This window comes from Rhopalosiphum maidis, chromosome 4, assembly GCF_003676215.2.
Source record: "Rhopalosiphum maidis isolate BTI-1 chromosome 4, ASM367621v3, whole genome shotgun sequence".
Classification (NCBI taxonomy): Eukaryota; Metazoa; Arthropoda; class Insecta; order Hemiptera; family Aphididae; genus Rhopalosiphum; species Rhopalosiphum maidis.
This window is the reverse complement of record NC_040880.1, coordinates 18,896,966-19,413,000: the sequence shown is the minus strand read 5'-3', so window position 1 is coordinate 19,413,000 and position 516,035 is coordinate 18,896,966. Positions and strand designations below refer to the sequence as shown.

The window sequence follows — 516,035 nt, the reverse complement described above, 5'->3', positions numbered from 1 at the left end:
TCAAGGTTTCACACATTAAAGACCTTTAAAACAGTTATTTATTGTATACATACAAAACACAAGAATACAACATTACAGCTAGTAAAACATATAAAACTTACTCTAACGTGGCTTAAATTTATTTGGGTGAACACAAATTGTCTTTCAAATCTAGGCAGGATATTTTTTTTCACTCGAATTACCACCCAGTGTTTTTGGAGGTAATTCAATTTGAGAACACTCAAATTGCCTCCTATAATACCTAGATTATATGAATACTAATTACTAATATATCGATAGTACGTGTATTACGTGGTACATCGATTATTGTAATTTTCTAAAATATTGTATATTATTATTTATTGTAATATTAGTCGCTGGCATAAGCACAGTTTATTTACTACTATTTGAATTATCCAGTGTTGAGTGAATAAATAAAACTAAGATGATCAATCCACCTACAAGGTGTGGTTGGTAGTAATGAATACATTTTTTTTAGCAGTAACGAATTGCAATTGAAATAAACGACTGAGGTTATGATTTTAGTATTATATTAATAGCGGGTAAGGTACTTTAAAATAACTAGCTGGTTCAATATATTACAAATCTTCCTTGAATCTTCAAAATCAGTTGTTTCTTTTTAAATTTTATTAGCCTCAGTTATATTATAATCTACTTTTTATATATTATTGCTGTTATCCGTGGTTTCTAATATTCTTATTACGACCCGTCCGCGATCTCAAATGTTGTACTAATCTATTTTAAACTATGATGATATTTTTATATGATTCACAGTCTTATTATTTGTAAATTATGATACTTATATTGAAATATGATTATATTTTAGATTCCAAGACAATAAAGATCATAACAAATTTATGTATTGGTTTAACAATATAATGCGTTTTTTTTGTTTTGTATATGACTTGTACACATTATTCAAAATAGGTAGTCAAAAAAAATATTTCCAACTTTGAGGGAAGTTTTTGGTATTAAATCGGATCTAGAAGTATTTTTTTGGGGTAGGAGAGTTGCAACTATAATTTGCTAATGTGCTTACGTAGACAGCAGTAGAGTCAGAAATTTTAGTAAGGGGGGCACTATTTATATTTTCTGTAAATTAATTGTATATTATATATTAAATTAATATAAGATATATAAATAAAGTTTCAACACCGACTGTCCGACTATATTATATAAGTATTTATTTAGTTTTTAAAATCATACATAAATATAAATAATAAATGACTAGTTCAACATTTTTCTATTTCCATTGACAGGGGCCATGTGCCTCCTGGATCCACTATTGTACGCAGATATTTTTCTTTGGACAGTTTTGTGCTAGGACATTTCTTTCTCTTAGCTAGTGTTTTGGACGTTTTAACTGTGGCCTTATTTATCTTAATATTTATCGTGTATATATTGCATATAAGTTAAGTATGAATATATGATATAACATATTAATATTTATACATTTCAAAACCTACATTTATTTAACCTAATCTAATTTTGTTAAAGTTATAATGGTTTTGAATAATTTATAACCATCTAATACTGCATATAATTGTGAATTATTTTGTATTTTGATAAATCGCATTATCATCCTTATTACTTATAAGTAAATTCTATATTAGTTTAACATATAACTTTATAATTTAAGGCACAAGAGTGTAAGATTATCTGCATCATTTATAATGTTGATATGATGATACAAAAGTCTAAAAGGTGATTGGAAAAATAAAATAAGTGATTTGACTGTTTTTCAGTTATTTTTAAATATTTATATACAATTCATTTTTTTCTTAATAGTTCGAGCTAATATTTTTTTTTATTTTATGACTAAATGTTCATAATTTAAGAACATATTCTTGTTTAATAGGTATACAATATACATAAGTATTTATTTTTATACCTTAATTTATAGAATAATGGTTAAAATAATGAATTACGATTAATATACATATAATGTTAATTATAATATGCATAATAATGTAATATGTATAATTATGTCGCAAACAGTTTTAATTATCCAAAACGGTTTTTTTTTCTATAGATCACTGTGAGCCCTTGTCGATGAATATTGGTCTTTTTTGAAAAAAATCTCTCAGATTAATGTAATTTAAACGGAAGCCAGCAGGAATGAGTGGAGCTGTTTAATAAAGTCAATATAATAGTAGTTTTAACCCGTATGGCTCCCCGTCCCCACTATATAGACGTATTTAGACAGCTTGTTCATTTATTATTATGTTTCAACGCATGTGTTCACTATAGCCTTCATGAGAGTTAGTTACTATTATAGTACTCTCGCTGTATAGTATTCGTACTCTCTTTTCAACGTATTTTTTCTTGTTTGGTTTTTGTTTATTTTTTGTCTACCAATTGAAGTTCTCAAATGCTGGTATTTTATTTTAATTGGCGACTAGTATATAATATATGTGATGTCTGCATACAGCAGTATTGTGAATTTATATAAAAGGGGTGCTATATTGACAATAACAATAGGAATTATCAATTTAGTATATTAATATATTATGCAGTGTTACAAAAATAATTTCTAATAAATTTGTTAGCAGATTCATGTAATATTATTTTAAACGCTACAGTAGATATTATTAATTATTATATAGTAAATACGAATAATAATATATATAAGCTATTAAGAGTAAGATTTTTTTTAGTTTTTAAAAATAAGTAGTACAATAAGAGTAATAAAACCACCAAGCAAATAGTTTTCATAAAAATGTAATGTTTATAATGTATAATATAAATTTATTATCTAATTTAAATTAGACAAAAATATGCTTAATATAAAAAAGTATAGATTGTTATGACGAAAAAAAAGTGATTTAGGATTGTATAATTTGTATATACATTTAAATCTCAATAAACTGATAGTATGATACCGATACGTATATGAAAATAATTAATATATACAACCAAATTTAGTCACTCCACTGTATATACTCTTTTGGAATATTTATAAATATTTATTTTCGTAAAAAACAACCTTAGTATTTGAAGTTGTAACATGGACAGAAAAAAAAACGTAAATCGGTTCATTGTGTTATAAAAATAGTCTTTTATTAGATTTATCATATTATAATAATATATATATATATTATTAAACATTCATGAAATCGTAATATTATTTTCTTTTTATTAATAAGCAAAATAACTAATGAAATTGTCATCATAAAATAAGTAATTTAATTTCTATAAATGTTAATATACTATCTAACAAGTAACAATAAAATATAAATAAGTACCTACCCTAATAGGTTAGTTATTTTTATATTAATTAAAATATAAAATATAAATTTAATTATTAAAATAATATTATTAGTTATAATATAATATTTACAATAGAATCTCAATAATTCGAAGCCCAAGAGATTTCACGTGGAATGATTTTCTCCGAGTTATCGAGAATTTCAACTTATCGAGATTCTACTATATTGTTGGTTTTAGAGACGAATAATATTTTATGAATTTATGTACTTTTTAAAATTATTTTATTATTATAAAAATATAAAATTAATTTAAACTACAGAAGAGCAATAATTATAATAATAATGCAGTAACAATAAATTGTATATATAATAATATGAGTTTTATAAAATATTTTGATTATTTTAAACTCTCTAATTTTTAAAATATGAACAATTATTATAGCTAATTGTAAAACAAAAAACATTATATTATAATTGTGTATTTAATTCAGTAAGTTTATAATTACCTAATGCTATGCTAGTTACTAATGAATCATAACTTTAATATTGGAAACTTAAAAAAGTAAGTTTTTAAAAATTATAATAGATGTTATGCGTGCATTTCATTTTTATTTTATTCATTAATGATTGTACTGTTAATAACGTTACTCTGTTATTCTATTTTTTTTTTTTTTTTGTTCAATTTACCTTGTTATATATATATTTTTTTTTAACGTGTATTGGATTTTAACCATGAGGAGTTAACAATAAATGAATAAAAGTTTTTAAAATAGTTTAAGGAAAAAATTAAAAAAATGAAGTCTAAGCATAATATATATTTATGATTATTTTCATAGTAATTATAACAACTAGCGTTTAAAGGGGATAAAGCGTATGTTTGAAATATTTGAATGTATAACTATGAAGCTAACGAAATTGAATTATGATTACTAATATTATATATTAACGTTATATACGAAATGTATAGATTTATCAATTGCTAATCATTGTTGTAACGGAGGTACAGACTACAATATTCAATTTGTTTTTGTTATATTAATGTTGATTTTTTTTATTCAAATTCAAAATTATAAAATAATTCTGTACCTATAATAGTGATGCACCGATAAGATACCAATACGACATATGTAAAATATTTATTTTATGTTTATTTATAAACACTTCATGTCTGTCATGCTAACGTTTGTATTATAATATTATAATTTATAATATTCTGCTTAGTTTAAGAAGCCATTGACATTTTACTGGTTGGTAGATCAGTTGATAATATTTTCTAAGCTACATTGTTTGTACATTAAAACAACAAACATTATTAATAATGTCAGTAGATTTGTTTTTAATAAAATAATTTTAGTCTAAAAATCGTGTTATATCACATAGTTGTATGTATTTTCATTTATTAAATGCAAGAAACGGTTAAGTAATAATATTATATATATAGTGATATAATTCAATATCACACGTCCATACCTTTAATAGGCACAGGCCAAAATACACGACTATGATACAATTTTAAAGATCAGCTTACACATTTTTTTCGGAAAATATAATATTTAATTTTATCCAAAAATAAATATTAAGCGCATTAAAAATTGCATTAGTGGGTAATTAATTTGGTCAACAAGTCGTATAAACTATTAACAGATTAATATCAGAGTAAAATAATTTACATACTTAACAAAAATATAGTAAACAACGTTTAGAAGATGTCATTGTACATCTGACCTACGCGTAACGCAGATAAAACACATTCACGCAAAATAATTTTGCAAAATGTTTTTTTAGTAATCTCAGGGTAAATTCACACATAACAAAAATGATAGAGAATGATATTTTTGAACGGTATGAAAATTTAATATTCATTTAAATTTACAATTTTTTATTATATCTATTTTTTAAAGTTGAGTATAAAATCAAATAATAATGAAATATAAAACTGATATGTAAAACCCTCAGTTATAATATTATTCACTATAATTTTTTTATGGGTTATTTTATTCTAAGATTACTAAAAATCATAAAAAACAATTTTACATGAATGCATTTTATCTGTGTTGTACGTGGGTCTAAGAGAGAAAATAAATATTGTACCAACAGCCTCTTGATAGTAGTTTAAATACTTTGCTCATTGGTCATTAATTTTATTATTTAAACAAAAACCTATACATTTTACTATGATCTAGCTATAATATTATATAAATATATAGGTATATTACATGGTAGCTATTTATTAATTATTATAATTATTAATTTGTTACATTATGTTTAGTTACTTAGACTTGTCTTGATGACGTGTCAAATTCGTCTGGCCAGGAGGTATTTCGAAGTCATTCATAAATCTTTCGATGACACTAATATCTGGCTTGCACATGTTTCCAACAACCGCCTTTTGATTTTAGCCTACTAAACAAAACATTCCTAAACATAGTTTTGTGTCAGACGTTTCACCAACACTGATGTCTGCATAGTGCATACCATAGGCATTTGAAAAATATTATAAAATATAATACAATAGCATTTTAATACTACAAAAGATATTATTATATATTATAAATAAAATTTTTTTATAAATATGGTACCTAAATAATTTTCATTTACACCTAGCTTATAATAAATTATATGAACAAGACTATGCATTAATATTCTATATTAACAATATGCATTCGTAGTACATACATTTCATAAAATAAATTAGTTTACAATATACAGATTTTCTTTATAAATTACTTCTGTGTTTATTACTGGATTCTGCGTTTTCGATGATGTGTGGGTAACTGAGGACATCATTACCTGACAGTATTAGACATATAAATTGTCACTCTAATCCTGCCCAAGTAAGACGTTAACAGATCCAAAGTAATTACTGCAGGAAATACGTTAACTATGTAAGCATATTAAAATTATATAAAATAAACAATAAAATCATAACTTAACATCTGACTAAAAAACGAATACATTTACAAATTTAAATTATACAAAATGGTTGAAAACTATTACAATGTTAAAGTATAAGGGAATTGCTATTTAAAAAATAAATCATCAAGCAAACAAAAAAAATATCAAGAAATAAGTTTAAATATATTGTTACAATATAGTTTTATACCGTTTATAGTTTATTTAAAATAATTTATGACGCCATTATAAAAACACTTTAAAAGCAATCTGCAGTAAGTAATAAAATTAAAACTGATAATAACTGTGAACAAGGAATTAAAGTTAAACAAACATTTCCCGTTGTTTAAATTAATTTAAAAAAAATAATAATAATAAATACGTAGCTAATGAATATAATAATTAATTTCAATAATTTATACAAGGCTTGGATAAATTATGTACCTACATTGAAAAATAAAAATAAATAATAATAATAATAATAAAATAAAATTAATTGATCACGTGAATAATTATCTATTATACTTTAAATAATATAATTATTTCGTGATGTTTAACAAATCAACTAACCTGTCACAAACTGTAGTTCTAAAATGTGAATCGGGCGATGTCCCGTACAATAGTGGCCGTACTTAAGGATCCGCCGAGGGATGCCTACAAGTAAAAATGTAAAAATATATAATAATAATATCAAGTTATAAACTGTCAAATGATTATGCAGATGTAATTTAAAATAAAAACTGTGCACATGAATAAAAAATACTTTAACAGACAAAATTATAATGGTGAACTCCGGCTGCCCAAGATCGTTCGGCTATCTGTCCGACGGAGAACTGGCGCGTTGAGTACGTCGGCTCTTACATAAATATATCGGTTGCGCGCGCAAAGGTCGGCGAGCGCTAACGGATGACCTAAGCTGTACCGAGATAACGCGCAAACATGATCTTTGGCCTTTTAGTTAGGGCAAACAGCCTTATCTAATATGATAAAAACAGTGTGAGGTTTCATAGACGTTTAAGTCAATATAACGAGAAACACACAAACATAATATGCTTGCATATTATTTTCGATAATAATAATATTTTAAACCATCTCTAATTTATGAGATTAAAAACACACAGCGGTCCAAACATTTGTTACATTTATATTTATAGACTCTCTTTTAACACAGATTATCAGTTTATTTGAATGAACAAAATGTATGAAAAATATTTAAATAAAATATATTATTTTATCAAAAAGTAAATAGTATTAAAGTGCACGTTTATTTTGTCAAAATTCTTTATTTGACTTGTTATTTACAAATCAACAAAATTTATTTTAACGACTAATCATAGCTGTATAATCGTTTTTATTTCTTAAAATATTTGTTGAATTTAATATAAAAATATATCTATTGCAACGAAATTTTTCTGGATACAAATAACTATAAATCATTTTATTTTTACTGATTATTCTATATAAAAAATATCTAAAACGTTTCAATTATGTCATAAATTTAATAAAAACAATTCTGGTGCAAAGATGAATTTAATGCAATATATTAAAAGTTGAGCAATTAAGTTGATATGAGTTTACTGAGAATTTAATAATTAAACATAAATCTTCTGAGAAATATTTATCGAGTGCCTAAAATGTTATGATTGAACAACATATAAAGTACAATATTATAAAATATGATTAAAAGTACTTATATTGATTTCAAAAATGTAACTGAACTTTTTTAGAATAAAATCACTCATTATTATTGTTAATACATTTATTCTAATACACTACCTAATTGTTCAGATTCTGTTAACGGAAAATATTTATTATATTATAAGTATTGTAATATAATTGCAATGTATTTTATTGTAAACTAGGTAAATAAAAAAAAATTAATTTAAAAAATATACGTGGTATATACAGAATATTATAGTGTTGTAACAAATATTTAAAATCGAACTTGGATCCCGGGTAACTCATTAGTAACGTTGCCACTTGATGATATCCTTTGACCTTTAAGTTGAATATTTACACAACAGGAAACACCACGGCGCGGAACCGATACGTACTGCCATACATGAAAACCGTTTCAATTTGTGAACCATTTAAATAACATTATAATTTTTATAAATGAAAACTGTATTATTATTTTTTCGGTTATGAAAAAACAAAATCGGTCGATACAAAAACAGCCAACATGTATATAGGTATAGGTGCAACATTATTAACTATATACAAAATGATTAATTGTAAATAAATTCGGAATGAGTAAACGGTATACGCATATGTATATACGATATGTACGCTAGAAAAAAATTATAACATCATGTAATATATGAGTTTTAATATATATTTATTTTTTTAACAACATTATAATATTGTGCGGTAAACTACTAATAATAACATGCACTTGAAAAAAAAACCGAATAAACGTACGTCGATAATATTTGACACAGAAAACCAAAACCAGAACGTGCGGTTGACAGACGCGAACTGAAAAAGGCGTGGCCCTCGTCAAAAGAGCCTTTGCATCGCGCAAACGATTCAAATATAATACGCATACATACGCATATAGCGTTGCATATCTACAAAAGCTTCACCCGTATAATATATACACCACGCTCCCCGCCACAATATAATATATTATAATTATTAAGTATTTTACTCATCGCATTTTCGTTACACACGTCTGGGAATGTGGTTTCAACGTTATTTATTATTATTATGATTTTTTTTTTAGCGGGCCTTCTAATCTTATCAACTGCGAACCTAGATAAGATGCGAGCTCTATACTATATTACTGTAAACCACTATAGTATATAATATTCTGTTTTATGCGGTTGACATTATTTTATTATTATAACTTATAATATAAGTATATATTATACACAGCCGATTTGCGGAAGTAATTGATAAAATGAGGAGGAATCGTTATTATTATGATAGCCGTTTTGTTTTATTTTTTCGTTTTGAACGACAAACGTACAATATTATGATGCAACCGACTGATTGTTACTTTTGCTACACATGTATGAACAGTTTTAGTATAATGAAATATTAGAAAAAAATTTTCTTGTACGAAAAATTAGTTACTTTAACAAATAAAAAAAAAAAATGTAATTTATTAAACGATTATATTATGTACCAATAGTAATTACAATTCGATTTTTAGTTGAGTATTAAAAAAAATCTAATGTCAGAAACATTTTATTGCTATCAAACCTGCGTCAGTAGTAGCATGGATATTATGGAAAAAAATTATTTGAATATAATCGATGTGTATGTAAGGTCAAAGACCAAAGAAAAAAAACCATCAAATCGCGTGTTAAATAAATTACGTGTGTTCACAGTTTTTGCTTAAGGTTTTGGTGTTATATTATTTAAATAGGATTTAATTTTGTTCACTCACGAGCACTTTAACCTACACAAAAAAGTATTTCATAAGCTTAAAGAATAATCATAAGTTTTTTTAAGTATGATTTTTAAAATAATCCATTAACCGTATACTCTATACAAATAAGAACAATGTTTATTTCATATTCTTTACAAAACTAGCAGTTGATATTTAATTTAGAAACTAATGCTAAATGTTAGAATATTCTAGTGGAAAAAACATACAGTTATTGAATTAGGTACCTGTGTTTAATTGCTTTATAAATATATATGTGTATAATACAATTTATACGTCTTAAACTATGGTTTAATGTATATTTAATACATGTTAATTGGTTTAAAAAATATGTCTTTGAAAATTTACAATAGTGTTTTCGAATTGATCAAACATTTTTAGTTTAATCAAAACAAGGCTTAAGTTTTAATACTACAACTATGATTTTTTTAAAAAAAAAAATATTATTTTCGGGTAAAAACAAGTTATATACAAATAATTCAAGCATATCACTCTGTATATAATGCATACTATGTATAATATTCGTAATAATTATCTAAGACTTAAAGCAATAACATATTATTAGCTCAATTTGATTTGTTATAAGGCGCGTCCTTATCGTTTTGCATATTTCTTTCTAGTGTTATCTACGTCGGTTGTATATTATATAGTGTCTCTTGAAGAGAAATTTTGATTACTACCATTTTTTTCTTTTAATTTTTAAAAATTTTTCATTATTTAATTTAGTTAGTTACTTAAATAAGTTTAAATATTATAAATATATAATGTTTTAATATTTATGTTTATCATCGAAAACATAATACTTATTAAAGAAAATCATTACCTACTATATTATATTCAAACAATTCTTGAAATTCCTGCATAGTACCTACTTACTATATTTGTCACTATACAACTAGTAGTTATATACAATGCTTAATAGGTTTTTGGCCTTTTTGGTCTTGTCAATATTATAATTGTTTTTAAATATGCACACTGCTCAGACACATAGGCTATATACAAGGCGATTTACCTTATACTTAAACATTCTATACAAAACACCAAATGTTAGAATATAATAGGTCTATATTTAAACAAAAATAATTATTAAATATTGATATAGTTAGTTGTTAATTTATAAAGCAGTAAAAACTGAATATAAATGTAAACAAATAGAAATGTATTTATTTGTAAATTCAGTATTTTAATTTAAATGTTGAACAATTCTTAGTTTATATATTAGATATATAAGTACTAACCTATATCGGATATATCTGTAAACGTGTTATAATTTTGAAAGTACAAATTTAATACAAATTAAATTTAATCAGCTTATAGGTATCAGCTGGTATGTTGCATATTATGTATAAATATAATGCAATTTATATTTATTTCGTAATTAATTCCTCCTTGGTTAACTAATCAGGTTAGGTTAAGTTAAAATCCTATATCTATCATTCTTATTTATTATTTGTTATTCGTATAATATTATAAATTTTAAAATTGACATTTTATGAATACCTTTCTATGTACTTTATAGGTATAGTATATAATATTTCGTAATTAAGTAAGAACAATTTTAAACTACCAACATATCTAATATCAATTTTAACATTTTGAACGTACGTTATACATTCATAGATTGTTGCAGTTCAATTAGCGAATATGTGTTTTTGAGAGTACAAATATTCTAGAACGTATGTAACAATTATTTTTAGGTTTTTGGAAATGGTAAATCATTGCTACATAATTAACTGAAATAAAAATAAAATAATTGCATTTTAGTTTTAATAATTATGGATTATTATTATAATTAAAGCATAGATTTGATTGTGAAAACTAAGACTGAAATCAATGTTTTTCGTATGTACTAGAGTTCACGCTTGTGTAAAATGTACCTATATATATTTCTATTGGATCATCGTTTTTTTTTAACTGATAAAATATTTCTCAACTAATGTAAACTCATCCAACTATGACGGCATACGGTAAAGAAAAAAACTGATAAATTGTGCTCCAAATTAATGATTCTTTGTCAGGAAAAAAATTAATTCATATCAAAAATAGTTCACAATCGGTTGAATAGTATTACATAATAATATTATATTATATTATACTTTTGTGTTATAATTATAATAGTATACTAACACAATGTCAATACGACAATACGTATTTATAATATGCATTTATGCTTGATAACAGCTGTGGATAATCTATAGAGCCGATATTTATAATGACTAATAAACGTGATTAACAATCTGAATTAACTAACTTCTGACAGATATATACTTTGATTGATATTCAACCATAAAAAGCAATTGTGCTCTAGCCTACGGTGAACGCTGCCTGATGTTACATTGGCGTGGGTCGTTCAGTCGCCAAGTTACAGAAGACTGTAAAATGAAACTAAGGGCTCACGCTCGTCCTTGCCCGTTGCATATGTCTGAATGTATCTCTGATATTATACAAATATACAAAATGTGTTTTAATAATGTTCACATTGGGTGGGGTTGTATTTGTGATCCGTTATATAATAATTATATCTTCATTCTATGTGCAATGCTACTGCTACATAAATGAATAGGTAACATGTTTATCATATTTTTCGTCCTTATATGTATCTAATTAGCCGTTAGAAATTTAAGTACCACATTATATATTTATATCGTTGGTATAAGAAAAAATTATTTTATTCGTTTATAATCGATTTTAAATGTTCCAATAATAATTGTGTTTAAAAAAAAAATCAAATATTAAAAAAATTCTTATATTATATAGCTATACAATAATAATAATATCAATAACAATAATTACATCAAATACTGAAATACTGAAATACTTATATGGGATGTAATATTATCATATTATTATATTACTAGTTTTATAAATAATAATATATTATAACTTTAAATAAAAAAGTGCACAAAGATTATAAATGTATAGATAATATTGTATATAAATATATTATAATATACCATATTATTAAATACAATACCCAATGGTATTTAATATTTATTATATTATTGTTTTACACTGTGTTCTATGGTTCTAGTGTATATATAATATTTATACATATAAAGGTTGTAGTTACTATTGATATGTTAAGTAAATTAAATATTGTTTTGAATAGTAAAATAGACCCTTACACAATTTACAATTGTCTTAAAGCGTATATCTATATATACACAAAAACCATTGTAAAAAAATATTAGGTACGTTTATAAATTGAGGATAACTAAATTACCTTCAATATTGCAGTAGTGTCTACATGCAGACCCCAACTGTCGTATGTTGTCAACCATTTTAATAGGCCCGTTTATTCCAACTATGAATGCTGATGACCCTGATTTCGACCCCTATAAAAATATATTTGTCGAAACTAATTTGATATTTTTATATGGGCGATCACTGGCTTCCTTTAAACAGACAATTGTTGGAACAGAGCATCCAGAAGAAATTTAAAAATTAAAAACCTTTATCTGAGTTTATTGTGTATCTAAAAATCTTAACGTTGATTAATTAAATCAGTTTAGTCGCACAATATATCAAATACATATAGTTATTAATAATAACTTATTACAAAGTGATATTTCAACAATGTTAAATTAAGTGATATATTATTTTAAACTACTAATTCAGTAACAATATTTATTTGGTAAATCAGTCACTTTCTATATTTCTTATAATTTATTGTGTAGACAAAGTATGGCTAATACCAGTAAACCAATACTTTATAATAAAGTGATGCTCTGCAATGGTTTATAATATATTAATATGAAAAAAATATCGATAGCTATATAAACTATATTATACGAACAACAAATACATATTTTAATAAATTCCTCTTAAGTTTTTTTTTCATTCGATACAGTAATATTATACAAATTTATTCTCGGAAAAAATTGAAATTACCCGTTTATATCCAAATTATATGCGATCAGACACGTTCAAAAATATCTTAAACTGCCACACGCATCGAAAGAAAATATACAGAATACCTTTACGAATTCCAGACGATTGTATTTTCAGATAACGTCGATAACGATATACAAAACGGATTTGTTTCACCCAAATTCATGTCACCGCGACGGTTCTGTTCCTTTTTTTAAGCGAGTCTTTATCGACAAAACTGGACTGAACTATACTTTCAGCGAAGGGCGACGAACAATAATAAAATCATGCGAAATTCGGGAACGTTGAATAATATTTTCGCTATTAATACGATGCCAAGACAAACCTTCGCCCCCGCCTATGTCGCAATAATAGACGACGGCACTCGGTGGCAATTATAGTCTTCTATTAATACGCAACGTTTGAACGGCGTGTGCCCGCTATCTGAATGTTTTTCAAATTGAAATGAAATTTGATGAAAAAAAAAATAATCTAAAAACTAAAACAAATCTCTCGTGTAGTATTATAATAGGTGTTTGTGGCCAAAGCTTCAATCCAACATACGTAGATATAATATTATGTGAGTAACCACCTGCAGCAATTGTGCGTTAAAAAAATAAAATACTTAAATACAATAGGTATCTTATAGAACACTCGTGGTAATGAAATTCCGTTCATGACGGGGAAATGCAAAACCGACAACGATATAATATTATGTTGTTTTTTCCGACAAAAAAGGTCAAAGATCACGAACGGTCGATATTCAATGCGTGAACACCGATGGTTGTAAGGATAAATTACTACCATTTAAATTGTTGTATTACGCATTCACTATGTATATATATATAAGTACATGAAATTGTATATATACAATGTAGTCCAGACGTATACGATAGGAGAATAGAATAAACATTATAAAAATATAACTTGTACAATGTACATATTATACATATTACACGATGAACGACCAGCGACGTGGTGTCATTTCCGTCGTCCCTGCAGGTCATCATGTAATGTTTAAGCGTGTATGAAAAAACATAAATAACGGTTCAAAATTATTCGAGTAATTCTTGTTCACGATTCAACATCGACGTCAAAATCATTTAAGTATATCATAGAATACGCGATTAATACGAATATACACTACAATAATATATTCAGCAACTAGTGTGCGAGAGGCGGGTAACGTTTTCCCAGGGTGGAGTCTGAAGTCGTGGACCCCATCTGGAGGGTTGCGAATGGCGTTCGTTCGAGATTGCGCGTTCGAGAAAAATTGTTTACTGTATAAATGTATAATAATCTACCACCAACGGGATTGTGCACCGGATAACGGGGTCGTACACCGGAAAACAGTGTGAAGTAACGTTTATACGATGATTGCTGCGTATATGTATTGGATTTGCATATAATAGATCCATAGATCAAACTATTGAAGTAATAAACTCGATGCAATCATTATACGCTCATACACATACGCGCGTAGGTACTTATTTAAAAATTAATTATATTCATTCTCCTATTATCTAATAATGTGCATAACCAGTATCTTTTTGTTAAAGTAATTTATTTTCATAATAATAAGAAATTATTATTATACACACATGCATTAAAATATACCTACCTATAATATGACCGTTATTATTGTTATCAATATTATTTAGAAACCATTACTTTGAACGGGCCTAGAATAATATTAACAAACACGTATCAACTACCTGTATGCAAAAAAAAAATAAACAAATTTAATTTGGCCATCTTGGTTACCTAAAATAAACGTTTGTAATTGTTAGGATTGCATACAGTCATCATTGGCATTAATCCAATAATCCAAATGGCAGTTTAATACTATGGTCTTTATTATACCCAAACGTAATAAAGTATACTGATTGTAAGTTTATGTCAATTTATTATGTATACATTGAGTAATATTCAATAAGATATTTAAGAATTTATATTTTCTCAATTATCAAATATGCGAATAAAATAATCTCCATGCAGTAGTATAAACTGTAGTAAATAATAGGTAATTTCAAAAATATATAAATATCGAAATGTTAGGTTTAACGTTTTCATTAAATGGAAGACATAGCATGTGTTTTTTATTTACGGAATTAATTCCTTTTATAATAATGTATTATTTCTATCTTACAACATATATTATACATACTGCAAATACAACATGGAAAATTTGCGTACATAAGAATCATTTTTATGTTGTTAGCTTTAATATTGGAACAAATTGACTTAGTATTGTCGAAGTTGAAGGTAAAAACATTATCTGTATTTTTGCTTCCGGTTTTTTATATTTTAGTTTATAAGCAATTTATGATCATTTTTAAACTACAATATTCTATATATTCATTACATAAGCAAAACAAAAAAGTATTATTGTAAAACCTAACAGATGTACAAACATAATATTTAACTTAAATAATGGATAAATTCACTATTATATTAGAAAACATTTAAAAATATATAATCAAGCGTAAATGTGGATATTACGTACCTACCCTTAATATACGAGTATTATGATCACTAAATTATATAGGAAATTTGACAATAATAGCATATATATATATATATATATTTAAAAAACAAATCTAATTTTTTGATTTGAACAATTTATTTATATAGTTTATTGTTATTACTTTATATTTATTTAATAATTTTGTTTGAGATTTATAAGAACATTATTATTTTTAATTAATATTATTCGTTCATTTGACTGTAATAATGTAAATACAAGACAGTTCTTTAAAACTTAAAGTACAAATAATTTTTAATATTTAAAATCTTAAAATATTTTTCATGTATTAATATTTATCATATAAACATAAAAATTTTAGTTAATTTATTATATATACATACTGTATAGATATTATACACAATATATTATATAATATTATAATACTAGTATTATTATTTAATTTATAGTTTATTTATTTTTCTATATTTTAAATTATGCATATTAATGGGATATAAACTTCATATAATAATATCTAGTATTAAGAATATTTAATTAAAATGCAAGTTCTTATATTCATTGCATTAAAAAATTATACGTAATACATTATACTAATTGAACTTTATTTTAGACAAATGTCCTGGAATTGATAATTACGTATATAAAATGTACCTATTGATTAAATGAGCCAACAAATTTAGGTATTGATAAGGTGTATTTTTAATACATTAATAGCAGACAACAGGCGTTTAGTTTTGTAAAAATAAGATTATAGTCTAATGAAACGAAGAAGATAATTTTAATTATTAATTAATACTAAATTGATAACGGAAATCTGATTATTTTTTATGATTTTAATATGTTTTGTACTTATTATAGTTTTGATGGTACCTATGTATTATTAATCGGCATACTTAATTTTACTAAAATCATATATCTATTAAATATACGAGTATTATTTAAATAAATTAAAAACATGAAATGGCGTATCTTAACACCGTTTGAACTTTGTTACGTTCAATATTTTTATATTGATAAAATGTTCTTTATTCTTATTAAATCTTTATTTTATACATAATACACCAATAATATTTTATATTATCTATTTTTATAAAAATATAATATAAATATTTAAATTTGCTCATACAGAATTTAAAACGAATAAAAAGACTAAATTTATATTATATATTAAAAATTACGAATTACTCCATACGGCAAGTTTAATTATTTAAAATCAGCATACTAATACATATTATAATACCTATGATTCGAATAATACATATATTAATATATTAGGTAACTACAATTTGTGCTTAAATTTTTGTTTATTTTTTAAGTGATCTATTTCTACCTTAACACAAATTTGAATTTTGTTTTGAAATATTGGTACAGTATTCCTTTATATTATGTCACTAAGATAAAGCATCGGCATTAGTCACATATGGTAAAATGATAAATTATTTACAATGGCGTGTTTTACATCTATACACACTAAACATAACAAGAAAAATATCGTTAACTTTGTAAAGATAAATGAAATATGAATACGTCAATGTTTTCAATATGTACCTACTGAATTAATATTTGATTACTCTTATGACTGTTTATGCGTTATGAATTAATTTAGATTCAGTGTAACCGTCAAACTTTTTTTTACACATATTTGCATAAATGTGTACATATAATGTTTTAAAATTTCAAAAACAATATTGTCCATTATGATGGATTAATATTTCTTTAATTCGGATCATTATTATACATGAGCGATGAAATAAAAATTTATATACAGACCACCTGCGTGCAAACTCCGGTGATAACGCTATTGGTTCGGGTCAAAAAAAATCGACCTCAAATGATAAAAATAGTACAAACTCCGAATTTCTCTAAGAATTTTAATCTATATTAAACGTACGATAACTGATAGCCTGTGGAGGGCAAATGTACAAAAAATTAATAGATGTGTAATGTATATAAAAACACATTATGCCATTATGTATCTGTATAGAATATACGCTATACAGTATTCATGTTTCTATATAAATCGTTATGTGTATATTTATAATACCACCACGTTCAATAAAGACGTTTCGGTGAGAATGATTAATAGATTATTTACCATTTATCGAATAATGATTTTATTAAATAGTATTTTTATTGTAAGCTGATGGTAAAAAATATAATATGGATTGAATAAGATTACTTTTTTAGAAATCAACTATTATTAGTAAGTCCTTAATGACAAATATATTTAAATGTGTAATTAAAAATTTTAGTTTTCAGATGTAATTTTAACAGAAGTCAGTAAAAAAATAAATAATTGCTATAAAACATATAACAACTTAAAATCAATACATTTTTATTCATTACTAGTTATAAAACTATAAATTTACAATATAGAACACGATTAAAAAAAATTTAAGAGGTACTTTACACTACATGAAATTTTCAAACTTTTTTTGACCCGGAAGAAATTGATGTCATTAAAAAAAGTTTAAAATTTAAAATGTCTTTATATACCTGCATAGCCTTAAGACTTTAATTAGTATAAATATTTTATTATTTTCACTGTGTTTAGAAAATGATAATTTAAGTAATGGTTTTTAACTACAAAATAATTTGAAAATATTCTTGGCTTTGACGAATTTTGTGAAAATTTTAAATTCAAACAATACTATAAAAATAAAATATTTAGTTTGAATTTTTAAACTACCATAAATCATAAGATCAATTTATGTTAACGAAATTTTAAATTTTAAATGTATATAAATAGTACAAAAAGAGTTTAAATGTTTTAAAAATTATAGTATGTCTAGAAAATGTCATTATAAATGTTTTAAAAATGTCAAGTCTCAAGTGTTATATATATTAAATTATAGTTCATAAGTTACAATAAAACAAAAAAAACACGATTTTTTTTATAAAACTGGTGTTTAAAATCATTCCCGTTGGTCGTTTCCCCATATTATAATTAGTTTTTCTCGATTATTTAACCCATCGAACCAACAAACTAAATCTAATTTTTTTCCAGAAACCACCATCACCAGACACAAACACAAAATAAAAACATACATCATTATTTAAAAATATTATTTTTAGATTCATTCAGAATCAAATAAATATTTATTTTTTTTTTGCAGAATAAATACCAAGTAGTTATAGTATGTAGTATGTATTTATATATTCACAGCACTTCTACCAGGGATATTTATATCCCACCCAAAGCCAAATTTTTTTTCGTGTAACACAAAATCACATCTAAAATTTAATCCTTACACAAACATTTTTTTTAAAATTATTCAAAAATATAATCTAGAATTAAATTATATTATTAAATATGGAACATTTAAGTAAAACAACAGATATTAATATATATTTTTATTTAATCAATTCGTGAACTTTAATAACTTGAAACAATTATTTTTTTGAATAATTTGAAAAATGATTTATGTGAGGATCACCTTTTAGAACTATTATGATTTTGTGTTATATGGACAAAATTTGTGTTGAATGGTATAATTTCACTCAAATATTTCTGTTAAAAGGTGCTGTGAACATAAAAATACATACTACTTACCTAACTACTATTTCAATTACAAAAATAAAAATCAATAGTACCAATGAGTATACCCGTATTATTACACTAACACAATAGTTAAATAAAAATCGTCGTTTTAAAAAAAATTTAACAAGTTTCCCAAAACGAGACTATGAATTAGTTAAGCACTACAGTAAATATTATTTTGAACTTCAAAATTAACTTAAATAAAAAAAATTAATAGAAATATCCTTTATTCTTTACCCATATTTTAATCTATTTCTAAAATATTTAATATGTTATAATTATATAATCATTTATAAAAAATAAACTATACTATATTATTTTATTTTTTGATTGCTGTGTTTAAATTTAAATAATATATTGTTTAATTAGAGTATATACCTATTAACCTATCTGATATTAACTATTAATATTGGATGTCTTATAAAATAAACATTATAATTTTTCAATAAAACTACCTACATTTTTTTATATAAAAATGTTAAGGTGTATTGTTTTTTATTCTATTTTATTATTTGTAATGTAATTTGAAAATTTAAATTTAAACTTTTTATTACGTTTAACTGTATGATAGGTACATGTTTTTTATCCATCAAACGAATAGAAAGAAAGTTGTAAGTATGATGTATGGTGTGCATTTATTTGTGTTAATATTTTTTATTTATACTTAACATATGTGAACTAAGCAAATAGTACAAGTAAATCGGGTACAGGAAAAAACCTCAAAAATAATGTTCATCAGACGTTCAAACCACGCCCAGACGAGGGTGTGACACAGAGTAGCTTGGTCGATACAATTATTATAACAAGTTGACATGCAATACACAACTCTCCGAAATTAATAAAAATCATTATTTCACTACCTATACTATAATAATATTATTATTGTAAATTATTTTGGAATACGCATCTCGAAAATGTGGTTTATATTTTGGAAAAGAAAACGCTTAACTAAATATTAATTTTAATATTCTACTATATATTATATTATATTATAATGTATAGTCATGTAGGTAGTGAATGTTCACAAATACTCGTGTTTTTGTAATACATTTTACATTCATATTAAACGTTCCGGAGAAACATGTTTTAGTTAGATAGGTACGCGGTACGCCAAGTTAATGTGTGTCTATCGTTTTATTTTTAAAGCAGTTAACGTTCTTATATTTTATTAATATAACTATTACTAGAATTGTGACAAAATTTGATATTAACACATAAAATAACGAATAATGATTTTTCCATAAATAATTTTGGTATTTTATAGTAATTAATTACAAAAATATTAATCGAAAACACTTGAAACATTCTAGTGTTACGTGTACAACTTAGAATATTATTTTCTTTTTGAATTTATACATTTTATTCTTTACTATTGTACACACACCATGAACAATATACAGTCTTTATTAACTAGGTATAATATATTTAAAACTGTATTTAATGCATAGAGATTGCACGCCGTAATTGAGCTTAAATATTTGTATGTTAGATTAATTGAAATTGTAAAATTAAAGTTTAAATTCATTATAAATTTACCTACCTATATTTAAAAATGAATTAATATTACATATACACAGAAGAACATATTGAATACCTACTTAATTAAGAACGATTACGTAATCGTCACACAATTCATAATATATCATCGGCCAATGAAGGAAAAACCAATATTATCCAACAAATATTGTTTAGAGATTATATTATTACGTATATACACCTGATGTAAACAGGCACACGCGTGACACGTACCCAATAAAGTTTAAAGAACTATTCATGTTTTCTGTTCTATATGGGTATAATTTTTATTATTTGCTATTATGTAACTACTTTGCCAGAGTGCATAGCTTATTATCAAATGGGTACCAGAATTCAGAAAAATTAGAAAATGACAGTGCAGCTTTACAGTGTAGTAATGTATTATAATATATATATAATATTATCGCAAATATACGTCACGTCGAAAACCAAATCTCCAAAGATTATAATTTATAATAATTCCGTACTTTCGGTGGTAAACACGTGCGTACGCAGACGTTATCTATATAGGTGTTCGTATTATAATATATTTATGGCTAAATTATTGTAATATATTAGTCGAAGTACTCGAAGTACTTTTGTATTTTTTTTATTCTGGACTTGGACCTCGGCGTACAGTTTCACGCGGCACTTATCTATCCTATCACTCCACGTGAGCGTTACCCGCAAACTAGCTGTGGTATATTATATAAATAGTAGGATCAGTAAAAACCAGTACACTTTTATTATATATATTATGCCGGGTCGCATAAAAATTGAATTTAATGATTCGCTAAAATTTAATGGAACAATAACGGTACACTTAAAAGTCTTAAAACTATATTTATGCAACCATTATTGATTCATTAAAATAAATGCTAATTAATCGTTGTTGCAGCTCGGCATTAGTGTAATACGTCGGATATGAAAAAAATAAAAATAAAAATTTGGTAATATGTGAGTAATTTTTGTATTATATTTTTGTTTCCCGTCGGCATTTAAGGTTAGGACGTTGTCTGACACATATTATATAGTTTCACCTATCATCGAGTACACGATTAAACTAATAGTTCTATATAACCTGCCTAAATCGAAAAATTGTTAGTTCGTTACACTCACACGCTATATCGGAATAATAATAATTAATAAAATCGTATGCTTTGACAAAACATTTCTTACCTGCAGCTCTACCGGCGCTGCTGTGTCGTCGAAGCTGCACCTCACCGGCGTCCGCGATTCGAAATAATACGTCGTCTTGGTCTCAGACCGCGCCACGCTGCTGTCTCTGTGCCCGCGTTGGCGCGTTATCTTCGCGGCAGTGTCGAAACATACTTCGCCGCCGTCGTCGTAATAAAATAGGTATATATGTAATAATAACGTTGTATTATTATTATCATTATTTTCGTCGTATTGCATCGTACGATCCGTACGACATATTGTACCGTCGACCGCACGTAAAATATGGTATAGTTATTATAACGCCGTGCTCAATATATAATAATATTATAATATAATATTATGGTTATAATATAGGGGTTATCAAAACGGCGTCGCACGCACGTTGGCCACTTTAGCGCGTGTGTTGCGCGCAAAGCACAGATGTTTGTTCCCCCTCGTCGAGCAGCCGACGCCGCCGCCGATGTAAGGTCGTGTAGGTACGGTACGCCGTGGTTGTCACAGCACATGAATATTAATAATATTATGCATGTGTTTATCGAATGTCGGTTGAAATGGTTTCATGTGGAGGCAAAGACCGCTTCAAGCACACCTATCGTTGAACTATTATATAATGTACATCATACTATATTATACGTTTTATGCATGTTTCAGAAAATCGAATAGCTCGGAGTTGGTGTATGACCGTACGGGCACGAACAGGATTTTTTTTTTATTTCGGCGAGGAGGGGTGGCAAAATTTTACAAATGCCTCAGTCCTTTAATTTTTATTATTTTTATTGACGTCAAACGTTAACATAAATATATACGTTAAAAATACTAATATAATTTTACCAAATTACTAAATTACATAGTCTTAAGAGAGTATATCAGCAAATTATTTTCAGAACATTATTGCAGCCTATATATATATAATAAAATAATTATTCGGCTAATTATTTTTTTCCAAACGATTTTAATTAATTGTTTTAATTTTAAATCCTGTTTAATAAGTAATTGATAATTAAAAACTCGGTCGATAATTCTTCAATCATTTATATAGTCCAAAACATTATAATGTGTCATTATTTGTAAGCTTAATTACATACATTTCCCTTTCCCTTCTAGAATCAGGATCCTCTCCAATCTCCATGTATGGTATACATTATCTTTTTACGTAGTGAAAATTAAATAAAAGAACCTTTACACTTTACACGAGATACCACTGACACCAGAGATACGTTCAAAAGTTCTAACGGATCAAATTGATAGGCATTTATTAAAAAACAGATTTTTTTTCAATCACACTTTTTATTTATACGTTATGAAGATGTACACAATTGTCACAATTAATCATTCAAATATCATTAGACTAACACGTGATAAATCATTTTTGACAATCAGATTTCAATAATGATTATTACAATACATGCGATTCATATTACTTTCGCAATAAGTATATTATATTATAATATAATTATAATATTTATAATTATAATATATTAAATTATATTATAATTTAATATTTTTATAATATACTGTCTTATTAGGTCATATTAAATACACTTTTTAAAATACTAAAAACATAATATAGACATATTTTTTTTTTAATTTGTAATTTAATTAAAGATTCTCTTACTAAATAATAGATATAGGGTTTAGAGTTTAATTTCTTATACTAATTTAAAATAATAAGCTGCCTATAGAGAAGTCATGCTACTATATTGTAACTTTATCGTGTACCATTATTTTAAACTTATTAATTTCAACGAGAAAAACTTTTGAGAAATTTTATCTTAAATTTTCAGTTTTCTTACTAATTTATCAAAATTACCATGTTTAGAAAGTAATAATATAATAAGTATACTTGATGAAAATGTCAAGTATTTATAGTTATTTTTCAAAAGTTTCAAGTCCTTACGAATAATATTTTTTTGAATATAACTATATGTATTAATTACGTAAATCGCTATTTGTTTGATTGAATATTTAATTTCAAAAAAATTAGAGCTTCAAATGTCTTCTAAAAATCGAGAATGTATTTTTTATATTTTGCTAAAAAACCAATTTAAGAATAATCTAACATTCAATTTAATTTTAATCCTATTTTTATTTATTTCACGTACATAACCCAACTTTACGTAAATATGTACATTTCGTAGTTAATTATTATTTTCAATATATAACTTAAAATATAATGCTAGTTGAACTTAACATTAACAAAAATAGGATTTATTACTAAACAGTTAACAAAATTTGAATAACTTAATACGTATATCTAAGTATATTAAAATAAATCATTATGATATATAATCACTATAAAATCAATACGTCCATTGCTGCATTCTGATTCTAAAATAGAAACATCAAAAAAACGATGATTAAGTAACATAATTTAAAATTGTTACAGTATATTTTATATATATTTTTAAATAAAACAGATAGAGTAAATATATCAATTACATTTAAATTATTACTTTAAATAACATTCTATATGTGTGAAAAGAATATAAATTCTATTTAATTTATGTACCAACCTATTATAAAGTATTTTTATCAATTAAATTTATTTAAAAAATATTGTAATTTATAAAGCTAAGATAAAACAATTAATTTAAAACAGGTTGAACACGTTTAGTTAAATCATCATAGTTCATAATCCATCATACAATTCATACATAATATTATAATTTGATCATTTTTGTTATCTAATAGTAAAATGTTTTTATAGTTTTATAATTTTCAATACTAATTGCAAAAACCATTAATTCTAAATGTGATATGATTTGAAATATGTAAAAGTGATCTATTCAATGATAGAGATTTCAATGTGTATTAATTGTTGATTTGTTTTTTTAATTATTTTATAAGATATATTTTGTATGCTAATGTATGTAGGCAAATTGTTTTATTGCAATGTATGTTGTGTTGATCGATATTATACTTATATTCTCATTATAAATATAATTATTATATAACATACGTACATATAAATACCATAATATGATAATAATAAAATTAACAAATTGTACACTATAATTATGTGATACTAATTAATATTTAAATAATAATCGTTTTCTTACAATTATTTTATTCAGATTGTTTTATTTTTAATTGCATTTTTTTAACTAGTTTAGTTAAGAAATTAATTTTAATTGTTCAGTTTAATGAATAGTAATATAATTTAAACGGTTTTCATATTAAAAACGTTAAAAAAAAAATGTATTGCATAAATACTTAACCTATTCAAAGTACTTATTAGTAATGAACGATAAAACTTACCTCAAATATAATATTTTTGTCATACGGGTTTAAAGAAAATCGGAAAAGGAGATTCGACTATAAGTTTAAAATTTAACTTAGCCCCTTCCCTAAAAAATGTACAACGGTTATTTATAGTCTTCTAAACAATTCTATAAACGTATCTATCAAAATCAAGTAATTATGATGCAATGACAATATAATATTGTATACAATATAATTTAGTTTTATATATAGCTTTACCTATATAACCTTACTAAAGCAATTTAATTATATGTTATTATTATTTTAGCATTACAAAGCCTTCCTAAATTAAAATTTTATTAGTTTTCAATTTATCGCAGACTGCAGTTATTGATTGCAATGGGAATAACGATATAACAATATATAACTATTACAGTAGGTATTAATTAATTGATGTTAATTTTTAATTAATTTCAAAACTATAAACTATACAATATAGCGTTATCTAGGCTCAAGCGTTTAACTCATATTGGCCGTTGGCCAATACTAACTCCAGTCTTGTCATTGTTCTCTTCATGTATAAAGATAATTTACATGTTAATATAATGTTCATAATATATTAATATATAATTATATAAATATTATAAACAGGGCGAAAACAAAAGTTTGGTTGGTAATTAAAAACTTTTATTTTACTTATTAGATTGAAAATTGAAATTTACAAATTCGTCGATGATGATGATAACAGACCACATACAAATAAGTTATCAGCTAAGTGTGGTTCAATGAAGTATTAAAACATTTAAACACGGGAAACTGATTGAACCTTCTTATCAAATGAAAATTGTTATAAGACAAATAATTACTGAAATAATATTTATACAAGACAAATTACACTCATAATGCTTGGTTTTTTTTATTTATAAATCATTTAATAGCCGAATGATATAAATAGTTATCTTACTGCAGGTATAAAGATCACATCGTATAATTCGTTTTTCGTTTATCTTATTCGACATATTGCATTTTTTTTAATATCCATGTCAAACAAAAAAAAAAAAAAATAACTAAAAGATATTAAAAAATATAAATTAATTAAAGTATACACTAAAATATTGAGTAATATTTTAATAGCTGCCAAGTTCATTGACATCGGTTATTGGTACCGTACTTGCTGGTTTTTACGATTGTCGCGCAAGTGCCGACAGACAAGTGATCTTTGATGGTGTTGACGAACGCAGCGGTCACTTGTTGCAGGTGCCCTGCAGTGTCGTCTCGATCGTCACGTGGCCACGTTGTCGCCTTGTACACTTGTACAGTGGCCAAGCAAAAGCAATTCGGTCTAAGCACGTCGTACGTAATACTCAAGTTGATCCGATCCATAGAAAAATCAATCAAGCGGACGGGCTGCTGAAGTTCGGTCACACCTGAGACGATGCGCAGATTGAACGTACCACTGAGGTTGTGCAACGTGTGCCCGACGGCGATCATTACGGCGCCCGTACTCGGTTCGGTCCATACAGCGTTTACCTTCTGCAACGCAGTGTCCAGGCCATCGACGAACAGGTCGCTGATTGTGAAGGACCGGCCGTCGTCCAGCCGATCGGTGGTGGCCGGAAAGTGTGGGTCTGACCGGTTCCTATACTGCACGTACGGCTGGACGGCCGCTCTGATAGCCGACGTCACGTTCTTCCGTGTCACTTTCAGAGTGTAGTCCGCAATGTGTCCCAAAACCACGTTTTCCAGGACATACCTGCACGTTGCACACATAGTAGCAATCAATAATCATTTTCATTACTTTTAAAAACTAATAGTGACTTAATTTAGGGAGTCACGAGACTCAATACCCCGGGCTCCACATAATGTGGGCCTCTATGCACAAAAGTATTATTTTCTGGTCATCATATTGTATAGAGTGATGATTCATCAATCATGCTTACCCCTCTTTTCTTCTTTTATGATGTATGTTCAATATATGGTTTTTTAAATATATTTAATATACTTAAATGCCTCATTTTCAAATTCTTGAAATTGTGTGTACTATTTCAAGAGTGTTCTGTGGAAATATAAACTAATATTTTCCAAATTAAAACCTCCATTTTATCTATAAATTGTTTAGCGTATATTTTTTTTGAAATGTTAATTATTTAAATCAAAATTTTAATTTGTCATTTTTGATTAATTGACAGGTAACTGTGTACCACGAGTAATATATTCTTATGCTATGTATGGTATACTCGTATACTAATTAGTAATTACTAAAGATAATATTATAGATTCATTAATTTGAAAATAAATACTAGATCTAGTATTACATATTGTATATATTAGTAAACTATTTTTAAGGACTATATTATCCTTAATATAAACATTTTAATAATAATCGAGAAACTACTTGTTTACATTTTGAATATAGGTACATCGACATTTTTAAAATATATCCACTAAATAATTCACAATAAAAAATGGGGAGTTTCGTTTAAAAAATAAAAGTTCGCATCATTTCACTCCTGAGGTAGTACATAAAATCTTAATGTTGTTCTTATGACTTATTCAAATAATTAAAATTTTAACAAATTTACTATTAAAGAAAAAATGGGTAGTACCATGCTTGGTGAATGATTATTCCGTATATTATATAATTATCGTTTATGGAATATAATAATAATTTATGTGTAATTATTAATGAGATCTTTTGTAAATTTGTATTTATCAAAATGAGCTAATTTTTAAAATTACCGTGCAGCTGAAAATTCATCTGGAATTGAGTAGTGTTCAGTAAAGGTAGTCCTAAATTTTCTATAAGAAATAGCTGAATTTGGCGCAGACGAAGGATACAACTCTGTATTTTTGGATAACGGCGTATTGGTCTGATACACAACGTCTTCAACGAAAATTTGATATTTACCTGTTACATATTTCCATTCATCTACAAATGTATATTTTCCAACAATTTGTAGCTCTTTCCAAGTTATCTTTGTATCTACCTGCAACACATCAAATTATCAACCAAACATGGTAGGTTAGTTATTTTTGGCAATAATAGAGAAGATATTTTAAATTTTTACTTTTTACTAATCATTCTTTTTTTTAGTCATAAACTCATAATTAGAAATAAGATACAAGACCTAAAAAACACCGAAGTTGACCCAAAAAATACTTATATGTCCTAAAAAATATAGAAAATTACCTAAAAAACATTAAAAAAATGTTCGTAAACATTTAAATTTTAAGTTTAATTTAAGTAAAAAAAATATATAAAATTATTAAAAACAAATTAGAAAGTAAAATATAAATTAAAAAAATTAATTTCAGTTTTCATTCAAATAATTAGTAATAAACTAATAACTAATAACATTTGTTATAGTTTGTTATAACACAAACCCACCAATAGGCAATAATAATAATAAAACTATAAATAAAATTTATTTTTTATTGGTTTGTTGTTAGTTGATGAATGAATCTTCACGTTTTTAATATTATAATGGGACTAAAGATGTCAATGATTTGAGAGCTATACAGTTGCGCTACTGTCCATTATTATTAATAATTTAGTTATAATATTATAATATGTATCATGTATCATGTATATTTTATATAATAATATATTAGATAAGTTCCGTTTTAATAATTGAAGCGATAGCTAGCTTACCTGGTCTTGTGACCATTTTATGACGACATTATTACTATTAAAATCTGTTAGACCACTGACAGTATTGTTTTCGAATATGATATTGGAATTTATTGATGACGCTCTAGTCTTAGGTAAAATCAAAACATCGTTGAAATATTCCAATGGTGATTCAACATCGAACACTCGACCATTATATTCAGAAATAACATCGTACTGAAATTTATACGCCCAAAACACAGCTTTATGAATTTCGTCATTGCTATAATAATTATTGCGCATCAAATCGAGTAACGATTCTGGTACTGTGTTATCGTCCACGGTCCAGTTTACAGCAGAATCTAAAAATCATTGTCACATTTAAATAATTAAGTTTTTTTTCCCATCATTTAAAATTACCTATTACCTGCTGATAACAATGCAATACACATCATGATTAAAATCAACGTTGACCTCATCTTGAATGTAATCAAACGACTAAACAAGTATATCAAATATCAATGAATATCTTATTCTATACAACCTTATATATAGGTACATGGTTTCACACCATATTTTAATGTTTGTCCTCGTACATACCCACCCCCATACGCTGCATACTTTATTAGTATATAAATACCCCTGTCCCCTCTAAATATTTTCTACTTAGATGTTACTCATAGATAATTATTTAAATATTAAATTTAATTACTTACTGATTTATATTTTATACAGTTTTTAAAAATAATTATATAAATTGGCATCACTTTAATAATTATTGGCCATCTCGAGATTGTAATTAACTCTAAACGATATATACATATAAACAATTTCTTAGACTTTAAACAGATAACAAGTATTGAGTAATGAGTATTGAGTATAACGTATATTGTTTTACGATGTATTGTGTGTTTTAGATTCTGAATGAAGCGATGAATGTATTAATGTTACAATGTTTTTTTTTTGTGTGTATACTCAATAATCTTTGACCGATAATTCAAAATAAATTTTTTATGTGTTCAACAAAAATTTTTCAAAACCACGAAAATTGTCCAAAATAAAAATGTCTCAAAATAGTCATTTATAGTATTATAGAAATTATTTTATGCCCGCTCAGTCATTAAAAATAAATAAATGCAACAATATATTTTTACTGGGTGACATTTGTGTCGTCTAATTTATTAGGTAATTTAAAAAATGCACTGAAATGTACCTATACTATATTACTATTATAATCATTAAATATTATTAATTTAAAAGAATGCAATTTTTTTAATGAAAATTCTGTTTGTTTTTAAATTATTTTTACTATAATCATTTATAATTTAAATTAAACTCTTTAAAAGAACAAGAACAATCCAACTATATGTATGATGCTGGTTTTGCAATACTACAATTTATTTATGAGATAAATATAATGACAATCACAGGCTAAATACTAATACGATAATATGAGTAATACGTCATTGTAAATTAAATTTAATACCTACATAGTATATAGGAAGCTTGAATAAAAAAAATGCAATACATGCATATGTTTTAAATTATTCAATGACTATAAATGGTTGTTTCTAGTAGGTATATTTAATATGTATCTACATACAAATATTTTCATATGTATTGTATAATTTATATATACTAAATAGTATACAGTCAATGCCAATCTAGCATTGAATGTATTTTGTATCCTAAATAATATGTCTATAATAATTATGCCTACATGGTCAAATGTAGAATTCTACTAGATTTGCAAAAATGCAACCGCTAATGGACTTTATTGAAAATGTAATTATTAAAATACTAAACTGTAGCAGTGGTTTTGGTTCATGGTCACTGTATTAGTATATTATGTGGTAGGTATCTACATTATAACTACCTACTTATTAAAAAATATTATCGATTTTTATAAGAAAAAAAATAAAAAATAATAAATATAATGAATTAGGTAGGTATATTAATATAAGTTTATTTTACGTCATGTAGGTATACTAAATGTAACTATAATATAATATAACAAAATAGAACATTAAAGGTAAAAATAAAAACTTATACGATTATAATGTAGGATAATATATGCATTAGTTAAAAACAATAATAGAACATTTTCAACAACAAAGATCGAAATCGAAAGTTTATAAAATAAATATATTTTATACTTTTATAGATTCTAATTTCTAGGCTGAACGATAAATGTATTGATTTTGTATTATTCTTTTTTTGTGTGACTGACGTCAACAGGGGCGAACTAACGTCAACAATTGGCCTGGGCGATCATAGGTAAAAGCCCAACCGCCCAAGTATTACACAAATATCATTATACATTATTTATACCACTATACCACTTAATATTATAATAGCCTGGACAGATAGAATAAGTGGCTCTCCTCTTTCTCAATTCTTCAATTATCATAATTTGGTTTATTTGGTGTCTACAATTTAAAAAAAAAATTTTTGTGTCCTTAATTATCAAGTAAAGTATACAATTATTGTCGTAGTTCATCCAAAAAAACTTTAAGCTAAAAAGCTACAAGCTACATTAGTAATATAAGATTTTAGAATACATTTTACTTCAAACTCAATAAAAGTACGAAAATGTTGTGCCAATATAATACACAGTATATTGTATTCAATATGCTGAGTTATCTGAATTTTTAGTTATTTATCTATTTTAAATAACGATAAATAAAATATTATTTAAAGATTTAAGATTATTTTAAGAATTAAGCTATAATAGCTATAAAGCTATAGGTAAATAATACAATTGACGTACAAAATGTAACTCTGTAGATACTTATTTATTTTATTATTATTATGATATTTTATTAAACTAAAAAAATTAAGTTTTCTCACACAATTATGTGACTCATAAACTAATATTTTTATGTTATATATACGCATAAAATTATGTTGTACTCATATTCCCCTAAAAACAAATTAAGCAAACTTAGCAAACCTAGTCAGTGTTATAAATTGTATCTACAATGTAGGTACTGATAAATAAATTGCGGCCATTGAGCATCTGTAAGGTCCAAAATCCTAATAGCCTTGGGAGCAATCGCCCACTCGCCCATCGGCACAGTCCGCACCTGGACGTCAGTATGTGACGATGGGGAGCAAGAAGTGAGGCAAAAATTTCAATTTTGAAGGATAGTTCCTGCCAGTTGAAAGAATTATAGCCACAGTTGGTGGTTTGGGGGTTAAAAGTAAATAAAAAGTACTTTAGGTACTTAATACCTACTCGTTTATAAACTTAAATTCGAATAGTCGTACATTATACAAATTCAGAATAAATAATTTTATAGATTTATATATAATTTACTCCGTAGTCTGTTGTTATATTTTGCATAAAATTGCCATGATTAAAGACCTAAGACTATAGACATTATAGAGTCTAGAGACAACAAGATCTTTAATATCTTCTAGATAGATCTTGACCCATTTATGTCTTAAAAATGAATTTTTTTAAAATTGTGGCCAAATAGCCACTGTTAGCAGCCGCAGTGTGGAAAACTGGTAGACGCATAGACGTATAATTGTGTTCAGTGATAAGCACAACTCTTGATCGATCTCCGTTTTTAAGTGATAAGCTAAACCGTTATCATTTATCTCTTATCACAGAGCAGGTCTCTGTGTTGGCATGATATTTACCGGCGGCGCCGCGGCGGTGTAAGTTGGACTACAAAACGATAAACAATGCTAAGTTCAAGGATCGACTTTTAATACTATAAATTATAATATTGAATATGCGTCTTTGTTTTTTTTTTTAATTTAGATCTGTATCCGTGAATCTTTATAGTTTTATTTTCTTTGTATAAATAAATAAAAATGTATTTAATATTTTTTTACGAATGAACGCACTTAGGTATAGTCCATAAGCCCCACGTATCAGCTATCTCGTCTCATTATTTATTAATACTATTATTAATTTTATTGATTTGCTTACAATAAACTGGTTAAAATCCTTCAAAGATTATTCATAAATAAGGTATGAAATAGTTTTCATGCTAACTTGTTATGAGTGATTCCTAATTATTTTTTTAATTAATTTACAGATATTTTAATTGTTATTATATTAAGTTTACACAATGGTGTTTGATAACTTATATCTTAATAAGGACCATCTCGATGGATTTGACAATTACAAAGTAAGTGCTTCTTGACATATTTTTAATTAAAATACTTGCATAATGTATACTAATGTTATGCTCATTTTTGTCATTAGTAGTATTAGTCTTATCATGTTCAATATTTTCATCTGGTATAATATATTGTAGTTTGACATAATTATAATTCATAATCTTGAAGAACTGTTGTTTGTGAATCATAAAGCAATAGTAATAAAAATAATTAGTTAATTAAGATATGATTATTTTAATCACTTAAAATTCTTGTCCTAGTAAAGATTTTTTTTTATAAATTTGTTATACACCATTGTAACAGAATAAAATATATGATAAATCAAAATATTTAACTAATCCTATTATGATGATATACAATAAGTTTTTTCAATCAAAGAACATTTTGTTATGTATTTTGTCACAGAAGTTATTTTTTGATAAATTTAACCTGACTATACTATAGAATTATAGATTAATCCTAAGCTCTTTTTATAAATATTGTATGCCTTAAGTTTTATATTAAGACCAACCTTGGGCTAAATATTATTCTTTGATTTTATGAAATAATTACCTATATTAATTGTATTATTGTAAATAATTGTAATTATATGTATTCTAAAGCTGCAAAATAATTTAAATTTTATAAACTTACCTAAATTTTCTTTTAATTATACATAATATTATTTTATTAGTTATTTCTAGCCTTTTATGGATACTTATCTAACCTAATCTATTAGATTTAATACTTTTAAATACTACTAATACAATTTAATTAAAAAACTTATTCTAAACTTGAAATGTGTATTAGATTGTTTTGAATATGCAAAAAGAAGTAAAAAAAAGAAAATTCATAATTTTGAGATAATTTTAACAAAAAATATCTGATTAATAGCACTGTCATTATTAATAAAATATATTTAATATTAAATTTGTATTTTATTAATTATAACTGGTATAAATTACTTATATGTATCTACCTAAGTAAATTATAATTTAAAATATGAACTTATTAAAAATATTTATTTATTGCTTATGATATTCTATTTTTCTTAACTAACTGTCACTAATATTTTTCAATGAATAACTTAGTATTTTAGTTTTTGTTTTAAAAGATAATAAAACAACTATACAGTTTTTATATTTTTGATATTAATTAACAATTTTTTTTTCAGTATAATGCAATTGATACAAATCCATTGGGTACATATATTATGCATCCATTTTGGAACGCATTAATTAAAGTAGGTGTATTATTGATAAATTAGTTTTTATATAATTTGAACTGTTACACATTTTCAATCAAACAATTTTATGTTAATTTAAAAAAAAAATGTCATCAATTTTTTTTAAACTTTAGATCACTCCAAGATGGATTGCACCTAATTTGCTAACTTTTGTTGGTTTTCTTTTTACTGTTGGAGCTTCACTTCTCCTTGCTTATTATGACTATGGTTTCTATGTATCTGGAATAAATTACAAAGGTGATCCAATACCAAGATGGGTTTTTGGTGTTGTGTCTTTATTTATTTTCATATCATATTCTCTTGGTATTTATAGTTAACTTTTATTTAAATATTATAACCAAAACTATAATAATTATCTTATAAAAAAATTTTTTAGATGGTCTTGATGGTAAACAAGCTAGGCGTACAGGCACAAGTGGCCCACTTGGTGAACTGTTTGATCACGGTCTGGATTCCTGGACAACTGTTTTTATCCCTACTGCACTTTATTCAATATTTGGGCGTGATGATCCGAATACTATTCAACCATTACGAATGTATTATATCTGTATAATGGTTTTCATTAATTTTTATTTGGCTCATTGGGAAAAGTATAACACTGGAGTATTATATTTACCATGGAGTTATGATTTTTCAATGGTTGTGAGTTTAAATTGTATATATATATTACAATTTAAATTTTTATTTTTACATTTATATTATCCTATTAAGTATTATTCTTACATCAATAAGAGTATCATTTTCATTTTATACAATAAAGTAAATTGAATTTCTAAATTAAAACAATTATTTTCTGTATAAATCTATTTCATTTTTAAAATTTTAAATGTATAATTTTCAGGGATTAGTATTCTTCTTTGGTCTTACTGCTATTTTTGGACCTGAAAGATGGAAAATGTCTATAACAGAAAATTATTCCTTTGGACATATCACTGAAATAACATTTTATTTTACCACATTCGTTACTAATATTCCAGTTTCAATTTATAATATTTATGTGTAAGTAGTTAAAACTTATTTTTTTATACATTTGTTGATATTATATTTGTGAAAATTATTTTAATATCCTTATTTTTATTTATTTTACTTTTGTAGAAGTTACAGGGACAAAACAGGTAAAAATTTAAGTATTCTAGAAGGTAGTCGACCATTAATTCCTTTGACTGTCTTTGTGTCTTTATGTTTGATATGGGTAAAAATGTCACCTACTAATATTCTTGAAAGGGATCCAAGAATATTTTTTATGATGAGTGGAGCAATATTTTCAAATATTTGTGTAAGTAAAACATAATCTGCCTTAAATTCATAATTTATTATATCATGTATTAGGTTAATCACATTTTACGGTTTTATTTGTCAGTGAACAATTTTTGGTTAAGTTCAGACTATTTTATTCATACATAAATTCCATTTTTCATCTTTGTTTTACCTATTTCAAATACCAAATACTGGACAAAAATTAAAATACTTAATTTTTCATCCATATTAGTATAACGTGTCAGTGTCTTAAACATCATAAAATATCCAGTATCTATGAACATTGTTCAAACTAAATCAAACTCTGTTTATACATGAATCAAACTGTAATGCCTGACCAAATATATACTTAGTTCTTTGTACATTACAGCTTAATTAATAATTATTTATTTATTATTTCAGTGTCGTTTAATTGTGGCTCAAATGAGCAAGACTCGCTGTGAAGCACACAATAATTTGTTGTCGCTTATGGTTGTAGCTATATTTTTCAGTGTGTTTTTACCTCCCATTGAATTAATTTGTATGTACATTATGGCATTAATAAGCATTGTAACACACATCTATTATGGAGGCTGTGTAGTAAGTTAATTTACATTATTTTTATAAATAATTTATCTCTAATAATTATTCTTATTATTTACTGTATAAATTATGATACATGGTCATAATGTTTTTAACTTACATATTTTAGGTGAAACAAATGGCTGATCATTTTAAAATCATGTGTTTCAAAATACCGTACAAGAAACATTAAGTATAATATACTATAAAAATAATTTTTATTTTATTTTATATTCTTTTTATTAACTACTTAAATCAGCATTAGCATTAATGAAACAGTTGTTTCTAAATGTTATTATTTTTTTTAATCTCATTACAGAGTAGCCATACTTATGAAATATTATTTTCTATATTTGTATAATTGTTTATACATTACTTGTATACAAGTTATTATCATTAATAACATAATTTAAAAATTGATATAGTACATTTTATTTTAATAATTATTGTACTAATTAAATTATTTTTTATTTCTATTTATTGAAAAATATTGTATTCATCAAATTTAAGTTTAAAAAAAACTTAAATATGACTACTTTGAAGAGTTTAAACTAATTTACCTTTGAATGTAATTAATTCAAAAATATTGAACAAATAGTGATACTGAATAAAACATTGGCAGTTATTTAATTATTTATTGTTATATTATTTTAATGTTAACGTTTAATATTAAATAACCTTAATTGGTACTTATTTTTTTTTTAAATGGATTGTATTCTATAATTAGCTATAGTATCTATATAATACTAATTTTAAATTATTAAGGTATCTTATAAAATGTCCAAGTTACTACAATATAACTTACTTTTTAGAAAATTTTTTTTTTATTTTGTAATTAATTAAATCATTTAGACAATAAGTTAATTAATATCATGAATGACTTGACTGCTGTCTGAATTTGTATTTTTATTGTTTTTTTTTTTTGTTTTAAACTTGTGTGTGATAAAAAAGATCAATTAGTAAATTTATGATTACATATATTGTTACAATATTGAATATATTATACACCTACATTCTACTACATATGATTAATTCAATTTTTTATAATGTCATTCTTATGACAGTTAATCTAGTTACTCCATTGATTTGTGAGTATAATATGCACATGCACATATTATATAGATACACATACACGTATAAAAAAATATACCTAGTTGACAATAGATTACACAAATAATTGGAAATATTTTCTCCCAAATTTTTGTTTTTCTGTTCTCTGAGAATTTTAATTTTGACCACTCACTCCCCCATGGCCCCATGGGTTAGGGGAATCATGAACAAAAAATCCATAGACAAAAAGTCCGGTTTCATTTTTTATAGTTGGACAAAAAGTCCAAAAATACAAAATGCTTTATATAAGTATCTAATTAATATTTATTTTAAAAATTTAAAAATGTTGTACACATATTATATTTTCGTATAATTAACAAAAATATAACAGAAATCCACTATACTAGTATAGTACCTATAATAATGAAAAATTTATATTTTTTTATTATAATTATGATATACTATTTTTTTTTTTTAGTTTTGTGTAGATTGACACGTGTTTATAAATAAAATAAAATTCATTGTTTGTTAAAATGTATTTAATTACAAATAAATTTTGATATTGTTGTTCTAATATGTTGTAATAAATTATATAATTATAAATGAAAATAAGAAAATAGAAATAAATATAATAATATAATGTGTATAATATATAATGTCTATATATAAACATTTTTAAATTTTTAAGTTTTTAAAATAATTATTAATTAAATAAAATATTTTGTATTTTCGGACTTTTTGTCCGACTATAAAAAATGAATCTGGACTTTTGACATTTTTATGTCATAATGTCATATTTGCATTTTTTAATGTTTTTAAGGTCATCAAATTCTGAGCCCTAACTCATTGTCTACATTTGTACAATAGTACTTACTATTAAAGTGTATTAATGAGTTATGTGGCAAAAGGTGAAAAACCGAAAAGTAAAAGTGTAAAATTATTTACACTGAGTTTTGCGATTTACGGCAGGTTAATAAAATTTATTTTTATTTGTGATAGCGGTGATTGGTGAATGATATTTCTCGTTTCTAACATCTGGCCAATAGTTAATACTTTAGGTGTTCGGATGCAAAATTTATAAAGAATTCTTTATAAATTCTATTTCTTATTTATTTCATTATTTGATTCTCTTGTAACCTCGGTTTAAATGATTCAAAATTTCATATCTAATATCTATTATTAAGTTTTAATCCTTCAAACTTTCTGCATTCTTAAATGAAGAAATAAGAATCTAGATCATAGAAAAGAGATAACTGATTAGATGATTACAGTGATCGAGATAGCGAATGCAGAATTTAGTATTTTCAGAAATAATGTTTGTCTGCTATTAACGAATAGCGGTGTTGGATACTTTCAATTCTACCAGTAAACGTGAAACTGATTAACATTCAACTTTACATCGTTTTAGTGTGTGGGTAGTCAACATAATGGCTAGCACCACTGTTAAGTTTTCGGCCTCTTTGAGTAAAACCGATCCGATCAGTGTACCTGTACTGATCGTAGGCCAAGAGAAACATTTGTCTAGTTTATCTTATTCTGCAGTCAAATGTAAATTAGAACCACGGGTTAATGAACAGGTGAGAATACAGTTTGATAAATATTTAAAAATATGTTTTGTACTAAAGTTTTTCTATTTTTTAGACTTTTAAATCTGCTTTGTCTGTATTAAATCCTTGTCCAACAGACACTTGTCCACTTTTTCTCAACACTGCCACTTTAGCGGCCATTTCCAACAATCACAGTCGTCATAATTCGTCAGCACAACCCCATATGCTAACAAAACTGATCAATTTGAATTCAGCTGGATACAATGAATGTATTGTGGTTAGTGAGAAATAGTATAATAGCTATTTATTTTATTCAATTTTGTTTATTTTAAAAATTGTTATATTATTGTTAAAGATTGTTTGCGAGCGAAAAGACATGTTTGCCTCTGGTTGTGCTGCAGCTCGGGCGTTCTATGACTATTGCCGTAAAACTAAAATATATGTTGGAAAACTAAAAGAACAGAAGAAAGCTACTGTAACAGTTACAGTAGAGTTTATAATAGTGCCCGACAGCAATGGTGATAACAAAGTGGAAAAAGAAGAAATAGCAACTTTGGAAAGAATAGCTAATGCTATTAAAATGACTGCACGTATTGTTGATACTCCGTGTAATGATATGAATGTCAATCATTTTTTAGATGCAAGTCAAACAAAATGGCTGAATACATTGGATAATTTTAATTTCGGATACAACTTTTAGGAGATAAAACATGTAGGAGCTGACTTGAATATTAATCCTACAATAATTAGCGGCGAAGAGTTGAAGATAAAAGGTCTAGGAGGAATATATGGTGTGGGTAAAGCATCTTCTATAGGTCCAGCTCTAGCTGTATTATCTTACACTCCACATGGAGCCACAGAAACAATTGCTTGGGTTGGCAAAGGCATTGTCTATGATACTGGTGGCCTTAGCATCAAAGGAAAAGTAAATATATTTTTAATGCATTTATAAAAAAAATGCAACTTGTTCATTTAACATTTTCAGTCCGCTATGCCAGGCATGAAACGAGATTGTGCTGGAGCAGCTGCTATTTTAGGAGCGTTCCATGCTATAGTAAAGTCTAATTTTAAGCAAAATCTACATGCTGTTTTTTGTTTGGCGGAAAATTCAATTGGACCAGATTCAACACGTCCTGATGACATACATACACTTTATTCAGGAAGGTTAGCTTTGTATTAGTGTTTCCATTATCCAATAACACTGGAAATTAATTATTTTCAATTTGATTTTAGAACTGTTGAAATCAATAATACTGATGCTGAAGGACGTCTAGTTTTATCAGATGGTGTAGTATATGCATCTCGAGATCTTAATGCTAAAGTGATATTAGATATGGCTACACTAACTGGAGCACAGGTATATTTAAACATTATTTTTAATTAAGTATTGAAGTATTAAATTGTTTGTGTTTAGTCAATTAGCACAGGAAAGTATCATGCTGCAGTTATGTCCAACTCGGAACAATGGGAAAAAAACGTAGTGTCTGCTGGCCTAATATCTGGTGACTTAACATTTCCAATTGTCTACTGTCCAGAATTACATTTTTGTGAATTTTCATCATCTGTAGCTGACATGAAAAACTCTGTCGCTGTAAGATTATATTTATTTTTTATTAAATAAATACTAAATTGATGTTTTTTTAGGATCGATCAAATGCTACTTCGTCATGTGCGGGACTGTTTATAGCTGCTCATCTTGGCTTTGATACAGCTAATCAATGGATTCATGTGGACATTGCTGGGCCTTCTCATTACGTAAATATAACTTTAATTATTATTACAGGTTTAATTGACTCATTTGCCTATAGAACTCAATCAGGTTAGTCTCAATTTACATACATTAAATTGTTGTCTTTTTTACTTATTAAACTGGAATGGAGTTATTTTGTATTTTCAAGGACATATTCACAAATTTGTTAGTACGATTTTCTGAATTTTTATATTAATAGTCAATTTCCGCGTCTCATTAGATAAAAAAAGTATCATTTTAAAAAATGTTTGCTATTTTTTTTGTTATCAATTTTTATGTTCACCTTTATGAATTACAACATAAATATGAATCACTGCCATATTTAATTTTTTTTTGTTTTAAAATTGATATATTTATCTTTTTATTCTTTGACCCTTGTCTTATTGACTTATTCCAATAATGGACTTAATGATTTAGTTCCATAGTGAGTGCAATTAGTAGCCTCTAATACTGTATTAAATATTTTATTGTTTTTAAACAACATAATAGTAATTGAACTGTAGTTATCTTAATATTTAACTATTTAGAAATTGTTACAAAATTGTAACATCTAAATTATTTGCCATAAGTTGGGTTGTTAGAATTGCAAAAAACTTATTTGTTACCTTTTAAATTATATTTCTTCAAAGCAATGGCCTAAATTTGCTATTTTATTTTAATATGTTAGACTTGTGAATGAGTAAATAACCAATTGACTTTCTTAATTTTCTTATGTATAACATTTTTTTTTATAGGGCGAAAGAGCAACTGGGTATGGAGTAGCACTTTTGACTGCACTTTTTGCTAAGTATACAAACGATCTTCTATTGCAAAATGTTTCCAAACATATTGAATATTCTTAAGTCATTACCAACATTTACTTCAAAAAATTCATGTTTAATTAAATATTTTTTGTGAATCTAACTTAAAAATCGATATTTTTATTTTCTTTCTGTATTTTTTACATGTGCCATAACTTTTAAAAAAATGTTTTCTTTAAAATAATAATTGAAAAATAAAATCTGTTTGAAATTTATTTTTGTTTATTTCAATAAAATTGGAACTGTATAAAATATTAAAATGGTAATATATATTATGAAAATTATTAATTCAAGTATATAACAATTATAAAATTATTGATAGCTTAAAAATATCACATTTAGACAGTATTAAAAATAACCAATGTGTCACAAGAAAAAACAGATAAAGTAATCATCTAACTGAAATATTATATTTTACATCATATTTCATTATAAGTTATTCTTTATACTGATCGTCTTATAAGACAAAAAAAACTCCATTAACAATGAAGTTCATTTATATTTTTAAACCAAATACCATGTTTAAAAATTGTTCATAATGAATAGTAATATATCCATCTTGATCAGTATCAAATTGACGGAATGCAGCAGTTAGCGTCTATAAATACAAATGTAAGTTATTAAAAAGTAAAAATGAATACTTATAAAAAAATACACTAAAATAAAGTTAATTGGCAATTAATAATATTTGAAAAAATTAATAATACATACATGTAACACAACACAGCATTGAATGAAATCATCAAAAAGTATAGTGCCACGACCAAAGCGGTCAAATCTCTTAAGCATAACTGAAACAATTTGTTCGCCGAGTCTATAACCAAACGATGACAGAGCATCTTTGAGTTCGGATACATTTATATTGCCAGAACCATCTCGGTCAAATGATCGAAAACACGATTGCCAATCAGTTACATATTTCCACAGGGCACCAAAGTCGTCAAAAGATACAGTACCTCGATTGTGCTTGTCAAACATACCAATCATAAGACGTACAGTTTCTGGATTAAATGGTGTCCAAGTTCCATTGGAGAGTGCCATTTGAAGTTCATCAGACGAGATGAATCCACTTCTATCTTTGTCAACCCTACGACAATATTGTTTTACCCTAAAATATTTTTGAATATTGATATTATTATTTTTACTTACCTTTGAAACACGTCCCATAAGAACTCTCTGGACGGCATTGGCGATGAAAAGTTCGCCATTTTAGACTGAAAAAATACTAGGTATTAGAATAATATATCAATTTTTTAGGTGAAACTTTTACTACTTGTAGCTTAATTATTATATCTTTTCATGCTTTGTGACTCACCGATAACGCCTCAAATCCTAAATATTAATGAGTCAATAATCAATAGTCAATGCCGTAGTGTTTGTATAATAATATTATTGATGACTGATTTAAAATTCTAAACGATACGACTACAAGACTGATTACGAGCACCTCAGAAATAGATAATTTTTATTATCTTTATCTATTCTTTGATGAGTGACATGAATGACGATAACTAACCCATTACTCATTTTACTCTGTACTCATTTTATTATGACTGTTGATGACAATTGATAATATTATCTATAGCCGTGGGTTGACGCTACGATGTAGAGAAAATATTTTCTTTATATCGTGGTTGACGTACAATATTATTATTATCGCTGACGTTTATGAGGGCAGTTCTTCCTTAGTGACAACAGCCAGAATTATATAAAAGAAACTATGTAATCGAAGCAGAGCAAAATTGTAAGTTTACCAAATTCAAAATATATAAAATCCCATATTAATTTTTTCCTGAATGCATTCTCAGATATATTATCGTAAAATTATTGTACTTATAATTGGATAGTAATATGATTGAAATATACTAGCATTTATTGAATTAACCCCATCCCGTATTCAAAATTCAAATGCCCGACTCACGAGTATACGGATATATCTTAAATCGTGGCCCAACTTATCGTCACGACAGGTGACACCACTGTCTATAAAATAATCGATGGGTAAAGTTAATAATTGAAATCTGTGATTGAAATATTTTTTTACTGATACTATTATCATAATATAATGTTTTAAAGGTATTATCATGAATCATTAAATTGTTTCTACGTTCTTGTGATCTCTCTTGATAAGACAGGCAAGTACTTCATAAATTTATAATACTTAATTAATGTATGGTTGAGAAAAATTTAATATTCTGTTTATGAAGACTTGAATTGGGAGTTCGGCCTTTGACGAGTTTACTGTATATCTGTATATACCAAAAAATAGGTAAACACAATACTAGTTCATTGGTTTGTCAAAATATACATTGTTTTTATTTATATATTTCATACATAACCTTGTAGATTAATTACAAATTATAATAATACATTATGTATGGTTCCAGGATGATATATGAACTAAAAATAAGCTGACATTGAAAGGAACACGATATGGCCTTTTTCATGCATTTGAGTCGAGAAGAATATTCAGAATTTGTTTGTGGTTGTGGAGCTGCTATTATTAATGTCGGCATTACCTTCCCAATTAATAAAATCATATTCAGACAGGTATTCATTTAAAAAATTAAATTTTTCAGCTTTTTGTATATTATTTGAATTAGAGCTAAAATTGTAAATTGTAAATTTATAATTGTCAAGTAGATAGTAGGGCGAATTAATAATATTAACATCCACTAACTTATACTATGATTATTTTTTAAATTTATTAATTATTATTTTTAATTTACCTATTTAATAATGTAACCTAACCTAAAACTTTGGAGCTTAATACAAAATAAATTGTGCATTTTAAATGCATATACCTATAGTAAAAAATTATTATTTATATTTATAACAATTTCTAAACTAAGACCTTGAAATACTAAAAAAAAATAAGATTTGCATCTAAATAGCTACTAAAAATGTACATATATTATTATAGTTAAGGATATATTTGATTTTTTAAGAAAAAAATCCAGATTAAGATTCTAATATAAACAGTTTTCTTTAAAAAATAATTATATTTTATATTTATTAAAAATATTTGCTTTATATCTCTCTTAGCTACTATGATAGGTTTGAACACAATAGGTTATATTTTATACAATAAAAAGAACATTTAGTCTAAGAGGCCTTACAATTATTTATAGTTACTTATATCTGCTGCTATAATGCCAATAATATAATTTTATTCACGTATGTAGTGTCTTTTAGCCAATAATTTAATGTTCAAAATTTTTTGCCACGATTTTTCAATAAACTTCATGCATGATATTGTTGATTGGAATCCCCGTACAAAAATCTGACAAAAAAAGTCTGATGGAATAAAAGTCTCAAATTAAATAGTTATTAAGATAAGTTACCTAATAATATTTACTTAAGTTTAAGGACTAACCATTTTATATTATGACATTATGTTATAGATTATCACTTTAATTCGAAAGTCGTAATTTACAAATTTATTACACACATTATCTTTACTTAGCTTTCTTTAATTTTAAAAGTGAATTTCTCTGAATAATAGTTTGGTTATTTTGGCAAATGCTCAGTGTGTGTGTGTGAAATCCTTAGTGTTTTTAATTCCAACAATTTTTTTTTAGTGAAAATGTCATTATAAGTAAATGAAACACAAATTCCAATTTCACATTAAAAATAAGCGTAAAATAAAAACATATTTATTATCTATCTATTTTATTATTATTATTGTATTTTTGGAATATTTAAAAAAAATCCATAAATTGACAAATATCATATTTTATAGTAATTGTACTGTTTTTTTAATATTTTGTTTTATTTAGGTATGTAAAAATGTAAATAACTTTTTAAAAAAAAGGAACTGTAAATACAATAATGCAATACTATAATTTAAGTAATCAAATATTTGTAAATGATTATTCTTATTCCATTAGTTAATAATTATTAATGTAAATTGAATTAGTGTATATTAATATAATTTTTAAAAATAAATTTTTACCAGGCTTTTATTTGTGGACTTTTTTTTGCCAGACTTTTAAGTATAATACCTGTTGATTGCCCAATAATAAGAATTTTCTTGTACATAGTTTTGATATTAGTTTTAATTTAATTATTTTATATTATTATTAAAATTATTATTTATCATGCATGTTATTGTTGATTATTCAATGAAGTATGAACTGTGAAACTTGTCTACTACTAAAATTTTCTTAAAGCTTCAGACATTGCCATACTGGCAGCTACAAGTGAAAAACACACTACACCCGGTGTCATATATCTCTGAAAGCAGTGCCACACATTTAAAAGCAAGCTATTTAACTTGACAAGTTTCATTTTATTTGTTGAGTTTATTTTATTATACCTATATTATTTTTTAACATAATTTTTGATATTTTACCAATGTTTGATCTCCATTAATGTTAATATTAAAATGTATAATAGATATTCAAGTATGGTAATTTTAAAGTTTAGAATAAAATAATGAATTAGTTTTATATGTTTTGTTTGTTTACAGTAAATTTATTTTATTAATTAATGACATTAAATAGATAACATGGGTGAGATATTATGATAATTGTTAATACGAGTATGTTTAATATTCATATTATACTGCTTATCTGTGGAAATAGGAAACACTATAACTTAGTAATTTTGGTATATTATTAAATTTTGATTGTAGAACATGAGCTAAACTTATATGGGATCAGAAATTTTTCTACAATTTTTTTCAAAGTATGCACATAACTTAAATTTTTAAATGAGACCCTTTTTTGTTAAGAGGATGCTATACCAGATTTGTTGTAACATAGTAAATTTACGCTCAGCAGTTTGTATTTTGTAAAAAATCTACTTGTATTCAAAACTCAAATAATTAATTCAGTAAATAGTAATTATTAATATAGTTTAGTTTATTCTTTATTATTATTTTATATTTTTACCCAGAATTAAACTATTAAAATTTGAAAATATATTAATTTAAAGATAGCACAAAATTAAATACATATCATTGGTAAAATATTCAATTTTTTGTAGTGTGAACCAAGATTTTGTAGTGTCTTCATATTATATTAATTATTTTTTATTTTTTTCTCCGTATTTTCATATTTTATTCATATTATAAAAAATGATTATTTTTAGAATTGCACTGTGGCAATGATCAACAACACACTCATCTGCTGAAAACATAAAAGACAAACTAATACATACTTAAATTTACTATAGTTGTTATAGTTATTATATAATACATAATGTGTTTGTTTTATCCCATGCAATGTTATGTCCAAAAGAGCATGTTGTTTAATTATTATTTTTACTTTTAATGTAATTATTTTTTATTTTGCTTACTTAATTTGCACTAATTATTGGAATAAAAACCCATTTTATGTGTACTTAGTTAATTTGTTTTTATAGTATACAGTATAAAGTTAAATAAACCAAATTAAATATTTTCTATGGTCTAATATATTTTGTTTAATCTTATTAGGTATACATTTATGTGCAACTTACATAATATGTAAAATTTAAAAAAAAAAACCATGTAAATACTGTTTCTATTTTAATTTATAAACTAAATTTAGTATTTTTGTTATATGCAGTGTACTACATGTTTACACCCATTAGTCATTACTGTTTAGTGTTTGTTTTATGTCGTTTATTACATACTTCTTATATTAAATTAAAATATGAATAAATACATAAATATAGAAGTATAATATACAATATTCATTAGAGGTTGATATTATTACTGAAAATTTGGATGTAGACAAATTGAGCGATGAAGAGGAACCTGATTTTATTTATGGAAATTATGGTAAAAAATATTAGTTTATTGGTGTTTAGTATTTGTGAAAATAACAAAATGTTTGTTATCAAGGCAAGATACTTTATAGTAGAATAAAGGATAAACAGACATTATATGAAATAATTCAAAATTAAATTGAAATACTCTAACGAATGGCTTGCATATAAGATGTTAGAGATATAGGTTGATTTTATAGGAAAATTAAAAGATCTAGTTTTTGTTGATCTCACTAGTGTACACATTTAACGTACATAGTCTATAGAAAGCTTTTAAAATGTATACAGTTAAAAAATACATGGTACATCATCTTAGCTTTAACTCAGCAGAATAATGGTAAACCATTTGATTGTTATCAATTGTACAGAATAAATATTTTTTAATAATTATTTGTATATAATGAAAATAAAAAAAGGAATAGTTATTTTTAATTTTAATACATATTTTAATTTGTAACTTTTAATACATTTTTTTTATATGGAATTAGATAGTGACGTGATTATACGTCTATAAAATATAAACTATTTAATCATGTTTTACTAGATAATATTTATGTATATTTTCACACACATACTGTGATTCAAAATTTATGTTATAGCTATTTTATTTTATAAATATTCATAAAAGAGAAAAATATTTATAAAATGATTAGTAATTTTTATATTTTTTTAAGATATTAATTTATAATTAGTTACAAGTTAAGATGAACAGAGAGTGAAATATTACGGCGATATCCTGAAAAATGTTGATCTACTACTTTACTCACCTTGGATTGAAATAAATACTTCACATTATGTTTGCAAAAAAAGTTTAGGTTTCCATTTGAATTTCTTTAGTTGACATCCAAAACCTTTCCTAAAATATTGTAAAAAAATATAAAAATTAATAATCATTATACATATTTTTAAATAAAAAACTTTGTATTACATATTTTTTTTTATTATGAATTAATAAAATAAAATGGTTGTTATATTAACTCACCTTGTGTACCTATATATTATTATTATTAAATAATAAATATATTATATTTTTACATTTATTATTTATTCATATTTTAATTAAATACAAAAATATATGGTAGATCACTTAAGACATAGAAATGTTTAAGGTAGACAACATTTATCAAGACTTGTATTTTGTATTTACCTTTGTTAGCACTTAAAAATGTTACATTTTGTGTGACCTAGTATATGATTAACATTATTTTTTTAAATATTTCCAAGACTGACAATTTATTTTTTTATTAAAAGTTATTTGAGTCTTTAAAATTAAAATCTTGTTTTAGAAATCAAAGATTTTATTATTCAGACAAATACGATTACTTACAGCATATAAAATATAAAATATTGTATTTGGACAAAATACTGGATACTGAAAATTTAAAAATCTGTGAAATAATTTCTTTTGATAGATTAGTTTAATATTATTAGTTAAATAATTTTTTTTTGTTTTTTAATAATTTACAAATGCTAGACAATTTTAAATTTGATTATTCCATGTGCTAATGAATTATATTTGTTCAGTAAAAAATGTCAAAGAAGAAACTGTATGAGATTTAAACCTTGTACTATTTTTTTAACTAGTAAATAATCTGTATTTTTAGATGGATATATTTCTTTATAATTTAATTTTAACAAGCTATTGTTATGTTTCGTTTCCTTGTTGATAAGTTTTAATTTTTAAGAGTCTTACAAAATTATATTATTTTGGGGTTGCTTGGCGGTTTTCACTGTTTCTTTTTTACAATTTTAATTCTTATACAGATTGTATACATTTATATTCATGTAAATTATTTACATTTATATGTTTGAATTAAATTTATTTTAGATGCTACATGGAGTAGGCCTAAGGAATGCAGCTTCTCAACTTATGAATGAAGGGTTTTCTACTCTTTATCGAGGGATTTACCCACCGTTATTTCAGAAGACAATCTCTACATCATTAATGTTTGGCACTTATGACGCAATTCAAAAACCACTTTTGGAATCTAATTTAAACTCCAGATTAGCAAAAATCATTGCAGCATTGGTAGCTGGTACAGCAGAAGCCACGTTAACACCATTTGAACGTGTACAAACATTACTTCAGGACAACCACTATAATAAAAATTTTATAAATATGCGCCATGCAATAAAAGTTATTGCTACTGAATATTCAGTGTCTGAATTTTACCGTGGTCTTACACCAATTTTGTTGCGCAATGGGCCTTCTAATATTTCATTTTTCTTATTGCGCGAAGCTGCCAATTCATACATTGTGATACCCTCTACTGCATGGACAGGCTATAAACTATTTAAAGAGTTTCTGACCGGAGCATTTATTGGTGCTTTAAATAGTGCTCTATTTTATCCATGTAATGTACTTAAAGTGCACATGCAAAGCAACTTGGGTGGTCCATTTAAAAGTATTAAAGAAGCAGCAACTGAAATTTATCAAGAACGTGGAAATAGAGTATCATATTTTTATCGAGGAGTGCACATGAACTATACAAGGTCATTTATTAGTTGGGGCGTGGTTAATGTTGCTTATGAAAATTTAAAGCATATTTTGAAAAATAATTAAATGACATGTAATATTAGATCATTATTTTTGCTTCTTCAAAATATTTGATTTACCTAATTTAATTTGTGTTTTTTGTTGTTTAATATTTATTACTCTGAATTGCTTAATAAATACTGTTATTATAGTTACAATCTGAGTAATTATTTTTATTATTATAATAATGGATTATTTGAATAGGTACATTAACTCAAAAATGCTATTTTAATTCAAATTATGTCTATACTGGCTATAAATAGATTCATCAAAAATAGTCTTGCATAGATGACTATAACTCAAGTAAAGGTTGTGCCATGAATATGAGAAATACATTTTTTTAAATTAGTTCTAATCTTCATGGTTGTAAACTTATACATTATAACAACAAAAAGAATTTAGCACAATGTTACTAAAGTAACTAGTATAGTATACACTATAATATATCTTATATTTTCTATAGTTGTTGGATATGTATATACAGTGATTTCTGTTTAATGTGATCACTGGTTTATAGAACCAACCGTTTATTGGAATCAAAATTTAAATTCCGGACCAGATCTTATGTTACTAATGTTAAATTAACCTTTTATTAGAACCACCAAGTACCAGATAATTGAATCATTTTTAAGAAAATTCTTATTGCTTTAATGGTATTTGAAACGTTCACTAAAAAGAAACAAGAATTCTTTTGAAAAAGTAAAAAGGAACTATTCAAAAATATGGCGAAAACAATACTTTTCAGTTATTCTAAGTTATAAGTAAATTCGACTAAATTGTACTTACATTATTATTTATTTAATTAAAAAAAAAACCATGTATATTATATTAATTGAACATGGATTTTAATTTCAGGCTAATATCAAAATGAAATTAATATTTTCTCAAGTAAAATCAAAACTAGATAGTTTCTTTAGTTTATTTTAATTTAATTTTAAACATGATATAAATATTAAACTTATTAATAAAAAAAAATTTTTTTATGGAATCAAAATCATCTGAACCAATGTGATCACATTAAGCGGAACTCACTGTATAATCTATTTAAATTAATTTAAAATCAAGAGTAAATTCAGGTAATTAGATCCAACTAACGATAGACAGAATACGGAAGCTGTGAATATTGTATGTCAATTCATGTATACTGTAGTTGTTTTAAACCTTTTTTACGTGTCAATACCCTAACTTAAATCTAAATAAATGTTGACATATTTAAATAATTAAGACAAAATAGTATTAGAAATAATATTAATAAGAACAAATTTTCGTTAAACTACAGCATGTTTTTTTACTGAACAGAGTTGTATGTAATACTGTTGCTACATACTGGTTGAGAACTAGAAATGTATAGGGAAAATATATATAATTAGTTCTTAGATCATTTAGATTTTTGAATATAGTGTAGTCCAAGACCATAGGCGTAACTAGAAGTTAGTGGTGTTCCAGCCTTAGCGTTTTCAAAATAAGTAAACAAGAGGCTCTGTCACTTCCACTCATGTTAAATAAATTGTTAAAATTAAAATATTGTTTGATTATTATAGTGTGTGATATATTTTGTTGTGTGTATAAAACACATAAGAAAAAAATGGTACAGTAGTAATTAAATGATCAAAATATTATTTTAGATACAAATTCATGTTTAATTTTTTTACAACATAAGTGAAATCTAAAGGATTTCTAAAAGTAACACAATAATACACTAATCATTACAGTTTAAGCCTCCGTTCAATATTGGACAATTTATTTAAAATGTCTTCATTATTTAGAACATTTGATAAATCTCTTTCAATAGTTTTTATAGACGAGACTTAAAGAAACGATTAGGCTTAGTCCTCTAGTTACACCTATGTGCAAGATACTATAATACATAAATAATAATAATCAGTCATCAGGTGATAGGTATACATCATTTTCTTAAAGGAGAAAATTTTATGTTATTGTATTTTAAATTAAAATTTATTTGATCAGCAGCATAACAATTTTTCAAATCTTACAATCAAAACTATTTTTTTGGCTGTAATTACATATTGTACAACTCCATAAAAAAGTTTTAAGTTTCAACAGGTGCTGATGGTATTATATTTCAAATTGGAATTAAAGTCATAAATAACATGAATAAATATTTGTGAAAAAATATTTTAATAATTATTATATTACGCATCAGTGGCGGGGCGACCATGATTTTTTGGGACAAGTGTTCCAGACAAAAATTTGGTGTTAAGTGGTTGGAATATATCAAAGCTGACAGGTTTCATTTTTTCAATGGTTCTGGATTAATTATAGTTCATAGATTTAGTAGTATTATTTCACATTAGTATTAAAACACCGACATGTCCCACAAATTAAGATTGTTTGCGCTGTGACTGATACGCAATATACACAATCTGTTTTTGGCAAAAATTAGTTCAACCTACCATATTATTAACAGATATACTTTAAAAATACTAATACTATACTAAAATTACTATTAGTAATGTAAAATATATACTTATATTAAGCAATAATATATCCTTACAATTATAGACAGATGGTCTGATCTTTACTCAGATAATTAGAATTGTTTTTTCTATGCAATGATTTATCACTGAATTCAAATTTTACAGTGATTTACTCAGTGACGAATACATTGAACACCTAGAGTAACTCCTCCTTCTTTTTTCTTTAAATTTTATAAGAATATTCCAAAGTTAACCTCTTAAATATACATTATTTTTTTTTAAAGTAATAACTTAAGATTTAGGCAGGACAAGTAGGTAATTGTTTATATATTATTTTAAATTAAGTAACACATATCAAATTCTCATAATTAAATTTTTATTACATTATAAAAAAACATTCAATTTTTAAGTTTAACCATACTTACTCCATGCAATTATTTATCAATTATCAGTAATAAAAACACATAAAATTTGAAAGAATACTATTTATACATTTTCAAAACATAAAATAATTAACTGTACTATAAAAAGTAAAAATCAAATCAAATCTATTTAATATTTTTGTACCATGTTATTTATTAATAAATATTATCTAGCATCATTAAATTATAGTTCTAATGTTATATAACATAATTATTATTGGCAGTAAAATTAAAAAAATAAAAAGCTGATAATTTAGACATTTCCTTTAGTTATCTTAGTTGGGTTATTGAACTATGTTGATGTTTTTTTATAAACATAATAGGTAATTACTTTTCAGTAAAAATGTTTGGGTTCACAACCTCTTTTGTATATAATACCGTTTCTAACGATAACATATTCTTGTTTCATCATATCATCAAAATATTTCACTACAGCAGACTTGCAATATTTCCATACTTTGATTGCACCTTTCTTTACAATTTTTAATACCTTCTTATGTTTTGAAACAGCCTTCTTAGCTGGTTTTGCTTCAAATGTTGTAAACATACTTATAATTCACCTGTAATTCAAATTAAACTTAATAGAATTTTTACATAGTACTTGTAGATATAACTTTTTTAATTTTTATATTTTTATTATTCGTCTACCATGAAAATCTTTCAAAAAAGTTAAATTTTGATGGTCAAGTACTTAAATTTAATTTTTTCAGGCGCCTAACTGAGATGTTTTTGACACAATGAAAAACTTTCCCAATCTCAAAATATATATAGCCAAGAGAAAAAAAAATTAAAATGTAACTATTGTTCTATTTTATTTATATTATAAGTTTGAACAATTTGTAAAATAAAAAAAGAGGAAAGTAGGCAATTGCTCTGTTTATTATTCAGTAAGTCACTGTAATACATATGTTATATTTTTACTTATAGCTTCTTAAAAGTACCAAATTTTTCTACTATAAATGTGTTTTCAGACAAAAATACAACGCACCAATCTAAAACCAATACATTCTAAGCTCTGCTTAGAATCAAAAAGAAATAATATTATAGTTTTTATTTAGTGATTAAGTGTATAATAATATATACATTTTAGTAGGTAAGCAAATGTAATACAAATTGTACTTATATGTATGTTAGGAATATAATATTATATTGAATAAAATAAATTATGTATACATATTATCTAATACATGACGTATCGTTTAATAGAGTTATAAATCATCAATAATTTCTTTATAATACTAATATTAATAAATATTTTAAATGGTAATTTTACTGAATGATTTCATGGAATATAATCAATATATTAAACAATGATTTAATATTTAACTATAAATTTCATTTTATCTTTTAAAATAAATAGCAATTTAGATAAACATTATGTAGATTAAGGGCATAGGCCATAGCTGTAGGTCAAAATATATATTTTTGAAGGTTAAATTACTTTAAGGTATATGCTACTTAGTAAAATGAACATAGAATGTTTAGAAAATGTATTAAAATATTACTAACTAAAAAAATATAATAATTAATAAATTTATCATATATTTTTAAATTTAAATATAAAATATCAAAACAAACTACAAGTTTTTTAAGTTCTTATGATTTTATAATTATTTGATATTATGATATTGTTGTTTTGGATATATTTGAATAACAATAGTTAGTATATTTGTTTATAAATATTAATATGCAAGTTGGTTCAAATGATTAATTTAAATTTAATATTGAGTTAAAGTAATTACTTACTATACTTAAAAAGTATATAAATATGATGAATCTTATTTTCTTGGATAATTTTTTTAAACTACTATGGAGTTAATAATATTTAAGTTAGTAAAAAATAATGATTATATAATTAAAATTAAAATTCATATTATTAGAAATGTGTAGTTCTTTTTTTTAAATAATTAATTTTATTATTATTATTAGTCTTCTAAAAAATTAGCAGGTATTTTTTTAATGAAATAAATATAGTTCGTTTAATAATTGCTAAATTAATAGTCGATTATATTTTATATTTGAATCACTAGCTGGTTATTATTGTTATACATTGAGATTATATATATTTATACAGTAAGACAGGAAAAAAATTCAATTAATATTTCGCAACATGCAAAATGAAATTTTTTGTATATTAGGAATTAGAGGAAAATTTTTTCATTACTATTTATTTTGTGTATTTTATGTTATGTTTTAAAAATATATTATGTATAATGTATAAAGCATAAACATTATTTACTACATTTTGTTAAACTTTAGGTATTATCATGTACATTTAAAATTGTTTTCTTACTGTTATAATATTAGAGCCAACACTAGCCTATTAATCAGTTATATATGTATAGATTTCACACCGAGAACTTGAGAAACTTGATCTTAATTATTATAATATATCAAGAGTAGAGTTGATGGATTAGGATGATTATGATCTTAAAGATTTTAAAAAAAGACATGCAACTTTTTTAAACATTTTTTTTATTTATTTAGATTAAGTTTTTAAAATCTAAGATTTAAGAAAGATAATTTACATGCTACAATACAATAGTACAAAAAAATAATTATTTATTCACGAGAGAACGCATACGGCTAGCGCATCCGAATGATCGCATTCCGTTGTTTCGAGGCTACATTTCTAACACCATACCACGAGAGAATGCATACGACAATATAACCGACTATACTCTTTCCAGCGAGAAAACGCGCCGCAAACCGACCAAAATCAGTTTTTCTGCGCATTCCCCAATGATACCCAGCCATAAGCGAACCCGTTTTGATAGCAGAAGGGTTTAGGTTAGAAGAGGTTGCGCAGAATCGGCGCGTTCTCTCGCTGGGCAGACTATACTTCCAATATCGAATGACTCGTTTCGGTTTGAGACTGTTAAGTGAAGGAGGACGCTCGTGCGCGAAAAACGAATTTCGGTCAGCCACTGTATGCGTTCTCTCGTGGTACGGACTATGGAGTATAGTTAAAATTTAAAATAAAATATTATATAACTTAAAATTAAGTTATATAACAATTTCTATGTTATATCAAAGGGGTTTATTGTTTGGCTGGCAATGTGCCCAAGTGCACAACTAAAATAATTAATATTTAAGCAATTAACACAAGTTCCCAACATTTCTAACCCTAATAATGTATCACTAATCACGATTATATTATAAAAAATTTAGGGGCCGGATTTATATGCAATAAAAATTAAAAAATATGCAGATTTATTTTATAAACATGCAAAATAATTTTTCTTACAAATTAATAAACTATGTATATGATTTTGAATAAAAATATTAGTCTGTACCAAGAGCGCACCGTTTTGGCGCATCCAAATGAATCGAGGAGCGACGTTGTTAGTCTACCGTGTTCGCCGTCGCCGACGATGCCACCGTGAATACAGGTTTTCGTGCGTCGCGTGGTGCGCTCTTATTTTGTACTGTCGTACATTGTACAGACTAAGGATAAGTACACTATCTAAATATATGTATAAAAAAGTTTATTAAAAAAAAATGCATAATAATATTTTTTAATTACTTAGTGTAAATATAAATGTGTTATACAATATTTATTATTTATATTAAATTATTATTAAGGTCTATGGGACGAGTAAAAAGTGATAAAAATCGATTTTAAGTTTTCGAATGGAAAATTTCTACGATTATCTCAAACCATAAAAGTCAAATGAAATATTTATCAGTGAATAATGAGATTTTGATAGTTGTCGTTTCTATTATGTTTTGTTTAGATCAAACGAAATTTATTGCTGGTCAAATTTACCACTAGAAAATATTTTTTTTCGTCATTCATCGATAAATTATTGATGTAAATTATAACAGGTTATTTACGATCAACAGTAGATATTTATTTGTACAGACGTAAATACAATTATTTTAACGAATAAAAATAGAATTATAATGATTATTATTATAGTCGTAGAATATACAACTATACCTACAAATATTCAAAAAAAGAAATTAACCATAGAATATACACATCACAAAACGTCGATATTTATAATCAAAAGTATTCTACCTAGGCGAATTGTAGAAGAATATACATTTGCATATAAATCCAGGCTTTAAATTAATAATATAAATTATAATTTAGTAAGTAATTAAAATTTTTAGATGCTTTCAAAAAATATCTAAATAAAAAGCGCTTTAAAAACGGGTAAAATTAGGTACTCGGAACGAAGTATTTTTTGTGCATTACAATCTTCGTCCAATGTATGTATTACATAATATCAAACCGGTTCTTTTATTCTTTGTCATAAAAAAAAAAATGATGCCATCATGAACGCGAGAACGTGGTTGACCGGACTACATTATTGTATAAAAATATATATATAATACTATAAAAACGGAAAAATTCATGCAAGTTCTACGCTCCGCTGATAAATGTAAAAATTACAGCATGCATTTTACTTACTTTTTCCAATATATTTGGTATGAAATTGAATTGTAATTCTCTTTACAGGTAGTAAAAACGGTTAAACACGTTAAGGTCCTACGTTGTTTGGTAGTACTTGTCAGTACTCAGTAGTCATTCATCGACTGATTCAGGCTCAGTGACTTAAGTACCAAAATATAATGACTATTGGATTCGTGAAACTGGTTTGAACCATAACCATTGCACTTTGGAATTTGGTCTTTCAGTGCAAGTCGCTTTCCTCACGAGCCTATTTTTTTTTTTTTAACTGAATGTCAGCATGGGTAACAGTAGCATTTTTCTGAACAGTCATACAAACCTTTCGACACTGTATTTCTCACTTCAAATTTTTTAATCATTTTTTAATTTTTAACGTTATCACCCGTTCGCTCGTAAACTCGTTAAATGAAAGCGAATAAGTGATAACAACGATTGTTAAAGATTTAAAATTTTTCTTCCTTACGATAATATTATTATTCGTTGTATAATGTTTAAAATATATTGTATTACTTAATAATTGTTAATTTACTTTATTCATTATGTTGGAGAATTTATAATGATATTTTTTTAATAATGATTTCTTATTAGCTGCAACCTGAGATTCCTAGGCCAAAATTCGTTGAGTTAATTTACAGATTTCAATTCGTCAGTTTGTTATTATAATTATAGTGTTACACAGATCGTTGTTAGTTTAAATCTCTGAAACTGTGTATTTAGATTTCAGGATTGTTTGTTTTGCGTGTTATCATATTCAACCAATTATGTACATTTTAATTTATTTTAATAGGTAGCGAGATTCCACTTTATTAGTTACCAATAGGTAAACAGAGTACATTGAGTACAACATTATTTCAATAACTTAACTATGGATGATTTTTTGCGAATGGTGACTTCAGATTTTGAACATATAGCATCTAGTACTGGGTTTCGATTCAATCAATATAGTGGATCGGTAGACTGGGAATATTTAGGTAATTTTCATATGATATATATAATATAACATTGTTTTAAACATTTTTTTTGTGAATTGACCTGTGTAGAAGAATTTGTCATTAATGATATAGTTGATAAAGCCGATGTAAAGAGTTTGTCAATGCTTGTAGCCAGTGTTCTTGGTTACAATATTGAGAAAATGAGTGTGTCAAAAAAAATATTTCGTCTTTCACAATTGATAATAGACTTTTTGTTGCATTACAAAAAACATTCGACTTTTAAGTTCAATGACAAAGTATGTATACTATGCAGACTTAATTTTAAAAAGATTGGTATTAATAACTATTATTGAGTTACTTATTAAAATATGATTCTTAATACTTATAAATACTGAATAAAAACTTAATTATTTAGGTAGATTCAATGGCACTTTGTGAGTTGTGTGGAAAGATGTTCATGGATATTTCTTATTTGAAATATCATTGTTTCCGTCGACATAAACTCAACTCATGCACTTTTACAAGTTCGCCCGAAAATGAAGATGTTGATAATTTAAAATTAGAAATCCTTCAACTTCAAACTCAATTGAAAGAAATTACATCAACTTTTGAGAATAAATTAAAAGTAAAGTACATTTTGAAATTGCCCTTATTCATTTTAGGTATATGTTTATTTAAAATTGAAGTAATACATTTTATAATTTCAGAATACTAAAATGTACATTGATGAACATGATCTAAATAACTGTAGTTCTGTTCATAAAAATAAATTATCATATCATGTAAGTTATTTATAAGGTTCATAAAATTGGAATATTGAGTCAATAATATTAAATTTGAATTTTATTTTTAGTTAATACCTCAACCAGGTGATAACCCTATGCAGATACAAGAAATGTATTGGAAACAAAAATATGAAAGTTTAGAAGAAAATTATAATAGTCTTAAAAATGAATATGAAAAATGTCAAAATTCTACTAAATCTAAAATTAGTAATTATTCAATTTGTTTTTCACTAAAGTTTTGTTTGTTTCAATTTAAACTATATTTTAGTGTGTAGGATACTTGAGATACTGTAGCATATGAAAATTAACCTAAATTGATAGATTGCTTTTTTTGTATAATATGTTGATACATATTTTTAGATACAGATAATTAGTATAAAATTAAACCATAGGTTTATAAGTGTATCCTTGTATCCTATAATTAATTAATTAATTTTTAGCGAATTACTAGCATTTTAAAGTTTTAAGATTTTACATAACTATAACTCACTTAAAAATTAAAATATCAATAAAAGCCTATAAGATACCCTGGATAATATTATTACCTTTAAGTTTGATAATATGTAAATTGACTCTAATAGTAAAGCTAACAGTATAAAATTGAATCTGCTGAACGCAAATTTACTATGTCTTACGTTCATAAGACAGAGATAACACATGCGGGTAAGACATCCTCTTAAATATGAAATAGCTAAAGAGAAAGTATAGGGTAAATTATATTTATTGAGCCTATATGTAGTGCGTGATCTTAAATGCGGAGCAGCTGACGAAATATAAAATACAGCTTTAACATTTATCTGATTATAATTACTATTTTATTTACGGTATCCAATGGCCACTCCTATAAATTAAATAATAAGTGTTTTTCATAAGCCAATAAATCACTGTGCTCCTCTTTAAAATGAAAATTTTGAAAAATTATCGATTAGTTGACTTATAAACTACTTACTTGCCAAATTTTAACTTCATAGGTCAAGTAGTTATTGAGATTTCATTTTTAGTTAGTAAATTAATGACCTATCATTTATATATATAAGTGATAGTTTATTAATTATATATAGTAAATTCCTGTTACAACGAATACCAATACAACGAAAAATCCCGTTATAACGATAGTCATAGAAGTCCCCTGCTGAAAAGCTGAGCTTATAAAGAGTTTATTCAAATTTTCGTTAAAACAAAATTTCTGTTATAATGAAAAAAAAAGTTCGGTCCCCTGGAGTTTGTTGTAACGGGATTTTACTGTATATAATATATATAGATTTCAAAACTATATAACCATTCAAAAATATAATTGCAAACCATTTTTGAACCGCGACTTTGGTCTTTGCTTTGAAAGCTTATAATTTATATCCTATGCCTAAATACTAAACTAAATGTACCTATTTATAATTTTTCTTATGTACGAATAATGTAACCCATATTAATATTAGTTATTACCTACATTTGTGTTATAATAGACTTTATTTTAAATAATTGTAGTTTGTTATTAGAACAAATGCTGTTTGAAAACAGATGACTATTACAGTCTGTATAATCTATAATGGCATCAAACATAATGAAAATATCAGTCATTTTAACATAAAATCAGTGTCTAAATTATATATATTGAATTGCATATAATAACTATATAATTGGTTACTAGTGTTCATTAAATATTTTATCGATGTAATTATATATCTTCTTGTATGCTTAAATTAATCATATAAAACATATTATTAAATTTTAAATCTAAACAGTTAAAAATCACCGATTTTTATCACTTTTAGTAAATTGCAATATGTATTGTAATTGTAAACTAATTTTAAGTAAAATAATAAGTATTTTTAAGTTATACTTATTTAATTATTAATAATTTTAATTATGAACATAATATTTATGTTTAAATTAATTAATTAATGATACAATGGCTGTAATTTAAAAATAACTAATTTATTTCATTTAACTGATCATTTTATACATGCATCTTATTTCAACAAATTATACTTACAAGTAATGGTTAAGTACTTAAGTCTAAGTTTTAAATAATTCATATTTTAATTATATTTATATATATTATTTTTATTATTTTAAGTATAATTCAATACTGATCAATATTTAATATTTTCGACGATAGGGAAAGGGGTGACTTCTGGACCCACTCCATGATGGCTATAGTCTTGCCACTACTGCCAAGAAGGCCAGATACGTTTATGAATTATACATTTATAATTATAATGATATGGTATAATCTAATTATCACATCCAAAATCTAAAATTATGTTTCTGTTTTAGATCATAAATATCAACAGTGTGATTTTTATAAGTCTGAAAAATCCTCAAAATATACACAGACAAATATTTTAATTGAAAATTCAACACCAGTGAGTTCTCCAGAACGACCACCTTGGACAATTGACGCTATACCTATGAATGAGTATAAAGGAATCTGTAATATAGATACTCCAGAAATAGATCAAACAAATTCAGATTGTAATCAATGTAATGGTGATTTCAGTTCAGACAAAGATTTTTATGAGTTAAAGAAACTAAGACTGGAAGCGCGTATGAATATTGATGATAACAATATTTGTGAAAATTTATCAGAGCCTTTATTGTCTTCTGACTTTGTTGACAGTATAAAAATTGTATTGGTACTTGGTCAGACTCGAGTAAATGAATTATTTAAAAATGCCTCTTTAATGGATTTAGTAAAATTTGAAATTAAAGATTTAGTTAATAGAAAGTTAGAAGAGTATTATAGGTTTATGGATGGGATAGATGAGAGTGTAGAGCAAGATAATTGTTCACATGAAATGGTATTGATAACTTTTATTACATAATAAAATATTTATGTAATTAATTATTTTTATTTTCATTAAAAGTTTGAAAATCAAGAGTCTTCTGAAGCTTCCATTTGTGAAGACAATAAAAAAGAACACCATAGTTTTCTTGAAGTTGATATTAATACAACTTCAGTTAAAAAGAATAAGACAGTTATGTCAAAATTAAAAAAGAAAGCATTGCGCCTAAGCAGTATATTTTCTCCAAGTAATGTATTTATATTTACTATTTCTATAAATAATTTGTATAATAGTAAAATGTAAACATATATTATATAATATGCATAATATTTTATTAATTTGTGTAGGTACAAAAACTAAAATAATAGAAGTACAACCATCCACTAAACAAGACCCTGAAATTTCTCAGTCAAATGAACAATTTAATAATGATAATGGTAATGCATTACTTACTTAATAATATGTATACATTATTATCATAATTTAAAAAAATAATATAATCATGAATCAATAAAATATTTTAAGAAAGTCAATTATATTATGTATTTATTTTTTTCCAAAAATAAACAATTATATTTTTTGTTATCTAAAGTTTTAGACAACTTTTTTTTAAAATTTTTATTTATTCAATTAATGTAACTGGTTACAATCAGAAAAATTTCTTACTTTCTGCGAGTTTTTGTAATAAAAAAAAAAAAACTATATTGTTTTGAATAATGTTAATATTACAATATAGTATTTTCTTATAATGACAATTTTAAGGTTTCTATTTTTTTAAATTATATTAATCAGAATATTTTATAACAATACTGGTTTAAAAATTGATGTAGATTGTTAGTAATAGTCTTATAAATGAAAAAAAATCTATACAAAAGTTACATTTTTTTTAATTTCTTGAAGTATGAAATGAACTTTGTGCTTGAAAAGCAATGTTTTCGGAAAAAAATGTACTTTGCATTCAAATCTGTTCTGTAATAATGACCAGCACTGGATCTAGTGGGGGGGGGGGAGCCATCCTGGTACCATACCCTCAGGCGCTAATCATAGATAATCAATCCTTGTGGCACTACATAATTAATATAATTTTAACTAATTCATAATCTATTTACTATTGTTATTTCTTAATAATGATTTATTTTTAATTGCGAGTACGGTATGATTATAGTACGCTTAATACGAATTTATTATATATTATATTATAAATGTATACATGTATATGTACAAAGTATAAATTATACATAACATGTAGATAATTAGACATGCAGTTCTGTATTCACTTCCGCTATACACAGAGATTCAAGTGGTTTAAATGTATAGGAGTATAGCCAGTATAGGACGTATTATAGTCATAAATAGTGGGAGAAACTATAAATAATAATTAATTATGTAAAGCTGTATTACAACCATGCAGGTTGCCAAGTACTAAGTAGCCAAGTAGGTAACTGAATATTTTTGAATTGATTGAATAGAGGTCGACTTCACTGTAGCTAGAAGGTGCTAGTAGTTAGTAGAGTACTTGCATATAAATTAAAATATCTATAATAATTATTTTCATTACTTGTTTATACATCGTTACACTCCTACTACATCGCTCCTATCCAGATTACTGAAGTACACAAACATAATAAAAATGTTAATATTATCATGTTGCTAAAAATGTCAAGCTGTAGAAAGTAAAATTCGTCGAATGTGAACTAAATACGTTTTATGTAGGTAAGGGTTATAATTCCTACTAAAATACAGGCATTTATACCTATAAAGATTAGAAATATAATTTATAATAAAATTTACTGTTGGGTGTTTACTACTTTTCTAGTATGAATTCTTCGCATCCGACACTCTGAATCCAACCATTGATTTTAATTGAAACACAGGTTTAAAAAAAACATTCTTCTTCACTTTGCTTTATTTAAAATAACAGAGTGATTCAAATATAAGGACAGAATTTTTGCGTAAAACAGTCATGTTTAGACCATAATATACTGTATAAATTTAAAATATTTGTTTACCTTTTTTTAAATATGTTATATACCAGGTTTACTTATTAGTTATTAAAGTAATATGGTTTTTTTATTATTACACTGTAAGTTACTCCTCATTTTTATTTTTACTGCACATTTGCCATTTGGTATTTGTTGTGGTATATAAATTTGTTTCACGAGAAAAATGATTTTAAACAGAAGTAATTAAAATGTATTTTCTTATGTAGGTTTATTTTTAATTTAACCAAGAACTAAAAAATGATGTAACTTTGTTTAAAAAGCTATCCTAATTTTAAACAGGTATGCAGTTAATTGAGTATGAATTTCATAAATTTTATCCTGTCGCGAACAATGAAAGTTGTACTAAAAAATAAATAGGTAGGTAACTAAAGAAATAATTTTAAAATTCCATTTATAAAGTTGTTAATTTCCACACTGTTTTTCGCGTAAAGTTTTAAATTAGAAACAGTTAATGTGCATTTATTTATAACGTTTTATCATTGATTATAAATGGTTTTATAATATGTTATAAACTACCTTTTATTTTATTCTTGTGCAATTATTCATTGTTTACTTACCTTTAGCACTATACGATATGTTGATACACCAAATGGCCGATGTCCGAATATCTTAAATTACATTCTTAATATTCGTATAACACGGAACATAGCGACAAAAGTTATGGATATAACTATTAACTTAAGACTCAAGTCTTAAAGCAGTTAAAGTTAAGTTATATAAGTGAGGTACTACTTATAATTATAAAATCATCGTTACTTGTATATTATTTGTTTTGAATAAGTTTAAAAGTGCCAACGACTTATTAATTAAATTTTAAATTATTTTGTTTGTAAATTTTCCGATAAATTTCATATTGCATATTGCTGTCTTTGATATTCTGATTGATGTGTGTATAAAATATAAATCTTTAACACCAAATTTCAGTCTTGACTCATATGGCATTGATATGGAAATTTTATCTTCTTTAATGTATGCTATTGAACTATTGTACTGAATTAAAGTAGTTGTACTTAAATAATACTATCTTCTGTTTACATAATAATGTGTAGAGTTATTATTTCAGCATTCATCAATTATGATATGGACTGAACGTAATACATGTTGTAGGAACAAGACTAAACTAAATTCTAAGTAGGTTCTTATTAATGTATTATATAAATTGTGTATGCGATAGAATTTCACAAATTTTAATTTTACAATTGGTATCAAGTAATAAGTACCAAAACCGCAATAAAAATTGTTCCCGAATCCCTGGTGTACTTGTGTAAGAATATCTGAATATTATATAGATTTACGGGTCAATGAAAGACAACACAATTGTTATAAATTAAAAATCCCTATTGTTTATTGTAATTAATATGAATAACTAATTTATTTGACGTTACACACAACTATATTAATACATATTAATATAATATATTATTATATTATTATCTATATAATGGCTAAAATAAACTAATTACACGATAATTATATGTAAAATACAGCTGATTTGTTTCTAAAATCTAGTGAAAACGAATTCCATTTACAGATTAGGGCTCATTTAATCCGTGAACCGGATTCGTTTTTGATAAGCTTTACAATAATCAAACGAAATATTAATCTACAATGGTAAATATTGTCGCAATGATTCTAATAATTATAAATATCACATTGTTTTATTATACCTTATGTCTTATGTTTTATGTTATAAACTTATATAACTTATAATATACGCGAAACAATAGATTTAAGAATAATTAAACATTTTAAAGTACAGTTTTGATGTTACCCTGTTTAAAAACACATAATATTATTATGAATAATATTTATTTACACGAATAAATCTTTAAGTCATTAATAAAAAGGTCTATAAAAATCTAAGCTAAACTGAATGTGTGCTACACATATTTTTATAGTTATTTATTGATTAACGTATAATAAGCTGATAAATTATAGTGGTTTTTTTCTTTTTTTCTTTTTTTTTATCAAGACACTATTAAGAGTATATTTACAACATTTCTGTATATTAATAAATAAAGTTATGATTATTGTAAGAATACATGCCGTGTGCTCCCACGAGGTTTATTGGGTTTCCGAAGACTTAGGAGATGTTCATCGACTGACGAAAGTATCGTTTTGATGTAATTATATTATAATGTACTAGAACTGTTCGGGCTAAAGCGTTGACCGCTTTACCTAACCGACTTTAACAGTCCAGAATATTCCGGCGACCGCGCGTACACAGGAACACCGGTACACATATTATTATAATATTGGCGGGGCGACCGGAAGTGACGGACGCGCGAAACGGAAAACCGAACGGCGGCGCACACGTCGGTCCGGAAACAATCATCGTTTTCAGGAACAGGAACGTCGCGGGAACACGCGCGCGGGCGTGTCTCGGCCGACGTCGCGGCCTATGATATATGGAAGTCGCCCTTCATCAGCCTGGTGAGCGTCTTCTTGAACTGGTGGTTGGCCAGCGCGTAGCAGAACGGGTTTATCGGGCTGTTGGCGTAGCACAAGAAGTACGAGAACAGGAACAGCCGCTCGTTGGTGCACGGCGGGTTGGAGCAGAAGCCCTCGATGAGCGCCAGTATGTGGTACGGTGTCCAGCAGGCCACGAACGCGCCCAGTATGAACGATATGGTGCGGAACGCCTTCCGGGCCCTGTTCTCGGACTTGGACTTTTGGCGGCCCGACACCTTTGGCCGTTTCACCTTCAGACGCTTGCCGATGGTCCGGACGAAGTCGCCGCGAGAACTGCCCTCGCGCTTCTCCCCGCCGCCGCCGCCGCCGCCACCGCCACCGCCGCCACCGCCACCGCCGCCACCGCCGCCGCCGCTCTTGGTCGTCTCGGACGACGACTTTTCGCCGGTACCGGTGCCGGCCGCGTCGCCGTCGTCACCGTAATCGTCGCCGTAGTCGTCGTCGTCGTCGTTACCGGCACCGCGGCCGATGCGCCCGGCCACCACCACGGTCGTGGTGCACGTGGCCGACGCGGAACCGCGTTGGCGGCCGTCAACCACGACCGCCGTGTTCACCTTGGCCACGGCGCCGCCGCCCGACTGGCTCATCTGCTGGGCCGCGGCTGCCCGGATGAGTGCGGCCTGCAGCAGCGACGACGAGGCCGCGGCACCGTGGGCCGGAGAACACTGGGCCGAGGACATGGTCTCGTTCATCGAACTAGTGCTGTTGGTCGGACTCTCGATCGTCGGCGACCCGATGACGATCGAACTGTCGTCCATGAAGTGCAGCTCACTCGTGTCCATGCCGACGAGCGCGTCCACCCGGCTGTCGGGCGGCGAAGGCGTGTCGGGCGGCGTCCGGGGCCGCGCTCCCGTCAGCCCGCCGCCGCAACTGACGACGGCCGTGTTGGAATACGACCGGACGATCGGTTGATTACCGCGGTTGTTGTTGTTGTTGTTGTTGTTGTTGTAGTTGTTGTTGTTGCCGGACGCACCGGAGTACGGTATGAGATTGTCGGACGGCGACAGGTGTATGCCGCTGTTGGACCGCTGCACGAGCGCCGACTGGACGATCAGTTCGGCCACCGATTTTTTGCGCGGCCAGTTGATCTGCTGCTGCTGTTTCTCGCCCGTCGTGCTCTCCTCGTCCGACTCAAACGCCGGGCTGCTCGACCGCTCCTTGTCCACCACCACCACGGCCGTAGAGTTGCGGTCGTCCGGGCCCGCGTTCTTGCAACCCGTCGCCGCGTTGTCGTCGAAACCGGTCGCCGCCGACCTGTTGCCTCCGGCCGCCCGCTGCAGTTGTTGCTGTTGCTGCTGTTGGTTTTGACGATGTTGCTGTTGCTGCTGTTGGTTTTGATGGTGTTGCTGTTGCTGTTGCTGCTTGCTGCTGCTGCTGCTGCTGCTGTTGCTGCTGCTGCTGGTGCTGTTGCTGCTGTTGCTGCGGTTTGTCCTGCACGAGCAGAGTGCTTTGGGTCTTGGACATGCCGATGCCGGCTGCGTGACCGGCCATACCGGACACGGTGCCCGCACTCAGCGCCACCATCGACTGCATCTTGCGCTGTTTGGCTTCGCTCTTCTTTTGCATCTCGTACGCCACCTTGTAGATGCCGCCGTACAGCACGAACAGCACGATGAGCGTTGTCCAGAAGTAGCCGATGATCAGCGCCGTGTTGAACACGGGATCCTTGAGGAACTGCACGGCGCACTGGCCCGGCAACAGGTCCCGGTAACCGACAAAGTGTTCCCAGCCGAATATGCTGGTGAAGAACAACAGCGCCGGTATGATCCACGTGAGCACCACCATCCACATGACCTTGTCCTTGGTCCGCCAGCCCCGGTACCGGGCGGCGATCTTCACGGAACAGAACCGGTCGACCGTGATCAGCAGCACCGTGTACTGCGACACCAGGCACACGGTGTAGTCGACCGACAGCCACAGGTCGCACAGCAACGGCCCTAGGTCCCAGTAGCCCTGCAGTATGTATACGCAGTAAAACGGCATCGACACCGTACCTGTACGCGGTAAACAGACAAAACACCGATTTATAGTCGCGGTTGAATAATAATTTAATACACGTCGTAATCAGCCGTAAACGCATATTATATATTTTTTATTTGTTATCAGACGTTGATTAGATGTTTTTATACAGGAAATGTCGTTTTGGGGAATACCTGTTCACACGATGTTTTGATAGTAACTATTACGATTTACAACACTATTGTTATCTGTGTTTGGTTATTTGTTATTGTTTTATGTAAAATTCAGAAAACGACGGTTCTAAACAAAATCTTAACTGATCATTTAATTAGTTACCCGCCGCGTTAACAACCCATACGGAGAAAAACGTTAATCTAATATTTTCATTTTCCGGTTTTTTTTTTTTTGGATATCTGCTAGCGTTATTTTTCTTTATTCTCAACGAAGACGGAATTAACTATACTCTGCCAAAATGGTGGCAAATAAAATCAATTATAAAGTCCTTGTATTGTGTTTACTAGCGAACAAGGGCGTATCTAGAGTTACGTCCGTTTTTAATTGGAAATTACCGACAAAATTATCTTTCGGTAAGTTTATTATATTTTTCCAAAGAAAGAAGATGTAACTTGAGTTACGTTAAAACTTTAAACTGCTCTTCTGAAAAACGATAAAAATCGAGTTACGTCATTCTTCGTAGGACGAAGTATTGAGTTATAGACTTCTTTTTAAGAATCAATAAATATTATTGTGATGGTTAATAAATAATAAAGTATTATAATAGCTTATGTTGATCGTTTTTGAAAGCTAGTGTTGTATGGCGTATTGTTTAAGATAAAATATAGGTACATTATAAGTATGTCGGATAAAAAGTATTTTAAAATTGGCAGTCTTAGTGTTTTTTTTTTCATCTTTTTAATGAGTTTAATGTCAATGTCTTTGTTTGGGATTTTATAAACTGTCACGTTTAATAATATTATGATCTTTAACAAAAGATCAAGTGATTTAGAATTTGCCGGGACATTCGATTGGCTTACGAAATTGCATGCTCTTGGTAATCCTTTGCAGAACATGCTGTGTTGTTTTTTTATTTTAAATGTTTCACAACAATTATATAATTTAAACACACTGCATCAAACGTTTACACTTTATTATCTACATAATTATGGTATACATGATCTCTTTAATAATATGTGTTATTCATAGTTCATAATAATTAGTAAACAAAGACGGCAGAGCATCAAAGAGTAAATAAAGTGTATAATATACCTTAATAATTTCATGGGTAATAAAACACGAAATTGTGGGTACTTAATCATTATGTTTTAGTCGTTATTCATAAAACACATTTCCGAAGCGTGTATAATACTGTAATCTATTCAAATATTAACCTATTTGTTTAATATTGCTGTTGAAAATAATAACGATATAATATACACTGGATCCACTGATAATCCACTCACTGTTGTAAAAATACAAACATTTCCTATATTGCTCGCAAGATCGCAAAATATTAGTTGCTAGAATTTATGATAATGTATCAGCATTTATATTTTTGAATTGCTAATGTTATTAATAAGTTCACGTTTGTTAAGAAACATTTATTTTTTTCAACCTTGAATTTTATAAAATAAAATATATATAATATTTTAAACACTTTGATACGATTACTTGCAAGGATACATTTCTATATTCCGTGTGAGCCGTGAGGCATGCCAATTTATTGTCATTATACTATAGTTATTTTCACGTTAGCACGTGAAAAAGGTAAATTATTGCGCTGATAACGGGTTTTTAGGAGTTATGTATATATTGCAGTTGTACATTATTTTGTGTTTTTGCATGTGGTTTTTTCAACTCACTATATCAATATTTTCTGATCTGAGTTTCTTGAATTATAAAAGGTACCTACTATAATTATTATACGTACGGCGAAACGGAGTACTTATTAATTATAGTATTAACGAAAAAAAAGCAAATTTAAATTATGGTGAAACAGTCGGTATATACAGTAGGTAGTAAGTTTGTTTGACAAAATACGTACGAAGCTTACTGATAAAATAAAGTCAACTTATTTATTTTGCTAAAACATAGAATACGTAATTTTTTTAATAATACGTATTTTATATCAATTGACGATAATTTATGTAGGTAGGTACGCATGTTATATATGCTAGAATAATTCTAATAATTCTATACTAAGTTAATTATGGTTGATTAGTAGTACAAAAAAAATTGTTTGAACAATATTTTATTCATTTCTCTTCACCAAATTTATTTTTCAACCACCACAAACGAAATAGAATTTCGTAAGGGTTTTTTTTTGTTATTATAATTTCAATTAGATCCTTATATTTTTTTTTATATTTCCTTTTTATTTATGAACAATAATAAACTTCACCAAGGTTGTCCAAAATGTATCACATTTACATTTTAGTGCATGTGATAACACTGATAACAATCATATTTTATGCAAGTGATAAAATGTCATAGTATATACTTTGAACGCAGGTCAAGGTGAACAAGAGTCAAAATAGAAAGAAAAATTAATAGTATTTATTTCAATGGTCCCAAAGGAAAAAAACGACTATTGGGACTACGTATGATAAACATTTTATATAATCTCGTGTTCCGATTCCATGATGCTTTGACACGCGTCGCTTGTACCTGTAATTGTTTCCGAGCCCTCGACGAGTATAAAAGATTTGGATGTATAGCAATATGTATGTCCATTGAAAAATTTTGAACAATATTTTGACACGCGATCAATAGTAATGAAAGTAATTTCATATAACAATCGATCGCAACCGAAAACGTGAAGTCGGAAGCAATTAGTGATTTGTCAGAGTAGGACTTTGGTGAATGTAATTTTTTTTCCAAACACACAAGCTTTAACCGTTTACATTAAGTACGGTTACAATTAACATGTATACGTGTCAGATTTTGTTTTACGCGTTGTTCTTTAATGGCTGTCGAACAAAATAATGTGAGATTGGATCAAATGAAAATAAGCGTTTTACTTTTTCTTGAATAATATATTATTTTGCGGAAATTAAGTCATTCCAGTTAAGTTGTCCAATTAATTTTTCTTCAAATGTAATCTAATAAAAATGAATTATTTTAATGTTAAGTATTCTTCTTTTTAAACGCGAATGGTCACGAATCACAAATTTTGGTTTTCAATAAATTATTAACTTATCACAACCGTTTAAGGTTCAGTAAATTAATTAATGATTTTGACTAAAATAATCGGAATAAAAATATACTTTTTACAATGGTTTAAAAGTTTCAAATTTTTTTTCAGGGTATTTAATTAGATTTTCGATATTAGTTTCAAAACATCGTGAAAGTTTATCATAAGTAAGAAGTCTCGCATACGAACTACCACACGTTTGAAATGTATATTTATTCAAATTATTTTAAATGAAATTAATAAATAGTTTGAAGACAAAAAAAAAATCAAAATCTTAAAAAAATACTGTTCGGCTAGTCGAGAAAATAACACGAAAAGGGGGTCAGTTGAAAATAAAGAAATGCGCGTTTTACTTTATTTTATATCGTTATCATCACGCTGAACGGTTTTCGCTAATTGCTAATAGAACAAATGAACACTAGTGACCAGAGATAAGTCCTATTTCAAATAAAATCTAAAAACAGAAAACCGTATAATATTCGTACTAGGTATTATGTATGTCTACATAGACACACATCTCACTCAATAAAGCCGAGCGATTTTCCCATTGAAACGTGTTTGAGAGAAAGGGAATAGAACCGCCGCACGTATTCATCACTGCAGCTGCAGTATATATAATATGTACACTTATTACACACGCCTCGCCTTTGCGACGCGATAATATAGGTAAGTTTACTCTCTCCAAATGTAATGTAAACCGTTAGATGAAATCACTGCGTCCCGATTGACACAGTGTAATAACGGGCATGTCACAATCGTACACACGGATGTTTGCACTACCTATACCGTGAAGTAAGATTTTCACAGTCCACACTAGCAGCTACGAAATTTCGTGGCTATTGTCATCCTAGTATTCCTAGTATTCCCAGTATTCCTAGTATCATCGTCATACGGCAGAGTTGAGGTTAGGTATATTAGTTCTCAGTGACTGCTGCAAATTTCCCCGTAACCGTGACGGGTGACGGGCGGGGGCGGACGAGGAGGTGCTCGCATCGTTAATCGTTGACGCGTTTTCGATTTTTTCAGAGCTCACGCTTACCGATTAACATGTCCGTGGCGGCCAGCGATGCGATGAAGTAGTTGCTCGGCTGACGGATAGTCCGGTCCACGATAAACGACACCAGGACTAGTATGTTGCCGGTGATGGTGAGGACCATGCACACGCCGATGACCAGCACGATGAGAACCTTCTGCCAGGACTCGAACGGCGACAGGACCGGCGTTAGGTCCGCATGTGCCACCACTGCTGTGGTCCAGTTGGTGCCAGACACCGATCCCGGAGCGCCGCCGGCAGTGCCGTTGCCGACGGCCACCGCGACCGAACTGTTGACGACAGTTTGATCCATCTGCGAACTGACGTATCGCAGAAATACCTTAGTTATTAATTAAGAACAAGTAGTATAAATTATTTATATACGGGTGTATTCCAGATCTAAAAATTGTGATATCCAATCGTGATATTTAGCACTTATATAGTTATACTTGTATTTAATATAAAACAATATACCTATACCTAAGTTTTCAAAATACTAATTGTCATATTATTGACTAGCTCTGCGTGAAGTATAGTATTGTATTTGAATTCCGTGACTTAATAAAAAATAATAATAGAATCGTATTTAAGAATTGAGACGGATAATGAACAATTTCATAAAATTATCGAATAAAAATTGAAAATAAGAATTTATTTAACTTATATATTTGGTTTGGCTGTAAAAGTAAAATACGACAATAGAAAAAATGCGCGGAATCTGTGATCGGTGAATCATACAATTACGAAACGACGATGACATTAATTTCGAGTCAAAAGACAGCTCTGCAGTTCTTTATAAAACTTTAAATATAAGGTAGAATTGTAATATTTTCAGTTATTAAATCAATATGGATATTTTTGAAAACGTCGACAACGTTATTGAAGTATTTTGTTTTAGATTTACTTAAATTTAAAATAATAAAATATTATTTTTCTTTTACTTTTCCTGTTACTTAAAAATTCAGACTAATTTATGTAAATATTTTAAGGATTAAATTATTAATTTATATTAGGTATTCAAATGGCTATGAAGTTTTGCCGTATAGGTAATACATAGTAGGCGGAATAATAAACACGATGAGACAGACACACTGTATAATTATTATTTATATATTATACATATAAGTTGGGCACTGGTTCGTGAGTTTAACGAAAGAGTTTTCTAAATTAAACTAAAATGCGTATTTTATTATTATTAGATGATATTGTTCCGAGCGTCCACGACGAGAAACTTTTCAGTAATACCACCGCGCGAATAGTGGTGTTTCGTTTACCACGACCACCCCTCAAAGTTTTCTGTCGTTTTCGTTATATTTTATGAATAATAATAATAATTACTATAAATATATACGTTAAAGGAATAATTAATTATTATTATATTCATCGAAATTTACAATTTATTTAGAAAAGTGGTCTACAGTATTGCGCATCTATATAGAAACCTAAGTAACAGCAGCAGCGGATACGACAGTTTTCTTTTTTCAAGCCCACCTGACGTTTTGTGTTATTTTGATCATTATTTTTCTTCGGTAACAAAAATAATATAATTGTCATTATATTATTTACAAATTATAGTATAAAAGTATAAAAAAACAAATTCATATTATAATATGTATTAATATGCATATAGTTAAATAACGAGCGTCTATTTAGTAATATATAAGTAAAATAATATCAAATAAATACATTATTATTATATACAAGTATAAAATATTTAAAATATTACTTTACCTAAAATCGTATTCAATCGCATTCAGCTTTAGTATTACATTAAAACTATAGACATGGCAAAATTGCACTGTTCCTTGTATGTTCTTATTTTATTTTTGTACTGCACTCGATCATATCACAATGCACATTTAATAGTGTGAAAATCGTTGACGTTTAAATTTCACATCCTTAACGGCTACGTGTGAGATATCCTGTAAGCAGTAATCAACGTATATATATATGTTTGAATACGAAGAAAGGTTCGTTAAATGAATAATTTTAGAACAAAAGCTCGTACAAGTAAAATTATGGCCTTATGGGTACACTATGATAGGATAACGGCCGTGATGAAATAAGCAAAACATGGATATTGTAAATTGGTCGATTATTTAATTACAGTTTTTTACGTTTGAACGGATATATATATATATATAAATATCATATTAAAACCGACCAAATGGATAATGAATTTATCGAGCAGTACTAAAAAAAAAAAAAAAATGTTGGTTTAGAAATATTTTTTTCACTTCAAACTTTAAAGTGGATTTATAATACTATTTTTATCGCTATAAAAACATGTATGGATTGTTATTGATTTTGTACCTATACGAAATTCGTTCAATCGTATATCTATATGTATTTTATAAGCTCCGGGGACACTTCGGAACTAAATTATTCCGGTTGCCGGACCTGTCATAGCCAATAAAATATGTCCTAAACGGTTTCCGTTATTTGTGACGGTCGCCGCGAACAGATGGATACATGTACGCCAGTCATTTAAAAAAAAAATGTGTGTGCTTCACTACCTACACTACGTCACCACACTCCATACAGAGTTTCCAATTATATATACAACCACCACGTGTTACATATTAGTATTGTTATAGTGTGGTATGTGTGTGCGTGCTTGTGGAATTGTATTATATTATTTATTGTTGGTGATACAGAATTTAAATATTGTTGTAAAATAAAAATGAATTCTGAATGCGCGACAGTGAATATAAAAACGATATTGTTGATCAATGCCCAGGAAAAGTAAACATCTGATGTATAATGGGCCAAATTTTTTTTTTTCCAATTCCCGAAGGCCGCTCACTATCTGTGGTTGAGAGCAGCCGCGTCTGTCGTCTATCATGGCCTTAAATATTTTATTCTTTTGAACAATCCAATTCTAGGGAGCTTCAGTCACAGCTACATAAAAAGGTCAGCGCACGTCAAACTGTTGGCGTAACAATGAAAAAGCTATCGCCCTGGCGCCAATATTCACACACACGCACACACACACATACACATAATACATGCACTGGTAAATCATTAGGGGGAGATCGGCATAAAGAATCGGACCTCGGCGATCTTTATGAATTTTGTATTCGGCCCGATCGCCACACAAAAATCGTGGCCGCAATATAATATAGAAATATCGAGATTGAGAGATTTTCATTCAAACATCAGCCTGGTATGCGTGATGTACAATAATATCCGGTTGAAAATCTTGGCATACCCACGGGGGGGGGGGGTAACTACTCATCTCTGTGTATCGCCGACGATAACAACCCACGTTGAATAATAATAACGATGACAACAGTCAACAGTAATAAATCATATATTATAGTATTCTCATCCCGACGGCCGGTTGTCGGCCGGATATTGTGTTCTTACTTATTAGCCTCGGTTTTCCACGATGGACACAATTCAGGCCTGGTCAGGTTGTATGGCAGCAGTGTTGGTCGCAGCATTTCTCCGAAAACGAATGTCGTCGGTTCCCGCACCGACGTGACGACCAACGCTCCTCATCGGTTTGATTTGATACCCTGTTTATGGAAATAAGACATTTTAATAATTGTATCGGTATATTGCTATTTTTTAAAGAGGTGGCGGCGGCGGCGGCGGGGGGGGGGGTGATTTCGTAGATTCTTTTAAAGTTATATAACTATAGTTCGGTCGGTGGCCGCAATGCAAGCTGTTTCAAAATGAAACGCAAGCGGTTGAAACATCATCTATTCTATCTCAGATGGGAAAATTATTACAGTATATACGTATAATATACGTCAGTGAACTTCCTAAGTATATGTGTATTATTCTGCATGACTGATCGAGAGTCATTGAGTTCTAAAACGAAACCCAACTCAATTTTTACTAAAAACTACATTCGATATTCAGTAAAACGAATATTTGCAACGTATAATCATAAAAATATATAATATGCATGGTTTAATACATTAATATACATGTATAATATTAAATGCAGTATAGTGCCGTTTGAAGTTTTTTGTTGGTATTTATTATTGAGTTTAGTGTAGGTTAATATTGATACGATAGATAGATTATACGTATAACACAAGTATCATCTAAGTATCGTTAATAAGTACGAAATAATATTTAAAGTTTTAATATTTTTAAATCCATTTTAAAATATTTGTTAATACCTAACTCATTTTATTATATTTTTTATACATTATAATTCTATTCTGTAGTGAAATTAGTTATCGTTATTTTTTGTTGGGTTGTTTAGTTTTTAAATTTATTTGTATATTCATTTTTTTAGGTTTGATTTAGTTTTCAATATTCATTTATGTAAATTGTTATAAAATTATTAATTATTACTTTTTTTTTTAGCAAATTTTAATTAGAGACAATTACAACTATGATGATTTTTTTGTTTAAAATTTTTTATGAAAATAATATAAAAATAAATATTAATTATATTATACTTTAATTTATACTTAATAATATTTCACTATTACCATATTGTTAATATCTGTATATTAAGTTTTCAATTATACATTGTAGTATACAATATTATAACACACCAGTAACTATAAGACTCGGGTAATATAAATAATTTTAAAGTTAACTTTTTATAACAAATTAAGTAAGTAATTAAGTAATTTATAAGACTTAAATGTATTTAAATTTACCCACGCTTTAATAAAAAAATCTGATGTTATTGAAACAAATAAACTAGGTTTAGTTCAAAATAACGTGTCTAATGTTTTTGTTGTAAGGGAAAAGTTATAATAGTATTATTCGAATTTGAATGGGAAAAAAGTTTCCAGTACAATGCATTTTTTAGTGATTGGTCCATGCAATTTGTGGTTCATAAGAAATAAATACGTTTTTAAATTGATACTCAAATTAAAATTTCAAATCTTATTATAAAATACTAAGGATCGTTTCGTACATTATGCACAACTTTTCTTGATAGGTACTGATTTAAGGTAATATAAAATAGGTGTCAACTTTATTATAACGCCAATAAATCGGGGCCGAAAACCCAGTTGTCACTTGACTTATTTTATGTTTATAAATTTTATTGTATTCATGTCTGAGTTGTTTAGTTAAATTTTAATTTTATGTTCTAGTTACTATTATACAATGAGGGTTTATGTATATGTTTTTATCAATTATGCTATGGAATTAAAAATAATCAAAATACCTCTGTGTAAATTATTTTGTTTTAAAATATTACAATACCGGGTGTATTTTTTATTATCAAGTAAAACGGATGAATGATTTTTTAGTTACAGTTTATTTTTTTATAATTAGTACGTTACATTAGTTATTTGTTATGTTCAGCGAATGGATTTACCAGAATTTGCATGTTTGAAAAAAACATCACATCATAGTAAGTTAAAAACATTTTTATAATAGAAATAAGTGAAGTTTTGAAAAATGTTATGATTTTTTGGTTGGAATATAAAATTGTTTTATGAATATAGGTAATAATATAATAAAGGTTAATGAATTAAAATAAGTTCATATTCTATATTAAGTAAATTATTTTATTTGTTTGTTTTTTAAAATGTATACGTAAGAAAAATAATTTCATTTTTATTATTTATCACATTTAAACTGAGTCATTTACGTTATTGTTTTTAATAAATTGTTAAAGATTTCTTATGGTAATATTTTGTAGACATATTATTTCTACTTTATTTTTATTATTATTATTTATTTTTAACTTCAATATTTATAACAAATATTTTATACAAAATTGTATGCTTTCTTAATTCATAAAATAATAAATACTTAATATTTTTAATAAAACTCAAACTTAAGTAAACATTTAATAGTCAGTCAATCATGTTTAGCCGTATTTTATTATTTGTATTGTGCATTTCATGATGCATGGTAAGTCTTATACACCGCCTACTTTCATTTTAAATGTATAGATGATTTTTAAGTGTTTTAAAATCTCATACGAGAAATGACAAATGAGTAATTATATACGAGTAGTTGTTATTATATAATTTGAAACTATATTTTTATGTTTGGTAAATCTTTTTTTTTTTTTTGAAACGAAGTCGGAGAAAAAATGTTGAGTGAGAGTCGTGTGGCTTTACTATCATGGTAGATTTATATTATCATTTTCAATGGGCGTTTATTACATTTTAATATATTGTACCTTATTCTTTGCGAGGAATCCAGTACGTAAGATAAATACGAATGTTGCAATTGGGTAACATTGTTAACAAAATTGTTATACCGTACGTTAAACGTGAATACTGCTTTAGAATATGTCATTTAAAAGTTTAAAACGAATTTTTAAATATAGGTGTATACATTTTTTATCTTTAGTTTCGTTTTAATTGTTTAGGCTAATGGCGTGTTACTTTATATTTATTTATGTTTAATATTCTTTTTGTATAGGTACCTATACCTTTATGTATACCGTATATTAATAATGTATACGAGAATGTTTAGTGGTTTGTCATCTACAGTGTGAGCTATACATAACGGTTTTCTTTTCTTCTATTTTTTTCCATCTGAATACGTCTTTCCACGGGGCTCTCAGTTGAGTCGATGGTGTCAATAAAGATAATAAATTCCTAACAGTTTAGAGTATGGGGTTAGAAAGGAAAAAAAACGGTAAATTGAGTCTTGAATTAAATATGAATCCCACTCTCGGTGTTTGTTCGCCGGGCATTGATGTTTAATAGCTTTTGGTTTTGTTTGTACACAGACGTGTCTATGTGCGTAGTAGGTAGGAATTGTTGGTTGACAGGATATGCTAAAAGATAATAATAATAACTAATTATTAATTCATAGTGTTCTAAAACCACATATTCATATTTCTTTAATTTAAGACTATCACTTTTCTGCTTGTTTATAAATATTTTATGCGTTTTTATTAGGTAAATGACGAGAACTGGTAAAACGTATTGAATTTATTATACGATCTACATATTTGTTTTAAATATTTTTTTTTGTATTTGTGTTTGGATACTTACGGCCCAGGGTTTTTACACATTTAAAAACGACATATTTAGACAGCATCTATTTGCATTTATTTAGTTTGCCACATATTAAATAAACTGATCTGCATGCTTAAAAATTATTTTCCGACGAGTTTGATTAAAAATAACAAAATTGCATTTCGTATTTACATATAGGCGGTAGTATATATGAAATTATGTGTATATTTTTAACAAGACATTTTAATAAACCATTAGATAATTATTGTAAGATATTTTTTACTCAATTAACTATATTTAATGGTGTTTAATCTCAAAAATAGTAATTCAGAAGTGAAAATGTTTTATTTTTTTTTTTACTGTGACTTTGTATATAATTTATGTTGCGTGTTTCAGCACTAAACAATACAATACTGTGAAACAAAGTATTAAAAAGTATAATTTTAATTACCTATTATTAAATATGGTAAGAGAATTTATTAAAAAATAAATACATTTTACAAGATTGGGTTAACCAATTTAGTATGTAATAAGTTGATATAAAAAAATGTAAATTAAATTTAAAATTTAGTGAATATTTACAATATATGCCAAAGTACAATATGCAAATTTCAAAGAATAAATAAACTATAATTAAAAAGGTTTATAAAAATATAAACATAATTCATATTTTATGAGAGTAATAATTGGTAGAAATATTAACAAAAAGGGGTGATGTCATTTAACGACATAATCCTACTTTACTAACAGAAATTATTAATTATTTAGGTTAATTTTTAAGAGATCACAGCACGAATTGCCTTTTAGATGCCATACTGGATTTTTTTATAGTTAATATTACTGTTGAGATGCTATTTCACATTAATATGTTTTGGCGAGATCATAATTTTCTATGAAAATGTATAGAAAATAGTATTTATATTTGATATATTTTAGATTCTGAACGGAGTGATGAATGTATTGATTTTACGATGTGTTTTTTTTGTATGCCATCACGTTTTGAAGTAGTAATAGTGCTTTGATTTTTAACTTCAGCCCCTCTTTGAAAAGGAAAATGAATCTAGTTGGTACTTGGGGGGGGGGGTCAAAAGTAAAAATTACCAGTAGTTTTCAAAAGCGTCAGGAAAAATCCCGGAAAATTAACAAAAAAACGGGATCGATTTTTTGATTTTGCTGTAACTCAAAAAAAAAAATCATTTTAAATACTTGAAATTTTCATCAATTGTAGGTGAATAAGTAACTATACATACCATGGAAAAATAGAATTATTAAGAACTTTTTAAAATAAAGTAACTTATTAATACCTTTTAGTTTATATTTAACTTGCTAAAAACCTTATTTAACATTTTGTGTATAAATGACTTAATGATATATATATATATATATATACACATAGAATTAATATTAAAAAATGATTGATGTTTCATGTTATGTTGATTTGTAAGTTGGTGGGTAAATGTTACGAAATTTTAGTGTTCCATACGAATACTCAAAAAAATTCATAAAACATACTTAATGATTTATTGAAGAAATATTCCTTAATTATTCGTCTATTTAAATTAATATTTTTTAATTTTATTTAATGGATTGAATCTTTTTCGATCAATGTATTAACAATTAGTTGAATGTTATTAAAAAGCTTTTGTTTATTAAATAAATAAATGAATTATTTTGGCAATGTTATGATGTTATGAATATATCTATCATCTAGGCGGTAGATTCAAAGTAGTGCGAACAAACAATTATTTTTTGATGACACAAGCACGTATCGGGGTTTTAATACAGGCGGGGTAGAGGGAGGGCACTGATAAAAATAATGAATACTACAAAAGAGACAAAGCTAGATGTGTACTTGAAAATACATTTTTATGTGGCTGAAATGTTTTATGATTATATTGTGAGGACAATACCACCATGTCATAGTAATGTGCTGTCCAAATTGTTCAGTCAATTCAATTAATAACTATAATAATGCCCTCATACTAACATCCACTTAAAACATAGGAAAATTAAAAACACTAAATTATGTGCTAACTCAAAAAATGTAATTGTCATTAGTTAAATTCTTGATTTGAGATTTATTAGATTATAAATTATCTGTTAGTAGGTAAGTACAACATTTATCATTTATGACAAACGATTGAACAGTTTGAGGGAGTTGATCACCGTTGCTACTACGATAGGAATACAAGATACCGTGGACTCAGTATTATCATAAAACCGTGTGACATAATTATTCACTGTTATTTTACTTCACATTTTCCGCATTACGCGGATAAAACATTTTATTTTCATAGTCATATTAATATTATTAATAATAAAAATATATTTAATATTTAATTGTTTTATAAGACACAATAGGTATCAAAGTATATTAGTACATTATTTTTTAAATTGATTTTTTTACACAGCGATAGGAAGTAAAACAATATTTATTATAGTTACCTACTGTATTACACGTTTGATGGTAATACTTATTCTTCAGATTCGTGGGTAATAATATACAGATTTAATTAAAATATGTAATTTCATAAAATATTCAAAAATAATAAGATTTTTTTTATCAGGTATGTCAACGTTATAATGTCTGTTGGACAAAATAAATTGGATACAGTCCTAGAACCTTCAGCTCAATATGCACTCGTTTATACAATGTGTATTATAAGTGTATAAATATGTGTGTATTGTGAACTTTTAAAGTTTTTATTTAAGCATTGTGGGAACTTCACTATATATTTTAATATGCGTATACAGGTACTATTAAATTACTGTGCTGAGGTGAAAAAAACTGTGTGCACAATTTTCATGAAAACTATTTTTCTCTTATACCTACCACGTATATATTTATCATACTATTCGTGAACATTTATTTTTTATAATATCGTTTTCATTAAATATTAATTTTGAACGTTGTTCAATTACCTATGAAAATGATTTTATAAATATTTCACATGTTTCAGTTTGAACAATTTTTACAAAAAAATTGAATTTCAAAATTTATTAATTTAAATTTGATATTATGAACTGGATTAAAAAAATGATTTAATACTTAGTTCAGTGAAGAAAGTGTACATATACATATTTTGGAAGCAATTGGTTTTATGTTTTTTTTTTAAATTATCTATTTATTTATCATTATATTGTTTTAATACAATATTATTATGTTAAATTTTAGTTGTGTTATCGTTGTGAATTAGTGATACAAATCGTATGAATACTTGATCAACATTATCATTATTTTATTATAATTATTTTTTATTGTAAAGGTAAAAAAGTCAATTAAAATACATTTATAATTAATTGTTAAATAAATAATCAATAATACCTACTTATTAATATTTTTTGAATTGCTTAAAACCTAATTTGTTGTTGAAAAATCGTAAATAAGTTAGGTTATAGAAAGTAAATGTCATTTTTAGTTTGAAAATTTAATATATTACGATGGATCGTGTTACTAAATAATAATCGACATTCAAGTATAAAAAGTACGAAATTTACATGACGTATTTGGATTACATTTATAGTTGGATAATGACAACTGATTTTATTTGCATCGTTCTATTATATATTAATTAAGTATTTAATTTGGCAATGTTAGGAATGTTTAAACATGAACATAAACATTTATTTTTGTATTCTTATATTTTTATGCTTTGATATTACTAATTTGTTTAATTGTCGATTAAATTACGTTATAGGTATCATAACACAATGGATATACTTAATTATAGATAGACAGAAACATTTTAAATTTAGTCATGAACCTAAAAAAATAGATACCTAGCTGATTAGAATTTTTGGTATTAATTAATTGGTCTTAATATTTATAGTTGGATATTTTTTTGACATAAATAATATTAATATCGTTTAAGAGTAAAGAAAAATTAATTTTTGGTTAGTATATTTATAGACTTATAGTATATTGTAAATATTTTATAATTAATAAAACAATAAAATATTACGAGAATAAGCTTAATTATTAAATGATATTTATAAATATTATTATTTATCAAAACGTAATAATACTTTTTGGTCCAATATGAAAGGAAAACAAATGAAAATAAATATTTTTTTAAAAGTATTATTGTATGTATGACATCAATATAAAAAAATGGTGCTTACCATTTATTGTATTTTATATTACGCTATAAATATAAACATATTGAAACAATGTATTATTTGAGAATTATTAATACCTAATATTATTGTATTGCTTATAGTATATGATTGGTCTAATTTAAACATATCACTTGCAAACCGTTGTTTCTTTTCAAAGGTTTAATGTGAAAATAGGACGAAACGTTAGAACTGTTGAGTGTAGCCGATAATGTTAATAAATAATTTATATTAATCTTTTGGTATTCTAAAAACGCCCTTTAAACTACCTTAATATGCACGGTTAAAATAATTTAAAGGTACCATTAAATTACAATGCTAAGCATATATAATATAGTCATAGATAAATAATTCATTGATGGATTACACGACTTCCATTATGTAATGGTGACGTTTTCGTATATAAATTACTTAAAAAATAAAAACTAGTGGGCTGATTGAAATTAAAGGATTTATATTTAATGGTCGGCAGGAAATCAATTAAATACTTGTACTTAGTTAAAATTATTTTTGTCATTCGTGCATTCACGATTAAAGTACGAGTAAAATATAATATAATAAGTTTGTATTTTAAATTTTAATTTGACGGTCACGGGGTTTTTTTTATACGTGTTTGTGTGTGTGTGTTTTTTTTTTATCTCAAATAAATGACGTTGTAACAATATTTTATGCACCACGTAACGAGCCGAAAACACTATTGCAGCGATTGATCACTATCTACTGTTTAGTTGGTATTCCTTTACGGAGGTGCCAGAAATAAAAAGATTTTTCATTTTAGAATGGCGCGTAATAGTTTTTTTTGTCGAGTAGTATATGTCTTCTTTTACGGTATGATGTACATATATTATTATTTTACATCATTTTATATGTATATTTTATCTCGAAAAATATTAAAAAATGCAAAGTTTTTTTTTCACACAATATTATACATTTTATTTTTTTATAATGTTTTCGAAAATATTATTTTCATACATCATATTGCAACGATATTATAATTTTAGTCGTTATTGCACGTATATTATGTCGGTGTGCCGTGGTCCATAATACACCTTCGTCACACTGAATTGCAAAGTCTATGTTTGTGTGAAGGTGTGAATGCGTATGCTTATTTTTGATTTGTAAAATAGCATATTGTTTTTTGGCGATGACCTAAAGTTTATGGAAAACGAACAGTGCTCAAGGATCCAGTTACGTTTACAAAAAATGTGTTTCTCTATCTCAGGCGACTACATTCTCTTCAAATGTTGTCTGTATTGCATAAAGATAACATGTACCCTAATAAATTTAATATTTTTTACTCGTCGCTTGTATTGAACTTTGGATGGAAAAATGGAAATATATTGGTGATAAATTCGACGAATAAAAATGATATAATCAAAACAGAAATATTTGACCCGTCCTTGTTTGTCATAATATTTTACCAAAGGGTACGAGAAAACCACAAACAGTTGGATTTCACGACGCAGTATATCGCATTTTTATTCTATAAAATATACGAAATAGACGAGGGTGTTGGTTCACGTGGTATTATCGACAAAAAACCAGAATTGTTGTGCTTATGATTTAGTAACAGTTTGTCGTATACGTCCGCTGTTGGCAGGCGGTGGCCAATAAACACGGGCACCTCCAATATATTATGAGTTTCTTGAAAGATATTATAAGTTAACTTAACCCTAATGGGCTAACCCTATGGGGTGCTTCATTGTTTTTTTTATGCTGAAAACGTCCGCACACTTTTATACGGACGATCACTTGGATTCGTGTCGGATAATATAAATATTATGCACTAGTCGGATCGGAGAAAAAATGACGCGCAAATTATAGACATGTCGCCTATAAATGTCTATAGGGATACCTGCAAAAATATATATCGATAGTGTTTGCTTTGCTTTCCCTACTCTTATCATTATAATTTCTTGTTCAACATAAGATCTCGTCAACTAATATTGTCGATCGGACAGCTGAGTGCGCATCATTATACATATGCGCCGTACGTGTATATTACGTAAAATGCTTATTATTTCACACCATTATTATATTGTATTTAATAAGTTTATTATGTATTTTTTGAGTATGTCATCGAGTCGCGGCTGCGTCGAACGATTTTTCAATCACGTCATAATATAATAAATGCGGATCATCATTTTCTATTTTGGTGTATGTAGATAATCGGTATTTACTACCAATGATTTATCTGTTTAATTTTTATTGTTTTTATAGCACTTTTGTATCGCTAAAATTTATTAATATTTTGCAACGACCTTAATTTGTTGGAACCTGAATCCATTTATTAAAACAAGGCTAAGCCTGTAAAAATTATAAATACATAAAATATATAATATGAGCTTTCTTACCACGTACAGCTGCAGCCATACAGACAGAAGTTTACAGTACGACTCTAACACATTATGCACGTGCCGTTAAATCATTAAATTCTAATTTATAAAAAGAAGATTTTTTCTAGAACTCTCTAATTAATATTACCGTTTTCCTCTGGCGCGTGTGCTGCCGCAAAACACTACAAGTTACAACTATATTTAATTATTATACTCAGTTCACATAGTCACTCTATACTAATACGAAATAGTTTGTCACAAAAGTCGTCACATATTGTGAATTGTGATATATATATTATGTACGAATAAGCGTGTACTTGCGATTTTCTCACATGTGCACTCTCACGGTCGTATTTGCATTCTCTGCGTTTCGACAAAACAACGATTTTACAAATATCTCACGAGACACGAATTATATCATATCATTTGAATAATATAATGATTAGAGAATAAACTTGTACACGTTTAAAAAAAATATTTTATTTAATGGTACATTATATACTGTAAATTTTATCTATTGCCTAATTATTATTTACGGCGTGATATTGGAAATATATTTTGACATTTTCAATTAAATTGGCTCGAATGAAACAGAACAATATTATATTGTTATGCGTTAAGTGTTATATATTGTTATTATTTTTTTTTCATAACGACCTGTGAATTATTCAGTCTTCAAAGAAGAAAAGCCATTAAGCTATACTTTTACCATAAATGATAAGCAAAAAAAAAAGCCAAGAAAAAGTCCACTGAAAAAAGTTTGAACTAATGGGGAAAAAAATCTAGTTTCAAATAATAATCGATTTATTACCATTACTTACTATATAAATCAATTAAAATACGTATACAGTAGTAATTAACTTATTTGGTTGCAATTAAAAATAAATTGAAATTAAGTTTAAACAAAAACTTTATCATTTTCGTATAGTAATTTATTTATAATTTAATATTGTGCTACTATATATTTTTTACCTTAGTTTCCCTTTCAGATGTTTATACGAGTAGCGTATATGGCGTATATATTATAAAGAAAAATTGGTTTTTTTAGTTTTATTGTGTACCTAATATACTAATATTCAATAAAGACACTAAATGTTCGTAGAGTGTATTACATAATAATGAAAAGGTCAAAAGGTAAAATTAATTTTTTTTGCATATTATCTTTTCCACGAAATGATATTGATTAAATTAAAATATACAGAGGAACACGTGCACAGAATGAATGTGAAGTTAAATGTTGTTTTCGCAAACTTCTGGTAGCTGTAGACTAAGTGACTTTACTTCTTTTAAAAACAATTATGGCATATTGTTCCTATATTAATATTTAAATTAAGGATAATATATACACTAATATAATACTCAGCAAAGGGTTTGATGTTTTAACTGAATTAAATCATATACAAATAAGTTTTATTATTATTTACTAAATTATTTTTTTAAATTTCATAAAATCCGCACGCCACCCGCCCATTTTGTGAATACTGAATAATAATAAATAATAATAATACACGATTATTTCGTTGTAAGCGATTTTATGAAAACGCGGTCCTTATTTTATCGTTGTATCATAATACTAATGGAGACGTCGATTATTCTATTGTACGCGCTCAAGTAAATACAATATTGCTCTTGCAATATAATATGTTATCAATTATCATTCGCGGTGGTGTTGAGTTGTGATGTAACGGGCATCATATCATTTTGTACCCATTGTGCTAAGAAAATATCTGCAATTGATATAATACCGGAAGAGGTGTTCGACGAAAATAAAAGAAAAGTTTCAGAAATGATATCAAAAGAATATAATTTGAATAGACTTTATTTATTTATTTTTTATCTTATTGCGGATTTGCCGCACATTTACAGAATGCAATATAATGTTTGACAAGAATATTTGTAACACAATTATAATTCAACCTCGTACAGTTGTACATAATACTTATATATTTCAATCGAAATAGAAAAATATCTTGCTGGGAATGGATTCTTCATTTATGTAAAATATACAAACGATAGAATGTATGTATTTTAAACTTTCAGGAAATTTGTAAATTAATATAATGAATTAATAACGAATAATAATAATAAATGATGTATTAATGACGAATGCACAGAGCATTTAAAAAAATATTTTAGGTTTCATAATAATATTATAGTACAGTTTATGAAACAAAAAAATTAAATTAAATTAATTTTAATTGAGCGATAATACAGTGTAATATAACAATATTTATTATTTTTCATAGAAATGCCACTGCGTTAATTCTGATAGAAATAAATAATAATTTTATGTGTTTGAGTTAAAATTCAATAACCATCAATAGCTGGTATAAAAATTAATGTGAAACGACTTGTGTGCTGCACTCAAAGGATATGCCGCTAAGTAAACACGCACGTCGAACTTATTTGTTTTTGAACAATTATAGATGAGCTGTATATATATATATAGTGTGTAGTATACTATTTATTTATGTGTGGTACCATTTAAGTGTACAATATTAGTATCACAATGGCTGTATTATATACTGGTTGAGTTTAAGTCATAAGAGTAGGATGTGATGGGTGAATCGTCTGCCTTCCCTCTGAAGTTTAGTCTTACATTTTGTATGTATTTACAATCTTATCTATAGTAGTACTAACATGATTCAATTTAACTAACTAAAAAAAAAAATGAATATTACTATAGGTTGGGTTAAGTTGGGTTTAGTGGAAGTCCTCCTTACATACTATCAGACATTTTAGATTTTAAGCGAAGTTTAGAATGTATTGGTTATTTTACAGCGATTGAACGTTGTGCTTTTATGTATATAACTCTATCGTGAGCCATTTACCAAAGCCAATTATAAAAAATAATTTAAATACTCAGAATTCTATTTATCCATCAATACTATACTATTTTACCGAATTTTGATATTAATTACTAATACAAATTTATTTATATGTTGCATCAGAATAACAAAAAAGAAAAAAAAAAAACAATATTTCGTTTAGCTATTTCGTTCTTGGAGTGATAGTGAGGTCAAAAATCTTAGTCAGAAGGTTTCAAACTTTCATTTCTAGTAACGCCACTGATTATGAGGAAGAATTGCCTAACGTACCGCAATTTACATGGGACGTATACATTATGAGCAATGGTATAAATATCAGACACCAGTGTACCGTCTTCTTGGTCCATAGAGAAATATAATTACTTTGATATACCAACTGATAAACGCTTTAGTGTGTGTGTATGTAGGCATGTATTTGAATCAAGTCGACTCATCGTAACTTATAAAATAAGTACAGCTAACGATCCAAAACGAGCAAAACGTTTGATTCTTAATTGAGCACACATTACTCGTAATGAATCCAACATAGAAATTTCATTCACTCAAGCTGATTTTTACCGGCGAAGTAAGTAATTATTTACGTCATTAATTATGACAAATTATTCGCTTAACGTTAGAATTTCAAATTATTTCAATCCTAAATTTTTTGTACGGGTGCCGTGTAGAAAGCTTAATTACTTCGGATTTTAATTCATCGTTGTTCCTTGGCGAGTATCTAATAGGCAAGATTAGACGTGCGAATTAATAAATCGTTGACGTTTTCACATAAAAGTTGTGTTTTCAGTATTAGTACACGTTTTTAATAAAATGTATTATGTTTGATCAATATGTTTATAAAGTAGTCAATAAAATTGAGTTAAATAGTTATTTTATATAATGTATAATATAATATAATATAATGTTGCTTATTACATTTTTTAACAGTCAACTATGTATATATTTATTATGAAATCAAATTATTCTGTACTGTATTTTAAGCTAAAATGTCTATTATTACTTTTATTTGTAAGCAAAGTTTCAGTAATCTACCCCTTCATACAACTTTTTAAAATGGTAAAAAGGTTTTTTTTTTAAACGTTCAAACTTAGTAACATACTTAATACAAGAAGTGTCTGATGTAAAACGAATAGAATACCATTTTAAACTACCGGTAGTTCGTAAATGTATTTTACTTCAAATGTATTTCCATGTTCATATAATAATAGCATTTAATAATTTTCTATGCAGTTTTATTGTATTGCAACTCGTTAGTTTTTCAGTAAAAACAATTGGAATACGATTCCTAAATACCAATCTATACTGTATAATTAATTTTTTAAACTGCATACATAGAAAACCTTATAAATACATATCGAACCAAAATAACATACACGTCGAGAACTCAAGGTATCAATGTGTTAGTAATAATTTTAGTATTATAACATTTGTGTAGCTATCATTATAAAAATGTAAATCAATATTTTTTCTTAATACAGAATGATAATAATATGTTTTTAAATTGTAATCAAATAATATGTTTATAAAGTATATAATATATATTTTTATGTAAATATTATGTGGGCTTGATATTCAAAGAAATTTTATGTAATGTAAACCATTACGAAATTCTTTATATTTATGACACCATGTCAACGGTATATAATTAATATTATTCTAACCTTATTGTTGGGTTATTTTTATTTTTGGGTAATTTAACTAAATATTGAATACATAGAAATTGTATCCTATTTTTAAACTTATTATATATTTATATGACTATTAAATATTATGTTAATAATATAATGTCATTCAAATTTCAATAAAATTCCTAAGTATTGACGTTAACAGTTTTAATTTGATAATATTTGTTTTCAGACCCAATATCTTGCTAGTATTATTTCAAAAGATTAACCTAATTTTCAATATTATAAAATTATGATCAATGTTTATTTAGGTTTTGTTTATAATGTACATTATACGAATTATTGTGTAATATATTCAACTATATTATCCTAAAGATTTGCAAACTTTAATTCATTTAAAAGTGGTGTTTTTTTTATGGAATACGTATTGTATACGAAAAAATAATTCAATTTTTAATACCAAAAGCTTTTGTTCATATAAAATTATATTTTTATAATGTATTTTTCATATTGATTTATTTTTAATTAGTACAATTGATGATTCTACGTTGAATGTGTAATAATAATACATTTATTCGAGTGAATTATTTATTAGCTCTAATTAGATAATTTATCGTCTACATTCCATACTGAAAAAATTTTTTATAATTCTTAAGATTTTCTGTATAAATGTTAAGGCCTATCGTATAAAAAGTACATATGATGTAAAAATTGATCGAGTACATAAAAAATAGAGTTTAATATGCTTGAATAGGTACACAACACAATGTAATATGTATTTATTATTCTAATTTTTAACGGGATTTAGCAGTTGATGCAGAAAATTAAATAATAAACCTAACCAAATAATGGTTAATAAATTTTACATTTAACGAATTTCTATTATAATTTCCAAAAATTATTTTTTCTCTAGTTATAATTATATTTTTGTTAAACTTTTTTTTCATAGTACAAAATAATTTATTATTTTAAACTAGTTAATATTTTAAAATAGAATAACTGACATGTCCATGTTTTTTTAAAAAAAGTCATTGATTTATGCCTTTATCAATTTATGAGTTTTATTTTATTATTATCTGAAGTTACCTCCCTAAAAATAAACACTTGTAAATAGCTTACAGGTACTAACTGTTAAGGAAAAAAACATGACGTTTTTATTGCTTAACTTAACACTTCCTTTGACGTTGAAAAAGGTTAAGCTAATTTATAAATATAAAACAATAAAATTAATATTAAATCATTAGTTATTAATGAACGATAATATAAAGCGTTCTATGAAATTTGTTCACAAGTTACATTGTTTGTAGAAACGTAAAATATATATTTGTCGGTTTGTAATATTTACAATATGCTGAAAATCAGTTTTATAGAAATGTTTGAATTTGTTTTTGTTATAGTAAAATGTTGAAATTATTACTATTGGTTAAAATATTTTTTAATTGATCAATTTGTAATTTATCTTTAGCTAATTACTTCATAACTTATCGTAAATTTGTTTATAGAAAGATCTAATAAAAATAAAATATATATTTTTACTAGCCATACTACGAAGAATTCATTCGTTGATACAAATCGACTGGATCTGTTATTACTGTTATCCATAACATGACAATTCTTCCATTTCTGAAAAAATAAAATAATAATAATATTATTACATATTTATATACCTTGATATATTTAACGTATATTAACGCATTTTAAATTATTTATTTGTTGTATTGGACTAATATTTTGATTATATTAAATCAGTTTCAAGCTGTATGTATTTATTATTGAATAATACTATCACTGAGTTTATTTTAATTGTACTTATTCTAGAATAGTATAAATGCTTCAAAAACTCAATTTCATGGTCATAAATATAAAGAACTTTAGGTATATAATGTACAATTTAGTATTACTGCAAAAACTATTAAGCTGTACAATTTTCCTAATATTTAGTGTGGATTAATTTTTAAAATTCGATGAAAATATTGTGGTTTGATGTTATAAAGTAAAACTAAATGGCATAGTAAATAAATCATACCCGTTATTATGGATTTCAAACGTTAAGGGTCATTTAATGTTTATTAAGTGAACACTTTATTTTATTTTTCATTATCATTTTATTGAGCGTATGAGTCCACAGCCATTTATCAATGTACATCATTGTGCGTTCACTAAATGACCAGGAAGTGCTTTTACATACATGTTTAAAATAATATTACCCGCGCCAGTTCCATTAAACTACCGACGAAAGTTTACTAAATTCCAAACTTTCATTCAAAGGATTTCTCGATTAGGTACCTGTATATTTATAGGTTGGCCTTGAATTAATTTACGATTCATTTATAAACAATACATTATACAAACATACATAAATATATATATATATATTATATAAACATAATATAGTTGTTAATATAATTATTATACTAAAATCTATATTATAAAGCGTTATTGAAACGTTGTTTTATACCATCGTACCAAATGTAGTCACATGAGAACCGCACGTGTGTAGATATTGTAAGTATATATTCGAGACGTGAACCAAACAATGTTATTGGCAATTTTCCAGGACAGACTTATGATATAGGAGTGGCTTACATCCGGCACCACATGGAGGATGTATTGTAGTTTATACAGTTATGGTTTTTGTGTTACCTGTATGCCCTATATGCTCTATATGCCCTATAAAGGCTTAGTGTTTTAAATTTTGGCAATTGTAGAAGTCCACACAAATAAAATATACTATTAAGTATTTTTTTACCATTGGTATTACGTATACGGCTATGCTATTTGAACGTAAAATTGTAAAGGTATAAAAAAACGCATAAAGAATATTGATTAACTGATCTATTAAATAATCTTTATTTTCTATTGGTGAATAGATCTCGCACACAATTTTTTAATTAATTAAATTAAAATTAAATAATTTGTCGATTTTTATTTAAGATGTATACATACAATTATATAGAACGTATATAATAACGTATAATATATGTATAATAATATACTGACGATTAAAAATAGCTTTTAGATCAACTTTCTTAACAGCCTGAAGTGCAATTGCTTTTACAACGTTGATAATTTGTATTTTTTTTTTTTAATAATAATAAAGACTAAAACAATTGTTTACAATATTTCTATAGTTTCGAAATGTCACATAATATTATGCTGAATTCGAAAGACATTTTTTATATTTCTTAGATTCAAAAATATGTTGTACTCCACATGTTATTTATTTCGTTAAGTTCAAATATAAGTTACAATTATAAGTTTATATTGTTTATTTGGTTACCTTTAATAGTTATATTTGGTACTATCTAATATAGTTGGTAGTTATGCAGTTTTATAAAAATTATTATTATATTTTACATAACTATGATTGTATTATCACATTACAAATAAAATCATTTTTCAGATAATTAATTGATTTATAGTGTTGACATTTATTAAAATATAAATGATAAGAAATGTGAAATAGAATTACAAAATTAACGTAAATAAAAAATAAATCTTGAGTATAAGTCGACAATAAATCTGATAATTAAGACCAAATATAAGAGGTCTTAGAATGTATAATTAGTGGTTCATTTGATTTATTAAGTTAAAAGTTCAATTTTTTTTCTTGTGAATAAGCTTGTGTTAATTATAAATAAAGCTTATAAGTATGTGAAACTGTATTATTTAGTTACTTCTCGAATTTAATATTATTTTTTAAATTTGTATAGTAGAAACTAATTTACTCGTATAAATACTCGATGTCTAATATTACTATTAAATGGTGTTAGCAAATTATTTTAGGAAGATCCTTTAATATATTATTTTAACTTAAATTTAAAATCATACCAAGATTTATTAATATGATAAGTTATAATTAGAGTATTGAAGTTATTGAATAGGCATGTTAATTTTAGATGCTAATATTCATAGCTAATTGAGCTTAAAATATATTTTATTTAACTTTAACGGCTTATTTAAGTATAATATTGTTTTAATTTCATTAAATTTATAATTTATAATTATATTATATAATTTCGGGAATTTACCCATTTTAGTAAAATTGTAGCTGTTTTTAATAACTTTCAAATTTTATGAGTATAAATATATATATTCTATTTAAAATATTTATAATAAATATTTCTATAGCGAGACAATCGCGTTTATGTCGTTAAAATCAAAACTTGTTCTGTAATAAACAATATTATCAATTATCGTTAATTGCAAAACAGTTATGTTAATAAAGTTATGTATCAATAGCGTTGTAATTTGTAATCTATGTAATGTAGTTCGTTATATTTTTATACCTCTATTTGGTTTGTTAAATTGCCAACAGTCAAGCAGTTCAAATCAGTTTAAAAAAATACGTCTTAATGTAGCGATGTGTCGATAAAAGTTTGTGTTTTGACTGATTGATACAGTTTATCTTGCCTTAACTATTGGTACAAATAATAACGGTGTATAATCTGCAACGTGACCGTTGACGATAGGTACTATAACACTCAATGTGCGTAGTGTCCTATGGATGATGATATAGATGAGACTAAATTTAAAGTTAGAAAATTTCAATAAGCTTAAATATAAATTTATTTATTTTTTTGTGTCTCGCGATTTTTGTCTTGTCATTTATATCTTACATTATACTCTCCATATAAAAATTTCAATAATTTCTCATTTTTTTATCAAGAAGTTAATTATTTCACACACACGTGTTACTTAAAAAAAAAAAAAAATAACATTAGATTGTTGTGTAGGTTTACAGTGCTGCGCAGTTACAGATTATTCACGCAGCATAATATATCTTTCGTTAAGTATCGTTTCGCTCGCTGCACTACTATTATAGTATACGAACGGACTGAGCACACAACTGTGTGTGATTACACTGAGTCTTCATCGCCATCGTTATAGTCTCTATCTTTCTCTCTTTATTTCCCGCGGACGGCCTGGGGAAAAAGTGTTTTGGTCACAGTCGTTGCTATGACTACTACACATTGTTGTATGTACACCGTCGGTTGTTGTACCACCCGGCACGGCATATACCCCCGCCACGACATAGGATCCTCGATAAAAATCCGCTCCTCCGGGAGCCTCTTTCACCTCCCCATCGAAACGGCCTTGGCAGAAATTTAACCTTGACTTTGTTCATCGTGTGTTTGCACAGCTAAGTTTGTTTTTATTTGTTTATTCGTTTTTTTTATTTTACGTTAAGTATTTCTAACCCCGACTCACACACGTCGACCCCTGCTAGTTCTATTGTCCAAACGGCCGTTCGTTTTGAAACACGAGAATTAATACGTTGATGTTAACGTGAACCACGTCGAAATACTTAATATACCGTTAACCTTGCGTTATTCGATTAAATTAAGTAGTAATTATAATATTATTATTTAGGTGACGACGTTTATGATGCTGATAACCTAACAATTTCGCTTCGTTCAGTATAAACACAAACTTGAAACTTTATATTGAAAATAACTTCGTCATTATATTTTATTTTTAACAGCCGAATTTCGTTTGGGATACTGAAAATAATTTTAGCGTGCTGTTGATAAATAAAAGTGAAATGTATTAATATATTGTATCTCGGGGATACGATATTTTTATAGATACTGCATAAAATAAATCCGCATAAATGGGCAATAATTTTGATGATGAAAATAAGTAATAGCTTGTTATAATGTAAGTTACATACGGAAATTTATAAACCTTATAGCTTATGGGTCGGTAAATACAAACTTTTCAGACACTTAATTTACATAGCATAGGTGTGGACATTTTGCCGGCAGTGTGTTTAAATATAATTATGCACTACAAGCATTGAGTAATTTATGACTATAAATTAGCATCTACATATTATTAGTATCTACATATTCTATGTAAATTGCAACTGAACATTTTTCTACCGTTCAACGAAAATTTCAATACGGGTAATATAATTTTAGGAGTAGTGATAATACTAGGTAATAAATATAACTTATATGTTAGACGTTAGTTTAAAATAAGCATTATGATTTTTATATAATTTTTAAATACATAAAATGTAAAATAAATGTTGGATTATACTTAATTGGATATCTAAGACTTCACAAACAAGTGCTCAGCTTACAATATTGTCAAACAATATAGTTCATTCGTTAAGTTATATTTATTTTATTTTGGAACTAAATTTATATTGTGAGTGAAACAATTTAAAAATATAAATTAAACTTACAAGTTATGTGAACAAAAACTCAAATATCTGAGTCCACTGTAATTAGAAAATATAAAAGAAAACCACCTTTTGGAGAAGAGATGTTCCTATCTTTAATTAAATTAGACTATTATAAAGTACACACTTCTTGGACAGTTTGACCAGGTTCAAGGTTTCAGTAACATAGTTATTTATATGCAAACATTAGTACCAGCCACAGTTGTAGTCAATAACTTTTCGTCGTATATTATTTGGAATGAGAACCCCTATAAACCCCTATAAATCCAAATTATTTAATTATATTGCTTCTATATGGCTATTATAATTTTGAAGTGATATATATTATACTGTATAAAAAATTATTTTTAGGATATAGGAAAAAAATATTAAGCTTTACATATTATAATCATTATATTTTTTTATTACTAAAAAGATGCATTTTGAGAGTAATATATTATAGTACTTTAATAATAAAACTATGTTTATTCATGTGTATAATCTTGTTTGCTGTGTTTGCTTCCAATATAAACAATGAGAAATTATACTTGATGGATTAACGTAATTCAAAATATTACCAATCGCTATATAAAAAACAATTTATAAAAAGCTCATTGTAAAACCAATTATTCTTTTATTATCCTTTTCAAAATCTTAAGTTTATACATGTAGGCAAACGCATACATTGTACGGAAAATAGTAATAATGTTTTTGAACGATATTTGATTAGTGTTGGCAATCTTAGTGTACATTATTATTATTATTTATCATACTTAAAATGTATTCTTATCATTATCACACACTCATTGTATTCAAGATAATAATATTAACTTATATAATATTCACATTTAAAATGAATTATTTTTAAACGTTAAAACTACGTCTTGTTTATTCATATTATACTCGTACATAAAATAAATTGTATCCTTTGACACGATGACGCACCCATAGGTATACATCGCGTATAGGGGTTACTACACAGTACATAATGCTATTACATATCTAATATGTTCGTGGTGTATTAGTCCATTAGTTTTTGTTCTACTCTTATGCGTGCGTTCTCATATTCATACAGTCGGACACTCTTTTCTATGGAATCCAGGTTTTCTTTTGTTGTGTTATTTTGGGGTAATACGTAAGAATCGTACCTACTATTTTTTTTTTTTTTGATTTCACATTACAATAGAACATAGTAATTAAAAAATAGCAACCATTGTTCCGCAAGAACATAGTTATTATGCGTCGTATAAAGTAATACGTTGTTTTTCACCGACAGTGGTTGGAATAAATATAAAAAAAAATAATAGCGGGGAAGAGGCACCTGTGAATTCAGTTTTAGGAGATAATAAAACGTACCACCGACATTTGCGCCCATTAAACTTTAGTTGACAGATTTAACAAGCTATTCCACCAATCGAAGAACAAAAAATAAAAACATATTTTCTGTATTATTGTTATAAAATCATGGGGTTTTTACAACTTTTATTTCTGTTTTAGAACAGTTTAGACTCAAACTTTATATTATTGTATTCATTTAAGTGTGTAAAATATAATAATAGAAAAATGCTATGTTAACTTTAATTGCACAAAGTAGCAATTATATCACTATATAAAAAAAAAAAAATGTTCTCCGATTTCCGAGTTTTCTGATTTACCAGCAAAGACACTGGCAATAATTTTCAAAGAACTTCGAGGAAAATTTAATTCAATCGAGATTTACATTCTAATTTATTATTAAAATACCAAGTGTCTACAAAATATATGACTTCATGCATAAAGTTTCATTGAATAAAATTAGTTTTTCGGTACAATTTTTCCAACATTTTAAACGACCAACAGAACATTTTTCACTAGTTCACCAATTCACCGGAAGTGTCATAATTTTTATTGTAACTAGGTTTCAAAAGCACAAAATCAATTTAAACGATACTATTTAGGTTTAATACAAATATTGGATTATTTTTATTTAAATGTTAAATACATATAATATATTTTTACTAAGAAAACTTTAAACATTTATTAAGAAAATGTCTCTGTATTTTAGATATTTTTATTTTCTGTTATAATAACTTAGAAGAAATTGTATATACAATTAACACTAACAAAAAAATATGTATCAATAAAGTTAAAAGTAAACACTAGCAAGCTAAAATAAAACGAATAATTTGAAAGGTGAACATTTCAAATGTCAATCAATAGCTCAGAAGAATCCAAAATATTTTGTAAATTATATCATATTATTATAAGTATCTAAAAAATGTTAGAGTTAATATTTGATAAATTTCTTATCCCCAATGTTGTTTGTTATTTTTAAGATGTACAAAAATAAAAGCAAAGTTTATAACCGTTCTTTTATATATTTTAATTATTATTATTTTATATGATCGTTGTTATTGTCTAACTATTATTGCGTAGTAATTTTTTTTTACTAATAAATAAATTTCGCACAATTTTCAGGTATAAGCTCCTTGACACCATAAGTTTCGTTTAATATTTCTAAAACTCATATTGTGATAGCTAACCTAAAATAAGTGAGCTAAATTTCAGTAAAAATTTTCAAGCGAATAAAATGTATTTAACTGTATATTTATGGTTATGAAATGTGAACGAAATATCTTTAAATTTTGATCATAAGTTAAAATGTAAGCGTAATATAGATTTTAAAATAGTACGAAATAGTTTTAAAATATAATCTCTTTTACTATTACTGTAAGTCTTAATAGACGTTGGTTATAATTTCTGCTTCACGGATTACGAAGTGCTAGTATATACACCGTGGTGACATGTTTAAAATATACTCAATGGACGCTCTGACAGTGAAAAAAAATCAAATCTTTACAGTTATTAAATTTCTTCTCACAACAACAACAACAACAACAACAACAACAACAACAGCAACACAACAGCAATAACAAAATTATCATTTCCGATTATTGTCAAACATATCGGGCCCATTTCTACTTTTGACTCCACGGTGTACCAGTAAACAGACTATATTCGATTCTATACTAGCAGAAACGACATTCAAAGTGTGAGTTCGAAGCGTTTTCCTGTTCCGAAACAACGAGGGAAGCCTGAGACAGAAAAAAATAAAAAAATTATAGAGTGTATTATAGAAGTCGTGTAGGAGTGTATGATGTTCCGTACGACGGGGTCGAGCTACAACGGCGGACGAGATTCTCGTACTTCGCTGTTTTCGTGTGCCGCGGTCACTATTATAACGCAAGGCACTTTACGTAGGTACACACCATATTATCATACATAGAAAACACAATGTATTTTCCCGCGCGGTCGGTGAAATTAATCGGACGGACAACAATAACGATATCGCCGCCGAGGATAACGAACGGCACGTCGAGGCCGTCTAATATTTAAATTGACGTCGGAGCGGGAATTCGCGTGATTTTCGACGGCCGTCGCGGTAACGATGCGCCATCCGCCGCCGCGGCATTTGCCGGTCGAGGAGTCGACGGAGGCGGTGGCGGCCGACCCGCGGGTGCAGTGGGCGCACGATTTTCGGGCCCATAGTAATGTTATTTTTATTATTATTGCCATTGTACGGGCAAAACGATTTACGGAAAGCCTACTCGGGGTTTGTGCGAGTGAATAATTTACACGTTTTCGCCGCGCATCCGTCTCGGCCGGTCGAGGGATGATGTGTGTGTGTGCGTGTGCGTGTGGGGGGGGGGTGGTTTTGGGGACGGGTCGGTCAGGAGGACGCGTGCGGGCGAGCCGAAGGCGGTGGCGGTGGTGGCTCGCAGGTCGCGTACCGGGTGCGGAGCGGTGTCGGCGTGAGGGTCGAGCTTCGGTTGCGTACGCGAATCGCGCCATAAAAAGCGGGCGGACGACCGCGTTGAAATATTCACAACGTCGCGGTCGGCGAATGCAACCCCTCACTCGCACCGCTCGCTCACCCTGTATTTTCCAGGGCGCTCGTCGTCGCCGAATGGCGTAATTAATTCGATTACACCGGTGCCGCGTGTCTTCAGCATATTTCCGTACCGTCTATACAATGATAATATTAATAATAATAATAATAATAATGTTATTGTGCCGACCGCTGCGCACCGTAATTGTTATGCGATTTGATATTATTATATACACGGTATATCAATTGGTAGGTAATATAATACATAATATATAGGAGGGGTTGGCGTTGTAATAATGTAGATGCGCGTATTACGTTTTACTTGCGGTGCAAAAATTATTTTAGTAAGAATTATTGCTATCGACGTTTGTTGCATTTTCAGATTTACATATTTTTTATGTATTTACTAAACTGTTTAATTTGAACTATTATGATATTACTATAATAACCGGTTTTCGACCGGATAGGTTTTCTTATTTTCTTGTGATTCAAAAACGAATAACCGTAGATACTTGAAATAATCGTCACCAAATGTTTGTATTATCATTTTATATACATCATGGTTCGATTTTGAAAAATATTTGGGTTTCGATCTAATTAGATATTTAAACGAAACATAATAATTTTAATTATTTAATATTTTGTTCAGAAATATTATTCTTGGTGACTTGAAACTTTTACGTATTTTATGATGTTTAATATGATTATAAATAATAATTAATTCAATTTTTTTTTGAGAAAAATTTAATCATATTCCTAATTGTTAAATAAATCACTTTAATAGCAATATCGTTAAATACACTTTGAAATATAAGCTGACAAACCGTCTTTGCTTTCAATCGTTTTACGTATGATTTATCATTGAATTTAAATTTAACACATACATAACAAGTGACTTACTCAATGACGAAGTACACTTGACAGTCGATACTTACTGTATAGTGTAGTTGCCTACTTTAACTTTTTTTTCGTTGTTTTTCACTAGCGAAAAGACTTGGTGATACTTAAGATACTTTCATATACCATATCATTAAACCTAGTCCATATCTGTGAGATGGGGTGGGTGAATGGTGGTAATGGTGTTATATCCATCGTTTTCAAGCGTTTGCACAGTGTCACGGTTGGTTAGATGGTCTCGGGTTTCCACTACCATCAACATATATAAAATGTGTGTGTTCATGTACACATATATTATTGAAATCAACCGCGCAGTTACAATTGCTTATACTTCTATCTGAACCGTTGTAACAACAGCGATAAGCTCTCGCGCAGGCCGATGTAATCAATCGGATTAACTAGCGAATCGTATCAATTTCGTAGTCTTATTAATGTTTTTCCATAGGATTGAAAACTCTAAATTATCTGTTACGGGGGATTTAGCCTCTTATAATAACAACAAAATATAAGACGGAACAATAATGTCGAATTTAGAAATCAAATAAGGTAAGGTAACCTATATTTAAGAAAGATTTTTGTAAGGGGCATTAAGTCTTTCTATGCCACCACTATGCATCTAAATTTCACACATCGTCGTGATCTATAATTGAGTGACTTATTTTTGCAAGCGACGACGTCTGGGAACGTCATACTATGTATAAATTATTATGTTGTACGTACGCGCATTTATACGATGAAGTCCGCGATAAAGACGTGTTGTTATTGTATAATATCCAATAATAACAAGTTGTACTATCATTGTTGTTACTATTATTGTATAATTATGATACGTGAATTTGCCTTTTGTTTACAGTAGTGGAATTATGCAAGTATGATATATATCTAGTGTTTTAAAGATGCATTTATAGACATGGTTCCGTTCAGTAGTGCAACCAGGAGGAGTTGAGCGGTTATAACCCCTCCCAAAATTTCTCCGAGGTCTAGTATAATAACCTATATATTTTTCTTATGTATATTGTATATATATTGTAATAATGTTGTAACCTCTCTCAAAATTGTTTCCTAGTTGTTGTGCCACTGGCTGCCTTTATATAATATTAACTGATTTTAGAATACGAACACTTATATATATGTATAGTTTATATATTTAGTAAAAATACAAATATACCGGTAACATATCTAAGTAAACTCTAGGGAAATATACAATTTAATTCGACTAAACTTCGAATGGTTATTATATTTTAGGATTTTAGAAACAAGAAATGGTATTTACATTTTAGGAATAAGGATAAATTATCTATTAGCGCTAAAACGTATAAAGGATATAAATACGTGAAAAAAGCAAAATGTCCAAATCAAGTGCGATGAAAGTGAGATTAGTATTTTATATATTTTGTTATAATTTTATTTTATAAACAAATGTAAATATATTTTATTATATATTATATATAATTATCGCTCCGAACAGAATCTAATATAGGTTTATTTAATATTATTATTTAAATGAAAACCATATTAAATATAAAATTATAGTATTGTTTAATATTAAATACATATATTTAATTACATAATATTATGTACAACTTAATTTTTTAATTTTTGTCTATGTTTAAAATTTGTTATAAGACTTACTTTAAATTGAAAACTTTACTATGAAAATGATTAGAAACATAATATTAAATAAAAATAGAAAAGTAACATCGATATTTGTATAAGATTAAATTAAAAAATATATACAATTATAAAACACAGCAAAGTCATTTTGTTACATAGTGTTAATACATCGTCATTACGCAGGCCACTGTAAATAATGCATTTAATATGAATTCAGTGATAAATTAAAGTATTCTAAAAACGATTTTGAATAAAAATGGTGTGTTAGCTTCTACTTTGAAGAATATTTTACAATAAATTTATAATGCTATTAGCAATTTAATTATCTATTATTAATAGGGCAGGTTGAATTAATTTAACTTTTATTAACTTAGAAGTCACTATTGACTTATTGTACAAATAGGTCTAATAATTAAACAATTTCAAATGTCTTTAAACATCATGAAAATAAATGCCAAAATACAAATAATATAGTGTCTTTAAAATGTTAATATACTAGGTTTATACGTTTAATAATATTTGGGGTTTTTCATTATTCGTATTTTCACCTTAACATATATCATATATGTATAATACTCCTCTATATATTAAGTCTTATTAACTATTTGAATAATCTATAAATTAATAAATTAACTTTTATACATACAATTTCATAAATATGTAAAATCCCTAAGGGGCTATTTTTGTTTTTTAAGTAACGTAAAAAAAACCAATTACTTTGTTTCATTCGAGTTTAGACAATTACAAAAACTGAAAATTATTTAAAATTGTATTAAATGTGGGATTTTCACTAAAATATAATAATAATATTCTTAAAACTTGCAATTCGAAAATATTTGTAATAAAAATGTTAATAATGAAGACAAAAACGGTGAGTTGGCCTGAATAAGAATTTAAATTTTTGTGATGTAAAAATTACAGCTGTAATAGAAAAAAAACAAATAAAATTCGTATGGTCATAATATTTTATGATCGTTAGAATTAGAAATGCGTGGTATTTCATTTAAAGTAAATGTTAAAAATGCATTCCTTCCACACCACTTTTATGAATTGTTTATATGCTAACAATAATAATAAATAATAATAATACACAGAAAGTTTTAATATAATTTAACTATTTAAGACTAGATAATGATTTATAATAAAAAATTTTGAAACACTCGATGGTTGAAAAAAAAAATAATGATACAAATTATAGTCGATCGTAGAGTGTTATTATTATTAATAATAATATAATAACACATTTTAATTAATTTTGTTAGATAATAACAGTTTACTGTATTACGTTAACATAATTTGAAAGGATTAATTTATAAAATGTGTGAAAAAAATATGTTCCAACCTTTTCTCATAGTTTTGGGCCAACTTAACATGTAAATTAAGGCTTATAATAATTAGATAGGGTCAGTATAATATTTTTCTTTCTTTATTTTTCAAACACCGAGCTCGTTAATATTTTTTGACATAATAAGGAATCATTGCTGTGATGATGCTTTAATTATGAAAATATGCTTATTGAACAGTGAACGCTTTTATGGGACCCAGTATGTTTTAACACCTATTATATGGTTATTTAATATTTAAATGTTATATTAATATAAGTATTTATCATTCTTTATTTTCTGTAATAAATTGATTTTAAAAGATTTTTACATAATTGTATTTATATATTTTTTTAATTCTGTAAATATGATTCTGTTATGTTCATTATTGTCTTTAAACTATACAATGCTATTATATAATGTTTTATCAATTAAAATCATATCAAATTTCAATCAACTTATTGCTCAAAAATGTTTATATTTCCTCTTAATCTAATCTATGAATACAATATAGATAAATGTATGAACAGTCAATGCAATAGTTGTCCTTAAATAAAAGTATTATTTACAGTTAAAGTAACATATTTATTTCACCAAGTACCTAAGGTTGGTCAATAGCCGCGAATAGCAGAAAGGAAAATTTGGTACATTTTAGAAGGGGATCATTTGAAGTAGGGTGAATTGTCTTACGGAGTACTATTTTGAAAAGCCTATTAGAGGTTTTAGGAATTAATTTTCTATCTAATGAAGAAATAATTATTTAGTAGGATTAGAGAAATTAGATCTAGGCCGTAGAAGTTTAAAGCGTAGTATTTTATGATAAACTTAATTTACTTTAAAATGATCATCATTCTTATCTAAATAACTGAAAATTATTTATTTTTTAAGTTCAAAGTTTTTTAGGTCGATGAAATCTACGATAAATATACCTATACTAAGTTAATAGTTGTAATACATTTTTTTTGAAAAACATAATAGTTTTTGTACATCATAAATCTCTAAATTATTAGTTTTTTAGAAATTTTGTTAAATTAATTCAAGTACACGATTAATAGTTTTTTTTGTGACGTCATAATATGTTACTATATTATTCCAATCCACGTATTAGATAAATCTTATCATGGTTATCAATTTTCATTAGCTTTATTGTGAATATAGATCATTTTTTCAACAACATCTGAAGAGTAATTTGACTTACAACAAAAGGCGTACATTTTCTTGATACTTTTAGAGTAAAAAAAAATATAATTGGTATGTTAACATAAATACATTTAGAACATTATTACATATTTTATTAGGAGTTTCTCTTTAAATCGATAAAAAACGAAGACCTATCTAGCTGTTATATGTATATTGCATAATGCGCACCACATTTATAAATTTAAAATTGTAAATTTAGTATTTACCGCACAGCAATGTACCCATTGATTTTTAAATGTAATGGACTACTAATTGCTGAGTGTTTAGAAGTCAATCATTGGAGTCAAATTTTTAATAAATAAATAAGTGGCAAAAGTTATCCTTAGCACATGTCTTGTTTGTTACAATTTGTATCGTAATCATGATTTTGTTATTGAAAATTGAAATATATTACAAATATAATAATTAATAATTATGACTATTGAGAAACGGGAAAACTGATGCACGACATTCTTGTAGCTAAATTGCCTATTTAGATCGCCGTGTTAGCATAAATGTATTCGAGAACTGGAACTGTTTTGATTTAAAACAATTTGTTCTCAGGGTTAGATAATACCAATTTAACCAGTAGGTACTATTAGACATTTTATAATTTTTTAATCAGATATTGAGTTCATTAATAAATCTTTCAGAAGTTAGAAAAATATAATTATACAGATTAATTTTTTTTTAAGTTTATTTCGTAATTTTTTCAATTTTAAGCACTGTAAGATTTTTAGAAATGTACGAAAGAGTCAGATTTATGTTGTATTATAATTATTATAGTAACGGTTTTGACACGGGTATATAGTGCACATAATATAAATGATATTTTTATTAATGATTCACTTTACCAAATTATCTGATCTACTATATAATATTTATCATTTATTTATTTTAAATAGAATTAGAAATAGGAAGTTCAATTAAATTTGAAACAGAAAAAGACTATAGAAATTTGTATAAAATATACCTATTTAAGTTTCGGTTTCTGAGTATAAATTATAAACAACCAGGTCCGTTTTTACTTCACATATTTTCAAAAAGTTTTGGTCCAATGCTCGAAATTCGCGATTAAATGATTGATAGTTCTGCTTTCAACTACACATATTACATTCTATAAATTAAATGAGATTTTAAACGACGATAGACGTATTTTTTTAAAAATTAAATGTACGAGTTATATTAGGGGACAAAACTTTACCTGGTGTGTGATAACTATTAAATATGTTTTTATTATTCAAACAATGTTCAGAATTTCCACTTATTATACTTTTATTTTTTCTTGCAACTATTTATTTTGGGTTAAATTCATGAAGTTTAAAACGTTTGTTGTTGTATTTGTTTAAATTTCATATCATACCACTAGGACTTTTAAATCACAAGATTAATGATTTGTATATTTAAAAATTGTTGGATGTTTCATAGTATACTATTTAAATTAAGATATCAGTCTTTGTTATATTGAAAAAGTTCTATAATAGTGTGGAATGATGGATATTAGATTTATTATCATATATTTTTTATTCGTTTGTAATTTTAGTTTCCTGAAACACGATCAGATTTTTAAAAGAGTTGAATAATTACATTTTTTAGTTTATTTGATATATAAAATAATATACTATTAAATGTTATTTCTTAGATGTTTTAAAATAATGTATGAAGCTGCAATTTCAAGTTATATACAATTTAAGATACAAAAAAAAAAAAAAGATAAAAATGTACCCATATCAAGTTGAAATGGAAAAAAGCTGAATTATTACTTTTTTTTATTAGATAGAATAAATCTTTATTTCCTTTTTTAATAATTTTTTTAATGATTATATTTGATTATATTGTTAGTTACTTTACTAGGTAATTATGAAAAAAAAATATGTGTGATAATTATACGGCAATATTTACGTGAATATGTATAAACAAATAAGACAAAAGTGGTAAAAGCGTTTTTTGTTCAATTATAGCGTAACCTTATCTGATATTTCGTACTAAATACAATTCATTTATAAAGTAGGTATATAAAAATCGACCTAATAGTACAAATGTTTTGTTTTTTTACAAAATGTGTAATGTGTTTATTATGATACATTGATACACAATATTATTATATATTGTATTAATATTAAAAATATTCATTGTATAAAACTTATTAGTAATATTCTTTAAACATTATATTTCCCGCGGGGGTAGGATTCGCTTATTCAGAATACTTATTTTACTGATCCTTTAAAAAAAAATGCGATAAATCGAATTATGATGACAGCAAAAAAATAGTTGTGTTTAAAACAAAAATTGTTGCTTATGACCGAAATACGGGTCAAAAGTTCAACGAATGTGTTTATTTTTCTTATTCAGGTGTATGTCAGTCAAATTTATCTAAACATGAACATGATAATAAACACACTCATGCATTTTAACGGTATATATAAAACTTCCGGAAAGTAATATGTATGAAAAATGTCCTATAATTTTGTTATCCAATTTTCAGTATCATTAAACTGTACTTCAGCTAGCATACTATTTTGGATAAGTATAATCAAACATTTGAGTACATTTCTTTCAGTTTCAGGTTTATTTTCCCTACAACTTAATAAATTGTATCAAAAGAGTAGACAATGTATATGAAATATGACGTGTCCTCGTATCGGGAGTCTGAGGTTTAATATTATTTTAATTTATTAATTTTATTAGTTTCTGTTAAGATATCTATTAGTTTTCTATTTATTAAATATAATTTAATATAATATATCTTATATTTATTTTAAATATGCCATTTATTAAAAAAGTAAATTTTTACTTATAAAAATATAGTTATGTTGGTATTTTATACACATTTTTAACTTTTTAACTTTTTTTATTTATTACAACAGTTAATAATTTATACTTATGCATTTATTTTAAAATACTAAATAATCTATTTATTTAAATGTTTAATTTTAGAAGAATATATTTTTTTAATCTATAGACTAATCTAGTTATAATAATTTGTGTTTTAATTCATTAGTTTTTGTTGGAAATTAGCTTTAAAAGACAATATTCTACAGCTTTATCCAGTATTTATATTTATTCTTAAGTCTAGACTAAAAATATAAATTTATTTAAATTGTCTGGCTAGGTGAGTGTAGTATTTAATATTTTTTGTTCATAATTCAGTACAACTTTTTTTTTACTGTAATTAACCAAATTGATTTATACCGTTATTACGTTTTATTATTGACTTTACCAGCTGATAAAATATAAACTTGCTTCAATAAAGTCATTTGGGATTTAAGCGCTGCGATAGATAAAGAAGTTTTATTTTTTATCTCTTAAAATATTAACAATGATATGTTTTGAATTTCGTTTAAATGAATAACGTTTTACACGTAAATTTCGGTACATTTTGTCAATGTTATTAGGATAGTTTTATATCAAAATTATAAATCACTTGCATTAGTCTACATTTTCGTATAAAAATTAATTTGATTGTTAATTTTGTTATTTTTTAAAACAATAATTACACTATGTGAATTATAGTTTTCCGTACTGATATTCTTTTGTATCTGTTAAAAATTTTAATTTTATTTTACAAATAAAACATCACATTTTTTAGATTACCTATTTATAAAAAAAAGTTAATTAAAATTGTTATCTGTCATAAAATCATACACGGGATGTACAAGTATTTTGATATGTTTGTATAACAAACATTACATTTTATTTGGAGGGGGTGTCATCTGGGAATTGTAAAACAAATCCAAAATGGTTATAGCTAGCAATAAAATACAATGAGTTTACTTAAATGATATTTACACTTGATATTTTTGTGCTTGATTACGGAAAAGAAGATTTAAAAATACATTCAAAGGTTATCTCGTTAGTACGAACACTAAAACAAATTCGATTTAATATCGGAAACGAGAAACGATAGGTAATAAATGTATAGTATAGTTTATACGGGGTTAGTGTATATTTATTACCATATAGTATATTTATTTTTATCAGGCACTTACAATAATATAAGATATGTATTTCATAAACATTTTAAATTATATTAAATACATATTTTTATGTAGGCACATTTTAAATAAATATAAATAAAATTAACTATAATTTATTGGAAAAAATTACATTTTCATATTTCAAAAACAATCTAATATTGAATTCATGCAGCATGTTCATAATATTTGTCATTTGAGCGAGAAATTCTTCGTTTAATTTAAACCAATAAGGGCTATTCGTTTTCATACGAAATTATTTGAAGTTAAAAATATATGAATGATTATCAAAAAATTAATGAGCTATTGAAAAAGACTTAACCATCATTAGGAAACTCAACTTCAATATATTAAAAATGAAAGTTTCATTGGATTCTAATTGTAATATTACATAATATTATAGTTTTGATTATAATAAAACTAAAATTATTTAAAGTATTACTGGAATATTAAAATATATGATATTTGTTAACCAGTGACTTTTATCATTTGATCACCATAAGAAATAATTCGTTTCCATTCAAATAAACATAAAAAAATCTTAAATATATAAATGCACTGTAAATAAAATTTACGAAACGCTAGCGGTATGGAATTAGTATGAAGATGAATGCCGAAGAATTTCGATTTTTTCCACCTGACTTAAAAGTTAAAAGTGTAGTATTGTCATCATTAATAAAAATCATTACGTCCGATTCAAGAAGTCAGTACTGATTTGTACACCATGGTTACACAAGAACATAACGACTCAACCATGAAATATGTCTTCCTGGAAGAAATATCCGTTAGTGGAAAAAAAATTTATAGATTTTTAAATATCTCACGGTTCATTACGTGTTTCGACTACTATTGCGATTTATTTTATCTGCACATATACGGTTTTACCTCAAACTAACATCGCATAGATATATTTATGTAATGTCAATGCGTATTTTGACGTGGATTCTAATTCAATTTTTATTATTATATTTATTTGATTCTGTATTTAAAATACAATTTTTATACTTTTTTTTCAAAAAAATTTGTTGGTATTAATATTTTGATAACTATAACCTATTATATTTTGTTACAACTAAATACATCTGTATAGTATCCAGAAATTCATCAAAAATAATATTTAAGTATATTAATCTCAATCTAACCTATCGTATGTTTTTTTGTGGAAGAGCTGACAATCCTGTTAGAAATGTTAGATTTAGCTGATAAATCGGAGAAGCATGTCTTACTGAGGTCCTTAAATAGATGTGAGTCAAATTACAAAACTTTTGTTAATCATATAGATAAAAAAACTGGGTAACACGATTTCGTTTAGTACACAATAGCATTTTTGTTCTCACAAAGTTTGTTAAGTATAGTATCTTACAACGAGCTATAAAGGAAAACATTAAAAAACAGCACACACAAGTTATAATATTATAAATATATAAACAGTATTTGAAAAAATAACTTATTCAAATTTTGTGTTATTTTTTGGTATTACGTACTACAGCCCAAACAGTAATTGGTAGCTCTGAAGTAAAACGTTCAAAGTGGCTAATATCGCTAAAATAATAAAATCCACGAATACGGAAATTTTAAATCGTTACTAATAAATTGTTTTTAAGAATTTCACAGAGTATACCTATTGGATTATTATAATAATATAATACCTACAATAATAACATTATTGATTGTGGTCGTTTGCATAAACGTAGACGTATATGACTAAACATACGACCATGGGCCAAAACAACTCGCGAATTTAGGTGCTGCGTTTATGATCATTATTCGTTATTATTTACTAACGTGCTCATTTCATTGCGAAACGCTTGCTACTATAATTTATTATATTTAAATGCGAAAATTCACGCAGAGAGAATTGTCGAATCGCGATGGGGTTTTTCTTCAAATTTCGTTTACGCGATACAGAATCATCCTGTGGCATCTGCCCGACCGCTTTTAGCTTTTCCGAGTAAAGTTCCTCGTGGTTTCCATCACCCGCGATGGTTGCACAATATTATAACGACGACGTTTCTGATGCGATTCAATATGAGTTTCCTGAGAATGTTCTAATGACCAGTGTGGTAATTTAATAACTGGTATTTATATTGAATTTAAATGCTATTGCATATTATTGCATATAATTTTAACGGTAAGTCAAAGAAACAGCTAGTTCATATCAAAATGTATTCCTTAACTTTCATTAATATGTAAAATTGTGCTCGGCATAATGTCATATGGTATTTTGGGTTTTCGGAGCAAAATATAATTTAGGATTTCATTTGTTTTTAATGCATATTTGATATTTTTTTAATTATGACATAATTACTAATAACTGAAACAATTAAGTAGTTAAAGGATATCATGGTTTGTTTGATTTTTGGTTAAAAAAACGTAAAATTTTCCGCTATCCGAAGAAATTACATTTTTAATGATCTATCATTATTGTTTATCGATATACATTTATCAGTTTTGTTTTCAATGTTGAAGTGGATATTGTATTTAATACGGAGAAAGCCATTGGGCGGGTTTAGGACTATATTATTATGATATAGCCAGCACCGTCGACAGCGAGCCGGTAGTCCGTCGTTGATAAACCGTCGCCTGTCCAAAATCCGTTTTTCACCCGTTTATAAGGCACGCCGCGTAGTCATATAACAATAATAATATGTGGTATATTACACAACCGAATTTTGTTTTTTTTTTTTTTTGTTGTTGTTGTAGCCTTACTCATTTTTTTCCCCACTACATTTCCAACAGTGGCACATGTGGTCTAAACGCTGGCCCGGGTTATAGAGGGGTAACTACTATAATTCTAGTGAGTGAGTGTGTGTTGTGTGTGTGTGTGTGTGTGTGTGTGTGTGTGTGTGTGTGTGTGTGTGTATGCGTGTGAGTGTAGTTTGCAGTCACGTCACTACGATAAAACCTTCCACACGCGTGTGAACGAGCTGTGTGTGTGCGCGCGTACAAAAATAAAAGTATGATTCGGGTCACGGTAGAAGTGGCCGAGTGATATTTTGAATTCGAAACGAGATTTTTTATTTATATCTACGACGTAGGTGTATATATATGGATATGTTTTGGCAAATATTTACGAAACTGTAGGAAAACGTTCGAACGTCCAAACGTTTATAGGTAGGTACGTGTCGAACATTACGTCGAACCTGCCTACCGCCGTAATATAAATGCCGTTGTTAAGTTTATTTTTTTCACCTCTCCGTGGACCTTGTCGGATTCGTGTAACAACACGCGTCGTATTATCAGTATCGCAGCAGCCAATTAGAACTTGATTTGACGAGTTGTCTACTGTAATAACCTCCGAATCCGATTATAACGATGTACCCTACTATCTACTGCGATTTCGAGTGATTTTCTTGAAGAGCGTTATAGAAATTCAATTGTTTATCATTGAAATACTGCGTCTATAACCAAATGGTTAATATGATGATATAAATATGGACCTGATATTTCAACAAACCGAAGAAAATAAAATATTCTATCTACTTAATAAATTGTTAATTGGATAGTTTAAATGAAATTGAATAATATTAGTAGTAGTATAATATTTTTGTAAATGTTTTTAGAACGCAATATTCATAAAAGAAATGTGTATGTTTTTTTACATTTTCCGATTTATTTTTAAATTTTATTTTTTGATTTGTATAGTTTGATAAAGTTTTATAATTTACAAAAATTCATAGCTTATTGGTCTTAAGGTTTTGGTTTATTATTATTACCGATGGAAAATAAATATGAAAATTTAGTTAAATATTTATTTTTGTAATTAAAAAATATATGTTATAGATTATTAGAGGATTTATTTTTTTTATCTGCGGTAAGAAAAAGATTGAAAACATATCTAACTATTGATAATACACTATATATATATATATATTTGTTTAAAGCCACTTTTTTTTTTTCAAAATAATGGTTTTTATAACGTGAAAAGCTATATAATATTGTTATATAGATTATACATGGTTAGTAATAATATTATTATATACGCGTCAAATACATGTTTAATCTATAGGAAATTTCAAATTATAATGCAATAATGAAAACATATTTTCCTTTAGATGGATATTATGTTTGCGGTCATACTAGGGGTTTCAATTAAAATCCTTTTGAAAGTGTTTAAACAAGTTTATTATCAAAATGGTTTGATAAGAATATTGTTCCTTATTGTTTTAGTCGCTGTGTGATGCAATAATATTAGAACGTTGTCGAAATGCACTTGTGGTTCATTTTATCGTTTAGTAATACAGTGAAACTTCCATATAACGAAGTCGAATAAGCAACAAAAAAAATTCGTAATATAGAGAAATTTGTTGACGTATTCAATAACAACAAAGGTTAGTTCTTAAAAATATTTCGTAAAATGGAAGTTCAGTTCGTTATATGGAAGTTTCACTGTCTTTTATTTTATGCAGCACTCTATCAATGGTATCATTATTGGTTACTATTATATTGTATATATATATACTGCGTTTATATTTTAGATGTGGGCTTTGACCACTATAGTGCATATATTGTATACATGTATATCTGCATTCGTATATTTTGATGATTTCGTATAATTGTATTGTTATTATTGTAAAATAAACTTAGGTGGAAATAATACTATCGTAATTACTGTTTAAATTATGATAACACTTGAAAAAAAATATTTTAATGTATTTGTTAGAAACCCTAAATGTGTATCGATTTATTGTAAATTACAGTTATTTCTTGATGATAAATTTGAAAAACATGAAATAAATCTGTCTTAATTTTATTGCACTTTCATTGGTTGTTTTTTTTTGTTAATGCCTCGTACATGTATTAAGTTTGACGTGTACTGTGTAGGTACTAGTAATTCGAAAATTATTTGAAACATTAGTTTTCATAACATTCTTTTTATATAATAGTCTTGTTATTTATTTAATTAAATAATAATAAAAAACTCTGTGTGTGTGTGTGTATGTATTTGAAAAATAAAGGTACTTTTAAGAATGTTCGTCAGAATTTCGAGAAAAAAATATGAAATAATATATAATAATAATAATAATAATAATATGATATTATAAAGGAGAATTGTAGGTATTTCTTTTTTGATTTAAAAAAATCAAGTTTCGGAGTTATTTTTATTATGTACTTGGTTTACGTAAAGTATTATATTGTGGTCCTAAAACCATTGGAGTAGTTATCCTTATTGATCGTAGAAAATAAAAACGAAAATATTTGTTTGAATCCACCGTGTTTGTTAAACGACAAAGGAGTCAGTGTTTTTACTTGATAACGTAGATTTGTTTTATTTTGTTTTATTATAATCCCGTATTATACGTAAAATTGTCATGGTGGCTTTGATTTGTGTTTACACTCGGAAATACATCGATTGTTCGAGTCTCGACAATATCAAATGTCGGAATATTTATTATTTAGCATCAAAAAGCATGAACAATGCACATAATAATAATCATATAAAGTAAAATATATGTAGGTATATAAGACTATATCGTTTGACAATTTTTAGGAGTATGCTGGAAAAATATTGCATTTTCTCCGTTTATAACTCAAGAAATTTAATTAATTCCGTTTATCAAAACTGCCGGTTTAAAAGTAATCATCTCGTAAAACATTGAAAACTCTTGGCGGTGGGACAACAATAAATTAAAGATAACATTAATCTCTTTTTGGCTGCTTTGTTCACTATACGTTGATGTTTTTTATTCATAATTTTTATCTAAAAAAAAAAAAAAAATTAAGGTACATAATGGATTAAAATATTGTTATTAAGCTTGGCTTACGGCATCATTCTTCAGTGACGAATTTTCTCCTGAGAAAAGCTCGTTTAATGAATAGTTTAATACATGGATAGGTATTAATTTTAGTAAGAATAAAAAATATTTAATTTGTATTTTCTTTTTAATAGCCGGGTCATAAAAGTTGTAATTGTATATTTTGAATTATTAAAATAAGTTAAAATATTAATGCATTTCATTGGCTCAAGAAATTGTTAAAAATAATGTTAAGCTTAGAGCGTTCTATTTATTGGGTTTTATTTAAAGTGCGTACGTACATTATTTAACGACTGGCGATTGTTTTTACATCTAGACACGCTATTTCAAAACATTTTTGTTGTTATAGAATTCTGAAAAAGTCAATTATTCATATTGATTTTAATTTGACATTTAGTGCACAGTGTGTGGTAAAAATAATTGTATTTTTGAAAATACTGAGTAAATTAAAATTTTAAAAACAATAAGAGATCTGTAAAATAATGCAAAGTAAACAAATATTTGTATAATGTTTATAGATACCAGCAGATACACGTATAATATATTAATAAGACATGTTATAATACAGAATTGTGTTGAATCGTTTTTCCAGTCATAATATTATAATATTATTATTGGCTTGGTAAAAAAAAAAAAAGCAAATAAAAACATCAGTTATAACTCGAGTTTTTTTTTTATACTTATCGCTAGTAAATGTTATTACCTAGAATTTTATTTTAACCAATTCTATGCATTATTTATACGATTATCATACCTCTGAATAATATTGAATCGATCGGTTTCATTTCATTTAAATTTACTGTCGACTACAAAAATTGTTTTTCTGTAATATATAACTGTGTGTATGGCTTAAAAAACGGAAAGTGGACATTTGAACGGAAAAACGTTACGCTGTAGACTCAAGTATATGTATGTTTAATTCACTGGTTAATTCCCTAAACGGGGACGAGTTTTTTCTCTCTCATTTAAAATGCCTCCGGCTCTCACTGTTCCACTGTTTATTGTTGGCACACACCATTTAGAGGCTAACTTAACGGAACTAACCCTACATAACATCTGAAAACGGCTATCGTAATTTTAACTAAACACGTTTTGTTGTACTGAGAAGTCTTTGAATAAATGACTGAGGTCCAATTAAAATGTGGTCCATTGAGTCATAATAATGCATAATAAAGCTAAAAATTTGACTTGTAAAAACGAAAAAAATATAATTATGTACGTCGTATTATTTGTCTATGTCTTAATTAAAAATAACAATAGTACACATAATAAATATACGCATTTATTAATTAAATTTACCAATTACAAAACATTTGAATATCAAACGGTCATGAGTGTTACGAGAGTTAATCACTATATTATTTAGTATTTAATATTAATAGGGAACGAAGAACATAATTAATTGTAAATGATGAGGACCTATTTGGTATTATGCCTAAAAGTATTTATTAGTATAAGATATTAGGATTTCGGGTAGATACTTTTTATAAATGTTAAGAGCTTATTCACTAAAGTTTAGCATTTTTATCTCTACGGTATTAGAAAGTCAAAAGCTTTTAGTACATTAATGGAATTAATGATTATTATAATAGGATATACAATTCTAATTAAAATGTTCGTATATCAATTATTTTTAAATAGTGTGGCTTAACATATTAAATTACGCAGATCATTTTATTTATCGCTTAAGATTCTTTTATAAATGTACTCATTTTTTTTCACACATAATTTCACACTTTACTATTTCTAATTTATTAGCATTTTTAATCTTGAGCAAAAAAAATCTTCTTTCATTAGGCTTCATTTTGCGTTTGAATATTCAAGCCACGATGAACATACATTCCCAAAGATTATTAGCTTAGAACACTCGTTAAGGTTGTGGAAAGCGGATGGCCTTGTCTGAAGATACACTACCGTGTACAATAAACACGTGTATCTACGGTAATTACCTCACATCTAAGTTATAATATTCATTATATTATTCCCTTTGGTATATCTACGTCATAAAACATATTATAAGAAACCCGAGTATTGTATAGAAACAATGGGCTTTATGTTTTATACAATTAGACAATAGTGTTAATTTAAAAAAAAAATTTAATGTATTACCTAATGTTTTAATGATTAGAGTAAAAATTATGATAAGGACAAATTTTCCCGAAAAAAAAATACTATGATTATAAATACGATGTTAAATCTTACATAGGTACTTACATTTATAAGTACAGTATTATAATCTGTAATAGTAGTCTCACATAATATTATAATATTATATAACAAACTACGGACTTGTTTTAAAATTAGGTAAAAATGTTAAAGGTAAAAGGTAATATATACGAATCTTATGTATGTAAAAATAATAAATTATTTTACGCAAAATATACGTGAAATAAAAAAATAGAAATAATAATAGTACCTATTTTGACGTAAATGTTGACAAAAGATTTATTTTAGCCAATGTATTTTTCTATGTTCTGATTAGTATAATATTATATACAGTAAATTTTCATTAGTTAATCAAAACGATAATTTTACGTGGGAAAGTCTCGCAGTAAACATTTGTATTTGATTTAATACCATAATAAATCAAATGTTAGCTTATACGATTTTCAGTACTTTAGATTGCCTAATTGAAAAATATATAAGTTATTCTATATGTTCTATGTGATGTACATATTAATTAGTTACGAAAAATAATTGTTGTATGTAAGTTCTGACATTTAATTAGTTAGAAAATATTTAAGTTTTAGAAATATTTATATGTTTAATACTTTAACATATGACACAAAAGAAAAAGCGTTGTACACAAAAATATGCCAAGCATCATGTCTTATAACTTAGCTTATTACTTATAAAAGGATTCATATGTAGCTTTTTTCATATTCTAAAAATATATAGTCGTCTATGTTTAACTATATTAAATGTAAAAGTTTATTATCTTCATTATAACTTAGGACATGTTGAATACAGTCCAGGCATACAGTTTTCCTTTATAATAATTAATAGTAAAATGTATTTTTACGACTGATTGCCTAAGTTTAGATAACGTAATGTATACAAATATGCTGTTATATAATAAAAGTCAATATATTTCCAAAAGAAAAAAAAGGTGACTTATAGAAAAATATCAAAGTAAATAATTTTACAACAATTATGTCATACAAATGCTTTTAAATGAACTTTGTAATTGAAAATAATCTGTTTTCCAAATCAAAAGTAAAAAAAAAAAACAAATAGAAAACATAGAAAACATTTCAACGTGATATTATGTTGAAAATATATACTATATATTAAACGTAAAGCAAATAATTAAGTAATCAATAGTTAAATACATAATTTTTTACTATTTACTATGCACATTTGTGTAATGTTGTCATGCTGAGTATAATCATCATACGTTTTTTAATTTAAATAATGTATTAATATTTATATTATTTTACTTAAGTTATAGAGATAGAGTAGTTAAGACATACAATAAATTTCAAGTCGCACAAAATTCTGTTAAGAATTCTTAATTTATAATATTATATTTTACTATGTGAAACAATGTAATTATTTCATATTGATTGAATTCTGACTACTATTATTGCAGTGATTATAGTGATTAGTTAAGTATTATTGAACTTTTAATTACCCAGTTAGTAATATTTTGTGAAGTTATATTATAAGTCTGATTATTTTTATATTTTAAAGAGTCATTTATAACATTATTTTAATCACATAACTATTGATATTTTATCAATAATCGTTGTTAAAATACTTCGATCGAAACAATCGTTTAATCGAAACAATTTTTCCTTATAGTTTTGTAATTTTCATGTTTTTTTTTATATTTCTTAGAAGTTAAGGGTATAATTTGGTACGATTTTATAGTTTAGGTACTCAATATTTATTGTTATGCAGATGTGATTTGGAATTAAATCTGATAAAATCTATTTTCTGTTCAAAATTCTCGAACGTGAATAATATAATTACATCCCGTACAATACGAACAATAATCACGATAATAATAATAATAGTATTAATAATTTAAACTATACCGTCTAGTAACGTAACATTTTATTATATAGGTACGTTTTTTTCCCGTCGAGTTTCGTTTTCCTACGATAAAATGGGTGTTAAAAATGTATTTTATTTTGTTTGGCTTGAGTAGTATTATTCGAGAATATTCAGTTGTCTTCCTTGGCGTTGTTGGTGTTGCAGTTTGTGGTGGTGATGAAGGGTGGTGGTATTCAGAGCTTAAGTACGTGTCTTATGAAAAGAAGAACGGTGTACAAAAGGCACCACACAAAGTGCCGGGCTCTTCTTTTGTACGCCACGCGATATCGATTGAGCATATACATATACACATATAGGTAATATATATATATATTATATACACAACTTCCCGAGGGTATTACAATCGAGTTTTAGGCATAGACATGTGTTGGAAATACATGGCAGCGTACACGCACATAGAATTATTCCTGGATTGTCGTGTTGAAAAAATAATAATAATTAAAACGATAGTAAAAACAGCGGAAACAACAACAACAACAACAACAACAACAACAAGTAACAACATCAACAACAACAATAACAACAACTACTTCGACTTTACACGAGTTTGGTCTCGTGAAGTATAACAGAAGTCTCGATCGTTTCCCGCGCCGGCTGGAGTATTCGACGATAGTTTCTTTTCGGAGGAGATTGTAGATCGGGCCGGACATCCGGTCGGAAGGAAACGGCGTGACGGTAATTAACAGACTGCATAATATGCGCTCCGTTCAGCAGAACCGAGGCAATAATTGCGTACGCTCCCCTTCCACAAACCGACATGCTCAGCGGAACCGGGGGGACAATAATTATGTTTGCGCGGAGTGCGAAAAAAAATAAACAACGGGTGCTAAACAGTATTCGTCGTGTTCGTCGGACGATGAGGTGGTGATACAGGAAGAGGAGGAAATCGGAGCGCGCGCTGGTTGGCGGCCCCGAGAATTCGTGCGGAAATTTTGCGAGAGTCGAGTTTATTTCCTGACATCTGTGAATTCTCTGCCTCTCTGTAACACATACACACACATACACACATATACACACTAACACACAGGCACATTCTCTCTCTTTCTCACTGTTTTTCCATAGCTCCGTTGCACTCGGCCACAGTTGCCGGAACCACGTGTTCTGTGCCGCCACAAAGCGTAATATTCGATTAACCATAGGTACGTACATTATTACTAAGCATATTATTATATGCGCCAACCGTCTCAGCCCTAACCCGATCACCGCCGTCAGCCACATTGGATCGAGTTTGTCGCACCGCCGCCATGGCCAACGCAGAATCAACTGTATAAGTACTTTATCAGCTAACGTATTTTATATTATTATTATTATTATTATTATTATTATTATTACTACGTCCTTTGTTCGAACAACAGTATTAATATAATATATAGGTATGTGCGGCTTATCGGTAACCGAGTTTGTAACATACAACCATGTACAGTGTACACCTATGGGTGTTGGCCGGGAAACGGTCGAAGAAGGGTTCTTACGACGACGACGACGATAATAACAGATATTAATATGTAGGTATGTGTAATATACATTTGTATAAATATATTAAATATATTCAGAGGTACATTTAATGTGGTTTTATACGTTTTGCAACAATTAAAACTTATCTTAAAAGTAAAATAGACTGGTCACAGACTCAGCACCAGAGGCGTTCTAAGGATTTTTTTTACTGAGGGGGGAATATGACAATGTATTAAAAAGTGAGCCGTGGAGACTAGGCCACTACGTCTCCTTTCTTATATACAAACAACATACATTAAGTTATGAGTTATAACATATTATATTTTTGATAAGAAATAGCATTTGCAAAATGATATGAATTTTTCTTGATTTTACACGGTATGTAACCGTGATCATTGGTTTATAATCTTGTTATTTGTATACGAATCAAGATGTCACATTGATACGAATGAAAAATGTGAAAAATGATAATGAATCAAAAAAATGTTTTGATTATATTTTCTTATTTGATTATTATCACTAGATATAAATTAAACAGGAATCTCTAAATTACCTAAAAAAAATCCATAAGGGGTTTAACCTCCCCCTTCCCGTGAGAACGCCCAAGCGCAGCACTAATTTGTTCATAAGCTAGAAAATTTCAATAATATCGAAGTATTGATGACTGTCTTGAATGTTCGGTATATAAAGGTTAAAAAAAATGGATTGTTTTAATTTGAAAATAAAGCAATAAATTAGAAGATAAATTTAATAAATGTATAAATCATTAAAATAAAGATCAGAGAGAGAAAATGAAGATCGTGAAAATTTTAATTGGTTATTATACTGATTTATGGGGATAATTTGATTTAACAACCTAATTTTATGCTCTATAATTGAAGTACTAATTTTGATTCTTTAGCTTAATTGTTTAAATGGGAAATATTAAAACTGACTTAAGTATACGAACTCATTTTTTAGGCAAATAACAATAATTTTCTTATGTGATGGTGCTTAATAGTTTATGATAATATAGAATTTACAATTTAACATTTTCATATCGAAATTGAAATTTATCAATGTGTAGATACGTTTATTACGTTTATTTATGATAGTCAAAATAAATTAATACAACAATATGAGTGAAGAGTGAATAATATTTTATTATATCCTGTAAGTATAACATATAAACTGATACCTAATACAATTATTTTAATAAGCGTCATTATTATTTCATTTGTGTTTCATTTTCATGAAACTTAGATTGAATACAATTAATCTTGTTATTTAGTTACGATATAGTGTACTTCTCTGTTTTGATTAGCAGCTACTGTAAAATTGATTAAAATTTGTCTAAAGACTTACACTTACTCAGGTGAAATGATTATGTTCTTAGAGAAGCCATTAATGTATTTTAAAATTAGAATCGAATATTTGATATATTATTACATACATTTTTTATTACTTATTGATTACTATTATAAATAAATAAGTAATACAAATACTAATTATTTTAAACAGTATGTTATTGTACAGTTGTATCAATCGTAGTTATTTATTATTTATCAATATTCTTAAAAAGAAGGAAAAATAAAAACTTATGTGTCGCATAATTTAGTCAATATATATATAGTTATATTATAGTTATCTTTATGAGAAATAATAATGCGTACTTGAAATTTTTTATTTATAAATTTACAACAATAATTCCAATTCGTATAATATTCATATATTGTCGTTATCATAATTCATATTGTGGCGCGTGTTAGCAAGTCTCATAAATATTCAGTTTTCAGATTTTTGATTGGCTGCAAAATATACACCAAGTATTTTATTATTAAGAAATATAATCTGATGCAATTAAAATTGTTCGAGATTTGCAGTGTAAGATGAAATTTGTGTCTTATGGCGGCCAAGAACAGGACTATTTTTTTTTTTATGTGAATACAGTGTGATATATAGACGTTGTACGCGTTTTGGATACGACGAACGGGTAAGAATAATAATGATGCCGTAGCCGAAAGTGTTTATTATACAGACATCGTGGCGTCGGAGAAAAATGTAGGATTAGATAATGAGGTGTTCCGAGCAGAGGGAAGAAAAATAAATGCACGCCCGTAGTTTTGGTGTAATCCGAGGATTAAGGTGGGGAAACATGGACCATCGACTGCCAAGATGCCAATAAAAACGAGTAGGTAGTAAAAAAAAAAATAAATAAAATAATTTCGGGAAGAGAGAAAATGTATAAAATAGAACGCCATTGAAAATATACAAAGGGTCAGTAATAATAATAACAACAACAATATATCATATTCTAAAATCTCCAGGCGATTCACTCGTTGCGTTTTTTTGCGTGTCAAAACAGCGTATTATTCAAATTCATCTCTGTAAGAAAAAAAAACCGGTGTTTCCGAATTGGTTCCCACGTTTAAAAATATCAGAATTGGTTTTCAATAGTTTATGATAATAATATCATCGTTTGGATTGGTGGTGAGATTCCGTTGAGTTTGGCAACAACTCGTATCCAGTACATACAAACATTTTTCGGTTGAAAGACATTTTCAAAAACAGTTTGAACAGTTTTCATGTTACAAACTTCAGACACAAGTGACAGACACAGAAATGAAGAATACGTTATAAACAAGAAATGGTTAAAAAAAACGTCACTACAGATATCGATATTTTTAAGATATTTTAAATTTCATGGTTATAATTCGACAAGTGAGAGAGAGAATAAAGTGTTCAGAGTCTGCGAAAAATACCAAAGATGGTGTTATATTTGAAACCGATTCAAACGTATCATACAATTCTTTTAAATAAGTACTGGATGCCAATAGGGATGACGTTTCGATACCAATTCGATGCAAAAATAAAAGCTACTCCCTTCGCATTATTATTCGTCGTTCTTGTCTGTTTCCGCGTCGACGAACCATCGTTCAACAATTCAATCAATCATATAACACAATTTATTATTATAATATTATTATTCTAGTATTCTACACTTTACGCAGCGGAAACGACGTAGCGCGAACGCACGACGAAACGTAAACGTTCGACGTAAACGCCTTTTAGAGTAAAATATTATACATATAAGTACGTATGCGTTATTCGTGCTGTGAGTGTGTTGATTCACCGCCGTCATTGTCGTCGTCTTCATTATAACAACGCATAATAATAATAATAATAATAATAATAATAATATTATTATTATCTTGTGATTTATGAACAACACCCCGCGAGTCCAAATTCATAACGCGTTTACTCGTTACGCACACAACACAATACGAGCGCTCGCTGTTTAGGTCGTCACGTTCTTACCTATAATACGCACATGTATTATATACCTACCGAATTATTCTACTTCGGGGTATAGTAACTGTAATATTTTGTGAACACCATAAACATTGTGATATAATAAACCAGACAGTTATTTTACGTCGTCGTTACATGCGTCATACGCACATATATTTTATTTTCTTCTGGCATATCGTCTTGACTTAACACATATTTAAACTCAGTCGTCCGACATAGAAAAACCTACTGAATATTCTTTGAAACATTTCATTACAGCCGATTTCACAAAGAATTGGATTAGCAACGCATATTTTAAGTATAATCAAAACTTAAAAATAATTAATAACTTTTAAAGTTACTTACACCAGTTATATCTATAGTATTGTTGATAATATTAGATAATAAATTATATTATCCTATATAGGAATGTAATAAATTTGTTTTCTTTTGAAGCTCAAAATTACACGTAGGCACGAGTTATTAGCAAATTATCAGTAGTAATTTATATCTGTATAATCTATATAATATTTTCTCGATTCAATGGAATATATTTTGTATTATTAACAGTTTAGTTTTTATGATATTTTCGATTTAATATTGTTTGAAAATGATTTGATATCCGATTTGTAAACATTAAAATAAAATTTATGTATACATCTGAATCACAATATTATTTGAACGGTGATTTAGATAAATAATATTTTTTATATATATTCAAGTGCGTGCAAATAGAGGAATAATGTTTTACAGTTTTACACACGTGTATGAAAAATCGATATTTGTTTTTAGGTTTAATATAGTGTTGATTTAATCTACAAAATGTATAGAAATTATATTTCATACCCTCGCGTTATATGTGTTATGGCCGGAAAATGCCAACCTTACTGATATAGTTACTATACTATAAGAGATAATGTTGCTGTTCATTACCATACTCAATGAACCGTTTTATGTTGGCTGAGCATGTTGCAAGAGAACTGTGAAAGGAAGGGAGGACAAGCATCGGGGGTAAATGTAGGTATGTGAAATCAATACGACTGACCAAGTTCGACCTTGTTAACCGCAGTTTCCGTGTTAAAATGTTAACTTTAAGCAAATGAGTTTGATTTATCATGAGAAAAAGCAATCTATGAGCTCACATGCACAAAGCCCATTATTTAAAATAATGTACATATTTATGTCATATAAAGTACTGCCCAGATTTAGAAATTTATATTGGTGCTATCTATAACAACAACAAAAAAAAAAAAATGAAAAAAAAATATTACATAAGTGCAATCACGAAAGTATGTGCTACTTTGCTTTATGGTTAACTTATTTCTAGTTATAGCTATTATAATTTAACAATAAGTTTAATTTAAATAAGTAGTTTCAAATATTGTTTATAAGATTAAAAAAATATAGAATGTTTGCAAATTATGACATTAATAATTGTATCTACACAAAATCGTTCAATTGAAAAAAATGTTCATAAGAATCTTGTAAAGTGGGAAAGTGAATCGCTTGGGGTTTAAAAATAAAAAAATTAAGTAAGTGCTTTTCTAATTATTGAGGAAAACAAAATTTTTTTTAGAAAAACCGATGACAAAATTCATTTTCTTGTTTTATTTTAATATTTTTTTATTAGCTTTCTCTATACATAATATGATTTTCAGAATACTTCTTATTGATGACCAAAAAATCTAAAAATATAATTTCACATATTATTTTGAATAGAAATATGAATTTCAAATGTCGACGAAAGTATATATTTAAATGAAGAATAAAGAGTTTAGTTGTTTTGTTGTAATTAATTAAAAAAAAAAATCGTTGAAACTCAAAGTATTTTATTTTATATTACTATTTGCAATGATATTTTTTTAATTGATTAATTTTAACTATTGTCTATTTATATTGTATTTCTAATAGTAAAATAACTTATTATAATAGCAATATAAATATTAAATGTACATAGAAATATGGGCTGAGTTTCCCCTCAGAAACGTTACTCGTATGTAATTATTTATCGATAAATTATAATTATAAACATCCATTACAATGTACTACTCAATGACGAGGCTAGTATAACTCTAACTGTGTAACAGAGATATTTCCTATTTTCGCACTTTTTTAAATCTTATTTTACTAAATCATCTACAATTTGAATAAATTTAATTATAAGATCTATTGATATTATTCAATACACCTTAATCCTAATAAACAATTAAAAGCCACACAAGTACTTTAAAATAATTTGAACGTAGGAAATGATTTTCCTTATACCAATTTAATTTTTAATTTTTTTATGATCTCGGTTAGGTTATCCTAGCTATTACTGACTAATAATAATCAGAAAAACCATGAATAAATTAAGTTAATATTAAATCATATTAATTAAATTACATATTATTGCACTACATAAATATTACATACATAATACACCTGTTTAATAATGCAGTTGTTTGTATATCAAAATTGTCCGAAGTACTCAAGTGCAGCATGCTGAAGTTTAGATATAGATATACCTATTTGTTAACTTCAGACGAGAAAATGGTGTTTCATTAGAATATATTTCAATAATTAGTATTATATGTAATATCTAAATTAAAATATGACAAATTCATTACTGTGTTGTCGACTATATTATAGAAACACTTGTTAACCTAAGTTTGTAAAGTATTTTTGATACGTTAATTGGTGAATGCGTGAATAGTAAATTTTAACCAATCAAAACACACATTAATGTTCGTTTATTTATCAAAATGGTTTATTCAATTCTCGTATTATTTTAAATACAAACTGAATAACGAATTAAGTGAAATTATCACTGCAAAGTTACGTTATAGGTAATCGTTATAGGTAATCGTTATAGGTGTTTAGTGCAATTTCTGAAAAATAAAACTCAACACAAAAAGCAAACATAGTTAGTAACGCTAAAACAAGGATTTTATTTATTAATATGATATTATTTTATATCATTAAAGAGTTAAAAACAGTATTCTTTGGATTTAAATGATAAGAATCAACATATCGTATGTGAATCGTACCAGTAAGCTTGGGATTTGTATGTGTAATAAAACATTTGAGCAATGAAATAAAATAAAATTATGTTTATTTTTTTAAATGTATTTATTCCAGTTTTCAAATATTATACAGGGTATCCCATGAGAGTTTTCTAATTTAAAAAGTTTGATATAATTATTCCCTTATTTTATATTAGGTAGTACATTTTTGGAGAAAATTTTATGTAGAGAATATTAAAAAAAAGAAAAAAAATAGAGGAATTTATAATTTTTGTATATATAATAATTATACAAAGTAGAAAATAAATACAAATCAATTAAAATACAACTTATATCCAATAACCTTAAACGATTTTAATACATTAATATCGTGTGAAAAAAATATGGTTTGAAAATTTTAAACGCACAGATAATTCAATTATAAAATTCGTGGTCTCTCACTGATAATATTATAAATTAATCAGCACAAACGCACGAGGATATATTCGTGTTTTGATTTATTTATGAAATGTCTGTAATTTATAGCAGTCTATTTTCTTACTAAATGTTTAATATACAACGATTTCTAGAACATACTATGCTATAAGTCTATATATTATATTAATAACCACTTTGGTGCCATAATGTACTCTCTTCGTCCTAACCTAACCGATACTAGAATTTATGTGTGTTCGCCATTTGTTTGAAATTGTACGTGCCCGAAGGTCATGTTTACTGCTAAGGGCTGAAGCGTGATATTTAGCTTAGTTGTTAGTTATAGCTTTCGTGGAAAATAGGACTACAAGTAAATAGATAAAAATGTTCATTGTGTTATGAAAATCTTGATAGAAAATAATACCTATACTACTGTTATTGAGTTATATGTATTGATAAACTAAATTTGTTATGATACTAATGTATTGAACTATTATTAAATTTTATGTATTATATCATGTACATTTTTATTAATAACTCGTTTAAGTATTTTTAATTATTTATTTAAAAAGAAATGTACATTAAAAAATCATTAAAAGTAGCATAAAGCTCTTATTTGCATTGTTAAATATTGATTAAAATATCGAATAGGTAGATAATTTTCTGAAATTTGTTTTCATCTCTAAATTTTTAATTGTTTTCCAAAAAGGTTTTAGACATTTAAATACAATGAAAAATGTAATGTAATTTAATTAAATATATTTTTGACAAGTAATCTTAAGTAAATGTAAAATTGAATAATGTTAACATTTAACTGTTTATTTAAGAAATTATATCAAAAACAAAGATTATGCAATTTAAAAAATGTTATTTTTTTTTAAATATTCGCACAAAATTGAAAAATATTATATTTATACATATTAAATTAAAAATTAATTATTAAACTCAAACATTTGTAATCTAAGATATATATCAAGTTAATCAATTATTATTTTAGTATGACTAGTTATACATTTATAACACACGTCGAATTGTATCCAATTGTTAATGTCTAGCTATTTTATAGTTTCATAGAGTATATATATTATTACAGTTATAAAAAGGTAAGGGCTTATTTGAAATGTGCTTATAATGGTCATTACAAAGAACATGAAAATATTTCATTGATATATTTTTATAGAGTATATAGCCTATATAGATTATATAGTATATATTTTTAAAATTATAACATTTCTGTAGTATGTGAATATAATATAAATTATATTGCTCTCATTTCTTTATTTTATAGTATTTTAACTTGTAATTGAATCACTTTTTTATATTGTGTAGTTTATTTTATTTCCTTAAGAATATACACTCAAAATATAGTAATATAGAGTTTATGTTTTGTTCTGTTTTATTTTAAATTTCAACATGTCTAATTATAAATTCACTTATAAAACACGGGTTCAAAATAAAAACAAAAGTCTAAAGGTATTTATTATTTAAATTTAAATTTGGACAAACAATTATTTAGAACATTTGTTGACATTTAAAATACAAATTGAGCTACACATTTTTTTATTGAATTATTTATTAGTCGAATATTTATCGATTGAAAAAAAAAAGAAGAAAAAATATTATTATATATTTTATATATTATACTTTACACTTAAGGAGTATTAATGTTCAAGAGTAAATTATTTGATAACTATTAACACTTTTTCCACTGAAATTGAAAAAAATTGAAAATGTACTTGTTACTCGCTAATTTCATGCATTATTAAAGTATTTATTAAACAATTTTTTGAAAATTATTGGACTTTAAATGAGGTAAACACACATTTTGATACGCAAAGAAAGATGAAAAAATGTTTTTAGATAAGAAAGTTCAACATTTGTGAAATTCTCTTGGAAAAAAACTTTATAACAAATGTAGATTAAAAAAAAGTTACTGCCTGAAACTTGTCGCAACTATGTTTCATTAAATTTATTTCTAAAAATAGTTTCCAAAATCAACGTATTTGTTAGAATTAATTTAATACTTTTTTTTTATGATTATATTTAATGTTTAAACAATTTAAATGTACTTAAACTATTTTAAAAATATTTTTAGAAAAAAATTATAAATTGATGAATATTTTAACTATAAGTTGTCTAATAGTCTTATATTTTTCATATTGATTTATATTATTAATTATATTAATATTTATATTTTTGATCATATTATTAAACGATTTTCATGCATGTAATATATATTATTTTATAATGTTTAAATAATAAAAAAAACTATAATGAAACATGTATGGGTTGAAATTAAAGTTAGTGAATTTTATGTAATAAAAAATAACATAAAATAATTAAAATACATAGTATTACGTGACTTTAGTAGTTAAGTACTTAATGTATGTTAATATGTAATAAAAAATAAACAAATCAACGATTTTCTTAACTAGATTACTATAAGTACTTGAAGTTTTAATAAGTATATTCTCAAAGGTTAGTTTATATAGCGTATTAAAACATGCAATTAGTAAAATATAAAATATATTTAACTTCTGAGGATACAATATAAAATATGAATTCTAATTTACATAAGTATCCAATAATTATATAAATTGAATATATTTAGAATTTTTAGCTTTATATATATTTAAAAACTTAATAGTAACTTGAAATTTAACTTGAAATCAAATAACTGTAGATATAGGTACTTGAAATTTTCAACATGTTTTTACGTTATAATTTTTAATACACAACAAAATTTTCAATTTTTATTAACTCTTTTGTAGTTATTTTTTAATTTATAAGCATACGAAATTTAAAATTGTTTTTCTATAAATTTCGAAAAAAAAATTAAAAATATTATTTGCTAGTTAAAAATTCTTGAAAATTTAATTCAAGATCTCACCAAAGTTATTTTTATATCTGTATAGAAATATTTTAATATAAAATCATTTTTTTTCCTGCAATTAAGGTTAGAATTTTGAAAAATTTCGTTGAATTGCAAAGTTTTCTGTAGTTAAAAATTCATAAAAACTTTTATTTTTGTACCTAAGTTTTGAAAATGGTGTATAAGGTTCTTCATAAATAGTTCATACTTAAGCCATAAAATAATAATAAAACATTTTGAATTTTTAACCAGTTTATAAAATCAACTTATTTTTTGCATGTAATACAAATAATTAAGATTTAAGTTTTTAATTTGACCAATCAATATTCTTTGTTATTCCCTGCAGAATATATATCAAATGATCAAATTAATAGCTTAAACTTACTAGATAAATAACTTAAACTATTCACTATTCTAAGGTTTATTCGTATTTTATATGGTTTATCAATAATAATATAAATAATAATTTTTATACAATATAAGTTTTTTTTCAATTAAAAGTAACTTTAAGTATTTTTGCTTTGAAGAAATAATCTAATGAGTTAAATAAAAATTAGTGTTTAATTTATAAATTAGAATTTTACGCCGTTAAAAATTGTAATGTAAAATAAGTAATAGGTAATGTATTAGATATTACATATGTAATAATATAAGAAAATATGTAACCTTTAATGACATTCAAGTATATATTGTTTTCTCAGAAATGATTTGAGAAGTATCATAACTTTATTTTGAATTTTTTTTCTTTCAATCTCAGTAACCTAAGAAAATATAAAATATTCAGGAACACGTATTCATGAACTTATGTGATATATTTTTTTTACGTACATCATATTGATATTTAACCATATAATGATGATCTGGCTTATATCATTGATGGTTTAATATTTCTAAATTTAGTAATAAATATAAATATTGGACAAGTATATTGAACGACGATACACATTATAATGGTGCACCAAAGTGGATCATTTTTAAACTTGTATCATCGAACTTTTGCTGACTTTCCTTGGGCATAATCTATGTAACGTTTCGACGTTTGCCAACTAAAAGTTTTATAATTTCTTATCTGCGTATTTTAATTTTAATTGACAGTATGATTTATTTGAAAACGAATTATTTTAGTCACGTTGAACGATCACAAAAACTTGTAATAAAATGGTTTTTTATCGTATATTAATTGTAATAATGAAAAATGATAAAGAATTTTATTTTGTTATTAAACGTTATCTCGTGTTAATTCAGTCAATGCAATGTAAATAATATAAATGATGTAATAATTAATTAAAAATTGCATATTATTATAGATATATACTAAATTATACTATACACATATATATTTGTCATTTTAAAAATCTAGGATTATAATTATTAAATATTATGGATAAATACTATCAATTATTATTTAAGTAAATAGATTTTAAATTCTATCAAATAGTGCTGTTTGGTTTTAAATAATTTAAAAAGAAATAATAATATCAATGATGTTTAACATTAAACAATATATTTTTGTATGTTGTATGAAATTTCTATGATGATGAATTTTTATTTTAAATGTTATAACATAATATTTAAAGGCACTTGATCAAAGATAATGATATTTTAAGCATACAATTAAAGTGTATGCAAATTTCTGATTATGTGTTTATATATAGTGTTTAAGTAAAATTATTATATACAAAATTAGCAGTAAGTAATTAAATTTAAATACCCAATTTACCGATTTAAATATAATATTTATTTGGAATTTAAAGTGAACATTCCGTCAATTTATAATATGAGTGATAATTTTTTTTTAAATTCTTTATTTTTAAAGATTTCTATACAAATTAATATATTTATAAGTTTATAATAAATATTATCATAAACATACATTTATATTATTACGACAAAACATGTCCCAATAATATAATATTAATGCGTTCTTGTGAAAAATTCAAAAACTTTAACATAATATCATAACATAATATTATGTTGCCATTCAGAACTGAATAAAAATTGTTTAAATATTTTGTAAATGGTTGCATTACAAAATAACAAGTTTTAAAAATATATTTATTTTAAATTAAATCAACGCGTAGATAGTAGTATTTTTTTCATTAACAGGTGTAAATGATAAAAATTTAAACGTATGTGTCTTAAGTTCAAACATCAGATATTAAGTTGGTAAAAAATTCCAGAATATTACTGAGAATTCTGACCTAGTTTTGCTACGAATATTTTCTAGAGCTTTATTCCTCTCAACCCGACTTAAGTTTCTTTTTTATCTATGGTTTCTTATCTGTTTTTGAGCCCTACGGGATCATTTTTACTTTATACGAGAAAGGGAAATTTGAAACTTCACCATACGCGTAATTGCCAAAGTTCACGAGACATGAAAATATTCAGGGAATTGTCCAGAATTATTTATAATGGTATTCATTTTTACATCATGTAGTATAGTAATAATTAACTACATACAAAGATGTATATAATTAAAAATTCTGTATACATGTCAGCTATTGGTTTTGAATTGATGTGTTCTATTGAAAAGAGATTTTTTAAAACATATTTTTAAAACAGTATAAATGATTTAAAAGTAATACAAAAAATTGCACCCCCAAGAAAGTATTAGAAACAATTCTTCACCCATTTTTTTTATAATATTAAATATTTTTTAGTAATGAATTATCATTTTTTGGGTAATTTAAGCTTTACTAAAAACTGTTTTTACACTTTTGTACGATATTAATATTAACGAGTAAACTCATCTTATGAATAAATCGATTTCTATTCGGTACATTTTTTATATTTTTAAGCTGAGGATAAAGCAATTTTATAGCTACAAATTATACTTATATAACACTACATTATGTGTTTGGATTTATTTTGTAAAATATTTATTACACTATTATAAATGCTATTTGTGTATTTATTTGTTGTAAATGAGATATTACTGTCATTATTTTGTATCTAGAGCTGTTGATGATGTTCATGACGACGGTGTCATTAAATACATATACAAGAGCGCAACAGAGTGATTTCGTATTCTCAGTGTCTTATATAATGTACGGACTTGGTGGTAAAACAACTTATGGTACCATAGAATTTCTGAATAAATTATTTTGCAATAGTTCGTGCATTCAAACTATACTGACAGACAGGTATACCGATTTGTTTCCTTGTGCCGTAATATATAGGCACCACACTCCTAATGATGGAACGTATTATTAGACATCGCGAAATCCATTAATTATAATATAATAAAAGCTTATAATCACGCCGAAATAGAATTAGTGTAAGTTGTTAGAACTGCAGTCTGTTAAGTTTTTGTTCTTGGTATATGTATACGTTTACAGTCTATGTTGTATAAGTTAACTAATATTTAAATTAGATTATTTTACCTACGTAACCCACTTGTTAATCACTGAAAGCTTTCTTCTTCATTCAAGTGGGCCTGAATTACGAATTGCTCTTAACGCTTTCGTTTGAATAACTTTAATTTACAAACAAATTATATGTTGATATATATGCATATATCTATTTGGTTATAGCTTACCAATGTTTTTAAACACACATAAACATTAAACAATTTAAACACATGAAACATATTTGTATTTTTTAAATAAAAAATAGTAATAATAATAATAATAATATAATACTTTTGTTTATATTATAGGTACATAAAAAATATTATGTATTTTCAAAATGCATATACATAGTTTGAAATAATCAACAGACAATAACTTACTATTGTTTGCGAAAATACAATTCAATTTCGCCGTACAGAAAATAAATCATTTATAACGCTCGAATAAATGTGCGTTTTTGTTTTTGTTTTTATTTTTTATTATTTCACCGCAGTTGACGATTGCAACGTGTCTAACCACAAACCGTATGAATGGTTGAAAATTAATTTCGATTGTCGTCGAGAAAACAGTTTGCCTGAGAATTTTAATTTGTATTCCAGAGAAAAGCTGCCTTTTTATTGCGGTCGCGTTTTAAATACGGTTCGATTTGGAATATATTATGTACATCCAAACCACTTGAACATCCGACGAATTGCTTTTTTACGGACATACTATTCCGCGTGTATAATACAATGTTATATATACAGATTCCAGAACATTATTCACGTACATTGCAGCAACTGCGTTTTTGTGAAATCGGATTTGACGACGTGTATGCACTAATAATACAACCTATAGGATTTGCAATAATAATTTTTTTTTTTATATAATAATATGTCGGTACGTTGTGTAATATAATGTGACGAAAATATAAATTAAAAATATTTCAACCATTTGATATCATTAACGACAATCACGGGCATCGTGATTATTATTATTATTATTATTAATTTTTTGCGTCTACATTTTTTATATAAGCTTTGTACGGAGCAACTGTGTGTATATATGATAAAATAATACGCGCTCTCCAGAAACAAAGCGGTAAATCGATAAAGCGAGTGTCCAATAACGCTACAACGATTCTTACTTATTCTGTGATGAATAATTTTGATCAGTTACATCAAAGCAGTGGCCGTCGGCACCACAATATTGTTATTATTATTCCGACACCGTGGTAGGTTCTACACGGGGCCGCAGGGCGTTATGTGCGCATTCGTTTATTCAGGTATTATACACTTCGCGATACTTTGCGGCGGCGCGACGTAAAAATACTTCGGAAAATTAATGAAAATTTTAAAAGCGAATAAAGAGATAATAAAAACTCGCAGGTGCCGCGTACGGACGTTTTGAATGAGAAGTCGGAGAAAGGAAAATCGAAGTTTTTGTATTTTCGACTGCGATCCTGGTCGGGTTATAATAGACCGCAAAATATGTATATTACCACGGGCACGTTTAATTTCTTTATTCCATTTTACCATATAAAAAAAATCCATGTAATGGAATCGAGTTTTGAATAAGCTATACACTAAAAACAGTTTTATAAACGTATGATAAAAAAAAAAAAAAACCCGTCATCTAAGGTAGGTAATTTTTTATAACACACGTCGTTTATTAAACCGTAGAACTACAAAAATACGTATGACGTATCATTAAGGTTCGTCTTCATTTTTGTTTATTTGATGTAGAAGTTAGTATTTGTGACATGCCGTTGTACTACTGTTTGAATACGAGTTCACCGATTTAATTATGTCAAATTTCATATGATAATATAGTTGGCGTCTGGCTTATGGGTATGATAATAATAATTATTATTGGTGGTATTCTGCGGCAGACTCATGAATAATTACGCACAGAAACTTGACTGAACAGAACCAGTGTCTTACTTTAAAAACTTCTACATACATAGAATATTAATTTAAATGTATCTTAATTGATTTCGTAAAATCAGTAGTTGGTTAATGGTTTATTTGATTCAGCACCGAACGCTATAATTAATAGTGTGCAAATGGTTAATGATTTTTATCGTAATATTTAAATATAATATGTTACGGGGAGCGAAACAAGTAAAATATAAATATTGAAAAAAAAATGGACAGCAAACAAGACGTTACAGAGCAAAAGAATAAGCAAATCTAATTGTTGACTGTCATACACACTACGTAATGCGTTTGTAGTTTCACGATTTGTTTTTTTGCCATACAAATTTCTTTTATTCCTGAGTCGTAGTATCTTTGTACCGCCGTCATTCGCATGTCTCCGAGGATGCGTGTACTTCTTTATAATGCCGGACACGTCTTTGTCGAATACGAAAATGCGGTTGAGAAAGTTGGTCAAAAGAAGAAGTAATAGAAGCAGAAGAAAATGAAAAAAAAAAGTATATCTACAACGTGTAATCCAAGATTCCATTGGTCTACGTATATGTGAAGTGTTTACTCGATGTTCGCGCACTCCTAAAAATATAGTTCTTCAACACAATTCTGTCATTTAAACGTTTATACCATGCTTGTATTATTTATAGGTTTTTATAATGTTGTAAGCAAAGGTAACAAGTAAACGTTACCCCTTTCTATCAAACTATATGTGTTTTCGTATGTCACGTGCCTATATTATTTAAATCTTTTATAAATTACGAATGCGTCAGTTTCAATAACATTTGTATTTTAAATATTTATTGGAACAGCAACTTTATTCTGATCTATTATTTATTTATATACGTTAAACTGTGATGACTGATGACTGGTTGTTTGTTTTTACTAAGTTAAGAATATTACATCAACTAAAACTACATCAAAATTTAAAACTGTAATGCCTAGTACCTATATAATATTATATGTCTTGCTTGATATTATCTTGTATTTGAATATTTTAAATATTGCTTTACGACATAATAAAATAATTTTACTCCTAATAAATAAATATTGTTTTACTCTCAGGTTCAACGATAATCATCAATTATGAATACAAAACTTCTTCTGGGGATCGTTATACCATAATCTTAATATTTTAGTATTGTACAAACATTCAACGCTGTATTACCCTTTTTCGAGGAAAAATATAATAGTTACTAAACATAATTAATCTAATTTAGAAATATTATTCCTCTAGTTATTCATATGTCTATTGAGATATTTCATAATTTTCTTTTTGTTATTTTATTTTATTGTATATATTTGGGTATATTATTGGAATTCAAAGTTGTTGAGTTATGATATAGCTTCTTTTTAAATAAATTGAAGAAATTTTTTATTTCATTTTCCTACATTACATTAAATAAATTAAAATACATTTTATTTTAAGTTATTTATTGCATTTTAAGGTAATATCAGGTATTTTTATCTCTTATAAAAATGCATCATTCAAAAGTATTAATTGTCTTAATATATTGTATATTAAGAAATACTTTGCAGTATTCTATCTTCTTTAGTTAAAAAACAAAATAGTATATTTTCAATTATTGTTGTCATTTTTTTATTATCACATAAAAAATTCATTATTTTAAGTCCTTCAAATTTTATATTTCTTTACCAAGGTATGATTATGTTATAATTATTTTTTGTCGGTAAAATAACATCAGTCTATTGAATTATAAATAATATGTAACAGGGTTTCTTTTTAAAAACAAAGTTGATGTAAGTATTGAACATTGTGGATGATATATTTTTATTCCGCTTTCCAAGCGTAAATTAATAAATATTATATAATCAAATTATTACAGTCTAACATTATATACCATTGTTGGGTACAGGGTATTATTGATGGTGGAAATATAAAGTAAAAATAATTTAACTACTTTAAGTGAAGCAATTGTTATTCAATTCTTTATTTTAGATTTTCAATAAGTCGAAAAACTACGAAAACAGGTGTAGACTTTGTCTCATTTAGTTCTTGTTTAGTCTACACTGGTGTTATTATATGTTTACATCGGGAGTTTTTATGGGTTGCATTATGTTCGAATGGTGCGGAGTCGCGTTTTATTTTATTTTTATTTTCGGTAGAGAAAACCGCCACGGTGTTCGGAAACGGAAAAGTTTCTGAAATCGTTATTGCCTTTGAATAAAAGAAAACAGCGCCGCTACTCGCCGCATTATTCGGCGCTCTACGAAACAAATACACAGTGACGGACTGCGGTAACGCAAATGTAATTTCATTCGAGTAAAATCCTTTGTCTAATTACCGGTCGTGATCGGCGCGGCGTTCCGAGCCATAGTTCCACTCCCAAGACGACTCGTCTGAGATAACGGTATCCATGCAAAGTATAAAAGTATAGAAATTTCGCTTAAAATGTTAATTGATAACAATAGGTACTATGTTAACGGCTAGATGCGGCGTTGAGCCCAGATAAGGTTTATTTATATTTGTCGAGAATAAAATTGTTTTATGGTATAACAATATAAAATTTAGTATTATAATTTATAATATAATATCATGATACATAATAATATGTACCTAGTAAAGTATTTGTGTTCATCTATAATCGTGTACAAACAAATAATTCGTATTCGGTCGTGTCCTACTGAAATATCATATTCTTCGAACAACTGAATTCCGAATTACACACGTTCATTGTTTATATTATATTTATTTATTGACTCATATGTATTATGTATTTTATATTATTGTTCATAACTATCTATGACATATTATTATATTTATCCAGACTCGTATTTTATTAACATTTTTCTCTCTAATCATAATTAGTCAAACACTAATTTATCGTAAAACTGACTATGAATAATTAAATATGCTTTATATTTATTTATATGAGTTCATTAATTATACATTTTATGTTAAACAGATGGGTAAGAATAATTTACTATTTAGATATAACAGCCGAAGTACATTCATTGGCCAGATCTCTTCACTTGTATATATTATATTAAAGCCACTCAATTATAACACTACACTTAGACTTATAACAATTTAACTTATTGTAAAAATGTATCCATAGATTTTTTAATATAAGAAATTAATGTTAAAAAATAAACAACAAGTAATATGAAACATAGTTTAATTTATCTAACTATGTTGAATTCATGATATTTTTTAAATTTTGTTGTTTAATTTATCTAGACATTTTTATTATTCAAGAGAGGAACAATTTTTTCAAAACTAAAATAAAATATATATTTAGATCAAACTATCGAAACATAATATTTTTAATCTATGTGACAAATTGACAAGTTGTTCATACAATAATAATAATACTAATAATATTTATTTGACGCGAGGAATTATTGGTAACGAGGATTGTCGAAAGAAAATAAAATGCTAAAAATTAATGATAGGTTAAAGATCCAGCCACTAAGTTGGCACCCGTATAATACACGCTATAATGATGAGTACACATTAATAACTATAATACAGGTAGTACCTACCCCGTAAAAGCGTGATCAGCACTTATCGTGAATGGGTGGGTTGATTTATGGAATAAATGGACCACCAAAATTCTAGATTAGAGTTTGTCAGTTAATTATAATATTATTAGGATATGGGAAGTCGATCAAAATTTATTTTGTCATTAATCATTATCATATAACATTGGATCTACATTTAAGTTGGACTGGCAGTTAATCGGATTTTAGGCAGTTACATGTCTTCTACATGGTACATCTTGTTAAATGTTTTTTAATCAGTACGGTTATAATATTTTTACAAACACATTAAATACAACTGGGTACAGTCTCCACATTTTGCCTAATTTCTGTGAATAAACTTTTCTGAACAATCCAAGGAAATCTTTGTGCTTATAAAGATATTATTATACAAATTTAACTCAGCTAAGGAAAACTTGATTATTTCTAATAAGTCTGGACTTAGGTACATACAGCCTACAGGTTAAAGTAGACGCGATAACGTTAGTTTAAGCGGATGACTACAATTATTTGTCGTATTATTAATATATTATAATATTGTGGGGTGCATTATAGTAATCATTTTTTTATTTTTCACTTGATTTGATTTATATTTGTTTTAAGAACATAAATCGAAGTTATTACGAAATACAAGAATCTACCATAAAAGAAAATAATTTAAAGATTAGATAAATTATTTTCAGATCCTGTGACCTGTAAATGGAATTTGGAACCACGATTAATTAAATTTTCATTGAATGGTTTAATGGGTACTTCTAGAGTACATTATGTGAATAATACCAAAAATCAGACAGATGACACAAATTTAGTTCATAATTTATGATCTTTAAATAATTAAAATATAAAATGGGTTCGTATTTTTTATCTTCTTTAAAAACTAAATTATGAATTTGTTCTTAATGTACAATATTAATTATTATTACTTGAATTTAAAGTATACCTACAAAATATGATAATAACAAACATAATACCCTTTTATTTCCTGAAACATAAAAATATTTTAGTTATCAGAATGATATGTTTTTATTTTTGTATTAATTTTGTCTTTGTTTTCAAACGAACGAGGTAACCAAAATATTTGCTACATTTATTTTATATAATATGTAATATAAATAGTGAATACGTAATGTATAAAAGTTTGTTTCTTCTACAGTGCGCATGTTACTACAAAATCCCGCGTTTTTGTTTTATCTAACAAATATTAAGTATTGATTAATAATTAAATTTTACATTTAATAACCGGGCTTAAAATAATATTCATATAGAATTCACATATAAGTATGTAACAGATTTGTAACTTAAACTTTATTTTTATTAAATGTATTATAAACGTATCTAGAACGATATTTATTTTATTTAAACTGTACAATTATTTGTGAGATGTAAGAACAAGAACTACTTTTCTTATAAACATTACATAAATATTTTTCACGAACAGTTATGTTATTTTTTTTTTTTTTATCTTTTTTTTCTGAGTATTTTTTTATTAAGTATATTACAAAAGGTACCCTAGATGATAATAATATATTTGTATAGTTTAATATATGTATACAAATAAAAACTGTTTTAGGACATTACGTTGTAAATAAATAAAAAAAAAAAAAATAACACTGACAACGGAAAGAACATGACATAGGTTAGTACGTTTTTATGTGTTTTTATTTATTATTGACTACCTATTATAAAATCTCGAATTCTGTTTTAAATTAAAACAAAAAACGTTGGATTCTAAATTTCTAAATAATACTTACATGTTAATAAGAACTAACGATATAATAAGTAATTATTTATATCTAGAGATACTTTTGAACAGAGCATTTTATGTATTATAATCCTAAAAAAGAAACCGACTAATCAGTCGACAATATGACTGGGGCGAATAATTAATGTTTTTTAAGTTAAACGTTTTTAGCATATAATACATTAAAAATAATCTACAATAATAAATTGTGAGAAGTAAGATTCCTTTGTATCCACGCTGTTATCAGTTTAATAATTATTATATCATACTTTAATGATTACCGTCGTAGTGATTTTTTTTTTTAAATTTATGAATCCTCTTTTGAACTGAACACCGCGCTCTATCGAACCATATACATATTTATATTTCCGTGAATACATTTCGGCGAGGAACGATAGTTTTGTCCCCAAGAAAATGTTGCCGTTGGCAATTTTAATTATAACAAAATACAATTTAGATTCGCCACAACGCCGGTGGCACGTCTACTAAATACTACTGCAGAATAGTGAACTATTTGATTTTTCTGCGAATGTTTCTTTACCTAACGGTACCCCCCCACCCCCCCCCCACCGGAAAGTCGATCGGTATGGCGCGCGAGCGATTATTTAATTTAACGATATTGCGAATACGCTGCAGTAGGTGTACGTCGCAGTGACGTTCTCATCATATACCTATGTGCGACGGATTAGTTTCGACAGGCGGACAAAAACGTATTCGCAAATATAATATATTGTGATTTTATACTACACATGTGTATTACCGTACTATTGCATTCGACGCGGGCGATTATCGTTTTCGTATGTATGGAATTCTGTGTCGTGTGCGTGTACAAATTGTACTCGCGGATTCGAAGGAACACGTCATGATAAATAATAATAATATATATCATCAAAACGGGGCACTATGAAATTGCGTTTGGAAATAAAAACACACCGTCGATGACGGAAGGGGAAAGGGGAAAAAGTAATAATAAAATATTATATGGGAAAGAGAAAAATAAAGATATTGATTAGTGTACGTGTGTGGTTCGCGAGCGAGCGGCGCGCGCGTGTGTGTGTGTGTGTGTGTGCGCGCGCGACCGCGTGACCGTCAACCGACCGCCGCCGTCGAGGATAACGCGCGCGTGCAGGTCGCGTCGCATTACGGCGGCGCGGCGTACATCGCGTGATGCGAACACGTACGGCCGACGCGAATATCGCGACTGTGAAAAGTCACGGCGGACGACGTCGAGAGAGACGAGTCGGCCAGAGACCGAATTATACGCGTATAATACATTACGCGGCACCGCAACGTTACACGCCGAGTGGAGGTATAGCGGTCGATGGGCGCGCGTGTGTGTGTGTGCGCGCACATTCGTGTGACGGGTGTGCGGAGTTTGCGGTGCTGCGGATCAGGGGATTTTGACGGAACGACAGCCGGTCGGTCGGCGTGTGACGTCTGTCGGGAAAACGGTCGCACCGCTGCCGTCGCATCCATCGCCCGCAATCGTTCCCCCACCCTCCCCTCCCCCGAGAGAGGTCTCGCTAAAAACCGGTGAAATTAAACTTACCTATATATATATACACATTCTATTCTGTACGGTTTTGCGGCGATGTTATAACTGCACGACTCCCGGGCGGCGGCGGCAGTGAATTCGCGCCGCCGAGCTAATGAAGTGCAATAATTGGAGGACGTCCGGCTCCGGGACAGCGTACTACCGGATTTACGCGCCAATCCGTCCGCACAGAACCGTTTCTTTACGCGGGAGTCGTCGAATTTCTGGACGAATTGAATTTCCCGAAAGCTAATACTAATGACGCGGTGCGCTGCAGAAATATACACAGTCCACATATATATATATATATATATATATATATAATATCATGTTATTACGGCCAAACCATCGCGGGACTACCTATTACACGCGTATTATATAATATATTATATCGAATAACGTCGTTTGTTCGAAAGCCGTTCCCGTGCGCCGGTGAAAACGTCCGTAATACACCAAGATTCAGCGCACGTCTCTTATCGGTGGCAGAAACTTTTTAAGTATTGCTAATGAGCATGTTCGATTTTTTTCAATTTGTAGCCCCGACCCCGTTCTTATTTTCGTCGAACCGATCGAACACACGACAGACGCTATACGGGTTTGTACTCAGCTGTCGTTCCACTTGTACCTGGTTTGAACTCGGACAGACCGTCCATCGCGAGTGGTTTTTTTTTTTTTTTTATAATAAGTCGACGGTTATTTTCGATTTATTTAAACCGTCCAAGCGAGCGCAGCGATAGAGTCCGACCATCACCCCGCCCAAACGCCGTAGGCGCGTCAAAAAAACTTTTCCGATAAAAATTGTTTTTTGTTTGTATATTTCCCTACCTGAAGGCTAACATGTGTTTTCATAAGAGGTCAACGGGTATTATTTTTTATTTAAATTGACCACTATCAACTACGAGCGATCTCTGTTTTTATAGTACAATTTAAAAACAGTGATACGTTATGAAAAAATCAAATTAAAACCGAATATACAGAGCGATTCACCATTAAGTGAACCCCAATTTATTAGTTATAGTCGTGTATTTCTTAATAGTACATTTTTTAGAATTTTTTAATTATGATAAATAAATACTTGGATTTATTATTATTATTAATGACGTTGAATACATCAGGTAAAAATCATTTCAATTTAAAATTTGATATAAAAAGTTTTTAAAAAAAAGCATATGATTAACGGAAAAAGTTGATTCATTGTAAAAAAAATATTTGAATCATCACAATATATTTAAAACACATTTAAATAATTGAAAATATAATGGTACTCGAGTATTATACTTAAAAATACCAAAAAAAGTTATTAAATAAGTACACAATTGAAGAGAAGTGGGGGTGATCATGTTTGGTAAATCACACTGTTGTTAGTTATATTATACAAATTATGTCATTGAAATGTAATCACAATAGCGTTGTATAACTTTAATGTACACGAGGTTGTGTTCAATAGGTATTGTTTACAGAATGTAGTTATCATTTGAATAGCACAATATTCTTTGATTAACATATACTGGGTGATATATTATATATAGAATGCACATTAAATACTCGTTATTTAAAAAAACTGAAAGTAGACAAAATTGGAGTATAAAATACGCTGGTATACTACTCAGTAAATTATAACTTTAAATATTTTAAAGTAATAAACTACTTATCCGAAATCCGATTTTTATGAATTGAAATACTTAAAATAATATTCTACTTCTGAATTTGAAATAAGGAATGCATTTTGTTATTCAAAAGAGTAAATGACATAAAAAATTATATCGATATAAATGATGAGTGTTTTATTTTAAACAGATCATTTCGTATAATATAAAAAATAATTAATTTAAAACGTACGATAGTGACCAAGTCATTCACATTAATCTATTTTAAACTTAGAGTTTGCGAAGTATAGATGATTGAGGATTATTTAGGACCGTGAAGTCACCCACACTCGTGAGTGTAAACAAGAAAAATAATTGTATTTATCCCCTAAAATAATAATAATAATATTTAACTCGAATGGTTTGTTATTTTGAAAAGGCTGAGAATTTCTGGTATATTTGTTCGAGTGTAGTATATAATAAATAAAATGTGTTCGAAGTGTCATCGTGATTGGACCGACGACAGTATTATACGGTCGTAATTCGAACCTCGAAGTTTTTCCTACACACTGTACGTGCGTATACAACCTCAATATACATGTGTTACTGTGGCGGTAGTGTTGGTTCAGGTGGTTACCGACTACCGAAGTGAACGTGATGGAGTTCCAGTAAATAACGATGTATAGCGTATAGTATAATCGGACGCTGCGTATAGTCACCAACCACTACGCTCAATATATTATGTTTATATTATGTATTTGTAGAGAGCTGCGTGCGCTCGCGCGTGTGTATGGGTGTGTGTATCGCCGTGTACAGTATCGCCAATTTCTATATTATGCTGAAAAAGGGATGGGTTTTAATTTTTTTTTGCGATATACGACGGACACTTAATTAAAAACGCGCGGACATTTTACGTTCGAAAGGATTAAAAAGTTTATTTTATAATATCAAACATTCGGTTTTTACGAAACGAACAACTAAAAATATATAAGTTTTTTTTTTTTTTTACTAGTTTTGATTTTGTGTTGTTGTGGTTTTTTTTTTTGTTCACTGAAAAGTAATGAAATCCTGAAACCTAAAGGTTGCATGGTATAACAAGTTCAAGACGTCAAATTATATGTATATAGTGCATATTACGTTCAGCGTAAAAACTCAAAATATATAAATGAGAAAAAAAATTGAAACCCATAAAATAAAAAGTTATACCTATGGTTTTTTTTTGAAACTTCTAGTTCGAGTATATTACGTTTTTAGATCGACGTATTTTACATTTTATGAAATCGAGGGAATTCTTTGATTACATCTAAGTATACATATTCCGATTAGGTGTATCAATAACGTAAATGATTTTTCATTAAAATATTCCAAAGTACATTTATTTTTCCTAAACTTTATTGATACCTTGTAAGCAATTTAAATTGTCATTTTGCTCGAACTTTTTATAATAATATGTTTGTATTTAATTTAAAAACGTATGTTATATAATAATATTCTACTTATTTTTATCATTTTACGATTACAACTATTCACTTATGTAAATAAAATATAAAAATAAAGAAAATATATTTACGTTTTGCACGTATAAAATAATATTATATAAAATAACAATTAGAATGCAATAATATAAAAATAATAATATTATGGTGTACTTATATTGCCTATACAATACGCCGTATTAAATAATGAGTAAGTATTATTTTAAAGCATGACACTTCGTAGGCAATTCTATATTATTTTCAACTCACGAGTTAAACATTATCTTAAGTGCACTAAATGTGGCCTTGATTATTTTTATTTTGTTGATGAATTATTATAAGCATTGTTTTGTAAGGGAATTTCTTACATGAAGTTTTTTAAAACTGTAGTACAAGCTTAAATTAAATTGACAACATTTATATAGTTATTTCAATGTTTTAAGTAAAATATTTCGAAAATTATTATTTCAATAAAAATAAGTTATTTTACTTTTATAAAATATAATTATAAAGTTATGGGTCATGGGGGTATATTTTTGAATACGTGTTATAAAATGATATTATTTCCATTGTAATTATTTATTTCAAAGCAGCCTTAATTATTATAATATTTACTTGGATAATTGATTTAAAAAAAAGATAATTATACAATTTTTTTGTTGAATAGCAAATATTTAAATTTTTATATTTATATAAACTACTTCTTATATTGAATTAAATTGAATAATGTATACTTTATATTTTCAATAGTTTATTAAAAAGACCAAGTTAATTGTTATAATAATTTTTCTCGACGAATTGGAGTTATCACTAAGTTCAGTGATATTGCATTTAGAGTAATAGCATTTTGTTCAATTCAAGCTTAATTAAGATGGAATACTTGTAAGTTTAATAAAATAAATACTATGAAGAGTTATTTCATGGTGGTTTTAATTGCCGTAATAAATATTATTAATGTAGTTTAATTTGAAAAAATAATAGTTTACCTGTTATAGTATGTAACGCTAAAAAAATATTCACTATATATTTTATTGTTAGAATATTTTATAATATAAAGTTATAAATATAATTATTTTTACTAACTATTATCGGTTAATCGAAATAAATTGAATATCTCACATATATATATATATATATATATATTATAATCAACTTGAAAATGATAATATTAATATTTAAAATTTAATTTTGCTATATTATACAACGCGTACACTTCAATATATGATAGGTATTTTGACGTTTAAAATCTAATGTAGAAATAAAATTAAAAGAGATCAAAATCCTATGTGATTGATAGGTTTAAGGGTCTTTTTGCATATCATTAAATATTTTCAAAATTGATATTATAGTTTCCGAGTATCGTGAAAAATAATAAAAAAACCTTATAATTAAAGCTAAATTATTACTATTTCTTAAAAATTACAAATGAATATATGCTAATTATGTAAGTCTTATTTATGAATTTTTTATTTGATAGCTTTTAGGAAAAAACTAATTTAGGATATTTTCTGTTTGAATAACTATATAATAAATTCATCCTGCTGATTACGAGAAACAAAATATTACTTAATTCAAAATAATGCATTGAATATGTATAATAAATGTTTATAAAAGTATAGTTTCTAAAACCATTAAACATCAATAAATCCAACGGACCGTTGTCGCTTCTGTAACTTTTGTCTTTGTGGTTGATCATAAATCTACTTATTTTTGTATTAATTATAGTTCGATTAATAGCCTATCGACGATTAAAACACTTTTTATTATTATATAGGGTTTCGTCTGGTCTATGCTCGCAAAAAGTTTTCTACAGTGGTAGAAGAGGTACCTATATTATGTGTTTAAGAAACCGATTGATTTTATATGTTTCGATGTGATGACGAAACAATAATAAGTATAATATAATATTGTACATAATTTTTCGACCTTATCGTAACTGCCATCTGCGGGTGACGTGCATAACAATGTACTCGATGTCAAAATCGTATAAACGTCTCTCTAATAGTCTAATAGTAGAGATTCTGTTAAATTCTCATGGGCATATTAATGTTCAAATTCGTACCCGTGGACGATAATAATTAGTCGCTGTGACGAATAAAATACAAATAAATACAGTGAGGAATGTGTGCGTGCGTGTGTATACAGACTTACCAAAAACTGTCGTGCGGATCTGAACCGATGTCCGGAGACGAGACGACGGATGGCGTTGTTTATGTGGTATGCGTATTAAAATAACGGACCATTTTAAAGCAGTCGATGGAAGGTCGTGGTGGAAGAGGGACGGGGCTGTTCGTCGAAACAATATAAATAAAATGTGTCGGAATAAAAAAATAATAATATAAAAAACCGTTGGCGATCTAAAAAGAAAACGGAACAAAGTAAAAAAAAAATTCTAAAAAAAACGTTTTGCGATTACGGGAACGCGACTGCGGCGGTGGTGGCAGCGGGTGAAAATGACTCTTCTCCGAGACCGCATGCAACAGAGTCCGTGCGGAATGTTCGCCGCGAAACGTCGCGGTGAGAGAGCGATTCGCGGGGACAGGAGCAATGAGCAGCGCCGCAGTCGCCGCATGGAAACCGTTTCCGAGCCGCCGGCGGCGTATTCGAAGGCGCGCGCGCGTTTCCTCTCGCCCGCGCACGTGTGTCAGTGCGTGTGTATGTGTACGTGTAGGTGAGTGTAGGCGCGTGTTGGTGTGTCGGCGTGTGTACGTGTAGTGTGAGCGAGTGCGAGCGGTGGCCACGGGGGTTGTGCGACGTGACGGAGTTACGTGTGGATATGACCGTCGCGAACAAGGCGACCGCAAAAACGTAGTAGTTAACGTAGTAGTTGGCCGGCGGAGAAAATAATAAAATAATAAAAAATAAAAAATAAAATAAAACTATAGATAATATAAATTGTGTACATATAATATCATTGCCCGTATCATGGACGCAGTTTCACGTTGAAGCTCTTCGAAGGGGTTTGATATCGCATAATGTAGACAATTTTAACGAAATCTGAAGTGAAATTCGGGACGATTCGATAATTACGCAAATCCAAAGTATTTTGCGAGTGGTTCCGTGACACAAAAATATTGTGATTAGAGAACACGAGAACATTTAAAATTCAAATGTCATCTATTAGGAATATATTATGTTGACGCACATCGACTATTATACTGATTCCGCCACTCATTACAACATTTACAGAATTAAAAGAGAATAACGTTTTTGAGAAAATTACGTCGTATTTGTCTTGCAACATATTTAGTATTTATCTTACGATTCAAAGCACACGACAAACTTTTTTTAAAACTGTCATCTATTGGTATGTCAATTTGTACTAAAAAACGTGGTAAATACGTCGCGTTATGACAAACATCTAACGTTATTAGGTAATGAAAGATAAAATAAAAAAGTATGATTATAAACTATTATATGTTTACAATATATATTTACAAATCAGTACAATATTGTTATTATTATAAAATAATATAATTGCGGTGACCTCTGAGACTGCATTCTGTGTTCCGAGTGCCCGATTTAAAACATTTCGTATACTCAGTGGGCAGATCTAAGATGATTTTTTTTTTGGAGGGGGGTGGGGGCCAAATTTTTTTATATTATTATATGTTAATATCATATAACTTTGTATACACAATATTTAGGATTTAATTTTGGCTTTACATTACACACATAATATAACTGTAAAGGGGGAGCTGCCACACTTGAATCCGCCACTATTTTCACTATCATTTTAGGAAATTTGAAAATTGTTTTTTTTTCGTGTATGGTTTAATGTAAAAATAATGTTAGTCCGTTTGAAAAGCCAACTCAATTTGTTAAAAAGTTTTGTTCCATTTATAATTAAACGTCGATGTACCGCAATTATATGATATGATATACCTATATCGTATACGATTTAACTGCAACACATCGTTGCACACCACTGCCGACAAAAAATCAGGCACTCGTTGTTCACCATTGCGCACTTCCAACTAAATTATATTATACCCGAAAGTAAAGTATAGCCTTCAGGTACAGACGTATTAGATATGTGTAGGTAGGTAGGTAGGTTTGCACTTAAGCCATATCGTCGTGTATAATTTATTATTTCGACTTTTAATTGGGTGAATTTTTCCCCTCGAGTTTTATAGCCGAAATTCCCTAAACATTAATATAAAAAGCTCTCCGACGATAAACGCGTAGGTATTGTAGGTGGATAGGTAATACGCGCCACTGATAATATTATTACCACGCAGTATTAAATAAAAATATGTTTGGAACGATAATATCCTTATACGGCGGCCGACTTTTGGTATCTCGAAATTCTCTTTCATACGCCGTAAAACTTAATTGAAGGTTTTTGATACCTCGAAATTATTAATAATTCGAATTTTATTTTTCCTCGTGAACTTTAAATTACCAACAATCCACTATATAATATAATGATTTGTAATAAAATCATAAATTTTTGTTTAGTCAACCAAAATCGACGTAATGAGGTATGAATGAGAAATTATCGATTTCTTTTTCAGGAAATTGTGGCTCAGAGAAAGATGGATATAGGTGATAGAAAAAAAAAATAATGCCTGCATAGGGATACGTGGAAAGAGTGTTGATTGCAAATAGAGGGAGAGGTGGGTCTTTCCCTGAATATAGAAAGTGTTCGCGAGTAACCGATGGCCGAAGATAGATAGAGGAATATACCACTAGTCATTTAGTATTATGACATGATGAACAACTAAAAACCGTTGACCTTTTTTTTTTGCTACCGAAAGTGCAAATTAATATAAAATGGATCTTTTTTTATTTTATAACACTATCGATTTTCCATGAATTTAAAGCAGTATACCACGTGTTATTATAATATTTGTGGATTATTTCATAAACAATGTGTTATATATTTTATTCTTAGTATTGTGCTTAGTTTATAAAGGATTTAATTTTTGTGTCAAATTAAAATATTTGATGAGATCGAAACGAAAACTTACACATTTCTATACACTTTATTTAACGATTAATAAATAGTAATAGTCAATGCGATATTTATGGTTGAGAATTGAAAATGCCCATTGCTGTGTTTTGAAAAAAACCGAGAACAACAGTTATTAAGTTTTGATCAAACACAAATGATTCGTGTTTTTCTGCCATCCAGCGGTTAAGATAACCCTTAAACTGTAATTCTACTGTATGTATTAAATCTCGAGGGAGATGATTGATCATTACCGGAATTAAAGCTTCTCTTTTTGTTTGTATTGATAAACTAACAAAGGTCTTTAAAGCAAGAAATACGTGTCTCAACAAGCTTTAATGGATTTGTACACGATTATAGACAATAAACGCAACATAACATGGAATATAGTCGCATACGTAAACAGTGTGGCACAACAATGGGTGAGATTAACATTTTCATAGTGTATTTAGAAGAATTAAAGCATTAGTCGGCAGGATGTTCACTATATTATAGTAAGACGTGATGTGCATAAATTCAATGAAGAAATAATACGCCACGCAAGTGTAATGTTGTTCACTAACTTGGGCAGATATCGCATTATATTTTATATGGCTCTCGCGTCGGACGAAAGTGGTTAAAAATTCTGGGCGGAAAATTACTGTGACCGTGCGAGCGTGGGTGTCAACCGATCATACCGCTTCCATCTCTATGTAATAGGCGATTCGTGATATCGATTTTAAATGTAATTATTAATCTTCGAACAAGGGTTGTAAGCGAGGAAGGTTAATATCGCGCTGGCGGACGTTTTTCGGCAATTTCATCGTTGGTAGATTTTCCTATACGCTTATACAGAAACCATCGAGAAAATCGAAAAATTACCTCTTCAAAAAAACATACAGACTTGATTTACGATCATCAAAGGCCAAAGGAGTTATATACATTTTTCGATCATTCAGCATACCCAAAAAGTTTTACATAAAAATAGAGCAAAAACCATCACTGTAAAAGTGTAAAACTAATATAAAGCTTACGGGCGTCTTAGAATCTAAAAAGTGAATTGAATTTTATATAATAATGCACGATACAGAATTTATATTGGGTAGGTATGGTAATTTACTTTATAAATGTTATGGTAATATAATAACAACATACACGTATTAAGCGAGCGTAATAACATTGTCTAGTAACCAAATAATTTAAAAATATTAAATTATTATTTATAACTAAAATGATTAATATTATAGCTAATTATAAATGTGTTGAAAACTTAAAAAGTGTACAAAGAAACATAAAAATATCAAAAATACAAATGCACTACTTTTATTTGTAGTGACTTAACACTTTTTGTTATTACTTACGTATTATATTATTTACTATACACAATGGAATTTTTTAAATGTCAAGTTATTTTTGTGACACATCGTATTAAACTATTCTACAATACGTTAGTACCTATTCGGATACAAGTAAATCATAGTTGGAAATGTATGTTTTTATCAATATTGGTTATAATATTTTTACTATTTTTATTTTCAAATAATAAATAATTAATTGATACATGTATAACAATATATACGCTGAACTTCAACAATATAGCAAATATTTATTCAACTTAAATGTCTGAAATTGATAATTTTTATAAAATAAATATAATATTAAAATTACCAGTAACATAAGCACTATAATTTTTTGATATACTAAATAAATATTAGTTTTTTATACATATAGTTGATTATTGATAATACTTATTTTTTTTTTAATTAGTCAAATGTACTTAAGCAATATATAATTTTTTTTTAGAATGAGTAAATTTTATTTTATGATTAATATTATAATAATATCTGTTTGTATTTTGTTCAAAGCAAAAACTTATATGTATATTTTTCATGATTTAGACTAACTATTTTGCATAGAAATAAAAAAATTAAATTTAAATAGGAAATAATTTTATTTTTACTTTTTCAATCTGAATAATAACCTCATTTTAAATGTATCAGAGTACTGATTATTTTACATAATATATTTATTAATTGTGCTATTTTGTTTATTTATACATATATATATATATATATATATATTTACATAGAACCTTTTTTAAAATCTTCATAGTTAGGCCAAATCTTATATTTCTACCCACATTTCTATGGATATTTATTAAACATTTCAATAAAATATGTAGATTCAAGTTGAAACTTCGATATATTTGGGATATAGTGTGTGTGGTAAAAACTTTTAGTTCTAGAAGTAACCCTGAACTTATTAAGTTAATAATTGGGAATATTTGATTTATAATTGTCATAATTCACGGAATGTCTCAGCTTACAGTATTCAAATTTCATAATGTCATCTCATATCACTAACTTCTGAATTTAATAAATAAATATAGCTATAAATTATTGGAAAACGCTTTCACTTAATTTGATCACTGAGAACATTCACGACAAATCTGTGGTGTATGACATTCCTATCTCATCATCAACCATCTTAAATTATCATATAAATATACCATACTATTGTTTTATTTTTAATATTAAAAATGCATTATTGGCCATAACAAAAAAGTATTATACTTCAAAAATTTAATGATAAACTTCTATAACTATACAGCTTAGTATAATTTTTGTTTTTTTTATATACAACTAAGTTTTATATACCTACTTCCAAAAAAAAAAAAACAACTTTTTAATGATTGAGAATCGTTCCGATAATGATTTCAACTTGACGTTAGCATTAAATCATATTATGGTACACGCAATTTTAATTGAGTAAAAAACTTAAAAAAAGAAAATATTAATTTGACTCATGAATTAAAAAAAAAAATTATACTATCAAACTTAACTTTCAAACTGTTCATTGATAAAAACATTAGTTACACAAAAATTGTATTTATATTTATGATGTATTTGTTGAAAATGCATTAGTTGGTTTTACCAATATTAGTCATCGAACCCCTTTATTTTTCGGCTTTAAGTAAAAAAAAAAAAAAAACATTGGTCAAGCGCTAAGTTACATTGAAATGTATTATACTATCTATACTTCTTATTTTACGAACTTTTAACGAGAAAATAATGATTAATACGGTATTCCGAGCTCAAATAGTTTATATACATATATACTTTTATGTCCTAATTATATAAATTATAATTGAGATGAGCCAATAACGTGATTTTTAAATTTTAATAAATTAATGTGTATTGCAAATATAGCACATTACCACTTTATTACATTAATTCAAATATCTTATTGATTTATTTATGTTTTACTTGTTAAGCCAAAATATAAGTTCAAGTTATTTCATTGATTTGGTTTTGTAAACTTATATCGGCGATACACCTGTTTAAAAAAACTTAATATATTCTAGTTGTATTAATAAATATATTTATGATTTTCTCTTCTACTTATATTTTAGTTTATCGAAATACGATAGTAAATATTGTATGACATAAAAGATATCACACAAAAGGAAAATCCTCTTTTGATCATTAAAACGCAGTATATATTTTAGAGGATATAAAATGGTTTTGGTAAAAAGTATTCTTAATATAATGGTTTTAAAATGTTTGCATGTTCAACACTACATAATATTATGTATAATATAATGTAAATTTTTGCTTTTAATAAAATGTTATATCCTAGTAAAAATATAAGTTAAATCATATTTTTTTTTTCTGGAAAAATAATAATTTAAGGAATAAAAACATTTCAATGTATAATGATTTTAGTAGAATTATATTTATAGTAACTTTGAGTAGAAATTAATTCAAAGTGTAATATTATAAAATTACCATATGCATAATTTGTTTTTAAAGCTGTGAAATAAATCACAATGTAATTATAATATTAATTATAATATTATGTCATATTATAATTAATAGATAGTTTAAATGACAGTTTTGCAATATTTGCAATTGGAAGAATCTATTTAAAATTGTATATCATTATGAAATAATCAGACCATTTCTGGATATCAAAAGAATTTCATATTTAAAAAAAATTTATTAATTGTATAAATTAAGATTATGTAAATCCAATGCAAATACTAATGTATGCTAATAACCACGTTGTAGTTGATACCAAAATAAATAAAAACAAAAAATTATGTATCAAAATAATTTTTTAGACCCATAATCTCAGTATACCTGCTTTAATTACTAAAAAATATTCCAAAATCATAATTTAATATAATATTATTTTCATTTATAGCATAGCTAAAATATAATATTTCGCTTTAGGTACATTTTATGGTTTTGTTATACTCTTTGTAGGTACTGGATTTTAAATTAAAACCCATTACATAATATTGATGTATTTTTTAGCTTTATCGCATAAGTTATTAGTTTATCAAATATAATAATTATTTCTAATCGAATGATACACGAATATATCAGAATATTGAAATATTGTCCCGTTATTCCAGCTATTACTGGACTTATAGTTGTTAGATCGTATTCTGACCTTACAACCATTTTCGAGGAAATTGAAAATGGGAATCGCTATCGCTTGGAATTTGTATATATTAATAATTGTATGATTCCCTTATAAAATATTCAAACCCTTGTGATATTAATCTAATTATTTAATTATTCACTAACTCAGGCATTCCAATATAATTTGTGATGATTTTTGTAATTATAATGTTTATAAGTTGATTGATTTTTTTTTATTGATTTTATACTAATTTATTACTTAATGCATAATATTTTACACTTGACCAAAACTACTATATTATTTGGATATGCTAATCTCCGATAACTGTAGATTAATTTTAGTTTTTACTATAAAATGTAATTTATTTCTAAATATATCGTTAGATGTTATATTTATATATTAAAAATTATAAATACATATTACATTTTACACATGATAATAAACTAACAACTATTAAAAAAAAAAAAACTTTTAGTAAAATATATTTTTCATTGTAAACGTAAAGTATCAATAGAATATTCACAAATTTTGACGATCGAAATTTAAAACATTAGGATTGAACAAATCAAAAATAAAAAGACCACTCTAAAATTAATTTTAACTTATATTTTGAAATGTTTATGCGGTCATGTGGGTTAGGTTAAAATTACACACTGTTTGATGATTTCCATGTGTGTAACACGTGTAATATTATCAATCCATTGTAGTATATGTACTATCTAATCTACGGGGTACTTGTGCGAACCTAAAGCGAAAAGAAAATGCTACAAACAAGCGGCAATATTATCGAAAGATAAGACATTTACGGACTACATTTTTAACGTTTGGGTCGAAACTGGTAGCGTGCTAGAGGAGTGAGTGCGTGTGTTAAAAATGGCTGTGGTCTCTAATGCATTTTGAATTTCTCCACGCGTAGGTACCCAAATCTGTTATCCGCTTACACTGTACGTCTCCGTCTCATTCTGCATCATGTATATCTATACAGTATCGTTTAACTGTGCGATGCTCGAAATAGATTTTGCGAGGTATCGGGAAGATTTTTCCCGGCATATATATTTTTCATCAACCGATATGGTAGAATAGGATAGCAATCGAAAAAAAGAAAAATATAGACATTGCAGTTACTGTACAATGTGTGGCATAGGTATGCAAAACCAACGTTTGTATTAAAACTGAAGTTGCAATTTTGAAGTCTGTAGAACTCGAGAATACTCACAAATAATTTATAGAAAGTTAAATTACGTTTTTCAAGGAACAAATATTATAATATGAATTATACAATTTAATATTATTAAAACGCAAATATGATAATATACCCAGTATTAAGATTATGTTATATATTTATTTATTTTTTTGTGTGTATTATATCATGAAATTATATTTATCCATTGAAATATTTTTATTAAATGTGTTTCATTGTTGTTAAGTATATTAGTTTTTCGTTTGTGGAGAAAAAAGTTATCCATTTAATATAATCAAATATTTTTCAATAATTTAAGATAGCTAGTAGTTTAATCTTATTACTATTCAATAGTGTACTGATTAAAAACAGATTTAATTTATGATTACAGTAGTTAAAAGAAATAAATTGAGTTAAAAAATATAGTTGGAAAAATATCTTTGAAAAAATAAATAGTAACAAATAACATTATTTTTCATTTGATTTATTTTTCATTTATCAAATTAATATTCAAATCAATAGTTGAATGAAAGTGATAGATGTAGTACTTAATATAAATAAGTAATAACGACGTCAAAAATATGGTGAACATTTTATTGATAGTTTAATTTCTTTTCATTCACCGTTAAAGAAAAAAATATTTTCTTATAATGGAATAATTCGTAAGATTTATATATATATATATATAAATATAATATAGGTACTTTTTTTTTATTCTATTTTAATATTATTAATTAAATAAGTAAGCCAAAGTTTATCTAAAGAAGCATGATATAGTTATTTAAAAATAATCATCAACATATTAAGCTTCAACGAACTATACAAATTATATTATTTTTTATTACTGTGAAATGAATCGTTTTAAACCAAACATTATAATATTATAAGCTGTGATTATTTGCTTATTTTTAGGTCATAAATATAATTATATTAATTAAATAAAACTTAATTTTAAAATACATACAATAATATATATGTATATACATAATAGTAAAAATAATAATAATAATACATAATACTCAATAGTTATTTTACTGCATAATATATCCTTATAACAGATTGTATTCATTTTACTAGTTACAATATTATTTGAACACATATATTGAAACATTTTAGTTTTAAAATATTTTATGGTCGCATTTTTTGAATATTAAAAGCAAAAGTTCTAAGATGTCATCAGGTCTAACTAGAGTCAAAAGTTTTCAAAAAGTTTTTTATTAAAGAATACTGTGCAACAGTTTGACAGAAATTTTTATACTAACTAAAATAAATGAAAGTTTTGTAAATTTTATTTTATAAAATCATTGGTTATAAATAAAATCTATTAAAATAAATTAATATTTGAACTATTTTAATGTAATACAACGTCATCGACGAATTAAAATAAGCTACATTGTAAAATAATTAAACCTATACAAAGTTATTATTATAAATGTTGGTTAGATAGGTGTATTTACTATTTACATAGAGCAGTATTTAGAAATGTTCAAGTTGTTTGATAATATAAAAGTGAATTTGTGAGATTTATTTTAAAAGCTAAAAATGTACACAAAAGCATTTTTAAAAGATTTTAGACAATAATATGCGTTTAACTTAATAAGTAATAACATATAACACAATAGCATTTTAAATTAACTTAAAATAAAATAAACTATTTTTAGGTTTTGAGCTGAGCAATGAATGTATTAATTTTACAATGTGTATTTTTTTGTGTCTGTTATAAATTTTTGGGACAGTAAAAATAGTTTGATTTAAATTTTAGATAATTTCTAGTACTTAGCAAATTAGATTAAGCTGGTAATTTGAGGATACATAAGTAAACGATTCTGAGTACTTTTCTTAATAATCAAAGAAAAAAGAAATTAAATTAAAAAAACAAAAGTTTTTGCGGTAAATCGATTTTAATAAAAGATAACATTTGTTTCTATATTTTGTTACTTCATATTATTATTTACAAGCGAATAATCTTAAGAAAAAAAATTGAAATGTTCACTAAGTTTATCATCATTTTATATGCATAGTACAGTTAAAAAATATTTTTACTGATTTATGGACAACTGAAATGTTCGACATTTTCAATTTTTTTTTTCTATAAATATAAATGAAAAATGTGTTCGCTTTGTCAAAAACCTTGAAAATATAATGCAGAGTTTTCTATAAGTTGATAATATTAATATATATAACAAAAAAAGTTTAGAATAAATCCACAATATTTCTTATATGTATTTCATATTGGAACTAAAAAATCTAAGAAATAATTTTTTTTTATTTATTTATTTATTCATTGAAACGACCTTATCAGTTTTTGTCAATGTAATTGGGAGGGTTAGTGTGTCTAGCACACTACGACACCTTTTTCTAAGAAGATAATTTTTTACGCACGTGGACGTCACCCCTAGTAGAATGGGTTCGGTGGTGGTAGGGCAAGCAATTTTGGAACAATGGAGGAGAAATACGAATTAATATTTTTTACACTGTACTGAGATTCGAACTGATGACTATGTGCGTCATGATCAGCTGTGTGACTATTGCACTTAACTGCCCCACATAGTAATATATGTATAAACTAAATTAATTTCATAAGAATTTTAATTTTAAAATGGACAAAACTACTTATTAAAACGATGAATCACTATGACGTTCCTTATTTTTTTATAATTTTTAAAACATTTTTCATGGGGACTTTAAACTCGTATGGAAAATATGAATTTTACTTTATGTAATGAAATTTTCGAAAAAAGTAGATTAATTTTAAGATATTATCTACTTATATTATGAAATTATATTCACACCCTTTTACGGTTCTATGTTATTGACTTAAAAGTAAATAATAATTATTTAATATGGTATACTTACATAAAATATTTAAATATTAATAATATAATAATAAATGTATGTTCTCGGAGAAAAATAATTCAACCAATCGTAATACTAATAGTAAAATAAATGACTTTCATAGCCGTTTAAAAAAACATATAATTTATTATGAAATATACTTAGGTAGCAATGTTTAAGCTAACAAATCGTGTCCACGCAGAGTCGTTTTTCGTAAACCTACAATGATATATCATTGAATTAAAATTTAACACATCCATTACAGCTAGTGACCCACTCGATAACTAATGCACAGCAAAACGATACCTACTTGCCCACCGTTTTTTAACATAATATGTTTCAGTTGAACCGTACAGCGTTTTTATTTATACAATTGTCAATTTGGTTGAAAGTGCATTGACTGCCATTACGTGTATTAGTAGTATAAGTATGAAGTATAGGTAACTGTTATTAGAAATGGATCATTGAAAATAATGAAAAGGGATTTTAAGGTTTTCGACCATTTATTTTTACTATAGTCACATAACGCGTTATCCCATGGCACTAAGAGAGAAACTCTACACGAGGGAAGAAATGCGTTAATAACGAGAGGGCAACCGGAAACGTAAAGGGGTAACGGTGAAAATGGATTGCTGGGAAATCAATTCGCATTATTATGAACGTTACAATAGAAAGGCACAATGCCGCATGTTTCTTTGAAATACTACATTTGAAATCTGTTGAACCGAATAACCAGATTTAGAAGAGACTTTATTGATCATATTGTGATAATGAAATTTTAGTTAAATATTGATTCAATGAAAATAAAAGTCCAAAACAAGAATAATGTGATAGTAAAATATTTAAGAATAGACTACTTTGGGTATAAAAATTAATTTTTAATTTTTTACAGTACGAAATGTAGCAAATTTTTTTTTCAAGAACAATAACAGTATTGAAATATGTTTATAGTAATATTGGCTGCGGTATCGGTTAAGTTTCGACTAAACGTTCAGCATAAATGAATGACATTTTTTTGTTATACTTTATTTCTTATATTATAAAATATTACTTTATTCTTGTAAAATGTTGTTATATTACATTATTGTGGATTGGATGATTTATTTTGGAACCAACAACTATAAAAATCATTTATTCTAAACGGCAGGATACATATTTTAATACTGTTATACAATTTCCGGTTTAATACATTTTAATTTTAAACTTTCGTCCGACCATTCGTAGGCAACGTGCAAGTGATGTTTACAGTGCATAAAGTACAAACTATTATATATCTTCAAAATACGTGAATGAATATAGATCAAAGATTCAGCTACAAAGTATACATCATTGATGTCTTAAGGTTGACAAACAAATTTCCGTTTTATACTCATACGTCTTCGAGATCTCTAGGGAAAACGCAAAGAAACCGAAAACGACAATTGAAGGGGGCACAAAATTAATTATAGTCCTTTGGGAATATAGAAAAACACGATCTCTCAAGTAGTCTAAATCAAACGGTATTACATCATGATTTTAATTTTAATGAATTGTGATCAGTATATAAATGCATTGTGTGAAAAACAAAGTATTCAATCAAATATCTACTTTAAAAGTGTAATATTTTGTTTATTATTGTATTGTATACATTTTTAAAATAAAAATAATATTATACTATCAATTTAATTCTTCTTAACAACTTTTATAAACTTTATTTACTGATTGTAAGTTGTGCCAAGTCATTTTATTTTAAGTTGTATTATTATGTTTATGATGATCTACATTATAGTTGGCCAATAACAAGTGAAGGTATACATTTTGTCGAATAAGAACATTTAAGAAGTCCATAAAGCGTTTTCAACCCTCATAAATTCAGTGACAATTTTGGACCATTGTACGTAGATCTATTTAGAAGGCTTTATAAGACATCGTTGTAAATCGTTATAAATTGCTTTCATATAAAATATCAACCGTTCACCTCACGTATAACCTTTAGAATGTTTGTAACTGATGATATCTTAAGGAACAACAAAACACATAGAAATACATAGAATAGAAACATAGATTAGTTTTGAACCATTATTTAAAAATACATTGGTAGGTAACTTTAAAGTATTTATTAAACATAGTCGTTTGTAAAAAACTTTGAATGACAAATATTAAATTGATATACGATTTTAAAAGGAATTTTTAAACAAATAACAATCAAATAGTATTTTTAAGTAAGATATCATATTAATAATTTTGTAATTATATAAAATTTAAAATTTATATCAGAAATGAAATTAGTTTAAATTTGTAATAAATATTTGAAAAAAAAACTATACAAATTCGATATTTATATATATTTGTAATAAATTATTGTTAAACTATATATATATATATATATAGCCTGTGGGTTGTATAGTTTAACTGCTAGTTGAAACAGCTTGATGTTCCGTGAATAGAATTAAAACAAAATAAATATTTGCAACTTTCGCCATTGTTTGACAAATTGAAATACATGTGAGATTTTGTTTCCTCGTGAGTTTAATTCTGCCATAACTTTACTATCAGAATAAAAATTTGGGATAACCCGTAATAGAACTTTTATTTTTCTTTCAGCAAAATAGAGAGAACAAATTCAAAGAAATAGTATAAAAGTAATTTGTGATTCGATTATTTTGCGTTAGATTACATAATTTGAAAACTCCATTATTCGTAGCTTGAAAGTGGGAAGATTTGGTCATAAATTTAGCAGACAGTTTAATAGATGTTAAGTTCCGGCATGATGTCGAGAGAAATGGTTTTTTATTTATCTGGTTAAATAATTATCAGCTAAATGTGTGGTTGGGATGGTTGATACTTTAAATCTGATGTTATATGCAATGAAATGTATACATTTACCCGATACAGATTCAATGTAGGACAAGTCGGGACTCAAGTTCTGATGAATTGATCCATGTTGCCTTTCTTAAGTTTTCTTGTTACTCTAACCATACCTGTTAGCAAACCTAATCAATAGCGCTAAAAATTGCTGGTTGAGTTGGAATGTTAATAGACGTCCGAAGGAATCTGTGAACTACAATACATTACACTACCGCGCTGATGGTACTATGCGACTCACTGACTATTGAAATTTGTCATTTTATTTTCGTATTTAGGTAATTTGGCTATGGTCGGTGATCGTTGTGTGGACGATTATCGATTTTAATTGTGGATAATTGCTTTTGTTACAGACAGTTCATATTTGAGACGTGTAGTTGTGTGATTGTATTTTGTTATCCGATTGGTGGTGAGTTTCCCCTAAGGGTTAGCTGGTCAGTTTCGATGGCCGTCAATGTTCTGGAAAATCGAGATAACTTTGTGTTTTGGTAGTTCTCAAAAGATTCGTTCTTGTTGGGACATACTGTTATATTTACACCGTTTAAAGTGTTAGTAAAACATAACGACGAACACGGCGAATAGAGTTTAATAACAAAAATATTTTAAATTAAAAAGTAAAGTATAATGTTAAACAATTATTAATTTATTTAAGAAGTTCTATTTCTTATTAAATTAATTTATTTCAATAGTCTCGTGCAATTTTACCCGAAAAATAAATTGAAAAAAAAATGTATTATGTATTATTGTAACATTTTCACGTTTTTATTTAACACACGGAGTTTGATGGTTGGTTTCTTTTTGTCATAATATATTCATGTAACTTTGTTTTATTTTTTATGTTTATTGCCTCTTTATTATTGTTTCCATGCCTATATTCAGCTCTTATCGGGAATTCATTTCAAAATGTTCATACTGGTGGTAGTTTTATTTCGTATTGAATATGAAATAATATGTCGATAAGGACTCTGATTTATATTTGATGCATGAATGTACTGGGGAAACGGAAATATCAATGTTATATGACAATACTCAATAGACTCGTCTTATAGTTAGGATGACGACGATGACTTTTGTTCAATTTAAATTGACAATAATCTTGTTGTTTAAATCTAAGTAGAAACGTGAATTGGTCATTTGGACATATGAATTTGTGTTTGTCTTAGAAACATAATATAAGTTAATAAATTACAAACATTTTTAACATAATTATTTTACTATAATTATTTATTGGTATTTTAAAATAATTGCCTAGTTTGGTTAAATTGTATTTTAATCCTTAAATAATATTAAGATATTTAAATATATTTTTACATTATTATTAAAAAGTCAGTGTATTAAAAATAAATAATATATTTGTTTTAATATTGTTCAACATATCATAATATAAAACCATCTGGCAGTTGCCACAACTTTGAATTAATATACTATGTTTATTAACATAGGCTTTACTATTTTTGATAAGATGTTATCGTACTTTAAATTAATTATATAAACATACGTATAGTTGAATACTGTTATTGTAAAATATTAAACCCCCAAAATAATAAGTTGTATTTGAATTATACTATTATTATGGTATAATCATTAATAACACGCCAATATATATATTTTAAAAATCAATTCTAGAATCTGAACAGAGTAATGAATGTATTGATTTTATATTAATGTGGGTGCATGTTTTTTCTGTATATGTATTACACAATAAGTAATAAACAAAATCATTAAATTTTAAATATTTAGTGTGGCTTTCCATAAAAAATTGCATATAGTTTGTTCTCTACATTTTAAATTTCCAGTATTTTTTAAGTTCATCGGCGAAACAAAAAAAAGGAAATTTTTTTTATTTAAATCCAGTTTTTAATAAAATCCATTTTGTTTTTATAGTGTAACTCGAAAATGAATAGCTGCAAATACTTGATATTTTTACTAATTGCTTCTACGATTGTAACCTATAATATATAATTATATGATAATATTTTCAAATTTTTTTCAGTTTTATTTCTATAAATGCGGATAAAATTTTTCACATTTTTAAAAAGCTTTTAAGTTATATGATTATTATATATTTATAATGTATAAATGAAACATACTCAAAACTCGGTTTGCCTTGAGAATTTTCGCATTAATAAAAATGTTTCATGCTCAATATATTAATAGTAGTTACCGGAACTGCGTATCGACTACATTTTAGTAAACTCCGGCAGATATCTAAAAGGTGCGGGTGCGGGTAACGTCTGCACGTGTTTCGAGGGTCTCGACGATGCGCGATGGTGAAAGTTTTATAAAAACAATTCAAAGAACCAAAACCACAAAGAAGTTGAAAACTCAGATTAGTGACTTAAAAAAATTAGTGAAAAATTTACGAAACTCAATGGTCAGTAATTTAATTAAACACAGTATAATATTGTTTTAATAATGCACGATAAATTCAGTGATTTAATAAAAAGTTTGGTGATACGCGTTTAGGTTTTTCGATTGAATAAGGTACCTATTATTCATATTATTAATAAAAATTAACTATTTGTGTGTACAGAAATACGTATAAAATACGAAACATTGTCACATACGTACCATAATACTATAATATATTATACTAAGTATACGTATTCTGCACATCAATTTTCCGAGTTCTATCAAGAATATGTGTCCCTCGTTTTTTGTGTTTTCTTCTCCGCGGACACCACATGATCGTCTTAGCTGAATGATTTGCGATGCCATCCGTGTGGAAAAATTGACTCAAGACTAGAGACCATGACTTCCGTGTGACTTATTTTTCCTACTTTTCTACGGAACCACATATTTTGAAAAATATTGGGCATCTTTAATGTTGATCTCTCCAAAGTACAAACTAAATCCGATTTCTATTCAAAACCATTCACCTCGAAGTTAAAATTCTAAGCATTTTTTCTACTACTTACCGTGTATACACTATATATACACAAAAAACACATAATGTAAAATCAATATTATATTCGTTGATCCGCAAAGAACCTAAAAATATTTTGTATAACAACACGTAATTAAATTTGGTGTTAAAAGGAGATGCAAATATGAAAGTGTTCAATTGGACACTGAATTATTAGTAAGTTTTTAAAAAAATATAAAATTCATAAAGGTGGCATTTTTATTTCAATACTTGAAAGTTACAACTTGTTAACACTATAATTATTTAAAAGTTAGTAATGAATTTTTTTTTTTATAACTTTTGGTGATTAACGATGCTTGAGAAACGATGGTATGTGCTAATTTTATAAATAACAAGGTGTAATAAAAAAATAAAATGTTACTTATATCATATTAAAAATTTAGAATCATAAAAATATTTTTCAACATTAGAATTAGAGTAACAGTGGACATCTTTATCATAATCGTCACTATATTATTTATATGATTAACAATGTACTGATAATAAAAAAATATATATTTTTTTAAATAATTTCTCATAATGATTCTTCATTGTTGTTAAATTGTAACTTAAATTAACTACCTCTTTTTACAGTAGCCTATCAAATTATATATTGTATCTAATCCAAAAGTTTTTTGAAATTTAGTTGGGGCTAACAAAAAATACAATATTTACCTTATATTTAGTATTGAATCATCTAGTTTTAAATAAAAACATATACAAATATGTTTTTGAAATGATTTACGTAAAATAGTATAAAAAACATTAAATATCTAATCATGATATTGTATAATGTCTTACATATAATTATGTATTGCAATATTTGAACATTAATTGAAAGAAGTGTCATACATTTAATAAAATAATTGAAATAGTTTAACAAATAATAATTTGTTAATAACGATTAACAAACTTTAATTTATGTTATATAAATTCATTCTTTAATATATTATTAGATATTACATTTACAGCCCATGTAATATAATGTTTAATAACATGAACATTTCCTTTAAACATATACAAGGTATTTTGATACGATTTTAATTCATAGATTATAATAATCCCTGTAAAGAATTTTGACAATTAGATTAAAACCAACTTTATAGAAATCATTATTTATATTTTCATCATAAACTCAACACCAATAATCTACCATAACTAACAATATCTAAAAAAAATAATAAAAATAATTCACAATAGTAATACCTGCCATTACTTATTGTCATAAAATTATTATTCGATATAAATAATAAAATATATAATTATTTTTGTATTCTTATTAAAATTTCTAACATGAATCTAGCATCAAAGTTGAAGATTGAACCATGTTCCAATAGATATAGACGGTCACATCGCCTTATCTGACAACAGAAACAAAAACTACAGACGTGGTACACAGTTAAATTTATAATTAAAATAATTTTACATGTTATCATATTATATTATTTTGTAATTGGTTAAAAATAACAATATTAATAATCGTTTGTAACAAAAACAAAAACTACAGACGTGGTACATAGTTAAATTTATAATTAAAATAATTTTACATGTTATCATATTACATTATTTTGTAATTGGTTAAAAATAACAATATTAATAATCGTTTGTATTACATCAAGTTTCTCTAAATTAAATTTTTAATAGGATCACTTTGTTATTTTCCGTAAGAAAAGTATAAAGAAAATATATTAACAATGATCTATTGACGTATTATGATAAATTTTAGTGTAAAAAGCACATTATAATTTAATAATTTAAGATAAAATAAGATCAAACGAATTATGACAATGGCTGATAAACTAAATATAATAAGACATAGCTAATTAATAATATTTTAAAATAATTTAATTTTTTCTTTAAATTTTGAGTCTTATGCACGATTTTTAGCACTTGAATATCTATTGAGATAATCAATTTTAACACAATAACTTGACTTTATAGTTCATTATGAATTCATATTGTGTTACTGAAAATGATTAAATAAACTTTGAAATTCATTTAATATTAAATTATAAAACAATTAAAATTGCATTCTTAAATGCATTATTCACCAGTATATAGGTCCAATTTCAAATCCAAGGTTATGAATTTTAATGGTGCAAATAGCGGCTCTAAGATATATTATCTCCTTTGTCGTTATTTCAAAAAGAATAATGATAAAGTTATTTTAATTAAAAAAAAAATTCACTGTCGCGTCGTTAGATAAAACCATGTACAAAGCTTAAGTGCACATATCCCTCGTGTTTCCCTCCCCGTTGATGTTCTAATAAATTATTTTTAATTAGCCCGATAAGGTTGGTTAAAAAACAACCAAAAGGTTCTCTTTTTTCCACCAGAAAAAAAAAAAATATTGACCCTAAATCCTTTGCGATGAAACGGGCTTTTAAAAACAAAAACCAAAACCATATCTACCACAAACCGAGAGGTGCGGATAAAATTCGCTTTGATGGACGTAACTGAGTTCCATTGTGGTTTGTAGAGGTATCACCTTTGTCCAAACGAGAATGAGGGGTGAAGGAGTCCAAACACAAACTAAAATGCCTAAACAATCGGTGGAAAATACTAGTCACGACCTTCTCTATTGTTCTACTGTTCCACAGATTCCATCGATGGTGGTTTTTGGGCGGGTTATAATAATATAATAATATCCACCAAGTTTTCTCCGTCCACATCGTATTTGTAACCTAAGTATTAATTCATTGCATACCACTGCGGCACTGTCTACTAGTACCTCCGGACCGCCCATCCCGTCATCATCCATACTCCCTTTACGATTACGTGTCAACCCTTTAAATTAATTACATTTTAAACGTTGTATGATGGAATGAAAGTTTGCCAAATAACCTCGGGTGATGATTAAGTCACAGACACACCACTCGCGAACCTGTTAATGAACACCCTCCAGGATTTACGTTTCCAAATTTAAAAGTTATTAATGAATAATTTATAAAATACGAATTTCAAAAAAAAAAAAAAATGAATTACGATTTCAGGATCCAAATGCTTTTAATCAACTATATGCATCACGCTGTGGGGTCCGAAGTTGGATAGGTCGTTTGTCTTCTGCCGGACTGCATAACAGTGGGTGTAGGTTCCATACTTCTACCCGGTGATTTAGCTACACCCTTGGAATGTAAATCCCTATAAAAATAGGTACATGTAAATATTATACAAAAATAAATAATGTAAAGTGTTTACCCCTTTAAATTCTAGTCCATTAATTCAGATGTTGTCTTGTGTAGTTTGAAAAATAATGGCTTTGCGAACATCTACTTTAACCTAATATGTAATCAGTTCGTTCATGTTCATAATATTAAAAACGCCATTGGTTTCCTAATATTCAAATATAATTATGATTACGTTCGAAATATATAAATGATATTATCATTGATTAAAATGTATATTCGTGTCTAATTAAAAAAAAAAAAAAACATAAAATAGGTACCTACTTGATTATTATTTTTTCGAAACAAGGAGCTTGATTATCTAAAATTCTAAAAGCTTTTTACAGTGCACATAATATAAAGATAACTGCGTAAATATAAAAATATTTATAAGTTAAAAATAAAAAAAATCATTTAAATATTATTGTCACACCAAATTTAAAGTTTTGGTTAGTTAGTATGTGTTAGTAAGACTGAGGCAATACAATTTTCGGGTGGTACGACGTCCTTGTGATCTACAAAAAAATATTTATAGCATTTTATAATTACTTAGGATATCAAAGCTATAGTTTAGAACTTTTAAATATTATTTTAAACATAGTGTAGGAGATATAAACTATAATATTTTTAAACAATTACTTAAATACACACGGATACTTTATAATACAACAGTTATTTAAATACACCCATAAACCATATGTAATCTAATAATAACAAATTTTTAGTTTCATTTTCTTGAACTGGACATCTAGACGGAATAAGAGAATTATGGCACACGGTAGCTGTAGATGATTACTCAGATAACTACTTAAAGTCTAACATCATATAAAATCCGATTATTGTTTACTACACAAATGAGTATTACATTAATATTTTAAAGGTACAAAATTAAAACAAAAACTATTATTAGGTATTATATATCGTGACTATTATAAGTCTAATAATTGTATACATATATTATGTTTAACTATATAAACTGGTTCTTGAATTTAATTGGTGATTAGTTTAATGCAAAATATTCATTTTTTCAAAAATAGTAGTTTTTTAATATTATTTTCAATTGTTAAAAATTATATTTTTACTATTTGTTATCGTTATAATTGTTGAAGTTTGTACTGTTTTTTAAAGACAACACATTACTAATTTAATATTAAAAAGTAGAATATTATTCAGAAAATGTCAACATAAAAATTCAAATTTTGGAAGAGTATTTAACTATAGTTATAAATATAAAGTTTAAATGAGAAGAGTAGTGCATCCAAAGGTTGTGAGATATTCCCTTCTTTCTTCTCATCAATACTTTAAATACTTTTATAATAGACTCGCATTAACTAATGGTTAAAAATTCAATTTTTATAAATCGAAGAAACCCAAAGAATATTTTGGCTTATAATAAAGAATTAAAAATATATGTTGTTACCATTAAAAAAGTAAAAACTTTAAAAATATATTATTTGTTTCAAAACATTTTTAATGATATAAGATAATAAAAATAAAAAATAAAAATGTTATCAGTTTTCGAAATACCTGATGAGTATTCTTCGATAAAAGAATTACCGGGTTTATAAATTCAATTATGTCATTGTTTTCACTTATAATTTATTATTATTCTATGTCTAAAAACAATAAAAACAAGAATGTTCATTAAATATCCTGTGTATTCAGTTTTATAATGTTTTTTTACCAATAAAAAAAATCATTGCATCTGAAGAATTTTTAAAAAAATCGAATATTGTTATAAAATTGGATGTTTCGTATAATATAATAAGCCATTTTGTTAATAAAAAGTCAAAATTAATTTAAAAATTATTTTTGGCACCGTCTTGTTAAATATATAGACATAGTGTTAAAAATAAATGTTGACAGTTATAATATGCCATTCTCAAATGTTTTAGTGGTAGTATGATGAAACTAAACTATAAATAATCTATAAATATGTACGTTAATCTAAAATAAACATGTGCTAAATAATATTTACAGTTAAGTTAGATTTCACAGTTATATGGTTAAGCTTTTAAAGTTTACGATAGGAAAATGGAAAAAAAATATGTTCAATAATATAATATAATATTTTATAAAAATTAGATAAATCGGAAATATTGCATGTACGTAAAACTTATGTTTACTCTTTTGTGTATTTTACGTAATTTCTAGCTTGAACATCAGTAGTAATATTTGCAAGGAAAATAATAATATTTAGCTGTATCATAATATAACTTAAAATTATTGTAAAAATAATGATAATTACTACAAAAACTAAATTATTAGATCAAAAGTCTAATTTAAAGGTATATAGTTTAATATATTTTAATTTTCGTGTTGTTAATAAGCTACTGTACTAGAAATGCAGTTAATACATGTTTATAACTATATTGTTAAATATACTCACAACTCACATATACGTGTTTGTGCACATACTATTAAATATTTATATCGATTCGTTTACACCTAAATTTAGCTTTGTTTTTTTAAAAAATAAAAATAAAACTGTCATAGTTATATTATTTTTGATCGTGGTTTTAAAACGTAATATGATTATAGTGATCGTATTATTTTAATAAATTAATAATTTATTACTAAAAAAAAAAAAAATTATTTGTTAGCCACATAGCCACACAGACGGGTTAAAAAAAACTTGTAAAATATACACACACGTCGGTACACATTGAACATACTATTATAGAAATGAATACGCTTTACAAGATATTTTTATATGTATTATTATTTACGAGGTTAGAGGTAATAATACTACGCCGTCTTGAATTTGTGGCAAATGATTGAGGGACCTTTTCATTCCTTATCTTTAGGGTTTGTAAGACGACGTTGCCCGTCGTGTATTCATCTACAGTTTCGACATTACGTCCGCGATTATATTATTATTATTGTATCTCGCGCGCCCGAAATTTTACTTACAACCATCAGATAAAATACTTATCATAAATGTCTCTTTTATTCGACTACCGTTATCTACTGGTAACAAATGTTGATATTATGGGCTATAATCAAAAATGCTATTTTAAAAGTCTACCAAGAGAAAATGCATCAACGGTGAAAAGCAAACAACGAGTAGACGTACTTGTTGTTCTTAATTCGCGCTCGATGTTGTGAATATCTTTTTGTATTACTTCATAAATTATAAGAATAAAATTGTACGAACCAAAAGAATATTACATGACATGTCAGTAAAAGAATCTACAAGTATTAAAAATTATGATTTATTTGTATTTCACATTATAATATAATGTTTTGGAAAACAGCAGATAGGTATTAAAAATGCGCTATTTGTATAATGTATCTCTTTTTAGTCTTAGTTTATATTAATCTTATTGTCTAGCGTAATTTACACAATGGTTGGAATACGAAGAAGTTGAAGTAAACAACGCTGACTTATTTATTACCTAGCAATTTTTTTTTCTTGACGAATATTTATGGTCTCCTTAAACAGCTGAACCGTTTAATAGTAAATGAAATATTGAGAAATATAGTCTAAAAATTATAACATGACGGCGCACGAGGATTTATGATTTTTGAGTAATTTTTACGCCGCTTAAAGTTTATAATTTTTTTATGGTGTTTAATACTGTTTACTTCCGACCGGCAACTACTTTATTAGTACACGAGCTACCTAAACTATTGTATATATTCATGCATTTTGATCATTCTATAATTGAAAATGGACTACATTTTTCCCGGTTGTACTAAACTTATACCAGACAGTTAAAAGTTGGATCTGTTTTATGAATCGCACTATCCGTTCACTATTTCACTCGTCTCTGTCCTTGGATTATTTTTTTGAAAGTTCCTTAATTTAATTTTATCTCTATTAGTTTTCATAACACAAAATGTATGTATTAGAGTTGATCAAATGTCACTGATACATGACCGATGTGTTCTCCTGTTAAATAGACACATCATGTGTTTGGCCACGGAAAAGAAACACACTCGATTTACGTTATTTTCCTCGTATGTACGTTATTTTCTGATTATATATGCTAGTATATTAGTTTGCTTATTCAAACACACCGTGTTTCTTGCAGTCCTTAAATCACCAATATGTTTAGCTCTTCTCGTAAAAATCGTGTAACTGACGTTTTCAACAAAGTTAAATTTACTTACACGTCCAAGCTACGCTTATATATTATAAACTATAAATCTGAAGGTTATTCCGACTATATACCTATACTATGTCTTTTAAACACGAAAGTATTTTTTTTTTTACGTTTCTCTTTTAATGTTATTGTGTTGCTCGATGTATGGCGATAAATGCGCGGGATATTTTCATCATCTACTCTACTCAGCAAGTCGTTTCTGAATTAAATAAAGGTCTAAATAGCCTTCCGTTATAGGTATATCAACATTATTAGTAAACACTATACCTATATAGTTTAATGTAAAAATTAAAATAGAAAATAATCCGGAAATGTTAAAAACAACGCAAAAATTATAGAAACCCTGCTGACCGTTATGATGGTTTGCCATGAGAATCGTGTTCTTATTCATTAGCCGATTATTATCGTACGACTGTTGTAGAAAATACGATACAACTGTGTTGCGAGGACACGGCAAAGTAAACACTGTGTTATGTTGCGTTTTAGTGTTGTTTCGGGTAAATTACAGTTTATTGACTACAGTCATCAATTTTCACTTGGTAAATTATTGAACCACATTACCACAGCAAAAATATATTTGGAGAGTAAAAAAAAAAAAATTACTAACTTTCACAATTTTATATAAATGTATCGATTCGATTTATGCATAGCTATTGAAAAGCTTTTTGGGTATTAAAATAATAAATAAGGTTTATTATATTATTGTATACAATATCGATAATCTAACGACGAGTACGGTGAACTTCATAGAGGTCCATAGAGGTCACTCGAGACATGGCTATAGTATAGTTGTTGAAATAAAGTAGGATTAACTAAGCTCATCAGCTAATTGAAGTGTAAAGATGTGTGTGTGTGTTAATAATAATTGTTATTAGAAATAACGCTTTATTTGCTTTTGTAGTACATAATTAACTTTGAAAAATGCATTCTAACAATGTGTATATTTTATTCATCGTTATATAAATGCGTATATGTTAATTTATGTTGGGAAATGGTTGGGTGACATTTTATTTTAAAAAAGTCAACGAGTGAATCGTGAAGCTGCAGACGTTTTTAGTAAGAATCGATGTGCGTACTGCACGGTATACGACCAGTACCGATTCCGGAGAACGCCTCTCAACCGCGGATTACTAAACCTTACTTTACGAAACCTACGCTTACTGCCGTGAATTACGATGTCTGGAGAGCCCATAAGTTAATCAACCTCCATAAACACGTATTATAGGTTGTGAGAAACTGTTCGTGGTCACTTTAGTTTAAAAATCTCGGAGATAGGAACCGGACGACACTTATCGCACGCGAAACGGTCTTGTGTGTGACCTAAGACAGACTTTTAACACGTATTACATATCAAGATATCATACTACGTAAAGATGATCAACAATCATTTTAAATGCTTAATACATAAAATATTAGTAAATTATAATACAAAATATATTATGTCATTAGATTCTGAAGGGAGTGATGAATGTATTGATTTTACAATGATGTGTATTTTTTTATTTTTATTATTTTTTTTTGTGTGCCATCACGTTTTGAAGTAGTAATAGTGCATTGATTTTTGACTTCAGCCCCTCTTTGAAAAGGAAATTGAATCTAGTTGGTACTTTAGGGTGGGGGTCAAAAGTAAAAAATTTCCGGTAGTTTTCAAAAACGTCAGGAAAAACTCTGAAAAAGTAACACAAAACGAGAATTTTTACGCATAGCTACTTTTCGACAAAATCAATTTTTTGATTTTGGTGTAACTCAAAAACGAATCATTGTAAATACTTGCAATTTTTATCAAATGTTTATGTTAGCGTTATCTATTTACGATTACATTTTCAAAATATTTAGAATTTTTTTATAGATCATTAAAATTTTTGATTTTTATAAATTTTTTTTTTTTGAAATACCGATAAAAAAAATTTGGCTTTCTAAAAAATCTTTAAAATTTAATACAAAGTTTAATATAAGTTGTTCTTTTTGTAGTAAAAAAAATCAAAAACCGTTATTCACAATTTTTGATTATAAACATTAAAAATTCAAATGCTTACAAAATATATCAAATCACGAAAATTTGCAAGGAATTTTGAAGTTGAAAATTCATAAAATGTTTGTGATTTATATCTAAGGTTCTCCATAAATTTTTTTTCATTATAATTGTAAAAAAATAACTCCAGCGTCAATATAGAAAAAAATTTATGAGCGTATGAAATTTATTTTTTTACGAAATCGAGTAAAATAACGATATATTACAATTATATTACAATGATATTTGTCGTTGCATTCAAATTTAACACATCCATTATAATGACCTACTTATCTCCGTCTCTACTATACAGCAGAGTGATATCCACTTACCCACCTTTTTTTATTTATTAAATTGTCGTTTATTTTTCGAAAACATAAATTGTTAACAAGCAATACAGTTTTATGTCCACGTGACATTGAATCACGAACTTTTCTGGAATGTCAATACTAATATTATACAGAAACATCCACCCACTCCCATTTCATCCTTCTCAGAACTCTTCAGTACAGTGCCAACTACCATGAAGATGTTGCGTGCATACAGTTTTCAAAGTAATGCTTAATGAATTCCGTCAAGATTTCAACTTCAAACGCTGATAAAAATAAACAAAATGACAATCTATTTTCAGAAAATAATTTTCATGATATTTTGAATCGCTATAAGAATGCTTTACAAATGCATGCTATAGACTAAAGGAAAAAATGTTGTCAAAGTAATTCAAATCAAAAGTTCGGTGGTAGAGAAAAGTTTAAATCTGTATAATGTGACCAATCGGCATTAAAGCTAGTGATGTATTTCATTACACCACTACTGTGAGTTTATTTTTTCGGTAAATTATAGTTAAATAAATCAAATTTATATGATAAAAAGTAAATATAACTGTACAAGTAAAACAAAATTGGTATACAAATCAATAACGATTAAATACAATTTTAGATAAATCAGCATGAAGTAAAATGGTACTTTAATTAAAAACATACTAAGTTTTAATAAATTGTATTATATACAGTGTCATAACCTAACAATTAATTAAATTCATTGAATTTGATCGTTAAACTGTTTTTATAATAATACTGATAAGGTTATTTTTCTTATAGACGTAGTATTTACTTGATAAAAATAGTAGGTATTTAAAAATTATTTCATTTGAACCAGCAGGTATTAGTATTTATAAAATTAACAGTTAATATTTAAATAAAAAAAACTAAAACTGTGCTAAAACTCAATGGTTACTAAGACAAAAACAGTTTTAAGATTCTTTTAGTTTTTAATATTTATAATATTATAGCCGATGAAAAAATAACTATATAAGGAATATTAAAAATGCTGTTGGTATCATTTGTATCTATTTTGTAAGCTCATGATTTGTTACAAATATACATTGAGATAAAAATATCCCTTCAAAAGTATTTGTAAAGTATTCTCTCATAATCTAATCAAACTGTGTAATAACTATTATTGTAAATTTAAAACACATTTATTTTTATATTTTTATACGGGGGTGACTGCTCCCTTCATAACCCCCCTCAATCACTATCGCTGTCACCACAACGGAGAGACACATTTGTTAGCCCTTACAAAATCCATTCGGTTTTAAATTATAAATTGTATAATATAATAGAATTTGATAATTTATACTAATATCGAATATTAAAAATCCTATATATTATCTATTAAAGTATTCTTTAACCAGTATTTCGCGTCTCAAATCACGATATGTCTATTTGTGAGTACATAGCTTCTTTCGTGGTAAATAAAAATGACATGCTTCAAGTCACTTCCGTTAAAATCAATAAGTCCCTTATTTAAAAAATAATATGATATGTACGATATTAATGTTTATTATTATATAGTGACGCGTACGCCTCATAAACGTCTTATAAACGTCACGGCGCGTATACAATATCGTCGTGTGCCGTGTGGTACATATATAATGCAAATATTGTTTTATCCAATATCGTGGTGTTGTTGTACGGAACGCGACGCAACTCCGCCGAAACCTACGACCTGCAGAAATATTTCGAGGCCCGCGAGTGCGTGTAAAATCATCCAAGCGGCGTGGCGTGCGCCCATATCGGGTCTACATACTATCGCCGGCGATGATCTCGTATATTTGCATTAATAATTCACACTTAGATAAAGATAATATTATATTTTATTACATATTTTAATATATTCGTACAGGTGAACACTTTTATAAGGAAACGCCGTTTCGAGTGCGAATTTTCCTCTCACATTAATAACAGCAATAGTATATACAATAATAAAAGCGCGTGCAGTAGTAATAATAACGATGCAACGCGCATCGGAACTACTCGAACGCCGCCGCGGTTTAATTAATTTTCTCGTTCTTATTCGATCCGGTCTCGTTATTCTGCAAGTAATAACCACGTTAATCAACGCTCTAACAAGACGGTCCCGTCGAAATGTATAACGCGATTCCGACATAAACCGATATAAAAAGCGTCTTTTGGAATACGCGTTGCCGTATTCAATGTGACTTTTCCGCGTGAACAACCCGAAGTTTTGGCGAAACTTAAACAATGCTTTCTTTAATATTTCATTATTATACACCGTATAATGGTATTATAAATAAATACGTTTTGTGTGCGCATATAGCGTATTCAGAATATTATTATAGCAGTTGAAATTATTGTTACATTAATATCATTAAAATTTAATAAATTATTATAATTTATTTAATTACTCAGTTTTTATAATTGATTTCGCGTATTAGACATGAACAAAAAAAAAAAACGACTTTACTTGTGCTGAATTCGACAAGTACACTAAAGTGGATGTAATAAAAAGCGAAATTGCAGTGTATTATTAAGTCAAATTTGAAGACATTGAATCAAATTTTCAATAATAAAAAAAAAAAAAAACATTCCAAGAGCAGTTTGTTATAATTTTTATGTCATCATACATTATTTATGCATTTATTTTTTCTCATGTATTCGTAATAAATACTCGTCAAATTTCATAAAATAAACATTTTAATAGGTAGGCTTTAAAGATATTATACACAATTGTATATATTCAAATGCCTTTTTTCTTTATGAAAAATGTTAGTTCACATGACTTCAACAATTCTTAATAGTTCATTTTAAAGTGTTGAAAATATGTATGTATTCTCATACACGTTAAACAATACGTATTTTTCTGAACTTATTAAGATACGAAGTTTGGATACCTTAGATAAAATTATTGCTTATTTGTTCTTTTTTTTTTTTATTTACATATTTATTAAAATAATAACTTATCATAGTAATAAGCTGAATTATTATAAGTGTCAAAAATTAAAGTAATAATAATACTGAAAAAATGCTCAAAAATTTATAATGTATGAGAATATATAAAAATTTACATTGCGGAGCTCAAAGTAGGCAAAGATATAATATTTTAATTTTATGTTAAAAACAGTTTGAGACACAGATGCAATTCAAGAGAGATGAATTTCACCAACACCCGAAAGTATGAATTTTAAAATTCTAACTAAACAATATTATACTCTAGGGACTTCAACCAAAAACAGGATACTTGGTAATAGTGAACAATTTTAAAACAACAGCTGTAAAATTGATTAAATCAGTACCTACATAGTTTTAAACTTGTGTTCACCATAATATCTGGCATACCTAGCTGTCTACTGCCATAATAAATTACGTGATTTATGTGATAATACAATACTCATTTATTAAAGTACGTTTTTTGAAATACTTTGAAAAGCAAAGAAAATAACAAACTTATTTCCTAAGTTAACTGAATAAAATACTAATGACGTTTTATAGTTGTCAAAATGTTCTTTAGATTCATTGTATAAAATAAGTTGTATGCTTGTATATAATATTTGTACATTCATAAATATTATTTTAATAAGCTATGAATACATACAAATGTATTTATTCCTTATCAGTTGTTAATAGTCTTACTTAATTTTTAATTGCTTCAAATAACCATAGTATGAATGACTGTCTGTTGTTTTATATTTAAAGTGTAATTATTTGATTTACAATAAGAAAATAAGTATTTCATTCATGTAAGAGATCTGTGATAAATTTTATTTTTATGTTTGGTAAATTTGAAAATTAAAAATTTAAGTATTGTTTCTAACGCATAGCCGTGAAACCAATTTTAGCTTTGCTTCTAAACTATAACGCCATGAAAATATTTCAATTTATTATTTGGTAACGTAAAATTCCATCGTGTAAAGTCAGCAAAATTCTTTCTCGAAATATTATTTACTAAACCTACGCGTGTTCATCGTAAATTGTAATATAATATATAATATATAAATATATATTTATTATATTTTGATTATGCTATGGAATATTTCTTCGTATTACTCAACTACGGCGTGTAAGCAATTTGTGTTGGTTTCGTGTCAAGTAAATGGAATTATATTTTTCCTACCACTTCCATTGGCGATGGGCAGGTTTAATATTTAAGCCTAATGAAAATCTAATGATCCACCGCAATGCTGTACATGTATATATTCATATAAACGTATAATATAAAAATATGGTATATTATATTGTATATACGTATATCATGTACACATTTATCAATTTAAGTATTTTATATTATAGTGTTGTGCTAATGGGTGACTTAGATACTTTTATTAAGTAAACCAACTAATAACGTAATATACACTTAGAAATTTGAGAAATTATGACAATGATCAATGGAAAAATAGTAAACACTAACCCCTAACCAAACCTAAATATTATTGTGTAGATATGTGCGAAATTAAATATTTCCCAAAAATTGTGTTAATACAAAATAACTACTTATTGAATTACAAAAATAATAATTTACATACGCTGTATTCAACCGCATAATTTTAATAACTTTTATCACCATCTAAGAGTCGTTTACATGTATTTCCTAAGTTAATCAAACTATTAAAGTGTTAGTACAATAAAGTGTTTTTGTGTTAGTACAATATCAAAAAATAAAATATATTGATAGATACATCTAACTGTTTAGGCGGTAAAATAAAAGTAAAAACAGTTTAAAATAAAGTGTTTGGAGTTTCCTAAGAGTTAACATTTTATGAACCATAAATGTTTTGTGTGTTAATGTTAAAAAAATATAATAATAAGGAAAATAACTATCTACACTTCATAATTTATTCTGCTATATAATTTTGAAATATGACAAAATAAGAATTTATTATTACAAAAAATAAATCTAAAGTAGAAAACCTATTCGATAGTTAAAATAAAACTTATCCTAAACTTTGAGTTTCAGCATCCTTAGGAACATTTTTCTCGTCTGAATATGTTGATATTAGTAATCCGGTATATAATATTCGTGCATGATAGCTTAAGAAAATACATCAGAAGAATCTCTCTTGAAAAAAAAAGTATAAGCAAAACGAGATTGAACCATTGGGATCACTCAAATCGCCTTGGGTGCTCTCTTTACTATAATAATCACCACCGAGATTAATCATTGATTTTTCTAAATTATCTTTTACCACTTGCCGTGTAGCAAATTTTTCTTTTCATTACTAATGAAATCAATTTTAAATTAATCAAAAACATAAAAACTGTATAACACAACCGCTGTTGTTTATTGCATTATTTCAGTATCATAAAATACGTTTCTGCAAATTAAGGTTAAAATGTTTTGATTATTATTATTTAACAAAGAAGCAAGACGTAAATAAAATTAAGGTTTCAAGGTTTTTCTTGTGGTTTCAATCAAATTTTGTCTAATTTAAGCTTCACGTGAATGTACGAAACAAGCAATAACTTTTTATAGTGAAAATAAAACATTTCTAACAGTTTTCACTGCATAAAAATAAAAACTGTTATTTTAATGATTAATAAAGAATAAAATGTTAACCATAAACGTATGAATAACATAAATCTGTTCTTTTTTAGCTGCACAAATTATATATACCTATATCGTTTATATTTTTAAAAAACGTTTTTGTATTTGATAATTAAATAACATATGTTTTTGATATCGTGATTAGACAACCGATTTAGTTTGTGCCATACAATTTCAATAAGACGATTTTGGAAATAACTATTTTCTCGAAGGTTCAATAAATCTAATTTAGTTTTTGATTATAATATTATAGTAATGACGATTGAGTGCAGAAAACAAATTATTGAAACGTAAGAGCTAAGCGTTATTCAAGATAGCTGGATACGGTTTTTCAGTCCAGAAAAGATTTATTTATTTGCACTGAACAACATCTGCCCTTATCGTCTAGAGACAACTTATTTCTCATCTCGTGGGACGAATAAACTTTTAAAAACATCAACTAACAATAATTAAGCATGTCAGAAATACGACCAACATGAAAAATCGGAACGAGTTTTTTACTGTTTGGATAATATATTAAACTTGTCAATGTGCAGACAGCTAATCCAAACAGACACTTAATCGACATTTTAATATTAATCAGACAAAGTGTAAATTATAAAACAAATAAATTTGACATTTTTTGACACTATAGCGTATGTTACGATGAGCCGCAGAATATAATTACAGTTTCAGTAAAAACTATTATAGAGAAAAACATTTCACGATAAACCAAAATATAACGATGGAAGTTATTATAATTAATACATGATTAATTTAATTTTAGTATGTTCGTTGTTTCGAAAAACGTATTGTTGCAAACCGTTCCCTTTAGTATCCTTTCAGTTCAGTAAAAAAGCGGTACCCATTTTCGTTGCTAAAAAATCATATTTTTACTAAAATGTAATGGTTTTATTCTCATTCTTTGTTTGTTGAAGTAAAATAATATAATAAATATAATGTTTAATCATTACATTGAGTTTATAATAAAAACTCATTATTAAATATATATTATATTTCCTAAAGCATTATTTAAAACATGTTTTAATTGTTTAATAATAATAAAAAAGTTTTAAAGAATATCCAAAAATATTAGGTTGTGATTGAAAAAAAATTTACATTAGATAAAAGAGAAAGTTTTTATATGTCTTCAAATACAAAATCTATAGCTATACTTATGTATAATATATAGGGTTCTAAATTTGAAATATTTCAATGAAATATTGAAAAATGTTTTTTCTTCTGTTATACATGATCGGTTATAGTTGATTAGAAATAATATATTGATTAAACACAGAAAATATTCATAGTAAATATACAAAAATATTCATTATAAATTGTTGATATTCTTTTGATTTATCACTTGTATTATTAATTGGATCCTTATTGGTTATTATTATTATTTATTATACATAATTTCTTTGTTTCACACAATAAAACAACTTTTGAAAATTTTCACTTGCAAGTTGACGTGATTATAAACTTTAAGGTACAATAATTTATATTTTATTTTTCATTTCAATGAAATTTTAAAACCCTAATAATATATATTTCACGGTCGTTTTTTTAGCATTCAAGGAGTATAACATATGTTGGCAACTATTACTTTGAAGATTTATAATCTGCACATAGACTTACTATACTTTTATTTATAATTTTCTTCATAATTTCACAATTATCATAATATATAATATGTATCTTTAAATACATTATTAACTTTAGATTGTTATGTACAAGGTATATATATATAATATATTAATATGTCATATAATATAATACTGCCTGAGTATTACATTTGTATTATTTACAAAAATACATTCTACTTCTAATATCGACGTCATTGAAAAACTTCACCACATTCGCTATTCGTTTTGTCCCTTTAGAAAAGTTTACATATATCATATGTGACGATTACTTTAAAATATTTTAACCTTAAAGAATGTTAACATCGAAAAACGCCCAATAAACTTCAAAATAACCATAAAACCATTTTGTTTCTGATTTTTGTTAAAAAAAAAAATATATTTATTTATTCATAAAATGTTAATAAATTACATCACGAATAAAATAACGCCTGTATGAATTCTGTGTGTGTAAAAACTACACTTTTATACAAATTCAACTGAGAGAAGTGCTTAAATGTAAACTTTAACAAATATAATATGAAAGAAGGTGATTTTTAGCAATCAGTGTTTTTAACCGATAAAAAAAACTAAAGGAATGTCAAAATTACTGTACCAATTTTTTTTTTTTTTTTGAAAACGTTTGAATTTCCTTTAGTCGTTGACATCGGTACATATTAAAATAATTTGTAGACAGTTGTGAGGGTTGAAACAAACCAATACATCATTATTTTTATTAAAAACTTGTGGTGACTGACATTTGTTTCTTTTTTTTTCAAATACAAATCCGGATGTACGTTGTACTTTAAATCTCACGTAACAAAATAAATAAAACAATACCCTGAAAATGATTTATTGGTTTAAATAAAAAAATATGTGTTTTCACCACCTTTGTAAGAATGTTGACAATTACCTAGAAATGATGTTTTTCTTGAACGTTGGCGATTATGGAAATAATATCAGTTGAACTATTCTATACAATTTAGGTGAGCTGTGGTCGGGAACCATTTGTCAATGTGACTATGACAAATATTTAACAGGTCGCTAAGTGTAACTCGAATAAAATATGTGAAATAAAAACTATTATTTAATTTCTCTTTCGTTTACTTTTTGTTTGTTTTTTATAACTGTGATAGAAAATTATGACAGATAATAACAATAACAAATAATATAAAACATTTAACTCATTATTTTGATGACAATTTTTTTCTTATATTTAAATACATAAAAATGACAAATAACCGAAGAATGAATTTTTAGAATCTTAAATTTTTAAAACATGATACTTATATTCTCTTAAAAAACCTTAAATATTCCATTAATACGGTTACCTAACCAATGTGACCAATATTGCTAGTTAGTAATTTCATAACAAACCAACGATATTGATATACAATAAATATCGACACTTTAAAAAACTATTGAACGATTTCAATCATTTTTTTACAATTTTTATTATATTATACAATAAATCCCTACTGTATACCTAGTACCTACTGTTGAGCTGAATATACGCTCAATAACTTACGTGAAAACCTAAATGTCCACTATCTACGTGATATGTATAATCAATTTTTATCTAGTAAAACAACGACTGAAAAACAAATTATGTATTCTCAACGGTCAATTCTAATATTGTTTTTTGATTACATGAATAATCTAACAAATTGTTTTGCTCATCCGTCAGTATCATAACATACTTTGATTGATAACCAGATTTTAATCATGAAAAATATTTTTTATCTTCTGAGGTGATTTGTTTAGTTATACCGTCTCCCCTACAGTAAAATTCTCGGTCACTAACTATAACATTGTTCAATCCATCCATCACATATGTTAACTGCTTTCTTAGCTATTTATATATACTCTTAAATTGTTCAATTCAATTTTAATTAATATTTTATATTTATAGTTCTAGACAATTATAATGAATCATGTTTGACATTTCAACGAATATGATATAAATGACTTACAATTAATTAATTCGATTTTTAATTTAATGAATATTCTACAATTATACATATTTGTTTAATAATTCATGATTAACATTTGAATTATGAACAAGCTTTTATGCACAGAAAAGTTTTGATTGATTAAAAATTTTACTAACACTATTTGAGTTTTAAGTAAATATTGGCGAGTGAATATAAAAATATTGATCTTTGTAAAGAAATTAATACTACTTTTGCTAATCAAAATAATTTTTCTGAGATTGTTATAATGAAATAATCCGATAATAAAAAAGTTATTATTTAGTCAATCTACTGCTCCTTGATAGAAGTTATTGATTATTATAAAAACCTGAAAGGCTTATTATTATACATTTGAATTTTTTTCACTTTATTTCGTGGTTTTTTTCCATCTGTTCACTCATTATTGCAGTTTCAATCGTTCAGCAATGATTTAAATGTTTGTCGACTTTTAAAGTTTTTTCATTAAGGCGCATTTGAAGCATAATAGACGTTTAGAAGAATGGAAATACACGGGGACTGAAAAAGTTTTAAAAGCTTGAATTGTATGGATTTATCCAGTTTCAATTTCTTTATTATGCATTATTTTAATAATGGATGAATGAAATTGTACGACACATGTACCTTATTCGTGACAAGTTTAAAAAAAAGTGTTAAAAATGATCATCTGTTTTGTGAAAAAATACTGTGTGTTCCTTAACTATAAAAAATAATAATAATAATTTCATGCAGCTCAAACACTTTTTAAGTTATGACGTAAAGTTTAGATAAATGAATTTCTCTAACATTCGTTTTAAAAATACATAAAAAAAAATATACATGTTTTCACAAATATATTAACAGCGGTACAGCGGTACCTAACTAATGATACATTCAAATATTGTGTAGAGAAAACAACAGTGTAATTTATCAATAGTGTTACAATTCGCTGAAATATATTGCGATTGCAAAAATATTCTCAAACAATAGCTGTACAAAGATTTATTTGAACGTTTTATACGGAAATTCATACTGTTTTAATTTTCAACAAACTGATATGTTTTATACAAATATACAATTTTACAATAATATTAAGTTACTTCTGTCTAGCTTGGAACAAAAAAAAAAAAAAATTAAAAATCTCTTTAAATAAAATAACTAAAAAAAAAAATAAACGCAAAGAAGGCAAGACCAAATTTTTATTTTGAAAAATTCTAAAAATATATAAATAAAATTTATAAAAACGTTAAAAATAAATGTTTAAGTATATGATATTATTTTGTACGCTAATATTCTAATATAGTTTGTCGACTGACTTAAATATGTACCTACGTACAATTTTAGATGTAATAATGCATGATATATACAAACAGTATTATTATATACCGATAGCGCCGTTTGACGGTAATTTTTTTGAGTTACGTTCTATTAAACTATTATATAATTTTACTACCCATATTTAATATTCAAATAGTTAGCTCAAAAATAACTAATACATTTTTACTAAATTCGTTTATACATAGTTTTTGATCATTAAAATACAAACTAATTTTATGTATATATAATACAGTGAACCTTCCATATAACGAAGTCGAATAAGCAAAAAAAAAAAATCGTAATATGGAGGAATCCGTTAAACAGAATTACATTTTATTTAAAAATGAAGGTCATAGTCCTTAAAAATATTTGGTTAAACAGAAAATTTCGTAAAATGGAAGTTCGTTATATGGAAGTTTCACTGTATAAAATCATCTATAAATATAAAAAAAAATTTTCGTATCGTCAAGGACCATCCTAACCCACACGCAGAAACATCTATTTGAAAATCGTTTTACAGAAAACGAGTCTTTGAAGTATTTGCTTATTTGTTATAATATTTTACAGGTAAAACTTATGCAATTATATATATTTAGATTTGTATACTATATGATTAATATGGAACATCGGATTAGGATATCTTGTATAAAATAAAGTTTGTACCTTCCGCCACAGTGTAGAGTTCAGTTTGTCACTCAAATTACAAAATATGCTAATACAAATGACGCAATCACGAGACTCCGTCATAATTTAAAAACATGTTCTACACCCACTAGCCGTGTAACCTTTTTCGCTCGGTAAACGTCAGCAGTAATATTGTTATTTTATTTAAATAAATATCTACCCTTAAAATTTAATTAACACTTCTATGAATACACTCATTACCTTTTGTGGTGGTACCACTACGGCATTCCGTTCCGACATGATCCGCTTCCGCGGACTGATTGTATACCGACAGAGATTATTTCTGTTTGAATTATTTACTTCTTGCGGTTGCTTAACTTACCGTTTTATTCTCGGATAGTACGTTTTCTGCATGCATCGTTAGTCGGTCTTGCGGTTATTCCCGACTAAACCTTTGCGCCCGTAAACATTGCGACTGGCCGGTTCACGGCGGACGACATAATAATATTTAGCTAGTACATACAGTTAGTGATCACTTGCCGTAAAGTTCTTAGTATTTGCAAATTGTTTTTTTAACGTCGTTTACATCGGTTGGCCTAACAGCGGTTGGATACTGTACATCAATGACTACAACCACACTCTTCATGACGTGTTATGTACAAATCTATATATTTTCAAAGATCTTATAAAAAGTAATTTTTTTTTTAAATCTTAGTAATATTAAATATTCAGAACAGTTCTATTTCAAAATGTATTTAAAAATATAGTTACACTTCTTGTAAATAAACTAAAATAAAAAAAAAAATTCACTTAGTATTAAAAAACTTGCCATTTCATAATATAATCGTATTATATACAGACAGTTTTCGTTGTGTTTCTTGTTGTAGAAAGAACTTTAATCCGTATTACCCATATAGATCGTTTCATACGTTTTTTATTATCGTTGTTCATCATTGCTGTTATTATGATTATTCGATTTAGTTTTATACTTTAAAGATAACACAGCATAATATTTCATTCAGTAGACCAAATATAATGAATATAATTTCTGTGCACATCCAATGCAGATTTTAAAGTGAAATAACATTTTATAAAATTCAGAGGGAAGAAATTTTAATGTCTAGCCTGTGTCACACAAACCAACAATTTGTATTCTCTGTTATTTGTTTTACTTATGTCGAGTTGGCTGAAACACGATTGAGCATAAAACATCTTTTTTGCGACACGATTGAGCAAAATTGTCGGCGTATCAAAGGAAATTAAAATACAAAAGAAAACCTACACAATTGAGCATAAAAATCGCTGCAACATTGTCATTTTAAATTTTGAACTGCAGTTATAATACATATATAAATATATTATAAAAATATTTATTCAAATATTTAAAATAATTCAAAATAAAACATGATTTCATTCAATATGAAATATTGTAATAATAAATAAACAATAATAATAGAGTAATAAAATAATAATACTTAATAATAAAATATTTATAAGTCAATAATCTCAATAGTCGTCATACTATATTATAATAGATGCATAGATTTGTCGGATAATAAAAAAAAATTAATAAATTAAATAAACTCATAAACTACTCGCCCTAAATTCAATTTTTATGTATCAAAATACTCAGAAAATTATTCTGCTTTGGAATATGAAATTAAAACTCTATGTTGTCATTCAAATAAGTAAAAAACCTAAAATGATATAAGAATGAAAAAATATTTAAAAATATAATTTTTTTTATAAAAACGTTATTTTTCTTAATTTTACCCCCAATGCTTAATGTTTACAACGCCGCAGAACTTTATTGCTCCAGATCTAATTTATTAATTAATAACATTGTCGATAAAGCTGGGTTTAATTCGATAGCTCATGGATCGCGCCTGATATCATAATAATTGAAGTAATATACCTGAAAATGATAAATTACAAAATGTTGGCAACGTGAATGTGGCAACGTCGCATAAAATATTCTAGGCTCAATCGTGTAGCTAAAAAGGTATATGCTCAATCGTGTTTTACCGGTCGAGTTGTATGAAAAACTGATTAATTTAATGGTTCAATAAAATTAAATTTACCAATAATTAGACACTAAATAATGTTTAAGTAGGGGGCCATTAACTCACTATCGATTCATTAGATGTTTAGTGACTGTTCATGCGATCCGAAATCAATGTATTTTATTTTAAAATTCAATTATTAGTTAAAAAAACTGACGTGCCGTCTCTTTCGGCGCAAGGTGTTTTATGCATTGTCGATTCAAAAAGGAAGACCAGTATAAATGCTTAAGCATCTTTTTAATAGTTCTCTTTTTGACGGTGATCGAATGGTGACTGGAAAATAGAAATTAAAAAATAAGTCATTGTATATGGATTAATAGATCTGCTGAAAAATTTGAAAAATATAATATATATTTCTGATTAGTTATCTAAAAATCTACGAGTTACGTGACCGGCCTCGTAAGTATATTTTTCCGTTTGTTTTCGAATCTTATTTATGGCATTTTTGATATTACTTATTATTAAATTTCGCGTAAAAGTTTTTTTCTTCCGCTTTCTCTTGATAGATCGGAATAATAATATGAGTAAAAAAAAAAAAATTGTTCTCAGGAGTCCGCGTGATAGTGACGGACGGCCGTGATGGCGGTGGCGGCGCAGTGACGTGGGTGATTAGGGTCGGGTGAAAATATTAAAAACGTGATCGGATTTCAAAAACGCCTTATTGTCGTGTCGAATTGTTGATAATATTTTGATTACACACATGTACGCACATATAATGTATACGTATATATAAAAGTACATTGTAGAGCACCGTTTAGTATTCGGCCGTTATTTGAATTGACACGGCACGACGGCGCCGCCGGATGATATCGACCTTTGAAACGGCAATGTAATAGAGTATTATAATACCCACATAGTGCGCGCACCTGCACTGCCACAGAGGTGTTTAGAAAACGGTATCGCCGAACCTAAATTCCATAACCACTTGCCTCCGTGCGTGGCATAGATTATGTGCGTCGATATATATTTTTCTATTATGTACACATGGGTATATATATATATATATATATATATGTAAAAAAAAGAAAACATTCAATATTTTTATGATATTATATTATATCACACTTATGGTGTACACCTCCGACCGACACCACCGCTCCATTGTATTCCAGTCGTCTTGCGGCAGTGATGGAATTCCAACACTATCATCATCCGCCCGTCAGCTAACTTTTCGCAGATGCGGTCGAATATTCATCACGAATAATCCGTCATAATACTCTGTCGTACGTTACATCATTGTGACATAATATTTTACAACATTTGTTACCCGCGGTAAACTATATTATTTTACCTCTCTCTCTCTCTCTCTGTCTCATAATCCCATCACACACTTCGGATATGAATGAAATGTAAAATCAATTAAACGCATATCCAGTACAAAAACGAAAAAAAATCCATATTTTCAACGTACGACTTTCGATATAATACTCAATAGTATGATCACGACAAACAACGCTGCGCTGCTGTAAATATTTCCAATGATCTATAAGAACTTTGTTTATAAACAATATAAAATATATGGATTTTAAAACTTACTTTTTTCGTACAACCGTATAATTGTTGTTTTATTAAAGAAACACGAGTGAACGAAATTACAAATAATATAAAATGTGTTATCGTTTTATCGCTGATTTAATAATATTATGATCGGTTCGAGACTAAATTTAATAAGGAACAGTATCTATTTATGAAAATATTAGGATTATGATATTGTTGATGTTTACTGAGAGTCTAAAATAATTCACAATAGTCACACATCCAACCTTTGATAATGTATAAGTTCAAAGTAAAAACTAATTTTACCGTGACGCATAACTACACACAAAGAACATGTATTTCTTTATTCTCAGTACCTATTTGGTTTATTATGTATACAATATTTTTGTTAAAGACGAAACAAACAAAATAGTGTTACTTATACTAAAACATGATAATATACTATGTAATTTTATTTATTTTGTATACTTTTAGTGTTTTATGGTAATTAAGTTACCATAAAACATTATCAGTATCTTTTACAAAGTAAAAATTAATGAATAATGAAACAAAAAACTAAACGAGAGTGTCTATAAATATATGTTTCTTATAATAGAATATTTCTCGATTTTGAAGATTTATAGAAAATATTTGTTGACTTATGATAGAGTTAGATACACTAATTTCAATCTCATAACTAAATACAATTTTAATTAATTATTATTTAAATTTATAGTTAAAATAAAACATTACATTTTGTTGATATAATTTTGTTAAATTCAAAATATTTTCATATTAATTGTTTTGGGTGTTTGTGTTTCTTTCTATCGTTAAATTTATTCAGCTTTCAGTTTTAAAATTCTAAAGTTAAATATCTAACTTCAGTTTTTAATTAATTGTACGTATTAACGATTATTATTCGTTTATATTTATTTAAAATTTTCACGATTTAATTTTACTGTTTTAAAATGCAAACGAAATTTAATTTCGTACAAATTATTATTAACTTGTAATTAATAAGAATAATGTACAAAAATTAATTTTTCAAAATGTTTTCACCACATTATTAATTTAATCATCATTAAAATCGATTTATGATAATCTTGTACCAAATAAAATGTATAAAGGTATAATCGTTTAGTATAATGTTTTTTTTTTTTTTATTATTTATTGAAAACTGAATTATTCAGAAAACAGCCACAATTTTCAATATATTGATAATTAATAATTACAATTACAAATATCATGTTGCTTTTAAACTCATAGATGATGAGTTAATTAAAATATGATTTACTTTGATCGTCGATTATACATAGTGATTTAGAAATAATATGTTTTACATTATAATACCTATCTTCAAATTATGTTTAAACGTGGTTAATAAACTCCATACTAAATAATATTATTATAACATAGTTATTTACTGATGTTGTATATGTTTCTTGTAAAAAATTCTGACTTATAATTATTAAAAATCCACTCCCATGATAAAGTTGTTTACTTGTTTCTTGTTTTTATTTTGCAGTAAGCCCAAAGCATTTTAAAATTTTCTATTCAATATAATATTGTTTCTAACACTAAGTACTTCATAGAAAAAAAATATAATAAAAAACGAAATAGCACAGAAAAAACAAACAAGATGGAGACATTTTTGTTTATAGCAAAGCATTCATATTCATGTTCTTTAGCTGACAAGTTGTTTCCAATTGTTTTGGCTTTCTAACTCTACTGAAGCGCAGTTTTTCCCCTCAAACAGAAATTCATAAAGTCTGATGATTACGAAGTGCTAGTCAAAGTTCATTTTAAATAGGGGAAAAATATATTTTATATAGGTGCTGTTCCTCTAGACTTTAGAGGGTTGTTCATTTTTTATTAATTTCTATTTTGCACTTAACTAACCAAACTATCATCATGATAGTTTTCACGTTGGTCTCGTGATTGTTTACTTTTCCATGGAAACGATATTATCAATTATTTTTACTTATATAGTTTATTTGTATATATTTTATCTAAAATGTATCAAACATATTATTATTTATATACATTTTTTATTATAATTTAAAAGTACGTTGTAATGTTATGTACTGATATATTAGTTGTTTTAGTCTTACTCATAACGTAGTTTTATATTTTATTATCGGAATATACTAGCTATTTACTTTATTATTCTTAATAATCAATTATTCAATTACAAGTTATAAGAGTGAACGACTACTTTTTAAAATTATCATAAGTATAACGTATTTTAAAATATACATATAAAAAAATCCTATGTTAAATCGTAGACACTAATTTTACTGTTGAATTGTATGATAGGTAACTACGTTAATGTTAAAAAATAACACGATCAATGGATTATTCCAACAGTGGAATTTACAATATTATGCATTGAATTAGTAAAATGGAGACAACACATGCAGATAAATGTCACCTTAATAACATTATCACGTGTTTATCTAAATTATTTTTTACTACAGAAAAATAAAAAAAAACAAGGTACAATGTCTAATAAAAGTAGACAATACACCGTACAGTAACCTTCCGAAAAACAACCCTTTTGAGAATCGATATATACAGTATATGATTTTGCCTCCAAACACCTACAGAATAAATAAAACTAATGTATTGGTATTAATCCCATGCTATAGTTTCAGTCAAGTATTATGAAACCGCTCTGCCATACAGTAGTCGAGTGAATTTCGTCATTAAGTCATTAAGTAAGTCACTGTAATGTATGTGTTAAGTTTGAATTCAATAGTAAATCATTGCATACAAAAAACCATTCCGAGAAAAGACGGTCCTATATTATTTAGTTTACTGTATGATTTTTTTTTATATTGCTATTTAAGTAATTTATTTTATTTTCAGTTCTATAGCAAGTACTAGGCTGATATAGCTTAGGTATGTTAAAAATTACATTTATAAAATCACTAATATTTAATTATTTTAATAGTATATATTTAAATCATATATTATTCTTTTTCACTGTTGAGTCAATACAACAAATTTTTGAAAGTACGCTTATTTTTTAATTAATTAAAACTTATTAGGAACCAAATATTATATTTTAAATTTTTTAAGTTTGATTTTAATCAATTGACTTCGGATGTAATTCTTTTTGGTAGGAACCTCTTTAGAAGTAGTATACAATACTGTTACAACAAAATATATTCCAAGCACACAACCTTCGTACTACGATTTATGGCCGTCCGGCGTCTATGTACAGGAGAAAGTATCAATATTGCATATTCTAAGCGCCGTCTAAGAATATGTATCGTTTGCATGTCGAACGCTGAGGCACGACAGACAGTTTTTAAATTGTCATTCGAGTTCTACTGTTTTTATTTTTTCATTTATTTAAACCATTTGTCTCTTTCAGGCGTTTTCGACAAACCGTAGCCAACAAGCACCTGCTCACATTTCTGCAACAACTCCATTTAAACATTAAACAATAGGATATCAGTAATTTCGGAAAGCACTTTAATAGTTTTGTCTCGACATACATAGTGGTGATATTGAATTCGAAAAAAAATGCTCATCAAAAATCTACGACGATCGGCAAAAATTCACTATAGCATTATTTAAAATATGTTTTACGACAATAAACTACATTTGGTTTACTAATTATCACGAAATCAATCAAATAATTTGTCGATAGAAAAATATTTAATCGTGGATATTTTAGTGCTGCATAATTCCAGACATGACATTATTTTATAATTTTATTTATATGTTACTCGCGGGTGCGTCAGTTCTCGATTCGTAGCTTATCAATTGACTCTTCGCTCGTGCGGTCTGCGTCCACAACACGACTATTAAGACCAAAAAAAAAAAAAAAAAAGAAACGAGAAATCTATAATGACTATAGGCTATAGTCGACATACGTCAAACGCGCACATTTCTGTCACTAATACCGACAATAATAGTGATGACTACAAGTTTAAGTGTAACGAAACACGATTCAGTCAGAAAAATGGATCGCACCGTCCAAAGGGAAGACGCTCTTGAGGATTTAAAAGCCGTCCGTCGCAGGTATTAAGAAACACGTACGTGTGCGAACGTGTGCGCGCGTGTATGATGTATATAATACAATATATAATCTATGATAAAATCCGTATACATGGGAATGTGTTGGGTACAGTGATATGTGCGTTCACGGAGGTAGTGAAATGATGGGTTGGTTTTTTGGGGGGAGCGGTGGGGAGGTTACGGAACCGAGGTAGGTATACGTATATAATATGGTGGTGTCTAGGGATTATATACCTTTCGCGACAGTTTCATTTGTTGCCGTAAATATCTCATTTATTTTTTTCCTTTCCTACCCTCCCATCGCGACGCGTCATACATCACAGCCCTCTCCCACCCCGTTTCCCGTCCACCCCACCATATACTTACGCGTGCGCAATGATACATATATAATACATATTATATTAACGCACGTTCAGACGGCGACTCGGCTGTAAGACTCGATCCGACAATATAATGATAGGACCGCGGGTTTAGTGGTTAGGTTAGGTCACATTCGTACCTTGTGTATATCACGTTATAAAACTGCTGTACGGGAGACGCGTCACGGATGTGTTAATATAAATTAAATTCCTATAGTACATTTAATTTCAGTTTAATTATACTCAATGTTTTTAAATATAAATTTTTAAAAAAAAATAAAAATGTACGAAACTTTCTTTTATCATAATGTACAATATGTCATATTTCTATCTGGTTATCACGAATAACGTTTCCTCTATGCGCAAATATTCTTTCGGATCAGTACATATACAATATACATTATATGCAGAAGCATGATATAAGTAAAAATATATATCGTTACATAATATACATACATAAATATATATCGTGAAAAAACGAACGTACGTAAAAACGTCTTGTTTGAGAAAACAATAAACGTTTCAATTTTGTAAATTGCTGTATAATATTCTGCAATCAATTTTATTGTCGATCAAATTACGTACATGTCAAAAAAAATGATGAAGTCTTTTTCTTATTCAATTTATCGATTTAGCATTTCAAATGCTTTACTGGAAAAAAATCATCATTGAAAACTTACAATATTGTATATAGACCTTTATTTGGATCAGATAAACACAACAGTTATGTTATATACTATATTGTGTATTTGATATATATATGATTTTATTTAATATATAAAACTGTTATTTTTTTTAAAATTATTTCACTTTCACACATGAAATTATTATAAAATATATTAAGTATAAATAATCTACGAAAGGCATAATGAGCAATTGTTGTTTCGGAATAAATTCCTATTTATAAAATAAAAACTAACATTTAAAAAATATATACTTACATTAACAATTTTTAACTATTAATTAAAACAACTTTTATAAACATATCATTTAAAAAAAATAAAAAGTTATTAATTAAGAAATAATATAAGGTTCTATATAAATTAATAATTTTAATATTACCTTATTGGTTAAATACTTTATAGTTTATTATGAAACTTCCTTATTTTTAAGATCAACTTTCATATATATATATATATATATAAAAATAGTACTCAAATATTTTATAAACAATTGAAAACAAAAATTATTACCTTTTAAACTAAGTAAAAATATAAAACTATGCACTCTAAGTCCTTTTCAATTTCTAATAGCTTATACTATATTTGTTAGAAGTTAAATGCATCCCATAAACTATTTTTGTGGTATAGAATATTTTAATGCATAAAAAAAATAAAATTTGAAAGTTGTACACATTTTTAAAACATGATTTAAATAAGTAAATAAGACATTAATACAGTTAACATTTTATGTAAATGATAGTTTTTTTCTAAATTTACTTTGCTCCATTAATCAATTTTAATCTAACTTATTAATATCACTGGATACTTCTAAGTGTATATAAATGGAGAACTATACTAAAGACATTATTTTAATAGCTGTAAAAACTAAAAAGTGATTATATTAAAATATTTAATTAATTTATATCACCATCTTACATTCTAGCTATTTAATAATTTTTTCATTTTTATTTATTTTGTTATTAAATTGAAGTATTATATAAAATTTTCGAAGATTTTTTTAAATAAAATACACCTTATTTATTTTACTGGACTGCAACTTTGAGGTGAAAGAAAAAAAAATCTAATAATAAAAACAAAATATAGTACTTCGATAACTTTCTAATATTCAAGCTCAACCATATATCTCCAACTTAACTCTATATAATTTTTTTAGTATGAAAACTATTGATGAAAAAATACTTATACTTTATACACATTTCATAAAAAACTTAAAACTCTTCCAAATGCCCTTATAAAAGAATAAGGATATTTCCGTTGTAAGGATTACTACCAACAAATCTTCTGTTCCATTTAAAAGGAAAGTGGTATCTTGACCTATTACAAATATTATAACATTCATTCGTATAAATTTATCATAAAATAAATTCAATAAATTCTAACCGAAAATTAAAAAAAAAAAATTAGTCAATTGAATTGTTGCTAATAGTGAATACTTAATAATTTTCTTTCATACACTATAGTACATACTACTATATCATACAAGGTTATTTTATAATTTTCGTATAGATTGTTAGTTGAAATTTATATATATATTATTTCATTATTAAAAAAATACTTAATTGTTTACTATGTATACTTACAGGGTGATTTACCAAGCAGCTTAACCCTTTTTTCTTTGATATGAATATTCAAAATCATAAATTTTTTAATATATTTAAGGACCATACTTTCAAATTTATAAGATTTGTTGTACTATAAGAGTGTCCTTTTATGATTCAAACTTCCATTATTTAAATATTTATCTCATTTTTATAAAATAAATTATTAAGTGGATAATTTTACTAAAAATATTGACGTATAAAATTCGAAATTTGAACAAATATATTTTACTTAGGTATTGAATTCTCTGTACTAAGGGACTTAAATTTAAAAATATTAGCAGTTTTTATAAATTTATCAATATTAGTAATTTATGAAAACTTTTAAATATTTACGGAAAAAATAATGTGAATCTAAATATAAAAATTTTAATAACTGAAAAACTACTCGTTTGAATTTTATTAAATTCATCAAAACTAAAATATATAATATATATCTAATAAATAATATCTATACTGTAAAAAAGGATTGTTATTTGAAAAATAAAAGTTTGTACTGCTACAGTATATTCCTTGATTAGTAGAAAACTTTTCAAGAATTTGAAATTATGATTTTTAAGTATATTTGAAACATCTAAAATTTAAAATTTTTATTATTACATAAAATAATATGAATGAACATTTTTGATGAATTATTTTCTAAATTCATTCCAATTATATTTTAACATTTCTAACATTTATATTGTATTTATATTCTTTATAATAATAATATTACTAATAGTTTTTTGATTTCATTAGATATGCTTTATAAATAATATTTAATTAAAATTCAATGTATAGTATAATTTTAAATTTAATTACTAATATTTGTAGTGTATAAATTCAGCAAAGAACAACTATAGTTAGTGAATTTTATTATATATTATAGCTATATGAAGCTTTAATTATATTTTATAAAATAGGTAAATCCAAATATATTTTTATGAGTTAATAAAGCACATTAATTATTTAGAATAACATAATGTTTTGTGTTATATAACACATAATGTTAAGGACAGCATTTTTTTTTGGATAATCACAAATTAATAAAAACAGTTTGTTTTGATTGAAAACTAAAACTTACTATGCAATACACTAACACATCAAAAATATAATTATACACTATTATAATTTTAAATACTATAATCATTTATTTTTTTTATAGCTATGTAATATCTATTAAATAAATTTTTACTTTAGTAATAAGTTGGTTTTTATAAAAAAGATAATGGTTTACAGTAAGCGATGAATATTTTGAATATATTAACGGTTTTAAATACTGTGAAGTAAATTTAAAGTTCTCGAAAAAACTGTCATGACATCTACGGAAAAAAATATTACGTATTTAGTGCGATACAATTATTATTATTCAGAATAATTTCAAAGCAATTTCATCTTAGAATTAATGAAAAAACAAATAAGCGGATTTAAATTAATTTAAATAAAAAAAAATTAAAACTCTGTCAGTATTAATATAACTGCATTTTTAAGGTGAAATAATATTAAAGAGAATATTAATTTTTGCTATCTTAATTCAATTGATAGTTTATTATATTATGAATAGTTCTACGAATGGAGAAAATTGTATCCCACTAAAAATGTTTATATTATATCACATTTATAATGAAATGGAAATATATACTTATAAATAAAACGAAGCTATACAATCTTTGTATTCTGTATGATAGTAATAAAATATAAAATAATATATTATTTTTATAAGTATAGTTCAATCTTTAATTTTATTTACATGTTAGACTCTAAAAAGCTAGTAAACCTTTCAATTTCACCAAAATTTGCTTTCACTTTTAGTGTTTAAATTATTTATCAATATTTGCATATAACACATTAAATATGTGTATATCATATACATATTCTAAACTAAACGACTTTGATGTTTCAAAGATTTTAAAAAGAAAATAAATGATTCCGAATTTGAGATAAGAACACCAAAATAGTGTATTAAGTTTTAGTTCATTGAAAACTCATATTATTTTGATTAACCGCTTTGTAACAACAAATGTACATCAAAACAATGAAAGCTGTTTCTAATCGTTTTTATAACAGTTAATAATAAAAATAAAACTAATTTTTTTCGGCACAAACATTTTTTAGATTATTAGAATTATTATTTCGTTTTAAGTGTTATGTTCAACTAAGACTTAGAAAACTAACAGTCACCGATGCACATCAATAAAATAAGTTTATCACTAAAACTAAATTATTTCACTTCCTATGAAGTTTTATTGGTTGTTAGTGACTTAGTACTCATTAAACACGCTTTGCGTACGACATCAAATGAGTAAAATTATATTTACACTACCGTTGTTGATGGTATTTATTGTTGTTGTTTTTTTTTTTTTTTTAATTATCGGGTACGTCCAAAATTAATTCGCGTGTTTCAAAACAATTAAATAGTTGTTAGTATTGTCGTATTTGTATCTACTCGGCTGATTTTTACTATAGCAGGTTTAGGACTAAACTTTTCAGCTGCAGGGTTTAACGTCCGTTAATACGAATATGTGTATAAAAAAATATTGAACATAATACATTTTCACTGCGTATTTTCCCAACAATCGGTTTAATTTTTTTTATATAAAACTACCTATAGACTATTTGAGAAAGTTAATAGAAATAATAGTATATAAGAAAATAATATACTAATACTATTTTAAATTTGTGTACGTTTTAATTTTATATATCCTATACTATAATAATATGACTTTATTATTATTATTATTTATTTATTTATTAACCATTATTGTTAATAGAAAATAGGAATTAAAAAAAAGTAATTTTAATTTTTGTAATTACCAATAAAAATATAATTTGATTCAATTAGATTTTGAATATAATAATTAATTTAATTGTATCGGTATCACTAAAATAGTTTAAACGGTATGTTTACGTTAAAATGTGATTGAAGTTTATATGACTAAAATTATTATTAAATAATAAAATAGGTCAAAATGATTCAAATACAAAGTTCTCTCATATAATTTTGATATAGGTATTTAAAAATACAAATTATATACCAGCGCATTTTTTAAAAGCATATGAATTTAAGTTTTCATAAAATTCATAAAAATCACGGAAATGTGCAAATCATTTTATTGTTAACAATTTATAAAATTTTCAATTTTTATAGCTTTGACTTTATAGTTTAGTACTAAGTGACTTATATATAATTTCATATTGAAACATAAAAATATATAAGCAAATTTATTTTTATTTTCAGATATTAGAAGTTTAAATTTGTATATAATTACATATTTAAACTTAGAATAATGATGTTGGTTAAATTTCACTACAAACACATAATCTGTAAGAACTTTTACGTACTTATCGTTATAAATTTTACTAAATGTCATGATATTTTCAATTCATTAAATTAATTTTATATTATTGCCTATTTATACCACGAAACTAGTCATACAATTGTACAGTAAAACATATTAACTCAAATATGAAGTACAATAATATATGATATTAATATAGACTACGTAATAATTTAATGATTAATATATCATAAAGTGTTCTCAGGCCAATAAACTATATTCACAAAGAATCGTTTTCAGATATAATTATTGATAAATTAAGTCAAATTTAATTATATATACATAATATAGTGATTAAGAACGGTTACCCCCTTTTTTTAATTATTTCCATGACAATACGCATTTAGTTTTTAGAAATTTTTTTTTGTGATCACACATACTTGTATGTTTGATGTATGCAAGCTACTTAAAATGTCTTTTAAAATAGTATTTTTTATCTACCAAAAGAAAATTGTACTTGCATTTTAAGATTTCTATGTATTAAAATCATAGTTTATAACGCATTAACAAGAAATAGAATATTCATTGAAACACGAGATTTTCAAATAGGATTATTTTTAAAATTATACTTTTTGAAAAATGATTATGAATTAAACTCTGTAGTTTCAGCAAAATCCACACTATAGCTACCTGAAACAAATGTAAACATGAGTAAAACCCAAATAATAATGAGGGTCAAAAAAGGGTCCTGTGTGGTTACTTTATATTTTTTACCATTTCGATAAACCTTTGTAAGCATTTTTCCCCTAAACCGTCTTGATTATATGTCGTATACTTAAAAATAACACGCAAACGAATCTAGAATAAAAATTCATCATACGCATAATGTCATGTCAAGAGTAACAATAACGGTTGAATATAAGACCTAGAAAATATTTGTTTTCTGGTAAAATTATTCTTCTTATTCAAACAATGAGATAAAACGACTGAAAGAAATATAATCAACACTTTTAATTAGTTTTAAAAGCTTTTTAATACTTAAAATAAATTTATTTTCATTTTCATAAAGTTCTAAACGAAGGTGGACTAATTATTAATCAAAATAGTTACCATTATAAAATCTGAACTCACTGATGTGACATTATCATAAATATTACAATTTCGAAAATTACTCCCAAGAGTATTAAATCACAATCTCTTCAATTCGTTTATCAGCGTGCGTGAGGCCTAAAAGTCAAATGAGTACGATAATAATTTTGTTTAAGTGCTTAAACACCAGAAAATTGTATCTAATAAAATGTTTTACTGAAATGTACTTTTTTTATTAATCTTAAATATGACATTTTCAGCATAACTTAATAGTTTATTTTAATAGTACTAATATAATAAAATAAATTGAAATTATGGTGTAGAATCTACACTGTAGATCACGTCTTATGCGTCATTGGAAACGTATATTTATATAGAATTAAAGTAAATTTGTTGATTCCAATAGTGGTTGTATAGTTGATCATACTATTGACCTATGAATATGTATAGCTATGTTACAAATGCGGTATTGATTTTTTGTTTAATTTATAAAACATTAGGTTTACTTTCATTTCATGTGAACAACATTTTTATTATTATATTATTTATTTTATGATAGTTTAAAAAATAAGTAGATATGAATATTGTAAATCAATATTTCATGTGGATTATATGTAAAAAAAAACATTGTTTATGAAATCAAAATTTATGATTTTACCTTTTTTTAAATAACCTAGTATTAAGTTTTGATTTACTTCTTAAAAACTAGTTTAATTAATTTCACTAACTCACTACCAAAAATTAAAATGCATCAGAGTTAAAATATCTATTGACAAAAACGAGTTTAGACGTGAGATTTGTCTTATAAAAAGTGATAACGATGAATATATTAGTAAAAAAATGTGCATTTACAAAATAAATTCTAATCATATTTTATAAAAAATCTTATTGCTTAATTTGAAAAAAGAATTCAAGTTCAAAAAACTTTCAATAATAATAAATAACTTAAAAAAGTCAAAATACTTTGAAAATTATAAATATATTTGATAAAAATTTCATATTTATTGTTTATTTTTCCAAATTAAAAAAAAAAAAAAAAATACTGAGAAATCTAGTGCAACCCAAAACCACCCTCAATTTGATAATCTAAGTATTTTGTCGATAACTTTTATCATGTATTCATATAAAAATAAACACATAATTGTAAAATCAATATATTCATTGATCCGCTCAAAATCTAAAATATTCATACTACAGAAATTTTCTATTATAAAAATTAAAATATATAGAATCAAGTATTATGAATTTAATTTTAAATAAAAATAAAATTTTTGTTATCATTGTGGAAATTATATTAAAAAAAAGAATTAAAAAAGAATATTTTATTTAATGTATGGCAAACATAACGAAAAATGATCACATTGAAATTTAAATAGGTACTTTATATGTACACTATAATATGTATAGTGATTTTAACATAATATTTACTATGTCACATTTTTAGGAGAAAAGGATTGACCAAACTAATTATATTTCGTAAAAAAAATGTTATAAAAATATACTTATTAAGTGTATTGATCTGGCATTTTATTCGGTTCATTTTTCTTGTTGTATTAAATTTTATCTGAATTTTTAATTGATCATGTTATTTTTTAGCATGTAGTATGTACCATGTAATTATTAATAAATTATTGTTATACTATATTATTTTATTGATTTCATTTCACACTTTCATAAATTTATTAATAATAATAGTTAATAGTAAAGATCAACCATTAAATTAAAAATATACAAAAGAATTGCACTTGAAATCGTTTAACCAAATTCACAATTCAAAACTTCAAACAAATATGAGTCATTGACAATTATTGTGTTTGATAGCGTGGCATGTTAATTCAGAATTGAATACTCGTGAACATAAAAAGCAATCAATATACAGAATATAAAAGCTAAAAGTATGTAGGCATAAACTATAGACCTAGTAGGTACTGCATTTTTAGACAGTTGACCGAGTAAGGCGAAAACAATTGGATTTTATCCATGACCTTTCAAATAACGTTATAAGTATCACGCAGAAACAATAAATTGTATAACTTAAAGGTCAAATGAACTAAAAAACTTCTTTGACTTAAAAAACATGTTTAAACATACACGATGATACATTTGTGATTTTAATGAAATATTTTTTTTTCTTTAAGTCATAATACTCATGTACAATGTACATAAGCAAAAAAATATATTTTCTCAAAAAACAATAATCCCAATATTGTACATATTTTGATGTTCTACGTAACATTTATTTAAATACTCAACAATTATAGACGTTTCGTGAATATTTATAAAAACACACTATGATCACAGGTAATAGAATATTTCTTTTCAAACTATATGAAAAATAATCGTTGTCAAAATATAAATGTAATGCAAATAGTCACTTACAACTAAGTAATCAAAAGTTATACGGTACTTACAAAACACTGTGGGTTATAATCCAAACACCGCTCTAATCTTCTATAGTAAAAAGAACTTAAGTTTGAATCGTTCTGTGTATTTCAATAATAAATACGGGACGAAATCGACCTAAATTGTTTAGTAAGCTGTAGAGTAAATGAGAATCTATATACATAAATTAACATTGCTCACAATCCAAAACTAAAACCCATTAAAACACTTACAATCTTATTTTATGCATTCGCAAGCCTATTGCGTGACACCAGTGAAATTAATATATTACACAGTTTTATGTTTATAGTGATCAATTTTAATCACTGTCCTATACCTGAAATACAGATCAATTAAAAAAAAAAAAAAAAAAAAATTGTCGATAAAATGTTGATTATTGACATTCTAACACAATAATGAGTAATAATTCGTTGCATTTGTTTTGACGAGCTTTGTAGAAGTTTGAGCTTCGAAAGTTAATAAAAAGAATATTGACCGTACATTTTTTATACCGTATAATTAATACGAATACAAACAAATAATGTTATATAATATTTAGATTTATTCAACGTACGAATAAATCGACAAATTACGCGTATGCATCATCAATATCCAAATGCAAATAAAACGAAAAAATTGAAACGCTAAACGAACTTTACAATTTACTTACACTATGTTTTAAAAACTGAATAGGTATCAATAACTTAGTTTATACATGTTTTTAAAAAACTAACATATATTTTTAAATTAAGTGTTTTCCTAAAAATTATCATCATTTAAATTTACCTTTAAAAATTAATTTTTGATTTTCTTAGTAGTTAGTGAAACTACCATCAATCTATGAACAATTTTGAAGTTATAACAGAGAACGTGGTCGTAACGGCTCTACTGAGAATGGTTTTTCAAATAAAATGATTCATCATCGCTGTTTTTATCATGTATAGTATAATACCTATTAATAATATATGACTATCCTTTACTAAGGTGTGTGAGCCGAGATGAATTTTAAGCACCCAGTCACTGATTCATTGTATCCTGTCAGCCGTTAAATATTATTAACTTTATACATATTTAAAAAATACATCCAATCTAACCATTAAAATTTCAACATTTGTTTAACATTGCATTTATATATTTATATAATATTAAATGCGCAACGAAAATTTAAATAATATCTTCAAATGTACGTATTGCACATGTAGTATAAATTGTAAATATAAATAATAATAAACGAAAATAATGACTTAAAGAATTTTCCTTGAGGGCCAAAACAACATACTTTTATTTTATTTATTTTTTTTTGTTGTTATAACTTCACAATATGTTTGTAATTTAAGAGTACATAGAAATAGTTATATTTAATAATATGTAAAATACAATTTAAACTTTAAGTAGGTAAAAATACAAAATAATGATTTACAAATTCCATTTACTTGTACTTCATATGATATTGAAATAATCTAAAAATAAATAAATAAAAATAAAAATTTGATACATAACCACTTAAATACACTTCAATTAATGTTTAATGACGTATGATAAATAATGCGATCTTGGTTAATATCATTATTATTTAGTAGTTGATTACGATAAAAAACAGTAATACAATTTTTATCAAACGATAAATAAACGTGCATATACAAAATCTTTAATACATTATAAATGCCAGAAAGTACAAATATTAAGTTTTAACAAAAGAATGATAAATTATCAAATTCAATTTGATATAGGTATTTTTTATCAACTTTGAATATTTAATCATTATAACTAATTATCATCTTTGTTCTTTTATTAAATAATTAAGCACGCGTACCTATTCAAAAAATTTTCAGCAAATGTTCGTTACCCGTCAGTGTAGCGAATAAAAAAAAACATATGAAATAATAAAATATACACTCGTTAAATTTGCATGGGGAATTGTAATAGCATTGATACGTAATATTGTATAAGATTATTTGATTTTATTTATTTCTGTAATTACTTAATTTCGTGCGATACAGTATGGTATACCATACGTAATTCTTGGTAGAAATTTCAGCCGATTTCCACAAACTCATAATATTACATTTGAGGAAATATCTTGAATCGTCTAAAGTCGCTTAAGGACGAGAAACAAACGTCTAATAACAATAATCATAATAATAATAACAGCGTATAATGTAATACGTTCGTTGCATTTGAAACACAACTCATTTCGTTTCAAGATGATAAATCATATTTCATGAATTTATTATGTGAACTACGAATGTACTCGTACCTATATCGTAACTATGATAAGTCGTAACCGATCGTAGGCAAAACATAGGAAAGTACTAAGTACGCCAATTCTTTTTTTATCTTTGACTTTTTTTTTTTTAAACCATATATTTTATTATTCAGCATCAAAGTGTTTTTGACAAACTAACAGTTAAATATTATTATACTATAGTGAATATAGATTAGTATGAAGTGTAAGAGGGACAAACGTTTCAAGCCAAAATAATTGTAATAATAGGTGTTCTCAGTGTTCAAGTCCTAACGCATACCTACTCAAAAAGGATAATATAATATATATATATATATATATAATATCATTCCTGTAGAGCAGATTTGATTAAACGTAATATTATGCAGGTACTGCTGTGATGATAATTATTATCATACCATTAAAAAGCTCATACTGTGTGTACTAACCATGATGTTAATACGATTAAACGGATTTTATCGTTGGAACTGATTAACGGAAACGTAAAAAAAAAAAATCCAACACGGTTCCACAAAAATATGTATCTGTTTATGTATAGTAGAACCTAACGAAAAATAATATTTAAACCTATACGTTTAGACGAGAACGTTAATAATCAATATTATAATAAAGTAATTCTTTTTCTGTCAAGTGGTAGATAGAGATGCTCAATGTTTAGTTTGAAAGACATATTTTTTCATTATTATGATGTGGATGCACCTATCATGTACGATCAATAACATATTATAGAGTGTAAAATGTTAGGTACAATTTTTTTTCAATAAAAAATCAAATTCGGTATGTACAATTCTTGGATGATATTCTAGATTTCATATAAATTACTTAAAGCAGGTACATATACAGATTCACTGAGCATAATCATCTTTATCATTCCTTTAATATATAACTTATATTTTCGAAAATTGTATGTATACTTAACATTAATTTAACGCATAACATTTTCGAATACATATAATATTTAATCTAGTAATAATTATTATAGAACTCAGAAAATTGTATAATTACCCGTAAGCCCATATCTTCCGAGTTCCGAACCACTATCATGGACAAAATATTATCCTTGGAACGTTGTATATAAAGTCAAACTACTCAAAAAGTATTTGTTCGAATTCCGATTTGGATACATCATAATGTTTAAGAAAATCAGCTACCTAATAATTCACAGTATAAAATAAAGACCTGTAATATCAAAAGGAAAAAAAATTGTGTGACATAACAAGCAGTATGATAAAGTAGTATCTAAGTATCTTATAAGTAGTATCCTATAAGTAGTATCTTAAGTATTTAAGTAGAAATGGTATAAAATTATGTTTATTTGAAATTATGGTCCTTTAGATTTATTTAAAAATTCTAATAATTTTTTAAAAAAATGTATTTAATTAACCCATACATATTATAGCAAAATTATTTTGAATGAAAAAAAAACCAAATTAAAATATTGACAATATTCAAAAGTTTTTTCAAGCATAAAAAATATAAATATTCATACAAAGGTAACCTTAAAATGTTAAATATATGTAAATAATTAATAATATTTTTTTTTTTACTTATTACGCGTTTGCTGTGCATTTTACCATTTATTATTTCAGTACCTACCTGTATAATTATATGAACGTATATTGTGATCTATTAATACATTTTTTGTAATAGACACTAGTTAAAAAATTGTAATTTAAATTTTTGAAAATTAATAATTTACTTTGAAAACAAAGTATATTTAATTGTGGCTATCAGTTTAATAACTACTTGCTTATAATTTGAAAAATAAACAAGCACTTATTTTGTTTTTCAAACATTTAGTAAAAACGTATGTAATTAGTGTTTACAAAAATCGTTGTAATGAAGAACGTAAAATACGAAAAAGTTTTTAATTATTTCATTGGCTTCATAAATCTAGCTGTATGTGTATTATAAAAATATTTAACCACTCGTTAAATAATTCTATTAAACTAATCAACATCTTTTGTGTTATATTTAATATTGAGTAAATTTTTTAATTTATTAATACAATAAAAAAAATAATAATAATAAAATAAAATAAAACTTTTTCTTGTGTACATAACTCCTGATGAAAATTCTCGCAATATTATGTTTTGAGTGACTTAATGTATTTTCATTAAAAATATACTAACTATTAGCTATAAAGTATTAGCTATTATACATAAATTTAATTTATTATATGCGTTCATACGAATCGTATAGCATATTGTTCAATTTATAAATAAATGTACACATCCGAGTTCCTACTGCATACATAATTCTTGGTAATTCACTTGTTTTTTGTGAGCATTAAATTTGAATGCAATCAATTTTAACAATCAGATCACGTTTATCAATCGAATTATTGTTATTGCTCATCATCAAGCATGCGCGTGTGTAATGCACTAATATGCGTGTAGTGTGTACGTATTGTATGGTTATAAATACAGATAAATAGCAAGAGGGAAAGAGAGAGAAATTTCTGCACACAATACAAACATCCAAGCTATGTTTAAAAAAAAAAATACAGAACTGTGCCATTGAATTTTGATGTTTTATTTTTCATTTTATGTAGAAAAAAATCCAATTGAATTTAATTGCTCATCTAAGTTTCAAATCAATTAATATATTATTATTAATGACTTCTAATAAATATTGAAATCATAGCGCTTTTTATCAAGTAGATAAATCATAGACATGAGAATAATTATACAATGGAGATTTACGAAATGTCTATGTAAGTCTTAACTGTATTAAAACTACTTGTCTTATAAGTCAATGAATACAAAACTATGAGCTCACCAAGTTACGACACACATTAAACATAATAATATACTGTATGAACATTGTAACTTTGTAACTTTATAAACTCAAATATATATTCAAATAAGTTATTGCTTGATGTAAACACTTAGTCGAAAATCTTAAGTTGGCTAAGGATGCTCCACCCACCAACTTTAAATTATTCCCCTCAATTGACTATATCTCTAGACTGATAAAACATTATTATTATTATTATTATTTTATTATTAGAAAATTTTAAATCTGTATTAACAAAAACACAATAAGTGAATGTGGTCATATGTACAACAAAACAATATAATATAACGATAAAATGACATGATAAGGGCGACCAACCAATAATAGAACCCTTCAAAAAACTTAAGAAAAAAAAATAATAAGTAAACATTTTAAGTTGATACATAAAAAAAAATAAAAGTGATCGAGTGACTAGTGAAAGGGATTGAATAATAAGTTTCTATACGACAGTAACAGATAAAAACTTTAAGTTATATGAATTAAAATTTTATAAGACATTATCTACAATAAATTTGTAAATAATCATTAGCATCTATTTGGGAAAAACATAGTTTATGTTTTTCATCGTTTAATTGTGCAGGAATTTACATAACAATAATATTGGTAATATAATTTTTCACGCCATATACTTATATGTAACATAATATACTAACAATATTATAATATCAATACTTTAAACTTTAAAGCTTACAGGTGCATGGTTATCGATCGGCTTATTCGGTTCTATGACATATACAATTAACGAGCATTAAATTTATCAGATATACCCCCTTTAACATATAATTTTGTAAATTTTTTCCTCATTAGGTATTGGGATGTTGTATTTATATTGTATTAAATATTAGAACACGTAACACATTATATTTTGTTAACAATTACTTATAAATTAATGAGTATAATTTTAAACGGCAATCTAATAAGTATATGGTTTTTAACCATTATAATATACTGCCTTATATAACTCAGAATTTATTTTAGTAAATGAAAATGCATCACATTCCAAAATATATTTTTAGTTTATTTTAATCATTAGCATACTAGAAAGCTTAGTAAATAGATTGTTCAAAACTAGTTAAAAATCATTTTCGATTTAAGCCCCATACGTATCAATTTTTAAAAATTAATTCATGCTTGTCTATTTAATACATACACCACCGTCGCACTTCATGACGTATTATACGATGAAATCGAAACTTAAAGTCATCCATCACGCGTAACCTACTCTTTAAGTCTTCAACTATAAATTTTACTATATACAAAATATGATATATATTAAACAGGCACGAGTAAGGTCATCGTCAAACTAATTTAAAAATATAATTTTTTACCGGCTGTCTCAACAACGTCCTTACGCTGATGTTTAATCATGTCTGTATCGTTTTTAGATTAACAATATTGTCCATCGTCGATATCAAACCCAAATTGACCAACACCCGCTATTGACATTGTTGGAATCCATGTCAGCTACTCGTATGGCATCTTTTTAGTAGCGTCTACAACTCATATGGTTTTTATTACTTTATCAGTTTTCTACAATTGAGAAGCTCTGATTTTCCTCGGTTGATTTCACGCCGCGCCGACTATTGATTATACTAACGCGTACTAATGATTAAATCATAGATGATATTTACAGAAATCTTCACACAACACTTAAGTGATAAATGTTTACTATTAACAGTTATAATTCTCGATTTTTTTTTTCAGTCGCACAACACCGGTAAAGAACTACTGACCTAATAATAACTATAATATCTCATTACCTGTTACAATAATTATTATTATTATTGTCGAGTCGCATTACTAAGATTCTTGTCAATCGTATTATTATGTGTATTTGTAAATAATTTATCACTACATATATTGTTTTTCAGAAATGCATATCCAAAATATTATAATTATTCTTATTTTTAATAGATTACAATAGTTCACATAAACATCCATAGTATGTCCTATTGTATGTATAAACACACAATTCACCCACGTAACTCATCATTATTTTCCCGGAAATACCGCGACCACTACTACTAATTTTTGTTGCTTACACCCACTAAACTAAATCCATTATAATTAGTACAAATAATATATTTAGTTCAGTGCACACTCTATACCTACTACACACACTGTACAACGTACACATATTATAGTCGGTATACGCTCGTAGTGTATTGGCACGCACAAAATAGTTGTTGGCCGGATATGTCGCGTGTATATTAATGCTATATACCTACATTCCCGGTCCGAACAATTGTTTAAATACAGAATGTAATATAACAACAAACCAATCAATTAAAAAGAAAATATCGATATTAATTCTCTGGCGGTTTTAATGACGAATTATAATTTCGTATGCAATAACTTTTATAGTATTAATAATGAAAACGTGCGCGCACACACAGGCTCGTATACAAAAAAACTTCCTGGAGGGGGAGGGGGGTTTACGAAATGTAGCAATACAAATTGTACAATTTGGCACGTGCCGCAATATAATAGAACAATTTTTTCCTCGTTGAACCCCAAACCCCTCCTCTTGTTTACGTACCTGCGCGCACATAAGACTTGTAATCGTAGTTCGTTATACTAGAAATTTAAAAATATAATATTTGTGTAATATTGTATTTTTGTATTCTTACTTCAAAAGCTCGTAAAAAATAAATGTGACTATATACGCTTATATGTTATATTAGCCTAAATAAGCTTTAGATTTTATGTTGGGACTAATATTTTTATGGCACTCAAAAATTATAGGTCGACCTTAGGGATTGGTTAGTCCCAAGTTCACAGTCGTATTTATAACGAAAAACTTCTGCTAAAATTTTAAATTTATAATTTCTAATGTTTGATTAAAGTAAAATGGCTTTATTAAAATACCTTAGTTACATTTTTAAATTAGTGTAAGGATGACAACAATATCAACATTTAAAAGTTCTTACCACTTCGACTTCTCCAAATCAACCACCAATTTTAACATCCGTAAGTGAAATAGCTCACACAAAATAAATATAGAATTGTCAGTACTCTACTACGCCTCAACAACGTATAGTAGGTACGTCTATTTATTAAAAACAACTCATTATTTCAAATCGAAATGAGTAACCGGCTAAATTAATTATGACACGATTTTTCACTGTGGAACATTGGAAAGGGAAAATCGAAGCAAGTAATAATAATTATAAAATATGTGGAGGAAGGTACTCTCAAAAGTTTAAACTTTCTACATACTATTTATAATATATAGTACTATATACAGCTGTAGAAGGGAATTTTCCCGTTTTAAACTTTTAAGTGATTATAATCACTAATAACATGATAATATATTAACTATAGTTAATACGGTATATATGTAATATAATATAGTTTCAAGTATTAAGTTTATTACCTACCTATACGGTATACTGTACATTTATTAAGAGAAATTTAAAAATAATACACGTAACTGCACACTGCACTCATATAAGTTGCAAGTGATTTGATTTGCATAAATTATTTAAAATGGAAATACATACAAGTTGTTAATTGAGATTATATTTTGTGTAGGATAACTAAGACATAACACTAAATTGATCTGATATTTAAACTGAACATTTCCTAATAAGTTCATGATCGTTAAAAATTAAACGGAAAGCTTATTCTTTCTTCAAAACCAAAAATTACAATAATATTAATACCTCTGTAACTAAATAAAAATCAGACTGTACTACTGAATATAGATAAATTTCCTTTGAAGTTAAAGCAAAAATATCCAATAAAAACAAAAATAATCGTTATGCTGAGTGATTAGGAAAATGACAATGTTCGGTAATAGTTTATCTAATTCTGAGATCTATATTGTATGACGACGCGATTTTGCCATTTATATTTCACATGATCTTAGTATACTTCGAAGTAATAAAAACCGATGTTAAGGATTCCTTATAATCAAAAGATTTAATTTAAATAATTATATATATATATATATATTATTATCTATTATATCCTATTCTATGAATCATTATTTTATACTTTTCAATTGTTAAATTGCAAAAACAAAAAACTGTAATCAATAAGTCAAATCAAATATGATATAATATCATACGTGACGCGATCAGAAATACATTTTAATCATAACTTTACTATAAGTAGGTACTACTAATTTTCTTTAAAAATTCGTGTTTCAATTTTTCCAACTTAAAGGCAAACATATTGCTAATAAGCACGTTACGTTTTTTTTTTTTTTATATATTTGTTTATATTTCATGACACTTTAGTAAAGGTTATGTAGCATTTTATTTTGTGAAAAAAACTTGTTAACACGCAATGAATAATAACCTCACGAAATAATTCCTAATATTAATATTTATAATAGTTACGTATAATAGTAACGCAATAGAAGTTGCCATTTCTATCTGCTCTGCCAATTACCAGCTAAAATCAATGTAGGCACATTCCATTTGTGACACATTTATATTGTTTGCTTTAATAGCAAATATTTATTTTTCATATTGCATTAAATCGTCACCAATTGAGCGACGCCTAAAACAAATAAATAAATAATTATATTATGTATGAAAAAAAAAAAATCGAAAGATAATACCACATCATTAAAATATCGGTGTGCACAACAAAGCCATCTTAACGCCATGCCATCGGGTGACATAAAATTATGATCTCGCTTGTCGGAGGAAAAATATGATAAAGAGTTTCGAGAAACTTTTCAGCGAACTTTTAATAGCATCTTTACATTATTTTTAACTCGTACACACCATACAATGATACCGAATATTGAGTTACACGTGCTATGCTTTTGATTATTACGAGAATATAATATGCTTTTCGTATGATAATTATTATGAATTCACCTACATTTTTTTTTTTTGTTGCTATTTTTATTATTCTCAATACAGTTGAGGTTTTTTCATTTATTCCAAAATGTTCATGCACTGCTCGGATTTGTAATAGTACTTATTAAATTTAATGATTTATTAATTTATTAAAATTAATACAATTTACCTATCTACATTGAAATTTCAAACGGTTCTAAATGAGAAATCTATATAACACATTATTTTACTATATTTTCATATAATAAAACTATATAGAGCGTAAACTATATGTTATATTATAATAATATCTAAAATGTATAACTCTTATTTTATCTTAAAATATCAAACTAAATGATTGGTGTTTATGTGAATACGTGATGTAGGTACCTGCTTAATCATATAAAGTGGCTGCTTAATTTTAAGTAATTTTTCATAGTGATTATAACATCTATCTAAGTGATATGTACATAATATTGGGTAAGCAATCAATATAAAACATGAAGATCATTAATTAATATTTCGTCATGAAAATAATAACTTCAGGAATGTTTTATATATATATATATATTATACTTTTTATACATATTACCTACTGTTTTAGGTAAGTTTTATATTTACCTACATATTTTTGTTTTAGAATACATTTTGTAATATATGTATAATACCCCTATAGTTCTTATATGTGACATCGAACATATTAAATCAATTTCGTTTCACGCAAAAAACTTATAACAAATTATTTAAAACTTTACGTACACGGCCAAACACACAAGGCCATATCTAGAATACATTTTCGGGGGTGAGAGGGTTGTACCCTTAAAACTTAAACCCTTGTCAGGTACGGCCTTGCAAACGCGCGGGTAATTATCTGGTGATTGTTGATTATATTGCAATATAATATAGTTTTGTTTAGTATTTGGAAAATTAGTATAATAAGAAACGTAAATATTATTTTTATCATGTTTATTTATTTATTTACAAACGATAAAGATACTTCGGTACAAGAAAAAAATGTAGTCAATTAGGTGCTCACTGCTCTACTTTATGTGTTTAATTACCTACTTTTATAAGTGTTAAATTTGATTTCAATGATATATCACTGTAAATAAAAACGATTCTGAGTGAAGACAATCTGTTGGCCCTATCACTAAGTATATTTTATAATATATTTAAGTCGTGGAAATCAAGAAATAGTTAAAGTAGAAATACTTTGGTGATATATGGTCGCGAAAACGATGGTATTCGAGCCCACGGTTGAGAACGATAAAGAGATATCCGTTATTACCGTGGGCACCGACACGACGTTACTATCTGTCACCGTGCATGTACAACCGCAGCAGAACAGACTAAATTCATAGAAATAAAACTAAAATTTCTCACGCCTATAAAGAACTCAAAAAAAATTTAAAAAAGCACAATACTTAGATTTAACTTGTTAAATAATAATGGCTATGTTCAAAATTATAATTTTCTCGTTAATATTTGATGAAATTTTCAAGTATCTATTGTCATTCTTTTTTTTTTTTTTGAATTCAATACAAATATTAACAAGAAAATTATAACTTTGAACATAGCCATTATTATTTAACAAATTAAATCTAAGTATTTTGCTTAAAATTATATAGTAACATAAAAAAATGCAAGGGTTAGCAATTTTGTTCACCAGTGAGCAAATTCTAAAGAATTAATGATGCAGAATTATTGTAAGATTATTGTAAAATGGAACGCTTAAAACAAATTAGTTACCTAATCTTTTACAACGATTACTTATATTCAAACTAACTATTGAGGTAATTCTGTGGAATCTATATTGATAATTAATAAGTCACTTAAGAACTTATCAACCACTTTCCTTTCCAATTCCCAAAAAGTCACATAAGCTGGAAAACTTTGAAGTTATATGAATTAAATTAAAGATAAAACTTATAACAAATTAATTTAAAAAAAATTGTTCTAACCATTTTCCACATGACTTATTTACGTAAAATAACTGTGAATTGTTTATAATATTTTAAAGTGTTCTCTGCTTTACCTGTTGGGTGCAAAAATAATATTTTCATAGACTATTTAAATTTTAGTTTTTACTTCATAGTTCATTGCACCTACGATGAAATTATTACCGTGAAAATAACTAAAATATTGTGATGAGTTTTATTTTTACCACCTACAAATATTTTCAAAATTAAATAAGTTTATAAGTGTTTCATTTTTGGGTTTGAGAGTACTCTTTTCCTAAATTAAAAATTTTAAAGTTATATAATGTAACTATAAAATATATAAGTACAAATTTAAAACCCTTTTTATTAAATTCAAACCTTACGTGGGATACACAATTTATTTAATATTCTTGATGGAAATTAGCGGCTAGAAACAAAATAAGTACCTACCTTTTAATTAATACTTAATGTAGTTATACCAACTCAAATTATGAAACGTACTGGATTATATTATAAAACATTAAAATATGTAAAATTAAAATTAAAAAAATCTACATTTAAAATGTTCAAAAATATTTTAAAAACACTAGAATTTTTCTCCCAGATGAAAGCTAAATTATAAGTTTTAATATAATAGTACGTAGATTAAACTGTTTTGTTAATATAATTTTAATTTCATAACCAACGACGATACATAGACGCTATACCTAACTATTCTCTATCTGTTGTAACTTCAATGTATCAATTGCCTATATGAATTTCTTCTTTATTTCAAATAAATAAATTCCGCATGTTCAAGAAAAATTAAATAAAATTAAAATACTGTGAATATTGTGAATAATTTGCCTTGGTATGAATGTTAAAAAAATCTATAGAAATCGCTCTTCCTTATAGTAATTGACGAGTGTATCTCGACATTGAGTAGGTCACTGTAATTTATGTGTTGAATTGCTCTAATTGTTTAATTTCATGATAAATCATTGTACGCTGAAAATGATACCGAGCAGAAACAGTATACCGTCCTATTATACTTATATATTGCATTATAACTTTATAATACATTCATTTTAATTTAAGTATTTTTTTATATATATATATATGTAGGTAATACAGTAGATTGAATTACTCTACAAAAATAAATCACTTATGTTATATAATAATTAACTATTATAATATTATTAACTCATATAACATTACTAGTTGTTATTTACTTATAAGTAAATACGAACGCACAACAGAATAGTGAGAGTTAATACGCGTAGTATAAATAATTAAAAATTAATCTTCATATTTTGAATATTTTATTTTGTATACAATATGATCGTTTAAGTCATAGAACAATTTTACAAGTTTCTGCTGTTCATATATTTTGATAACAATAAAATAACAAAAATCGTTTTAGGATAAATCATTATTTTATGTGGTAAAAATGTGTACTTTAATCATTCATAAAAATGTATTTAGTTTTACACTAATTTTTTTTTTTAATTCTAGTAAAATAAAATTTTGATAATTTTTTACTCACAGACAAAATGTGTAGTTCTTTATTGAAATGAGAATTACTCTTTTTTTTTTGCAAATTTTATAATTTTATAACATTATAAGACATTATGTAGACGATGGCTTAGAGTAGTTTTTGGTTCATTTAACTTTGTGTACAAAGGATACTTTGTACACGTACCTATCTATAATATATAAATTAATGAAAGGCTATAATTATAGCAATTATACTACCAAATTAATATTTTAATTTTTAAAAATTGTATCAATTATCCAGATTTAATACGTTTTGGATGATATACCTTTTAAATAAATTTTAATTGTTGTAAAACCATTTTAAAGGACTATTAATTAAAAGATCCTTGATGTATTAATTGTAATAACTAAGAAACTACTCGTTTGAATTTGAAAAAAAATCATCTACTTAAAATGTCATACTAAAATAAGTTTGTGCTCATTAAAATAAAAAAAAAACTCGTATCACTCCTTAAATAACATAAAAATATCTAAGTATTTATGGCCTTAAGTATACTTGAAAATTTCAATAAATTCGTTATTAAAGGAAAAAACGAGGCGAGCATACTTGTTGATCACTCTGTACATATTGCCAATAAATCAGTGCAGGGGAAACAGGGAAATGAAATTGAACGACGATAATCCTACGGTGATTGGAAAGTTTCTAGTCAGAAGGGGGGAGGATTTGGATTTTCTATAACATAAAAAATTGAATCGTAAAAGTTATAGATACAGGTTTGGGACGATATCTGAATTCGCAGAAAAATATTTGGAAATGATGGGCATATAAGCACTAAATCATATATTTTTAGCATAATACAATTGCATAATTAAGTTCGATTAACTACAACAATACTGCTACAGTATGGCAAATAATAATAATGGACAAAGTTAAAATCTCTTCGTGTGTGTCGATCGACGAATATAGTATAATATCGCGTTCTTCTAGACGAGTGTAATAATTTTGATAAAAAAAAATTAATAATTCGTTTAGGCGACTACCGTTTTTATAGCTTTTGGACGAGTAAAATTATTTTTCCTACGTGGGCGATACACTTTGATGATACGCATGTGGTTTTATTTTAGTAATTGTCTGCTTTAAACACATTACGTCTTCGTTACAATATTAGCAATAATTGTGTATTATGTTAGAGTTCATTATATTAATTAATTAATATGTATGTATATTGTGTACTTGTATGTGATTTTATTTTTTTAAATTGTGAATGTATGAGTAACCTTTACACATTATGTAGTCGCAAGTACACTTTGTCCAAACAGAATTTTTTTTCAAAATAAACACTCGTCCAAACTGTCTACGCCACACTGATGGCGTCTGTGTTGCGTACACGCGTTGTAGATAGGTTGTAACTTGTAAGTAGGCAGCTCGGGGAAGGCTCTCGCAGCAACTATATAATAATATATTGCATAACTTAATGAACCCGTAATATATTACATCTGAACTTGTATAATAATAACAGCAATTATAATCATAGCGAACAATTCGACGATAATTAATATCGGGCGAGGAGAGGGGTACGATTTTTGTCTTAAAGTCGCTATACAAAATATATTACACGTATCTACCTAATTATAATTCATAATATATATATATATATATATATATATATATACGTATAAGCCCGTGTGCGTAGTATAACTACATAATGTCTTTTGATAATGTTATTAAATGTATGCGCATTTACCCGGCCTAATTACTATAACGTACGGTTTCGGAATTGGTCGGTGACCTATTAAATAATTTAGTAGATATTATGTATATTAAATTACCTTTATTTATATTGTTATTATATTATACACGGCACCTATCTGCGAAATTCCGTTTTGCCCTCGACCCGTATTCGTTCGATGTATTTGCTTTGCGGTCGCGGCGTCGATGCAAAAGTTTCGACGCTCTCAAGTCTGCGATTTCCGTCTATACAATACATTCATATAATAAATATATATATACTCGTGCGTGTACACTATAGTTACAAATACGCGCTATCGTAGAACATAGTGTATACACGCGTTTATATTTGTACATGTACAGGGACATCGAATGTAACAGAAATAACTGAAAATTTTAATTAACTCGTAGATAATTAATAACCTAATAACCTCTGTTTTATTTAATACAAGTAGCCTTCGATATTGTTTTTAAAAATTACAATCATAATGGTGATGTTGATTAGAACGAAACTCGTTATTACCTATATTATTATACGCAGAGTTGACTCTACTGACAAATCAAATTTCGTTTGTCGATTATTCCAATAGCACCCTGTATAATAGTAATATGTGCATTGTACACTGTCCCAAAGAAGCGCGCTGTTTGGGTTTGTGGCCATGAGTAAACGACCGTGTATTTGTCAACCGACCCGATTCGAGAAGTTCCTATCGCTCGCTGTAGCTGTACAATATACTAAAATATACAGGAAATGACCGGCGGCAAAACGACGGATTTGGAAATTACGATCATTATTATTATTATTACGGTGTAAAGCGTTAAATACGGTGAAATACCTCCTCAGTTCTTGTTATACTCGACAAATATATAATACCTATGTACTTATACTGCAAGTTGAAATAGTTGAGTCAACATGCAGTTATCCTTATCACTTATCGATCCCAAACTACCGCCGTTTGTTGATTACTCACGATTTGAATTAACGAAAATCGTTAAATAGGTCGACCCGCCCACGTGTCGTTTAATAATATTATTATAATGAACCGATTGTTCGTATAATATTGTTGTACAGACTGCAGTTTATGACGTTTCGTCGGCTCACCTACAAGCTGTAGCCTATTGTTATACAGTACCTATAGCATTTAAATATTACAAATTATAATACTATATACAATACATAACATACCATATACATTAGTTTTATGTTTGTGAACAAACAATAAAACCACGGTTTTCGCATAATTCACGGATAATAATAAAAAAAAAATACCACCTACCATGTAATCTAACTTAACCATGTAGACAATTCAAATCCTTTTCTCCGAGACTTATCTATTTCGACGATTTGAGATATGCTCATCCATAGGAACGACTGCAATATTATAATATGGTAGTGTTGGGATGATTTAACAATTTATACTTGAATTCTCACCGATATACATATGTACATCAAGCATATTGCTGTATGCCAGTCAGCTGTGTATGTATGCTAAAAAAAAAAAAAAAATTTCAAGCTATTTGGGTTATGAATAACTTATTATAGAAGGTATACGCGTTCTGGTATGCAATAACTATAAATTATGTATTTATGTATCCATTCCAGTTAACCTAAAGTATTTAAACCACTGAAATAGGATTATTTAATATATCAACTTTTTTTTTTTTTAATATTGCTTTTACTATTTGTACCTATAAAGGTATTGTATTACCTCACAACTCACGAGTATTGTATGTTAGTTTATATTACACAGGTATAAGTAGCTGGATAAACAGATACCCGTACAAAGTAAAAATGCTTTAATAATAATTGTAAACTAGTTTCTTTTTTTAATTATTATAAAACTATTAAAACTATTAATTTTTAAAGAATATAGAGACGATTTATAGTACCAAAAAGAATATCCGCTATTGTGGTTCAAACAAATCTAATATTTTTAAATCAACGATCCACTCTAAAAAACAATAAGTATTATTTATTGTAATCGTATAACGATTTTATATCTTAGTAGAAATTCCGTATTAAAGACTGTTATTTGTGCTCGTGTCAAATAAGAAGTCATTTTGGACGGATGTTGTCTCCAACATTTCTCATGCGTATCAGCGCTACTGGTAATTTATTATTTGTAATTTAAAATGTCTTATTTTACCTTTATTAATAAATAACATTTATAAACCTGACTACTTTACAGATAACTAGCTATTGCCCTGACTTAACTTCAAAAATCAATCAATTGGTAATATATATTATTTTAAAAATAATATTCAATATTTATATTTTTTGGGACGATTACGGTTTTGTATAAGTTACTTTACATGGTAAAAAATAGAATGAATGGATTAGCAGTTTTTAATATACACCATGAATTATGTTATTATTACATTTTTAAAACAAAAGTAAAGATGGATAAAGGCTGAAGTTTTGTCAAAAGAAAACAAATTATTCAACTACTTACATTTATTTTTGTTGTTGTTATATTTGTTATTATTACGAAGAACATGTCTATTAGGTAGGTATCTAATACCTTAGGTGTACTAAAATTTTGTTTGTTATCTATTTAAAATAATAATTTAAGGTTCCCTCTCTAAAACCATTTGGTATTTCATATTTCTAGGCACACGTCAATGTGTACAACATCACAAACATAGGTATTCTTAGAATTGTACATTGCATGAAATATTGTATACATCGTTTGATGTAATCATGAAACTGCGTTATATTTTATGTTTAGTAGATATATTATATTTTTTATAATTCAAAAAAATATTAAATTTTACATATTACAATATCTTATTATATAACAGAAACAGACATTAGAACATAAGTTTTTGCAGTAGTAGATATGCAAACAATGGCGTTTATTGTGGACTTGAGGTGCTTTCTTACAAATATCAAGAATAAAACAGTTGACTATATAATATTTTAATGTTCAAAGAAAATCATTAATACTTATAGTCACCCAAAACAAACTTAACCCTTGATAAAATGTATGTACGATGTAGATTACCATTTACATACGCTAGAACTATAAGTGTAATTTTTAATAAACGAAATATTCTATAATTATATCGACATTAAAAGTTTAAAAAAATGTTACCATTTTAATTTATAATATTGTTATTATAGCTATATTATTACTGCAATGCGATTGCGTATTTGAAGTGGATTATAGGTGGATCGTGGATGGTGCCTCTATTGGGAGTTGGGTCTTAGATTTTTTTTTTTATCGACGTATTGTATTTTATCTGTAATAATACATTTTTCAAATATTAGCAATAAATAAAAATAAATAGGTATTGTTGTTAATATAAAATTTGAGAGATTATATTATGTAATACGCTTATGCAGTGGTGGAATCCTGTCCATATCGTAGTTGTATAAAAATTGTAATCTCCTTACACTTTCTCTAACATGGTCGAGCACTTAACACGCTACACATTAGATGTAGTAAGTATATAATATTATAATAATAATTTATAAGTAATGTGGACAATGTGGTAGACCAATATTATACATAAAATCTATTTTTAGATTTATTCAAGATTTAAAAGTTAGTTTTTTCTCTATTTTTAATCGCCAACGTAATTTTGAATTTGGCACAAAATATATATCTACTGCTATCACATATTCACAATTTTAAATGCGAGATAAGTGAAGGAAGCCGTAGTTTAGTTTATTCAGGAAACATTCCTGTCCATTTAAATGTATTTAAATCAAAAAATATATGTATACTAAAAAAGTAAAGATAAGAAAAATTATCTGATGTTTTAATTTTTGAAGAAGTAATAATCAGAAATTGCGAAAATTTTTTGCATACGTGTTAGAAAAAAATGCAGAAAATCACTAATCCCAATCTCCTTAATAACAGTTACCCTCAATTTTATATTATTAGATAAATTAGATCTAATTATATTAGATTATAAAGAATAGGTTGTGCGTCAAGGGTTTTTACCAGCTTAACTACTAAAAAAAAAAAAATATATAGTATGGAAAAAGTTTAAATTACATCTATTATCTAACAACTTAGTTTCTAACAAAACAAATTATTGCCTTAAGTATGAGAATTTTAACCCAAGTTAGGTAGGTAATAGTACAATTACTCAAAACTCTATTCCCAGTTGACCAGTCTATGGTGATTTTTTAAGGATGGTTATTAAATATCATTATAGGTATTGTTAGTTTGCTTATGAACTTAAGGTGGTTTTTAAAAAAAAATATATAATTATTATTTATTTGTGCCATTTTATATTATTTTAGTACATGTAATTTGGGGTTTTTTGATGACAAAATTTTGTAATATCCATTATAATATCTTTAAATGTGTTTATATACCACGGTTTTTAAATTAAATTCTATCTGATTGGGCAGTTGTGCGAGATAGGGATGCACAAACTAGGGCATACTGAATAATTTAATAGCCAACAACTGTAATGATCAATCAGCCAAGTTTCTAGTACTACTACACCCATGACCGTGAGCAAGCGGCCGCAGAAATAATCCGTAGATAAGTATGGACATTTGGTTTAACTTTATTTTTTTGAAGTGGTCTAGCATTATCCAAAATTAAATAATCCACACAACGATTACCATTTAGCCATTTAGGTAAACGATTTACAGATGTACATACGATTTTATTGAGAGGGTAACGCTAAGCCTCCATTGCAGGTGTTCGTCTTTGCAGTATTCAACTTTAGTTCTTTTCAGACAAATACCAATTCGCGATGGGTCAAAATATTACAATGTATGAAACATCATAATATATTTACATAGGTATATTATTACGGAATATTAAACTATACATTATAAAATACGAAACTTTTAGTTACCCATTTTTAAGTTACCAATAACGGTAACTTTTTACAATAAAATATAACCTATAATTATACAATTTTTATTTAAATATTATTTACCTATTTATTTGAATAACAGCGCTTTAAGAGCATATAGGCAGCATAATATAGATGATTATGATTAATGTGTACAAGGTTATCATATTAAATGTAATAAAATAAAACAAAAGTAGATTATTTTATTATAGATAAAATACATTATAATTTTTAAATTTAAATCATAAATAAAATTGTAGTTCGTAATTAAAGTACCTACCCAACTATAAAAGCCAATAAAACATAAAAAAAAGAATATAAAACATTAAAAAAAAAATTAAGTTTTCTCATACGTTATGAGATCCTTTCAAAAATGTCATGTCATGAGACGCCATTTTAGAGTTGGTATTAAACTAGCGGAAAAAAATTACCAATAGATATAATAATCTGTCATTTTTATATTAAACTTTAATCTTTATATACTTTTTATTGGTTTTCCTAGCTTTTTCATTCATGCGACGCATTCTAGCCTTCAGTAACATTTTCATATTATAAACTTATTAATAATACAATATGTTTAATACACATTAAAGACAAGTAAGATTCTGGCACACGGTACTTCTAACCTCTACTTTTATTCACTGTAGTTGAACTTTTATTGGTTTTCATCAATATTTACATGTTTTACTATAAGCTTTGATCTCATAATTTTCCAAATTGGAGAAAAACCTAACAGTAGGTACCTACCACCTATATTTTATTTATTTATTATATAGTTTACCGTGATAATATTTTAACTGAGTTATTAATTACCTTTATCTATCTAAATATATATATTTATGATGGTAAAGTAATAGTTTTCTAGCTTAAATTTTCCCTACTATAAAAAGAAAACTATATAACAAGTGCATCAAACGGAAAATGTTACACGAATAGTGAATACTCGTCTACTTTGTTTGGTATCTATAATTAAAGCAAATATTTAAGCTCTGTAGAATTCGGAAATTTATTTTTTTGTCGATAGTTTCGTAATATTTAAAGATTTTATTTCGAATAGTTTTATCATTCAATATATTTTATTTTTTTCCGTTCATGTAATATTTTTTTATTAAAGTGAGGACCCTCCAAATTCCGGACCATGCCTTAAAATGGCACTAATGATAATAAATTTAACAACTACTATAATAACTACCAAAAGCTATAAAAAATGTAAATCCTGAGTGACTTGAGTACTAATAAGCTACAGAATATTTTTTTTGGAATATTTAAAATTATACCTATTTCATCATTATAAACTATAACTATTAGGTAGGACAAGGTGGGTACACTATAATTTTCAGCACAAAAAAAAAACACGCATAAAATGCATGTGTTATGTTTTACTTGCGGACTTATAAATAAATAATGTGACATTATTAAAACGGTTTTGATTATTTATAAATTATTTGTTCTTTTATCGGTATTTTGTTTGGCCATTAAAATGAAAAAACTACGTGTAACAGCAGTAAAATAATTACACTAAAAATGTTTTGAAGACAAAAAAAAAACACATCAAATTCTTGTGAAATATTTTTTTTTTTTACTGTTTTTTATAACAATAACATTATTTATCAGTTTAATAGTTTAATTTCGTTAAAAGAAAAAAGAAACTTTTAGTACCCACACGAATAGATTGAGTAATATAATAAGTAATAGCTATAAAAAGTAAAACTATAATATTTGAATCAATATGCCCATACGTTGGAAGGGAATTAATATTATATTATTATTATGCACAACTATTGACGGACACTATCCCGGTGGCGCGATCTGTGACAAACTGAGTGGGAAAACACAGCTTTACCGCAGCCAACCAATGAAAATGTACTGCAACGAGTAACCTGTTTATTCAAAATCGTGGTTTCGACGACGAATTGAGATAATACTATCTATCAACGCGTTCCAAACGATATCTTTACTCGAACGCTCGACGATGATAATAATTAATGGGTATATTGTTAATAATAATGACATAACGTAATAAATCAGCAATAGGCTATTCATCGTAGTCCGTTCTCCGTGCACTGTAGTTGACCGTTCCCGAGTAAAAAAACCAGCTCCTAATTTCTAACTGGTATGTACTGTCCAAATTGTTTTTTTACAAGTACTCGTTTAAAACTGTTTTAATTCAAAATATTATCGCGGGTTGTATACAATAATATAATATTCAAGATGAAAACAGTGACTCTTGTGTATAATCGGTGATGTTTTAAAACTGATTTTAAATTTTATACTTAAACTCAATTTTGATGTCCACAGATAATTGGTTAATTCCACAATGGAAGAAAAAGAAAATCCAAATAGCATAAAACTTCCTGATACTTTAGAAGTCTTCAGGAATTTGAAAAATGCAAAACAATTTGCAATAGATATTGGTATGTTATACATTCAATATGAAAACAAATTTTGATTTATTATTTACAGCTAAGCTTTTCCAACAAAAAAATATCCAATTTTTTAAAAAATATTTTTATTAGTTTTCATTTGTTATTTAGGTATCAAAGTAACTTAATAACCTACCTATTACTGAGGTATTCTGTTTTTAAATTATTGGTATTCTATAATAGTCATGTACCCATGTAATAAATATGACTTACTTGCTAAAACTTATTAGTTATTGAAGCTTTTTAAGTTAAAATGATTTTATTATATTATAAAACCAATTTCATAGAAAAATAGCCCTGTGTAAGCTCGATTTAAATATTATCAGCCAATTAATATACAACATATTATGGATAACTATATTTCTAAAGCTGCCACATCTAATATGCTAAAATGTCAAATGTCGAGTTCATTTTTTAAATTCTTTTGATAAATATCTTTAGAGTAATGCTTTTTAATAGATAACTAATTATTATAAATAGCTTAGCTACCTATTATTATTATTTTTTAATTGTGCATTGCAAAATGATAAATTAAATATTTAAAGTAATTGAAAAATATTCAAGCAATTATAATAAATATTAGATATCTGTACTTTAATTAATGGTACATTGATGCTCTTCAAAATTGTCCATAATGTTATACTATGATATATAATTTTAGATTGAATTTAAATTATAAACAATAACAAATTTATTAATATAGATATGCAACCCATGTTGATAGATTTGTACTATTCATACTTTGGATATTATATTTACGGACAGTTTTATACTTTATTTTTACCTAAATTATTTTTTAGAGACCAGAATCCCCTTCTTATTACATTTTAGTTATTCATTGCTTGTTTGTCAGTGTTAGTTATGTTTCTAAAATATTACTATAATATTTGCAATCTTGCATTCTTACCTTTTACAATAATATGATTTAATTTATTATCACTTATCAACAAGATTAATATTAAAAGTTTATTTTATTTGTTTATCTACTCATAATGATATTAATATTAATTCAGAGTTAATGTGTATAAACTTTAGGTGGTTCGCTTACAAAAATAGCATATTATTCAACAGTATCATTTAGACGAGTTTATTATGCAACCGATAACATAGACAAAAATTATGACAAAAACAAGGATGACGTATGATATATTGTAAATAATTATTTCGATTAAATGTTAATTAAACTAAATATTTACATTAATATCTTTTAGAAACATGATAAATTTGTTTACACATATTCTGAACAAGCAAGGTTACATTTTGTCAAGTTTGAAACAAAATATATTGAAAACTGTTTGGATTTCATTGGTGACAATTTAGTTAATAGTGACGAACGAAAAGGAAAAAGCATTAAAGCTACAGGAGGTGGGGCATACAAGTATAGCAAACTTATTCAAGATAAATTGGGATTAAAGTGTGTATAGTTATTATTTGATAAATATGTTTTAATTTATGCTAACATTATTTTATGAAAATTTCAGAGTAGATAAAGAAGATGAGCTTACTTGTCTAATTACAGGATGTAATTTCTTATTAAAAAATATAAGTGATGAAGCATTTGTTTACAACCGAAATGGTAGTCCAGAATATGAGTTTCAAACAGCAGACCCACATGTATTTCCTTACATGTTGGTTAACATTGGCTCGGGTGTAAGTATTTTAAAAGTGGAGTCAGATAATTGTTATGAGCGTATTGGTGGTACGGCTACTGGTGGTGGCACATTCTGGGGCCTTGGTACACTTTTGACTAAAGCCAAATCATTTGATGAATTACTTGATCTTGCTGAAAAAGGAGATCATAGAAAAGCTGATATGCTTGTAAAGGATATATATGGTGGAGATTATGAAACCTTAGGTATGCATTCAGATTTAATTGCTTCTTCTTTTGGAAAAATATGTCCTCGTCAAAATGCAGGTACAACATAGAGATAAACTATTATGCTTTATTTTTTAATATTAATTTGTCGTGTTTTCAGAAAGTGATTACAATGAAGCAGATTTGGCAAGAAGTTTACTGTTTGCAATTAGCAATGACATTGGTCAAATCGCTTGTTTATATGCAATGATGCATAATTTAAAAAAGGTTAGTAGCAATTAAATTTATTGTATACCATAGTTAATAAATAAATATATCCATAATGTTTATCAAATGTTTTTAGGTGTATTTTGGTGGTTATTTTTTAAGAAATCGTTCACTCAGCATGCACACTATATCATTTTCTATTAAATATTGGTCTAGAGGAACTGTTCAAAGTTTGTTTTTGAGGCATGAAGGATATTTAGGAGCAATTGGTGCATTTTTAAAAGGCACTGAAGAATGCGGTAATTTTTTGTATAGTAGTATAGTTTCATTTGCAATAAAAGTACTTAAAAAAATATTTACAGATAGTGACAAGTTTTCGTGGTTAGAAAATTATGCTGGTAGTGGAAGTAACCGTACTCAATTGACGTTTGGCAAGCGAGTTGATCAACTCGAACTTGATAGATGGGAATCACCTTTAACGTTTTGCCCATTGCTCAAAGATCCATCTAGTTATATTCCAGATACTGTTGACTTGAACTCGGATAAAGAAGCAAGGTTAATGTTACTTTAGAAATGATTTTATCCTTTATCATAATTGATAATTTAATATAAATCTTAATTAATGAAAAATGCATAATACCAACTTAAATCATAGATGTAGGGATTTAACTTAATACTTGTAAATTATAAAGGATCATTTAAAAAAATTTTCAGAGAATATTGGTTAAATTGCTTTGAAGAAAGTATAGAAAATTATGTTAATTATGCAATTGCAAGTCAACCAACAAGTGATACAGCTGAAAAACGGGCCGCTTTGTTCAAGGAAAAATTTATTTCTCGGGTGCAACTACTTAAAATTAAACCTTTGTATGTTTTTGTTTTTTATAATTTTTATTTTTTTAAATAATTTTTTTTATACTATTTAGTGCTTATGGTAATTTGACTGTGAGAGGTCTTCTTGACACAATCAATCAATGTCTAAAAGAATTTGATTTTCCTGATCCATATTTAACTGTAAGATTTCATTATTTTAACATAATTAACAATCATACAAATAATACACTTTTCAGCAAAAACGAACAGAAAATGAGTATGCATTAAAATGTTTTCAAGAACGATTAGAAGAACTGGATTCATTAGATCTTAAGGAAAGACAAAAAGAAATAATCATGGGTGTCTTAGCAGGGAATACTTTTGATTGGGGTGCTAAGGAAACTGTAGCTCTAATGAAAACTGGTGAATTTGATTTTAAACAAGCAAGGAGCCGAATTCCTGGTAAGAATTCATAGACAACATAAAATTGAAGAAAGTTAGGCTAGATTTATTTGAAATAATTTTGGTTTTGTATTATTTTCAGCCAGACCTTGGTTAATTGACTGTCTTGATAGTTGGGTCAAAAAAATATGCACCGAGCCATACAAAAAAATTGCAATTTTCATCGATAACAGTGGTATTGACATAGTTTTGGGAATACTACCCTTAGCTAGAGAAATGCTACGTCAAGGCTCAAGATTAATACTTTGTGCCAACTCTGCTCCTGCACTTAATGATGTTACTCATTCAGAACTTGTTGTGCTGTTACGTCAAGCCGCGGCTATTTGTCCTATTATTTCTAAAGGATTAGACGAGGGCAGCTTGAAATCGATGGAGACAGCTCAAGGAGGGCCTTGTTTAGATCTCAGGTAAGAAATAAATTGTAAATATAAAACAAATAAGTAATAACCATATGTTAGGCATTTTATACAATTATATTATATAAGTAAAGAATTTAAATCTTAAGATTTTTTTGGTAATACTATAGTTTAGGAGGTTTAGTATTATTTAATTAATCAAGTAATTGTATTGATAACTGAAATATGATCTATTTGTTCATGAATAAAATCATATGAACTGATTGTTCTATTTTCCAGTCGATTGGAACGAGAATTGGCAAATGAATTGACAACTGTGGATTTGATTATATTAGAAGGAATGGGTCGAGCAGTACACACCAACATAGATGCAGAATTTGTATGTGATTGTTTCAAACTGGCCATAATAAAAAACCGTTGGTTAGCTAAACGTTTAGGCGGTGACATGTTTTCAGTAGTCTGCAAATATGAAAGTGTTAACGAATCAAAATAATGTTTAACAAATGAAAAAAAAATATATTAATATTTATTAATTACAAAGATTATATTATTATAATAATCATGGTATAAGTTACGCATATTGTGGTATTTGGTTAAAATTAATTATTTTTATTGTATATTTTGACAAATGACATTCTTATAATTTTCTACAGCTGTTATATATTGTAAAATTAAATATTTATTTTATACATTAATTGACATTCAGTTCTATGGGAACTGGCCTATGCGACAAAAGTGCTGATGTTGCTGCTTTCAGTCCCATAGCAACACATTCATCTTGTGATTTTCCTTGTAACACTCCGGATATGTATCCAGCGCACAGAATGAAATACAAAAAAATAATATAAATAAATTTAATGATAATATAAGATTGTGTCCCAAGTTTTATAACGCATTTTTAGTTTTGATTGCAGAAATAAGTAATAAAAAACATTTAGGAATTTCAACACAATTTAAAATATTTTGAACTTATACTTGTATTTATTTTATGTATTTTTAGTAACAGTATCATATAAATAATATTAATGTGTAAGATAAGTGGTACATAAAAGAGGGAAAATTTTGAGAGTTACAATTTTCACAAATTTTTTTTTGCTATAGAAATCTGTCAAAGCTCAAAGGTAACAGTTAAATGAATAGTGTGTCCCCTGAAATCAGATGTATTTTAGACCCTGCTTGAATGTATTTTACAACTGTTGTTTTTGATGTTTTTATTGTTATAAAATAAGTTTTCATATACTATTTTATTAAGAATTGTACTTAATTAATGTATGTTGTTTAATTAAAGTCTTAAACATGTCAATTATAATTTCATTGATTTTTATTTAAATGCAACCTAACGTCCTAGCCTTGTTTATCATAAAATTATTAAAATATATAAAAAGGAAGTACTGTTAGAATCTTCTCCATTTTTAAATATGAATCAACTATGTTAAATTATAATCTATAACTGTATAATATTAGTATGACATTATTAGGATTCAAATTAATTCTTGAATCTTCAAGTCTTTAGATCAAATAATTATTAAAAAAATAATTGTTACCTATATTGTCAAACCAGTTCTATTACAATTCTTTAGTAAACTACTTGTACAAATAACCAATAGGAACTCGCGTTATAAACAAAAATTACTTATAAACAGATAATATTCAAGAATAGATACCTACTTAATAGTATTTCCGTGTATGCAAATAAGATAGCAGTGAGGTATACAAATAATGTCAACTATAAAGTCTAAAAATAGTTTGTTTTCAATACATTCTTCAACTCTGTGTAGTTATTATTTCAATGACCTACATATCTAATGAATAAAATTAGAATTTATGGTTTTTATTGCTAATAGATTGAAAACGTAATTTGTAAAATAATCAAATGATTCCATGCAAATCCAAAATTCCTTACTTAACATGGTAAATTACCTAACACTATTTGTATCACTGACGAACGTAGTTGGTGTATTTTAATAATTTATATATTATTTATAGATAATAAGTGCAACTCCACATGTGCAAGCTCATATAAATACAAAATATTTACTTAAAGTTCACAATCAGTCCATATGTTTGTAATTTTTTTTACTACACACTTAACCAATTATTTTTTTTTTAGCATACCTATACAAACATGTTTTAAGGGTTGTATCTACCTAACTAGTAAACAAAACTTTCTTTTGTCTATTTATCATTTTCTACTGTACACAAAAATAGGGTCGGCAAATTAAGTATTAACTATAACTATTAAATAAAAAAATAATAAGTATCTAAGTACTTACACATACGTATTCGTTTGAAATTCAATTCATACACATTTCAAAAACGGTGGATAAATTTATAAAAATCTTGAGTTAGTTAAGTTGTATCAACAAAGGCCGTAATTGAAAAAAAATTTCGGGGACATCCAACATTTTTTTTACCTATATAAATACTGAAAATTTATAGTCAATTAACTATATTTACCACTAAAATTGTACTACTTTTAAAAATTTCGAGGGGGGGGGTGGCCCGGACACTTGGACCCTCCACCAATTACGGCCTTGATGTCAACGTTAAAAACTTTAAGTCATAATAGTTATCGAACAATATATTCAACTTGAAAGGTTATTAAAATGGACACTTTGAGTAGTCAATTAAATACCTATGTTTAAGATTATTAGAAAATTAACTAACCAGTTAAGTTCAAAAGTTTCCAGAAAATTAGTAGGCACCTACCTAATTGATACCCACTTTTGCATTGTAGGTATACCTGGATCTAAACGGTATATTGAATATGCATAAGTAGGTATCTATATATATATAGTTAATCTAAACCATAAAAGTAATTATTAAGCACCTATTATAATCTGTAAATCTATAAATAAGTCAATAGTAAAACAAGTAGTAATATAATATTACGATTTATAATCATTACCCCCGATCGGTTGTGCCCACTGCCTGTGGTTGTACATGAACACACGATTAAAGTCACAGAGATTGTCAAGGGACAAAGCGCGTGTTATTGTGCACCCGTATTTATTTGTCAGGCTGCCGAACGATTGAATTTCGCTTTTAATAAACGATAATAATGATAATAGAAAAAAACAAAACAAAACGTCAACACGCCGACCAGCGAGCACGGTCGTGTGTCATACGAAGGTGGGTCGTCGAGTCTACCGTTTCCGCGTGGAAATTGTTGAAAACCCTATTGGAAATCCCGTCGTCCCCGCGGGCAGTTCTCGCCGCGTTCATCCGCCATGAACAACGACGATAAAGACATGTCGACATTATTGTCGCGGAGAACACAAACAATAAAATATAGTACACGGGTGTATCATGTAAACGCGGCCGCGCGCAATAATACTGTGTGCTGGCCACTGCATTCGGGCGGTACCTAATACCGACATTCGTATATTTTGTCCGGCGGGCACCGGCCTGCAAATAGCTTTCATCGCGGTGTCCGTACAATGGTAATTGCCGATTATTGGTAGGCACGCGCGCAGAATTTCTCCGCGGAGGGGTTTACGAAAAAAACAAATCGGTCTGATGCGGAATAGCGTACGGGGGGGGGGACCAACCAACAATTCCGCCTTAAGCGGTTTTCCGGATTATCGAATAAAAACTCGTATCAAATTTTCATACCGATAAGTCCACACTTCTCATTCTTATACGTATTCGAGTAACGGACCTCACTTTGTACGCGCAAGAAAACTTTTCGGTGCCAGACTGTTGTTGGTGCACGACTGCAGTTTCGCGGCTGTACGCGCGGGATGAGCTTGTATCGCAAATGCGATAACCAAAAAACACAGATTACCCAACTGATATATTTGGTGCAGTGTCATCAATTAATTATCGTTTTACGACGTACCTACACTCGTGTGATACTCGTATCAACGTTGTAACGCTTGTCGTATATCCGGTTTTGCGAGGTTTTTTACTTGCACGGGACCAACAAAATCGTTCCGGTTTCGCGTCAGGAAGGTCCCGTTTCATCGAGGCTTATATTATTATAAAACTATATGAACGTGCCGGGACCATATATGGAAAAATTTCGTGTTGGATAGTTTTCCGTTTTATTTTCGGCGTCCGCATTACACTGCAGTTTTCACTGTATTGTGAAAAAAAGTACATTAATGTTTTAAGCAGGTATATCATTATAAAAGTGTTGGTTAATAATAGTTTATTGATCATACGTTATATAGGTACTTCAGGAGTCTAGCAGGAGTATAGTTCCTTTTAATTCGATAAAACAAATACTTATAGCTGCGTTAATAACTTAGATGCAAAACAAATTGATCGGGTGGGTCGAGCCTCTCAAACCGTGCGCACGAGACTGATGGATATTGGTAGGTGCGACCCAGCCTGACCGACTAATAAGGATGTCCAGCAAATTTAAGGATATATTTTAACAGAATTAGATTTGCTCGCGATGGTACCTGTGATACGATGCAATAATATAATGCGACATTTTTTTTCACATTTAAAACGCATTTATTGTGTTTGCGTCGTTCCGATTTATATTTTCGTTTCGTAATCGTTTGGGAAAATGCCACATCATCGTGAAATACGTTTTTTTTTTTTTTTTTTGTTATTATTCTATAGGGGAAATTCGGAAACGTCTGTAATATTTAATAATAACAATAATAATAAAAGGTTAGACAATAATAAAAGGTCGTATGTTGGGTATATCGATTTAATTGATGTTAACCCAATAACCCCCCGATGAGTTGCCATAAAATTGTCATAACTTCGTAAGTAATTAAGCACTCAATTAAACCTTTGTATATACTATAAACCGTTAAATGGGAGTTTTGCTAATATAGTTATTATACCATTGACAATACATTTATTTAAGAAGTAGATATAGTGATTATAGTTTATCAATAAATACACGTTCATTGTTATTTTGTGCATAAATATTGTTGATATTATTTATTGAAATATGCGCATTTGGTCAGGGGTTTATTTCTACCCCCACTAGGTACTACATTGATATTATCCGAGGGGAAAAGCGATAATTATGCCCTTCATATAACTCCAGGAAACTAAGTATGAGGTAGTAAAAAAAAAATGTTTGGCTCATAACCGTGCCGCTGAATGTACCTTTATCTATATATTACAATGCCGTTTTGTTTTATCTATTACAGTTTTTTTCATTTGCCTTCCTATTTTTTAAACATTTATTGTTGCATCGTCTAGTATGATACAAATACAGATCGAATAATGTACCTAAAAAAAAAAATTATTAATTTATAATAAATTAAACTTCTTGGTTTCATTTTAAGTAACTTTTTATAAAATACATTTACTCGTAACATTTTATTATCCATTTTACAATAATTCATATTATTAAGTCTACGTCTACAATAATTAGATCGTTGACTAACTTGGGGCCATATCCATTCTAAACCCCTCACCTTAAACAACCGTTCTCGACAGCTATTACGACTTATTTTTGTATACAAATAGGTACGTTAATCTCAAAAATAAACTTCTCTTCAAACCAATTTGGGCTTATGGTATCCAACTAGATATGGGGAGCTGCTAAATCCACCACAATTATTATAATCAGAATATTTCATCCGAAATTCCTTTGTCAAACAATATTAAAGCACCATATTATGTCTCAAATGACAATCTCTATAAATATACTTGTAGGTATTATATCAACAGTGCAAAACGTTGCCAATGCATTCTACAAACGCCTACATTCTAATGTCCACAACCATCGCAAGCTCCTGATTTCGGAACTGTCGTCCGTCCCCACTATTCCTGGTCACCTCAGAAAGTACTTAAAACTAACTTGATGTCATGAGTTCATGACCTACTGATCGACAAACCTCTTCACATCATATCGCAAAGATCCATCACTTGAGCCCTCTTATTCGCATAAGCACCGTATCTCTTGAAACGTAACTATTTTAATTTAATAATTTATTTTATATTCATCCTAAATCATTTGTACTTATTGTAAAAAACTTCATTTTCAGATTATACAATTACTAAATTAAAATCAGAAAAAATATTATTAAATCATTCTAAAATGTTCCAATGGATCCAATGGCTCGTAATATATGAAAAAACACACAACACTCACTTTTGTATGACTAATAAACATAAAATATTTCGAACAATTGTGAAAAAAGTACATTTGTTTAAAATAAATTGTATTTTGTTGAGTATTTGTTCATACATATTGTATATTTGTATATGATATAGTTGGGTAATAGGAGTGGTTATTTTTAAACCTAAAACCAATGACTTCACATTATAAAAACGAATCGGATTGCAGTCGTGTTTACTCGAAAATGTATTCTCGTTATTCTGCCACGTCGTTATGAGTTTTACACTTCTTTTACATGAATATCCGAATAATCGATTCGAAATAATAAAAACGATTCATATTAAACGCAGTAGTATAGTATTACCCGTTATATTCATCACATCTCCAAAACTAACTATCTATTTAAATAACTGTAATTTTATTAAATTATTTATACAAAGTAATAATCATTCTTCGGGCCAATCCATTTAGTTGATTCTACATTTTTATTGTTATGACTTATAAATGTATTGAAATTTAGAATAGTTCTGTTTTTAGTGATTAGGCAGTGTTTAGTGCACACAAGTATGTATGAACGATCCGATCCGCAAGACCGTAATACACACGATAGTAGTACGCAAAAAAAAACTTTGAAAACCTCTAGCTGCTACACAGTATAGTTATAATATAGTGTATAGATGTGTATATTTAGAATAATATCTGCTGTATGTTTTCTCAGAACCATTATTAATAAAAAAAAAAAAAGTTTTAAAATAACCACTAATTGAGCGTTATAATTATTTATTATTATTATTGTTATTTGACATTCGTCGTCACTCGAATCAAAACATACATATATGAACGCCGAATCCTACTATAATATAGGGCTAATATATTTTTCAGCATTATAAAAATAGTAAATACCCATTTACGATCTGAAATACAAAAATTATTATCCACAATTTATCGATTGAAAATCATTCTCTCTTCTATACATTAAGTGCTATGCGATAATTATTACATAGCTGACGCCTTGCATAATGCAAATGTAACCTCAAATAATATTAGACAGGTAGGTATCTAGTGTTTACATAACATTAACAACTTATGTTGTTTATATTGATATCCGTGCGAAATCGTTACATATATTAGTCACTATTGTGCGAACTGTTTATTCTAAAAGCATTATACAATTATTTATTATGCTGGGAGGATTCCGCGGGATTTCATATGGAAGTTATATAGCGGATACCGGCAATATTGCATAAACAAACCAATTGTGTTCCAGACAAATCTCATCATACAATGTGGTGATCACTTTGATTAATTGATAAACTAGTGTTCAGGATTATTTGCGCATATTTTGATAACTGCACATTATTTTTAAGATTTACGTTTTTTTTTTTTTTTAATATAGTGTATATATCTTAATACAATTTTGTAAATTCGACGGCGATCTTATTGCACCTACTTTTATACTTTTGGAGGATAGTTGTTTGAAAATTGAAATAAAAGTGTAAGACTGCAGCTATTTAAGAGCAGGGTTCAAGTAAAATTATATAGGTACATTATTTAATGACTTTTTAATACAATTCAGGATCTTATACATTTATAGGTACCTACGCAGTAAGATATATGCTTTAAATCCTAGTACTTTTACAAATCACTAACGACCGACTAGCGTTAGCGCAAATAGTGAAGTTACCGGTGAGATTTTCAGTCCACTGAAAATTTATTGTGAACACACTGTACTGGATCATGACATGCTTAAATAAATGTATACATACAATATACATACAAGAATCACATCACATATATACTTGCAATGTGCATGGGTATTAGGTATTACTCATCGTGGATTCACGAAAATATATCCAAACATGCAGGTATGCCTAATCATACTGTGGTTATGACGATTTGTTATTATAAAATGTCCATGTTATAATTACGACGGGATCGGAAGTTTATCAGTTCAACTATTTATTTTATATTTAAGATTTATACCTACCTACTTATTTACTCAACTTTTAGATTTATATTGAACTACGCAGTGTCGCTTTGTTTTATGAGACTCGGCTACAAACATAATATTTTAAAGTCCCTTGTCCCATATGGACACTACTACACTAGTAAGGTGTTTAGCTCTCCTCGTTGAAGATTAGCTACCGAAATATTATTCGACTGTAACTTAATTTCCGTACAATAGATATTAGATGTAGTAGAATATTTAAAACCATATACACGTTATTAATTATTACGTTCAATGATTTTTTTATCATATTTATTTTTCGACTTTAACACCTGTAGGTTCGCATTACACCTTGTTGTGTTGTGTTCTGTACTTATATTATTATTCAACACGCGGGTAACGAAATGTTGATAACACGTTTTCGACTACAAATAATAATAATATATTTCACTCTACACGAGACGGTATGAAAGGAACCCGGCTTAAGATTATATTTCAGACCACTGCGTCGGCATAAAATATGTGGCGGCTCACTAGTTGTCCCGAAATCGATTCCCAACGATGAAAAAATTGTTAAACGCATGGCCGTACCTACGATATCAAAATAAAAATACGTGCGCGGCATCGTTTCGAAATCGAAGTTCGGTACCGAATCACGTAGTATTGTTTTATTTTATTTTATTGTACGCTAAGTGTAGGTATACATGAAATATATCTATAAACGGCTGCTGGAGGCCACATCGACGTATCGTGAGAAATTGCTTTGAATTGTTTTCAGATCTTGTAGATATGACTCTGCGCGGTTGTGAATGGTGATGGATTACAGACGAGCTAATCAAAATGTGCTCTATAATGTTTAATACTACTGTGTCGATACGTTTTTGTATATTTTGCGTATTGTCAAGAGATCGGCGATTGTTTTATCGGACTACAGTATTAGTCACTCGTGCAATACCTGTCTATATACCTATACTGAAAATATTTATAATAATAATGTTACAAGAATCGTTGAAACGATCTATTTGTTAAACATGAAATCGTTCTAAAATATCAAAATTTAAATTAAAATTAAGTATTCTTATATTATGGAAATATTTGTTTTTTAAATGTAGGTGTATGATAAAATCTGATTCTCTGGTATATGACTATATGAGTGCATTTAAGACGCATCAGTCATCACTGCCACCTACCGTAACCTATTGTAGTCACGACACTGATTTCACATTAGTTAGATTAACTAGCCAAACTAGGTATTGATAATAAAACTCCAAGTCTTAATGCCGGATTTATCATTTAGTCCATGTCATACTGATTAGTAAACACTAAATTAATTAATTAAATTTTGGAAAGAAATCGACTCGTAAAACGTAAATTATTTATAATAATTATTTTTTTAAAGTCCTTTTTTATTAATTTATATTTTTTAAAAAATACGTTATTAATTTAAACACTAAACCTACATGGATATTGTAGTAGACTAAACTCTTCTCAGAATAATTTTTAGCATAAAATGATTCATCATATAGTTGTCAAATCTAAACAATAAATAATAATACATTAAAAACAACAGTGTTTTGCACTAAGGTAAACAAAGTATGGGTATTCAACAGGCAATACAACAATAACATTATCCAATTGTTTTTTGTTGTTCTCGCCGTTTTTATTATTATTTAATAAATTATAATAACTAATATATAATATTTATAATATAAAAATATTTTTTTAAGAACTTATATGCTCGTTTATATTTTAAAATTTTAAAGTATACGTGGTAAGTATACCTACTAGAGTTCTCACCTCATTAGCAATAATGTAATATTAGAAACACAATTTGTAATGCATTAACTGACTTAAGTATTTAAATTCATATCTGGGATAATTTATTTAAAATAAGAATTGTTTATAGTTAGCATAGCAATAATTTTGTTGGTAAATAAAAAAACATATAATTTAACAATAAAATAATAATTTATGGATGAAAATTTAATACAATAAAAGTATTTTCGTTTAACAAAGTACGTATATTAGTGTATTACTACTGATTATAAACAGTACTATTTTATTTATAACCAATGGTATTACGTATACATTATGCTATAAACTAATATCTAAACAATTACCTAATTAGGATTATTAATTTATGAATGGAAAAATAATATAATATTGTAATTGCAATATATAATCGAATTTGAATGTATAATATGAACGTACGAATATCATTAATAATTAAATGTAAAATGTCCATATGTTAAAGTTTTTATAATAATTTTAATCTGCGTCAAAAGTCGTTTATTAACGTAACATGATATTTTGTACACACATTTTAATTGTATAAACTATAATAAATTATATTCAGTATACAACGGGCACAAACTATATGTTATACGTAATGGTCTAAAAATAATTAATTTCCCGGTTTGGAGTTGTGTTACTTTTTAAACAATTGCCGGAGGATTAAGGAAGCTTGGCGTTAAAAAAAAAAAAAAAATAACCAAAACAAAACTGAAATAAATGTGCAGTTCAATGTGCCGGTATGGCCTCTGAACTACTAAAGAACAGACGACTTTTCCAAAATCTTTAATATTATACATATTATTATGTAAAAAGGCAACACTATGGGGGCTATTATACTAAACAAACTAAAACCTATATAATTTGGGGGTATCGTCGCAAACGAACGAATAACAACAAAATATGCGTAGACATCGCCATAAATCTAACGGATGCGATGTACGAAATTGTAAACGAAACATTTAGTTCGAAGTTTAGTGAGGCGTCGCTTCACTTGCCAAAATCTATGGCGCCAAACACGCTGCACACGGCCACCCTATTCCCAAGTGTGTTGACTGACAGAGTAATTTTAGAGGGTAGACTGTTTTCCACAACAACTATAGATCTAATGTAATGCGCAGGGTAATAACCTTACATCGCGCGCGCACACACACACACACACACACACATATATATATATATATTATATAATAATATAACAATGAATATTATCGTAGACACAATGTATAGATGATCGTAATTATCAGAGTGCAGAAGAAAACGGCAAACGAGTTTTTAAATTATACCCTGTCCCGTGGACCGCGATAATCGAAAGTTTATTTCGTTATAGTTTTCTGAGTTCGAGTCATGTGTATATACCATCACATATAGATTATAGATAGATACCAGATGAAACGAGATGAAAATAATTTTTGAAAAAGTCAACTTTTAAAATATAAGATATAGCTTTTGTACGAATAAATAAATGTTACCAGAATTAATTCTCGGATTTTCTAAGTTTAAGTGTACGTTTAAATCAGAAAATGCGTATTATTAAGAACAATAAGCGATTTACAGTTTATATCAGAATATAAGAAAAAAAAACGCTGTTGTGAACGCTTCGACGCACGCTTCTTTGGTTGATATCTTAAATTCTTAACGGCAAATTGACAGATATTTTTGTAAACCTTTACTGAATGGGCTTATTTTAAGTATGCAGGTAACAAAAAAATCTGAAGACGAAGTTCAACATTTTCGTAGTGGGATCAAAAGAACAGCGAGAAAAAAATGTTTGCAATGTATTTGTTCGAGATACAACTGTAGAATTATTTTATACACGAACAATACGGTTTTGTACTTATTTCGGAAGGCCAAAATCTCAAGACAAATAAGGTCTAGTCGTTGAATTTTTCAAAAATTTTAATCAAACAGAAAATTATGTCTTTTTAAATTTAAATTTAATCTCATGATTATTCGATTGTATTTACATTAAACATAATTTATAATATATATATACGAATTATATCACTCTCGGTCCACACAAATATTCGTCTTGTACAATTTGCAGAGACCGATTAAAACAGACATTTCAAATTTCTAATCGGAACGAAATTAATTCAACAGTGATTTAAAACGCAATAAAAAATATAACCATATTTTACTTGTCGGAGTAATATACAACTGCGGGTCTTCTACGGCGTGACGCGAAACGTCTACTTGATAGTTGATCGATCGTCTCGAACGGCGACGTTTTCGATTCGGCAATATGACGTAATAATATAACGATGTCTATATAGTTTCAAACAAGTAATATAACACATCAATAGTCAACAATATTGTGTTTGCCGTTATTATATACACTGTACAACACACCTGCATGGCTGCATGTGTGCAAATAAAATCATATTATTGTTTCTGTCGAGACCATAAAATAATGATTGATAGATAACATAATAATATACTATATTATTATTATTATTATTATTATTATGTAAGTGCCTATAATAATCTATATATTATAATAATTCACTTAACGTCTATGCAATATTATTGCCCGCAATTCGCGATGATTATTTAATATACGTTGATTCGCTACATAAGTTTATACGGTAATAATATTAATGATAGGTACTAACCCGCTGTACAGAGAGAGAGAGAGAGAGCATAATTCTACAAGCACGCTCGCCATCGTTTTAACCTTTAGTTATGCGTTCATTCAATTATATTTCCAGAACGATTAAGTACGTTTTTAAGACCATATTTCACGTAGATACTTAAATTTTTCATGTCATTTGAGGAGTGTTCTACGGCGATACAAGTTTTTTGCCCGTCTAATCTTATAATAATAATAGTAAAAAATAAATATGAGAACCTCACCTTTTTACTAAAAAAATTGATGAATATGTTAAATGTATATAATATTATTTAGTAAAAAAAATAATTTATATACATTTTACAAATCATAAAATCCTAATAAAAAAATTGGTTAGTAATATAATAAATAATAACTCAGAAACTACACATTCGAATAATTGCATTAGTGCAATAACAAGATACCTATCGTTTTTAGAAATATTCTCAAGGCCTTCGACGCTGTCTGGTTTATGTGGTGATTACGCACAACTAGACTACTGTTTTTGCATTGTATCGGGCATTATAACAATCCGAGCTGTCTGGTTGTAAAACAACTAATTATTAGGAAATATCAAAATATGGTTTCCGAAATAAAACATTTTAAAAATGGAGTTGTTTCATCGTACACGCGCATTAATGATAATCGATAATGCATTAATATTTTTGTCATTTTTTTCATAAGATAATTGTCATTATTTGTTTAACTATTTAGTATAAAAAAAGACGGTTCTCGCGGGTGAAAAAAAGTTTTGTATCGCCACAAGACACTTAATTAAACACTAATTTAAATTGTTCAAAGGCATAAGAAATCTAACATCCATTTGAAGATATGATCTTTATTTAAAAATTTAAATAGATCAGAGTTCATTAAATAAACACGTATTTAAACAATAAAATCGAGAAGAAGATTGGTAAATATGATGCTTATTGAACCATCCGGTATAATACATATTATTTATAAAGGTACTCATAAATTGTAATAATCGTGATGTTACTCGTCTATTTGTCACCCTTCGAATGGAGACCAGCGTCCAGTTATACTGCACTATTGTCTCCAGTATCGCTGCATACTGTATAAATCTGTGTATTGTAGTTTCGTATTCCTGTAGCACTTCCGCAGTCCCTCGAGTCCAACCGCAAATTAAACATTGTTTAATGTTTAATTTAAAAAAAAAAAAAAAAAAAACTTTTACTAAAAAAAAAAAACCGTATACCTTTAAAATTGTTATTGAAAACATTTGTTGTCAATGCTCTTTCTTCTTCCTTTTTTTTTCTCGTTGAAATCGTTGCAGACGTTGCAGTTGCCATCATACGCACGGGATCGCATATTATTGTCCCGCGCACCTAGTTATTATAATATACGTTCAAATATTTTTCCATCTCCGACGTCTCGTCACATTTGCGACAATAGGAATAGAGAAAAATAAATTATACAGTTTTTTAAAATTAAAAAGGAAAAAACGGTCGCTGATGATTTCTCTGGCACGTCATAAATCAAACGTCTGCCGGTTACAACTTTCCGCACGCAACTAATCGATAAACGTTGGTATACAGTAATCCCGAGCACTAAAATGTTCATCACGATAATGGATTTTATATGCACAGCGGTTCTAAAAGTTTCAGTTTAATCTTTCAGAATTTATCGCGCAAAGATATTATTTAAAACCAATGAATAACAGCCGTTACCCCGAAAACATAGGCACACCTACTGTATGCGAACATATAATTATTTACACTAGACACAGACTGAGTAGGATTTTGAATAATTCGTTTCGAACACATTCCTGAAAAGCGGTATTTTTAAGTAGCGACTAGCGTGCACATATATACATATTATATAATATATATTATGTAGGTACGTGGAAATCTATTGTACACGAATACGCGTACATGTTAGTATTTTTTTTTTTATTTTTGTCTTATTTTATTTATTTTTTATTAATATGCCATACATTCATTCCTATATTGATATAATATATTAAAATTTAATATATTATATTCAGAATACAAAAGTATTGCATTGTAGTAACTATGGAGCATTTTACAAGACTGTGTCTTATAATAATAATAATAATAATACATCCAGTAGTGTGACTAGATTTCCGACATTAGGTGGAATGAATGGCTCGGATTTCGAGATCCGAATTCCCCTTTTTATGGTAAAACTTTTGTCCCATATTCATTAAAGTTCGAAATAAATTAATTTTATTAAATTAAAAATGAAACGAATACATTTCATTTTATTTCTATGATAAAAAATAAATAACAAAATATTTTATTATCTACAGTCCATGGTTTTAGACCTTTAGTTATACAAATGATACATAGATATACCATTGAAGTGCCAATCCCGGAGCGTGTTAAGTGTCGAATTAAATAAAAATCTAAGTATAAATTCTTTCAATTGCATTTTTTTTATTGATGAGATAGTTGTTCATTTTTTTTGGTAATTACTGTATAGCAACGTTTTTTATTAGATTTTAGGCTATGTATAATTATTGGTTTTTGTACTATACCTATTATAGTATAATATTATGATATCTAAAATATTTTTTTTATTACAATAATAATAGATTTATAATTCTTGGACCCATCCCCCTCTTATATAAATCCTTGTTACGCTACTGCCATCATTATTCAATAATCATCAATCATAATAATTATACTATACAAATGCGTATTATGAATGATATGTCTTATGAAAAGTGTTATTCAAATGTTATTTTGCCATTAAATATTAATACTGTACAAAAGTGAAATTAATTTAAGTGTTTTATAATTTTTATTCAATAGTTACCGGGTAATTATTTTTTTTAAAAGTAAAGTCCCTTTTAGGACAGCAAAATTATGGTATGCTAATAATAATGAAAACGATGGCTGATGATAAAACATTTCGGTGACATTACATTATATAATATGATTACGGCGTTAATAATAAAATTGTCGATATTGTAGAAAACCGTTCATAATATGCTCGCGTAATATACCTACTCCGTTCGATCGATGAACCTTCGTGAGCTACGTAGGTATCTACCCTTAGCCAATTAAAATACGTCGTCGTAACGCAATATACTTTTTTCCGGCTTATTATAGTCGAAAATCTGCATACATTTGTGAGTATTAGTGTACAAAAACCAACTATTTTCTTTTAATAAACAGTACATATAAAGTTAAATTTAATCTTTGTTGTGCAGAGCATTTTCAATAAAAAAGTAAAAACAAATAAAAAGATAATTGGTATGCATACCAATCAGTATATGTTGTGCATTTTCTTAAAATCGTAAATATTATGATTTTTAGTCAGTATTATAATATACGATATTTTTCCTCGACAGAGATCCGATAATGATAAATTGATAATATTGTGAAAACGAGACCGATTCGATAAATATTTAAACCGTTATTCACACCCTATTACCCCATCATATACCCCCCGACAATAGATGTACCTACTACAACAGTGCTATATACACATACAGCCGCGCGTTTGCGCGTTTCATCGCCCAGAAAACAGTCTTATTACGTCGGTTATTCATAAATCATTGTTGTTATTATATCATACACATGCGTATGATATACTTAGAAGGGTTAACCTTAACATTATATTATAACGTCACAGCACTGCATAGAATGAGATCTAATTTGATCATTCCGCTAATTGGGGATTTGAAACATATCCAGGGGAACACAAGGCGATAACGCGCAACTCTCCTACGCGGGTAAATTTCAAAACCGCTATATGGGTACCTACCAAACGCACGCACGCACGCACGCACGCACGCACGCAAAATATCTATATATTTTGTTATAATGTGAGGAGAATAATATTATAGCTCTGAAAATATATATTTCAGCGATACGGCGGCGATATAATTTAAGTTAATTGGCTATCGCTCATATACCTGCACACAAAACACGCATAGGTATATAACATATTATACGCATGCTAATATTATATAACGCCCGTCTTTGCATAATATTGCCTAGAATAATTCATTTATCATTTCTGTACGTACATATTTTCAGTTGACGTTATAGCAAATATTTATAGACGAATACATGTGTGTGTATAACTCATATAGGTATGCAGCAAAATCCTTTACCAGTAACACTCACTATTTCGAAGACAATTCGCTTCTTTTGGAAAATTTATCAAAAAGTCACTGGGAATCCTTTGATTTTGTCGTTCTTAATCCTTATGTTTATCTGTCAATCCATCTATTAGCTCTTGGTTTTTAATTTTCTGGTCTATAAAGCAGAATATTTTTTCAAAAATTGGGTGTACAAAAAACGTCAACATGTCGAATACTAAACTTGTATGGTTTTAACAATAATTATAAAATATAATATATAACCATTTCAAGTATACAAAAGACCGTGCCCTGAAATTTCGATCGGGTTCTGCACCTATACGAATAGCAGAACGTGTCTGTACATAAAATATAATATGTGAGCTGTAACCGCACAAACTTTTCGAAATCGTTCAGGCGACGGCGCCGAGACGTATTATACGTGTGATTATTATTTATATATATACTTACAGACCAGGAGTGCTCAGACTCTTTTTGATAAATGTCTACCGGAAAACATTATTCTTTGTGAGATGTATGTGAGTTTATTTTCTATATATAGGTAGAATACGGGTCCATATACGAAGCGGAACTGCCCATTTAACACATTATGGGCGAGTAACAATACTAGAATGGACGTTAATATATAGGTAGGTAGGTACCTAATAGTTATAGAATACACGGACGTGTCAGTCATAATAGAAACATCACCGTAGAGCGCGATAATACTGCGGTTTTATCAATAAATGCGTAAATATACGCGCCGGCAAACCGCCGGGAACCGTCTATTATGAAACCATCAGCGAACGACCCTTATTTGACCACCCCTGGACGGTGACTGTTCGTCGGCGGCATAATTTTACGAGTGGAATAAAATCATTTTGCGAGACTCTGTAGAATTTTTTTTTAATAAACAATCCGTATAATACGATAAATCCCGCAAACGGTTTTATATTATCACGTCTGCAAATCTAAAAGCTGCGCGTTTATATATAATATGCATTTACCTACATAGGTATACCTATAGGGATGTTCACAGTAAATCTCGTCTTTATAATACATTCAAATCACATTACTGTGTTTACGAGATTTAACTCGTTTTAGTGTGTGCGCTGGCAGCGAAGAACGTAATTTCGATTTTCATTTTTCATTTTTTTTTTTTCTTTTTGCTTTGCATAATGTCGAAATATAATATAATATTACGCACAGCACACACACACACACACACACCAGCGTAGAACATATTATATATATATATATATATAGAGAGAGAGAGAGAGAGAATTAGTATGGACTATAATATTCCGGTATTGCACGTCGTCTCCCGTTTCGTTTAAAAAATAATTCAATAATAGGCCGCCGCCCCGTTATCCCGAAATCGTTTCCCCGTGGCAACCGCCAAGATACATAATTTGTAATACGGTTCAAATGCCAATTTATTTTAAAAACGAAGTTTTATTTTTCTCGTATTAAGACGGATCTTTTGACTGATGACACAGTGTAATCGGCAAGTCACTTCAACGGTACAACGGCCGCACCGTGCTATTTAATTACTATTACACGGCGCATTATTATTATTATTATTATTATTATATTGTACATCGGTGCGGGAAAACTTTTTTCGTTTCGGTATATTACACGCCACATGATGACCTATCGCGGGTAACTTTCCGACGCGGAGAAAATTATTAATCCCAGTAGGTAGATGTTTTTTTCCAGTCTACCGACATTAACGTTTACACCATTAAGCTCTTAAACCAAACTAAAAAAAAAAAAATAAAAAAAAAAAATAAATAAATAAAAGATCGGTCGAACGAGAGGAATACAATGAAAACCATCGAATCGAATTTCGATGTTTGTTTTTTTTTTCGTTTCCAAACAATACCTGTATAAGGTTGTAACCTAAATACAGTTGCCGCACACCATATCCAAATGTATATTAGTATAAATCTCATAGCGCTAATGCTGTCCACCATCGCGGTGTGTAATGAACACCGCCGCGCACAGTGAGAACTTGAAATAGTACCGGCCATTGGCAAAGGTATTATATATTAATATGTACATGTTGTTGTATTGTGTATTTAGAATCTCACTTTCGGGACACCGGGACACTGTGTGTGTGTGTGTGTGTGTGTGTGTATGCGACCCTTTGGCCGAAGTCAACCGCAGCACTGTTCGGACTACATGCACGGATGGTGAGGGGGAAAGCTAGACAACCCCCCGAGCGCAATCGATTATATCGGCGGAGTTAAAGGCTCGTGTATATACGGCTTCGCACAGTGAGCGTACGAAATACGAATACTCGTATAATATAATATATATATATATATACACACCATAGGTACCGGAATACCGCGAACGACGATTACGACGACAACGCGCGATTGCTATGAGGTAAAAACAATTCACGATAAAATATAAAAACGTCGCGCACGCACTAACTCGACTTTTGCGCAAGCACACACACACACACATCTTAAGCCACCGCGGCCTTCTCTCGCGCGTAAAATCATTCCACTAAAAGTGATTAAGGGTCCCGTTCTTTTCGTATAACCGTTCAGCAGACGTGTTCCGGCGCGCTCGAAAACACATTTTCGTCGTACATAACCTGCACTCGAAACGTTGTGTTTCACATTTTCCGCGTGTATTATTAATGTGCGAACGGTGTGTCTCGCTTTTTCCACGGTTGTCGAGTGGGGTGAGCGAGGGAGGCAGGTACACGACGTGTTTCTTTTTGCGTTCTCATGCAAACGCGAAAAGAAGCGCGAAAGAAACATATTATTATTATAAAATAGAGAACACTGCAAAAAATATTATTGTGTGCTCCGTTTTGGAACGACGTTGACATGATATTTTTCTATTCCCTTTCGGTCATCGCGTATTCGGATTCCGAGTCGGGAGGGCGGGGGGGGGGGTGAGGGTTCTGCGTTGGTATTAAAACGGCGTTGTTCACTTACCGAGACAGTGATGATGTTTTAACGCCTCAAAAGTTCCGCGGCGAAAAATTCACACAGTTTTCAAGGAAATCGGGAAAACCGGATAAGGATCGCGGGTGACAAGTTTAAATTAAAAATAATAATACCCTTGCGGCAGTCACGCGCTTTACTCTAATTCAAGGTGAAGGAACATGTGAGATACGACTAATGTCCAACAAATAGGAATCTGCCGATGTGGACAGCTTTTCAATTATAGGTGTGCGCCGAGGGAAATATTCGTGAAATGGACAGATATATTATAAACAAATATTAAAACAAACATTAAACGCCTGTACTACATGTCATGACGAGTCGATATCGTATCGACGTTAGACCCGAAAAAAATTATACACACATAATATTAGGTATTTTTATGACCTCGACCCTGAACTGTATTTACTTACGTAACTGTCTACACACTAAAATACCAGTAATAAAATTGTACAGTGTAACAGAATAGAATTATTACCTAATAATTAAGTAATAGGGTAACATAAAATAATATGTTATTACTTATGAATTATGATTTATGACCAACACATATGTTTCTACATATATACGAATTACACTTTTATTTTTGACACACACCTAATGTTTTCCTCGATAATTAAAATAATTTTTGTTAGAATATAGTAAATGTATTAAGTAGTAAAAAAATCCGGCAATAGCGATAAAAAGATTATTTGTTAATTTGTATAAATTAATCCCTGATAATTTTTCTAAAGAAAATCGATTTAATTTGCAAGTAACAAAAATGAATCAACAAAATAAATATATTTATATATTTTATTTATCTTTATTTGCACTTATTGATCAATATATGTATTATTTGACTTTGAAAGTTTTGCATAGACCATGATGATTGTCAAAAAAAAAAACAATTTATAGTATATTTTCAATATTTTTCGATCGACTATTTCATTACTTAAATCACTTCTAATTTATAATTTATTTATTTTTTAAATCTTGTTCGTAACTTGGTAAACTCTTATACACTGAGAGTTATTTGTTTAAGTTGGTGAACAACTTTTGGAAAGTGTCGAATATTAAAAAGAAATCTACTGATTGCGAATTGAAAGGATTTAAATTAAACTAAACACATATACAGTGATTGCATGATGTGTTTAATCAACATAATTACACTAGAATACGTATATAATATTATGGTATTTTGTATTATACTGTAATTTATTCGTTATAAATACATTGAGTTGCAATTAAATGAAAATCGAAGAAATAATTTGTAGAGATAATTTTAAACGGTTCTCAAAAATACAACCGCGATAATAACAAAAATTACTTATTCTAAAGAAAAAGGCTATTTTAGAGAATAATTTTAAATAATTAACTTGAGATTCCGCCATTGTTTAAAACTAAAAAGCCCTCAGACCTATAATGCACGAAGATAACAACCATTACATTATTATACATATGGATTACAATTTATAATATTATGTAGTTGGTAGGTTATATATCGACACGTAATATCTATTCTACGACCAGTAGCACCGAACTCATATGTCATGTGAAGTGGTTAAATGTTTGGATGGGTCTGTCGTGGGTGGTTGGGTATAGCCGGTATAGGTGATTTCTAGGGGTTAATGGGTTAATAAAATTAAAGAAGGTGTTAAATGTATTATAATTTACGCTTGATAACGTGAAACATAGAAGTTAGAAGTCAAATAGACAAAAATCTTAGATTAAATTTCATAAAAAAGTCCAAGTTCAGCCCCTAGCAGCGATTCCTTTTTAATCGATTATTGAGCTGAATGTCGCGACTATTATAACTTTTGCAAAGAATTCCATAATTGTACACTATTATCAAAATATTCTAAGCTTTAAATGTCGTAACTTGTAATAAGCATATTTATAAAAAAACAGTTTTTTTTTTTAAATATTTGATACACACTATTTAGTACATATTAATATTCTTAGAAAAGTATTCTAGTTTTTTCGTATAAAATATATCAATAAACCATAAAATAGGTGGGCAAGTATCACTTTGCTGTATAGAATAGACGGAGAGTAGGTAACTATTATGGGTGCGTTAAATTTGAATGCAATTACAGGTATCATTGTATACGGATTTTTTTTATAGGCTTTTTTAAAAAAAAAAAACTTAGAAAAATCGAAAATTTAAATTGTCTATAAATGGCTTCAAAATATTTTGAAAATTTAATCGTAAATATATAACACTAATATAACATTTTGTGAAAATTTCAAGTATTTACAATGATTCGTTTCGAGTTACAGCAAAATAAAAAAATTGATTTTGTCGAAAACTGATAATGCGTTAAAATTCCTGTTTTTCCGTCTTGTTTTAGGGTTTTTCCTATTGCTTTTGAAAACTACTGGACATTTTTTACTTTTGACCCCCCAAAATATCAATTAGATGAATTTTCTTTTTCAAAGAGGGGCTGAACGTTGAAGTCAAAAATCAAAGCATTATTTCTACTTCAAATCGTGATGACAGACACAAAAAAAAAAAACATATATCATTGTAAAATCAATAAATTCTTCATTTCGTACAGAATCTAAAATAGTAAAATTAGATTCTTGTGATAAAAATGCTTTGTAAAAAATAGAAACTCAAAAAATACATAATATAATAAACATTTTTTTTTTGTTCAGGAAATTACTGTAGCAATTAAAAAAAAAAATAATCACTGTGTATTAGTGTCAAATTTAAGAAAATATTTTGCATTATCGACGTACATAAAAATGTAGGGGTAGCAAACTATTAAACAACATATATTTTTTTAAACTCAAATCACGCTGAAATAGTTAAATGATATCACTATAATGTTACCGAATATTTTTTAATTTTCACCCATGCCTCCGCTTACGAATTTAAGTATTTGCACAAATTAATTCGAAAAGTTTTAATTATTATGTAAGATATATTTAATTTCAAATTAATTTTCGTTCAATATTTTATTTTAGACTTGTTACTAATTTATACATTTTTACTTAGCATATTTTTGTATATTATGGTACCTAGTTGTTTGAGTATTCATCATTCATCATATACCAAGCATTATACATTTAATAACGAGAGTACGAGACAATACGTATTATATTATTTCTAAACGTTTCATTTTTTATCATAAAATATAATAATATTATACTCATCATAGCACGTCCGCCCACGTGTATTGCTTTCACACGCTAAACGTCAGTTATTTCATTGTATAGGCACTTATTTTTAATTACCTATTTTTCACACATAATATTGTATACCTATAATAAATTAGATACTATTCACAATGTATTATAATACATTCAAGATACAATACGTAGGTACTCGATTTTTCAAATTTGTATATTTTGTAAAACAATAATTCATGATATAGTTTGAAGCTTGAGCTGTATGCGGCTATTATACATTTTTGTAAAAAGATGAACTTTTAGCCATTTTACAATTTTTATGATTTTTTTTTCATTAGTTACTATCATTTTTAATTTCATACTTTAAGTGGAACACTTTTTGTATTAATATCGAACTTTAAACAAATAGTTTATAATTAATAACAATTTAAAGTTTGGATAAGATGAGAATAGTATGACCCCGAACATTTTTGCCACCCTTATCCGTTGTTAAAAACTTTAAATGCTTATAAAAAATATTGGTTTAATACACGATATTTTTACATAAAAAATATCATAACAAATAGTTACATTCAATATTCTTTTAATAATAACAAATTAAAAATTGTAGTGTTTACACTCGATTTGTACGTCGTACGTGTAAGTCGAAAGTTTATAACTAATTATTATGTATCGCATAAAAACAGACTGATAAATATTAATGTTTACGCTAAATTTGCCTCTTCCCGTATAACAATTAATGATATAATTATCCCATTGACCTAACCGTCTCATTTTGAACATCCTCTTTAATGTGTATATCTGCGATTGTACATTAATAATATTTTAATTACTACTCAAGTTATAGATGAGTAGTACTCATTCGAGGTAAATCGTTTTTAGTACCGTTTTGTATCATCGTACATTGTGTGCATAATGCATATTTGATTATCTTTTGAGCTTTATCGTACTGTTAAAATAAACAAATAAGAATGCATTCCAAACGTCAACATGTCCCTCTGTGTTGTTTCCGCAATTCACACTATTAATGTCGAGTCACAAGAGATAAAGATAATTATCCAAAAGTTTGGCATAAGTACACTTCGACGTTTATGTTGAATTACACATACATTTCTGCAGATGTTTTTAATTGCATATAAGTACATTACTCTTGGAGGCATATTCGAGATTTTTTTAAGAGTCTGAGTTTAATAAGGTTACAATTTCCAGTCACATATTTAAACATATTAATATATATATATATACTGGATGATGTTTTTATCAAACAATTCTCATTATTTCAAAATCTATTAACGTTTTTGAAAATATTTCATTATACATAATTTTCTATAACGAAACAAAATTTTTAAATAAAAAAAAAAATTATAATGATAAAGAATATTAAAAATATTGTTTTATTTCGACTGGAAATTATGTAAAAAAAATATTTTCAAAAACATTAATAGATTTAGAAAATATGAGTGATGTTCGATAAAAGAACCACGCTGTGTAGAAAAAAAGAGTTGTATTTATGACATATTATGAACGACGATAGTGATGCCAGCTTACTCCTTTTCCGATAATAGCATATTTTAAATTATTACTTTATTGTATATGACAGTATGGTGTCGCAAGGGTGTCTTTTAATGAAATTACAGTGCAATGGGCTTATATATATATATCCCTAATTTTAGATTTGGTTATGCATTATTAAATTAATTTGTTAAATTTTGAATTGTTCAGTTTAGTCATTTAACTAAAAATGAATAACTGTATGATAAAATGAAATTAGTATAGCAAATTATTAATCTTTATACAATAAATTGTAAAAATAATATAAACGTTTGCATTTTAAGTAAAGTAACATAATAATATTGGGATTTATTTAATAGAATGCATTAACATTTCGTCATGAATGTTTTATGGACACATTTTCGAAGGGTAAAAATGTATACCATGCCAAAACTGGGGGTGGAGCACAACTACACCATTCCACTTTGATATAAATCAGAGACAGGGCCGCCTGCGTCGACGTCTTAACGTAATTAGACGCAAATTGATAAGAGAAAGTAGGAGGGGGGGGGTGGTGCTCACACAAAAATCGTTAGACAAAAAGTTCTTTGATAATATTGCGTGTTAATATCCTGTACCGTCTGAGGTGGTGGGTATCTATGTATTATACGGCGTTATGACGTAAGTATATAATATATGCGTGCTATACAGCCGTCGCCGCCGCCGCCGCCACCGCCTCCTCAGTTTCGATCGCGACGACGACGTTTACTGCCTCTGAACAACTAGCTACACTACACGGCACTTGCGTGTCCTCTACATAATACTATTATCTGCAGGAGTGCGCATCGTCGTAATGAGTAACTGATGGATGGCCAAAGCTAATACGATGCGAAACTTCCGGAGACAGTAACGTGTGTCGCGTGTCGCGATCGCCAATTATTATTCCGTGTTTGTAAGATGAGTAATATCATAATGCATTGCAGTACGCTGCACTTATATTCCGCGAACGGGTTACAAGATACATAATATTATTAGGTATGTAAGATGTCCACATTTAAAATTAATTTCGTCCAGCTTGCCGCTCGTTGTCCGCCGAATCCTCTATAGTCCAGAGTATAATTTTATCAAAATTCAATTTTGTCCAGTAAAAAAAAAAAAAAAAATGTAAAAATATTTACCCGACTTTTATCGTGCACACCAGCCAATTTATTATTATTTTGTACAAGAATTCGTTTTTTGAAGTTTATTCATGAGGATTGCTACAAGTCTGAGATAATGAACAATATTGATCGTAAATATTATTTTATTACAATGTTTAAAAATATTTTGAACCTTTATTAACTTCGTTCTTAACGTCTCCGTGCGTTTTTGTTTTATTCGTATTGACCGAATGGCGACGGCGATATTGTTTATCGAATAAAAACAATGGTTTTCATTCTGCAGCTCTAATTATTGGACATTGAAAAAGATATTTATAAAATTGTGTTCGAACAATAACATAAATAATGTTCATTGTTAAATAAATAAATATAACAAATGTCATATGGGCACATTTTGTATAACTTGCAAAATCATATTTGTATACAAAATAATAATATATTTGTAAACGCACGGACGAAAAGTCAGTTTGGGAAAATTATGAGGATTAAATCGTATTTCAGACATAAAAAAAACCCCCGTACAAAAATGTATTAATGATTTGGATGAAATTATCTATACACAATTATTTAACAAACTCGACCATGTACATTGTACATAATATACAACACTGCAGGTGTTGTTAAATATTGTAATCGCTGTTGTGTTGTATTATGTTAAGTCGTCTTGGAAATATGTGTTTAAGGCGTATAAACTTGCACGCTTGTATAGTTTTACTGTGGCGCGTGACAAAAAGTTATTTAAAACATATTATTTCGCTATTGAAAAACGTTGTGCGATTATTACGCGAGCTTATAATAGTGCAATAGTTGGCGGCACGTTCGGGTCGGATATTTTTAAAAACGTTGTTTTGGAATAAGCAAATATTAAAAAAGAAATAAAAAGAAAAAAAAAACCGTCTCGAAATATCGATCGGACGTCGGTAGATTTAATTTTTGAATGATCGAATCCCGAAGGAACGACACGGTGGTTTATTTGCGGACTCGCCTCTAAAAATAATACGCAGTTGACAAACGACGCGCGGAGCGTGCTGCAGCGGACCGATGGACGTTTAGATTAATTATTATTTTATAATTCTCGGGCCAATATACCTAGTTCTGAGCGCACAATAAACGACACACGGTTGCACGACGACGGTGGTCGTGTGTCCGCATTATATTATTACCACGTGTAGACGATTCCCTAAATCGAGAACGCGGTTAGTTAGAGGACGACTGCCGTCACGCCACAATGAAATTCGCCAGTCGCACGAATGCAAAATATGTTTATAAATGATAATACTCATCTGTACGATAAATAAAACACATGCGCTCACGACTCGCGTTTATAAAATGCACTGATATTTTAAAGACGCACAACGTCCTCGCCGCGTGTCATTTATACATAATTTATATTATATATATATGTTATTGTTGTGAGCGAGTATATCTGTCTGAATAAGTAACGTAGTCGACTGGAACGAATGCAATATATCCGAATGATCAATGATATATTATGTATTATTATATTCGTTCGTTTGCGAAAAAAAAAATGTTACCACAATATCATCATGATTTACAACGTTGCTATATGTACAGCCGCAAGTATAGGTAGATATCGGGTAGGTACGACTTATGAGGCGATATTTTATTATACAGTGTTATTCAGAATGATTATGAATTCTCTTTGCATTTTACGCGTAGCTTAATAGTTCTATCCTCTCCACGAACACTATATATCAAATACAATTTTCTTAATTTATTGACCTAAAACTGTTTACACGAAACGTAGGTATAAGGTATCCAAGGTAGATACCTACCGATAGTATTGTATAAGATATATTAATATAATTTAAACAGAAATTCAAACCACAGAAACGATATTTTCGTCTAGTATATGAAACTATATATATTATTATCATTATTATAATGTCCCTATAAATGATTAAATTAATAATATGCGATTAATTAATAGTTTCGAAACTACACGCCTCTTATATTAAATGATTTTGTAATATATCTTTGTCTGTTCGAGTAATTAAATAGAATCGAAATTAAAATTTGGGTTTTCCTTTGAATTTAATTTACAACACGAAACTCTTGAATTTTAATTAATAAATTAATATTTTGCAAACATTTAATTTTTTAAATGTCTAATTAAATTTCCAAGACCTTTTAAAAAAAATTCATCTTAGTCCTACATAATAAGCACCTGTGCACCTGGCTAAGATATAGAATAATTATCATCACAGCATGCAACTAATTAGATATTACCTATCTAAAATAAACCTTTATTATTTTTACCTATTTGCATTTTATTATAAATTACTTATTTAATAGTAAAAACATGCAACGTAACATATATTTTAATATATAATATTATATTGGCGATAAAAAATACTAACAAAAATAACTAAAATATGTATGAATCATTTCAGATCTCAAAAACAAAAATGTTTCAATCGTCTGTTTTTATTTCTATACATTATTTGATTATGTTCAAAGATCTCGGCAGTTATTATAATATACTTTTAGGAATAACCTTACAAACTCGCTTTTCAAAAAATGCACTAATGTGTTAATTAAAACTTGGTTTAGAAAGATTGTACTTAAGTAAGAGAAATTCGTAGAAAAACAGAATAACACGCGTATACAATATCATTATCCTGTGAAATTAAACTCATTACTCTTTTCATTTTCAGGATGCCAGGGTACCTACAATTTGTATGTAAGTACAAAATAAACTTGGGTTATTCACAACCTCTGTTGGTAAGGTTATGTAATATTGAGTGGTAGATAAAATAACTTAAAACAATCTATAACGCGACCACACGAAATATTTAAAAAATACAATTAGGTACTTATTTTTTTTTTTAAATTGTAAGCTTAATATTAATTATATACTCCAACTATGTGTATAATATCATTAATAATATATCTGGACAGTTGTATAGTATATAATGCTGGTCTTGCTCACGCTCTCTGTTCTAAAAATAAAATTGATCTCATTATGTCGGATACACTTTACTGAATAAATGATAAAGATAAAAACAATTTATCGTATTTCACTTGTTTATACTGAATGTACCAATTATAATATAATCATAATTCTACTTGAGTAACCATTTTTTAACCCAAATTAATAATATTCTCATTATAGGTTTTAATTTTTATTGAGAAAGTAAAAATATTAAAAATGTAAGTGTAAACTTTGATTTGTCCTTACTAATAAAACTGTTAATCGGAAGTGAAAAATGTTGAAGTCCGAAAATCATTAGGAACAATTAACAGCGAATATATTAAATAATTAAAAATACTCACCTCTATTGACCATTGGAGTAGATCAATATTAAATTTTGTTTTAAATTTTGCCTTCCTAAGTGTGAATATTTTGAGTTGAATAAGCACTATAAACCATAACTTGTAGTATACTATTCTGATTATTTGTATTATATGTTATTTATTAGGTAGGTTAGTTTAGGTAAAAATATTATTCTGAATATTATTACTTATCGTATGCTAAATACTAAAAACAACAACAGAAAATATATTTATATTACTTGTAACTTAATTATACTTTATTATTTAAAATTGAGACTTGGAAGTTGGTTAGTTTAATTATTAAACAAGAACTATAATAAAATCAAGGTGAAAAAAACAAATATATAATAATTAATAATTATTGTAAATTTTAACATTTTTTTTTTTTTACATATACCTTAAAAATAATGCAATAAAAGAAATTCAATCTCAATTTTAATCTAAGAAAAAATGTATTAAATTTTATATTTTCATTGGTGATATCGAAGTACCTAGTAATTAAAAATGGTATCAATCTAACTAGCCTTGTCTGACGCACACTTGTCTCGACATTATTATTTTTTGTCAAAATTACTAAAATCGGTAAAAAAAATAATAACAATAAATAATACATTCGTAAATCCTATTTTTTTTTTATAAAAAAAAAATGGGTACTGGTATAGAAATGTTGTATAATAATGTGAAATAGTAAATGTATAAGGATTGTCCAATTAAGTATACTTTTTGTTCGAACGGATAGGACATCAAAGATTGAAATTATGATTATCCTAAATTTAAATTAACAAACAGTGAGCATTTTCATTTAAATCGTTTTTTCGTATTTAGAAGTATGTAGGAACAAATGAATTCGTCAATAATGTAGGTACCAGATATTACAAATATTGATTTAAGTAAACGCAATTATTGAAGAATGAAATACTATGAATTTAACAAAATTATGTACGTTATAAAACAATAGGCTTGAGACTATGACCAGTGATTCTCTAAGTGCTTATTGTGGCCGATTCACCTTATCTCTTTGACAAGGTTGACCAGTATATTCATGAAAAAATATCGTCTATCGTTATAAAATCTAAAACTGTCGTATTAATGTAGGTCTCACCTAGGTAATACTGGCATTACAGGTCAAGAAAGAGTTGATTAACTAGCTAACAAAGGGATCACATCACCTACTATCTCAATCATATATATATATACAGTACCTCACCAAAACACACACACACACACACATATGACAAACAATTTGGTAATAACAGCTATCAATCTATCATTCACAAACATGCTCCAAGAATGAAAAAGGAATAAACGGCATATATCTTACTTTTACAAATATACCTTACCCTGCAAACATAATGCAGCAAGAATTGAGCACACCGACCTCAACCATATCTACCTAATCAAAGTCAAAGAAATATCGTATAACTGTATCCAATGTGACACGCCAACGTTCCAAAGTATTTCTTATGATTAAATATATTCTTCACATTGTTCAGTGACTACAATATTCTCCGCGTAAAAACAGCCCATTCACAGAGGAAAAAGCATCTGAAGAAAAAACTACCATTCTCATACTCGATTATTTTAAAACCATTAGTATTGATACAAAAATATTAAAATATAATATTATTCTGATTACGATTGTAAAATATATTTTACCCGGTTCAATAAGATTAGTGAAATTAAGTTAAAATAAGATGTTTGTATTGTGAATTTAGGCTAATACAATTTAGAAAATTGTATAAATTAATATTTGTTAATACCTATAATATACCTATTATACAAGAATAGAAAAATAGACGTATCCCCGTCGTGTTTGTTATTTGCCCACCACTTTCCTATACACTTTAAAACTTCCTTAACTCCTTTCATAATGATAATATATAATTCAACCTTTGAAATATTTACATAAATGGGCTACCTCCGATTTTTATATTTCAGTATTTCACCAAAACCAACCATAATAGTAAAAAAAAATAGGTTTTATCAACAACAACGACTTGAACGACAAGGCTGAATATTAATCTTGAAAGCTACAAAATATAATATCGTTGAGACTGATAATGTTTTTCAAAGCATAATTTATAACAAGCCGTTGTAGGGTAGCGCTGTACCCGTCACGAAACATACAATTCTAATAATTAAATTATTGTATTTAATTTTTAATTATTCAAGCGCAAATTAATTTTGTTTGTATGTAATTATATGCCCGCCTGTGTTGTAAATACTTTTAAAAACGAATAAGCCACAAACCCATGTCAAAAAGGGTTAAGTTAATGTAATATAAATTCTGATTTCTAATTCGTGTCTAATTAAATGTTCATATTGATAGATATATAATGAATACTAGTCCTGCTTACAGATAACTACAGAGCTGTGATTTTTTTCAAGAATAAAAACAAATTACAAATTAAATTATTATAATTAATATTTTTTTTTTTTAAATTAAAAAAGAAATATTATTCGAGTAAACCATTATTTTTAATTGAACAAAAAAAAAATGCATTGACCCAATTTCCAATGAATTATTGTATAATAGGTATTACATTATACACAATTTTCATAATAACTTTAATTTATTTAAAATATACATTTTGTCATAATTTAATTCAAAAATCTTTGATAAATTCGATAAATATGGTAAGTCTTACCGTAGTAAGTATAGTTATACTTTCGAGTTGTCCTATGTTGCTGTGTAGGTCATATCGTAAAATAATTCTGAAGAATTTTTTTCCGTCAAGTAGAATATTTTAATAAAAAATGTTTGAAGCACCTACATTTTATACAAATATATAATATATATATATATATATAAAGAAATATAATGTATTCCAAGAATTATTATCAAATGTATTTTAACACAAAAAAAAATAAATTAAAATAGGTCATCATTCATCAATTTTATGGAGCGTAAGCAAAATCGTATTTATGAAACATTTGTAAGAACCCTAACAATAATGATAACTATCCACTGATACATAATAGTAACGCACCAACGCGTGCTTGAAAATAATATAATATACGACAAAATGAACATTTTCATTGTATTGCCGGCATAAAAACCTTTAAATAAATGGAAATTTAATCATAGCTCGTAAATAACAAGGGTAGAAAATAAATATTAGCTTTATTATTATTAATATCGCGATGTGATTAAATAAGAATTTTAATAAAAATTCATAAAGCGCTTTTAATGCACAAGACCATTATATACGATCTTATTACAAATTATGAACGCGCTGCGGCTTTTATTGGATCAAATTCGTTTGTTTTTTTGTTTTGAACTTTTTTTATCTACAGATAAAGAAAAGAACGATGTATATATATATATACCTTATGAATATTATTACGATTAAGTGGTATTAATTTATTAATCTCAATCAATCTTTGATGACGTGAATACTGCAATACTTCTATTGCCTATTTAATCGTGTACAGTTCAAATTTAGGAAATTTGAAACGCAAATAATTAGTGATTATTTTTTTTTTAAATATTTTATATTTATGTACTTGAATTTTTGAACATAATAATCAATACTTGATTGAAAATGTGTTCATAATATTATGGTGGGTAGGTGTAAATAAGGTACCTAAAATGACTACATATTTTGCTTTTCTGTTGAAATGTGTTCGGTTTTTGAGCTGTTTGGAATAATGATAAAGGGTTGTGTATAAATACGTATGTATGTTTGTATGTATTTATGATATTCATATAATGTTCGTACCATGAATTTCATAAAAAGAAAAAAAAATGATATATTTTTTCATTCAACAACCATGAATGAGTGTATCATCTATATATATATTATATTATCATATTTATATAAATAGTAAATATAACAATATCATTGCCACCATAAGATATTACCTACATATTCTTCACATATCTATGACGCACGTTCGAATTTATACTATGTAAATATATCATGTATATATGTATATACATATGATACATATTATTTAACAGTTATTTACCATGTATAAATTTACAATACATGTCGAACATGGGAAATAGGGCTGTAGATTCAATGTCTAAAACATTACACCCCATCCAGTCCCGTTGCCGTTTTTCAGTGTGTGTTAAAGGTCTACCGTTTGGCAACAAAAAGTACCGGTAGGTTAGAAGTGGCGGGAAATCCGATGAAAAGGAAAAGAACTAAGGAAAAAAAATGTTACAAAGGGTCGAGGAAACAAATTATTTTCTAATCAGTGGTTCCTTCGGTAACTGCAGGACTTTAGTCTTTTCTGGCGAAAAAAAAAATAATTCCTTTTTATTTTTTTCTTCTCTGTACGTGTTTGCCTTTCGTTTCGATCCGTTTGTGTAACTCTGCGTGCGCGTGTGTGTGTAGCATCTCCAAAGATTTGAAAACCCTGTCTCACAACTTGGTCAACAGATTTAATTTGTACGCTAATGTCTATAATTACAATCTCTGTTCGGTTTCAAAAATATTTGCGCCAAAAAATAAAATTTTCAAAAATTTGTTCGTGTCTTTTACAATGGTCACGAGATAATTGAAACGCTCTTGCAATACATTTCTACATCGCGATAATGACAAGAAAATTCGATCAGAAATATGCCCTCAGGAATAGCAGGTATTACATTGTTAAAGTGTCACATAGGAGCTTGCAAGACGTATATGATATGTGTATCTTTTGACAAGTGAAAAAATCGAATAAAACAATATATGCACCGCAATGGAACCTCCTCCTCCTACACACACCGTAATAATAAGAATAGTTTTCCCGGAGGAGCTTTTGGTGTAAACTGGCGTTTTCACTTACGAGCATTTTTTTTTTCAATTAACTTTTTTTCTTCCATCTACATCTCTTCGTTCCACGAGCCGCCCGCTCTGTGAATTTCACAGTCATTTTATACCAGCAAAAGCAAAATATCCATCGTATACGATGGGGCAGTTCGCGACGAGAATTGGATACCGGAAAAGTTTTTTCAGGCGGTAAATTCGATTCACCCCTCTCCCCACCGGCTACCAGCGATGTATAAATGACTGTATAATTCAATACGGCCAGAGCTCCAGAGAGTGTTCCCGTCCATAAAAAGCTTGCGATTTGCCACTCTGCTAGTTTTTATTGCAGACACCTTAAACTGCTACTGCACAGCCACCGTCATCCAAAATCCTATAACAGTGCCACGGTGAGTACTTCCTTCCCCTATACCACTCAAGTTAATTAATATTAACCCGCGTTCGATATATACGAGTCCATTGTAATGATATCCTTATCATAACCCCCTCCCCCCGTAATAATAATTATATAGACTGATTGTCTTTGACTGATATTTTTACAAACACGTTCGAATTAACGATAATTATTTACAAAAGTAAATATACCTCGTTTTGATATAATTTTAAACAAATCTAGCGAAATTTAATTCACTTTTATATCCAACTAATCAAATCCAATCTATTTAGGTATAGGTTGTAGGTAAAAAAACACAAATAATATACTTAAGTCTAAAATTGTATTCTCCATTGAAATTATAAGTACTTAAAAAAAAATCATTAAAGATTCTGAGAAATAAATATATATTATATGTATAAAATATATTGCCATGAATATTATAACGTGCGTTAATAAATTAAATAGCCAATCGGTAATAAACGTTATTATGAAATGAAAATTAATAGGACCCAGATTTTTATGCCAAATTATTTTTTTTTTTATATACAACTGAAACATAAATTTGAAGTAGGTACTTTGTTTGAATCATGTAGCAAATACTTTAAAACTAAAACTTTTATTTTGTATTTTTTGATTTTTGTAAACATTTTTAAGGTATTTCATTAATTTTTAATGTCTAATTTGCTTAGCTATATAATTTGAAATTATAATTCACATAAATGATAGTTGTGAATAATAATTTGGTATATAAAAAGTTTTGTGAGTTTCCTTATATAAATATATTATAAGTATGGATTTGTCAGTTATAATTTATTATTAAGAATAGAAAAACATCGTTTCCAGCACTCTGTCCAATAAATTATGCCATTACATTCCAATTCATTTCAGTTCTTGTTTTAAAATGAGTAGTGTTAGAGAATTTTATCGTAAAAAAAATGTTTAGTTATAATTATTGAAACTACGACAGGAAATAATAGGCATATTATAGTTCAGTTTCTCTGCAGAAGAAAAATATCACAAGACTAATAGTTATTGTTATAACATTCTAGTATTTTACCTTTAACTACTGTAAATAATTTATTTTTACAATATTCCCCTAGTTGATTAAAAAGAATTTCAACGTTTAAAATGGCTTATATAACACTATAATTATATCTATTAATAATTAATAATTACATAATATCGTTGCATGAGGCGATTTGAACTGCATATTTAATAAGTTGCAAATACCTAAAGTTAGTTAATATACTAATTTTAAACAAAGGTTTGTAATCATAAACGAAAGAACTTTTTAATGAACATTATGAAAATGTATAAATCGACGCTTTTATTACTTTTTACTTTCTTTTACTGCTTGTTTGTATTTATTTTTTATTTTTTTATATTTTTCTATTGTACCTACCCACCTTATCAATTAGTTTTTTCATACAATGTATTTAAACTTTAGATTAAGCAGGAGTTATAAGAAGTAAACACACGTATAAGATGGGATTATTTACCCAGTAAATATTTTTTAAATACAGGAATTGTATAAAAATATTAATTTAATATCAATGTCAAAAAATAATTTAGATAATTATTACAGCTATTTTTAGATTTGACTATATCAAATAATTTTTAATGGTTTAGGGCACTATAGTTTAACTTCAAAATTTATAGTTTATGTAAAATTGCCAAATATAATATTATTTAAATAAATATTGAGTTAATAAATAATAAGCTATTGAGCAATTAACACTTTAGTGAACTTCATATCACTTATGTTAATTAATATTTAATAATTTAACGAACTAATGTACCTATAAAGAATTTTTTCGATCAAAATATTCAAAATATGTCATGCAATATTTTAAATATTATACCTACGTGAATTGTAATTGCAATATCTGCACACCTTATGAATTGTATCAAATTTTGCTAACCACGGTTTGGGGAATATTTCGCTATTGATGATTTACCTCGCCCCGTATTATTAACACAACAATATTATCCGTACTTCTTCTGTGATCCAACCAATATAAAATTTATCACAATATTCATTATCGTATTTGATAAATTTTACATTTAGGTGTCTATGTCTATTGATTAATGTTTCGTAAATAAATTGTATCCCATAGTTGACCCATTTAATTATTTTCGCTCAGAAAGATAATACCTACGCCACATTTTTTGAAAATCATTGAAACCATATACCCGATTTAGATCCGTAATTAAGATGAGTTCATTTATCCGAAATGAAGGAATCCGACCCGATTGCATACAGAATATATAACATACTATAAAGTAGACGCCATTATTGTGTATATTAAAATAACATGACAATATTATATAGTATACCTACCTAGAAAATCGTTTAAAACGAATAAAACGGATTTCCTTTAAAATCGTTATACCTAGTGTATATATGAGTTCAGTAGAGAGATCGGCGGAAGGCGGAACACATTATAGTTACGTAAAGATATTATTAACGCTCAAATATTGTACACATGTATGCTTATATATAGAGTTCGTCGTAATCGCAGACCCAGGCACAACTATCCGATAAAGCACGTTTCACTGCACTAGCGTGAAGTTTATCTCGTTTGACGTGTTTTTAAACACGTCGATTTAAAGTTTGAAGCAAGGACCAGCGCGGATAGCGGCAAGTCAATAAAACATATTATACAAACTATGTCAAACGAAAATTATAAAAACTCAGACATACTTTGTTCTCAGATGATGGGTACTTACGGTACACCGCAGAGTAGGTCACGGTTTTCTGCGGGCCACTTGGTCAGGTTTATTAAAGGCGTATAATATATTATGTATATAACGTGGATTTTCTTTCAATCTGATAGAGATGAATCATCACATTTTAAAACGATTCTGAGTGGCATTTCGTAAAATATATATACATTATAAGTTAGTACATGAAATGTAATTTTTGGTTTGTTTTTAAACCTTGGAGATAGTAAGCATATTCTCTACTAAAGTTCAAGTTCTGTACTCAAAAAATTTGCATTTTCAAGCAAAAAACTAAATTATATAATGTACATTGTACATAATATAATATGCTCGTCCATTTAACGTTCGCTGTACATCTTTTTAGAGCGTTTTGGTTTTAGATTGGTCTTATATATTGTTATGTTTTCAACCTTTTAAGAAAATATCCGATCAATTTTCGGCGTAGAATCCTGTACAAATAATTGAAATATTGGATCTAATAGTTGTTGAAGTGAAAAGGTTAAAAATGAATATAGAAAAACTTTAATAAGGTCAGTTGGAGAATAAATATTCTTGTCAGAAGACTGAATTGAATTGAAGTAGAAGTTTAAAACAGTGTTATTTTAATAGTTCATTTAAAAATGCAATTTAATAAATTGATATGATATTTTTGTATATTTCATTAGACATTTTTTTCATAACTAAAATATTTTTTATTCAAAAGGTTAGTTCAACCACTAAATCGTCTCGTTTATATTTTACAGATACTTTTAACTTGTGTTTATAAATCAGTGGTGCATTAAGACTTATTTTCAAGAGGAGAGATATTTCAAAGGTAATTCGACTTATTTTAAAATTTGGTTAAACCATTAAGGTACTAAAATGTTTTTAAAATATGAAAAAAAAATTAATCATCAAAATTGTTAAGAGTAGAATTAGCATAAAAATAAAAATTGTATTGAGCATGACCACATCTAATCAACATAAAAAAAAATGTGTATGTACTACTAAGTAATAACAACAAACTGAAAATAAACAAAATTCTAATATTTCGGCTTTACTCATATTGAGTGTCTTCAATTATTATACTATGCCTACTTAAAACAAATAAAATTTTAGATAGCTTATTAAAAATGCCGTTCTTTTATCTCAAAAGAATAATTTCATTATAATTTAGATGCTATGCATTTGATAGTGTACATACTTAACATAAATTCAAATTTCATCCATATTATCTTAATATTATACAGAGTGTCCCGCGCGAATTTACCCATTGCGATATCTCGTGAAATAATTGAGATATCATAATTCTGGTTTTTTAATAAGATTCACAGGAACAAGAACTACAAATATTACATGTTTTAATTTATTTTTATGTTTTGGTAAAAAAGTTAAAAAATGTATTTTTTTAAATAATTAAATAAAAAAAAATTGAAAATAACCATTTTGTAGAGTTTTTTTTTTTTGAAAATATTGACGTTTTAACATTTTAATTTCATCAATTTCTTGATTTTTAATATTTTTTCTAGTTTCGAAAAAAACTGCGAATTATTTAATACGATAGTGCCATAGCGATATCATTGTATCAAACATGTGGCCCGCGTGCTCGTACGGCTGGCGAACGGGTTTCAGTGTGGCTTGCAATAAACATCATATTTTATTTCTTAACTAGAAAAAATATTAAAAATCAAAAAATTGATGAAATTAAAATGTTAAAATGTCAATATTTTCAGAAAAAAAAACTCTACAAAATGGCTATCTTCAATTTTTTTTTAAATAATTAAATAAAAAAATACATTTTTTTTACGTTTTTACCAAAACATAAAAATAAATTAAAACATGAAATATTTGTAATTCTTGTTCCTGTGAATATTATTAAAAAACCAGAATTATGATATCTCCATTATTTCAGGAGATATCGCAATGGGTAAATCCTCGCGGGACACCCTGTATATATTTTATATGTTTATAATTACATTTAAGATTAAATAAACATTTCATTTATTTATTATAAATTACATTAAAAAATATCAATAATTCATAACTAAATATTTTATTATATCTTTTAACCAGTTATTTTATCTGTTAAATCTGCATATAAATAGTTATTAATAGTATATATTATACTATATATATTTATATATAATATATTATTATAGTACTATATTATACCAACTTATATTATAATTCAAAATTTAATACCATATTTCTGTAAAAACTGTATAACAGTAAAAATAGGTTTATACTCTCATAGAATAAATAGATTGTATCTTAAAATAAATCAAAAATGTCATTTTGCGTATAATAAAATTCATAATAGTTATAATATAAGTAAAGGTTCTCACAAATAATATTTTGGATTTATTACAAAATAATTAACACCGTTATTCATCGTTGAAATACATAATTTAGTGAAAATTTAAACTTCTTCAAATTTAAAAAAAAAAAAATTGTGTTTGTATATTTTTTAGATTTTTTAGTTACTATATAAAATACTTATAAGAAATATTATGTTACATTTTCAAACCTAAGCTATAAAAATAGAGATTTTAAAAATTGTTTACTACGTAATTTACTCGTAGTTTGTATTTTTTGTTATATTTTGTAAAAAATTTAACTTTAAATGCATATAAAAATATTATGCCTATGAATTTTTAATAATTTTATAAATATATATAAAAAACTTAGGTAGGATCTTATATTAAATTCGAATATTATTTTATTGATATTTGTATAAAAATAAACTAAAAAAAAAAATCAAAAATTCATCATGCATTTGAAGAATTAAAATGATTTGAAATAATAATTTAAATACTCTGTGAAAATTTCATATATCTACGGTTATTTATTTTTGAATTACAATAAAAAACAAAAATGGTGTAAATAGAAATTATTATTATACGGGTAAATATCTGTATTGTAGTAAAATTTTAAATTCAAACGGTCATAAAAAATTAATATAATTTCCGGTAGTAGTTTTTTTTTTTTATATGAGTTACAAAATGTATAAAAAACCTTGTATTAAATTTTCAAATCTTATATAAAAAAGAACATTTTTTATACATTTTTCTAACAAAATAATTTGTAATTCTTGAGATTTTGACAAACTTTGTCAACATTTAAATTTAAATACTGTGACTATAAATTTTCGATATTTTTTAATTGAGAAATGAACTAACTATTAGGAATCTCGTATTAAACTCAATATTTTTTACCCATTCACACATTTTTTATCGACATTTATGAAAAAAAAAATATTGGGAATTTTTGATTTGACCTCTTTGAAACTAGATATAATTTTCTATCCAAAACCACCCTCAAAGTTGATATCGAAGCATTTTATCGACTGCTTATCTTATATACACACAAAAAAAAAACACACACACATACATCATTGCAAAATCAATACATTCATTGCTCCATTCAGAATCTAAAATAACATGACGACGAACAATACAATAGTATAAAATATATTTAATAAAACAAATTTATTTAACAAACCAGCAAACCTTGATGGTTTGATACATGTTTGAATTTCAAAATTTAGTTCATATAACAATAGTTCAATTTACTAGAAAGTTTCCATGTCGTTAAGTTTAATTTCTATAATGTGAAGCTTGTAATCATTTCGCTTAAATTATAAAACTGAAATTATCTATAAATACCAGGTGATTCTTTTATCATCCAACAGTCATCTTCTGAGTAAATTAATGTATTTTGTAAATCATTTTTTTATTTGCATAATTTGAAGACATTACTCAATAATTTGGAAAAAAAATAATAAAAATAAAATTGTTAATGTAAAAATGAACAGTAATTTTCAACCGAAAATTATTTTATAAATACAACGTCATTATAAAGAAGAAAATAAATAATTCCTTTAAGGTAGTCACTAAAAATCAATAATTTAGAAATCAAGTAGCGAACGTGTGGTAGGTTTAATAATAGGTACTTGTTAATTTATTATTATGGTATTCTTATACTACCGCAGATTTAGCTGAACATCGAATTGTAAATTCAAAGGACAGATTGACATCAATTGAATTCCTGGAAAATCGCTTACGTTATCGTCGTTAAAATGTTTTGCTGATCGGCTTTATGCAATTATCTGCACTACCCAAACGGCTAAACCTATAGGCTATGGTTATACTATGAATTATGATTAGACATTAGTGAGAGTATGAGCGAATTACATAAATGTTGAATAGCTTTATGAATTATACCATTGGTACATCATTTGCCTGCAATGTGCAATCTAAATTTTATACAAAACGAAAACGAGATTATAAACATTATCATTAATCAGATACAAAGACTGAGAGTTTTTGGTACCACGTCATATTCAACATAGATATTCTAATTTGTATTCGATTAATTTAACTATGTTACTTTTGTGCTACTATTTTATTTTTTTTAGATAATTAGTAAAGCGATGAATGTAATTGTTTGAATTTAATTATTTATAAACAATTTCAAATAAATACATTTAAATAGTTTTCTTGATAATTGAGAAAAATATTTTTACTCTACTTGAGTTATTTATAAGCCATGCGATATTCATGATTTTTTTTTTTCAATAATTGTTTATATAGTGTTTTATTAGATCGACAAACTTTTAAATATTTATACAATTATATTTCTCATAAGCCGTCATCGCTAGAATTATAAAATTAAAATAAGTGTAATTCTATAGATTTTTTTTTATGCATCCCAAGCTTAAAAATGTAACGAATTCAAATATATTCGCACGTAAAATAACGATTTTTCATCAAACCTATTTATACAACGAACTTATACAATATGTATTTTACAATAAATTGGTATTGATTCAAAAGTTAATAACAATAACATAATATATGTTATAGATAGATATTAATAATAATTAAATAAAAATAATACAATAAATGCAATGTTTACGGAAAAATTAATGAAATAAAATCAAGTAGATTACTTTAGAAAAAATATAAATAAATCATAAAATATATTTGGTAATACAGGCTGTCAGACCGTCTATACAGAAAATCGTTTTTCGTATGCAAATATTTATCATCGAATTCAAATTTAACACATATAGGTACATTACATTACAGAGACTTACTCAATGATGAGGTACATTCGAAATCTACTGCACAACATAGTGGTTACCAATTTAATTATCTTTTTTACCTCAAAATAAGGTTACTAATCACTTTTCCTTATTTTTTTGTACAGAGCAACCATTGCTGGAAAAAAGTTGTTTCTCGTACCAATACCAACTTTGTGTACATGATAAAAATTAGTATTATTAAAAATAATTATAGTTTAGGAATGCATAGACTTTAAGGAACGAATAAAAGCAAAATAATAATGTAAGTTCTTATAAAATGGTAGGTACGTACCAATCACCGGCTCCAGAAGCACTGACAGGCGTTTCTATTTTTTGCGCTGGATAATGTATTAACGAAACCGTGTCATCGGATTGTCTCGAGGCCAACTGTCACAAAATAAAAACACATCGCTTAGATATTTTTATCACAAAAGAGTTTTGTTTTTTTTTTCATCTTTTTTTAAACGGACAGCCTTTTGGACTGTAAATGATTCGAGTTCATAAATCTATATATATATAATATAATACATATTATACATATACTATATATATTATACATACCAACAGCCCTTTGTCGCCAAGCGTTACCATAATGACGGGAATGTGAGATATTAGCTTACAAACGATGTCTTTTGAACTATTCATTATGCGATCTCGTGTGTCGAATTCGTCGCTGCCGTTAATGGAAACTTTAATGGCGTAATTTACACGCACTTCAGCTGTAATGAAAAAACAGAATGAAATTCCCTTTGGTGTCTCTCACAAAGCGTTCAAAATTAGTATTCGATGATAAGGAAGTTGTCCATCGATTACTGTTGTACACTTATACGTACACACAACACCTCTGTGTCAAGCACGCGAGTTTGATAATGTTTAAACGGATAAAGAACAACTTATTTCGAAATCCATGGGAGCACAACGACGACAAAAGTCAAACTAAAGTTGATATAACGATAACCGTCGATTGACGTATCAACGAAAAAGCCTATCAGATTTGTAAAATTTAACTTTTATTGCTTTTTTTTTTGGTACCAAATAAATCCACAAAAATCGTGTCAGTACAACAAGAATTTACACGACACTAACGTTAGCGTTTAAATGTGATTACATTTTGATTTTTTTTTTTTTTACAGTGTTTCCATTACGATAAATTTGCTAATAAGGACTTTAGTCTTTTAAATTTATTTAAGCATTGTGAGATTCGCAATTATTTGACGTTTACAAAGATTCTTAAGTTACATGACAATATTGTACTGATAAAATGGTCTCGATCAAATTTTTCTCAATAGAATTGGCATCAATAACTCTGTAGATAAATGCTCGAAAAAAAAAACGTTTAATCGAGATCAAACATATCTATAGTATTATTCTTGACGAACAGCCCTCTGTGGTTTCGAAGATTACAGACTAAAAATTCCAGAAACCGCTTCTACTAAAATAAAAACTACATTCCAAACAAATACTAATACCAAAATAATGACTAAAAATCGGTGAAAAATGAATATTACATACAATTAAACACGAAACAAATGACAACTCTGCGTGCTTGTCAGAAACGCTCGGTGATGCATTATTATGCTTCTGGAGATTAATTTAAGTAACGGAAAATGTTTTATGGATTATGTTTCATGATCGTTCAAGAAAAATAACACACGACTTAGAATTCTGACATGTTAAATGTACCCCACGCATGTACACAATGCTTATGTATAAAATAATAATTTCACGATTTAATCATACAATAGCATATTATACCTATGTACTAAATATATTCCACGAGCATTAGATAAATAAATATAATAAATATGTATTGTGTTTGTATTTATAGTATACTACACTGTATATAACACCCGACTTATGAATATCTACTCCATTTCGCCAAGTTACAGAATATAGGTCAGAAATAAAGAATTATTATTAGCAACGATTTCGTAAACTAGCATAAAGGAATACTGTTTTTTTTTTTTTTTTTAAGATTGTATTGATTGGACAAACGAAAATTAATTAGTCGATTAAAATAAATTGGAACGCGCGTATAGCTTAAAACACAGCACCACCCTTTTGTCTTACAATACGGAACTCGGAAAATATTACGATTTATAATTTAACCGCGTTATGAGCAGATTAATACTATCTGTATACTGTTTCATATTTTATCGTTCCAATAAAATACTAAAACAACTGCTCAACAATTTACACGACTTAATAGCTTAACGCTGAGATTTTAGTATTCATATCGTAGGTAGGTATACCTTGATATGTATGGGTACATTCGCTGATGAATCCTGATAGACTGCTACGATGTATACTCTGGTACATGAGACGTCGAAAGGGAATCGTGTATTTTTTTCTTCGGGTGATCATTCAAATGTAATGTAATATAGTATGACATGTACAAACAACGTGACAAAATTAAAACGTATCTGTCGACACGTTCCTAATACAACCACAGTGACCCATCAATAATAAACTGTATACTTTATGACTGGCATTAACGGTTTTATGTACTCACTAGTTAATCGGTACTTAAACGTAAAACTGAGTTTGTCGAGTTCATTTTATATTATGAGATGGTTCGGAAAATCCTTAATGTTGTAATGGGTGTACCTCGTTTATGCACAAACATAATATTATATGTTTTCTTTTCAGCTCGATTGTTTACCCAACCATTAGTTGTATTGTTCGTTTGGGACACAGAGTGTAGACGACGCGAACCCATTATTCAATATCAAAACATATTTTTCTTACTGGTTACATCGTATAATAATACATTAATTTAAAAAATAATAAATGCATAATTATTTTTGTTAAATCCAATGGTAAAACATATTAAGTACATAAAAATAGTAAAACATAATATTGACAGTATATATGATGTAAGGCCAAAGTGCTATCACTGAAACCCAAAAGTACAAAATTACATTAATGAAATCGTGATTTTTTTCTTTTTTTTTATTTATGTATAATCATACTGTAATAGTACACGCGTACGTTTCTTATATCTTAAATATATTCTTGAATTATTTTTATTATTATTATAAATCTCTGAAACTATTATTCAATTATTAAAGAACTATTGTTATCGCAATATTAATAATAATTTTCTATATTTATTATTTATTATAATTTTTATTTTAGTTGACTCTTCCTACATATTATATCTATTATTGTAAGTAGACATTACAATAAATAAATAAACTGCTGTGCTGCTCAAAATGCTATTTATATATAAATACTTATATGTATTATTATTATTATTATTATATATGTAACTGTGAAAAGAATTTCCTGTTTTTTGCTGTTTATTTTCCAATATTTTAACTGGCAACACGATAATTTAGTAAAGGAAAAAAGTAATAAATTAACAAACGAATTTTTGCATAATTTGTGTTCGTAAACATTTAAAAATAAAAAGATTTATACTTAATTTTTTACCGGAATTTTGATCACTACAAGGTCTAAAATATGTAATCAAACGCTTTAATTTTCTCATATTCGAACATAAATTATAACCCCATACACAGTGTTACTTAGGTATGTGTAATGTGTATAATAAAGAAGATAAGGTCCAAGTATGGATTATTTCGGTATAATATCTAGGGCGTAATATTTAAATAATCCTTAATGACGCTAATCGAATAATATAGTCGAAAAATACAGTAACCCTCAAACGTGTACCTATACGATTTTAGTAATGAGATTACATTAAACACAAAACATAGTACGTTCATATTATAATGAGGTATTACCGGTATTGGTGGACAATAACTCTGCAAATGTTCAGTTTTTAGTTACATCATATTAGGCATTCTATTCAGACGAAAAATATTTTTAACAATATTGTAATTATAAGTGTCTACAATAAGAATGGATTTTCAATTTGTATTCATTTTAAAAATTAGTCAAATTATATGATTTCACTCTGCGACATTCTACAGTTATAATTGTTTACTGGTACATACTACGGTTGTTTATATAACGTTGACTATAAAAATTATGAATAAATCATTACCAAGTATTCGCAGTTTGCACTACGTTTAAAATATACTGATTTTTTAAAATTAAAATTCATATGTCAATGAACTTTTCTGGAATTAAATAATTTTGCGTTTTGATATATTAATTTACAACAAATTTCAACAAGTTTCAAACAATGTCCAACAAGTCCATTTAAACATTATTGGATATGTTTAGGAAAGTTCGGTTAACATTGTAATGCCAAATTCACGCCCCTTGTATTACCTCCACGAAACTCCCCTGTGACAGACAGTTGTTTCACAATCGTTTTAATTTTAAAAGCTGCAATTTAATTTTTAATTAATAAAAAAAAAACAGACAAAATAGATTCGTTCAAACTTCGAGTTGATGATATATTTTAATCATTTTACTATTAAGAAATTACATTAAATTAAATTTGACAATATTATTTTTAAACAAAAATAAATTTTTCGTGTTTTAAATTTTGAATATAGCTAAGAAGTTGTAAATTTTACAAAACTGTGCTATTTTTACAAAAAAACAATTTTTAGAACAAAAAATTACTCTAAAACATACCTTACTTTATAATTTTTGCGCTAAACATCTGTTCTCGTACAATTAAAAAGATTAATAATTACAAGAAGATTTAATTTTTGTTTTTTATTAAATGGCTATTTTTCATTTTGCTAGGTGGATAGTCAGTTATTAAAAATGATTTAATATTTAAAATTGTACCGTCTTATTCGTATATATACGAGTAATAATGTCTAGATAAAATAATTAATGTTACAGTTTAAACATAATAGTTTTATTATTTTTTTCTTAATTTTTTATTTAAAGACTATAATATTGTAAATGATCTAAAATATAAATAAGTCATTCAAATTTTTATTTTATGTGATTAATTAAAATTACATTTATTAAAATGTTAGTATATTTGATAGGTATAATTTTTTTACATTAATTTTTGATTCACTATTTAAAAAACAATTTGTTAGATGTTTATTTTATTTTAAATAATAAAATAAATTAGGATTAAACTTTGCATTATTATACTTCTGTGTTTAAATAAGCAGAGAAATATAGCTACTATATTATAATCATTTTATAGACGTTTTTGAGGGGTAGAATCAACTTTTTTAATTTAAAAATAAACGGTTTTTCATTGTTATTGACAAACCAAAAATAAAAACTTAAAACTTCGAATGAAGTTTGAATTTCAAGGACCCTATAAAATTTAAATTATATTTATTTTTTATTTTTCTCATTTCTCTATCTCTGCCTTGCTCTCTCCCCTTTAAAAAATCTTCTACTATTGTTCACAATCGAAATAATTGTAATGCTTTTATAGTTCCGAGTGATTTCAGAATAACTCATTCGCTATAAACCGCTGATGGAAGACAATACGTCGCTATTGTACATGCATCTACACGCTGGCTCTTGACGTCTGAGTGGTATTCATGTAAGAAGTTTTGGTACATTAATCATTGACGACGTTGTTCGTCGTCAAGAAAGAGAAATGTAGTGTACATGGTATATACCGTTGGGGAGTACACAAATGAAAAACAAAAATCTTGCGGAAAACATTTTGTCAAAACATATTCCAGCGACGGTGTGGTACTGTACGTACTGGGTACGCCTGTATATTATATCCGTTGAAATAATTGTTAGGTAATCAAAACTTTACATTTATCCGAAGTAGAAAACAAATCTGTTCGGTTCATCAAAACATAAATTTTAAATATTAAAGTACTGCTCAGTCTTGCTGAATTAGACGGGCTTCCACAGAGAGGTAAGTTAGAATTTTTAAAATTTACGCACGCTGTACACTTATTTTGTAAATCGTTTTCATTCTGTTTTCTAACTTGTATGACAATTAACGTATTATATAAACATACCAATAAACCACGTACATATTAGACAAATCAAAATTAATTTTAAAATTGATTATGTAAAGAATCAATCAATTTCAGATTAAAAATAATTTATTGTCACGGTTGTTAAGTGCTTTTTGATGGGTCGTAGGTACTTTTAAAATCATTTTTACTATGCATCTATAATTTTGTTGGCGATGTGCGACTGACGGGTCGAGTGGAAAATATATAGTTATTGAATTATTGCATACACAAAGATGATATAATATATCAATATGAATGTAAAACCATGAATTTTAGTTTCATATCTGCTCCATCGCAGCATCGAAATGTTAAACAGCATCGAGTAAAAATCAACTTCATCTAGATGGTTGTATGACTACAGTGCTGCGATGAGTGGAAGATAAATTACTGAATACATTTAATCGTCAATAACACCAGTCAGTGAAGTATATGGAAAAATAGACGAAAACATTTATTTAAATATCTATTAAAAATGAGATCCTATTTATCGATTTTCCACGTAATAAAACCTTTATGATTACATTGGACTATAATATTAAAGAATATATTATGTTTATTTCCATTATATATATTTCCAATAAAAAATAATAAAATAAATATTATTCAGATTTCAAATACCTACTTACTTGCTTACGTGCAAAGAATAGCCGAGTACGATAATACAACCATTTCAAAAACTATTACACATTTGAATTATTTGCATTATCATACTACTTTTTTTCAACATGTTACCTTTTGCCTATGCCATTATACTGATTTATGTCACACACAGCTGTTTTATACAAATGTCAGATATTAGTATTAGGAATTTCCAAACTTAATTTCTGACTAATATAAAGTGAAACACAACATATCTAATTGACATAAATAGTGAAATATTAATAATGAAGTACTTATTATAACTTTCAATACGTTGGCAGTTGGCAGGAATAAATAATATTGGTTGAAGATTGACGGCGCTGATGGTTAAATGTAAATCATAACTATGAAACACTAGATAGAATTATTATATTTTTGAACAGTTCATAGTTTTAAAATAAATTACTAGCAGTTTACTAATTAATATATATATAATTTTTTTTCTCTCATTAAAAACTATACTTGTATATCCTTTCCAACTCACTCAAGTAAAGTTAAAAAGTTGTTTATATACAAGTTATACAACTTAACAGTTAACGGCCGTTCTTGATTAGAGATGTATAGTCTTATTAAATCTCAAAGAAATTTATGTAGCTTCTCATTTTTAATTTAATAAGAATATAGCCAACGTATAATAGAATTTTTGAAAAGAGTTCATTAATTTTTTTTTAATATATCAAGTAATCCTTTTCTTTCATATTGTAAATCTTATTTAATTAGTCAAGTTATACGCAAAATATATTTTTATTATTCTATTTAGCAATTGGTTTTAATCAAAATGAATCAAAATCTAAAACGTTTTTACTGGAAAAAACAAAATAATAAATCATAATATGATATTAATCCAAAATATTAACTGAAATATTTTATAAAAACATTGAATAAAAAATAAGTATTATTCGTTTGTTGAATAATTAAAACCGTATTTTACTTTTCTAAGGATCGTATTAAAAAAATTATTGAAAATTAAAATCACGAATTTATTGTTAAATAAATGACCCTAAGTGTAAACAATATGACATTTGTACAATAAATATACAGCCACAGTATTTATAAGGTCATAAATAATGTTTTATACTATGTGAAGTAACCCTTAAAATATAAATACGTAGATATCATTCAAAATTTTTAGTTATTGTTCCGTACAATAAATGTAGACTACAATAGGATTATTACATCGAATTATATACAAAACATGTCAAGAATACATTAGTCACAAACCAACGGTCAATATATATATATATTATTATTATTACATGTATATATATTTAAAATTGTTTATTTTATGAAAAAATGAGATAAAAGTAGTAATAATAATATATTTTTGAAGATTTTATTTTTGGCAACAATCTATGATGGGTAAACTACAACATAACTTATCGTGTAATAACTCTAATATAGGTATAAAAATAATTATTTTTGTGAATTCGTATCAACAATAGCGTACACTTAATATATTTTATAAAATTAATACTTTGCCGTCAAATATTAACGGTTTTGAATTTAGTAATAAATACAATTTTCAATAGGGATACTCCGTAACGCCATGTTTTCCACAAACAGAATACAAATGTATTCCAATAAAAAAAAATGACACGTTCAATAGAAATATGAAATCATAATTTAAATACATATATATACGATACATATATATATATCGTTTTTGAGCCAATTTATTTTTCTGACACTTCACTTAATATATATATATATATATATATGTAATGAAAAATACACGGGAGAGTAATCATGATATTTCGATCTCCGATTGGCGACGAAAACCCACAATTCTTTTGCTGTCAGGGATTTGTAAGAAGTCTGTGGTTTGTTTATCGATAACGGCACTTTCACGACTTATCCCCGCATCTTCGTTGATTTCCGTTTTCTTTTTAACTCGTATAAACGATTTTAACGATTACCTCACCAATACGCTGTACACACAAATATATTCTGCAGTATCCCACACACACGTTAGGCTGTGCAAATTTTAAAACCGTGGTATTCCTTTGTATTCTTTTCCGCACAGATTCGAACATAAAATGTTGTCTTATGTTATATTGTGTTAAGCTATAGGTGTATGATAAGACTACGAATGTGCCCCTTCATTGCCATTGTCCGCTCACTTTAGAACACCGATACCGGCGATACCAATATTTGATTTTAATTTTTAACATACCTAAGAAAAATATACTACTTTGGAATATGAAATTGATAATGAACGTTGTCACCAAAAAAAGTAAAAACTTAAAATGTCATGTCAAGTTTCACTGATAACAATAAAAAAATTGTAAAAATTATAAGTATATTTTTTTAAATACAATTATTGCAATTCAATAACTTCAATTATCTAAAATAGATTATTATAAAAATGTCATAATACTTTGAAAAAAAAATATCGGTTTACATAGATATAAAAGGACCCTTTTTAATAGTTGACCGGACAGTTGTAAATAAATATTATTGGGCTATTAATTTCACAAAGATGGCTCAGGCGAAAGTTACGGTATTGTTATATCAGGTTTTAAGTCTGTTATAAACTATTGTATACAATATACAATATTACTCGTAGATAATCGTATCATTATAATAAAACATTAAAAACGGTCAATGCCAAATTTGTCTGTTTTTAAATATTGTTTAGTTAGAATACATAACACGGTTTCCACGTACCTATTATATTTTCAAGTCGGCGAAAAAAAATAAACCTGAAAATAAACGCAACATGACGTATGTATCTTTTATATATCATTCTCACGGGAAAATTATGGTTTCTAGTGAATTGTCTAAAAAATACATACATGTACCTATGTCTCACTGCGTCTTTCCTCAAACATTCCCGCCTGCCTATTAATATACTCTTCTACTCACTTTTTAAGTAGTCTTTAAAACTTACATAACTATATTCATACTTAATGCAAATAAGTAGTTTAACTTTTAAAATATTAACATAAATTAACTCTATAACTCTAAATAAAGCCATCTCAACTTTGTTAAAAACATAAAACAAATATTATAATTTTTTTTTAATTTTTTAATTCAGGTTATTTAGTAAATTATACAATATACATTTAAGTTAATAATATTTTTGGCTGTCAAATACAGTAGAAATAATATAAAATTAAATTTCTAAAATATCGATTATAAAAATTTTATAAATAAAATTATTGACGTGGAAACATTTATTGGGATAGATATACGTCTGTATTTTCATCGGTACATGAAATATAGTATTAGTACAATGGTAGTATAGCTTCTAAATATATATATATATATATATACATGATAAAATCTATATCAATTTCAATTCTCAAATAATTTGAATCACAATTAAGCATTTGCATGAAACAACTGAGATAACTTACATATTATTATATTAATATAATGATTTTCAATATTTTATATCATACAACTACTTATAAACTATATATTATATTAGTGTTTTTAAATTGTTTATTAAACAGATTCATTAACTTTTTATAACATTTATTAAAATGTATTAATAATAATATTTATACTATTTATATTTGGTTATTAATGTAGCACTACTTCCTAGAAAATAAACAAATTGTGCATTGTTTGATCGTCAAAATAATTCATGTGCAATACAATGTCTTATGCGTAACTAATTTAAATAAGTAAATAAAACAATGATAAAAGCCCTTAGCCATTTAGCAAATATACATAACAGCGAGAGGCACTAAAGGGAACAGCTAGTTAATCACTTGGAATTACAATAATATAAAATATATTGTAAACAACTAAAACTTTTGTGGTGAGGAATGACAAAACATGTACCTAATAATAGAATTTTGTTTTTAATTTGAACATTTTTAAAAGAAAATCTATCTTCCTAAGCAAATTGATATCATTATTATTATATAATTAAAAATTATTAAATGTTAATATTTTTAAAATGAGTAATATAAATCAAATAAATAATTTGTAAAAATATTTTTATTATTTTTATAAAATAAACATTGGTATATTATATTAAGTAGGTACCTAATAATTACTTGATTAACGGTCATCTTTTTTTTAATTATTGCTTTTGAAAACCGCAGAAAATAATTTATGTGAAAAAAAATATTTAAAAAGAACGTGTTGCAATTAATTAAAATTATTTTTACTATTTTTATAATTTATAGCCTTAAAAAAATAAATTAAGGAGTAAATTATTGATATACAAAATAAAAATATATTTTATGAAAATATTACAATGATTATTTTTTTTAACACTTTAAAAATTATGTAATTTAATAAAAAAAAAAGTGAGGAATATTAAGTACGTGCAAACAATGATTTTATGTAAAACTGGCAACTACAATCAATGTTTATTACGGTGCATTGAAAATGTGTGACTCCAAATTCATAATAGTAAAAACACTTAAAAACCAAATAAATATTAAAATCAAAAACATGTGTGTTAAAATATATTATGTACGTGATTATTCGAGAACTAACTAAAAAACTATGTTAAAACATAATAATGATTACCTGGAAGTTTTTTTGATATTTCTTGTAGCTCTTTTAAGTTTGGAGACATAAAGGAAAGCGCTTTCCACATATCCGAATAGAATGGCTTGGAAGCCACAGCAATGTCAGTTGTTTCAAAGTATACTGCAGAATATAACAAATCACAAATCACTAGAGAAACTATAGTATATCCAAAATAGATTTACTCCGTTTTAGACAACCGGACCCTTACCTGGTATGTTTTCCTCGTTACAAAATCCAATTACAAATTCCATTGTCTCCGGACAAACATTACCATCGATAACCACAAGCGGACTCTGATACAACGAATCAATGTTTTTCTTGATCTTTCAACGCGGAATAATGATAACAATATCGACGATGCGATTCGTGAAATAATAATTATACAAATTATATAAAAATAAAAACCTATCATAAAAGACGAATAATCGATAGAGTTAGACTATGACAATTGCCAGATGTAATAATACCATGTTTTTTTATGCGCGGTAAAAACTTACATGGTAAAGCACAAACACAAATAAATTCATTATAAGATTATTAAGCGTAAAAAGCTTCCAGCAATAAAATTGCCGAATTTGAATAAAATTGAATAAATTAGCATTATTAATAAAAATTAAGACATTTACTTAATAATTTAAAACTATTAATAGTATAACATATTATACTTTACAACCCTTAATATTCTGACCTACTTGAGTTCGACCATACAAGTAACTTATTAGTAGCAACTTTTATAAAATTGTTTTAATACAGTTTTTACCGCAGCGATCTATGACCATTGAGCATATAACTGAAAAGAAATCCACGGAATTGGATTTTTTTTAATATTTAAAATTAATTTTATGTTAAATATAAATATACCAGATTACCTAAATTAATCTTAAATAATATTGGAAATATGTGAACTTTAAAATGTTATTGAGTTTGTAACATGAATAGAAGTAAAATTATGTTGTATTACTTAAGGAGTGTCCTATAGTGATCGTGATATACAAATATCTGTATTTCGAACGAGAACCCTTTTTTTATTGTAAATTATTAAGTGAATAACTTTTTTGAGCATTTTAATGAAACTTATTCAAAATTCAAGCTTGTAGTCTCTGAGTTGTTAAAATATTTACACTAAAGATAAAAGTCCTTAAAAACAGTTTTCAAAAATATAAAATACATACAACATTGGATACAGTATTTATTTTAGTTTTCGACTGTAATTACAAATTATAAATTTTTGATAGATTAATAATAATTAATAACATTTTCAAATTACCACAGCATCTATAGTACCCCAAATCACAGAACTATCATTCTTAATAAACAGTGTTAAATAAGTCAAAAACTATAAGTTGAAATTTCGAATCCAATACGTCGATATTTTAAGAAAAATTATCCAATAAATATTCACAGTTGGAAATAGGGTTTTTATTTTAAAACAGAAGTTCTTACTACAGTGGGATACTGTTTAAGCAGTACAAGTCATGTTCAAATCTTAAGAATTTTTAAACAGGGTCTTTAATTATACAAAAAACTTTCGAAATTCAGATTTCCAATGACTGCATTATTAAAGGAAAAAATAGATCAACGTAAAGATGTATTTTTTTGATTATTATTATTGATCTAAGTCGCAAACACTACAAGGAGTATAAACTTAAAAGAGTAATAAAAATCAAGCATAGCTATAAAATTATTTGCTTACAATCCTCATCATGTGTTAATTATTTTTTTAATTGAACGTTAAGCATTAATGATTTAAAAATGAAATATAATTAATTAAAAGTGACTTTGACACGCTAACAGTTATTGTACTAATACCGAAATTGATTGTTTTAGAACTATGAGATAAATGTAAGTTATAACTATTAGCAATTTAAAAATATATAATGGGACATTGTGTTTCATTTGATTCGACTTGATCTTCAAATTGTAAACTTTTCGATAAAATTAATTGAAAATAAACTTTCGAGTAATTGTATTCTACATTGTTATTTATTTGTACGATGATCGTATTTGACAACTTTCTAGATGAATTTCTTTTAATTTTTATTTAGCTTCACAATAAATAATAAGACAATTTTATTATTATAAACTAAACGTAATATACAAAATATTAAGTACCAAATAATTCGTTTTAAATTCGTAGTCCACTAAGTAAATATTATTTCAGACAATAAAAGTAATTATAAAAACTTTAATTTTTATCAAGTCATTAAGTTTAAACGAATGTTTTACTACCTACTTAGATTTATTTGAATAACACTCGCATTATTTTTGTTATAATCATAAAAACTAAAGTAAATAAACTTTTAATTTCCTTACACTTAAAGATATAATACCTATGCGAATAAGTATAAGGAGAGTATGTATTATGTATATAAATATATATATAGGTTTTTTAAGAAATTAAATTAAATGTAAAATAAGTGGCTGCATATTTTATTGTTTTAATATCTACATAATCAATTATAAGTTATAATTTAAGTTACATTATAATATATATATATATATATGTATAATTGGCACTCGGATTAAATACAGACTAAAAAATGTGTTTATCGAGATTTAAAATCATAGGAATTGTATTTATTAAAATTTAAATATCTATTAAAAATTATTGTCCATTTTATTATATACACTAACTACTATTATTGTAAATTGAAATACATGTAATCTTACATTAAAATAATATGAAATACAATGTAAGTAATAATCATTGCCGATGAAGTTGCGAAAAAAAGATTAATAATAAAAAAATATGTATATTATATTATTATATATTATTATGTATATATGGATATACATGTTATACATGAATATTGAATATGTATCGTTAATAAAATCATATGGTAATTTGACATTTAATATTTTATTTAAATTAATTTTATGGAATTCATTGATTTTTTTTTTTTTGATTTTCATATTGTATGATAAATCAAAATATGTTTAAAAAGAAACTAACTTCTTAATTTCTATTTTCTATTATTACAACATAAATAAAACACTATAAATTAATAAAGCCCTAAAACTAATGGTTTTAATTGAGTAATCCGGTACTCGATGTAGTCAAAACAATTAAAATATTAACGTGACGATTAAAGTAGTTCAATCACACCGGCCGTATCAAGAAACTCAATTAACATAGGGAACAACTTATTCGACTGAGAATTTCAGGTATACTAAGTATCTATCTACCTAACGTGCGATTACCTCGCGTGCCCAGTATTAAATCATTTCGATAATATTTCAAAAGGAATTAAATTACAAATTATAATCTAACATGAACCAAAATTACCAAGTCAATAGATATGCGTTTGTGGCATTCCATGTCGCCGATGCAGGCCATGCAATCGCCATGCCGGTCCTGGAACACCACGCACCAAGACGTCGTCTGATCGCCGGCAACGACGATCTTGTCTGTGTTCTATAAAAACGGTGTTGATGGTATAGAAAACGTGTTAGATATAACGGCGCGGATGAAAAAATAATACGAACTATGTGGTCGAGCGATTTGATTATCGCATCGCCGTTCGAGTCGTCTCCGACAGCGGACAAGAAACAGACATCGTGTCCGAACCGGCCCAAAGCGTCCGCTATATTTCTTCCGACCCCGCCGCTGACGCGTTTCATTTGACCCGCCAACATACGACCGTCCAACTGAAACATAACATGTGCACGTGATTATATTAAAAATCAATATCGTTGTACATATCACAATTCGTATAACATTATTGTACTGTTTATTCATATTGAATATATCCAAAGAATATCCGACGGATGTGTGTTCTGCTCACACAGTTACACGACGTATGTTTTAATTGAGCTAATCTTGAAAAGTACATTCACTCGATAAATGTGCACACGTGCAGTTTTGCAAAACTATGAATTCTCATTAAATATACAATGCCAAACGAAGATTTGTTCAGTTTGTAGAAGCTTTCCATTTGTACGATTCCGACTAGTTATTATTAAATAACGTTCAGCGAATATGTCGCGTGGATATGATTCACTTTCGGGCCCTCTGTAGTGCATATTATTAGCATAGTTATAATCAAAATAAATACGTTAACAAACAATGTGTTGCCTTCAGAAACAAACAAATAGATACGAACAATCGATTAATAAAAAAACAATTTAAAACACATTTTGTGTATAAAAATATAATGAAATACTCAGAAATTTCAATAGTTTATATTGTTATATAGTTAAAAACTTAACGCGATTCAATTATTAATTGCGTTCGTTAAAAATTCTTTTAAACGATGAGTTTCAAAGTTACAACGTTTAAAGATAACAATACATGCAGTAAATACACAGGGTGAACCACAAAGCATGCTCTCCTCCCCGTATTTATTTTAATAATGAATTCGTGCAAATTCTGATTCTCGACATTTTCGAGTAAAGATAACGTTTATAATTTTATGCTTTTTTATTTTTTCAAGTAAAAACTAACATTTTTTACTGAAAACTGTTAAGCAGATGATTTGACAAATGTTGATGTGACTAAATCGAAATCCTAATGAATAATGTTTGAGTTATTTAACTTTGTGTACAAAGGATTATAAGTCCATGATATTAAGATTGTTTGAAAATATAGCAATTAAACTAATTAATAATACCTTAATAAAATTTTATAATTTTTAAAAATTTTCCCAGTTCCAATCCTCAAAACTTTTAATACGACTTTTGAATAGATACGTCAAAATTAAATTTAATATACTTAAAATTTACAAAAAACCGGAATTTAAATTATTTGCTATTGAGGGATAAAATGGGGATGAACATGCTTGGTGAATCACCCTGTTTAATTTTATCTTTTTGGTTATAATTTTTTTAACGATTATTTGGTTTTAACATCAACTAGAATATACTATTTTTTACTGTAGATATACACACACGTAACAAACATAGACATTTTTGTTGCATTAAAAAAAAAAATCGTATAAAATACCATTTATGCATTATACCTACACACAAAAACATAATACATTTAAAAAATAAAAATTACTTTATTTATAATTTAAACTACGAGTATATTCAATAATGTGTTAAATAAGTAAAAACAATTTGAAAAAGTTATACATTTGCTCGTAAGCTATTTTATATACATATTCTTAAAACACGCCAGTCGATTTATACGTATATTTAATATAATTTATGAACAGACTAGGAAAATACAAACGTACATGGCCTGCCACGCAGGAAAGTTGTGCAAACAATACTTGGTTCGTTAAGCTTCATACTGGGCACTATAGGTTATTATCTGTTCCATAGAAATTCGTCAAACAATTTAACCTTAAACCACCTCGCTCTGTTACTAGATGCTATAGGATTTCGAGCATTTATTAGGCCTTAAAAACACTGTATAGGATAAGTAAAGCTGAGCGAAATTACAAGCCACGAACAATATTCTAATTTCAGTATGGATAAATTAAAGCATGGCTTCAGGACCGCAAGTTCATGCAATTAGGTCAACTAAATGTCCGTTGCTGCTCAAAAAATAATAATATGGAAACAGATAACGACAAAATGAATCAAAAATAATTTATCGATTATCATAAAATACATACTATTTACTACGTATAGTAATATCGTCAAAAATACCAATTATTTGAAATTATAAAAAAGGCTACCGTCAAAATGTATCCTTTCTACGGTTAAACGTCATGGTGTTATTATTAGTTTTTAGTTTACAATATATTTTATTATTTTTCTGTTTAGTTCGAGTTAGTCTACAATTAAGGCCCAGCATATTTTTATTCGGCGCAAGTCCCGTAAATCCTAAGGACGACCCCGAACATAATATGAAAAATAACTAAAACTTGCTTGACATGATAAAATAATTAATATTTTACAATATTCTAATGTGTGACTTGGCTGTATTTACTAAGAACACGGCATACTTGTATAGTAAACATTACAGTCGAACATAGTGGTAAAAAACAATTATCAAAGTTTATAAGAATATTTTTTATACAATTCATAAAAATATCACAGTAATATTTTAATATATTAATACATTATTACTTTATAGAACAAATTGTGAATTGTAAAAGTAAACACAATGTATAATCCGCGGTTTTATCTAAAGACACGTTTGTTATACACTCGAAAAGCCTATGTGTTAAATTGTATTCTATGTTTTGAGAGTTTGCAAAATCGATAACGTACATTGCTTATAAAATGTAATGAGTGTATTAGAAAATGTTTTTAATGTTTTAGTTTTTTGACGATTATTATTATTATTATTATTATTATTATTGCAAAACATCGAATAAAACGTACATCATGTGAGTATAAAGTATAAGCTGTAGCCGACATAACAATATTTATGATGAACCATATATTATAATGTTAAACGAGACCGAGGAAAACGGATATTGGCGGATGGATATGCAAACAGATAGCAGCGCAGTAAATATAATCGATGTGATAAATCAGCATTGACGTTAAGCACTAATATATACCGGTAAACGTACACTACCAGTGGAACTTATTCACTCAGTTGACAATTAATTAACTAGTAATCGGTGATCTATACATTTATTACGCAGCGTACCAAAATGCATGCCAGCAAAAACACATTGGTACGGGAAAATAAATTGAAATATATATACCGTGATCAATCAAATTGATTTACAATATACCATACAATATACATATTATATTGTATAGGATATATATATTAGTTGAAATTAAAAATATAATATGCACTCATAATACTCGTAATATTTATCCCGTTTCCCGTGTAAAATAATTTGTGTTAAGCTAATTCACGGCGAAATTCGACGACAAAATAAAAATATCACACCGAGATACGAAGATTTCTAACTCGATTTCTTTACTATGTGATTGCAGTAATAATTCAATTTCGATATTTATTTACTCGATGAAACCACGATATAATATTAACTTGCCAGCTATTTTAAATTTAACGAAGACAGATTAGGTTCGATTTCGTCAACAGACATTTTCTTACAGAATCGTATTGCCATCATTACGTATACGACGGCAAAGGTCCTTTGACATTGGAAAAATTCTGTTTTTATTTTCATATTGAAAAACTTGGTTTTTTTGTAGCGGTCTATGCATGACGATGACGCGCATGCACATCACACACTCGCGCATACACGATCACATTGATCAAAATAAATATGCGAATTAAACCCCTTACTCGTCGCGGTTGCAGACCACGAAGGAGTACGGAATATATGAAACGTTGAAACACATATAAAAGTACGTGCGGTGTCCGTTAGAGATAAGTCGCCATTAAAATTCATGAGCCCATAAAAAATGACGCGTTTTCTTAAGTATGGCATGAATTATAGGGGTCGGAGGTGAGTGGACGTGATAGCAGTCAACGGAGGGGCGACGAGGAAGAACCGAAGACTTATTCGATATAAACGCGTGAGCCTTTTCTCTACTTTCCCCGTTCTTTTTTCTCAATCACTCTCTCTCTCTCTCTCTCTCTCTCTCTCACACACAGTCTCGCGCTTCATAGCTGTATTTTCGCCGTATCTCCCTTTCTCTTTTTCGCTCGTCGTCGTCGTCGTGTATTATATATTCCATCTCGTTGTTCCGTCTTTTTCCTTTGGCGCATTAACCACGCCGTCCATCATTCCACAAATGAGATATAATAATAATTGGAAGGTAAAAGTGAAAGAGGTAAAAAGGGTTCAACGGGGCGAGTGTAGGGGTCAAGACACGGGACAGATTTTACCGAGATGAAGCCTAAATTGGCGGCCGGGGGAATGACGCGCGCGCGGTTGACGCGTTGTGGAACAGGGACCACAGCGGTAAGGAGCAAGGTGGATTGTCAGGATCGGTGCCAGTGCAAGCGGTGAGGGATAGTTCACAGGAAAGAGTGCGTGTGCGGGGGTGGGTGGTAATGTTGGTGATGGGCGGAAAAGGCGGCGGCGGCGGCGGCGGCGGCGGTGAGAAAGCGAGTGAAAAACAGTGAGAAAGAGAGAGAATAGACGTGATAGAACGACGTGTGGTAGCGGAGAGTGGTCATATTAACTGGTTTCCATGGTAACCTTTTGATGCGTAGTGCAGTGCCGGGATAAAACCAGGCGCGCGTCATACTCTCTCTCTCACACACACTACCCATCTTGCTCTCTCTGTGCCCCCTCACTCGCTCTATCTTTCTCTTTCTTTCACCCTTTCTATCACACTCTACACAGCGTGCTTCCACTTTTATCGATTCGGCGACCACATAACCAACCCATTTAAATATTTTCAAGTACACGTTATTGTAATGTGTGTGTGTGTGCGTGTGTGCGTGCGTATGCGTGTGTGTGTGTGTGTGTGCGTGTGTGCGTGCGTCTCTATATGTATGCGTATGGGGTGGGATGTTGATGGTATGTATGTTTGTGTAAGGAGAGAGTAAAGGGTGTTAGGTGTCTGTGTGTCTGTGTGTGTGTGTGTGTGTGTGTGTGTGTGTGTGTGTGTGTGTGTGTGTGTGAGTTAGTGTGTACATGTACATTTATGAACATATACGAATACGTTTATTTGTTATTTTAATATATTTTGTGTGCGAAGAATCTTGGACTTTCTGTAGGCCAAGGCGAACCTTATCGATTCGATTAGCTATAATAAATATATATATTATAGGATGTATGTGTATGTGTGTGTGTGTGTATAATTGGGCCATACGTAGCATGCTGTTCACAAAACACAATATTGTTAAAAACGTTGTCGCCGCCGCCGTTGCTCGTTAAATCATACCTGCTATAACATAATCTAACAACCGACACGCGCTATAGCTGCCTATAGCTGTCTGTCGCAACGCGATAATATAAAACAACAACATCACATGTCGAAACGTGAAGGTTAACGCGCTGACATTTAATACGCAAGGCCGCTCGCCCCCTCTCCAACCCCTAAAAAAAATAAATAATAATAATAATAATAAATAAATGTTCACGTCAGTGTGTTTTAGCGTGTAGTACTTTAATATATAATTACAATACGCCGACGACCAAGACACCACAACTACCGTTGTACACAACGTTTATCAAGATGACAGAAAAGAAAATTATAAAAAAAGAAATCGGTACACAATTGCAGATCGGGCGAGCTGTTCCATAATGTACCTGTTGATTTTGAACCCTTAACGCCGGCGTGCCACTCTCTCGCTCACTTATTCTCTCTCACTCTCTCACCCTCTCTCTCTCTCTCTTAAACACATAACATCTATCTCTCTCCTCTCTCTCTCTCTCTCTTTTTCTCTCTCTCTCGCCTTTTCACTCCCATCTCTTTCTCTCACCCCTCTAATTTATTCTAACTATCTATCTCCCCTTTTTTTTGAGGTCGTCCAATTATTGTAACGAAACTAAACGAGTCACTATTGTGTATGAACTACTAGGCTATTAATTTTGTATCGAATTATTATTATTATTATGGGTATTTATTTTACTCGTTTAGGTAATTTAACACCATTCGATTTATGTATAAATGTACAATATACACTGAATACACCGCTGGCACTCTATTGGCCAAGTGGACTGTTTTGGCTGTCAAAAAAGTTCTGTTGTTGTGCGGAGGAACGGATTTGTTTTTTTTTTTTTTTAAATTGAAAAAGTTCAATTTAACTGGCAAACTTGTGTCGTTTTTTCCGCATCCCAAATAAAATTTCCTTTGCATATTGTTCTGCAAGCGTATTTTCCCAAAGTCGTTCGGGTAAATGAAATTCCTATCTACATTCTACTTTGGACATTTCAACAAACAAAAAACAAGCAATGCATAGAATGAACACCACCTGTTTTTTTTTTTATGAAAAACACTCGCAAATAATACAATATACTTTATGAACAAATGTTATATACATGTAATATAGATGTATTAGAAATTTTATTGTATTCGTTCAAGAAAAACATTGCAGCTTCTCCCGTCAAATCAATATGATGAATTTGTACATGGCAGTGCATAAGACTAAAATATTGAATTTAAAATTAATCAATATTTACAAAAAACATTATAAATAGTGAAAAAACAAGATATTTTTTATCTCTTATTACTTACTATACTATACGCCCTCGTCTACGTCGTGATCAACAAATCGACACCATAGAAATATGTTTATCTATAGAATGATTTAATTTAAAGCTTAACATTCAACATTCGTTATAGAAACATATACTTAAAAAACGTTGTACAACGTTTTTATGCGCAACTGTCGTAGACTATCTATTTGATAATTAACTAATCAACTAAACATTATACAAGAATATATTTTTTGTAGATATGAAATGATAAAATAACTAATAATAACGACAAATAATTAAAATATACTAAATGGAGATGGTTAATCTAATAAATCTATTTCAATAAAAATAATTTATCATTATTCACAGCTATAGTTTATAAAATAAAATATTCCAAGAAATACTTCCACATTAAATATCTATATAGATAACTAATAAACAATTTAATGATAACAGTGTAACATGATTTTGACAAAAAAATTGTATAATTGTTTATTTGATATATTTAACATGCAAATATATTTTTTTAAATTATTAAATACAAGTATCCGTTAATCAAAATAATGCACGTTGAATAATTTCTTTTTTTTTTAATATACTAAATTTTTATTGACCATTTTTTCAACAAATATAACATTATATACTGGATAATTAATTAGGAAGTAAGGTCGTACAAACTATGAAAACAATAAAATATTTGGGTTTTATAAAATATATTATTATAGTTTTACTTTTTACGACACGTTTGCAGTATTTATATAATTATATTATATTATATTGTTACCATATAAGCACATAGAATGATTTGAATAGTAAGAATAGTTTATAAAATATGTTAATGTAAAGTTTTTCAGACTTTTTTTTAAATATATTATAATACTTATAAACTATAATAATTACTGCAATAGTGTTCAAACATTCGATTCAATAATTGTGAACAGTATCTACACCATCATGAATCCTAAAAAGTAAAAAAAAAATATAAATATATTATTATCAGGTAAATATGAGACACCGAGTGAATAAAGATAGAATTTCATTTGAAACATTTGCATACCGTTTTGACAGTGGTTGTGGTTGTTTGCCCAAAATAATAATAATAATAAATAAATAAAGGGCGAAAAACAAAGGAAAAAGGTACAATTTAACCAGCTGTAAAGAAGAAGGAGCGTAGAAAAAAAGAATACGAAGAAGAAGAAAAAAGGCGTACTACTACTACCGGGTGTCCGAATCGCATAATAATTACAGATTTCGCCACCAGTACCGCATTGGCTACGGCGTCGCGTTACTCATTCATAGTGTGCGTTCGCGCTGTAACACGGAAAGTTCTGAATGTGCGCGCTGGACAAATATAAATAGTAAAATAAAAATAAAAATATGTGCGATTCATTAGAATTTTTTTATCAAGTACACGCTACTAAATAAATAACACAAATCTGATAAATTTTTAAAATCTATTCCATTACATTTTTTTTTTTTTAATTATTATTATTGTTATTTTTGATAAAAATAAAAATATGATTCATTAGCGTTCGCATCACAGCGACTCGAACGCGTCGAAATTACCAAAAAAACAAATATTTAATATGTAACTGTATTTTCTATTCATAAATGCGTCCTATTCGATTGCGTCAATCGGATAACATCTACTTACAAGGCAAATGGCGGTGGGCCGAACAAACTAGACTGAGATTTCCAAAATGTGAGTACATAAAGACAAAAATAATTTTAAATGAAATAATAATTGTTAATTATAATAACTAAAAACGAATTTAGGGGTTTAGGGTTAACGGATGAATAGCTACTCTTACCTAAGGTTATTGTTTAACCGTAGGTATATATTGTTTAATATTTACCATACAGTACTGAACAATAAAAATAATGTTACCATTTCTCTTAAAAATTATATAGTAAACACTATAAATTATAATGTATAATAATGTCGAAAACGACGTAATTAGACCAATACGCAGTGGTTTAATTAACAATATTTTTTTCGTTTAAATGTATTATATTTGATACCTGTTACATACAATTTATTATAATTTATAACACTAGTAACTAGATATTATTACTCTCGATTTATCGATTATACATTCACACAGATGACTTTTAGTGACTGCCATAACTTTTACATTAATAACTAATGAGAAACTATGACTGATAGTATATAACTTATAAGACATGATAAGATGAAATTAGTAATGCGAACATTGTGTCAAGATTTACCCGTGTAAGAATAATTATGGTAAATACGTCCGGTCATAATATGTATTAGCATAACATTGTGACAGAATTATTAAAACAGTATACATAATACTACGTAAAGTCGTTAGGGTGCGGAAGTTAGCATTTGCATGTAGTTACCGAATGGACCAAAACAAAAAAAAAAAAAAAATAGCTAGGTTTCCAGTTACACGCTATTATACAGACTAAAAAAATTAATATAACATTTTATTTTCTATACTTCGTAATTTTGTTTGGGCGCATACTATGTATATTATATTCTTTAAGCCAATACTCTATATTTGTAAGCTGTGCATATAGGTGGCTTAAAAATTCATATTATTATTTGGTACTCTCTTCATAAATATTTTAAAATGCTATAAATTAAAATCGTAACTTTAAGATTACAGAAACTTCTCGGCGAATAGAGAGAATAAGTTATTTTATTTGTATTTAAAATTATGTTAATATTTAAAAATGAAAACTTTCGGATCCCATATATTATTAAATTAAATTAATATTAAAACAACTGTAAAAATAATCTCAAAGTATATTTAATAGCCAATGAATTAAACGATACGCTTAGATACAAAATAGTCATACTTGTTAGAACTCGTTATAAGATCGTCATCATCATCACTATCATAATTTCTATCGTCTCTATAGGTAAGATAAATTAAGCGACAACAATAATTAGGCTTTTTGCGAATGAACACTGTCACTTAAATTTATGGTCAAGCTCACCAAGACATTAACAACGGTGCCAATTTAACTCGAGTAAAGTTTTAACGAGACTAACAACAACAACAAAAAAGGGGGGTGTAAACGAATCTGTAATTTTCAATTTTGTTATATAATTATCATCATCACACCTTCAGGCAAGATTTTATGGCCACTGTTTTACACAGTTATAAAATACTTTTTTTTTCAATTATTGAAATCAATTACCACTTAAACTAAAGTATCACGAAATAAAATAATAACGTCTGACTTGGTTTAGCATGGTTTCGATATTATCATAAAAAACATGTCGGCGTGTGCTATTAATCTTGGACAACAAAAACGCATACGCTAACATAAGAACAACTGTATACCGGTAGTATAATATACGTTATACAATCAATTTAACAGAATAATAATATGCCTATTGGACGTTGAAATAATCGAGTTGAAATTGGTAGGTACGAAAAAAAATGCACTGTAAATATACGTTCGTGTGAGCAGATTTATCATGTACCGTATTAGAACACTAATAATAATAATAATAGTAAAACGTATGCGCGTGTCAATAATTCAAGTTTGAAAACATTAATTTACGCTCTGCGATCACACGAAGAAAAACTCTGTATTGTAATTTTGTAATATACAATGTGAACTTTCTGTAAAAAATGTTTTTGCAATTTTTTAAAGTTAGCGATTTTTATTTATAGACACGTACATATTATAATAATAATAATAATAATAATAATAATAATACACATAGAATATAGGTATAAGCTACTATGGCTACTGTAAAGGTCACACCAGCATCGCCGCCGCTACCTTCGTCGTCGTCGCCGTTGTCGTCGATAGCGTCCGTACACGGTCGAGAGCTACGAATTTAACGTAAAATGAATGAAACGTTTTTCTCTTCGCTGACCTTTCGGAAACTGCGCATACGAACGACACGCGTATAATATACTCATTACGAGCCATAAGTGTGCGACCACTACTAAACTATTGCCTCCCACGACGTCACTTTAACGAGGATGACTCGACAATGTCCGAGTTTTGGGAATAATCTAGTCCACCGTAAATTGAAAATCAACCGGTAACATAAAATTGACCAACTTTTACCATTACCGTATCAGGTGTACATTGCAGCTGCAGTCAAGCAAATATCGTTGTTCGTTAAACGAAATAATCACTATAATTGATAGTTGTTTTATATTTTGAAGTCTGAGCGGAGCGATGTATTGGCTTTATCACAGTAAGGTTAGTTTTTTTATTTTGTGTCTGACGTCACTTTAGGAGCATTAAAAATACGACTTTGTGAATATTTCTGGTAGCTAATTAGATCTAGTTGGTCATTTGGGAGGTCAAAAGTAAAAAGTTCATAAAACTTTAAAAAAATGATCAGGACAATTATTTTAATTCAAAATAGAATCTCCGTAGGAACTTAAACTGTTATCAAATGCTAGCATTTTATAGATACGATATAGTTTTTAAAGAATTGTTGTAGGCACTTTTCATAATATTTATATAGATATTTGAAAATGTCAACATTTTCTTTCTCGATTGTGATTTGTGATAAGCTATCACTGATAACATTTGTTTGTCAAAATGACTGAAATTGTAGTATATCGTTGCTCATGAGTTATTTTTATTTCAATAAAAATAAAATTAATGTAAGTTCTCAAATTTTCACTACATTTTATATTCTTATATACCTATGATAACTATAATTTCACTTCAAATAATCTAAAATTCTTTGTCAAAAAATATCAAAAGTAGAAACCAAAATATTCCATTATTACTATAAAATTATAATTTCCTGTTCGCATCAAAACGTTTTGAGTATTCAGACTAGAAGATAACCAGAAGTATTTAAATTTAAGCTATTTATATGGGTTTAAAATTTCATAAGTTTTTTAGTTTGTTTTTTTTTTTAAATATAAATAATAACTTTACATTTTTGTCTCGGTAAAAAAAAAACTCGGAAATAATACAACGTAAGGATTCCTTTTTATTGTATCTCATTAAAAATATCAAAATAATTCAAATCCGGACTATTTGGATTAAGATTTTTCACAATGCAAACGATAATTTATATTATCTCTCCCCCCGTCCATTTTAACTATTTAACTCTCTACGATGATATTTTACGACTATAGCGCACTTTTCTCCTCGTCTACCCCTCGCGTACACATATACATGTATACGTTTTCACGTGTCCATACGTTCAGGTAATCCTTATCGATTTCGTACCATTCCGCCGTTGACGTCGCGTACGTACTCCCACGCGCCCCGTTTGCTCTAGCGTCATACATACGGTCGGTAAAAAAAAAAAAAAAAAAAAAAAATCATTCCACGACTCTCCGCGATCTATAGCGGTGTCTCGTCGTCGACGGCTGTCCGGATCGTACGTTTCTGTCCCACTGCGCGATACTCGCGAAAACGGCGAACGTATCGATATTTCGACGATCCGCCGATACGATACACTATTATTATTATTCGTTTTTCCGTCTACGCGGCACGAACAACGGTCTCGACTGCGTGCGCTATACCCATAATATTAATATACCATAACATCATCTATGTATCACGTGATATTATTATCGTGTCGATTACGCTTCCCGTCCGCCAAAATCCAATGCGACAAAAATACGTCGATTCGATGTCCCGCGCGGTACGAATAGTTGCTTATCGTGTATAATACGGTACACTCGCATAGACACGAGGGTATTGTATTCATATTTCTGTGTAATATACATATAGTATATTGGCCACGCGTATATATTTTTAGGTAATCGGTGCGACTACAATAATATCGCAGTGTTCGTCCGTGACCGCTGCACACGCACGAATACGATGAAAATATGCTTTTTTACAGAGACGGGTTAGGTCCTTACCGCGTCTGCGATGGCAATGCGAGCATATCGAACACACGCGATAAGAACAATGCTCGACTGCCCGTTGACGGCCACGGCGGCGTTGTCAAACATAATGATATCGTAAGATCAAAACCGATCTGCACTACGATGTCCAAGTCCAACCGTATCGTTAAGTCCGTATAATTAAGCTAAAATTGTGTTATTCTACACTTGGTTTTTATGTTTCGTTAATGGTTTTGACAACCTGAACATAAAGGCCGACTGTCTACAAAGAAATGGAAAATAAAACTTAATATTGTTTTTATTTTCTCCATCAATCATTGTATGCGTTTTGCTTGGGCACATTGATTGAGGATATAGTAATCGAGGGCCGGACTTATAAAATAAACTCGGTTAAATTTAACTTGTGTACTTCTATGAGCCCGCCCCAACAAAAATATCAATTTTTTATAATAATTTTAAGCTTGGAATATTTAATAACCCAATTTCGACAATTAACGTGTTATCAATTAGTTAGGCTCTTATTGATTTGATATAAATAATAAATAAATCTCATTTTTTGACATGATACTCATAAAACCAAAATTTAATCGTGGATGTTTGATTGAAATTATCTTATAATAATTTATACTGTTTACAAGCCTAAATTACATTGGTATTTAGTATATGATTATCGTGATTTAGGTAAGCACTAAGCCACTTATACGGTGCAAAACATATGGAAGAAAAGAATACAAAAATATATCAAATAGGTAATATAAAATAAGTCTTTGGGTGTTGACCGTCAAGTAATTAAAATTTATTGATATAAAATATCAAATCTTATTGAATTATTATAGAATGCAATAAAAATAATTTAATTAATTTAATCTCATATAATATGTGGTTATGTGTTTTAGAGATTAATACCTGATTATAAAACACGGTATTTTAAAATGATTTTAAGTTGTGTTCAGAAAACCAGAAAATGGTCAACATTTAGATCAAAACTCACCCACTTAAATTGCTTTACTGTAAGTTTATGGCGTTTGTGCTATTTTTCGTGATTATCTTATCTCAAATATCTCAATAGAAATGAGATATTTGGAAGATGATTCGCTAAAGTACAGCGTGTGATAAATTTCCAATAAATTAAAGTTCTGTTCGAAACCATAATGATTAAGGTTCTTTTATCAACTCGAAAAATATTTTGTAAGGAAAAATGCGAGCATTATTGTAAACCCATTACAATATTTCCTTTGCAACACTCAATATCTAAAAGCAAATTTGATTTACATGTCATTATGTATTCTTTTGAATTATGATTTTCAGTCAACTTGACACGTAAAAGCGTTATCTAAATGATTATTTTTATTTTATATATTAGGTTTTATAAATAACCTATAGTGCATTAGATTAATATAAGTTATTATAATTAAGTTGAGTTGTGATACACTTAAAAATTATTGCTTGTAAACTTAATAGAAGATAAGGGCTCAGTCACCTTTCAAAGATAGTTGAAAACTACTTTGTATATACATATTTTATGAGTCAACCTTATTTAATGCAACTTGTTTTGTCTTTGTTACATAGAAAATAAAAGCACATATCTTTAGAATTCATTAGCATAAATTGTAGCGCTCATCAACTCAAAATTGGAGTTCATGTTAAATATATAAATATTTTTATGATGATTTTTAAACTTTAAGTATCATCATATAATCAAGTTAAATTGTCTGATGATTTAATTAGGTAGTCACATATGCTATTTTAGTCATTAACTTGAAAAATGCTAATAGTAATCTCTTAGACACACAACAACAAAAATAGTAAACAAATTAGTAAAAAGAAACTAAGCAATAAAACATAAGAAAAATCCCTAACCAAACACAATTTATATAACTTTAATATAAAGTTCTAGTTTTCTTCATTGTGCTTAAAAAAAAATTTAAAACAACTATTTATAAAAATAGTCAAACTGGTTTATTGCCATAAAATAAATATGTACGTAAGTTTCATAGTAGTAAAAGTCCATAGAGAATACCAACACTTTGTTTCCACTTCATCGAACGTCGAGAAACTATCCTTTACTCCCCGGGGAGGATAAACGACTAATCGAAGATTACACCAGTTTTTCTTTCGATTCAACCGGATATCCGGGGGGAGTAAAACAGAAATTGTAAGTCATTGCACGTCAATTCTAACCATGCCGATATGAAATAACGCCACTACTACATTGACGGGCAAATGAAAAAAATATTATCGACGTGAAGCAATTATTGTTGTATAATAAAATAGTCGAAGAGACAATAATTTCCCAGCGGAATGCAGGCTTACGGGACAATAATATAAGTTATTAATAATAATGAGAATTTGAATGGAATAAAATAATATTGGCTTCTCCCAACTCCATTCATGATCAAACCATATGACGCGAACGCGCGCGCTCACGCAGCGCACATACTCCACGTCTGCACGACAAAGTCCACAATAAACAACCCTCTACTCACTCCGTTGATTTTGCAAAGAAAAGATAAAAGCGAAAAAGCCCTAAAGCACTGAAAAATAAACGGAGACCTGGCCGATCGCTACGTCGTCGACAACAGCATATATTGTTTGTTTAACGTACAGCCATATGGTTTTCGGATCGTTCGTTTCCCACGGGTCCGCCGCCGAGCTTTATTGTGATTAGATATTTTTGAACATGTTACTGGGATAAAATATGACAGGATGATATCGTTGAAAAATAAAATTTAAAAAAATACACGTTTACTTGTTTGTCTGGTACTGCAAACCAAAATTTGTTTTTAAGAAACGTTGCGATTAACTCTATAAGCTTGGTAACATTACGCCAGTGTTCGAATTGGAAAAAAAATTGAGGATGGACGCTAGTTTTAGTTCAGAAACACCGTCCCATAGCACATAAATTGTAAAGTAACCCGTTGTGAACTTCGTCCTCCACACCGTCTGCACATATAGTAAGGTACTATAAAGCTAGTACTTTTCCTCGCTTAATTAAATGAAGGGGGACGCTGAAATCTATGAAAAAATGAAAGCGAACTCCGTCCGCCTGCGTCCCTCCCCCCAATCCGAGCACTGGCGCAACAACTATTGAAATAAATATTATCTTATTTTAAAAATAATAAATAAAAAATAAACAAAAACTATTTTTTTAAAAGGTATAATATTATTGGTTTCAATTCATACCTAACGATTACTATTTTGTATTAGATATGTCCGCCTTAAATATAGTGGTATTTTTGAAAAGGTCATAATGTACCAATAATATGTTAGTTATTCACAAAAAAAACTTCAAATGTTTTCACTGATTTTTTAACTTACGATAGGAATTTTTTTGTATATTGAGGTGGTTAGGTTAGGTAAGGCATTAAATACACGCAAATAACATATATTGATGTAAATATTATAATATATTATAATGTTAGTTAGGTTTATAAAATGAAAAAAGAAAATATACTTTATTACCATCATTAGGAGTACCGAGCAAATACTGTGCTATAGTATTACATTCAACATGTATTTGTGAAAAAAGTACCTTCCTTTATAGTTTATTATGATGTGCCGCTCATAAAATTATAATTAACATTATAACAATGGCTATTGTCAATATCATCTGGATGCTTCTCATGATGACATATAAATTATTTACTTTTCATCGAGAATCATCTAATAATAAATTTGAAATTATCCTGTCAATATCGACATTTGACATTAACCAATTATTACAGTCAATAAGCAAAATATTTCTTTCAATTTGGACGTTTGAAGTTCACTCAATTTAATGTTGTTTATGTTTACTTGTTAAGCTTACCTACTAATTTATAGATATAATTCACACACGCATTACATGAACAACTTTAATAAATAAAACATCAAGAATAAAAAATGAATCTTGGAACAGTAAAAAACATGTACACATTTTTGTTTTATTATAAAATATATATCGTAAATTATCGTGTCATTCACAATTAAAATTAAGTCAATAATGCTACCTAATCGTGCATACCTAAGTGAATATGTTTCCCATTTTGGTAAGAACAATTTAAAAAAGAAAAATTGTCAACTCGATGTTTTTAGTAAAATTCATAAGTAAAATATTATTTCCTAAAAATAATTCTATTTAATCCATCAAAATTAAACTTTACAAATGTAAAAGCACAATATACATAACATGTATATATTACCTTAAATAAAAGTAAATGTACTTTTCACGATAATATAATTGTATATTATGTATTATATAGTCCATGGACAATTTTAACATCATCACATTGTTTCTAAAAATAATTAAGATTCGAATAATTTATAAAACACATTTCTTCGTGTTTTAATTTATTTATTACATACTACACTATTACATCTGAAACAACACATCTGATTAAACCACATCACGTAGTTGAAAAATTCCAGTTGCATAGTGTCTTTCTGGTGAAATGAGTTGGGTTAAATCCTAATAGTTTACAGGATAAACAAACTTATCCTTTTGGAAATATTCAAGCCAATCCCATAGGCTCACAGTATCACACTTTTGACCTGTACTCGTATACTAAAATTATTATTTTGAAACAATTTACAAATAATAATGTTATTTGAGTGAAAATAAATCTTAGCCTTACTCCCGTGAGCACTAATTATAGGTATAACATCGCTATAAAAATGCGATTTAACCTATTTTTAGTAACCCATTTACAATTAGTATTCTTGAGCAAATGATTATTTTTCTGAGCAATTTAACTCTCTCCGACCAATTAAAGTCTCAGGCAGTTAATGAACGTATAAGGGTGTTAGAAGTACTACCAGCCACATTCAGTAAAAATAAAATAAAAACATTATTATTACACCTTCACAACAATCGCATACAAAATAAAACGTTTTATTGTAGACGAAGTTTAAACGTGCTTTCTTAAAATTTACAATACACTCAAAAAACTATAATTTTTTTTAGTAAAATATACATTTTATTGGTATAATGATCTTTATTTATTTAATAATAATTCTTTTTTTATTTTTCATCATACGATCTAACACTCTAGCTCATTTAAATAAACCATTTGGTTTTATGCAGAAAATAAATGCGAATATACATTTTTATTACATTATTATTATTATTATTAAATCATTGATATTTGTATAACAATTATTTCTTAATTTGATAATAATCATAAAAAAATGAATACCTAAAAAATATATTAAAATATTTCAAATGGTAAATAAAAATTCATTTTTAAATAATATCCTGTAATAACAATACACTTTTTATTATTTTAAATAGTCAAAAATGTTATTTTGAATTTTGTTTCCACATTTTTATTATTTGTTTTTTATATTAAATTTAAAAAAAATAACATAAGTATCAAATTGCATTATACAAGAATCAGTCAATGTGTATTTTACAGTTTTATTTAATTTTTATGCACACGTTTTCCACGCCGATAAATAACATTGTATAAGAAAAATTAAGACATTACTTTTTGAACAATTTTCCCGTTATTTTATGAGATTAAACATATACAAATATGTTATTAGAAAAGTATTCAAATGACTGTATGTTTGAAACTTATTCGATTAAATTGTTGTTCCAATTGTAAAAAAAAAATTATTTGAATACACTTATTTTATTCGAATAAATGCATATTCTAATAATTCTCTAGATACGATTTCCCAACTTTACTGTTAGAACTAGACATACATTTATTTCTTAATCCTCCAAATATACTTAGTAAAAAACTTATTCATATAAGCAGGATAAATGGTCAAATAATAAATGTATACCAAATACCTATTGTGTAATATATTTTAGTATAATGATTTTCAATACCACTCTCGATAAGATATATATTTTTTAATATTTTATTCAAGCAAATATTTAAAGTATTTGTTATAATTATTTTTATTTTGTACATTATAATATGTTTAAACAATCATAAATGTTAAAATTATTAATATTAAATACGGTATTATGTTACTTATTATCTTTCACACTTCTTATATTCGTAAGTCGTTATAAGCCAACAATAGTAAAAAAAATAAATAAAAATAATACTATCTTGGGAATTGTCGTTACCCATGTCAACACATTTTACTGACCTAGTTTTATGTTTCAAAACTTCTGATATTTTAAAAAATATTTTAAGAACCTACAATTTAAATATTTTCTATCAAACTCGTGAAATAGGTTAAAAATTAAATGTGATAATATAAACTTCAACGTGCACAAGGAGTTTAACTAATTCATCACAAATCACGTTCCGTGGAACGAAATTTTTCAAAAGTGTGATTGGTACCTAGGTAGCCTAGGTGTGCTATATATTAAACAAGTCAATTTCATGATATACCTGCGAGTAAAATTTAACGAACCGAGAAATTAATTAATATGATCATTTACCTTTAGTACTTCTAAATGAACAATGTACAGTATGTATAATGTATCGTACGAGTTAATTTTTTTTTCTTCTCCCCAGACAAGTATAAAAACCTCTACAGGGTCTCGGCGCTATTACTAAAGCTTCCACGCACACGTTTAAAGGTTTCACTATTAAAACGCCAATGTCCGTGCCAAAGTAATTCAATGCCCGGGGGATAACGAGGGGCGATAAAATGGTTTGACCATGTCATTATTTCGACCTGAATAATAAATTCGTGTAGATGTTAAGTCATATTAGATAATGCTAGTTCAGAGTATCAGGACACTGGCGCTACTAAACAATTTTTGGACACGCGAAAACAACGGAGGAACAATAAATAAATTATTACTGTGCCCGTCTCTAGGGCATCTCGTTCAAGCTACTTATATCTTTCAAAGTTTGTTTGGCTCCTATGGATTTTCACAATTTTTCGATTAACAGAGCCAACGAAACGAAAATGAGTACACCTTTGGAACTACGAAATCCCGTTACCGGAACCGGAAACGGAACAAATGTCAGATGAAAATTAAGAACATGAATTATTAAAATAACCATGAGTATAATAACAATTATTATAATAATGGTAGTGGAATATGATATGTATAGTATTTTTCAAATGCTTCACAATTTCTATATTAAACGATAAAAAGAATAGTTTCTACACCCGAATCAAACAAATTCAATAAATGAATAACTATTAAACGGATATTCATATTCTGTTTTTTGAGTCGAAAAATAGTACATACGAGTGTTACGCCCTCTAATAATATTCGATGTATTTAAATATATAAATTGTATTTTTATGTTATTCCAGTTGGCGCCTTTAGTTTGCTTTGTTGTACAATGTTTAATAATAAAACCTAAATACAAAAAGGAAAGTATTACATGTGTCAAGAAAATAAAATTACTTTTGTTGAAACAAAAAAAAATCTATGTTTGGCATAGTTCTAAAAAGGTTATGCCAAAACCATAAATACAAATAATAAACGCTTTTAACTTTTCCTATAGAGAAACTTTATACAAATTTTGGTAGTAGGAGGTGCATTTACGAAAGAAAAATAAACAAGTAATTTTTTCATCTATTTAACACAATATACTACACAATTCTGAATTTTCTATAATAATATCATTATTATGACTTTTAAAAGTTATTTATAAATATTATTTTGATATATATCTGAAACAATAACATACATTGTTATTTTAAAACATATAATAATAATTAGACACCATTCCAAATTTACAAATAAGAAATATTCTTGTAGTAGTCAGTGTCTTACATAGAGAAGATAAATTAAAAGCAAAAAATTGACTTGGGTGAAAACATTTTATGAATGGATATTTTGTTAAAATATATAATTTTAAATTCAAACAAGCTTACGGTTAGTTAGTAAGAAAATTATTATCAACAATCAATGCTAGAAACAACTTTGCTACCTACTGCTATAATAGCAGAGATAGATAGGTACCTAATATTTATTTAGGTCTACTTATATAATATCGATATAACAGAGGAAAATTTTTCTCTTCCCGGTAAGCATTAAAACTCAACATAAAAAACTGTAAACAACCATCATTATGTAAAAACACGAGACTAAGATAACTGAAGTACAAATATAATTATGGTTATAAATATGGTTTTTACATTAATTTCTATGATATTATTAGCAAATCAATTCAAAAACGATGTTTTTAAATAAACAATATTAATGTTAGTTTACTATTCATCAGATACCTTAGAAGTGTTTAAAGTGTTTTGAAATTGTTTAAATGATCATCAGTATTTTGTTTATTTTAACCATTCAAGTAAACATTTATAAACTTCATGAGTAAAATCAGGCAGACACACGTCGTCGTAATGATGCAATGTTATTTTCGACAACAATTTAATCTAAATTCTCGTGCACCACGCGCTACTGGACAAAGTTTACATTGTTTCAGCAATGTGCTGAAATGGTCAATAATGTAGGGAACTGTATTGTATTAAAAACATATTTTTCACATAACCCAAAATAATTAAACATCGTGCACAACATTCAAATTTCTTATCTAGTAAAGGCGATTAAAAATAAAAATGATAATATCAAAGACATTTTACTTATTCATATTGTATTTGTACCTAGTCGTGCCATAAGTTCTGTCCCTATTTATCAGTTGTTCCATTAATATTTTACGATAACACTAATGACTTTGTTTATGAATATAATTTTCAACAATTGTAATATCTACTATTTTTGGTTAGTACGATAGTTCACGTCAAGTATTAAACATGGAATGGGGTATTAAAGAAAATCGTGTTGCTGTTATTGCGTTATTTAAGTGTAATAAAACACCATTAGAGATTTTCAACTTGTTGAAACTGTTGAAAATAACGAAAAAATTTGTTTATCGGACCATAAAACGGTTCAACGAGTTCAACACTATAGATGACAAGCCAAGAAGTGGACGTCCACGTGAAATAAGAACAAATGCAGCAGTCAAAGCTGTCGCACAGAGGATTCGTAGAAATCCACTTCGCAAGCAAAAAATCATGGCTAGAGAAATGAAAATTCCACCAAGAACCATGTCACGAATAATTAAAGAAGACCTTGGTCTTGGTGCTTATCGAAGAAGCACCGGTCAGCGGTTGACCGACGCTTTACGTCAAATTAGAACGACAAGAGCGAAGAAGTTACTTAAGCGGTACGCAAAAAATGGCCACAGACAGATACTGTTTACAGATGAAAAAATTTTTACTGTAGAAGAAAAATTTAACCGTCAAAATGATAGAGTTTATGCTCACAACTCTCGGGAAGCTGCTGAAAATATTCAAAGAGTAGAAAGAGGACATCATCCAGCCTCAGTGATGGTTTGGTGGGGAGTGTCATATGAGGGTGTTACTCAACTGCATTTCTGTGAGCAGGGAGTCAAAACACGTGCGGTTAACTACCAAAACGATATTTTAGAAAAGGTAGTGAAGCCTTTAAGTGATACTTTGTTTGTAGGAAAGAACTGGACCTTTCAGCAGGATTCAGCGCCTGCACATAAAGCAAAAACCACACAACGCTGGTTAGAGGTCAATTTACCTGAATTTATCGCCGCTCAAGATTGGCCCTCGGGAAGTCCAGACCTCAATCCTTTGGACTACAGACTGTGGAATATTTTAGAGGAGAAGGCCTGCTCTAAGCCCCATCGAAATATCGAATCATTAAAAGCCGATTTGGTAAAATCAGCTGCCTCAATACCGTTAGAAGTGGTGCGTGCTGTCATAGACGAGTGGCCAGATCGTTTGAAGAAGTGTATAAATGCAAATGGTGGACATTTTGAATAGTATTTATTTTTTTTTAGTTAGTAAGTTAATAAAGAATAAATAACATCAGTTTTTTTATATTTGTTTTATTTTATTTATTAAGTATACACCTTTGTATAAGGGACAGAACTTATGGCACGACTAGGTATAATAAAATTTTAACACTACAATTGAATTTATCGATTCAGAATATTAATTAACTAAATAATTAATATAATTTGTTTTATAAATATGCACAATAATGACACGCCATATTACTACCACCTACCTAAGACTATTTTACAAAATTGAATGCTCCTGCTCATTTGAATAGTAGTGATAAAAAATATTTTTTTCTAGTCGGTCTTTTCGTTTTTCTGTCCTACATAATTTATATGATTCAGAGATTATTTTTATCTTGTTAGCTGTATGATGCTTAATGAACAAGTGACATTCTGTTTAAAAAAAATAGTCCTTTCTGGAAATTTTTATATGTATGGTGGGTATTTTAAAATTATTTTATATTTTTATATTCATTTTAACATAATATTATATATTATAATAATTTCTTTAAATATTATAATACAGGGTGATTCACTAAGTATGTTTGCTTTCTTTTATGCTTTATATTAAATCAATTTCTGATGTTTTTTTTAGTTTCTATCTTATAACGATACCTTAATGATACAGAACCTATTATTTTCAAATAAAGACCATCATTTTGAAACAATAATATTTTTGTCATTTTTTATGTATTATAACCAAAATGTGATCGTATTTTACTTTTTACCCCCTCTCCCCCCCCCAAAGTACCAACTAGATTCATTTTCATTTTCAAAGAGAGACTGAAATTAAAAATCAAAGTACAATTACTTTTCTAGAATGTGATGACAGACACAAAAATAGAAGAAATAAAATAAAAAAAACACACATTGTAAAATCAATACATTCATTACTCCATACAGAATCTAAAAATCAAAAGAATAAAAGCATAATTAAAAAAAAAATGACGGTCGACATACTTGGTATACGTAACACTAAAATGATAATATGTTTGATAAATTGAACACCGCTGAGGAGCTTCATATAATGCATACATGTTTCTTTTTATTTTAAAGAAAAGAAAATGAACTATCTTTAATTTATTGCCAAAAAATCTGCGATAGGCTTTATAAAAATACTATTTATATTTGGTCTACCTATAGCGTGCTAAAAGCGCTTGCGTGACGCCTAAAACCAAACAGTATAGGTGGTATGGTAGGTATGGTTTCTGTTGTGATGTAATCCAACAACTATTTTACACCCCTATATCAATATAATATGTTACGGAAACGGATACAAGACCGTGAAAATGCATTCCATTCCGGAGCACTTCTATATAAACATTGGATATCATAATTAAGCAACTATATATGAGGTTATTCTGTTTCTGTATAATTTCATCAATTATATAATATTATGACGTGCTTGCTATTATACAATGTTCTTATGCATATTATACATTGAACAAGCAATTATACGAATAATTATTTGTAAATATACCTGCAGTGCCCACGCAAAAAGGGTTTGTTCGGGTCACAATATTGGCCGTTACCAATTTTAGAGCTTTTTCTTATGACAATATAATAAAATATGCTTATCACTTGATATATCTTCGTTGTTACGTTCTGTGTGAGCATTTTTTTTTTTTTTTTTAATGTCTGTCCCTAAAAGTCTAAAAGTTCTCATAAATTTGACCATCAAGTAATTTTTAACTTCCAGCAATAGCTGATACGAAGCATACTAGATACAGTGACATACAAAACTGTAAATTAATGTACGTAGGTAAATAGTATTATTTTTATGCAACAATTACTTACGGTGGACGTATGCCTAACATTTTTGAATTGAACACTGCTGTATTATTATAATTGCGTACATTATAATCATCCTTACATGTTAACAATACATTATGCGAATGTACTAATAGGTACTATTAATTTTTGAAGGTTTCACTTTACGATTTCGAAATTAAACATAATATGTAGGATTTAAAACGAGAATTAACTAATGTCAAATGGAAAAGGGTAATGTAAATTCAAGTATCACGTAGTTTTAGTAGTGAGTAAATCGAACGTAGGCGTTCATTGATATAAAAATATACACGAATATCATATACTATTATTAAACTTTTTTTGGTACCTGCTGATCACATAATAATACTATTTTTGTTATTTGTAGTATGTTATCTAGTGTTTACGGATTATGGTTTAAATTAAATATTTTAAACATTCAAGACCGTTTACTAATATATTATTATAACTAGCGTAAATGATATATTTAGAATAATATCAGTTACGAATATGTATATATATATATATGTATATGTATAATAAACAATGTATATAATATAATATAAATAAACAGCACATAAAAGATAAAGGAATATTAAAACCAAACTAAAAAGAGATTTTTTTAATATTCTCAGATTGTTTCTCTTATTTCAGATGATCGAATAAACAAGAAAAATGTGTACACATTTTATGTTTTAGAATTTTGGATTTTAGTACTGTTATTTTCTTTTATTTGTATGTAGACCCCTAGCGGCCCTATGATATTAAGCCACTTTATGTACCTAACGGTTACAATAGAACCGAGCCATTCGTAAAAATAATAACATAATAATATTTTCCCGAACTATCTTCGCTATTGAACTTTCACCATTATTATTACATTAAAAAAAAAGAAAAAAGAAAAAAGAAAAATATAATAACTGTGCACGTGATTAAGAAAAGTTATGTTGAATAAATTGTTTCATACGTTTATGGTTTACTCATAAAATATTAAATGTTTTATTTTGATGTTCCGTTAAACTCTTCATGCGAGAATAAAACAATATATTACCAGAACAGTAGCGTGATTTGTGTTGTTGGCAACGTACCTAGTATGCAACATTTGCATCGTACGATTTTACATTTTTCAATACCCCATATAAATACATAATATATTAAACATATATTTATATATATATATATATTACCATTTTTCGAACAAAACGGTTGTTGTTTTTTTAGGTTTATTTTGTAGCCCTGGGAAAAATGAGAAATTATATCACTTAGCTACATAATCTAAATATTATCCGAGTGCAATCTAGACGGTTCCACTTTAAGTCGTAATTTTACCTAAATATATTACACGAATTAAGCAAGTGATAGTGTAGTACATTAACAACATACAATAATTATTAATACAGAAAAATGAAAACAAATGTCTAGTTTTAATTTTAGGTAAGTCTATTAATAATAAAAAAAAAAAACTATTGTACCTATCCAATGACTAATATCGCGAGAACAAAATTATTTAAAATGTATTTGTCCTGCACTATAAATGAGTTAGGTGCGTAAGTTCTGTAATATAATTTGAAACGTGAAATCAAGATGTATAAAGCAACAAAGTAAAGATGTACATATATTCAATATGAATGTTGTAGAGAGGTCAAAGGAAAAGTGATTTAAAAAGGTATAGTCTTTGGCGGGTATAGTACTATAGTGGAATGACAAAAACACGAATGACCTCAGAATAAATGGGAAATGTTGGAAAAAGCACACAACAGGTCTAATACCTATTGACTATAAATAAGGTTTCCTGTACACACATAAATTATTTATAACTCAATACATTTTGACCATTGCAAAAATAAATGAATAATTTAATATTTACTCATTGTATCGTCAGTTTATTATGTTGATGCCAATACAGTTAAATAACACACCGTATTAATAAATTAAATTACATTTATAGAACATATTTAAATGTTTCTACCGTTTATTAATTAGTATCACTGTTAAAAATGTAAATAATAAATAGTAATTTATAAAAATATGAAAAAATGTTAAAACCATTTAAAATAATTATGTAATGTGTATTAATTTTATATATGAGCAATGTAATGTATTGATATGATGTAATAATAATATGATTTATGCATTGATATAGATAGATAGTAGTTACCTACTGTACATTTGGCAGGTATTATTTAGCTTATGTAATCGGATCATTTAAAACAAATACATATTCCTAAATAAAATAAAATGTGTAATAGATAACATTTGTGAAGTAGTGTTGTTTGAACATCCCCTTCAATCAAGTCGTCTAGCCGTATACAAATCACCTATATTACTTATTGTATAAATCAATATATATATATATTATATATATTATTGTTTGTACTTAATCTTAATAATAGGTAATATTATTTAAATTAATTGAACGAATTTAATAAAAATAATAAGAAAAAACAACCGTTAAAATCAAATATAATATTATATAATATGCACATAATATATTACTTACATTATTATATGTAATAACAATAATATGCGTATACTGCGATAAAGGTCACGGACTCGCGACACCCGGAAGATAATTCACCAAACATTACGACAAAGGGTCGTAGATAGGGAAACGGCAAAATAGTGGGTCGACTAATAATAATAGTTAACAGTTTACGATTTGTTATGTAAATAAAAGAAATGATTTTATAACTTTTTAAACAATCGAAAAATCAGTTAAAAATAGTTTCATTTCATATAATCGAATGTTTTCATACATACCAATCGCATAGTTCACATTTGTATTAATTATACTATATATTACGTATATAGTTAAATACACGTGAATTTCATGTCCGATGACTACAAGATCTCAGATATTGTAGCGAATTATTTTTAAAGACAACCAGTATGAAAGAAAGATATAATTCTTATACACAAATATATTTCATATCATTCCGATTACAAATTAATCAATGATTTTTATATCAAAACGAATGGGATAACACTTTATTTTATAATCGTTTTAATTGTATATACTAAGTTCGAATTATGTCAAAATCATGAAAATTTGAAAATTATTCTGTAGTTAAAAATAAAAATGAATAAAATTCTCAATATTTATAACGAAGACTTGACGATCCAATATATTATTATTCCTCATACTCAATTCTTACAAAAGCATACAAATTTAAAAAATATTTGTTCATCATTTATTTTGTTTGATAGATGACATTTTGAGTTCAAATTTTGACAAAATTGAATATTAAATTAAAAACAACGGTTTCATTTAATTATCATCCAAAAAATATATTTTTCGTAACGACTTGACATTTTTTATCATATTACGTATAATATTATTTACAATATACGATGCAATTTTAAAATATTAAGATTAATTTTAAGCATCTAATTTATACAATTATACCACGAATCTATTCATACCTATCTATATTATCTACGTTTGTATTGAATTATAATATACTAATAACAGTTACTAATATTACGTATGTTAAATAATATATAATATATGCATTTTTATTTTTGGTTTTGACAAAAATTATTACTTCATTCTTATTAATAGAAAATTATTTATATTAATATTTTATGCTTAGCAATATAAATTCATAATATAATATCATTAGAAATTTAGGCCGAGAAACTGTCTTTGCTCAGAATCAATTATTTATCATTGAATTAAAATTTATCACGTCCGTTTCAGTGATATATCAATGACGAGATATAACTCAACATCTTCTAGCAAAACGACTTACTTGGTTTTTAGACATAAAGTAAATAAGTATTTTTTTTTCATTATTTATATACGTTTCAAAGATTTATTATCCTGCAAAATTTGAATTTTACTCATTAATATTAAAAGTCAGTTATTCTTTAATTATCTATATTATATTCTTATATTAGGTATATTTTATTAAAATAAATTAAATAGGAGATACACAATATTCAACAGTCGTAAATAAAGAGTAAAAGTTTTGTCAATAAATATTTGTATTATACTTATATTTGTAAATTATACATTATACGATATAAATTACTGCTTATTGAAAAATAATCGTAATTCCAACGAAACGAGGTACGCCCACGATCCAAACCGATGTAAAAAAGAGCTAGTATAAAGCATTATTTTGTAAAATGCAAAATATATAAGATATTCAAATGAATATTGAGTAGTGGTTAGATAGTACTCATATTTCAAAATCAAAATATCATAACGATAAATAATCAACGATACAAAAAATAGTTCTAAGGCTAAAACTAAAAAATCTTTGTTTACTACTCGTATTATAGTATTATAGTATAATGTTTAAGGACACATTTTAATTTTTGGTATTAAATATTTTTAAATTGGTATAAAAAATAGATTACATATAATATTATTTAGTACTTTAAACAATTTAGTAGAATCATTTATATTTTTAATTATAAATTCTATTAAGTTGCCTGAACATAAAAATTATCTCTCTGTAAATCTCATCTAAAAAATGCCAGATCTTTATACAACTAAAAAGAGATTATAATTTTTTTTTTTTTAGAATTAAATCAAGGTAATAAATTAGTAAAATACTAAAAAAGCTGATCGATTTATAATTTCAAATGTTAATCGATAAGGTATAAAATTAAAATAATGACAATATATAGTAAAATAACATTTATTTACTTAGAATAAAAAATAATAATCTAAATAAAACGTATGAAAATTATTTGTTTATAAATATTTAATATTTTTTTAATCTTTCAAAAACGCATAAATTAATTCACATATTATTTTGTGATGGAAAGAAGAAAAAATTATCATTAATCCTGTTGAGAGGCATATAGGACTGATACTATTATATTCATTATCTTAAGATGACTTATTTCGGTCATCTCATCATCACATAGTCACACATAAGGCCAAAGTTGAATTCAAAAGTAATTGGAGAACAGCTTACAATTATGTAACTTATACTATCCGATCAAAAAAAAGTCCCAATGGATACTATAAAAATTCTATTATTAAATTAATCGATTATTGGACGATTCTCCAATCATGCTCACACTCATTTTGCCTATAGTTCGAATTTATTCAAATGTTAGGACATTTCATAATAAATAATATATTATATTGAATATATGTCCTATATTATTTCAATAATTTAGATTTTTATATAATTAAAAGCGTGTCTCAAGCAGATACCAACTTCCATTATTCAATTTAGAAATACCCTTTTTCCTGTAATTTGTTAAGCAGATGATTTATTGATATTTTTAACATATTGAAATTGTAATAAAAACAAGTAGCTTTTGGGTCGTTTAACGTTTTGTAACCTCTAGTCGTTATAAACATTTTAATAACTCAGAAACTACTTGTTAAAATTTTGTTTTAAATAAGTACCTACATCATAGTTATCGAAAAAATCATATTCAATAATTAACAATAAAAAAGATCAGTTCTCATTAGAAAACAAGAAGTTGGTAACGCCATAAAGAACTTCTTAAATGATACAAAAATTGTAAATGATTAAAAATATGATCTTTAAGTATACTTAATAAATCAAAAGAAAAAATAAAGGAAAGAATGGAGGTGAACAAGCTTGACAAATCACAGTATATATATTTTTTTCGTTATTAAAAAGTAATAATTATGTCAAATAGTTGTATTATTTTAATTTAACAAAAGCTATTATGTAACTGATGACAGCTCACTACTCAGGTCATATTGACGTGTAAAGGTTGCAGCCGAGAAAATGTAAGGTTGACAGAGCAGAAACGTTATTAAATGAAATCAATAATGTACCTTTACCTATTGTTGGCAAAAAAAGAAAAAAAATCGGTTCTTCGTCGTGTGACACAGATTTCTCAGCACAATACAATAAAAAAATTACGTGAATGTGTACTTATTTTTAAACATATTGTAAACCCTGTAGATATATTGATGTTTGTTTTACAACTTTTCTGGGAATATCTAATGTGATTCTGAATTAAATTGTTATTTTATTACGTTTTCAGTTTTAACTTGTATACCTATGAGAATTTTATCTAATTATGAATTGCATAAAAAGTACGTTTCACGTTAATAAAACACAGAAAATACATTCAATGGAAATGCTTAACAATATTTAATTTAATTAAATTTTGTTATTCAAATATAAATATAATGTAACGTGTGAATTGTGTGTATGTTATATTGATATAGCAATAAAGTAAAATAAAATACTAATACTAAAAATAACTGAATAATATTATACTATTATTACTTATTATATAATTAATTCCCTAATTTATTATTTTTTTAAATTATTTAATAATTTTATATTTTACTTTATAATTTAAATAGATAATAACGTTAAAATATGTTAGGATCAAAAGCGCTTACTAGATTTTTCCCGTGAGATCTCCGCCATCACAGCGGTAATCCTTTACCGATCACGTCTGTACTGGTTAGCATCAATTTTAAAATAAGACATATTCGTCAGAGTAATACAAACATGAATATTTTAATTATCGTATATTATAAATTATTTTATCTTTTATTTAACAAATTTCATAAATCAATATAGTTATAGTTGTCGTTATCTAATAATACTCATTTTTAACCCTACAAATACGTTACAAGTACAGTATTATTGATAGTGCATTGGTGAATATCATATGCTTTTAAATTATAAACCACATACATAATGAATTAATATACAGAGTAACTAACCAAACTGCCTACGCCAAATTTTCCACTTAACAATAAATGTATTCAAATTCTAATATTTGAAATTTTCATACACACTTAAAGACCATATTTTAAAATTGTTGAGATTTTTTACTACTTAAGGAATATCTTGCAGAGATACAAACTTGTGTTTTTAAAAAGAAACCCGCTTTTTTACTGTAAATAATTATTGGTGGGTAATTTTTAAGAAAAGTTTTATGTATCTAATTTAAAATTCGAACATTTTAAATAGATTTGATATTAAATCTAGTATTTATTGTACTTGGATCATTTTCACAAATTATAAAGACTGATAAATTAATATTTTGTAAATTACTGTAATACTATCAAATTACTATAGCCCCTAATATTTTCAAACCAATTATCATGGACCTATCATCCTCAGTACACAAAGTTAAATACCTTAAAAACTGTATGTTCGAATTTTGTTTTTAATGCATTACAATTTTCTTGAATAAATGCACTATGAAATATGTAGGTGTGCACTATACTTGGTAATCAGTAATCACCTTGTATATGTGTAAACGAACAATAACTTTTATATCTGTTGTATAATCTACACTAATATTCATAATAATTAAAACAGGGATCATCACAAATATAAATTTATGCGCTTCAATAAATAACAATACTTTTTATACATAAATCTAAATAAAAATTGTTATTCCAGAGATGATTCAGAAAATATTTATGGTTTGTAATTGTTTAGTATTTTATTATTATTTATATATACTACATACATTTAGGTACTAAAAATTAAGTAATATAGTTCTGAACAATTTAAAAATTGTTATAAAATTATATATCTTCCTTAATTGCGAAAATGTGTGATTTTTCAAATAGTAATAATGAGAATACCTAACCTAATAATTGGCATACAAATTATATAAAATTATATATATTCTTTAAAATAGTTGAAATGTTGAATGATATGCTAAGAAGATAATCCATATATATATATATTTAATAAACTAAACTTTTCATTGTAATTTTAGTTAATGATTAACGATATTTTCAGGAAAATGTTCTTAGATAATTTTCAATAATTCGTATTTGCAAGAATAAACAGAAGATTTCATGACATGTCATCAATCGCCTAAATCACTAAAAAAAAAATCTGCACTACCGAGTACTACAAACCGTATTTTAAGTCTTGCTATAAATTATGAAACATTTTCGAATAAATTTAATTATAGAAAAATATATAATAAATATAATATATTTGTTATAAATATTAGGATTAATGAATTGATAAATAGTTGTTTTAGTATTTGCAAGAGTAATTTTTAATTGTGTTACAGTATTTCTGACTTTTGTATGATACATTTTACTACCTAGTTCGCGAATATTAGTTAATTTTAGAATAATTAAATTCAATACAAAATGTTCAAACGTAAAAGATTAAAATAAGGTTGAATACTCATTGTTATGCTTTCACTGACACTGTTACCCCTTTCCAATCTTAGTTAACAAACTCTGACATAATGTCCATATCAAAAATAAGATAACCTAGTCGAAACGTTATCAATAAAACTTTATAAACACAAAAACGAAATAAGTATACTTACATTTTAGGTGTGACATAAAAAGTTCAAAAGATCATTAAAAACTACAGAAACAAATAAATTACAATCAAAAAACCAAATCACAAATATTTGGAATTGCATTAAAAAACAAAAGAAAAAAATACTTATTTTTTATATTTAAGATTTATAGAGGATGCGTATATGAAAATAAGAAGTTTTAATTTAATATTAATCAAAAACTGAATAAATTTAATTCAAGCCAAATTTTTTTTTTTATTATTATTACTATTTACAATCATATAATGATTTATTTGTCTCCTATAAGGAAAACTTGAATGGGAAGTAGAATATTATCATTATGATTTAGTTACATTTAGTTAATATTATTTATACATAATATACAATAATAAACAAAATATAACAGCAAAAAACAGAGAGAGAAAATAAAATAAATTACAAATTCTAAATATACTATTAATAACTTACGAGTATCGTAAAAATAAAACAAAAAATAATAAATCGAATAATTATTATGCTTGTGATGTATTATAAAACTTTGAATAAAGTGTGATATAAAACAATAAAACTAAATCTAATTTATGAATTTAAACAATTGAAATATCAGTATTCTAAACTTTAAAATTATAAATGAATTAATATTATTTAATACTTCTTTTACTGCAATAACTCAGTACACATGTTACACATGATATATTAATATATTATATGCTTATTGCTTAAACATTATATATATATATATGTGTGAGTGTAAATAAAATAATATAAACATATAAGTAATATATTAAAACAGCTTCCTCGGTTCAGATTTCCTAGATTTAAATTTTGGAGCCATTTCCTATTTACCAAACCCGTTTTTGTTTTTGTTTTTTTTTTTTTTTTTTGAAATAAGTCAATAAGGCAACAAACATTATACTTTGTTTTACTACCCTTAAAACTAGTAATGGTGTTTTTTGAGTTTCATAGCAAAAAAAAAAAACAAGTTGTATGGTAAATAAAAAAAATTGTCAGAATTTAATTTGGCTTGTCGGGGTATTACTAATAGGTGTCGGAACTTTAAACGATACGATATAATATCAGACAGGGTTATATTTTAGAATATGGGGATGGTTTTCTTAATTGTCTTAAGTTGTAAGTGGAGTAAGACATTGATGATATTTTGTACGCATTTTTAGACAATAACAAAACTCAGAAAGATTTTTTACAGAATATTTCTTAATTATTAATAGGTTTAGATCGATAACTCAATAAAAATAAATTATACGGTATACAAATAGGTGGTTCTACAAAAGTCCATATTAATTTTCAAAAGTTTTTAAAAGTTGAACATATACGAAGTAATAAAACAGAGAAATAACTATATATATATCATTAAATATAGAAAGTAACAATTTTTGGTTGGTCAAACTCATAAGGCTAAGAGTTTTTTATGAACTCAGTAGTTTATAATTAATTTAAAATTCGAAGACAGTAAGACATCAATGAAACTTTTTTATGCCACAATTCTTATACTATATATAATACTTTGAGAGTTATGGTGAAATAATATTTACTGTCCATCGAGGTAATTACAATAATATTATAGTACCTATGAAAATATAATATTTTTTTGACGATTTTGTATGAAGTATATTATTCCATTAAAATCAACATTGAAAACAACAAAGCCAATTTTATAAAATAATCATTTATACATCAGTACATCACGGTTTTTTAAGACTGACTAAAAAAGACATTCTTGATACACTTAAATTATCAATTATATAATTCGATAATTTCGGTAATTGGTTGTGTTTTTTATTAAAACACTGCGTACCAATAATTATAGACGAATAAAAAAAATTACTAATATTTTCAAAAATGTCCTATGTCCTTGATTATTATATTTAATATTATTAACAACTTTAGGGACAACAATATATAATTAGAAATATTGATAGGACGAACAGAATGGACACAAGTCTAGACATATCTGCCAAAACTTCAATAGAGAAAATCGATAAATTTCATACGCAATAGCAGGTAGTACTTAAATTTGGTAAATACATTTTTTTTTTTTTTTTAACAAAAGAATATTTAGAATCCGTAATATTTATATACAATAAGCAAAAGATAACAACAACGTGAATAACAAGAGGAGGGAAGCCCACCAGTTTGAAACCCGCTGACTTGGGGGGGGGAAGTAAATACAATAATTTGTATTGTAATAACGCATACACGTTTATATTGTTTTAATATACACGTTGCAAACATTGATTTATAGATAAGTTGTTAAAACAACGTAATTCCAATGTATATAATATAATATAATTGAATAATAACAAGATGGTTTTGACGGATAAGAACGGAAAGTGAAAACAAATTTTAACAAGCGGATGAACGAGAATAATGGATAAAAATAACGAGCATTTCTGAGTTGAGATTCTAATTTTTTTTCCACGCCAGCCAGCCAAGAAGATATCGAAAGCAGTTGAAATTTCAAATTACTATTGAAAGATAAATAAGGATAAGAGATAGACCGTCTTGAATCAAATGGAGAGAGACATGATAATCCAATCCCAGGTTTACATTGTATATAAAAGTATAATAATTTATGTGCCATTAAAATAAAGTCAATTACCCTTCTCAATACCTACCTATCGGTTATACCGGTGCACTACAAACTATAACGCATAAATCATTGGAACGTATTACCTATTTTATTGTGAACGTTTCCATTAGACGAATTCATAAGTCATTGTCGAGCAATTATGAATGATTTATTTACTAACGCGTTGATTTGAAAAACAAAATGGAACAATCGTGTAGTCAAGAGGTTAACTTTTCTGATTGAATTGCGCATAAACATAACATGTAGGTATTTATTCATACATTTAATAAATGTTAAAACCTATAATAACTACAACTTTACTGCAATGCTATTTAACATAAACGAATTTTCAAAAGTTGAATTGTTCGACTTGCATTATCTCTGAGGAAACGCAATAATGATAGACATTGGAAACGTTGATGACGGAAAAATTCGAACTGTCTCTTTTCTAAACGGTGAAGTAAACGTTTACGGAAAGCATTCAGCTTTTGAATTTTTTGATTTCAATAACAAAACCGTGATCGATTTTGTTTATACTTTCGTCGGCATAATCATTGGACCAATGGAATAACTCTTTATGTGTTATACCTGCACAGTTAGCTTATATACAGCGCCAATCACTTGCGAAATTCAACTTTAAAGACGTTTTAAACTTTGGCGATTGTATTCTAAAACCGTTCACCGCTAACGAATTTCCTTTTTTCTTCATTATACGAGCCATAGCGCTTTCAATGGCATCTGAATAAATGAAACGTCAGAAGTAACCATAGACCATAGAAGCATTGAATATTTTACCGACAAGGTGTTACAGCGCAAGCTTAAACCTGTTGGACGAAATCGCCTTGAAAAACGTCAACTCAACACGTTTAAAACAAAATATTTGGACCTATTATTCATACGAAAAAAAAAATATCGTTTGGTAAAAATTGTTAATTCGTAATAATTAATTATTTTATTTATATTATTTATCTTTGTTTTAATTTAATACAACTATCAAAACACAAGGATAAATTATATAAATAAATTAAAAAACGACCGTGCGAATATTTTGATCGAACCGTACCAAAATCCATCAGGGCACATTATTATAACATTATAGTATACAAGTAGACAATATTGCCCGCGCGTTATTGTTATAACTATACTAAAACACGTCCTGTATTAGTGGCGCTTTTGTTTTTCACCCCACCCCCACCACCCGAATCCAACACTTCGCCCGATCGTATTATTGTAATGCTGTTACTGGCCACACTATTATATTGAATAGTGGTAATTGTTTAATTTGCCACCTATACACACGTAGGTACGACACACTATGACATACAGCACATGTTTTACATATACCGCACTAGTGCGTACATATCATATAAATAATATCAAGCAACGATAATGCACGACCGTGCTTAATATTTATATTACGTTGCGTGACTATTTCCCCAAGGTTTTACATGGATTTTCCAAACGTATACAACACACATGCATTACACGTAAATACAATACATTTTAAATAAGCGTTGTAAAGGCGTATGCAATTTTCGCTATTCCTGTACAAAGAACTTGTAAATAATATAGGTAACTCACCTAAATGCATTCTACTTCGTACGCGGCGTGTGCAATACTCGGGCAGCAGGCGGGGCGGGGCGTTTCGCCGGGCCGGTATATAGCAATGTATAAGAGGCTCGTCGGTCGCTCAAGACTCGTTTCACCGCATGTGTTTTGACGCGCTGCACGTCGGTTTATCGTAATTGTCTATAATTATTCATAAAAAATATACACTACATCCATCACGTCATAGCGGTGACACGAAAACACACGATCGAAAATCGTCGTGAATCGCAGACGGTGGCGAAACCGTAAGTACGTCCTAGGCGACCGCCAAGTGAAAACCATATCTCGTTTACGGTATAGTATGGTCGTGTCGGACGTTTTCACGTTTTTACACGCGTCTACGAGTTTGTCATCCCGTAATTATATAGACTTCAAACTCAAACTATAACCAACCGTCGATGCTTGAACGATTCGAATGACCCAAGTGCTATTACTGATTAGGTACCGACGTAGGTAAGGCGGTAGGGTGATAAAACGTGTTGAAGGATATAGCCGAGATGATCCGTTTAAGATACTTCTTACACGAGAAAACACTGACGCGTTTAAAGATATTATTTTTACACAATTTTAAATTGTTAAAAAAACCACATTTTTCTTATTTTTTAAAAGCTTTTTTTTACTTTTTTATACGACGAGATACATTATTAATTTCGTATTCCAAAGCAGAATGTTATTTGAATTATTTCGATTTATAAAAATAAAATTTCAGACAAGTAATTTATTAGTTATAAGTATTTAAAGTTTAGACGAGCAAAGTAATGGTCCACGCTCCACTCATCCAAACTCTAAATATACTTATAACTCATAAACTACTCGTCCAAATTTACATATTTCATATATCGAAATGCTCCAACAAATATTCTACTTTGGAATAAGGAAGTATAAATACATTTTGTCGATAGACAATTGTACGATGAAAAAATAGTAAAAAGTATAATATCACTTCTATAAAAATGTCGTTTTTAACGACATGAATTTTTCTTTCACTTTATTTGGATTAAACATTCTAAACATATTTTATATAATTAACTTAAGTGACTACATTACAAGAAGGTTGCTGCCAGAAGATAATATGGAAAAGCCGCCCACTGGCGACACTTGTGTAAATAAAATAATGTAAAAAAAAAAATATGTTCTCAAAGGAAGAACGTTAATTTATTATTATTATTATTTTTTTTTTTTAATAATTAATGTTACGTTAAACAGATCATCCGATATATATTTATATATATATGTATTTCAATAAGCTGTTTCAAAGGGGCTTCACGATGTAAATAATCTTACTAATCTTAGGCTATACGCCATCTAGATACGTTTATTTTTACCCGCTTACCGGCTAACAATATAACATATATTGATTATTATGGACTAATGAAAAAAATAAAAAATACTATACAGGATCACGACTTATAATTTCCAAATTAAAAATATTCAAAAGAGTATATGCCAAAACAATAAGGCATAACTAATATGTTGTGTTCACACATTCAATTATTGCGAGAGAAACGTCACGTAATATTATTAAATTCAACCGTGACCCCCCCACCCCATTCCCCGTGCGACGAAACATCAATTAAATTGTATTTTGGTTTTTTTAAATAAATCTTACAAGGCCCGGAACAGTGAGAACAAACATTAGCACTTATTTTCAGAATCCATATAATAAATGTACTCGTCAATCGTAATCATAAATTATAACTTATATACACGGTGTTTAGAAAGTTTAAAAACTTTTAATGGATTACGAACATTTTATAGAATATTTTAAAACTTTATATAGACACCCTGTATATTTATAATATATAACCTACCCACTTTTGTGCGTACTAAGGATATAAAATGTTAATATTCGTGACAATATATGATAATTTTAAAATGTTAGTAATTAACATTAACCTATCGAAATTTTATAAATAAATTACCTATTATATCAATTTTATATATTTTTATAAAATCATTTGTAACGTCTATAATATTGTCCTTAGTATGTAGGTACATATTAATAACCCAAAAGCCACTCGTTGAAGTTTTTATTTAGATACTTCGAAATTGTCAAAAAAATTATTGTTTGATAATATTTATAGTAAATAGCATCTATTTCAATAGAAAACATTTTTTTTTATTTCAAATAAAAGTGTAACAAATATGCTTAATCCGTTCATACAAATAAAATGTTAGCCCTCTGTGAAATATTTCGTGTATCAAAATATCTCATGTTCAATATATATATATCTTGCGTTAAAAATAAACATGTCAACCATTAAGTGAATATACTGCATCAACCGATATATAATTAATTTTTTTCCCTATTATTTTTTGGCGTATAAATAATAACCTCGCAAAAAAAACCGACAATATCAATTATATATACGTGTACTCATTGTGTAGTTAATATATTCATAAATCATAGTACGGTATGACCACAAAGTATGAATTTTGTTTTTTTGTAAATAATTTTTTCTAACTTGACTGGCTTTTTTGCAAGAACGATTCAACACACGCGTTTTTTAGTTACATTACGACACAAAATATTTCTAACCCGACAAAAATTAAATTTTAAATTATTTATTTCCTATTATTACGAAAACTACCGACATACACAATAAAAATAAAATGTAAAAGTTTTACTACACTTAGCCACTCTCGACATTGTAGAATATGGTTTTTTTTTTTTCATCAGTATAAAGAATTTTCTATACGAAATTATCGCGAATACACCCCTTCGTATTATTATTATGCGTATTATACCGTTATACGTAGTACGTACTCGTATATAAATATAACGCAGTGCGCTCGATAAACTCTGCCGGCATCCAATTTGTAGCGATTTTTTATTCAGTTATTTTAGCGGCTGGCGTAGAACGGTTAAGGTGGTCTATACACTGCCCGTCCTTGCAACGAAATCCGACCACAAGCTCCTCAATTTAGTCTGTATAATTTACTTAAAATAATGGCTACCATAAAATTGTCTGATAGAATAAACTATAAACAAATCGCGTGTAGCAGTTGATCATTTCGAATCACTGAATGCTTTTAAACGATATACGCGTATTGCGTAAAATAAATTATAATTAACATCACTGTGTATGATACGATTTTGTTGTTCTATTATACTAGCTATTATAAACATTTATTGTTCTCTCAATAAAAAAAAATGTTTATAGTTTGTTCGAGGCGCATCTCGTGTGTGCAATATAGTAAAATGAAAAATAGGTAGGTACACACTATAACGATGGGCTCGATAGTGAATACTACATAATCCAGTTGACGTTTTTGTGTTGGGTATATTATTCGCCGCAATCCGTGATTTTCACTTCGTCAAGAACTAAATTCCTTGTACCAATATCCAAACACTTTTTTTTTATTTTTTGAACATTGTACGCCCACGTCTAATGTGCAAATTTTAATACTGCTCCGAATTTGTTGTGTTTCGACCTGAAACGGTATAGTGTGCATGGCGGGCGGCCAGAGAGAGAGAGAGAGAGAGAGAGAATGAGTGTGTGAGAGAGATAGATGTTCATACGTACGCCGTACCCTGCCGCCCCGAACCACTTCTACCACGTCCACTGCCGGGCCGGCTACTGTGGGTGGTAGGTTTTGGCGTACGGTGGTTGTAGGCGGGATAGGATGATGTACGCGTAGCGTGTACAAAACCTTATATCGTCGACGAGAAAGAGGAGGAAAGGAAAATGTATACACCCGACGTGAGTAATCGGAAGTCGATACTAATACCGCGGCGGCGGCGGCGGCGGCCAGGTGGTCCTAAACCCGTTGCCCTTACCCATCTCGCCGCTGCCCCACCCGCGCTGGTCTTCGTGTGCTTATATATATTTATATACATTATATATTATATACTGCACTATAATATTAGCTACAATATACAGCTCGCTGCAGGTTGTGTAGTCGTCATCGTCGTCTTCGTCGTCGTCGGCGTCGACCCACGCAAGCCAGCACGCCACTTTCTCCTGCGTACCATCAACGCACCCCCACGCCTAACGTCGGCCATTAGCGTTTACGGGTACGTTTTGACGTGCAAAGTTATTTTTTCTTATTTTGCGGAGGATGAGGTGGCAGCTATATGGCGACGCGTCGTTTTACCCCCGAGGAAAGGGTGTAAAAGAGTAGATGACGTGAACTACCGAGCGCAGGCGGAAAGCAATATTGCAGAGAATGAGATGATTGGGGAGAGAGGATACACCGACGGACGGCGTGTGCTGCAGGTGGACTTACCGAGAGTAATTAATTATTTGCGTACACGGTCACGGTATTATAGTTTTATTTATATATGTTGTGCGTATATGTATAGCGATGTCGCTGAGGCCGGTTATGCAGCGCCTGAACTTTGTTCAAAAATAAAAAATAGATTTCCTATCCGTACTTTATACTCGCGACATATATAAGTATATACCCACACAACTACATAATTACACAAACGAGGAACTATACGTACCGCAGTATTATTTAAACGCCTTATACGTATTATGCATTTAAATAGCGTAGTTAAGAAAAAACAAGATTGTTGTCAAGACCCGCGTGTGCGGCGTAAGAACGTATACCCTACTCTGCTACGTGCCATTGAACGCCACATAACATTATATGTTTACGTTTCTAATAACATATTTTTATAATTTATCTAGACTAGTCTAGATACTATTTGAGTAGGTAATATTATATTATGTACAGTCTTATGATGATAACATACGCACATATTGACGTAATCATACGCTCCCAATCCTTCTAAATTGTAGACACTATACAATATTATGTTTGATAATATAATAATAATTCACTATTTGAGCTTGTAAATAAATCGTGTAACGACTGTAACGGAAATCGACATATTATTTTTGTGTGCGGGACGCCTCGACAGCGAACAATACAGAAAGAATAACCTTATTCTGTATTTCCACCGAAGTATGAGCTCTAAATTAAAATTAAAACCAATTAATTTATCACTAAGTAAAATATAATAATTTTATTAATTTAATAAATGTTTAATAATTACGCTAAAAAACGTTTAGCAAAATTGATTCATCGCGCCATTAACAAATAACAATATCGTAAAAATTTATGTTAAAGATTTTTGAAATATTTTAAAGTAATTTAATTAATGTCTTGATTGATTTTAAGTAAAAATATAAACTTAATTTCTAAGAATCACCTCATCGGTTTTAAAATAAAGCAAATTTATTATAATTATTGAACTCTACTATCTTAGTTTGTATTAGTACCTATTAATAAATAAATAAAGTAAACATTATTCATATGGACACGGTGCGCTAAAATGTGCGAACCAGTTCTTGAAAAGTTCAAGACGTATATTATTCAGCTACCTATTTGAATATGTTTATAAAATAATAACTGTTAAATAACTTATATATTAAACATCCTATATATTAACTGTATATTACATTATACCCAAGACCATATTTAGAATGTTTATACCCTCGGGCATACAGTTTATGCCGTCCCTAATTATCAATATTACACTTGTTCGTCCACAATTTTGAGGTTGAGATTCTTTAAAAAATAGTTTTTTTAATCATATTACTTAAAAATGGGTGAAATATATTGATAACAAAAATTAAAATATATTTTATCAAAGAACTTAATCATAGACAAGTAAGATAAACGACTGTAAATAATAAAACTTTTTTATTTCACTGGTTAAACGATAAAACTAAAAATATTATTAAATATAATGTATACACAATATAATACCTTAATTTATGCAATATAAAACATAATTCACTACATTGATGGATACAACATGCGAATAATACGTGAATAGGATATATACAATGAATAGACATAAACTAAATATTTTTCAACTGCGAGAAAGCGTTATAAATTCAATATATTTATAAATAATTAGTTATCACTAGGTATATAGTATTGTTTTAAAATAATATATATATAATTTGTAATTCACAGTAAAACATACCTAAAACGTTATCCACCTATACCAAACGTTTTTATAAATAACACAGTGATGATGCTTTGTTTCCTAAATTATTGATTCACGATAGAAAACTTTAATTATTACATACAAACTAAAACTGTTAATTAAATCATCTAGATGCAATATTTAATAAATATTTAGAAACATAAATTACTAATATTTACAACGACTATTATCCGTTACACCTAACATAAAACCAAAGCCTAAGTTTTTTATTTAGTATGTACGTGAAGTATAATCTCATTATGTATGTATAATGTATACTGTATACATAATATATTATGTACATAAACATATTCATAGGTACCTAAGTACCACTTAACTGTTTTTTAACTACACTCAGTTCTCAAATTTTTTCTTCGGTGCTGCGCCCTTCACAGACGATTTATTTAATAAGGACAAAAAAATTACAACTATTATAGTTACTTCCACCATATTTTTATACTTTGTAGTTCGTACTTTAAAATTTCTATACAATACGTCCGAATAATACAACCTTACATCCCCGTCAGTATCCGTCCACCTCGACTTTCGTCGCTATGATTATTGAATAATGAAAATAGCGACTAAACCAAATATAATTTTATAATCATCGTTCAATTTTATTTTTTTACCTAAACGCGTTACTCCGTCTTCTAAAAGTACCGTTAAAATATTATTGTATGCGACATTACATTAATTCGACGTCGTGTAGTCTCTGTATTATAAATGTATACAAAATACAACGTTGCAAATTCGCGAATAGAAGAATCCATTGTGTATTGTTGCTTGCTAGTTCAATATATTACTTAGGGCATCTCGTTTGATATTTTAATTTTAAAGTGATTTATCACTTTATGAGCATTTAAAACTGTAATATTTTACATGGTTATAACTATGCAAAAAATTTAACTTGATAATATAGGTCAATCCATTCTTATATTAAAATTAATGACCAAAGACGGATTCTTCTGAACACGTATGTGCTGTGTTATATAGTTAAAATTCTTGAGACAAAACATGTGGGTATAGCTTCATCAGTCCTCCTCCTCTCTATTATTCGTTATTATTTTTTTCATTTATACAATAATATTTCATACAGCAGTTAGTACAAATCACGTATTATATTTAAATATTGTGTTCATTGTAATAGATATGTAAAATTTAACATGTCTATTATTATACTTGAATAATTAAAAATATGTGCTAATAACTCTATTGTTTTTAGTTTTGTACATTTATTTTTATCTAAGATAAAATCGTTAGAATACAATGTATGGTATACCTACCTAACAAACTATAATAATATTCCATTAATTTTTTTTTTTTAAACAAGAAAATTTGAGACTATTGTCATTTAAGTTTTTGCACAATTCAATTGTTTAAAGTAGGTAATTTTATCATTTATATTCTTTATGAAGTAATCTCAAAATACTTTTAACCAACTTATAGTCTAACTTATTGCCTGACAATTTTACATTTAAATCACATTTGAATCGTGATACACTCTGAATAGGTATGTTATCCTTTCATCGTTTCAGTAGTCTAAAAAAATAAATTACTGCTTAGAATAAATAAAGCATAATATAATGATATCTATTAGACATAATAACACCCAAGTAGTCACAACTTTGACTTTAATTTATTCAATTATTTAATTTAAATAGTTTAACGACAACAATAAAATATAATAGCCAATAGGTATTTGATAGTTCAAAATATATTATAAATATTATATTTTTGAAATTTATACGTAACAGACATCTTGATTGGGTTATACTAACAAATTAGCATTATTCTGTATTTTTATAATAGCTACATTCATACACACGATAGCGTGACCGCACTAAAATGTGCCACATATTTACAAAATAAATGTATTGACTCTATTTTAGATTTGATGGGCGTTGGCTTTGCGACGAAAGTAAATATTTTATACCTTTCATTGATTTATCTATGTTCATCCTAGAACATATTTATTTAAAGTAAAATAATTACTGTAACGGCCGAAAATATATTATTATACTATATATAGTTCAAGGTAGGTATAGTATAATATAACGCCACAATCAGCATAATATTTACATTTTTTGAAGGAAAAGTTGAACTACAAATCGTGTTTTTTTGTTTTTCATTTTGATTTATTCATGGAACTTTCTACTGCAGATGAACATATGCCTTAGCTGCCATAAGTCGTGGTGACACATTGCAACCACGTCTGCAAAATTATGAAAAATAAATTCATATCTATTTTGTGTGGAAAAATACCACCGTCATACAATTTTGCTTTGAATGTCATAGTTTTCTTTTTTTACGATAAGTTCTTCAAAGCAGACCAATAATAATTATTAGTTTTTAAAAGAAAATTAACTAACGTGTGTTAACGAATTATATAGTTTACGTGAATTGAATAGTGTTGCAGTTCTTATAGGATGAACAATACTAGTTATTAGTGTCCGCATCGTCATTCCAAAATCTAAAAAGATTTAATTGACTAAAGCACATTGATTAATTGAAAACTTAAAGTAAAAATACATTTTATTTTTCTTTACATTTTTATGTTTTTAATTAACGTTATAGTTAAAACTACGTTATCACTTTTAGGCTATAATAACAGTTAAACGCATAGTGTAAAAAAATAAATAATACGAATAATGTAGTTCGATAAGTGGATAAAAACGTTTACCAATTACATTATTTCAACGTATATTAATTCGAATTGTGTCTTAAAAAAAAATTACGGACAAAAAAAAAATACTAATAACATGATAATATGTACAAAAGTGTATGCGTATCGGTCTATATAGTTTGAGATATAATAATTAAAACGCTCTCCTCTCACAGGTTGGTTATATATTATTAAAGTTTTTACAAAAAAAATAGAAACACAACAACAACGCAACAACTATTACGCAATATGTTAATCTCTAGTTGAATGCACAATCGTTATGACGGCCGAGTAGAACGGGAGAACGGGGATGGAAGAAACTCTGACTAAATAACTTGGCCGCCTCACGACAGCCAGTGTTCACTGCCTACACTCGCAGGCAGGAATCCCCGATGAGGATCGAATACCTATTACATTGAAACGCGATTAAAACATAGTCATTCGATTGGCCCGTTTTAGACGAATTTGTGTTTACTGCTAGACGTCCGGCCGGCGGCGCGGCAGCTGCCATACGCGCGATGTATAAAACAAAGTAATAAACATTTTACGAGCATTTGCGAACCGCGGGCAAACACATTAACATGGGCTGGAGGGGAGTGGGCAGAAGTGAAAAAAAAAATGATTGTAAATTAATCAGGGTTATTGTTTATTTTAACCATTGAACCGTAGAGTCTGTTTGGACGGCCGACGATTGATGTACCGTCTATATCCGAGGCCATTTGCCAGCAAAACATATCGTCTTACAATAATGACGTTCATCTCTGTCAGTGACGTCATAAGAAGGAAAAAATAATATTATATAAATATTTTTCTAACGATCGTTCCCGTCCATATTTCTGTTTCATTAGACCTCAGGTTTCTTGCAATCAATAAGTCGGTCCGGATTGGGTAACGAACGGGGTGGAAATAAATGTACAAACAGTTGTCATTGTTCCCGTCCCTGGCGGCTCCTGCGCTAATTGTGTTCACTCTTTGGACAACGAGGTCTAATCGACATGGCAGGGAAAAGTGGAAGGAAAACTTTTTATAAACTTTGTACTTTGTTCGCATACGTCCCTTCGTCACTCACTTCCAAACTACAGTAGTTTCCTCTGAGTTTTCAAAGAACGGTTATCCGGATGTTTGAGGAATACGAGTCCTGAAAAGACGAAACCCGAGTACTACGTCTTGCGAGTTTATAGAAACCAAAACAAAAGAACAATATACATATTAAGTTCATTTTTCCGAGAACACGGGCACCATTGAAAACTTAACGATTCCTATGGCAATTCTTTATGCGGAATAGTATTTTTTTTAGATATTATTAATTTACCGTTTTCAAAATGAGTTTTACTATTATGAAGCAATTTTTTCAACGTCTTAACTGCACGAATGATTACAATCAGGTATAATTGAAACTGCGGTTTGAAATATAATGGAGGTTTAGAGATTAACTATATAGTATAAAATGTGAATCCAAGTTTATTTCAAATTCACATAGTTTATAACCTACATACACCAGGTATATATAACCTTGATTTTCCTTTATTGTTTTTTGTAAGATAAAAAAAAAACAATCTTTTCATTATTTTTTAGAGAATGAGTAAAATATTTTGTCATAAATAGAAATGTAAACAATTAGCTAAAATTATATTAATCGAATAATAAAACTAAGAAAACAATCAAAATATGTAACTATATTTATTTTATGTAATTGTATAAAATATCTACCCGACCCTCAGCCGTATTTTTAATAAATGTTCAATACAATAACTTGATGATCAATAATTTATTTTAAATCAACCGTGAAATGGGAATTATATTTAATTTATATAATAAAGCTCTATTTATAACTAAATTTACTATAAAATTTCTTTATTGAACTTTTTGCCTTATAGTTTTGTAAAATTAGCGGAATATAATTTTATGAAACTATTTAATTTTCAGTACTAAATAAAATAATTTACTTTTAATTTATAATTGGCTCCATCTGTTTTACCCGTCTAAAGTGAGTAACTGTAAGATATGATCGCGTAACTATGAAATGAGCCTTACCGACATACAACATAGCAAATTTGCATTCAACATAACCAATTTTGTATTGTTAGATTTACCTACTATCAAACTAAAATGATAAAATGACAAAATTGTATCTGTGTTTGTAAATATGATATTTCAATTTTTAAGCAAGATAATATCTATATATTATATATTATATATCTTCATATTATGAACATTTTTAAATTGTAATATTTTATATAATTGTAAGAAATTTAAACATTGAAAATTTTTAAAAACAACCAACACACAAACACAAATAATATTTTTTCTTTAAGTTTAATCATGCTGAACAAAAATGTGCTATATTATGTTGTGCGTTTGAAAGCGGAAACAACACATGTGGATGTGACTTTTTTATATAATCTAATTGAATAAATCTTATAAAAATTCTTTATACGCAACGTACTATTGAATATGCTTTGCGCTATTTTATATATTTACCCATTAAATTATAACACACCAGTTACTTGTTATCACTCTTTTTATAAATGTAAAGATAATAATGCAATACATGATGTTTATTACATAGTTTTATACTTAGTAATTATACTAATGTGCAGAAAGGTAACATTTTGTTACACGTTGTTTTTAAACTAATATTACTCAGTAAATATAAAGAAACAGACTCTATCTAATGCATAAAAATGTAAAATGTGTGTCAACGTGATGATGGTTATAATAATTGTTGTGTATATTAAGTAACTAAGTGCTAGCAGTATTCAGAATATTATGTCAGATTAAAATAATTATATAAACATAAAAACAATATTAATAATAATCATTTTTTATGACCTAAATATTATGTTTTCCGTGTTGACGCGTTGAGTAAATTTGTTTCCGGGAAATATAATATAGTTATTGTCAATCAGAAACGTCACCACCTAAAAACTCTAACATTTAAATTATTTCGAACAGTACTGCATTATGTATATCGACATTATACTGGCAATATTATGATAACGTGCTACGCAGCCTACGTGCATTATTATTTATTAAACATCGTTAACACCAACATGCAACATTCAACCTATAGTGATTCTCGACTGAATGCCAAATCAATTCGCGTCGCAACAACCTACCATATACTCACATAATATATTCTACTTGTTTTCTTTGTACCGCTAATATTCGGTCGAGACACGTTATTTAAAAGACAGTAAAACTAATTGTTTCCATGTCAGCGGCCGAGGAACAGGGTGGAGATGAATGTAAAACTTTCGCCTGGAAACGGATGTTCTCGTGAATATTTATCGTGTCCGTGTAAAAGTCAAATAACAATGTCGCGTGTCAAATACGTTCGCTCGAACACACACACGCACACAAACAAACACTTAATACATATGTGTGTGTGTGTGCGCGCGCGTGTGTGCGTGTGCCTGTATAAAAATACGGAATTCTGTAGAAATAAGACTTTGGCCCCGTGGGACCCTTGTGACAGCCCATGCTAAAGTCGATGTATCGATAGCCGGCGGCCGCGTTTTGACGTCCACGTCTGTTTATTTTTGGATCAGACGTCTTTTCTGGGATGGAATTTCGTGTGGGCTGGGGGTATAAGTACGATTGCAGTATAAAACTATACGATACGATGAATTCCAGACGAAAGGTGCGTATATTATTACCTATACAATATTATGCACACTACGACTATGTACGAGCGAGTTTTACTATAGTTGTCGGTTTCTTCGTGTACACGTTTTGCGTACATTTTATATTATTATAAAGGTCTTCAGTATAAATAATTATTGTACGTGGCGATGACGCCATATGAAATAAATAACGAATAATACGTAAGCATCACGTACGCCATTTGCAATAACCGCGGGTAACGTGACAGTCAGATTATAATTATTATACCATAGGTACCGACTGTGCACATTTGCCACATTTTAAAACCACGGTCCGCCCTGCACTTGAGTAAGCACTCAAGCTCGTATGTCCGTAGTAGTATGATGTGGAATACGAATATTTAGTTATATGTATTTTAGGTTTGTACCTCCTCTCTTCCGGTGACGAATTTTTCAAATGTTTAAAATTATTGCCGTGATTCAAATGTTGAACAAGCGTCGTAATTGTTGTTTGGATACGCCCATTAACCATTAATTTTCAACAATTATAAGCCACCGTGGTTGTACCTGCCGCGTAGACACGGATCTCTACGAATTATTAACAAAAAAACAAACTAAACTGACCAACTGGCTCAAATGAGAACGCCCCTATTATGTTCTTACACAGAAATATTAACAGTTAAAAAATATGTATACATTATACATATAAGTTATAACTAAATTAAAAATAACACTTAAGTCTAATTTTTATTATTAGTACCACATCTTTTAATATTATTGCATTATTTTTATTATTATAATTATATAACAATCGTAGGTAATCAATATCTCTACGTCTTTAAATTTCCCAAATATTGTAAATTGTTATAAATAATTATCGTTATCTGTTGTTTAATAACATCCTACAAACTTATATAATAATAATATTGTTTAGATGACCATGTCAGGAAAACTTTGTTTTAATAAAAAAAAATATATGTATATATATATATTAATAATACTACTGTTAAAATAAACCGTAAATATTTACTATTTTAACATAAGAAATGTAGTATGAAATATAATTTAATATTCAACCTAAAAATCATAATTATTGCTATAGACACAACTAAACGTTTTAATAGTTGCTTTCGACAGTTTTTTTTTCTTATGGCACCAACTTATAATGTTTATCATAAACTAACCGTTCGCTTTCTTCATAATTATTATTTTAGTTTTTTTTTTTTGTTATTTAATAAATTAACATTATAATTAATAATCATGGATATTATAAGAACCTTTTGGGATATAAAGCAGATGCTATGTATTTAAGTTATATTGTAGTAGAGTAACTATATTTCTATACAACACAATTAACATATTAACTACGTATATATAAGGATATGAATATATTATTTATATAATAATGTTACCATAAACCACAACTAAGGCTACGACCATATTATTATTACTGAATTGAAACCATTTATGTTATGCTATAAATAAGTTAATACTACCCAGATGAATAACAATTTTCTTCCTATATAATAAAACGCATAGATTAATGACAATTGACAATTAAATCGGTGCACGCTTTCGATGCGAATTTTGTCATTTTTCTTACAGGTATGAAATAAAATAATAAAAATGTAAGATTATTTTTAAAAAAATACTAAATAAATATTTTACATTTTTAATAAAATGTATTAATTAGGTTTTGTTAGCTAAATTCAAATACAAACTTATTATTTCATAAACAGAAATCTAAATGTATAAAAATAATTTTCTGTCTTACTTCTTTTTTTAGAAATTTCAATGTTCTTATCTACATTTTTGTAATATTTTCACTAACCAAAGATAAATAATAAATAATTTATTCCAACAACGGATTAAAGTTAAATTTTTAAATTTTCAATTATTGGACTTGTTGATTTATTTTGTTTTAATCCCCAATAATACTGTTTTCTGATACAAAATAAATGCGAAAATTAATTCTTCCCTTAAATACCACCTACAATGTAAAATAATATACTTTCAATTAAGTTATTTGACTATTTGAATTATAAAAAAGTATTCTTAGGTAATTTTTCAAGTATTTGTAACTATAAATAAATATTAAATAGTATAAGTAATCTATAACATGTTAACATTGTAATACTTATAAAAAAAATATATTATGTTAAGTAATCGGTTTTAATGAATAATTATTTAAAATTTATCAAAATATTGGAAAATGTTGCAATTAAAATATAATATGCATAGAAAAAATAGAATACTGTGTATACTAGTCACAAATGTGTGGACACAATAGCATGTGAATATTATTTAGTAATTATAATAAAGTCTCTTTGATGACTTATTATTTTTAATAGTTTATAATATTTATATAGTTCGTTATGAATTATAGTTATTAATAAGTAGATTAATTTCTTCCCATTTTAAATTCAAGATAAAACAAATAATTTAGCCAATGTAGGCAATTCATATATTATACAACCTGCAGCAATATACGGTAGTCATGTTCATTTATTAAGTTGTCCATATGATCGATATTATTTTCAATAGCACGTATCAACACGAGTAAAAAATATTACCATTATTAAAAAGATCCCACATCAACATATGTTGTTGTGTCTTACAGACGTATACAACATAACAAATTTGTGTTCAACAGTTTCAATTTTATATAGCAACCTTTAATAATAAGAGAATTTACTAATTTTCCAAAACAAAGGCTATACACTTTCTGTTTTTATTAGACATTTAAATTTTTAAGAAGTTATGAGTATTCAAAATATTACAGTTAAGAAAACCTCATTATCAACGTATAATTATAATACTATAAAAACCCTAAGAAAATCCTGTTAATATTTTTGGATTTACGTTTAATAATAGGTCATTGTTTACTAAAGTTCACTCAAACATTAAAGCCTACTACACAACATTCAAACTGCTTTGATAATTATTAATTACTAATTACATACAATTAATAACATTGTATTAAGTGCATTCATTAGCCTAGACTTCTTGTGGTCTACTCGTGAGCTGATTTCGTGTGCACTTGTGTAATTGTAATTTTGACACTAAGGTAGTAGAACAAATGATGGATACCGTCAGATGAAACTAAGATGCAAGTGACATTGTCAACGCCCAAACATTACTCAAAGCTTTATATGAACAATATTCCTTTAAAAAAAAACAAGTTATTAATGAACTTTAATAGAATATATCGCTAAACAAAGTTTTACACCTTATGTTTTTCGCAATATTTAATGATTCGTAGAAATTTAGAAGTATATTCTTACAAGTTACAAGCTACATAACAAAATAAATATTAAGTATTCCATATAATAATATCAAAATACTAAAATATGAAAAATTATTCAATATTTAAGAATATTTAGATACCCTAAAAATTATAAGATACAATTTTATATTTTATAAAAAAAAAATTTTATACGAGGTAAGAAAAGCGACAAAACAAAAAGATAAAATTAGGCAACCACTATGCTGTGAAATAAGTGTCAAGTATTTCTAGCCATTAAGTAAATCACTTAAATATATATTGTATTAAATTTGAATTCAATAATAAATCATTGTACACGAAAAATATTTTCTAGTGACTTCATATTTACTAAACATCTAATAACAAGTATTAGGGTTTTTAAGCTTTAATTTTTAGAAATTTCGTGGCCTAATATGTTTATACGTGTCTTATATATTATACTATTCATTTGTCCGATCTATTTTAGAATATAGATCGATAATCAAGAATCCGTATTATCAAGATTACCTTTTTATAAAATTGGAACGACTTCAAAATCAATTTTTACGAAAGTTAGCTTATAGAACAAACAATAAGTTGAACAATCATTCAAATCATTAGTTATATTAAATTTTATATTTAAACTTTGGAATTCAAAATACAATTTAAAGATTTGTGTTGGCTTTATAGTTTGCTAAATTCGAAGATTGAACGTCCCGAAATACTATCTTTAATCTACTTAAATATTCCAACTTTCTCGTTAAGATTCGCGCACCAACAAAACTATGCTTTTGCATGTAAATGTAATTATTGTCTTTTTGCGACGGATGAACCGTATGCCAATAGTAAGAAAAAAACTTAAGACATTTTTTCCTCCACTCTACTACTGATACGAAATATACTCGTAGTTTACGAAATACTTAATTTATAATATCAATCAATTTTTATCTTATTTACTTTTGTTTATACCTTAAACCTCGTACTTGTTTTTAAATAACATTATTATGTACCTTTCTATAATAATAATAAATATTGTCTATATTAATATTATGTATTTTGAATTTATTGACTATACTCAATGCCCCCTAGAGCGTTTACTATTATAAATAAATTTAAAAATAGCAATTTTAGCAAATACGGTATACTATATTAAATAATATTTCACGGTATGTTGTTTGGTATTGATATTAAAGTAATTCATGTTACTAAGTATAATAATAAGATTCATTTAATTATAGCCAAAGTATATTATTTATTATATTTTTATATAAAATTATTATAATAGCATATATGTATATAATTTATTAATGTTGTTCACTTTGAGTCAATTTATCGCTTTATCCTAAAATAGTGTGAATAGTTTGTGGTATAAATTGAACAATATAGTTTAAAATAAATCTAAATGTTTTGAGAATGTTAATGTTCATTTAAAATATAATAATATACGTAAAAGTTAAATATTTTTTTATAAATACAAAAAAACTAAAATAATTTTTTTTGCGTTTAGTATCTAATTTTGTCCAAATTTGAATTTCAGTTCTAAAAAAAAAAAAAATTGTTCTATTAAAAATTTGGTTTTAGAATAAACTACTTACGATAAACCTTGTATTAAATTTTCAAGCCCAAGGACAGAAAATTGATATCTTTTATTACTCATATAACGTATACTATTTGGATATTAGATTAAAATAACAAATTACATTATCATGAAATCAATGTTTTGATTAAATTGAATACAAAACATAGATTTTGGGCAGTCGTGTTGAATGACGATAACGGTTGCTTAACCACTTTCTACACACCATTTGGTAAACATGTGACCTTGTTTTAAATAATAAACCAGACATGAGACAAATAAACAAATAAAACTTAATGCAGTGAACTATACTTATTCAACATTAGATTATTTCATTTTAATAACCCGAAAATATTTTATAATATTAAAAATAAATATCTATTCTAAACTCTCAATGTTCAAACATATAATATAATTTAGTAAAATGAACAAATAAATGAAAAAACGAATAAATTCGAATATCACTTCCTAACATATTACAATTATACTGTTTATGAATCAATATGAATACACTTAAAAAATCATAAATGTAATTTATTTTATTTGAATTAATTATTAAGTATGAAAAAAGCTTTAGTGATACATAATAAAATTAACTTAAAATAAATAAAAATAGCTTCCATCTTCCATGTAATAAGTTATAATTATTATTATTATTATTATTATTATTTTATATATATAAGAAGTAAGTTAATATATTCACACTGATGTTACTGCGCATTTTGGATATTTTATGTTTAACAATTAAACTTTTTAGTACACAAATAATTTTATCAATGCCAAATTATTCAACTAAATATTCTTTTTATAAACAAGAACTGTTATTCAACTATGTATGAATTAAACTCAAAACTGAAAAAAAAAACTATAGACTATTGAAAAAAATATCCTACATTAATATTATTTACAGTATAATACTTCAACGTGAAGCTAACTCAATATTTCCTTGGATAAACCTAAATAATCTAATCAATACTAGTCTATATCCGAACACTCCAAAAAGAAACCACCTGAATTATAGTCAATAAAAAACATATTAAATTTACAAATATATATTTCTAATCTTAATGCATTTTATTAGTGTGTTTTCAAGACTAAAATCAAAACCAGAGTATGGTCATAATGGTAGCATTTATATAACTGAATACTTAAAGTTTTTCTTAAAGGAATTAAAATTCTTAAGATAGGAAAAAAACAAAAATCCACATTTGCTCTAACACGCACTACAAGCCATATCCAATCTTAAAACCAACGCGCTAATAGATTCTTCAAATTTAAATATTATCAACCTTATTTACCAGTCTAATAAATATATACTCTTTACATCAAATCATGAGTATTGTAATATAAAGAGAAACAATCAGATATATTATCAGACTAAAATACAAGAAACAATACCAATAGTGAAACACTATCGTTTTTCTCCATTATAGTTGAAATACACAAAAATGTAGATAAATACTGCATTAACTATAATAAAACACTGAATGAAACAATGTTACAGGAAACAAATTAAGGGAAATATAACACTCCGTTAAGCTCTAGCCAAAATACAGTATAGTGTAAACCGTAAATAAGAAGTCGTACTAAATAGACTCTAGACTAGAATTGGCCACACGAAAATCTCACGTGGAACACGATTGTTCAACATGATACATAAGTCACAGTTAAACACGTCATCATCGCCCATTGTTAAAGTTTCAATTTTAACTTAGGCCAGACGTTAATTCAACGTTTTCCAAAAAATATATACAAAACAGTTGAAGTATTTACATATGTAAATAAAATAATATCCTACATTAAAAAAATATTGTTATAATTCAAACCCTAATGTTAGTTGATAATCTTACAAGATAAAACAATAAAATAAAAAAAAAAATGTATGTAAAAGTAGTATTACTATTGGATTAAAATAGCATAAATATACCTTCTTATATAATAAATATACCTATAATCTTTTGTTGAAATGTTTAATTATTAAACGTGTTGCTGGAACCTAAGACAATATTATTTAACAAGTAACAATAAAACACAATTTATAACCTTGTCATAACTTTTAAAAACAACATTTAACTTCTAATTTTTATATTACAAATTTGTGCTAAAAATTAAATTTCACAAAAAAATTCTAATCACAAAAATTATTTTTAAACTAAAAATGTTGTTAGATAGGTAAAAGATTTACTTTAGAATTTTCTGTAAATACTTGTAACTAAACACAAACATTCTTCTATAATAATTATATGTAAATTATGATATTAAGTACGGTTGATTGTATCGTAGAACTTTCCATAAACGATAAACGAAACATGTATGATACAAACAGTTATAAATACATTTGTACAGTTCAGGGACTGATATACAAGATATTTACAGCATATATAAGAAATACACTCATATACCGGTGAGTTATTTGTATATTATGCAAAAGTTAAAAAGTTATAACATTTAGAACACGGAATGAAACTTTAAGGTATTTTCTTTTTTTAAATTGTATTAAAAATTAAAATTAAATAATTAAATAAATGATAATAAAATAATAATTCATGCAATATTTCGTGACTGGAATACATCGGTAAAGTTTGTAAATCAAGTATTACTATAAATGATATACATGTATATATTACATATCTTGAAACGTGGTAAGACACTTTGCACATATAGTTTTACATAATTAAATATCAATAAAATCTGTAGTATAATAATAATTAGTTACAAAACGAATATTATATTACAAGAGTTTTATTAAAAATTAGTAGTGCAAAAATGAAGATATTTGTGGATACGTCTTTGACTATACCTACTGACAATTTTAAAACCATATCATGTAGACTATATTATAGTAACGAATCAACAGAATACTGTATCGATAGTGATGGGTTTAATAATCATGTATACGTAAACACACTTTTCTTTATAAATCTCTACAACTTCCAGTTCACGAAACGAACACATAGTATTAAAGGGACACTTGAAATATTCACGTAAAATTTGCATGCGATTTACAGTCTATTAAACTATTAAATCAGCTGACACGTAATCGTAAAGCTCATCCAACCATTATGGGACGAAGAAAAAAAATAGACCACTGTTGATGCTAATGTGAAAAACTCGTGAATTATTTATATTTTCATAAATATTAAACTTGCGTGATATTCCTCTATCTAGTTTTTTTTTTTTTTTTGATATCCATCGCTATTTCTTTGCCTTTTAAGCTATTCCTTATATGTGAATTTATTTTTTTATACCATCATTATCCATTCCTAAACGATAACCAAGGCCTTGTGTGCTAATGAGATGTTATTATTTATTTTTGTTTGTCATGCGATTGCCAACTATTACGAATTTATTTAATTACTTGTGGTTTAATATTTCAATTTTAAACTCGGCCACACGCGTCCCCATGAGTTCACTTAGAATAGTATTGTCAAGACTAGGCTATGCGGCAAAATATTGCGTTTTTTTAATCTAAAAGACATCATGGAATAATAGTGCATATAAAGCTATATATAAATCTATTCAAGTACTCGTAAAAATCGAAAGGCTTAACCGTAAATATAACGTCTTGGAACGTTAAAAAATAATAGATTTATTACGACCAGGGCGGATAGAAGAAATGGAAGAAAAATAACACTGGGCTGTAAAAAGAGTTTTATTATAGTATTCTGTCAGGCGGTTCATATGGTATTCAACTGTCGTTTAAACTCCGTAGATTTTACTCCGTTAACTATAATCCCTGTTAAGCTATAATCTACTCTGATTAATCGACAACAGAACATTTCCACGTGCAAATTAAAGATATCAACTCACAGTTCGTGCAATTTAAATTAGTTAATTATTATTAGATATTCTCATAAAGGTAATTCACGATAAAAGTATCATAGACATTTAAAAAAAAAAATTATGTAAAATATTGTTTACGTACATGCACAATTTTGATCGTATCATTTTCCACAATAATTCGATATGACGATATCTTATGCGCGATTATTTCTACATTCACTACTATTTTGTCTTTACTGTTACCGCTATATTATCTTAACCACTTATCGAGAATAAGACGAGAAACAAATAACGTACCTGTATTTATAAAGACGTATTAAGTTGTCAAAATAGATAAATTTATAACAGTATAATAATAATTTTCCTAAAATATACAATTTAATATACAATTATAATTTTTATTGATGAAAATTACGTGGAATAATTTAATTTCTAAAATAAACAAAATTATTATAAATAGATGAACCAATTTAAATAGATACTAAATATTATAGAATATTGAAACATAATAATAATATTTTGTTTTGTTAAAATTGTTTAACGAGTTATATAATAAAATAATGCATACCTAGTATTTTCGAATAATTCAAAGGTATATTTGGAACGTTATATTTGTGTACAAAAAAAAAAACTGATGTATATTATTTAGTTGAAATCAATAAAATATTAGAGAAATCATAAATGATATAAAAACAATTATTGCAAGAGTAATTTAAAAAAAGTATATAAAATAACGGGCGGATGATTAAAATTCATGATTAATTCTGTTTTAATAATCATGTTACTGAATAATTATAAATATTTTATAAAATAGTAAATACCCCTTCAATGAATTAAAGCATACAAAATAACTTGTCCAATGTTAAATGCTATATATACAATATACATAATATACATACTTAGTATTAAACAGTGTTATTATTTATGATGTGTTAACATGTAATAAAAATACCTAGCTTATAAAAATTATTTTTTAAAAAAAACTGTTTTGAACAACTAAGTAAGTAATAAATTACTAAATATGTTTTTTTATTATTTAAAATATATTAGATTTATTTTATTTTATTTTTTATTTTTCCAAAAACATTATAATATTGTTAATGATTTATTTAATACATTTTTGATAGAAGAATTAAATTGTCTGTATAATATGTGAACACTGACTGACACATAGAATATAATATGTAATAAACATTTCAGTCAAAATCAAATCGAAGGATTAAAATAATTCATTATATTATAGTTCAAGTAATTAAGTTTAGAATTAATTAAATAGCAAGTCTTGAATAGGCAATTATATGCAGAAGATTGAAGATACTAAAATGAAAACGCAAGAAGCCGACATAGTATATGTGTTGTAGTCTACGTATACGCCATACACGCATGCACAAGTGTGCTAATATTGCATATAGTAAAACGCCGTTTTATAGAATACACAAAATAATGGGAGTGACGCTAACATATTACTGCAGAGTGCATATAAATTATAATACCGTATTTTACATGTTATACCAATACACCGAACCAAAAACAAAGTTGTACGCAGTATAGTTTGATTAAATCACATGAAAATTAATTATAAATTAATATTCTACTGCTAAATATTTCAGTACTTATCGAAAATACTGGAGAAAAATTATGATTTCGTTTCGTCATTGATCTAGAATCCATACAATATTTTAAATCGCAAAACTGTTGTTTTATGAATTATTTATCAAGCGACAACTGATCCGCGTATTAGTACTTAGTTTTAACAGCTGTCACCTATAGGGTTGAGCCCATGTGGTGGTCATTGTGTACTCAGATTTCAGACCTTATAATGAACACCGGTCTTCAATTTATACACGATGAAAAGTCCTAAATAACCTACAGTTCTCGTTAAATATTTTATTCCTATAAATGCACTATTGTAATAACAACATGAATCATGTATTTTATGGAATTGAGATATTAACAGAAACATAATACATTAGTAATGTGTTTCCATCCGTATAGTGTACAAACTACTCACTTCAAATAATATTTACCGGTAAAATTTTTATCGGACAATCTGATCGCAAGCCAATGACTTGATTAGTTTTAACACTCAACAATAACTTTTGAAATTATCCATACTAGTGCTATTTTTAAATTAAATTCAAACGTGTATTAAATTGTTATCGAATTATTATCTGATGTGATATAAATAGATGACATGACATTACGTTTTTTCAAACTTTGGTCGATACGATCAGATTTTAAACAGTAAAATATTATTTCCCAATTCAAAGACATTTGTTTTTAGATTGTGGTCGAGAAGTTGGCGTAGTTAAACAAAGTTTCAAAAAAATTGACAGAATCTAAACAATACATCAATATCAAAAAATTAATAGTACATTCTAGTAATAAAAATAAATTCGAACTTCGAAGTTGTATAAGTCTTATAACTTATAAGGCACACTCAAATATATTTTATTTTAAATTTGGCTTATATACTTCATAACTTATAAGAAATATGCAATTTGATTGAAACTTTAAACAGATCAGTTGCACATGAGAAAAAAGGTTTTTCAATATATTATTTTTTTCATCACTACGTTCATAAAAATAAGGTGGTAAAAACTATCAAAAATATCAAAAGCATCAATAAACATAATTTCTGGTTGACACATGACACTACCGGAAATAAACCACATTGAGCTACCAACGGAAAAATATACGGAAATGTTATCAATTAATTTAAATAAAACTAAGAATATAAAAAAATCAACATAAATATAGTTCCTATTAAAAATTGTAGAATATTTGCATGTATGTTTTAACTGCAAATAGACTTTTATAAATTAGTATCACAGATATTGATATATTGATGCCATATAAAAAAATTATATTTACTGCTAAGTCATAATATTTTAAAAAGTCATTACTCATTAATTATTATTAAAAAGACTCAAAATATTTATGCTACAAAATGTTCTAATATATCAATCAATCAATTGTTAACATTGTAAAACCTAAATATTAATAATGAGATCAAAAAATAATAATGATTTTAGGACGTCACTTTCTATGTCATATTTGAAGTTAAATACGAATTACAGGAGACAGATATTACTATAAAGTCTATAATTTATTATAGCTGAAGTATTATTAGACCATTACGGACTTAAAATAATTTTAATATTATGCTTTTTTTTAATTTTTGCAATGTAAAAACTATATTTAAATACTGTGGTCAATGATGTATTAAATATAATATCAATATGAAAAATCATACATAATAATATATGGATCAAATAAAAAAACAAATCATCATAGCTATTATATTTATACACTAAACAGTATTAATAACACAAATACATAATTATATTAAGTAACCATAATAATAATCTCATTTTATAAAGTAGTATAGACAATTAAACTACAAATATTTTGTATGTACTTTTTAATTCAATTTTTGAATTTAATTCGTCCATTAACTTTGTCATACAGCAACTTACAGCGCCGTAAGTACCTACCAACGAATATAACATCGCCAATTATATTTATTCTGTCTCACATCAATATCGAAACAAAAAGAATCCCTATGTTGTACTGCGTATAAGTAAGCACTTAACTAAGTCTTAAACTATTCCGTAATTATTTTCATAACATTTAGTGTTTTAATCAACTTTAATATATAATGTTATGTATTGTGAGTTATATATTACGGTTATCTTAATTTTAATTCAATAAACAAACTACCTATTATTATAATATAGAAATACTATAGAAATAAATGTGTTCTTTAATATATCTATTATTCAATGTTAACAATTATCTTCTACTCAATAATTTAATATTAGTGTTTAAAAGTAAAAAAAAAAAAATTATTACCATGTTTCAGTTTGAAAAGACAATAACTACCAATTATATTTAATCATCAATAGAACAAACTGAATAAACCAATAAAATAAATCAAAATAAATTAATAAATAAAACCTTTACGCGGTTATTCATATTCCTCAAAGCATCAAACAAAATGAAAACTCATCTAAATGAATTATGTAATACTCCCTACAATTTTAAACAAACATTGAACATTTATAGGTATATTTAAAGTTTAGATTTATAATACAATGATTAAGCATATACGCATTTTAAAACATTTTTAAGATACCTCATTTGATGTTTGATAAATTAAAAAAAAAAAATTAAACACATGTGCGCGCTTAACCATCATTCTATTAGATGGCTTTCCTTTGTGTGAGATTTTATTTGACGTTTACGTCAAACATCAGTCACAAAAAAAATACGTATAGGAAATGATTGGAGAATAATCTGTAGTCCCCCTCCCTTTCCAGTGATCCATTCATACGAAAGCTTTTCTAGACAGATCATTTTTTACATCAAATCTAACCAATTTAGAAAACTCGATCTATTTAACAAGTTTCTTTCATAATCGGGTACATCTTGATTATGAAATAAACAATTTCAAAAGTTTTCCAACAATAACTATAAAAGTATAAATTAACAATAATGTTTCAATGTATTCTTGTTAACGTTATTAATTAAATAAATAAACGTTATGTTCAACTTGCCAAGACTTGTGAAATAGTTTGGTATTTTCTAAAAGTAAAAAATGATGTTCCGAAATTGCACGCTTAAAACAAACTTAGTGCTTCTGTTTTGACATTTATAAGGCATCTCGATATTTATGAATATTAGGCATTTGGGCTATGGGCCAAGAAAATGTTCAATGTAGCTTACAAAGTTGATTTTACGCATTTAATCATTATAGTAATCTACTTTATAATTTCATCAAATTAATATAAAATATTAACATTTTGATAAGACGTTATAAGTGCCTAATATTGCTGTTTATGTTAATTTTAATTGAAAATCTATTTTTACTTAACAAATGACTTATCAAGATATTAATTATTATCTCACAAAAACCTACATAAATATTAAATAGAATCTAAAATAAGTATTTAAATGTTTAAAATAAATTTAACATTATATTTCATAATAGAGAAAATAGTAATGTTTATGCATTTTTGTGTACGGTTAGTAATTAATATGTAATATGTTATTTTAATCTGTATAATATCGTAATAATAATCACATTCAAGACAAACTCGTAAACAACATAGCGTGATTTAAAAAAAAGATATAAATCATAATTTGTAATTTAAAGGGAAATATTTAATGACTTGTAAATAATTTGAATAGTAGAACCATTATGTTTATCGACGAATAAAGATATCTGAATATTCTTACATAGGAAGCGATTATTTATAAACATTTTAATGCTTAACGCAATTGGTTTTGGGGATCAATTAATCGAGCCATTATGCATTAGCATTAAAATTTTCAGTGAAACAAATTAAATTAATAAGATTAAAATAATGTCTTAACACTTAATAGATTAATAACTAAAGAACATGAATAAATTGATAAAATTATATTGTTTCAAATTTAAATTTAAACACAAATGCTTTTAATGACTATATTATTGATTCAATTATTATAATTTAATCAAAAAAATGTGTTTAACTATAAAACAGTAGATATTATTTTTTAATTTACCTACTAACTTATAATATCTGAAATAAAATATACTTAGGTAGGTTTTTAAGTATGTATAAAAAAAAAAATGGTAAAATATAGAAAAAATTAATAAAATGTAGATATTTTAGCTATACATTTTCAATAATCCTTATAACTGTAAAATAATGCTTGTAAAATAAAAAAAATTGTAAAACCAACAATATGAACATAATTAATATTTTATCACTTCTCTGCGCCGAATTCTAAAATTCTATATAGAACGAAATTTAACAATGATATTAAACAAATATGAAAATTTAAATTTTAAATATATTGATACAATTTGTAATTTTAAATTTAGTATTAAAAACTTTAAATATTGTCTCAAGTTTAGAATAATATTATATTTATTAATATATTATTCTAACTATAGATATGTTTATATATTGAAAATCTTTTTTAATTTTTTTTCTATATTAATATTACAAGTATGAAGATGATAATGCAAACAATCACGTAAATTGATCTCTGTTCAGAATCGTCTTTTATATTATACGATAAAAGTCTCGTCCAAAATTTAATATGTTAGTATACCCAACCTCTATGCCCTACACATAACAGTGAACTCAGAAACAAGTGAAGAATTTCTTGTATTAGGTATATTATAATAGTATATTCTCTGTAGAATATTGAACGTAATTTAATACATCTTCTACTGAAAGTTTATCATAACATAAAAGTAGTTCAATGTATTTTTTTATACATTTTAAGACTCTGTGTAAAAACATTTGTAAAAGTTCAATTCCTTGCCATCATATATACTTAAAAACTACATTTTTTGAATTATCTAGTTCAAGTTATAAAATAATTATCTTGTCATTAAAATTACCCAAAACAACAATATACTTTAAATACCAACTTTTGTAAAGTATCAGTTGTACTTAAAATTTCCATTTGACTAGAAAACAAAAACATTAAAAATAAGTATCTTAATAAAATTGAATACATTTGGCTCAGTTTGAGTTCGTTAAATTTGAAAAATATTCGGTTTGTCTAGTTAAACTCTAGGTTTGTAACATAAACATAAACATATATTATACACACACCATTTCTATTATATTAATATATACATTTATATAACTGACTAACTAAATTGAATACTGTACACTACCGAGACGATAGACGAGAATTTGTTTTCGGAGGCAGATTGTGCTTTTTCAAGCACATACTTGGAGCGTTAATGCTACTAAACGATGAATAGGTACTGTAACGTCGTTGCAGAGTATCAAATATGCTCGGCGGAGTGTGTGACGGCTGATGAGTCAGATGTATGATATTCTGCATCACTACTATAGTGATCGTGTACGATATACACAAAGTAAATAGATGAGGGGGACGAGTTATCGTAGAAATAGCACTAAAGTCGTGACAAACTTGTAAAACAACAAACGTAAAGATCCTTATCCTCGTGTTTGAGAGGACGTCGTCCAGGCTCCTCCCCTGACCTAACCCCTAGACTCTAGGGGGTGTGATATGTCCGTATAACGATCTGAATTTCAAAACAATCGAATTCAATATTATAGCGAATCGGTCCATTGTTAAAGATATAAAGATAAAATTGTTCGGGTCCCTGAACGTCGGATTTTTTTGATATTTTTAACTTGGAAGCGATTTATGAAAATTTTGAAATCTACAAGTTTAAAACGATCGCGATCGGTTTCAAAATTCAAATTTAAAATGTAAAACGGTTTCAGGACGAAAAATAGCTACATGTCACCGTGCATTAGCGAGACGGAGTTGTCGCGCGCGGATATGCACTATACGGCCACACGGTAATTAGGTGCTTATGGTCATTAGTATAGGTAATTGTACGCATTATCGCATTACACGTACGCCACGGTGTACGGTATATACCTAAGTATACCTACTCCGAATCAATGCGATGGAGGTCGGATAATGTACTCGCCGAGGCCATGTGTGTCGGAACCGCCTGAAAACGGACGGGATTTTTTTTAATTTATCCGTTACCGAGTATGAGACTTTACGCACAAGGTACGCCGCCTTTACTACACCTCGTCGCACGACGACATCGCAATTAATTAATTTAACACGTCTGGCCGACGATAACGCACACGACCGTGGCCAACGGTCCTCGTACGATAATATCGTCCAATGTGTGCGTGTGTGAGCGCCTCCTAATCGCTGACCCGCAGCAGCAGCGCCTCTTTCCACCGCACCGGGTCATCATTATAGACGTTAGGTTTTCCGCCCGTTCGCTTCCGGCCCGCCCTCCTCTGCCACGCGTTAGTACGGCGGTATGCGTGTACCGACGTGCGCGCCGCCAAGACATAACAACGACGACAATTATTATTATCACTATTATTATCATCGCTAAAATTTTTATTATTATTATTATTATTATTACTGTTGTTGTTGGGTTTACAGCGGCGGCGGCGGTTATTTCGACATAGAGCGGATGAAGTTACCCCCATGATGCCCGTTATGCTGATCCAGCACCACTTATTGGCCGCTGACGTATTCGAGTGCTTTACCGTTCGGATGACGGTATCTCATTCACCGGCACACCGGGCAATGCGCTACTACCGTATCTGGATATACACGTGCAACACCGTGCTCATGGTGTGCGTCGTGTGCTTCGTGGTGATCGCCTACCAGCTGGTGGTGGCCGACCAGCGGCGGCACCTGGTGCCCGGCCTGGACCTGTGCCATCCCAGCCTGCTGTACGTGTACGCCGCGCTCTTCGTCCAGTGCACCGTGCTGCAGATCGTCGGCTTCCTGGGCGCCCGGTCGCTCAGCGAGCGGCTGCTCAACGTCTACTGGCTGCTGCTGCTCGGCCTGCTGGTCGGCGACGCCGTGCTGGGCGTCTACTGGGTGTACAGGTACGACAAAATGGTGGCCCGGCTGAAACCGGCGCTCCGGGACCGGTTGGCCGCGGACTACGGCCACGACAGGCGGTTCACGGCCGTCTGGGACGACCTGCAGCGCGACCACGAGTGTTGCGGCGTCAACGGGCCGCCGGACTTCTTCAACGTCACCGTGCAACTGGGCGGTGAGTGCTTCTTGTTCGCCCTAATATATCAATACTATTGTTGTTGTATATCCGTGTAATGTTATAATATTACATCGTTACCGCATACGTCCGCCCCGGGACCGCGCCGGTCTGACGGGTATATTTTATATGCGCCTGTGTATATATGCTACACCGCGGTTCGGGGGTGGGGGGGGAGATGGGATATTAAGTGTGGCCACAGCGGTGTCCGGCTGCGGGGGGACGCGGTCCACCGGGTGTAGCTGCGAACCGTGTGCAGAGTACCTCGGCTGATGATCTGTGCGCGCGACTGTAAGTCCAGGGCTTCGGGGGCAATTCGTCCACGGCCCGCCAGTGAAAAAAATTGACACATTTTATAGGTATACGTGTACGACTACGCGAACATAAATTTTAAATACAGTCAATACAGTCGACAGTTCAAATACTTCCAAATCGACGATTAACACAACACGTGACACATAAGAAATCCGATAAGAAATCCGACGAAAAGTGATTTAAGATTTTTATAGTGTTTCAGCGGTCTAATGATTTTGAAGTGATGAAGACGATTTTTCGACGTCAAAAAAATAAAACTTTAAAGAAATAAATTATTCGCTGATTTCAATCCTTTTAATTTGAACAATAATATACTATTATTATACAACTTGTGACTACCTATATGTTTATATTTTTGTTATACTTTTATAAAAAAATGCACAACGAGTAATTCAAAGGAGTAATACCTTAAAATAGATCCTAATAATCAGTAATTATCACTAATCAATTTTAAATTTTATTTCAACTATATTATTTATACACTAAATCGTTAGATCGTAAATAATATTTAGTGACTGAATATATTAAGGTCGTACTCATCGAAAAAATTAATTTATAGATACTCGTATAAAATAACAAGAATACGACGTTTTAAATTGTTTTATCTCATTTTAACTAGGTATAATTATAAAACATATCTTAACATGTAGGAACCATCAAAATTGGCCACCCTTAAAATAATGCCCTCTAGTGACCACATGAACCTCCCCCAATTTTGAACTACGCGCAATAATATGGATCGACATACAGTCACAACATATTTATATTTTTTATTTACTACTTTAGATTGACATTGTAAATTTTCAATACTATGGTTAGTTAATATAATTTTTATATGACACCGAACTTTTTTTCATGTTATGATTTAATTTTGTTTTGTGGGAGGCACATAATATCTATATAATATATATATATACATAGATATACAAAAAATCGACATCGTCATCGTCTGTTCGTGCCCACACCCACAAGCCATTATAGGACTTGCCTCATTGGGTCACACAAAGTTTACAAATTATTATTATTTTATTATTATGCGTACGTAGGCCGTAAAGGAGTGTGTGTATAAATAAACTTATTTTTCACGTTTGAAAATAAATTGTTAGGACGATGTATTATTTACACCTGATAAAATATTCTTGACTCCAAAATTTCAAATACAATTTTAACCCAAGTACGCCGCAATAAAATATATTCGTACGCATATATTATACAATTACGAACGATTTTCAACGCTATCAATTGTGTATGTATACATTTTAAATACATATTGTGTGGTATACTGGTGAGTACCTACCATTAACCGTTTACTTAGACTGATGCCATCTATTCACACGACCTGCTCTTCTTCCAGCAAATATTTTTAGTTGTAAGTTATTTTTACGAAAATACACCGAAACGCACACAAATCGATATCGATATATGATAGAAGTTACGATAATGATACACATTTAAACATTTTAAGTCTAATCTTAGCAACTACTCTACTTTACATGGTATTAGCATTATATAATAATAAATTTATTTTCTATATTAATCTAAGTTACATATAAGTAATTTAAATTTATTATTATAAGCATATTATTTAACTATATGGTTTATTACTAAGAATTAATGATTGCTGAGCAGTGACTCGTTATGTTTAATTTACATACCAAAATGAACAATAATTGCGATCTTTAGAAATCTTAAATCCGATATCACTATATTATATTTGTAGGTATAGCGAAGTTAGTTTAATGATATTTACATAAACAATTGTATCTCTAATTTAAAAAGTAAAATATTAGCTATGCATAATGCATATAGATACAAAATAATATAATTTTTATTTATTCTACTACTTTTAAAATAGTAAAAACAAAATGATGAAAAAATGTATGACACATTTTCAAAAACCTAAATTCTGTAAGAGATTTATGGTTCTAAACCTCGTTAGAAATTCTAGTTAAGCTACGTTATTAATTACAATGTCTCTTGTGTTATAAATGGTTACCGGAATATACAGGCTTAATTATTCAGCATTTATTGCATACAGCCTTATAATAGACCTATATCTTCGAACTTTCTCAACGGCTGTAAGTCATAATCGTTGACCCACTATTTAGAATACAACTATATTGTATTCAATGTACACTTTCCATGATAATTAATTTTATTTTTTATACATAAAACTTGAAAAGCATAGGCGTATTACAAGAGAGTCCTTCTAATATGATAATATAACAATAACAAATGTATTCATATACCTACATAAAATAATTTTATTACCTATATGTTTAATAATATAAGAGGTAACTAGTTTAATGAATAAATATGCATTTTTATTCAATATTTACTTTGAAAAAATTAACACTAATTAAGAACCTCATTAGTTAATACAATGCCTGGTTTTAAAAGTTTTTTATTTTATTTTGTTTAATTTAAGTATTAGGTATATGTACTTAAAAATCTAAATTTATTAAAACTTTCAAAGATGTATATTAATATTGTCATACGTAAGTTAACTACTCATCAACAAAAAAATTTAATTTAATATATTGAAGTAAATTTATATTGTAGATGACAATTACAACGAAGATTAAACTGTTTTAAAATGTCTCTAAATTAGTTGTTTGTATAATTTAAATGAATATAAATTATATAAATAAATTATATTAATTAGGTTATTAAATATTTTTTATTTGTGTTAAACATTCAAAATACATCATAGAATTGTTTAAGTTATTAAAATATTATATTATTTTAATTTATTTTTTAACAAAATTGAGTATTAATCAAAGGACAGTCAGAAGAAAATAAAAATTATCGAGCATATTTTTGTGATATGTTTTTGAATATATTATGGTGTATATCATAAAATCGAAACATTATTTGGTTATAATAAATTATAGCATCTCCCCCCCCCACCATACACATAAATTCATTCTACGCCAACATTGATAATAATATTATGTAAAAAGAAATGAAAGCTAAAATAGCACTAGATAGTAATATATCAGAAGAAGTAATAGTTATGGTAGTTTCTATATAAGCAGATGCTCAAAATCAGAAAAAAATAACAATTTCTAATAAAATCTTCTAAAAATAATAACTTTACCTATAAAAAATAAAATAAAATAGTTTTTAGATATTTCTACTTGCATAATACATTTATTTTAATAATAATTTTGAAAATAACTAAATTTTATTATACCTAATTCAAAATTTCAGCAGTTAATTAAACAAGACTTTTTTTAAGTTTTGAATAAAAGGTAATATAACATGAATAAATAAATAAGTATGTATTGTATTAAATGTCATAAAAATTGTATTAGTAAAAATAAAATTACTAATTTTAAAATCCTAACTATGTAAAAATGTACCACTAATCAGCGTCCGTTTATTATTAAAACATATTATCATTGAAAATCGAGTACTTTTCTATAAGTTTATTTTTTTCTAAATTGTATCAAAATAACAAAAAATCAATACAAATTATGGCTATTTAGAAGGGTCCAAATGAATATTTTAAGACAAAACCTTCAAACTTTTACCCGAAAAACAGATGCAGATTTAAATTTTAAATCAATACAATATATACACATCATTCATAAAATATGAAAATAAAATATTTTTTTAGAAAAAATTTAGTTTAAATTATTGTATCAATCCATCAATTAAAAATCGCGAAATTCAATAAAAATTACAAAATGTCTAGGAAGAAATACCATTTAAAGAGCGTTAACCAAACTTGATTACCATATACGAGTAGAACTGAGCTTTAATTTGTTTAAACTAATATATTATAAGTACATTATATAATAGTTTAGTTAGTATATTAGGTAACTACAACAGTATTTATATTAAAATTATTAATAAGTAAGTTGGACTTAAAACAAAAACACAGTGCATATAGTTAATTCTAAATAGACGTGTGTAAAGTTATAGAAAAAATGCAAACATCATCATGCATCTTCGTAAAAAATACAGTATGATAATTTATATAAATACAATGATAATCAACGATTATCTAGCGTTTTGTTTAAAACGAAATCATTGATACGTCCAGATATCACTAGCCTCCATCTATGTGTAGGAAAAAATTAAATATTAATTATAAATCGGCACGAGAAAAATTCAGAAAAATTACTGTCATGTACTTTTTTTTTACCATAGTACCTATGCTATTGTCATTGAATTAAAATTTTAAAATAAACATATGATTCTTCTTACCACTAAAAAAACACTTATTAGATAAGTTAAATAAAGTTATATAAAAAAAAAAACCAAAACAAAATTGTGAAACTAATACATAAATATACTATAAATTATAAGAAAATTATATATATAATGATCAATATAATACAACATCTATATTTAAAAAAATAATTTTAATACAAAAAGAACTTTTATCACATTAATAATGATGATACATACAAGAAATTATTTTTTGGTATTAATCTAATAACAGACCAACCAGTATTTCTTCAAAAAACCAACATTTTATACCTGAAATTATTTTATAATTAATTATAAGTTGAAACTAATTTTTCAAACTAATAGGTAACATATATAAAAATATTTAAAATATGATAATATATGTACAAATTATAGTTAAAAATAACTGAATTATGGTTATAAATTAAATAAATGTATATACATAACATTTAAAAAGATTAAATTGTATTTCTTGTGTAGGTAATAGTAATACGCACTGCTTAAAATTATGGAAGTTTTATAGTTCCAACTTACTAGAAAACAAATAACTAAAAACTTAGTGGAAATATTTTAAATTATATACTAATTTTAAAAATATTATAAACTATAAATTATAATATATCTATAGATACCATACATTATACGTAGATAACACAATTATTTATAGTTATAATATATTTAGTATTAGTTAAAATTATAATTTTTTTTTTTTATTATTTTTGTTTCAATATAAATAGCCTAGAGATTTTGACAATTATTGTAAATAGGTATCAATGTCATAAAAAAATAAATATAAAAATTATCCACGTTATTGCATTTACTAAAATATATGTTTTCCACTAAGTATAAATTTTATAACAAACATTCAAATGTGAGATAGATACCATTTAATTTATGCTTAATAAAAGTGCATTACCAATATACAAACCGTACATATTTCGAAAAAAGACAATTATTATCAATTATTTATTATTATATTTTGTCAACAATCAAATATTTGAAGTATATAATTTTATTGAAAGCGAACAGTGATAAAATAAATAGATAAATTAATTATATTTCGAGCAAAAAGCAAATAGAGAATTGACAATTGAAACAACTTTAGTAGTACAGTCCCCGCTGTTTCCCATAATGCATATTTACTGTTTAAGTAAAGTGAAGTTTTGGAAATATACACATGAGTTTGGTCAACTTTAATTTAATGAGGAGGTATAATTTAACGTACATTTGTCGCAAACCTTGGTCCTATTTAGAAGATAATTTCGCGGTGTTTAAATCATAATATCTTGTATATTATATTTTATTAATTTTTGTAACCAGCATAATACAATAAAAAGTATATAAATTATTATATCATGAATAAAATATCATCGTTCTAACAATTAGTTGAACAAAAATAAAATATTTTTCTTATTACTTTCTAGTTGAACACTTTGTCGATTACACGACAGTGCTACCGGATAGCTGCTGCTACCATAAGCCAGAAGCAGTGGCATCAGCATTCCGAAGGGATTACTGGCAGCCACAAACAACAACTACTGCTATATTGACCACGGTCCAAGCGGAAGAGCACGACAACATGGAAGAGATGCCAATGAAGTGTCGGCTGCCTTCGTACCGGTACTACTATCCCGGATGTGAACGAGCGCTGATGGCGTGGATACGTAGAAGTGCCGACGTCTTGTTCGTCCTCGGTTACTGTGTCATATCATTTTTGAAACTGTGTTTTCTAGGCATTCTGAGGTAAACTGGATCTAGACGAGTATTTTAGTACTTTATTCTGTAAGGCTTTAGACAACTTTTACACCCGTAACATTAATGATTAAACAAGGATATCCTGAATATTGATGAATATCGTCAGCCTTATTTATATATACGAATAGGCAGTACGTACCTACATATATACAATATACATTATTCATCACACTTCTCTACAAACACAACATCTTATTCAATATCTAAGTTGTATTTGTTTCTTTTGTATTTAAATGAGCAGATTGACCTATTGAGTTTTCTAACAATGCGGTCGCTACCATTGATTTTGAGATACAGATACAAAATAAATTCAATATAATACACAGTCTAACCACTCTAACCTATTATACTTACGAATAAACAGCTTGATAAATATGTTATAAGAATATTTATAAATATTTTTTTTATTTGCACTGAGTTATTGATTATTAATTAGTCAATATAATCAAAACATTTTTTAATGATACTTTATAAAATAAAATATAGGTAATCATATATAAGTCGAAGACACGTATTGAAATTAATACGTACATTTTATTATGATTAGAAATATTCTGTAAGTAATTGATTCTAGAAAGAATTTCAAAAATACAAAAATGAATTTCTAATAAAATCTTAGTCATTTTTTTTTTTATTTCATGATTAAAATCCTTATTTTTACAGGTATGAAATTCGAGAAATGATACAAAAAATAAAAATACTTCATGGAGATACAGCTCGACTAGAATTAGTCAATGTACCCCAACAAGCTACAGGGAAGTTGTTACAAAAAGTTGAACATAATGGTAGCGTAGTACGTGTATCTACTCCTATGAGACAAGACACTCAAATAGGTAAGAACGATATTTCTAAGAGCCTATTATATCTATGTGTACTTTACAAAAATAAAAAATATTTTTTTATCGATAATTCTCAAACTAGAATATCAGATACAGCATACATAATAAATAATAATACATCGTTAAAGGAGTACATTTTAATTTTTTTTTAATTTAATATTATAAATATAACGTCAATTAGAGCTATTTTAAACTTAACAAAAATAAAGTCATTGAACTTTAACTTTGAAGTGCAACTACCCAAAATTATAATACAAGATTAAATAAATCAAAAGAAACTTTAATACATTTTAATTTTAATTTCAGAAGGAAGTTTAGATGGAGTGAAACCACTTCTAAAAGGTCGTTCGATAGAAGCGACATTCAGGGTAAAGTCCTCGAACACGGACGGCAATGAATCAGACACTAATAGCCACAGTGCGTTATTATTGTGTGATGACAAGCGATTGACAGGCTCATCTAGTAAGAGTAACTACGAACTTCACGAGTTAAAAGATGTAAATCGACTACTAACCACCAGACACAAGAATCAAATATGACTACGAAGATGCGTGGCCGCTTGGTTCCGAGTGATTGACAGTAACCAAAAATTCCCATTGTTGGCGACACCAAAACCGCATAAAAGTTATTAAACGAAAAATAAAAAATAAAAACAAAAAATATTATTAAAATTGGAAGATGCATTTTTTACGTGATACCTACATTATAATTTATTCAAAAAAAAAAAAAACGAAAAAGAATACTATAAAAATAGATTTCAAAATAAAAACTAAAAATAGTATAAAAAATAAAATTATAATTTGTCATTATACAAGTACATACCTAAACAAATAATTTGAAACATCGAAATGGTTAATTAACTAATAAACTGTTAGGCATAAATGTGATTGGAGTAGACTACATGGTGCTACATGTCAATAAATTGATTAAGTGTAACAATAATAATTAATAAAAGAAATGTATAATGATTAAAAATCAACTTATAAAAACACATTTGTGGTTATGTTGAATTAATTTTATGAATCATCCAATGGTTGTATTCGAAGGATTTGCATTACCTCGATATTTTTTTTTATAGATACCTATTTCAAATTTAATATTTTTTTCTTCAAATTCTATTGCATTATTAATTGAACCCTTTCATTCTGCCTTAACTTTTTGTGTTAGTGACATTTATAGTAATATTTTTAAAAAAAAGTCAAATTTTGTAAGTAAAATATAATTTGGTACTCCTTCAATAAATTGTATAAATATAAATTATAGTAATACATGTTATTTCAAAATATTACACTAAAGATTGAGCGATTCAAACTTCTATATTTAATTTAAAATTTTAACTAAATAATAAATAACAATTTTTCTGCAATCTATTTCCAACATAAAGTGATTTTATTTAATGATATTTTACATTTATTTATTCATTTATTTTTTGTAAGTTTGGAAATCTTAATATAATAAAATTATGAAAAATATTGCTAGCAAAACAGATTATCAATAGGGATTGAACTATTTATTCAAGCGTCTAAAGAGGTATAAGTATAGTGTTATTTTAGTACCTACATCTTAAAAGGAAAACATCTTACATAATTGTTATTAACTATATGAATTTATATACACAATTTGATATAATAACAAATAATTATATACTCTCATTAAACCTTGAATGTATTTGAATCATATTAATACAGTTTTAAGTTTTTACAAACTTCTGGTGACAAGTTTATTTTATATTTTAATTAAATTAAATTCTATTTGTCTTACTTTCAATTAAGCTATTCATAAATGCTTATGGTATACAGTCACCCAATGAATCTACTTAGATAATATATTATAATCTCATATGAGATAACTTAAAAAAAGATCTATGAACTCGATAGAAGTTTAATTCGAGTAGCTCAAAGCGGATACCTCGATATATATACAAAAATGTTTAAATAACAATTTTGAAATAATTAACTACCAAGTTAAAAAAAAAAAGATTTTACTTCCAGCAAAAATATGATTAGGTACTTACTTTTAAATGTCAATGAACAATGAACTATAAAGCATTCTTTATGGTAATGAGTATATAATGAACTCAAAACTTTATTTTGCAGTCAAATTTATATAAGTACTTAAAAACTAAACCTAATTTCCTTATTATTATAACTATTTGATTGTTGAAAATCTAAAACAAGATCATTACAACCTACTTATTTCTAATTTAATATAAAATAGTTATACTTCTTATCTTAAATTTTTAGTTTTCCAATGGAACTAAATTTTATAATACTGTTAATTCTAATATTATGTATAGCCTATTTTCTTGTGTCATGGACTTGTCGCTTCCCAATTGTCTTTAATACAATCATGAAAATGTATGCAAAAGTTTGACTGTACTAGCAAACCGTGGTTAGGTATGTTTTATTTGTTATTACTTAATTAAAAATAAAATGTTAAAATGTTTGTTGTACAATAAATGTTGTAAACTTTGTACTATTATTTTTTAAGCATTCCTAGAGCTATTATAATTATTATTAATATTATTATTAAAATAATGATTTATCAATATTGTTTTTAATCATATTCTAAAATACCTATCCTTATTTTCCTATCATATTATAATATTATCATATAATTCTACTAATGTTGACACATAAATAGTAGTTAATAAATATTAAATAGTATTATAAATATTTATTTTAAACAAATTTCAAATTACCAAATTTAATTATTTGTATGTATTTAAACTTATAATTACCAATTAATAAAGTTATAACTTATAAATTTTAACTTACCTTTAAATCTTCATCAACTTGAAGCACATAGTCAACATTACTACCACCAATTACTACCTAGATCTCAAAACAATAATAATAATTTATAGTTTTAAAATATCAACCAAAAGTTAAAAGTTTAATATACGTACAGGAGAATTTCTTGATTTTTTTAGACTCTTTTTTACTTCAAAAATTGATTTTGAAGTAGAAGACAATTTTGAATAATACTCCAATGCAATTTTACTTCCAATCAAAGAATTATTCTTCAATAAAGAAATGTCTAAAAAAAAATAATAATCATGAAAAAATAAAATATAAAACTTAGGTACTTAATTGAATAGCTTATTTTATATTTTTACTAGTTTCCATAGAAAGTCCTTTTGTCAGTCGACTAACTTCACTCAGAACAAAAGGAGTAATATTTTTTCCCACTATTCCTTGTTTTTCACACATCTGACGAGCATTTTCTATTGCTTTGTCAATTTCTGTTTCTTTAAAAAGTTAAATCATGTTATTTGTTAATCATATTGTATTATTGTACCGTATTTACATAGGTATACAATTATTTATAATGCAAGGTATAGTTACTTTTTATTTTCTCTTCTAGTATTGGAACGGCTAACAAAACACCAGATCCCGTATTTTGACATTGTTCTAACAGGCCAGCTGCTTCATAGGGTGAAGTTACATTACATACAGACTGATATCCGCTTAATTTAGTATAAAATGCAGGAAATTCCCCATTTGAATCATATGAAGCAACGCAAACACCCACAGTTTCCTTTAATTTAAATAGTTGATTAGTGGAATATATTTTTATAATAACTATTCCAAAATGACACCAAGTACATAAATACTTACTAGATATTCCAAAGTTCTTCCTATATCAAGTATAGATTTTATACCAGCAGATACTACCATTATTGCACATCTGGACAACTCAAATAAATCAGCACTTATATCTAAGGAATTTTGACCATCTATATGAACTCCACCAATTCCACCTGAATATAATAAAAATTAATTAATTAATGGTAATACATTTTTAAACTTTTTTCAACGTTATTTGTAATATGTATATATTAGATACATATTACCTAATTTTCAGGTAAATAGATTAGGTGAGTACATACCAGTAATAAAGAATTTTAAGCCCAAAGCATTAGCAATAACCAATGTGCCGGATACTGTAGTTCCCCCATTTAAACCCTATAATTATAGTTAAAACATTACAAATCAGTAATTAGACTTTAATTTAATTAAAAATATCATAGGAGTATTTCAAAATATAAATAGGAAAATATTTTGAGATTTACTTGGCTGAGCACAAAAGGAAAATCTCTTCGAGAAACTTTGATTGTTTTTTTCTCAGCTGGCATGCCAAGAACATTAATCTGTTCTGGACACATACCGGCCTTAACTCTGCCATTAATTATACCAATTGTAGCTGGAATAATATTCTAGACAGAAAAAATTTAAAATATAAATTATAAAATAGACAGTAGACTATATTATTATAAGATATACTATTACTGTAAAGATATATTATACTTATATTATGTTATAATAATTACATGTGATTTTATGATGTGTTCCATTTCTAAAGCAGTCTCTACATTTTTTGGATATGGTAATCCATGTGTAATAAGAGCTGATTCCAATGCAATTACTGGTTTTCGGTTATTCAGAGCGTTTTTAACTTCGGGTGTAATATCTATAGAACTTCTAGAAAAATAGCGGCACACATACTTGAAATTTCCCTTCATAATGAAGCGTGGGTGGTGTGCACTATTATGATTACGCTGAATATTGCAACTTATATTATAATTTGAATGTGAGCAACATAAATTTAAAATTAGTAGGTAGATATAAACAAAATGTAGTGTTTTGGTAGGTATAATCACTAAGTATTGGTAAGGCGTGTAGAGGTTTGGTACAAAGATAAAACACTTATGAGAACATTCAACTGTTTATTATATTTTACGGAGTAATAACGTTATAATATTATTTAATTAATTCAATAAGCATCCAATGGATTGACCTTTGTAGTCTCTGTACACGGTTAGATAAGTTGCGTATACAGTTAATTATTAGTATACAAGTATTACACAGCAGTGGTAGGAAAATAGATTAACCAATGTTAATAAAAAACGATATAAACATAGAACCTACATAGATTAGTGGTTTAACCTACTATAATAAAAAAAATCAGTAGGTACCTAATCGTTGCTTATCGCTAATATTCCATAGTGATATTATTATGTTGTTATACATAATTTTTATTTCCTACAAATTGTATTAAGTACCCATTCAATTACAATTTATGGCTATTTCAATATTTACTACTAATATATTTAATAAGTACGTCGATGGACGATAATAAATTTAAATACATCAAACACAATACTAGTTATATTTATATACCAACATTAATAAATATTATTAATTTACCTATCGTTATGTTGTTCCAAAAAACCGGGAAAGTAAAATAACGTTTTATATATTTCCTTTAGTAAGTGTTGGTTATACCTCGGACGCCCAAGGCGTAATCAGAAATTTTTAAAAGGGAGTTATTTGAATTTAATATTCAAATACAACTTGGAGAGGGGCTCAGTGTTCACACATCCATCATGAAGCTATACGGTCAGATTAATAAATCAAAAAATATACTTAACTTTTGAATATTTCTTTGAACAAAATATATAATGTACCTACCTATTGAATAATATTAAATTTAAATGAAAAAATTATAATAATATTTATATTAATGTAATACAAACGACTTTCTCTTGTCAAAACATTGGGCTTCCGGCGCCCAATGTTTATCGATAAAACCTGAATCATTTTTAACATGTAGTTTTATATAAGGGGGGCTCCGGGCTCTTTTTAACACCAAAAACCAGGGGCGGCGGTTAGAGAGGGCCAGGGTAGGAAAGCCCCCACCGACATTTGAATTTGCCCCTCCATTGCCTCCCTATAATTTTATGTTAAAAATATGTAAGTAAATAAAGAATTGTTTATCATTACTTATATACAAAATAGTATTAATTACTTTAAAGAGCTTTTAGACTTAAGCTATATTATTTTAAGTTTGACTGTAATATTTAAATTTACTCTTTTTCCACATTTAGAATCAAATATACTTAATAGAGTTAATACTGACGGCACACTTTCTAAAATCTCATACATTAAAAAATAAAAAGTTATGTATTGTTACACAGGAACAAATAAAAAAAACGGAAGAAATTTGAAGTGTTACTGTAGTAAATTTGTGATAATAATAAACTAGGTACCTATATTTTTTGATTATTTATTTAGAAATATTACATATTACACCCAAAACAATTTTAGTAGTACTTTTCTGAAAATATGGTATAAACAAATTAATGGGTGATCGAGTAGTCATACATAAATGCCGCATTAGAAAAAAATTTCGCCTGGTAAAAAATATCTGGCTCCGCCACTACCCAAAACACCCCCTCTGGCTACGCACTTGATATGTATGATGTATCTATATATTGTTATAGGCATTTGTTGTATTTTATTATATAACTATATTGGTTCTATTTGCTATTAATATTAATAATTCCATAGACAGCAAATATAATTCTACGATAGTACCATCGTACGAGTTTACTGAACAGTAGCCAGTAGGTGATATAGACATTACAATTTACGACGGTCAGTCTCGGACGGTATGGTCTCGAGCAGTAGAGCGTACATTTGTATTATTTATATTTATTCATTTATACCTGTAAGTCGTATAAATAGGCAAGAGCTTCAAAAATTCTAATTTAAATAGCAGTGGAATGTTTCTACGATTAATAATAGTATAGATAGTACTATTTACATTAATCTAAAAAAGCGAAAACCGTTTAATTACAATCACCCTTGTTATTTTACATATGAAAAAATTATTTTTAAGTTTTTCCACTGAGCGTAAATTTTTTAATCTAAGTTTATAGAAAGAAAATTAAAATCTCATACTTCGTCAATTGAATAGACAAATATTTGGTTAACATTTTAGGATCTACGATTAGGGACCTATTCGTTTTTGAATACCTACAAGCTACAACAAAGTACCAAAATCTATTTTCCGACTGGACATTTGTAATTAATAAGATCGTTATTGACGTTGTTGTGTACCTATATTGTAAGATTTGTATAATCGTGTTATATTCCTATGTGTTTTTAATATGGTACGTACCTATTGAGTTACTAGTAAATTCTGTATAAAGATAAATACCTATTATATGGTTATATGGCTTTATACTTATTTTTTTTTTATTACTTATACTTCAAATAAATTATCGACTTGCTCATTGATCAGACAAATGATAACTAACCACAACCACCAAAGCTAGCTGAATAGAAGAATATAATTAATATTTTGAATATTTATTACATTACCTATAATCTAAATTATATTATTTAATTGAACATTACATTCTTACCATTACAACTTAAAGTCAACTACACTCAATAGTCTTAATGTATTTATTTGTGCACCCTAATTTTTATACATGCAAAAGTATGACCAAGTTTAAGGGGAAATGAGTGTGCACACAAATGAGGAATATGATGCATCTGTAGAGGATTAAATAATTTCTCGGTTCACCGTATTTATCGAAATAGGTAAATCGCGTCCCCGAAAAAATAGTCACGTGTGTCACAGTGTACGTGATTAAGTACATTTTGTGTTCTAGGAAATTTGAAAAATATAAGCTAAGTTATATGTGTATAAGTTTGAAAAGTTAGGGAACAAAAAGTATGGCAATTATGGATAAATATACATAAATTATTTAGGTACCTACCTACAAGAAAAAAAATAAAAGAATTACAAGATAAATATAAGATAATTTTTTTATACCTAGATTTTGTGCAAGTAAGTATAATATCATACATGCATGATGCATACAAATTTTAACCACATTCATATAATATACATTTTTTACTCTATAATCATAAACAGCAAAACCAAAATTAATACAATTGTATAGTCACAGTTGTACATAAGTCTGGAAGATATTTATTTTTCAAAATAAAATGTATGCACAATGCACTTATCAATAAAAAAATGAATACCTATAACAAAATAATTGTGTTATATTCTTCAATTAATATCTAATTTCGTATTTGAATGTCAATAAATAAATTGTGCTTGCCTACCAATATATTTTTATAAACTTTCAGTAAGAAATAAAATAGGAACCTTCTTTGACTACAAAAATGATTTTTAATTTTGAATAATTAGAAATTATTTAGATAATTAAAATGCATTTGAAAAGAAACAGTGTACATTTATTCTTAATTTTTACATAGTAACAAAAACAAGTTGCGTGGAATTTTGAATGAAATTTTCAAATTGTTTTAATTATTTTGTAACCTAAACATTTTTATTGAGTTTAAAAAAAAATGTCAAATGCTTATAATTAAAATATTTTGAAAACTGAATTGAGTATAGAAAATAATAATTAAATTAACAATAGAATGTTAAAAGTTACTAGGTTTAATAGGGACTTTTTAATTGCATCAATAAAACTAAAATAGTTTGATGCAAAATCATTATTTACGCATGAATATCCAATTTAGTCAAAATCTAAATTTTAAACATTCGCAAAACATATTTCTGGAATTATATTCAACATTATTTTCATAACTATTCAGAATAATTTTAAAAATTTCAACTCTCTGAGGTTACTCATTATTAAGTTTTAATAAGAAACAATATTGATTTTGTCAAAAATCAAATTTATGTAAATTTCCCATTTTTCCAGTTATTTTGTAATACATTGAAAATATTTTTTACTTTTAACACCTTGAATAGCAATTGGATTAAATTTGCAACCAGAAACCATCTTTTAAGTTGAAAATTACAGCATTTTTACTGTTTCAAAAGATGTAAAGATAGATTTTCTAAATTATTTGATACAATTAATTCAGAAACTTATACTAAGATATATGTCATGAAATCATGTATTTGAATAAAAATATTTAAATCTAATAACAAATAGGTACTTTACAATAATATTGAAAATAAATATAATATGATATTCGATAATAATTATAAGATCAATGACTGCATGTCTGCTCTGAATTATTCTGTAAAATTAAGGCAGAAAACACAAAATAAAATTTTGATAAGATGTTCAACAAATAAAATATATAATAATAAATAACTATTTTGTGTGCAGACAAATCAATGTATAGAATATAGCAAACAAAATAAATTTTCTGGTGACGGAACTAAAATTTCTGAAACCATTTATCATATTATTTTTATTTATATAATATTGTTTAATGAAAAAAATATCTTATAACCATAACCATTAGCCAAATTAATTATAATTTCATTTTAGTAAAAATAATATAGTTTTAGTTTGAACAAAATAAAAGATAATTGAAATCAAATATTTTAATGACATTCATGATAATATAATTTAAAATATATCAAATTATGTTAAATAATATTTTTTAGATAAATTTAATAATAATACAATTAATAATTGTAATTTAATTTGTATATAAATATGCTAACTTTTTGTTTACTTAAATAATTATTTTATTGGCTATTAATAACAGGTTTATATAAAATACTAAAATACTGAGTCAACATTTTATTATTACAGTACATCTAATTTTAAAATTATATTACTTTAATACTTCAGTAACTTAAGAGGACCTACTACCCGCATGTGTCGTCTCCGTCTTACACACACGGGACACAACAAATTTTTGTTCACCAGTTTCAATATTGTGCTGTTAGTTATGATATTAGTGTGAAGTGACCTGTTATAAAATTCAAAGGTAAGATTATTATCCAGGGGCCCAAGTAGCCTTTTATTGATATTATTATTTTTAAGTAAGTTATGATCTTTTTGGAACTGTACATTTTAGAATGATCATAACTTACTTAAAAATAACAATATCAATGAAAAGCTATGGGGCCTTGGATAATAATCTTACCTTTAAATTTTATAATAGGTCACTTCACTCTAATATCAAAACTAACAGCACAATATTAAAACTTGTGAACAAAAATTTGATATGTCGCACATATGTAAGACTGAGACAACGTATGTGGGTTCTACATCCTCATAATGGTTATAAATTATATTGTAATGATTAAAATATTCAGAATTAATTTGTTCTTGATTTTAAAAAATTAAAATATATTTTAGTTTTTAATTACTTTTAAGTATAAAATAAAATATACCATAAAAACCAATTTTTAAGTATTATATTAATAATAATAAGATAACACACTGTTTCAAAATTTAAATTTATATCGATTAATATAGTGAAAAATAATAATTTAATATTTTCACATAGTTTTCTGAAAGCAACAAATAAACAAGATATTTATAATATGAATTGCAATAAGGCATAAAATATAACATCTTATAACATAAAAAATAATATTATATTTGCTTAATTTTCTAACTACTATTATAAAGTAATACCTAATCATAGATAAAATAAAATATAAAATTATTTTAAGGTATACAAAGTTATGTATATTTGATACTGTGTACAAGTATAAACCCAACTCCACATTTAAAAATTTTTTATGTGGTTATTATTATTTTATACTTATGTTATTTTTGTTTTTAATATGTACATCTTGCCGAGTGTCAGTTATTATTGACAAAAATTATATATATTTATATATAAATCACTAATTTTGTGAAAAATTAATGGCAATAAAAAATTGGTTTCACAATAATTGAATAGTCATATAAATCCACAGATCTGATGGTTAAAAGAGAAGAGATATTCACCAATTGTGCAGCCATATAATATGTTTTATATAATTTACTTTAATACAACCTGTGTATCAATTGTTTTAATGTTTTTTTCTTTTATATAACACCATAATTATAAAGTTATAAAAACTGGAGTGAAAATTGCTACTTGTTAAGTAAACAATTGGAAATCAGTATCCAAAATAGGGAAAACTCAAAGTAAAAATAAATAATGTCCAAAAAGTTAGAGTTTTCGTAGATCCAATACAAATACCTGTAACAAAAATTAAAATACATTTAAAAAATACATTCTGAACACTTGTGAGTTTAATTTTTTTAGGTTGTATACACTAGTTAAGTTTTATAACACCGAAATTATCTAAATTATTAATTTTACGTTATTAAAATATTTAAATTTATAACAGTGAATACAATTTTATGTAATATACTCACACTTCCATCAGATGCACTTGCCCCGACTTTGTCACCTCTAGAATTCCAGCAAACTTCAAAAATACCACCTGTTCCTTTATAACTATGAACTAATTGACCGCTCTGAAATAAAATTAGCAAAATTATTATTTTATCTAATAACAAAATGAAGTTAACTGTTATTTAATTAAATTATTTTATTATTTCCTGTATTTTTTTTTATATTTAAGTATTTACTTGTGTTGACCATATATGAACACATTTGTCAAAACTGCCAGATGCCAAAAACTTTCCATCAGGTGAGAAGGCTACACTATAGACTGGTTCAGTATGCTTAGTTAGAGTATGTATGCATGCACCTCGTTCAACATCCCACAATCGTACAGTTGAATCAAATGATGCACTGGTAATATTTATAGTAAATAATAAATATTAATTATTAACGGCCATGGTATGACATAAATTCATTATTGTACTTACCTAGCAAGTATTAAATTCATGTTTGGATTGGCTGTTCCTGGACCTGTTGGACTCCATTTGATTGTGTATATTTCTTTATTATGCGCTTGTAAATCATGTACACAATTATCTTGTTTCATAGACCATATTTTCAAAGTCATGTCATCCGAACATGAGGCTAATAGATTTCCTTGGGGATCCCATTTAATAGCATTTACTTCATTCTAAAATGTTTTTCAATTAGAAAGTAACAGAATATTTGTTATTTTTAAAGAAATTGCCATCATAGTGCCTTAATATTTTAATATAATAAATAATAACTTACTGTATGCCCTTGGAATGATTTTACTGGTCGATCGAGGCCTAAACGACAAACATGTATACATTGATCAGTACTACATGATGCAAAACTACTGTTTGATTGCCAATCTACATCTAACGCTGGTGCTGTATGGAATGCAAATTGCTGGTTGCACTGGCCTGAAGCAGCATCCCAAATAATAGTAGTCTAATATAAACAATTAAAAAAATATAAATCAAAAGTAAAATGGAAAAACAATAAGATTATTTACCTTATCAACTCCAGCACTGAGTATATAATTTCCTCTTTTATTCCATTTTAAAGCAAATATTGGACCCTTATGTTGACCAAGAGTGCTTGATATCCTACCATTGGTCATCCAAATACGAGCATAACCATCATATGACCCAGTGGCTAATAATGTTCCATCACACTAAACATGAATAACAGTTATTAGAAAACAATTAGAATACTTTTATAAAATATAGAAAATAAGTTACATACATTCCAATCAAGAGAAGTAACATCTTTATTACTGGGTACTTCAGTTCCTCCTTTTTGAATACAATGTCTCAAAATAAGTTGAGAAGGAGAACCAGAGCTGTCAGCCATATCCCAAATACGCGCAGTACTATCCCCTGATCTATAATTGAAAATAGTTTTTTCTTTAAAATGAGAAACATAAAAAGCAAGAAAACCATAGGATTTATTAATATTTAGAATGTATTGATGAAAAATATATGTGGCTATATTATTATCTGATTCACAATATGAAATTAGTAAGTAATAATGTATTAAAAGATGTTTGAGTTATAATTACCCAGAAGCAAGCAAATCAGTAGTTGGATTCCATGCACAAATAAAAACTTCAGATTCATGCCCCTTGAGAATAGTAGATTTTTCAGCCGGTATTTCAATACTGCTATCTAGTTCCATTGTTTCAGTACTGGTAACAGCTGGGGTTACTGTTGCAGTGCCTTCTTCACCATTGGTTTCTTGGGAGTCGTTCTTTACCACACTTTGTTTTTGTTGATTTTGGCTCTGTCGACTGGCTACAATTTCCGGCATCACTGCATCAATCAAAGACAAACTCTCTGTCAGACGCTGTTCTGATCCATCTTCTCCAACACATATCTCAGCTTCGGTATAGTGCAGACCCTTTTGAATGATACTAATCAAAGCAGCTGGAGGAACCAAAGCTCCATTGATATTGGACTGGGAAATGTGCGATTCAATACCAAAAGTATATGCCGAATGTTGAAACCCTAAACGAAATATCCATTTAATTCAAATTTAAACCAAAAAACAATAATTAAGGGTTATCGCACTTACCGGATTCTTGTAGGTATCGGTAAACGAGGAAATTCAATTCATCACTCGAAAAAGCCATGGTTTGGATAATTTAAAATTATTTAAAAAGTACGAAAATTAAGCATGCTCTTGGATAATAATAAACAATAATATAAAATAATTAATACTAAGAACTTAGAAGTTAGAACTAACGAAGTTTGATGGAGACTTAACTAGTAACTACTTAAGCAATAAGTTTACGAATCACCGCGACTGGTGAATGCACTACCGCTAAAAAAAAAAAAACCCGAGATAAACAAAAACTGTATATACTCTTTGGAATATTCTTATCGTCTTTGACGGTAAAAAAAGATAATCGTATCCGACATTCAAACACAGAATAAATTATTCTGCGGTATTGCCAATACGTTATCATATTTTTTACTATAAATTATCCTACCGTGGTTGCGGTTGGTACACCGGGCCGGGCTATCAGCAACATACACGTAAACAAGTTGAACGAATTAAGTATTGGCAATGACTAAAAATTTCACTGTTTTAACTTTCAGTAAATTCGAAGTTTTTCAATTATGGTGATCAATTTCATACAGCATTAAGATATATTTAAGAGTAAGTACATATTACAACTTAACATTTGAAACAAAATATGTATTCAAAAATGTTTTTATGATTTAATGTTATTTTTTTTTTTTGTGGTTTCTCTCGATAACATTAACTCTATTGACTTGTGGGTGTGTAATGTGTATTAAATGTTTATGATGGCAACTTTTAAGTGAATAAACCCAGCCTATAAAACACTTGGTTGATTAAATGTATTCCTAGAATAAACTAAATAAAATGTACACTATTCAATATGACCTAATGTAAATATATTGTATTGTTGTGGAGGTGAATAGTTGTACAAAATATTCAATGTGTTAGAAAGAATTATTGTACAAACCTCATTCGATGATTTGTAAATAGTTAAATAATTTACTATGAATTGCTGTAGATCGAAAATGATAATATAGCAATTTGAACTAATTAAAATATCATTGAAATATCGATATTTAATTATAATTAAATATATTGGTACCCTATAAAACTATATTTGCTATAGGAACTAATGTTATCAGTTGATTTCAGTATTGACATTATTTATTTAAAACCTAAATTAAATAATTGAGCTAATGTATTTAATTTATAAAGTCTTATTCATATAATCTTTGTATGTGTAAAATATTTAAAAACACTATGCCTAAAATCTAAGTATCAGATTTCTAATAATACCTAATTTATAAATTTATGTTCAAGTAAATATTTTACTAACAACTACATTATTAGAATTAATTAATACTGATGGTATTGATTGCTTGACCATTATTTTTTATAACTGAAATGTATATTGTTCTTTTAGATTACAGGTGAATTATAATTATGTTAACAAAATTTGAAACCAAATCTGCCCGTATAAAAGGCCTTACATTTCATTCAAAACGGCCATGGATATTGGCTAGTCTTCATACAGGGGTAATCCAATTATGGGACTACCGTATGTGTACCTTATTGGATAAATTTGATGAACATGATGGACCTGTACGTGGTATTAGTTTCCACAGTCAGCAACCTATATTTGTATCTGGTGGTGATGATTATAAAATCAAAGTATGGAATTATACTCAACGACGATGCATATTTACATTACTTGGTCACTTGGATTATATTCGTTCAACAATGTTCCATCATGAGTATCCTTGGATATTAAGTGCATCTGATGATCAGACAATAAGAATATGGAACTGGCAAAGCCGTGCCTGTATTTGTGTTTTAACTGGTAATTACAATGAATAATCTATTTATTTCCATTGATATAATCTTATTATACTTTATAATGTACTATGTTATTAAAAAGTATATTTAAAATACATAATATATAAGTATTTTATTTTAGGTATTATTGATTTATAAGAATATATCTAAGATGTCAGAACTCCACTCACTATTTCTTTTTTCTCTCAAATCCATGTATATTATTAACAAAATACATTCATAAAATAATCTTAGACCAAAATAACTAAAATTTACTGAGTATAATATTTTTATGGTATGGTAACCATAATCATTTCATCTAAATATTGACTTAAAAAATGTATTAATACATCTAATACCTTTTCATTTAAATTTTAAATATATATATATACATGTATTTTCAAACTATAAATAAAATACAAAATCGTTATATTATATTAAACCTTTAAAAATATTATCATCTATAATTATTGTACTAGATAATTTAAGTCGAATAACTATTTAAAATCATACAAAAAACCTAACCTAATGTATTTTGTCTATTATACCTACAAACCAAAGAAAAAATGAACAGCCTACAGCACTAACATCCTCTTTACTAATTTATACCTACAATCATTCAATATTATTTTATACTAGTATAATATATATATATATATATAGTATTTATTATATACACTTAACATTATATTTCATTATGTTAATATTGTTTTCAGGTCATAACCATTATGTCATGTGTGCTCAGTTCCATCCATCTGAGGATTTAGTAGTCTCTGCATCTTTAGATCAGACGGTTCGTGTTTGGGATATTTCTGGACTACGTAAGAAGAATGTAGCTCCAGGCCCTGGGGGACTAGATGATCACTTAAAGAATCCAAATGCTACAGATCTATTTGGTCAAGCTGATGCTGTTGTTAAACATGTACTTGAAGGTCATGACCGTGGTGTTAATTGGTGTTCATTCCATCCTACTTTGCCACTTATTGTCTCTGGTGCTGATGATCGTCAAATAAAATTATGGAGAATGAATGATTCTAAAGCATGGGAAGTAGACACATGCCGTGGACATTATAACAATGTTTCCTGTGTTGTTTTCCATCCAAAACAAGAGCTTATTCTGTCAAATTCTGAGGATAAAAGTATACGCGTTTGGGATATGACAAAAAGAACATGTCTCAATACATTTAGGCGAGAACATGAACGATTTTGGGTGCTTGCTGCACATCCAACCTCCAACTTATTTGCTGCTGGACATGATTCGGGTATGATTATATTCAAGTTGGAACGTGAAAGACCCGCATTTACACAATTTGGTAATTTCTTATTCTATGTAAAAGAGAGATTCTTACATCGTCTCGATTTCACCACCCACAAAGTGACCACTGTCATGCAACTAAGAGGTGGTGGACGTACACCTATTTACAGTATTAGTTACAACCCAGCTATAAATGCAATGCTTGTATGTACAAGAAATTCATCAAACCTTGAAAATAGCACTTATGATTTATATCAAATGCCTAAGGAATCAGCAGACAGTAGTGTTTCAGAAGTACCTGAGAGTAAAAGGTCTAGTGGTCTAATGGCTGTCTGGATAGCTAGAAATCGGTTTGCTGTCTTAGACAAAACACATATGTTGGCGGTAAAAAATTTAAAAAATGAATTAACAAAAAAAAACATAGGACCCAATAATATAGATGAGATTTTTTATGCCGGTACAGGTTTATTGTTACTGCGTGATCCCGAAAATTTGACTTTGTTTGATGTTACACAAAAAAGAGTATTGGCTCAAGCTAAGATAGCCAAATGTCGATATGTTATATGGGCAAATGATGGGTCATTGTTGGCTGTTTTATGCAAACATAATATTTATATATGTAATAGGAAATTGGAAATTTTGTGTACAATACATGAAAATTCCAGAATTAAATCGGGTGCATGGGATGATTGTGGTGCATTTATATATACCACTAGTAATCATATTAAATATGCTTTGCCGGATGGTGGTGACTATGGAATCATACGTACATTAGATTTACCTATTTATATAACAAAAGTCAGTGGCAACCAAGTGTTCTGTTTAGACAGGGAGTGTCGACCAAGAGTATTAAATATTGATACAACAGAATACAAATTTAAATTAGCACTCATCAAACGCAAGTATGAGGAAGTTTTGCACATAGTCAGGAACGATCGGTTAATCGGACAATCTATAATAGCATACTTACAGCAAAAAGGGTATCCAGAAGTGGCATTACATTTTGTCAAAGACAACAAGACCAGATTTTCTTTAGCACTGGAGTGTGGGAATATAGACATTGCTTTGGAAGCGGCTAGGACTTTGGACGATAAGGTGTGTTGGGAACAACTTGGCCAGTCCGCGTTGCTGCAGGGCAACCATCAGGTAGTGGAGATGTGCTACCAGAGGACTAAGAACTTTGACAAGCTATCGTTTTTGTATCTGATCACCGGTAATCTAGACAAACTGAGGAAAATGATGAAAATCGCGGAAATACGTAAGGATGTATCTGGGCATTACCAGGGTGCGTTGTTGCTGGGCGATTGTCACGAAAGGATCAAGATATTGAACGAACTAGGGTCACAAGTCTCTCGCCTACCTGACGGCCGCTACCCACGGTTTGGACGCCGAAGCCGAGACCATCAAAGAGGGCTACGAGGGTAATCTACCGACGGTGACTGCTGGCGCCAAGTTGCTCAGACCTCCCGCCCCAGTCAGCCAAGCCGAGTCCAACTGGCCCTTGTTGACTGTGTCTAAAGGTTTCTTCGAGGGTGCTATTCTGTCAGCAGGCAAAGCGTCAGGGCTCATCGATACAGCGATCGGTGAGGACGTGGCTGTTGAGGAAGAGGGTTGGGGGGCAGAGGCGGACTTGGGTCTGGAGGGAAGAATATCGCCTACGCACTCGGAAGCCGAGGAAGAAGCGGCATCTGCAGCCGCAGCGGACGGTGGTGGTGAGGACGGCTGGGACGTGGGCGATGAAGAGGTAGAACTTCCTCCAGAAGTGCTGGTATCTCGACAACAAGACTCCGACTATTTCGTAGCGCCGCAGCCGGCCGCCTGCCCGTCCCTTGCATGGTCAGCCAACAGTCAACTGGCCATCGACCACATCAAGTCGGGCGATTTCGAGAACGCATTTAGACTACTCAATGAACAGATCGGCGTCACCAACTTCGGACCGCTTAAGAACCTGTTCATGGACTCATACCTCAAGTCGTGCACATCGTACACGCCACTACCTACGCATCCGTCGCTGTTCGTATACCCTAATCGCAACTGGAAAGACGGCGGTGGAAAAGGAAACAACAAGCCTGTGCTAGACATAAAACTAGAACAGCTGCTCGGCGAACTACAGGCGTGTTATCAGCTGACGACAGCCGGCAAGTTCCCGGAAACGGTGGCCAAGTTCCGGTCGATACTGATGTCCGTGCCGCTGCTGTGTGTGGACACCAAGCAAGAGGTGAACGAAGTCGTGCAGCTGGTGCACATATGCAAGGAGTACTTAGTCGGGCTGGTGATGGAGACAGCCCGCAAGGAGCACCCGAAGACCACGGCGGAGGACCAGAAGCGCATTGCTGAGATGGTCGCGTACTTCACGCACTGTGACCTGCAAATGTCGCACAAAATCCTCACACTCCGCACGGCCATCAACGTGTTCTACAAGATCGGCAACCACAACACGGCCGCGTCGTTCGCCAAACGGCTGCTGGAGCTGGGCCCACGCGCCGACGTGGCGCAACAGGCTCGTAAAATGCTGCAGGCCTGCGACCTGAACCCGGTCAACAAGCTGCAGGTGGCCTACGACCAACACAATCCGTTCTCGATATGCGCCTACTCGTTCGTTCCAATCTACAAGGGAAAGGAGGAGGTGAAATGTCCGTTCTGTTCGGCGTCGTACCAACCTGTGCACAAGGGAAAGGTGTGCAACATATGTCAGATATCGTCCATCGGCCGAGAGTCCACGGGACTCAAGATAACTGCGGCACACTACCGGTGAAAAATGTGAAATGTTATCGTTTTGAAATCGCTAATAACTGTTCTACTTGTGTTTTATTTTTCTATTTTATTATTACATTTAGGTATAGCCCTATGCATATTATTATTATGTTCGATATATTTAATCCATATATGTATATATTATAACGTACGAAAAGTATTTTATTGAATAAATAAATAATACAAAAACAATGACTGTGAAAATACATTATCTTATTTAGAGTTAAGACTAGAATTTGATAAATAAATACATTTTTCGAGGCTGGTTGTGGCCAAGTGCGTGATCCGTAAACAGTATACGAAGTGTACAGTAATAGACTTGTGACAACATGTTAGTATATAATAATAATTTATAATAAATAATAATATTTAAGCGGCCAGTTATCAGAATTGACCAGCGGCGATAGCCATGATGTCTGGGTTAATAGTGGCACGTGGACTACTCAACAAGTTGCTCCTCATCTGCGGTTGTTTCGGATGCAATTTGCACTGGCAAGAACTCACCACCTTTATGACATGGTTGAACATGTTGCCGTCCCTACACTTGAGCTGGACACGAACCATTTTTACGTCGCCATCTGTGCATTGCAAAGCTTCCACCTATTTTGTAACAAAAATAATTATGTGTTTATTATTATACAATAAATTGGCGCTTTAAATGTTATATTTTCAAACTTTAGTTATGAAAATTAAAAATATTTCATGGATTTTCAACTTTGAACGATTTTCATCAACATTTGAACTTCAAATGCTTAAGGCCAAATTTTTTTGTCGGGAGAGGAGTTGGATATGCTTATTAGTTAGCACCCCCAAATTGTTTCACGTTAAATGTTAATTTAGATTATAATAGTAATAGGTATCATTAGCCATAATACAACATCATAAAAAAATAGAGGGGCTTCAGCAACCCAAGTTTTTTCATCTTAATTGCACCTTTGCTCATTGGCTGATTCTAATTCAATAAAAATTGTTATCAATTATGGTTGAATAAAGCCGAAATGGTCGTCATCATCTAAGAAACATTACCTAATGCATCATTAACTAAAAATAATGAGCCTTAACATAATTTTCTAGCTTATAATATCGTATACAGTCTAATTTGATCGGAAACATAGTTATTGATTAATCATTAACATTAATTTCTTAATTTACATCCTTGGCGCAAAAATCATGCAAAAATGCATACATATATTTATATAATTATATCTACAGTGTTTGCCCATGGGCCAATGTATACCTGTTGGTTGTCAAGCATAGAAGATCGATGTCTTTGGCTCAATGAGTTGGCCGCAACAAGACAGCGATTGGCACACACGACTTCTACCACGGGTTTAGTGGATACACATTGTCCATCGGTTATGTATTTGGATGACCGCAATTTACAGTTCATTTCTGAAAAATTGCACCAGTAATATTAGAAAAATTAATTTTGTGATTGTTATAAATGTTATTAGTTTATTACTTATAAAGTTATGACTTATTAATCATTAATCATTATATAATTATGTACTTAATACTATATTATAATATGTTTTTAGTAATAGTCTATAGGTATGAAACGATCAGCCGACCCAACTTTCGTTGAAACGCTATAGGTATGCGTTAAGAACCAATATTATGTTTGAAAATGAATTTTATTGTAATCAAATCTAATCATTCCACTAGTCGTTACCAGTTGCAGGTAAGTGTGTTATTATGGTAAAATTATAAAGTATTTTTAATATTCATGTTTACTAATGTGCATCATAGCATTTTTAATTTCTACATAATGATATACGTTGAAATGTACAATATATAAGTATATAGGTGATTATAAGTATAATTAACTAATCCGATTTCTGATTTCGCATTAATTTCTTATAATATTTTAAATTTTAACGTTATTAAGTAAAAAAAAAATAAAATACAGATCATTGTTTCGCAACTCGTTATATTCGGTCTTCAAATTTTTTAGAAATATGTTTTGAAGTTTCCTGAACGATTCCAGCACAGCTGTAGTACAACTAAACCAAACCCAGAATTGACAGAATTCAAAAATGAAAAATCAGGGCATGGGTAATAAACTAATAAATCAATAAATAATCGTTTTTTCACCCATAGTAAAACTACAATACCTACGTATAATATGATATTACCGTAATATTAGGTACTGTTCATCTTGTTGAAAATTCTGTTCAAATTATAAATAATCTAACCTCTAAGCCAGCTATATTATAGGCCTTAACCAAAAGGTATAAATATTGTGGTCGTGACCACTGTCAAGGTTAAAGTAAATTTTAATTTTGATCAGATATACGTACATTGTACATAATATCGTTAATAACATTATATTGTAGATGATTTTAATTTATAATTACAAATTTACTTCTATTCCCACGAATCACAAAACCTCTGTGGGTATAAATAATTAATTTGATTTTAGGGCGTTTACCAAAACGTTAAAAGCATTAAGCACAGTTAAAAATATTCTTAGGAAATATTTTACTAAATCTATTTTGTTTGGTCACAGCGGTGTATGCTTATTAGTGTTAAAACAAACAGCTGACTATCTATAGTAAAAAAACTAGGTATTTTTGAATACGAAATCATAATGAAATGTTTAATGTAAATTTTTTAAATACATTATTTTATTATAAAATTTATGATAGAATATTGTAATTAAATAGGTACTCAAAGGTTTTATGAGAAATGCTGTCCATAAGCGATAAAATATATATACGATATGCTAACTATTTACAGTTTAATTTATCACTAAAGAGTGTTCTTATGTCTATTTGAAATATTAATATTATTATAAATATTTGCGAAGGCAGATCGGTGTGCCAAAAAAAATCCATTTGGATATAAGAATATTAATTTTAGTAGTAGAAATGACAAGTAAAAATGACAAGTTTCTATGAGCTATAATATCTCGTTTATATTTTTTCTATCCATTGATAAATGATAAATGGTGAATATACACGAATTTATGTGGCCAATATTTTATAATTTATTAGAATATTATGTCCTATGAGAAACGTTATTAAAAATGAATTAATTTTTATTTAATTTTTAATTTATATTCGATTTGTAATTAGCTAAAGATCTTGAGTCTTGACTATTGAACACCAGATATTTGTAATTAATAACAACACACATTTTCTATGTTTGCCGTACGGATGTATTACTTGTAAATACTAAAATATGAATTTTTATCGGAGTATATAAAATAATTTTCTATGAAATTTAGATTGGATAAAAAATAAATTAATTTGAGTAGGTTATAAATGGTATATAATAGCAGTAGCAATTAGATTGACTAAATAAAACATTATACAAATTCTCAGACTGTGAATCAGCAGACGTCAGATGAATAGACGATGATGGTTATTAGTTATACCTAACTATACCGACATACTGTTAATTATAAATATACGAGAGCAGTGTATAGTTATAAGTAAATTTATATTTAATGAGCCTTTTTTACCGCGTGAGACTAACATTTAAAAAATAACTGTCAACCAGTGTCAAGTACTTAATCTTGCGTAGCTTACTAACATTTTTCAATAGCTTATACGTCTTTACTTTGATTCAAATATCCTTTTTCTATAACCAACCTTTCACGGTTTTCATACAAAGTTAGCCAAATTTTAATCTAAATAATTATTCCAATAAATATGTGTTTATTGAATACAAAAATATTGTTTTTATTCGATTAATTTTATTTAAAAACTGCTAAATAATAAATAAATAATAATGCTTAAATTCAAATGTATTTGAATAATGCCTTACTCTGTATGCATAACCTTATCTACATAGGTATATTATACATTTCCGTTCTAATTATTTACTATTTTGAGTTGTCTCTCCTGATTCCTTGGGAAAAATATAAATCATACTCTTTTTCAATCTAATTTAACACAGATCTCGATTTCAAATAATAAATTAACAGGTTTGTCGGTTTTAATTATTTTCCATGTGTATTAATAAGAGAACCTATAAAACTATAAAATGTAATGAGTTTATTTACCATTTGGTATGTAGTATCAAGTATGCATTATAAATATATAAAAATATTATAGGATATTAAATAAATAACAGAAAGAAATTTAATGTAAAAAAATAAATAAATGTCGATGTACAAGTAAAAAATTGTCAGCCAATAACCCAGATGCCAATTGCTAAGTTTTCTCTTAATAAAATAAGTACTCATTAGCCATTAATGAAGTGCTCTTGTATCTAACGTAAAATGTTTCATATACCTACATTAATTGAAAATTTCTAATAAACAGATTAATATCAAAAGTATTAAAAATAGTAACAGTTTAAAATTTTAAATACACACAATTGATCTCATAATATTATTTTAATTGCACATTTTTCAAGTTTAACGAGCACAATCAATAAAGTAAATATAGCGAAAATAATATTATTAGTTAAGTGCGTATTACACATTTTAGGATAATTTATAAAATTTATTATTGTTCCACTATTAAACTATTTAGTTTAAAATATTTCTAATTTTAATTTTAATTAATGGCTAATTATAGTTCATTACTTTTAAAAGAAATTTCTATTGGAACTATGTAAATATTATGAATAGTTATAGTACCTTGCCACTTTGGTAACTGATAATTTATTTATTATAACGGGTGTTGAATGTTTTTATAAACGGTTTAACTGTACCTATAAATTGTTAAAACCTGTATAAAAACTACATTTTAAATTATACATTTATATTCTATACTATCATAATTTTATTTTTGAAAATATAACCGTTTATTAAACTTAAATCAAATAGAATTTTTTACATAATTTAAGTTAAAAAATAAACAACATTTATTATAAAATAAATTCAAAAAATAATCAACTACAAATGTCATACGTGAGTGTGAACTATAGTTTGAGTATGAAAAAAATTGAAAATGTAAAATAATTCTTTGGACGTCGAAGTTTATATAACAGTATCAAAAATATATGTAAAATGTTTCTAGTGAAGTATATAAAAGTAATACAAATAAAATAGAGGTCGATAAAAATTACGAATCGAGATGTTAAAAATTAACTAAATTGACAAATAAGAAAATGTATATATTATATATACCCAATATATTAATATAATATGTTATATTAATCAAATTTTAAATTTTGTTTTTTATTACAATTTCTGATGGTACCTATGGAAATATATACGAATATATATATATATATATATATTTTATATATAAAAAACCCAATCCCTGATTATTACCGTTCATATTTGGTTAGGTTATTCTAATAGAGTAATAGATGCATCTAATATAGATAAACCTATATTACTATATACCTACTTACCACTGTAAATGTCTTAATTGTTTTAAATAAAAAAATATGTATGAAAATTTTTGTGATCGACATAATAAAAATGTACCAGGTATAGGTATTATAAATCTATAACATATGATATTATGTTGCTATTTTTATTACTCTTCATCTGAACTCCCAGAAAGATTACAATGCAGTTTTAGTTAGCAAATTATATATTTAGGAGCTGCGTATTGTATATAAGTGCACTTAGAGGAATCTTAGGGATGCTTAAAGTTTCCCATCGAATTGTCCCGATCGTGTACAAATAGTTTGTATCGGGAATATACAATAAGAATATAAAATACTACATACAATATAGTGTTTTTTATGAAACAGATTAACAGAAAATAAAAATAACAGGAATTACCAAATATTTTTAACATTTGCTGAGAGATTAAGTATACCTAAATAAATCAAGGTCTGTGTAGGTAGCTAATTATTTATAGATAACTTTTGTAATCTGTGGCAGACGCTTTCTCCCAATGTACGAGAAATAATAAAAAATAATTTAAAAACGGCGACATGTGTGATAGGTAAACACAGAAGATATCCTACAGCAGATAAGTATATTTCTATTTTATAGATAATAATATACGACATTATAAATACATCCAGTTAAAAAAAGTATGAAATAAAATATATTAGTGTACTTATATATATATATATAAGTATATATAAAATATTAAATAAACATGAGTAAACGAGTCGAGTACAAGGTCAATGAAATTGTAATTGAACGTCTATTTATGAAAAATGATACTAGGACCTGATACGATGAGAAGATATTGCTACAGGTTAGATTTGGTTCTAAAATTCTTAGTGAGATAGTGCATTTATTTAACGTACGTATCGGATGTTTAAAAACTAGGTGAACTAGTTTCTACAAAACAAAAACGTTGAAAACATGCACAATATCGTTATCGGCGGTGGTGCGTTTAAAAATCCGGTTTAATTCTGGGATGTAAGAAAGTTATAAAACTTTTAAGATTTAAATTGGTATACGAGTACACTAGCCCGTAGCCCGGTACAGAAATTCCGAGGACGACAGTTCACATATTGACGTAATTTCAGGGGTGCAAAACCTCACTTATACATGGATTGAAATTGTTTAAGCAGTAAAATTATATAATTTTCTTCATCGTTGTGCTCGTAACATTCTTAATTTTTTTAATAAAGGTAGTTTTATAATTTTTATTAATAATAATAGCGAGTGGTGACATACACGACTAACGACTATCAGTTATTAGTTATCTGCTTATTGCCTATTACATATGTACTTCTGTTCTTACATTTGAATTTAATTTAAATGTCTGTTATTTGGACAATATTATTGAAAATAATGAATATTGTAGTACTACTAACCATTGTGAAGAAATCGTTTACGAATTTATTCCTAGTGTGAAATTCGATTTTGTAAATACGAGTATTTACTTTCTAAATAATTTAAAAGCTTGTAACTAACAATATTTTAGTTTTTCTGCAACTAAAATTTAACAAAATTTAGAATGTGTACGTATATCTTACATATTTATATGAATTTACAGTCTATAATTAACCTTTTTTTATGTATGAATAGAACTATATAAGTCAATACAAATGGTTTCCTCGCTAGGACTATGTATACTATAAACGTATTGTCATAACTAATAGCTAACGTGTTTATGTATAACTAATGTAAATAATTGAATGAAATAATTTAAATGATTTTAGATACGTGTTCGAATTACTAAAATATATATGATTTTACATATCATATAGGTATGCACACAAATTTTGGAATTTAAGCTTTTAGGCTTTTAGCGCATATTTAGACTGTATTTAATCACAGAGAAAAACAGTGCAATATTTAATTGAATTTTTATATGAATTAAATTAAATAAATTTCAATCGTATTATAATGTATAGTTATTAGTTAGTAAACCAATGCTATATACCACTATATGTACCTATTACATCAGTTAATTATTTTATTTTACCTTGTTACCGAATCGTGCTGCAAATATGTGATACATGTAATAAATTGTAAACAATATTCACTGAATTAAATATTTTTTAACATTGTATAATAATTATTAATGATAATAATATGTTTTGCATATTTTTTATGTACATTTATTTCGACAACAAGATAAATTAATTTTCTAGTTGTCAAACTACCTTTTATTTACTACCATATGACTAAAAAACCATACAAAAATGTGGTTTTTTTTGGCTGTTTCACTTAGGTCAAGACTGGTTCGATGAAAGTGGTTATTGGCAGCCAGCAGCTGGCGGTAAGTATAGTGATTTCGATAAATATACAAAATATATAAAGAAATATGTTTTGTGTCCCAAAAGTCTCGTATCACCCTTAGTATATCCGTGGAAAATCAATATAATTAAATGCTGTTTTTTTTACAGTAATAATTGTGGAAATTTTGATTGAATGGCATAAACTTAAAATTTCTTTTCAACATTTCAAAAATTATCAAAAAAATTTTTTATGCTATTAAGTTTTTTAAATTTTCAAGATGAAATTATTATTATTATTAATTATTAATAATTATTATTTATGTTTTAAAACAGTTCAATAATAAATATAATAAAATTTAATAAAAATCGACAAAGTCAGAGTCAATTATGTTTTTAAAGTTCTAAGAACAATAACGTTGATTCCTAAGAAACCTAATGAAGCTTTCAGTTAAGATTAAAAATTTTCAATTTTTGATAAACGGTATTTTGTATGTCAATTTAAAATAATTCAAAAAAAATTAATTGTTTTAAATTATAAAATATCTATTTGAGCCTGACAATACTTTATACTTATACCTATTAGGTACCTAATCAAAGTGTTTATTCTCATTTCGTAATTTTAGCCTTTAGGTTTATATCACGATAATTAAAATACTTAATAGAGAACCAGTTTTGCAATTCAGTACCTAAGCGATAAGATAGCTATTGTTATTTCTATTCAAATCTAAACTTTAATTAGCTACGTGAAAGAATTTCAGGCTGAAATAAATATTTTATTATTGAAATATGAAACAATTAATTTTTTTTTAAAGTTTGCTTATCCTATGCAAATATGCAATAATTTATTAATGCAAGCTAACTAAAAATGAATCACCACTGAAAATTAATGCAATGTTCGTAAGGTTTTCAAAGTCGAATAATTAATTATATCTGCCTATACAAAATCATTTTCATTTATATAGGCCGTATATAGCCTATATAGGCTTGTTATGCACCGGACGTCGGGACTCACCTGTTTGTATATCAAAACTGTCCTGCAACGTGTAATCTGAGTTTTGTTGATTGGTGCTAATTAACGAATCGATGACTTCGTCCATGGTGGTGGGCGGCGTCTTCGGCTTAATCTCGGTCGATTGTTTGGACTTAAGGATGTCTCGCAGGAGTGATTTCAATACATCCTTGGGGTTCAGGTCACCCATTACGAACTCCGGACCGTTGGATTCCGTTTTGGGATAGCTCTGAGTCGGAAAACTGGCGGGGGGAGCGTTATAGTACTCCTTGGATGGTGGTTCCGACATCGATGCTTGTGTGTGTACTAATCCAGACGATAGCGCCGGTGATCTCCCGTCGAATTTTTCGTATTTAACTGAAGCTGGCCACTCGGTAGCCTGGTAGAATTCACGGGTTTGCATTGGACCGTTGCCACTTTTAAGTGGTTCCACCACCGGTTCAACAAATCCGTATTTCATAGTTTCTACTTTTTTTGGTAGACTATCGTATCTCGGCGAGTTTTCATAGTAGGATGACGCAGTATGGTGGTCCCGTTTATACGAATTTTCGATGTCACGTTTATCGGCAATGACGGAAAAGCGGTCAGACCTGTCCTGTTCGCTACCGTAACTGTGATTGGGTATGGTGGATTGTTGTACGTCACCTGGTACGTATTCTTCTACCTTGTACGCGAGTGGTTTCGTGTGTCCGTAATTTTTCAACTTCGGCACGGTCGTGCCGGCATTGGCTTGGTTCACGAGTGGTTGGTTCTTGTTGTTCACTACGGCGTCCGACACCCGTCTGTTCTCGACGATACTATTCGTGTCGACAGCGATACCGGATGATTTGTACGGCGTGAATACCGGAGGCGCAATAGGACGGAACGAGTCTTCTTGCTGATGAAAGACTCCGCCATCCAAGACGTGTTTGGGTACTAGCACGGTCGCGAACGGTTTCGATGATGTTACCGTGGTCGCATTCACCTTGGCGCTAACCGTGAACGAAGAGAAATTTCGCTGGTTACTGGCCAACGAGGGTGAAATTTGCGGGGTGGTAGTGGTGGCGGAGAGGAGTGGTGACTGCGCTGCCTGGTTTTGCGGCTTCAAGACCCGTCTGATTTTTGAGCCATTAAATTTTGGTATGGTTCTAGATTCGTTTTCATTGACCGTTGGCACTCCTTGGAAGTTCATTGACGAAGTTGCATACTTAACTTCGGCCTCGGACCGAGACCCCGAATACATTGGACTAAATTGCTGCAAGTCTTTGGTGTCGGTTGACGCGACGTTCCTAGCGGTCACGATATACGGGGATGATGCTGCGGTCCTGAAAACGGAACCTATAGTCGGAGCTGCTGGAACAGGAACAGGAGTCGTACTACTGGCAGCATTCTGAAGTGGTTTCTTTTTACCAGTGGTTGTCGCGGTGAAGAACACTCGCACCACGTCCGATGGCATTTCCGTAGTCTTCAGTGTCTGCTGCTGAGCAAAGTCCCTTACGTTCGACAAGTTAGCGTACACCTGCGCCGGATACACTGGATACGTCTTATGCAACATAGCATGGTTCTGCGTCGTATCATTTCCAAAAGATGAAGTCCGGTGATTTTTATACTGTACTTCGTCTATCTTTCTACTTTCCCCGGCACAGTTACCGACGGCAAAACAAGTGACCACAATGATCCACGATTTAATCATACTGAAACACATAGTATATCGTTTTGGTTTTTATCAATTATTTCTCAAAACCATAAGTATAAATATTAATACAAATTATTAAAATAATAATCCAAAAATAAAAAAAATAAAACCATTTAAAATAAATGATTAATAACGATTTTGTTTTTATTCCCATTGGTGCCTTAATTTTATATTAACGTATCGTGCCTACCATATACGTATACTTGCTAGTTCAAACCATTTCATGTTCAGACCACGGTCTAGGTTACAGTGTCATTGTCAATGTGCTTTTTTTTTATAAATATAAAAATAGTAACTGTTTCTTTTATCATATTATTTTCAATATAATGTAAAAGTTAAAAAGCTAAGAAAACCATATCCATAAACAACTGCAAACTACTTTCCCGCTATACATACCTACGCAATCTTAAACCAATCTTGTTTATAATTAATTGACTTTGTAGTATTAGCTCTAGAGACTTTCATTTGGTACTCATTCGATACCCTAAACGTTTTTATTTTCGTTCCACTTTTTGATAAATTGATATAACATGTTAAATACATTCTTTCATGTATATTACATATCCCATTTCACTTTCATATCATATTAATTTATACTTTCCTCTCGTATAACATTTGATTTTACTATGTTTTTTAAATGTATTGTATACAAAATGCAAAGCAAATTTCTTTAATAATAATTTTATTAAGCTTAACAATTTTAATCATTCCAAAAGTAATTTGAGATAATTAACATTTTATTTTTAAATAACTTAAAAAAATTTAACTATATTTTATCCAAAATGTCAATAAAATAACCTAAAGAAAACAAAATGTATCCAATTATTATATTTTAAAAATACCAAAGCAATAAGATATTAAAAGGACCACGAGTAGAAAAGCAAACAAATATTAATAATATGTACATTGTACCAATACGTATATCATATTATACTCAGAAATGTATATAATAATGATTTATAACAATAATACTAAAGTGTATTGTCAATTTAAACTTTAAATGATAATAAATTTATAATTCATAAATAATAAACAAGGGTTCAATTTTATTTGTTGTATATAATAGTATAACTATTATTCAAGGCTCTAATTTCAATGTATTTTTATTTTATATTGATTGCTAGGTGGCACACCTATTCTTATAGATATACAAATATTTCAAGTGTATACTATTTAAACGAAGAATTTCTTTACAATATTTTTTCATTTTAATATTATTATTATCAGTGGACTTTATATAGAATTTTAATAATTCAATACCAAGTATTTTTTTTCGTTTTTCGTTGTCTTAAAAATTATTTTGAAATTTCTACTTTTAACCCTAACCTAATCAAAGTACGAACTAGATTTTTTAAAAGCACACATCATTGTAAAACCGTATGTATTGGCTTTCCTTGAAATCTAAAAAATAAAGTGTATACAAATATCATAATAATGTAAAATATTATGATTATAATATATTATGATATTATGTATTATTTTTTAAGTTCCAACAAAAAATATAACGCTTATTGCTTTGAGAGTATGAGATTAACACTAAAAACATTAAATGTTTTTTTCTTTTAAAATATAATAATTTTAAATAAATATTTATCAATTCTTACATGGTAGAGCCACAGTTGCTATAGTTTATAGTAGATATACCTACTACCTATATTATTGTAATTGTGTAAACTTAAAATAATAAAATTTAAATGATTGTTTTATTATTTCTTAATAATCTAAAATAACCAATTTATTGAGATAGTTTACACATTTACCCATCAGATACCTACATAAAAAATATAATAATAGTAAGCAAGAGTTTAAGGACAATGACCAACACCAGTGGTGGAAGGGCGGGTCTAATTTTTTTTTGGTGGGAGGGGGGACAACATTTTTTATATTATTATATATCACATAATTTTGTAAACACAATATTTTTGATTTGATGTTAGGCCTTACAAATATAATATAATTGTCAGAGGAGGCTGGGCTCCTCAAGCCTCCTTAATCCGCATAAAAATAACAAACACTGATCATTGGTTATCTATAGCTATATATGTATATTAAAAATTAACTACTTTAAGATGATATTCATATAATTTTAAACCATTTCATGAAAACCAATAATGTATTAAGAATTTGATGTGGTATATAATATTCAGTTTTGGACTATTTTTAAGATATTAATTATAAATCTAAACTCAAAAAAATTAGTACAATATTCTATTTATTAGTACGCCTACCTATTAAACTTGCTATAAAATAATAAGTACGAAATATTTTTATATTTACCTCATTGTTGTAATACCACGATATGAATATGAACTAGTATAATGACTAAAAATACGTTAAACAAATAAATTATTACTTTCCTTTAGTCACAAATGAACATTGTGATTTCAAAACGTAAAAATACTTTGGTTCAGGTGTAAGAACGTCAATAGACTGCGTCAGTGCTGAGACTATTGAGCTGTATATTTTGAACCAGCGGTAGTTACCAGTTTCCGAGCTCGATCTAATTTCACAAAACTGGTTGCTCCTCGTCAAGTGATTTCAAATAAACCTGTCCTGCAGGTTGTATTTCCCTTTTGCACCGGTCGCAAAATAGAAGATACAAAAACGGATCTTATTTAGAAACATATGGCGATTCGACATGCTATTTTGGCAACTTGTACCCATAATATGGCTGAAAATAGAAAACACATATAGAAATTAAAATCAATCAAAAACAAAGTACAAATAGAGTAAATTTTATGTAAAGTTACGTTTTCATATTATTGTAGCATATAGAGTGAAAAGTAAACTTATAAATTGTATTGATTGACAATGTAAGGCCATAGTACACAATATACATAATCGTTAAATGGTTAAAAATAAATTGATAGTGTAATTAGGTTCTACTTCAGTAATTTATAATTTTTTAATTTTATAATAAACTAATTCATGATTTACACAACAAAAAATTGTTAATTGTGAATTTTCCATTGTGATTTTAACTTTTATAGGTTAGAGATTAAGCACACCCTATAACTATCAACTAGGATTATAAAATATATACTAAAATTTAATTTTGCCTGGATCGCTGAATAGAACGACTAGCTGCGGCTTATTCTAAATTTAAGAAATGTCATTCGATATCTTAACTAGATCACGTGAGCTCTTAAATCGAATTATCCTATCAGTATAGTTTACGAGTTTACCACTTACTCAAGTATCTTAAAGACTATAGAATCTTTTTTACGTCATTTTCCTTTAGTCAGCACATCGACTTCGTGGTAACACGAACTTATACATTTCTTGGATTCATCAAACTCAACACCAAGTTCTTCGTTCTTTATACTTTATTCTTGTGCAATAAATTGTTGAGTATGAGATATTGATATGGCATCCATACCTTGCAAAAAAACCAACATAGGTTATAATTAGTACATAATCGATTCTATCTAACATTCATAAACAAAATTGTGTCTCACTGTGGTTATATTTTACTGCCTCTACTCTATGTGATATGTTAAATATACATTCACTTTTTTCGTGATACACGTACACTGCAATAGACAGTAATTTTTAAATGCTCTTTTTAAAGGTGTTTTGATTTGACTAAAAAATAACTTACATTTTCACGAATTTTGTCGAAATTTAAAATTTAAATGCTTATAAAAATATTATGACTATACATTTTTGATATTTTTTAATAGGAAATGAACCACTTATTAGTAAGGGTGTAGTCAATTTGCATCAAAATTGACCCTAAATATTTACAACATGTGTAATTTGCATCAAAATGTTTAAACTGCGTTTGTAATTTACACCAAAATAAAGATAATTTAAGTGTATAAATATAATTTAATATGTATTTTTGTGCTAGAAATAAAGTCTTATTATTATAAAAATTACTACTCGATAATACCCATTACTAATAGATATTCATTTTGGAGCAAATTGCGAACTCCTATTAGTAATCTTGCATTAAATTTTTAATCATTTTTATCCATTCATAATTTTTTGAATGAAAAAAAACGGTACTTGTTTGTTATCGCTTCACCGGTATGACGTATAAATTAATCCCCCTCCCCATATAAATAAAATAAATTATATAATAAATTAATTAATTAATTAAATATTATTAATTAGAAAATGTATTATAATTATAAATTTAAAAAATATATATAATTGCATACTGCAAATTCATTTTATCGTATTAAATGTATTTTTTTGGATTGGTTTGAACAAAATAGGTAATAAATTAACGAAAGACAGCAACGTTCTAATATATTATGATATAAAATATAGTTTTTTTATTTCCTAAAATAGATCATCTATCACAAGCTTAACACGATAATTGTAGGAGCAATATAACGGAACATAATACAATTATATGGCAGGGCGATAAATTGTATAGGTAACAAACAAGTACCAAAAAAATTTAAAAAACCAAACATTTAAATTTTCTATAACTAACTAAAAAAAAATTTTCTGTGGTTATTCGTTTTTAAATTATAACAAAATAAAGTAATTAATTTAATCAAATTCGAGTTTAGCCTAAAAATTCCCGTTTTCCTTAATTTTTTCAGGTCCTTATCCCAATTATAAAAATAAGTATTAAGAATTTTTAATTTTTACCTCTCTAAAATAAAAACTATATACAGTTTGATATCCAAAATAACATTCTAAGTTAAAAATTGAATCATTTGATCTAAAACTCATTGTATCCAAACAAAAAAAACGCACTGCTCAGAATCTAAAAAATAAATCTTAACATCAAATACTTATAAATACAATTAAAATTATTAATTTTATGAATTGCTATCATGAATTGTTTTATAGATTCTAAATATAAAAATATGCCTAGAATTAAAAAGAAAAAATCGTAAAATTATCCACTGTAATTGCAGTATTTTTGCTATATATATATATATATTTTTACTGAAACAAAACAGAAAACAATAAAGAATAGATTAATTTTAACTTGGGTTAAGTCGAGAAATACAGCTAGTTATATTATATATTGTATAATTGTATCGTAATGTATTATTGTATTAGGTATATTAATATTATAATATAGTAATGTACTAATATTAAATTTATTAAACTATTAAGTTTTGCCAATGACCTCAACATTCTTGGTAAAGACGTAGAAAGTGTGACAAGAAATTCAAAGTGCTTAATTAGAAATGTATTAGACAATGAGTTTGAAAGTAAGCGGGCAAAAATCAAAAGCCATGGAAATTATTGAAAGTGAAACAAAACCAAATAAATAGTACACAATTACCTATACCTTTGAAAAAGTAAGTACCTTAAAATGGATTTAAATCAAAGAAGGGATTGAAACTTAGAAATTAATAATGGAATATAGAAAGCGGAAAACCCGTATACCTACCTACTACAGAGTACTACCTTAACTATCCATGTACTATGTCTTGCTAAAATTTGATTTTAAATCAAAGCTATTCTCGAATCTCGAAACACAGATTAATTAGGTACTTTTGAGAACAAAATAATAAGGAACATTTATGGACATAATACCTATCATATAGAAAAAAGCAAGCATAGAACAAGGTAAAACATACAACTGAAGAGTGAGAGAGGAGACATTGTAGGTTATTAAATATATATTAACTATATAAAAAGCCTGTTTTTAAACTTAAATCATAAATATATATATGAGTAATTACTAATTAAATGTGATGGACGTAGACGATAGTACGAGTACATTATATTAACTTGTGGTGGGATGAAGGAAGACTAAGTACTTAAACTAATTTTTCAGAAACTTTAGCGTACTTACTCTTATTTTTAAGGGAAACGGGACGCGATTTTGCTTTTTTATCAAAATTCGCGAAATAAAATCATAATTTGTCTTGGATAGATTATCATTATTTCAAAACCACGCATCTATATATAAATAAATAGTTAAAAATTAATGTATTTTTATTAATTTACTTTTATTAACCTTTTGAGTTAGTTATTATTTTTAAATATAATATACATAACAGGTACAGTAATTACCTATATCTTATATTAACTTATTTATTTTTATTTTTCTAATTGATTATTTATCAAATTATAAATATTTCTTATATGATTTAAAGAATAGGGGTGTAGTGGCATAGCCCTCGCACTCTTAATAACGGTAAATAAGTAATGGGGACGCTCTTTTTTAAAAGTAAATAGAGCCCTCCTACTTTAATTTTGCCAAGACAAGCACTGATATACCCTACAGACTATAGTCTACAGTACGAGTAGCAAGTACTATATAAGAAAGCGGTAATGTTAAAATAATCGGCGTTAATGTTTTAAAAAAAAAATTGAAAAAAAATGTTCCAGCAAATAATAACATATAACAACAAATAATAACTAAAAATTAACAAAAATTGTAGTTATAATATAACCTTCTTATTCATTTTTTATACGTGTACTATCACATATAATTAGTAATTACTTGTATACTCGTATATTTATGATTTTAGTTTTAAAGCAATAGTACCGATTGACACAAAATGTAATCTATTTCATATGCCTACATGTTTTACATATTAATAAATAATACATGTTAAATTTTTAAAATAATACAAAATGTTTCAATTTTATTATTTGCCTGACTTAAAATAAGTATTTAACTAAATGTCAAGGGGGATAGTAAAATTGCATAAAAATTAAATTCTTTGACTGATTTGACTATATACCTACAGGTTACGAAAGATATATATTACAAAGAGATAACACAGAAAGAACAAAGACTACGATTAACTAGAATCTAAACGGTAAGAGACCGACAGGTAGACCTAAGAAGTGTTGGAAGGACAAAATAAAATAACATGACGACATTGAATAATTAGACATCATAACAAATTAGGAAGTTTAGGTATTTAATCTATTCTGTGGTTTAAGTACACAGAAGATAGAAAAATATGGAGGACTTTAACAGCTGCATAAGCTCTTGAAGAGCTGGAAGGCGAAAGAAGAAGAAGAAGAAGAAGATTAGAATATTAAAACATATAATGTTACAAAAAATATACGTTTTATTTTTTTAATATTAAAATATTATGCAAAATAATTAAAAATTTTCCAAGTATGCAATATGCAAATACAATAGCCAATGGGTATTAAATTTTAACCGTTTATTCAATACCTAGTCTTAAATTCAAATATATATTTTATATAGCTGTTTTTTAAACTAGTTAATAAATATATTATGTTAATTCAAGAACTAATTTTATATTATTAGCTTAAGTAAGAGAGTTTGAATTTATCTATCAATTATGATCAAACTTATATGAGTAAGAACACTATTTATTATTTCTCGTTGAATTTGTATGATATTTTACGTAAAAACCGACAAGAAATAATAGATAATGTTCTTACCTTAAAGTTGTAGATATTATGGGTCAATTCATTCTAATATTAAAGCTAGAACAAATAACAACACAAAATCGGCTCTAGCTCTATACAAATTTACTAGATTATAATATGCTTGTAAGACGGAGACAACACATGCGGATGTAGGATCATCTTAAATTTAAATTATAATTACTCGTATTATAAATTTATCCATTTTAACTAATAGTCGACCGACGAGGTAGGTTTTATCTGGCCCCGGAAATTAAGTTGCGATGGAAGTATTATGGTAATATTACTAATATTTATTTTATTTATAGTCCATCGATACATGGTAAAATGCGATATGCAATATTATGATAACATCAGTAATTATACCACACAATAAGATAATAGATTATACCTTTAAAATAATTTTAAAAATTATTTATATTTTAACTCGTTAACCTAACTTATAGTTTAATAGTTAAATACTATCTGACATCTGTTACCATAGCTCTGCCCTCTATTAATATTTTTAATCAAAACTTTTTTTTACTTGTCAAAAATTCAAAAATTATATTATTTATAGTTTATACATAGATAGATATTGTACTAAAAAAAATACTCTGTTTAATTAATATTCTTTTAATTAATTATTAACTATTTGAGATGCATAAATGTCAAGTATAATTATTTTCAAAATAAAAATGTTAAAATGAATTAACATTTGTAAAATATATATAAAAAAAAATGGGTGATTTCATGCAAAATTATTTTCAAATTATAAAAAGCTGGAAAGTAGGTTATTGCTCTATAATATTGATCAGTAGTTATCAAATGTACTTCGTCATTAAGCAATGCATTTATTAAATTTGAATTCAATGATAAGTCATTGTATTCGAAAAATGATTCTGAACGGACTGAACGAAGATGATCTGTCAGCCTATATGGCTATATTATTAAGTATTACAATTAAATATTAATTAGTGTTATACATTAATTTTACTATTTTTACTTAAAATATCATTAATGTATTTTTACACTGTGTATAAATACACTTTCATCTCTACTAATCACATTGTTATAATAATTGCAACTATTCATTTCTAACCTTGCCATAATAACTAGTTCACCCGTTGCACCATATTTTAAATGGTCGACAATACTATTGATGATTATGTTGATTTGACTTTTTGGCACGAGGTGAGTGACGATCTATTGTTTTGAACTAGAAACACGGATGTCAGCGACGCCGGATCCGTGGAAACCGTGAGTTTCACTAGGATCCGGCGGCGCGCAACTCCGGCTGCTATCGCGGATGATAAACCTGGCCGACTGAGGGACACGCCAGTGGCGAGAGAGAGAGGACAACTCTCTTTTTCGTCGCGAGGCGAACCGAAGACGGCCGGGTCGCATCCATCCGGTGGCCGCCGAGGTTAGGTTAGGTTAGGCCCCGTGCCGTTTTGGTCTCCGTCGCTCGTCAAAGAGTCGCCGTGACGCCGTCTGCACCGTCGTCTGATGCGCGCATGACATCGCGCACTAGCCGCTCGCCATCAACCATCGCTCCCGCGGCCGAAGCTGTCGAGCTTCGCCTTGCCGTCTAGTGGTCGTCGTATCGTGCGTCCGAGCAATACGATCTCGTGTCACTCGTCTGTTCGTGGGCTGGTCGGAAAACGTTGCTGAGGTACCCAGTGACCTGTAACACATTGCATTTTGGCAATGAATCGCCATCTCGTATTCCCCCCCTACCTAGTTTCGTGTTGTTCTGTCGATGTTTTTTTTCCTTTTTTGTTATCATTGTTATTATTGTTTTCTTGTTATTCTTGTTCAAATTTTCATTTTTTTTTATTTATAAAATGTATTATTATACCAACTGTTAGCCCATATGGCAAATTTTTTTCCGGATTAATTTATTGTTTCATTCGTTTACACCGATTTTTTCTTATCAAAATGTATTACATTACTAATAGTTCTTACAGCAAGTTTTTTTCTGTAATTAATTTTTGTTTCATTTGCTTAAACTTTTTTTATCATCAAAATGTATAATGTTGTTAGCCTTTTAGGCAAACTTTTTTGTTTAAAGATAATTGATTTTTTTGATTTATATCAATTATATATACCTTTAAGCTTTATTTGTTATTAAAATATGAATAAATTGAAAATCATATTTACACAATGAATTTCTGTTATATTTTTTATTTATAAATATATAAATCAATTATTAAAAATAAACGACTTATAAAATCGTTAAAAACTTTTCAAAGCTTATTACAAGAGATATTTAAAAGAAGATGCAACAAAATAGGTTCAACAGTTAGTAGTTGTTTTACCAATTAAAAAACACTACTTGTAACAATACACCGGGAAAACTGAGAAAAATAAGCAACTAGATATAGGTACTAAAGAGTGTTGTAGGTTTGTAGCACCAGTAGAATATGACGGATGAGCAGGTATTTGCAAAATGGTCATAAGAATCAAGAATCCCTCCCCTGAAATGTAGGTGTATACTACACTTGCATCAGTGGCGTGCAGTCATGGTATCTTCTACAGTGGCGTAGCCAGAATTTTTTTTAAGGGGGGCTATTAATAAAATAAAATAAATCTAAAACCGTGTTAAAATAATAAAATAATTGAATGATAATGATTATTATCACCAATGCAAAGAACTATATTATTGTGAAGTGGATTTAAAAAAAAAATTAAGTTTCGTTTGATCTGAAATTATAATTTATTTATTTATTGAAATTTGCAAGGCAACCTAAAAATATTTACAATTAAATATTAACATTTATTAACATACCTATATAATATCTACATATCAAAATGTACATACGTTTTTTTTCACATAAGTTACAAGCAAGGCTCGGGACTTAAAACACTTAAAATCATTAAAATAAGCGCTTAAAATCATTGTTATAAGCACTCAAATAAGCATTTAAAATCTTAAATTTAAGCAAAAATATTTAATAAAAAAAAAAAAACTCTTTTTATATAATAAAGTAGCCAGTAGCATAGATTAAATATACATTAAGTATAACTAACCTAACTAGACATAATTTTAACTATACTAAAAATAATATAATCAAAGATTACAAAAAATATTGAAACAAAATGATTAAGAAAAGTTTCTAACTAGAAGTCAAAAAAAAAATAAATAAATCTTTTTATTATAAAAAAATCAAATTTCATTTTCAAGACATTTTATCTTATTGTATATAGATTTTCCGAGGGATTTTCTGAAAAAACTAAAAAACTGGTCAAAAAAGCAAAAATAATCAGAAAAACTAAAAATAAGCATCTTTTTAAAAAATTGTTGAAAAAAACACTTTCAAATTTCATAATTTAACGTGTTATAACATGACATATACTTACTTCCATAGCACTGCTACGTTTTAAGTCAATCCATAAAAATAAGTAAAAAGCATATGCTTTAAGTCCCGAACGGACGGCCGAGCCCGGGTTTAAGGTATTCAACAATGAAAGTGATGAGTTTATAATCAGGCCCGTAGACTTTGTACTAAGATTGGTAAATGCCAAATGGTAAGTACTAAGTAATAGCCAATTGGTAATTAATATTTATAATATGAATATGAATCATATACCTACAAAATATTTTATAATATTACAATAATTTATATTTTATCGGTTCGAGTATGTTGAGGATCAGAGTGCATATACTATATAATAGGCTGGACCGGCCAGTCGCCGGTTTGTAATTCGCATTTCGCATTTTTGCACGGTTTCTTCCAATCTTTGATAGAACACTCCAACGCGCCGAGAAAATTTGCAAAGACACTTCGAACTCGTCCGCGTTTCGCCACGAGCGCTATCTACAAACGCGGCGGAGGAATGTGGCGCGCGCTTGTGTCTTACCGTGCGTCGGTGCAAACTGCAAACGGCAAGACGTGTGTGTGTGTGTGTGTGTGTGTGTGTGACGAGTGACGACGCTCGGAGTCGAGGCGCAAAAAATAAGTGGAAAAAAAAAGTCCCGATTTAACATTGATTGTTCCGTGATTGTAGCGACTAGCAGCCTGTCGACAGGTACGTTCGAAGATAGCGTAGGAGGCGCCGGCGCGTGACGTACCGTCGACTTATATTCTAATTTTTTAAGACAGTCGATCACCGGGTTTTATCGTTTGTTGTGTCGTTGTTTCGTGTACCGTGTATTGTACTATTGCGTCCTTGTGTCTTAACGCCGCTTGCCAGAAAATACGAACTTTTAGTTTTCCATTTCCCTCGATTACTTGACTCTGGATTTTTCAGTCTGCCGGCCTCCCGGAGCGAGTAAGCTCGTTGTTTGCGCCTTTGCAGTTTTACGACCAGTGTCGGGGTATAGCGAGTGGTGCCGGTGCGGTATATCTACACGCCTCCGAGATGATGGATTCGCCGACCACACCGCCGGGCTACATGTCCGAAGACGGCGATAATAACGAATCTCACAGTGAGTAGTTCAGTAATAGTCGATTGATAGTGACGACCTGGCTCCCATGCATTTTGTTAGTCGTCGTTACTTTTTCTTAATGTACATATTATGAGTAGGTATGAGTCCCAATCCTACTGTGATGGGAGTATTGGACACCCAACCCGTCCTTTACTGTGAACCTGTATTTTGGTGCTCAATTAGCTATTATGAGCTCAATACCAGAGTCGGAGAAACGTTCCACGCTTCTCAACCTTCTATATCAGTTGATGGCTTTACAGGTAACAAAAGTCATATGCTTAGCATTATTTTCTCATATTTTAATGATTTCCTTTTCAATTTCAGATCCCAGTAATTCGGAACGATTTTGCTTGGGCCTATTGTCAAACGTCAATAGGACAAATGTAGTTGAACAGATTAGGCGTCATATCGGAAAAGGTGTACGACTTTACTACATTGGTGGCGAAGTATTTGCAGAATGCCTTAGCGATTCTAGTATTTTTGTACAATCACCTAATTGTAATCAGAGATATGGATGGCATCCAGCTACTGTTTGTAAGATACCTCCAGGTATGTTTAATTTTATTTAGAGGTTTAATTAATGTAATGGTTTGCTAAAAATTGCCTAAATGCAATATAAACCATGGAGTATTCATACTGGTATGTACCTAATTATATAAATTGTATCTATACAAATTTAAGTTTCTTTTTTATAAAGTTATTTACTGGGTTGTCATAAATCATAGTTTGGAATATATGGTCCATTTTTTTGATAAAAATTTTACAAAGTTTTTGTCATCAGTTATTACTTATTGGTTTTTTATAGGTAACTCATTTTTATTTGTAACATTGAGTTAATTTCTACCTTAAAAGAACTCTAAGTTCAATGCTGATCATTGTGTATGATATTTCAATGACAAAAAAAAATAAGATGTTTTAACTTAAACCTGGTGGTTGACATGGAGCAGGTAAAATTTTTCCCATTAAAATTATACATAATTATTTGTCTCCGTTTAAATAAAATAAAATATGGTAACTTCATTTAAACATGCTTGATTTGATTACATTATTTTAACATAATTGATATCCTTAAAAGATAATTATGTTATAAGTTTTTACATAAACTTTCAAATAATACATACATAAACAAGTAATTAAAAGTAGCGATTATTATTGTAAGCAACATAATATTTTATTGTATTGGTATAAAACATGTACGTACCATATATTTTAATTAATTGATAATGATTAATAAGTAAAATTCAGAATTCTTACCTTATTGGATGATAACTACCACACCTATTTATTTAAATAAAAAGTAAACTATGATAAAATATTTTTCAGTTGTTTTACTAAGTACATAAAATTTTATCTAATAGCTGTCTAATATAGTTTACATGTCTTAAAATAAATACAGTAAATTTCCGTTACAACGAATACGAATACAACGAAAAATCCCGTTATAACAAAAGTCATAGAAGTTCCTTGCCGAAAAGCAGGCCTTATAAAGAGCTTATTCGAATTTTTGTTATAACGGAAAAAAAATTTGGTCCCCTAGAGTTCATTGTAACGGGATTTTACTGTATTACTAACTTTTCTATTTATAATTATAAATCATAAATATAATTCCAACTAGAGGCCTAATAAACTAAACATGACAAAACCACTTGAACTCTATTTCCAACTACATATCTATGTAAATTAATTAGGAGACTAGGAGAGAGCAACTAATTATAAATAGATCCAGAATAGGACACTATGTAAATATAATATAATATGTAGTGCGACTTATGAAAAACTATCCTTATAATCAAACACATAATCATTTATTGTCATAAGTACACAACATCATGTCACCTTCTCAAAAATCCATCTATATCAATAAAAGCCCACAACACTATCATTATTTTAAAATTTTCCAAAGAATTAAACTATAAACAAATCTGTATGAGATATATTTAATATCTTTTCTAGGCCAATAATCTTTATCGTTGTAAATACTATATTTTGTTGTCTTAAATTTTTCTAATATTTACTTATGATCATTTTTTTTTATTAATTTTACCATTAATTATAGATTGTCTAATAGATTATAATCAATGATTTTTCTAACTAATTTTTATCTTTACAGGTTTTTATTACTGAAAAATTATTATTATATTTTATTGTTAATTTAGGTTGTAATTTAAAAATCTTCAACAACCAAGAATTTGCATCTCTTCTATCTCAATCAGTAAGTCAAGGTTTTGAAGCAGTGTACCAGTTAACTCGTATGTGTACGATACGTATGTCTTTTGTTAAAGGCTGGGGCGCTGAATATAGGTAAATTATATTTATTTTTTTATTTTTATATTTAAAACTTTTTACTTGTATAAAAAATTGTATTTAATTATATTTATAGGCGACAGACAGTTACATCAACTCCTTGTTGGATAGAACTACATTTAAATGGGCCATTGCAGTGGTTGGATAGGGTTCTTACACAAATGGGTTCGCCTCGCTTGACATGTAGTTCTATGTCGTGATTCAACTTATAAATTTAAACCCACCTTTATTATTACTATATTTTTTTTAACTGTACATAACTCTTGGAATGGCTGTCTAGTTTAAGGTCGTGAATTGAATCTGTATTTAACCTAATCGACTAATTGGAACAGTGGTTTTGTGTTTTTATGTTTTTATGTTTTTTATGTAACATGAAAAAAACAACATTTACACCGAAATGTTAGTGATAGATATTTAGAATTATTATTGAGTAATAGAGTTAAGAATTTTTATTATTATTATTATTAATATATTTTTTTTATGTTAAAAATAAAAATTTTAAGTAACATGACTTTAAATATATATATGAATATATTATAGTGTTAAGTTTTAAGCTTTTATTTTATAGGTTTGTTCAGTTTGAATTAAATTGTTTAATGTTGTATTAATTTAATTTAATAACATGTGAAGCCAATAAAAAATCTAAAACCATAGAACTTCTAGCATTAAATGAGCATGTTCATCAAACTGCTTTTTGCATTCACCACGTGCAATATTTTTTTCTTAATTAAACTGATAAGCCGTGTTTTGTAAACGCCCAGGTTGTAAACAGATGAAATATGTTAAATATTGTTTAATATTAAGCTACATACAATTTTGAATTCATTGTTTATAAAGTTTTTAAATACATCTCATTGTTTTGGCGAATAATTAATACATTTTATAAAGATTTAAATATTTTGTATATAATTATATTAAAACATACTTTTCATGTGAGATTCAAAATAAATTGGCAATTGTGATGTCAATAAGATCTTTGCAATGTTATTAAAAACATTCTTCAACATTTTTTTTATAATTTGTAATTTTATAAACTTTGAAATAAAATCTTATTAATTATAAAGTAATGAATACAAATATAATATTATATATATATAGTTGTTCGGTACTTGTAAGTACACTAATTTTTACCAAATTAAAGATAAAATAGTTACGTATAATAATTAGTTGTTCTTTAAATCTTATATTTTAAAATATTTAAAAGTAATAAAAATGTTAACTATTAAATCTTATAAGTATCTAACCTAAATTGTGATTGCTTTTGGTTTAAATATGTTCTAGTTTGTAAGTAAGTATTATATTGATGTACAATAAAGTAAATTTTCAGCAAATAATTTATTAGTAAAAATAATAAATAATAATGTTTGTCATTACTTAATATTACTTATATATAATTTATAAGTAATGAAAATTATATTTTTTTTTATAAATTTGTTGATTACCTATTTTGAATGGATTAAAAAAAAGTAATATTCACTTAATACTACATCTAAAACTAAAACTTTTTGGAGCTTGACCTTTTCTTGAATAAGGTAAAATAAAATTTATTTTTTTTATTAGAATTGAAATTAACCAATTTTGATATAACTATGTAATCTATTTTACAGTTGTAATAATTATTATTTATTACCATGTATAACTATAATTCTCAAAGTGAGTGATAGCGCCCTCTCACTCAGTGACGGTTTTGATAGTCTTTAGGGGTGGTATAAGATCCAAAGACTACTGTTTTTAAGATATACTACAGATAGTAAGAAAACATTTTGAGAACTGGAAAATGTTTGATTCTCAAAGTTGGCGGTAGATGAAATAAGTTTGAGAACCTATGATATATAAGCTCAATATCAACTTCACTATTTGATTTCATTTGTATAGATTTTTTTCAGTGATGATTTCCTAAGGACATATCATAAATGTTATATAGTAATTATTTTAATATTACTAGCTTTTATTAAATTATAGGTATCACACAACTATTACAACTGTATGAATAGGTTCAATATTCATGGTATAAATAAATAACAATTAATCTAAGTATTTTTTAAACTACTGTGTAATATATATAATGAATAATAATTTTTGAATTTTAATTAAATATCAAATACTCTTAAAGATAAAACGTTATTATAGTTTTAAATATTAATAGAAGTTTTAAAGTTTTATAAAGATTACAAAGATTTTTTTGTGTAAATTCCATTGTTTAAATACCCATAATTTTTTCACACATATAAATTTAGTTCCTTAAACCACATAATTTGAAGAAACTAAACTGAATTTATTGATAGATGGTTTATATTTGAATTGATTAAATGTATGTTAAATGAATATATAATTTGTCAAATTGTGTAAAATAAGCACCATGTGTTTGTTTTCTATAAATACTTAACAATAATGTATTTTTCATAAATATTAAAGTATGTGAATAAATGTTTAAGATTATTTTTATTCAGGAAATTAAAAAAATTTATTTTATTTTATTTGTTGATTATTGTGGCACCCCCGAAGTTGATATTATTACAGAATATTATTATTTATTATTTTAATTCATAATAAGTATCTATAATTATCATCACCTTTAGTTGCCTATTTACGACGCCGTGTTATCATAGTTTTTATGATTACATTTAAAACATAATAATTTTGTTTATAAATATAAATTATAATGTTTTGAATTTTGGAATATCTGTTAAAAATTCTTGAGTCTTCATTTATTTATTTATTTATTCATTTATTTATCCCGGTGACTAACTGACACAAGAGGATCCAATTGACACGATATTAAAATGACGCATGAGGATCTAATTGACGGGGGATTGAAATAATTATAAGGATTTTACAAATTAATTAAATTTTGTTATTAGTATTATTAATTTTTAATTATCAATGTATTTAAATGCTTTTACGTTATTATATCGTAGTAACACTATATAACAGTTGTTACCTAACATAATCCATATAATTTTTGTTTAATAGACAATTAAAAAATATTTTTTATTATAACCTAATGTTTTAATAATATACGCATAAATTATTTAATAAATAAAGCTTTCATGATGTTAGGTTTCGTTTATACATCTAATAAACAATTAAAATGTAGTAACTGAAGTTACTGAACATTTCACTTCTCAGTTAAAATAGCCATAACTCATGTCTGGTCACCATCTTATGTTTTTTTTATATTAATCAGAATAGTATATAACTTAGTATAACTATATAACTATAGCTACTATTATATTATAATTATTGCTTAAAAGTTTTAACTTTATTCATATTCTCACTCCCTACCTCAGAAATCAGAGGTTAGTCATAAGTCCAGTGGCGCCGATCTATATTTCATGTTATGGGGAAAAAATGCTGGTGTTACTGTGTTAAACCGACCTACTAAAAAAATGTTTAGTTAGGTACGTTTGAATGGTACTATATTTATTTCTAACTATATACATACAAGATACTGCATAACAAACTATTTTTGATTATCACCCACCCACCCATAAATATTTCTGGGGAATTTGCTCCAGTTCATACCCGTATTCGGCGCTACTGTTAGTACATATGCCAAATTTGAATATTGACAAAACTGAATATTATAACGATTATAAGTATAATTATCTATTTTGTTTTAAGTTATTACAAAAATATTATTTAAAGACACCAATTCGTGTATTATTATTTAACACTAACAGAAAAGTATTCAAAATATTATGTAGATTAGTTTTAAGCTGTTTATGCCATAAACTTATTAACACCTCGTCAGGGGTCTTTGAGACTATCAAAAAAAAGTAGTAAAGCAATAAAAAAGTTTGAAGAAAATTGTAGTATAATTTAATATTTTTATCTATTTTGAAAATAATTATGATGGTTTTCGATATTAATATTAATTATTGATAATATAATAATATTTTGTATTATATTTTTACATTAATAATGAAAAGACGGGTGTCATTTAAGAATAATACATGCGAAAAATATCGATAACAACAACTAATTTATGCGATGTCAGTGGCAGAAATTTTGAATGAGTCTAGTCTCAATATACTGAAAAACATCTATACAATCTACCCCGCCCTCCGCCTTGTCGTGCATATACAATTTGTATAATATTGAGTACACCATTGAGTCTCTCGAAAAGACTCCCTAATAAATTTAAATGTCTGGCTAATAATAATATTACAATATAATAAAACAGTATACGATCTATGGATATGGACCTATCATATTAATCTATCATCTATGGCAATCATCAATCTTCGCTATTCGTCGGAGACGATTGACGGTTGTAAATGTTGTAATAATTTTAACGGAGAAAAAAATAGACATACAAATCGTTCAACCGTACTTTAAAATATATAATAGTTTACACACATATGCTGTTCTGTTCAGCTTATTTTTATGAAATATCTCAATATCTTCAATTCGAAACGTGGTTAAGACGGACGAGGAAAGGTGTTTCTGGGTTCACTGATTACTGAACATATGGACATTAAATATGACACAACTAAGTTTCACAAAAAAAAAATTGATGTTTAACGTGAGTTTGATTTTCTATACTTTTGGAGCTTTAATTTACTTTTTTAGACATAAAATTAACAGGGGTGTTCCCATAGGGTTATACTACACATACGCCGTATACTCTCAAGATTTTTTTTCAATATTATGGGTATACTGCGTACCTATGCTCTCAATCTCAATTTTTTCCATATTATTGACACGTTCTTTACTGGCTCAATTCCTGTAGACCACAAGAAACATATTCTTATTTTATTAAATGTTTATATTTGATGATATAGTATACTCTCAAAAAAATAAATGGGAACACCACTGAAAATAAATACATACTTATTGCACCGGACTATCTTCTACCCGCTGTATGACGTATACGTATGAATATTTTATTCCCGAACGCGAATGCATAAAATACGTGAAACCGAAAATACATAATCGTCATATTACCAGACCCATTTTATAGAATAATAATTTATATTTATATTAATTGTATAAATAGCATTTTTTATTTTATTTTTAACCGGCTGAGTACCCGACTAATAAAAGTTTTTTTTATCCCTAACAAAAATAAAAAGTTTTCTGAAAAGACGCATTAATATTTTTTTATAATTGTCTAAATTTTGAATTTTTATGACATTATTAGATATTCATTTCATATTTCTGTGATAACTATTTCTGCTCAACCGATTTTTGTTTTTTTGTAGTAATTTAAAAACGAATAACTGTAGTTATTTGACAATTTTACCAAATGTTAATGTTTGCATTTCTTATAAATATTATAGAATTTTCAAAATATTTTGACTATACTTTTATAGGATAAAATAAACATAGCATAATACCATAAATAGATGCATTTATTATATATATGAATTAATATCACAATTTATCTGAGCATAATAATTAGAACTTATCGATTAATTTTAAAATCAGTAAAAATAGTGTGAGTATGTATTATTCCTAAACAAGGCGGTACCGAAACGGAAATGATATATGACTATATGTGTATAACGAGTTGAATGTGAATAACTGCTTGTATTTAAAAATTAATTTTATTAATTTTGTTAGTCCTTCTTTATTATATGTAATAGATCATAATCTATTAACTATTTAGTATGTAATATCAGTTTAATGATTAAACTTTTAAATATTTTTAAAACTATTAATCATTTAGTTCAGCCAAACCGTATAAAAACGTAAATAACCGTTATACAATTATAATTTAAAAAAAAATTCAGGATAATATACAATTATTATGATTTTACGTATGAAATAAATTAGATACCAAAAGTTTCGTATGTAAGACAGCTGAAATATAATAATAAATCCTATAAAATCACAAAGAGTTCTATAAAAAAAACATTATTATAATATTTATCATCCATGGCAAACGACAATCGTTGACATTTGTAGGAGACGATTAACAATTCTAATAATTATATTGAACAGTCGTCAAACAACAGCCTTCAGTACATGACAAGTACTCTCATTTTTATAAATTATTTCAATCATTCCATTCCGAAGCGTAAAGAAGACGAATGAAGAAATAAACTAGCTGTTTCTTCGGTGGCTGTGCACGTTTGAACTTTAATATGACACAGCTTGATTTCGCCGAAAAGCGTCGAAGGATACTTACGTAGGTTAATTGTCCTATAATTTTAGGGTAGTAATAAATTTAATTTTTATACATAAAATAAATATTTATTGACTTGTACAAGCTGTTACCCCGATGACAGACCTATATTTTATTTTCGATCGTCCAGTCCAATGAAGTGGTCGGCAACCGGCGGGTTATTGTATACGACCCGTTTTAAATTCTAAAACACTAAAACAAAGTTCTAGACAATATTTTTTTCCGTAGTAAATAATTTAAGAATATAAAATTTTTATTTTTATCTGGTCCGCTGACTGTTTTTAATTTGTGAATGTGGCCTGTGAGTTCAAAAAAGTTACCGACCATGCATCAATGATGAAATTGCCAAAAATAAAACAAAGTCGTTAAGTACACCTTAGATCCTGGACGTAGCGAAAAATGTATAATGATTTTAATTATGTAATTTATTTTCTGTTTGTCATGAATTCTTGTAGCAAATATGATCTATTTGGTACTTTGGGTAGTAAATAGTAAAATAAAACAAAAAATTTCAGATCTTGCCATAATATCGGAAAAACAACAAAACTGAAATAATTACGCTATATCCTTGTATAATTTCAACCCGGAGCAAGATTGGCAGCATCAATAAGAAGCTCATCTTAATATCAACTGTCGAAAGGATTCGTTTGTATTATATTAGAATTTTTAGAATCGTAGTAGGTAGAGTATACTATATATAATATTTATTAGTGAAGAAGAATTTGTCACAAAGTTGATGGAAAATGTGTGGACTGTATTTCAACACGGAAGACGATCGGCAGCATCAATAACATCTGAATAACAAGTGTCGCAAGGCTGTGTTTGTTTAATACTATAATTTTTTGAACAGTAGTACAGTATATTATGAATATTTACTTAAATTATATTTAACTTTAATGGGTTTTTTTTTCAGATAATATACTGTACTACGGTTTTAGGTGTTCTTTTTATTTTAATAATACGTTGATAAATTACCAATTTTTTTTCTCATTACATAGCTAATTCATCTTTGTGTATGTTTAAATTTATATATTTTATAGTTATTGTGCTGTTTAACTTTCTTATAAAAGAGAGCGAGGAATTTAAAAGGTGGCCACCGAACAGAAAGTTAAACTGCAATATACTATAATCTTCTTAGTTCTTGTTTACATTTTTAACTTATGAATATAAAATTTAAAATTAATTTAAATCCAAAAATAAAAGAACACCGACACAGATTTCTGAAATATTAAAATTGTTTTTCTATTGCATTTAATCTGCACATTAGTTTGTAGTTTTATAGGAATCAAACATTTAGCTGTATCATGGACTACTCACCGACGATGAATTTGTCATTGAGCTTATGGAAAATGTGTCGGCACTCGGCTTCGTTTCAACACGGAGGACGCCTGGCAGCGGCAAAAAGAAATTCAACTGTCGAAAGGAATTGTTTGTATTATTTAATAATTTTTAAAATCGTAATAGGTACAGTATACTATATATGAATATATTATATTTATATTTATTAGTGAAGAAGAATTTATCACAAAACTGATGGGAAATGTGTCGGCACTCTGCTTCGTTTCAACCCGGAGGAAGATTGGCAGCAAAGTTGATTGTTGTATTTCAACACGGAGGACGTTTGGCAGCAGCAAAAAGAAATTCAGCTGATAATCAACTGTCGAAAGGATTTGTTTGTATTATACTATTATATAATAATTTTTAGAATCGTAGTAGGTACAGTATACTATATATAAATATATAATATTTATATTTATTAGTGAAGAAGAATTTGTCACAAAACTGATGGGAAATGTGTCGGCACTCTGCTTCGTTTCAACCCGGAGGAAGATTGGCAGCTCATCTTAATATCAAGTGTTGCCAGGATGTGTTTGTTTTATAGTATAGGTTAAGTTAGGTTATTATAATAGTATATTATAATAATTTTTATTTAGTTGTCCCCTTACGCATCAGCGCTCATCTCTCATCCACTCATCCAACACATTGACTATCGCCGGCCGGCAACACACATATTATACACATTACCCGTTTTTGTAGCATGTACAATAGCGAAAATCATATTTTTATTCCTAGGTTTCCTTATTGAAATAAATTATATAGTATTATTGATATCTTCATAGTGTTTAAGTTATTGTATATTTTTTTTATGATTTGAATGCATTCATATGATCAATGGCATATTTAGGAATTTTAGAATAAGGGCAACACATATTTTGCCGCCTCCTCCCAATAAAAAAAAAAAAAACTAAAAAACTTCTACACCACGCAATGGTGAAACTTTTAATACCATAGAACACCATTTTATATAAATACTATAGTATTCTACACCTCTATGGCACACATTTGCTGTGACTGTACCCAAAGCTCCTACCTAAATATGCCGCTGTATATGATGTGTTCTCGCTTACGATGTGGATTAGGCCTACTGGGGACACCACAATAAAAAAAACGCGCCTCGTGTAATACCTCATAAAGTTATTAAACAACACGGACAATGTTTTTGTACGTCGTTTAATAATAAAGGTGGTGTGGAAAATTACCTAACACTGTTATTCTTATCTTATAGTTACCTTGTAAACATTTTTTTATTAAATACCAATTAATTAATTATTTATATCAAGAAACGAGAAATATTAACGTTTTATAAAGTATTACAATAAAATAGTTTTGAAAAAAAATATTGTTAAGAAATATTGTTATCTATCTGTGACTATTATGTTTAGATGATCCATAGGAAAAACTACCATTATAAATACATATAGTTCTTAACTAAAAATTTTGAATTTATACAATATTTATTTTATTCAGTATTCTTGTATAGTTTGTATAGTTATATTAAATACTATTGTATTCAAATTTTAAACATAACTAAATTAGCATCAGCCATATTTGAGCATTATAGCTTTGATTTAATTGTTAATAACTGAATAACTGTTTTCTTTTTATATTTGTTTGATTATTGCTATAATATGTTAATCATTAATGTGTTATTAATGTATTATTTTAAATTGTATCATAGATAAATTTTCACTTATCTATCATTTATGTGTATAGAATAATGATGTAGGGGGCAGATTCACTCTCCGTTTGCTTTTGAAAGCTATTGGGCTCAACGCTCAAGCATTATATTTAAGAAACATATTTATATTAATAGCGCTAGTGACAATATTGTCATCGACATTTGCGAACTGTGCGTCAGATCTCAGTGTTTACTATCCTATATTCGATATTCCAAATAATTGTTAAATAGTCAAATATTTGATTTTTTTTAAAATTCAAAGTTGTATCCAAACTAACATTTGAACGAGTAGTTTTTAAGTTATTTAACCTTATGTAGTAAGACCACCGTCAGGTTAGGTTGATATGATAATACAGTAGAATGTCGATTATCCGCACCACAAAATTGTTGTACAAATTTATTTTTAATTTAATTTAATTTAGTTCTATCGTTAGCTATGTTCGTTTTGTCGTGTTTTTATTATATGAAATACGAGATTATTTTATTATCTACTAGGGGCCTACAGTTCACTCTAATGTATTATAGGTTTTATAGGTACGTTTTACACAAAGTAAATTATTTTTTAACTTTATTTTTAATGCTTATTTGATTATCCGCACCCACTCGATCCCAATTAACGCGAATAATCGATGTTCTACTGTATATAGTTTTGAAAAATATTGGGGCTATGCTAATTTAAAAAGTATGTTGATTAGGTAGTATAAATTCATCAATATTTTATACTTTGCAAAAACTGTTTTATTGTAATTAGTAGATTAAATATTACTTACATAGTTACCTCTATTTTTAAGTTTTTTAAAACCATTTTTCAGAATTATTATGAGAATATAGTTTGATAAATATTTTCAAAAAAATAATTTCCTTAATTATTCGCAATAAAAGGTTATTTCTCATTTGAAAAAATAAGTCTATACAGTTACATAACATAGCTTAATCAATGTATAATTCCTGTGTATTTGAATTTAAAAATATGGCCTTTAGGCAAAGTTGACTCTAAAATTTGAAAGTCCAACATAAATTTAACATTAAAGGAATAAGTGGCCATACAATGCTTGTAAATAAGTATAGTCACCCTGTATACTATAGGTTTCTATGTACTTACCTATTATAATAAATAGGTATTTGAGCAAGTTCCTTTAAAAATTATATAATATAAATTCTACATTAACATAATCGATAATTCATATATCGTGTATATTAGAATATAATGATTAATGAAACGTTACTACTTATTTAAAACATCGAATCTAATATCATAACTAATGAAATTAGAGATTTTACTAACGCCATGTAACTCACTTATACTTCATAATACTTAAATTATATTACTCTAAATTATCGCCGATATCTGGGTATCTAAATGACGTGGTAGGTTATAGTTAATATGGAATCTAAAGTGTCTTCGAGGTTCCAAATGTCCGAAGGGATCCAGTTGACGTACGTGGATCTACTTGCCGCGGGATCTAGGTGGTACGTAACCGTATATTATGACGTAGCACCGGTTTATCATTGTTATTATCATTGGGTATGCATCTTTGTTATCAGTCGCTGCAACCATGTGGGATTTGTTCATGTCTAACCACAGACAGTTTTAGTAAAACATTACATATTTACATTACAAACGTTGATCACTAGTCGGAGTGTCACTACGTATTTGAAAATATTTTCCAATTCATAAATCACGATAATTGCATAAAAATGAATTCCCAAGTTGCCACCTTAAAGGTCTTACGAAAATAATATTCTGATAATTACTTGGTTGTATATTATAATTGGCATTTTATATTACATAGGCTGATGAAGCAGTTAACTGGTTCCAGAAACGTTTGAAGAATGCTGTTAGTTATGGACTTTCTTCTGAAGAATGCAAAATGTTTGGTAAAAATTTTAAATTTAATACTAATTATTTATCAGTCAAGTAGGTGTATAGTTAACAATCCATCAAATTATGTAATGTTGGTGCATAATCTAACAACATTCAGTGATTATTTGTATGTAATGATATTAAAATTAAATACTTTTTTCCAGAAATTTTCATTACATCAACCTTGACTGATGTTGACATAAAAAAGCAGATAACTAATACAGTTCTTCCAACATTTTTTGAAAACTTAGTATCAAGAAAAGTCAATAAACCAGTAAGAATTTATAAAAAAATAATTTAAATATTAATTCATGTATAAATATATAATATATTATGAATAGTTTTGCTTTTTATGAATTTTACTATTGTATTGTAAAATGAAATATTTCAATACTTATATTATAATTTGTCTATCTAGACTATAGATGCACAAGCAACTATAATAAGATTGTTTATGAAATATTATGGAGGAACATGTAATCAATTCAAGGTATCAATATATTTATTAATTTGTTTTTAATAACTTAATAGTTAACTTGTATTTTTACAAATGTAATATTGTCATAGAATATATTAGATAAATTTACGTCTAAAGCACTAAGAGAGTGTTTTAATGAAGATAATATTGTTTACAAAGTAACAAAATATCTTGCTTTATCTCCTCAATGTGGTGGTCGTGGCCAACAAGGTATTAATCATGCTGAAGCTTGGACTAATCAATTTAATGATTATCTGTACTGCGCCAATTATTTTTTGAACCAACTTTATACTAATGTTAATGTAAGAAACATTTAATTAATTAAATTTTAAAAGTTATTATAAATACATATGTATATATATATATATCACATTGTAACTTTTATCCTTTTTGGTAATTAGTTTTTCTTTGGAATGGATGTGACAGATCAATATGAAGGAAAATTTGATATATCAATTTTTAATTTATCTGAACTTGCACAAATGACTCCTAAAGAGCGTTATGAAAAGTTGACATCATTATTTGTATTTTTCAATACCGCAATCCAATCAATGTTGTTGTAAGAATATCTCAATATAAACATAAATATTGATGTAATTATAATTTATAATATCTATTAAAAATATAATCATATCCATAGGTCAATGTTCTCTACTGTCAAACATCTTGATTCCAACAAAGTCATACAATTTGTTCTCAGTACTTTGTCAGTTACTTCAGAAAAACTTAACGCTACAATGATAACTGAAGATGTCATTGCATTGGATTCTGTTTTATGGAAATTACACTCTTCTGCCATTAAAACAGTTTCAGCCCTTATTAAATGGTATGTATTATCAACTTTCTATTTAAAAATTTAAAAGATTTATTTTTCTTATAAGTTTATTGTTTTTAAATTTAAATAATATTGTCTTTAGATTATTGAAAATAATAAATTTTGACATATTAATTTTATAGTTGTGGGAGGATATTAATACCTCAAGGAACATTAATTTGTCGTATTTTATTGCAATCTTTAAACATGACACATTTTAATTCATCAAATTCTCAATATGGTACAACAAGATCTAAATTGTAAGTTTTTTTTTATATCTTATTAATATTAATGTTCTAAGTAATAACAATATTGTACTTCATTTGCATTAAGGCAACAGCGTGTGTTAACATATCAAGTTCTATGCTCGTGGCAATCTGTTGCTGGATCACAGAGTTCACTTGAATTGTTTAGTGAAAGCCTTACTTCTGGCATTCTATTTGATATCAAATTTGATAAACCATCTCTAAATTTAGTTGTAAGTTTGTAAAAGGTTATATTATATTTATTCTTACTATTAAAATAATTTACTTAATACTAAATTTTTCATTGGTTTCAAGGTTGATAAACAAACAGGTAACAAAAAAAGAAAGAGTGGTGCTCTAAATCAAAAAATTATGAATCAACGTGATACTATTGTTATGCATGATTATCATGCAAATAAAACTGTGTGTACTGAAGCTCATAAAACACTTCAGTTATTTTTAAACACTTTATCGTCAAATTTGAAAGTTCTACAATTTAAAGTATGTGAAACATTTGTTATTAAATAATTATTAAAATAAATAATTTAACATACATTTGCTTTAGATTTTTCAAAGTACAGTTATGGGTTTGCTATTAGAAATTATTAAGTGTCAACGACCAAATGATTATCCTCTACCATACTATGACGATTTGTGTCGTCTCAACTTGTACAAGTCTTTGTTAGCTATGATTATTTCACCACATCCACAATGCATTACACATACATCTATAGCATTACGTGTTTTTACTATTGGTACAACTGATCGTAATGAAAAAGTAAGTTATCATTAGAAAGTTTTAAATTTTTGTAGTAGTTGATATCACTGATGTCTTATATATTATGTTTAACTAAACATGATTTCAATGCTATAATTGTTTTTGATTTTATTGTTATTTAGATAAAAGAAATTTGTAGATTATCATTAAGTGAAATTGAACATATTATCCGTCCACGTAATGATACATTATTTTTCCCTCTTGAAAATGAAATAGAAATTCCACCATGTGCTCAAAATACTATACCAGAAAATAAAACTCATTTTTTAAATGAAACAGTTGAAGATTTGACTATACCCATTCAAGTAAAAGAATCTAAAAATGTTAATACTGACAATGTACAGCCAAATACAATTCTACAACCTGCTAAAAATATTATACCAGAAAAAAAAACCCATGTTATAAATGAAATAGTTGAAGATTCTACTCCACCCATCAAAGTAAAAGAATTTAAAATTATTAATGCTGAAAATGTTCAAACAAATACAATTTCACAATCTGCTCAAAATCCTATACCAGAAAACAAAACTAACTTTTCTAATAAAACAGTTGAAGACTCAACTTTGCCTATTGTTGCAAAAGAATTAAATAATTTAAATACTAAACATGTTCAATCAAGTACAGTAATAGAATCTATAAATGTTGATAATAGTATGGATTCAAGCACAAGTGATGATGATGAATCGCCAATTAAAAATGAACTGGAAGAGGAAAATTATACAGATATGCTGAACGACTTTATAGACAGTGATTAAAAATTGTAAACATAACTTTTCTGGAACTCGAATAAATTAAAATTATCTAATACAATATTTTATTATTGACAATAATTTATCACACCTTATAATCTAATATATTCCATAAATAACTCTTATTATATATCATATTATATAATTTTGTAAACACAGTAATGTAGAACTTCATTAATCCGCACATCTAATTAAGACTGTTTTCATGTTTAAAATATTCTAAAATAAAAATTGTAACAACTTCCAAAAATTTTCTACATACTATTTAAAAATTGTCATTAAAAATTTTCCTTTTTTCGCCTAATACTATGTATGCATCTTTTACCACCTTATAAATTATACTAGGTACATATATTTAAATCTATAATACACATATTTTGGTTATTTTGTTTAATCCGGTCTTTCATTAAAACGGACAATTTAGCGCCCTAATTAGCCAAATTAATGAGGATGAGGTTCTACTATATTAATATTTGATGGTCTACAAATATAATGTTATAACTGTAAAGGAAGGCTCGCGATTTTTATGTATCAAAGTATCCCAAAAAGTATAGAATCAGAATATGAAATTAAAAATGTATGTTGCCATTCAAAACAGTTAAAAACTTAAAAAAAAATATTTTCAAAAAGTGATTTTTTTTTATTTATCAAATAGATTTTGAAACAATGAGTGATGTTTGATAAAAGAATCTTCTTGCATACATGATGTGAACAGAAATATTTAAATTTTGTAATAAATTAACTATAAGATATATTATAATTATTTTTCAATCAGAAATTTGAGATATGATAAACTGTATCTAGTATCTACTAGGTAATTTATTTAAATGTACACAGTTTTTATTCTTTTGAGTAAAACGTTGGGTGTTTAATTTTATGTTCCGAAGTAGAATATGAAATTAAGCAATACTTCGATGTATAAAAATCAAATTTCAAAAACAAGTAGTAACTAGTTAGTTATAACTTTATAAGTTATAAGTTGTAACTTTGCAAAGTAATATGGATCATTTTGTAGTATACTTCAATGAGTTAAATGGCCAATGCAACTCAAATTTGTTAATATAAATCTTAAATACTTATAAAATTAAAACCGATTAACCATTAATTTAAGATTGTATTTTTTTTACATATAACCATATAATGCATGTAGGTACACAATTCTTTTTTTGGGAAGATCGAAGAGGTTAAGTTTGTATATTTTTATACGTAATGATAATAAATCATTGCATAAGTAACTAAAAACCAATTTTGAGCAAAGATGATGGTCTACCACTTACCAGCTCGGGTATATTACTATGTATTTATATATATATATATATAGTATATATTTACCTTTGTAATGATGGTTATAATATATCAATATAATTATATATTATATTTAATAAACACATTTATTAGAATATTAGGGATACAAATTTTCCGTTGCATTTATAAAAATATATAAAATATAAAAATGTATTTATTCAGATTTAAAAAATATTAAAACTATCAAATATCAATACAGTTAAATACTGCAATCATTGTAGACCGCAGTCACTCTCCCAGTTTCAAACAATTCAATATTCAAGAAGATAATTCCTAACTTCCTAAGTACAAACTCTATAAAAGATAAGTCGAGTGATGTTAGAAGTCAGTGATGGTGACATCTAGCTGTATTCAATAGGTATGTTCAGGGACGTACGCCGATAAAAGTTTTGGTGGTTTTTTTTGAAAATCAGTTATTAAAAAGTATAGAACTTTTTTAAATATACAAAAAAAATTTACGAAAATTAGTTATACTTAAAATACTTTTTGAAAATACAAACATTGATGAAACAAAATTAACATTAAAATTGAATAAGTAAATTACCATGCAAAAACCCAAGTATATTTCTGGGGGTGTTTGAACAACTGTTAAATAGTAATAGTCATGCACTAAAAGCTAATAAAAATATTATTCAACGATATTTAAAACTTTTAATGAATCATGTATTATATCTTTTATTAAATATATTCTTATTGGTACACACAATGACATTTTCAAATGAAATATTTTCGAATTTTCGATAACAATTTATTTAACCTTTTGTAGTAAAAAAATTACTTTAATTGCAATACATATAATGTATAGTGTTAATATTTCTTGTTATTGTAATGATTTTTAAATTTTCTTTTACAATAGTTATCTACTTGACAACTCATTTATATTATAGATAGGTCATAGGTAAGCTATCAGCGTGTTATGGGTTAACAGTAAAATATTTTTTTTTTACTTTCATAACAAATAAACATTAGCCATTAGGTATATCTATTACTTGCGTATTCATAAATAGGTAATTGTAAAAAATTTTCAGGACTTAAAAAATTTTCTATTTTTTTTATTCATTATGAATTTGTTTTACAATTTCAATAACACTATGAAAAAAAAAATTATAAATAATATTAATATTTCATAATCGTTTTTTAAATTAAAGTATATATTTTTTTAATGTGTCCACTTCAATTTAACTAGTATTTAACCGTTTACATAAGGTTTTTAATCTTTTTTGAACGATTTTTAATATTTTGTTTTGGACTCCTATATTTTACAGAGCAAGTTTTTCATAATGCACGTTATACTAATTACTAATTGATTTTTTATTTTGGTAATTTATGTCCAAATCGATGGGCGTTTTTTCTGACTAAATGGCAAAATCGATTGTTCCAAGATTCATAAAGTCATAAACATTATTACTTCGGTGGTTAATGGTTATTTTCAAATGCTGTCCGGTGACCGGTGGACATTCCATGTTTCCGGAGGAAATATCGCAAGAAAACGTCAAATGGTTAAACTTAGAGTGTCTTATTTATGTATTTGATGTATAAAATTTCACTCACGTAGGTTTTTTCAAGATATTTGAACAACTCTTTGGGCCCCTGCACCAAGACGAATATTTAATTTTTAATAGTTAACATCTTCTTGAAACCTATTTAGTGCCTTAGTGGCATAAAAGCCAACCATCTAATATACCACAAAATTCAGTGCTCTGAATATTTTCTGTCGTATGACACTATATGACGTATGGGTATAATCATAGATTATACTTTCTAAGGAAATTCAGACCTGAATTTCAGGGGTTGCCTAAAATTTTTTCGGGCCCTTCTCTTAACAAGGCATGTACATATTTTAATAAATTATAATGCCCGAATAAACATTACTTAAATTATATCACATATTAATCAATAGTATTACTAGTACCAAGTTATATAATATTTCATTTGATAATTAGATCTAAAATCTATTTTCAAGATAATTGCAATATATTTTATTTATTATTTTTACTTTTGTAGTCAATAACATCTGGCTGTTATAATCCTAATAAGTTTTACCACGCAAATTTAAAATATTTTAAGTTGTATTATTTTTTTTTTATCCCAAAACATAATTTTTTACAACATATTTTTAGAAAAAATATAATTTTCATTCTAGTAACATTAGTTAAAATACGGACCCATATAAATGCTATAGGACTTAAATTTTAGGGCCCCAATAATTACATGTCGGGGGGCACACCCGAAACTCCCCGTGCGCACGCCTATGGGTATAATAGGTAATCAATACATTTTTATTGAATTCAAATTTTTCCATAACTATTAAGTAACAATAGTCAATAATATAATAGAAATGGTATCGCGAAAAAATAACCCTATATTAGATTTTGCCAACTAATTTAAATATTAGTATTATGTCATTGTGTGTAATACAATTTATAACATACATACGTACAATTTGTATGTCCTCACAGAGTCTTAAATAATGTTAAGTTTAGATTCAATGATAAATTATTGTATTCCTACGAAAAAACGATTCGGAGCACGGTGCCACAGTCTGTCTGTTATATCGACCAAGATATATAATTATTAATTAAAGACATAAGGGGAATTATTGTTTGAAAAAAATGACTATTTGTTTAAAATTATTAAATTATTCACATTGTATTATACATTCATAATACAATTAGGTAGAAACATAATCATTCTTATTGTAGGGTTATTTTTTCGGGGACTAAGTTTCCGGGGTTATTTATTAGGCAAATCAATATAAATGTCTACTATTTTAAAATAAATATTTAATTTTTATAATAAATTATCAAATGTTATAGGTACACAGTACACAATACATAAATGTAAATTGTATTTAAAAATTTTTTTTTTCCGAGTTCCCTTTCCGTTTATTTCGACTTGCAGCTCGTGTAATACTGGTTGAGTATGACTGGTCTATGTAAACTGTATTACTGTGAAATTTTGGTATTAAATATTTAAATATTAATACCTATTTGATATTTCAAATCAATAAGTTTTCCAATTTTATTTCATTACATTTCAATATTTGTATAATATAGAAAATATTATATGTTATATTTAAATTTCCACAAATGTTTAAAATATTCAAATATAAATGATTATTACTTATTGGGTATGTGTAAATGACTAATCCATATGAGTGATTAAAATAACTATAAACCTTTGGCCGAATCGGCCGATAATTATTGATTACGATTTACGAGGAAAGATAATCGTACCTATTGTAGTATTGTAAACGGTTTGTCATATTAAATACTTAGCTAAGATAATAAGTAGATCGTTTATTCGTATGTTTATTTATTATGCAGAAAACCGTGAAGTGATTTCGACCATTTCTTTCGAAGCCATTACTCATTATACTGTTTGATAATTATAATTTATTATTCATACCCAGATAGTTTATTCTGATTTATTGGCCTTTGACAATATTGCTCTTATTATTATTTTATCATTTATAAGCTAACAAAAACGATAATATTTAAATTATTAAAACTTTAAACTCGTGTGTATTGTGCAAAACAAAACAAAACCGTTGGCGGGGGAGAATTAATAATAATAATATGTGTAATGCCGATAAGATAATAACGATTAACGGCCATATAGTGGCGTATTGTTGACCGTAATGGATATTCGTTTTCAAATTTATTTCCATAAGTACCTCGACCGTCGAACATCAGCTGAGAGTTGTCCGCCTGCCAGTTGCCGATAATATATTGCCTATAATATAAATTATAAATATTAAATAGCACAATATTATTTTAATAACCGTTGTCCGTTGCGTTTGTGTTGTTGTCATAAATATATTTATAATGTACTACCTATGTTACCAATTGTAAAATGTTTTCACGTAAATTCATTTTTGGAAATACAATGATTTAGGTACCTACCGGCTTGTACCTACACAGTACATAAATCATTGTATTATTATTTTCCGTTGTTAAAAGAACCGATTTCAAATTAATCTGTATAATATTTATATATTTATATATATATCCACTTATTTACCTACCCATTTTTAAATATATTATTAAAATCTATCAAATGCCTAATAATATGGAATCGCCATCTGTAATATTGGAGACAAATAAACGTTATTTTGTCGAAGAAAAATTTCTAATTGTAAACTGTTTCTATGATCAAAAGGTGAGTATTTAATGATTGCCAATGAAATTATAAACATATTATGATGAAAAATATAGTTTTTATTTATAATGTTAATTAATTATTGTTATTTACATATATGTAGAGAATTAGACCATTCCTTAAAGATTGGATTGGACTATATCCATGTGATAATGTTAAATTATATGAACCATTGATATTTGAATATGTTATGGACCATCCGAGGATAGAAGGTAGTTGTTTTAAAATTAAATTTATACCACAACTCTTTGCTAAATCAGTTCATTGTTCCGGTAAATATCAGTTTGTCTATGTGGATTCCTATTTTAAGGTAAACAAATTTCAACTTATATTTAATAATTTTGTTTCTTCATTAATTTTACTTAAACTTTTTTAAATGAACAGTTTTTATGTATTTTTTGATAAAATATTTAATGTATTTTATTATATTTAGAATTGTAATAGAATTTTAAATTTAATCGTTTATTTAGTCATAATTTTAATTTACAGATAATTGCAAAAAGTGATCCAATTGAATTTGTGCATAAGAATGATTGTAACTGTAATAATTCTCTTTGTCGATCAAATTATATGGTGCATGTAAAAATAGGACAGGTTAGTAAGACAATTCACATGTAATTCAAATTTAAGATTGCATAAGCATGAGTATGAACCATACTGAAGATAAAGGTCTTACCATTATCATTTAAGTTGGTTGGGAAGTAGTCATATTTTTTTTATTGCAACTATGAGCAATATCTTAGCTAAAAAATATTAGATATAATGTTAATATATTAAAATTAAATTTTTTTTATTAATATATATATTTTAATATATTTTTTATATATTTTAATGTTATTTCCCCAAATTTTGATATTATATTAACTTGTTCATAAAAATATTATGATAAAAATCCTTTTAAAAAATCTTCCTAGTGTTCACTCATAAAGTTTACTACTTATTTAGCATATAATTAGAGTATAAAACTGTTTTCACATAATTACAAGTAAACGTGTAAAGTTTAAACTGAAATTTTTAGAAAAAGTTATAGAACAATTCTAGTTTAGCAACCTATCGTTTTTTTTATTATTTTTTTTTTTAATGTGTGTTTTTACATGCTTTATAATATTACTACTTTATGTATTACGGAAAAACAGTACTTTTTGAAGTTTTTCACCAATAACCTCAAAACAAAGTTTGTTTAACTTTTTTTTTACATTCTTATAAAGCATGCAAAAACACACATTAAAAAAAAAAAAAAATCTATAGGTTGCTAAACTAGAATTATGCCAAAGTTATAATGGGAAGGGTTTGTACTTGATAAAAAAATGTTGTACTAAAATGTATACTTGTTTGTGTCTTAAACGATTTATCATAAATATAAAGTTTTTTTCTTTGTTTAGGATATTAATTTAGTAGTTCAACGTTTAAAGTGTCTTGAAGCAAGATTACTAGAGTTTGAAAAAGGTAAACAAGAAGCAATGCAGCTAAATGAACAGCTTGTCAAAAAATTAAAAGCATGTGAAATGCTTCGATCTAGAGGTGAACAATTTATTGATGGCCTTTATAATGCACTTGATCAAGGAAAACCTGTAAAGTTAACAAACTCTAAAGGACATACAGTAAGCTTTTTTAAACATTTCTTTAAAATGTATTGTAATACTGAACTATTGGTTATATTGTCGTATTTGCTGTACCGGCAACATTGCGACTGCAGTATGTGTGCTCTACTGTTTGTTGCACTCTACTGTGTTTTACCATTATCACTCGATAACTATATTACAATTTTAGACAATATATTCTCGTAGTAAATGAATAATGTTAGAGTAGTTTTAATGACAAACATAAATTCTAATAAATATAAAATAGGTAATATATTATTAAAAAATATTTTATATGATCATTGTTTGTCATCGTCACGTCCTTCATTTCATTATCATTAATAATCATAAATATAAAAATAATTAAAAAACTAAAAATAAAATAAATTAATATTAAAATACTTGTGGATTATCTTTCAGAAATTAGTTAAATTTATCGATTATAAAGATATAAATTGGGTAGTAGAGTGCATATGACCAGCGTCTCGTTACAGGTTGGTAGACCGTAATCTGTGGTCAAAGACATATTTGACTTGATTTTATAGAGGAGAGGGGCGAATCCGAAGAAAGCATCCAGAGTCTTACAAATTTTATCTAAATAATTATTTTTTTGTCAATATAGCCTCCCCCCCTAAAAAAAAAAAAAAATGTGTGATCAGAGTTGAAACAAAATACCTATAATATAGACTAAATTATTTAGTCATACATTATATATTTACAATATTTTATATTATAAAAATTGAAAAAGTTCACTAGTAATTAGTATTTATAATAATTTTTAACCTGAATTTTTATTTTTTCTAAATTAAAAAATCTAAGTCTTTTTTTTCATCATTGCAAATTTATTAATTATTTACTCTGTAGGTATATTGATATAACTATTTACATACAGTAAAGCCAAACTACTTAAACGTTCTTGCCCCATTTTTGATTTAATCCATGTTTTCAATCTATAAAAATAAAAAGAGTGCCCAACCAACCATGCATAAGAAGAATTAGATGAGATGTTGTAGAAATTGTTTATGTAATATCATTTATCCCTGCTATTAAAAAAATGCAGTAACCTTAGCAAATAATAAGAAAGTTATTGTGTAACTAGTAGAAGATGCAGTAAATGTATTTTATTATTTAGGTCCATATTATGGTACAGCCACTAAACATCTTTTTCTGTATTTAAACTTAGTTAAAATATACACATAATAATTTGTAATGTCTTAATAAAATATATACAGCAAAAATCTATTCAATGAAAGAAATTTTTGTAGACAAATACACCACTGTCTGTGGTAGAGCGTATACGACAAGATAGCCAAACTATTAACTTATAAAATGTGTATTAACAATACAGCTATTATTTAATCTTATATAGTTAGTATGTTCATAAAGTAATATTTAAACATATAATTGTAGCGTTGGGTCAAGCGTATGCGAACTACTGAAATAAGAAACCATGTTATATCTACCAAAACAGTCAGAAATGATGTATACTTAACAGCAATCATGAATACTCAAGAACAAGAAATACAGAGATTACGTGCCATTAATAATGAGCTTAGTAATACATATTTAAAGTATTATGTAAGTTTTTGTTCACTATACTTTGTAAATATTTTTAAATAGTACATCTAATTTAATTTAATGTCCAATATAGAAGCAACCGGAGCACACTTATAAACCACAGATAGCTGAAACTGATGATACAAAAGATGTCACCCAATTAAAATCATTTAATATTGAGTCAATTTCTTCTGAAGTCAAATTTATCGATGACTCAGAATTCAGTGACGACTACTGCGAATAAATATTCTAGCCATCTACACATTTTGTCTGTTTATATTTTTTTTTAATCGACTTATTTGTTATTATTCCTGTTATTGATTTTATATTTTAGTGCAAATACAGTATTACTATTATTATAATATATATTTTTTTATTACAAATAATAATAGTTATTGATAAATTATGTATATATTTCTTAAATTAAATACCATTAATACTAAACGCTTGAACAATTAAAATAATTTATTGCAAAATTATCTATTTAGTTAGGTAATTACTAATTTTAACTGAGAAGAAAACAGTATTTATAACCATATAATAATATATTTAATACAATTAAATTAGACAAATAAATACAATAACAAATAACAAATAATAATAAAATATTATGTTGTTATACTTAACAATTAATTTATATTTACACATTCTTGAATGATACCATATACTCACTAAATGTAATTATATACCTAAGCATGTTGTGGCTATGGATACTCATCTAGGTGATCAGGTCCGATTTATATCATTGGTGCTATTGATGTTGAAAAATAAATAGTACTCATACACAGCTAGTGAGCGGTGAGCCAGTGGCATATTTAGGTTGAGGCTCTTCAGATACGCCCTAGTCGGAGAAGCCTACATTCCTTTATGATATAAAAAAAAAAAAATATATCGAGAAACTATTATTTTTTTTATCAAAAGCTGCTTGAAAAGTTAATTTTTAAAATTTAAATACACAATTTTATTGTTTTAAAAAAATACATAATAGTAAAATAATAAATTATTATAATTAGTTATTTATTACATTCACATTACTATTTAATAATTTAATTTCTATGTTTAAGAGAGTCTGCTATTCAAGTCTTATAAGCAATACTTCTAGGACCACCAAGTTTTATGCTATATCACTGTTAAAGCTATGACGTATAAAGTTTATTTTTTTCACAGATAATGAGACAAGTCACTAAATTTGCACTAGGGCACAGGTAACTGTCCAACTTACCCAAACACCTAATGAATAATGGATTTACCATTGACATCATTAATAACTGAAAACTACACTCACACTTAGCTTTTAACTGTTTTTCTACATTCCAAGTGCATCCTGCCGCCAAAGTTTTGGTACTAAGTACCAACATTACAAAAAAAAAACTTATACTTTGCAGAACTTCAAGTTTCAATTATTGTACAATCATAAGAAGGAACAATCATGACTAAATAGATTTATTAGCAATGTAACCATTGTTAACGTACTAGTGTTACTATATAGGTGGGCATGATTCTCAATATGGCAAGGTTAGCAGTTAACGTTCATTAATTTTATAATGTACAACTTATTTATTATTTATTATATGACCGTGACTATTTACGGTAGAAAACATAATAAATACTAAATAATGAGAGGTGACGAAGTATAAATGCACCTTGGAATAGTGGTAAAAAAATAGAAAGTTAGAACATAACCTAAAATTGAATGAATTCTAATTTTATCATAGTGAAATTGTGAAAATTAAGTCAACTTTCGTGGTCTGCAGCAGTTATTGAACAGAGACCCTGAACTAAGATATGGCCGATAAAGGTTTATTTTAATTCGTGATAGACTGACTAGTGACTGGTGCTGATTAGTGACAATGTGAGTATTTGACATAGACGATAGACATAATTTCATATAAATAGCATAAATCAATAATCATAAGACTTGTAGGTTATAATTATTTAGTCGACAATTCCCCATATTTCATTATTTACTGAACATTTTTTTAAAGGATTAAAGTTATTAGTTGTACACTTATACACTAATGTTCATAAAATCTTAATATTAAATGGCCGAATGTCGATTCAAATTCCAATCATATTTTGTTGTAATTAGTGCACATTTTAAGTAATTTCCTATTTGTATTCATGCCATAATTATTACACCTGCCGTGTCTTATTGTATGTGGCCAAAGACGGTTTTGTTGGTAATTTTTCCTCGAATTTCGTACTTTGGATTTTGGTCTAGTATTTTTTTTTTTTTTTTTTTTGAGTTCCTATATTTTTTGTCAACAACTCAAGATTTTTGCCAGTTTAGGGTAAGTAAAATTTATTCTCAACTCGATAATAGATATCAATGTTGCATGCATGTGTGTGTATGCTATTATGCATTAAGTATATACAGCCTTCAGATGATTGCAAAACTTGGAACTATCTATAGATCCAAGATCTAAGTAGGAACATAGAGAACTACTAACAAAAATATACGAATATAGTTTGTATTATATGCATTATGAAAAATACTAGTGGAATTTTTTTTTTTTGTTTATTTTTAGTTTATACAATCTGTATAACATTTTACAGTTGGAATACAAATTTAACCTGTAGTTAGTTGTGTTGGTGTTTAATACACCATGTATGAAAGAGGTTCTTGAGCACTTTTTAAAATACATGATATATGCCACTGATTAGTCATGTATTGATGAATTGATCAGTACAGCCACAGCATTAAAGGTACTAGTTAGAGTTTTATTTTTTCCTGTGAATAATTTTATAAGTTAACTCCTAATCATATACAGTTAAAACGTATATTAAGTCTTAAATATTTAGATATGCAAATGTATGTTTCTTTATTATAGATTTTAATTAATTGTGAGTGTCATACCACAACAGGTTAAATATTTTATCATTTTATAATGTTTTAAATCAATAAAACTTCTACAATAACATCTTTATTATTTTCGAAATGATAAATTATCCTTAAGAAAATTAATACCTATTAAGTAAAGTGTCTCGCAGTATCTAGTCAATCACTGGTCTAGGGTTGGTTGGCATCTTGTCATTGTGCTCTTAGACTGTAAAAATGTATTCACGTTTAGATTTAGTGATAAATGAATAATTTAGTTAGTACTATAATTATGAATAGGTATCTCTTAATGAATATTGACTTTAATATTTATATGTTAACTGTTTGTCTTTGAATGTGGATTATCATTTAATAACAGAAAAGAAAAAAAGTTATCTTAGATAACTGTGTGTAAGGTTCACAAGTCAACATCATTAGTTTATGTTTATCAAATTAAATTGATTCTTTTGTTTTGTATTATTATTATGTTACATTGTTACCTACTGAAATACTTATTAAAAAGATCATATATACATAAATGATAAACAGAGATCCCATAAGACCATGCATGAGCATTGGAACTTAATAATTTTATCTCAATGAATTGTTTTTGACCAGTTATAACTATAAAAATATTTATGAGAATTATAAAGGTAGGAACTGCCTAACCTTAGCATAATCTAATAAAAATTATTATGAATTGTAAAAACTCTTATTGTACTTTATTTATTTGTTTGTTATGAAAAGTAAAAACCAGTATTTCAAATTTAAATTTTTAAAACAAAAATCGTAAATTATATACTTAAAGTTGTTTAATATATTTCTATTACCAATACATTATAATGAGATAACTGTTGAAAACACTTGGGTATTGAAATATAATTATTAATTTTAGTATTAAAACGTAATACTTAGCCATCTATATCCATTTATATTTACTTATGTACCTATTACTTTTTTTTTATTAGTAAGCTATTTTAAGAATAGGTACTACATATTATATTCTAAAGAAAATTTTTAATTTTAAGTATAAATTACATTTTTATGCAAATTTTACAATGCTTTATATTTTGTTAATTCTATAAAAGATGTATATAAAGTTGTTATTTATAATTCCAGTTTTTTTAAAATAAAATAAAAAAATGGAAAATAAAGAAGTTTCTGTTGAAATAGTCACCAATAAAATATATTTCATAGAAGATGACATGAATATTTCTTTCAAGTTTATCAATAAAGTAAGTTAATATTTAATTTAAATTTATGTAAAATTATTTATATTATATAATAATAATGTAATATATATTTTTCGTATAGTCTTTGAAACCAAAATATTCCGATTGGATTGCATTATATAAATGTAGCAGCAATAGAAATTTAGAAGAATTTGTTGCAGTAGAAACTGATTTAAAAATTCACACACCGACAAAGTATGGTTTTTATCAAGTTAAATTTTATGCAAATCAGTTGAAGAATGTTAAATGTAATGTACCCTATGAATTTCTTTATGGCAATGAATTTAATGAGGTATGTTAATTTTATCAATTAAGGGCCGTTCTTACAATGTCTAGTTAAGTGTTAAAACAGACACTTAACCAGCGGAATTTTGCCGATAATAAAATTTGTTAGTGTTAACCGACACTTGACCGGATATTCTAAGAATGGCTTTTAGCCAATTTCTACAATATTCTATGTAATTATAGATCTATGGAATAAGTCATCATATACGTTTTATTCATCAAAATGAATGCATCTATTGTTATCCTGATAACTCAGAATTAGAAACAAACCATTGCAGTAGTTGTGTCTCACCGGTGACTATTAATTTTATTATTTTTTTTAAGGGACCTCTACACTAATTTTTGTTTTTACTGTCTGCCACATAAATACATAATATAGGAACAAAGATATTCCGTATTTCTACGATTACGACTATTGTTCAGTTTAGGGCAAAAGTACCTATTATATATTTTATAAAAAAAGAATATTACCTGTGCATTGACCGGATAGATTTTTAATATTTACATTTTATATAAATATAAGCAGTTTTAATTAAAATTATTTTTAACTATTAATAACTTATTCAAAAATATAAATATTTAAAAAATCTATCCATTAATGCACAGGAAATGTTCTTCTTATAAAATATATAACATGTGCTTTTGTCCTAAACTGAACCAGAGAGTGATTATCGTGGAAATATAGAATATCTTTGTTCCTATATTATGCGGGTCATAGACAGAAAACAAATATTGGTAAAACAGTCCTTTAATACTTATTAATGCATACATTAAGAAACATAGTATATTATTAAAATATAAATTATAACTATTATTGAAAATTCCACATTAATAAGAATATAATAATTATAATTTTTTTAATATATTTTAATTAAGGTAGTGTGTATGTAGTTGTATGTACTCATAAATCATGTTTGTATCAATATTTTGGAATTTTATCACTTTATTTTGAATAAACTTTTATTCAAATTGGTCTGAATAATTGTTTTGATTTTCTATAGGAATTAATCAATTCATTATTATCTCATATTTCTATTTTGGATAGTCAATTAACTGACTGTAAAGTAAAATCTAATGAGATTATATCATTGAATAAGCGTTTAATGGCTCAAATGAATGAGAATGAAATAATTGTTCAAAAAAATAATGAATTCTTGGATGATTTGTTTTATTCTAATGAACCTGTGACTAGAGATGGATATGTAAGTTAACTGTGTAGATATTTTTAACAAATACATAAAAATATTTAATTATGCTTATAAGTTATTAATAAAATTATGTATGTTTGTAAGAAGTGGATTGAAACATGTACTGATATCGATTTAAAAATGAGTTGTATTGAAAGCAACGAATATGAGCTACAAGATCTATCAAATCAACATTATGATTTTAAAAAAGCATTGGAAAAATGCACTAATAAAGAGGTATATTATTTATTTTAATTTAAAGGATATGTGAAAAATGTATTCAATTATTGTATGAATAATTGTTTTAATGTTTTAACTTGTGTTTTCTTGTTTAAATATCCTTTAAACTAATAAAATAACAAAAGTTAAAGACCTAAATCATATGAAAGCTATTCATTAACTGACTCGATATGATTCCTTATCTGTTGTTCAGCTTATAGATATTTTATTCTTTTAGCAAAATATTTCATGTGAATATTTTAGTCTAATTTGCATTAATTTATAAAACAGATATCCTAAAAAAAATTGATTCTGTACTTCATTTTTATTGTTAACTAACTGACACATACACTATAAACTATTTAGGATAGTGTTATAAATTATATTATACATGTAAAAACTAAAAAATGTTTTGGTATAGATGTTTTTATGGAGGGTAAAAAACCCTGAAGCCTTTCATTTGCTTGGTAAACACAACAGTACCTTTTTAAATTTCTATTCTTAAGCATGTACCTGTAGATTATTTTAAGTGGTCCATTAGTCCTCATTAAAATAAATCTAAAAGTTGATAACTAGTATTTTAAAATATTTAAATTTTGACTTAGCACTTAAATTATATTAAATATTAACATTTTTAGGACAATGAAGTTAATGATGTTCAGCCTCCTAACACTGTGAGTCAAATACAAATGTTTATGAATCAATTATTTAAAATATTGATATTGTCCTTATTGTTTGTAGGATACTGACAAGATGCTAGATTGTACAGTAAATGTAGAAAGTGTGTTTACACCAGAGCCCTCTACAGCAACTATTGTTTTTATTGACAGTGATGAAGATGATGTTTAATTGCTTCAATATTGTCATTATTGAAAACATCAATAAGAATTTATATTTATATTTTTTGTTTGATAAATGTTTATTTATTCTAAGCTTAATGAGATAATTTTATCTATATAAACTTGTTGTTATGAAACCAAAAAAAAAAAAAAAAAAATGGAATATTAAAAAAATAAAATGTTTAGTCTCTTCAATTTTGTATCAGTTGATAATGTCTTAAGTTGGCCTCTGAATTTTTTTTAGTATAAAATATGAGAGATTTTTTATATCAACTCCTTAGTACTATTTTTAATACTTGATAAATGTTTAAACTGACATTGACAACTATTTGAAACACCATTGAATGAGTTTAACATTAATCCTCTTTACTCATCTATTATTGTGTATACTTACTAAACAAAAATTGAATGTGGTAGACTATAGATAGTATATTTTTTCAATGAAAAAAAATATACAATATTATATATGTATCATCAACTTAAAGGAAATATATTACAAAGATGGTGTTTATGAATAAAAATATTAATTATTTTCAAATAACGTTAATTTATTGCTTATTGAATTAAAATTAACATTTCAGTTATTACATAAATTAATATTTTTATTTTTTAAATTAGCTAATCATTTTACAAGACGTGTGCCACTTTTTTACCGACATAATATTGTTTAAATATTTGTCTAATCCCACTCACCTCTAGAAAAAAAAATCATAACTTCTTAAGTGTGACTTTAGACAAAAAAAAAAACATGATTTAGGAATGAAAATTAAAAAAAAAATTGTTATTACTTAGGAAAACATAACAAAACGACTAATAGAAAAAAAAATACACAATGTTCATATATATAAAATAAAGCAACAACAAAATGTTAACATAAAATTATTTCAATTTAGAAGAAAAAAATTTTTATAATAATTGTAGTAATTTAAATTAAAATATGAAAATAATGGAAACGTTAACGTAACAAAAGTTTTGTTTTGAGATAATTTATATGTTTAAAATATTTAAGAACTAAAATAAAACATGTTTATTATACAATAATAATAATTAATAACTCTATGGGGCTAACAGTGGTTAATCAAAATTATTAACAAATTTAATATACAATGTTGTATGTAAACATGTATTAAATAAAATCTAAGAAGATAATACATAAATTTATATTTGTTTTAAAATGGTAAATTAACAAAAAAAAATTTTAATAACCCACATAAATCCGTGGTTAAATTGATTCAATTGTTTTTTTATGTATAAATAAACAATTAAAACATAATAATATAAAGTGTTGAATTGCACGGTTTAATAAAAGTAATAAAAATAATTATAATAATAAAAAAAAATATTAATGATAACTAATTGTCTACGGTGTCCCCCTAATATATAACAAAAATAAATAATGATATATAATAAATTTATTTATAATTGTAATCAAATATTGTTAATAATAATATACTCTGTACAAATTTACAAAAAATATATATTCTATATTTTGAATAGTAATAATAAAATTTGTAATTAAATATAATTCCTAATATTTTATTATAGTTGATGATGTAAATGATTGTTACAAAAAAAAAAAAAAAAAAAAAAAAAGTGAAAAGAAAACAAAGTTTTCATTTTGTACAATATATTTAGGGCAATAAAAGGAGAAAAGAACATATTATTGTCGTTTTCCAGAACATTGAGAAGTTTATCCTACTTTTTTTTTTTTATTCATTATAGTATTCAGTCTCAATAACTAACTGGCCTTAATAGGTTAAAAAAAAAAACCGTAAAATAATCGTCAAACTCTAATTCAGTCGAACGTTTTTTGAATTGTTTGTATAAATGATTTTCGCAGACGGTAATGTATAAAATTAATAGAATAAAATAATGTAAACTATATATTTTGGTAAAAAACAACTAGATGGTTTAAAAAAAATTTATTTTTGGAATTATATTGCACAATACCACCCTACAACCAGCTCAAAACAAATAATAAACTAATCAAATTTAAAAAAGCACCAGGCGCTGCTATGTTTTTCAACTTCTTAGGACGTAAATTGTTATTGCTGTTTGTTGTTTAAATTCTGATTGTCGTTTCTTCGTTCGTCGAACAAAATATTGCAATTATACTGAATGTTATTTTTTAAACTACGATTTTTGATGTACTTATTTTAACATTTGAAATAATATTCTAATGCGTTTTATTTGGTTTCTGTAATATTTAAAATAACATAAAAAAAAATTTGGTAATAATTAACGCTTAAACTTGAAAAACTGCGTGTAAATATATATAGCGAATGTCGGAGGTATATATGATAAAAAAATTTCACAAAATAACGTCACATACACATATCGACGAGTCACAGTGGTTGTTTAGAAGCTAAAAAATAATAATAATAAAAAAAAAAAATTAATCCATAATCTGATATAGGTAATATGATTAACGAGGTTTTTTTTTTTTTTTTTTTGGTCAAAAGTATAATCCCTATCTGGGAGTGTAGTAATTTATATAAGAAAAATATATAATATAAAACTCAACATTATTATCCGGAAGACACACGATGGAGAAAAAAAATTAAATAAAAATATAATAGTAATAAACATAATAATAATAATAAAAATAATAATAAAAAAACGTGTACAATATTTAAACGTTTTTTTTTTTTTTTTTATATAATAAATGCCAAACCTTTGCGGAGAAAATAAAACGTGTCCGTAGAAATGTATTATGATATATATATATCAATTGGCAGGGCGGTAGCGTAGGTATCGCTAGATCGCCCCTTCTCTCCAAATCCCCCACCCCCCCAAATTCGGCGCTCATCAACCGCAGACGTGTGTGTATGTGTTTGTGTGTGCATGTGTGTGTACTCACACCGACGGTGACGCCGCACGACGACGACGACGATCTCATGGCGGCAATAGGAACGGCACCTGCGGGAAGTCAATGGCCTTTGGCATGTAGCACTCGTGTACGGTCTTCATGTGGTTTTTCATCTTGTCGGGTCGCGAGAACTCTTTGGCGCAAACCGGGCACGGGAACACCTTGCGCTGGTGGCCCTCGTGGTAGAGGAACGCGTGCCGCTGGAAGCTGTACTTGTTCTTGAACGTTTTCAATATGTCCGTCTTGGCGCATTCCAGACACTTGTAGATGCCCTCGGACACGGTGGCGTAACGGAATAGGTTCAGGCCGCGGACCGACATCTCGGTCAGTTGCTCCGCCGGGTCGCTGGACGACGTGGCCCGCCGCCGGATGCGCCGTTTGACTGGCGTCCTCAGCGATGCGGCTGCTGCGGCGGCGGCGGCTGCTTGTTGCTGTTGTTGCTGCTGTTGTTGGTGGTGCTGCTGCTGCTGTTGCTGCTGGTGGTGGTGGAGTTGCTGCGACTCTTGCATCTGCCGCTTCTCCTCGTCGAGGGCCGCCTGCAGCTGCTGCTTGTAGCCGGACGTGTGCTGGGACACGGCCAGCGAGAACTTGGACTTTTGATCGGCCGCCATCACCGACCAGCTGGCTGCCAGCGTCAGGCGGGCGTCGTTGTTGTTGTCTCGGTCGCCGCTATCCACTCCTTGGTGAAGGTGATGGTGGTGGTCGTGGTCAGTCCGAGAAGACAACAACTTTAACATGTTGGCATTATGCATGTCTGCGGAGCATAAGAAAAGAAAACACGTTTAAAAAACTAATTATAAAGAAAAATGGTTTTTATTTTAACGTAATACTCTCAATGGTGTCTATATATGCAAAACATAATATAATAACAATGTGTTCGCATTCAAATAATATTACTGGTGCGTTTTTGACACGCGCCAACTGTGTGATCGATGAAGACGAATATACAATACATAATATACCAGGTTCATAATGGATAAGGTATGGTAAGGTACGATCATGACAAAAAATAAAATGAATAAATAAATAAAAACTGCAGCAAGCAATACGTAATGTTTAAGAAAATACACGGCGTGTGACCGCGTGATTTGCAGTGTCACGCGGTTCGGAAGCAATGCAAAAAAAAAAAATAATAATAACAATAATAGAGGTATACAATAATATACATATAAGTACATAGTACATAAAACTATATTGTAATCGATAACACTGTGTATAATGTGTCTAGCCAAGACTTTTTTTTTTATTGAAAGTGTAATTTGCATTCTATACAAAATGGCATAATAAGTAAACGGTAAGAAAAAATAATATTAAGTTGGCTTGAATAATTTGAGGAAGGGAACCGGTTCAGCAACAGTAGTACAGTACCTCCTAATTGAGATGGGTTTAGTATGTTTAGATGGATTTAAATATCATATGACCAGAAGAGAGGTTACTTTTTCATTGAGTATTTGTTTATTTTTAGAAATGATTGAAACCAGGATTTATACCCATATTATCAATTCGAATTTCTGATGTCCAATACAAACAATAGGGCGTAGAAACACCGAAAAAATAAAAGCAGACGCGTTCAGGTTTATCAAGTTATATGTTATAAACTCATAACCGTTAAACGTTATTAGTACTTTGGTTATGACGATAAGGGCTTTTGTAATTCAGGAAAAACTTCATTTGAAATCATTTAGCTAGGTATCTGTAGAAGAAAATAGGGACACAAACGTGTTAACTAAAAACTATAACGTATAGTAGAATCTAGGTCAAGATATACATCAAACGGGACAAAAAATCCAAATAAATTGTTTTCAATTAACAACAAATAATATTAAAAATATGTTTTGAATAACTAATAATTATAAAATAAGCTATTTGATAATATAATTAAACTAATCTTTTTTGCCATCAAAGTTAGGTTACTGCAGGCCACAATTCACTACAAAATAGTTGTTCATGTTTTTTTTTTTGTGGTAGAATCAACAACCCCAAAATCTTAGTCTATAATCGTTGGTAATATTGTTAGATTAAACTAACATATACTGTCTAATTCTCTAAATCTAATACACGATATACGTTACATCGATAACCAAAGATATTATTCGTTCCTCGTTTATTTTATTTTATGAACATTTTTATTATTTATAATACTTGTATAATAATATTCATTATTATTATTATTATTATTATTTTAATTGACACTTGGCAAAAAATTATTAATAAATTAAATATTTTTAAATGAGATTTTAACTTGAAAAATATAACTAAAAATAATTTGTTTTTAATCTAAAACATTTTTTATCCTATTTAATATTTTTTAACACTAGATTTTTTCACAGAATATCTTTATAGTCGGACATTAAAAAAACGTCCTTAAATTGTGACTAATCGCACGTGAATTAAATAATATTTATAAGGTACCTACACGGCTAAAACATGATTAGAATAAACTACGAAAAGTATAATCGACAATTATCTACTTAGAACGGAATCTATAATATAATCGCTGTTGGTCCGCGGTAAGCATTCACTACCTATGTCACTAATGTTACTATACATATTGAAAAATAAAATAGGTTAGTTACTGCAAATTATCACCGTAAACGTATAAAAAATAATTAAGACTTAATAAAACGGGCATTGCTCGAAAACTATTATTATTTATTATATTTTATTATACATGAATATATGATTATTGCGTTTATTATAATAATAGTAATGATAAACGGTCAAAATCCTAAATGTCAAAAGAAACAAATGCACTTATTAATATTATTTAATTATTATATGTTATTAACCTAAATTTAATGTATGTTAAAGAATCGACCGTAAACGTTTATGCAAGTATCGGTGTACTGTATAATTAATCATTAAGTGTGATGTATTCAACTCGACTCGTATAGGTAATGAAAGAGTTAAGTTGTTATTTAATCGGATTGCTGATATAAATTAATTCATAGGTAACCAGGTATCATGGGTGGTTAAGTATAAATAGACAACATGAACAATTTAAGAAACAAAGTTTTACTTCGTTTATAAGTCGTACCACATGGCAGGTTAGTGTACTTACTCTTTTTATTATGAAGTAAAATTTAGAGGTTTAATAGATAAGAATATTAAATATACTATGGAGTAGGTATGCACAGTAGGAAAACTATTTAATCGACTGTGTACACGTTGGTTTGGATTTAAGTATGTATCAACTCTTCATACAAAAGTTGTGTAAGCTATATCAATATATTATGTACTATAAAGTATACACATTATATTTAAATTATATTAATTCGAAACTCAAAGACTTCTGAGTCCAGAATCAATTTTAATAATGAAGGTGGGTAATTATTTACTAATTTTAGGTATAATATTTTAAATTATTGGTCATATATTTTTTAACGTTATGTACATTTAATCTTATATTCATGTTGTAATGCTATTGTTTCTATACTAGTCACTAATAATTAATAAATAATAACCATTGCAAGTGTTTGACTAATTAAAAATTAAAACATAACGTCAAAGTGCACTAAAAAAACAAACTATAGAAATAGTAATAAATTATTAATAAATAAATAATAATAAAAGTAACCAAAAACTAATAAATTAATTTATTATTATTATGTTTAAAAGCTAGAAGTCTATATTTTTTACTGAAAAATTATTCATAAAAAAAACCTTACAAAAAAATTAACTATTTAATAGAATTAATTATACAGAGGAATATTTGTTTTATCTCACTCACATGCCACATAAAATATAAAATGTATTCATGTAATTACAGGGGATAATATGTAATATTTTTGAGGGTTTGACATCATATTAACATTAAATTCTATTATTATTATTGATTTTATAATTCAACTTAATAAAGATGAATACATTTTTTTTTTTTTTTTTGTAAATTTATAATATTTAATTATTTTGAGACAATATTTTGACAAGTTTATATGGCATATCTTGAAAAATAGAGATCTCTATAATTTTTGAGTTGAGTGATTTAATGCCAAGATTAGTGAAAAATGTAAAAAAAAAAAAATGATTTCAAGTGATACATATTATCAGTTACTCATGGGCCAGAGACAAAATATGTACACTGCTGACATATTATGTAAATGAAATAATTTATACATAGTAGGTATATACATAATAAAATAGTGTTTCGTCTTAACTTAAAAACTATTGTTCATAAATTAATAAATCTTAGTTTTCTAAGTTTATAATTGTAGATTTTAATAATATAGATAAAATAATAAAAATAGTATCAATAAATAATTATAATCTATGAAATATTTTTAAAAATGTAGGCAATTAAATTTTACTGTTTAATAATATGTAAGTAACTATTAAAATGCACGCATAAAGCTACAAATACATGATAATATTATATACTGTTTAAATGTAAAAATTATCTACGCAAAATCTAGATACTAATTCATATCTCATGCTGTTATTTAATTATGTTCACCTGTCACTTACAATAAAGTTATTTGTTGATTTGATTTTGCAATTTTGTAGATATAACTCCTATGGCCGCAAATATAAAAAAATATTGTACATAAAGATAACAGTGTACATTTTTAAAAATACTACTTATAAAAGTAAAATTATAGTGTTCTATACAATCTGTAAAAGCTAATATTAGTAGCTTTTTACATGAAAATAGTGATATAACATTAAATATGAGCAGATTAGGTATTTAAAAAATAATAAAACATATATTTTTCATAATTTTTTATTTTATCTTAAATTTCACATATTAAATATCACTGTATATACTAGGTATATGATGGCGCATTAAAACAAAACAAAGATAACATATACATTTTTAACGCTGCCCGAAGAATAAATATTAAATAGGAAAAAAAATAACAAAACAAACGGATTAATAACAAATTAATGATCATGTTAAAACAAGCTTATTTGGATACTTATTCAATTCAGTCAATTATCAAATTCAAAATAACAAACCAAAAGGAAATAAAATAAATTTAACTAATATTTGTAGCTTTCACAGCCAATTTAATTAGTAATGGGCGTTCAAATTTTTTCAAAAATACTTGTTATGTCCCCAAAAGTTAAAACAAAGCACCATTGTTTACTAAACTAATTGTATGCTAATACACCCTGTCTAGCAGTCTATAAATAATAATTATAATAATAATAACATAATATAGCGTAATATAATATAATATAAATATGATTGTAGTATTTATAAACGTAAACAAATTTTTTTAACAACGTTATAATCTTAAAATCAAAACTACACATAATGGCAAGGCAGATTGAATAACAAATTGACTAAGAAAACACACAGCCCAACTTAAAAATTAGGTATTAACAAAAACAATCAAATCATACACTAGTTTAAAATTTAGTTTTGACTAATTTAGTTTTATGCAAAAACAACATTTTTAAATTAAATAAAGACCTGTTTAGTCTTTGTAATTGACAATACATCAAAATTATTTTTTAATATTAAATTAAATATCATTTTTATTAATTGCAGTGTCAAAAATGTAACTTACACCACAATGAGTTTAGTTTACATAATTAAACTTATCCTGCTTTAATGATATTTGACTTGTAAATGGCAAGATAGGCTCTAATTTTATTATTGACAAGTATTTATTATAACAATTGTAAACTCTAAATAGTATAACAACCCAAATTTAAATGATTATTTTAATAATAAAAACAATGGACGGGTTAACTATGGAAGGAGCATAAAGGCAGAGGAAAAACAAAAACAAATTAAAACTTAGGAAGACAAAAACGCAAAAAAAAAAAAAAATTAACACAAATAAACCTTTACCCTACAAATAAGAACTATATAACTGAACTGCCATTTAAGTACATAATTAAAAACTATATCCCATTTGGGAATTGTTATACTCTAATTATTTCACTGAAGTTTCTTAACTTTGGTACAATATATGATTAAATGTATTCATGGAAACACATTATCTGCATTATTACCTTCAATACTGGTTAATTGAGTCAACGTGTAGAAAAATTAAAATTTTAGTATGCTAGCATACACGAACAACAATAAAATATCACAAACTATTATATTCAAATCTAGAACTGCTGTTGTTGTTTGTGGCATAAACTTTTGGAGCAGAAACTCTATGTACTTGTTTCATATGTGTTAACATATTATCCCTTCTTGTAAACATTCTAGTACATACAGGACAGGGTACTTCTTGTCTAATTCCATGATGAGATGATAGGAAATGTCGACAGAAATTACTAATGTGAGTGTATGTTTTGCGGCACAAATTACACCTAAAAAGATTGCTTGATTCTTGAGTACAGAATTGACGAACTGAATACTTGTCCATAATTGGGCGATTAGCATGGTTTGTAGTATTGTCAAAGTCACTTGTTCCATTTGTATCTTTAAATGAAGTACGTATTTGTTCAGATTCTACTTCTGAAAAATATTTGATCTTTTACGTTAAATTTAATTTTACACAAAAATCTATATAGTTAATTGTAATAGACTATAAAAATGTTTTTTAATATAAATTCACTATGCTTTAATTTTTTAGTTATTTTCAATACTTAATTTATAGATTAAATGTATATAATTATTTTTTATAATTTAACTAAAATAGTAAAAATATTTAAATCTTCAAATTACAATTATCAAAAATAGGAAAAATATATTTTGAAGAGTAAAATTACTATATTTAAATTAATTTTTAAATTATTTTCAAAATTAATATTTGAATAAAAGTAAAACATTTTTATAAGCCCATCCTAAAAAAATATTAACAAAATGATGGGTCCACTTTCCTCCATTTTAATTTAAAACTACTGAAAAATATATTTAAGGAAATACTACTTACCTGATTGTCAATCAAAATTATGTCCTTAAAAAATTCTTTTTATAGATTTATTACTTTGACAGTAGGTATCAAAAATTTGTTTTAACGCACAGACCAGAAAAAACCAGATGCGAAACCTTTCTCTTAAATTACTTTACATTTTATCCACCAAATCCATTAAAATTATATTATACAATTTATGAAGGAAAATTTAATGAAAAGTTATGGACAAAATTATAAATTAAAAATAAAAGAGGAAGGTGTCCCATCTGATTGTTAATTTATAAGCGCTAAAATAATCACATTAAAAAAATAATTGTTAAAAATGTACAATGACAAAAAGACATGATCAGCATGTATATTGTTACATAATAATGAACTTTAGTCAACAAACTAAAATGGTAATTATCTCTTGAATGATGACATAGGTGGAAAGGTTTATAATAAAACTTACCACATGCGCTTTGGTCTAACTGCATACTAGTAGAATGAGTGTCGTATTCTTTTTTCACTGTACTTAAATCTAAAATAGAAAACAGAAATTATGTATTTTACATAAAGTATAAGAATTTAAAGAACTAATATAAAATACATAAATACATTAACTTGCAACTTAATAGTTCAATACTAATAATAATTAGATTAAGATAAATTCAAGGCACTAATCAAATGATATATGTAGGGAAACTTGTAGAATTAATCCATCTCTTAGGCTAAATATATATACATTAAATTTCATAACAATAATAATTTAATATTTTTAAGTTATATAATATATTTTAATTATACTCATAATTTTTACGAAGTTAAAATAATTTACCTTGGGATGTTCCTGGAACTGGGTCAATGGGCTCTTGTTTTATTTCCATTCCATTTTCAGTATACTCTTCTTCCATGTCTTCATGATCAGATAAATGACTTGGAGAATCCAAATGTCTAGGTGCAGCTGCAGCTGATTCTGATTCTTCAGACATGTTCAATTCTAATAAATCTGGAGGATCACGGCCACTTCCTGCATTATTCATGTTATACTTACACTTTTAATTCTTTTTAAAAATTATATTGCCATGGCCACAATATATTATTATTCTCAATAAGCTTACCTGCGCTTGTACCAACTGGTGTGGATGCTCTACTATCATCATTGTTATTGTCATTTGGCCGTGAAGGTGAGTTACTTCCTGTAGATAATTTCCTGGGGCGTCCACGTTTCCTTTTTGGTGCAGTCAGAGCAGATCCTAATAGCGGGTTCATTGGGTATGACAAATGTTGACGCTGTTGATCATGTAACGGATGAGATGGCAGTGGCCTTTTCATAGGTAAAGGACTATGGTTATGTATGCGCTGAAGTTGAGGCACATGAGCCATTTGGTTGTTGTGTACTGGTGAAGAAGACGGAGATGATGAGTGAGACTGAAGAAGAGAAGAAGCTAACGAGGGTAAGTCTCCACGATCTTCATTGACCTCAGTTAAACCTTTGATTCGCAATGATTCTGCTACTTTAAGAAAAGCTGCCAATCTATCTTGATCAACACTAACCTAAATAAATTAAACAATTTGTATCTATGTTTAATTCTATTGTTAAATTATATGAAATAATTCTCAATAACTATTTACCTCGCCCCTGTACATAAAGTCTAATAAAGATCTCATGTCAACTAGTGGAACATCTTTGAGTATTACAATCGGATGTCTATCAGGGTGTCCAACAAAAAGAGTCTATACAAAATAAAACATTTAATTAATATTTTTTAAAAAAAAGTAAATATATTTTGAATAAATACTTGAAAGTAAGGACTGCAAGCTGAAAGAACCATTTTGTGAGCACGAAGCATTTGACCTTCGACAGCTAATGTCACATCTACAAATGCCTCGCTCGTCAATAGTTGATCGAAAACAGCAAGCAAGTTGGATTGATGGTTGTTCCATCGGAGGCAAAACCTCTGGGATTGTCCATTGTTTTGTGACATGTTCACTATGATTCATGTAAATAATTTTTAAAACTATCTTGCTACGTGTATCAAATTTTGATCACAACACTTGATAGAAAAATACACTTGAAAAATTCAACTGTAACAGATAAAATTGACAAATTATTATTATTATTTAGTCTGAAGGTAACTAAATTTAGCTATTGTAAACGTCGTAGTTATAATATTGTGTGCTTATGCGTTGAGAAAATATTTTTTATTATCGGTATGGTAATATATATACTATTAATTTATATCTACGAATAAAATATAGTCAGCTAATTTTAATTCAGTTTAAAACAAGTCCATTCGTTTTGTATTTTAAAAAATAATAAAAAGATAAATGAAAAGCAGATTCAATTTAATAACTTAAAATAACTCATTACAAAATGTTGGTTGATCCAAATAAAGATTGAAACTATAATGTAATATGTTACTCATTATAGTTGGGACGATTTAAATGAATTTAATAATTTATTTTAAACGGAAGTAATAGGTTTCCAATGTTCTCCTTTTGGTATTTATCTGACTTTAATACTGACAGATAGGGGGACGATTATAAATAATGTAATGCGATAATTTTGACATTTTTAACCCCTATAGAATTGCTTATCGTTATAAACAGTATAAACCATGTACCCGTAACGCATATGAACATTACAGTAACAGTATAGATGCATATAATTATCCTTTTTTTACTACAGCATGGTATAATCAATTTAAGTGAAGAAATGACTTTAGTTTTATGAATTTTATCACATGTTAAAACTTAAAAGTATCAAAACTAAATAATTGGTATATAGTATTTATTTAAAACCGTATGACATACTATTACTACTAGATTTTGCACGACTTTCTTTAAAAATATATACATTGGTATATTTATATTGTTTCAAAAACTAGAAATATGTAATTTAATAAAATTTAATAGCTTGTTTACACCAAATGAAAAGACATTTAACTATAACAAATGTCAAATAGATATATGGAGAATATTTAATATTATAATGTTCAGTCTACAGCTATTATAACAACTGTACACTAATAGTACACTATTATTATGCATATTAAATAATAATACTTGCTACTGCGATACCTACCTATAATGTTATTATATATATCAGGTCATCAAACTCTCATTATAAAAAGAACTCGTCGACTGAATAAGAATTCGTATGAATAAATATAATAATTATATTAAATAAAATCGACATACAAAATATATAAGTTTGTTAATTAGAAATCAATTTGAATTACGTGTTTAGAGTTTGTATATACGCTTTTACAAATTATTATTTAATTAAAATACGCGGTACCCGCGTGTGTATATCACCATATTTTTAGTGGAAAATATAATACTGTGTTTGAGTAGTTTTTTTTTTAATGTTTATTTTAAAACGAATCATATGAATTTGAAATTGTAACTAAAGAACTTATCTCATCATAACTATGTAAAACAAGACTCTTTGATCGAGCACACTTCATATTTTTCTTTATAACTTCGATAATATGTAAATTTACTCTAATGTTAATTAAAAATAAACTATAGTAAGAAGCAGGTACGTAGATTTATTATGTCACACATGTATAAGACAGAGACAACGCAGTCGTATTTTAAATTAATTAAATTAATTGATTTATTTATAAATAAATTGTAAGTGTATGATTCGAATAACATAAAATAATTGTTCATTAGGTAGGTGAAACTAACAAATTTTATTTGATCGATTTCATGAATAAATTTAGTTTGATAAGCAAATAAAAAAAGAAAAGTTTATCGACACATAAATACATCATATAGGTAAATTTGATTAAATAATAAACGCAATATATAATATGTAAGTTCAAAAGTTTTGGATTGTAAAAATAAAATAAAAATAGTTAACAATAAACATTAAAAATATAAAAGCAATCAATTCTTGATTGTTTGTACCTATTTTTAAACTAAAAATTAGAAAACAAATATGTTCAAGAGAATATGTCATTGATATAAATAAAAATGTTATCCAAAAATAGGTATAAAGTCAAATAGACATATAGTCTATATCAATTTAAATATAAATCACAAATGTTTGATTCTATATATATATAGTACGTATAGTTTATAAAGTAGATACAGAATTATACTTGGTATTTTTACCGATAAATATATAAATGTAATAAGGATCTTTTAAACTTTTTAACCTAATGGACAATCATGATAAATTAAAATCAATGATAAAATAACGCCATGTGTTTACACTAGGTATATTGACTGCAATTTAATGTCTTAAAAATTATAATAAGTCAAATAATAAAATGTAAAATACCGGAATATTTTACACAATATTATTTAACAGTTTTGCAGAATTAATTAATTATTATTAACTAATGAAAATATTTTCAGTTTTTAGTTATAAATACTAGGTTTAGTGTTTTATTTGTACAGAACTGTAAAAAATATATTTTTTTTTTTACTATTAATTAGTCAACTGATAATGAATTAAATTATTTATTTGAATAATTAAGTTATAATCTTATTTTTATTATTATTATAAATATAATATATCACCACCAAAGGCGTTTAAAAAATTAAAATGTTGTTTTACGAATTATTGTTTAAATATTATATTATATTATGTTATATTATGAATATATATAATATTACGTATCTATAGTAGTAGTATATAAAATAACTTAATTAGGTATATCATTTTAATTTACTAAAATAATATAATTTACCTAATGAATAATTATTCTTATGTTGGTATCAAATAAAAAGTAACAGACAAGGGAACATTTTCATTGCATTTGTAGGTTGATTGTTATTTATAAAATTACACATACAAATAAAACATAGGTAATTAATAAAAGCGTATCCAACAAAAGAATAGAATATTCAGTTATAAAATATAAAATTGAACAAACAAACAAAACTGTTAAATTCAGTTTAGTAAAAATGTAAAGTTCAATAAGACAATTATTAGTATCAATAATTGATGGCCTATATTAAAATAAAATAAAACATTAAAATTATGCAAGTTTTATGCGTAGAATAATTTGATAATTTGCCAACACGATAGTACAGGGAAATGATACGATTTGAGATAATATTCTAGTTTATTTAAGTGTTAAACAAATTTGTTGAACACATTTTTATTTTGTCGGGACGGGTTTGGTATTAATCTAAAAGCAGAGAACCGCAGATAAAAATGTTATCATAATTATAGCTATATATTCAGGGATGGATGGTCGAAATCCATTCGACTGAAGTATTTTAAACGCACATTAATCAATGATCACTAAACTAGTGGCAGTTTTTGTATTTCGTAATCTGGAAATTTAATATGTTTTCATAAATCACTTTGTATAACAGACGCTGATAATAATATTTCGAGTAAACTAAACTGATGTTCATTCAAAGTTCAATAGATAAAAAAATTAATAAATCATCGGTTAGTATTGCTGACAATACTCATTAAATTACAGTGTCCCCGTATAGTTAAAAATAATATTTATCTATCAAACCCTCGAAAAAATAAATTAAATGTTTTAATTGTTTACCATAAAAAATTCTCGGTTAATTCTTAATTGTATTTGAAAAAAAAAACATTAAGATTGTACAGAATTACCGACGTTTAATTACGTAATTTTCAAAATAACCATAATAATAATACGCATTACACATTTAAATAAATAAACATTTGATGTAATGATTTATTTATTTATTATAATAATACCAGTAAAAAACTAACTATAAATGATTGTCCTACGTTACGATTATTATTGCTAAAGAATAATTAATTTGCATCCTTCGGAAAATGATGTATACATAAATATTTATACATGTTATTATAGGTGGATCTATTATTACTTATTGGATATTAATAATCAAAATATTAATTATTAAAATTTATATAATTTAAGAATATTCTTAAATTCTCTCGTTTTAGCAGTGAAGTACAATAATTTTATTATTTGGTATAACGTAGATTCCAAGAACAATACGAAATATAAAAGAAAAACCACGAGTTCATCAGAGTAATATACCAAACAAATTTTATATAAAATATAACAAATAACAATATTTCGATTCAAACACGTTTTGGTTTATTAAAACAATGTCTGTGTAATAAATATTATTATGTCGTCAGTTATACAAAACGTACGGTGGTGTTATAGTTGTACCTTTACTTGTAAATAGTAAAAATTGTTTTTCCTAAAAACGTTCGACTTAGAATATTATCATATAAAAAATTTTACAATCCGTACATACGGTTTTTTCTTTTTAATTCAACCTTGTTTTATGTTTATAGCACCTATACTAGCTATATCAAATAAAATATTAAATACATTTGTGAGGACATAATTCACCAATTAACGTACAATAGGAAAGTGTACGTTTAGGATTTGTTATTAATTTACTTGAAAATTCACCTTCAAAACAAATTGCATTTTTTTAAAACATCACAGCAGCATGATAATCAAATTCTGAGATAATAATAAATGAATGATTCGTATATATAATGAGTAGTTTTAGTTACGCTAGAATAAATTAATGCATTTATACAAATATAGGTAATATCTGTATTGTTAGTATTGCAAGTTTTCAACGATTTATTATAAATTATAACGTAGTATATATTTTCTTATGATATAGGTAGTGTTTAAATACACTATAATAATATGATATCGTTTATAATATTATCATTTAGCAGAGAAAAATATTTGCATTGTTTTTCAGGTGATGAATTTTTTATGCTAACTTACGTTACCGGATTTCTGTCGGGCAAACAGCCACAACGCGTGTAGGAAATAATGTTAGTATTATTATGTATTATTATCATTTCATTATACATCGCATCATAATACATAGTACGGTTCGATTTCGTGTAGATCTGTCAATATTTACGGAACAGTCGACACGAAAACAATAAGAGTTTTTACGTTTCCCAATATGTGTAAGTTCCGCGAGTATTTTTATATTATTATACTCGTTACGCATTCGGTGGTCGGCGGTCTACGGGGTGATATTTTCCATCTGACCGGGCCGTCGAACTATGTATATTATTATAGGTAATATTATTATGGTATCATATACAGGAGACATACGAGGTTTTACCTTGGGCGGTGGCGGTGACGAAATAAAATCGTACGGGGCCCGAAACAGAACGAACCATAACGCCTCTCCGACCGCAGCTGAATACATGTATATACATACATATAAAAATAATAAATATATATTACAGGTAGGTGTACAATACACGATACTTATATATATATATACATAAACGTTCGCCGCGCACACGTTTATAAAAGAGTTTACGGCGGCGGGCGCGTCGTACATACGATTGGCCGTGCTCGCGGGAACCCGGGTGTACCGTTAAACGCGCGGTCGCGGCGGTGTCCTCCGATAGGCCCTTCGACCGTTCGGTTTAATATTGGCAGGTTACAGGTAGGTAGGTACCTGTGCGATGTTATCGCGCGTGTATGCGTGTGTGTGTGCGCTTGTGTTATATTGTTTTCGTAATACTGTCACGTCTTTCGGATAATGACAAAACAATAATACGAAAAAAAAAATACATAAGACGATAATAATAATAATGACAAAAAAAAAAAACGCAGAAGATAAACAATAATAAACAATTTAAAAAATCCCGTGTACCTAAACGTGAAAAAATACAAAATAAATCAAGGGAGGGAATATACGAGTGTCCGTGTATAATTTGTGGCGAAATGCATTCCGCACAGTGTTGCCATTTTCCCTTAGCGCGCCGCCCCTCCCGACAACTAGCCTCACCCACCACCGTGGCGGCGCGTTACCCCTCTACCACACGGTGGGATTAAATAAATAATAATTGCATTTTCAAAGCCGGAGCGGAGAATTGGGCGCGCGCCTATCGTATCAACATAATATTTTACAATATCGTAATAATATAATATATGAGTGGCAATATAACATTCAGCACCAACTCTGTAGCCCCACGCGTGCATAATATACGTAATATTATATACTTACTACATATTATTATACTTTATACGAGATTATGAGAGTAGAAATTAAAAACGTACACACTCAAAGATAACAACAACAATGTATAAGCACACACAGACTTATTAATCTAAATGATGTCACGAGAGCGCCGCCCGGTGGAGGAGCTTGCATGGGCGGCAAAAAGGGGTTAGACGGAGACGAAGAGTCAACGACCCCGTGCGAGAGCGACTTACGTTTATTATTATACACGCGCTGTTAATCCATATATCCGGTGCAGCGGGCAAGCGTGCGTGTGTCCAGAGGATGAATCCGAAGTGATGCGAGCGCGACCGGGCGATCCGATTTCACGCGACGGACGGCGAACAGTTGCACACGCGTAATAAGCAGACGATACTGAGCGACAATGTCGTGGTGTCAACGGCAACGGTGGACGGAGCGGCAATTCGTTTTCGGAAAAATCGCGTCCCACGAATGTGTGCGCGAGTGAGGAGTGGTGGGAGAGGGAGAGACACAGAGATGAACGGAAAATTCAAAATGGTAGAGAAAAAAAAATGCCGAACCGATTTTCTCGCGTTTTTCTTCCACTGTACCGTACGCGCGCGCAGTGGGGTTGCGGTCAGGTGGCGGCCATGACTGCTGGCTGTGGCTGTCGTCGTCGGCGGCGGCGACGGGTTCTCGGCGGGTACGACGAGTACAACTGCGCGCGGCGTTCGACGAGCAGAGTGGAGTGGCGCGCGCGCCGCCACGTTGAGAGCGTTTAGCCCCCGCGCGCCGGCACCACCGCGACCACCGCTACACCACATAATATGTATACACGTATAATATTTACGCGCAGCGCGCGCGCGCGCGTGTGTGAGCGCGCTGGCTATGGGCTCGGCACCGCGGAGGGGGGCGCGGCTCGGGGGGGAAGGGTGCGGCGGCGGCGTCCCCCACCCCGTGCAGCACCGCCCGGAGCATCGACGAGGGGAACGTCTGCTTTGTAAGCGCCCGAGCTCTCCGCGGGGCCCGCGAACGAGTTAACAACGTCAAATGACTCCGATGGCGAAATGGGCACACGTGTTACCCTCGCGCGCACAACTCGCTATATAGCTCGCTGGTACGCACGCACGCGCATGACCGCCGACGGACGGACAGGCCGCCGCCCGCCCGCGACTGCACTGCCGCCTGAGAGTAGGCACATTAACGGAACGATTTCATACATATAATATACGCGTGTACGTATGGAGAGAGAGAGAGAGAGAAAAAAAAATGAGGAGGTCGAACCATCAGCGCATCATCATCATCATCATCACCGCATATTGCACACGTAGGGAAAATCGTCATCATCATATACCATACGTAATAATATATTACGATTATTATACTGCCGGAGGTACAATAAACAGCGCGTTGTTGGCTGTATTATATTATCGGCGACAACGTGCCCCCTTTTTCGGTACACATTTTGAAAATCTAGGACATTCCTAGAGGTATATATTGGTACTAACATGATGTTATTATGATACACATAATGTTATATTATGTTCCACGAAGGTTTTCTGAACAAAACGCGTGGTGCAGTTAAGTTGGTCGTCTTCAAAATGTCGCCACTCCCCTCAATCAACCGTTTTTCCGTTCTGCTGGTCGCAGTATATGTCGGTCGTAAAATCTCAGAAAATTCCATTCCACCGATTTCAAGATACAATACTAGCAGTATTATTCTTATAATATATGCAACAACATACGACATTTTATGTTGTAACATGATATACCTATATTATACTTATAGTATATTATAATTAATTATAATGGTAATAATAGTAATCATATTATTAACGAAATTATGATAATATTTTTATAATAATAAGTGAAGTACAGTTAATACAGATGTCACAACGGACAATCGGCGCATGATCACGGAAATACGTTTTTGCTGAAACCCAGAAATATTTTCTGCAATTTCTATAATTTATTCCGAACACCGTATCAAACCTACGGATTTTGTATCCACCTATCGCTACAATTACTTAGTTATAAGATCGAAAAATATAGCTAGACTTTATAAATTATTTTATATCAATACCTATTAGGAAACATTATATCATTATAAATCGTTTAATTATTCATTATCTGTATCATATACATAATATTACTTTTATATTTTGTAAAATACTAATTATAATCACATTTAAGCTGTTAAAAGTATTTAAGAATAAATAAATACTAAATAGCGGACTTAAAATGATAATCTTTTTTTTTTTAAATTTAAGCACATATGTATTACATATTATGTACATCGAAAACTAACATATTTCTTCCCCTCGAGTATAGTAAACATGATGGTAAACACAAGCAGTTATATTTCACATACATCACACAGTAGGTGGTATTAAAAACATATGTACATATTTAATAAAATTTAACTTCATATTTAATATAATAGTTTTTATATAATACATTTTTAATTAAGAAAATGTTATTAAAAACTGAAAAAGTAGATTTGTTAAAATAATTTGAAGTTTCATTATAAAAATTATTTCAACATTTCAGAATTTTTGAAATTTAAAACTCCTTCCAATAAAGTTTATAAACACTAGTACAAGTTTAACACAGAGATGTTAAACTAGTTTGAATTACATTTTAATTTGCATAATATATGAATTAGAAAAACATGTAGGTATAAGAATTTTATACCGCAAAATAATAATTACAACATTATAATGTAAAATGTGATAAAAAAATAATTAGTTGAAGGATACCTTACCCTAAAAGTTAAAACATATTAATGATTTCAAATTAATTATAAATTATATTTTAATGTTTATAATCTAATTTAAGTATTAATAAATCAATTGAATACCTATAGCTGTAATAAATACATACATTATATTTTTAGTTATTTTAAAATAAACTAAATGACGTGATATAAGTTTTTAATAAGTAGAATGTTTAGACATTTTCTTACACTTAAAAAAAAATTAAAATCAAAGATTTTTTAAAGGATACAAGGTCGTACAAATATAACATATATAAATGTTGAGGATGATTTCATTCGTATCTTTCAAGTGCGTTACAACAATTCAAGTTGTTTTTTTTAACTGTTTGAATAATTTATTAAGTGGTTAATTTGTCGATTGTCATAAGTCAAATGACATATGAAACAAAGCTTAAAAATAATTAATACAATTTTAAATGTAAACTAATAAGATTGCATTTACTGATAAACTGGATAATACGGCAAGACATAGATAATACATTTTTAATAAATCAATTCAATTAATTGAAGCTTAATTAAAAGGAAAAGAAATCGAATAGATGCATATATTCGAATACTAACACGACTGCAGTTAATGTATTGTAATGTAAAACTGCCCTCGGCAAAATCAATAGAATGCGCCACGAATTGTGGTTGGTAGATCCCTTTTTTTTTGGGTAGGAATGTTTTCATACGACATTTTCGCGGTACCCTTTTAACACCCTTGCTATACCCTAACCGACAAAATGGCCGAGCCCCGTTTTACCTGATCCACCAATGGATGTTCGCCAGGCATACCGTCTATTGCGCAAGCACTTCTTTAATATATATACACATTATGTGTGTATATTATTTAATTTAAATCATCCAAGTAAATTTAATATACACGTACCTATATCTATACCTATACACAATATAGGTATGTTTAGTTACTATACATAACATACGTTTATTTATAAATGTACCCATCGAATTAAACATTTTTATTACATTATAAAGTCAAATAATTTCAAGATTGCAGTAATTTTATCCAAACATTATCAATAATATTTTATCATTAATCGACTAATACAATATTATTTTAATCAGTTTTCATATACTAGTGAAATAATATTAAAATATTCACTCATTTAAACACTAAATCAATAAAGATAGATTATAATATAATATTATTATCTAATAAAATGAATAGGAAAAACATTTAAACCAGTGATTTTAAATCACTGGAACACGATTAACCTTAAGGTGGGTATAATAACATAAAAATTAGTCTTAATAGCTAAATACAGCGTTTTATAAACGCAGTAACATTATTTATTTAATATATATATAAATAAATATAATTTTTATACATACCTATTTTAATATTGAGTACAATAAATGTAATATCAATGATAATTTAAAAATTGAAGTATTATAAGTTTTTATCCTAATAGAGTAATGTTAATGTTTAATAACTACAAAACTTCGTTAATATAATAAATGTCAGCGTATTCCTATTGTTTTGTTTTTCGTATGTAATAGAAAATATAAGTGTTTTTTAACAAATAATTTGTTCTAAGTAATTTACAAACAATTTTTATATTTTGTATACGTTTTTACAGTTTAAAACATAAAAATGAAGAACTGTTGAAAGTTTCACTATTTAACCAGTTGCAATTGAATGTGCCAAACGATTACGAGTACCGGTAATGACCCTTATAGGCTTGGGCAAAGAACACGCGTGTGTGACCTAAATAGTTAATATATATATATATATATAGCTACTATATTAAAGGTATCAATCATTATACTCCGGGATGAAAATAATGATGAACAAACGTAAAAACTTAAAATAATTTAATGAGAAAATCAAAATTAATTGAAATGTGATAACAAAGCAACAATACAACATGTCGTAGCCAAGTAAATAATATAATAAAATACATAAGAAAAAAAAGCACTACATAAATATTAAGCGAAGTAATCGGGTGTCCTATTAAATTTGAATAGAATAATAAATAATTGTATTATAACAATTATTCTGACCGGATTTTTGAATTACCAAAAATGGTCAAGATATTATCAAAAACGAGTGGCTAGCTTATATTCATATTATCACCGTTTTTCTTGAAAATGTCTAGTTTTATTTTAAAATTTAAAATAAAATTGCTTGTAATTTCAATAAATAGAAGCATAATATAAAATATTATATTTATATAGCTAACGCACAAAATATTTCTTTAGCACCAAAAACAAAAATAATATCCAATAAAGCTTCCAGAGACTACGTAGAGTCTTAAAATCATAGTAAAACGACAAGATGCAAATTAAAGAAAAATAGGTGTAGCTATAGTTAATTACTTGTTGATCATCTTTGCTATATAAGCCAATGTATTGCATTATTATTATATTAAATTTGATTGTAAACGAAGTTTTCCACTGGTTATATGTCAAATACACTACATAGTATAGTGGTCATAAGAATGATTTTAGAATTTTAAATCCATATTAAGATAAAAAAAAATTTAATTCAATGTTATTGGAATATGAAATTAAGTCTTATAATAATATAAAATATAAATTGAAAAAGCTATAAAAATGTATTAAAATATAATTAAAAGTCTGTGTAAAATTATTAATTAAACAAGAAATGGAGTTTTAAATTGCTTTATTTCTAATGTATCCATTATACGTTTTATATCAAGTTAATACAGTAAAGCAATATATATAACATAGTGGCCTACAAGCTATATTTATTTTAATAATTTATTATATATTAATTTTATCAACTGCGACATTTGGAAAATAATATATTTTTTTTTTATTAATTTAATTATAAAGTTAGAATAACATTAATATATTGAAAATCTTCGAAGTAAAAATGAAAATTTTATAAAAATAAAATGATAAGATCAATACATTTTCTTCATGTTTAAAATATAATACTAAGTTTAATGTAGAAACACATTATTTCAAATATTATATAAAATCTAAATTTATGGACAATCCTGTTGCATTTAAACAGTGAGGAAAAAGTTTCGATGTGATAAATTATTGAGTTGAGTACAACAAAAAATTGATATTTATCACGAAATATATAAAATGGTTGTATAAACACATTTTAGTAACATAAATATTACTAAATTTTAAAACTTTTAAAATAATTTATGAATTTAAAAAAATAATTTTAATTTGGACCATTATTAAATTATTTAATACCATTATATATTATCTTATCCCATTAGTAAAAATTAAAAATAAAAAGTAGTCCAAAATATAAAAAAAGAAGTTTAAATGTTCAATAAAAAAAATTATTACGTAATATAATCTGTTTTAAGTAAATATACTACAAATTACTATATAGTTATAGTAATGAAGAAATGTAGCAATACTGTTGTCCATGTTAGTATAGGTATACCTAATGTTAAGTATACATACAATTATAGTATATTCACGTTTGTCTAAAAAATTACGTTTTCTTTATGAAAACACTTATATGTGCGTAATAATGTTTGAACTAAATATAGTTATTATATCATAAATTAAATAATCTATCGAGTTTTCTTTATACCATATTAAATCCTGAAATCTACAGTTATTAGCTTAAACTTTTTTTTACAATATGGTATCCAAACTGTAAGTTAAACGTCTTTTTGATGTTTTAAATTGTAATTTAAAATTTATTAATTTTAGTGAAAATTAACAAATAAAGATTTAATGTGATCATCAAAAAGGGTATGTTTAATACATTTCAGGAAAAGGTCAAAAATAAATAAGCTATTTATTAATAATTATTTTTATGCTAAAATTAGTTCATAATTGAGGTGTTTAAGTGGAATAAATCATTATTGAGATAAACGCATTAAGTGATACATTAAAGAATTGTTTTCTTTGAATAGCATTAAAACGATGAACAAAATTAACATTAAAATACAAGGAAATAATTAAAAATAATATGATTTAATTTAACCTAAATAATATTAAAATATTATTATGATGATAAAAATACTTCTAAATTCAATATAATTACAATAAATTTAAAATTAGTAGGTATATTTATTTTTTTAAGATACTTTAACTATTTATAAATATCAATCAAGATAGACCTACGTTATTTTAGTTAAGTATTGTATAGTTACAAGTTACGAATTAATTAAATATGAACTAGCAAAAGAATATAGGTATAAATTAATAATAATATAACGTGTGCTAATATAAATGATATATGATTAAAAAGAAAAATCATAAAAAAGGTTGTTTACCTATATATTGGCGTATTATTATAATATAAATAAACCAAGTAATTCAATGGATTTGAGATCAGAAAAATAATAATAGAAGTAGTGCTATTTCAAATTACTAATTATAGTATTTAATATTTAAAATTAAATATTAACATAAATAATGGGCAATTAATTGGATTAAAAATACAAAATTAAAGCTATATACATTATTGAATAATAGATGATAGAATTTGTTTGCATTTACTTACTATTTGTGTCATACAAATAGTAAAATACTTAATGACAAATCATTCCATGTCACTGTGGTCTATTAATTGGATTCAACTTTCAACCTTTAAAACAACTATTAAATTTCCTATAATTTTTTTGTTTTATGAAAACCGCTGTAGATTTAGCTATAAAATATACAGTGGTAGAATACAACGACATTTAAACAATTTTAATTATACTTTTTAAGCAATGGTTTTAACGTGCCTTATATGGAATATATTTTCATATTAAAATTCTCAACTGAACAATTTATAATCAGTCGGAGACTATGTATAAAAGGTACATTTTTTTGAGGCTTATCGGTATTATACATACAACATTCCGCATAACCTGCGTACGCAGTGAAACGGCAGTATGCGAATTTAGCGCGAAATGTTTTGTCGCAATACTATATGGTTAGCCGGAATTATTCGAGGCGTGTTTCATATGTCTATCGAAAATAGGATCGTATGTTTGTATTATTTGTTTATTTTTTTTCAGAGTTAAAATGCGTTAAAATAAAGACTACCGGGTGGAAAAAATGTACAACACACACACAAGTATACATGAAGCAATGTGCCATTTTCACAATAACGTCAACTGGGCGAGGCGTATAAAATAATATACTCAGAAGAAACGTGATGAAAACCGTCGTCGGGGTGATCATGAAGGCAAAGCGAAACACGACGTCCAAGGTCGCGCACCGGTACGCAGCGGATCACAATATTATTATTATTGTTATAACATGCGCCTGTCCCGGTGAAGGCGGCGCGAGGCTCGCGTGTATGGGGAAAAACACAAAATGAAAACTTCGCGTACACTTGGCGGATTGCGCGCAGAAGCGGCGACGAGGTTGTTTTCTTTACTACATGGCCGTCGTCATACAACGTGGTGGGTGGGGTCTCGCATATTGCAACAGGGTGGAAAAAAATCCGCCTTGCAACACATGCCGAGATGAGCCGCACACGGTAAACCCACCGACGCGCCGCGCCGCCGTGGCAACAGTGTGCGAGCCGCGAGGCCAACAAGTGGGTGCATCGTAACGCGCGGACGACAGCGTTCACACACTCACATACGCGCGCGCACGCCTCGCTCCCACACGCACGCACGTACCCCCCCACAGCCCAGCCCCTCTACCGCCACCAATCCTCAACTTTCAAGCTCTCCGTCCTTCACGCGATACAGACATTTGTGTACGCGCACATAATATTTAGCGCGCTTTTACATCGTATTATATCTGAAACGTTTATCTTGAATCTTCCGTTTGGTAAAGAAACCGTTTTGGTTTTTATCGTCATTCCAAAGTGCCGCGATTAATACTTGAAATATTACATCACGTGGAGAAAACCAAAACACAAAAAAAAAAAAATATATACAAGAAAACCACTTCTCGAAAGATTTTGTACTCACGGCATGTACAACAGACCGGCACACAATTATGCAAATACGAAAATACGTTCAAACCCTTTTTATTATCTCTCCGCTCTTCTTCTTCTCTCACCGAAAATATCCTAAATAGTTTTGAGGTCACGCTGTGGTCGGACGCCGACTACTTACGACAACGAGGCGGACGGCGGACGGGTGTGGTGGCGCGGGGTGGGGCGGGTTATACACGGGCTGCAACGGTGGTATCGGTGTGCGGACGAGTGGGTGGGCGGGCGGGAGCGAAGGAGACGGAACGACAACGAGTGAGAGAGCGCTGGTGGCGACACGTGGAACCGAGTTCGGCCTTCCCGTAGCGGACCGCGCTCGATGTACGCGCAACGCGTCCTTAACTCCGACCCCTTCACCCGCGCCGCACCGCCATCGGTACCCGATGCACAGCCAACAGCACGACACCACCACTACCACCACCCCTGGCCGAGCGCGCGGGTGGGCGGCGGCGGCGCGGGCGCGGCGCGCGTTCACACACACACATACACATACACGCACAAACGTACACTTGCGCGTTGCACACACACGAAACTCACACGCGCGCGCCCGTATGCACGGGGTGGGGGACGCGCTGGCAACAATGCGTAACAGATCGGCCAGCGTACGAATCAAGGTCACCACACCGCCCTATTCAGCTTTATATACAGGGTGTTTTCATCGTGCCACAAAAACCTTTCGACAAGAACGAACGCAATCCTCTTCTACACCTATCTACTGAAAACTATTAGTTATCTGTATTTTTCCACACGCACGCGTCATTGATTTGTATCGTGTGTCGGTTAATAATTTTTCGTTATACTGTTACCTATATCAGTTCGAGCGTTCGTCAAGACTCTAATCCGCCATACTCATCAAACGATTACATTATGTTTAATTCAATAACGACTTTTATAATAACATTATATAATAGGGGTACAAAATCCAACTATCCGTTTTTCATCGTAGGGCGTGTATATCCAAAAGTAATGTTAATGACTTTACGATTCAACACTTATGGTAGAAAAAATATATTGCCCTGTAATTTAATATCATCACTTAAATCTCTGGTTACTGATATTTAATACTCAAGTTCAAGAGTACAATAAATATGCATAATGAAGAATACGATTAAAATACATTTTTATTTTTATTTTTAAATCCCGATTAAATTAATTCAATGTAAGAAATCAAATATTAAAATGAAAACATAAAAGTATTCAATATTATGTTGTAGGTACGTTTAAAAGAGTGAAAAAATTATTATGATAAAAAATGTGTTAAGGGAAAAACGAGTAGATACTGGTAAACTTAACACTTAAGGGAAATAAATACGTACGTAATATTTCAAAAATTAAACATTCCACACATACACCATTTATTCACCAGATATAATAAGTATTTAATCATAAAAATTAGAAGTTATATCAGTACATAACTATATATATTAAAACACGCACGTAAAAAACCATCGTCGTTAGAAAAAAACTGCCGACACGTTGTATAGAATTGTATACAATGGTGATTCAAAACGTACAGTTCTAATTTAATATTATGTACAGTAATAGTGGTAGCCATAATAAAGAGTATTTTTAGTTTTTAAACAGCCCCTATCAAGTTTATAGGGATGAATAAACTCTGATCTCCGGGTATTAATAAAATCACCCTCATATTTCTTTTTTTAAAGTATTATCAACTCAATTAAGCATTTCTTTGGGAACTTAAGAGTTAATACTACTGTATATAATGTGTAACTATATATACCCAATATATAACCAATACAATTACAAATCGGCTGGATAAATAATTGTAGTATTTCACCTAATTAAAATTATACTATATATTATATAATGTAAACCTGAGATTTGTATGCAATAAAAACTTGTATTAAATATATACGAAACATGACTAAGCGTCTAGGTAAATGGAAATTATACATATATAATAAACAGTGTAATTAATACAAATAGCATTTATAATGCAATAAAATGTACGGGATGAAGTTTTCCTTTAAGCGATATGGCAATTCACAAAACGAATGAAGAGTTTAGAATTTTCGTTTTAAAATATTTTAGAAACTGTACGCCTTCGTCATACGGATATGTGTGTTATGTGTTTAGTGGAATGAGGACGTTGACCCGGGCAGCGCAGCCGAAACGTGAGAGGTAATGATGGTTGTATTTCTGTTGATTTATTTAATAAAATCATCCTAATAATAAAAATGTTTTCACGTATGTTAAGCATATAAAAATTAGATTTATCTACCCTTTAAAAAAAATATTTATAATGACAAACGGTCGATGTTTTGTACCATACTGTATAATGAGTACTGCTAGTTTTCCACTGCTGTTTTTTCTCTCGCTCGTTCTCACGGCGTGAAGGGGGCACACTAGCTATGTTTCAGTGCTACCACTGGCGTGGTTTGTGACTTTCGGGGTCGAAGACCCGGATTATGAGCACAAACACTGTGATATGACGGTTGAGTAATTTCAGTTGTGTGATAAATGTTTAGAGATAACTGTAAATCTGTATAAAACCACGGAATATTTATATTATATTCTTTCTTCTGTCGAGTTTATTATTATTATTGTAACACCTACTTAACTACTAACATGGACGCATTATTGCAAGCAAAGGGAAACGATAACGTTTTCCCAACTTAAAAACAAAATGTGGCGGGATGCCAACCCGTAGGGCACACGTAGATGAAGACGGTTAAATGCATGCGCACACCAACATATTATTTTAACAACGAATGCAATTATAGCGCATAGAAGGGTGTGGTGCCCCTTAACAAAATGTAGTGGCCTCTTGTACACTATATAGGGGGGAGTGGGCGTTTGGCACTAAAAATGAAACAATATTCTCCTACCCGTATATGAGCATAGTCGTGATTATTATATACACGGACACGGGCTTCCTAAGTTTGCCCTCACAATATTAAAATTGAAAAAACTCCTGCGAGTAAGCTTTCACTAGGCAATTCACATCAATTAAATCTCATTGTACGCATTTTGAAATGTGAACAACGCTTGAAACATTACATACACATAAATGACAAAAACTTCCCATTAAGTTTTTAACTATGTACGACAGAATTGTATATTTTGTTTATTTCAACTATACGCCTGGTATTAAAACTTTTAAAGAAGTACTACCATCTTAAATACAAGTAGAAAAAAATTGCCTATTATGTAAAATAGCACGTACGTGACTAATGAATAACACACGTAACAGGTGGAGAGAAAAAAATTGCGCGTGCATTAGTGGTTCGTGTTTTTTCTATTTTAGATGTGTGTATAAATGCATCGTATACATAGACATACTATGTTTGTTAGAAACAACTCGGAGTAAAATTTGTAGGTGTAATATGCTATAAATGTGATTATTTAGTATTTATTAAGTGTTATTTTTTTTTTGCATTTGAAAGTGAAATGATAATAACCAAGTTCGCAGACATCCTTGATGTATTCTAAATATTATCCTAACATAACTTAAAAATGCACGTCACAATATTGTTAGTGATTATCTAGTAAAATGAGCGTATTGTTCATAAAAAAATCTGATCCATAATTATGATTATTATTATATAGTATTTTCAATAAATCAAAAATAAAATAAAAACCAATTTGATAATACATAGATTACAGAAATGTACTTTTATAATATTCATCGCAATATTCTTGAAAGTTTCTCTAGACGACCTATGGATTTTTAGAAAATAAAACATGTAAAAGACGATAATGTTTTGTTTATAATATACGATCGTCCATGACAAAAAAATAATTCAGTAACAATATATTATAATATTATGAACGCGACAAGCAGCAAGTGGCATTGTGTGGTTTGGCATGTGGGCTATCCCCGTATGGTATCTCCCATAGTCCCATCCAACACACACGAGGCGTTTAGAAAAAAAAAAGAAAGAAAGAAAGAAAGAATAACTTTATATTATTTATAGGGTGAATGACCCATGCATTGGAAACGGGGTTGGTTCGTATCAGGGCATTCACCCTTCGCCGTTGTTGGTTCGGTGCGGCCAGTAATTACAAGTGCCTCTGCGTGCGTGCGTATATTTATGTGTGTGAGTGAGTGAATGTATGGGTTTGTATGTATGTGTGCTGTATATATACGTGTGCGCTAGTGTATGTGTGCTGTATATATACGCGCGCGCTGGTGTGATGTATATATATTACCGGCAACTGGTGACTGCGTGTGTGTGCGTGTGTACCTGTTGAGCGAGCATCACTTCACCGTGAACTTCACATACACACACACACATACATACAAAACAACCTGCATATGGTCGTCACCGTAAAACCTACTTTCCCCTCAAAACCTATAATGCCGGTGTGCGCCAGTGTGTGGTGTGTTGTGTTGTGTTGCGATGAGGTAGAAAAATAAAAATAATAATAATAATAATAAAAAAAGAAAACAACACCAAAAAAAAAATCGTGGAGAATCACACGAAAATTATTCTAGTACAGGTATTTACGCCTACGACGTTTCTAAAACGAATATTTCTGTTAATTATCAAAATAACCGATTGAAATGCAAATTTTCTGTCGTTTTGGTAAGGATAGTGCGAACAAAAAAATAATTTATAAAGAATAATATAATATTACATAATATATGCAATGGTAGGAAATGTTTATGACTAATTCATGAGATTTTAAAGAAATACATATTATACAAGTGTACTGTTTTAAAGGCAGGGTTAACTTATAAATATAATATAATATATATTGTACAAACAACACATAATGTGATTTGCGTAAAGGAAAAATAAACGACATAATATAACGATAAAAGCTAACCATGTATATACATCACAATTATAATATTGGTTCAGTAATTTCGTAAAAATGAATTCGTAGTGACTGTGCGTTGTCGAGCGTTAAATTAAAATGTTTAGGACTATAGTGATTTACATATACAAAATATTCACCCCAATCGTCGTTTCCTGCCCAGGGTCAGCCTTTGTGCACGAACAGAGTATTTTTTTAAAACCAGGAAGATTTTTAGGGCACAAATAAACGTGAAAACAACAGGTGTAAAATGACCCTATAAACAATGAAACGCGGGATGATTCCGACGACATGGAACAATATGACGGTTAAGGGCCAGCGCCCCCCATTATAATAATATTTATAAATATATGTGTATATTATTCAAACGAAGGGGTCTTTAACCCCATGAACAACCACCCTTGTCCGGCTTACACAAACAGGTGCCTGGAAACCTGTTCCCACGTTACACACGGTTCCCATCATTCTCGCCGGGGGTTTTTTTTTAGACGCAATTACATGTATTCAAATTAGAGTTAGTGATTTAATTCGTTTGGAAAAAAGCCAAAATTCGAATAATAATTAACAGTAGTAGTGGATAGAAAAAAAATCGTAACGGTTAAAGACTATGTTAATCGGGAAACAAATGGATATACACGAATCTATATGTAAGGATATGTATGATGGATTTATTGATAAAAAAAAAAAAATAGAAAAAAAGTATATAAATTAATTAGGAATTCACTTGATTGTAAACAAAAAATATATCGGAGGTGGTTAATGGTTATTGATATTTATTAATTATTAGTAGCTTAATAAGAAAAACCTGCAACATTGAGTGCGTAACAACTTACAACTCTTATTTTAGTAGGTTCGGTGATGTCGTTAATTATAATACATTTATCAATAATATATAAGTATAATTCACAAACTATATTATATACGATACTATACTATTGATCTATTTAAGTGCTAACAATCATTATTTTGAGAATTTTTAACTTTTTTAAATAACAACATATATTTTTTTACATACACTGAAGTAGATTATTTTTTGAGTTCCTACTGAGACGTATAGAAATTTATTTTTAACAGGTAGTAAATAAAGTTATAATAAGTTATCATTTATGTAAGTAACTATTATAAATGAATAATTCGTCACCGGTAAATATTATACTATACAGCCATACAGAACATTTTGTTTCCGGGAATATAATTAAAGCATAGGACGATTGGTCTATTGTTTGATTTTGTAATAACTGGGCATCTGAAAATTCAGGTTGGGTATTTGATGTAATATTATACATTTAAAATTGAAGTTTATTATATATATACAAAGTAGTTAAGTAAAATACTCTGCACATATAATGTCTTAACTATAACTCCATATCAAATATTTATTATTTTAATGAATTAAAAAAAAAAAATCATTTTGTGACTTAGTTTTTCATTTTTGGTAATTATATTATAGGTATTTGTAAGAATACATGAATAATTAAGTATAGTAATAAAAGAAAGATAAAAAATTTAAATAGAAAAAGTAAATAGTCCTCTATTTTAATGCTTATTTAAAGAGGATAAAATATTTGTAAATATTATTTTTACAGCGATTCAACAAGTAGTTTACTCCACGTAATTTAACTTTAAATACCTATAGCTAATTAATAACTAGTTCAACATTCAATCAGTACACATAAAAATATTACGAAAAATGTTTCATTATAGGATAATAAAATAAAAAATGTAGATTGTCAACCTAGAAAGGTAAACACTGACAACAAGGAAAAATTGTAAATTTAATTTTTTTCGAAATATTGTTTTTCAAACATCCAATTATAAGTTAAAACTTCGAAATAATAACTGTAGATATACACTTAAATGGATCACCTTGTATACGTAATAAATGTAATTACATTTTTTTAAATTCTATTTTGATGTGATTTTTATTTAGTTAAATAACTTGAATAGTTAACATAATACAATTTTCTGGTTGAAAAAATATGGATATATATATAATAATTTAAATGATTTTGCTATCTACATAAATAATGGGCATTTCAATTTTTCAAGTAAAAATAGGACCACAAATTAATTTCATTAAGTTATGATTGTGTGGCATAATATAATTTACAATTTAGAAATTATAAATCCAACACATAATTTGATATAAATTAATTTAGAGATTCTTTATTTAAGACAATCAATAGGAATTCATTATATTATTGTTACAAAAAACACAGAATATAATATAGAGATAAAATATTTTAAAAATACATAATGTAGTCATATCTCTAAAATTGTACCTAATCTTGTATAGACATTGCTTTTTCTCTAGTTTCAGTAATTGTCAAAGTATAAATATTATTGCAATTTAAAAACTGAAAACGATAATTCTTATATACCGATTCTTATTTATATTAGAAGTTAGGACATGCTGTAAAACGTAACATTTTTATCAGTGGTCATTCGAAGATATAATAGTTTAAACGTTTAAGCAATGTATAAAAGATAAAATATGTTTAACTAATGAAGCATCTCGTGAAAGATCATTTTAATGTATATTTATATAAAAATGAATACAGTACCAAATTATCAACGAATAATAAACTATAGTAAATCATAAACTCTACAGATAAAAAGATTATTATAAAAATTGTAAATAAACATAATAAAAACAATATTGAACTATATGCAATGACTCATCAGATTACGGGCAAGATTTTAACATTTTACTGCTAATGAAATTATTAGATATACTTAAGTATACCAAAATAACTAGAAACATTTTTAAACACCAAATTGTTGCACAGTACATGTTGTTAATTTTAAAGGAAATATGTAATTAAATGATGATAAGGAAGTAGCACTGTAAATTAAATAAATCGGTTTCGTTATTTATCATAACACGGAAGGTTTTTGAATAAATGTAACAGATTTAGATACTCGGGAGATAAGAAGCTATGTATTTCACTTTGCACCGTTTTAACATTAATACGTTGAACTGCACGCAACGTAGTGACGTTAAAAAATAAGCTACGTAAATGTCGAATTTCGAAAAGTTATTATTAAAAACTACAAGCCTGTACGATATACAATAATATTATGATTGGTTGAGAATAGAGCAAAAAAAAAAAAAAAAAATACGACGTAAGTGCAATTAAATTGCGTTTATCGCGACTACGTTTCACCGAGCTATTGCACTAGCGTGTCCCCGGCGGCGGCAGCGTTCGGGGTTATTACGACGATCGTAAAACGTATTTACTGCTCGTGATCGTCGCAGCTTCTCGAGAAAAGCGACGGTTCGGCGATTGGAAACGGAAACCGTACTACAATATTATTTTACAGCAACGACGATGACGTTTGTTATCGGCGTCGAAGGGTAACACTACCAGCGGCCCCGGGACGTCATTTTTTGTATTTTTTTCGTCCTCGTTCTTAATATTATAACATTATTATTATTATAGTGAACAGGCTCTTTATAACCATTTACTGTCGTGAGCCGAGCCGATAATATGGCAACGCGGCGAACTGAACGCCGCGGCCTCTCCCCCATAGCGCTGTGCGCATGATAATATTATAGTCGCGCGAGAGGAATATAATATATTATATATATTATTATTTTATATATATATATTATCATAGCGTGGCTGTGCTGCACGCGCCACTCGCGCGCACATACACACACACACACACGCGCGCGCGCGCGCGTAATATTCAACAATAATAATAGTTGTGCACTTTGACCAGTTTGCCCTATCGGGGAACGAGCGAGCGCGCAGTGTATATTTAATAAGCCTGCCGTTGCTGGCTATCCGACGTGCTTCACACGCGTTTAACGCGGCGGCGATATCATCATCACCACCACCACCACCACCACCACCGCCGCCGCCGACGCCGTCGTCATCGAATCGACGCATAATTATATTATTATTATACAGGGCGAACACTGCGGCAGATATAATATACATGTGGTTTTACAACAACGCCCTACGAGTATTTAACGATACATAATATTAAATGCGTGTGCGTGTACATGGTGGCTGATGGAGTGTCGTCATCGGGGTTCCGGCCGCCGCGGTTGTCGTCGTTATCATCTTATTATTAGTTTTTCTGCGATTAAAAAATAAAATAAAAAAAATAGGACGCGCGGCGTATTCGCCCGACAGAGCCTAACCGCCCCACCCGCTCGCGGGACCTTCACGCCGGAGCGCAATATCATATTAATATACGGTTTTCCTTCTACTAGGCGCACGCAAACAGTGTTCCCCGCAATGTTCACACACACGTTCCTATACCCGTTTTACGAGACAAACAATTTAAGCGGCCCCTGTGTTCACCACCACACTTGTGCCTTCCGATATTATAATATTTGAAACTAGATTCATAGACACGGCACGAATTTTATTATTTTTTCTTTATCTCCCCGTGAGTCACGCGACCCGCTTATCGTTGCCGACACCGGGTCGTTCAAATAATTTTCATTGGCTCACGATATCGTTCCGAAAACGTATTAAAACGAGAATCAAGCCAGAGAGAGTGGATTTAAAGACTGTCCAAATTTGCAAAAAAAAAATAAAAAAATAATGTGTAGCCACACTATACTTCAGTGTATAATATTATTAAAACGTTCGGTTTCTCGTTGTGTGCTCTCCCTCCGCGACTCCCCTCTCGCCAGCGAACGCATCTGCCATTGTTTTTCCCAGAACCGCTTGTATAGGAAGTAAATCATAATAATAATGTGTTCGTTTCATAGTCCGTTTGATAAATATTTGACTATCGAACATTAATAAATAACAATACACGCGACGTGGAAATGCTAAGGGTATACTAACTCATATTTTATAACATCGTTTTCTAGTAGGTACCTATAGTTAGTGAATGTTAATATTTTTTTAAGTGTCATCGACTTAATATACAAAAGAATTCGTTAAGTGATGTACCTATTAATTATTATTATGTACACACGGCATTGAAGGGCTGCGGCGTCGTTAACCGCGACGACGACGACGACGACACATTCCAAAGTACTTGAGTCCTGCAGGCCGGGAAGGGGGGGTTTCAGGGTTGTACCGACGACACAAAACAATAAACGCGGTGATAATAGTTATTAATTAATCCGAATACGCACACGTCCACGCACAAGTACGTGAACCGACGTGGTCGTTAGCGCGGCGAAAAGTAGGAGAAATGCGCGCTAACGACCGCCGCTAATGTGCCGACGAGGTGTGTGTTGGTCGTCTTCTGTACAAAACGGTCAAAACGAATATGTATATGCGTATTAAGCGACGAAGGACGCGCGCGAATCGAGAAAGAAAGACGCGCGGAGAGAAGTAGAGAGTAAATTTCGAAAACATAAAATATTGTTGTAATATACATAATATACGTTTCGTTCCCTTGGCCTTTTGGCAATCGTCAGTAGTATTTATAAATACATTTTTACCGACGGGGTAGAGCGTCGACGGCGCCTGGTCGGGTCTTGTGTGTAGTCGTGTGCCACCGTTAACGCCGCCGCCGCCGATAAGTTCGGGCGACACGTGCGCGGCGGCGGCTGCGGGTGCGTTTACACGTACGACGGGCGTCCGGTCCGGTCAACGTACCGGACGGGATGGACGCGATGCGAGTATACGACGATCGTACCATGTACCTGTTCCACCAATAGTACCTGCCTACCTACCCATCTTCCGCCGCCGCCGCCGCGGATCGAGTTTGTGTCAAGGGCAACACGCGCCGGCACGACCAACCCGATCGGGACCACTACTCTCAGGCGGTGGACAACGACGCCGCCGCGAGTGTCCCGATGGCCGTACACAGGTCGGTCACACACGCGCGCACGTCACGACAAGCGCGTGTGTGACGGCGTTCGTCTTATCGAGACGGGGGTTAATCACCCGGTGGAAACGGCACGCTGCCGCTAAAAATAACCGCCGAAACCACGTTCGACTCTCCACCAACCACCCCCACGACGTCGTTATCAAAACGTCCAAAACGGCGTGCTGGTTTAAAAATATATTTTTATACCCAACAATGCCCTCCGCAATTATTTTATACTTATCGGATATAATAATAATAATAATAATAATAATAATGGTAATTATATACAGGATTCAGTGTTCGCATATTTTCGTGGTACGTAACTATTCGAACGATGTGTGTAAAAAAATACATAATAACACTGCCCGTAAAATATTATATAATAACATTTCAGATAAACAGAGATAAAAATGTTGACAACAGTAGTCGACGATTCGCTACAAATGCAAAACTGCATAGCATAAACAGTACCTAATAGACAATAGTATACCAACTTAATGTATAAACATATTACAAAAATAATATTACGATCCGTGTATACCGCGTATATTGCGCGTACACAGCGATTCGAGACAAGTACCCCGAAGGGGTACGTACATTGTCGGAAAAACGAAAATACTGTTCAACTTACCAATGGCGAAGGGAAGCTCCGAACTCTGACTTGCATTCCATTTCCGGTGCTCGTCCGTGAATTGTTTGGCCAGCCGAAAGTGATGATGTGCGAGATAATCGCCTTCGACGATTTTTTTCACGTTGTCGCGATCCACAGATTTTAATGAATAATAAATTATAGGTTTTATTTAATAGTGGAGTGTGATATAATTATAGATATTATGGTTGCAGCGGCAATACAAAATTAATTAAGTGACGATGCAACGACAGCCGAAATGAAGAACGAGTGAAATGAAAAGAGATAGAGAATGAAAGAAAAAAAAAGGGAGAACAATTAATGAAGAAGCAATTCTGTGTGCGTCTCCTGCGAGATGGGTATTCGTGCGGCGAGTGCGCACGTCTGTCGGCGTAGCGAAAATGAACTTTCAACAGTTAGTGGCGGGTCGGTGTTTCAAACCGACGGAAGTGGTTGCGGGCGATTCTACTGCCATCTGCCGGCAGTTCGTTCGTCAGCGCGCGCGACGGTCGCGCAATTACGAACTGCGGTTATCATAGGGTTTCAGTTATCACTGGACCATGGTTATTACCAAACCTCGATTAACCTTGATAAGGCGCAGCACGGTGATAGCACGGTTCTTCTTATCGTATGTCCATTACTCCACTGACGACTGTGGATAATCATTGAATTCGTAAAATCATTTTAATATAGGGCAAATTTTAATAAAATATGCTTTAAGCGTTCACATCGTCCACGTTATACTTTCCCTTGCTCCGTTTCCCGTTGCTGTGGTCTATATATGTTTCACAAACCACAGGACTTGCTCAAGCGCACGCCGCCCGATGGAATAAACCGGCCAGAGTTCCTGAAGCAGCTCGTTCAGGAGTTCCAGAAAACCAATAGTGCTGGTATAAATGACTGACGTCCTAACGTACCGCAATTGCAGCGTATCAACTGATGTATTTGTTTACTTATTTAGAGTCCAAGCTTCAAGTGTTGGCTAATCTTGCCAACTTTGCATACGATCCTGTCAATTATCAGCACATTCGTAGTCAGAAGGTAATCGATCTGTTCTTAGAACAGTTGGCTTCTGACAACAACAAACTGATAGAATTCGCTGCAGCTGGACTTTGCAATCTAGTCAATGGTAATAATTATTTTTGTTTTAATTTAGCTCTTCTGCATTTTTATTGTTTCATTGCATATAGTTCAGTTTAGCCAATTGTCGCTGATTTTCTTGGACTTTATAGATGTAAAAAGACATGTATCTTGTTACAGTGGGACTTTTATTGGGCATAGTAATTTCACTAAGATCTTAGTATTATCGTAATAATATTCCTATTTTTTAGGATTTAAAAAACCCATTAAGACAAGAATTGTTTCTATTTATAAACATGTGTTTATGACATAATTTAGTGATTTTTTTTGTGTAATCATATAATAGACCAGTGTTTATCATCAACCTTTGTATTATGGTGAGTATGTGTTATCAATCATTAGTGGTATACAATTCAAATATTTCATTCTTTGTGTGATACAATAAAAAATAAGGATAATAGGTAATATTTAAGTAATGTAAATTTAAAAAAAATCATGAAATATAATTTTAAATGTTGATAACAAACAACTTATTTTCAATCATCATACAAATCATATCGAATATCTATCAGTTTTTATGAATTGTGTCAAAAATGTTTGTACATTTTGTGTTATTTAATTTTAATATATTTTGCACACATTTAAATATATGCTACAGCACATCAGTTGAAAAATATTTTTCTAGACATTTTGTTTAGTTGAAAAAAATTTTGTGTCAATTCAGATAATAATATACAAACTAGAAATATTATAAATAAGATATTTTAAAATTGTCCATATTATATCAACGGTGACAGCTAATATTAAAACAATATAAATTTTCTTAGAGTATAATTGTTTAGTTTTCCATCACTAATATTATGAACTTTTATTTTATCTGGCTCAATAAACAGTACTCTTAGTTCTACATTTTTTTTTCAGTTCATATTATATAGTTTCCTTTTTGTTTTTTTTTATTAAAACCATAATGTCTTACTTTTCATATTACCTTACTATAATTATATTATTTTTATACAAATATGATTTGCTTTTTAAACATAAAATTATAAAGTATATAGATATACAGGGAAAAATAAATGTTTAGTTAAAGCTAATAATAAAAGTTATTATTTACATTTTTTGTACATTTGTTTAAATTGTTCGACTTTATATATTTTCAGATCCTGCCAATAAAGATTATATTATTGGAAATGGTGGTATCCAAAAAATAGAAAAAAATTTAAGTATAAATGATGACAATATAATACTTTCCTGTATTACAACTCTTATGTACTTGTATGCTCCAGAAATAAAAACAGGTAATTAAAAATAATTTATTATTATTTTATTGATATTCTGTCTTAATAACATTCATGTTGTATGCGGTCTGCTATATTGATATAATTTATTTTGCAATTATTCTTATTACTTGAATACTACATTAATGTTTAAAAAGACTAGTCGTTGCTTATTTTTTAAAATATTTTATTTGTTTAAGTTAAAACTTTAATGCGACTGAATATTTCTCATATTTATGAATAAGTAATTTAATAAAATAATATAATAAACTGGGTTATACTATGTTTTATTTTTTAAGTTAAAAATTACTCATAATATTCTGAAATGAGTGAAATTTTTATAAAATATTAATTATTTTATTGTGTATTGAAAACTATACTTTATACTTGTTACACTATAGTTGTATAATTAATGAAATAACATGAAACCATTTAGTAACTATTTTATATTAGGTAAGAAAGTAAATTATTGCTTATATCAAAATATATTTTATGTATAAATATTTAAATTTGAAAATAATTGTGCATTTTAAACTGATTTATGACAATATTTTGACAACAATAAATTGACTTAATTTAATTACTTATTGAACTTATTTTTATATTTATTATAATTTCTTTTACTGTACTTTATTTTACTTATTATTTTTATTTTTGTGTAATAGTAATTTTTTTTAATACATTATTGAATAATTTATAAAATTTACTTTAAATTTAAAATGTTATTAAGTTGAACAACTATTTAGTTAAAATGTATAAGTTATAGGCTTAAGGAGACACTGTATCCATATGTATTGTTTCACGAATAATAATATGGAAACTATCTCTTTGTACTTTAAGGTCCACTGCATTGCTGTGATATTTTATTTTATAATAATTAATATTCACTTTAAATTCAATTATTTGTAAATTTGCTCTAATATTAACTATAAGTAACTGTAGTTGGAATCAAGTTTGTAGATTTTCCACATTAAACGAGTGTAAAACAAAGTCAATACACAGAGGTATAGTGTTAATTATTCTTATTAATCATTTAAGTTATTTTTGTTACTTTAAATATGTAATTTAATTATAGTTTTTGGTATGAGTATAAGTAAGTATATTCAATAATAAAATTGTAATTCATTTATCACGGGTATAAGTACTACGATGACTAATTTTAATACCATTTTTTACATTTTTAATATGTATTTAAACATTTTGACTATTATTTAATTTTTGAACTATTATAAGAATGTATTTATTTATTTAGTATAGATAATGACATAAATTATCAATTTTAAAATAGCATTAATCATACTACTATATATTTAAATTATGTCACCAATTCCCATGTAAAATTACACTGAATTAATAATTATAATATTTTATTTTTTAGTAAATAATATATTAAAAATATAGCAATCTATTTTGTATAATATTTAAACTAATATGAATTTTATATTAATTGTAGAAATGTTTAACAGAAAATATTTATTTTGTTATTCATAAAAAGATTTATATGGAAATGTAGGTCTGTATATGAATTTTTTTCAAACAATTTATAATGTTTTTTCATACTTAAATAATACATCTTATTATGTAAGAAACTAAGAAGTTAAAAGACAGTTAAAAAAGTCATTCTTTGGATTATTTAGTTTAAATATTTGGTGCATTGTATATAAACTATGTGGAAAAATGTTTGCTAATTGTATTTTCTTCATACAAATTATAATTCTTCAATAAACTTGAACTTGAAAAGTAGTATTTAAAATTATTCATATATTTTAAGGTTTATGTAGTATGCGGTATTTATGTATTTTATATATTTTAAATTTAATTTAGCACTTAGACTAACTTATTTTATAAAATAATCTTTATTATTATTTAAGTTATGTGTTATTATATTTATTATTATTAGTTACTTTTGTAATTTTATAGTTTAATTTATTTAAAGTTAAATAATAATAATAATACATTAATACTTTTAAATTGTAATTTTAATGTATGTATATTATAGACTTAGACCGCATACTATATGAGAGTTAATATTAGAACAATTAAATTATTATTAATTAGTTGGTACCATATGTTTTTCTAAGGTTTTTGAACAATGAGAGTGCCAATGAAGATAGCACGTTTATTTTCTACAGCTTCATTCAAACCTAAGTTAGAACTTTTAAGCAATAAAAGTCTAATACAAATCAATGGCGATGGCATGTATGATTATTGCCAGGGTTTGATGACTAATGATATTTTCAAACTAAAAACTGAAAAATCTTTATATTCTATGATATTGAATTCAAAAGGCCGTGTGTTATATGATTGTTTGATTTATAAAGTGGATGATAATATACTACTGGAATGTGAAAAAGATGTTGCAAGTGACTTAATCAAATACTTAAAAATGTACCTACTAAGAAGAAAACTCAATATTAACATATTAGAAAATACTAGTGTTTGGGCATTATTCAGTTCGACGCCTCTAGACATGAAACTGAATTCTGTCAGTGTTTTTAATGACCCACGTCTGCCCATTTTAGGTCAAAGAATTATCTCTGATAAGACTTCAGGCATTAGAAATGAAATATTTTTGGACGAACGTGATAACAAATTTACTTATCAACAATGGAGATATTCAAATGGTGTTGCAGAAGGCAAAGAATTACTAAAAGGGCTATCTTTTCCATTAGAAATGAACTGTGATTATTTAAATGGTATAAGCTTTAATAAAGGCTGCTATGTTGGACAAGAACTGACGGCAAGGACTTATCATACTGGAATTACAAGGAAAAGAATAATGCCTTTAGTTTTTGATGATACGCCCACCGGATTGGATTTGAATGCTGATATTTACAATGAATCTGATTTAGGTGCTAAAAGACCACCTGGAAAATTGAGAGGATTGTGTGGAAAAATTGGTATTGCACTTTTAAGAATTGATGAATGTTTAAAAGTAGAACGATTAATTGTGGGTGGATTCACAGCTAAGACATTTATTCCAAATTGGTGGAAAACATAGTACGGTTTAGTCATGTTGAGTAAATTTAGATATACAATGTAGAATATTTTATATACATTATTATACATTATACAATTGAATTTCTTAAAACTACTGTGATAATTAATATAAATGAGTTTTAAAATTTTGAAGTAATTTACTTAATATCTAAAATAATTACTTATGATAAATTACTATTCAGAAATTTTAAAATTATCTTTATTAAATGTATGTTATCAAATATTTGATAGATAGTAAATTATAGTATTTTTACTTATTGGTTCAGTAAAATCCATATTTTATCTATTTTTTTTTTTGTACTTAGTTGAATAAAGCTTCTAATAAAATGTCCATACATTTATATATTAGTCTACGATTTAAATTGTAATGATATGATTAAATGAACAATGTTATACAATTTTGAATTGGAAGTTGATCAAAGATACATATTTAAATATATTAAGTTGAAATAAATGTAGAAAGTTATCAAAACCATCTAAATTGTACTTCTGGTAGCTAATTATCACTAAATGATTAGATACGTAAGTCTTGTGAATACAAAATATAAGGTCATGAAGTCCTGAACTTGCATTAAAATATTAAAAGTTTTTAAACCTAAAATACATATATTTTTCTAAATAATATATATGTTCTCCTCAGGCTTCAATATGATAAACTACTCTAATTTCATAAATGTATATATGTATTATTTATAATAATTGATAAGATTAAAATTATGAGTTTAGGTAATATTATAGATATGCATACAAGGTTTTTAAGATATATATGTATATAATTTTAGTAGAGATAACTCTGTTTTCATTAATTATATCCTATATAGCCATGAAGGATAATTAATTGAATGTTTAAGTTTCTTATAAATTAAAATAATATATGTTTTATATTTGTATGTTACTTGTGTATTTAAATGATGATAACTTTTTTGTATGACATTTACAGCAAGTGATAACCCCATGTAAGGAAAAATATAACTGAAGTTAGAAAAAACAAACATCTTACTAGTAATTAAAATCCCCCAAAAAAGAGATGAGAAAAATAAAAATAATATTACTTTAATACATATAACATTGATAAAATTAATATCTAGATGCTTTATATAAAATATAAATAATGTAAAATTCAAACACAAGAACTTTTTAAATTACTTGGTATATCAAAAAAATAAAAAAATAAAAATTGTTTACAATTTAATTAAATTCCATTTAAAAAAGAATAAAGACTTGATTTTTTTGTGGTTGTACTTGTAGAATTTTTCGAAACCGCACATTCCGTAACACATGTAGGTATTGTAAAGGCAATACATAATATGCATTTTATATTTGTATTAAGGTTGATTGCTTATTCGGTCTAACCAAATTTGTTGAAATATTTAATATAATATCTATATCGCATATGTACTATGTATATATTGTTAATCGTAAATGATTTTGATTAACTGATTCGAACAAACAATTGGCATGACATTAATAATATTTTATTCCTGAAAGAGTAAATGATAAAGCATTTTAATCATAGAAGATGCCAAGATGCTACACCTCTATTTGTTTTTTCTGTCTTATTAAAACTTATGAAGCTGAACTTAAATTTATAATGTTACATTGTTACGTATATTTATAAGACAGAGTCATCAAACGAGGGTATGGCTTGTTCTTAAAAACGTGACATAATGTCAATTTAAACTTTATTTATTATTTTAAATGTTTGTTTAAAACAGTGAGATATACATAACATAATTTACAAACATTACAAAAAAATGTATGATAATTTTTAAGATAGTTTTACGGGTACTTATTATTTTTAACTCTACACATACTTACCATTAACACTAAATAAAAAGCTAATCGTGTATGAAGCGTGTCTTAAAATTACATTTTATTTTACATTAGGCATATATTGTTGTACATCACCTGTCAAAAATTACTTCTTAGCAATTAGGTACATTTAAATAGGCACACAACATTTCGTTTCATAATTATTTGTCGTAACACTATTTATTTCTATGAATTATGAAATAAGAAAAAAATACCGTTATAGGAGATATATAACAACTATAACTTCAATAATGATAGTTTTTTTTTTCATGAATTATTTAAATTAAACTTCTTGTTATTAACATATTATCGTATGCATATTTCTAATGTCGATCCCAATTTTTAACAAATTATTATTTTATACCTATTAAAAAAGCGTTGATAAAGTTTCTATTAAATAATGGTATTTATTATTTTTAATGATTAAATTTTTATATAATTTCTATTATAATAAATAAATTATTCGTATAGTAGGTACAATATAGTAATTAGTAAGTAATTATAAATATTAAATATAAATTAATTCAATTTTGGGATTTATCGTGGTGCCTAAGTCAATAAGTATCAATTTAATTTGTATACAATTATAAGTCGTTTATTGAAACAAATATAGTTAATTAAAAAAAAGTAATAGGCAAAATATATCTATAATATTATTAGATATTATTATATCTATATCTGTGCTTTAATTTGTTTCTCCTTATATTAGCAAACAAATTAATATTTTCAATGAGTGAAAAAGTGAAATAAAATAATTTTCTTGGTTTATAATATGATTGATCTGGTGTAAAATCATGTATTTCAAAACAAATCGAAGTCAGAAATTTAAAACTTCAGAAAATGAAAATAACTAATTTATAACCTATCTATTATACTACTAAAATGTTTTTTTTATTCCACTGACGTTTTAGTACTTATAAATGACAAACAACGATTGAAAATTATAATTCTGTGTATTGTATACTATATAATATATTATATAGTATATAAATATATAATCTTTGTAGGAGACTTCGAAAGAAAATCTTCAAAACTCGTTTAATACATTCTTTTTTTTTTTTACAGACATCGTAAACCCGTCCACTGTCGGTTATATGCTGTTGCACGCTCAAAGCGAAAACCCCAAGCTGAGGAATGTGGCTAAAATATTTTTGACAGACTTCTGTACCGAACACGACATTCAAACGGCGGTCACGTTTAACACATAGTGCTCATCCGAATAAATAAGTACTTATATATAAAGTCAAATATAATAAATATATTTTATAGGTAGTTATCATTATATATATATAACTACGTTCATCATGTTTGCACGATTAAGTAGACGACTGCAGTCTACCAAAGCGCTTACGGTAGGCGATCGTGTAGTGATATCGAAACGAGTCGATAAAACGGATATCGATGATTTTGCTCGCCTGAGTGGTGACACTAATCCCATACATTCTGGCAATCGTCCGTTAGTGCACGGAATTTATTTGGCGGGTCTAGTGTCTGGGGTGATTGGTACTAAGTTACCTGGTAATGGCACGGTTGTCGTGTCCAAGAGTTTAAGGTTCCCAAACAAGTGTTATGCCGGCGACTTAGTCAAAATCGAAGTTGAAATACAAACCATAAGAAAGCTTGTGAGGTGTGGATTTTGGTGCAGTGTCGGGGACAAGGTAGTCATGGAAGGCACAGCTGACGTTATCAATAAACTTGTTACTAAAAATCAGACGTGTAATAATAAAATGTAAAATTGTAAGTTAAAAACAAAAACCTGTGTTATACCCATTTTTCATTTCCAGATCGATTAGTTTAATCACTTTTTAACTGATAAACTTTTAAAATAAAGAACGAAAATTTATATTTTATAGTTTATTTCGTTCTATATTAAATATACCATGTACATTGTACAGTTTATTGATAAGTATAAATGTTATAGATACATTGAGGTAATGCCAATGCGCATTAGCTGCTGCATATAAACGTGGTCCTACGGTGTAATTAGGTACACGTCAAATAATTCCCAATCGACAGGTCGACAACCCTTTTAAATTGTCTTGAGTTGTAGCGATTTAATGTATGATGCGATATGCTCATATTATGTTAGAATCGTTTAGATCGTTTAGATACCATGAACCTAGAGAATTCAAAGTAAAAGTGAAATAGTTACATTATTGTTGGGTATACAATGTGTAAAAGTATAACAATAATATAGTATCACGTGAAGTTGGCCTTAAAATTGTTTTGTTATCACAGTATTTTTTTTTTTTTTTTGGTCATTATACTCGTAATTTAATGTTTACAATATGAAAGCAACGAACGAGTTTCCTGAACCGTATGTATTGTTTCTCGTTAGAAAAATTAAACAGTTCTCCATCGCTGTGTTTCCGCTTATATTTTAAACATCAATTTAGTGTTTACAAAACACAGTTCACGAGGAAGTTTTCTCGTCATTTGCACGCCGTTTATAAATACTGCCGTAAGAACGAAAACAAGTGCATTCCCTTACAGCCTACGGTCTGAGTTTGTCGAGTAGAATAATTCCGATCCACACTCGTACCTACGAGTTATATTGTACCGCACCTTCGCCAACAGCTGCTATAAGACTATATGTCGATGACGATGACGACGACTACGGCGATAGTGTCGTTCGCAATTTTGCTCGGGTCAACCTCACTATGGTAAGTCGTTTTACAGTATACAAATATGTGCCTAATTATTTTTTGCGTCCGATTGCCTCTTTCAAATCGTCGCGTGTACCGTATAAACATATCGTAATGTTTCTGCGAGACGACAATATTATAATATTATCGATAGTTTCGTATAGATCATTCATTTCTTTTTCGATACCAAAAGGTAACGTTATAACGAGGTATCCTGCCTAAATTTTGTTAGTATATAGTAATATTTAAAATAAATCTTACCTATGTATCGTAATCGTTTTATAGTTTCGCCGATCAATCCGACGCCGGGGGTGTACAAAGATCGGCGATGCCGGGCCAAAAGCTAAACGAAATGATGAACCACACGCCGGCGGTAAAATCAGTACCGTTTCTCGGGTCGTCGAGCGGCGCGCAATCGCAGCCCTCGTCGACCGCAAAGACGCCGTGCATTTGTGGTGTGTTTTTGAGTAGCCAAATCACCAAGGTCGGTAATAAACAGCCAACCGGATATGCGGCGTTATTGCACGAACAGGACGAATCAGCCCCGTGTAACGCTTTGGGTGTGAAGACTTGCATCAACAAGTGTTTGGAAATTGTAAGTATACCGGAATCTTGGTCCGCGTAGGTATTTTATATTTTATTAGAACTGTATAACTATTTATATTGGTTTCTGATAACGTATATTATAACAAAGATTATGATTGTTTATCCTCGTCCGCAGATCGCCAAACACTTGCCAAATAGTCAGGCAATCATCTGCGGTTCGGTCGATCGTGATGTGTACAAGGAACGGGTGAGTTATTTTCACGAGAAATTTAAATTAATTCCATCTAGTTGTATAATTAGGGTCTTTGTATAAAATAATTTTTCGAATTTTCCAGGCGCATCTGTTCGTGAAAAACTGCAACGACTCGTGGATTAACACTCTTTTATCCGCCGGCAAAGAGTTCTGTTGCAAGGATGGACAGCATTACAAATGTCCTGTAAAATAATTACACGAACCACGTGTATATAGTTAAATTTTTTGAAATAATAATATATGTTATTATTTATTTTGATGTATTTTTATACGTTTTTTATTAAAGAAATATTTATTCAATTGTTGAGATTTTGTTTTTTAATTCATTTTATACAGCAAATGTACCAATGTATGGGTACACTCATATTTTTAATTTATCATATTAAATATGTTTTTACTATATAATATATTATAATTGATGCAGTTGGTCAGTTGATAGTATTTTAGGGAAATAGTAATCACAATAAGACTAGAATTATGCATTTAATAGTGATAAATTTGTTGTAGGTACCTAAATTAATAAATGTTATAATTCTAAAATAATATATGCCGTAACAAGACGGGTACTTCAAATGCTAGAGTAAAAAATCTATTAATTTAATAATTGTCCATTGAAAATTGTTTTAAATTTATGAGTTGGCATTTACTAAATAATGCATTGTATTTGTTACAAGTTATAATTATAAATTATAATAAACATGTTGCTTTTAGGTAATAAATCGTTAAATTTCAATTTTCAATATTATTTTAATTCTAGACGATTGAAAATTTACAAGTATAATATGTTGTATTTGTATAGTTTAACACAAATATTAATAAGTTATTATTTCTTCTTAACTATGTTTAAGTTTTGATGAAAATTGTTTTGTATTAGTTTTTAATAATTTGTAAATTTACGATGATTAAAGAATCAATTAGAAATATTCTTTCAATCTCCGTATTTCTTCAGTTATGTACCTTAAACAGTTTTCTGACAGAAAATAAAAATGTTAACTACTCACCTATAGGGTATAATATAGGCTGCGTAGCGTTCTATTTAATGCCCTAAGCAGTAAATATCTACTTAGTAGTTGGTTAATTACATTTCTATTTCTAGATATTTTGTAGTCAATAAAAACTGCGTAAATAATGTTTTCCTAAAAAACAGTCGTTTTTGTCAATAAATAGATTAAGACCGTCGATTTCCGAGTGTTACATACTCTTTTTATAAAAAATTAATATATAATATTTGTATTTTGTATATTATAGATTTAATGATAGTTGATGTACAATATATAATAGTTATAAATAAATATATATATATATATTATATTTTTTTTTAGAATGGCTTTGACTCAACGTGCACTGACCACATGGGCTTCAATGGTGATTTTCTTGGTGCTGCTCACCATACAACTACAGACCAAACAAAAACAGAGTTGGTATCTGATATTCATGCCAATTTGGTTGGACGACGCGCTCACGGCTCTGTTCATAATATGCTCTTGCGTGCACAGCAATTCTTGTCAAGCGATGACCGAGATGCCGGTGTTTTGCGGCAGTCGCAGGTGCATAATATTTGTCATATGCCTGATGAAGATCATCGCCCAACTCACCCTTTGCTATAAGCTGGAAAACCAAAATCCCCAGTTTCCAATATACTACGTGTTTTTGCCCATCTGGACGCTCATTGTTTACCTAATAATCATCGTGATACCGCCTCTCGTTAGACATTACAAAGACTAATTGAATTACTTAATATTTTTGTACATTAAAAGTGATTTATTGTCATTATTTTAAGTTATGTGTAAATCCTTAATGATGTAAGTGATGCAACAAGACTGCGGCTAAACCTATTATTATATAATTTAGTATATTTTTTTATGATATTATTTATTGGTAATTGTAAAAATTGAGTCTATTTTTATTTCTCTAATTAGTTATAATAAGTGTTTAGAGTTAATATACTTATACAATTACTATTGTGCTTTATTATTTAAACGAATAAAGTATACAAATTTGCGCAAAGCTAACATATTTTACAGCCCTTGTATAGCTGCATTAGATACTGCAAAAAATATAGGTATATTTATATAATATAAGTATATTAATATTATTTGTAATAAACATCCGATTTCATTAAATGTTATAAAAACATTTTTTTTTTCAATTTACAAATAATTTTATAAAATAGTCATTATATCTAAGTAATCATTGTAACAATATATTAGTTTTTAAGAAAATAAATTACACAAAAAAAAAAAGGTAACCCAACATTATGCAATTATCTTATAGTATAGGTACACTGCTATATAGTAGTCGTCCAATCAAACGTTATTAATTGTGTTTACTAAAACAATATTATAATTTATAGATAAGCGAAGTAGCATGTAAATAGGTACGCAATAAAACAAAATCACTATGCACTAAAGAGATCCGAAAAATTAAGCAAAAGTACAAATTGAACGGAATTGATATATTTTAACGGTTTATTGCACAACTTGAATTGAGCATGGTACACATGTCATAGGTATATTATTATGTTGTCTTTATGTATTTGGATGACAACGCAATGTTGGGTAAGGAAGGTATGTATGTTTTTTGTATTTTATTTTCCTTTCATTCCTATCGTTTTAAGTATTGTCGTTTGTATATGTGTGTATGCGCAGAGTCGAAGTAAAAGGGGGTTTAGGGTCTTTTAAAAAAAAAAAAACACGAATTTTAATAACGCCGTAGCCGCAGATACCGTTTTATACAGTAATATTATTTCAAAATAAAGAATTTAAAGAAAGTTTTGTGTAGAACGATATGATTATGTAGTACGGTTTATTATTAAGAGGCTTTTACCACGTGTATATCATGCTAAAGAAGTAAGTAAGGAGCAATTACGTATTATTTTCGACGATTTTATAAAATGTACCTATTTAAGGGGATGCAATTTTTGAAGAATACAATATGTCATTTAGACATATTTTTAGGTAGGTACCTAGTGTTAATAATTTCAAGTTGTTCTAGATACGTGTTTTTTAAAAATTATTATTAACAAGAAATAAACAATTTGTGTTAATATGTGTTATGTTCATCACTAATAATTCCATTTTAAGCACAGATAAAATAATTAATTAATTTACAGCTCATAAATATATTTAAATCAGTTCAGATAACGAAAAAAAATATGACACGTGTTGTGATGTTAATTTCACTACTGTTGCGTATACCTAACACAGAATGAGCTGATACCCAAAAAATCAATATACTCGTTTACCGCGATATAATAATATAATGTAGTTGATCATTGGATAAGTCTTTGGTACCTAATATTTGTAGTGGATTATAATAATATGGATTGTATTGTAAGTTTTAATCAGAATAAAAACATCCAAGTCATATCGGCTTCGGACATCGTTCGGAAACGGTGCAAGTGTTATATTAAATATCATATCGTGATTTTTAATCGCCATCCGCGGCGCGTCGCCGAGTTTAAGTCGTCAACTATACCCCCTCGTCATATACCTCGACCAACGCCGACCCTGCGCCCTCATGTGTGTGTGTGTGTGTGTGTGTGTGTGTGGGTGTGTGTGTTTTTATACGCGTCCGCTTGCCTCGACGTGAATAGGTGCGCGACGCATATTGTGGTCGCGACCGACCTATTTGTGGACGCGCTGGTACCACACCAGGTACGCCAAGCAGAACGCGGTGGTCGTCCAAGCGGTGGCTCGGGCCGCGGACGCAGAGCTGCGACACGTACGTTTCGTCTGCGTGATGGGCAACTTTTGCAGGTGCATGTGGTTCACGATGCTCTTCAGGTCCTTGGGATCAAGCGTCTTGTCCCTGGCCAGCACCACGCTGTACAACTGCGTGTTCGGCGAGCAGAACGTCAACACCATGTGATTGCTGATCGCCTTTCGCACGTACACCATGCCCGCGAACTGATCGTAGCTGGTCACCTGCACTAGGGTGCCTGCAAAACGGACGGCGTCCGGAAAAACGTAGATGTTTATATAATAATGTATCGCGGCCAACGTTTACCGCACATAGACGTGCTATCATTTTTAGTTTCCGCCAAAAGGTTTTTCGTTACGTTTTTATTTATAGTTGTTATTTCGACGCACAAATTCGTTGCACTCATATGATTTGATACTCATTTTATTTATTTATTCATATACTCTCCGTCTATCCCCGTCTCTCTCAACCTTTGCCCTTTATATTTCCAACAACATAGCAATGTTATTGAATCAATCCTGACTGCGCTGTTTGAAACTAAAACCCTAGTCAAGAAGATCCATAATGACATTGCGTATTGACTAATACATAATATGTAGATAGTAAAATTATTTTTTAAATTATTTCTTATTTACAATTGAACAAAATATCAAGAACAGCTGTTTGTATTGGACTTATGTAGGTAATTGATATAGTTAGTATATTTCACGACTTTTGACTTCAACCGTAGGTACCTATCTAGTTTTCAACAGTTATTGTTCAATCAATTATTATTATTATTATTATTAGTTATTTGTAATTTTGGGTTAAAATTTAAACATTTAACGTAGATATAGGTTATTAAGTTTTTCGTTTCAATTGCTTTTTGAAACCTTAATATAAGACTTAAGTAGTTAAGTATAGTGTTTGCCATTTGGTAAGGAGTACAAATTCAAATTATACTGTTACATAACTAATTTGTAAAGCTTATTAACTGTTGTTATTAAACAATTATAATCTAAAATATGTTACATAAAAAAAGATTTCTATGGTCTAAAATCTAAATACTATGAAATAACGCCGCAACTAATACAATTTTACACTGCCTAGAAAAACCGTTACATAGTTACATGTACCTAGCTACCTAGTACCTATATAGCTATATATAATATAACATTATAGATTACAGTACCTAGTGTTTAGGATGGAACGTGTGATTGAGCTGTCAGTTACGAAAACGAATCAGTTTAAAAATGTAATTAATAACTTACTCGTTCTAAACAAGTATTTAAACTAAACATTTGTTTAAAATTAATAATATGTCGAAATCGTTAGCTTAAGTAGGCAATGACATTACAGTACTCATTATACATTATCCTATAAAATAATTATTATTTAAACTTACGCTGTACATAGAACGTATAGGCACCTATATCATATTATATGTGAATAGACACCAGTACATAGCATAACAATAAAATAATAAATACTCAGTAAGTATTACTCACACATATTAAATTAAATAATACACAGCTGAAAAATTAAAATCGAATATGTATGTTAATCATGTTCAATTTCTCGCTGTATCGATTAACACGCATTGAGGGTACCTAAAAGCCATTTACTCATAAGTCGCTTTATGCATATTTTAACATTGTTTTGTGCGCGGTATATGTACATTGCAGTACATCACTTCATCAGTGTTATTATTAATAATTTATTACTAATAAGTCGCATGTACATAGCTATATAGTCTTATTTAAGTAATGTTTCCTAATAAAGGTTTGTCCACTGTATTTTGTCTTCAATATCATACTGTCCATAAAATGCTCAAATCAGACCGCGATAGTTTGCTCACATATTTTATTTAGCAATCAGACTTTTTTAATCATATAAATAAAATTTAAATAACCTTAGGGCCGCCCTAAAATATTAGCAATGCATATATTTGCAATGCGTAGTATACGGATCGCCAAAGAAAGTGAATAATAGCACGTGCCATAAATAAGTGGCTTGGTTTTGGTTATTACCGTTTTGAGATCCAGACGACAACCAGAATCCGGGAGATGATCTGTCTTTAATTTTGAACAGATATTCAACGTCGCCCATATCTTCATTCCAGTACAATTTCAGATCTGTATCAGAACCCGCAAGCGTTAAGAAAACAGAAGGACACGTGGGTACTTCAAATTTCTCTCCATGATACATTTTTTCATTTGTTTTGTGTTGTAGAACTTCAATTACGTACCATGTACCAGTTATCTGAAAAGATAATGAAAAATGAATATCTCTATTTCAAATGTATGTGGGTATTTTTATGGTTCGACTTTTTAAATTGTTTTTGTTTTTAAACTGAAATCATCTTTTTTTTATACATGCGTAGTTAATAAAACATTAATACTGAATACTTTTATACATTAGTAACATTGTAGTACATATTAATGTCTGTAAAATGACATCATCAATTTGACTGAAAAAAAACATAACATCAGTATATAACAAGGTGAAGTTTAAACGGCATATAATTTCATTTGTTTATAATTTCATCGTATCTTATCTATTTATATCAAGGTCTGATGTGCAATACCTACGCAAATATAATTTATTGAAATTTAAAAAAAAAATAAACGACGATATTTTAATTTCAATAGATAGTTTTAAATATTGTAGACCAGGAATAATGTTTTTCAGTCATATTATACTCATATATAAGTGCAGTATTAAATAATAAATATAAAACACTTTAAACTATATAATTAACTTCTATAAATGATTTATTATGTATAATTATCTATTTATTAACGATTTCTGTTGGGTCTAAAATCTTAACCATATCTAATAGATTTGTTTTTATTAAAAAGTTCATAATCTATCTACCTATCTAGATTCTAGTTATTAATTAATCTATAAAAATTAATAGGGCATATTTAAATTATCAACAAGACCGACAAGTTATAGCCTTCAATCCTAGAACAAAATTCAATATTGTTCGATTTAATTACTACTATTTCTAATAATTATTTAGATTATTATTCATAATCTTTAAATATAAAATAGCTTATCCTATATATCATTAGGTTTAAGCTTATATATTAAAAATTAAATAGCCGATAAGATTTATTTAAGGTATTATTTAAATGTAAGTAGTGCAACTATTATATCTATGTTTATATTGTACATAGGTAAAAGGAATTAATTATTACAAAAAACAAATAGTAACATAAATTGTATTAATTTATTATAAACCTGAAACTACCTTCAAACTTACTAAATAAAAATATATGAATCATTATGGTATTGTACATTTAATACCATGGTTTAGATTTTTTAAATTTATTATTTAAATAAAATAAAATTGACTAAAAATTATCCATTTATAAGTTGTAGTCGATAAATTTATAAAATTAAAATCTCTCGAACTCACCGTTAAGGTGTTTGCAATGCAATCTAATACAAAAATTTAATAGATGCATAATAAATCTATACGCATGTAATTGTGTAAATTAGTTTTATAACGATTTATTTAATGCATTTTTATACAATTTATAAAACTTCTAGTGAGCTGGGGCATACCTACAACTATAGAATATATAATTATTTATTTACAATATAATTAAAAATAAAACTGTTAAAAATGTTTTTTGATTATCGTAAATGTAAGTGTAACAATATAGTATAATTTATTTTTAAAACGTGATAGCAGATATGTGTATGTACTTTTACTAATTGTAGCCACTTTAAGTTAATAAACGTGAACGGAACCAAAATTATAATTATCTAACACGAGATGCAACTGCATTCTTAATACCTACTAAATTTTATTCTGTCATCGTTTAGATTAGCTGTTTACCAATCACCATCCATTACTTTACATAAATGAATCAAACATGGTTAATCTATTCTTATTTCTTTGTGTTTCCTGAAAACAATCAATACTCAATTGTGGCATTATCCTGGCATTAAGTTTTAAAAATAAGTAAGAACGGACAAGGCAGTTCCATTCAATATTAATTTGGAAATGCTTTGTTTGATTTAACGTAAGTCAATGTTGTATCATTTATATTATAAATCACCGAAATCAGAAAATCTTAAAAACAAGTATAATGTATAATTCAATTAGGTAGCTATAGCTTAAGGAATGATTGCATTTGTATGGACTATTATCTAGTTTTCGCTGTGTAATTGACTTTGAATGTAGGTATTTTGTCAATTTGTCGTTGTCCATATCCACGTGTATAATACTTATATTGAGACTATTGATAGTCTCTGAAATGTTGTGTTAAGCTAAAGTTTAAATTCATTAATAAATTAATAAATTGTATATATATAAAAAAAAAAAAAGTTTCAGGGCTAAAGAGGCGGGTAGAAAATGCTGATTTTTTAATTAACAATAGTTTATGTTATAGTATATTTAATATTTATATTGTTATTAGTATTGCATTTTTAAATGTATTACTTTGAAAGATTTATTTATTTTTTCCAAAAACACTCCATATAACTCATAAGTCAATATACCAATGTACTATAATCTGATTTAGGTTCTCATGAATCTATCAATAGATTTATGTTGTATATATTTTAAAAATGTAATTGTTTATAGAATATTATAATTTATACAATTTATAACTTTATTATGCTTTAAAAAAAAACCCAGCTTAACATGAGTGCATTTCCAAAGTACATTTCCGTAATTTTTAATTTCTGTATAATAACTACCCACGAGGTCCGTCATATTATAAATTTAACTTTTTTGACCCGGAAGGCTGGTAATAATAATTTCAATAACACATATCGAAAAAAAACTAAAAAAATTCAAACTTTATTGTACCTATAAAAGCATACTTAATGAATAATTTATAAATATATTTTTCTGTGGGATTATTTAAATCATAAAGATTTTTGTACATAAACGACGGATTATAAATGTCGGTCAGATATTAGAGTATAATATTATACGATTTAGATTTTAAACGTATAGTTGTGACAAACACGTACCAATTTGATTTGAATGTTTTCCTGAAGTTGCAGATTTCCGCAGTGTTCGTACACCGAAGTGGTTGTTTCATCCGAGGACGCGTAGCCCAACAAACCGCAACACCAAAACAGTACCAAAAACAGACGGTACATTTTTGACCGGAGTAAACGGTTTAAGTTTTCAGACGAAACAATATCACATCAAACGTAAACGAAATTATTGTTAGCTATTCGGGTTAAACCGTACGTTGTATTATAGGAAATAAAGACGCGACTTTAGATGTACTGGGGATTACTATGTGTGTACTACAACAATAGGTATATTATAATATCGAACTCGAGTTCACGACGCGACGAGACCAAGGGACTGTATGCCAATGTGTTTTGTGCGCGATGCTCTCGACGTCCCGGGTCCCGTTCAATTAAGGATTGTTAAGAGATTATGATAATTTAAACTGTGCGGGGTTCGGTCGGTCCATTTAGAAAAAAATCATTTATTCGTAGCGTGCACGCACGGCGGCATCGCGGTCATCGTAAAAAGTTCAATTTGCTCGCGCGCGTGTGTTTGTTTGTTATACACATCCGTACGTGTGTAAAACATACGCGATGACGACCGGGAGAGTTGTGTTAGGCGTTTGAGAGTGTACGTCGTCGTCGGGCGAGTGATTAACAACAACAACAGTAAAAAAAATAATAATAATAATAGTAATAGCAATGATAATATTATATTATTATCTTAACAGACCGTGCACGGAGCGTCCCTGCATCAATAAGCGTATCATCTGTATATCATATGAATAGCTATTTAAGGAGGTCGTTTATTATTGTGGCACAGGTACCCACTATAGCCGATAAACGAAAGACGTATTTACTGCGGTATCCGATGCATAATGGACTGACCTCAGGGTTATCATACAGATACTTCGCCGTTGACTTGTACGAACTGTAGTACTGACTGCGATACTGTACATGATGTATAACATGTATTGATCATTATAATCGTAGTAAAATTACATGTGTACGCGTGCAGCATGCTAGAGAGATAGATAAGCATATCGACCACATTATACATATAGGAGAGTGAAATATAGTGGCATGTATAAGTAAAAAATTAGTGGAGAGGAAGCGAAATAATTTATTTACCAAAATCAAAACTATACGAGTATAACCTAATTTTTTAGGTTGTACACAAGTATTAGAATTCAGATTTTATGGCTTAGAAACAAACCGCGTGTATCCGATATCCAATAAATAATAAGTATACATACGAGTTAATTAAAGAATTATAATAGCTATAACTAGTTTGAAAACAAAAATAATATGATGGATCACAATTCATGAAATAATATTATTGGATATTTTTGTAACCCAGATAATGTGATAACGTTGACAATCCTTCGACATATTCTACAACAGGAGAAATGTGATATAAATGGAATTTATATTTTAATATTTTTATCAGATAAATGTATTATAATGTATTCATTATTTTTTTTTTTTTTTTTGTAAAATACTTAAAGACTTCTATTGCTGGTATATCTGAGAGGGGAGGCAAAACCTTGAGCCCTCCGCGAAAATTTCGGAGGGGACAAGTGACTGCACACCCTGCTACAGTTACACCTATGGTTAAATAAATATATTTACATTGGATAAATTAGTGAGAAGATATGTAATCAAAATTTATTTAAAGCTCTTGTATATGTCCGACCTTATTTACACAATCGCAGAAATCTTTAATCAGTTTAATCTGCTTCATCATCGCCACTATACAAATGCGGGTTAAGTAAACCAATATAATCTGATGTACTTAATAAAGTCTATCTTCCCAAATTATAGGACTTATGTGTGCAAGTACTGCAAGTCGTTGATTTTCGCAGTATTCCTGTTCATCATTCCCAATTAGAATTAGTTACTAGTCTGGAGTTGTTCCTAGGTAGAATGTTAATGTTCCATCTTAAAAATTAAACGTATATTTTATTTTTAAAAGTCAAACATATTATAAATTATTTAATGTTTAATTATTTTAAATTGTGTTTGATTTAATTTATTACAAGCATATAGGCACGTGCAAATGTGCAAATACGTGCTACGTCTTTAAATAGTTTAAATAAACGCTAGTACGCTACATCAATCAGAAATGTGCGTTACAAAACCATGTACGCATATTGTTTCGTCATTTTTGGATATAGTAGATCTCAGTGTAAAAGGAATACGAGGTTGCACAGGTTATATGACATAGCCACTGAGCCATCGCATAGATGGAGTACAGCAGTACGCGTAAAGAAAAAACGGGTTTTTTTTTTTTTTTTTTTGATTTTGCTACAAATTAACCCGAGGGCATTTGAGAATAAAGTGAACTAATATTTGATATAGCGCCAAAAAACGATCGCTGTGTTTTGGATTCATAGACAACACGTAGCAGAAAGGTTTTAGGGGTGTAACAATCATGCTTGCTGGGGTTGTGGAGAGCGAAAATAAATAAATATTTTGTTTGTTATGGGGTCCTGTAAATTAGTTTTACAAACAAAAACAAAAAATAAACCACTGTTGTGACAAGGCCATGTAGTTTTTGGTATTATAAGTTCTTATGTCATAAAAAATATAAATGATAACGTTGCTTTCACTGTTTTGCTTTAATGACTAAACTTAAGTTTAGTCTATTGGTTGTTGCAATAAGTACAGTCATTTATATTTACTTTAAATGTTTAGGACTCAAATTATTTAACGCGATTCATCATAAATATAAAGCACTGACTATAGATATAATTTCTTGCCAGAAACCATACACAATGTTGAAGACCAAAACAATGTTACAATGGCTCTAAAACGTGATAACAAACACCTATTTACAAAAAAAAAAAAAAATCGCACATCATTGTATATAACCATTACATTTACCGCTCCATCACTCTGAGTACAAAATATATTTTTCACATGTCCGCAGTTTATTGTCATTATAAAATTATCGGTAAAAATAATTATAATATTCATGTAGTTTTGTGACTTAGTTTAGTATATTAAGACATAATTACAATACGATACGGTACACCGATACGTGTAATTAATAATAGTAATTTATCACGTAAAATATTGTAACATCGTACGTGTCAACTGTAAGTATATTATGTTATATATTATTATTATATGTAGATATATATCACGGCGCGTAGAAACGGCAACGGAGACGGCCGTTTCCTATGCATATATATAATATTCCGTAATAACGCGTGTTTTTTCGTAGGCGGATTCACCAGAGCTCTTATATCCGTTCGGTACCGGTCAATTAGTGGACTATTAAAATTAATTCACAAATTTTTGTTGTCCGGTTACAGAAATAATTTCCTTCACACACCGAGTGTGTGTGTGTGTGTGTGTGTGTGTGTGTGTGTGTGTGTGTGTGTGTGCGTGTACAATATATAACGTGGGTATTCCGTCGTCTTTATAGAAGCACAATAATAACATGTATACTACGTATCAATTTGTGTACAGAATGTAAGTTTTTCATTAACCCCGAGGACCCTACGCGGCGGTGCAACAATCATCATGATGCAGCGCCGACCGGATGCGCGGCATTCGCTACCGTCCGTTTTCCGAAATTGGAACACACGCACATAAGAAAAAAATAATGTCACTTGATTGGCATAGTGATCTTTTAGCCTCTGCTAAGGCCTTGTCACCGGTGCACACAACATACACCCATATATATATATATATATATATATATATATATATGGCCGTTTACACGCGTATTGTACTTAGGTATATAAATGCATATTATACATTGCGCGTTGGAGTACAAAAGTTTCACGGGTTCACCATAATATAACGAGGTATTACAGTGTTCGGGGATTTAAATCACTTTAATATTAAAAGTTCTGATAGTACATAAACACTGAAATGTATAAAAATCTACTACCCAATCATTAATCTTAAAACATGTACTTATTTACACTATTCGTCATATCCGTTTTTTTTCCTAGTCAATTATCGCATTACCGTTTAATTAGAAATCGGCACCCAGTTACCTTTATTATAATTATTAATTACTAATTAGCAATTTATAGTTTACACTACCTAAATATAATGTCATATTAAGAGGACGTCATACCCACATGTGTTATCTCCATCTTACAAAAATAAAACATAGCAAATTTACGTTCAGCGGTATCAATTTGATGCTGCTAGCTTTAATTTTAAAGTCAATTTACCTGTTATTAAACTTAGAGTTAATAATATTATCTAAGGCTTTTTATGGGTTTTTATTGGTATTTTAAATTTTAAAGTGAGTTATAATTAAGTAAAATATTAAAACTTTAAAAAGCTCATAAGTCACTTAAAAAAATATCAATAAAAGCCTATTATATAATAGTCTAGATAATATTACCTTTAAGTTACATTATATTCGTAAATACATTTTTCAAAAAATCTATATTTTGACTAAGATAGAGCTAGTATAAGTTCATGAAGTTTAGATTTTGAGGGAAGGTATGTGTCTTATGAATCTGAAAAGTATACTTACACGTTCACAAGAATAGAATCCTTTTTAATCACTGAGAAAAAAGTTCGAAAAAGTTAATTTTTAATATCGTTCTATGGACGGGATTACGGGAGGACCTGTTGCTGGTCGATTCCGACTATTTTTTATTTTACGCCATTTTACAGGGTAAGAATTATCGATGAAATTTCAAAACTAAGTTTAAACGTTCAAAGACATCACGTACATTATATCTGTGAAAAATTGTTTTCAAAAATATTAATTTTTACTACGATGGGGCCGGAAATATGATGCGATTATATATTTTAATATTTATTGTTTATACCGTTGTCAGTTGTCATATGTATATGTTATTTGAATATCCACTAAAAAAGTACATTTCTTAATTATTTTGAATACATAGATGATCACCTTGAATTGTGAAATGACGGGTCTTGACGACATTACTCTTTTTAATACGTCGTCCATGATTTTTTTTTTTTTACCAAAAATAAATATAAGTAACATTCTTGACTAAAAGGTTTCTATATAGTGTATGTTAGCTATTAGGCACCATTGGAATTTCATAGTAATAATAATATGTAATTACTATACTTGAATTAAAATATTATCTAAGTTTGGAATAACAAATTATAGCTTTTGGAAACCTGTTTAATCATTATGATCCGAAATAGGTTTAATGACCCTAGAGTGATGATTTTGTTATGCGGGATAGTGTGGGTACTGCAGGCTGTAGTAGGGACCTACTGCGCAGTGACAGTGTAGAAATGTTTGACGTTATCGCATAGGCAATAATAATAATAATAATAATAATATTTATTATTACGATAAAAGTTGCGTTGCGAAAATTTGTCGTCGCGTTTTAATTATTCGAGACCTGTCTCGGCACAATAATATGGATGAGACCTGCGTGTTGGAATACCGACGCAAGCACGCGAAATATTACCCGCTGGATTTCACGGGACTCCGTTCGGTTAGGCTGCTATACAGAAACACGAAGTATAATATTCACATTCGCCCGGCGTCAGGCAACTAGGTGACCACCGTACATAATGTTTTACCTAACGGATCGCTGAGATTAATAGCTGCGCTAAGCTGACTTCTACACGTGGATACTCGGTATTTCGGCAATGGTATGAATATAATTAATACAATACGTATAATGTACGGCAACGGTATGCGTGTATGACACAATCGAAATAAATATGTTTGGGAATTGAGACATCACCTGTGCCACGTACGCGTTGGGTAATTTTTTTTTTTAATGATACGGCCCGTAGCACACATGCGTATAGCCATTTATAGAAACAGCCGCGTTTAATAAAAGTACGCAGAGTGTACACCTATGCGCTTCGATACCGTTACCGGTACACCGACACGATGTATTACCATTAAAACGGAAACAGAACGAAAACAATCGTGGCCAAACAATAGTATAAGACGACTGTTGGAGGGAAATCTGGCAAATGTTTCTCCTCTCTGGGATCGCGTGCTGCGCGCCATGTTTCTACGCGGATATTATTATCATTTAATATTGGCATGGCCTTTTATCGTGTTCTGGCCGGCCGTTGTAAACATAGTAGCATTCACCACTCACAGCGATTTATCGTCGAATTTCCGGAGTTGGGCCGGACTAAACTTTCGGCTGCGCGACACGATTGGCGACGTAGCTGTGAACTCGGCCGTGTAGTTTACACTATTACATAATACTACTGTTCGATGTATCGATAAAATGTAATGTGTGCGCGCGTGTGTACTTAACGATCGTGGGGTTCTGGTGTTTGGTAATTATTGGGGTGGGTAATCTCATACCCGAAAATGCGTATACTTCAAAACTAAATTTTTAAATGTTACACATTATAAAGGAAAGGCTTACTGGGGGCTTGTTAACTTACGAGAAGCGAACAAGTGTTTTTGTTTGCATGTTATGATATTTTGCAAATTGACAGTTTTCGATCGGTTTTCAAAAAATTAACGTCAATAGATTTAATAAGACCCCGTAATGTCGTAGTGTGTTGTATCTTGTATATGTAGACAATATATAATAGTTTTTTATCATTGGATTTAATTTTAGACTTATTTTTTTACTTTTGGTCAAAACAACCAAAAATTGTATTAAAACATCCGTGCAGTTTAAATTTAGCGAAGTTTAAGGAGAGGTATATCCACGCGCATTTAATTTGTCACCTGACATTCGGACAAGGATCAGGATCGGCCATATAAAAGTTTATATGATATACGTGTTGTTCAGTGTTCACGCATCACCATAGCGTGAGTGGCTACATTTTTCTGTCTATCTGTTGGTTGTCGTCGCCACTCGTACGAAAAAATCGGAAATTCTGCTCGCCATCCATATTATACATCGCCACTACAAATTATTGTATTTGTATTCGTCACGCGCCTATCTGGTATTTTTATTGGACGACGGGCGTTCGCCGTGTTATTCGGAAACTCGGCGCACATGTCTTTTGCAGTCGGTCGTTTTGTACAGACGATATTTATTTAGGTACGATAATAATACTATTACGAGTATCATATACACACGACAGCATCGTCGCCGTCGTTGGAAGCGCCACGTGAACGAGAGGTTGTGTCAAAGCGATCGTACATAATATATATTATGGACCAGAATCGACGTCGATCCGCGCCTTCGGGCGGCGGGGCGGAGGACTTATGCAACGAGACAAATTATCGCAGACCTATTTTTTGCACGAGACCGTTTCATATACGTTATGAATAAAAACGCGTATAAATTAAATTTATTAAAACGTAAAGGTATGTACTGTTTGCGTTTTTCTTGTAGTCGTGTACTATACAGTCAAATCTTCATTCTTCGCATATTATTATGATCTAATGTCTGATACACGCTTATTCATATCCATACAAACGTATAGTGTAATACTACGAAATCGACCGTTGATTTAATATTATCAGGGTAACGATTCACATTATCATACACACACGACGGCGATGACGTAAAATTATGTGTTTTAATTAGTAACTGTTAATTGATAATTGCACTACCGTTGTAATATTTACTTTGTGAGTATAAAACCTATAAGTACGTGCGGTTAACGGAGACGATGTACGACCTGCCGATGAACTTTTAATCATTTAACGCGTGAGTGCGTGACCTATCACTTGCACTGTATTATAATATATACTAAATACATACGGTACGTTTAAACAGTATACTGTTGACCATGGCTAAATAACATTATTATTCAGCCATGCTATTGACTTTATAAAAACAAAACGATCAAATCTAAAAGCTATGCGATATTTTTTTAATAATAAATGAGTAAATAATTACCCAATTCACCGCTGATTGAAATATTTGATGCAGGTAAAATATTACTGCTTATTGGTATTTATTAGTGATCAACGTGTCGTCGCGATGGTTGTAACTTCATGGACCTGTTGAAAAATATAAACCTTTAATTAGCGATTAATGTTGTGTAATGTAACATGCTTGCACAATATTAAAATAAAATTATATTCTACGGTTTGTAACTTGTAAGTTTCGGTTTATAATGTTTATATACACAGCTCAATGTAACATTAGTTAGAGTGCTGCTTAATTTTGCTGCACTTAGTTTATGTTGGTAGAATTTTTTTTTCTTTACAGTTATACTTTATTCCAATGTCACACAATTTCTGCAATGAACTTTTTCTTTAGTACACATTTTGTCAAAATTATTTTGATTTTGATTTATAGAACACTTTGACTTTAGAGCACTACATAATCTAACGCATCATTTATCGCAAATAAACACATTTTAACTTTTAAAATATTTAACCGATCGAAGCTAAATAAAAAAACTTTAAAATGTAATACAGTCTCTTATGTGAATTTTTTTAGACAATAAAAAATATTTAAAATAGATAACAATTATTGCTTTTTTATAACTAACCGTTAGGATTTCATATTTTGACAAAACACGAAGATTTGCCAATTATTTTGTTGTAAAAAATAAAAATGTATAAAATATTCAACCTTAATAGCTAAAGTATATTATTTTAATACAAGGTTTTTCCTGAGTTATTCTTACCTAAAATTAGAACATTTTTATAGATATTTCAAGTTAAAATGTTTTCAAAATTTTATATTTAAACGATGAAGAACATATTTAGTTATTTTGTTGTAATTCAAAAGAAATGGTTCTCAGGGATTTAAAAGTTGTATGTATATCAATATATTATTTTCTACATACAAAAATTATATTTTTAAAGTATTTGTATTTATCTTAATTCTTAATCCATTGTCTATTTATACAACCCGTGAACTTATTTTTATTGTCTTATGCACTAGTATGATACGTCTGTATATGTTACTAACAACTACCTAATGATATAATATGATATGAAATAATATTATAATAATTATTACACAATGTATGCGATTTGCTTTTGGCAAAAATTCGTTACCTACTTTATTACTATAATATGTATGTACATATAAGAATATCTTAAGAAATATTTTTATTTTTAAATGAAATTTACAATCTATACCTGATGGCACAATGAATAAATGCGATACGCACATACATTGTTAATAAAACAATAAAAAACATAAAACAAAATGTGTACAATATTACTTGTACGTAACAGATGAATCGTTCGTGGACAGCTCATTAGCGACACTTTCGTCTGGAAATATTTGTTTTTATTTATTTTGTTTTAAATGTCAAGCAGATCAACAGGTCTTTAGAAATATAGGTTGATTTATTTTAATTTAATTCAAATTTAATACATCCATTACGATGTTTCGTGTACGGCGGCAGAGCGACATTATTATTTTTTCGTATAAAATCAACGACGATATATGATAACTGTTATCACAATGCTTCCTCAGTTATAACTCATAATAATACATAACACTAATTATATAATACCTGTGCATATCATATTTTTTAATTGGACTTTTTTGTTTGCTAATTTGAGCGTACGCATATATTATTTATATACACGGTGACATCTATTACATATTATATTTATTTTACCATTGTATCTATGTTCGATATTTGATATTAAAACATGAAACGCATTTTCATTATTTTTATGTGTAATAAAAACCCAACACTATAAACATACATTCGATTCGAATTTTGATTTGATTACGTTTTCATTTAAAATTTATGATAAAATTAAAATACAATGTACGGCTTCACCACTTGGAGCACCGCCGTAAACGGGTGTGTATACCTATCGATACGGTCGCACAACAATTTACCGAACTGTGGTGGGACTCGTGCACGACAAACGCGTGACATTTTCTCGTCGGATTCACTCGAAATTGGAACGCGTATCATCGTCTAATCGATACATAAAAGTCTCACGAACTGCGTTATTAAATATAACATCATGTACGGTGGCCTTGCTGCCCGGGGGCTGTTGACCGTTGTGCACACAATATTATGTACCGGCCGAACGTAAAATGATAATTAATGTTATATATATAGGTGTATAGCTACCAGCTATAGGTAGTCATCGGTACAAAAATTTGAACTTTATAGCCGCGTGGACGTTACTCGTTTCCACATAGGTAGACGGTGTGAAAAATATATATATATATATAGTATAAGACATTGCGGTGCAGCAGGCGAGATAAATATCGCGCGGCGAGAAAGCAACAGTCCTATTTATAACGATGTATAATACTATTATACGTATATAGGTATATGCGTCCGCGTCAGGTGTATGTTTTGATATTTCACAACCAGAAAAAAAAAAAAAATCGAAAAATAATAATAATAAATAAGTCGTATAGTCTACTAGAACGGTGGTTATACAGGCGCCTGCCGGCAGACGAGTAGGGTTTTGCGGCGCCGATGGTAGGGAACCTCTGGGAGCACGGCAACCGAATAAAACCGTTTCTTGGCCACTGTCCCGGCTGAGTCTGCGAACGTCACGACGACCTACCGCCAGCAGCCAGCCACACACCACATTAGTCGGACACGCGCGTACACATAAAAATATAAAATTATTATTGTTATTATTACCCATTGTCGTTCACATCGATTGTCGTTGTCAGGTATTCGATAATCGTACAATACATAATAATATTATTCTCGCTGTCATCACAAGTTTTTCGATTTTCGACTGTTCGCGAATCTCGTATTTCATGATTCCGAGTTTTTTTTTTCAAAACGATTTATTTCTCATTTTTCCATAAAACGAAAAGACCTTGTCGCAAAACTGTAACTGAAACCCTCATTTGTGTACCACCTTTACCTGTATCGATTACTGTTCAATAATGATCGACTACTTGCAGACCATTTTCATCGTGGCCGTCGCCATGGTGTACGTCCAGGCGGAAAAATCAAAAGTCATACGTAAGTCTAATATATTAGTAAATATGTTTTATGTTGTATTTCGATTAGCGCATAAGGGTTCTGTTACGATCTACCGATGTGGTGCCGTTTTTACTTTTCTGCACAAAAACCTGTTTTCGTCAACTGTGACACGACGGTTCAGTGAGAGTGGAAAAACGACGACAAGTGGGTCATATTATCAAGTATGCTCGTTATATAGCCGTAATTCGTGTAACCGTCAATACACCACCCACGAGTGTAAAATGCGGTACAAACCTCAAACGTAATTAAAATATTATAGAAAATGAAAACATCTCTCGGTTTTGTATAGTCATAATACGTTTTAACAGTATAATATGGTTAATGCGTTTAAGCTTTGGAAAAATCAAAAGTAATTTTTAATTTGTCTAAACAATATCATAAGGTAAAAAGTTTTAAACATACAGTTTTGATTATATATGTATATATATATAATTTATAATTTATAAAATGTAGCATCGATTATACCCTCGTAAATCTGAAACTTCTTAATTTATGAAGTAGACAAATTTTTGGTCTTTTTGGTTTTACTGTGTAATCGTGTTCAGTAATATTTAAAGTTAATTTTTTAATTAGTACCTAGTATGTTGTATGTATATTTAACTAGAATAGAAAAATGTATAAAATAATAAAATGTAAACTATATTATGTTCATTATTGAGCTATTACACAAATAAAAAAATAATAATTCTGAATCCATTATTTTTATCTAGGTGTTTGCAAGAGAGCAATGTATGACATGCAAAATATTATCACAAATTAAAATACCATATTTCTGATAATCTGCATTCTGTTATGCGTATTAAATAAAACTGCAACACCATATTCTATGTCAAATTAGAGGTATCTTTCTATTTACTAAACCGTCTGTACCTATTCATTATCACAGAATGTCTGTGCAATATACGTTAGTATTGTATGGGTTATTTGCTATACGAGTAGATCGACACGATAATAAAATATTATCATTTTGTTATTAAATAGTTTTTTTTTTTGCGAATGACTCGTATTTACTCTATTTATCTTGGCTTAATAACACATCTTTTTGTATTTTTTTACGATTTCAAAGCTATTACGAATAAATAGGTATGCACAATTTGTTTATAGACAGGCAATAACTGTATCAGTTGTTTTTAAGATTAAACACAACATTTCACACGAACCGTGTTAATAATTACAATGATTAAAATTAAAAGATAAAGAAAAAAACTAGTTTTAACTAAAATTCGTTATTATCATCACGTGTTGGCGAAAAAATTTGTATATGGTTGACATGTAGGCACAGTTATTACAACAGGGATATTATTTTTCGGATATTTGCAATCTGCAAATACGCGTGTACACAAATACATTTTTGTACGACGTATGGCATGTTAGTATATCTTAATTCCTATTTATGTGCCTAAATACTTGACAAAATATCAAATGTCTGGTTTTTTTCAGTTTATGAAGTATACGCATCGTATGTATTGTGTTTATCTTAGTTGAATTTATCCTTTCAATTTTCACATAGCTTCATACTGTCATAGTATTACGAATTACAACTGTTGCGAACAGCGGGTAATAACTGCCGTTCAAGAAAATCGCAATCGATAATATAATTATCTTATGACGACTCCGTCGATGACCGATAAAATGCGTTGCATCAACATTATATATATATATATTATACACATTATAAAGGTGTTTCACCAATAGTAAAATATTCAATATTCCATAATACATATCATATGGAAATCATAAGATATTTTGTAATACATTTTGTAAACGGTTTTATGTAAACTCGCAGTAATACATACATTAATAGACGTTGAAGTTCAGTGTAATTAATCAGGTCGTTGGTACGAATATAGTTATATAATACCGTAGAATAACAGTATAACTATAGCAGTTGCACAGTTTATGGATTAGTCGCAACTTTTTACATTTACCGCATTCCATGAACTAAAAAATTTAACACATACACACAATATATAATTTATAATATTGACTAAATTTTTTCAATTCGTAATTGCAATTGCATGTGTAAGATTTTATGAAAAATAGGTGAATTTCGCTTTCAGTTCAATCTATCTGAAAACTTCTACCGACAACTTAATGATCATTTTTCACCGATTTTATATTATATTTAGATTTTTAGTTTAATTATACAAATATTTGACTCGAAAAATCAAAATTGTCTATCACAGTATGATCTATAAACTTATGCTGTTAAACATATTTTATACGACGACAAAAAATGTTAATTACAATAACAGTGAAAAAATAGTAATAATAATAATAATAATAATAATGGATCGAATGAAAAACCGGTCGCATGTTTGAATCGACCTGATTGAATTGCTGCGGAGGACCGGTATCGCCGTTATTGGTATACTACAGTCCCAGTCACCGCTGCGTTGCATCATTCACGAGACGCACCTATGCACGCAGACACCGACCCGGTGTTCGACCCGAAGTTGGCTAATAGCCCCTCGCGATAAGAACGTTTTCAAATGGATTATATTATGAATACCATCACACTATAATTTACTATTATAGGTGGGTACACTGCAACAGAACTATACCGCGCCAGTTCGATAATAATGATTTTCGATTCCACCGAAGATGCAGCCGGCTACGAATATGATAACATGTATTGTACACGATTAACCACATTTTGTCCATTATGCATTTATTTAAATTCTGATTTTTGGAACTTTTAACTATACTCAAAAACCATATTTTCAAACACTAAGATTTCAAGACCATACAATAAACTTCTTTTTTTTTTTCATACGAGAACCACCCTTTTTACTCGTTAGACTATGTAAACATTTAGAAACTATTTTTTTTCATTGTTGATATAACCGAATCGAAATTTAAACGAGAGCTTTCTGGGTTTTTAAACTTCCTAATAAGCAATTATGATGATAAATAATATGTTTAGTAGATAACATGGACGCAATTACAAGGATTTAAAGATACAGTAATTACTTGTTAATATTAATCTATTACGATCTAAAAAAAAAAAAAAACTTATGAAATTTGATTAAAACTATGGTATTTTAAACGATTCCAAAAAAATTTAATAAACGATACAATGTGGACTGAACACGCTCGGCGAAGCACTCTGTACAATAAACGATTTAATACATTTTTTACTCGGTCGGTTTACTACGGTTATCGGGTTATGATGGCAGGTATAATGTAGGTAATATAATATCCTGTATATAGTTCTTTGTCTGAGTAGCGATGGGGGCAATAATATCGTAGAACTTGTGAAACCAGAAAAAAAAGACGTTTGGTGAAGAAACTCTTCGTGCACAGGTGTACAGATGTTGTTTGTTTATAATGTAGGTATAATGTATTTTATTAATATATTATATTCGTTTACGGTTTATGCAATACTGCGACGCTGCGTGCATATCGATAATATTAAATAATAATAAATTGTATCGGCAGTATGATACGGGACATCGAATACTGTACGTATGTGCGTACACGCGACGTGAAGGTCGACGGTATTTATACGTCTAAGTATATTACAATAATTATTATAATATAACGCGTCGTATGCACTTTTACGAAATTATTTACTTATTCAGAATGTAATTATCCGGCCAAAACTCCCAGCGTCACCGACGTTGTGAATGTTGTTGTTGTTGTGTTCTATATTACGATATAATGTTATAATTTAATAATTATAATGACGATCGCGTTTTATTAAACGAAATTAAATTTCTCAAGCAAGACAGTTGTCAATCGAACATGAATATAAATTATTTCGGAAGTAATAATTGTTGGTCTACATTAAAAAATAAAAACGGTTTTTCACCTTCAAAATACAATTGAATCGTTTTTATTTTTGAAAATATGATCATTAGTAGCTTATAGAATTAATCCTTGAACGATTAAAAAGCAAACATCTTATTGTGTATTCCGATGATACTTGATGGTTGATACAAAGCATATTATTGATGTACACTTAAAATTCCATGCAATATAATACAATACAATAATACAAATTTACAATACAATAGGTATATAATATAATATAATAATAGAGAATAATGCTTTTTAAAAAGTATTTTAATATCATTTTATTATTCAATCTAACCAAATTTAAGATAGTTCTGATTATTAAATGTATGTCTTATAAGTTATATAAGTTATCTCATGTTTAATATTTCTATAATATATTATGTTTTTTTATTGCATTCCAGCCTTACTACTTATCCTTAATTTTAAGAATAAAACTACAAAATTTGTCTTTAAAGCTTTAAAATACATTTTAAGAAAAATATATGACTATATAGTCATTGAGATAAAAATAGTACGATCAATAATATATTATAATTTTATTACTTATTGGTATAACTCATCTAAATATAAATATTAAAAGTAATTAATAAAATTTAATTAACTATAAAAACAATATATAGTAGTATGTATCATAAATTATGTTACAAAAAAATTTTAGATTTTTTTAATTACCTTGATTAGAAATAGATATGTAAAAAAATAAGTTTAATGTTATAGGTAAGTCGTAATAGTTTAATATTTTACAATTAAAATATTAAAAAAGTCGAAATCTTTCGTACTTTTTTTTTTGCGTGAGGTATGTTTTAAAGGTTAGATATCTAATTGTTATTTTTTAATCATTTTTTAATTCTGTAGAATTACATACATACGAGTTTCTTGTGATTTATATAAAGCACGTTTAAAAATTATATTATTCCTGTTTGGTGTCATTGTCCGTTTTGCAGATAATTTTATCCAAATACTTGGATAACTTGGTGAATGAATTATTTTCTTATTATAAATGTAGCCAATTTAGGTACGTTATTATTGCTTCATAGTTTGAGATATAATAAATAAAGCAGTTATTAAAAAGTTCTTACAAACTACGACCTATATAAAATTGCGTAAAAATTAACGATTTCATAAAAAGTGTAAATAAAATATAAATTAAATGCGAATACGAGATTTCCGTGTATAATTTTGTGTTACTTTGTTTTACACATTGTACATAGTCAAAACATAAAAAACTATCAAATGTTGGAAAATTAGAGTAAGACAAACACTATTATCGTCATCGCTCATTGCCTTTTGTTTCAAACGTGCATTTTGTCGATGTAACAACTACACATTGTACTTCGCGCAAGATGATTTCAGTCGTATTATAATATGTAGGCATTATAGTCTAGAGGTATGGGAAATAACGGGTGTACTCATACCATTGATGATATAAAACATTAGAGTTTATTACGATGATAAAAATATTTTAACGTGTTTATAATGTTTTACAGCACCCTACATAAAACAATGCATACGGAACGACCCAAAGCTCAATGAATGTCTCGCAGCGGAAATCAATCATTTAAGACCGTACTTGAAAGAAGGTGAGCGATATAATTTGGAATGTCTATATTGTACTACTATATGTTCCCACGATTTGTATAACATCCCATGCATACTTTATACACATAACCATGATATTATATATTAGCATAGACGATAATTATTATTGTACGCTGTTGTTTATGTGATCAGTATTGTAAGATCGCATATTTCATTATTATATATTATTTAATTATTAAATCGGCCGCCGTATTGGGCCCTGGAGACGATATACGGGTCATCCACTCGTGTAGTCGATCGTACAATTATTATGGCGTAACGCGAGAAATGCGGTCAATGTCGCGTACTATACTACCGTCGTCGCGGTACTGCACGGAGTTGTTATGTTATTATAACGTATTAACGTTCGGTTTTTTCTTCTTCTGAAATTACAATGATAACACGTAATATTTTTTCGTTAAATATTCATTGCGTGCATTTCCTTTATCGAGGAAACAATTTCATGTCCTTAACAACTATAGTAATTTATTGTTTATACTTGATAACAAATCCTTAAAACGCGCAACCAAAAATTATTATAAATAATAACAGTGATTTTCATTTCAAAATTATAAACATAATTAATACGCGGAAACCGTAAAAAGTCTTAACTGACATAACATTCCCAACGACTGGATAAACCAATAGCTCAACAACACAGACAATATGACAATTAATAGAACAACATTTAATTATTGTTTTTTTATTTTAAATTCTGAGCAGAGCTATGAATATTGTATTGATTGTACATTGGTATATAATTTTTTTTATGTGTCTGTCGTGATGACAAACACAACTGTAAAAATGTTTAGGTTTTAATTTTAAATAATTTTCTTAGTTGAAAAGTAAACTGAGTTGATGGTTGTGGGTTGAAAGAAAAAAATCCCAATCCTTTTCATAATAATTGGGAAAAACAAAATTAAATATTTAACCGAATAAGAACAATTTTAGTTATTTAGTAATAATTTAAAAATATTAATATAATGGGGTTTTGAAACTTGGACGTTATTACTATATTTTATATACACAATGATATTTTCAAAACATTTGGATTTTTGATTCATTTTATGCTATTGTCTATTTATACCACGAGCCTATTCACGCTAAGTAGATATTGACTCAAAAGTTAATAAAAATAATATATTTTATAAACATGTAGGTACAGTATAATAATTAAATATTAATAATAAAATAACTGCATTCTTTTCATCTTACCGTGATACTTGTAAAAAATAAATGACTACAATATAGCAGCATGTATATTATATAACTTTAATAAACTATACCTAGTAATATACAAAGTGATTCCTCTATCATTAAACACTCATTACTCGTATTTCAAAAAGTGTTGACTTTTTCAATTTTTTTTTCGCTTTTATATTTAATAGTGAAATTACTATCAACTTTTGATTTTCAAATGGCAACCTATCTTTAAAATATCATAAAATAATAGGGCTATTTTTTTTATGAATTTTAAACGTTAAAATTATTATTTTTCATTTAATCGTCAGTGAATTTAAGCTAATAAGTTGGGCGATTTGAAGTTTTTAGCTATTCATCCTACAGGTTATTACAGCTGAGAGTCGTTGGTAACTATAGGTACAAAATTCATCACTGCGCCGATAGTTGATAACGAATTTATTACGTACAATTATACTATGGAACAAGAAGTATTATAAAAATGAAAACCGTCCAACTTAAAAAAGCTAAATTTCGCTAAAAAATTAACGAAAAATAATTATTTAAACGTTAAAATTTATAAAAAAAATAACCCTATCAATTTAGTTCATTTTAAATATATGTTACCATTTGAAAATCTAGTTGATAGTGGTTTCATTATTAAATAAAAAGGTGAAATAAAAATAAAAATTTTATACAGTTTGAGAAAAGCTAGAAAACAAAATTTTTTGAAAAAAAAAAATGAAAAAAAAGACAATATTTGACGAAATAATGAGTGTTTAATGATAAAAGAATCATTCTGTATAGATGTACAAGCCATAGTTGCTTAGGGTTAGTTTTTTGGTATGCAATGATCGTTGAATTCTAATTTCACGTATACTTTACAGTAGAGCGGTTATCTACTTTCCTTTTCTTTTAAAATGTATTATGTAAGTTTACCTAAGGGTTAAAAAGCTTACATAAAGGCATCTGTTAAGTATTAGTACTATATGTAGAAAACCAGAAACAAATGATTTATATTATATTAAAACATTAGCATCAACAATTAAAATGCAGTTAGCTATCAGTAATATTTTGGATACATAGGTTGTAAGATTAACTATGTATAACTATTTGTTATATTTAGTTTGTAATACGATATTACAGTGTACAATAATATTTTATTTTTTATACAACTAAACTTTAATAAGTACATTGTTGTATATTGTTATTAAAATAAATGTAATATGATTAATTTATAATTTGATGTAAAAAATGTTCCACGTGCATAATATACATATGATGTCATACATCGTACAACGTTTAGCTGTCAACCCGTAATATAATCATACGTATATGTTTCGATAACCGAAATGTTCGTTCTGTTATGGCATAACTATTCGGTTACGAATTTTTTATTGTCGAATGCGCCAACTTTCAACACGAATAATTTAACATAGCTAGCTGTATCATCAAAACACTAAGCCCAAACGGACGCTTCCATCGTTTTCAAATTCGCAAATATTCAATATGGAAAACTAAGTCCTGCTCGCCCAATAATTTTGTCCAATGTTGAACTCGACACCACGTGTATCTAACTCAATGAACCAGATCAGACAATTTCGAAAAAGTATAGTAATTTTATGGACTTCCCACGTGAATACTCTGCAGTCTGCATTCAAAAACACGTTGATCCGTCTCATCGGTAACAGTGATTTTTCGTGCAAGTTTACGTCGTCTAGTTATTCACCCTCATGAACGCTGAAATCATAATATTTTAATAGCGAATTATCTGACTGTGACAAATGCCAGGTTCCTCTCATACTAAGTACGCCCGAATCAATCGTTGAGGGTAATTTTTAGAAATATTCACCATCCAACACTCATCTCCGATATAACTGAGGCCCTAAGCGAACTAGATCATTATGTTCAACGCGTCACGAGCGTTAATGATAACGGACATCCGCTCCCTATATTACGTATTTTTGTAGACCTAAAAACCGACAACAACAATAAAAGAATATCCTCAACCTATTTTCGCTACTGCACTCCATAATTAAAGTGGAAATACTTTATAAAAATAACTGTAAGTACCACAATGTCCTAACTGCTAGGAATATAGACCGTTGTGTCAAGTTCGGGGAAGACGACAACTCCGAAATATGCACGAAAGACGAAAATAGATCTGCCAAGCGTGTCCTATTATGAGGCGGACAATTTTGCCTCCAACTACAAAGTATTTAAACGACGTACAAATCTCACTTCAAGCAGCGTAAAACCAATCAGCCAAATAATTACATTCTAAATAAAATACACACGTCATCTTTTCTTAACTCACCTTCTCTTCAAATTAGACCTTCTTATAAGCCTCTATTACTGACTAATAATTGTATTGTACTATATTATCCAATAATTTTAGTAACGACATATCGGCATATTGCTATTTAAATTTCTTTCAGATCTTATTTCATTAATTAATCTCCTCATTTTCGTCCTTATGTATTATTATTTCTATCTAATTACTTTTAATTTATTAAAACAGTGACACATATCTAATTAGATTACTTAATTAATTTATGTATGCTATAATCTTTAAGTGTTGAGTTATAATAACTACTTTTTATTATAAGGTAATAAATATCATAATAAAAAAAATATATATGTACATAGGTACAAAATTTATTTAATTTTTTTATTAGATTGAATTGATAATAACATATTTTGTCTATAGGAATCGATGAAATTGAACTGCCGCCCGTGGAACCATTCAGGATGGATTCGTTGAGTTTAGCAATTACCGGTGGATCTAATGGCTACAAGATAACGTTGAGGGATATTGATTTGTATGGAGCTAGCAATTTCTCTATTCAAAAAGTGTTGTAAGTTGAAATATTTCAGTTTTAGCTTATCGATAAAGTATTTTTATAGTTGAAGCGAAATTTTAGTTCCAAGCGAGTAAGTTAGATTAGCAAATCGATCAAAAACCGTGATGTGATAATAACGAAAATAAAAATAATTTTTTAATAAAAAAATACTGATTCAACTGAACTTTTAGAATGAGTATTCAGTATATTCAGAGTAATTCCCCAAGCATGCTCACCCCCATTTTTAACTTTTGTGATAAATTTATTCAGTTATTCAAGTTCTGTTTTTCGGATTTTTTAAATATAACTATAAACCTTTTTTAAAATGTTCTACATAAAATTTAATTTTTAAATATATTTGCTACAGTCATTTTATGGTATGTATAATATTGATTTATACATTGGTAACAACGATATAATATCATATAATAATTTTTTTTATAAATAAAACGCAATGTTTTTGGCAAAAAATAGTTTAAATAGTATTGTATTATATTAATAAAAATATAAATTATAGTAATTATATAATTACATTTAAAAATATCCTTAGAACTAGAGGCTATAACACACCGTCCCTGATTAGAATATTTTTGAGTGTGCAATAATTTATCATTGAATTGCAATTTAACACATCCAATGACGAGATACACTCAAAATCAAATACAGACTATACGTCTATACATCAGAGCGACTTGCCCGAATTTTCGTTTTTTATTTGACCATGATTTTTATTTATTTATTTAATCAATATGACAAGTTAAACAATTGAATAATAATTAATTTAAAAAAAAAAATTAATTTGATGTAATTTTTAAACAATAGTTGTTTGCGCTAGTATAGAATTTATTTCCAATAGTCATTCTCATTCGTTTAACCTTTGCATCAAACTGTTTATAATCGCAGTGTAATTATTATTTTATTTTCAATTATGGTTTTTACAGATTACTTAAGTTGTTCTATTATTATTGTTATTGTTGAAATGTTGTACAGGTATTAAGGTATTCGTATTATTTGTATAATGAATAACTGATTGGTTATAAGTTATAACTTATTAATGAGACTCTATATAATTGGTAATTGCTATGGAACTATAAATGAATATTTTATAACATTATTCAACCAGTATGTAATTTATATAAACTGATTGGTTTACATATTAACACACTGTTCAAACCACTGGATCAAGAAATTTGTAAATTTTCTAAGAGATTCTTTTTATAATACAATTTAGGCAAGCACTAAAAAATTCAACCCATAAAACTGAAATTGGTATTTTTGTCACAAGTTGGTTCTTAGCCCACTTATACAATCATTGAATATGTTTTTATAAATTTTCTGAAAAGTATACGTCAGTATAGGTTTTGAGCATAGTTTTGTAGATTCAATTCCTGTCCCTGGATAATTTACCAAGGAAATAGTTAATACGTATAATGTAGGTGTATCCTATGGCGCACAATGTTGGGAAAGAACATTTTTTATTAAGCAATACAAAACAAATATTTTATTCGTTTTTCCTTTAAATTTATAAAAATGTTTTTTTTTTGTAATAGTTTCAAACACTTTATATATATATATAAAAAAAAATTAATTTTCAAAAATTATTTATTTTAAGTGTAAAATATAGGCACATCATAAAATAATAACATCGTTCTTATATTATCTACAGTATTGTTAATTTTTTTTTAATTTTTACTTTATTTTTAATTAATAACATATTAACATACATATTTAATTTCATATTCTGAAGCAGAATATTTATTAGACTACTTTGATATATAAAAATCGAATTTCGAACGATAAAGCGATCTGAGATTATAATAAATCTCAGATCGCTTTATTCTGCTACCCTAAACTACTTATCCGAAAAATATTCTGCTTTAGAATATTAAATCAAGCACGTATAATTATAAGCACAATAAAAAATATAAAAATACTTTTTTACTTTAAATGTTGTTTTATTTTGACTGTACATTATGACCGTGTCAAACATTTGTGTTTACATTTGCTGTTAATTTTCTCGCGGCGGAAGATTATCTAAGCCGATTTTTTTATCAGAATTTGCTATACGATTACCCATTTCGTTATCAAAAATGCGAAAGTACATCTTTACCGATTCAACCTATGAATTGAGATACCTAAACTTAATCCTAAACATACAGCCGAGTGCTGTTATTTGTATTTGTTTATTTTTTGTCGGACAAAATCGGCTTTGCGTAGTTTATTCATACTATTATAAATATATTGTTATGTTTCGTTGATTTTCAATTTAAATTTATACTTTTAATTACTTGAGTATTTACTTAGTCAGCAAGGTTTGGTAACATATGATATACTATATACATATTATCCGCACGTATATAAATATTACAACCACATCATTATTCATTAATATGTATTGAAATATTACAACTAAAAAAAATGTATGTCTTACGTTTTTGTATTATTAAATCGATACCTTAATATTGATGTATAATAAATTAATAAAGTATTTAAATGAAATCTAAAATAAGCTTTATGGTTTATAATATCTTGTGAATAAGGCGTAATGTATATGCAATTGTGTTACTGCTGCGCTGTGGTAGATCAAAAACAGTTTTTTCGATTTTTTAGGCACTAAACTAATGGCTTAAACCAAAAATTCAATGTGGTATAATCAACAATTACTTTTAATTGATATATTTCTATAATACATTTATTATAATCTATATTGTACGTGCAATTAATACAATATTATTTATTAGTTAATATATTTAAAACGCGAAGTAAAATATTTTTAATAAACTCATATAATATAATATAATTATAACTTATCATAATTTATTTATAACTGACACTATCTTAAACATTTAATAAATACAATAAACAATTATTATATACTAAAACGTATATAGTTCATTCATAACATTTTTATTTTTATTTAGATTGCGTCCAAATGCTCCATTTGAAGGTAAAGTTAGAATTCCAAAAATGACAATGGACGCGAAATATGCCAGTACTGGAGTTTTGTTAGTACTACCGGCTAACGGAAATGGATCATTCCACGCAGATTTAGGTTTGAATATTTTATTATGCGCAATGAAGGCTTTTTGGTATTTTGCTTAATTAATAACACTGTTATCTGTTTTTGAAAATTTTAATACTTCAAATGAAATTTTCTTGTACACCAAGTGTGTATTTGATAATATTTCATTTATTTCAAGCATGTTTTTACTTTCTATAATTTACTATATACTATTTAATATAAAATAAAAAAAAATATTATTTTAATTTATTATTTATCAATCATGTAAATAGTTGGCAATATTATATATCATGTTGTTCACTTATTCCTAATATATGATATGTACTTTCTTGGGTATTTAATAATTCCCATTTATCATGATATTAATTTATTGATTTATTTTTAGTCTTTACTATTTAATAAATAACAAAAGTGCAATTTTCAAAAAAAAAAAATAGTTGAAATATATTAATTATATTAATACATATTTTTTTAAATATATTATATTAAACATTTTTTATATTTAAATGTGACTTACACAAGAAAATATTTTTTATAATTTTATAAAGCATATTCTACTTAATTTTCACATGCATCCGAAAATTCGTTTATTTATTTTTATTAAATATTATGACTATTACTAAAAAAATAACAAAATAATTTAATGTATTATTTTAGGTGATGTTACCGCTACAGCAAAAGGACTTGTGTCTAGTTATTATAAAGATTCCGAAAAATATTACAACTTAGAGTTCTTAGAAGTTGATTTAGTAATAAAAAAAGCATATATGGTTGTCAGCAAAGTCAACAACAACAGGATAATTGGTAAGCGCAAAAGAAAAATATTAGATATCTAAAAAATGTAGAAAAATCAGTATTTAGTTAAATGTTATAAATTATAATGAATATATACTATACAAATATAATATGTTATATTTGCACTAAAATTTAAATATTTATTTAATTCATATATTATGTTAAATATGGAAAATAAACCAAATTACTAAATCATGCATAAAATTAAATATTTATTTATATAAATTAAATTATAAAATAAGTTAAATTAATCATCTATTTCAAATATAATCAGACATGAATTATAATTAAAATATGCTTGTATGTTATGATTTATAATCCGTTTTATTTCAAGATAAATTAATCATTAATAACTATTATATAATATTAAAATATGATTTTATTAAATTTAATTTAATTTAATGTTTGGTTAATTTTTTTAGTTGAAGCAACAAACTTATTTTTGCGTGAAAACGGTCAGGAAGTTTTACAAGTAATGATGCCACAACTCCGAACTAAATTGGCAGCAATCTTCAAGAGGATAGTCAATCAGTTACTGACTCACGTTCCCGCAGATACCTTCTTTAGTAATTAAATTACTTTTACCATAAAAAGCACATTTTCATGTGAAGAGATGCTTCATTTTCTCGTAGTTAAGGACTTTTTTTAGACTAATTTTGTTAATAATTATATTTGTATTATTACTTTTTTTTAAAATTGATTTACGTTAATTGTAATATATTATGCCGTAAAAAAACTTTTGGGCTCGTTTGCATCGAATTTTCCCTGCCATCAAAAGTATGATTTATTTTTATTCATCTTATATAGTATAGTAACTTAATTTTAAGGTTTTTTTTGTTAGCCAAAAATTAAATTTCTACAGCCTAAATTTAATATTATGATACTTATGTGCATTTTAAGACTTGATTACATTATTTTTGGATTGCTATAAAATATATACTATAACTCTTATTTAATAATATTTTATAATTCGCTACTCGTGATATTATGTTTTTGACAACATCTATCATCTATATATCATATCATATAATTTTTTTAATTATTATTCATGTGTATTTTGAGCGATATCATTAAGGATTAAAACTCATATAAAATAATATGAAAGAATCATATATTTTTTTAAATATTAATGTTTTTATTATGAATTTATTGTTAAAAACCAAATAGGTAACAGCGGGTGTATAAACATATGATATTATGTCATAAGAATAACTTTTTTACGTACCTTCTTAGATAAGTTTTTAGATTCAAAATTTTACTATATTCATAAACCAATATCTATTTAATTTAATATCGTATATTATCATATTATATTTTTGTAATTTTCATGTTATTAAAATTGACATATTGCATATTAGGTACATACGTAGGTATTTCATAAATTATTTTCTTCTAATTTATTTTGTCATATATTTTACACATACAATGCACTAAAATAAATTATCACTCTTTTAGTGTTTTTATTGGTATGAATCAGTCATTAGAAGGTCATATTCAATAATTATATTGTTCTGCAGTGACATTTACCGCCGTCCGTCAGTATTCAATTTTAAATTTTGAATGAAATGAAAAATGTATTATTGATTATACAATGATGTTTTTTTTCATATGAACACTTCCTTGTTATAAGAATGCCTCAAAAGTTACAAATGGTCATTGTCGTCGATCGCAAAATCGAACCTAGTTATTGCAATTACTTCTATAAGAAGTATCTTTATGCCCACTGACTATAGAAGCTCTCGATATTGAGTATATACTCTATAATTATACACTTCTCGACTATTTTCTTAATATTTTATTATAATAATGGATATAATAAAATAAAAACGGTTATATTATTTGAAAAACACAAAAAAATATGTGTGCACTTATATAATGGACTTTTTAAATCTTACGATCAATTGTTTATTTATTAGTATGAATTTTTAATTTTTAATTACCTATCTATAGTATTATAAATATGTAATTCAATCATAATGTCAAATATATAAATAAAAAAAATCCGCGGAAATAACCTTGCTGTATAGCAGGTTATTTTTGATTATATACACTATGCGTGAGACACAGACAGCTTATACAATTATAATGGTTTTAAATATAAGGATTAAAAACAGTGCTGTAACCAGGACATTTTTCGGAAACTTTTCAACTTTCATATTTGACGAGTAAGATAATCCCTACCCCTTTGTCTCTCGAAAAAAAAGGTGATCGGGTGATATAGAAAATAATTTCTTACATGGAATATTGACTTAAAAGAATTTATTTCATATCATGTATTTAATAGATATTTTATGGCCGTTATTCGTGCTTAGGTTTCATCCTTTAGAAGGTAGAAGGTTTACTTTTAGTTTGTATAACCTGTTAACTCAACGTGAATTCGTGGAAATTAGACGCTACATGTATAATATAAATATGTGCGCATGAAAAGCTAATGGTTTTGTAGTAGTTAGGTACTTACACTAATAGTAAATTTAATCGATCATAAAAACTAACCACGAAATTAATGACTTGTAACAAATACCGCTTTTAGATACGTTTTATTCAACACATCAGTTTTTTTTAATAGAGCGTATAATCATAATATAATATTATAACATTTATTTTTAAACATACTCAATTCCTGTGGGGGCGTGTACATAATTTATTTCAAAATTCCAGTGAAATCGTTTGATAATTAAGTTTTTGCACGTGTTTATAATTAATAATTTGTTTTTCGTTTCACTAGCGGATATTTGGCGTCTTGATGGTTCAATCATAACAAACGAGTAAATGGGTTTTTAAAATGAATTAAAGATACTAGCTTAAATATAGTCTGACAGTATATCACGTCACACTAATTATAACATAGTTTCTGAATATGACAAGGGTCGGTATTTTAAAATGTTATTTGAAAAAAAATAATGTATTTTGGAATATGTTTTTAAATTTCATAATGTTACGTATATTACGTTTTAATTTGGTATGTTTAATACTGCTACAAAACATCTAAAGACTTTTGTTCTTCGATATTGTTACATCAGAATATATCAATTCCGTTTAAATAAAACAATTTATTGAAATTAACAAAAATAATTTTTCATGTTTGTATTGTAGGCACTAAAACTTATATTAATTGCTAAAAATACTTTTGAAATATATTTAAAATGAGTACCTATATTTATTTTTATCATATATATTAAATGCGTAAATTAAAAATTATTTTATTACAAATTTCAAATAAGAACTCAAATAAATGCTTAAATGGGTACTATTTTTTGTCAGTACCTATAGAAGAATTTTGGATCCGAAATTGAGGTTTATTGGTATTTTTTTTTTTATTGTTATTGTAACCGGTTTATTACACGTTATATACATACGTCATAACACGCGGTTCACTTATTCACGTTTTTATGCATCATATTACGACCAAGTTTACAGTATTAATTGAATAATTCAGTTCAAATAAGAATAAATACATAATGTGTAAATATAATTAAAATATACATATTTTTGTATATTATTTAGTAAAACATCATACAATAAATACGTAGGTATAAATCGAACGTCGGTATGTTCTTATAAATATAATAATGTGCCAGTTTGAATAAGTCAAATCAGATAATACAAAACAAAATAACGTAACATAACTTACATCACAAACTAAACTTTGAATATTATGACCGATCATCATCTATTCATCTCATAGTGCATTTTTTGCCAAATCCAACTACATAAGTTATGGCACTTTTTTTTTATGTATAAGCAGACTTTTATCAAGATTAATTTTAATCGTTGTCGACATCGACTAAGTGAAATGATTTAGTGGACGAGAGGTATATTTAACAAGTATACAGTATACCACATACGACAAGCAAATCTGTACTCAGGGTGGCAAAAAAGTTTTTTTTAAAGTAATAAAAAACAAGTCTTGTTTGTTTAAAACGTTCTTTTTTTTTTGTATATTATAAATATTTTTTTTATAAAAAGTTGTTTAACTAAAGTATATAGTTCAGTACATTTGAAACGAATTAAACTTAAATTCTAACCGAAAGAATAAACAAAATTAAAAATATTGCTCGTGAATTGTGTCTGTATATATTTGGTTGTATACACCATGATACACAAAATGTATAATAAAATATTACTAAAACTTAAAATTTTTAATTGTATTCAAATATTTGAAAAGTACGATGATGGCTGTATAATGTAGTTATACATACCTACAATCTACATATTAACATAAAACCTGTATGGATACAGTTATTTTGCATTTTCACGATTAGCATGTCACGCGTATATGAGTAATTCATATTATAATATATCTATTGATTTGTTTTGATGTGACAAATCTTGATTAGCATTAGACTTGTTTTATAATGCTCAGGAGTTTTTGTATTCACCGGGGAGAAACAATATTTTAAGATATATTATGCACGACTTAGTCTCAAAAATCAATAATAATTTAAATTGTTTAAAACGAATAATACACAATACTAATCGAAGCTATATATATGGAGGTAATTTTTGTTCGATAATTGTGACTGGATTAGCCCGGAATGTGTTTATATGCAAATAAACAAAGATACCAGCACGGAGACTAGAAAATAGTCTGTGTTTGTGTCTACGAATACAATTTTATTGGATCGGCATATGAGGTCCTGCAATATTCCTTAACATTCTATAACTAGTACCTTAACGTCATATTTTAACTAATATCTATTATTAATATTACAAAGTACCATAACCATAACGTAACTCTGTTTTTATTGCATTAACCGCATTTATAAACGTCTAATCTATTCGATTATCATATAGTACACACGCAGAATTTCCATTTCGATCGAAAACGTAAATATTCAGGGAAAATTATATCGCCGCGAAAACATATTTTTTCGTCGATCGAGTTTATTCAAATCGATTATAATATAATAAAGACCGATGGTGTCTACTCGGCCGATAAACGGCCGGTTGTCGGTTTCCGATGACAAAGCTCATCAGTGCCGCTATAGCAATTACGGCGAGGTCCGGATCTTCCGGCCATATTATATTGATGTCGCCGTCATCACCATAATATTACCAATAATTATATCAACTGTACACGGCGCAGCGGCGGCGGGCGTCGGCGGATCTCGCGTTTGTTGTATGTACGCGTGTCATCAGCGATCGAGTTCTGCGGAGTGTGCGTAAAAAAATATATATAAATATATCCACGTACGCATATAACAAGTGCGCGTAGAAGCGTATACGAGTTTAATCACTGCCGGTTGGCCTATTGTCTTCAAGAGGTAAATCTACGAATTACGATTCACGATAACGGAAGAGCACGCGCAACAGGGCCCGGTAGTCGCCGCGGCTGCTGTGATGCGACGGAAGAATGTCAGTGGTTCACATAACGGTAATATCGAGGGCAATCAACCCGTGTGCACACGCACTTGTACACGCCGAGCAGATGTTTTAAAAACACAGAGGAGAATAAAAACGCATGTGGTACAATATTATTATTATTAGTAGGTAATAATATAATCGATTATTAATTGTCTTTGTCGTTCTATAAAACACCGTCGTAGTCTTTGGGAAAACAATTACGTGTATTATTGTTATTATTGTCATCACGCGTCTGCGTGCTGCTGCTGCATCAGTAGTTGCAGTAATATATTGCACGCCGACGACGACGAACATTCAACACATAGTACTTTTGTTATATTATTGTACGTGGAGCGATCGCAAACATTTATTATTATTTTTTTCTTCGCAAACGCAATCATAAGCACTCATGACCCGCCAATTATTGTTAGCTTAATTCGTATAGCTGGATTGTATTGAACTGTCAATTGAGCGCGATATAGTTACTAAAACAAGTAACGAGTAACAATCGACGCCTTCTCAATAAGTTAAACTAGCTATTATATCGGGGCAGTAAGTTAATATTCTAGTACCTATTTATCTTAAATGACTATAAAAAAATATTATTATATTGAAAAACTGCAGAAAATATTGATTGTTCCGTGAAATCACGATTATTTTGTTTTGTAATTCCAGTGAAACAAGCTAGCAACATTTCGAAAGTAAAGAAAAAAATGAATATAAATTAACGAAATAAATAAAATGCGCATTTGAGATTATCGATCAATATTATTTGATTTCCAAGTCTGAAAAAATTTATAATTAGATAATTTGTATTCGTCGTCTTGTCAGTGTACATGGTTTTTGCACAAATGCACGCGCTTCAATGCGTTTATCTGTCCAGTTCTTACAACTGCGTTCATACTTGATTACCGAGAGGTTAGCATTTTTTTTTTTTTTTTTATAAATATTGTGACAGTGAATAAAATACACGATTTATGTATAATTAAGGTCACAGTTTATGTAGGTTTATCGGCTTGCGTACTTCGTAAGATGATAAGTCTGTATGAAATTAAGATAGTTTTAAAGTTGAACTCAATAAATTTAATGTATCAGACAGCTGCACTATTCAATATTTAAATGTTAATCAATACAAGCGTTTTAAAAAGTAACTTGTGTCCCAAAGACTTAACAACAGTCGAGCAAATTAAAAAACGCCTTTTTAATTAAACATTAAAAAAATATATAATGTAAAATATTGTATACGTATACTCAATCAACAGGCAACCATGCACGAAACGGATTTGTAACGAAACGAGTCCTATTAAAATTATTACAAGTCACTTTTAATTACAAACAAGTAATTAACAATTAACATAACTATGAAATATAGCTCTTTGTGAATCCCATCTCGATGAAAAGCTCTATTACTAAATAATTACTAATTATACTAAATTAAAGTATTATTGAAGTATAATTTTGTCATACAAATTGTTAGATATTTTTTTTGTATTTTTAACATTAATACATGATTATTTAGTATTTACTATTTTGTAACCACTTATTCAGCCATTATACTCGTATACCTA

The 516,035-nt window shown here is 27.7% G+C and overlaps 25 protein-coding genes and 2 long non-coding RNA genes across 50 annotated transcripts; 17 read left to right on the top strand and 10 right to left on the bottom strand.

Annotated features, from left to right (window-relative positions):
• Nucleotides 1–5,127: 5,127 nt before the first annotated feature.
• Nucleotides 5,128–22,341, bottom strand: LOC113547998. 6 transcript variants are annotated; one of them, XM_026948622.1, is made up of 4 exons: nucleotides 22,086–22,341; nucleotides 12,719–12,830; nucleotides 6,672–6,755; nucleotides 5,128–5,612 (listed from the first exon to the last, which is right to left on the bottom strand). In XM_026948622.1, exons 1-4 carry the CDS (start codon nucleotides 22,320–22,322, stop codon nucleotides 5,605–5,607), a joined length of 441 nt encoding a protein of 146 aa, XP_026804423.1. In that variant the 5' UTR covers nucleotides 22,323–22,341; the 3' UTR covers nucleotides 5,128–5,604. The 6 variants fall into 6 exon arrangements, 4 of the variants coding, with proteins under 4 accessions (XP_026804423.1, XP_026804424.1, XP_026804421.1 ...); XM_026948623.1 differs by having other exon boundaries at nucleotides 5,128–5,609; XM_026948620.1 differs by lacking the exon at nucleotides 5,128–5,612 and adding an exon at nucleotides 5,816–6,090.
• On the top strand, nucleotides 21,664–22,993 carry LOC113548000. Of its 2 annotated transcripts, XR_003404873.1 has the most exons (5): nucleotides 21,664–21,723; nucleotides 21,805–21,863; nucleotides 22,092–22,265; nucleotides 22,440–22,561; nucleotides 22,737–22,993. It is a non-coding gene; the product is annotated as an uncharacterized LOC113548000 (long non-coding RNA). The 2 variants fall into 2 exon arrangements; XR_003404872.1 differs by lacking the exon at nucleotides 22,440–22,561.
• Nucleotides 22,994–26,177: 3,184 nt separating this feature from the next.
• On the bottom strand, nucleotides 26,178–29,645 carry LOC113549152. 2 transcript variants are annotated; one of them, XM_026950328.1, is made up of 5 exons: nucleotides 29,613–29,645; nucleotides 29,324–29,394; nucleotides 28,939–29,258; nucleotides 28,026–28,273; nucleotides 26,178–27,039 (listed from the first exon to the last, which is right to left on the bottom strand). In XM_026950328.1, the coding sequence occupies exons 2-5, from the start codon at nucleotides 29,373–29,375 to the stop codon at nucleotides 26,430–26,432; spliced, it is 1,230 nt and encodes a 409-aa protein (XP_026806129.1). In that variant the 5' UTR covers nucleotides 29,376–29,394; nucleotides 29,613–29,645; the 3' UTR covers nucleotides 26,178–26,429. The 2 variants fall into 2 exon arrangements, with proteins under 2 accessions (XP_026806129.1, XP_026806128.1); XM_026950327.1 differs by lacking the exon at nucleotides 29,613–29,645 and having other exon boundaries at nucleotides 29,324–29,413.
• Nucleotides 29,646–32,592: 2,947 nt separating this feature from the next.
• Nucleotides 32,593–36,348, top strand: LOC113548721 (ethanolaminephosphotransferase 1-like). The gene is made up of 9 exons (XM_026949753.1): nucleotides 32,593–32,881; nucleotides 32,949–33,041; nucleotides 34,187–34,255; nucleotides 34,372–34,561; nucleotides 34,635–34,900; nucleotides 35,100–35,257; nucleotides 35,354–35,534; nucleotides 35,918–36,094; nucleotides 36,207–36,348. The coding sequence occupies exons 2-9, from the start codon at nucleotides 32,982–32,984 to the stop codon at nucleotides 36,267–36,269; spliced, it is 1,164 nt and encodes a 387-aa protein (XP_026805554.1). The 5' UTR covers nucleotides 32,593–32,881; nucleotides 32,949–32,981; the 3' UTR covers nucleotides 36,270–36,348.
• Nucleotides 36,349–38,237: 1,889 nt separating this feature from the next.
• LOC113549422 (probable aminopeptidase NPEPL1) lies at nucleotides 38,238–41,436 on the top strand. The gene is made up of 9 exons (XM_026950746.1): nucleotides 38,238–38,703; nucleotides 38,768–38,950; nucleotides 39,029–39,313; nucleotides 39,374–39,598; nucleotides 39,659–39,837; nucleotides 39,907–40,030; nucleotides 40,088–40,264; nucleotides 40,318–40,428; nucleotides 41,158–41,436. Exons 1-9 carry the CDS (start codon nucleotides 38,554–38,556, stop codon nucleotides 41,263–41,265), a joined length of 1,542 nt encoding a protein of 513 aa, XP_026806547.1. The 5' UTR covers nucleotides 38,238–38,553; the 3' UTR covers nucleotides 41,266–41,436.
• Nucleotides 41,437–41,608: 172 nt separating this feature from the next.
• Nucleotides 41,609–42,754, bottom strand: LOC113549632 (programmed cell death protein 6). Of its 2 annotated transcripts, none has more exons than XM_026951145.1 (4): nucleotides 42,497–42,754; nucleotides 42,373–42,437; nucleotides 41,935–42,310; nucleotides 41,609–41,821 (listed from the first exon to the last, which is right to left on the bottom strand). In XM_026951145.1, the coding sequence occupies exons 2-4, from the start codon at nucleotides 42,429–42,431 to the stop codon at nucleotides 41,720–41,722; spliced, it is 537 nt and encodes a 178-aa protein (XP_026806946.1). In that variant the 5' UTR covers nucleotides 42,432–42,437; nucleotides 42,497–42,754; the 3' UTR covers nucleotides 41,609–41,719. The 2 variants fall into 2 exon arrangements, with proteins under 2 accessions (XP_026806946.1, XP_026806864.1); XM_026951063.1 differs by having other exon boundaries at nucleotides 42,539–42,754.
• Nucleotides 42,755–42,836: 82 nt separating this feature from the next.
• On the top strand, nucleotides 42,837–49,671 carry LOC113549495 (solute carrier family 25 member 51). Of its 2 annotated transcripts, none has more exons than XM_026950947.1 (3): nucleotides 42,837–42,967; nucleotides 43,611–43,773; nucleotides 48,806–49,671. In XM_026950947.1, the coding sequence occupies exons 2-3, from the start codon at nucleotides 43,657–43,659 to the stop codon at nucleotides 49,538–49,540; spliced, it is 852 nt and encodes a 283-aa protein (XP_026806748.1). In that variant the 5' UTR covers nucleotides 42,837–42,967; nucleotides 43,611–43,656; the 3' UTR covers nucleotides 49,541–49,671. The 2 variants fall into 2 exon arrangements, with proteins under 2 accessions (XP_026806748.1, XP_026806668.1); XM_026950867.1 differs by lacking the exon at nucleotides 42,837–42,967 and adding an exon at nucleotides 43,334–43,492.
• A 7,586-nt stretch (nucleotides 49,672–57,257) lies between these two features.
• On the top strand, nucleotides 57,258–61,797 carry LOC113561355. 4 transcript variants are annotated; one of them, XM_026967710.1, is made up of 9 exons: nucleotides 57,258–57,438; nucleotides 57,581–57,764; nucleotides 57,834–58,021; nucleotides 58,141–58,350; nucleotides 58,433–58,507; nucleotides 58,579–58,717; nucleotides 60,785–61,308; nucleotides 61,375–61,540; nucleotides 61,641–61,797. In XM_026967710.1, the coding sequence occupies exons 2-9, from the start codon at nucleotides 57,659–57,661 to the stop codon at nucleotides 61,748–61,750; spliced, it is 1,518 nt and encodes a 505-aa protein (XP_026823511.1). In that variant the 5' UTR covers nucleotides 57,258–57,438; nucleotides 57,581–57,658; the 3' UTR covers nucleotides 61,751–61,797. The 4 variants fall into 4 exon arrangements, with proteins under 4 accessions (XP_026823511.1, XP_026823512.1, XP_026823514.1 ...); XM_026967711.1 differs by having other exon boundaries at nucleotides 57,258–57,478; XM_026967713.1 differs by having other exon boundaries at nucleotides 57,258–57,764; nucleotides 60,785–60,926; nucleotides 61,008–61,308.
• Nucleotides 61,798–65,017: 3,220 nt separating this feature from the next.
• LOC113555840 (muscarinic acetylcholine receptor M3) lies at nucleotides 65,018–147,206 on the bottom strand. Its single transcript, XM_026960407.1, is given in 6 exon segments — nucleotides 65,018–67,192; nucleotides 67,194–67,762; nucleotides 71,957–72,270; nucleotides 73,682–73,872; nucleotides 75,320–75,471; nucleotides 146,860–147,206. Coding segments are annotated over 3 exon segments (2,373 nt in total). The 5' UTR covers nucleotides 72,264–72,270; nucleotides 73,682–73,872; nucleotides 75,320–75,471; nucleotides 146,860–147,206; the 3' UTR covers nucleotides 65,018–65,695.
• An 18,494-nt stretch (nucleotides 147,207–165,700) lies between these two features.
• On the bottom strand, nucleotides 165,701–167,214 carry LOC113549664. Its single transcript, XR_003404940.1, has 3 exons — nucleotides 167,035–167,214; nucleotides 166,822–166,977; nucleotides 165,701–165,802 (listed from the first exon to the last, which is right to left on the bottom strand). It is a non-coding gene; the product is annotated as an uncharacterized LOC113549664 (long non-coding RNA).
• Nucleotides 167,215–167,496: 282 nt separating this feature from the next.
• On the bottom strand, nucleotides 167,497–360,667 carry LOC113549185 (pseudouridine-metabolizing bifunctional protein C1861.05). Of its 5 annotated transcripts, none has more exons than XR_003404914.1 (16): nucleotides 360,287–360,667; nucleotides 360,029–360,172; nucleotides 359,846–359,921; nucleotides 359,574–359,716; nucleotides 359,301–359,493; nucleotides 359,072–359,203; nucleotides 358,862–358,992; nucleotides 358,731–358,787; nucleotides 283,188–283,349; nucleotides 282,988–283,116; nucleotides 279,910–280,024; nucleotides 279,699–279,821; nucleotides 269,254–269,411; nucleotides 268,985–269,079; nucleotides 240,881–241,010; nucleotides 217,793–217,865 (listed from the first exon to the last, which is right to left on the bottom strand). XR_003404914.1 is itself a non-coding variant. In XM_026950371.1 (15 exons), coding segments are annotated over exons 1-15 (1,851 nt in total). In that variant the 5' UTR covers nucleotides 360,479–360,667; the 3' UTR covers nucleotides 167,497–167,514. The 5 variants fall into 5 exon arrangements, 3 of the variants coding, with proteins under 3 accessions (XP_026806172.1, XP_026806171.1, XP_026806169.1); XR_003404913.1 differs by lacking the exon at nucleotides 217,793–217,865 and adding an exon at nucleotides 227,971–228,101; XM_026950371.1 differs by lacking the exons at nucleotides 217,793–217,865; nucleotides 240,881–241,010 and adding an exon at nucleotides 167,497–167,515.
• LOC113549184 (pantothenate kinase 4) lies at nucleotides 223,154–228,586 on the top strand. Of its 2 annotated transcripts, none has more exons than XM_026950366.1 (13): nucleotides 223,154–223,313; nucleotides 223,499–223,614; nucleotides 224,659–224,762; nucleotides 224,835–225,037; nucleotides 225,105–225,538; nucleotides 225,600–225,706; nucleotides 225,783–225,945; nucleotides 226,009–226,201; nucleotides 226,361–226,513; nucleotides 226,573–226,660; nucleotides 226,717–226,921; nucleotides 227,004–227,328; nucleotides 227,557–228,586. In XM_026950366.1, exons 2-13 carry the CDS (start codon nucleotides 223,518–223,520, stop codon nucleotides 227,768–227,770), a joined length of 2,286 nt encoding a protein of 761 aa, XP_026806167.1. In that variant the 5' UTR covers nucleotides 223,154–223,313; nucleotides 223,499–223,517; the 3' UTR covers nucleotides 227,771–228,586. The 2 variants fall into 2 exon arrangements, with proteins under 2 accessions (XP_026806167.1, XP_026806168.1); XM_026950367.1 differs by lacking the exon at nucleotides 223,154–223,313 and adding an exon at nucleotides 223,332–223,440.
• On the top strand, nucleotides 290,988–358,412 carry LOC113549186. The gene is made up of 5 exons (XM_026950372.1): nucleotides 290,988–291,380; nucleotides 348,220–348,844; nucleotides 354,784–355,102; nucleotides 355,778–355,947; nucleotides 356,260–358,412. Exons 2-5 carry the CDS (start codon nucleotides 348,265–348,267, stop codon nucleotides 356,490–356,492), a joined length of 1,302 nt encoding a protein of 433 aa, XP_026806173.1. The 5' UTR covers nucleotides 290,988–291,380; nucleotides 348,220–348,264; the 3' UTR covers nucleotides 356,493–358,412.
• Nucleotides 360,668–366,116: 5,449 nt separating the features above from the next.
• Nucleotides 366,117–369,215, bottom strand: LOC113560538 (F-box-like/WD repeat-containing protein TBL1XR1). Its single transcript, XM_026966468.1, has 9 exons — nucleotides 368,982–369,215; nucleotides 368,470–368,914; nucleotides 368,154–368,292; nucleotides 367,921–368,082; nucleotides 367,674–367,856; nucleotides 367,370–367,572; nucleotides 367,127–367,292; nucleotides 366,911–367,012; nucleotides 366,117–366,731 (listed from the first exon to the last, which is right to left on the bottom strand). The coding sequence occupies exons 1-9, from the start codon at nucleotides 369,037–369,039 to the stop codon at nucleotides 366,702–366,704; spliced, it is 1,488 nt and encodes a 495-aa protein (XP_026822269.1). The 5' UTR covers nucleotides 369,040–369,215; the 3' UTR covers nucleotides 366,117–366,701.
• Nucleotides 369,216–369,450: 235 nt separating this feature from the next.
• Nucleotides 369,451–374,914, top strand: LOC113550215 (coatomer subunit alpha). The gene is given in 4 exon segments (XM_026951926.1): nucleotides 369,451–369,569; nucleotides 370,357–370,773; nucleotides 371,465–373,335; nucleotides 373,337–374,914. Coding segments are annotated over 3 exon segments (3,690 nt in total). The 5' UTR covers nucleotides 369,451–369,569; nucleotides 370,357–370,376; the 3' UTR covers nucleotides 374,759–374,914.
• LOC113550216 lies at nucleotides 374,902–387,458 on the bottom strand. The gene is made up of 4 exons (XM_026951927.1): nucleotides 387,276–387,458; nucleotides 383,327–384,996; nucleotides 375,995–376,149; nucleotides 374,902–375,357 (listed from the first exon to the last, which is right to left on the bottom strand). The coding sequence occupies exons 1-4, from the start codon at nucleotides 387,278–387,280 to the stop codon at nucleotides 375,142–375,144; spliced, it is 2,046 nt and encodes a 681-aa protein (XP_026807728.1). The 5' UTR covers nucleotides 387,281–387,458; the 3' UTR covers nucleotides 374,902–375,141.
• An 8,765-nt stretch (nucleotides 387,459–396,223) lies between these two features.
• On the top strand, nucleotides 396,224–399,487 carry LOC113559507 (mothers against decapentaplegic homolog 3-like). Its single transcript, XM_026965328.1, has 5 exons — nucleotides 396,224–396,744; nucleotides 396,843–397,004; nucleotides 397,069–397,293; nucleotides 398,901–399,045; nucleotides 399,125–399,487. The coding sequence occupies exons 1-5, from the start codon at nucleotides 396,678–396,680 to the stop codon at nucleotides 399,246–399,248; spliced, it is 723 nt and encodes a 240-aa protein (XP_026821129.1). The 5' UTR covers nucleotides 396,224–396,677; the 3' UTR covers nucleotides 399,249–399,487.
• Nucleotides 399,488–409,757: 10,270 nt separating this feature from the next.
• Nucleotides 409,758–413,196, top strand: LOC113548250 (proline-, glutamic acid- and leucine-rich protein 1-like). The gene is made up of 12 exons (XM_026949034.1): nucleotides 409,758–409,925; nucleotides 409,994–410,078; nucleotides 410,229–410,338; nucleotides 410,483–410,554; nucleotides 410,632–410,844; nucleotides 410,944–411,101; nucleotides 411,183–411,368; nucleotides 411,500–411,616; nucleotides 411,690–411,834; nucleotides 411,917–412,102; nucleotides 412,167–412,379; nucleotides 412,502–413,196. The coding sequence occupies exons 1-12, from the start codon at nucleotides 409,899–409,901 to the stop codon at nucleotides 413,132–413,134; spliced, it is 2,145 nt and encodes a 714-aa protein (XP_026804835.1). The 5' UTR covers nucleotides 409,758–409,898; the 3' UTR covers nucleotides 413,135–413,196.
• Nucleotides 413,197–418,083: 4,887 nt separating this feature from the next.
• On the top strand, nucleotides 418,084–422,059 carry LOC113549428. The gene is made up of 6 exons (XM_026950716.1): nucleotides 418,084–418,594; nucleotides 418,698–418,904; nucleotides 419,084–419,188; nucleotides 419,977–420,195; nucleotides 421,585–421,752; nucleotides 421,826–422,059. The coding sequence occupies exons 1-6, from the start codon at nucleotides 418,493–418,495 to the stop codon at nucleotides 421,973–421,975; spliced, it is 951 nt and encodes a 316-aa protein (XP_026806517.1). The 5' UTR covers nucleotides 418,084–418,492; the 3' UTR covers nucleotides 421,976–422,059.
• A 1,395-nt stretch (nucleotides 422,060–423,454) lies between these two features.
• On the top strand, nucleotides 423,455–428,439 carry LOC113549140. 4 transcript variants are annotated; one of them, XM_026950313.1, is made up of 8 exons: nucleotides 423,455–423,583; nucleotides 425,669–425,784; nucleotides 425,864–426,073; nucleotides 426,250–426,360; nucleotides 427,068–427,268; nucleotides 427,362–427,490; nucleotides 428,111–428,146; nucleotides 428,214–428,439. In XM_026950313.1, exons 2-8 carry the CDS (start codon nucleotides 425,692–425,694, stop codon nucleotides 428,319–428,321), a joined length of 888 nt encoding a protein of 295 aa, XP_026806114.1. In that variant the 5' UTR covers nucleotides 423,455–423,583; nucleotides 425,669–425,691; the 3' UTR covers nucleotides 428,322–428,439. The 4 variants fall into 4 exon arrangements, with proteins under 4 accessions (XP_026806114.1, XP_026806110.1, XP_026806112.1 ...); XM_026950309.1 differs by having other exon boundaries at nucleotides 427,359–427,490; XM_026950311.1 differs by lacking the exon at nucleotides 423,455–423,583 and adding an exon at nucleotides 425,124–425,202 and having other exon boundaries at nucleotides 427,359–427,490.
• Nucleotides 428,440–429,886: 1,447 nt separating this feature from the next.
• Nucleotides 429,887–466,188, bottom strand: LOC113550643 (protein tramtrack, beta isoform-like). Of its 3 annotated transcripts, none has more exons than XM_026952601.1 (7): nucleotides 465,791–466,188; nucleotides 439,783–440,068; nucleotides 439,616–439,717; nucleotides 439,102–439,537; nucleotides 438,819–439,010; nucleotides 438,453–438,521; nucleotides 429,887–431,934 (listed from the first exon to the last, which is right to left on the bottom strand). In XM_026952601.1, exons 2-7 carry the CDS (start codon nucleotides 439,966–439,968, stop codon nucleotides 431,207–431,209), a joined length of 1,713 nt encoding a protein of 570 aa, XP_026808402.1. In that variant the 5' UTR covers nucleotides 439,969–440,068; nucleotides 465,791–466,188; the 3' UTR covers nucleotides 429,887–431,206. The 3 variants fall into 3 exon arrangements, with proteins under 3 accessions (XP_026808402.1, XP_026808403.1, XP_026808404.1); XM_026952602.1 differs by lacking the exon at nucleotides 465,791–466,188 and adding an exon at nucleotides 446,176–446,634; XM_026952603.1 differs by lacking the exon at nucleotides 429,887–431,934 and adding an exon at nucleotides 436,644–437,601.
• A 220-nt stretch (nucleotides 466,189–466,408) lies between these two features.
• Nucleotides 466,409–477,862, top strand: LOC113550373 (armadillo repeat-containing protein 7). 2 transcript variants are annotated; one of them, XM_026952142.1, is made up of 5 exons: nucleotides 466,409–466,677; nucleotides 466,749–466,916; nucleotides 468,028–468,165; nucleotides 474,022–474,183; nucleotides 477,723–477,862. In XM_026952142.1, the coding sequence occupies exons 1-4, from the start codon at nucleotides 466,569–466,571 to the stop codon at nucleotides 474,162–474,164; spliced, it is 558 nt and encodes a 185-aa protein (XP_026807943.1). In that variant the 5' UTR covers nucleotides 466,409–466,568; the 3' UTR covers nucleotides 474,165–474,183; nucleotides 477,723–477,862. The 2 variants fall into 2 exon arrangements, with proteins under 2 accessions (XP_026807943.1, XP_026807942.1); XM_026952141.1 differs by lacking the exons at nucleotides 466,409–466,677; nucleotides 466,749–466,916; nucleotides 474,022–474,183; nucleotides 477,723–477,862 and adding an exon at nucleotides 470,226–471,255.
• Nucleotides 474,190–474,806, top strand: LOC113550376 (3-hydroxybutyryl-CoA dehydratase-like). The gene has a single exon (XM_026952146.1). The coding sequence runs from the start codon at nucleotides 474,261–474,263 to the stop codon at nucleotides 474,687–474,689; it is 429 nt and encodes a 142-aa protein (XP_026807947.1). The 5' UTR covers nucleotides 474,190–474,260; the 3' UTR covers nucleotides 474,690–474,806.
• LOC113550375 (follicle cell protein 3C-1) lies at nucleotides 474,955–476,700 on the top strand. The gene is made up of 4 exons (XM_026952145.1): nucleotides 474,955–475,619; nucleotides 475,887–476,196; nucleotides 476,323–476,394; nucleotides 476,483–476,700. The coding sequence occupies exons 1-4, from the start codon at nucleotides 475,549–475,551 to the stop codon at nucleotides 476,591–476,593; spliced, it is 564 nt and encodes a 187-aa protein (XP_026807946.1). The 5' UTR covers nucleotides 474,955–475,548; the 3' UTR covers nucleotides 476,594–476,700.
• Nucleotides 477,724–478,125, top strand: LOC113548398 (transmembrane protein 60). The gene has a single exon (XM_026949265.1). It carries the CDS (start codon nucleotides 477,724–477,726, stop codon nucleotides 478,123–478,125), a length of 402 nt encoding a protein of 133 aa, XP_026805066.1.
• Nucleotides 478,126–478,150: 25 nt separating this feature from the next.
• LOC113550374 lies at nucleotides 478,151–485,660 on the bottom strand. Its single transcript, XM_026952143.1, has 3 exons — nucleotides 485,077–485,660; nucleotides 482,112–482,343; nucleotides 478,151–480,340 (listed from the first exon to the last, which is right to left on the bottom strand). The coding sequence occupies exons 1-3, from the start codon at nucleotides 485,206–485,208 to the stop codon at nucleotides 480,027–480,029; spliced, it is 678 nt and encodes a 225-aa protein (XP_026807944.1). The 5' UTR covers nucleotides 485,209–485,660; the 3' UTR covers nucleotides 478,151–480,026.
• Nucleotides 485,661–495,431: 9,771 nt separating this feature from the next.
• Nucleotides 495,432–510,066, top strand: LOC113549988. Its single transcript, XM_026951550.1, has 6 exons — nucleotides 495,432–495,885; nucleotides 501,195–501,287; nucleotides 505,175–505,322; nucleotides 508,229–508,359; nucleotides 508,987–509,133; nucleotides 509,547–510,066. The coding sequence occupies exons 1-6, from the start codon at nucleotides 495,807–495,809 to the stop codon at nucleotides 509,696–509,698; spliced, it is 750 nt and encodes a 249-aa protein (XP_026807351.1). The 5' UTR covers nucleotides 495,432–495,806; the 3' UTR covers nucleotides 509,699–510,066.
• Nucleotides 510,067–516,035: the final 5,969 nt, after the last annotated feature.

Coding starts and splice junctions, on each gene's coding strand:
- LOC113549152 (XM_026950328.1), bottom strand. CDS start 29,375: ATGAGGTCAACGTTGATTTTAATCATGATGTGTATTGCATTGTTATCA. Junction 29,259..29,323: donor TATTGCATTGTTATCAGCAG/GTAATAGGTAAT, acceptor AATGATTTTTAG/ATTCTGCTGTAAACTGGACC. Junction 27,040..28,025: donor GATGAATTTTCAGCTGCACG/GTAATTTTAAAA, acceptor TGCAACGTGCAG/GTATGTCCTGGAAAACGTGG.
- LOC113549495 (XM_026950947.1), top strand. CDS start 43,657: ATGGCCTTTTTCATGCATTTGAGTCGAGAAGAATATTCAGAATTTGTT. Junction 43,774..48,805: donor ATAAAATCATATTCAGACAG/GTATTCATTTAA, acceptor AATTTATTTTAG/ATGCTACATGGAGTAGGCCT.
- LOC113550374 (XM_026952143.1), bottom strand. CDS start 485,208: ATGTACCGTCTGTTTTTGGTACTGTTTTGGTGTTGCGGTTTGTTGGGC. Junction 482,344..485,076: donor AAAACATTCAAATCAAATTG/GTACGTGTTTGT, acceptor TTATCTTTTCAG/ATAACTGGTACATGGTACGT. Junction 480,341..482,111: donor GTCGTCTGGATCTCAAAACG/GTAATAACCAAA, acceptor TCCGTTTTGCAG/GCACCCTAGTGCAGGTGACC.
- LOC113549140 (XM_026950309.1), top strand. CDS start 425,692: ATGGAAAATAAAGAAGTTTCTGTTGAAATAGTCACCAATAAAATATAT. Junction 426,074..426,249: donor ATGGCAATGAATTTAATGAG/GTATGTTAATTT, acceptor ATGTAATTATAG/ATCTATGGAATAAGTCATCA. Junction 428,147..428,213: donor ATGTTCAGCCTCCTAACACT/GTGAGTCAAATA, acceptor TATTGTTTGTAG/GATACTGACAAGATGCTAGA.
- LOC113548250 (XM_026949034.1), top strand. CDS start 409,899: ATGAATTCCCAAGTTGCCACCTTAAAG. Junction 410,555..410,631: donor GAACATGTAATCAATTCAAG/GTATCAATATAT, acceptor ATATTGTCATAG/AATATATTAGATAAATTTAC. Junction 411,369..411,499: donor GTTTCAGCCCTTATTAAATG/GTATGTATTATC, acceptor TTAATTTTATAG/TTGTGGGAGGATATTAATAC.
- LOC113548721 (XM_026949753.1), top strand. CDS start 32,982: ATGGTGTTTGATAACTTATATCTTAATAAGGACCATCTCGATGGATTT. Junction 33,042..34,186: donor ATGGATTTGACAATTACAAA/GTAAGTGCTTCT, acceptor TTTTTTTTTCAG/TATAATGCAATTGATACAAA. Junction 34,901..35,099: donor GTTATGATTTTTCAATGGTT/GTGAGTTTAAAT, acceptor TATAATTTTCAG/GGATTAGTATTCTTCTTTGG.
- LOC113549988 (XM_026951550.1), top strand. CDS start 495,807: ATGATCGACTACTTGCAGACCATTTTCATCGTGGCCGTCGCCATGGTG. Junction 505,323..508,228: donor TTCTCTATTCAAAAAGTGTT/GTAAGTTGAAAT, acceptor ATTTTTATTTAG/ATTGCGTCCAAATGCTCCAT. Junction 508,360..508,986: donor ATCATTCCACGCAGATTTAG/GTTTGAATATTT, acceptor GTATTATTTTAG/GTGATGTTACCGCTACAGCA.
- LOC113560538 (XM_026966468.1), bottom strand. CDS start 369,039: ATGGCTTTTTCGAGTGATGAATTGAATTTCCTCGTTTACCGATACCTA. Junction 368,083..368,153: donor TTACTTCTCTTGATTGGAAT/GTATGTAACTTA, acceptor ATTCATGTTTAG/TGTGATGGAACATTATTAGC. Junction 367,857..367,920: donor TCAGTGCTGGAGTTGATAAG/GTAAATAATCTT, acceptor TGTTTATATTAG/ACTACTATTATTTGGGATGC.
- LOC113549422 (XM_026950746.1), top strand. CDS start 38,554: ATGGCTAGCACCACTGTTAAGTTTTCGGCCTCTTTGAGTAAAACCGAT. Junction 39,838..39,906: donor CATACACTTTATTCAGGAAG/GTTAGCTTTGTA, acceptor ATTTGATTTTAG/AACTGTTGAAATCAATAATA. Junction 40,429..41,157: donor TTGCTGGGCCTTCTCATTAC/GTAAATATAACT, acceptor TTTTTTTTATAG/GGCGAAAGAGCAACTGGGTA.
- LOC113547998 (XM_026948620.1), bottom strand. CDS start 22,322: ATGCAATACGACGAAAATAATGATAATAATAATACAACGTTATTATTA. Junction 6,756..12,718: donor ACACTACTGCAATATTGAAG/GTAATTTAGTTA, acceptor TTTTACTTGTAG/GCATCCCTCGGCGGATCCTT. Junction 6,091..6,671: donor AGAACTACAGTTTGTGACAG/GTTAGTTGATTT, acceptor ATGCTTACATAG/TTAACGTATTTCCTGCAGTA.
- LOC113561355 (XM_026967710.1), top strand. CDS start 57,659: ATGGATGATTTTTTGCGAATGGTGACTTCAGATTTTGAACATATAGCA. Junction 58,718..60,784: donor TTCTACTAAATCTAAAATTA/GTAATTATTCAA, acceptor TTTCTGTTTTAG/ATCATAAATATCAACAGTGT. Junction 61,541..61,640: donor AAGCAGTATATTTTCTCCAA/GTAATGTATTTA, acceptor TAATTTGTGTAG/GTACAAAAACTAAAATAATA.
- LOC113549184 (XM_026950366.1), top strand. CDS start 223,518: ATGGAAGAAAAAGAAAATCCAAATAGCATAAAACTTCCTGATACTTTA. Junction 224,763..224,834: donor ATGACAAAAACAAGGATGAC/GTATGATATATT, acceptor AATATCTTTTAG/AAACATGATAAATTTGTTTA. Junction 226,922..227,003: donor AGCAAGGAGCCGAATTCCTG/GTAAGAATTCAT, acceptor TATTATTTTCAG/CCAGACCTTGGTTAATTGAC.
- LOC113550643 (XM_026952601.1), bottom strand. CDS start 439,968: ATGTCACAAAACAATGGACAATCCCAGAGGTTTTGCCTCCGATGGAAC. Junction 439,011..439,101: donor ACCAGTTGGTACAAGCGCAG/GTAAGCTTATTG, acceptor TGAATAATGCAG/GAAGTGGCCGTGATCCTCCA. Junction 431,935..438,452: donor GTTAGACCAAAGCGCATGTG/GTAAGTTTTATT, acceptor TATGCTCCGCAG/ACATGCATAATGCCAACATG.
- LOC113549428 (XM_026950716.1), top strand. CDS start 418,493: ATGCCTAATAATATGGAATCGCCATCTGTAATATTGGAGACAAATAAA. Junction 418,905..419,083: donor ATGTGGATTCCTATTTTAAG/GTAAACAAATTT, acceptor TTTAATTTACAG/ATAATTGCAAAAAGTGATCC. Junction 419,189..419,976: donor TGCATGTAAAAATAGGACAG/GTTAGTAAGACA, acceptor TTCTTTGTTTAG/GATATTAATTTAGTAGTTCA.
- LOC113550375 (XM_026952145.1), top strand. CDS start 475,549: ATGTCGATGACGATGACGACGACTACGGCGATAGTGTCGTTCGCAATT. Junction 475,620..475,886: donor CTCGGGTCAACCTCACTATG/GTAAGTCGTTTT, acceptor ATCGTTTTATAG/TTTCGCCGATCAATCCGACG. Junction 476,395..476,482: donor GTGATGTGTACAAGGAACGG/GTGAGTTATTTT, acceptor CGAATTTTCCAG/GCGCATCTGTTCGTGAAAAA.
- LOC113549186 (XM_026950372.1), top strand. CDS start 348,265: ATGATGCCCGTTATGCTGATCCAGCACCACTTATTGGCCGCTGACGTA. Junction 348,845..354,783: donor CGTCACCGTGCAACTGGGCG/GTGAGTGCTTCT, acceptor ATTACTTTCTAG/TTGAACACTTTGTCGATTAC. Junction 355,103..355,777: donor TGTTTTCTAGGCATTCTGAG/GTAAACTGGATC, acceptor TTATTTTTACAG/GTATGAAATTCGAGAAATGA.
- LOC113559507 (XM_026965328.1), top strand. CDS start 396,678: ATGATGGATTCGCCGACCACACCGCCGGGCTACATGTCCGAAGACGGC. Junction 396,745..396,842: donor CGATAATAACGAATCTCACA/GTGAGTAGTTCA, acceptor TATTATGAGTAG/GTATGAGTCCCAATCCTACT. Junction 399,046..399,124: donor GGCTGGGGCGCTGAATATAG/GTAAATTATATT, acceptor TTATATTTATAG/GCGACAGACAGTTACATCAA.
- LOC113550376 (XM_026952146.1), top strand. CDS start 474,261: ATGTTTGCACGATTAAGTAGACGACTGCAGTCTACCAAAGCGCTTACG.
- LOC113549632 (XM_026951145.1), bottom strand. CDS start 42,431: ATGGCGAACTTTTCATCGCCAATGCCGTCCAGAGAGTTCTTATGGGAC. Junction 42,311..42,372: donor TTATGGGACGTGTTTCAAAG/GTAAGTAAAAAT, acceptor ATATTGTCGTAG/GGTTGACAAAGATAGAAGTG. Junction 41,822..41,934: donor AATGCTGTGTTGTGTTACAT/GTATGTATTATT, acceptor TTGTATTTATAG/ACGCTAACTGCTGCATTCCG.
- LOC113550373 (XM_026952141.1), top strand. CDS start 470,237: ATGAGAGTGCCAATGAAGATAGCACGTTTATTTTCTACAGCTTCATTC.
- LOC113548398 (XM_026949265.1), top strand. CDS start 477,724: ATGGCTTTGACTCAACGTGCACTGACCACATGGGCTTCAATGGTGATT.
- LOC113550216 (XM_026951927.1), bottom strand. Junction 376,150..383,326: donor CAGTTTTGATATACAAACAG/GTGAGTCCCGAC, acceptor GCAATTTTTCAG/AAATGAACTGTAAATTGCGG. Junction 375,358..375,994: donor CTATGCTTGACAACCAACAG/GTATACATTGGC, acceptor GTTACAAAATAG/GTGGAAGCTTTGCAATGCAC.
- LOC113549185 (XM_026950368.1), bottom strand. CDS start 360,478: ATGAAGGGAAATTTCAAGTATGTGTGCCGCTATTTTTCTAGAAGTTCT. Junction 280,025..282,987: donor AACGCATATCTATTGACTTG/GTAATTTTGGTT, acceptor CCGCGTTGAAAG/ATCAAGAAAAACATTGATTC. Junction 228,102..268,984: donor GCTTCTGGAGCCGGTGATTG/GTACGTACCTAC, acceptor TTTGTATTTCAT/TCTGTGCGCTGGATACATAT.